General features: G+C 39.3%; 42 protein-coding genes, 3 long non-coding RNA genes and 2 other non-coding genes across 84 annotated transcripts in view; 24 read left to right on the forward strand and 23 right to left on the reverse strand.

Moving 5' to 3' along the window:
- Positions 1-247: 247 nt before the first annotated feature.
- Positions 248-8,287, forward strand: chdh (choline dehydrogenase). Its single transcript, XM_044037231.1, has 10 exons — positions 248-297; positions 2,263-2,704; positions 3,004-3,234; positions 3,553-3,719; positions 3,843-3,994; positions 4,643-4,772; positions 4,920-5,054; positions 6,026-6,168; positions 6,726-6,828; positions 7,422-8,287. The coding sequence occupies exons 2-10, from the start codon at positions 2,292-2,294 to the stop codon at positions 7,838-7,840; spliced, it is 1,893 nt and encodes a 630-aa protein (XP_043893166.1). The 5' UTR covers positions 248-297; positions 2,263-2,291; the 3' UTR covers positions 7,841-8,287.
- Positions 8,288-9,115: 828 nt separating this feature from the next.
- On the reverse strand, positions 9,116-78,869 carry LOC122777142 (voltage-dependent L-type calcium channel subunit alpha-1D-like). Of its 9 annotated transcripts, none has more exons than XM_044038154.1 (51): positions 78,729-78,869; positions 72,280-72,748; positions 70,888-70,993; positions 51,309-51,448; positions 50,620-50,762; positions 48,867-49,019; positions 47,557-47,753; positions 46,388-46,491; positions 46,127-46,296; positions 43,530-43,604; positions 41,797-41,884; positions 41,592-41,618; positions 41,018-41,178; positions 40,598-40,823; positions 40,097-40,304; positions 39,488-39,608; positions 39,159-39,273; positions 38,947-39,007; positions 38,755-38,812; positions 38,412-38,556; positions 37,536-37,665; positions 35,733-35,792; positions 35,585-35,644; positions 33,096-33,202; positions 32,455-32,542; positions 32,049-32,156; positions 31,438-31,490; positions 31,191-31,337; positions 30,302-30,503; positions 30,044-30,202; positions 28,884-28,994; positions 27,904-27,981; positions 26,182-26,223; positions 24,717-24,845; positions 23,687-23,752; positions 23,443-23,534; positions 23,183-23,342; positions 22,960-23,087; positions 21,976-22,072; positions 21,761-21,863; positions 20,479-20,580; positions 16,983-17,119; positions 16,569-16,682; positions 15,812-16,260; positions 15,152-15,178; positions 14,671-14,811; positions 14,403-14,560; positions 13,919-14,031; positions 13,697-13,831; positions 12,448-12,633; positions 9,116-12,312 (listed from the first exon to the last, which is right to left on the reverse strand). In XM_044038154.1, the coding sequence occupies exons 1-51, from the start codon at positions 78,859-78,861 to the stop codon at positions 12,007-12,009; spliced, it is 6,888 nt and encodes a 2,295-aa protein (XP_043894089.1). In that variant the 5' UTR covers positions 78,862-78,869; the 3' UTR covers positions 9,116-12,006. The 9 variants fall into 9 exon arrangements, with proteins under 9 accessions (XP_043894089.1, XP_043894093.1, XP_043894096.1 ...); XM_044038158.1 differs by lacking the exons at positions 27,904-27,981; positions 78,729-78,869 and adding exons at positions 27,353-27,436; positions 76,157-76,305; XM_044038161.1 differs by lacking the exon at positions 43,530-43,604.
- Positions 77,230-86,331, forward strand: dcp1a (decapping mRNA 1A). The gene is made up of 9 exons (XM_044038163.1): positions 77,230-77,392; positions 77,722-77,762; positions 78,163-78,290; positions 80,943-81,009; positions 81,328-81,466; positions 81,781-81,876; positions 82,088-82,672; positions 82,917-83,159; positions 83,656-86,331. Exons 1-9 carry the CDS (start codon positions 77,261-77,263, stop codon positions 83,734-83,736), a joined length of 1,512 nt encoding a protein of 503 aa, XP_043894098.1. The 5' UTR covers positions 77,230-77,260; the 3' UTR covers positions 83,737-86,331.
- Positions 78,985-83,750, reverse strand: LOC122777145. Its single transcript, XR_006361294.1, has 3 exons — positions 83,695-83,750; positions 79,887-79,927; positions 78,985-79,704 (listed from the first exon to the last, which is right to left on the reverse strand). It is a non-coding gene; the product is annotated as an uncharacterized LOC122777145 (long non-coding RNA).
- Positions 86,332-87,686: 1,355 nt separating the features above from the next.
- Positions 87,687-100,809, forward strand: LOC122777595 (transketolase-like). Its single transcript, XM_044038926.1, has 14 exons — positions 87,687-87,984; positions 90,168-90,285; positions 91,083-91,196; positions 91,570-91,667; positions 94,051-94,242; positions 94,726-94,844; positions 95,895-96,091; positions 96,194-96,358; positions 97,228-97,384; positions 98,068-98,198; positions 98,309-98,392; positions 98,506-98,599; positions 98,715-98,837; positions 100,028-100,809. Exons 1-14 carry the CDS (start codon positions 87,878-87,880, stop codon positions 100,213-100,215), a joined length of 1,887 nt encoding a protein of 628 aa, XP_043894861.1. The 5' UTR covers positions 87,687-87,877; the 3' UTR covers positions 100,216-100,809.
- Positions 100,810-105,966: 5,157 nt separating this feature from the next.
- nsun5 (NOP2/Sun RNA methyltransferase 5) lies at positions 105,967-109,025 on the reverse strand. Its single transcript, XM_044038544.1, has 4 exons — positions 107,850-109,025; positions 107,267-107,474; positions 106,370-106,534; positions 105,967-106,255 (listed from the first exon to the last, which is right to left on the reverse strand). Exons 1-4 carry the CDS (start codon positions 108,772-108,774, stop codon positions 106,054-106,056), a joined length of 1,500 nt encoding a protein of 499 aa, XP_043894479.1. The 5' UTR covers positions 108,775-109,025; the 3' UTR covers positions 105,967-106,053.
- Positions 109,026-109,630: 605 nt separating this feature from the next.
- Positions 109,631-120,664, reverse strand: mybl2a (v-myb avian myeloblastosis viral oncogene homolog-like 2a). Of its 8 annotated transcripts, none has more exons than XM_044038539.1 (13): positions 120,576-120,664; positions 120,411-120,463; positions 116,881-116,983; positions 116,496-116,567; positions 115,681-115,773; positions 115,377-115,597; positions 115,170-115,290; positions 114,297-114,350; positions 113,942-114,174; positions 112,937-113,630; positions 112,169-112,408; positions 111,608-111,808; positions 109,631-111,415 (listed from the first exon to the last, which is right to left on the reverse strand). In XM_044038539.1, the coding sequence occupies exons 2-13, from the start codon at positions 120,419-120,421 to the stop codon at positions 110,813-110,815; spliced, it is 2,646 nt and encodes an 881-aa protein (XP_043894474.1). In that variant the 5' UTR covers positions 120,422-120,463; positions 120,576-120,664; the 3' UTR covers positions 109,631-110,812. The 8 variants fall into 8 exon arrangements, with proteins under 8 accessions (XP_043894474.1, XP_043894473.1, XP_043894472.1 ...); XM_044038538.1 differs by having other exon boundaries at positions 120,537-120,664; XM_044038537.1 differs by having other exon boundaries at positions 120,411-120,664.
- A 1,695-nt stretch (positions 120,665-122,359) lies between these two features.
- sgk2a (serum/glucocorticoid regulated kinase 2a) lies at positions 122,360-131,953 on the reverse strand. Of its 4 annotated transcripts, none has more exons than XM_044039170.1 (13): positions 131,830-131,953; positions 130,559-130,596; positions 129,151-129,209; positions 128,867-128,924; positions 128,043-128,126; positions 126,724-126,855; positions 125,709-125,821; positions 125,585-125,621; positions 125,424-125,510; positions 125,151-125,246; positions 124,592-124,747; positions 124,379-124,468; positions 122,360-123,649 (listed from the first exon to the last, which is right to left on the reverse strand). In XM_044039170.1, the coding sequence occupies exons 2-13, from the start codon at positions 130,571-130,573 to the stop codon at positions 123,494-123,496; spliced, it is 1,083 nt and encodes a 360-aa protein (XP_043895105.1). In that variant the 5' UTR covers positions 130,574-130,596; positions 131,830-131,953; the 3' UTR covers positions 122,360-123,493. The 4 variants fall into 4 exon arrangements, with proteins under 4 accessions (XP_043895105.1, XP_043895104.1, XP_043895106.1 ...); XM_044039169.1 differs by having other exon boundaries at positions 129,151-129,212; XM_044039171.1 differs by having other exon boundaries at positions 130,559-130,650.
- A 2,138-nt stretch (positions 131,954-134,091) lies between these two features.
- On the reverse strand, positions 134,092-151,216 carry l3mbtl1 (L3MBTL histone methyl-lysine binding protein 1). The gene is made up of 22 exons (XM_044038221.1): positions 150,937-151,216; positions 148,796-149,004; positions 147,977-148,164; positions 146,922-147,051; positions 146,343-146,505; positions 145,298-145,436; positions 144,525-144,573; positions 143,806-143,894; positions 143,380-143,484; positions 143,086-143,221; positions 142,385-142,476; positions 142,141-142,292; positions 141,126-141,202; positions 140,789-140,874; positions 139,987-140,097; positions 139,617-139,758; positions 138,202-138,307; positions 137,419-137,607; positions 137,273-137,322; positions 136,019-136,173; positions 135,876-135,938; positions 134,092-135,528 (listed from the first exon to the last, which is right to left on the reverse strand). Exons 2-22 carry the CDS (start codon positions 148,965-148,967, stop codon positions 135,394-135,396), a joined length of 2,529 nt encoding a protein of 842 aa, XP_043894156.1. The 5' UTR covers positions 148,968-149,004; positions 150,937-151,216; the 3' UTR covers positions 134,092-135,393.
- A 76-nt stretch (positions 151,217-151,292) lies between these two features.
- Positions 151,293-155,764, reverse strand: LOC122777177 (serine/arginine-rich splicing factor 6-like). 2 transcript variants are annotated; one of them, XM_044038223.1, is made up of 6 exons: positions 155,559-155,764; positions 155,031-155,194; positions 153,341-153,462; positions 153,045-153,247; positions 152,872-152,937; positions 151,293-152,762 (listed from the first exon to the last, which is right to left on the reverse strand). In XM_044038223.1, the coding sequence occupies exons 1-6, from the start codon at positions 155,663-155,665 to the stop codon at positions 152,339-152,341; spliced, it is 1,086 nt and encodes a 361-aa protein (XP_043894158.1). In that variant the 5' UTR covers positions 155,666-155,764; the 3' UTR covers positions 151,293-152,338. The 2 variants fall into 2 exon arrangements, with proteins under 2 accessions (XP_043894158.1, XP_043894159.1); XM_044038224.1 differs by having other exon boundaries at positions 155,058-155,194; positions 155,559-155,763.
- A 995-nt stretch (positions 155,765-156,759) lies between these two features.
- On the reverse strand, positions 156,760-163,222 carry eif2s2 (eukaryotic translation initiation factor 2, subunit 2 beta). Its single transcript, XM_044039240.1, has 9 exons — positions 163,096-163,222; positions 161,324-161,507; positions 161,053-161,153; positions 159,962-160,091; positions 159,775-159,875; positions 159,088-159,236; positions 158,463-158,519; positions 158,258-158,343; positions 156,760-158,106 (listed from the first exon to the last, which is right to left on the reverse strand). Exons 1-9 carry the CDS (start codon positions 163,108-163,110, stop codon positions 157,931-157,933), a joined length of 999 nt encoding a protein of 332 aa, XP_043895175.1. The 5' UTR covers positions 163,111-163,222; the 3' UTR covers positions 156,760-157,930.
- A 256-nt stretch (positions 163,223-163,478) lies between these two features.
- Positions 163,479-168,723, reverse strand: chmp4ba (charged multivesicular body protein 4Ba). Its single transcript, XM_044039342.1, has 5 exons — positions 168,397-168,723; positions 166,531-166,708; positions 166,088-166,202; positions 164,978-165,104; positions 163,479-164,805 (listed from the first exon to the last, which is right to left on the reverse strand). The coding sequence occupies exons 1-5, from the start codon at positions 168,575-168,577 to the stop codon at positions 164,741-164,743; spliced, it is 666 nt and encodes a 221-aa protein (XP_043895277.1). The 5' UTR covers positions 168,578-168,723; the 3' UTR covers positions 163,479-164,740.
- A 1,251-nt stretch (positions 168,724-169,974) lies between these two features.
- LOC122777666 (vesicle-associated membrane protein-associated protein B/C-like) lies at positions 169,975-177,271 on the reverse strand. Of its 2 annotated transcripts, none has more exons than XM_044039043.1 (6): positions 176,961-177,271; positions 175,497-175,649; positions 174,801-174,904; positions 174,507-174,587; positions 172,926-173,057; positions 169,975-171,358 (listed from the first exon to the last, which is right to left on the reverse strand). In XM_044039043.1, the coding sequence occupies exons 1-6, from the start codon at positions 177,016-177,018 to the stop codon at positions 171,194-171,196; spliced, it is 693 nt and encodes a 230-aa protein (XP_043894978.1). In that variant the 5' UTR covers positions 177,019-177,271; the 3' UTR covers positions 169,975-171,193. The 2 variants fall into 2 exon arrangements, with proteins under 2 accessions (XP_043894978.1, XP_043894977.1); XM_044039042.1 differs by having other exon boundaries at positions 172,926-173,108.
- Positions 177,272-178,836: 1,565 nt separating this feature from the next.
- On the reverse strand, positions 178,837-205,716 carry gnas (GNAS complex locus). Its single transcript, XM_044038671.1, has 13 exons — positions 205,538-205,716; positions 204,546-205,412; positions 198,905-198,977; positions 192,837-192,891; positions 192,527-192,646; positions 188,836-188,933; positions 184,828-184,882; positions 184,411-184,484; positions 184,176-184,234; positions 183,956-184,076; positions 182,007-182,137; positions 181,283-181,350; positions 178,837-181,077 (listed from the first exon to the last, which is right to left on the reverse strand). Exons 2-13 carry the CDS (start codon positions 204,682-204,684, stop codon positions 180,931-180,933), a joined length of 1,140 nt encoding a protein of 379 aa, XP_043894606.1. The 5' UTR covers positions 204,685-205,412; positions 205,538-205,716; the 3' UTR covers positions 178,837-180,930.
- A 7,106-nt stretch (positions 205,717-212,822) lies between these two features.
- Positions 212,823-241,788, forward strand: si:dkey-11f4.7 (piezo-type mechanosensitive ion channel component 2). The gene is made up of 56 exons (XM_044037271.1): positions 212,823-212,886; positions 214,402-214,497; positions 217,040-217,141; positions 217,358-217,403; positions 217,707-217,866; positions 217,962-218,175; positions 218,357-218,570; positions 218,931-219,097; positions 219,896-220,005; positions 220,190-220,231; positions 220,425-220,551; positions 220,727-220,884; positions 221,530-221,796; positions 222,649-222,757; positions 222,963-223,084; positions 223,281-223,340; positions 224,218-224,366; positions 224,460-224,624; positions 224,745-224,786; positions 224,880-224,912; positions 225,083-225,195; positions 225,283-225,458; positions 225,536-225,712; positions 225,819-225,983; positions 226,142-226,342; positions 226,432-226,636; positions 227,015-227,116; positions 227,225-227,390; positions 228,363-228,606; positions 228,744-228,840; positions 229,365-229,524; positions 229,826-229,915; positions 230,058-230,146; positions 230,237-230,302; positions 230,391-230,503; positions 230,599-230,719; positions 231,042-231,119; positions 231,216-231,382; positions 231,559-231,764; positions 232,349-232,495; positions 233,227-233,550; positions 233,681-233,939; positions 234,399-234,587; positions 234,915-235,125; positions 235,312-235,444; positions 235,676-235,823; positions 235,942-236,156; positions 236,308-236,466; positions 236,662-236,809; positions 237,106-237,294; positions 237,515-237,607; positions 238,087-238,256; positions 238,547-238,663; positions 239,080-239,159; positions 239,395-239,620; positions 240,934-241,788. The coding sequence occupies exons 1-56, from the start codon at positions 212,823-212,825 to the stop codon at positions 241,187-241,189; spliced, it is 8,247 nt and encodes a 2,748-aa protein (XP_043893206.1). The 3' UTR covers positions 241,190-241,788.
- Positions 241,789-241,854: 66 nt separating this feature from the next.
- On the reverse strand, positions 241,855-243,576 carry atp5f1e (ATP synthase F1 subunit epsilon). Its single transcript, XM_044037272.1, has 3 exons — positions 243,491-243,576; positions 243,013-243,140; positions 241,855-242,025 (listed from the first exon to the last, which is right to left on the reverse strand). The coding sequence occupies exons 1-2, from the start codon at positions 243,520-243,522 to the stop codon at positions 243,014-243,016; spliced, it is 159 nt and encodes a 52-aa protein (XP_043893207.1). The 5' UTR covers positions 243,523-243,576; the 3' UTR covers positions 241,855-242,025; position 243,013.
- Positions 243,577-244,834: 1,258 nt separating this feature from the next.
- Positions 244,835-248,698, forward strand: LOC122777904 (PRELI domain containing protein 3B-like). The gene is made up of 6 exons (XM_044039439.1): positions 244,835-244,935; positions 245,698-245,866; positions 245,981-246,070; positions 246,208-246,278; positions 246,426-246,528; positions 246,613-248,698. Exons 1-6 carry the CDS (start codon positions 244,904-244,906, stop codon positions 246,727-246,729), a joined length of 582 nt encoding a protein of 193 aa, XP_043895374.1. The 5' UTR covers positions 244,835-244,903; the 3' UTR covers positions 246,730-248,698.
- Positions 248,699-260,619: 11,921 nt separating this feature from the next.
- On the reverse strand, positions 260,620-266,144 carry bpifcl (BPI fold containing family C, like). The gene is made up of 16 exons (XM_044039174.1): positions 265,865-266,144; positions 265,652-265,764; positions 265,385-265,499; positions 264,818-264,949; positions 263,988-264,143; positions 263,835-263,898; positions 263,664-263,724; positions 263,282-263,373; positions 262,885-263,061; positions 262,752-262,811; positions 262,425-262,592; positions 261,638-261,705; positions 261,505-261,547; positions 261,356-261,416; positions 261,052-261,128; positions 260,620-260,968 (listed from the first exon to the last, which is right to left on the reverse strand). The coding sequence occupies exons 2-16, from the start codon at positions 265,749-265,751 to the stop codon at positions 260,927-260,929; spliced, it is 1,416 nt and encodes a 471-aa protein (XP_043895109.1). The 5' UTR covers positions 265,752-265,764; positions 265,865-266,144; the 3' UTR covers positions 260,620-260,926.
- A 918-nt stretch (positions 266,145-267,062) lies between these two features.
- On the reverse strand, positions 267,063-271,274 carry LOC122777741 (vesicular inhibitory amino acid transporter-like). The gene is made up of 2 exons (XM_044039172.1): positions 270,477-271,274; positions 267,063-269,070 (listed from the first exon to the last, which is right to left on the reverse strand). The coding sequence occupies exons 1-2, from the start codon at positions 270,864-270,866 to the stop codon at positions 267,883-267,885; spliced, it is 1,578 nt and encodes a 525-aa protein (XP_043895107.1). The 5' UTR covers positions 270,867-271,274; the 3' UTR covers positions 267,063-267,882.
- Positions 271,275-277,183: 5,909 nt separating this feature from the next.
- actr5 (actin related protein 5) lies at positions 277,184-283,072 on the forward strand. Its single transcript, XM_044037207.1, has 9 exons — positions 277,184-277,664; positions 278,294-278,532; positions 279,180-279,349; positions 279,488-279,705; positions 279,822-279,986; positions 280,523-280,627; positions 280,832-280,971; positions 281,117-281,249; positions 281,628-283,072. Exons 1-9 carry the CDS (start codon positions 277,281-277,283, stop codon positions 281,958-281,960), a joined length of 1,887 nt encoding a protein of 628 aa, XP_043893142.1. The 5' UTR covers positions 277,184-277,280; the 3' UTR covers positions 281,961-283,072.
- Positions 283,073-293,656: 10,584 nt separating this feature from the next.
- ndufa4l2a (NDUFA4 mitochondrial complex associated like 2a) lies at positions 293,657-297,497 on the forward strand. The gene is made up of 4 exons (XM_044037414.1): positions 293,657-293,844; positions 295,179-295,264; positions 296,325-296,385; positions 296,475-297,497. Exons 1-4 carry the CDS (start codon positions 293,800-293,802, stop codon positions 296,529-296,531), a joined length of 249 nt encoding a protein of 82 aa, XP_043893349.1. The 5' UTR covers positions 293,657-293,799; the 3' UTR covers positions 296,532-297,497.
- Positions 297,498-299,673: 2,176 nt separating this feature from the next.
- LOC122776839 (serine hydroxymethyltransferase, mitochondrial-like) lies at positions 299,674-309,249 on the reverse strand. Its single transcript, XM_044037585.1, is given in 14 exon segments — positions 299,674-301,061; positions 302,574-302,681; positions 302,948-303,103; positions 303,366-303,465; positions 304,112-304,274; positions 304,383-304,522; positions 304,682-304,804; positions 304,933-305,014; positions 305,577-305,777; positions 306,228-306,307; positions 307,176-307,337; positions 308,373-308,437; positions 308,440-308,461; positions 309,226-309,249. Coding segments are annotated over 14 exon segments (1,554 nt in total). The 3' UTR covers positions 299,674-300,933.
- On the reverse strand, positions 308,434-314,248 carry LOC122777801 (neurexophilin-4-like). Its single transcript, XM_044039284.1, has 2 exons — positions 314,156-314,248; positions 308,434-310,223 (listed from the first exon to the last, which is right to left on the reverse strand). Exons 1-2 carry the CDS (start codon positions 314,240-314,242, stop codon positions 309,378-309,380), a joined length of 933 nt encoding a protein of 310 aa, XP_043895219.1. The 5' UTR covers positions 314,243-314,248; the 3' UTR covers positions 308,434-309,377.
- Positions 314,249-318,104: 3,856 nt separating this feature from the next.
- On the forward strand, positions 318,105-318,218 carry LOC122777916. The gene has a single exon (XR_006361384.1). It is a non-coding gene; the product is annotated as a U5 spliceosomal RNA (small nuclear RNA).
- Positions 318,219-318,754: 536 nt separating this feature from the next.
- Positions 318,755-318,868, forward strand: LOC122777917. The gene has a single exon (XR_006361385.1). It is a non-coding gene; the product is annotated as a U5 spliceosomal RNA (small nuclear RNA).
- Positions 318,869-319,886: 1,018 nt separating this feature from the next.
- Positions 319,887-325,819, reverse strand: stac3 (SH3 and cysteine rich domain 3). The gene is made up of 13 exons (XM_044037339.1): positions 325,569-325,819; positions 324,923-324,964; positions 324,166-324,244; positions 323,395-323,551; positions 323,189-323,286; positions 322,999-323,059; positions 322,670-322,767; positions 322,466-322,535; positions 321,988-322,049; positions 321,798-321,880; positions 321,598-321,649; positions 321,369-321,506; positions 319,887-320,703 (listed from the first exon to the last, which is right to left on the reverse strand). The coding sequence occupies exons 2-13, from the start codon at positions 324,928-324,930 to the stop codon at positions 320,596-320,598; spliced, it is 1,014 nt and encodes a 337-aa protein (XP_043893274.1). The 5' UTR covers positions 324,931-324,964; positions 325,569-325,819; the 3' UTR covers positions 319,887-320,595.
- Positions 320,991-322,495, forward strand: LOC122776688. The gene is made up of 3 exons (XR_006361246.1): positions 320,991-321,139; positions 322,044-322,176; positions 322,434-322,495. It is a non-coding gene; the product is annotated as an uncharacterized LOC122776688 (long non-coding RNA).
- Positions 325,820-327,317: 1,498 nt separating the features above from the next.
- Positions 327,318-343,690, forward strand: mbd6 (methyl-CpG binding domain protein 6). 3 transcript variants are annotated; one of them, XM_044038253.1, is made up of 14 exons: positions 327,318-327,568; positions 328,486-328,710; positions 329,724-329,863; positions 331,177-331,279; positions 331,991-332,162; positions 333,045-335,282; positions 335,358-335,444; positions 335,991-336,994; positions 337,368-337,476; positions 337,594-337,739; positions 338,497-339,264; positions 340,637-340,689; positions 340,903-340,969; positions 341,917-343,690. In XM_044038253.1, the coding sequence occupies exons 3-14, from the start codon at positions 329,748-329,750 to the stop codon at positions 341,986-341,988; spliced, it is 4,935 nt and encodes a 1,644-aa protein (XP_043894188.1). In that variant the 5' UTR covers positions 327,318-327,568; positions 328,486-328,710; positions 329,724-329,747; the 3' UTR covers positions 341,989-343,690. The 3 variants fall into 3 exon arrangements, with proteins under 3 accessions (XP_043894188.1, XP_043894186.1, XP_043894187.1); XM_044038251.1 differs by having other exon boundaries at positions 333,045-335,444; XM_044038252.1 differs by having other exon boundaries at positions 327,567-327,931; positions 333,045-335,444.
- Positions 343,691-345,097: 1,407 nt separating this feature from the next.
- Positions 345,098-345,885, reverse strand: LOC122776955. Its single transcript, XR_006361277.1, has 2 exons — positions 345,821-345,885; positions 345,098-345,572 (listed from the first exon to the last, which is right to left on the reverse strand). It is a non-coding gene; the product is annotated as an uncharacterized LOC122776955 (long non-coding RNA).
- On the forward strand, positions 345,550-359,487 carry kif5aa (kinesin family member 5A, a). Of its 2 annotated transcripts, none has more exons than XM_044037794.1 (29): positions 345,550-346,096; positions 349,967-350,054; positions 350,145-350,218; positions 350,488-350,592; positions 350,772-350,820; positions 350,924-350,979; positions 351,075-351,162; positions 352,554-352,678; positions 352,818-352,922; positions 353,118-353,266; positions 353,659-353,807; positions 353,924-354,102; positions 354,217-354,285; positions 354,379-354,585; positions 354,852-354,998; positions 355,175-355,363; positions 355,542-355,659; positions 355,801-355,862; positions 356,125-356,234; positions 356,405-356,506; positions 356,686-356,746; positions 356,860-356,931; positions 357,097-357,201; positions 357,602-357,818; positions 357,890-358,055; positions 358,300-358,379; positions 358,645-358,684; positions 358,847-358,932; positions 359,361-359,487. In XM_044037794.1, the coding sequence occupies exons 1-28, from the start codon at positions 345,968-345,970 to the stop codon at positions 358,923-358,925; spliced, it is 3,120 nt and encodes a 1,039-aa protein (XP_043893729.1). In that variant the 5' UTR covers positions 345,550-345,967; the 3' UTR covers positions 358,926-358,932; positions 359,361-359,487. The 2 variants fall into 2 exon arrangements, with proteins under 2 accessions (XP_043893729.1, XP_043893730.1); XM_044037795.1 differs by having other exon boundaries at positions 356,143-356,234.
- A 12,881-nt stretch (positions 359,488-372,368) lies between these two features.
- LOC122776953 lies at positions 372,369-393,791 on the forward strand. Its single transcript, XM_044037793.1, has 25 exons — positions 372,369-372,441; positions 378,626-378,823; positions 378,967-381,187; positions 381,285-381,479; positions 381,825-381,945; positions 382,117-382,210; positions 382,533-382,619; positions 383,446-383,559; positions 383,665-383,763; positions 383,903-384,054; positions 384,366-384,504; positions 385,050-385,172; positions 385,254-385,451; positions 386,100-386,776; positions 387,009-387,455; positions 388,864-389,113; positions 389,228-389,317; positions 389,512-389,838; positions 389,922-390,092; positions 390,215-390,392; positions 390,493-390,609; positions 391,912-392,217; positions 392,341-392,567; positions 393,188-393,240; positions 393,444-393,791. Exons 1-24 carry the CDS (start codon positions 372,439-372,441, stop codon positions 393,224-393,226), a joined length of 6,573 nt encoding a protein of 2,190 aa, XP_043893728.1. The 5' UTR covers positions 372,369-372,438; the 3' UTR covers positions 393,227-393,240; positions 393,444-393,791.
- A 2,352-nt stretch (positions 393,792-396,143) lies between these two features.
- On the forward strand, positions 396,144-403,701 carry LOC122777548 (protein-glutamine gamma-glutamyltransferase 2-like). Its single transcript, XM_044038865.1, has 15 exons — positions 396,144-396,338; positions 396,672-396,854; positions 396,946-397,179; positions 397,308-397,426; positions 397,514-397,642; positions 398,208-398,379; positions 398,525-398,657; positions 398,750-398,853; positions 399,293-399,381; positions 400,650-400,803; positions 400,930-401,018; positions 401,636-401,819; positions 402,096-402,256; positions 402,507-402,643; positions 403,123-403,701. Exons 1-15 carry the CDS (start codon positions 396,170-396,172, stop codon positions 403,268-403,270), a joined length of 2,205 nt encoding a protein of 734 aa, XP_043894800.1. The 5' UTR covers positions 396,144-396,169; the 3' UTR covers positions 403,271-403,701.
- Positions 403,702-405,185: 1,484 nt separating this feature from the next.
- On the forward strand, positions 405,186-411,947 carry zgc:154075 (uncharacterized protein LOC556929 homolog). The gene is made up of 14 exons (XM_044038866.1): positions 405,186-405,311; positions 405,499-405,634; positions 406,500-406,584; positions 406,670-406,743; positions 406,893-406,952; positions 407,161-407,268; positions 407,586-407,642; positions 407,821-407,951; positions 408,072-408,126; positions 408,668-408,760; positions 408,853-408,987; positions 409,257-409,358; positions 409,744-409,905; positions 410,838-411,947. Exons 2-14 carry the CDS (start codon positions 405,542-405,544, stop codon positions 410,964-410,966), a joined length of 1,284 nt encoding a protein of 427 aa, XP_043894801.1. The 5' UTR covers positions 405,186-405,311; positions 405,499-405,541; the 3' UTR covers positions 410,967-411,947.
- An 8,275-nt stretch (positions 411,948-420,222) lies between these two features.
- Positions 420,223-429,673, forward strand: LOC122777550 (ERBB receptor feedback inhibitor 1). 2 transcript variants are annotated; one of them, XM_044038867.1, is made up of 4 exons: positions 420,223-420,464; positions 424,498-424,659; positions 425,583-425,662; positions 427,184-429,673. In XM_044038867.1, exons 2-4 carry the CDS (start codon positions 424,613-424,615, stop codon positions 428,194-428,196), a joined length of 1,140 nt encoding a protein of 379 aa, XP_043894802.1. In that variant the 5' UTR covers positions 420,223-420,464; positions 424,498-424,612; the 3' UTR covers positions 428,197-429,673. The 2 variants fall into 2 exon arrangements, with proteins under 2 accessions (XP_043894802.1, XP_043894803.1); XM_044038868.1 differs by having other exon boundaries at positions 424,593-424,659.
- A 213-nt stretch (positions 429,674-429,886) lies between these two features.
- Positions 429,887-439,762, reverse strand: emc1 (ER membrane protein complex subunit 1). Of its 2 annotated transcripts, XM_044038863.1 has the most exons (23): positions 439,638-439,762; positions 438,746-438,873; positions 438,599-438,664; positions 438,409-438,502; positions 438,188-438,316; positions 437,803-437,929; positions 437,513-437,662; positions 437,259-437,426; positions 436,758-436,829; positions 436,397-436,495; positions 436,179-436,275; positions 435,490-435,606; positions 435,200-435,208; positions 434,588-434,787; positions 434,250-434,399; positions 433,926-434,087; positions 433,577-433,696; positions 433,113-433,250; positions 432,607-432,780; positions 432,142-432,352; positions 431,929-432,013; positions 431,709-431,838; positions 429,887-431,123 (listed from the first exon to the last, which is right to left on the reverse strand). In XM_044038863.1, the coding sequence occupies exons 1-23, from the start codon at positions 439,727-439,729 to the stop codon at positions 430,944-430,946; spliced, it is 2,898 nt and encodes a 965-aa protein (XP_043894798.1). In that variant the 5' UTR covers positions 439,730-439,762; the 3' UTR covers positions 429,887-430,943. The 2 variants fall into 2 exon arrangements, with proteins under 2 accessions (XP_043894798.1, XP_043894799.1); XM_044038864.1 differs by lacking the exon at positions 435,200-435,208.
- A 1,967-nt stretch (positions 439,763-441,729) lies between these two features.
- ubr4 (ubiquitin protein ligase E3 component n-recognin 4) lies at positions 441,730-486,369 on the forward strand. Of its 7 annotated transcripts, none has more exons than XM_044039382.1 (105): positions 441,730-441,870; positions 443,827-443,924; positions 444,057-444,160; positions 444,276-444,405; positions 444,587-444,729; positions 444,893-444,992; positions 445,105-445,246; positions 445,360-445,484; positions 445,659-445,783; positions 446,053-446,112; positions 446,202-446,392; positions 446,635-446,734; positions 447,076-447,213; positions 447,407-447,524; positions 448,386-448,427; positions 450,956-451,143; positions 451,584-451,746; positions 451,851-451,936; positions 452,065-452,234; positions 452,620-452,899; positions 453,154-453,286; positions 454,068-454,147; positions 454,447-454,575; positions 454,809-454,991; positions 455,272-455,394; positions 455,481-455,710; positions 456,193-456,311; positions 456,411-456,508; positions 456,985-457,142; positions 457,258-457,464; positions 457,569-457,670; positions 457,754-457,854; positions 458,102-458,489; positions 458,643-458,706; positions 458,844-459,035; positions 459,692-459,762; positions 460,186-460,378; positions 460,888-461,121; positions 461,264-461,434; positions 461,556-461,738; positions 461,864-462,022; positions 462,181-462,333; positions 462,458-462,685; positions 462,818-462,975; positions 463,063-463,237; positions 463,377-463,578; positions 463,793-463,956; positions 464,209-464,425; positions 464,696-464,912; positions 465,433-465,465; positions 465,740-465,803; positions 465,916-466,050; positions 466,657-466,927; positions 467,029-467,150; positions 467,316-467,427; positions 467,682-467,812; positions 468,177-468,354; positions 468,665-468,769; positions 469,454-469,591; positions 469,872-470,040; positions 470,257-470,461; positions 470,540-470,653; positions 471,329-471,538; positions 471,624-471,773; positions 471,861-472,088; positions 472,236-472,314; positions 472,409-472,645; positions 472,826-472,994; positions 473,228-473,372; positions 473,872-473,957; positions 474,046-474,133; positions 474,372-474,565; positions 474,712-474,951; positions 475,041-475,179; positions 475,323-475,448; positions 475,718-475,846; positions 475,947-476,296; positions 476,374-476,464; positions 476,614-476,698; positions 476,886-477,013; positions 477,234-477,363; positions 477,460-477,620; positions 477,810-477,919; positions 478,217-478,358; positions 478,585-478,666; positions 478,767-478,940; positions 479,471-479,592; positions 479,691-479,888; positions 479,991-480,071; positions 480,160-480,247; positions 480,481-480,608; positions 480,776-480,883; positions 480,971-481,087; positions 481,216-481,406; positions 481,530-481,703; positions 481,818-481,917; positions 482,070-482,288; positions 482,431-482,544; positions 482,725-482,867; positions 482,968-483,093; positions 483,176-483,370; positions 483,501-483,725; positions 484,466-484,556; positions 484,735-484,897; positions 485,037-486,369. In XM_044039382.1, the coding sequence occupies exons 1-105, from the start codon at positions 441,746-441,748 to the stop codon at positions 485,099-485,101; spliced, it is 15,558 nt and encodes a 5,185-aa protein (XP_043895317.1). In that variant the 5' UTR covers positions 441,730-441,745; the 3' UTR covers positions 485,102-486,369. The 7 variants fall into 7 exon arrangements, with proteins under 7 accessions (XP_043895317.1, XP_043895321.1, XP_043895318.1 ...); XM_044039386.1 differs by having other exon boundaries at positions 460,186-460,333; XM_044039383.1 differs by having other exon boundaries at positions 451,584-451,740.
- Positions 486,370-490,501: 4,132 nt separating this feature from the next.
- LOC122777481 (transcription factor HES-5-like) lies at positions 490,502-492,016 on the forward strand. Its single transcript, XM_044038761.1, has 2 exons — positions 490,502-490,710; positions 490,834-492,016. The coding sequence occupies exons 1-2, from the start codon at positions 490,648-490,650 to the stop codon at positions 491,269-491,271; spliced, it is 501 nt and encodes a 166-aa protein (XP_043894696.1). The 5' UTR covers positions 490,502-490,647; the 3' UTR covers positions 491,272-492,016.
- A 3,701-nt stretch (positions 492,017-495,717) lies between these two features.
- On the forward strand, positions 495,718-496,911 carry her12 (hairy-related 12). Its single transcript, XM_044038862.1, has 2 exons — positions 495,718-495,851; positions 495,962-496,911. Exons 1-2 carry the CDS (start codon positions 495,783-495,785, stop codon positions 496,382-496,384), a joined length of 492 nt encoding a protein of 163 aa, XP_043894797.1. The 5' UTR covers positions 495,718-495,782; the 3' UTR covers positions 496,385-496,911.
- A 2,324-nt stretch (positions 496,912-499,235) lies between these two features.
- On the reverse strand, positions 499,236-503,874 carry LOC122777734 (taste receptor type 1 member 1). Its single transcript, XM_044039162.1, has 6 exons — positions 503,687-503,874; positions 503,231-503,546; positions 502,379-503,146; positions 502,088-502,306; positions 501,705-501,825; positions 499,236-500,406 (listed from the first exon to the last, which is right to left on the reverse strand). The coding sequence occupies exons 1-6, from the start codon at positions 503,872-503,874 to the stop codon at positions 499,481-499,483; spliced, it is 2,538 nt and encodes an 845-aa protein (XP_043895097.1). The 3' UTR covers positions 499,236-499,480.
- A 2,702-nt stretch (positions 503,875-506,576) lies between these two features.
- On the forward strand, positions 506,577-512,772 carry rprd1b (regulation of nuclear pre-mRNA domain containing 1B). The gene is made up of 7 exons (XM_044039285.1): positions 506,577-507,240; positions 508,353-508,482; positions 508,879-509,012; positions 509,367-509,485; positions 509,617-509,743; positions 510,032-510,207; positions 510,877-512,772. The coding sequence occupies exons 1-7, from the start codon at positions 507,090-507,092 to the stop codon at positions 511,024-511,026; spliced, it is 987 nt and encodes a 328-aa protein (XP_043895220.1). The 5' UTR covers positions 506,577-507,089; the 3' UTR covers positions 511,027-512,772.
- A 2,238-nt stretch (positions 512,773-515,010) lies between these two features.
- taf10 (TAF10 RNA polymerase II, TATA box binding protein (TBP)-associated factor) lies at positions 515,011-518,842 on the forward strand. The gene is made up of 5 exons (XM_044037299.1): positions 515,011-515,411; positions 516,113-516,270; positions 517,282-517,346; positions 518,313-518,427; positions 518,521-518,842. The coding sequence occupies exons 1-5, from the start codon at positions 515,279-515,281 to the stop codon at positions 518,608-518,610; spliced, it is 561 nt and encodes a 186-aa protein (XP_043893234.1). The 5' UTR covers positions 515,011-515,278; the 3' UTR covers positions 518,611-518,842.
- A 729-nt stretch (positions 518,843-519,571) lies between these two features.
- Positions 519,572-533,122, forward strand: ppih (peptidylprolyl isomerase H (cyclophilin H)). Its single transcript, XM_044039235.1, has 9 exons — positions 519,572-519,755; positions 526,995-527,059; positions 527,146-527,169; positions 528,531-528,575; positions 529,779-529,821; positions 531,520-531,612; positions 532,161-532,248; positions 532,336-532,376; positions 532,687-533,122. Exons 1-9 carry the CDS (start codon positions 519,690-519,692, stop codon positions 532,753-532,755), a joined length of 534 nt encoding a protein of 177 aa, XP_043895170.1. The 5' UTR covers positions 519,572-519,689; the 3' UTR covers positions 532,756-533,122.
- si:dkeyp-100a1.6 (probable G-protein coupled receptor 160) lies at positions 522,375-525,079 on the reverse strand. Its single transcript, XM_044039234.1, has 2 exons — positions 524,965-525,079; positions 522,375-523,915 (listed from the first exon to the last, which is right to left on the reverse strand). Exon 2 carries the CDS (start codon positions 523,867-523,869, stop codon positions 522,775-522,777), a length of 1,095 nt encoding a protein of 364 aa, XP_043895169.1. The 5' UTR covers positions 523,870-523,915; positions 524,965-525,079; the 3' UTR covers positions 522,375-522,774.
- A 2,379-nt stretch (positions 533,123-535,501) lies between the features above and the next one.
- Positions 535,502-540,274, forward strand: ybx1 (Y box binding protein 1). Of its 2 annotated transcripts, none has more exons than XM_044037759.1 (8): positions 535,502-535,775; positions 537,533-537,596; positions 537,795-537,828; positions 537,919-538,008; positions 538,151-538,489; positions 538,800-538,885; positions 539,249-539,534; positions 539,938-540,274. In XM_044037759.1, the coding sequence occupies exons 1-7, from the start codon at positions 535,667-535,669 to the stop codon at positions 539,487-539,489; spliced, it is 963 nt and encodes a 320-aa protein (XP_043893694.1). In that variant the 5' UTR covers positions 535,502-535,666; the 3' UTR covers positions 539,490-539,534; positions 539,938-540,274. The 2 variants fall into 2 exon arrangements, with proteins under 2 accessions (XP_043893694.1, XP_043893695.1); XM_044037760.1 differs by having other exon boundaries at positions 538,151-538,426.
- A 3-nt stretch (positions 540,275-540,277) lies between these two features.
- On the reverse strand, positions 540,278-552,072 carry arhgef16 (Rho guanine nucleotide exchange factor (GEF) 16). Its single transcript, XM_044037757.1, has 15 exons — positions 551,869-552,072; positions 550,012-550,681; positions 549,651-549,699; positions 548,868-549,031; positions 548,238-548,294; positions 546,631-546,791; positions 545,101-545,253; positions 544,878-545,007; positions 544,458-544,532; positions 544,266-544,358; positions 544,026-544,177; positions 542,425-542,607; positions 541,853-541,920; positions 541,110-541,211; positions 540,278-541,013 (listed from the first exon to the last, which is right to left on the reverse strand). Exons 2-15 carry the CDS (start codon positions 550,585-550,587, stop codon positions 540,874-540,876), a joined length of 2,103 nt encoding a protein of 700 aa, XP_043893692.1. The 5' UTR covers positions 550,588-550,681; positions 551,869-552,072; the 3' UTR covers positions 540,278-540,873.
- Positions 552,073-553,466: 1,394 nt separating this feature from the next.
- espn (espin) overlaps positions 553,467-572,369 on the reverse strand; it is a 38,476-nt gene continuing 19,573 nt past the window's right edge. Inside the window, exons 9-15 of one of the 6 annotated variants that reach the window (XM_044037183.1) lie at positions 570,541-570,772; positions 569,939-569,989; positions 566,474-566,619; positions 565,521-565,916; positions 558,756-558,835; positions 558,052-558,063; positions 553,467-555,768 (exon numbers count right to left, since the gene is read on the reverse strand). In XM_044037183.1, the coding sequence (XP_043893118.1) occupies positions 555,621-555,768; positions 558,052-558,063; positions 558,756-558,835; positions 565,521-565,916; positions 566,474-566,619; positions 569,939-569,989; positions 570,541-570,772 (1,065 nt within the window). In that variant the 3' untranslated portion in view covers positions 553,467-555,620. Of the gene's footprint in view, positions 555,769-558,051; positions 558,073-558,755; positions 563,791-565,520; positions 565,917-566,473; positions 566,620-567,348; positions 569,890-569,938; positions 569,990-570,540; positions 570,773-572,369 lie in introns of those variants that run through there. The other 5 variants (XM_044037182.1, XM_044037185.1, XM_044037180.1 and 2 more) reach the window with 5 other exon arrangements.
- Positions 557,176-572,369, forward strand: part of acot7 (acyl-CoA thioesterase 7) — a 100,086-nt gene continuing 84,892 nt past the window's right edge. The window contains exons 1-2 of the mRNA XM_044037188.1: positions 557,176-557,354; positions 559,572-559,701. The gene's annotated coding sequence lies outside the window, so the exon portion shown is untranslated. The remainder of the gene's footprint in view (positions 557,355-559,571; positions 559,702-572,369) is intronic.

A 572,369-nucleotide genomic window follows, 5' to 3' on the forward strand; every position in this document is an offset into this window, starting at 1 on the left:
AAATGATGTTTGGGGCTGTTATTTCTGTCTATACACTCTTCCAAATGTGACATACTATACCTTTAACGATGAAAAATAAATGTGAGGAACATTTGGAAAGTTGAATTCAGCTCGTAAGGTTAAAAATGTGATGAGACAAATGTAATATAAAGTCCTACCTGCAGCTCACTTGGTGAATGAACAAGTCCTTGTCATCTTCTCGGTTCCGTTAGTTTATAAATACAGACAGATAAGCCCCGCCCCCTCAGTCGCAAACTGTTCACTCAGCTGTTCTCCGTCAGTCCAGTGTTGAGTTGGGTAAGCGCTTCATTTACTCACTGCTTGATTCTCTTTTTCTTCTAACTTTATAAAGTTTTTTTTAACTTCGAGCCTGTGTTGATAGTAAAAGATGCTTCATTGTCTTTAAACGTAGTTTGTAAAGTTGCATTCGATGATTTCCCAAGTCCTGAGGTGAAGCACAGTAAACTACACACGAGTACGAGCAAACAAACAAAAATAACATTAAAATTTGAAACAGGGCTGTATAATAGAAAACACATGTGTTCATTATCTTCTTATGCGTTTTGTGCTTGAAGAAGTTTAATCTGTAAATGCTGCTGTTGTGTGTGTGTGTGTGTGTGTGTGTGTGTCCACTGCTGCAGTGAGACTAATATTCTCGAGACTGCGGCGTTGTTATTTCATGGTAAATAGACATTTAGAATGACCTTAAAAATACCACTTTGAACGTCGACGAAATCTTTGTGTGTGTTTGTGTGTAATTTCATTTGAACGTGCTAGCTGAACGTTTAGGATTGAGTTTGTTGAGGTGAGGTTGACAGTGAAATTGCTGGTGACTGGCTGCTTTACTGATAAGACTCCTGACCTATATACTAGCAATATGGCACAACCTCCAGATAAAAGTGTTTGTCAAGACCTGAGACATCACAATATCACCGATTGTTGACAGAAACATAATCATCAATGTATGTTTGCACACACAATACTTTAACTTTATACAATCATTATCTTTTATATATATATTCATTCAAGAAAACACTCATGAAAAGCTTTTGTCATATTGAATTGTTGACTCAGCCTAATATGGGCATGGGTCTCAAACTCAAATGACCTGGGGGCCACTGAGCATTATATATATATACATATATATATAATGCTCAGTGGCATTATATACATATATATGTATATACATACATATATATGTAGATTTTTTAAAAAAAACATACAGAAATAACCCCTTAAGATGTGATATTAAATCAATTGGAGGGCGGTGGGCTGCAAGTTTGAGACCTCTGGATTCAAGGCAACTTGATCTTGTTTGTAAGGCTGTAGTGAATCGACTTGCCAGTGAAGGTCAAGAACAGTAAATTCTTCGATATTAAGACAAGCAACCATCATTGTGGAAACTAATGGGGATCCCATTAAAAAATAAATATTCAAGTAGAGAAATATTTTACTTATCTGGTGTCTGACATTCTAAACGATTCATTGTATGTGCTATGTAAATCTCAAAGTGTGTTTGCACCTTCCATAAATAATAATATTGATATATAATGAAGCTTTGTGATACTGTGTATATATAACCTCTTATTGTAAGTTGCTTTGGATAAAAACGTCTGCTAAATGACATGTAATGCAAAGTAATGCAATGTAATAACCTCAAAAGTCAGTAGCAGCTGGAGTTAGTGTTCTTGAAGACATTTCACTTCTCATCCAAGAACTTTCTTCAGTTCAGGAAGTCGGTGGTGAAACGCAGTTTGACCTGTGTGTAGAGTGTACGGAGATGAAAGGAGAGCATTTTAATGACTTTAATGACTATGACTTTTGGAGGACTTTGACCTATGAGAATATACACAGACATGATATTGATAATGTTGTTGAATTATTTCCCAGCTCTGTGTGAGAGTTAGAGTAACCAAAGGACAAATACACAAACCTACCACAATTCACATCTTACCTCTATCGTCAATGAAATTGTGTGTATAATAGCATGTGATGGATGGAAATTTAAGAGAGAAAACTACTTTTCTACTCTCATCAGCAGTGAGTAAACCATGGCAAATAAAGACAGACATTTCTAGTTGTTCATTTAGCTGCTGGCCATTTTAAAGCTCTGACTTAAGCCAGGACGGGGTGTGTCACTAGTAATAATTAACCTTCATGGGATCCAAAATGCCAACACAATTTGTATATTAGAAGGTCACAATGTGTGAGTGAGTGAGACAAACGTCATTGTCCTTAAATGTATGTGTTATTAATTTCCAGTGAATGAAGAGAGCCTTCCCAGAATCAGGATGTTGTTTTCAGTCACTCTATGCCAAACTGGAGCCGGGCGAGTTGTGACCATGACTCGGGGAAGATTTATGAGGGACAGCAGATGGTTGTTTGCCAGTGTGCGTGAATGTCTCACTGTCCCAAAGACCAGAAACATGGGACTTTCCTCCTCCTCCAGATGTTTTGGGGCCTCAACTGCTCATTGCAACTTTTCTTCGTCTTCATCATCACATCAACAAACGCCATCTTACAGTTATATCATTGTGGGTGCCGGGTCAGCAGGATGTGTCCTTGCCAACCGCCTCACAGAGGATGCCCATGAGTCTGTGCTGCTGCTGGAGGCTGGACCTAAGGACAAGTGGTTCGGCAGCGCACGGTTGTCATGGAAGATGCACATGCCAGCTGCGCTGACCTATAACCTCTGTGACGACAAGTACAGTAGTTTATATCACTTATCTTTCACTGTTCTTGAAACGCTGTGTGTGTGTGTGCAAATGCTAATTGTCAAAATGTGAATCCATTGTAGAATTATTCATAAAGTTAACATGTAGTTTAATTATGAAAGTCATATTAAATAAAACATAACACATTTATAAGGTTACACAAATATATCATCTTATACCATTTAGCGCAGTATATCGGTGCAGTATTTTGATATAATTCCTAATACATGATTCCAATTTTTGTCTGCTACAATTGAGTCCATTGTTAATTTTTTATATTTCTCTTCAGGTATAACTGGTACTACCACACTTTACCTCAGGCCCACATGGACAACCGAGTGTTGTACTGGCCGAGGGGCCGTGTCTGGGGCGGGTCCTCTTCACTCAATGCCATGGTGTACATCCGAGGACACGCTGAAGACTACAATCGCTGGCAGAGTGAAGGGGCAGAGGGCTGGGATTATGACCACTGCCTGCCTTACTTCAGGAAAGCTCAGTGCCATGAGCTTGGCGAAAACAGGTAAAAAATAGCCCAAGGGCATTTGAGTTAGGCAGTTTTAATGCTTCAGTCCCATAGACTCGACAGAAAAATCTGAAAGAGTGCTTATGAATGGTAAGTGACAGAGTAACAACCCTATCAGGTAGAACTGGAACACATGAGCATCAAATGTTAAATGCATTCAGCTAAAGAAACCCGAGGAAACCAGGAGGTCCATTCAAATGAAAGGTGTAGATTGCAGTTGTGGAATTAAAATACCTGTTTAAATAGCAGTGTTATGACCTCTGCTGTGTGGAAACAGTATAACGCTGATCCCTCTGTTCTCTGTGTGAATTGTAGGTATCGGGGCGGCAGTGGACCTCTTCATGTGTCCAGAGGGAAGACCAACCACCCACTTCACAAGGCCTTTATTGAGGCGGGGCAGCAGGCAGGATACCCCTTCACGGATGACATGAATGGTTACCAACAGGAAGGTTTGGGCTGGATGGACATGACCGTTTATAAAGGTTTGAGAAAAAGTAGATCTACAAACATGATTATTGAATTTTTAAAACTATAAACACATAGAGTTTCCATGTTCTGTCACATTCCTTAATAACATCTGCATTTTACTGCCCAAATGTGTTCAGGAAAGAGGTGGAGCACAGCTAGTGCTTACCTGAGACCTGTACTGAGTCGACCTAACCTGAAGACGGAGGTGCGCTGCCTGACCACCAGGATCCTGTTCGATGGGAATCGTGCTGTGGGAGTAGAATACATACACAAGGGACAGAAGAAAACGGTAAGGTGGATAGCACTTCAATTATTTACAAGAAATAATAATAATAAAAAAGATTAAAGTAGTAAAGATAGATTGGCTAAGAATCTGGCTCAGACATCCCTGGTCTTGAGTCGGGGTGAGCTGATATGACTATGTCTTCTTTCTCAGTCTTATACCAGAAATGCTTCACCAAGCACAGGTGATCAGAATGTGAATGCACATGTCTACCGCTCTGCAGTGATCATGCGAGCTACTGTATGTGGACATATTTTGAGATAAAAGGAGCAGAACTGATTGGTTTGTAAAAAGACGGACTGATATCGGTATTAGGGGTTTCTCAGTTTTGGACATGAAAATGTTGTATTCTGCCATCCCCAGTCTTGAAAGTATGTAGATAAAAAACATTTGAATTAATTGACAATAAATGTAGTAAAGTGATTGAGTTAGCACTTACTTTCGTACCACAAATCTACACAAATACTTCATAGATCCTGGACAGTATATTGAATTGACTGTGAGATTTCCATTTCCATTTTGTATCTGTTGTAAGCAGTTAGTGTGCGGACATTATCATTTATCTAAATGCTTTACTTTTCCTAATTGCCGGGCCACTTGCATGGCTGTGGAGTATGTAAAACGACATGTGCTGTCTGTGTGTTCTGTCCTCAGGTGTTTGCAGATAAAGAGGTGATATTGAGTGGAGGAGCAATCAACTCCCCGCAGCTTCTCATGCTGTCAGGAGTTGGAAATGCTGACGACCTGAAACAACTCAGCATTCCTGTGGTTCAGCACCTACCAGGTACACGGAAATGGAGGAAAAGGACATATATTATACAGTATATACTATATATTTCTCCTGTATTCGTGCTTTACAGATAGACCAGAATTGGAATACCAACCACTTCATGTATTTTCTATGACTCATGGTCTGTGTGTTGTTTGTCAGGTGTTGGTAGTAATCTGCAGGATCATTTGGAGCTGTATGTCCAGCAGCACTGCACTCAGCCTATCACCCTGTACAAGGCCCAGAAACCTTTCCACATGGTCAAGATAGGCCTCGAGTGGCTCACCATGTTCACTGGTAACCAACGGCACCCAACACACACAATATCCTTGATCAAATTCTGTGATCATTGGCATTTGGATTGGAATGATGTGACTGAATGTGTGAAGACATCTTTCATAAGGACAAAGGACAAAGACAGGTTTTGCCAGTAACACTTATTAGGGTTCTACTCCAGTTTCAAGAGAGCCAGGGTTGTGCTATTGTTCAAGTGTAAGGGTAGGTCACACTAAACATGTGTACACACGTTTCCCTTATTTTCTTAATGTGTTCCATTACAGTGACTGAGAAATAATTATACTCAATGTAAATAGGGTTGCAACGATCATTTGATTAATTGATAACTAAATGAATCATCAACTATTTTGATAATCAATTAAACAGTCTGATTGTTTTTTTCAATAATTAAAACAAGTTTTCTGATTTTTCAGCTTCTTAAATGTGAAAGTTTTTTGGTTTCTTTGCTCTGCATAACAAAGACATCTTTAGAGGTGAATCATTTTGGTTTGTGGACAAAACAAGACATTCGAGAACATTATTTATGACATTTAATGGACTAAACAAGTACTTGATTAATCTGCAGAGTAATCGATTATGAAAATAATCGTCACTTCCAGCGCGAATGGTAAAAATCTAATATAGCCTTAGACTTACACAGCACTGTATATAAATGAAAAAAAAACAGCATGGAGGTTTCACATAAGTAATATAAAAGCTATAAAACACTAAATGAATTGTCCAGGGTTTAGCTTCATAAATCATCTGAGGAAATGAACTTTAACTGTCACAAATACAGACTTTTAGTAATTATGGATGGAAATAATGTGTCAGTGGTTCAATAAAATGAGCGGGAAGGGAGAGAGACAGGCCTTTGCTGACATACACCAAGTATGTTTCATACTTTTTGGTGTTCCCGGATGCAATCAGACAGATGTCACTTGTCTGTTGACAGTGTCGTGTCTCACTTACCATGACATGTCATTTCCTAGGTTATGGAGCAACCGCCCACTTGGAGAGTGGAGGGTTCATCCGCAGCCGGCCACACGTCACACACCCCGACATCCAGTTTCACTTTCTGCCCTCGCAGGTCATCGACCACGGAAGAGTTGCCTCTAAGATAGAGGCTTATCAGGTACAGGAAACAGTGGCTGCAGGTGGAAAACATGATGCATTGTTGATGAATATATTATTTGCATGGGTGTGTGTGTGTGTCAGTTATTAGGACATGTATTTATGGAGTTTGCTACCATAAGTAAATCACTCCATTACTAGTCATGGTTACATTTCATTAGCATTTGCGTATATCAGCATGGAGGACACAAAGGAGTATCACATGCGGTTCCCTGAAAAACCACACCTATTCCTATCACTGGATTTTCCCACGAAATGTAGAAACCTATCTGTAAATGCTACACCAGCCCCAGTGTGTACCTGGTGGTGATCCAAGAAGAAAATACTTTTAGTACTTAATCCTGTTCCATTGAAATGATGTGGTTTTAGATTTTGGACATTTCCAGTGTTGCAGAATATTTTTTTGTAGCGTGTGCACATCGTATTTCTTCAGACTCCTGAAAGCCTCTTCTGCATGAGAGACTATTCTGTCCACTTCATAAATTAGATACACTCAGAACAACAGACATTGGTCTTTTAAAATCACTGGCTGTTTATTATCTGAGTTCTGAGTTGCAGGTTCATGTTGGACCAATGAGAAGCACCAGTATCGGCTGGTTAAAGCTGAAGAGCACGAACCCTCTGGATCATCCGGAGATCCAACCAAACTATCTCTCCACTGGTAAGTTTCAGTCACTGAATCAAGGAGTGATTCACTATTCCAGTTCATCCGGAGATAAGTCTTTCTCACAGCTGCACTCCCATTTGGCAGGGTAAAAGAATGTTTACTTAATGGTCTCTTTCGTATTTTAACTATCTTTGAGTTTGGTCGACACGATACAGGGGGTGCCAGTCACTCCAGATTATATTGCACATAAATTAACAGCATATTGCATGTACAAATCCTAAAATCTTATGTAGAATCATATTTAAAATACTGACCAGAAATGGCAAATGAGTTTTTAACATTTTGGTTATGGTTACGGTAAAAGCTTGTTCTCAGAGTGAAGGACATGGGATGTGTCATCTAGTATTCTCTGTGCTCCTCTTCGGACAGACGTCTCATAAATGGTCTAGAGGGGTTGATGTTCTTCCTTCTCTTTTATTGTCGTGGCAGTCTTAACAAGCTGAGCCAGTTTAGATTTTGACATAATAGTTGAGCTTGTTAAGCTGTTTCATTAAAGTGTGTTGTTATATCACAAGGTTTGTTGTTAGTTAAGCTGAAACTGATTTCTAAAGTCTTATTTTATCCTCCCTTTCACCTGCTCTCCACAGATGTTGATGTGTGGGAATTCAGAGAGTGCATTAAACTCTCTCGAGAGATCTTTGCTCAGAAGGCCTTCGAATCGTTCCGTGGTCCTGAAGCTCAGCCTGGCCCTCAGGTGCAATCGGATGCCGACATTGACGCTTTTGTCCGCAGAAAGGCTGACAGCGCCTACCACCCGTCCTGCACCTGTAAGATGGGCTCTCCCTCAGACCCGATGGCTGTGATCGACTCAAACACACAGGTTTTGGGTCTGGAGCGCCTGCGTGTGGTCGATGCCTCCATCATGCCCAGCATCGTCAGTGGTAACCTGAATGCCCCGACCATCATGATGGCAGAGAAGGCTGCTGACATCATCAGAGGTCGCCCTGCTCTCGTCGACCGAGGGGTTCCTGTGTACCAACCAGCGACACTCGACACACAGAGATGAAAACAGCTGGTAAGGTGTCAACAGCACAGTCATCAGTGTATTGATTGATATTGTGAAATAATCATGTGAGCTTGTTGTCTTAACGGTGCCATAATTATGTTGACTACAGTTGATATTAAGCCGTTTCCATCTGAAATTCTTGAATGCATGATGAAACAGTGGCCAAATGTTGTCGTTAAATATAAATTGTAGTACAAAAACTTTTGGTGTTTTAGGTAAATTTTACAAATACTGACATTAATAATCAGCTTGGTGCTGATGTTTCTTCATGGCACAGTGTGTTGTGAGAAGCTGCTGAGCATTAGCACTTGTAACTTCTTAAATAGGAACAATGTACAGATTCAGAGACGTTGTTGTTGTTTGGACGCTTGCTTCACATCATGTGTCTTGCACCAGCTACAGTGATTTTTAAGCAAATTTGTGACAAATAAAAATACCTCTAACATTTCTACTTGGTTATCGTCAGGTAACCTACAGTGAGGTTTAAAGCCAAATCCCACAGAATATGAAATGTTTTAAATGTTTTACAGATTTTACTACATTCTATTATAATAACAGTTTTGATGATCTGCAACCTGTCTTTTTTTATCTGTCGAGATCAGTCTTCACTATGGTAACGTGTCTCTTCCTTCCTGAGAACCTATAGATTTGACAGATTGACAAAATTCTGCTTTCAAAGTTTCCTTTTAAAGGTGTTTCAGAACATTGTCAGCAATGTCACAAAATGTTTAGTTTATTGTAAAAAAGATAGTTACAACCTCCTGCAAATTCGTTGTATGCATTTGACCCCCACTCAGCAAATACAGCTGTTTACAATTACACTACTATTACACATTACTATATTATATATGTTTATTTCAAGTCATTTCTACTTACTGTTTAATTTAAGTTGCTATAAATGCACAGTATATTTATCCAATAAAAACAAAAAAAACCTAAACTAGACTAAAAACTAGAAAAAAAAACTACTTAATGCATGTTTTTTTTCATTGACAAATACGCTTTTTGGCGAGTTATCGAGCTTTTATGTATAACTGATTAAATAAACTACAGGAAATGTGAATCACAGTATAAACAGAATGGGATCAGTCTGATTGAGTCTTAGTTAGCTTTGCACTATCATCAACATTTATTGTTTACATTATATGTATCAGTGTTGTACATTACTTAAGTCTTTAAAACATTAGTGCCTTGATGAATGCACAAATGGATCATTAAAGGGAAAATCCGGTAAAAATGTGAATGTTTTTGTAAACAAACACTTGAAACCGCCCCGACTTTGTCTCGTAACTTTATTTTTGGTCCTTACAAAAATCCTTAACGAACAAGGTCCATTGTTTGGTGAGATTCAAATGTACAAAACTGGGTTTCTGTTTAATCGATACAAAATGTCAAAGGTTCTAGTACTTGCTACAGAGTAGACGGAGCTGTGTTTTTATTTCCATTGTCGTACAACAAATAGGTAGAAAGCAGAAATGTTCAAGTTCATCACTTTTTACAAACACTGTACAAATTTGTATACGCCATTTCATCGTGGAACAGTACAAAAAAATAAAGCTGTCAGTTGCACAACAAAGGTTTTGTGTTTTTTGACACTACACTTCTTTGATAAAACATTTAAATAATTGTCCTGTGATTAAACGGCAGATTCTTCTCTGGTGTCTGTGCTGACATGTTGTGAGCCATCAGGTTTATTTTCAATTCGCTAAGTAAACAACATCTGAACTGTACAAACAATTAGCCTAGAAATTCTGACTTTATTAAAAGACCTACGATGGCATTAAAAGTGTATATTGTTGTGTTTCTTTTACAAAACATATGGCATTGATCCAGTAATTAGTGACTGTGTTCACAGCAAGTATAATCTATGGCTTTTAGAGTTTTAATTACTATATCTTTAATAGTCAATGTAGCATAATTTATAGGCTGTATCTTCACAAAATGAAGACATTTAAATGATGTGGACAAAGGATTCTGTGTGTCATTTGTGTGACATGTTCCTGGCGCTGGTCACATTTCAGTGCAACACATTCCAGTCACTCAAACACTGAGAGGACTCTCCTGTCTTTGAAGATCTTTAAACAGGTGTAATTTAGCGGAAAACTGCAGGTCAAATCTTTTAGAATATCTCTCTGTGTAATGTTTCTTTCTTCTGTTCATTTTGTGCAAATTCAGCCATTGTCAAACAGATTCCCTGTGACACATTAACCGACACAGCTGTATAGGTACTAACACTAATATTTGTTGGAATTAATGAATGAATTTATGAATAAAAATGAAAATGTCATTTCTATCACCTATGTTGGCCAATGAAGTCGATGAATCATGTTCAGACCCTTTTCCATGTCTGCCCAAGTGTAACATATGAATATTGAGGTGCTCAATATTCCCCTGGTTTGGTTTTATATAAGAAGCCCTTTGCTTGCACAGACTGAACGTGTTGCCCTGACGACACTATTTAGACTGAAGTTAAAAGGAAAAGAAAAGCACGGTGTTTCAGTCACAACCCCAGTGTTGTTGTCTTGTCAAAGTTGACCTGAAGACATTGCTGTAGTTGGCAGTGAGAGACAAACACTGGTTAGTGATGGAGCTGATAGTATGATGCAGAATAGTACGTGCAAAATGTTACCCCTCTTCAGTGTTTCTATTTCTAAGCAGCTTGTGTAGTTCACCATCAGCTGTTTCAGACACAGCGTGCACTCAAATAAATCCTACAAAAAAAAAGGTGACCACCACCATCAATTATTTCCCCTCTAAAGTTACTCTATGTACAACCATCAACCATTTTCTGCATTTATATTTGGTGGGGACACAAAAAATTCTAATGCTTCCTCCATGTGTCAGATGATGTTTTACTTCATTTGACTCTGAAACAAAACCCTCATGTTCCTGAGAGAAATATCACTGCAGCAGTCGAAACCAGTCAAATGAAGTAAGCAAAGCAAAGCAGAGCTCTCCAGCTGTGAACCTATGACCTTTCAACTGAACTGAGGCAGGTGTGAGTAAACTGAATCACTGCATATTCTGAGCGAGTCCCACTGTAATATGAGGCTTCATCAAAGGTTAAAAAAGTAAAGTTTACAACATGGAAACAACATCTTCACTTATCATGTGGTACTTGAAAGTGTGAAACTAATTCAAAGCGTGTAAGGGGTGTAAAGGGCAAAAAGGACGACTTGCTGCACGTTTCTCTGTGTCATATGAGCAGACACAGTGAAACAGGAGGATATGCCTGAGGACAGAGTCTTTTTCATTGATATGTGATTTCCTTTTCAAGTCAACGCTGAACCCTGAAACCCTGAAACCCTGAAAACTGTGAACCCAGTGCAGCCCGTGAGCCCGTGCACTGAGATGAGTTAAAATAAACCTCTGTGATGTTTTGCTGTGAAGAATAGAGGAAAATGTTCTCTGGCCTTATGAGCAGTAAAAGATTAGAATAACATATAATATACCATACAGTATACATGACAAGAAACTACAAAGGATCATTGAACTGACAAAGACATTTTGGAGCAGAATAAACACAGCTATACAAAGCCAGCTCACGCATGACAGGACGACACTTCCAGTCATTAAAACTGGAGTGAATGTTGTGGGGAAGAAAAAAAATCCCCTTTTCTCCTGTAAAATGTGTTTCTGATTAAACCCAATGACGAAAAACATTTCACACAGACTTCTCTGGAAGTGTTGTGAAATGTTCGTAGTTTGTGGGACTCATGGCTCATCTGTGTATTTTCAAGACTGAGCAATAGCAACATTCCTGAACATTGTTAACTGAACACTGCATGGATGCAGACAACCTCAAACTGAAACAACTAAATTTAACTCCAGTTCTGGTTTTAACTCGCCTCAGTTTTGGACACGGAAATGAACTTCACAAACTGGCGCTGGCTTTGCCAGACTGCCAGTTTATTTTGCTGTATCCACAAAAACAAGTTGAATTCCTGTTGTTTAACAGGAAGCCTAGCAGACTGGGCAATTCCATCTGGTTTCAATATTTTCTCAGAATCTCAGATTTCCCAGCTCCCTAGAAAGAGAAAACAAGGCACTTTGTTCTCTTGTCATTAATCCATGGTTTACGTTTTTTCCTAGCTATCCAAGGATGCTCTCAAACACAAATGTAGTACAGTTAATTTGAAAAGTAAATGAGCCGGTGTGAGCTGGTGCTATAGTGATGTGATGCATATCATCTCATCTGTTAAATCCTCCTCACATTTCACTGCCACGTACGGCTCCTCATCACTGTAGTCACGGATACTACGGTCTCTAAGAAGCGTAGTGGCTTGTGGGTCCAAGCTGACGTTCCCTGTTCCACCATTGGTGTCATTACTCATACTCCCATTCAGGAGATTACTGGCAGCGCTCTCCATCTCATCGATGGTCATCTCGCATGCGTCTGCAATCTCGTGTTTGGTCACTGAGACAAATTTGGGGTCTCTGGCATATTTCCCCAGACCCTCAGAGATCAACACCTGACAACAACAAGAAGGGGAAAATCATCACAGTCTCTTTTTTATCTTCGCTGAGGATCAAAACTAAGAATAAAAGTAGGATTCTGGTCATCTATTTTTGACATCAAGTACACATTTGGAATCATTTGTACTCACAGCTTCCACCAGACTATTGGCACTGCCTCTCTTCTGCAGGACGTGTGAGCAGCTCTCTGCAGGTAAATGCAGACGTGATGAAGAGTGGCTGCAGGTCGGAGGGCCTTCTGTGCCGTCTGTATACCATGAACTCCTCTTGACTGCTCCAGGGAGGCTGCTGACACTGCCGGAACTGCGCCAGTCCACCTGAGTACAAACACGTACAAATACTTTTTTAAACTGACTTACAAAGAGACAAACTTTAAACTATGTTCACCTCGATTGTGGCACAGGACAGTGAATTCATCATTCATTCATCATTCATTCATCTTCTATCGCTTTATCGTTGTTAATCCCAGCAGACAAGATAAAAGGCAGGACAAGTTGCCAGTCCATCACACAGAGTCGAACAACCATTCATACTCGGATTCACAACACAAACCATATAAAATAGATGGAGTCTCTGGTTCTCATTGTTGAAGTCAATCAGGAAGAAAGAATATATAAAAAGCCACCAGGGGGCAACTCCGCTGGTTGCAAAAGGAACTCTGTTTGAATCGTCCACGGAAACATGAGCCTAACTCTCACTTGATTAGAAATGTCAGTTCACATTTTCATGAGGAGTTAATGTCTCAGTCACTAATTTCAGGTCTTCTTCAATAACACATGATGTCAATTTTGTAAATGATGTCCCTGTTTAAAGTATGATTGACAGCTCATTTTGTCCGATAGCAGGACCAAACGAGAGTTCAGAATATTATCGGTGACGCCATGACCGGCTGCCACGAGAATCATATGCTCAAATGTCTCAAATTAGCCTAATCCTCAGTTTGCATGTCTTTGGACTGTGGGGGGAAACAAGGCCCTCAGCCAAAACACCTGCACCTTCAGCTGGTACAGTTAACGCATACATAGATATTCACTTAGTTGGTCGAACCAAGATTTGATCTAATGACCCTCTAATGTTAGAGGGATAAATAGACATTAATCAATTCCTGTTATTAGATTAAGTCTAATAACATAAATTCATTGATTGATGACATCAAAACTTGTCTGGAGCATTAATAGTTATTAACCAACTTATCTAGATGGAAAGGGGAACCTTAACTCTCTAATTTTTTGGAGGAAAATAATGAAAACAAATGGGTTTTTCTGGTATTTTCTAGGTATTTTTTTAGACAAAACTACTGTGCCAGTTTAATAAAAAGCAGTCAAGTCAAAATCCATTTAAAAAACACACTCAGACGCTCCTTTGTTTCAGTGATCAGACCTGTATGAGCGGCGTGTAGCTTGGCGAGCAGTCATTGCTGATGGGAGAGGCAGGAGGCGTGGCCCAGGAGCGCAGCGACCTCGTCGGAGACAGACGGTGAATTCTGTTGGCATCAAGACCGGCCACTGCCATCACCTGAAGACAGAGTTAAAAAATCCAGGGCAAAGAGGAATTAATGAGGGTGAAAAACACATTACAACATTAATAAACAGAAGAAGGTACCTGTTGCTGCACCAGGTGTAGTGGAAGAGTTGTGCAGGACGGAGAGGGAGGAGCATCATTCTGATTACTTCTTCGGCGAAGACACTCAAATCTAAATGTTGGTCTGTTGGAGACTAAGAGAAAATACAACAAAACATTCAAACCAATTCTGAATACTTATTGAATAAGCATTAGTGGTATACTATTAAAAAAAGGTATACATGTGATTTTACATGTATTTTCAGTTATAACACATACTAATATAATTAAGCATTTAGTACATGCCCTCAAAATAGAGTGTAAATGAAAGTTGAAAGTGTTAATTTGGTTGGGATTCACCTTGAAGCAGCCAGATTTATTAAAATATTCAATAAATGTTTTTGGACTGAGTTAACAATCACAAAAAAAGATTCAAACTAAAAAGAAATGTAATCTGAATTATCCATAAACTTAAACTCTGTCAGTCAACACTTTTAGCTAACTGAAGAAAAGCGTAGCATCTTACGCTGAGGTGAGGGTAAAAACCATCTCCTCGTTGACCGCCTGCTGTCTTGGGAGATCAGCTGCTGATCGTCGTCATAGTAACTCTCGGGCTGGTGATTGCCCCTAGAAACCTCTACATCACAGTCTCCCTCTGCATCTTGTTGCTCCTTGTTGGATAATCTGAGAAGTGAATAAAAAAAGAGTTTTTTATCAGCCTGACTCCTACACAGATAATAATGAGTGCTCAGACTGATCTGTTTCCTTAGAGCATGTTAGACCAACAGCCGTACTTGTCCCTCGTGAGCATGATGTCACCCTCCTGAAACTCCTCTCCGCTGAAGTACTCTCCTGAGCCTCGCTCATCATCACTGTCCCCACCCGCCGGCTCCTCTCGACGAATGGTGGGGTAAAGTCCACCACCACTTTCTGACCTGGCATCAAAGCATCAAGATATGTTTAGAATGTGAGAGTTTTACCTTTGTAAGAATATGAAGTCCCCATCTTTGGGAATTTGTATGACAATTCATTTGCAAAGTCCCTAAAAAGGCCCAGTGTGTACAATTTAGGAGGGTTTATTGGCAGAAAATAAACACATATAATTGAATAATCAATATATGAATAATAAATATTGTTTGGTTTTCATAGAACACACCTTTTATATGTAATGTCAAGATGCTGTCATCCAAATATAATATGTCAAACACTGATTTCAGTGAAACTTCATGAGTTGCAGATTGGAAAATAAAGTAACTAACAGTAACATGCACATACCTGATGTAGGCCTCATAATAGCGCGCTCTGCTCCACAGACAGGAAGTGTTCAGTCATATAGACCAGATTAGTCAGAAGAAGTGGGCAAGAAAGAAAGGAAGGGGATGAATTAATTAAGCAAACACTCCAAAGAATGATTCGTGTGATGACAGTTGTTAATGGTCTCATTCTAAATGTTGCCCCCAGGAATAATGATGTCTGTGAATGAACAGGAGTGACTGGGAGGGACAATGTCTTTTGTAAAAAAAGGAGTTTTCAGTTTCAAAATGAAAAAAACAAACAAACAAACAAACAAGGGAAATAAGGAAAGAGAGGCACTCTCGGGCAGGTGGGGGTAAATTATTATGCAGACTCTAAATAACAAATGAAAGAGTGAACTCCTCTGCAGTTAGCTGTGTGGGCTGTTATGAGCTGGCACTAGGACTAATTCATTTAAAATGGACAGTGTTCATCAGTTAGGTTTGAGCAAGGTTTGACATGGAACAGCTTCAGGAAGAATCTCTTTTGTCGTTCTCAAATCATTTTTTTTTTTCATGTGAATCTGTCAAAACCTCTGTGGTTCTCACATGTGACCATTTGCTTTTTCTTTGTCTTTGACTATGAAGTGAACGCCCCAGTTTCAAACTGTATGTCACTGAAAACGAGAGCTGATCCACTGACCTGGTGGAGTGCGACTTCCAAGGCTTGTTGTGTGCTCCTTTGCTGTAAGTGGATGCTGACGATCCATTTCTGGTGGAGGACGGGCGATCTCGCCTTAACAAACATTTTTTCTGCCTCCCACTGGTCATGGAGAGAAGCGAGGGCACATTGGCATTGTTGAGGTTGGCATTGGAGGGTATTGGCGATTGATTGCAAGTGGAATTGGAGTGAGGGTAATTATTTAGATGAGTGGGATGATAATGATAATTATACTGGATGGGTGAAGAGTTCATGTCTGTCTCTCCTCCCCTGTCATTGGTGCTCCTGCAAGTCTCAGCATGTCCAACTGAGGAACTACTGGAGAAGGTCAGGATCTGTAGTGGGCGTTGGGTGACGGTGGTCAGGTGGGAGGAGCCTTGTTGACCGTCACTGACGTGGTTGACATGGTTCCCAAACAAACCGCCATTACGCTACAGAAAGACACCAAAAACCAATGGGGAGCATCAAACACAGAAGGATGCGACAGTTTCAAAAGGATATTGGTCAGAACTGCAAAATCTCACAACCAATATCACTGTGACAATACCATACAATACATTTAAAATAATGTTTACATATAAGTGACTTAACAGTGTTATAGTTATTAGTGAAAATGCTTAATAAAAAAAAAACCTTTAGATGTCAAAAAACAGCATAGTATGTGAATACATTTATAAAAAAATCACATCGTATTAAATCAAACCAAACAAGTCTAAGGGAGAGCTATAACGATGTTTACCCGGTAAATTTCTTCCTCCTCCCCAGGAGCATCTACGAGCCCCTCCTCCTGCAGGTCACATGATATGGCTCGACGTATCTCTGGTCCAATGTCATGCAGCGTGCGCAGGCCGGCCTGCAAAGAAAGCTTTTGTCATTCATATAAATATCATCTCATTTACTGTGGAGTAACCAGTTGTTATGGATTTTTTTGGAGAGAGGTTTCACTTATTGTTTTTACTTGAATTTTTTTACATTGGGAGCAACAGAAGATAAATGGTGTTCACCGTCACTGTACGATGAGGAGAGATTAGAATTCATGTGACGATAAAAGGCTGAATTTGATGCACTTGGATTAAAGCTAAACACACGTGGCAAATTTAATTCACATTCAGTAGAATGAATCTATTGGACTGAAAAACTGCACTATACTCACTTGTAGAGCCATAGTGGTGTTGAACTTTTCCCATGAGCGCTTTCCCACAAGTCCTTGCTCTTTGCGCCTCTTGAACTTCCTGAAGTAGTCCTGTATCAGGAAGGTGGCATAGAACTTCCCCACTGTTACCTCGTCATCTGAGTGAACAGACCAGACACACCGAGGCCTCCCAGATCAACACCACAATAACACCAACACCAACTTTCTGTTTCATCTAAATCTGTCACAACAAACAAATCTACGGCCATTAACATCAGTAATGAGGCGCCACCACTGCAGAATACAGAAGAAGACATAAATAATCAAAATAAAAAGAATATCCATAAATCCTCACTAAAGCATGATCATAAATGTCCAGTTCAGAATAACACTACTAGTCAGAAGAAGGATGGGCAAAATGCCTTGAGCAGCTGGTGACTGGAATTTACTGGAATAGATTAATTGTTAAGGGTTTAAAGCTTATCTGGAATTCATCACCCACTTCACTGAAATGTGAGACAAGACTTGATCTGCTGTTGTGTAGCTAAATGTTATTTTTGGAACTGTTTAAATATCAAACCCTGATGAGAAACTCTGACACTCAAAACTGCAAATGTCATCTGTACACGCAGACACATTATGCAAACATTTGCCCCAGGTATTTTTGTTTAAACCAACAGTAGATAATATGTATGCTGTCAACTGCTCAATTTCTAAAAATGCATGTTATTATGAAACATTCCTCATACACACACCTACAAAACAAAAGCAGACTGCTGCTCATCTAAGCAAGTGCATGAACCATGTAGACCTGGTGACCTCAAACACGTCATCATCGATGGCACCATAAAGCCATGTATTGAATGTTGAATGTTAAATAAATATAACCACTTCCTAACAAACAGATCAATTCCACAGTGTATGTTAAAGGCAGAAAACACTATGTTTAACTTCCAAGGAAATTAACACAATCTGCAATGAGCAGGGGGCCACACGGTTGGTGTAGTGGTTAGCACTCTTGCCTTTGCAGCTGAAAGACCCGGGTTAGAGCCACGGTTGGAACAAGGGCCTTTCTGCCATGTTCTCCCCGTGTGTGTGTGGGTTTTCTCCGGCCTCCCACAGTCCAAAAACATGCAATATGGGGATTAGGTAAATTGGTCACTCTAAATTGACCATAGATGTGAATGTGAGAGTGAATGGTTGTTTGTCTCTATGTGTGTGTGGCCCTGTGATGGACTGGCGAACTGTCCAGGGTATACCCTGCTGATCGCAACCCTCCGAGGATAATGGATGGATGGATGAGAAGCACATACAAGAAGGCAGCAGAGTAAAGGAAGTTGGAGAAGCAGCGCATGCTAACTATAGTTTCACTCGTAGGGTTAAATATAGAATCTACATTTAGCCAGAAACAATGCCATGCAGGGAGGCTAATCAAGCAAAGGTCTGAATCACTCAGACTGAGTGGTTTCTGAAGCACTGGGGAGAGAGACTTACAAACAGAAGGAGGCTGAATCAGGGTGTGAATGGAAAGTGTTTTTGTTTTTCTTTCATTGCCACCTTTCTCTGACTCCTTCTAGCTAAATGGGAATCGAGACAAGTTGGCACATGACAGTGACAACCGCTTTCAGATGGAAAAAAGCATTTTCCTCCAGTAAATCTGATAAAGCAACAAGCTTAATGCAATGTTGGTCTATCTTCAAGCACCTAACATGTTTCTAATTCAACACCCGACACAGCCAGTGAGAAACTACGAAAGGCTCTGTTCAGAAAAATAACAAGGAGGGACCAAAAGTATTATGAAGGCCTTTGTCAGAAGTAGGTGATGTTTACCACTTCATTTATCTCAAAGAAAGGGAGCAGGCTATATATACTGTATGTATAAAGAAAATAACATGGAGATATTTACATTTTCATAATAGTAATGGTAACATTAGATTCTTTTTTCTGAACAGAGACAGATGAAGTTCTTTTTAAAGAGGTATCAGTCGATTCATGCCACCAGACTAAAACAGAACTGCTCCAAAGAGCTCAGGACGGCAGAAAGAGAAGAGCAGAAGGCCACAGACGGAATAAGCACGCTACTGTAAGCAGAGGACACTGCGGAAGAGACTTGGCAGAAAAGACAGAAAGAAATGACATTAGCAAACAAATGCACATAAAAACATGCAGACAGTTGTATTAAAGTCTAAGCCCAGTGGGCACATAGGAGGACACTGGAAAAAACGAGGACACCAAGACTACTTCGTAATCAATTTACATGATGGCATTCTAACGCTTTGCTGCTGTCTCCTGTTTGTGTAAAGAGAAACCATAATCATCTACATTGACAACACTGGGCTGTAGAGAAAAGGAGAAGAACGTATAAATGGACATTATAATGATATTAGGAAAGTTTTGCATGAGAGAGCATCACACACTATCCCGTCTGTCCCAATATTCAGTCTTTTATGTAGTCAATGGATGGAACTTAAAGAGCACAGCATCATGTTCAGAGACACTGTTGACCTAGGACATTCCCTCACTGACCAAACAAAGAAAATTTCATTGAATGTTGATACATGTCTAAATATAATAAGCAGAATGCATCAGGCAGACACAGCAAAAACACTATGTAAGCTTCTATTGTAGAGTTATAACATTAATTACATACTTGAATTAAGCAAACAAAATACCAATAGGATTTAAGTTACAGAACAAATTGTGATCAACACAAAAAAGCAACTGCTCCAAACAGTGAGAAATAAAATATTTGTCTTGGCTTTTATTTTGAAAGGCTTTCTGCATCATTGTTGAACCTCACAAAACCAGACAAAACCAGCCAGGAAAACGTCTGTCAAAGTAAATTCTCACTGTCAAAGTTTTGTGGGTTTCTGCTGCTGCACTGAGGCTGAATTCACAATAAAAACATCCGCATCGAATTTGATATTATCGTTTTTCTAAGTAAGATTTAGTTCAACAGTTAGGAAAAAACCCTGCAGACAAGTGTGTAATTACGAGAGAGATAGAGCAGTGAAAACGTGACAGCCTGACAAAGATAAGGAGAGTTCCTGTGAGCTGAAGTGAAAGGAAATGGTAGCATGGTTTGCTGTGCTTGCTGGTTGTGGTCAGCATTAGTCAAAACCTCGCTGACTCAGGAAATGCAAAATCAAGACAATGAAGGCTTCTGATGGATGACTATTCTGCACGTATCATTTAAAATTTGACATTTTTTGTATTAAGCATTCAATTTGTGGCTTAAAAAGTTAGATTTAAATAGAGCTGTACTTTGCTTCTTTGCGTGGGTCAACTAGTCAGCATGGTTATTGTTTAAACTGGGAAAAAATTTGCATTGAAATGCAAATCCCTCATTTGATGTACTTCCTCTTTCTGTTCATGCACACAAGCACACATTGTTTGCCGTGCCTTATCTGAATGAAAGACACACCAGATGTTCATGAGTGGGTCATAAGCAGTTTATATTCAAATCAAGTGAGATAGAGTTATGTAAAATGATGGTGGTAATTTAATGACCACTAACCGCCTGCAGGGGGCACCACTTGGTCCAGCAGCTTCATGCTTGTTCTCTTCCAGATCTTCTTGATCACAGCTCTAAGCTCTTCATTGGCTTGTTCCAGGTTACCTAGGAAAAGTGTAAAAGGTTTAATGGTTTTAGGTTCATTTGGTGGCACATGACTGAATCTACTAACGATGACCTGTGCTGTAAGAAACCTAAACACAGAAAAGAGTCTGAAAACCAGTCAGAAAAAGAAACATAATAAAACATAGCAGTCAGCAGTGGCAGAGTTTCAGAGACAAACAGATTGTCTTGGGTTATGTGTCCATATTTGTCTGGAGAGAGGATATCAGGACAGAGAGCTGTGATCCTATAACATGAGTACTTTCATATGGTTCAACTATTTTTTTTAAGTTATCCAGCCTACTTTACAGTTAACACTGAACGTACATAATAGGATTAAGTGCATAACAGTCTCTTTCACTTATTTGTGTTGCAACAGTGGATATCTAGAGCTCCCTCTTGTGGCAATATATGAATTTAATCTATGGAAGAAACAAAAACTTTTTTTCCATTACTATGCTAAAACGTACATACAGAGGCTATAATAAATGTAAAATCTAGATAGGTTTTCAGCACAACCTATAGGAGATTTATTTTTTTAATTTTCACCAACTATATAAACACACCTGAGCAAAAAGTACAGTTCAAAGTTTCCTTGGCTTACTTTTATGAACAAAAGTAAAAGAAAAAGTGTCTTTTTTGTTCTTCTGCACAATTGCTACTCCCACTTTTTTCAATCTAAACTTTGACTCAACAACACATAAGAAAGCGAGAAATGCATTTAGTGAAGCCTGAAGATGTGACCTATAAACACACACACTCCAGGATGTCCATATAAGGAGCAATTTACATGTGAGCACTAAGGGTTAAAATATTTACCTAATAAATATGGTGCATCTCATAAATTTGATCTGTTTTTTTATTGTTGCTGATGATTTTCATTTGTTACCTTTTATAAAGTAAATGTCAACTTTCATTTTTGGTCAATCTTCTCTGTAACTTTCTCTTTGTGTTCCAGCAGACTGCAGTGCAGTGTTTTTTCTTGAATGTTAATCCAGTAAAGCCACTTTGTTTATAACCTCATAGTAGATCATGGTAAAATAACTGACTGAACAACTAACGGTAACTGATCATAAGTGTACAGGTTTATGCAGTATAAATCAACAATAACTTCACACTGGACTCATATTTTAACATGATTTCACACTGTGGACTGTTTGTTCTGCACCACTGTGTGACTCACCGTCCGTCTTAATCTTGAGAGCAGTGCGAACCAGAGCGAACAGAGTGGCATTAAACATGACCGTCCCATCACTGTTCAGTGGCATGTTCATTGCAACCAGACGCTGCAACAGAATTCAAAGTACAGATAAACAATGAGGAAACAAAATTAGTAATTGGAAAGTTACATAATCTACTGTATGTGTCAGAGATGTTCAGACACCATCATGTTCCCACCTTACAGGCCACTCTGTGTGGGCAGAGCTTGCCAAAGCCCAAAGGAGGCTGGATCCTCCTCAGCAGAGTCACCACGTCAAGATGTTTTATCCTCCCCCTGAAAACAACAACAAGAACACACATCACTGTGTCACTAAGTACAGTGAATGTACCATTACTACATTCACAGGTCCTGATGACGCATCAGTATTCTAGAAAGTACGTCTTAGCAGCAGTAAATATAGTATACTATACATAGTTTTCTCTATAATGGGTAGGTATTAAGTCTGGGAATCAAGAATTGGATTTGAAGTGGAAAAAGTTGAATTTTGATTATGCCCATTACCCACGTGTGCCATCAGAAAAGGATGATATGTAGATTTTTGATCAGTAGAACAAGAATTCGATTCAGAATTGATCAATTTCATAGCCAAACCTTATAATAATTTTTGGGTCTGATGCAATATCAATAATACAACCCTGTTTCCCAGACGCAGAACCAAACAAAGTGAAGCAGCGTTGAGTTATTCTGCTCCTCACCTGTGGAACAAACTTCCTGAACACCTGTGGTCTGCTCACACTGTCAGCACATTTAAATCAGGCCTGAAAACATTGTTATTTACTGCAGCTTTTTCTTAAATCCTTAAATAATCATCATCGTTATCGACTCATTCTTGTCTTTTAAATGCACTTTGTATTGCCAAATCACACTTTTATCTCTCATGATTTGAATGTAATTTCAAAGTTTAAGCTTTTATTTTGATTAATGTCATTTTAATGTCTTGCTTTTATTCTGTGATTTTCTTAATGTACGTAGTTTGAGTTACCCTGTGTATGAATAGTGCTACACAAATAAACTTGCCATGCCTTATGTGATATTTAAGGTTACTGAATTGTATTACATTTTATATTTTTCTGATATCTGATCCCGTGATTTAAAACAAGTATCAGGGTCATACCAGTACTGAGTATTATATTGGCCAATAATGAGACCCAAGTACTCACTTGGCTTCAGGATCATATTCAGACCAGATCCTTTTGAACTCATCCAGATGATGTGGCCCCAGAATGGACCAATCACGCGTTAGATAGTCAAAGTTGTCCATGATGACAGCTACGAACAAATTGATGATCTGAAACCAGAACATTCATAACTATAATTTCAGCATTTTATTGTATACAGTATGATACAGACGTCGCTGACACGCTGAAACACAGTGAGGGTTACCAGAAAAGCACAGAGCATGTAGAAGCTGATGAAGTAGATAATGGCAAAACCACTGCCACAGGTTCTCTCTTCTCCGGGGTTGTAGTCAGACTCTGAGTCACACAGCTTCCCTGGCAGACAGGCCAGCATGATCTCCTGCCAGGCCTCACCTGTGGCACACCTGACAGAGAACAGCAGCAAAACACATTCACTATAAAAGGCTATGGTCACTTAGGAAAACAGAATTTGGTCAACATTTTAATTGAAATAAACACAAATACCTGAACAGCATCAGGACAGCCTGTGGAAAGGTTTGAAAATTGTTGTTGCGGTTTATTTGTGTTCCATCCACCATAGCTATTTTTCCAAACACCTGAAAATAAAAACGAGAAAAGACTTAGTCTGTCGGCCTCCAGTAAATGTGACATTTATGAAGAAGGGAAAAACTGATTGCAACACATACTGTATGCTACAGCGTATATTGTAGTTTTTAATGAAGTTAGTCAACACATTACTACAATTCACCTGCATTCCTATGACAGCATATATAAAGAACAACATGGCGATCAGGAGTGCAACATAGGGAAGAGCCTGGACAGGAAAACAAGAGAGAGAGAGCGAGAGAGAGTCAGTAATTTAAGTGATGCACATTATCAAACCACAAATCTACTTTCACAAAACACATCCCATCTCATGTTTCAGAGAAGACTGCTGCATTATTGACATGGACTCTACAGAAATTCGCTGTGATGGTAACAGAACATACGCAGGTTTATAATCACATGCAAGGTTATTATAGTTCACGAAAACTAACAAAATAACGAAACACTAACACTTATAAAAACAAACATAACTGAAATAAAAAAATAAAAAAACGATAACTTACTGAAAACTTAATTGTGTTTATGAAATTAACTAAAACAAACTAAGATTGTAGCAAAAATGTGCTTAGTTTTTGTCTTTGTGAATTTATTTCATACATAATCCTTTTGTGAAGTGTATTCACATTTTGCACTTCAGTCTGCTCTCTTGTAGACTGGTATATTTGATTCAGGGATGGTTGTTTATTTGTCCTCATAAATTGCATACATTTTTGTTGGGTTCTAATGACACAATACTTATGACCTTTTTGCACCTTGCACCTGGCAAATACTCCATATTACAAAAAACTCATTTTAAAAACAAAAAAGTCAAAATTAAACAAAAACTAAAACTAAGTTTGATTGTTTTCTGATGCACTGTGCAGTGTTTTGCTCCTGCATGTCACACTTTTGGTAAAGGAAAGTGTGAGGAGCTGGAGCCTCCATTTGTTAGACGCTGCGGTCTCACCATTACATGCCACTAAATCTTACACAGTGGACCATTTAAAACTCATGGAAACTCATTCTATGCAAACTGGATTCACAAAGTTTTTTAGTCTGTAGTGTGCTAATTTCCTTCTCATGGCATTCCCTGGAACTGTTCTGAAGCTTGATCTTGTGGCTTAAACATAAAACCTTTGCCAAAAGTAATGCAAATTGCAAATTCAAGGTAGCTGCTTATCTTATGGTCTCACCTGGAAGGACTTGATGAAGGTCCACAGCAGAGTCCTAATGCCCTCCCCCCTGCTCAGCAGCTTGACCAACCGCATTACTCTGAACAGGCGGAAGAAGGTGATGGAGATGCGAGCGCTGTCTTCTGTGTTCTGAAGTGAATGAGGGGAAAAATGATCACAAAAACCGAGGGTGTACAATCCAAAGTCAAACCTCTGTGATGATTATTCATCCATGCATGCAGTCATCAATCCATTCTGTCATTGTCTACCGCTTTATCCTCCACATGAGGGTCGCGGGTCACTGGAGCCAATTCCAGCTGATACAGGGCAAAAGGCGAGGTGCACCCTGGACGGGTCGCCAGTCCATCACAGGGCCAACATATAGAGACACACAAACTTTCAGCCTCACATTCACAACATTTATTTAGTGTGTTCATTTATCCTCTATATGTGTTTAGACTGTGGGAGGAGACCCACACACACACACACACACACGGGGAGAACATGCAAAAGGCCTTTGTTCCGACCGGATCTTGAACATGAAAGTTTTTGCTGCCAGGCAACAGCACAGTCACACATGTTATGTTTAAATCATCACGTATGAGTAATATCAGTCAACAAACACTGTATATGTGATTCAAATATTCCATAATGTGAACTTCCTCCATTTTAACTGTGTGTTCAACACCATTAACAGACCTGTAGGACTAACTCTACAAACACACACACGCATGCATGTGTGCGTGCACAGACACTAGGGCTGAATGATTTGGGGAAAATATCTAATTATGATTTTTCAGTCTGACAGAGATTGCAGCATCTGGATGCCTATATAACTTATCCATACCTTGACCTTAAGGTCACTCTAGCCAGAATTTGAATCTTAGCCCTAAATAAGGTTCTGCCTCATTAGGAAAAGGTCTCTATGTGGACTACTGGTCCTGTTTATTGTTTATGCCAGAAAAGGTCCTAAAGCGCTAACAAGTACACACACATACAAGAGTACATATAACTCTCAACGTCTGATTAAAAACGAGCAACATACAGAATTTAAACTTAAAGACCTATAACAAGAAATGTAAACTCAAAACAGAGTTCTGACCCAGTGTTGGTCATCTGATGGCACTTGAAAAAGCTATGATGAAATGAAGAAATGACCAAATAACCATTCAGCAGTACTGTCTCCCTGCGTCATGCCATGCACCCAGACAGGACAAAATGCCGGCTGAATGAAAGAGGAGCCAAAATGCAACAAACCAGGTGAATTGAAAACAAGACTTTGACAAACACAGTTCAGTCACAAACCCTCACGATTTACTGAATATGTGAAAGCAGGCGTTCTGGAAGAAAGTGCATCTCAGTGTTTTCATCGGTATGTGACTGACAGAGAGTGACAACAAAAAGATCTTGACACTGAGACGTTTTCCAATAACACAAAAGGAGAGGGTGAGGGACTTGAATGGAGGAGGAGGGGGGTTCTTCTTACCCCTGGCTCCACTATCACCTTGACGACAGGAAGGGCTGCCGACTTGAAACCAAAAGCCTATGGTTAATCCGAGTTACACAGTCACGAGTTAATGCTGCTGCAAATGTCATCATATCATCCACACCTCACACTTACTGCGCATGTAATCACAGAAACAACACTTCACCTTCACTTACAGACGCCACCATTTCAAATGTTTTACCACAAAACAAGAACATCAGCATTGTAAAGCGTAAAGCCAGTCATACCAAAGCCTTTCAGCATATTCTCAGCAATTAACACCACACATGAGATGCAAGTGTACAATAAAAAAGGCATAAAAAAATCTTTAAAACTGGTAACAATGGCAATAAAACACTAATATCTCATCTTAAATTAAAATTGCTTGTTATTAGTTCATCTATTGTTGTCATACATTTTGACTAATGATGACTATAATTTCATCTTTCCAGATAATTGTAAAAAAACTCTACATTGTAAGTATTCATTTCTAGCTCAAATTATATCATATTTCAATATCAAACCTTAATAAATAAAGAGACCATTGTAGCAAATATTAGCTTGCTGCATTTTGCTGATTGGTTCTGACAGGCTGTCAGGATTTACAGTGTTTATCCTGTAAATAAAATATAACTCAGTGAATATTCCTCCATTGACATTTATTTAAACTGAACAGGACAAACAGCTGCACATGGACCCTTGCTTAGCCGCACATCAGATTCAAAGAGGATTTAAACAGATCAATGTGATCACATTTAAATCACACCTCAGCAGTGTTCGAAAACGTCAACTTCTAAGAGCATTTTTGATGGTGGAAATTCTATTTTTATTGTGCATTATCGTCACCGAGAAGGCTTTGAGGACAATACACATTTTGAGGAATTAATAAAAATCGGAGTCACTGTCATTGCACTCAATGAGAGACATAAATTACAGCACAACAAGTGTGAAAACCTCCTACCATTTTTCTACTCTTTATTCAGTTATATTCATTATTTAATGTCCCACTATACTCAAAACATACATTCAAAAGCTGTAAAATCACATCTATACTCGTTGGAATGCCAGATCAAATGAAAATATTGTAATTTTGCAACAGCAATGCCCCACTGCTGGGAGAGTTCCTTTAAGAGTGACATACTGTATATGTGTGCAACAAATGACTACTTACATTAATCTCAGTGATGGCAATGTCAACCACGCTACCCACAACAATTAAGGCATCAAACGTGTTCCATGCATCAGCAAAATAGTTCTGCGAGCACAAGCAACAAAGATACACAGAAAAGAGAAAAGAAAGAGAAACAACAGAAGGAAGAAAAGGAAGCAGAGGCAACAAAAATAATGAATTATGAAAGATAGGAAGAAGACACAAATGGTCACCACAGACTCCAAACTCTAAACAGTTCAACAAGATCCAATCAAAAGTATATTACACACATATGTACATATGTGGTGTATATACGTAGCCATGGCGCACTGTTTAAGTACAGATACAGGCAACTGATTTTGAAATTATCATGTGCATATGTGGTCTGTGGTGCTCATCAATCATCAATCAAGTCCGGAATCAGCAGACATCATGACTGAAAAACATAAATCCAACGTAAGACAGGAAGGAAGGAAGGGAGGAAAGGAGGAAAGATGTGAAGCAAGGTGGCAGCACCAGCGTGAGAGCAGGAAGAGGAAATGACAGTGTTTTACATACTGATGTCTTTCTACCTGGCTGAGTATGATGTCGATTACACTGCCAATCACCACCAGAGCGTCGAAGACGTTCCAGGCATCCCCGACATAACCCTGAACATGACAACATGCACAGCCAGCAGGGGGAGAGGGCAGGAAGCCAGAAGAGTATACAAGGGTGAGGGGTTGTATAGTGACAGGAGTAATAATGGTTAAGAATGAGGAGGAAATAGCAGTGGAGTCACAGCCAGTGGGCAAAAAGCCCCGGTAAGCATCATTAAAGGGAAAAAGAGGGGAGAGAAGAGGGGAGTATGAGGGCTGGGTTACAAGGGAAAGGTGGTGTCTTTAAAATAAAAATTAAAAAATGAACCTTTGAAGGATTCAAATGTAAAATGAAAGTCAAAAGAAAAAGTCTGAGTGAGAGCTTTACATGTAAATGCATGCAGTTTTATTACTGGGCCATTTGTGCAGCAGCCATTTTCACAGGTCACATTAACTTATCACATTAACGATGGCTGACTTCAACTTCCTCAGTCTCAGGGTCTTAAGTCACATGATCTGAATACTGCCACTGTCAATGTGATCAGTAATAGATAGTTTGTTATTGTAAAACATAACCAAATGGCTGCTGTGCCATAGGGTGAGCCGGGAAGGTTATTAAAAAGTGTTAAAAAGTTATTTGTTTAAAGTTTTGTGATTAAACATCAAGAAAACATAACATAACTATGTCAAATTGATTTTAAGAAGTTATCAGAATTAAGAAGGACCATTGGCAGAGCCATGGGATTTTAATTAAATAAACAGTCAGTGGACTTATGTGTATGTATATATGTATATACGTACATATACATGACACAGGTGTCACTGGATTTGTTGATCCTCAAATGCATTCTGGAACATATCTCTCAAATTTGGTGGGGGGTCATATTGGATGGAACAACAATTGGAAAAAGGAAACCGTGTGTATCTGTGTTATTTTTAAATTTGGGAATGCATGCTCGACCACGCAAACTTACTCTGGGTTTGAAGGCGATGAGCTTGAGAATCATCTCCACAGTGAAAACCCCAGTGAAGACCATGTTGAGGATGTCCATGGCATAGTTAAACAGATGGGACTGACCATGGTGCTGCACGGACACACAGACAGACTGATCACACACTGACGTCTCCTTCAAGCATATTTTAATTTTAAAATTCATAAATCTCTCTGATAAAAGAAAATTCACCTGTTACTGCAAACTCAATTATGTAAATGACATGGACAATTTGATCTTAGATAAAAAATACAGTTTGGGAACTATATTCTAAAGCAGGTCAAACTCAATAACAGTGAGGGGCTGAAATTAAAAACCATATCCAAGTAGTCCAAGACCTGTTAATATGATTAATAGTAGGGCTATGTCAAGATGCAGTAGGAAACAGGACATGGTGCCAGATGTTCTTATTTTTCTTTCAGTCAAGGACCATCTACAAGATAAAAAAAAAATGCAGACCCCCTTCATGTATTTTCCTTTGACTATAAATTGTTGGTTTAGAGCAGGGGTGTCAAACTCAATAACAGTGGGGGGCTGAAATTAAAGACCATGTCCAAGTCGAGGGCCAGATGAACAAAAAGTTCGGAACAAATGATTTTTCCATTGCCATTACCATCTGTCTTCCTCTGCTGTATTTCAGAGGAACAGCAAATCCAGGTGTGTAGTCACATGCGATCTTAGCCAATAATTTGCGGCACTCAATAATTTTTATGAGATGTATAAACCTAAAAGAGAGGCTCTGTGTTTTCAAATTCCACATTTCTTTTGTCTATTTATTTTACTGGCCAGGTCACTTGATATGTGTGGTACAAAATCAGTGAACCAATGGGGAAAAAGAAGCAGGAAAGACATAACATATTATATCTCGAGGGTGCCGAATACAATTGCATGGCTGGATGGGTCCCACGGGCGTTGAGCTTGACACCTGTTTTCTAAAGTAAGGGGAAATTTAGTTTTCAGATTTTAAGGCATGGGTGGTCTTGAATTTGTCCTGCATGCGGGATAAAGGAAACTCATCTTTTACGTTCCCAAACACATGAATCCTTAATTGTCGTTATATACTTATGCACCATTAAATGTAAGTGCATCACCTAATATACATATGTACATTTTACCCAAAGGACCAAATACAGAGCATTTACCTGTATGGCGAGACACAAGGTGTTGAGGATGATTAGGACAAACATGACGTACTCAAAGCCAGTGGAGTTGACCACATACCAGAACTTGTACTGGTAGGGGTTTTTGGGGATGTAGCGCCGCAGTGGACGAGCTTTAAGAGCATATTCCACACACTGACGCTGTGGTTACGGAGAAACAAACAGACAGTTAGACACCGTGAGCTCATATCACTTCTTCGCAATTGTAATATTGCACAGACAAATGCCGTCACACGCTACCTGGTTCTTGTCCAGCTCACAGTTTTTGTACTCCTTCTCACCCTGCTCCTGGAAGGTGACAATGACGAAACCAACAAAGATGTTCATCATGAAGAAGGCGATGATGATGATGTAGATGATGAAGAAGATGGAGATCTCGACGCGGTAGTTGTAGATGGGTCCCATGTTCTCTCTGTTGGAGTCGATGGCCTTGTACAACAGCCTGCAGGAATGCACACACACACACACACACACAGTTTTAAGTGTGTGTAAAGTATATGCAGAGTTTCTCCTTGAAAATAGTGTCTGAGAACATGTGAAAAGGTGAAAAGATATGTGAAAAGAAACTGGAGAAAAGACAGTTTCTCTTGAGTCATCTGTTTTTTTAGGCGTGTCTAAAAATGCGGTTCGATGACACGCCAGAGCAATAGTTAGCATAACTCTCCCTCAAACGCTTCAGTGATATGAAAACCCTCGGTGAGCTTCATCAGAAGTGTTCACGAGTGAGAAACTTGCTCCTACAACAATGCCTGTGTTTTGCTTTGCTTTTGTCCTGAAAATTTGTCTTACTTCCAAGCAAAAACACACAGAAAAGCACGACCACTTTAAGATTCTTAAAGATGAGGAAATGAAGTACATAAGTGTTTGTGTACTGTATGTCGCTAAAACGCCAAAATGATAAAATTGTGGCTTCTCTTGATGATTGTTAAAGTGGTTTGTGAAGTGGTTTGATACCAGCACATTTACATTTATATTATGTCCAAACACTGACGACAGTGACAGTCACAAACATGATTTGATTTGTATAATTTCATTAAATAACTTCATTAAATGAAGCCAGAGTCTGCCTCTTATTCTCCACAGTGATAACCAGATCTAAGTCTTACTTAAGACACAGATCTGTACTTACGTGGGCCAGCCTTCAAAGGTGGAGACGGTAAAGAGAGCCATCATGGCCATGAGGACATTGTCAAAGTTGAAGTCACTGTTGTACCAGATCCTCTCCCTCACCATGGGCAGGGCAGTGTCCCCGTTGTTGTAGAGAATGTATGTACCCCTGTGATTGAAAGATGAAATGTTTAACATATTCATGCACAATCACACTCAAACAGACACTCAGACCAATGTTCAGAGCTGGAAGAATAAAACAAACTCACTTGCACTCCTCCGGGCTGGTCTTTGCATCATCCGTGCATTGATAAAATTTCCCCTTTATTTAAAAAAAAAACAACAAAGTCAAAGGTTTACTAAATTTCTCTTCTTCTCCTATACATCAGGGGTGTCAAACGTACGGCCTGCAGGCCAGAACCGGCCGCCAGAGGGTCCAATCAGGACCGCAGGGTGAATTTGTTATCTAATCGTAATGTGAAATATTATATTTTTCACTTCCAGATACCTGTGACTAAATGTTTGTGCCTTTAAAGATACAGTGTGATGTGTAAATGGTAAATTTAGGCAAGATATTGTTGAAATTGCACTTATTTTTCTCGATCCATGTTTTGTAAAAGATACTTCATTAAATTCAGAGTTTATGTTGTTCATAGGTTATTATGCTATTACTTTACTGGTCCGGCCCACTTGAGATCAAATTGTGCTGTACGTGGCCCCTGAACAAAAATGAGTTTGACACCCCTGCTATACATCTATACAATCCTTTCATCATTTACGACAGAAGAACAAGTTGATTTGATAAGCCAGAAGACCAGTTAGGCCAGTGACTATCAGCATTACCCTCTTTCTTTTTTTTCTTTCTTTTTTTACAATGTACCTTAAAGAGCTGCACGCCGATACAAGCAAACATGAACTGCAGCAGAGTGGTGACGATCATGATGTTGCCAATGGTCCTGATCGCCACAAACACACACTGGACCACGTGCTGAAAAGGACACAATAACTTAATGTTATTTGGTGTTGATACACACGCACACACACATATATACGTAACCCCCTTACCCTAACCTTAACCATCACAACTAACTTTATCTAACCCTTAACCGAAATTTAATTCTGACCCTGATCCCAAAACTAAGTACTTGTATGGAGCGATGGAATGTGAGGACCAGCCAAATAGTCCTCACTTTCACGAAAAGTCCTTTCATCCTGTGTGTTTTGGTCCTCACAAAGATGTATGTACAACTACACACACACACACAGCACCATGTTGTGTTATTGACCTTGAGTCCCTTGGCTCTGTTGATGGCCCTGAGTGGACGGAGGACTCTCAAAACACGCAGAATCTTCACAACTGAGATGGCAGAAGACCTATAGATACCAAAAAAAAGCACCATTTAACATTGTTTGTTACATATACTAAATGAAGGATTTCTTGTCATTCAATCCTAATTTTGGTACAAAGAAAAAAATAAGCAATGGTGTATGTTGGAATGTTTTGTACTGTGAAAAACCTTTGTTTTACACATTGAAGTCACACTTTATTTCCATTTTCTGGAGCATATTACCCAGCAACACACAAACATCTTAAAACCTTTAAAAAGAGCCAGGCTGTCCACTGAATACTGTTTCCAGTCATTGTGCTAAGCTGAGTTAATGAGCTGCAGCTTTATATTTAAAGTTCAAAGTCATGTGAATGACAGGAAAACAAAGGGCTTATTTTCTAAAATACAAACTCCAACAGAAGTATAACACGAATAATCAGTCAAGAAAACAATATAACAAACTTTTACTTAATTAATTGAAACAAAACATTTTAGCAGATGGTTTTATCGAAGGCTACTCACAAGTGATCAACATATTAAGGTTACAATTAATAGGAAGTATTCAGTAAGTAAGTTAGTAAAAAAACAATGATACGTACTGAATGCCGAAGGACACAAGAGACACGCCAACAACCAGCAGGTCTAATAGGTTGAAGTAGTTTCTACAGAACGCCCCTTTATGAAGGAATGCACCAAATGCAGTCATCTGGACAGATGGACAGAGAAAAGACTAAAGTCAGGACTGAAGACAACATATCTGCTTTAAAACACATACAGAGACAGTCTTAAGTCAGACTGAAATTAGATTTTCAATGTTATACAATATATAATAATATATACAATATATAATAATATATACAATATATAATAATATGATATTTTGATCATCTGATGACTTTCATTCATAAGAACATTGAGCCATTGATTGATTGAATATTGACATTTTCCAGCCATCAGGGACCGATTACAATTATAGTTAATTATTTACGGTATTCAGTTTCATGAGAGCATTATTATGTACTAAAATCTAAAGGGTTAAATTGTCTTTTTTCCTCTACGGTACGAATAAACATTTCGGTAACCTGCAGTCACATTATAAGATATACACTAATCTATACTGATGCACATTTTCTGAAAGGCAGTGACAAAACAATCAACACATTATTATTTCACTATTCCAATGCTGTGCAAGCAAAGCGACATTAGTTTCAAAACATTTTTATCAAAAGACAAAGTGTCAGGGAAAGGTTGGATTTACACTCACAAACATCACTTGACATCACACAATTTAAAGTCTCTTTATAGTTGTGAGGACACTCATGGACATAATGCATTGCAAAACCTAGTCTGCCCCCAAAAACGTTTGAAGTTGTGAGGACCAGCCAAAATGTCCTTACAGCATTAACATGTCCTCACACTTGTGGTTTTCTGCTTAAATGTGTCCTCACAACCTAATAAAGACATGTACACACATACACAATACATTCTCTGACACACACACGCACACAAACATATAATAAACAAGGGAGACTAGGCCAGAAACTGTGCTCAAACAAAACCTGTAATGTTTTTTTTTTTATGTCACAGTGTAGTGACATAATATATGAGATTTACCTGATGCAGACATGTAGAGAGCAAAGTGGGTAAATCATTTTAAATAATCATATACACTATGTGTCCATCCTGTTATCCTCAAATTTACTAATATTTTTTTTATCCTTGGGGTTAATTTGACCCCAGCAATTTAAACCTCAAAAAAAATGATTAGAAGAAAAATGATTTCCCAAGTTTATGTGTCAGGTATTTTAAGTTTCTTTGTACTTTCTTTGACTAGATATACAATATAACCCATACCCATAGGGTAATATATGAATATCACCATCAAATTTCACTGATTGACCTAAAATTGGAAAGACAGATACCTTTTAGTGTTTTAATCACTAAGTATAGATTTTTAATTATGTATGTATAACATTTGGAAAGAAAGACAATACCTGTTATGAAAGATCGTAACATATCGTAAAAAATATTTTCAATTGCTGGTGTTACAAATATCTCAAATGCTGATTTTATGTCTTTGACATTGGTGGGGCCTGGAACCATTTTGATTAAACTAGCAGAACTAAGTCTAAGTCTGGAGAGGGACCATAACTTTTCAATTTTTGAAAGGTGATGTGCCTGCTGGCGGTAAAGAGACAACAGGAGGGTGAAAACTGAGGGTCTCACTCTCATCAGAAGAGGACGCCTCATAAGCAGGGTCCTCTGTCTCAGACACATTCTCCTCTATGTCACTTTCACTGTCAATGAGCTATGCAACCTTCTAAAGGGGAGGACCATTACAATGTTTGCTCCTCCCCTATGTTATGTGAAGTATCAATGTCCCTGCCCCCAAAGCACAGGAAAAATCTAAGTTATTGTGGTAAGATGATTTTCTCTTCCCCATATTGTGTGAGTGGTTATCAGTGGTTCTCACAGTACTACAGATATGGTTATGATATGTTTAAAGCAGAAGGACATTTTTTGAAAATTGCATTTTATAGCCACCTCAATATCATAATACATAAATATATGGATATTTCATCTATGTTTTATATAGCTAAAACAGCCTGTAGTCAATTTGACCCCAAGGAACACCGATGCATCGTGTGTACAGGACATTGAAACCATATAATTGTATTTTTATCTTTGCCCAGTTTCACCATTGACAATATGAAGCAAAATAAATGATGGAAATCCCTTCTTCTTTTTTTAAAGATATTATACATTAAAAAGGGTCAAATTGACTCCAAGGATAACAGGAGGGGTATAAGTGTTTATATAAGTGTCTGCACTCTGGAGAGACACTGGTCCATAAAACGGTTGAGGACAAAGAATGGTTGTGATGGAAAAGAGACTGACAAACAAATATATATATCTGACAAATATATAAGAGCTCCATGTTGATGAATTGGCGCCATGACAACAAGACAAGCAGGCAACCATTTTAATCCAAAATTGTCGAGACAAACGTGAGGGGAAGGAGGATGTGTTCGGCAAGCTCGGAAGTGGTTTGTTGCCTGAAGCAGCAGAACAGTTTGATATTGTTTACCTTAATAAGGATCTCAAATGTAAACATACTAGTGAAGACATAGTCTGCATAGCCTAGGATCTGAGGAAGCAATAAGAGTGACATAAGCACGCAGGGTTACTGAAGCTCTACCCAGCACAGCACAACACAGCACGCAAACGACATTTACCTTCAACAGGATCTCAACAGTAAAGATTGCGGTGAAAGCATAGTCAAAATAACCAAGTATCTGCAAGAGGTAATGCACAAGTTCAAGTCATTCCAGGATAACAGTGCCTGGCTGGAAAAATGCAGTTAGTCAACACAGGTGAACTAGAACAAGTAAATATCACAAAATCAAGGCTGCACTAGGTAATTACTTTAACTTAAAACTTGAAATGTTTTAAGTTAAAGGAATTTGGGCCAAGCCATGCTGTAAACAGCTGAGAACAGTGAAGGAACGCTGTTATTGTGCAAGTGTCTTCCACTGCACGACACAGCAAAGTGATGTCGGCCGTGATCTTGTGTTGAAAAAGTCCTATGGTTACAAACTACAGTAAATGGCTGTTACCTGCGTGCAACACTTTTTTCTGTTAGTACTTAGTAGTTAACACATTGTTTTAATCCCCAACAATGAAAGAGTGGATCAAATTAATATGTCAATGAAGTATTGAATAGTGATTAAATAACTAGACTTTTTTTTTGTTTTTTTTTTAAAGAATAGCTTCATTTATTTTTCTTTTTTAAATTAATTTTAAGATAGTGTAGATATACATGCACGTGGCCCTTAATAATAATTATATTAAATTAATTTTAAAAATATGTAAAATAAATAATCAGAATACTAGTAATAAAAGGACGTGAAACAGTAAATCGAAGGAGGCATCTATAAGTGTTATATGTATGTAATAAACTAGTGGATCAGTAGTGTGTTAATAATAAACTTTCTAATAATAATAATCTGCCAAAATGTGCTGCTTTTTCATGATTTAGTTAATCCTGTCCAGTACCCAGTCTTAGCACACTTTCTTGTCTTTATAAGCCTCCCACACAACTTCATCATGGCTGACTATGTTTGGAAAACACGAGAGAAAATAAAATAAACCAAAGTGATCAAACTAAAGTACCAATACTAATAGATTTCGTTCTAATCTCCAGTGGAGACACGCAGGAGCTTTAGCTGCTGAGGACACAGAGAGGAGGAGACGTCACAGACTGGCTGTGGAAGTCCTTCCTACCACACATAACCACCGCAGCAGCTTTCCCCTGCTGTGAAGCTGTAGTGGAAACACATGTCATCGCGGCTTGGCTTGGCTTGGCACAGCATAGCTAAAGCTCATGTCGTGCCATGTCTGTTAGAAGCAGTTTGTTGTCAACACATTACATAATTTCAGGGTGAAGTATTCTTGAGATTTAAAATGAGCAGATACTAACATTGAAATTGCCTAGTGCAGCTTTTGATTTCAAGGCATGTAGTACACATAATAATATTATACTGTAATATATAAACGATATCACTATTATGATTACAATATGAAACCCGTCAAAAGTGGGTTTTCTAGCATTTGCAGCATCAGCTTTCTGATGTCACAGCTACATTACAATGTGTGGCTGTGACATATATTTAATGAACAGGGAAGTCAAATCAAGAAAAATCTAAACAAACCAATTACGGTTTGTCAAAGGGATTAATAATTATAATTTTTGGTTTTCTCACCTTTTTGCCTGTTTCATTTTGAAAAGTCAAGGGTCAAGGCAAAGGTCAAGGCAGACAAGAAACATTAACAAATGGCTCAGTTTTATCCAAATGTACACAAAGAACAAGGAGCCTGAGACATTTAATGCTGAGCTTTTCCTACAGAGAATCGATCGATATGTCTTTGCTGCCACTTGTCAGTTACAGTGACAGTGTAGTGACAGATGTGTAACCCAGTAGGTGGAGTTCACTTTAAGGACACTTTAAGGCCTGCAGGTCTTGTGGTTGTGTACATACAATATTGCGAGCAGAGAAGTTGCGTATGGGGTCCTCAGCAGCCAGAGAGACAGAGCTGAGCATGATGAAGACCAGGATGAGGTTGGTAAAGATCTGATGGTTGATCAGCTTATGGCAGAAAACACGAAACCTACAGAGAGAGGGGGGGGAGAGATAAGTGAGCAGACAGATGAAGACACAGAGGCAGATGTCAGCAGAGAAGCTGCCTGATGGTTTTAGAAATGGTCCGTTTATTGCAGTTTTTAGATGTAGTCTAAATCCTTTTTATTCTATGGTGCTTCTGGCTAAAATATTCTGATTAAAAACTTAAAAAAAAATTCTTATGCTACTTAATATATTACAATTTTTATACAACTATTAGGATTTTCCTTTTAATTATCCTGTTTTTTAAAGGAATCAATTTTTTTCTTTAACTTATATATTTTTATATTCTTATACCTTTTACTTTTTTTGACCATTTAATCTTCTTAAACTTTTCCCTTTTCACATGCTTTTCTTTACAAATTAAATAAAAATATTAATGCAATTTTCTTTTCTTTTCTAAAATTACATTACATTACATTACATGTCATTTAGCATACGCTTTTATCCAAAGCGACTTACAATGGAATCAAGTACAATTAGCCAGGGGTGGAATCGAACTTGTGACCATGATGTCTTTGGTACACAAGGTAGGGTCTTAACCACTGAGCCACTCCACGCCACTCCATAAAATGTTTTATTTAAAGAACTTCTTGTCTAGAGCTTTGTATCTGCCTTTGTTCTCTTTAAATAAAACTTAATTGATTTAAGTTGTGACATAGCTTTCATTTCAGATTTGTGTGTCAGCATTATTGATCTCACACACTGATTAATGTTAATGTAAATATGACTTACGGGTTGGTGCTGCTGAAGATGAAGAAGGCGCTTCCTTCCGGGATGGGCGGAGTCTTTTCTTTGATAGTGAGCTCAGAGAGCCTTTGGGGGCGGGGTCCAGATGGCACTTCTGGGAGGTTGACATTATCGGGGTCATTATCGCACACTGAGACAGAAACAGGGTGAGTTCAGTCAACAACCTGGTTTTGATCCAACATTTTATCGTGATAATTATCAGTACTGTCAAGTGATAATGTTTTTGGCCCTAATTCAGTGTTGCCACTTTTATCTGCTTAAAAAGAACAGTTTATCTCTGAAAAGTGAATTAAAACTTCACTTTCTCAAGACACCTCATCTCTTTTACCTGGAGAATCGATGGAAGGATACAACTCGTCTTCTTCTGACGTGACACCTGCCGGCATCTACACATAGTGATTAGGTTTAGAATTTTGAAAATGTGAAAATGTTGCTGAGATGAAAACAAAATTGTGAACTTTACAAAGAATTGATTTATGAAGAGAACCAGAGCTCTTTATTATTATTATTTTTTTTTTACCTTGGAGTCTCCATCACTGGCTTCTGTTATTTCAGTTCTCTTCTTATCCAAACTAACTTCCCTGTTTGAGACAAAGAGGAAGCACCTAACAAGGCAGAAGGACAATTTCTCTGCCAAACGCAAGTGCAAGTGACAAATGTGCACAAAACCGATTAAACTGCAAGCGTGAACACAAATTATAATGTGAAATATAAAGGTGTCCTCGGCCGTACTTGGCACTGTTCTTCCTCTTCTTGGCCTCCTCCTCCTCCTTCTGTGCTGTGTTGAGGCTCTCTGCGTCTGCCAGGTTGTCAACGGCGATGGCCAAGAAGACATTTAGCAGAATGTCTGATCATGTGACTCAGGGACTGAACAACACTGACGAACATGACAAGACCTAATCATTTAAAAAGACACCAGGACTTTGTGGATATGGTAGAACAGTTTCAATGGCAAAACACAGTTTTCCTACGTGCAAGAGAGAAGATGTGGATTTTGTTTGTAATAGTTTTTTGTGTAAGACAGTGTTTTGGAGTCTGTGTGATTGTGGTCAGCAGGATACAGTTTCCACAGATGAAGAGGATGATGAAGTAAATGCAGACCACCATTCCGGAGGAGGCCGGCCCACCATACGCCATGATACCATCATACATCACTGTATTCCAGTCTTCTCCTGTCAAGATCTGGCAATAGATGACATCACAATCTTATCTCCAAAGAGAGAATATAATATTTGCCATGATGTTTAGAGCACACGATAGAGTAGAAACAAAAAGTTAAATCAAATAATAATTACATATTTTTCTAAATTATTCATTTCTATTGCACTACTTAAGATTTCCAGAAGAAGTATAATTTAATTTGTTACATTTCTCTGGCAGTTAATATTACCACACACATCCAATTTAAAGGAGCAGTGTGTAAAGTTTTGCAGCATTTATTGGTGAAGTAGCATGTTGTAGCTGGATATCCTTCATCTCACCCAACCCTTCCAAGTGTGTTAGAGAACTTATGTGGCCAAATAGCTTCTAAAGTCTGGACCTTTAAATGTTACCTCCACTACAGCTGCTGCATGTGCGTGAAACAGAGAACACTGCGGCTCTCTGACTGTTAGTTCAAGCCTCCTGTTATGACTGGATGTCATACATCCCAAATAAAACTAAACACCAACCTGAAACACAGTGAGCAGAGCCTGGGGGAAATTATCAAACGTGCTCCTCTTGGTCACAGTCTCATCAAAGTTGAATTTGCCCCCAAAGAGCTGCATGCCGAGCAGGGAGAAAATAATGATGAATAGGAAGAGCAGCAGCAGCAGGGAGGCGATAGACTTCATGGAGTTGAGCAGTGAGGCCACCAGGTTACTGAGAGATGCCCAATGACTGAAGAGGAAAATAATTTAACAACTTAACAAAGGAACAAACATATGGGGAACAAATGTGGAAATTATATCAGTGGCAGGCAGAGCATACCATAAAAACATAGTCAGCACCAACATTAAATTTCACTATATCCTGCACCAGGAGTGACAGCTTGGAAGTTAGGTCATCTGGTTCTGTACATGCCATATAGGGCTCTAATTGCCCCAAGACTAAAGCCACTGGCTGTGATAGCTAATCTTAATTTCCTAACAGTCAGCCAGGACGTTCGGAATACATCATTCTGTGTTGCTCACCGTGTAACTTTAAAGATTCTAAGGAGGCGAACACATCGAAAAACAGAGATGCCCAAAGGAGACATGATGGCCAGCTCCACCAGGATGGTCTCTATGATGCCTCCACACACAACAAAACAGTCAAAGCGGTTAAACAAGGACACAAAGTACGCCTGCAGCCCCAAACTGTACATCTTCACCAGCATCTCCATAGTGAACAGTGCCAGGAGAACTTTGTTGGCAACATCTGGAAGAGAGGAGAGGAGAGGAGAGGAGAGGAGAGGGAGGAGAGGAGAGGGAGAGAGGAGAGGAGAGGAGAGGAGAGGAGAGGAGAGGTCTTTATAGTATCATCCAACATCTCATAGGTGAACAAACTCATGGAAACCTAATTAAGAACATGTTTTACAACCACACAAATCACAACAGAACCGAAATACACACCCTGAACTTCGGTCAGCCAGTCTGGCTGGTTGTAATGTTCAGAGGCGATGGTTAGAGTGTTGAGGAACACTAAGATGATGACCAGCCAATAAAATGTCACTGATTTCACAGCGGCGCGACACTTTCTGCGGCAAAACCGGTTCCATCGCCGCCACTGACGACTGAGAGAAAAAGAGTTCAATTTTATGATAAATTGTCAAGATATACAATCGGGATACACAGCCATGTTTATAACAATACAAATTTAGAAAAGAAATAATATTTGTAAAAGTAATAAATACATAGTAGATATTGGAATGAATTATTCTGTTTTAATTTATTATATTTTTCACATTATGCCGTTTAACATGGTGACATAGAATGACATGGACTGGAAAAAGCACTGAAGGTCGATTTGAAGTGCAAAGAGAAAAACACAATGTGGTGAGATGAGGAATGAAGACAGTCATTTTGTCATTATTTAAACATGACAAACAGTGGACTGACAATGGATCTGAGTGAGTCACATATGAGGCAAAAATCAGCCATGCATGAAGAACACAAACAACGGGTAGTTTAATACCAACGTACTAACCTGCACTTTGACTTAGAAATTTTTTGACTGAGGAGAATAAAAACATGAATCGCCTTTTAATAAAGAGCAAAATGTGCACTTTGGGTGTAATTTAAATTTGGACAAACAAACATTGTGTCTTGATTGTGGATTATCTGGAAGAGCTCAGTGAACCTCTGCCTCAGCATCCAATCAAATATCTGAAAGTGTAATGCATCACACTTACCAAAGCGGTCCACAGCACGTTGATTTGTCTTCCTCTCCATTTTGATTCTCTGTGTTCACCGACTCTGTCTCACTAGTGGGCATGCTCGCTATGGTAACACACACGCACACACACACACATGCAAAGAAATATAAGACAAACATTTGGCATTAAGTTGCATGATGACTGATTTTTCTACGGACACACATGCATTTATGGTTTGGCTTGGTTAGGGCAATGAAACTGTTCAAATTAAATATTTAGATTGATTTAACCTCCAATGACAAAAAACAAGCCAAACCACAAGGAAGAAAAACACAGCTGAAAATGTAAGTGTCAGAAAATGTTTTTACGGTGTAACTTCTTCTCAAAGTTTGACATTAGCTTTTTTCATAATTACAAAATATTTTTGTTTTCAAAGATAGAAACAGTTTTGTGAACATCACAAGGTTCCTGAATACAGGTCAGAGTGAGCACAGGCTGTCACACCTGAGTCAAATTGGACTTTGTTCATAATTATTGTTATTTAATATGAGACAAATTGTCCTCAGAATATAAATACTGTCACCCAGATGACATACTTCACTTATAACAATTATCCAGTGGTTGTCAAATCCTCTCAGAACTAAATGTCTGGTTGAAATATCTAAACAAACTGTTTGATCCAGAGGGTGTGGTGCAACAGAAATTACTTACATAGAGTCAGGACTGCAGCATACAGAATACTGGAGATCACATATACTATACATGCACTAAATATTGTCTATATTAATGACAAATGAAACTAATGTTTTCAATGATCATGAGCAAATGAGTGAACACAGATCTGACAGTTCTGGTTTGACCCTAAATATAGTGAATTCAGATAAACGAGACAAACTACGAAATGCTCTCTCTCTACTACGCTACCAGCCATGTTTTTGGAATGTAGATTTGTTTCTTCTGCACTAAGAATTGTGCTATATTGTAAATATATGTGACAATAAAACTTGAAAATGATTTTTTGCTTTTGGTGTAATATTAATGGCGGTTTGGTTGGTTTTCCATTACAATATAGTACCTCCCCAAAGTGGACGGCGTCACCACAGCACTGCATGAAACTGCCGTGACTCAGTTTTATACGCGTCACACACAAACTAGTGACTAGTGACTTGTAAAGCAGTTATTTTCCATGTACTGAATCGTTAGAATCAGTTAAACAAAAAGATGAGTTCAGTACTTCCTGCATGACCGGAGCACAGACTCCGTCTGACACAGTCACTGAACACAGCAGCAGGGGTTGTGATGCGGTTCTCGATCGCAGGCTCTAAGCAGTGCTGTCGCTAAATACACCAGACTCCTTAGTTAAATGATGAGACTTTAGACATTTCCTTGCTAAATCTTGGAGATGAAGCCACATTTTCAGGATTGTTAAGTCTTTTCAACTGATCTACAATTCGGCATTGTTTGGCTTGATTCTTGTGCCTCTTTCTGTGACAGCACTCTGACCAATCAGTGGACAGCAGTCTCATAATTTCACATTTAATCAGGATAAAAGTGTTAAATTCCCTCCACTAGTGGCTGAGTGAGAACAATGCAACATCATGAGATGACTTTTCTTATGAGTTGGATGGCAAGGATGTGCAAGTCCAAGAGCACAAACAAAAAGCATCAGCAAAGCACATGCAGAGACACCATCCGAGACAAAGATGAACTGTCCTCAACATGTGCAAGGAAACACACCCAGTCCCTCAAGCACACTCACACACATTTACCCTGTGTCTCTGTGGACTGAGTGAACCAGCCAAACACTCCTTTCTTCTTCTCAGTGAGGTCAGCCAGCGTGACCCCTTGGTGTTACCAACATGCAGTTCACACAGCCAGACAGCAGAGGAAGCAGTGAGTCAATACACAGTATAACAAGAGAAAAAGAGAGAAAGGAGGAATGTACAACAAGAGACAGCTGCACTATGAACTACTGACACAGCTACCATGTCCAGCAGAGTTATCTAAAACGTGTGCACCACGTACAGTCATGGGATCTTTCTGTAAGTGACTGCTTGCTTGTCTTGCTTGAGTAAAATTGTTGTTTCAAGTGTGTGACGTAACAGGAGGAAGACATGTTAAATAAGCCTTGAGACATTAAAACATTACCTTTATAGAATTCACAGTACTGTTTACATTCAAAACAAAGTCAGGTTAAGAAAAACGGAATTTGTACATAAGATATTTACATGCTTACATGAGAACTGACATTTTACACAGACACATGAGAAGTTTGATATTACCCGATGGCGTATTAGATAACAGATTTACAGTATGTCTACCAGGCCCATATACTGTATAATAGATTACATCAGATACAGCAGTAGTGTTTTTATGTCAGAAGATTTTATGTTTTAAAAAAAAATGCAGCAAGAAACTTCCATGGATGTGACTGAGGTAGTTTTTAAACAGTGCCATTAACACACTGTGTATAGGATGTCCTGTAAAAATGTCTGTGTTGCTCAGTCAATATTGATTTTGGGTCTCTGGTTTCTGGACAGAGTAACTTTACTGGCAGAGAAGAGAACAACTGTTGGTGACAAGAGAAGATACAAGCAAACAAGATGGGGGGGAACAATGTTAGCAGCAGTCTACAGACTTTTATAAAAGGCACACAGACACTGCAGGAATCAAGGAAAGAAAGTTAGTGTGGTGTCCTGGGTGTGTTGTTTACAACAAACAAAAGCACAAGTCAAATGCAGGGCAACTACTGGAGGCGACACAAACTGAGGTACAATACACACTGACTGACCACACTGAGGCGCTGTATTATAAGGAGATGTAAGACTCCCATCAAACATAACTGACAAATTCACACACACATTAAAAGGAGTAGAGGGTTTTCAAATGATTGACATCCATGTTTCTTATCCTGGATATAAACATTATTGTATAGATTCTGAAAATTAAATCTGTTTCATAGTTTGATTTACATTTTTGAAACTGTATATGCAAATCTATTTCTTTTCCTAAGAACTCCACTGATTAAGCTTTGTACTTGTGCTATAAGGGACTGCATGAAGACATTATAGTGAGCTCCTCATGCCCTTTGACACAATAGACAGGAGGCTTTTACTTACATCGGAGGCTTTTATATCTACAGGTACTGTAAGAGTGGATACTGTTGCACTCAGATGAAAATATGTACTTTACACACGCACACACACACACATACACACACAGGTTCGTGCAGCTACCCTTTTAAGGACTATACATTGACTACCATTAATTTGGACAACCTAGACTATCCTAACCTTCCCTAACCTTAACCATAATCAGTTAATGCCTAACTCTAACTTTAACCTGTACCACAATAATTCAAATCTTAGTCTTAAACTTCACCAGTTCACCAGAAATGAGATTCTGCCTCATTAAGACCAGTTTATGGTCTCCATGAGGACTAATGGTCCTGACAGAGTCGGTGTTTAGGCCAGCACACACACACACACACGTTTAAGCAGCATTTGTAGTGAGGACATAATGCAACCTAAACTCAATTCTAACTCTACCCTTAAACCAGATGTTAACCCTGATAAAGCCCTTTGAAGATGTGAGGACCAGCCAAAATCTCCTCACTCTGTATGGTTTATAGGATTTATGGTCTTCACAAAGCAACAAATACAAGAACACACATGCATGCCGACGCACACACATGCACACGCACACAGTGACCATCTATTTGTGAGATAACAACTGTATTTTCAAACAACACATTAGAAAGACTGAGATATAAGTAAAGAATGGTACTATTGTTCTTCCCTGTCCCTTGTTAAGTATGTATCAGCTGAAACCAAGACTGAAAACATCAAACACATGAAGAAGAAGCAGTCCGATGGAAAGAAAGGGAATAAAAAATATGATCTGTAATGTGTGTTAAATATGTTTTGTCTATTTCTGTGAAAATTGGTTTCATTTTTTCATTTATAAGTGATTTTTAAATAAATGTCCCACTTGGGTTCAACTTAAAATAAAAATTACCTGTGGTACCAACCTGTACAAGACAATATTTTACTGTATGTGTCTTTATCATGACACTGTCCCTATATGTCAAAGATATCAGATGTGAATGTCTGTACCATATGGATATAAACTTCTTGCATGACATGCAATCATTCAGTCAGTATACAACTTAGTTCTTATTTATTATGTTGTTGTTTTTTTTAAATAAATAAATAAATAAATAACAGGACAGGCAAAGCTTTTACTATTGATGGGGCAAAAGAAAAGGTTTATGGCTCGGCAACTCTCAGTTCGGATTGTATTCTTGATTTTCCTCTTTTAGACAAAGATACAATAGCACAAAATATATTAAATCCAGGAAACTTACGGTTACGCTTGCCCTCCTCGTCTCCTTCCTCCTCATTCTCTGGGTCAATGTCCTCAGCCTGGGTGATCCAGTCCAGGTAGCCCTTCAGGTCTTCCTCCAACTGTTGCTTCTCACGTAGCTTTTGAAAATCTCCCCGAGCCTTGGCCTTTTCTCGCTCTTTGGAGAACTCACTGGTCATGGTAGAGCACAGTGACAGTCAATAAATAATAACAATAAATAATGCACCAAAAAAAACAAAACAAAGAAGGCACTCAAACTTACCCGCTCAACACACCGAGGACCAAGTTGAGGACAAAGAAGGATCCAAAAATGACCAGACTGACAAAGTAAACCCAAGGCAGCTCAAAGCCCATCGCATCATTCATCTACATGGAAACACAAGCAGCCAAAACCTCATTATGGTTTATGCACAATATACTGTATTTCTTGTGATGTAACAATTTTTCATTTTAAATGAATGTGTCACAGATGCATGCAATTATTTCTTTTTTCATACAACAAATCTCATCCCCTGTTTACACATGTTGGAACATATGTACTGAATCACTGATTACCTTACATATATGTAGATATATACCTTATATATACATATAAATTCACTCAAAGCCAATCTCAAAAGGGGTTAGGATTGGCCACTGTCCACTGTGGCCACTGGAGGGCAGCATTTGAGATATAAATGAGAGAGATGAAGTACTACATGAAGAGATCACTGTAAGTAATGTGGCAAATAACCATACTGCAGAGAGTGAGTGATTTTGAATAGATCGCTTTGGTAATGAGACACAAGGAGTTATTTTCTACATTTACATTCATTATTTATTTTTTTGTTTTAGTTTTTTTTTTTTTAAATCCATATACTCCCTGTACACTCTTCTTACAGTCACAGCACAGTTCACTGTCACACAGCCTGCAGCCATCTCATTTATCCAGGAACGTTCTCTTTGTTTGTTTATTTATTCATTTATTTATGTGTCCCCCTGTTTATCTACCACCCTTCCTTCTTTTAGGTACTTTAGCAACATTATGATCACTGAATTGCCATGGTAACACATGCCTTAGAAAAGTAGAGAGTGTGTGAGTGTATGTGTGTGTGTGTGTGTGGACAAGGACAAATGCAAAAGAAAAGGAAGGAGATACATTCACTTTTTCAGAGATGAGGTTTAGCTCCAGTGCTGAGAGCTTTTGGTCCATAAAAATCATCATGAAAATGAGGCACTGAGGGTTTTGAAGTGAGTGCAATGGTTCACACTTGGCCTAATTTTAATTATTTTTTAATAAAAAAAAAAAAGATTTAAAAAAAAAAAAGGTTTAAAGCTTGAATTTATGGCAGAGAGAGAAACAGAATGTACATGCTGTAGATTAACATTCTAAAAATGTGGTGCCGGATCTGGGCTCAATCAGTGCAATTTTGATGCAGACGGGCAGATTACCCAGTAGAGAACATCAGTCCAGCCCTCCATGGTGATGCACTGGAACACAGTGAGCATGGCAAACAGAAAATTGTCAAAGTTGGTGATGCCATTGTTGGGACCTTGCCATCCCTCTCTGCAGACTGTACCATTGAGCAGACAATGGCGACCGTGTCCTGATACAGCACATGGTTTGGGCTCTTCTTCTGCAAGGGCACCTGAGAGGCACAGGGACAAATGAATGTATTATTCAAATAGCTGCATAATGGAATCCAATTTTTTTAATTTTTTTTACTCTGCTGCTCTGCTCTGGTCGTTTGTCTCCACAAGCACACAACCTGGTTTGATTATGACGTCTAGACTAATTTCAGCACACATTCTTCACTCACAGCACATCTCATAGTTTGAAAATTGTTAATTCTGCTGTAGAGCGCTGTGTAGTCAATATTGTTCTGCAACACTTGCAAAGTCTTTTAAAAATGTTCACCCTGAATATTTGTATTTATATTATGTTCTGACTGCAAACTACAGTTAACACCTTGCCCCTACTGTCTTCAGAGACTCTATCTGCCAGTTTAGGTCTTTGTCTGAGGCTGTGTGTGTCTGTGTGCTTTGTAACATCCATTCAAATAGAAAAACATCTCTCAATTCTTAAATCTAACCTCAAAACCTTCATGATTGCATTTTACCAGTCATACTAGACCAAGTTTTAGCCTTGATAAGTTATTATTTTGTTATACTGTGAATTCTAGTGTACAATTCTTAATAACAATTTTGCTTCTCTTTTCTCACACGTTGACTTCTGCTGATAAAGAATGTGAGCTTTCATTTCACTTGGTCTTGACATCACGACTTAATTCTACATTGTCTCTCCTGACATCTGCATACAAAGAGATCAAAACAGGTCACAGCAAGAACGAGGAGAAGAGATTAGATTTAAGTAAAGTACACTGCACACTGCTGTCATACTCCTGTAGAGTCCACCGATCTCTGTTACTTAACCACTACACTGTTCTCAGTCAATTAACATTTTATAACATGACTGTCCTTTGACTTTCCTTGTGATGTTAGAAACAATGCTGGGGTAAAGGTCAAGCATGTTTACATAATAGCCAGATATTAGTCATTTAATCACTGAGTTTAATCCACCATCTGTTGGTCTGTGCTGTTTTCAGCAGCTTGTCACCATTCACATACATGTGTCCATTCATTCTCAGGGATTTAATCCTGCATTTATCCTAAGCTGTGATGTAGCACATATCTGCTGTATGTTTGCTGTGGGTCCCTCTTAAAGAAACCAAAACATGCGTAACTCAGTGCAGTGTAATTACCTGTTTGTTTCACATAGCACGTGGCATGCATTTTGCCAATGAAGAGTTCCAGGCCAATAATGGCGTAGATGATGATGACGAAGAGGACAAGCAGAGCGATGTGAAGCAGGGGAACCATGGCTTTAATAATGGAGTTTAAAACCACCTGTAAACCTGCAAACACACACAGTGTATTGATGAGGGTACAATGTTTTTCTTTGTCACACATCACGTTAAAACAAGCCATTAAAACACATCATAATTTACTATTGCTTATTGTGATGTCTTTTATAATCACTCACTCTCACTCTCTCACTCACTCATCTTCTACCGGGGGGCGCTGTGTCAAGCTCAGCTGACATAGGGCAAAAGGTGGGGTACACCCTGGATAAGTCGCTAGTCCATTACAGAGACACAGATAGACAAACAACGATTCACTCTCCCACTCACACCTATGGTCAATTTACCTAATCCCCATATTGCATGTTTTTGGACTGTGGGACGAAACTGGAGAACCCAGAGAAAACACACACAAACACAGGGAGAACATACAAACTCCATGCAGAACGCTCATGCCTGTAATAATCAATTACATACACACACGCACACAAATCAAACATACCATGGTCACAGAAACACAAATGATGAGGGCAATCAGTTATTAATAATAATAATAATAATAATAATAATAATAATAATAGCATTATCCTTATCTCTGCAATCCTCACAACTGAATACACACGCATGCCAGCTAACCGTGACGTCAGCGTAAAAGCTGAGATATCACTGTTAAAATGTGCAGCAAACAAGGATCCATTTTAAAGCACAACAGAACTGAACAATTTCATCTTTCTCAGAAGTCCATTCCCTTCTTAAAACCAGTGAATGAGTCATTGCTATGGCAACTAACACGCACGCACGCATGCACACACACACACACACAGGTCAACTTTAGGTACAGCCAGATGTGAAGGGAAACAGAAGCAGTATCTCCTGGATAATAAAGGGAGTGATTGGAACAGTGAGGTGCACCATTGATGCTTGTGGTTTTGCATTACATGAGAGAAAGAAATGACCCACCCAATGATAAAGGAGACCTTTTGGCTTGGAACCATTGATAATGACTACATTATGAAGTTATATCTTCATTATCTAACCACCTTATTCCTGGAGGCACTACTGGAGAAGTGATTACGGGTGGAACTTGTGGAGCAGAAGCGGAAGCCGCAGTAAACAGTTCTTTCCAGTGGCAAAACATGGAGGCAGCAGCAGCAGCAACAGCAGTGTGGCTACAGGAAAACACTGTTCCTGTAATGCAGGAGCATCCTGCTGTTTGTATATCAGCTGATTTTCAAACTAAAACCCAGGCTTGCTTTGGTGGGACACTAAGATTCTCTCTTGGCTCTGTGTCTGCCTTTAAATGGATCAGATTGTGTCCACCTCCTGTAACAAAATGTGAATGACCTTATTGCTGTTTAAATACTAATACACCTTGTTCACATAATCACTGTCTGCAGCAACAGAGTTAATATAGTGGATAAATATGCAAGCGTATGTTAGCTGAGGGCAACTCATCAGGCCATCCACCTGAATTAGTTTACTTTTGCCACTAAGGCTCACTGTGGTGGAAATAAACAATTTTATAATTTTATAATTGATTTCAAGCATTACAACTTATACTGTAACTGGTCTTAATATATACAGCAAAATATATGGAAATGTAATTTGGCTCGAGTGTTGGTGGAGGTGAAAAACAGCTGCACGCTTTACTCACTGGGAACTCCAGAAACAAGGCGAAGGGGTCGTAGGACACGGAAGGCTCTTAGGGCCTTGACGTCAAACCCCCCAGGTTTGCCTCCAGACTGTCCACCAGAGTCAGCATCTTTGGTTATCATCTCCAGAACAACACTGAACAACCTGGATAAGAAACAATGGATTGGGGTGAGATGGAGGAAAGGAGTGGGAGGTAGAAGGGAGAAAAAAAAAACTGAGAAAAGAGAGCAGTGATAGAAATTCCATCAAAACACAAAGAGCAAAGCCTCATGTCTGCTTTGTACTTGTCTCTGTGTACATGCGCCTGTGTGTGTGTAGTGATATACATGGTATAAGTACCGTATGTTTGTATTTCATGACTGTGCATACTGTATTTACCTTTACCTTTGCACAACTCATCACAATTTATGTCCCACAGGAGCCAGGTGGTCGACTGATAAACCTACTAAACAAGGCTTGTGTGTGTGCGTGTGTGTGTGCATGTGAGTGCGTGCTTAACTAGATGTCGAGTCTGCAACTCGATGTGTGTCTACGTAAGTGAGCGGCTGTGTAAGCAAGTATGTGTATGTATGGTTTAGGCATAATTGAGCTAAAGGGATATTACTGTTTGTCTGGGTATTTATTGACATATTTATTACTGTGTGTTTGTTCATAGTCATACAGTGTTTATTTATCTACATATGAACTCACCCAACAATGACAATGACAAAGTCCAGCAGGTTCCAACCATTTCTGACATAAGAGTTTTGGTGCATGACCAGGCCGTAGGCAATAATCTTCAGAAATGTCTCTATGGTGAAAATGATGAGGAAGGCATATTCTACTGTTTCCTGTGTAATGGAGAGAGCAAGAAACAAAAGGAAAAGAAGGTTTATTTATAAATTTTAATTAAAATGTTACCAAAGAAAGTTAGCCAAATGGGCATGGCTTTAAAGAAACACTATACAGACAATCAAAGGTTCAGTGTGTAACATTCCGAGGGGTTTATTGCCTATATAATTGTATTATCACTTATACACAAATAGTCTCAGAATAAGTCTTTTATATGCACTTAAGGCAAGTACATACAGAGGCAGCCATGTTTCTACAGCAGACAAAAAGACACAGTAGCCAGAGTATGAATTTTGTATTTTTTTCAAGCATCAGCTTACTTACAAATGAAGAGGAATTACATTCAGTCTTATATATGAAGACCATCACTTTTTACCTGATGTCCTTGGTAAAGTGGGAGAGATGAGCAGAGGAGTCTGTTTATTACAATTGGCATTCTCACAATTAGATGTCACTAATTCTTACACAACACTTAAATCTAAACGTTAAATCGCTCTTTATTTTTGAAACATTCAACTGCATTCAAGAACTTCAAAAGGTGGTTGTCTCTTTGAAGGCTGCAGAGCTAAAAAACCCAAAATCAAGCAGCAGCATAAAGAAACACTGTTTCATTGAGTATATCACGTAAGGAATAAAAAAGACTGACTGGGAACAATGAGTAGTCAGGGTGAAATAAACAAACATATTAAGTCTTCAGTAATCGTGTATGTCCTGTTGCATCAACAGCGTGTTTCCATAGTAACAATATGTTACCTTGTGATGAACACAAGTATTTGAATTTGGACATTTACACACACACATATATTTTTTATTGTGAAAACCAATTGTCTCACTGTCTCACCTCCACTTTCATTCTCTCTTACAAAAAACCTTTCACTCTCATATATATCTCAATTCTCTCTGTCTCTCCCACACACAAACAATCTCTCTCTCGCTCTCTCTCCCTCTCTCTCTACCTCCCTGCCTCTCTCACTCTATCTTTCTCTGGCTCTCTCAATGTGAAAGGTTAGTGAGTTGGCAGATTTTAAGGCCCATTAACTAAAGCTCTTTTCGTGTTGATTTAAAGGACATAAACACACAAAGCACACATGGACAGCGTGCAGAAAGATTCAGAGTCACGCAGACACATTCATGCTCACAGAGAGACACTGAAGACAACGCTGCTCACTCAGACTTCACACCTACACACACGGACAGAGAGCCCTGCAGCAGTACACATTCCCAAGCCACCTTTTTGAAAGGCAGCAAGCCAGCCAGACATACAGTTTCATAGAAGCCTCTGGAAATGGTGTGTTCATTTTTTAGGATTAACTGTCACTCAAGGCGCTCTTCTTTAAATTCTCTTATGTGCTTTGTTTTAAGGCAGCCACTGCCTTTTATTAAGTCACCCCTTTCTTCAGAAAGATGTTTTGCATACTTTTACTTCACTTGGGTGTAAAAGTAAACGTTTGAAGGCAGTCATCACAATTATCTACTGAAAGTTTTTTATGACCATCCATCACAAACAAATAAATAAATTATAATAAATCTACTATAGTGTTGTGGTAATGTTGTGTGAGCCTATAGTTTTACCACAAATCAAAAATATTTTATTTTGTCAAAAGAAAAAAGAGACAGGGATGAATGACATAACTTGATTTCCCTACCACTGAGACATTGTTCAGCACTAATATAAAATCTGCTCAGTTCTTATTAAATGGACCAAAAACATGGAGAATCACTGCCATGCTCTATTGATGCCACAGAACAGTCCAGATGCTTCCACTCATGTAAATATTGATTTTCCTGCAATGGATATATGTCTTTGTATTCCTAATTGTTAACAGGTGTAAGCTGAGCTGTGTGCCATTACAGTAGCTGTGTGATGACCTGTTAAGGTCAACAAGCGCCATGACTCAGAGCTGTTTCACACTGATAAGGGCCTTTGAAGCATGCATGAACACACCTGCCTCTATCCAATTTAACATTCTTGCTCCATCCTACTGTTGTTTACATAGGTCTGAAATGTCCGCCCTTCTGCTTGAACAGATGACAACGCGTGTTATCCTGGTGTGTGTATCTTTCAGTGCGAGTCTAAATCAGCCGCATTCAGGTTGTGATGCGGGAGTAAGGCTGTGTCTAAAGAATAAAGATTACCGCAGGATAATGGTGACAACAAATGGGGCGGTCATGTGACGTTAAATAACACACAAATACATGCATGAACTAGAAAAACCACTCAGAGACTCCAAACCTACGCCATGGCCACCTGGTTTCCCACACAATTAATACAATTGCTCCTCTTTCAAAGGTAAACAATTGTTTAGCATATCCGGATCACCACCAAAATCTGATCATTTCCTCCTCACGCCATAACCTACAGGCCACCAAAAATGGAACTAAATCTATCTTTTACTTTAATTATTAACAAATCATAAACACCCAAGTGGTGAAGTAAGCAATGACACAAACACTTAAAAAGTAGTGTTGGCCTGTGTTACACAATCAGGGCATGAAATTAGCACCCGACCACACGCCAAATGCGGGTCAATTTCACACTTGGCGGGTGAAACTGTCAATCTACACGCCACATGTTGACGCCACATGTTAACTCAACAAGCAAGTCCAACATTGTATAGGTCCAAAACCCCATCAAACATATTGATGGGGTGAAGAGGCCGGTTGTAACAACAGACCAACAAGGGGATGACATGGTTGATTCCAAGAAAAGTTAAAGAAGACATTTTATAGGTCAATTGGCAAGGTTCGTGACTGGTTTGTTTATGACATTAGTACAGTAGAAATGTGCTGTTGTGACTGTCGTGACTGTTGTATGTATGGCTCAGCAAAAATCAGGACAAAAAACGTGAAGCTAGAGGCAATTAGGGACCACGAGCCTTCAAAAAGCTGTTTGTCTTTATTTAGGGCACAAAACAATTTGGCTGGTAAAAAGCCACTGTGGCAGGTGGACGCAAGTAATATTAAAAATAGACAATCATTTTTAATCAGTAGACCCCACACTTCCTCAGGGCCTGAGTCACAAATTCACCAGCAGATGTCAGTTTTTCAGGACAGGCACATGCATGTATATTTGTCTGTTATATACATACATATATATATCTATATATACATAGATACAGTATATACTGTATACTATTTCACCGTAGAAGATTAGCAGGATCATGCTTATTATGAGCTTTGATCACTGTGGGCAGCTCAAGTGTGTACACCATACAGAGAGCGCAAGCTCTTCTTCTGTGCTAGACTAGATTACATTTTATTTCTATGATGATTCAGCAAGTTATGTGTTGTATATCTGTCTTTTAATGTAGCATTACTCGCCCAGACTGCAGCCTGAAGACTGGAGGAACAGCAGCAGCTGTGATTAAACATGCAGGCACTAATAAATTAAAAAAAGAAAAGAAAAGGTAACACAACTACAGCTATCTTACTTGAGTAAAAAATAGTGGCAGCGGCAGACATTAATAAGCAAAGAACAACACAGGCTCAAGCAATTGAAGCAGGGAGAAGGAAAAGCAGCTTAATTGATTGAAGTCTGTCCTGTAAGCTCCCAAATGGCTTCCAAACTTTTGCAGCTGGAGCTGAAGCCAAGAGCTCGCTTTGTCTTTGCAGAGGAAGAACAAAATGTCCTAGACAAAGTTTTGTTCTGGCAGACTGTGATGAGTGTTTTCAGTAGAGAACTGTCTGCAAAGTTTAAATAACTCAGATTTATCTCAGACCTCGGCGGCTTTTCCCATTACTATGTTATACAGAGGCTATAAGAATGTGCAATAAAGAGTGTCTTAGATCCTTTTTTTCAGCACAATCTGATGAAACATTTCTTTCATTTTCACCAACTATATAAACACACCTAAACAAAAAGTACTATAAATGTTTGAAATTGGATTGTATTTGTGTAGTTCACTTGGCTCGTTTTTATGAACAAAAAGAAAAGAAAAATGGTCTATCTTTTGACTTCTGCAGGATTATTGCTACTTTACATCACTACTAAAAATGTGATATGAAATGAATCACAACTTTGACTCAACAACACAAAAAACAAACCCATTTTTAAAGCCTGAATATGTGACCTATAAATACACACCCCCAGGTTTCATTTAAATAACTGCTGAAATTAAATTAACAACATTTAAAGGGCCATTATAGTAAAACTATATTGTAAAACCGATTTCTGTAATGCCATTTGTCTGAAATGTTTATCTCCAATATTAAATTAATTAATAAATGCTAAATGAACAGACAAGTTGAAATGAAAGTTCAGTTTTAGAGTGTGCACATCACAGTGCGACAGAGAGACAAATAAAGAGAAATGGTAAATTAATGAAATGACTGCCAGAGAGAGGGAGAGAAGTAAAGAGATCCAGGGACAGGAGGGTGAAAGAATCAAAGTGAACCCTCACTGAAAAACACAAAATTCATCCAGAAGCTTGAGTCACATTTTAGGCAAAATTAATTAAAATTAAACATTAATATTATAAATTAGAGGCTTCACAAAGGTAATAATTACTGCAGCCTTAGTAAATCAGATTGAATTGTATTGTAGTTTTCTGTGAGGCTACTTTATTGTACACTGTGTCTTCACACTCTTATGGTAAGAACTCACTGGTTTGTTCCCCAGTAAGCAAAACTGGTCTCAGGACTGGAGAGTTGGCTGTACTCTGCAAGTGCCACATTATGGTGTGTGTGAATCTTTGCAGTTATATTAACAAGTTACACTGTTCTGCACTGTCCCACTTCACATGACCGCCTAATTAATTTTCTGAATGTGATTTTAAACACATGACTTAGACACGGGAGACTGGGGTTTGTGCCCCTTTGAAACCACTCACTGAATACACTACAACTACAAAGAGCAAACAGCCACTTTATTGGATACCAATGATACCACCTGCCATGACTTTTACATGTTCATTATCAGAACATCAAATAAACTATTAAAGCTGGTGTCATCTCTGCGTAAGAGTCCAGTTCTACCTAATGACAGAATGAATGAGAATGAATGATGGAATTCATCAATTTACACACGATTTACAACAAGTGTAGGCCAGTGAGGTGAAGCGGGTATTCTCACACTCTTCAAGGAATAGTCTCATACTTCAAGAAATACACCCATGTCATATTTTTCATGTGCATTTTTCATCTATGAATCCTTACATATTTCATCCAAACCAAAGTGTTTGGCTGAAACACAGAGACACAATATTGTAAACTTAAATAAAGAAATGTTTCAAACTGCTGATTTTGGAGACACCTACACAAGAATTACCTCTGCAGTGCTGTGTGTGTGTGTGTGCGTGTGTGTGTGGAGGTATAATGTGTGCACCTGTTACTGGCCAAGTTAATTTTATTCTGCAAACTGCAATAAAATATTTGAAAATCTGACATCTGTGGCGTTTCATGAGCTTCGGAGACGTATGTTCCCTGACTGAAGCCTTTAAGACAGTGTCTACTCCTCCCAGGTAAAATAAATATCTCTGTAGAGATTTCCACTGCTGCTCCTACAACATGTAAGCCACATGTAATAACATGTATAGTTCTCTGGCACACACCACTGCTAAAAAAAAAAAAGTAATACAAAATAGTCACATAAGCTGTTGATGATGAGAGCTTGAAAGTATTTTTTAGCTTTAGAGCTGCTGATAGTAGGTTCATATTTTACAGACACATATGAAAGTGGTAATAATATCAATGTTTCGTATCTATGCTCATCCTGGAAGCAGGTAAGTATTTTTCCTTGTTGTTGAAATGTGCTTTTTTTTAAAAGAGAAATATCATTATAAGACAGATTTGTGGGCTGACCAACAACAAGACAAGTTAATTATAAATTGTTTTTAAAAAAGTCATGGATCAACATTAATAATTGTCCTTTTTGAAAACCATAAACCTTTAATACAATCCCTATGTCTGCAAACAGCTGCATGTACATTATTTCTGTCCAGGAAAACGACATAGGCTTTGTGTCAGTTTGCATACTTCAATATTCACGCTTGTCATTTTAGGCAAGCAAGTTAACATGCAGAGGGACAAGGACACATCCATGGTGCCAGCAGTGGTAGAATCATTTTAATGTGGCATGACAGGGACCCAAATACAAGAGAGAAAATATCTCAATTTTAAAGCTCCAGTGTGGAACCTCTATTCCTCCCCTGTGGACTTCCGAGTACAACGATAATATATGATGCAGCTTTTCTCTCCTGTCGTTCCCCTGTCACACACACACAGTGCAAAGGAAATGGAGCCGTGTGTGTTAGAAGACAAGATACATTTTTCTACAGCACATCATTAAGTTATGTGTTGTTTATGTTTTTTACCGTAGCGGTATTTGTCCAGACTGGATGCAGTCTGGACAACTATGTGAAGCTGTGAGGTAGCAGATTTGCACACGCGGACACATGGTGAGGCAGTTCTTAGGGGAGCACTGTTGGCACAGCATGGATCTTCAAGATTAGATGATCACATTCATAAGAAGCTAAAAACCATGTTCATAACAGAAGTACAATGCCAAAGTCCTACTGAATGTCCAGGTTTATTTTTAGCTGCTGTATGACGCTGTCTTACTCCTCTAGCGCTGCTTCTTACGTCTCACCTGCTCAGTGGTGATATAAATTTGTCCCTCTGTGTGCGGCATGCATGGGACAAGAAAAGAAACAAAACTGCTGCACTGAGAAACACAGAGTCATGTTAATCAGCATTGTGCAGATGCATTTGACATTCTTTTTTTGTCATCCTCTTTAGGATTGTATTTAGGTAAAGATGACTTTGTTTTAAATCAGATAAATTAATCTGACAGCACTGGATCAGTGTTTTTAGGAAACACTTTGTGCGTGTGCATGTGTGCACGTGTACATTGATTACAGGGTTGGCCCATACAATCATCATGCCTGACATCATCTGGGAGAATCACAGACACTCCCAGAGGGTTAAGGAGGGGGAGGGAGAGGGAGAGAGAGAGAGAGAGAGAGAGAGAGAGAGAGAGACAGACAGACAGAGAGAGAGACAGAGACGGAGAGAGAGAGAGAGAGAGAGAGAGAGGTTTACTCCATGTCACTACCCTCATTGATGGTAACACAAACTGATGTTAGCCCCAATGCAATGTGGCTCAGATCAGTGTGTGCGCGTGTGTGTGTGTCTGTTCAGTCAAGTGATTCCCACACAACAGGTACTCATCAGCATCCCATAATGCTCTATCTAACTGAGAGCAGTGATGATGCACATCAGTCACATGAGTCACATGACGTAAACAGGAAGTCATTACAACTAAAAAACATCTACTGCAACATTTACATATTTGCCCTTGGGTGTCAACAATATTATTTTTATATTTGGTATTTTAACAATTGTGACTTAAAACAAAACCTACTCATAAAGGCTGTGTACATATTATTGTATAGTATATTGTATATACTTATTTTTATGCAATATTTTTTTCAACAGTTTTATTATTATGTTTTGATTTTTTTTAAATAGCTGGACCCCATCACAGAATTTAACACAATTATTATGAAGTGCAGAAATGTTGCAGCTCTCATTCAGAACCTGTCTGCTGTGGGGAAGTTGTTGCAATAAACAATTTACTTTTGTTAAATTGTAAAATGTAAGTTGCAGGACAGAGAGTTTGTAATGGACAGCCATGGGGTAATTCTTTGTGCAGGTAAATGTTTTAAGCTCACCAACCTTTTTTGCTCTTTCCACACATAATATAATATAATCATAATATAATTTCACCAGAAGACAAAGTTGGTGTTTTTCTCCATGGTCACTGCAATTTTAACACACAGCAGGGCACTGGGAATTAAGTTTAGTTTTGTGTATGTGTATGTTTTATGTTTGTTTTTACCTTCCTCACTAGAGACCAGCTGGAGCCATGTAGTGCTTATTTCCTCTCTTGTGAAGTCAGGTAGTTGTAATGATTACTTCAAGTAGATATTTGCTATGGCTTTATGAGTAGGGCTGCAACGATTATTCAATCAATAAGTGATTACAATCAATTATTTTGATAATCGGTTAATCAATTTCAGCGATTTAAAGAAGCTTTCTGATTTTTCAGCTTCTTAAATGTGAATGTTTCTTGGTTTCTTTGCTTCAAATAAAAAATAAATCATTAAAAGTGAATCATTTTAGTTTGTGGACTCAAATTCATTCATCAAGCAAATACTCAGTGAATGGAGAAAATAATCGACAGATTAATCAATTATGAAAGTAATCGTTAGTTGTGGCCCTATTCATGAGTTCGTCAGCCTGGTTGTATTTTAAAGAAAATAAAGTTTAATTTTTGCTACCAAACAACTCTCTTGCACTGTGTGCATGTGTGTGTGTGTGTGTGCGTATGATGAATGAGCAGCCAGTCAGTCAGAAACAGGCCAATCAGCTCCTATTAGCTTGTGTTCCCACTGGACTTAATGAGATTAATGAGAGCCTGAGAGGTGGAGGATGTGCCGCTGGCTGCTTTAGAACATGAGCACAGGCTGAACAAAGGAGCCACTGATGTCACCACAACCTCCTGCGAGGCTGTCGTGTCAATGAGTGTCACTAAAGCCCTTTGATCATCCATCTAAATGTATATTATATTTTTTTAAAAAACAAAAAAACAAACAAGCATACAGAGAGGAGGGTGCACTGTGTTGTTTAATTCTTAAACAAGAAGTAGTTCTTTTTTGCACAACTGTCCACCTCTGATTTGACCTGATTTGAATAATAATACTAGAGGATGCATTACCCTGTATTTAGGTTATATAACTATTCAAAAACCTTCTATGGGGGTTTACAAATATTTAATCGTCTGTCCTGACCTGAATTATTTTTACTTGTTTGTGTTGACGTTGAACCTAAATCTATACTTTAGGAAAGTTGCTATTGCTCTGTGTGATACAGGAGAGAAAGGAACTAAGGGAGGAGGAAAGGAAGCATGTTGATAATCCTACTTTGTCTTGTAGCACAGACTGGAAACAAGGGACAGCTGAGTGGAGAAACAAAGATGTGATTTATATTGGCAGCATCCCATCTCGTCTCGCTGCTGCCTCCTACATGATTCTCTCCCTTTTGACATCTCTCTCTCTCTTTCTGTACTGATTTTCTTTTCCTCTCTTTCTCTATCTCAGTCATCTACATAGGCCGAGGTCTGTCCTCTGATATTGTGTTAGATATGTATGAAACCAGTCCAGAGGAGAAGACTGTAATTGCTTCTTACTAATTATCAAACCAATTAGTCTTTCCTCATTCACTCACTTAATGTGCACAATTACACGACAGAGACTGTGTACTGTAAAACATGGTCAGTGCGTTATTTTAAATGACAAATACTGCATATGGTTAGAGACTGTTTTACTAATGTCAACTCTAATCAGTTTACTCATCGCCCGTGATTCACCTGAACTGTCCAAACGAAAAGGTAGCAGGTATACACACACTTGGGCCAAGTGTAATCCAGTTAGACCAGAGGAAAATGCCAGGTAAGTGAGTGCAGGTCGCAATAAGTTCAAGCTTTACAGTAGATGTGTTAAGACTTGTTCAAAGAAGAGAAGAATATAAAATATGTGTAACTATTTATTATAAAATGTCAAAGGAGAAAAACATTTCTCTCCATTTTTTAAATGATGCCAGTTGATCTGTTATAACGTTTCAGCCCGACAAAATAAGATGCAATGATTGCTATGAAAAACCTGTGTCCCACTCAGATGAAAAAGAATATTGTATCAAGAGAAAACAAATGAACAAATTAAGCAACAGAAAGTAGCTAATAATGCTGAGACCTCCACACATCCTCTCTACATCACCAATAAACAGCTTCATGAGTTATGTTTATGATTATTCAACTATTGGCAGCCATTTTGATCTCACAGACTAAACCAGGTATCAAGAAGCAACATTGTTACTAGTTCATTTTGAAACAATGAGAAACATGGCTGCAAGTTTGCAAATGACAATATTCGTTTCAAAATTGTACACTTATTGTCAGTCAATAGTGTGTGCCGATGATTTTGGCCTCTGTGCGTTTCTCTTCTTTTTGAGTTAAGTTCTTACGATTCTAGCTTTCGTCTGTTTTTAATCATGGATCCATAATCTGCAGTCAAAAGAGCGAGTATGGCCAAAAATGTTTTCAGCCAACATTGCTACTGGCTGACCACCAAAGGTTTACTCATCCACAGTTGGTATTGTCGTTTACCCTGCAGGTGTCCGACAGAGTTTAAGCCGAATCCTAGAAAACGCTGCCCTTGTTTTCCCGTAACCAACCTCTTTTTACCTTTTCAACATACATTTCCAATGTTTGTTCAAGAAACAAGAAACACCTGGGTTCTCTCCCATCAGATCTAAGCCTCCTTTCATTAACTGCCTTTTGAGTTTTATTTCGATTCTAATTAATTTCATATAAGTGTATGTGATGGCCTCCAACTCAACTCCTGTGGTCCTTTGCTTGCTGTCAGAATGATGGATTCTCATAACAGGATATACAAAAATAAGAATTAGCTGTGATAGTGTGTTCATCCAAGTCAGACACTTCAGTATTAAAATCACCAACCACATCAGAGATGTGCCCATGCAGTATAGAATAACGTGTATAGTGATATGACCTCAGTCTACATTCAGACGTTGATTAAACTAAAACACATGCAAAACAACTGAATGCCAAGTGAGCTCAACAAGCTGATTGAGTATACTGTTACCAGATAAATAGTATATTAGTTATTCAAAACATGAAAAAGATTGTCTCCTCTCCTGTCCACTTCGGCCTCCTCTTCGTTCTTCCTCTCCTCCGGCTCTGCCCTCATCTCCCTCATCCTGTACTCATTGTCTCCCCCCCCCGCGCTCCCCCCGTGCCACTGTCTTTTCTGCCCTCCCCTCATTTTCCCGATCCCCCCCTTCCTCCTCTTAGTCCATTTGCCTTTTTTCTGTTCTTTCTCTCTCCTGTTGAGAGACTGCTCTTCGGGTACTCCACAAGTCTCCATGGCCACAGTTGTCACGGCAGCAGGCTGTGCTGTATGTAAAACAAGGTGGAGGAGCAACACACTGAATAAAAATACTAAAAATGTTCATTGTATAGTTAGTAGTCAGTGAAGCAACAGATATGTTTTAAATGCCATTCATTGTAACAGTGTTGCACACACCTTTGATTGTATAGTTTTGGGACAACAACGGCGCTCTTTAGCATAAACACATGTCAAAGACAATATTTATGAGGGGTTCATTTGATTGTCTTCTCAGGGGAGTTGACAATTATGGATAATTGTGGACCTCATCAAATAACAATGATAACGATCAGGAGGAAACAGCACTGTGTCCATGCAGTGCTGTTTTCCTTTGGACCCAGGTGTACAGCAGTGATCTGCACCATACCAGTCCAATTTGGATTTGATTTCATCATCAAGTTGACCTGCTGCACCTGGATACACACACTGTAGGCAGGTTATAGGTAAACCTACATCCTCAATATGAAGACTGTTTTGCTGTTGACAGTGTGGGTTGTTTTATTGTCTTTGTGCTAAGTAGTAGCATGAATATATCAGTTTTATTATAATAATAATATTAGAAGCTAGTTGTTCATTAAAATGTAACTGTTTCATACAATGTAACACACTGGTCACTTTATTGTAATGTATAATAAACGTAAACCCACGATGCTTAATTGTTAGAGCTATCAGGTCTTGCTAAAACTACTTGGAGAAATTAAAATGCATGCAAAATAAAAGCTCAGGTCTTTGGGGGTTAAAATCCCAAAATACATGTTTGACAAAAACATAGAAGACCGTAATGCTTAATCTTTAAAAGCTCCAGTGCGGAACCTCTGTCGCCACTTCTGAGTAACTACCAAAGCACTTGTTGTCTTTTGCTGTTTGTCCAAAATTAAATTAAGCAATCTCTATTCAGCAGATGTCACTCTGACTAAAACTGGTGTGCAACACTGCACGTCTGTGGTGAGCACTGTTCTGTGGCTGATGACAACTTTACCACAACACAAACACTGGCCTTGTCAGGACCAGCAGTCCTCGTGGAGACCAAAAAACACAATTTCTGAGGAACTGGGAACTTAGGGCCATGAGATATTGACTTTGGTTAGGTTAAGGTTAGGGTTAGGCATTAACTGGTTTAAGGTTAGGTATAATGCTTATTTTGGCTGGCCAAATGAATGGAAGTCTGTGCAAATGCCCTTAACAAAATAGCTGTGCAAACCTACATGTGACTGGTCCCTAGGCCTTTGGGCCATAAGCAGTGAGTCAGTCCAGTGGGCGGCCTGACATCTGTCTGCCTGTGGCCTAAAAACCTGCAAAGCCCCTGGGCTCCTTTTAAAATACACAAACACTTGTATAACCATGAGACAGGAGTAGTTACGTGTGTTAATTGTGTGTTTGTGTGTGTCACAACTGGCAGTACATTGTTCATTACATATAAATTAAGAAGTTCAATGTAACATATCATCAACACAAACAGAAACAAATGTTAGCTGCAGATACACAGAGTCTATATTTAACACACACACGGTAATGATGAAAAAGAGTGACAGCTCAGAGAAGCACGGAAATGACTCACGATGATTTGGGACTGCAATGTAATGAAGCTATAACTGACACACACACAGAGGAGTTTTGAAATAAATATGCTTCTTATAATATCAGTGTAAACATGTGATATTGTTTGAAAAATCAATTTATACTACACTTGCATCTAAATCTAAATAACAATGTCCAGTTAATTCAGATTAAATCTTTTCACATTTTAGAACCTTTTTTGTGTTTGTTTTTATGTGCTGATTAAGATCTAACTATTTTCAAAAAAGGCATCCGTTCTTTTTAATCATCTTATTGATTTATCATGACAGGTCTCTCTCTCTCTCTCTCTCTCTCTCCCTCTCTCTCTCCCTCTCTCTCTCTCTCTCTCTCCCTCTCTCTCTCTCTCTCACACACTCTCACACACACACACACACACACACACACACACACACACACACACACACACACACACACACACACACATTGAAGCATGTTAAACTGCTGTTGACATTTTCTTCAATGTTGATGTTAAAAAGCAATTCAGGGGTTTTTAATTATAATTCTTATTCTTGGTCCTAATACTCCATCGTACACACAGGAATCTACAATAAAATAATAAAACCAAAGTAAATGTGTGTTGTTTTTTTTCTCAAAAATCAAGTAATACATTTTGGTTAGTCCAGTGAATTAAAAAAAACATTGATGGTTTATTGTTGCATTTAATTTAATTTTAATGAACAATAAACTGCCAGGATTAGGGAAATTGGACACTCTAAATTGATTGTAGGAGTGATTGTGAGAGTGGATGGCTGTTTGTCTCCATGTGGCCCTGTGAGGGACAGGTGATCTGTCCATGTGTGTACCCCGCCGTTCGTCCTATGTCAGCTGGGATTGGCACCAGGCCCCTGCGACCCTCATGTGGAGGATAAAGCGGTAGAAGATGGATGGACAGGATAAACTGTCAGTTGTGACACACACACACAAACACACACATCCATGTTTTCTGTGCCTGGCTGATAATGAGAGAGCTTCACCTCACATACTACCCACTTACATCACACATCCTCATCCTTCCTTGCAAACACCTACACGGACATACAGTACATCCGCGCGCGCACACACACACACACACACAGACACACATTTTGAGAGAATGTAAGCTGGAAGTGCAAAGAGTGTGAGGAGGCATATATAGTTTCACCATGTATGTTGTTATCAAAACACTGCCCTAAAGGCTGACAACTTGCCAGGTCAACCACCAGTCACATGCTGCCTATAGTCTGATCACCAATACTTTAATTGATCCCTCTCGTTCTCTAACATCCTGTCTCTGTTGCTCTCAGCTGTGGCAATGACATGACGATGAGTCACACTGTGTGTCTGTGTGTGTGTGTGTGTGTGTGTGTGTGTGTGTGTGTCATCAGCATCATCATTTAAATACCAATATGTTTTTTACATGTTTAATCATTTAAAAGGGTTGTGGTTGCGGGTTACATGTGCATTACACATAGGGCTTTATTTTTTTAACTTATTTATGTATTTATTGATTGTTTTTAGCCCAGTTCGGCTTTGTGTTGTCAGTGTAGTGCTTTTGGTGAATGGCTATGTGTGGAGTGTAAAGTTGTATGCATCCCTATCATTTTCAATGCAGTTAATGGTATTCCACTGTTATGTATTATACTGTACATATCAGTTTAAGCATAAAATAGCAATGTATTTTATGTCGATGATAGTCATGAATTTGTTTGCAACAGTTTCAACAGTATAAGAATTTGGGGAGTTTGGATTGTTGATAATATCAGACAAGCAATTTAACAATTCTACCTTAGGCTCTTTAGGAAATAGTGTTTTATTTATGTTACACAGCTAGAATGAGGGTGGGTGGTAATGAAGAAATGAGTGCAGTATAATTTTCTCTTACAGCAATATAACAGAAATGATGAAATGTTTATCAATTTTGAAAAATACCTTAATAACAAAATGTTCTGAGCAGATACAGTCAGATACAATCTCACTCAGTCACTGAAGTCCAATTACTGCTTTATTGCTCAGCCCTCACTTTATAACATCTATAAAAAGCCTCTGAGTTCAGATGGGCTGTCTGTTTGCAGGTTCCTCTTCATCTTTCATTACAACACGACGTACACACACAGACACACACATGAAAAGAGAAAGCCACGCCCACACACAATCATGTGCTCGATGGAGTTGTGTGTTGCTTAGTGTGACTCTCATTTGCCTTCCACGCTAAACCTTTAATCCCTGACAGAGACAAATGACGCAACCTGACATTCTGTTCTCAGAATCTTTCTCTCTCACACACTCACAAACATATGCGAAAAAAGAAAAAAACATTTGCACAGAGGGAAGTTTTGTTAATCTGATTAATAGTAGGGCTCTGTCAAGATGCAGTAGCAAACAGGACATGGTGTCCCAGTGCATGGACCAGATGTTCTAATTTTTCTTTCAGTCAAGGACCATCTACAGTACAACACAGGTGTCAAACTGGTGGCCCACGGGCCATATGCGACCCCCCAATCGATTACATCATGTTATAATAAAAACATGGCCCACGACCTCACCGTCTTTTAAACACAGTGTGTAGCTGAGGCACAGAATACAATATAATGTATTGTGTTTGCTAGCAGTGTTTTTATAACAGTAACAATAAGACATTTGGTCATAATTAGCACATTATTAAATGTATTACATACAACATTCAATTACATACACTATATAAATAAACTTGTTAGGGCCCAAGCCACGAATGGCAGTGGCCGAAACGGCTCCTGGCACGAATTTGTATGAAGAACCTATTATCCTTCAGATTATTATTATATCTGTGGTTTTCCGGTCACAAGTTTTATTATATTTTATTGTACTGATTACGTCCTATATTTATCATTTGACAATTGTTATTGTGTGTAATCTAGTTTAGCTTGTAGATGTTATGTAATAGCATTTGCATATTAATGTGTTATGCAATTTTAGCATGTAGTTCTGTTTTTTAGTGTAGTTTTGATCATGTATATGTTATTATACTATTCTTTGTATTGGAACTATGTTAATTGTATTATCCGTTTTTAAGTAAAATTCTATTCTATATACTGTAAGCACGAATTATGTGATGAAATGTTGTAGAAATACATCAAAAGGAAGCTGTGCTAATTCATTCATTCAATTTTCAAGGAGAAGGGGTTAGATTAAATCAGTTTTAAACTAATGAATGTGAATGATTTGTATGTCTGCTTGTGAACTGGACATTTGTTTTTCTTTATGTCCGAAATAAATAAACTAGATAAATAATAATTATCGTTTATACATGTGAAATGTCATTCTGAGTAACTGCAAAGGTTTAGCATTACAAGACTACCTCATGTCGTTTTTACCTCAATCCTCAACCACATCTCTAGATTTGTATAGGACCTTAAACACTTTTCACTTCGCATTTTTGACTGACAATGTCCAACTTAAGGTGTATGAGCCACACACACACACACACTCTATACACTCAAACAGCAGATTCATATGAGTGAGGACTCTTATGGGATTATAAGATAATCAGCAATGTATGTTAGTCAGCTTGCGGCCAAAGGGTCCGTCATAAGTCTGCTAAACCAGCTTAATAAGGATATTAATCATTCTCCACTCCTCACTGTAATGAGAGGTGGAGGAGAGAGTACAGTAAAACCACAGGCTTATAGGTGGATAGAGAGACCATAGAGAGGCCAGACAGACAGACAGACGGACGGATGGATGGATGGATGGATGGATAGATAGATAGATAGATAGATAGATAGATAGATAGATAGATAGATAGATAGATAGATAGATAGATAGATAGATAGATAGATAGATAGATAGAAATCATGTCACTGCCACTGAACCCTCCCACTTGTAAACTCCTGCATCTCTCCACCAATCCTCTCATCCAATGCAATTTCTCTCTCTCTCTCTCTTACTCTCACTCTCTCCTTCTCTAATCCATTGCCCTGCTTAATCCTTAAACCTTCTCTTGCACACATACACATGCACATACACCCGTATACACACACACACACACACTGATCTGACAAACTCATTATGAGCAGTGACATTTCTTCACTGAACACACTTGGCAATCAACAACAGCCTTTCATAATATTTCCTGCTGGTATGAATGTCATGGACATTTTTATGTAAAATGGAGACCGAATTGGTGCTAAGCCAACGTTAGCAAGGTTGACATCATGTTCTATCGACTGGGGGTCAAACACATTTTATAGCGCTGCAAACATGTTTCCACACCACACAGTGTTAGACTGTCTACAGCACTGGCTCCAGGTTGAATAAATCAAACAACCTTGATGACCAAACATGGTGAACATTTGGAAAACATTTTATTTGTCGTCTTTAGCATGAAATGCAATGATGTAAATCAACTGATGGTTTAGCATAAATATATAAATTTAATTTGTTGAACGGTAAACAAATAATGAAGCTGCTTTATTTTCATTTTCATGTCAAGTTCAGGTAAGGTTCAGGTATTTTAACTGCAGTAGTTTCCTTTGCAAATTTGGAGTCAATCAATCATCTATATTTTCTCTAAAATTAGCAACTTTCCATAACTAAAAGCATTTGTTGAAATACTAAAATTACATACAAAAAAGTGATTTTTCAAAGCTATCAACCAACAATGCTTAAGTCATGTCACATTGTTTGATCAGTTAAAGAAAGATAAGTATAGGAGGACTCAAAATGCACCCAAGAGCGATTCTTGTTTTACCTTTATTTATCTACCACACACGGCTATGATCGTGTATCTTGAAAACAATTAGCACTATCCTGGCACAAATATAAACACAAACACAAAATTTCCAGTAACCATAGAAATGTATTTTTTAAACTGAATTATCAAAATGTAAAAGAAATGAAAGTAATATCAGCATGTTTCTTTCTTCAGAATATTAAGATTATTGACTGGATGTCTCTTGTTGGAACAAAAGCAGTGTCATATTCTTATATTCTCTATGAGAAAAAAAACTCAAACACACACATGTACATTGTGCAGAGGTAATAATGGACTCGGACTGCATGAATAATTCTTTATCTGTAACATGTAACACTCACCCTCTGTCACTCACGCAACATGCATTAACACACACACATACAGTGGTTCACACAGGTATTCTTTGTAGGACTCACACTGACTGCCATTCATTGGAACAGCCTAAACAAAATGTTAGCCCTAAACTTAACTACATTCAGTTAATGCCAAACCCTAACCTTAACTAAACCAGTTCCTCAGAAATTAGGTTCTGCCTCATTAGGACCAGGGTTTGGTCTTACAACTGCTGGTACTGACAAGGGTAATGTTTATGCCAGGAAAGGTAACAAATACACGCACATGCCTCAGACAAAAAGTCCTATCTACACACAAAGAGATCACTTTCCAACTTGTGCAGTTAAAAAACTAGTTTGTTTCCAGTATTTTGGGACACAAAACAATCAACTTCAAATAAATTAATTACATTATAATGTCTATAATTTGACACCATCACATAACACTGTAAGGAGGCATCAAATAAATGTGTGTGTGTGCGTGCATGTACTACTGTTTGCATGTGTCAACAAATGATGAAACCTGACACATCCATCCAATTATTGCCAGGAAATCCCTCTGACGCAACAGTCACACTTGTGCAAAGGTGTTGTGTCTGGCCATTGTGTGTGAACCGGCTGATGACAAATGGTGGCACAGGCAGCAGCATAGCGAATGTGTGGAAAAAACGTAACTCTTTATATTTGCTCAGAACAAAGCAGCATCAGTAACATCTGTAAGACCACAAAACTGACCAATGTGCAAATTATTTGATTTGAACAATTCAATCGCTGAGGGCAGTGGCAACATAGAGTGAATGGAATGTTAAGAACAGCGAGAATACAGTTACAATTTATCGTCATGATGTACTTTGGCTCTGTCAAAAACAATTAGCTACTTTACTTTTTCCATTTTGTCTGTAGGTTTGATATGTTGAATATCCATACCTGAGCAGTATTTTATTCCATGGAATTCATGTATGCAGAGGCAATTCTAGAGTCTCTTGGGGCCCTAGGCAAAAATTCACACAGGGCCCCTCCAACCAGTGTTCACCTTATATGATAAATAAACTGACACATTTACAAAAAAATGTGAAATGTAAAAAAAAATTGATTTGAAAAGTGCACATTAGTATCTTCTCACAATATGAATATGATTTCATATGTATATGGATAAAAATATAAACATTTACAATAAAAATAGAATTCTGAAGAGCAATAAAAACATGAATTGTTTAGCTTTTTTTTTCCTCTTTTTTCTTCTTTCTTTATCTGGACATTATCAGGGCTTAGCACTGTGATTGCAAACACATTGTCAATGCTGTAGTAATTCAAAGTTGGTCAGCACTCAGGGGCCCCCTTTCAGCCTGGGGCCACAAGCGTTTGCCTGCCCTGCTTGATGGCAAGCAGAGCCTCTGCATGTATGTTATAATGATGCAAATACAGAGATCTATGTTGACTAAAGTGATAATTGTATGAATTATATGGAACAAAGGAACAATGTAATCGCTAAAGGTTTTTGGTACAAGTCTTTCCATCAAAAAGTATGGACTTTTTGAGTAAAAGAAAGAGTCAGAATAGAAGTGAATCTATTATCTATAATAATTTCTGTGCTTTGTGCTCACTTAGCTCTATAACTATGGGTATGGTTAGGATAAATCAAAACTTAAAAATCAAGAAAAAGCAATTCTGTACAGAGATCACAGACATCAGGTAAGAAAATCTGTTTAATGAGCATCGTCACTTCTCACCTCTGATCTGTACCATCACACTGCATATCATGCTCTTATGTGCATTTTTACTGTAAATGGGAATATCCATTATACAGTATTTCAGTGAACATTACATTGCCACGCTGTTTGAGTCGTGTCACTCACCAGTTCTTGGTTGGTAGAATTGGAGTCGTCTCCAGGGAAGGGGATGTAGATGGCTAAGGCCACACAGTTGGCAAAAATAGAGAGCAGTATAAAGACATCAAATGGTCTGGAAATGGACTGTTAAGGAGTGGTGCCGTCTGAAAATGGAAAATATCATTTTTGTATCTGAATTAACTGATTATGTTGCTAATAGAGGTGCTTTCTATGGATTGTGCAAACTGTGTGTTTTTCTCACTGTGGGAGATAAAAACAGGCAAAGAAAAATGAATGCTTTGTTTAAAAAAAATGTGTGATGTGACAATAAAGTATTGTGATGACAAATAAATGCCTATTGCATGTTTGCATGGAGGCTACAGACACAAAAGTGTGACACAAATCTGGGGAATTCCGATGTCCTCTGATAAGAGCAGCGACAACCTGTTGCATGGACATGGTTTGGGTGTGAAAAGTCTGACAAAGACAAAAAAAAAGGGTAGTTTGTAAATATATGACAGACTAGTCCCTACGTCAGTCACAAAGAGAAAATTCTTCAACACATAATAATCATGTCAAACAGTAAGGAGAGAGTCTATTTCTTCTGTGCAGTACATCACGGTAAAAATCTAATCATATTTTTTATGATGTTTTTTCCTTCTTTTATTTGTGTTCCTTGTATTTCTGGTGTTGTGTGCTAATGGGTCTAGCCTTGTTGAGCTCAAAGCAAATTTCCCAATGAAGACAATAAAGTATGTACAGTATCTATCTATCATGATACTACTGAAGTAGATAACAGCTACAACATATTGTCAAAACATTAAAGTTTCATCATAATTTAATGTACTCATTCCTTTGTTAATTTGCCGAACAATCAAGGAATTGTTCATTGATCAATCCAGTCATGTGTCTCACAACTCATTTAAGCTTTCACACAAAACTAACTTCAACATTATTTAAGCGTAACACTTTTACATTCTATCAATACAATTGTGATTTAATATTTCACTGGTTAATAGAGTGAACAAATAGAGTGACAAGTCTATGCTGAGTATCAAAAAGAAAACTCCAGACATAATAAGTGATCTGTATCATCCCTCCTAATTTGAACTGCTACTTGCTTAGACTACCTTGGTACAAATCCTTTGTACCATGTGCAATTAAATTGTTGAAGACATAAATTATAAAATTGTAAAGTGAATTGAATCTGAGGTATCCAGTTTTCACTGTCTTTCTATTTAAAACTGTATTTGTACTTTATGTTGTGTTTTATGTGGGGCAATGCTAGAGGTGTAGCCATAGATTTACATCCATAATCTCAAACAATTCATTCAAAGAAACACAATCAAGTCAGACATTCATATATGTGTGTCATAAATGTATTTAACTAGTGTCTCTGTCTTTAAGGCTAAAGGATACTTCCACTCCACCAGGCTGATGCAGGCCCTGCGGATCGGGTTGTTGAGTGTGAGGCAGAACAAAGCTCTGGGTGGCCTGCTGTTGGTAGATCCTCCTTGTTTTTTGCTTTTGGCATACTGCTGCCTCTTCCTCTGTGCCAGTGATCCTACAGGAGCTGGTCCAGTGGTGCAAACTGAAGGCTGTAAACTTGTGTCCTGCTTTGCAGTATCGCCTTGTGCTTGGCGAGCAGCACTAATGGCGGCGTGCCAAGCGAGGACCGGGCTGACACCGGGGGCAGTGCCACCAGCAACCTGAATGCCACTACTGGCCCCGAGGAGGCCATGACAGGAGCCAACTGGCTTCCCAGTGCTGGCAGGAGCCTGGAGTTGGTCTGGTGGATAGAGCTGGTGCAGATGGGTGTGGCTTTCTGAGCAGAGGGCCGAGGCGTCAGTGGAGGGAGTGGTCCTTCTATTGCTGGCATTCTGAGCCCCTGCAGGGAGAAGAGTGGGATACAAGATGATTACTATTTTAAAGATGGAAGCGTGAAAAAACAGTGCTGAAGCATATTGATGGATTCACCCAGCAGCTATTCAACCATTCAAACCCACAGACCCCTGGCTCCAGGTGTGTTTTCAGCACAGTGTACAAGACAGTCATGTAATGTGTGACAGTTGCCAGGTGGCATCATAGCTAATACTTAAAAGTCAGATGAGGGTGTATAAAGTCTACAGAGAAGAAGTCATGGTGGATGAACAGGTGAAGAACAGGAGGTTTGGATTTGACTCCTTCCATCACTTAGGCTGAGCTGACTTATGGTCTTAATTTATTTCTTTTTAATCATATTCGGCTTTTAGTCAGTTTTTAGACTGTTTTTTTTTCTAAATGAGGGGAACATGTTAGAAATAAGCTAGTCAGTGCTCTCCATGTTGAAGACACTGTTAATCCCACTGCAAAGTGATACTTTCATTGTTAATTAATTTACTGTTGATTATTTTATTTTGCTATATTAATGTGTTCATATATGTATATATATATATATATATATATATATATACACATATTCATGTATAAATATAAAGGAGAAGAAGAAGCTGGTTTGAATGGATGATTGTGGAAGAGTGACAGACAAAGGGTCAGCACAGTCCACATGAATGAGAGCAACAGCGGGTAAATAAAATCAATACAGAGCTGGAGTGAAAAAGTCAGTGTCCTTGACACAGTCACTTTGCTTCACAGTAACTACATCAGGGAAAATTGTCACAGCTAACCAACATATAATCCAACAAAAGCAGCTCTCACACTGAGATGACCACAACAAATCACTTATTCATCACAGATTGTACCGTACTCAAATACTAAAGTGCCACTGATTGAAAATGACTGGCGTCAACAAATATGACTGAAGAACATAGTTTAAGACGAATGGCTGATATTATCCCTGCAGTTCTGTTGGATGAATGTCGCACATGTGTCACGACGTTTAATAACACGCACAGCTGACTCTCTGCTGCTAAATGTATTGTTTTAATCAAATCAGTGATTGTTTGGACTATGTTTACACTGTGGACGATAAAATAAAACAAAACAACAACTAACGGGATTTCATTGAAAAGTTCTTGTAGCGCCTCTCCGTTCATCCTGGAGGGCGCACAGATCCATTCTCGTGATCCCAAATGACGACGTGACTAAAATGTTTATGTATCTAATATAAAACTATATATAATAAATATAAAGGCAAATAAACTTGCATTTTATTTTGGAGAAATAGCTGATCTGATCACTGCTTCCATACACAATAACTTGGAAAACATCTCATAAGACTTTGTAAACAATAAGAAATAATTATACATAATTTAAGGTGGACATCCAGAGAATAAAACAGGGAGCGCGCTCTCTCACACTCGTCTCCCTCGCATCTCTCCAACTGTCCTCCTGCGCTCCGCGCACAGATTTTACCTTCAGACTGTTCATCTGCTTCTTGCATCCTCGAATCCACATTGAAAAGAGCCGCTTTATATCCAATTCATCGGTAAAAAAATGAAAACATCCACAGATGTCGTCGCGCGAAGCTCGAACCGACCCTTTAACCTGAATTATAAAATGTTTTCACAGTGCGAACCCTGACAGGAGCGCCAAACATTTTCGCCACATCCGGGTGTCTGTCTGTCTGTCTTCTGCAGATTCACGGGGGAACCGAGAGGACGCACTGACACCAGCAGTCAATCCACTGCTGTCACTACTCAGTCCCGCTGATGATGGACTCAAACAAGTTGCACCAATCACACATGGTATATTGCAGTGGCGGTTCTAGCTTGAATGACACCCTGGAGGAGACTCCTCTCGAGCGCCCCCCGGAAAAAAAACACAACAGGGTTAAGCAAACAGTGATGTTTTATTATAAAACATCAAAAAACATCTAAAATATATATGCTAAATGTATAAAAATTAACAAGATCTGTGGGGGAAAAATAAAAATTTATTTTCAATAAAAAAAATTAAATAGAGAAAAATATTTCTCGATTGCACAGATCCTTCATCAGAACAATGAAAAACGCACTATTTAAGAAGACCTGAAACTACTGATTTAGAGCATTAGCTACTCAGGTAAATGTTTTACTGCAACCAGCCGAGTCGCCTCCTGGTGGTTCAAATATTCTTACTTTAGGAATTAGGATTAGGGACAGCTCTATATCATTATACATGACATACAATGAAATTGCATGTGCTGCCCATTTGTGCCTTTAAGAACATAATGTACTCTTGACTGCAACAGTTCACATTCACAACATAATAAAAATGTATTGGACACAACAACACTTAATGATAGCAGCATGCAGCATTTCAGTGTTACTATACCTGATGCTGAAACAAATAAAATAAAATAAAATAAGTATGATGAAATTATGTATCGTACGATGAATATATGTATTCTGTGGGTAATGGGGGGCGGGACTAGATAAGCTTTTGCTTCTCCCGCTTTCCCTTTCAGTTATAGGTATTGTGTAGACTACACTAAGATGATGGGTGATGATGAGTGATCTAACTGACATGACCGAAATAAATAAACATACATTATGACCCAGGGGAAAATGTCTTGTTGTATCACCATGCCATGATACAGTACGAGCATGTGAGTCCACTCTCTGTTGTGGAACGATAAAAGTTTACCAGCAACTCCTGTTCTGCTACCAGTTTAGCTTCAATAAACAAACTGTCAAGGACATGCTATTGAAACTGAGCAGAGGAGATCAAGACAAGACACAACAGCTATTTTGGTGAATCTCACACTGTTGATTAATATTTTCAATTAATGTGCCTTTGAAAAAGTAATTTAATATTTTTATTTAGCCTTTTTAAGGCTACTAAAATCTGCAATTTTTTTAAAAGGCCCCCAGATCACTTCATCCTGGTGCCAGGCCTGAGCTGCAGGTAACAAGAAAACCATATTATAATACTGGGGGAAATTACAGGCAGTGAAGCAGCAGTGAGTCATATTTTAGTAATTAGATCTAACTGCTTGAATTGTATCAACAGTGTTTGCATTAGGAAGCATGTAACAGTGATACAAACATGCACAAAAATGTTACTGTAATCTGCATGCAACTCCCAGAGTTTGGTTTAAGGAAGTGCATCATTGAGCCCCGAATTTAATCTTTTTTTAAACAACGAGACAATGTAGCCAGTGGCTATACTGTTAATACTAGCAAAAAGCAGGATATAGCATCTATTTTTAGTTCAATTCTACAGTCATGAGACAACTCGCAATGCAAAACAAAACTAAACCCAGCTGGTAAAACTTTCTCCTGTCAGGAAAAATTCTTGACGGGATGATCGCCATTGTGACCTCATCCAATCTCTGCGGTTAAACCCATAAAGAGACTGAGGTCCGTGAACTTACCCCTCAGGGGTCTTCCCCTAATGATGAATGGCATTCTGTCACCTGGCTCCTCTCTGGGGCCTCATCATTGCGCCGTTTTCTCTCCTCATACCGCAAGATGATGAGTTGTTAGAGCTGTGCTGTAAGGTTACCAGTGATAGGATTACCTGTGCCTGTATGGAGGATAACAGCTTCACAGTCGTGTGTAATCCTCAGATTATAATCCCAATGTTCCCTCAACAGAGGTAGGTGAAGCAAGGAGGCAGCTTTAGCTCAACTGGGCCAAATACCTATCTATGTTTTCCCCAGAAGTTCATATATAATTGATTTAAATTAGGGCCATCCATCAATTAAAAAAAATTAACTAATTAAGCGCACAATCTATCTATCTATCTATCTATCCTCAAGTGTGATCACACCTGTTTGGTGCAACTGGTTCCTGAATCTTTAGGTACGCTCATTAGTTTGTGGGGTTTTATCCTTTTCATTTCTCTTCTCATTTGGCACCAGTCACCAGTCACCTTTATTTCATCCCCCACATTTTGAAAATCTTACAAAAGCACATTATTCTGTGTTTTGCATTTTAAATTTTAATTGATTGTCCTTTTAATAATGATTGTTGTGTGTCAATTTTTTTTTGGCGGGGGAGGGGGGGTTAAGTGGAAAGTAGCTGTGTTTCCTTTGGGCAAATCTAGTTTTTGTAATTTAATTTCAATACATTTTAAATAATTTATTTTGAACACAAGTAAGCTATTATTTTTACAAAAATCACTGCCCAGAGTTGTTGAAGCTGACTGAACCAACACAGCCTACTTTTTCCATCAAGTAATGTTTTACTTACTTAGGGAGAAGCTGAGAGGAGGAGAAAAATTAGAGCGATTTATTTTCTAAAGCATTTTGCCTAAGATAAATTCACAAGACCGACCTTATTGTCTTGCAAAGATTTAATTTATACAAGCTATAACAATCGCAAACCCTCACAAACTGCACCAAAACTGGGAACGATCGATGCTACACTTCAGTACCCGCATATGTATGAAGTGAACAATAATAATTTCCGGGAACAGCGGAAGTTTCAAGTGTCTGCAGAAACCTGGCCGTGTGGGAGCAACAATCACATCCAAGATGGAGACCGTAAATGCTGGACATATGATGAGCTTAGCAGCCCTACAGAGACAGGACCCGTATATAAACAAGCTACTCGATGTCACTGGTCAAGTGGCTCTTTACAACTTTAACTCCAAAGCGAACGAATGGGTAGGTCTATCAGAAGACCCAGAACATTGTTGTGCATTCACTCCACATGCTAATGCTAGCTCTTCGACAAAACACTTTAAAACAACAACAGAGAATATGTTAACAACATTTGTCAAATTGAAGCATACCTAAAATATGTCCTCAATTATGCAGTTTTCTATACTAGTTGGATTTTCTTACTCTATTTGACACTTTTAGCCCGAAGTTGCTTGCGTTAACACAAGTTAGCTGGCAATGCTATCAGTCATCTTTCGAAGCTATTATTTAGCACGGTTCCGGTTGACGGTTGTTGTTTTGACGCACTGTAATTGTGCAACTTTTCATTTCAGGAGAAGACCGACATCGAAGGCACATTGTTTGTGTATACCAGGCAAGTGCTCAATATATATTTATACTCATGTATATGTATATATATTTATCATAGTGTGGCAAGAGAACGTGGAAAGGTTGCTCTTATGTTTCGTTTACGATTATCTACTTGACGTCATATGACGTTGTCTGAGCACGTGTGTAGGCCGCACGCATAGTAAACAGTCATCGTTACACACTCCTCATAAACATTATTTACTTGTTATTTACTTACTTTTACTGTCATTCGTTTGTACTTTCATACAGTCTTATGCTCACATTGAAATGTCAATTGATCATAGTTTAATTAATCAAACTGATGTATTAGTATGAAGTATGATCAAAATAGTGGTGTTATGTTTGTATCTGGCAGAGTATTGTTATACAGTGATTGATTGTCGGGTTTTATATTATTATTTTAGGTCTGCCTCCCCTCATCATGGCTTCACCATCATGAACCGATTGAGCACAGAGAACCTGGTAGAGCCTATCAACAAAGACCTGGAGTTCCAACTGCAGGATCCCTTTCTGCTCTACAGGAATGGCAACTGTGAGTATTTGTAGAATATAAGCACACAAATACTGCATTTTATTCATATATCAAACCTACATATGAATAGGTGTAGGCTGAAATTATATTTACTGAAGAGACTACTGTATTATTCACTGTCTGTGATGAGATTAGTATTAGTATTTCAGAGTCATGTCCCACCATATTTAAGGGGACCTGCAGGTGAGCCTCAGTCTTAATGTGTATCAAAACCTTGTTGATAGGTCATATGAAATACAGTTCAACATTTCAGAAATCTTACTAAGTCTTACTTACTTAAATCTTACTAAACTTACTAAGTGTTGTTTATTGCCCTCCAATAGTCCTTATGTTTCCTGCTCAGATGCTATTTTATCACTCAATATTTTGTCACAGAAATTTGAACATTATGAAAGTTAAACAGCACACACATTAAGTGAAAAAGAGTAAGAAAGGTACCTCTGAAAATGCCAAACAGACACCTCCTCAGCGTTCTCTGGAACATCTCCTTTCCCCTTTGCTTGAAGTCATCTTCATGTCTTGGAGTTTCATTAAGCAAGAAAACTTCTTCTGAGGGGACCTTTCGACTCATGACCTCACATAAGCCTACCGGACTGCAACAGTTTCAGCTGGCTTTGACCACTGTAGCTGATGTTGGTTAACATTGGGACAAAAGCAGACAAAATGACCAACAGATTAACTAAAAAAGTGACTATTTTGCATCTATATTTTAATAATAAAATGGTACTTTTGTTGATGACTCTATCTATGTGGGTGCTGTGCGTCATTAAACTTGTGAAGGAAAAATAAATCCCTCAGATCTTAAGAAAGTAACTGACAGCACTGCCACCAAGATAATCTATCATAAGTCTGAACAGCACTTTCATCAAGGCAACAAATAAGGAATTTGATTGTTTTCCCATTTGTTTGCTTATCAGAAAAAATAACATGGCCAGAGTCAATGTCAGAGTGGACTGTTCCCCCTTTGGACTTGTTTTGCCCATCAGCTTGGCTGGTATAGATGACATGATGAAGTTTCCTTTTATTACTCAGACCAGAGAAGCATCTCCAATATTTTTACTTGAGGCCAAGTGCTGCTGGTAGCCTTTTCATTCTTCAGAGAAGTTTTAACAGACGGGTTGTTGAAAGTGGATACAGGTGTTAAGGAAAAACATTGGTTGACAATGATCCTCAGCTTGCGTTGATGATGCTTTCAACCCCTTGCAGCTGACAGTCACCTCAGAAAGACTGGTCAGAGTAAATTCTTGCTAGGATAGGTCTCCTGGGTTTTATTCCACTGGTTGGGTTTTGCTGCGTGTGTAGGTCTCTCACCAAAGAGTCAATAATACAACTTATTGGTTGTGGATCCTCTGGTTCTTCTCCGGCAATAATTGGTCAGACATACCTCTAGTCTGCTTGTTTGCTGTCCATGTTTCTGTAAAAAAAAAAAGAAGAAATAGCTCATTGAAGATGGATTCTTCAGGAAGATGATGATAACTAAGCTCTTCTTGCTTCAAGTCTTTCTGAGCACTGGTGTACTCACTGAGGCTGACAAGTGTACTTAAAGTCAGGGAATACTGTTTAGAGAAACCAGTATACTTACACAAACACACACACCTGTTTACACCTCTCCATATTCCCCTTAGTAGCAGTATATGCTGCAGGGAGGCAAACATGCAGGTTGTTAGGTTACCATAGCCTCTAGGGGGACCTTGAATACGCCACTGTTTCATCACACACAAATGACACACAAGCAATGCAATATGAATGCATATAACAAGTATAACTGCTGACATACAGTTTTTAGTTTGGTCTTACAATTTATTTTGTGCAACAATGGGTCTGTTTCTTTTGGGTTATGTTGAACGTGGTATTCAATCTGTGATTGTTTAGTCATTAGCAGTGTCTCGCTTTGATACATTGACATTTACATCAACATGACTGTTGAGAGATCAGGCTAAAATCATTCAGTTTCCTCTGTGGTACATGTATTTTAGTATTGGTATTCCAGCGTTTAACTGTTCTTTTGGTAGTTAGGTAATGTTGAATTAGATTATTTTATTTTATTTTATTTTTAAAAAGGTGCCTCTCATTAATTTTTTTTTTTTCCACTTTTAACAGCCACCATGTTTCAGGATGTCTGTCATTCCAGTGTGTAACTTATTATTTTGAGAATCCATTAAATACATTTTTTTCATGTCACACAGAAATGTTCACTTGGACCAATTAAAAATGTGTTGTCAAGGTTTCTAGGCCCCACAAAACCTATTTTCTGGCCTCACAGAAGCAATATCTCAGTAACGCCTGAGGGGAATCTATTCAGAACTGGCATAAATGATGATTTGGAGTCAAAGATGAACATATTAGATAAAACATTATCCTACCCATAACTAAACCAAAGTTTTGATTGCATAAATGTTACAGAGCTCCATGTCAGCAGGCAACACCCACTGTTTGTTTTTTCTCTTATATCTGTGTCTACAATTGGATTTATCAATGCTTTTAATATTTGGGTTAATGTTGATTTGGTCAACCCAACAGCTCTTTGCTAGCTAATAAGCATGGAAATGGTAGGTAGAAATGTGCCCAAACCTATGTAGAGACATAAGTCCAGGCAATCATTCTACCACTGAATACAATGTGTTATTACAAACTATTTGTTTTTTCTTGCAGTGGGTATCTACAGTATTTGGTTCTATGACAAGAGCGACTGTCAACGTATTGCTCAGCTGATGGTCAAGTAAGTAGCCAAACAGGTCAATTGTGTGTCTGTAGATGGATGGATGTCTATTTTGATAATTGATTTTTCAGCTTAAATATTTTGTGGTTCCTTTGCTCCATATAACAAAGAAATGATTAAAACCAATAAACATTTTCTGATATTTTGACAGATGAATTGATTATGAAACAAATGAGTATTTGCAGCCCTAGTTTGATGAGAGGGGGAAATACTTCACTCGTATATACTTCACTTAATATTAATTAAGTAGTATTTGAATACAAATTTGACACCGTAGGTCACTTGTAGGTGTTCAGACAATGTGTCACTCTCCCCCAGGATTGTAAAGCAAGAAGCAGACCATGCCCAGAGAGATTCACCTGAGAGGGCAGAGCTGGGGACGACCAATGGCATTGCAGAGCCACGACCCATTGACATCCTGGAACTACTCAGTAAAGCCAAGGAAGAATACCAGAGAGTGAGGAAGCACAGTCATGTGCTGATATAAATATGTTTGGCCTCCTTGTTATTTTTATTTTAGCATTATTAGTTATTTATCTATAAAATATTTATTTACAAATAATGCATTATTGAATCTGATGAGTATTTTTTGTTCTATTTATATACCTCCAATCACTGACAGAAACACATTCATGGATAAATAAAATTACAATAGATTACAAAAGATGCATGCATATCAGAGATTACAGTAATACTAAATATGGCATTATTTTAGGTTTTGATGGCATTGAAAATGCCACTGATTTTGTCTATCTCTCCATCTGTGTGCAGACTCAAACATGTGAAACAGATGGTTCTACAGGGTCACATGTGAAAGCAGCTATGAGTGATACAGAAAGAACCCACAGCACACCACAACTAGAAAAGGTACAGACGTTACAAATGCTTGTTGCTTTCTCTCCCTTGTACAGACACTGTTGAGAACAAAAAGAGAGTGCTTATTTTTATTCTAGATGTCACTATTACAGTGTTTGGTTGCAGAAAGCTGATAATTTTGGACATGTTACAAACTGCTAAATACACTGATTCATCCCTGTCACTGCTGCTGGCTCACAGATTTGTTCTTTTTACCCACCAGAGCTCTCACACAGTGGTGAAGCAGATCACAGTCGAGGAGCTATTTGGCTCATCTCTCCCTAAAGATCCCTCTCTACCTGCCATGCCTGCACAGAACACCATCAGCGCTTCCAGCGACTTCTCCGCTGCCTTCACTCAGAACCAGTCTTATACCACTTCAGCTCATCAAAACTCCATCTCCAACCAGCAACACCAAGTCCCTGGCCTGCTCCCAGCTCCTTATACACTGCATCCCAGCCCTGTTTTCCAGTCAGTTATCCCAATGTCAGACCCCCAGCCTCGGTGCTCAGTTTCACCTTTCATGGTACCTCCGCCCGGCTCGGAGCCTCGTGCTGCTCCCCCTGGTCCTGCAGCACCAGCAGCACCGTCTGGAGCTTATTTGGGGCAGGAAATACTCAACACACTCAAACCAGCAGTGTCATCTGTGAATTCAGACATTCACAAACCAATCCTTGCACCCAGCTTTCTGCCAAGCACTCTGGTCCCTCCCCACAGCTTCCAGGAGCCCATGGGAAAACCTCTTCCCCAGCAAAGCAAAGAGGTCGATGTTTTCTCTCCGCCTCAAAACCTGATCAAGCCAATGTCTGTGAGTCTTTTTTTTTGCTATTTGCTACTATTTGAGTGGATGGTTGTTTGTCTCTATATGTGGCCTTGCAATGGACTGGACGCAGCACCCCCCCCAACCCTCATGTGGAGCTTAAAGTGGTAGAAAATGGATGGATGGATGTTTGCTGAGCTTACCTGCAGACAATCTCTCTCACATTTGCTTTTATACCAAAGCAGAAAAAGTGGTAATCCTGCATGTTCTTTTGTCTCTTGTTCCTTCTCAGGCTGTCCCCATGAGTCCAGGCCTTGCTGTTCCAGGACCTGAATTGTCCGTGCTTCTCTCTCCCAGCGCCTTTCAGCAGTCAAGTAGTAAGAAAACAACAAGCGGAGCAGCAGCAGCAGCAGCATCATCAGTGGTCCTTTCAACTCCACCTGAGCCCTCCACTACTGTTGTAGGAGGTGTAGAGCCTCCGCCAGCCCCATGCAGCAAAACACAGCTACAGGAGACACTGATCCACCTCATAAAGGTAAAGCATATAAAAGTCTAATTCTGGCATTTAATTGCTAAGTTAAAGTGGTCACTGTTGTATCACCATGACAATTGTTTTAAGCAGTATATTTTGTCAAAAACAATATAACTCAACAACCACAGTTGTTTAAGGGAATTCAGTTTTGTACGACGTCTACAGTCTAAATGGAAAAGTCATTGAACGAGTGAGAATTGTTTTGTAGCTCGATTATAACTAAACAAAGGCTTGCTGTTGCACACAGCTTCCCTTTGAAAAGTAGCTGTGGTTGAGAGTGTTATGAGTAAAATGCTCTTGGTTGTTCATCAGTCGATTATGGTCAGTTTAATTTAGACGAGACACACATTTACACTATATGAATGTTTTAACCTTTTGAGTTCTTGTAACGACCATTTTGTGATTAAGAATGTAACTCAGGAACATGCAATAATTGGTACACAGAAAGGTTTGAATTCCAGTTGTTCATTCGTTCCCCTGCTTGTTTCTCTCTGTCTAGAATGACCCAGACTTCCTCAGTGCCATTCATGATGCTTACCTGCAAACTCTGTCCAAGGACTTGGGCAGCATGAAGCTATAGTCCGACTTCAACCCTCACCACTGTTACTTTTAGCGCTGCTGCCCCTTTACGACCTGTGAGACGACCAGAAGTTAATGAGAGTTAAAGAAGTGCAGTGAAAAGGTTTTTGACTCTGCGACTATTCACCATCAGTCTGTTATTACAGCAAGAACTTCGCTCTTCACTTCTTTGTTTCTCACTCAGACCTTGTTTTTTGGGTTTTACCTGAACACTGACTTTTTTTGGCTACTCGCGTCAACTTGGATCACTTTTTTGTCCGGGCTGAGCCAGAGCTTCTGTGGAAGTGAGGAATGAAATAAAACTCCCCACTGTGGCCTTGAGTTTTTTATTTTTATTTTATTTTGAAAATGTGATGAACATATAGCCACATACTGGTACATTTCAGCCGTTGCTGGTTTAAGGGGGACCACAGTGGAGCTTCAGTGACCTCACTTATAATGAATTTGCTGATCACTACCACAGACACTGCATTTCTCAGTCAAGCCCACCTTCGCACCATATTCTCGCAGTGCGAGCGTAAAATATATACACCTAAGCTCTGGCTACATATTAAGACAAAGACTTCTCTGCTGGAACCTCACAATTGCTTTTGAGAGTCCTTGCAGACAAACTGACTTTAAAAAGAACTTCTTTGTCACTGAACTTTTTACTGTGTTTTTTTTTCTCCGCAGAGATACTGTTCAGCCGTTAAGATTTTCTGTGGCTTTTTTGGCATTGTCGCTTTTTTTTTTCTTTCAGCCTTTGTTGAAAGAAGATGAAGACCTACCATACAGTATGTGTTTGGAGCAGCACTTGCAGCCTATTCTTCTCTGCTTTTTATTTGTTTTATTGCAACTTTACAGACGGTAAAGACATTAAGACACACAAATGAACGCACACACTATCGACATTTTCCGTTCCTACATAGCTCCCTATCCTTCCTCTTCCTTTTCCTGTCATTTGTGTCGTTCGTTTCCAGCTGGTTACATGGGAAAGACCCGACCAAGGGTCTTTCTGCATGGAGTTTCCATGTTCTCTCTGTGTGCGCGTGGGTTTTCTCTGGGTTCTCCAATTTCTTCCCACAGTCCAAAAACATGCAGAGGTTAATTGGACAGTCTAAATTGACAGTAGGTGTGAATGCAAGAGTGAATGGTTGTTCACCTCTGTATGTTGGCCCTGCGATGGACTGGTGACTTGTCCAGGGTGTACTCCCTGCCTTTCGTCCTGTGTCCGCTGTGATTGGCTCCAGTGACCCTGGAACCTCATGTGGAGGATAAAGTGGTAGACGGTGAATGATTGAATATCTTTTCCAGCTGAATTTGAGTACTTGATGTTGTTGGGGAAGAATGTGCAATAGACCACTATCGCAATGTCTTAAAGGACACCAGCATTTGGGGATATTTTAGGATTGAATGTCTCACCAAGTTTAGCTAAACATTTAAGTTCTGCAATTTGAGTATCACAAAATTAAATTTGGAGCAGCTGGTGTGCTTTTTATAGCTGCAGTCAGTTTCACACCAGGTTGAATTTATACCAGTAATCCAAACTAATGATGAATAACATACGCTACCTCCACTCCAACTTGTGTTTATTTTTACGAGCCACAATTTGGTCACAAAGACTTAAATAAAAAAATAATTTTGTGGTGATATGGCTTTTTTTTGTTTTTGTTTATTGCAGTAAAATGCTACTGCAGCACAAACCCACAATCTCTGCAAACCACAGCTGGAGCAGGAGGAAGCACACCTGTCTCCTCCTCATGAGCAACTCTGAGAGCTGTTTGAGTAAAGAAAGCTGATCTACTTAACTGCTTTTAAAAGCTTTAAATGATTAAGTTTCGTTTGATGTGTTGTAGTTAACAAGTTCAACACTTTTACAGAAGCTCATGAAATAGTTCAGTTAGGTCACATCAGCACGTGGCCATTTAAATTTAAACCCTAGCTAACCAAACCATGCAGTATTCCAGATGTGATTCATTTTTATTATGGTTTTGTTAACAATATTATGAGTTCATTCATCTATAAATTATGAGTTAGTTCAATTGTTTGTCTCATTTGCATTTAGAAACATCTGAATTAGGTGAAGTGAATTTCCGCATTAAGTTTCATCTCGATTGCGACACCTCCCTGTTGTGTTTGATCTTGCTATTGGAATGTATTTGGTGTTCATTTGCAGTTTTTATGTGCCACTCTTTGTTTTTCTTAATTTCCGATCAGAGCCATGTTTTCAACTCAAACTGTCTTTAAGTCATTGTTTGTTGAGTTTTAAATTTACAAATGTATAAAGAATGTGTCCACAAGCACAGAGTAAATCAGATCGTTTGTCTTTGACCTGTTGTGATTTTCATTTCAGAGGTAACTTTGCCAACACTTCTAGCATGTGTTGGTTGAATAAACGCACATCGGAAGAATAATCAAAATGTACAGATTGTTTTTATGACAGTCATATGTTTAACATTTTAAGGTTATTTTACATGGTATCATTTATCTTATTTGGCCAGAGGTATATGTATGTTTGGGAGAAGTGTCTGCAAATTACATCAATTTCTGAATATTGTCACTGTGCTTAATATGGTTTATGATAATTATTTTGTGATATTAAAGTTTTGAAAACAGAGTTGCCTGCCTTTGTTTTGTTTGTTGTGTTATGGGTTTTCTTCTCCTTGGTTGATTTATTTCAGGTCAGGAGACTGTTGCAGTTTTCTGTTTGACCACCAGATGTTACTAGCTGCTCACTGTTGAAGCCCACAGTATGTGTTCTCTTGTCAGCATTAAACAGTTATCAGTCAGTACCAGGCCCACACAAGTGGGCATTCTAAGACAAAGTGACTACCTGAATGTCCTCATAAGATAGTGTGAAGATGTGTCATGTCCCCTCTTCATTCTCTGGACCCATGCTGCTCAAATGTGGAAGTTAATCTCAACCAGTGGAAAGATGACCTGGCTGTGGATGTCTCAAGATCAACAAACATTGTTAGTCTGCTAAAAAAAACAATTACTTAAAATTGTTAAAATTATCGCTAAAATAATTGTACATCATCTGCGTCCTTTTCATATGATCCAGCCTCACAGCACATGACTCTATATATACACACCGTATATTGCAATCAACTACAAGACACTTCATTATATATTCAATATATTAACATTTTAATAAATTAAAGTTCTTTTGCCTTTTTTCATCATACTGGTGCAGATATGACCGAAAGATTGGCACCATGTTACTCCACGGTGCAACAGCAAGAACAAGAAAAATCCATTACTGAAAGGTGAGAGCATGACACCTCTATGTATATATGTGTGTGTGTGACATATACACATATACTATACTATATTAAATGTTATTGTTATTAATTTGGCAAACAAACTGAATTCACTTTTTCATACCCAAATTTGAGCAGACTCACTGGGCTTGTAAATAACTATAATTTGACATTTTAATCAAGAAATAATAATAATGTGCTTTACTATTTTTTTCCTTTCTGTGTAGTGTTGTTTTTTCTGCAAAACAGTAAATTCATGGATAACAATAATAATTATATTTTTAAGCATTCGAAACACAATTTCGGTAACAGAGCTTCTACATACTGGTGTAGTAACCAGTAGAGAAACATGCTGTTAATTTAGGGCAGCTGTGGCCTAAACCTTACAATGGGTAGGTGGTCGTCTAATAAATATGTTAAGCAGTCAATATGTATATGTATATATGTAATGTACGCATTTATTGTTATTATTTATCTTTATTATAGTAATAATATTAATTAATTTCTGTTTGACATGTCCTCAGAATGTAATATATTATGTAGATACATGAAGCTGACCGTGTGTGTTCGGCTCTCGTGCACTGACGCGCTCTCGTGGCCTTGGTCTCTGCCCGCTGCTGTTCTCCCATTGGCTGCTGTCCTGCGTGACAGTTAGGAGTATAACTCTCTGCTCATTTTAGCCCTAGATTAGCCATATTCATAGGCTTTGCCTTCAAACACGCCCCCTCTCTCCTCCTCCTCCTCCTCTCTGCGTCTCTCTCAGGTTCAACAGCACTTCTCTTTTTAACCCCTGCTATTACTGTCATCGCCTCAACTCTCGGGACAGTAAATCGGGGAAGTTAACTCTTTAATTCTATTTAACCAATTTGAGTGAACGCGCGCGGTGTGCTCTTCGGCCAGATGGAGGACTACCATAAACCAGACCAGCAGACAGTGCAGGCGCTCAGGAACATCGCCACCCGCCTCCGGATCAACTCCATCAAGGCGACAACTGCGGCGGGCAGCGGGTAAGAGGAGTGCGATTAAGAAGTACACACAACTGCACATGTGAAGTAGTTGGACAAAACAAGTGAACACTGTCCCGGGGGGCAGGTGCATGTTTATTTTCCCCCGTGCGTGACAGCAAAATTAGAAAAATGGACAATGCAGGCTACATAAGACATGATGCACTTACTGTAAGAGGAGCAGCAGTGCAAAGTCACGAGTGGGTTTATTATCGCGCACAATCTGCCACAGCGTAAACATCGTCTCTGGTTTCACTGTGCGTAAAACAGGCGCGTGCCAGATGTGTGCGCAATTCACGCACTGCTCCAGAAAGAAGAGCCCGTTTGGCACAAAGGTGCTAGATGCGTCTACATCTGACTTCACGTGTACGTCAATTTTTCTAGAGCAATGGGATTAAAACATGGTAACTTAGTTCTGGAGGCTCGGCCATGATGGCTGCGTCTGTTCTGTGACAGAGAGACTGGGTCTGTGCGCGAGTTCGTGCGTGCAGCTGCCAGAGGAGCGAGCGACCTGCGGGGCGACGTGGTGAGTGGAAGCAGCAGAATGGACCCAGGATGAAACATATGATATAAGTGGGCTTGTGCCGCGCCTGCGTGCGCCTGCGTGCGCCGGGCCCGGGACAGTAAAGCTCTCACACCACAGTCAAGTTGACAGAGTTAATCAGGCAAACCGCAAAATATCCGGTGTGAAATTTCAGAATAAAACGCGAATTAATAAACGCTCTGTAATATTTTTTTAAAAACAATAACTGGTTGAAAAGAAAAATGAATAGGTGACTAATTTCTCTGTCCCCATTTTGATATTTAAATCCTGCTTCTCTGACATCTGATACGTTGTTGGAGTGACAGACTTTTACGAGGAAGTAGACATTAAATATGATCATAGCAACTGCAAAACTGAGTCTTTTAGACTCCTATTATATTAACAAATACAAGTTTGGTTTGAGTTTGTAAGCAAAAACAAAAACCATCAACCTAATGTTTCTTGGCTAAATTTTCTCTGTGTTGCAAAACGTGCATTTGAATTCATATGACACCCTTAAGTCCAGTGGTGTGTACAGACATTTGGAAGGGCATGGGCAAAAATTAAAAGGGCACCTACTGTGCAGGTGCCACTAGTACGCTGAAGACAGGCATGTCCAAAATGAGACCTGGGGCCAAATGCACCATCACACATTAATGTTTAATTCATTACCGTATAGATGGGCATTTTCTACACAGCACATTTCTTCTAAGGACACCCTACAGGACACTGTCATGTAGGGACAGTAGGCCACTTCATAAAGGCATCTTTTTTGATTGGAAGGTCACTCATAGGAAACAAGTTGCAAGAGCATCTTATAGGGCACTGCATCACTTTTCTCCTTTAGAAACACTTGTGGTCAACACTGCACTTCAAAAATTATATAATATATATAATAAATTTAACAAATTAGTTTCTTTCAAGACAAGAGAAGCAGTGATCATCAGGCTGTCGAGAAGCCAGACGGTAAACAGGTCATACAGAAACATACATAAAAGAAACTGAAACTGTAGCTTCTCCCACTTTGATTTCATTCATTTTTGTCACTCATTCAGTGTTGAAGTTTTCATCCGTCAAACTTATATATCCTTCAATTGTTTATCATCATCATCTCCTACTTATTTTTACTTTGCTAATGTTTGACTGTTTGACTGAAAATCATTTCCTATCCAGGACATTGATGGAGCAGGCTTGAGTGAGGTATATTACTGGCATGTGTTTTGACTATAGTGAAGTGAAGAATAATGTGCAAGAAGTAATAATACGTCATAATCACGCTTGTTTTATGTGACTTTAACAGTTTGGAATTACTCACCAAATGCTGGTTTTGCATTGGGTGAACATGTATGTGTGCATGTGTGAGAGGGTGAAAGAGGTGATGTCATGGAAATGCATTTATGTTATGAAGTTTAAGTTTGAGAGAAAGAGAGAGAGATGCTGTGTATGTACAGATTGTTGGATCCTGATGAAGTCAGTATTACACCTGCCTTACTCAACTCAACTCAGCTCTCTGACTACTGTTTCTCTGGCATGAAATAACCCACTAGAGCTGCCACTTCTTTTCTTTTGTCTCTGCATCCGAGTGAATGTTGCACTAAAACGGGATTTCAGATTTGAACTGAAGAATGAGGAGGTTCCTAAACATGTTTTTTTTTTGTTACAGTCATCCCACATCATGCTGCAGCGTGGCAGAGATTATGTCCGTGCTCTTTTTTCACACCATGAAGTACCGACCTGAAGACCCCCGTAACCCCAACAATGACCGCTTCATCCTCTCTAAGGTAAAATGTGCTTGCGTATATTGTTGAGTAAACATGTGATGTTTACTCAGAGGTAATGCATAATAAAACAACAGATTCATTGTTAGTTGTAGTATGAATACAAATAAATAATGTATTGCCGTTGTTTCTTGTTTATAACAGTGCCATTAAATTAAAATTGCTTGCTTCTGGATTATCTGATAAATTAGATCAGAAGCATGTTTCATATTTGAATTGAAAATAAATCCTCACTGTTTGACTAATCGTGTATTATAACAAGTAGCAATGCACTGATGGGGGATGTATGTGGGTTAATGCCTGTTTGTGTTTGTGTGAATGTCCATTCAGATTTGATCCAAGGCAGAAACATTTGTTTTCATATTGTGACATAATTTTCTTCAATATCAATATAAATAAGGTTTAATATAAATAGTTATGTTAATGCACTGTGCAAACACACGTTGAGAAACACACACATACACAGTAATTGCCATTTAAAGTTTGTTGAAAGTTGTTTTTGCCTTGTGCAAACCCTAAGGGAATTTTTAAACCACAGTTAAATGGTTTCTCCAATTTTTACTCTAAATCTTAATCTTTAATAATCTGAGTTTTCATTTCATCGGTTATCAATATTGAGTGATTTGGTAATGTTTTTGTCACAGCCCAAGTTATTGAAATCTCAGCACACTCATCTATGGTTAACTAGATGAGTTTAATACTACAAATCAAAAATAGTAGATTATTATTATTAGAATAATTATTGCCTGAACTGTACCGTATGTTGTAACACCAATGATAAGGTTATTCTGTGTTGTTAGGGCCATGCAGCTCCTGTGTTGTATGCCGTGTGGGCAGAGACGGGCTACCTGAAGGAGAATGAGCTTTTCAACCTCCGCAAGATCGACTCCATCCTGGAAGGACACCCTGTGCCGGTGAGGTGACGCTCAGTCCTACAGCCAAAGAAATATACAGTGTGTCACTGCATGTAGCCATATTAACATTTAACTATTCATTTATATAATATTAAAAATTGAACGGCTTTTAAAATTCTCACTTTAATTTGATTGGGTTGTCTATTATCTCATTTCCTGGTGTTAATAATACTTACACTATAAACACTGAGCAGCAATGTTGGTGGTTCTCAACCTGGGGATAGAGACAAACGGTTGCAAGATAAATCTCATCATTTTTGCTTTTCCTCTGTGGAATTCTGGATTGTTAAACCAATTATTGCCAAAATTGTACATTATAGAGACATGAAGAATAAGATGTTATGTGTGTGTGTGTGTGTGTGCGTACTAACAGAGGCAGCAGTTTGTGGATGTGGCCACTGGATCTCTGGGTCAGGGGCTGGGAGCTGCATGTGGAATGGCCTACACTGGGAAGTACTTTGACAAGGCCAGGTAACAAACACACTCCAACTCACAACTAGAGGCAGACAACTAGACATTATGAAATGATGCAGGGTATAGTATACACAACGATGGGCCACAATGACATGTGACATTTCACCCTGGAGCTTTAGTTAAACTGTAAGTGACAGGCCTGGTTTGGAATGACATTTAAGCAGCTGCTCAGACGCTGACCTCTGATCAGATCTTCATGAATGTAACCACACTGAAGTCTGACAAAAAAGCTGATTAGAACATCCACAGTGAAGGCCCACCATTCTTGGTGTTAATAATACTTTCACTATAAACACCGAGCAGCAATTTTGGTGGTTCTCAACATGGGGATAGAGAGAGACAAAAATCAGTTTTCAGCAACTATTCAACAGACCTCATGTGTCTCCTTTGTTCTAGTGTGATCTAGAAAGAGCCAAATGGGTTTTAGTCCAACTATAGACAGAGTGAGAGCTGTGTGGCCTGTTCTACAACACAATACATTCCACTCACTTGCTCATAGAAGGTGGAGCTGATGCAAAAGTAGCCAAACTGAATGTCGACTACTGGTCATTATGGACAGAACAGACGGAAATGATCATGTGTGGAGGTTTGTACCTTTGTACACAGCAGACACAGTGAAACAGGAGGTCGGGGAATAGCGTAGTTGCACTCTGACACTTTGATATCTCTCTCCCTGGCGCTCTCTCTCCCTCTGCATTCTGTGTGCACTCGATTGTTTCTGCTCTAATAATCACACATGCAAGAACACAGTTACTCCCTCTTCTCCCCGCCTCGCCCTCTCACCTCATCTTCTCTACCTAAAAAAATGATTTAAGCATACATTTTGGATTTCTATGAATATACATCTATACGTGACATAACGTTGCGTGTGATTGTACAAGCCTGTGCGTTTCCACTAAGATTATCGGAGTCATTTGCTGCTACATAACGGCTCCAGGCTCACTCGCCTAGGGAACGACATCACTGGTTTCATAACCATGAACTGCTGAATGGCAGCAATATCAACATGTGAGTTATGATCTGAGTAAAACAGCAAATTCAACCACCTACAAACTTCAATTGTTGTCATTGTAAGAAGAAATCCTACAGACTACCAAAGAAGCCTCTAGACGGTCTCTGAGTGTGGTTTATTAAAGCAATGATACATGAATGAACCTGTCAAATGTACTTATCCACAGCATGAAGATGAAACTCAACACCACTCATTGTTTCATGCTTGTGTGACTCTGGTTCAATATTCTGCTGCTCTAAACATGAGGTGATTGGATAAAAAGAGGCAGGGTTTCTCCTCATGCTCTGTCAAGCTTTGAACCACACCCAGGGGATAATATGAGTGTTTTGAGTGGAAGTGTTGGTGACACCATGGGGGAAGGCAGTGAGCGTGTCGATGCGCCCTCTTGATGGAGTTTTTAAGTAAAGACGAGAGAAGACAGACACACAAGATCACTGGAGATATCATGACTCCTGTTTGCTGGTCTTCTAGTGATCTGGATTTCCCGTCAGAAAGTCTGTGAGTGTGTGTGTGCACCCAATGAAGAATCAGGATGAGCGAAACCAGAAAACACAGAACTATGTGAGAGGAGCCGAGTTCGTAACGTGTATTGATGAGTTATTAGTGTGGAAGACGAGGAGCTCAGCACATCATGGGATATCCCCCTGCCACCAGCAATCGTTCGCTCGGGGATAGTTCAAAACGAGTCAGTCCTGACTCCTTTCTTGACATCTTGACTTGTCTGCCTTTGACACCGAGATGGGAAGGAATCAGAATGACCAGAAATCCTGTTTGTGACACATGAAGCTGAATCTAATCACAGTTGCTCTTGCTATATTTTGAACTGTATGTAGTTAAGAGCAAATAAGAATTATTACAAATAATAAAAGCAGTTCAGAGGAGCTTTATTTTCCTGACCCTGCAGTTTATTTACACTACATGCTTGAAAACCCTCTTTTCTCTCCCTCTCTCCCTCTGTTGAATCCCTCTCACCTCATTCTCCACTCCTCCTCTCTTTTCTTTCTCCGACCTGTGTTTCTTTCTTTGCACGCAGGGTTGGAATGCGTGGTGTAATGCGCTGTGTCTCGTCCTATCTTCCAGCTTTAATGAGAATGTGTCTATTTGACTAGAAAGCTGTCAGGAGTCGTTAGGCCATGAGAGCATATAGCAAGGATGATCTGAGTGCAGCAGGGGGGTGAAGGGTGTGTGTGTGTGTGTGTGTTTAGGTGTGGGGGTCAGCTGTCACGTCCACCTCTATAGGAGGAATCACAGAAGGAGAAAATGTGTAGAGGAAAAATGGAGCTGATGTTTTTTGACTTTTGGCTGTTTTAGCCTCAGATGCATTTCAAAACATGAGACCTCTCTCTCCCTCTCTCTCCCTCTCCGTAGCTACCGTGTCTTTTGCCTGCTGGGCGATGGAGAGATGTCCGAGGGCTCAGTGTGGGAGGCCATGGCTTTTGCCTCCTACTACCAGCTTGACAACCTAGTGGCCATCTTGGACATCAACCGCCTGGGTCAAAGTGACCCAACTCCACTGCAGCACCACGTGGAGAAGTACCAGCGACGCTGTGAGGCCTTTGGGTGAGTCAGGTTTAGGGCGTGCACAGGAGGGTTGGTGGTGTGTCCTTAAACTGTAAGCTGAGTTGGACAAATAATCATCCCAATTTAAAGTAAATCCTGTGTTATTCATTAAAGTAAATCACAAATGGAGGATTTGCTGCTGATAGTTTTCATTTGAAAGTAACTCTTAGAAACTATCATTTATTTACCATTTGGCATGAAATTATAAGAAAACATAATGTTGCTATTATGCTGACCATGATAATTATGATGCATGATATTATTGCTTTAATATTTTTTAATTCTGTCCATAATCGCTTTCAGAAACTTAAATCACAAAAAAGAGTGAACATTACTAGAACATGCCGCCTGTTCAGGCATTTCAACGTAAAACACTCTTTATGACTTTATGTTGGCAAGCTAGACCGCATTTTCAAGTTTGAGTTGTTGGAGCATCTTGTCAGTCAGACTGTATTTAAATGTTTTACCTCTGGTGTTTCCCAGCTGGCATGCTGTCATTGTGGACGGACACAGTGTGGACGAGCTGTGTAAGGTGCTGAGTCAGCCTCGTCATCAGCCACTAGCCATCATCGCCAAGACTATCAAGGGGAAAGGCATACCAGGTACAATAATTAGTGACATAGTAATTGCTGATTTTTAAATGATGAAATAATAGTTATTTCGAAGTTCTTGTGATGGCTGTAGGGACACATCTTTTGGTGCAGAGAGGCAATAACTCACTGTAATCCTGGCAGCGCTTAGTGATTAAGCTGCTGAATCTTCCTAATCCCTCAGAATGTGTAGGACACACTCACAGTGACAGGCCATTGTACAGGAGTTGTGATAAGAATAAAGGGGAGTGTGCATGACCACATGTTGGTCAGGCACAAAGAAACATGACAAAGTGTGTATGTTTAAGACGGGAATACATCTTTGTTTTTATGAGAAAGCTCCTGTCCGCCATGATGGAAGTTGTCATAAGCCTGGTGTCTTGTGATTTTAACCTTTGACCTCTAAAGCAGTCTGTAGTGACCCACTGAAGTGGAATATTGTTATGCAAGTGGCGCACGCACATACATAAATGTGGAAGAGATACATAGACAGAATATGCACTTTAACTCTCTGTTTGATTCAAAATCTTACCTAAATGTCATTGAGACCACCTCAGGATTATGTTTGGTTTCAGTATCATCCGCTGTTAACAACCTGCAGACTTTTGTGACGTGAGCCATAGAATCAAAACTCCCATTTAGCAGCCTAGAAATTCACATTTTGATCAGTGCCATGTTTGGTTTTGCAACTTGACATTAACAGACATTCACCTGCAAAACAGGCACCCAGCTGACGATACAGCTGATCATCACACTGGTGTCCACTTTTGTTTGCCATGCTTTATCAACCGTTTACCTATGAATGGGAACATGATTTACAAAAGTGACATCATGTGCTACTGATGAAGACCTGAAACTAGTCATTTCTCCCATAGACCTCAATTCAAACTGTTCTTTTTGCAACCAACAGTGGCCCCCTGGTGGCTATTTACCATGTTCTTACTTCCTGGTTGGCCTCAACTGGCTTCCCGGAAGACTACTTATATGTCTGTGGTGGAAAAAAAAGGTATTCTAAATGTGCATTAGTACTCAGGTTTGTGTGTGTGTGTGTTTGTGTCTCAGTGGCTGAGGATAAGATGGGCTGGCATGGTAAACCCCTGCCCAAAGACATGGCCGAGAGTTTGATCAAAGAGCTGCAGGGCCGCATCATCAGCTGCAATAAACGCCTCTATCCTGCTCCGCCAAGCGAGGATACATCTCCTGTCAGCCTCCGCAACATCCGCATGCCAAGCGCACCCAGCTACAAACCTGGAGACAAGGTGCGATCAGTGACGGTCGCACCAACCACAAAAAAAGAAATAAACAGCAAATAAACAGTGGTAGTTATTTGTTGTGTTGTTTGTTTGTCCCGGTAAACACAGATCGCTACGAGGAAGGCTTACGGCATGGCTCTGGCCAAGCTGGGTCGTTACAATGAGCATGTGGTGGCTCTGGATGGAGACACCAAGAACTCCACCTTCTCCGAGCTCTTTAAGAATGAACACCCCAACCGCTACGTGGAGTGTTACATTGCAGAGCAGAACATGGTAAGAAACAGATGTGAGCTCCGTAGTTAGAGAGCTGCAGATGTTCTGGACGACAGCTTAGACTGAGAAAATGTACCTTTATAAATCTTAACAGTATTGGTTAGTGTAGTAACAGTTATTTCTCTGAATGTGAACTTTGCATTCAGTTAAAGTGTGCCCTTTTCCATTTATTAGATATGTTTATATTGAACTCATATTTAAGAAAGCAATGTTACGTTCTAAATGCAGTGCAGGAGTAGTGTATGAAATATAAAATACAGTTTATTAGTTACAGGTTAGTTGAACAAGAACAGCAGGTTAAAGCCACCCTAATGGCTGTGCTGCTAAACATCAGTGTGCTGCTGACAAAGCTAACATGCTGATAAAGGCAAAGCAGGTTTGATGTTTACATTAACAGACTGACATGTTTACATGTGCAAATAAGTGCAGCAGAGGCTGAAGGAAATGTGTTTTAAGAAGCAGCTGTAAAGACAAGAGAAAATGTCAACCTCATGGTGGCGCTACAGGAAGAGTCAGGGTCTCACACAAACAGAAGTAGTCAAGTTCAAGTTCTAATACTTCAAATGTACCGTGTATGTGTACAAATTGTTCCAAACAAATAAAATCAATGTATATGACAGTGTAGGCACAGCGATGTGAGAAGTTTTATATTCATTGTTTTTTATCTATGTATAATATTCTACATCCATACTTACTAGTGTTTTCTTCTTTAGCCTCCAGTTCCCTGCCTTAACTGTTTTGCCCATTGAAGTAAAGTCTTAAAACTCTATAATGACTTACTTTTCCTCATCTTGCTATAAATGCATTTTTTTTTTTTTTTTAAACCATCTCCCTTCATTACTTTCATATCATTTGTTTCTCTCTTGCAGGTGAGCGTCGCAGTAGGTTGTGCCGTGCGTGACCGCAACGTGGTGTTTGCCAGCACCTTCGCCACATTCTTCACTCGAGCCTACGACCAGCTCCGCATGGCCGCCATCTCCGAGAGCAACATCAACCTCTGCGGCTCCCACTGCGGCGTCTCCATTGGTCAGTGCCCACCTCTCTACCAATCATAGGTTTCGTTATGTAAAAAATACTTTTATACATATGTCTATGCTGAAATCAAATTATGATAGTCAATATTTGGTGAGCCTGTTACTGTGAAAAGCAGTAACTTGATGAATCCCTATGACTCACCTTTCCTTTTGCTAACTGGCTCATTTCTGCTTTTACGACTGAAAAACAAGTCAATATTATAACATTTTCCTGGAAAATTGCTTGGTTGAAAAATCCTCCAGAACATGGAGAATACATCTGCAGTACAAGCCGTCTGTGGGAGATCACTCCCACAGCTGGTTGAACTTTTAATTTCCCAGAATCCTAAACCTTTTTTCCTCATCTTCTCGCCTCCTCTGTTCATTTGTCTTCACTACCCTCTCCTGGTATCAGCACTTCTCCTGTCCTTCCTCTGTCCCACCCTCCATCTCTGTGTGTCATGACGGTGATGACAGAGCGGCCTGATTCCTTTCACCTCTTCCTCCTTATCCTCCTCCTCTTCCTCCTTCTCCCTTCCATCCTCCTCCTCCTCCACTTCCTCAGGTATATTGCATTGCACTTTTACCGACTGCATGCCACTTCGAATCCACTTTCATTCATATTCCAGCCTTGAGCAAACATAAGAGTCTCACTGTCACTGACCTGTAGGTTTGCTGCTGTGTGTGTGCATGTAGGTGAAGACGGGCCCTCTCAGATGGGTCTGGAGGATCTGGCCATTTTCAGAGCCATTCCCACTGCAACCGTCTTCTATCCGAGCGATGGTGTCTCCACTGAGAAGGCTGTGGAGCTTGCTGCCAACACAAAGGTTCTCTTAAGTCACCTATACTTTTTTTAAAGGGGGGGAAGGCAAAGTATCAAATCACAAGTTTGTGTTACAAAAAAATATCAATGTAGATTATTTCTGGTTTGTTTTAGGGTTTGTGTTTCATCCGAACAAGTCGCCCAGAGAACAATGTCATCTACAACTGCAACGAAGATTTCCACGTTGGACAGGCCAAGGTTTGTGTTCACTCTGAATAAGAATCTTACAAAGCAACAATCTGATGAGACTCTGTGCACAGTTCCCTGATATACACACAAATACAGTATGTCTTGTGTGTCTTTGCACTCAGGTTGTGTATAAAACCAATGATGATCATGTGACTGTGATTGGAGCAGGAGTGACCCTTCACGAGGCTCTGGCTGCTGCTGAGCTGCTGAAAAAAGGTACAGAGAAACGTAGTGAGAATGGAAAATGGTTTTAAAAATAAAGAAAACCAACTCATGACCACAGGTGAGGCAAAATGTCATGTTCCACCGGTCTCTCTCTTCTTCTCCTCAGACAGAATCAACATCCGTGTGATTGACCCGTTCACCATCAAACCGCTGGATTCTAAGACCATCATTGAAAACGCCAGGGCAACCAGAGGACGCATCATCACAGTGGAGGACCACTACTATGAAGGTGACGAGTCAGACGACAAAAATCAGGGAGGGAAGATTAAGGGTGGATGATAGGGGCAAAAAAAATAACTCAATTTAAAGGATATCTAGACAATATCCTTTAAAGAGATTATAGCACTGGACGCAAGTTTTTTTGAAGAAAACAACTCTTATTCTAATTAAACATAAGACTTACTACTGAACTGCAGTGTAGAAACACTGAACTCTGGGTAAACATTCGGATGCTCAGCTGTAAGGTCAAATGTGCAGAGAATAAGCAAGAGATATAAATAATACAATTATTCAAAGACTTAAGAGAGTTGCAGGGGCTGGTGTCTCCAGGTTTCTCGACACGTGACTAACCTGTGTGGCAGGGAGGATGCCAGCGAGGTCATGTGATCTCAAAGGCTCACTTGTGGTCGTGTGACACTGAATCCTGCTCACTGCTGCAACAAAGGGGGGCTTCTGCTGCACGCGTCCAGGGGAAAGTGTGGCGTTTCAGTGTGTGTTTCATCAGTTTCTACTAAGTCATTTAAATGATAATGATAATTTGCATAACACAATATTATCTAACCTCTAGATAGATGGATGAAATAGTTTTAAAAATTTTAAAAAATAACAGTAAATGCAGGGGTGAAAGGGGGAGGGAGGGTGGGAGTGGAGGAGCTGGGAGATCCTGTCAGGGCTTCTTTATTTCAGCTGTGGCCTTTGGGCACTCATTGACCTACATACAGTACAAGCACGACAAAAACTAAGTGTCCAAAAGCTACTGTGTCTCACCCATTCCTCTTATCTCTTTCATCTAATGTCGCCGTCATCCACCAGATTATATCCAGGCCTCACATAATGGATCCATGCAAAAAATGGAAGAGGACATCAATGTCAAACAGACAGAAAAAGGAATGGGGAGTCTCAGATAAATGCTATTCTCCATATAGTAGTAAAATACACATACCATTATTTTTAAACAGGATTTTTCAACATTTGTGAAAGTGAGAAAGGAGTGAGAGGGCGGCATCAGTCCTGTCATTCCTCCTCCTCTGCAGAGACATGGATGATTTCATTTGACAGCAGGATGGAGGAAAGGAAACAATGAAGACTAGTGGACAGAAATTACTGACTTGAATGTGATTTTTAGGAGAAAATCTAAAAGATGTGATTTGGGTGAAGCTTAGGCAACAATTGTGACTGCTCCATCTTCTGATTTCCCAGGTGGTCTGGGTGAGGCAGTGTCCTCAGCGGTCGTAAACGAAACCGGCTTCTTTGTCCACCGCCTGGCAGTTTCCCAGGTGCCGCGCAGTGGTAAGCCCCACGAGCTGATGCGGATCTTTGGCATCGACCGTGATGCCATCGCTCAGGCAGCCCGTAAGATGCTCAGTAGCTCCGCCAACGCTAAGTAAGAATGCTGCAGCTGGGGCAGCAGCTTTAACAGCATGGTAAAGGACTCTGTGGTTAACTTGTGATTATCATGGAGGCACCAAACATGCAAATTAGGCAACACGGGAGGAGAAGCACCGGGGGCCCACTCACACTCTCCTCCCCTACAACAATTTGAAGCCTTTATTCGAAAATAAAAAAACAACAACTTTTTTTTCTTTTCTTTTCTCTTTAACTGTCGTCGATGTGATTTAACACTCCCACCTCAAATTTTGCCCACCAGTTTGTGAGTCCAGTAAACACCGCTCCTTCACTCAAACATATAATTAACTCCCCACCCTCTAACCCCTCTCCTACCTCCTAGAGAATGATCTGGTACTGCTGTAGTGTTTGAGTAAAAGCAGTGAACGTGGTTTGGAGTTCAGTGAAATCTTCTATTTTCTGTGGAAACCCTCTCAGGTCGTCAGTGCTGTGTCACAATCATCTGCGCCTAGTACGACTTTGTAAACCCCACCCTGAAGGTGTGAAGAAACTGTTTGAGCACTGACTGTTGTTACCTTTTTGACCCTGACTTAGATGGGAGCGATGCACACCAATAAAGAGATGATTTCTTCACATTTCCTGTGTCAGACATCTTTCTATCAGGTTGCGGTGAAACAAGGATCAAATGAGAAACAGAAACTTCTCCGTTATACATCACAATCCTATTTGCTCACATCCTGGGAAACAATGATTCTTGAAGGTACACACTATAAGTCAACTGAAGGAAACACTGTCTCTGCCACATAAGGATATGTGTGTATTATTGCTTAAACAATTAAGAGCATCTTGATCCAGAATTTAAAAAAAATACAAATTCTTACAAATTAAGGTTACATGCCAACATCTAGAAGATGAATGTGTGTCGTAGCGTTGCACTAGAAATGACACACAAACTGCCAAAAATAAAGCAGATCAAGAAGAGTCTGGTGATCCCAACAATGCTGCTTGTATTACTGTTATTTAACCGAGGACTGAATGCCAATTAAACACATTACTGTTGCTTAAAACTGCATTTAGGATTAAACACGGTTTTAACCAGCAGGAATGGGATATTAGTTTCTAGTACAGCGCTAGTGACACTAGTAACAGTTAAATTGGTGCAGTCCACCAAAATAATAACAAAGTGATCGTTTTCATGAAGCACCACCAACGTAAATATTTTTACCTGCTCAAGAGTCATAAGATACATAAATAAACATGACTTTAACTTGTTTTAAACACGTAGTCTTAGTGCAGAACAATAGTCTGACTTCTACGATGTCAGACTATTGACATCGTAGTTTTATTTGATTAAAAGTCAAATTAATTCAATTAATTCAAGTTCATACAGTATATCTGTATATATAGTCACTTTGAAATAAAATAATTTTTGGTTGTGTTGCCTTAGAATAAGCCTTGTACATACTTATGGTATTAAATACAATTCCTGCCAATAAACATCCTACATGTTGAGGATATTCTGATGAAGTTTTTAAAACCTTGTTTGTTTGTTTTATGTTGTTACAACAAAGTAACTGATTAGATGAGTTTTGAGTTTTATCATTTGTTGTATATTTATTTAGAGTTTATTGATAGGCAAACAGACAGTTTAAGTCCTGCCATTGTTTTATTTATCTCAGAAATCTGGGATAAGATTCAGGAAAAAGCTGCTGATTACAGTCGTTTAGATGAAGAACGTAAGACAGTGAATCCACAGGTATTGTATAATAAACGCAGGCATATTTTGAGATGAGTGTAAAGAGCACAGCCAAGTGCAGAACAGCAGTAAAATCCTCTTTGTCTTTCTCTACCTGACCGTGATGCCTTGTGTACTTCACAGCTTTTTGTACACTACTACACCGTCTGACCTCCAGCTGGTGAGAGGACCACAGATGATTGGATGTGATAACTGGGCTGACCCCTGACCCTGCTCCTATAGCACAGCTTGAGTCTGTCTGGTCTTTGAGGAGGACAGTGTGTGTCAGCTGTGTGTGTGAGGATCGGAAAGAAAGTAAAATGGAGTGACAGATTGTGTGAGTGCACATTCAGTACGGCACAGTTTGCACACTGTACTGTAGCTGCTGTGAGTGTGGACAGGCTGGGCGTTAAAGCAACTGTGTGTGTATCTGTCAATCTGTCGTATGGATTCTCCACTAATGTACACACGCACATCATCAACACATGTGGAGTGGCTCACACAGTTCCTGTCAAATCATATGTAATAATATGTGTTAATCTGAATGGAAAAATGGCCCCCAGCACACACATAACGGAATTCATTCCACACAGCTTTGACATAAACTATCAATGTAAAAACAATATGTTAAAAATAATAATAATAATAATAATAATAATAATAATAATAACACATCCACAGACTTTCTCATTTGCGGCATCTTTCAGGGGTTTATACACTGAAGGAAGCATTTATGTATCATCTTTGTGTTTATACACGTTGTCACCGTCTCCTAATATGTAGGCTCAAACAACGCTACACGCTTCGCTTGCCTTCCACTTCACTGAGCTGATGCATGCACATACACATTAACAGTCTACCTCATGGTCAGTGCTCCAGACACAAAGGAATATCAGAGTACAGTCACATCACGTAAAGGAGGAGTGCATCTGAATTACACAATGTGTCATTTGGGACCACAGCAATGTTGAATTTCAACTGAATGAAAAAAAGTATTCAGTCTGTTTAACTGCAAACAATATTCAAAAAGGAAAGTCATTTGGATTAATGTTATGGAAGAATCAAAGAATGATCTTAATCAACCGGGAATGTGTTATTGTGAAAAAATCAGAAGTAAAAAATCAAAATGTAAAAGAGAATAATCTTTATCAGTAGTTGCATTTTACTCTTTTCCACTATGCGACTTGTTTATTTTTTCCTCTTCTTCACCTTATCTGTCACATCCACTCTCCCACCCTCCTCCCCCTTTAGTCTCTGTACTCTACTCTTCCCTGCAGTCCCACATGAGAGCAATGAGGTCCCTGGAGCAAAGAGACTGCACTAGTGGCAGAGAGATCTTCCTCCTTCAGCTTCATCTCAATGCGTGACATTCTGCCCCTCCCCTGTGATGCCTAACCGAGAACCCACAATGATCCCAGTCCTCTGCAGGGCTGTCTGGCATGTAATGTGTTGCTATAGGTTAGTGAGAAGATTTATCTTTTGACAACGGTATCTCAGGTGACAAAGATATGTCCTGAAAAACGGTCCTGCTACCCCAGGTGTGGATTGTGTTGTAGAAAAGTAGTGAAGAAGCAGATGAAAAATGCAGGCAGAGGGGCAGGGCAGAGGAGAGAGAGGCTGTGTCGTCATGTCAACTGACTCCATCTTACGTAGAAACCCACCATTTTACATGTTATTGCCATTAAAGGAAACATATGCTGCTTACAAAATCAGGAGTCTGGTAAAATCATGTACTCACTGCAACATGAAGGGTGACATGTTTGCTAGTTGCTGGAGATGTTGGGAATCTCCTCAAGTCACTCGGTCAAGAACTGCAAGATCAAACTCACCTGAGGAAACAAGAGGACACAGTTAGGAAAAGAGTGGAGACCTTAATGTCCTCTTATAAATACAGATCCTGCATCACAAAGCAGAATCAACATTGCACAGTGTGTATGACCTGCATCACACAATGAACCACTAATCTATTTTACATTACATTATGGCATCTTTCAGATTCATTACAATTACTTGAAGTCATCTTACTTTTGTTTTTCTGAGGCTTTAAACTTCATCTCATGGCCTTCCTCAGCAGATAGGGTTGCTGTACAAGTTTTGAAATGACCATGGCTCTGAAAGACCGTGACAATGGGGGCTGGAAATAAATCATATTATAGGATTCAACCACAGCATAAATACATTGTAAAATAAAAACACTTTTCACAGTAAAGACCTGGTATTAAGTGGTGTGGAGTCTACAAAATCACATTCTCTCTGCAGCTTTTGTTTTGTTGAGTGATGTGATGCCCTGCTTCTTTATACATTTACACCTTTAATCATACTGCAGAGGTGAAATCATCTATAGAGACAAATAGCCAGATATTTCATATCACAAATATCTAAATAAATCTACACAACATTATGAACTATTGTGACCAATCTCTGACAAATGATAATGCACAAACGCTTGAAGAAGACGAAAAAAAAACCTGGTTGATGTGGGACGAGCTCTCTTTTCACGTTACGTTACATGGACTCGATAGCATATGACCACACAGTTTTCATCATCTTCAACCTCTGAACACAATCAATAATGAAGGATCCTAAAGGGTCAGCATAATGGCTTCAGCAAACGCTTGTTTTATTTTTTTCTAAACTGAAATTATACTGTCGCCTTTTATCTTTGTTTCAGTCCATATTTTCTCTGGTCATCTGCCCATCATGCAGCATCTTGATGCTCCCTAAAGGAGGAGCAAGCACTGCATTAGACTGTCACAACAAATCAGCCTCAAAAACGCTGCTCTGAGCCACACTGGGACCTGTGTGTGTGTGTGTGTGTGTGTGTGTGTGTGTGTGTGTGCCTGTGTGCCTGTGCGTGTGTGAAAAATCTACTACTACAGCTTATGTCAAAGCTTGTTCTTGAAGTGTGTATATGAGTATCTGCAAGACTAGGCAAAAGCAATAGGTGGACACTGGACAGGAATAAAATACAGTACATTCCTAATTGTGTTACTGATAAACAAGTGGGAAGTGGGAAATAGTTTTATTGCAAAAAGGGATCCTGGAATTCATGTCTATGGTATTTACAAGCAAAATACAAGCACTGCAAAATGTTCTTATGTAAACCATGTAATATAACAGTATTTGCTCATGCTTTCTTGTAAATGTTAAGCCATCACTGCTGAGCACTTGCTGCAAAAGCGCAGCAGCTCCCTCTTGTGTTTAAGGCAGCAATGACAGGCAAGACACAGCATCACCATATTTTCACTGTTTACTGTGTCTACAGACAGTAGCACAGTAACATTTAATTTTATCAATAATTAATACTTACTCATTGATGTCTCTACCTATGAATGGGTGCATGACAGTGTACTTGGCTTTTGTAGTGTCCAAATACCTCCTCTGCAGGACCAAAGGATCAAATGTGGAGAGAACAGAATCAGTGTTGTCACGTGTATTCTCAACTGGAGAAACAAAAGAAAACAGATGTAAGCACAATGTATTGTTGTCTTTGCACTCTACAATGAATACAACATGTTATCTTGTGCGCTTGTCTTTTTTCTATCTAATTTCTATCTCTAGGTTCATGTTTACCTGCTCTGAAATCATCCATCATCTTGAACACCCTGCTTATCTCCATACTGGAGGACAGTCTCTCTGTACAGGGGACACCTTGCTTCCACAGTATAGAAATAAACTGCAGAAGGGCAGCTTGAGAGTTTGGACAGAGCTGCACAAGAACAAACTACCGTGGTAAATACACAGAGAAATATCAGTGCTCATATTCATATAAAATGATATGAACCAGAAGTTACTTGCATTGTATTTTAGTACTTGAAACATCTGCAACACCAATAACTATACCTGCAGAACAAACTGCAAGCCAATGCAACCACTTCACTATAAAACATCATTCTTATTACATACAAGGTTTTAACAATGAAGGTTCTGTGTTTGTTGAGTCTGTAAGGTTTGCTGCCGGTTACCTGCTTCTAACCAGAAAACACCATCTCATTCTGAAAAAAACACAGCACAGGGTTTCCAGAGTATCAAACAATAATGAGGCACAGAGATGAGATTCATTAAAATATCATTTTTACTTTTTTAGTTACATTGCTCACAAAAAACATCCCATGAGACAATATCATGTATAAGTTTCTGATCATCACTCGGCTGTTGCTTCTTTACTCATCATCTTCTTCTTCTTCTTCTTCTTTCGCTTCCTCTTCCTCTTCCCCGGTGCACTGTCAGTGTGGGTGCAACACACCTGGTCCTGGTCTGCTGTAGATACTGGTTCTTCCTCAGACTCTAAAGTTCCTGTCTCCTCCTTGCAGGCATTAGGACCTTGGGCTGTCGCCTCAGGTACGCTGTGACAGAACAACAGCCTTATTTTAACAGATTCTACTGCCTGTGTTAAATATGATGACCCTAATAAATACAATATCTGATCGAAATACTGTTAAAGAACACATAGCAATTACCTTATCTGTACAGCTTGTCCCTGCTGCATATTCCTGGACTCATTGCGTTTCTCCAGAAGAGCCACGAAAAATCCATGTGTGCGTGTCTTGGTGGTGCTGGCTCTCAGACACTGAGTGAGCGGGTCCAGGCCTCGTTCTGGCCACTCAGCCAAAACAGGAACCAACCTAGGGAATAAAACATAAAATCTTTTAAGTAGACTTTTGTACAATGATTTTTGAGGAACAGCAGCTCCAGCACCTCCGGGTATAATAGATGATAGACATTGTTACATAATCCAAGCATCGACCAGACTTCCAGTGACTGACAGCCAGCCAACGTTTTGTCATATTTTTTCCCTTTTCTTAATTTCTAACAGTAAAACAATTGTACAGGTCTAAACCCCATGATTGTACAGTCATCATCAGTCATCATCTAACCGATTTATCCTCCACCAGAGGGTCGCGGGGGGTGCTGTGCCAATCTCAGCTACATCGGGCGATAGGCGGGGTACACCCTGGACAGTTCGCCAGTCCATCGCAGGGCCACACACAGATAGAGACAAACAACCATTCACTCTCACACTCCCCATGATTGTACAGACAGATATAATTATACCATCTAAATATCATCATCTTACAAATAATTTTCATTCACAACAACCAACATACCAAGCCATAATTCCACCCCAAAATTAAGAAACTATGCATCTGTACAGAGCCAAACAGTACAAGAGAGTTCCTGCAGTGTTTACTCTTCTTGACCATGTAGAGAGGTCATTGAGACTTTATGTAAAACATTGAAATGCTCTCAGGAACTTCAATCTGAAGGAAGGATGCCAAGAGGAGAATGCTAGATAAGCGTAAGAAGTGTAAATTCATATTTTAAGGGTAATTTAAGTGCAAGAGCACTACTGCTACCTGAAGCTGGGGTTCTCCTGCAGACAGGCTGTTATAACTTCCTCATTCTCCTGACTGTGGATGGAGCAGGTGGAGTAGACCAGGCGCTTCAAGCGAGGAAACCTGAGGCCGTGGTTCAGGCAGCGCAGTTGGAAGGAGGCCAAGGACGCCAGACGAGCCTGATCCTTCTCCTGGTCAGCAGAGGCGTTGTCCCGGAGGCACACCATTCCTGGAACCCACAAACAGCTTAAGGAAATTATTCTTCAATTCTGTCTTTTGACAAACTTTTTTTAAACTGAATCAGTCAGAGTAAACAGTGCATTGACAACACAAAATGAAAAAAAGGGTTTGTGACATGTTTCTGATCTGATCACAGTTTGCTTATCGGCATCTTTGACCTCATTCATGACATTACAGGTGCCATAGCTTACAAAAAGGAAAAATAATGTTATAACTGTAATGTTCTCATGTCACACCATCTCTCCAACTATACATTTAATCAAATTGCACTTGTATTGTTTAGTTTAGCTGTCCAGGCTTTCAAAACCATTCTGGATATGATAGGACTCAGGAGATACGGAAGGATAAAAGCTAGTTACTGCACCTGATCCACTGCAGGAGGGATCCAGCAGGATATACTCAACATCTTTATATTGTGCATTGTCAGGTTCCACCTTCAGGAAGTCCTGGTTGGCAAGCTGCTGACAAGTGACCCCAGCTCGCAGCAGGAGAGTCGACATGGTCGCTAGACGCTTGGGGTCCAAGTCGAAGGCAAAGAGTTTGCCCTTGTTCTTCATGATGGCTGCCAGGTGACTGGTTTTGTTGCCGGGGGCAGCACAGGCATCGATGACATGGCTGCCAGGTGGGGGGTTGAGGAGAAAGGCAGGGAGGCAGCTGGCTTTGTCCTGCAGAATGATGTGGCCAGCCTTGTAGAGGAAGTGGTCGTGGAAGTCAGTCTTAGGAGAGAAGATCAGCAGCTCCGGCAGATGCATGTCCCTCACAAATTCTTTCTCCCTCAGGGTGAAGTCCTCCAGCCTGGAGGCCTGACCCTGGTAGAGCAAGCCGTCCCTCTTAAAGTAGTCCACGACATCATCCACGGTGTTCTGGAGGGTGTTCACCCGCACATATCTGGGTAGACGGTCCCCGGCGGATCGCTGAACGCCGACTGGGAGGAGATCTTCATTCCTACTGACCTTGTGCTTTACCTTCATTCGGGCCAGTGCCGCCTGCAGCCTGGATCGGTGCTTCATCATCCTGACCTTCCAGGAGCCCCCGCACTTCAGCCCCTGGCCCATCAGCAGGTCGTACACCAGCACCTTGGCCTGATGCATACTCAGCTTGGTCTGCTTGAGCAGGTTGGTGGACTCGATGAGCTCCTTCAGGACGGAGGAAAACTTCTGCGTCTCACAGACCAGCGCGAACAACTGCTTAATGTTGCCAAATTTACTGTCGTAAACCAGGGTTTTCAGAGCGCCCTGTTTCCTCTCAGCCTTCTCTAAGATTTCTGCGGCTTTCACGTACAGAGCCATGGCAACAACAAACGTTTAGCTAGCTTAGAGCCTGGACTGAGACTTTACTTTCTCCGCTTACTACTTATAATTGAAAACTTGCCCGAGTCACGTTGCTCCCATCCTCTGTTCTGTGTTAATGTAACACACGGGACAAGCGGTGGCTTTTATTTCATTATCTTTCAAAGTTTTGTATTCGCTTCTCCGACTGTGGCGATTCTGGTAACGCGCACATGGTAGAGGAAGCGTCTGTCATCACTTCCGGAAAAGCAAGGTGTCGCACAGAATTCTACGTAGGAGCGTTCAGCCAATCACTGACGAGAGCTGTACAGAGATTTAAAGATGTCCCAATATTGTTAGATGCAACTGCAACAGCTGTTGGAAAGACATGTTTGTCATGGCAATTCAAGAATAAAAATAAGGCAATACGTCAGCTTTCCCTACAAGGCATTATAAGTCCTTCATCATACTGCTCTGCCTTTACTGAAAATGTGTGTTTTGGTTACGGCCTCACAAGTTTCTCTTGACTAACAATGTCAAAGAGGTGTCATTTAAAATGTTTCATAGATTCTATCCAAGTAATCATTATCTGCAAAAACTTAAAATAGACATTGATGTCAGCTGTATCTTTTGTGCAGAAGCTCAAGAAATGCTGGAACAGAGGAATAAAAATGTATTAAAAAGAAAGAGTGACATTGATGTAATCTGTACATTCTACTATAAATGCCCTGAATCTGTTGTACATTTATTTTGGTCTTGTCCTTTTGTGAAATTGTTCTCTTTTTTATGAGGAATGTATTGATTGGTCTCTTGGGAAATAGTACACAAATTCCAATGAATAGATTATTAATTTCAGCATCATAATGGCAAAATTCGATAAGAAGCCATGCTTTACAGCCTTTAATAAAAAGATCAAACATCATCTCAATAAAGAACTCTTAACTAGCATTAAACCTTGTCTTCTCCATTTATTTATATTTCTGTTCTTTTTTGAGATTGTTATTAAAACATCGTTTCCTGTATGTAAATTCTCCTATCAAATACCGTCTGTTGTACCTTGGAGGGGGGAAAATTCAGTGAGAGACAAAAGTCCCTAGAAGTATTTGATTTTATTCATAATTCATTTAATTTGTCATGTTGGTTACTTTTTCTTAATTGTACATGATTTGATTTTTAAATGTATTTAGTATTTTTCTTAATTATAAAATGGCAGTATGTTCAATTCAAGTAGTGTTATGGACTTTGGACAAAATAATTTTTCTGTTCTAAACTTGAGACCAACTTTTTTAATTTGATACGCCCAGTTTGTTTGTGTTCGTGATATGTTTTAACACATCTACTTTAAAACAAAAACATAAAAGTTTGAATTATACCATTGACAGTCATCTCCTTAACAATACTGGGCATTTCAGTGTAATATTTATATTTGAATCTTCACATGCACAGGATGAATTCAACCCAAATATACTGCATTTCTTTCCACCCTTTACAGAGTCACTACGCCTACTGATAGACTCAGAAATTGAGTCATACATGAAAAGAACATTATCTGGTTATTTCCATATGGACAAAGAAGTGGTGAGATAACATGTATTACCTCACTCAATCTGGGTAAAGACCAGTCAGCCAATTTTAACCTTAATGACCTTCACCATCAGAGCGACACATGAAAAGCAGCATGAGGGCTCATGAGAGAAACACGTTCATTAATAAACCTCTGATAAAAATGACAGAGGAACACACTGTAACAGACCAATACAAAAACCTTTTACACAGAAAGTAGTCTAATTTACTTTACTGTGTGACTCACCATAGTCCATCTGTACTTTCCGCACAGCACACTTGACATAAATTGCAATGAGTCGATACAAAAAATAACAACTTAAAATGTGCACAATCACACCTCTGCATCACTGCAAAACAATAAGGATGACTGAAGATTTTCTGTTGGACTCAAAATTTGAGATCCTACACATTAATCACTATCACATTATTCTGCCTGTGAAAACAGCAGCAAAATCTGTCACTAAAGGGAGAGACAAAACTGTGACTTAATCCATCAATGTTTAGTGACTCCATTGGGCTTTTTAACGGTCTTTGTCTTCAAGGAGTTTTTGTACAAAAGCAGCCTCTCAGTGGTGTGAGGTGGTAGGCGGTTTCTCTCGGCTCTTACAATACATGCAGCCATTGGACAGAGTCTCTCGAAGCCTCCCGCAGTAGCTGGTGCTGCCAGCAGCCTTTTGGCGATGCTCTGTAGCAGGGGAAACCGAGTAGCAGATTTCCAGTAGAGTAAACTGGACATGCTCTCCAACAGTGGTTCAGACATGTACACATCAAACTCTGACTTCTTCATGGTTTTTGCAGGTGGCTGGAGGAAGTTAAAGATGGACTTGCGTTTGAGGTCATTTCCACTGATTCTATCACAGTCACTTTCATCTGAACTGGCACCAGATGCCTCCATGAGTGTGTTGTCTTGGTTCTCCTCTTTGGCACTTAGCTCCTTTTGTAACTCCTGGTCAATCTGGGTTTTGGCTGCTTCCACAGATAAAGATACCGAGGCAGTAGTGCTCTCTAATGTGGCTTCCATGATGGTGCGAGCTTCATATTTTGATGGAGGAGTTAGGAAACCAGTATTGTCCTCCAGTTTGGCATCAGAAAAAGGCTGTAAAATGTCAAAAGACCCGATGAGAGTTCTGTCACTGACTGCAGTTAACATCACCAAATATCTATACACACAGAGCTCTATACAACTAAATAGAAAAACAATATTAAGTGAATCGAATTTTTGAGATTTTTAAGCTTTTGTTTCATCAGTCTAGATGCAAAATATTGAAGTTCTGTCCTAATTCAGTACCTGCAATTTAATCCTGGGTTCCAGCAGAGCAGCTAGTATCATGTCCTTCTGTTGAATTAGTGACTGGAAGTGTGTATGGAGGCCAGTGCGCAGAGCCTTGTTGAAGTGGGTGTAATTAGTGACACAGCCCTCCAGGGTCTTGTCAAGGCCAACAAGAGAAGGTATGATGAACGAGACAGTCACACCATTTCCTTGCAAAACCTGGGTTAGAAACAAGCAGAAACCGAAAAGGTTTAGACACATTCTGCAACAGAAAATACCCACACAACAAATGTTGTATGTACACAAGAGAGCAACAATTTCAAGGGGTTCATGAAGGAGAAGACATCACTGTACCCTGAAAAATTCTATTAGTCAGAATGATATTTACACTTTTTTCTTGAAGATCAAGTGTGAAGGACTTCAACAGAAATAGATAATAATACAATTTTATTTGTATTTCAATGCAATTATATTTTTAGTTATTGCTTATTCGCCTAAAATCAAGTCATTCATTCTTGGAATGAGCCCTTTATGTATTCAAAACAATCAATACTTTCAATTCTCATGAACTTATTTTACCTGCAAGGCCTCCTCAAACGGCTCAAGGAGACCGAGGATGTCAATCACTTGTTCCCTCTTGACAATGACCAGTGGTGGGGCGCTGGCTGTGTCACTGGCCTCTATGCGAGCCTGAGCAAGGAGTGTCACGATGGAACTCCAGGCAGACTCCTCCACCATACGTCGTAAAGACAGCATCATGGAGTTCCAGCGACAGTGACTGGAAGGGCACAGAGACACGTTGAACTCCGATAGCAAAACCTAAACAAATGAAATGACACATAAGGGTCACGTTAAAACAATTCAAGATTTCTGACCTTTTTTAGTCCATGGTGCAATAAAAACAAATGCATTAGCCCAAATACAGAAATATACAATGTAATGTGAGACATAAGAACAAAGTCTCAAAAATCATGAAACCATACTGTATGCAAAACACAGATAACTTAAAAGAGACACTCAATGAGACTTAATCAAATAAGGCTTTTGAAGTGTTTTGAGAACCACCTACAAACCAACTTGTACACATGCTACATTAAAATCTGTTAGGAAAGGGTTGGAAAACTATAATAATCATCAATATAATGCATAACCACTTTAAATGTTTTTCTTCAGACTTGTTAAATGTTTGACTGTAATAAGTGTTTGTTTTCTACCTCTTCTTTGTATGTAAAATATGAATCTGTAACAAAATAATGCAGACTTCATGACAGAGTATGTTATTCATGATAAGACTATGATCCAGAGTGAAATAAATCACATTTAAATGTATTTGTCTGATTCTCCTACCTCACTCCAGTAGGCGTTGCTCCTAAAGAAAGCTATGACATTGTGGACCTGTGAGAGCAGGTTCTCTACTACCCTGGAATTCTTCAGTGCCTCCTTGATCACTAGCTGTAATGTTTTGGCTATACATGTGGTCATGGTCCCAAACTGCAGCTCTGAAAAGGGGGACTCCATTTCTGGCATCTGGTCAGACAAAAATGCTACTATATCATCTCCATCTGGTTCTCCCCTGTTGGACGAGCACATGATCTTATAGTCACAGAACAACTTGTTTTCAGTGAGAGTTTCCTTGGCCTGATTGGTGAGGATGTAGCCGATGCTGTGAGGAAATATGCCATAGCTCAGCAGCACACCCTCAAGCTCACTGGCAACAGCTGTGCAGAGGTTTTTGCGGCTTAGGTGTCTGAAAGCAACAATGGGACGGCGGATCTGCCAGGATTCACTAACAAAATGGAGCTGCACGATGACGATGGCCTCTTCTTCTAGTTGGGATTCATCCCCAGCCCAGAGGTCCAAGGTGACATGAACAGCATTCTCATGAAATTCGGTTCTGGCTTTAAGGTCACGGATGAGCTGGGGCTTGATTGTTCTCTCCACTTCATCATAAAGCTGCAGGCCAATGGAACACTGGGAGAGCTTGTTGTATTCAGGGCTAATAGTACTCATGAAGGATCTGAAGCCCACACCTTCAACAAAACTGTGGGTAACAAAGAGACACAATTGTAAATTTGTTATATGGGATTTTGCTGCATATGGGACATGTGATTGCAATTTTAGCTTGACTTGCTGTGGTCACACACCAGATAGGAATTTTTTGAGTGGTGAATGCACAAACGAATAGCACACAAAATATGATGCAAATGATGTGTCGCAATGCAAAAATGTATGTTCAGTGTGACTACTGTATTTCAATGAACACAGACATCTTCTAACACGTGTGGATATTTTCGGCAATTTTTGGCTACCACCACACTAGAACACATTAACAACACCAGCACGTCTAATCACCTGAGTGGCAGCATGTCCTCAGCAATCATCCTCAGTGCTGCATTAACTAATTTTTTCTGGTCCACTGCTGCTGGCAGAGTGCCTGAACTGGAACTGGGACTGGAAATTGAACTGCGAGGCAAGGAGGGACTCGGAGAGAACTCCCTCACTGATGCTGAAGTCTGTGGAGGTGGAACATTCATCTTCTGCTTTGATTTCTGACACTCCTGTTTCTTCTCTTTGTCTAGCCTGACCTGCAGCAAAGCAATAAGTAGGAGAGTAAAGTCAAGCTTCTGGGCTTTGAAAATCGTAGAGAAAATTATAAAAATATATTCTATGAAAGTCATGCATTCAAAGTGGAAAAAAAATCACTTGCCACTCCAGGAGTTACTGGTTCCGTGTCTAATACAACATCACATTTGAAGTTCGCCTATAACAGAACATATAAGATAAATTCACAATTGTCGAAGTTGGTGCCAATAATCATAATCTCATGTTCAGTCTGACCAGCAGCCCACAAAAAGTTCAGTAAACTGATTTGAATAAAATAGTAGCACTTATGATATTCAGCAAAGTAAAACACTCCACATGCACTTAACTAAGAACACCATGCAAATGGTTGAGCTTTGCTCTGAAACAGCCACACTTCTTTCACGGTTGAACACCTTTATTTGGTGATATGGGGCTAATCATATTGGAATTCGTCAGTAGAGGATAAATAAATGTCCATCATGTCAAATAAAAATGGCAATCTAATGATTAACTTACATTAAGGGGCCAAAAACTGTGTCAAGAACATGTTCGCCGCCACACTACTACCAGCCTGCTGGCAGTAGGCAGGTTGGGTCTAAGATTTTTCACTCTAGACAGAAAATTTTGACCCTACCATCTGCAGCCTCAAGAAAAATCCAGATTTTATCGTACCAGGTCTATCATATCATACCAGGTTTTCCTGCATTTTTATACCATCTGCTTCAAAGCTGAATGTTGTTCTGCTTCTTTACTGTTCTGTTGCAGTTGGCTTCTGTGATGATGAATTATCACCTTCTTCTTTTAAATGTTTACACTTATCTCCTTCAAATCGGATGCCCAAACATGTGTTCCAAATAAAGTGCTATGTCAGGGAGATTTTTTTAACCAAAAAAAACAAACATTTTATCAGTTACTTCCCTCTAATTTCAGTGTCATCCAAATGAGCCAACAAAAATGATAAACAATGGTATATGCCAAGTTCAATTCAGTTCCATACCTCTCCTTTATCAAATTGCTGAATATCCAGGGAAACGCTGTCAGCCTCACTTCTGAACAAGCCCATTTCTGCTTTTTGTCTGAGGGAGCAGTTCCAGCGATTCTTCACAGAGTAGTCGGTCCTTCAAGGGGAATCCAAAAATGTACATTGTAATAATCAGGGTAATCATCTGACTCTTTAATTTCCCTCACCACTAACTTGACCCACCTTCCAGGAAGCAGCCTGGCAATCTCAGCCCAGCGGTTACCCAGAATGGAATGGGCTTTGAAGACGATGAGGTCTTCTTCATCTGTCCAGTATTTCTTACTGACCTGTGGGTCAAGGTGGTTGTACCAGCGCTCACGACATTTTCTCCCCAGCCGCCCTTTCAAGTGCTTGGAAATGAGAGCCCATTGTTTGGTGCCGTACTTGCCCACCAGCTCTTTTATCTGTCCAGGAGTGAGATAGGACAATAATGACTAAACTGTGTTTAGTGCAAGTATGTTTCAGACTCTCCATGTCATTTCCCCACCTTTTCATCTTCCTCTTTGGTCCAATTGCCATTCAATAACTCGGGATCCAGGTGTTTTTTCCAGCGGTTCATGCACTCAATTCCTGTCCGCCCCTGTCACATCATCACATCATTATGTTTGTTACATAATTCAAAATGTAAAGCTGCAGTGCAAAACTTTTGGTGAATTTTGCTGTTGCTGGTGTAATTATTTTAGCCTGTTTGACCTTTGTGAACAAGCTGTCATACAATATCATCAGACCTGGCTGGGGGAGTGTTTGTGTACATGTACAAAAGCGTCACAGGGGCAAGATGCATTTATCCCATTAAATTGCTAAACAACCAGGAGTATTATTAACTTCCGAAACTTTTCATGGCCATTTTATTGTTTTCAGTCATACTCCAACAAGGAGGCATCAAGTAGAAATGCCCAGCGAGTGAAAACTGGCAGAGACTGTTTACTTTAGAGCGCCTTCATTTATTAATTAAAATATCGATATTTGCCCTCTTTTATCGTATTGCATGAGAAAGAATGATGATATATCGGCAAATCGATATTTTGACGCACCCCACTTTACAAGCGCATTGTTAATGTTGCCTCTGTCTGACACAAACAAATCACTTCATGTGTGCAGTGCGGGAATCTGACGGGGCAACACCAGATCTAAACACCACTATTCTGAGAAACACAGCAAGATGTGTCTAGAGCATTGTGTGAACTAATTTGGCAAGTATTGGCAAGCAATGTAAAGGATGTTAAATTATATTCGAATTAATTAAACACATGGGCAACACTTTTTCTGTCTTGTCTGGTCTTGTTTCTGTTGAATACTTACAGGAAAAAAACAGCCAATGGTTTTCCAGTCTTCTTTCCCTAAGTTGCTGACCAGTATTTTGAGATTTTCATCCTAAACAAAAGAAGATAACAATTCAGACATGCCATAAACCAGGCTTTAAGGCCACCTCACATGTATAGGTTATCATGAAGTCTTTTCAACAGGGGTAAATCACATTAGTTTTAGTTAATCATAAAGTTTTTATTTAGTTTATTTTTAATTTTTTTTTAACACTGGCTGAAACATCAACAGACATCTATGAACACATTTTCTTGAGTATACAGTGCTGCTTCCCACATGCATCATCACACCATAATTATCAGCATCAATGTTGTAAACTATTAGAAAATATATTAGCCTCCAGATAACGTCCTCTTTATATCACCTCTTCCTGTGTCCATACAGCTTTACACCTGGTGTCATCCATCTTTTCTGCCGAGTCTGAGTCAGTGTCGATGCACATATTGCTATCACTCTCCTCTTCCATGCTGCAAACACATTTAGAGAAAAACCAAATGCATTAAAGTGGAATTAATAATAATATAGATTTTGCTAAGAATGAAAAGACACACTAAAGAAAGATCTAAAGAAATGAATTACGGATAGCTGTGACGTCATTGTGACTAGTAAAAACTGAATTGCAGATATCTGACACTGTAGTTTTGACTAGTCAGAATGACGTCACTGATACATAAAACTATAATTCATACTTTCTCCAGCTCTGCAGATCAGCACAACTGTCTCTTGCACAGGCTGAACCCAAGGCTTCACAAAGAACACATTGTCTTCTTTACATTCTTCTCCAGAATGACAGAGTGTCCTTTTTGGTCCACTACAGTGTAGGGGTCTCGTTCAAATGGTGTTGAAAATTTGTTCAGTTTGTTCTGCCTAAGCAGGGCTTTACTTCCCTGTCTTGCCATACTGTGTTTTGTGTTTGTCTGCATGCATACGCCCTTCGTTGCGGCATCTGTTATGCGAACAGCAGCATCCTGTCCAGTCGGCTGAACCTGGTGGTTTACTGACACACACTTCAGGAATTTTAGTTCGAATCTGGCGGTTAAACAGCAACTCGGCCATGCAACTTTTCTGTTATCCACACCCCCGATGAAATTGCAAGATGAGCATTGTCCGTTGCATCAGTACTTTAAGTACAAGTGCCATAGAGAATACAGTGAAACTTCACCAGTTAGTTCATGGAAGCCTTCTATTAATTATTTAAGAATGAGGATTAACCACATTTTCCACTTTTATTTTGATGCTCAAACATTGAAGTGCCCCCCTACTGAGATGACAGTGCCAGCAGTGGCCCCTCAGTGGTTCCGCAGTTGTAGCCAGGTTGGGAATGAATCTGCCACAGTAGTTCACTAGCCCTAGAAAACTCCTCACCTCAGCTGCATTTGTTGGATGCTGTGTATTTCCCACTGCTTCAATCTTTGACTTAGCTGGTCCAATGCCATTTTTGGACAGACCCATGAACTCTAGTTGCATCATCCGAAATTGACACTTTTTTCCATTTAGTGTTAGCCGATTGTCTTGCAGCCATTACACGACTTGTAGTTTCTCATCATGCTGTTGTATTGTTTCTCCAGAAACGATGATCTCATCAGATATTATGCACACCAGGGATTCCATGTAAGACTTAACCAATAAATAAATCTCAGGTGCAGATGAGATTCCAAACAACAATCTCTTATAATGCCACAGCCCTGTGTGTGTGACAAATGTGGTTAGCAGTCTGGATTCTGGTTCCAGGTCTATTTGATGATATCCCCACTTAAGATCTATCTTAGAAAATACAGTGGCTCCTGTCATGTCCTCCAGTATTTCATCTATGATGGGGATTGCATGGTGTTCCCACAATATAGCTTCATTTGCTCTTCACATATCCAGTCTTGTCTCTTTCTTACCATGTACTGCGATTAGTCGTGACACCCATGGTGTTGGTCCGTTTACTGTCTCAATAACATCTCTAACCTCTAGCTGTTTGAGCTTTTCCTTTTACTTGCTTCCAAACACTGAATGGTATTCTGCACACAGACTGGGCTACAAGTTTTACATTTGTGTCAATATGAAGTGTAAGTTGTTATTCAATCAGTTTTCCTTAATCTTGAAAACAATCTTTATATTTCTCCAGTAACTCATTTGTGAAACTGGCTGTATCACTGACTTCTGGCTGAACAACATCTACGTTTTGGACTGTGTTTGCCTGTGCAATAGGATCAATATGAAGTAATCCCGATCTAACAGCAGTCTCTCTTCCCAGCAGGCAGATCTGTGCTCCTTTAATTACTTAGATTTCGCTCGCTTGGATTTGAGATGTGAAAATCCCTTTTACCTGCAGTGGGATCTTAGAGCTGAAAGAATAAACTATCTTACCTGGCCTTGTCAACTGTCAACTGTTGTCAACAAAATGTCAACTGTTTGATTGTGGTCTCAGTCACAATTTTACATGAAGCTCCAGAGTCTATCAACTACTGGCTGCTTACTTATTAGTACTGTCAGCGTTCCATCTTCAGCACTTTCTGTGATTTGGAATGCAAATTCAGCATCTGTGTCGCTGTCAGTGTCTCATTTGTGCGTGGTTGTGATCATGGCTCTAACTTTGTTTTTTACTTGCCTCTTCTCCACTGCGTTGTCTGTGGATTTTTCCATATTTGCAGATTGATCATCTGCTGTCTCCATTGCTCTTGCAATTTCTTGAAGATCTGTGAGTTTTAAGTCCTTCTCACCTAACAGCCGTCGGCGCAGTGCGTCTGAAGTGCACTTGTCAATCACGTGATCACGTATGCACTCGTCCTCGTTGTCCCCGAATTCACATGCAACTGCTAGCTCCTTCAGTCTTCTCACAAAACTGTCCGTAGATTCGCCGTGTGCTTGTTCAGCACGTCTGAACATATGTCTCTCGTAGGGAATGTTTTTCTGAAGTGTGAAATATTCATTTAACTTGGATACCGCTCCACCGTAGTCGGATTCATCCTCGGTGCCGTCCAGCGCGAAGAAAATATCCTGCACCTCAGCTCCAGCCAGGTGCAACAATAAAGCTCTCCTTTGAGTGTCATCGCTGACTCCAGTCGCGACTAAATATAATTTAAAACTATTTATCCACTTTTTCCAGCGAACACAAACACTAGTCGAGTCACTCACAACATCGAAATGACTTATCGCTGGTAAATTTAGCGTCATGCTAACGCTGTGAACGGTGCTCGGCCAACCTCAGCAATAACCTCGTGAATATGCTTTTAATTAAGATACTCGTCGCAATGTGTAGTGTTTCTCGTCCGGTTTAATACCGGCGATAGTAGTCCAGGCATTTAGTGGTATTTTCTATTTTCCGTCTCACTCCATAAACATGTTTCCAAGTTCTAACACCTCCTAAATTGTCACCTGACCGGAGGTGACGTACACTACAGTTACAGACAAATTACATGGATGTACATCCAATACACACATGACTTACACTCACACTCGTGTAACTTCGAGATAATTAGCGGCGCTAGTATGTGCCTGAAGCGACTCCTGTCTTCTCTCGGGAGTCGCTGAACAACCATACAAAAAGTGTAGCGCCTCTAGTGGCGCAATTTAGAACGCACTTTTCTAACATTACAGTAAGCGAAAACGAGGTGTTAGTAACGATTTCCACGTTTGAGACAACAACACGGCATGTACGTGTGGTGGGCAAATATACTTTAGACTTAAATGCTTCAAGAAAACAAACAACCATGTACAGCTTTACTTTTCCTGCTCACTCGCATGACACAACAGAACAACGGTCCCACACGGCGAAACAAACACTGTATTTACAGCTGTAACAAACGCATCATTCACATTAATGTTATTATAAGACAATGCCACCCCGACACCACATATATTCGACAGAAAAAAACAGAAATAAGCGAGTTTGTTTCTCTCACTTACCCACGAGACATCACTCCTCTGTCGTTCCAGTCTCTGTCCCGGGGAAACTGTATCTGCGTAAAACACTCATATGAGTGAAATTCAACAACACACGCGGAACGAAATGTATTCTGCTGGAATACATACAAGGAAAATGTGATGTCGTGTGTGAGCAGAGATTTTTACCGACCAGTCAACAAAAACTAGAAGTGTGTTACTCGGCAAACACTCACACACAACGACCCCCTCACTAGTCCCCGGAAACACAGATCGTGCGCGAGGTGGTTAACGGCTTAGTTGACGGTGTGAAGCTTTCTGTCAGTACTTCACTGTACTTCACTCAAAATAATCACTAATAACCCCTTAAATATAAAAAGTATAACATATTTGGATCAAATGTTAATGGACTGTCGTGCACGGACAACAGCAATTTAGCTTTTCGAGGATTTTTAAAGATTGTCTCGGAATCTATGGCTTCTGCATTAGCTTAAGCTAAACTGAATTGCTAACTTGAAGTTGCATTTGGAGTAGTAAGGTGAAATATTACACAAGGCTGACCAGAGATAACAACTGAAATGTTAATTACGTGAACGTTAGGATTAATAATGGTTCTGATTATTCCTGGGCAAGGCACCGAACGTCAACTGCAGCATATGAATGGTATGATCAGTGTTGTTTAGAAAATGATGAGTGCTGCATTCAATGTTGGACCCCTGACCTATACAGACCATTAAGCACGCAAACATGCAGATTAAAAAGCATCTTCATACATTTGACAACAGGTAGATGTAGTTCTGATAACAATATAAACTTTTCATCAGGCCTATGTAGTGAAAGGTTTTTAATGATACACATGGTTAAATAAGTGTATAAAAGTTAGCAGTTAGCATCACAACAAACCCGTTGACATGACATCATACAATAATGTGAGTGTTTTGTGAAATGTTTTACTATGTGAAGTGTAAAATTCCTTAAACACCACCATTTAGCCAGTTCAGTTTTCTCAAGGCCTAATGTTGGATAAAGAAATTCTTTACAAGAAATAAATAGATGTGAGGTTTTAATTTTTGTTGAACTTTGGATTCCTGTAAGCAAACACCATTATTTGCTCAGGGTTTTATGGCTTCAGTAATTCAACTACACGTAGTACATTTCACAGATATCCAGAGGTTAATGAACCTTGGTAGCACACAACCACACACAAACACAAACCATCATTATGTCATGGTTCGAATACAACTGTGTTGACGGTGCTATGAGGAGCCTTTGAGCCTACAGAGTTCCAGTAGTGTCATCACACCAAGGTTGTCAGACAGGTTTTTGTTAACTTCAGAAACGTCTGTAACTGAACTAAATGTTTTTTTTAAATCACAATTTTATCACTCCAATTTCTATTCTCTATCCTGTCTGGAATGATGAAAACATTGTTTCTATTATGCACACATGATGTTTAATGTTTCTTTCAGAAGAAAACATGAAAGTTTTGACAAATGTTTGATTTATTAACACGTTGTCCATCTATACACACACACTCTCACACACACACACACACACACACACACACACACAATACTGCTTGCCGGCAGCATGACATCAGAGCTTATGTTTACAGATTGTTTAGTCAGACATAGAATACATGATTACAGTTTCAGAAGGCAAAAATCACGATAGCATTTATGTTCATCATTCATTCATCATCAACTAAGATATGTTTTTTAAGGTGGCAAATAGAAATAGGAATTGGTGCTTCTTTAAAATCAGATGCAAAAGCAAGATTATATGTGAGATGTAATAAAAACTACAAAAGATCAAATGTACATTTTCACTGCCAACATCAAACTCCATCCATCACCAACTTCATTTCTAAGGCACTTAATGGTTTACACTAGCAAAAACGATACGGAACATTGGGTGCTAGGCAGGATTGAGAAAATTATTATTATTATTATTATTGTTTTTTAGTTTTTAAAAAAAAAAGAAAAGGAAAAAGAAACACACAAAGTGTCTGCGCACCAGAGCAACAATCCTATTGCAAAGCTGCTTCTGTAAATTTACAGAAGTTAAATACAGTATTTTTATTTTTATGCTGTTGCATATAAACAAATAAAACTAACATTACTGTCTGCTGTCTAAAGGCTATGATAATAATGTTCAGACAAACTCATGTGAGGATATTTCTCAGTTTCAAAGCAGTTTAAAACAGAACTAAAATTGCATAATGAACCACATAATGTGCACAATGCAGTGTAGTTGACTTACTACAACCAAAATCTGACTTAATAAGTTTAGCGTTTTTTTCACCACCTTTGTTTCTTTGTTCTAATATTAATTGAACAAACATTGAAATGAAACATATTTATACACAAAGTAGGTATTTAATGCTTTTCTGGATGTCACAAATTTTGTGTTCACATTGGAACTGATCAGATGACAGCAAGTCCAGATGAATACACAAAGACAGAGTTGTGTTGTGTTTTCCCCCCTTTTTACACAGTGGTTTAGAAACTATTGATACCACACCATTACATCTTATTCATTCCTTTACATGTGACTGTAAAGATGCTCAGGAGTGTTTCATATTTTGCAAAATTCTGCAGGGAAACATCTGGGCAAAAACAGACATGTGATAAAGTGATAAATTAAAGGAAAAACCAGAAACATGACCAGCAATGCCCTGATCCACAGCGTACAAGAAGCCACTAAATGGACTCAAGAGTAAAAACAAGATTTGAATCATGTAATAATCACTAGATCTCAACCCAATCAAACAGATATGACCGATTTTAAGCAGAAATGTTGGACAGCAGCTTCACCATTGTCACCAAAATAAATCTCTCCAGGAGTCCAGAGATTCGTTGCCTGTGCCAATACTGTGAGGTTATTTTTGGCAGCGTATTAAGACCATTCATTTATGTTTTCCTGTAATTATTTATCTGTCTGTATTTGAACTGCATTTTATTGTTTAATAAAAGCTTTCTTTCTTTTGCTACGCTACACAGAGGGACAGTGTGAACATTTCCGCAAAAGTCAAACGCGATGGATACATGGCATCTGCAATGGTTTACCACCGTTTCCATGAGATGAAAAGTCATAAGAAATGCGTCTCACAGAAAGCTGTCATCGCTGGAGACATAGGAGAACCCGTTGAAGGCGTTGGTGCAGCTGGTGCTGGCGCTGAGCTCCGGGGTCTGACTCACTGAGTTAGGGACCATTTCTGTGGTGAATTCTGGATCAATATGCTGAATGTCAGCTGGGCCTTGCTGAAAGATAATAATAAGTGATGGGGTGACGTCTTTTCTGACGGGTCTTTCATGTTTACAGTAGGATGCAGCAGTGGCTGTGCTAAAACATTCCTTTTTTATTACATTAAGATTCTTTGCAAGTTAACATTCTTTACACACAGATTTATTTATGACAATAGCTGAACTGGTAGGCTGCCCATTTATACACATTTAATGGATACAGGTCAACCAATCATTATATTATATTATTAATTTATTCAATGTCTATGGCTTTATCCTTCATATGAGGGTTGCAGGGCTGCTGGAGTCAATCTCAGCTGACACAGGGTTGCCTGTATTACACAGAGACAGACAACCACTCACTCTCACATTCACACCTCTGCTCAATTTTTTACGTGTCCAATTAACCTCTGCATGTTTTTGGACTGTGGAAGAAAACTCACACTCACACAGAGAGAACATGCAAACTCCTCAGAGAAAGGCCCTCGGTCAGACTAGGTCACAAACCCAGGTCTTTTTGCTGCAAGGCAGCAGTGCAAGCCACTGTAGTAGTGATAAATGTAAAGTAATGAAGATCGAGAGGAGAGCACAGGAGGTGGGGGTTGTTGGAAAATGTGTTTCCAGATATGGTAAATGATTGGGGAGTTTTTGAGAAGGAAACTGAATGTCATACATGAAACCAGAGTGTCTTTGATGTGAAAATGACATATGAAGCAGTTCACAAAGCGGCAGCCTGACAAAACTCACCACATTAGGGTTGTAGGGAGGAGTGATTCTCTTATGGTAAAGGTCGTCCCAGTTGATTGGAGAGAAGAAGATGTGGTTCTTTATTTCTAACTATAAATAATATATAAAAAAAAAAATAGAAAAGTCACACGCATGTACACAAGTTTTGTAAAAAGCAGTTATGAAGTTGAGGTTTGTTCAAGGTATCATCCAACCAAAACTGCTCACACTCACAAAGTCAGCGATGGCCCCGAGGCGTCTGTGCTGGTCCTTCTGCAGGAGCCCCACCAGCAGAGAGCTGATGGCAGCAGACTTTCCTGGAGGCACCAACAGTGGCTTGTGGAGGATCCCATCATACATTTCACCTACGTCACGGCTATAGAACGGAGGCTGCAGCAAACAAACCAGTGCCAACATTATAAATATGTAACTCTTTGACGTTTGCAAATCAGCAAACATGAGAGAAAGACAAAAGGACGTTTTAATGTTAACATTTTATAGGATCACAACTTCATACAGGTTGTGTCTTCACCACCTGCATGTCACAGAGATAAAGAGAGAACAAGACATGCTGATGTTTCGCCTTCAGTGTTTTCAATTGTTTTTACATGTATCAAAAATCAACAGCCATCAGTTGACCATTATGTTTAATCTATAATCCATAAATTTGATAAGAAAATAATTGCCACCCTCCAGTCAGTATGGTAAATAGTTCAAGTTACTGTGTCACTTAGGTTTATTTTTTTACATTTTTCCTAGAGATAACACCTATAAATCATCCACACACACACACCAGACTGTAGATCATCTCATATAGCACTGCTCCCAAACACCACCAGTCCACTGTCCTGTCATATGGCTCCTTACGAAGAACCTCTGGAGCCAAGTACTGCAGACAGAGAGAGAGAAGGACAGAAAAAAGCAAAAGAAAATATTGATAGAGACAATACTAAGTGGACTAGTGAAGATTCATTAATATGAAGTTTGAAGACAAGACAAATATAGTTTTATAAGGTTATGACGACTCTAATGTACTAAGTATATTTTTGAAATGTTATTTACTCACCTCTGGAGTCCCACAGAAAGTCGAGGTGGTTCCCTCCGGCTCTACACCCTCTTTACACAGCCCAAAATCTGTTAGTACCACATGGCCCTGTAAAACAATTTCACAAGAGTGACAAATACTTTGTCTGAGTTTACATTGTCAAAGCAAATGTATCGACTTACCTGAGAGTCAAGAAGAATATTCTCCGGCTTCAGATCTCTGCAGGGAACACGGACGAGCAGGTCGTTAGTGTAAAAATGGATCACGTGTGAAATCATCTCATACTTGACTGTGTCTCAGTCACACCTGTAAACAATGTTGAGCGAGTGAAGGTAGCCGATAGCGCTCGCCACCTCTGCGGTGTAGAACCTCGCCCTGGGCTCAGAGAAACATCTCTCTTTCTGCAGGTGGAAGAACAACTGCACAGAGACAGAGAGAAAGAGAGAGGGATGGACACAGGATATGAAGGATATTCATCAAATAACAAACACACACACATCACACAAAAGCAAAATATCATTCAAACATATAAGTAACTTTCATTCACCGTCTAAGGCCATGGTTCTCAAACTGTGGTACATGCACCACCAGTGTAAGGCGAGCATCCTCTGGTGGTACTTGGAGGAAAATTTGAAATACTGTTTAAGTAATTAAATAATAATAATTAGAGTCGCCTCTCATCATCTCTCACTCCTGCCTAATCTAATTTGACTATGAAATATATGTGAGGAAGAGGAGGATGATGAGAGAGAGCAAATGATCTTATTGGGAATGAATGAATGTTTATTTTGAATGTGATTTGAATAGAAACAAAACAAAAAAAAACTCATAAAATAACAAAAAGTATTGTTCAAAAAAGAGTAGGATATGGCACATGCTTATCTGGTCCTACCCCTAATAATAATAATAATAATCATTATCATAATAATAACACTAATAATGATAATACTAATAATAATAAATCTGCCTCCTGTGAAAAGTCTCTAGCCGAATTTGCTTGGCTTTTTTCACCACTGTATTTTAATGTTGGCGATAATGGTGTTAGTTATAGGGCTATGTAAATAAGATTTAATGGAACTGAACTTTGAGAGCTCTATATTTTCTCAGGTGTAACTTGACATAAAAAAGTTTGAGAACCACTGGTCTAGGGTAAAAGAAAGACTTGATAAGAGATATTGCATGCAATTAATCTACGTAAATACTGTATTACCACACTGTTACAGAGTGTTGTATGAGTCTGAAGCTCAGTAAACAGTATAAAATACACCAAAAAAGCCATTAGACAGGTATTTATATTCATTCATTAGTTTAAGGCACATACCTCTCCCCCATTGACATAGTCCAGGACAAAGTAGAGTTTCTCTGAGGTCTGGAAGGAGTAGTGAAGTCGCACCAGAAACGGGTGTTTCAGACTCTTCAGTAGCACATTTCTCTCTGCCATAATGTTCTTTTGCTAAAGACGAGCATGAGAAATACATTTAGACCATAAAGTTCAGTATGAAAAGCTAATACGAACAACAGAGAGAGAGAAAATATGCAGGAATTATTATTTGTTTTCTGTATTTCCTGGATCTTTCCCAACATTGTGACTAATGGTCAGTTTGCACAAAACTCTCTGTCCTGTCCCTCTCACACAAAATAATAAACCTTTAAGATGTTTTTTAGCTTTTAGTATGTAATAATACTCAATATAGTATTTTAAAGATAACTCTATACCTGTAATGTTTATGGTGCAGGTCTACAGAGAAGCATCATGCATGACTAAAGGTCAGAACATGACAAGAAGAGGTTTTTAAAAAGTGATGCTTTAATTTAGGTTTTAGAAAACTAAAGAAAGACTAAACTGAGGAATGATGCCAGTGCTGTTCAGTAAACCAGACACAACACTTTACAAAGAGCAGAAGCAAATACTACCCACGAAAAGAAAGCAAATGTGTTTGATTGATTATGCAGAGGAGTCGTAAAATATGTCCTTTGCACAGAACAAGCTGTAGATTAGATAAGATTCAGATTGTGTTGCTGGGTCAAAACACTGTTTACTAATAACACAAACATTTTCCTCTTGGCACAAGTTGAGATATTTTCCACCTTCACCTACTTTATCCTGGCACATCAGTATCAGATCACTGTGTAGTTGCAGTTGTCTACCTATTTGTCTTGTTGTGTCTTTGTAGAATTGATTTGGATCACTAAGTAGGAGTACATTTATCATTTATCATCATAACATGTTTATATTTTTTTTGCCTGATCTCAAAGTCAGAAATAGTGCTTCTGAAAATCAAACCTCTCCTTTATCAAGCCAAAGATGAAATGTGTCATTTGGTGTGTGTCCATGATGGGCAAGGGTGTCACTAGGTCCATATTCCAACCATTATCTTTCAACATTTGTTTTGATTACGCACTACCTCACTCATGTTTCAGAAAAACAGGGTTAATTCTTTAACCTAAAGTGCACTGCCATAGCATAGCTGCTATACGTCTGCCTTCCCTCAGTCACTAATGTGTAAAACAAAATACAAAATTAAAAAAACAAAGCACTGCTATACTGAGAAAAATAGAGAGAATCGAGTGGAGCTGATAAAATGATAAAATGATGAATGTCAGAGAGTAAAAGTTGTTCTGAAAGAGCTTCGAGCCCACCTCTTTCTTCTTCAGGATGACTTTCTTCTGCAGCACTTTGACGGCGTAGAATTTGTTGTCAGCTTTATGCTTGGCGAGCAGCACCTGCATGAAGGTTTGTTTGTTTAGTGGTTTGTTTGGTAAACAGTCTGCACCACCATCGCCACACATTTGCTGTTGGGACATTGCATCAATCCTGTGCAAGATCAGCACACACAACACAGACAGTACGTGATCTGTGGAAACAGATGATACTGAGAAATCTGAGAGGGGTTTGATACAATGACGAAAAAGGACCAACAACGTCCTCCCAACACAGGATTATACTTATTTATATGTTGAAAGAAATAACAAAGGTGTATTATCATTCTTGTGAAATACTCTGTTTATGATTTTTGTTTTTCCAATAACTGTGTGTGATGTAAAGTGACACTTCAAGGACCCCAGTGCACTGTGTAGTTAATAATTCATGAAGCTAGCATCACATTTTGATTAGACAGTAGAAAGCAGGAAGATTATCTCTGCTGCAGAATAAGCAGCACCTCACTATTATCTGTGTGTGAGTGTCTCTCTCTTCTGTTTTAGGCCAGTTCACTGAAACAGCTGCTGCTCACTGGATTCACAGTCACACTCTTAATCTATATGATCCTCCACAACCTGCCAAATAATAAACTATGTTCAATAAAAGCCACAAAATGATGAATCCGAGTTCATTATACACACGGAGTCTCTGCAGGAGAATAACGTGAACTAAAGGAGAGACAATAAGGAAATTGGTGACAGAGAAAAACAGAACAGACACAAAGAGGCAGACAAATATAAATAAGTAATTGTTCCAGTGATACCTTTCCAAAGGTCCCTTTGCCAATGACAGCCAAGAAGTCAAAGTCATTGGGGCTGGCACTGAAACAAAACAAAGAGTAAGCTATTAAATGCTTCATACAAGATTAAACAATAACGTGTTCGTAACAAATCACCAGCAAAAAGAACAGCCAATTCTCTTGAAAAAGGGTCCTTAAGAACCTGTATGTATATATATATCTATATATATATATATGTAGATATATATATTGGTGTTATAATAAAGAGAGAGATACACATGCTGGTCAGTGAGAGCAGAGTAACTGACTGTGGGTTTGCTGAAGGTCCCAGGTTGACATCATTGAGAGCAGAGGAGGATGGCGACCGCTGCTGAAGAACAAAATTAAAACAGACACAATTAAAGACAACATTGGGAAAACTGCAGAAGACATTCAGTCATTTGCCGAAACAGAAACACTTAATAGTGGCTGTAACTTTTTTTTTTTCTAGTGAACCATTAAACAGCAGCCTCACCCATGTGTGAGGCTTTGATTGAGTCCACGTTCAAAATAAAACGTGATTTCAGGGAGAAAACATGACAATGTCAAGACGCGAGATATTTTCGTAAATATTACAGTGCAGACGGACTTGTTGTAAAACTCGCTCCTCTTCATCTAACCATCTGTTTTCCTCAATAAATGTGTAAAAACTTGTTTACAACACTATGACAACATTTTTACCTCCTTGAGGCTGAAATATGGAGGATTTTGAATTTAAATGCATCAAACTTTATTTAAAAATGATGGCACTGTTGTGACGAGGGTCTAACAAAATATAGCTCATGAAAGAAAAGAAAAAAAATATTAACCCGAGCATAATAAACAATTACATTTTTATGTGGAGACAGAATGGGCTCCTTAAACTGTAAAACACAACAATTTAATGCCTGACGATTCAAACATTGCAGCACACTGCATGGTCACTGTGTCAATACACAACCTCTGATGATAACATCTCACTGATCAAGATCATCTGTTTAATGTGCAGTATTTTAAAGGTGTAGTGCGTACAACCTCCGTTACATTCAAACCATTGTCAAACGTGTTCACACACTAAGCCAATCCGCTGCACATGACTCTCTCTGTGTTTCTCTGTGTAGAGATGTTTAGATCTCATGTGTCACCCAAAGACACTCCTGCACTGCACTGCACTGCACTGCACACAGGAAGTGATTTGTTTTATTTCAAGACAGAGAGTGGCACAAATAAGAGGCCATTAATGTTAATTAATTGCCAGCAATTAATTATAACAGTTAATAATTCCATTAATTACTGCTCAATATTAAAAATTCAGCCACCACCTGCCCCTGCGGTGCTGCTGCATGCACATAAATGCTAATAATATTGCTTCACAGAGCCCGGTTTCAAATAAAGGACACAGCATATTGATAATATAAAATCGTTTCCGCTCACAAAGACCTAACAGAGGCAGAATAATAACATCAACAATGACAAAAATCAGTCACGCACTGCAACTTTAAGCCACTTCAGACATTCGCTTTGAGTTGCAGGAGATAACTTGAAATGACATTCTATCACAAAAACCACAAACACACTATGAGCTGATTGTTCACATGCAGCCATTTAAAAAAACAAAAAAAAAAACACTGGAATTTAAAGCGCATCACAGATATGATATGAAAACATCAAGCATCAAACTGTTTTAAATGTACTCACATTACAGTCTGCCATGGCTTTAATCCATTCCACTCCCACTGGAGGTTCAGCATCAGAGGAGAGGAGAGAACATTTATTCCTTAAAATTAAACCTTCGAGATTTAAAAAAAAAACTGGTCACCTCCCCCTTATCCGTTATATGACTGTGTGTGTGTGTGTGTGTGTGTGTGAGAGAGAGAGTGAGAGAGAGAGAGAGAGATTCCAAATCAACTTCTGACCCCACTTCTGGAGGAACAGGTAATGCTGGTTTGTAAGAATCAAGAAGATGCTGGAACAACAGAAACACAATGAAGGGCATTGTGAATATATTCTCTCTCTCCCTCTATGTGTGTGTGTGTGTGTGTGTGTGTAGCGACAGTATCATTGAACATGTCTACAGTGTAAACATTGCCGTGTCACTGATATCCTTCAAAAAGAAATATGGGATGGCCGTGCCTGCACACGACTGACTTAAGTTGCAATTATTATACAGTATGTCTTATACAGAGGCAACACATTTAACAGTTTTTTTTCTTCATTAAAATTGACATGAATTAAACCAAATGTCCTGCAATAATCAAAGGTTTCAAAAGGTTATGACTGCATGTCAGAGAATATAAGAATATTGTCAGGTCAAGGTGAATTATTCTCATTTATCAGAACAAGGGTTATTAATTAATAAGGGCGGTGAACGTGTAGTTGAAACTGATCTCACACAGTCCACTGTTATCAACTATGATCACTATGGTCTTTTAGCTGTTTGTCAGTCCGCAGGTTTAATTCTTCCACAAAAAAATGTGCATAAAAATATACTAATGTCCTCTCAATACCACATAACATAAGCTTCTTTGTTATGATAATGTTTTATTGTGCTGTTTTGTGTATTTTACATTATGTGCATGCATTTTCTCTTGTGCTTCTGATTTGTCATTTTCATTTGTCTATCACTGTGCACTGCTCCTATTTACAACCAGCAGATTGAAAAACTGATATGATTTTGAAAGCGACACAAACCTATTACAGCCTGAATTCTGCAGAGGGTGAGAGTGAAATAACTGGGAGTTCAATAACCTGATGTTAAATAACTATCTGAGAAATCACTGTCTATATCATACTGCAGCAGCACAATAAGGTTTCTAACAGTCAAATCACACAATCCATTCTCAAAAACACTCCACTGTGAAACTACAGGACCAGAAAACAATCTGTGTAAATCAAGAATAAACAGAAGACATTCACACACACACACACACACACACAGAAGAACCTGGTGACCAGTGCTGTTAACTCACGTGTGTGCAGATCAGTGTGCAGGCCCTCAACTCTGTTCAGGACTGAAGAGACTGAACGCAGAGCAGCGGCAGGAAGCTCACAGTCACAGCTGAGGCAGATCTGAGGTCAGTCTGAGAAACACATGAAGGATTGTCCAACTCAGCAGAGTGAATCATTGACGGAGAGAGTTTAAAACACCTGTGTGGGTGTGCAGAGGAGGCGGGTTTACACTGTGTGTGTGTGTATTTGTTGCCTCTTTAGTTCCTTTTCTGTCATAAAAACTGACCTTGTCAGGATCAGTAGTTCTCACGGTGACCAACACCTGGTCCCAATGAGACAAGATCTGAGGATCTTCTAAGGTTTAGAGCTAAGATTCCTGATGCTAGGTTAAGGTTAGGGTTAGACATTAACTGATTATGGGAAACACTTTGTATGGCTGTACTTTAAACAATAACTGCACAAACCAGTGTGTGAGTGTGTACATAGAAAACATATGTCTCAGTTAGTCTGTCTACAATGAATGGAAGTCAGTGCAATGTCCCATAACAAGGCGAGCTATGCAACCTTGTGTTTTTGTCCATACATCAACATTAATCGACTACATGACCATTTGCTTTCAAAATAAGACAAGTTGCTATTATTATTTTTGTGTTGCACTGTAGTAATTACAGAGTTAAATGGTTAATCAGCCACACTATGAAGATATAGGAAAGATTTGTTGAAGCTACCACAGACGTGGTTTGTGCTTTGAGATTACTGATGGAGAAGTATAGAGAAGAACGAGCTGCACTGTGTCTTTGTGGATCTGGAGTAAGTTTATGATCCGGTGCCAAGAGAGGAACTGTGGGACTGTATGAGGAGCTTGGGAGTGGCAGAGACGTATGTGTGAGGGTGGTGCAGGATGGCTTGTATGAGGACAATGAGACATTGGTGAGCAGCTGAAGTGATGGATGGGTTCAAGATGAAGGTGGGATTACTCGTGGTCCCAAAAACCCATTTCAAGACACGAGGTGATCGCTCCTTTGAAGCAGTAGCACCTAGGCTCTTTCCATTCGCTTCCTGGACTCTTTTGATGCATTTGAAAAGCAGTTAAATCATTTCCTTGTAGCTTTTACTGTTTCATTCCTTTTATTGTGTTTTCCTGTTCTTTAAAAATTGTAGTGTCTAGTGAAGCACTTGTCTTATGACTCCATATCTGAAGAGAGTGCAGACAGGATGGAGATGAGTGTCATGACTTATGAATGACTGAAGGACAGCAGCAAAAGTGAAAGGGAAGGTCTACAAGACAATAGAGAGACCAGCTATAATATATGACAGTGCCACCGTCTAAGAGACAGGAGGTGGATCTGGAGATGTCAGAGCTGAAGATGTTGAGATTTTCATTGGGCGTGACCGAGACTGACAGGACTAGAATTGAGCGTACATATTTGAGGGACAGCTCAGGTTTAACGATTTGGAAATAAGAGAAACAAGGTTAGAAGGTTTGATTACATGCAGAGGAGGGATAGTGATTATAATGGACAAAGGAGGAAAAGAGGAGGATCACAGAGAAGGTTAATGGATGTTGTGAAGGAGAACATGAGGACAGTTGGTGCAATAGATGTGGACACAAAGTAGAGGGCAAGATAGAGGCCGATGATCTGCTGCGACGACTCCTAAAGGGAGAAGCTGAAAGAAGAAGAGGATTATTATTATTATTAAGTTGCATAACATAGATAGTTGTGTAAAACACATATGTATATCAATATATTACTACAGTTCCATACAAAATATTTTGTGTGAAACTATCACATTTACATTTATTAAAAACAATATTGTTTAATATCAATACAGCAAATATATTCAGCTAGATAAATGTTAGACTCTCCATGTTTTTCTGCACATGCACATGCACATGCTCATCCTCTACATCCTTTACTGCTACTTTTATTTTGAAAGCAACATTGCAACATCTTGCAGGCCTACCATCAACAGTCAACTTACTGTATGTATTTACTTAAATGTAGCTGCATCATGCTGCAGCAGCTTGGTACCAATGACACCTGTTTTTCTGTCATTTGAAGCAGAACATGAAGATTTGCAGTGAGGGCAGAAAGGGCGTGAGAGGAGATGTCACCACCACAGCCAACTGTTGATGACAATATGGTCAATAGGGGGATGTGATGCAAGCAAAATAAGTTTATAGTCAATACTGCAGTGCACCAGCACCAGCACAGGAAGTGTAGCATGTGTGTGTGTGTGTGTGTGATCCCCCACCTAAGGCAAGAAGCAACAGACTTGAATCAGACAGGACAGCTTTGGACATTTATTAATTCATATGATTAAATGACATTTGTGACTCAAGATTATCTTGGCACACACACACTCGCGCACACACGCACACTCACAAATCCCACCAGAGAGACACACAAGAAGTCATATTCGAGAATCCAGGAGCCCTTAAAGCTTTCCTGTAAAATAACTTTCATCTGACATATTAAATCCACACATTTTTGTTTTTTACCTACTCTGACATAAAATGTAAACAATTTTTAAGAACAGGCTCTGAATGGAGTTTCCATCACATGTAAACAGCATAGAGGTCACACCAAATCCCTGTTTATAGTGCTAATATGTGAATTTTTGCACTCTCTAGTGACCAAGTGTGAGAATGTCATTGGGTTTCATAATTGTGCTAACATGCCAATGCAAAGTGCTCTTTTCCTCGATTGAGAATGACGTAAAAAAGATTGTTGATCTTTTGCAACACAAAAAAACAAATGTGTTGTTTCTGATTCAGATACCAGATCAGAGGTAATATTTTTAAAATCACAGCTCTAGTTTTATCACTGGAGTTTTCATAATAACATTACAGCGAGAGAACAGTTTGGATAATTTGAGAAATGACCAAAACGTACCAGGACACCAAAGCTGAGGCCAAGGCTTTTTGTCTTTGTCTGAGCAATGTAATGTATTTATTTCACTCCTCTTATTAGAATTAAACTGATAACATAACATGTGATATTAACTGTTGCTGCTGAATACAGTACTTCTTTACTTTTTATTGCACAAAACATGAAGCCTGTGGGAGCCTCACTGACCAGCTTCAAGTACTGCATTAAACTGGCCACATTATTCATTTCTGAGTATCTGCCAGTGCCACGTGTGCTGAAAATCAACCAGAGGCAGGTGACTCAACAGCTGTCTATTTGAAGCAAGTGATAGCTGGTCATTTGATAGTAATACAACTGATACTGAAGCAAATTCATCAGTTGGAAAATACCTAAAAATGTAAAAACCTCTACTGTTCCCGTCACCTGCCTCTGCCTTTCACTATCAACACCCTACACCACTTCATCTGTTCAACGTTCCTGCATTAGTCCACAACAATAGAAGCATTTCCTAATTTCCCCTTATCTTCTTACCTCTCCTTTACTCCCCTTTTACCCCAAGTGGACCCAAACAACCCCCCACCCCCCTCTCTGATGGGTACAGGACACCAAACACATAAAAAAGGGGTCAGGGTCTTTTTTTCCCTGCAAGAGAATGAATTTGGCACATGATGATCAGTGGCTCCACACCCTCCAGTGCGAGTGAGGGCTGGATCACTTCAGTCCCTCGTCTGTGCTCTTAAACATGAGAATGGCATTGGAGATCTTGAGGGCGGGACCAAGCTTGATGCTCATGATTTTCACAATGTCGGTCTGGGTGAGCAGCAGAAAGGCTTCCCCGTCAATCATCTGGTGAGACACAGACACACTAATTGGTGAAGATTTTAATGGTTCTCTTTCTTTGACATGGTCACAGATGTTAGTTTGTAATGCTTGCTGATCTTAGTCGCATTATGTCGACATATGTATGGATTAATCATCTGATTTAGGGTAACATCATATTGCAGTTTTCGCAGAAGAGGACGTAAACATGAAAGGGATATTTTTTGCAACTTATGTAAACACATTTCAATACTTGAATGACACACAAAGACTGTTGTTGAGTACTGTCACTGTGTTTTAACTGCACTAGATTCTACAGTGCAACAGGACAGTTGAATTAGCCTAATATTTATTCACAAGCACTTGGATCTCACCTCATCTTTGAAGAGACGAGCCTGTTCTTCACAGCCGATTAGATTCTGGACAAACCTGAAAACCTGCGGGAACACGGATTCGCAGTGGTCAAAAAGAAATCTGGATCATTAGGGAAAGTAAACAAGCAACAACATGTGCTGACCTCTTCAACGCTCCATGACGCCACCTGGTTGGCATGAATGCCCTGAACGCCAGGCAGCAGTTTACAGTGTTGCTCCCAGCACAGAGACAGAGTCCTGTCAGACTGACCGCTCAGAGCCGACATGAACAGCGAAGGATACACCTCTGAAGTCATGTCTGAAACACACACAAACATGTGATGTGCTGACACATACACACACACACCAAAAAGCTGATAAGGACACTTTACGGCAGACAAATCACAGCAGGGAAAATACGAAAGCAATGAAATACAGTCTTTGGATATCTGTTACTAAGCTACAAAATTCACAGCTGCACATAATCGTGTTCCACTGTCATCTATACTACGCTCTTTAATGTAAGATAAGTACAAGTCTGTCTTCATGATACACTGAAATAATTCTCAGGCAATGCCACAATAGGTATGAAATACATAAATAAATTATATTTGTGACGCAAGGGTAAATCTGATGTGTGGCAGATACAGAATAAATTACTAAAGTGTTGTAACCACATATGCATGAGTTAATTGTTTTTCAATTTACATTTCTTCCAGAACTAGTGTTTACTGTGGTGTCTTGGCAACCATCATTCACTATGGAACTGCAGACAATGCAAGAGGAATGTTGTTCTATGAGGCTCTCTTTTTCTGTTGTTCTTCATTTCAAGTTTAGGCAGATGTTAAATGGACTTTAAAACCATATTCAGTGATCTCCCAAGAAATTTGAGAACTTAAAGAACTTTTTCCAACAAGCAGACAATGAGTTTATTCAATATGTAAAATGTGTCCAGTCGGCAATGAGCATTACATTGTGTTCATCAGAAAGAAGAAGAAGAAAACACTGATAAGGCTACGGGGCTGGCAGACTAATTCACCTAAAGCTACTTAATAAAATCATGTCTTAACCTCCAGAACATGAATTTACGGGAGCGTAACAACTGCCACAGGGGAGAAAAAATATCGTAATAGTTTCTCATTAATTCAAGACAGTTCTTGTAATGGCGAGACAGTTTTCTTGTTATACTGTAACATTATCCGTTTCTCTATAGTATTCTCTCTCTCTTGCCACACATGTCTGGTGCTGCCAGTCTATCATTAAAACATCCAAAGAGTTTTTCAGGTACTTTCTCGGAAGTTCACAAGCCTCACAGATACAAAACTATTAAAGTGGAGGTGCTCTAGAAATAAATGTAGTGAGAGGTGATGAACCAGAGTCACCAGTGAACAAACAAGCTGCTGTTTATGAAAACTCACTCTGGTAGTCTCTCTGCTGATTCTTCCTGTATTTGGGAGGACGACCAATCCTGAAAATACATGAAAACTGTGAGTCAAAAACAAGTGTACACATTTAAGTACGCCAACACAAACACACACACACACACACACACACACACCTTTACCTGCCACGGTAATGAGTCTTCTTGGTCCTTTGGCCAAAGAAGAGGTTTCTCTTGCAGTCTGAGTCTGACAGCTCGGCCTTCAGTCTGCCCTGGTTACGCTCAGCCAGCGGGCAGCCAGATATGCAGTGATGAGCAGTGAAACGACCTGTCACGTGACCTGAACCGTCACAACCAGGAGTTGGACACTTCCTATTTCACAGACAGGCGTCCATAGACACGGGGGAATCTGGCCTTAGTGCATTTTAAAAAGCATCATAATCACATCATCGTTATGTAATGTTTTGACATTTTGTTTAAAAAGTCTTTTTATGCCATTAAAGGGTATACCTCCTATTTATTTATCAAAATAAAAAAATAAAATATCAAGCAAGTATCATCCTGTATGTACAAAGAAAATGAATTATAACCATCAAACCACAGACATGCTTTTCTTATCTCATGTGCTTTGCGAGTGGCGCTGCTTGGGCAAAAAGATGCAACACATTTGTCTAGCAATAAAAGTATTTATCTATGTATTAACTATCTATCGTAGTTAGTGTGTTATACACAGTAGACAGTGTTCAGCATATTGCCTATTTTGAGGGGGAGACTGGAAAACCAGAACATGATTTCCGCATAGTTTTTGTATGAAATTGCCATGGTGTCTGACCGTGGCTGCGCCTCCCATCTCTCTCTTTACAAACTGGCAGTGTGCAGAGCACTGTCTGCTGTATGTAACCAACTGACTCTGTTTAAGCATCTTAGTTACCATTGATGGTAACTAAAGCATCTATTTAATCAAACCTGTTGTGGAAGCTGTACTTGTTGGCTCTGGGGTGGCTGATGGGTTTGCAGGGAACAGAGGAGGGAGAGTAGGTGGACTGACCAGTAGCAGGAGGTTCCCTCACTCCTGTAGACACACAAATACACAAAGATGAAGCTACATGTGTTTGCATACAGCACATGAACAGCTTTCAATAAAGCACAGAGTTAGGTGCAGCGTGTAGGATTTAGGGGAATCTATAAGCAGAAGTGCAATATACCATTCATAATTTAAAGTTTTATTGAAGCTGTATTGTGCAAGGTTTAAATAGATGAAAGCTCACACAATACTGATTAAACCTAACAGCTCCAAAATACTCACAAGACAGCAGTTGTTTTTTCAGTATATGTGTCTGTTGCGACATTCCTGCGCTGTACAGACTGACACATTTTACAGTTACAAATGAGCAGGCAAGGCAGAAGAAGCACACAGTGTGAGTAAAACAAAAATATGGCTGAAATACACATCCCAACAAGAAGTTTAAGAAATGGATTAAATTGCTAAAGATAAACCTGGATTTTCAGTAGGCCTTAATAATTGAATTTCAATCATGATCACGATTTTGTGCCTAAATAAGTGCCTCACTACGTGCCTGCATTTGCCAATCTGTCTGTGTCTGCAGCACACAGCTCCAAGTTTCCTGGATGCAGTCAGGACATGTAAAGCTACAATAAAAGATAGAAAGACAAAACACTTAGCAATGTCTTGCAGAGCAGACAGCTCTGCTTCTTTTGTTTGCTCTCTCTCACTCTCTCTTTCTCTCTCTCTCACTATGTGTCTGTGGAAAATCTAGGTCATGGAGATCACAGCGTTTTGGTAATTAGCCCACAGGACTAATTGCCGCTTTTCCACTACATGGTCCCGTCACTTGCGGTCACCAGCTTTTGGCAATGCTGTTGCTGAATACACCAGGCTCATCTGTTAAATATTGAGATTTTAGACATTTCCATGTTAAATGTTTGAGATGAATGCAAGAATTTTTAAGCCTTTTTAATTGATCTACAGTTTGTCGTTGATTCTTGTGTCAAACGTCTTGCTCATACCTCTGTGACGGCACAATCAGTCTGACAACATCATGATTAGTGTCGGCTCAGCTTGCTAGGAACCTTTCCAGAGCAGGTAAAAAAAAAGAACAACTACCAGATACCATCGCTAATGGAAAAGCAAAAAAAAACATGCCATGGCGTACCGAGCTGTGCCGGGACCATGTAGTGGAAAAGCGGCATAATAACTGTTTTTGTGTTATTTTTGTTTCATAATGAGTCATTAGTTTCTACATCATGAGTGTGTGGAGGGTGAGGTGTTCATTTGTAATATGTAACTGCTCCATCAGATGCCGCTAACTCCTTCACACTGAGCTCTCATTGTAGTTTCATTGAAGTACTAGAGTTGCTACCGTGTGGCGGCTGTGTTTTGGGATCACGTGGGGGGACTTTTAGTGGGTGACCAGTGGCTTCACACCAGCCTGCTGGATGTATGTCTGGGTGATCTGAGTCCATCCACTCATCATAGACGTGACTCCACCCATCATAATGGACCTGCAGCAGGAAGTGAGCACAACAAAACCATTAGCAACAAGGCCGCTGATGACAAGCACATTCAGCTTCAGCTATAATGGATAAGAGGGAGCTGGAGAATTGTTTTAAACAACACTGCATAATCATAAAATTCATTACCTCAGACAATTAGTACTTAAATGTCCAACAAACACATGCACTGCACACACACACACACACACACACACACACACACACACATACTATTACCTTAATGCGGTGAGTTTCCACTTCCTCTACTGTGGCCACTCTGATCAGACCTGGACTTCTCTTGTCCACAGCTTCCAGTTTCATCTGAGGCTGGAAGCTATGGGCCGCACGCTGTCCACAATGAGAGGAAAACAACATTTATTACATAAATTAATTAATTAAAGCACAGAATCAACAGTTTTCTTAGCATCTGTAACATTTCATTTTTGCTTTATGTTTTTTGATGGGCATGTTGTATATTTCTTTATGCATGTTATGGTTGAGCACACAGAAACCAAAGAAAGATAAGAAAGGTATGTCATGTATGCATGGTCAGCATCTTGATGTGTTTTTAAACTGCTTGCAGTCAGTACAAATGCATTAATTTAAAATCCTCCTGTATGCTTTCAAGGCCATCCACAACCTCGCCCCTCCGTATTGCGACGACCTTCTCCACATTGCCACCTCACTGTACCCCCTGCCCGCCTCAGCACCATGGGGAACAGAGCTTTCAGCCACTCTGCTCCCCATCTCTGGAATTCACTCCCACCAGACATCCGCAACTCTGACTCTCTCCCCCTCTTTAAATCCAGACTCAAACCCACCGGTTTAAAATAGCCTACTCTCTATAATCACACTCCATTTTCTGTTTAATGTTTGTTTTGTAAAGTGTCCTTAAGTGCTTATTATTACTATTCTCATAACTCATAGCTGTAATTAACAAATCATACATCACAGTATCTGAATTTACAAAATCAATATCAGTGAAATATAACAAATCTACTACATAATAAAAATACATAGTGCATTTGTTTGTTCTCACCACTTTAAAGGCATCAGCGGCCACTGCCTTGGAACCAGTTTCCTCCAAGTAGAGAGACCAGGAGAACCGGCCTTTGTCTGGGTAATCTGGTGCAGGAAATTAAATAATTTCACTGTGAATACAAACATATTCATTACTCCCATAACTACCACAATGCACAATTTCACATGACTCCTTTGCAGCTTGCATATTATTCAATTTATCTGTATGAAACCCATTACCTTTAAACATAGTTTAAAAGAGATGAAAGTAATGTCAGGTAAATGTTACAAACATGGACGACTGGGCAAGCTTGTTTTTGAAAACGACAATGATTAAAAGCAAACATTTTGATCACCTTGGGGTGGTGTTAGAGGCAGGTTCCTCTCCTGACACCAACCGATAGGATGAATGTATGGACTGCTGGCATCACACCTGTATATTTTAACAGCAAACACAAACATAATTAGCTGTCCTCAAAAAATAATCTGAACATTTATAGAAAAGCTGGTAAAAACTAAATAACGCAGCTGATAACAAAAGCAAAACCTAGATAATTGCATTGTAAAAAAAAAACCAAACAAACAAACAAAGAAATCAGGAGGCTGCACAAAAACTGCTGACCTGATGCTTGGTGACATTTTTTTTTTTAGCACACTCACTAAAGCCTTTTCTGTCCTGACAATGTCTGGAGAACTGTGTACAGAAATTGTCCGGACATTGTCGTTCATATACGATGAACACAGGGGAATATTTTCTGGGTGAGACATAGTCACAATAGAAGGAGAAACTCTGAAGGAGAAGGACGAGTTCTAACGTGAGCTCACTTGGACATTATCCATTTGACAAGGGATATGGACAATTGCATTCACGGCCCTTGAGAATCTCTGGAAAACACTAACACTACATCCTGCAAGATGAAGGAGCTACTGTATTTTAATATGGATAAACCCTATATTTACCCTATATTACATGTGAGACTCAGATTATTTGCTACACAATACACAAGGCACATTGCAATGCAGCATAGCACAAAGACCACTGCGTGTGTTTTTTCTTTTTTTTAATCTAATTTCAAATGCAAATTACACTGTTGCACTTTTTAAAACAGGTAAAACAAGTCAGATATGGACCAAAAGTGTTTTAGGGCTTTAAGTTAAACAAAATAAAACAAAACATTAGGTCAAAATGTCCAGAATAAGTTTTTGACAAACTGCTTTAAATAGAAATACAAGACATCCACAGGTTTTGTCGGTGTTCTCAGTCTGCATTTGGTAACTTCAAAGCATAAATAGAGCCTCTGTTTCTCCACAGCTGGTCACTTTCATATGAATTAAAACATTTCAAATATCACATCAAATCAAAAGACTCACCAGTAGTCATATGTGTCATCCCAGTTGTCAAAGTGAACCAGAAAACGATTGTCCACCACGTCCGTGACAGTTGCTACACAGATGAGGGATGGGTTCATACGGTCGACAGCCTCCAGTTTCATTCCTATATCAAAACCACACTTCACGTCGATCTAAAGAGAAAGTAAAAATATTAGAAATATTTCACCTAATGCATTCATGCTTGTAGATAATACAGGATATTATGCTGTTTAGCAGCAGTTACCCTGCCAGGACTGAAGAACAGTTCTTTGGGAGCCACTTGTGCTTTAGTCATTCTCAGGTAGTTGGTCCAGGTGAACTCCTCCTCTTTACAACCTACAAAAAGCAGAATATTAACTAGATTCATATTCTGTGAAAACTGCACAACTACTACACTTGATTAAGTGTGGTATTAGGACTGACAGAAGGAGGAAACAGCAAATGACGCTGTCCAGACCAGAGGTAAAAAAAAACAAAACCTTAGGCACCTCACAAAACCATGAGTAATACATTATCTTTTATTGTTATTGTTTAAGTCCTGCAAATCCCAGATCAGAGCTTTAAAGATGCTGTTAGGCAAGTTTTGTTAGCTTTGCACAAAGCCATGGTAGCTCTTCAGGGCCATACTTTCCCCGTTCATGTGTCAGCAGAGGTCTGCTAGAGTCCACGTGATGTAAATTTCCCATTTCCACTGTGATCAGTGCAGACACTACATTGACAACTGCGAGCACTCAAACTGTGAGTTTGAGTCTGTGTGAACTGCACATGCTCCCTGTAGCACAACACTTTACATAATGGTATTGATCTTCTTGTGCAGAAATATGACTGTGTATTTGCCAAAGGTTTCAAACTATTCCTTTAAAGGAGAAGTTATATTATTATACTACATACTGTGAAGGGGTAAACATGTTCTTTGGGTGTTTTATGAGTGTTGTCACCTCTGACCTTTGGGAGTGTGCAGTTTGTGCCCTGTGCTCTCACACCAGCCTGCTGGGTGGATGTCAGGAGAGTTGCCGTTCACCCAGAAATCATGGCAGTCAGAGTATCCATCAAAGTGGAGCCGCAGACGGTAGCCACACACCTGGACAATGACATGATACACATCATGAGAAAATGAAACCTGGAGAAGGCGACACCAGGCTGAACTCTTCCTGCATCCCAAGCAGTCTGAGAGTGGAGAGTAACAAATCCCCTGGACATTAAGAGCCATCGACCGAGATAATGGCTCGCCTGGCTCACCTCAGCCACAGTGAGGACGAAGTACATGGATGGATGTTGTGGGTCGATGCCTTCCAGCTTCATCCCCTGTTTAAAGCCGTTCTTCATTGTCGGCACTCTCTGGGACTGGACACACAAGATTAAAGAGCAAACACTTCAGAGCAGAGACTGAAATAAAATTAAGCGAAACAAAAATCATCAGTGTGAGGAAATTGAATCAGGGCCAATAACAGAGGGAAGATAGGAACACAGCAAATTGACTGTACTTCTTTTTTTCCTGGACCAAAAAGGTTGTCATTGGAGAAATGCTTGGGTTGCAAAAATTAAATTTCTTAAGAACAAAACCACTATCAAAAACACCCTCAATATACAGACTAAATTTACATTCCTCATCTTCTTTCTTGACAATGATGAACTAGTTTGAAAATCTAACTCTAACAAACATACCTCTTGGAAAAGCTTGTTGGGGGCAGCAATTGCTTTGCTCTCCTCCAGATACAGAGCCCATGTCCACTGCTCTGTCTTACTGTCTCCAGCTTCACCAAAAACATAAATTCATTCATTAATGGTTACAACATGTATGAAAGCATGACATTACTGGAACAAAGCTTAAACTTAAAGAGACAGGGAGAGGAATCCAACTGTGGAATAGATGACTAAAGAAAGTCTAGAGAAGAGAGAAACCTAAGCATCTTATTTTAAAGTAAAATATTATAGAACAAGTGCTACAATTTCCTTCCTCCATTGCAGTGTATGTTCCGTCTGTGGGAGATGAAAAAGACTGACTCAACATATTCAGTACAGCTGCCTTATAAAATATGAAACACAATTTTGATAGTGTCAGAGACGGAAGTACATGTGCCTGCAATTATTTAAGATGATACAGAATGTTGTTTTGTATTAGTTGTGTTTTATTTGTTTTGCATTAAGTCTTTGTTCATGCTTGGCATAACTGAAAATGAGGGTTCTAACAACTGATTCCTGAAGGGTTTTCTGTTTTGTTTTTTTAAATGAAGGTTATATAAATGTCATAATGACATTACTCAAAATTGTTAATTGCACCCACTGTACGCAAAGGGAAAGCAGGAAGAGAACCACAAAAAAAGAATGATAGAGATTAAATGAAACCAACAGAATGACATGTAAAAAATATATATTATTCCTACCTCCTCTGATGTGTCTGCTGTCGGATTTAGAGTCATCCATTTTCTCATCCTAAAACAAACATAAATACTTACATGAGCGCTATGTGTAAAAAGACATTACAGTCAATAAAGTACTGCAGATGTCCAATAAGAAAACAAACATGTTGGCTAATTTGTGAGGACTATTTGACCACAGTCAAATTTTTCCGCCATATAATTTTCAATAGTGAAAAAATGTAGTGCATTTGAATATAAACAAATGTCCATCCCTGGATTTGAACCATTGTCAAATGAGATCACACAATGCTGATTAAGTCTATCAGCTCCGCACAACTCTGATTTTGAGTGTTTTGATTGTATGTCATCCAGTGATGTTGATGTGCTGCACACAGATGGAGGCAACAGTATTATTGTGCTAGTAAAGCGATACGGCAGTAAAGAGGTTGGAAAATGACTGAAAACACTAAGAAGCACAAATGAAAAGTTTCAGAAGTGAATTCTGCTGCTCAAAAAACCAACAGTTTTAAAAATGTTTCACCCCCCCATCCCTGCACTGCCCTGTATCCACACAAACACTCCCTCAGTCAGGTCTGATAGTATTGCTAGACATGAGCTGGTTTTAAAATGAAGCAATCAAATAATGTTACATCAATTCTGTTCACAAAGACCAAATAGAGGCAGAATAAAAACACCAAGAACAGCTTTAAGTCATCAGATGATAATCATGCACATCCACCAAAAAGTATGAGAACATGTCTTGAGAGAAAAAAATGAGAGATAAATTATTGTCCCACCGTGCCGTCTATATCGGAGTCTTCCTCAGATGGACTCAGGTACTCCTTCCGCTTCCTCTTCCTCATGGGTTTCAGGTGATCAGGGTTAAGGGAGGAAATCCTCCCACCTGCTGGCACCTTTTCAACCCCAATGCTCCTCCTAAGGCACAGTAATGACAGATGCAGTGTTTTTAATAAATTTATTTACACTCTCAGTTAAGTTAATTTTCCACAATTGTCCGGGATAAATTTCAAGGTATACATTTACACAGTAAATAAATATACGACAGTATATGAGTTATGGAGTGTACAGAAAAATGATTATTGACCTTTCAGACAATTCATTTTAGTTTTAAATCAAAATAGACATTTGTCTGAAGATATATGTTGTAGTCTGTACAGTAATTCATAAATCAATACAATTGGGTTTTGTGAGGTCACCATGACCATGAATCCACCAGTCAGTTTACCTTGGAGTCCAAGTGAATGTTTGTGACAAATTTGCCCCAAAAAAATCTTCTATTGATACATTCCTGAGATATTGTTTTCTTGGCTGATTGGACAGATGAGCGGCCTCTGCTTTTACTGGAACAAAGCATAAACATACATAAAAAGTGGGCACAGTCTTACTGTTTAATCATGAGGCCCATCGGGGAGTAAGAATATACTGAACAGCCACCAGGGGGCAACTCTGCTGATTGAGAAAGAAATTATCTTTGATGGAAGTCTAAATTTGCCTACTTCATCAGGTCAGTAAACATTTTCCAGAGGGGCTAATGATCTTAATTGCTAATTTCAAGTCTTCTTCAACAGGAAATTATGTCAATTTATTATATTATGATCCCATTTTAAGGACAATAGACAATAAAGTATGACACATATGATGTGATATCATGTGATTGGCAGCTAGTATCATCCAATAAGAGATTGGTTGCAGGAAATGAGCGCCAGTGAAACTGCAAATCTTATGGATCTTATGGGTTATGTGATGACCATACAATGTTAAAATACAAAAAATTACTATGCATTAGAAAGTATAACAAAGAGGCAGCCCTTATGAACACACCTGTCAATCATGGGTTCTCTGTGTAGCTCCTCTGCATAGCTTCTCTGAGTTCTGGGGTCATGGTTATGATGTCCTGGTCCAACCTGAGCTTCTGCTTTGACCGGGACAAGCCTCGCTGGCTCCATGACTCCAGCTCTCACCGAGCTGACAGGAGGCGACACATCTGACACATACGAAACAGGCAAGTCAATTAGAAGGCTACAGAAGAAAACTGATGACACATGTAAAATAAGTATCAAAATCAGAAATAGTTTCTGCTACCCTTTAATTACTAGTACACACCTTTCTTCTGAATTATGTTTCTCCAAACCTCTAAACTCCCTTCACATGTTAAGAGAAGCTCTGCAGCATCGTGACATCATTGAAAAGGGCATAATTTGAGAGGATGACGTGACACTCCCAACATCAACATATTATCTCCAGTTATGTTTTATTCCAACAATACAAAACTTGATTACACAAATATGTGCTACACTGTTAATATTCACATTTGTGTCAGGCATTGAAACTTCTCAGTGTAGCGTGTGCAAAGGCTTCACCAAGCTGGTGTATCTTGTGTTAAAGTAACTATGAGTCTACCTGGCTTGTCTGCTGCAGCACCTTCTGCGTCAGCAGATCTCCCAGAAGTCCCTGCTGCTAAATCAGTGGTGGTGCTGGTTGTCCCTGGGGTGATCAGTGTGCTCAGCGTTCCCACGTCACTTACACAGAACTACACACACACACGCACACACACACACACACACATCAATGAGTCCATCTGTCAAAATGTGTCTGCATGTTTTATTCAGTCTCTTCAAGCCTCTTTCTTGTATTAATTAAATGTGCAGTGCTGCTGCTGTTGTGGCAAAAATAAATGTGCACAAACCTAAATTAAAATCTAAGCCCCACCACCACCTCCACGCATGTGGAGCATAAAGCTCCAGTTGTTTGCATTGCTGTTGGCATTTTTACTTTTACGACTTGTCAGTTAAGATGAACAAGAAAACAATCTACATTTGTGTACTTTTAAAGCCACAACAACACAACTTTTACATTACATCATGTGGTAACAGTGACAATCTATTGTCAGGTATGGAGCATAATAGGAACAATACGGACACATGGAACATGTGCAAAGTTTTCACAACAACCATTTTAACTTTTCTTTTCAGTCCAGGTGGGACCTGGCCATTAATTACCTTATGAACACTAACAATTTATAGTTCACATAGCTGTTAGCTTGATGACAACATTATAAGTGTTCTCATTTATTCATATACAAAACTTAACATCTTTATTTTTATTGACTGAATTGGTATGAAGTTTGCACAAATGTTCTCTTTTAAATGAAACAGTGAAAATCATGAATATTTGCCATTTTGCTGATGTACACCTTGTTGAATTTCCCTTGCTGCGGATGGGTCTTGTGAACAGAGGTTTGTGATGAGAGGTAATCTAATTTCTGTGGGAATGAGATCAATGAGAATCTATGAAGTGAGCTACAATCTTTAAAGCTCTATAAGACACAAGCAAGTGGGAATATATCTTGTTATCTTGTCTGAATGAGATCCTGTGAGGAGGGGAGGTTACACCTAGTTGTAGATGTAGTAGAGCAAATTATTGTTTAATGTTCACAACAATAGAGACACATTTACCTTGAGGTTGCTGCTGGGAAGGATAGCCATTCCCTCCTTCCACTCTAAGACGTGGACAATGCTACAAGCCCCGCCCACCTGTGCTGTCAGGGTGGGCGCAGTTGTCTGATTGGCTCTGGCTCCTTTACCTGGGTCTCCCATGGCAACAGCTTGAGTCACCTCAACCTTTTGATGGCTGGGAACTGGAGCTGAGGAGACATTCAGATTTAGTATCAATCTGCCCAAGCACACCCAAGACAGCACAACTCATTAAATACATGTTTTATTTGATTGTATCATTTAGTTTTCTGGGGTTTATTTTATGTTTTTTCAGAGAAATTTAGTTTCCTGTATGGGACACAAGGGGGAAAAAGGTGAAATGATCACAAACGTTTTTTTATATATGTTTCTTTTTGCAATAAGGGTCATATAACAAAATGACAAAAAGCTATTATATCTGAAACATGTTAGGCACTAATCCTGTATCATTTCTACCTATTTCAATACTTTTGCGATGTACTCTAATTACCAGACATCCATTACATTCAAACTAGTTAACTCGGATTAGGTCCATCAGCTCCACATGACTCTCTTGTTTTTCTCAAAAACAAGAGTGTCGTACAGTGGCATTTCCAGACAAACAAAAGAATGCTGTGAATTTAAATTTCTGATGAATTGGTATGTCATGTAAAGCTTATAATATCTGAATGTGAGAGTTGATCCTTAAGTGTTTTTTAGAGTTGATGTACTGCATGAACACTGTGGCAGATTGTATATGTACAGAGACATCAGTTTGCTAAATCATGGTCTCTCTACTGCCACCCTCAAACATGTGCTTACCTGGGAGAAGGAGAGCTGTAGTGGGATGGGGCTGAGGTTGAGGCTGGGGTCGGACCTTTTTAGCCACACCATCACTCCCACAGATGAGGATGGCCTCACTAGTAGTCGAGGATGGGTCCAAAGATCTACAATCTTCTTTGGGTGGAGTCTCCATGTTCACTTTGGCGCTCATAATGTCCACAGCCTTCTCTGTTCCTTACTCTGGAGCGCTGAAAATTAAAGAGTATGAAGCAATGAGAGCATAAGCAACTGACAGTTTTACAGCTTTGCCAAGATGTCCTATCTACAAGCTAAGTTAATGTTTCGTGGAGATTTAAATACTAAAATCAGGGGCCAACATATATAGGTTGCAAATCACAGAAGGGTAATTAGTAATTCAAGGACATAAAAGCTTGAATCTCAAGTTATCTCCTTGGCAGAGGTTTGTCTATATGTTTGTCAGTGGGCAGAATAAGTCAAAAAGTGGATTTGGATGAATTTTATTGGGAATGTAGATTATAATAATCCCACATAGAACAGCCAACCACAATGTGTGCCCCTGTACAATACGGTGCAGTACTACATTTAGTGCTAAATTGAATAATCTTTTAGTCAATCATTAAATTTAAATTGAGCTGATCAGCGCAAGCTTCTCAACATTTGTACTTCTGTAACTGGTGCGGCAATAAAAACCTTGGGTTTTTCTATCTTGATCTTGAATCTCGGACCGAGGAAGAAATTATTTGCTGAGGTCTGCCTTCTCTGGGTGCTTCCACTAGTTAATGTTTTTGTGGAGTTTTTATATGCCCAAACAAAAGCCAACACATACTCCAACAACAGATCTTTTAGTCTCAAATCACACTGAAACAGACCCAGCAACGAGATGGGGGATAAAGAGGTTGTAGTTGTATTTTTTTATATCTTTATTATTATATCTAATAATTGGATGACTTACATGTGATTGTATTATTGTAGTGAAATGGACCGGATAAGTCGCAAACAGTTGTATTTATTCTATTCATAAATACAAAACAACCTTTCATGTTTTGCTAAATCCTGTTTTTTTGGAGGTAGCATATACCTCAATTCATATGTATTACACCTAAAAACACTTGTCTAACGCTATTAAGCCTGCACTGAGAGAAATGACTCATTTTGGGATCCACAGTATGTGAAAATAAAACTGACATAACTTCTCAAGTTAATACAGATATCCTGTGCCGCATTTTATTATCTTTACAACCTTTTTCATACCATTTTCTACAATAGTTGGAATTTTACTGTTAGAATGTAGTCATGTGTGTGGGAGGACATAGAGAAGGGGAGGAAATAACAGAGAGAAAAAGGAGATATGAGTATATTATGGTGATCTGGAAAATACAGCTAATCTTATTCCATAAGCTTCATTTACGTTTATCTCCATTTGTATACACAGCCTTGCATTTAGCCCCAAAATGGCTTCTAGACACACAAAAGTAAGGAGACATACAGTCAAAATGTAAAACCACATGAGAAACATTTCCCAGATTGCTCCTGACATACAAAAGCAAAGAAAAAACAAATTCAAAAATTATACAAATTTGAAGAGCACCATTTTAAACAAAAAAATGGCAGGGCAGAGACGTCTTTCTCCATCAATAGCCATGACCCCGTGTGACTTCTTATAACCTACGATATAAAATAATGTGACAACACCTCATACGCATCAAAACACAGCATTTCAGTTAAAATGGCGGAGCAGCCAAAAACTAAAATGAGTAAAAAGCTAGACTCCTGTGAAAACCCCCATTTAGAGAAAAATGAACCTTGTCACCCATTCATTCGCCAACATCTCCACTGAAAAAGCAACATTTCCACCTCAACACCACATTTACCTTGTTATATATTTCAGTGAACTCAGCCTCGTTTCTTCTTCTATTAGGAAACATTTATTTCGATTAGGTTAATTAAACGCGCGCTATTAGCAAATATATTTTAGGACGAAAAGCTTTGTGGTTGGTTAAATTCACAGCGTCGAAAACGCTTCAGCTCACGAAAACACGTAATGACACTCGCCAGTCTGTAATGTATGTGGCTAACGAAGACGCCACAGCTGGGGGAAAATGACAAATGTGTAATTAGTTGAAGACTGCAGATTATTTCCGAACTGAAATTTGTCTTACCAGCTCTGATCTCCTGCGGCTCCAGGTCTTCAACTGCGCATGCGCAGAGCCTACAGTCCAGTCACCGCTGTTCACAGCGCTCAACACCGAAACGCAACCGATTCACAGCCACTAAAACCCGAAATGCAACAATAACATGCCGCTCCATCGATGACAGGTGACCAATCAACAGCGGGGACTGGCAAGTCTCACTCGAGTAAATCGTAAATCTGACATTATAACGCCTGTTTATCTCCCTGCACAAGACCGATAGTTAATGAAAGAGCATTTATTATATAATTAATATACAAAGGAAATATAGGTCACGTCGGTACTGCAGTCATGTTTCTGTGATCCAGACAAAAACAACACCAACATTTTTCGTTAAGATCTTTAATGGTAGATAAAATAAAATGGAAATTGTTAGATCTCAACTGAACGGAGAAAATGAAAAATCTATTCCACAAAAGGGGAGAGAGGCTGCATTGGGCAAACCTGATCTGCTATAAACCCACAAGCAGACCCTCCAGGGATTTGAATGGGCATACCTTTCAGTACAAAAAGACATCAGTCCCAGCTGCACACCTTAAATAAGCAGAGGCCTGACAGACAAAAAAAACAACTTGCCTGATAAAAGTGACACTAAATCACTCAAGACTCCCACAATTTCAGGAGGAAAAGCTTGACTGCATTTGAGGCCTTAAAACGCAAGTGAAAGTAAAGGTTTTCAGATTTCTTTCTCAGGTAACGAAAAGAGGAATATATGTGATGCAAGGTCTTTGTACAAGAGGTTAAAGGGTCATAATAATCCACCTATAAAGCAAGTTGTTCAAACACGAAATACAAACCCTTGTTTCCCTGCAAACATTAAAGTTACAAGTTCTTGCAGTGTTGTGTGCATTTTTTAAGTCCTGCAAGACAACGCCAAAGATAGAGGATTCATTATAAAGCAATTCGAAACTGCAGATCAAAGGGGAAATGGCTACAATGCTGTGGCTGGACATTACTTTTCTCCTACAACCATGAAATTATGTGAAACCAAGGGTTTGATTGGTGCAGTCATTAGCTGAAGAGCATCAATCTACCAAACAGAACCAGATCCGAGTTGGGGAAAAAGTATGTTTCACAAAGATATTACATGCTTTCAATTTCACCAGGATGGATTATATAAAGATGGTGTAGCTCTACAGACTAGCAATGTTTTTTTGGTATTTTTTTCTTCATTTTAGTAAACCTGTGTTAGAAAAAAAAAAGTCCTGTTGAGTGTGGTGTATTATCTATTAAAACTGCATCTAAAATCTAAAAGACAAGTGCACAATTGAAGGAGAGATGACAAGTCAGGAAGCATAAGCCAGTATGATGACACTAATCGTTATGTACAGCATAGGGATCAACGCTCAACAATGAGAAACATCTCCTTTCACTAATCCCGAGACGCTGATCTGGACCGCGAGGGGGATCTTGAGCGGGACTTTGAGCGGGAGACTGAGCGTTTCTCCCTCGAATTAGATCGCCGGTCAACTTCCTGAGGGGATGGGGACCGGGAGGCAGACTTGGCAGACTTCCCATTCTCCACTGGGGAAGCCGAACGACTACGGGACTTCTTGTCATGAGACATCTCCTTGGATCGACTGCGAGAATCCCGCTCCGACTTTACCTTAGAATTGCTCTTTGAGCGGGACTTGGATTTCCGATCACCCGAATGGGAACGGGACTTTCGGGAGCATGAACGAGATTTGGATTTGCGGGATCGAGAACGTGACTGGCTTCCTCCAGACTTGGAGTGTGATTTCCTTCCAGATCTGGAGCGGGAATGATTACGTCTCTTGTTGCCATGGGAACGGGACCTGTAAGGGATAGAAGAAAATTATTTTTGGTAGTTTAAAGTTACCATTTGAAAAAAAAGAAACCATAATAAGCATTTTTTCTGTTACTCTGGATCAGACTCATCCTCACCTGGACCGGGAGCGACTCCTGGAGCTTCTGCGGCTCTGACTACGAGAGCGACGGCGACTGCGAGATCTGAGGATGATAACACAAGTCAATAGAAGCACAGACATTATTGGCCAAAGGATCAGTGTTGTAACAACCGAGTTAACCAAGCTTGTTTAGTTATGTGCTATTCTTACCTGGAGCGACTGCCAGAGTAGGACCTTCGTTTGCGAGACTTCTCCTGCACCAGACGAATCTTCCTCCCATTGATGTCTGTACCATCCAGTTTGTCCAGAGCCCTCTTCATGTCAGATTGACTCCGGAACTCGATCACCCCCTCATTGGTGCGCTCCTTGTGGGCATCCGCATAAGTCACTTCCCCTGCCTGGCGCATGAAGTCCTGGTGGGCACAAACATTTTTGTGAAGGGAAGACTGTAATCAACAAACACCCTTTCGTGTTAGTTGCCCTAAAAACTGCGATCAAATGTTTACCTTAAGGTCCTGCCAACTGCAGCGGCTAGACAAGTTCTCCACAATGAGGCGGTACTCTGTACGTACAGGGGGACCATACTTGTCCCTGCCAGTGCGACTCCTGCTGCTGAAACCACCACTACCTTAAAAACAGCAGCAGAGAAAAAAAAGTTAGAAATTACTTAACTCACTGAGACACCAAGAACTACTGCAACACATTGCAGTGACTTGCAAGATAAAAGTCCAAGGGGTGAAAGTTTAAACTTAATTCAAAAGAGTCTCTCCCTGATCCTATTTTCAAACACAAGGCTTTAGGTGAGTTATGAACAAGCCACCATGTGGGCTCTTAAAAGTCTGTACTGTTCGGCATTTTGAAGTTGTTCACTGCTGAAAAGAACACCACTGCATCCGTTTCCAGCAATACAAAGCCCGTCTCACTTTGATACATCACACTGAGAAGCTTTAGCAGCGCAAACAAAATGGACAGTGATGTTCTTTCGAGACCTCTGCACCCTGGAACACAAACAGAAAAAAAAGGCATCCACACAGGTTGCAGTCAAAGACACTGTTAATCAAATTGAGAGAAAAAAAATGGTGTAGAGAAAAATATACACCAGTCTTTTGTTATTTGTCTTTGGTTCAATGCCAGTCTAAAACGTATTTATCCCCCTGTCTTTTCGCTTACATTTTTTGATTGCAAGTTCTTTTCTAGAGCCGATCCACTTGTGTTTGGTGTCAACATAGAAACCAATGGCAATCCTCACCATCACCCCTGGTCTATTGGCAAAAGGCTGATGTCATCATGGCTTCCGGTTAGGTCAGCCAAGGATCAAGGGGGGCAAAGGTCACACACACATTGTAAGGTGAAAGCCAAGGCCAAACGGGACAGGCAGTCATCTTAGCCAGTCATCTTTAGCCTCAATGGACTCTCAGCCTCAGCCCGCAACTGGACTCTTTCAAATTGAAACATCAAGGACTTTTGTTAATGTGGAATATAAAATGTATACCAAGGTCAGAAATACACATTTCACAATCATAGGATAGTCTAACCCTAAAGATAAGTTTTTTGGTCATTGTGTGATCATGTTCCTCCATTCATTCACTGTAACAACATAAATTGTAAAGTCATGGCTCACTGAAATAACTATAGGATAGCAACAATATTCAAAGGAAATTGATAAACCATTGTAATAAAGCCTTGCTTATGTTACTTAAGCTACTGCCGCCTCTCTACATTTCTAGTATGTAAGGGCTCTGGCATGCAGTCCACTCCCAATAATGAACCAAACATGTGGCTCATCAGGGAGGAGAAAAATACCTGCAGGTCAGCAAACCCTGATAGTCACGTGAAAACTGTTCCAACAAGTTGGGGGAAAAAATTTAAAATTTTAACTAGATCAGACCTTATTCACAAGAACTTCTCCCTGCTGTCATGCTACTTAAACAGGTACAGCTTAGCAGCATTCAATCACTACACATGTTAATAAGAATTGTAAACATGCCATCTGAGCCATACAACTGAGCCAGAGTAGACTACTGGCTCAGTTGGCCTCCGATCCAATCAGTGTGCAAATAAAGTCAGTTGAAGTGCGTGGGTGTGTGTGTGTAAACTTGGGTGTGAAGCCAGTGTGAATAAACAGCTATGTGCAGTCCACATCGACACCTCGTCCCAGGGAGGGGGAGAGGGTATCTTGTAATAGACTGCACTTACTGCGCCCACCACCCCAGTAACCCCCACCGTGGTAGCCATCTCGGTCTCGTCGCGGCCCGCGGGCATGTTCGACGATCACCCGCTCCCCGCACAGCTCCTTCCCGTTCAGCTCGTAAACGGCATCGTCAGCGTCCCGGTTATCCTCGAACTCCACGAATCCATATCTGGTGGGAAAATGTAAAATTATAAAGCATGAATGAAGTTGTCGAGTCACTTGTTGTTGCCACAGGGTTTAGTCTATGGTTAGCACGGCCTACTAGCTTCTCGCTTTAGCAAACACAAAGACGCCATGTTGGCCATGCGACATTTGATTCACAAGTAAAATCAATGTTTAGAAAACAAATGCATCCATCTTATAATGTATTTCAAATGTATACAATCACTATGTGACCTTTACAAAGTGACATGAATAAAAAGATGCAATTGCTCGTTGACGTTAAAACTGTTCCATGACTACAGCACTGGCGTCGTTAACATGAGTGGCTAACAGGCGTGCTACCAAATGTTAGCAAACTGACAAAAACTCACCCGTTCTTTATATCGATTTCCATAAGTTTACCATATCCGCTGAAAAAGCGTTGAATGTCCTTTTCGCGGACATGGTAGCTCAAACGTCCAATATACACCCGAGGCATGTTACTTCCACGTGAGCTGCAGAAGTTCTGGACTGTTCCTAAACACAGGTCGATATCGGTATCTGCAGCCGCACGGAGTGAAGAAATGCTTTGGCTCCTTCGCCGTGACACCGTCAGCGATCATGCAAGGTCAGCCAATCAGCGAATAATTAGAGGTGACACGTTTCCGGTGAGGACCACAAAGCAGCAGTTTTCATCTGTTTTTTTAACTTTATTCTTAAAGGGCTGCTTCACCCATTTTTTCCACTTGGTCAAATAAATAATGAACTTAAAAACATTACGATGCTGCTATGTTTGTTTGTTTAATTCGGCCAAATATGACCAGTTTTATTTCTATCCAGTAAATATTTTACTCATAAAACTTGCCAGAAACACAGTAGGGCTTTTATTTTTCTTTGAAGGAAGTGACATTGGCTTCGACTTTTTGTTATCCCAACTTCATCTGTTGTGGGAAAGATACACGCATATTTTAGATCCACTGTCTGATGATCAAACAACACATCTATCTCTGGTAATTAGTTAAAAATTGTATTTGTGGGGGTGAAGTGGCCTTTAAGTTGACGATACACTAAAACGTTCTTGCGTTTGAACTCGCGCTGTTCTATCAAAGGCATTCAGCATTCATTTCCAGTCATTTTCTGGGAAAATACACGTTCTAGTTTATTTGGACTGATACATTCATCTGCCATTAAGTGGCGCAGACATAGTCCTACATATGAGGATGTTCTATTTTAAAATAGTTAATATGCCTATTGATTTACAATTTTCCCGTTTTCTGAAATTAGAAATTCAACACATTTTAGATTTTGACTTGACAGACAATGAAGTCCTGCTCTAAATTACTAAACAAGACTTTGCGGTTATGGGTTACAATGGTACAAATTTATGACTATATGGCGTTATTTTACATTAATTACTCCTCTGTAGACACAGCTCATCTTTCAAGGGTCATCAGGGAGTAGCTGCACCTAGGACAAACTTAAAACCAAGGAGGGAAATAAACCCTCCACCAGGTAATTAAACATATAAAAGAAATTGACTCAAGACATCATGCTTCAATGACCAGAGATGAGTAATGGGGAGAGAGAGAGAGAGAGAGTGTATATTTTATTTTTGTAAAAACCAGGTTTTAAAATTATTCCAGCCAGTCATATTCACTTTTTCTAACATCAAGAGAACCAATATCACATATCCAATGTTACTGGATGAAACACTTCACCTACTGGCTAACTTGTGTTGTGAATTTTTAAATCACAGTGGAAAATTGTGATTTTTGTTTGTTTTTGGAGAACTTCATCTTAAGAAACCTGCTCTTCCCAACAAAATTAATTTGCACAACTATTTTCTAATCAAATATGTGATTGAGCAAATCATTGATCGAAACTTTTGAAGTCAAAGAATTTATAAACACAACTGGTCGTCAATGCCTCAAAAGTCCTCACAAAAAAATCTGTTTCTCTCTCACACACTCTTATAAGTCTATAAGTCTTCTCAGAATTATCAACCCCTGCAAGTTTGAGTTTGTGGTCATCTTTTTTTGTTTTGCTTTTTGTGTCTACCATAAAATAATCACAAGGTCAGTGAAAAGAGCTTGTCACTGACCAGTCCACAGTGAGAAATCTATCTGGATGTTCTCTAGACTGGTGACTTTGATTTTTTTAGGTTTGATAACAGCTGATAAAAATTCTGGAGCGACACTGTGATTCAAGGCCAGACCAGGAACAGAGCCCCAGCTGAAGCAATGCAGAGCTCAAATATAAAGGAGTGACAATGAGCAACATTATAATAACCAGCAAGTAAGCCGTGTTACTGCAGTTTAACTGGCTGTTACACTGAAGAATGCATTCCTTATCTGAAGAAATACTCCCGTCTGGTGTAGGTGAGAAGTGGGAGAAGAAAAAATGAGTAAGGATTCAAGGCATGTTAAATCACTTTTCTTATGGAAATAAAGAATCACAGCAAAAGGAAGGGGGAAAAAAGACCTAAAAGGAGAGAGGGTTCATCAGCCAGACAACAAATCAAATCCAACAGTGTATGTAGTACACATCATCTGCCCATGGTGCCTGAACCCAATCTGTCGGCTTTGAATACTCTCACTCCCTGCCTGGTCAGGCCCTGACACAACTAATAACAGCCAAACCCTCCTGCAGTTCGTTTCAGAGAGTCCTTTTAGCAAATCAAGGGGGCGTCCGACCCCAGCTTCAGCCTTTCGGAGGAAAGGAAAGGCTGAGAGTGGAGAGGGAGCCCAGTTTTGGGGTTATTTTTTTAGTTGGCCTTGGCACGAAGCTGCGCCCTCTTGCCCGTCACAGCCTGGAAGCCGGTCTTGATGCTGGCTACTGAGCAGCGGGAGTGGCAAGTCTCACACTGCAAGAAATAAAGACGAGTGTCTTTCTGCAGGATGGTGTCTGGAGAGCGGCAGGTGTGACACGTCACATATTCCTCTGTGGGTGAGAGTACAAAAATCTTTCAGTTAATCTTTTGAAATCATGAACATGGGTTGGAAGTATGCATCAGCTACATTCTTGAAATCAAATTGCAAAAGAATAAAACATTAGATTGTTAATAGCAAATGGTTGCAAAACGACTACTTACTGATATATCTTCTCAACACGTTTTCAATTTGTTTCTGTTGAAATCTGCCTTTTATCACAAGCTGGTTGTTTCCGTCTATCGAACCACTGTTAAAAGAAAAAAGCGATAAAGTGAGATCACAAATCAAACTGTCAGCTCAGTGTGTAAACTGTTTTTTTTCACAACTTTACAGAGCAAATACAAGTTTGAGTAAATATAAACATACCTTGTACCCAGCTCTGCCAACAGGAAAGCGAGAAGATGTTTGGGTTGACGATGTAAACTGTGATGAAATATATGAAAAGTCAGTTTATAGATAGAATGATCATACGTTACAAAAAGAGAGTTTAATATAAGGTTTGGATCAGTTGACTTTTTAAAAGGTCCATTGGGTAACATTTGGATAAAATGATTTCAGAAATTGAAGATAAAATAATTATACTTATATACATACATATACACACATGTATGTATATATATATATATATAAATATACATACACATACATACATACTATAAGTGTGCCCTCACCTGATTGTATGAGTTGTTTTTCATTACCCCAGATTTTATATTTTTATCGACTCTACAGAGGCCACCATGTTTTTTTACCCTAGGCCACAATGGACAAACTTGACAGTTTGAGTTGTGATGCCAAATGAATGCTACTTAGGTTCTCCAACATACTTGGAAGGGATGGGTGAGAGATATTCAGCTCGGACATGAAAATCCGACAATTAAATGTCGCAAAATAAAAAATAAAAATTTCAAATTCAACAAGGATAAATTTGAACTGAGACCGACGATAAGAGTTTGAGAGGCGAGTGTGTGTGTGTGACTCAGGAGAGGCTCACAGTTTGCAGATGTCTGTGAAGTTGACAAAGGAGGTTTTCTTGGTTCCCACTCGAACAACCTGAGGCGGTTTCATCACAAACTTCCTCTTCTCTCCGGCTACCATGTCTGGGTTCTTCTCCCTCATGATGTTGAAGACTCTGTTCAGGAGCTGACACAGAAGATATTGCAAGAATCACACAAACTGCAGCAGACAATCATTTTTGAACTACTGAAATAATGTCTAACTTTCAACTTGGAGTGTCAATAATTAATTGTAATTAGGAAATCAACAGACAGAATTTAACAACAATGTATTAATTAATCAACAGAAAACATTTGTTTTGATTTCAGTCACTTCTCTGGGACTCACACATGGTGAAGTTACAACTTGTAACAGTAGAGGGCAAAAATCTACGCAAAACACTTAACTTAGCAGAAGAGGTAAGCGACTGTGGATCACTACTTTTTGAATGCATCAAATTAGCAGTGTTTCTCTGCAGCCTATTGTCAGGGTGGAATTTGCTTATTTAGATACTTGCATTTGTTCCATGTCAAGGAACAACATATTATTCTAAATAAAACAGTAAGAGTGAAATGGTCTATCTATCTGTATCACGGCATTTTCAGAGCCCGAACACAAAGCTGTCCTTTGTCATGCAAGGATGTGTTACCTGCTCATAACTGGTTTGTGTTTAAAGGTGACCTACCTCATCATAAGTGTAGTCTCTTTCTGAGCCAGCCCAAGCTGGTCCTGTAGAGGAGCTGAATGAGATTCCATCGTTGTTCTTCCCATCATCATCTTCCAGTGCTGAAGAAACATCATAGAAAACATCTCACACGTGTCTTTCCTTTTTGTTCTCTGCATCACATAAGAGTCTGTCACATGTTTCTTACCGTCGTCCTTCTCCAATGGCTCACCCTCGTCAAAATCTACTTTCTTTGATTTTTTCTTTTTGGTAGGAAGCACCAAGTCCAGGTTGTCCTCCTCCACTACTTCAGTCTGCTCTCCTTCAATTTTAAGCTCCTGGTTTGGACCAATGAAAAATTCAGCAGTGAGATGATTAGTGTTCTCTATAAAAAGTGGACAATAGGTTTGATTTGATGCAATTAGATTAGGACAGACTCACTGAAGTCTCACTACTAACCCACTCATGCACCCGAGACAAACAATAGCTCTTTTAGCACATCATTGCAATGTTTTAACTTTGCAGATAACTCCTCTAATACTGATTACAAAATGCAGTTTCTGTAATGGCAGAAATCAGAGCAAAAGAGAGAGATGGAAAAATATTATTGGAATATGTTTTGTGTTCTGTCAGTGAAGGTTCTCAGTAATCCAGGCCATTGTACCTTCAGGGGTTAGCAGTAATCAACTGAACTGGTTCTTATATTCTTTCATTCTAACAAAAAAAGCAATCTTCTTTGTCTCCTCTTGTAAATGTGTACAACTGCTCTACATGCCTTAAATTGCCTCTCTGGGACAAATTAAGTTCTTTGAATTTGCTCGAGTTGCTTAAGATGTTCGTCCAAGAGGCTTCTTTAGATCTGACTACCTGGTGGAAAAATCCAGGTGTTTAGCCTTTGTAGGCTGGATACCTGGCTAAAAAGTTCTTATATTATACAATGCAGGTTGTCCTTTCCTTCACCCAGTTTCAGGTTTGTTAGTTTTGCTCTGGGGAAATCACCTCCCCTGTGTTTCTTGACTACGGTACAGGAGCTAAAGCACGAAAGCTTAACACCTGTGGTGGTTTTCATCAACTCCCGCAAGAATTGTTTGAGAGGAAAATTGGTCTCATGAGAATTCTTTTGACTTTTCAGACACTACTGGAAAGGAACAGCATAGCAGCTTTGGGCATTTATATTGATTCAGTATAAATACATCAATGTAGTTTTATAACCAATGACAAATTAGCATCAGTGCTTTTTACACCCCTTAAAACATATGGAGAATTAAGAAAAATGGCTGCGGTTTGGCAGCAACTGACCTTTAATCCCTCTTCAACATCATTTTCAAATACTTTCTTGGGTTTCTTCTTCTTTTTCTTTTGGTTGAAGAAGTTCAGGTCATTCAGGTCGTCAGATGGCTCTAGAGAAGATAAAAAACACTCCATGTTGATTGGTATGAATAAGCCGCACTGAAATGTCCAAGTTGAATTTTAGGGTTGATACATTCTGGAGTGGCAGTTTCTGACCCAGACCAAAAGCTTTCATGTCTTAAAAGGTGAGATTTTGCGAAAAAACTTTTTTCATCCAAACCTTTCTTCCTGCCTTCATCTTCATCCAGATCCATCTCCTTGTCATCTCCAGCCTCTGGTTCCACCTCCTTTGCCTCCACCTCCTTAGTCTCTTCTCCTCCCATTCCCTCTCCTCCTTCCTCATCCAGCATGAAGGGCTTCTTCTTCTTCTTCTTTTTCTTGGTCATGTTGGGATCGAAAATCATCTGTAAGAGAGGAAAAACAGACTGTCAACATTTACAACCAAAAATCTTACCTGATGATGGCAAAAATGGTTCCACTTATTCCTCTCTGTAATTCAAGAACCTTACAGACAATTTAACAAATTGCCAAATTCAGTATGGCACCTTCTTAAATTTCAGCCCAGCTGATTCTGTAACTTTCATATATCAAGTATCCTCAAATTCACTCTTGCATCTTGGACACATGATTAGCAGTATGGCTGTGGTGCATACATTTACCAAGGACAGTTACCTTTTGTGTGCAAAAATTACACTTGTATGTTACAGTTCCCTGAATATCTTTTTGTTTTGGATAATTTAAATATGCATGTGCTGATAAGGTACTTCTGTTATAATACGGCAGACCATCCCTGTTATATCTCAGTTTACTGAAATTATTTCAGAAAATAGAAATACTGCAGCTGTGCAACATGGACCACAAATGCCACCTTTCCTTATATGCATTGGTCTTCATACACAATTCTTAGTCTTATTGAAATGCAGTGGGCTGCCAAATTACAATACAAATAGACATACATACACATTCAGCTGAATAGAAACAAGCATCAAGTTAGCAGCTGGGTAGAGATGACATGTTGGGTCGGAGGTCAAGAGAACAGACAGATAAGTTCAAGATGATAGGACAACTGTGACAGACTATAACATTTCTGGAAAAAAATGAACTAAATCTAATACTTTATTAAATTATTTCTCTGCATTAGACCCATCCTAGAATTAGGAGTAGCGCCCGGGGAGCAACATTGCTCAGGTGTACCCCAGCTCTTTTGACCTGGTGGGGACTTGAACCGGCAACCTTCCGGTTACAAGCCAAGTTCCCTTTCCACTTGGCCACGGGTTGCTCAAACTGCACTTTTAGATGTATAATTTGTAGGAGGGGATTGTTCAAACAATGTGATGAGTTACAATGTTAAACACCTCAGCGGAAGAGGAATACTAGAAGAGAGAAGCAGTGGGGTATACGTGAAAACATTACTATGTGCTTGCTTTCTTGCTGCTCCTGTAGCAGATATGTATGGCAGCCAACACCTGGTGCCACACATGTTACATTATCAGATGCGCCTACTAAAGTGTCTATAGTTGGTTGACCGTCCCTACCTCTGGGTATGTGTAAAAACAATTACCAAGAATAAAAAAAGCGATTTCAAAATAATTAGCTATGCTGCTTTTGGATGAATGGTTACCGTTAGTTAGCACCGCAGCTTAGTCACAGCGAGCTCATGCTAACTAGCTAACCGAGGCGATGCAGTCCCGAGTTCTCCACCGGCTTTGACGTGGTTGGTTAGTGGAACCACACTGAGTCGTGATGATTTACACTGTAAGACAGTTCGCGATAGAAGAGAATATCTTGACACTTCCTTGCCTTCTGGCCTGTTCGGGCCGCTGGTAGCTCGTTTGCAGCCATGTGAGAGCTGCTGCTCCCCTCCCTGTCCGCAGCACCGCCGAGGCCCAAAATCACCTTTAACACACATCTGCCCCGAAAATTCACCCAAATTTACCCTTCAGCTCCAGACAAAGACATGGAGGAAACAGCGACCGAGTGACGGCAACTCACCTCGTCTCCTGACATGTTTGCGTGATGAAAGGTGGCAAAAATCAGGCTACTTTTTGTCCCTCGATCGAAGCCACACCGCTGCGCCGAGATTCTCTTGCATCAGCGCCGGGGTCGCAGTACGCAGGCGTGACGTTGACGAAACCATGACGAGATTAGTTCGCGACGGCGTGTGTCAAACAAGCAGTGTGTTCAAGAGCAACACGATAAGACCGAAACTGCTGCAAAATATGCCCACTGAGTTTGCTGCACGCATTCCTTGATTTCGAGAACTAATTATTAATTATAAATAATTATACTGCATGGTAAAAATAAATACATGTCCGTATTGTTTAACTACGAGTGATAAACCCAGACAATGATAGCACACAATGACAAAGTGAGGATTCATTTACAAATCAAAAACCTTTAATGATTTTGCAAATTATATTATCTCATCTGGATAAATAAACACTGAAATGCTAACATGCGTGTCCATCCTTTTCATGTGCTGTTTTTCATTTTTTTTTAATGTAAAAAACTTACATAATGAAAAACTAAGAATGTAACTCTTGAAGCTTAAAAACACACCGTTTCCACCTACCACTCAACCTACATCTGGATGCAGTTAATAAAGTGTGACAGTAGCTTATCATTATTATTATTATCATTATTATTATCATCATTGTTACTATTTTACATCATACAATTTGAAACAGAAGGACCATTAAAAAGACAGACAGAAGGAGCAGGACGACATGTTTTGTCAAATTTCTTCTTGTAGCTGTGTGTTGTTGTGATGCATATTGTGACTTTCCATTGTTGCATGCTTACACAACCTCAAAAGAAAGACTGCAGAAATATAGTGTATATAAAAAGAGAAACATTTCAGATATTTACACCAAATAACAAGAACCACTGGTGGCAATGCCTTTGAGGAAGAGGGAGTTACTGAAATGCTAACAAAGTTGTGGCAACAAAGCACACAGTCAGAAACAAAAGAGGTTCAGATTCACACAGCTTCAAGCATCTTCACCAAGCACATGCTTAGCTGTTTTCATGCTCTCCTATTTTCAGAGCAGTTAATAACAAAAAGTTATTTTTGTCCAAAAGGATAAAAGAAAAACATCAAGCAAATATGACATCACAAACACAGGTAAAATCAGTTAGGAACACATATTTTAGGATTAAACTTCAATAAAATGTCCCGTGTCATCCAGTGATGTTTACAACGTCACACTGTAATCAAACAAACTGACAAGTCCATGACTTCACCACAGAGTTCATAATAGCACACTTCAACATTAGCTTGGTCGGTGCTGAAACAGCCCTGCCCAAAACAAGGACCATGAAATGCTAGTTTTGTGTCTAAGGTTAAAACAGTTAGTTATCTTTGCCAAGATACAGGGTCAGAGCTTCAGTTTTAAAGCCTCTGACTGGCTCATTTTCATTGAGCAATGAGGGATTCCCTGATTTAGGTAGTGAAGGGGGCAGATAAAAAAGTGATTTTATAGCATTTTTTGCTGTTTTCTAGTGTTATATTAATTGGACAGTCAGCTCTTCTCAGTCACACTTAAACACTCGCACAACATCATATCAGTCCTTCATTTATTCTGTTGTTCCTTCATCTTCCCTCTGTGATGCAGGTATGACATGGTGGAGGCTGCCTTTACATGGCTTCCATTGCCCAACGCTGCAGGTCCTCCATGTCGTCCTTGTCCTCTTCTTTCTTGGCTTTGGGGGAGAGAGGCAGAAATGAAACACAATACCTTTAAATATACAATTTAAATGGGCAACAGACAACTTTCTGTAGTGAAGATGCAGCTGTAGCAACATGCTAGTAAAGGCTCAGAACTGGTGATATGCTACTCTCCTCACTGATTTGTGTTCTTCAAACACTTCTTACCAGGTCTGGAAGGTAATGAAGTAGAAGGCACATTGGGGAGGGGTACGTTCTCTGGTCCTCCAATCTCCAGCAGGTTTTTGTCCAGCTGCTCCTGTTCTAGCTCATCCAGCTCTGCCAGCAGCTCATCCTGATGCAAACACAACAATCAACACTCTAGATGCAAATAATGTTGATACTACAGATACAAATTTAACCTGTCCACATATTTCATTTGGTGAAGTTTTCACACTGAAGGCCCTGGAGAGTTGCTGGTTTGAATTCAGGACAGCTCAGAGGCTGGGGTACCAATCCCTATTGCTCCAAATTGATTGAGTTAAATTGAACACTCTAAATTGAACCCAAATACAAAAACAAACCAACAACAGAAAGGCAACACACAATAAACAGTGCTGAATATTTCCTTCCTCAATCCGTATTTCTTAGTGGTTTTACCTCGGAAGCTCTCTTTCAAAATTTGTTTCAGTAACTCACTCATGTTTCAGAGAGCCAGGGTTAATTTCTTAACCTAATGTTACCAAAAAGAAATGGTTTGTACCTTGAATAGAAAGGGCTTGAAAAAAGTGGAAAACACTGAGTACAGTACGCAACAAAATATGACATTAGTCTCATCATTTTAGATATTTTTATGCAGAAATGTTACCTAATATATCTTTCAAGTGCTGTTTTTACTTACTCAAATTTAGTAATGTTGTATGTCAGTACACAAGTTGAGTTAAACTTCTCACTAAAATACCTAAAGTAAGTTGACTAAAAAAATGGAGAAAAGACCTTATTCATTCTGGCATCATCCCCAGGATGATGCTGGATACAACTGTGTTGTGGCTCAGCTATGAATGAGACCATTCACATTTAAACCAAAAGCACAGTGGTCAGCAAACAGTGTTGAGCCCACAAAAAAAAAACATTCACAAGCAAAATCACGACCTCAGCTGGTAATTATAAATATTTGTGGTGAAGGGAGTGAAAAGGTTTTTAGTAGGCTAGCAAGGTTTTGACAGTTAAAATAAATACAAATACCTGGCCTCAATTTCAAATCACAGACGTTGATGTTTTAAAAAAATACCTCAAATGAACCCAAAAGAAAATCTCAGGAAAAAAAATACCACTGACCTCATCAAACTCCTCCCCAAAGCCGACAGGTTTAGAGATGATATCGGAGATTTCCTGGGCCATTTCCTGCTGCTCTGTAATGTCTTGCATCAGTTCATCCACTTTATCAATGTCCCTGAATTAACAAGAACAAGGTCAGGAATCAAATTTGAACAGGACATACTAGAGTATCTTTTAAACAACCTACATTTATCTGTGCATGATGAATCAGCCCCATTTTGAAGTGGAAGCAACTACACAAATTAAGAAGAATGGCTCCACTCTACATACGAGTCAAATCCTCTGTGTTTTGTCATAGGCTAAACATATTACTCACAATATTCCTATTTTAAAAACAGACCAAATCTTATTTTCTGTTCCTGTTGTTCCATGAAGGTAATTGAGAGGCAAACGAGGAAAACTACAGTATTTTTTTGTTTCAGTCAAACAGTGGAGAACCTTACAAGTTTTCATGTGCAGATTTGATAGCTTTGGCAGCGAAGCCCATGTTCTTGAGCACTTCAGTGTTGGTATTGGCGTTCTCCAGAGCGTCCCGTTGAAACTCAATGGTTGACAGCGTGCCGTCGATTTGAAGGAGCTGCTTCTCATACCTCTTCTTTCTTTTCAAAGCCTGGAGAGCCGCTGGGGACACAAAGACGAGAGGACGACAAGTCAGGAGGAATAGATTGTCACAAAAACAGAGACTAACTGTGTCCTCCAACAGGCAAGGAATAAAGCCATCAAAGTGTTATCCAACACCACAGCTTTTACAGAAATTGCACTGATCCATCACTGACTGACATTAATAAAATGCTTACATGTTTATCAAACATGTAGGTGACAGTTCAATCAGGAATTAAGGCAATTAAATGTAAATTGTAATCAGCCCTTGATGCATGAGAAACCAAAGACTGACGTAGAAATTACCACAACCACTGATTTTAACACCTGACAGGCTCAAGTGAGAGACAGTCATTCTGGACTGACCCATTCTTACCATTGACCTGGAGAAGGAAACACATTTTCAACCTAAGTTCATGGAAAAAAAACTTTCTCATGTAATGCGATGCAACATCTGTCAACCTCGACCTCAAGAGATTCTTCAGTTAGTTGATAGCCTTTTGTATGAGGTAGCCTCCATCATTTTTCTTTGTCCAAACCTTCAGGCCAGGTTGGCATGAAATTTGGTGACCCCAAGACTTGTTGCTTTTTACCTCCATCAGGTTAAAACATTACTCCTAAAAACTATACATCTCATTATGATCCCAGAAGACTGATCCTATATTTTTGGTGACCTTATGAACTCGACAATATTCTCTTGGTTATATTAAATTTAGACTCTTTGTGAGTGTCCCTCTAACATCACCATTGAGACAATGTCAAACTGTCCATTTTAGGGAGGGCATTACTTTCCAAAGGCAGACAACATGTTCTCGTCTGAATGTATACACAATAAGATGTTCTCACTTATAGAACATTATTCACTAAATATAAAATATTGTGGATGACAGCATGTTGAATTTCCCTACATCTTATCTTCAAACTTGTCCTACACCTTCCATTATACCCACTGTACCCAATCACTGAATGTGTGAGTTTGTCTGTGATCATTTCCACATCTTTGACTGATTATGTTCCTTCTGGCTTAACTCAGTGCTAACATGACTTTATGTTGACAACCTTTGATTGTGAACTTCACATTTCACATCTTTAATTAAAACATTGTTCCTGTCATATTTTGTTTGTCATATTCTTCTACCCTTTGCACAATCTGATGGATAGTACATGTTGTATTGTCATATTACCCTTTATTACCCATGATAAACAATGTCAATTGTTTTCTGTCATTATTGGCTCACCGGCACCTGTAGGACCTGCCAGGTCTGTAGGTTTTACTACAGACTTGAGTCCTTACTGCAAACACACCCACCCGTCTGTCACTGACATTAGGCCATGTTTTCTTGTCCTCACCTAGCCAAGACTTCAACCCTTGTCCCTGAATCACTGTCAACGTCTTTATGACCAGTTTATCTGATGTATTGCACCTGCCTGCAGCAATGTTGCATGCTTTAACTCAGGCCTTCGATTATTGCTAATGGACACTGAATAAATGAAAACATATCTATAAACAGGTGTTACCTGCCTGGAGAGAAGTTACAGGTAGATCTGGCGCACATGTAACCGAACACCGTTACTATGGTCATAATAAGAATGCTGGTGCTAAGATGTGCGACAGATCGTCACACCTAGCCAACATAGCTAATGTGCTGTCACTTGGTAATTGAGCACCAAGTGGGACACTGTGAGAAAATTGCGCACTGATGTCTTACCTCGTTTGTTTTTCGTGCCGTTTTTCTTGGCGATCTGTAGCTCATGCTCGATCTTCTTCTCCAGGAACTCCTGTTTCTTCGTTAGCATCTCCTCCGTCTCCCGGAGTTTCTGGATCGCCTCCTGCGGACTTGGTCCCTTTCCTTTTCCTCCTCCTCCAAAAAGCTTCCCAAGCAACGACATGTCTACGATGGTACAACACACTATGTATCCAAACAGATAAAAATAAGGCAGTGACGCTTTGCTACCTATCTGCTGGACTACACTGACACTGCGAGACTACAAGGATTGTTGACGTTTTGCTACTTCCGGGATAAGGCCCGATGGCGTCACGTTGCCCGACGACGGGAAGGCGGTTCTTGTGTCATGAGGACTACATGGATATTCTTTCAATGGCTGCAATACCTTTGCTCATCTTAATTTAATCATCTCAGTTATCAGTTAATTCTTTTATTTTAATGCACTTTTTATTGGCAAATCCCAGTTTTATCTCTCATGATTTAAGTGACTAAACTTAAATGTATTTCTATACCCTTGTAAAGCACTTTGAGTTGCCATTGTGTATGACTAGTGCTATACAAATAAACTAGCTCATCTTTATAAGAGCTGATTTGTTTATCAGGTTTATCTGATTTATGTAAAAGCACCATCAAAAGTCATACTGAGCTTTTTAAGCACATTTTCCTGATTGCGTATTATGTGTGTGTACATATGAGTGTGCGTATATATAATATATGTATATATGCGCACACTCAAAACACATCAGGCATTATACCTGCAAACTAGTTTACTGAAATTTCTGTGACCATCATTGACCTTATCTAAAACTAAGAGCTCAAATGTGATTATTCTTAATGTGGAAACTTTTTTTTCTCTAAATAACCCCAAATTCATATTTAGCCCAGGGAGCACATACAGTTAGGCCCCCAGTTCCTCCTTACCTTTGCCACAGATTGGATATCTCTCTTGTCATTAAACAACCTTTCAATTTAACCACCATTTACCATCTGGTGTGTTTTATGTTACTTCCCTTACCTGTAGTGAGCTGAGGTTGTAACAACTGCATGATCTAAAATATGTCTGGTGGCAGTGAGCTTTGAGGCCATGGAAATTAGGTCAAACCCCAAATCTTTTTTAGACTAATCACAATATTGTTAATACATATAAACACAGGATCTGAGTTTAATCATATGGCTGTGACTATGGCCATTAAGAAACACTTTTGACCACCATTAGTCCTCATGAAGAGTACACTTAACTCACATGTAAGGACTGAGAGGTGCGCCTTAATTTATTTATCTATTAGCAGCAGTCAGTGTAACAGAAATTACACTCGGAGTGCCAATTCTCTTCGTCGTTCAAACTCTCTTTCTCACACACATACAGAAAATGTGAACTCAAAAGTCAAACACAATCACACAAACATCCACACAATTATTACAACCTCTCCTCAGAGGCTACAGTCCAGGTTAAATAAGAATGCAATTAAACTTCTCACAGAAACACAGTTGGGGGTTTATGTGTTTTAATTCAATATGATTGCTACATGGTGGTTGTTTATTTTCTTCCTTTAGTCTTTATTTTTGATGTACATACAAAAGAGTATCCAATTAGTGTGACTACATTACTGTTTGACTGAATCTCTATATGTGTGGTCTGAAGCATTGATGACTTTTTCCTATAATGTAGTGTGTATTCACAGGTCAGTCCTCTTTCCAGCCGCCCACGTCTCTGTTTCCCTCAGGCAACAAAAAATACAGATAGTTCTATCTTTTTGAACAACCACTTTTACTGAGATGGTCACATGATAACCAAGACTGTTGTCTCAGTATCGTACAACCTTCAGAGTCTGACAGGAAACAGAAATAAATTGAAACAAACATACAAACTGATAAACAAGACTCAAGATGGTCCCTTTTGTAAGACAGAATTTTTTATGTTTTTCTTATGTGGCTTCCTCACTCAAAACGATAATAATAATAATAATAATAATAATAGTAATAATAATAATTATAAACCCAGGTCAATGCATGCAGACTGCAGAGTGGACACTTGAATATAGTGCATTTGACTATTATAAACAGAAGCTACATAGTAATACAAGGGGGACACAACTAAAATACTCAATGGGCAAAATGAACCGCCAAAACTCAAGAAAGTGGTAAGTTTGAAAATTCGATGCCTTGAAATAGATTACACGGCTTGTACTGGCTCATGTTTTACCACCGACTGTTTAGAAGACAACGCACAGAATCAGAGTGGAGAGAAGTCTTTCACTGAAAACTTGTGTGTTCACTTCTTGTAAATTATCAGTAATAAGTGGAAGAGAAATTGTCAGACGAGGAGTGTTAGATCTTTCTCACAGACACTGTGAATGAGGAAGTTCGAGACTCGAGGATCAAGGAATAAATGAAAGATTTCAGACATTTAGCCAGTGTGAAGCTACTTTCACACATCACTAACTGTAACCTGTGCAAGTTGGGAGGATCATTCAGGAAAGAGGGATGAACAGAAAGAACAGATCAGAGGTGGTGATCACTTCACAGAAAAAAAGAAAAAGGCAAGACCTGTGACAAAAACGTTTGCAATCATGGTATAACGTGGGATTGCCTTCCTTCGCTTTCTTTGAGACATTAAATGATTTCCCATCCAGACAAACCATCACGATATTGCCATAAATGTTAAAAAAAAGAAAGAAGAATCAACATAACCCCAGAAGACATCCCCGTCGCCGTCATTGACACATGTCCCGCCCGAGCACGCCGTTCATCCATCACTGTGCTCTGTCCATCTGTGTCTCTACAGGACCAGCTTGCCAATGATGACTCCAATGACAAAGAACAGCACACAGAATGCCAGGATGCGGGTGCTTAGGCCTTCGTCCCTCACAACTGAGGTTGCCAAGGCAGAGGAGTGGGGAGCGGACACTGATGTCACCTTTCTCTTCCGCAGCCCATCGTCCTCCTGCAATGAGGAGACAAGTCATAAACACAGAACTGCAAAGAATGTACACACAAACATTCTGACCATCACAGGTGTATTAGTAAAGCACAGAATGTCAAAAATGTAAAGGTCTTTGCACATGGAGAGGGTTTTTTTCCATGCCAATTCTTCATACGTTTGAAATATTGTCAACTTTGGTTGTGTAATTTCGCCAAGCAAAACAGCGACTGTTATGTTTTTGGACCTTGGTTGATTTTCTCGAGCATCCTTTTCTGACAAATTCACAGCTAACTAATCAGAACGAGTGTTGTCAGTAACCTGCAGTCCAAACATTTAACGCGGTGGCAGATCGCTTGATTAGGTTTGTTTCCCAAAACGCTGTTCTTTTTAATAAACAAGGAAAAAACAGACAGATGTAGGGTGGCTGTAATGGCGCGTCAGTGGGATGGTGTGTGTAAATCAAGCTTCAAAATAGCCAATGCCACAGGCTGCGTGTGTCTGTGAAACCTCACAGACAGGCCGGGATGTGATTTTTTTATTCCCCCTCGTCCTAATAATTTGTTTCTTCGCATCGCGCTGGATGTGCATGGGAGGGTGCATTATAATTTGCATCCGAATTATCCACACTTGCGTCCCAAGTATTCACAATGCACCCAGCGTGCAGACTGACACGCACAACCAAAAGAGAAAATATCCAGCAAGCAGCAGGTCTCAGTTAAAAAATGTCTTAATGATGGCAGAGGTCAGAGAATGGCTAGACTGGTTTGAAATGGTAGAAAGGCAACAGTAACTCAAATCATTTTTACCTAATCACTTGGCCCTGACAGAAACTAAATCATGTCTGGCACTTCAGCGAGAATAGAAGCCTGCATTGTGCATTTTCATTTGTTGTGAACAAAAAAAATCTCCCTCCTCTTACTTATTTATTACTTACTTATCACAAGCATGACCACTGAGGTGTGCTGGACATGCCGGTGTAAACAGGAAGTAGACTGTTTATTTGCAGTCATCCCTCTATTAATTCAAGGAACGTCTGTCTGTCTGTTACCTCTGCTAATTGCGTAACTGTCCAATGTTTTGCTCGACAGGCTTCAAACTTGGTGAATAAATAAGGGCACAAGTGTGTGCAATGCCAACTTTGGTTATGTTTGGACAAGAAATGCAAGAGATAGTGGTCGAAATGTGACAGACATATCGCTAAACAAGCAGATTACACCCAGTCTCACATGGAGAAATGAATGAAGACAGATGCCACCCTCACCCTCCTTTGATCTGTATGCGGGTTACCGCAGCAACCATGGTAGTAAATTATACATTTAAGTGTCCTTTGTTGAAAGAACATGCAAGTGTGTGCAGCACAGTAAAACACAGACTTCTCTGCTTGGGCCTCACTTTGAAGTGGAACTGTTAAAGTAAGGTTATTCAAAGCTGGCAGTTAAGTCATGACTGATGAGACGAGTGTTTGGCAGCGCCATTGTCTCCATTTCGGCATTGTCCATTATAAAATACAATCCGAGAACATTAACACACTGGTGTTGGATGTAGCTGCATAGACACTGAGTCTTTAATTTGTTCTTATGCTTCTCACCCTGATCTGTTTGTTTTCTTCCCATAGCCTCTGCACCTCCATCTGCAGTCGCTTGCACTCCTCCATGATCTTCTTCACCTCTCCGTCATCCAGCGAGGCACTGGCTGATTTGGGCAGCGCAGAGGGCTCAGTCTTAACAGAGGAGGTAGAGGAAGACAAAGTTTTGTTGTTTTCACTCTCATGCTGTGGAGAAAGTGAGGGAGTGGGTGGGGGAGGGGATGAAGAGACATGCAGAGGTGTGGCAAGGAGTGAGATGAAAGTACGAACAATTAAATCATAAATGAATAAATAAAACATGTATTGGGTGATATACAGTGATGTCTTACTGATGGGTATGAGACTGAGAAAATACTGAGACAAATGTGAGGTGTTGCCATACAACTGTCTTTCATTTCCATTTGGTCTTGTGGTTATTTTAAATCTGTGAAATACAATATGCAACATTTCTGGGTTTGTAGATGTGAAAGAGATGTGTGAAAAACAAAGTACCCAAGTGTGCACACAGTAATGCAGGGGTCTCAAACTCAAATGACCTCAGGGCTGAAGAGTGTTGAGAATGACAAGAATGAGGCCAGTCAAGAGCAGCAATGAAAAAACAAAAAAATCCTACTTCACCAAACCTTCGCCTGTGAAAAATGTTTCCTCATAGAACTTGGCCATATGACTAAAAATATAATCATGATAATAATAATTTTAAAAAAGTTAGTTGATACTGCGATCGTAAGTATGCTCCTGAATGAACATCAATCTATTCAATGCGGTTTTAAAATTCTTCAGACAGTAATCAACACTTGTGTCAGTTGTGTCGAAAAATGCATGAACATTATGGACCCTATGAAAATGGTATTGTGTGTTTTTTAATTATTGCCCGCCCCAATTTGGCATAAACATTTACTGCAGGTCTCAAACTCACAGCCCAGTGCCACTTGTGGTTTTAATCAAGTTTCAAGTTTTAATTTCTCTATGTTTTTATATTCACAGATTCATTTGAACAGTATATACTGTTCCATATCAAAACAAACTCTTCATTTGAAACTCGTTACAAATATCATTACTGTGATATCATGATGGAATATTGTGATATAATTTATAATAATCCTATCGCCCACCTCTACAGAACTGCTTTATCCCAAAAACTGAGCCTTTTTCCCCCCACACAGTTGGCCCCCCACTGACCAAACTAGATGCTCAGTGGCCCCCAGGTCATTTGACTTTTGAGACCCCCTCATTCTTGATATTCCTTGCTTCTTCTGACACAGCTGAGCCACATTTGTTCTGACGGAGGTGGCAGTGGAAAGTTGCATATCATGTCACTGACATTCTGTCTCCATGTGGGTCTGGTGCTGTAATCAAACTTTTTCTGAGGAGAATGAATGTATCGCTTGCATTGCTCTGCCTCTGATCAGATGCAGAAAAGGGATGCCAAATGCTGCACTCTGACCCTCACTCCTTCTCCCTGTACACTTTGCTTGCCTTAGTGCCTCAGCCGTGTCGCGGGCCAGGTTTCCCAGGTTGTGAGTATTTCTGTTGCAAATACTCAAAACCTGATACTCACAACCATTAAGAGTTAGTTAGACTTACTGTTTTGTCATTTTCTAGAGGCATCTCAAACGAGCATCTCAACTTTGAATCCATCAGCTCATCGGGCTTCGCCTCCTTCCACTGTGGAAGATGAAAGTCAAGGGAGAAAAAGAATGAAAATTAAATCAGACTTTCTTCAGCAAGAGATGAGTTAATTCAAACTGTCTAACTGTTTTTAAAGATATTTGCTGAATATCTGCACAGAGAGCAATTGCAATTTTTCAGCAGTTCAGCAGGAGATATTGTTAAAAGATAATCTTTGCTGAATACAAATATTTTTACTCTAGTACTCACAACTCCTTCCATGTCAGTCATGTCGAATGGAGCCAGGACGGACTGCACCATGAATTTGTGTTTACTCTTTTCATTCGGGTCATAGTCAAATGGCTGCAGCATAACTGAGGACAGAAACAATGACAGAATGCAGAGCCAGAGAATTAGGGAAAGACCAACTTCCTGTACTGCCCCATACTATTATGCAACCCGCAAACCTACTCACTCCTTATTTACAGACAACCAATGTTGGTTGTAATCAAAATTACAAATGCAGTTTAATTGCTTGACTTCCATGACAGAAAGTAAGACAAAAGATGAAGGACCACCTCACGCAACACAAAATCTTTAGGATTGTGTTTTCCCACAACGCACAGGTTGTTTCCAATTCGAAATAACCTCACTAATGTCAAAATGACTGCAGGGCAGTGAATATTACACACATATAAACAGCTGAATCGTCATGTAGACTTAAAACTTAACTAAGCGGTCAACTCTTATTTTATTCTTTAAGCATTGTGCAAGCATTTTTACTTGCATATATGCACATTTTTCTAACACATCACAAGCAATGATATTACCCCTGATCATCTAAACTTAAGGGGCTGCCCCGATTGTATTACACTGTGTGATAGATACTTGAATTGCACACCGCAAGTGTGAACTTTGATCAGGCTTATCACCCATGTTACCAAAAGATAGAAAAAAACTACTAACCAGAAACATTGATGGAAGCTCCAGCATCAATGATGCCACTGTTGGGGCGCACACAGTATCTGCGCGGTGCAGTCGTTTTAACTTTAAAGCAGATATTTCTATCTGTGGGGTTGCTGAGCTTCAGGTAGGCAGTGACGACATCTGTAAATGGGCCTGAGGAGGAAACGGAGATAAAACAGTCAGTACGTGTAAGTGCTGGTTATTTGTCATTTGTCATTTGTGTGCACAGCTTGGATTCCATTCCTTTGAGTGCACACTCAAAGGTTTCACCAAGTCTTGTTTGACAAGAGGATGTACATGTGGGCAGTTCTGGCATAGACAGTCTGCAAGCAAAATGTTCAAGCATATATGTCATCACTACCACACAACTGATAAGCCAAAAGAAGTCGCCTGTGGCAGTAATTCAAATACTAAAGGACAGGACAGTTACAGGATTTTTTTTTAAAACAACTGCTAATTTTGCTTGTTGGGGGAATGTATTGACACTGAGGGAAACTACCTCGGTGGAGTGCTTTCTCTACTTATTTAAGCCCCACCTGCAAATAAAAACAAGGTGCTGCAGGCAAATAACTTGAGGAGTGTTTACTGATTGCTGGGGGGTCCCATAAGAACATCTTCCATGCCTAAAAGCTCTGGAGAGGAAAATTCAACTTCTTATTACACATAAGCCATGATAATGGAAATACTTGTTTGAAAAACAACCTGTGCCCTTTTGAATTAATCAGCCAGACTGTGTGGAAGTACATTATCTTCATCTGGGCTTAGGTTTCTCTTCCTTAACACTGCTATACTTAGTCAGTAAACAGTAACTACTACTACTAACTGATGTGCAGGTTACAATAAAGTTCACACCCAAAGGCACTTCTCAGAGAACAGCACTACCCATGGCCAAATTCCAGCTAAGCGTATATTTTCACTGCCATCGTGCATGGACATAGAATAAGCACGGAAGGCAGAACAGTACACCACACAGTCGCACATTATAATATTGTAAATAAGTCTGGTGATCGGGCTAAGTAATGACACCCTGCTCGTAGAAAATGCTAGAATAGTTAATCAGCCGGGTGTTGGCAGCGACGGCATGCGTATGGCGTCATGTCAAACACAAGCTCACATCGTGGTGTTGTTTCAAATGTTGTCAGAGGACAAAAGACATATCCAGGGATTTAATGAGTGAATTGTTGGAATGGGACGGCGAGCCTGTCCTAAAGCTGCGACGATGACAGCTTGCATTTTGATTTGCTAGCGAGGTTAGCTGAATTCTACCTAGTTAGCATCGTCGCGCACAAGTGTCGTTTCACCTGTTTCAACTCCAGACTGCAACTAACTATGTGTGACAATAAATAAAAACAAGAGCAGATAAGCAAACTGGGTATAACGTTTACAGGTCAACGCAGAAATACGACACACAGGCGTCTATTTTAGCTCACTAGCACCGGGCCGGGCCCTCTGCTCCAGCGTTACCTTTGAATTTCAGTTCGTGTTGTGGCTCTAGCACCAGGACTTGTTCTGGTCTGGCCATGTCCCACAGCTTCTTCCTGTCGTGATGACGACGACAACCGTGTTTGACCGCAGGTAGCCCGCAGAGGTGAAGCAGCTGGCTTTCGGAAGAACAACCCAGCCGACCACTGTTGTTTTTCCCGATGGGAGGGACGGGGGAGGAGAATCACAAATGCAGCACTACTCGGACTGACTGGCTGAGTGACTGCCGACAGCTGCTGGAGGCTAATGGGCCAATGCTAACCGTGCTAGCAGCAGCGAAAGGAAAGACGGGAAGGAAGCGAGATGGTGACGTCACGAGAGGAGCGGAGCCAAGGCGACAACTCAAGCAACAAGAAGACAAATTAAAACCAATCCAAAGGTTAAATCTGGTATTAATAACTCATATAGTTTGTATCATAGACACTACCTGTAAATTACATCTCCAAGCTTTCTCCTTTTATGTGTTGCACCTTTGATGAGTGCGATGTCATCAAAAGTATTGTTCTTTTACGTAACAATAATAAAAGTTGGAATTGTATACAGAAACATTTAAGTAATTGAATTATCTTATTGAAGAGTTTTTCCTTTTTTCGATAAACAAGATCATTAAATGTTTTAAATACAATTCCCACAGCAGCACCAAATTATTATTGTTATTATTACTATTATTATTTTAAACCAACTGCCTCTTCAACACTGGTTATCCCTGAACTCTTCCCTCCTTTATCCGAAAAGAAATAGCATATATTGCTCCCTGTCCTTGTGATTCCATCATGTTAAACATTTTTTTACTCACCTTCAAATCAGCTGAAACTTCCCTGAATGTGCATCAGCAGGTATGGCAATCTTCTCACCAGGTCAGATCCCTGGATTGCTTCTGGCAGTACTAGCAGTGTGTGCGTGAAGGAAATGTAAAGTGCAATGCATCAAGACCTGAAAAGCGCTATATAAATACAGACCGTAAAGTTGGTATGAAGTAAACTGGCTCCTGTAGCAACATCTCATTTGCTTCTCCATCTCTTGGTCATGTCCTCACTTAAGGGCATCAAACAGGAACGCGTCTGTGTTTCCTGGTGTCTCTGACATGTTTTGGCAGTCCGGAGAACCAACAGTTTGAGAGAGTCATTGACAAACTTCAGTTTTGGGTTTAAATATTCTTTTAGATGATCTCTGAAGACTTACATAACGCAGCTCTACATCAGCAGTGTCACATCAAGAATGTATGTCAGCTTGTTCCAGCTCTTCACTCAAGACATGTTTTGTTGTTTATAAAACAAAAATGCGTTCGGGGTGTCTTGTCAAGCATCTTAGAGTTCCTTGGAAGTTATCTCCCCTAAAGTTTGTTGTGTTTGAGCAATTTTAGGCTTCACAAAAGTAGTTTGCACTGTGGCAGTAAGCTTAAATATTTCATGTCTGCATCCATCTGGAATTGTATTTTGTGGAATATAGCTGAATGTTCAAAACTTGCCCAATCAGTATCCGTTTTTTAATGTCAGGGAGGAAATTGCAGGGTTAATTTACATTTTATGTAAATTGATGACATTTCTGCCATTGTTGTGCATCAACACCAGAGGATCTCCTATCAACAATTAAGAGTCTGTATTTAAAGAGGAAAGGACTGGTAAACTGACAGAAAACCTCACTTCCTTTAACACAAGATCTATAACAACCGTTTTGGCTGTTTATAATGTAGGAAAACTAAAGTGGAGCACATGTGGCCCAGGAGATAGAGGGTAGTTTTGCCTGAGCGTGTTTAAGTGTAATGACAGACCTGTTGATGTCTGCACGCCCCCAAAAGACAGCAATGTTTTTTCTTCACAGATGTCAAGGTAAGACAACAAAAGAAACCTGAACACAATTTCAGTTGAAAGGATTTAAGTTATAGCAATACGCACACTATCAAGTGTACAATTTGTCAAGGTTCATTTGATTCTAATAAAATACTTATTTTTTTAAAACCCATATACATTTCATATATTTATCTTTTTGGGGTATATGGATTCAAAAATAGACATTTAAATCATAAAGAGAATGGGAGAAAAAAAAAGAACAGGAAACAAAACTACAACAGCTACGAATGGTGGTCCTCTGTCCCTGAGAAGAGAGCAAGAGAGGACAGAGGAGAGAGAAGAGATAGAAAGAGTATGATAAAGAAAAAAAGAGAGAGAGAAGGAAGTGGTGAGGAAGGCAGGGAGTTAGAGGGGGATTGGCCAAGCTATACAGCGCAGTATGACACCCACTTTAGCTCATTACACACGTACAGTCGTGATCAAGGCACAGGGATCTTCTAAAAGTAATTTTTTTTCAATAAAGTTGTACAAAATAATACATTTTACAGTCTGTACAAGAATAATAGTTCAGCAGTAAAGTAAAGACAGACAAAACAAGGGAGCCAGAGGTCAGGGAGAACAGAGGAAAGATGGAGGAATGGTAGGGGGAGTGAGTGGTGCCATTGTTTGACCACAAGTTTAAAAACATTTTTTCGTAATTTTCCATTTTTATAATCCAAGGTTATTATATTATATTTTATTTTATTTTCAAGGGGGAAAAAAAAGCTCTGCCCAAAAGTTGAGAACATAGATGAGAAAAGGGTGGAGGGCAGGAAGGAAGGAGCGAAAAGAGAGGAGGAGAAATGTGAAGATGGAGAAATGAGTGAAGTCCTCATTAGGAGAAAGAGCAAAGGTGGTAAAAAGGAGAGAATGACAGATCGAGAGTGTAAAGAAATAAAGAAAGAGCGCACAGGGCACAATGGCACAAAAGTCTACACAGACAAAAACAGCTGTGGAGACAGTTAAACAGGGTCAATCCTGACAAGATGAGAGTTCTCTTTAACTTATATGGTACTGTACTGTAGGAGGATGCTTTTTGCCCTCTGTTTATTAAGTTCCATAAAAGATGGCATTTGTTTCTTTTTTGTTTTAAACTCAATATATATCCTCCTTTCGTTTTGCTCCATTGCCAAAGAGGCAAAGTCAGGCAGCAAAACAATTCTGTGAAGAAATCAAGGGACTGTAGTCATCTTCATTGCTGTCAAACGTGTCCAGGCTTCATCTGAGAAATTCACATCAAACTCGGCGCCGTCCAATTTCAGCAAACCCTTACGCCCCCTGCAGTCTGATATGACACAACACACCCCTGGTCCATAAAGCCGATTGCTAAAGCCGCTTCTCAGCCCTCGGCTGTGCAGTCGCTCATTTAGTCCATTTAATCTCAAAGCATTGTGCTGGGAAAGAAGAAATCCACCAGCAGGTCAACGAGCCCGACACTCGTGAACAGATCAGTACATTTCTGGTTTCTGACTGTGGTTGTGCATTCCAAGAAAAAGCGTTGCAGCGTTTCTGTGTGCAAGCAGATCCTGATGTAAGTGATAGGAAGATTGGTATACACAGTTTGAGCAAAGTCCTTAGCACAGTGCTTGTATTTTTGTTAGATACAGTGTTCAGCTGATCCTTTGTGATCCTTGTGTAATTATCTATTTGCAGTAAATGCAGTTTTTTTTTCACACTGACATAGTAGCTCTCTCAGTTTTCATGGTGACGAAGTACAATCTAAACTGCAGCCTAAACGCTCCTCACTGCAGATAATGCAATCCACACAGGGCCAGGCAGCGTGTTTGTAAAGCTGAAGGTAACAGGGATGATACATGATGTTGAGAGGTTAGGAACTGGGACTATGGCTGAAGGTGGAGATCGAAGTTCCTTTATGTGTTTGCCCTCAAAGCCTTCTATCAAAACAGCCCTGTCTTCTGCAGGGAGGGAGTCTTCATCGCGGGGAGTTCTGGGTTCAGGGTGCATTTGTGTGAAAGTGTGTGTGTGTGATAATGTGGGTGTTTTGGCCCCCGCTCTTTCACAAGAACTCACACTCTTCTATTGAAGAGGAGAGTTCGGAGACTCAGGGTTTCTCATAGTCTGATCTGTTTCTGTGTGTTTGGCCGAACACTTTTCCTTTCCCATCACAACAGCTCATACTGCCGCAGGTGCATCCGCTGGATGATGTCTCGACAGTCATTGAAGACACGGCGGATGTTTTCTGTGTCCACAGCGCAGGTGAAGTGAGGGTAACAGTAGTGCCTGCCATCGCCACTTGCTGTACTGATCCTCTGTAGATAAAGAACAAAGTTTAAAAAGACGAAAACACTTCCAGCCTATTGATTCAGCACAACAGCTCAAACGCATTGATACAAACCAACCATGGTGAGTTCATTGTTGATTTTGGTCGTATGAAAGGAGTTTGAACAGCAGAGACTCTTACAAGTCTTACCCTTTAAAATTACATTAAGCATAAAAGAATGCCTAAGCACTTACAAGGAATTCATCTCTTATGAAGTACTTTGCCCTTGTAACTCGAGGATCTTCTCCAGGCTCTGGTGTTGCTGAGGGAGCAAAATGAGACAAATAAAACTGTAATGTGGGGGCTGATTGAACACAACAAAAACATTACAGTTACAGTTGTGTTATAAAGAAAAAGATCACACGTGTATTAAGGATGACCTCTTGTGGTCTTTAGCCCCTTTTCCACTAGCGCGGCACGGCACGATTATTTTGCGTTTCCATTAGCAATAGTAGCTGGTACTGTTTTTAGTACCTGCTCTGGCAAGGTTCCAAGCGACCTGAGCTGACACTATACATGACGTTGTCAGACTGCCGTTCATTGATTGGTCAGAGTGCTGACACAGGAAGAGGCATGAGCAAGATGTACGACACAAGAATTAAAGCGAACAATATCGAACTGTAGATCGGTTAAAAACACTTAACAATCCTAAAAACGTAGGTTAATCTCCAACAATTACCAAGAAAATCTCATAATTTAACAGAGGAGTCTGGTGTATTTAGCCTGCAATCGTCAAACTTCACTAAAATGATATCTAATCACTTTATTTTAGGGATGTTTCTGCAGGCTGGATGCCCCCCATTTACCAACATTATTAAATCACATTAGTTCCTAAAATAAAAAGGCTGTTTTTAAATGCTATATATTTACAGGTTGAAAATATGGGTTTGTGGGTTAAACTAAAGTATGATTGCTTACCATCATCAGGTGTTGTGTAGCGAGCAAATTCAGGAAAGTATTCCTCAATTTTGGACTTCCCTGCCAACACCTTCTCTGCAAGCAAGTCCTGTTTGTTTAGGAACAAGATGACAGAAATGGTCCGCAACCACCTGAAGAGAAAATCATCACATATGAGAAATTAGAAGGAATAACTGATGAAATGCAAGTTATAGCTATATGGGACAAGGACATTTAATGACATTTAGGGTGTCTGTATGGATCCACAACAACAAAAGAATATATCAGTTGAAGGGAGGAGTGAAGTTTAACAGTCAGCAAAGTAAGACACACAGCCAAATATCTTAAAGGGGACATATTATGCAAAATCAACTTTTTAACCATTTTAATACTTATATTTGGGACTCAGGAGGCCCTACCAGTCGCCAAAGTGTGGAAAAAGAATACTCAGTCATGTTTTCGTGGTCCCGCTTAGTGTAAGTATAGGTGATAAAACACTTGATGTTGAATTCCCTGCGCTTATGAGGGCAGTATGCGCATTTCACCGCGAATGTTACCGCCCCACCAGTAAGTTTACTTCGAGAGCTCCACCTTAGCTCCACTTTGTCCCTGCGAGAGTGCAGGCGAGGGAGAAAGAGCTGTATTATGTCAACGCGGACGGACAAGTGTGCTGTTCGTGGCTGCACAGTGGAGCACAGTGTTTTACACAAACTTCCAGCCTCAGAGGATTTTATATATGAAGCTAATGTGCCGGATAAAGTCAGCAAACGGTTGCCGTATTTAGTCAGCGACCGTATTTCACCGACGTACAAACACACACATTGTTAAGAAAAGGTCACATAGAGCTCATAACTGACCATTCTGACACGTCCTAATTACAAATATTTGTTCAGTACGTCCTCCATGACCGGAGCACAGACTCAGTCACATACAGCAGCTGTTTATGCAGCTCACCGCTAGCGATCAGCAGTGCTGCGCTCTCTGTGCAGCGGTGCTGCACTCTCTGAAAATCAGTTAAAAAGACATAGGGACAGCCCCGCTGATCGCCACCGGCGAGCTGCCTAAACTGGCGCTGTGTGTGACTGATCGCCAGCTCTGGAGCATACAGTCACCGGTCTGATACAGTCGCATACAGCGGCAGTTTATTCAGCTCGCCGCGCGCCGCTGGCGATCAGCGGTGCTGTCCCTCAGTGTTTTTAACTGATTTACAGTTTGGCACTGTTCGGCTCGATCCTTATGTAGGACGACTCTTCCTGTGACGGCACTCTCGCTGTTTTCTGCGCACGCAGCCATGTTGATATTGTCAGAGAACTAGTGGAGGGAGGGGGAGAGAAATGGAGCTGAGCGAGTGAGCGCTGTAAAGAGGACAAAACAGAAACCCCCTGGAAGAAGTGGGTGTGTGTTTGCCTGTGTCTCATTTGCATATAAAGTGACCATGCACGAAAACCGAGCGTTCTGAAAGGGGTGGGTTTAGCAGGGTTATTGAACTGCTATGATGCTTCATCCTTTTGGTATTTTGACCAAAGCATGTCACTGACATGTTCATTAGGACACCAGGGAACTATTTTAATGGGGGAAATAGGGTATAATATGTCCACTTTAATAACTTTCCACTAATCTACAACTTTAATTTGCTTATACACCCCTGGAACTTATAATAAAGTACATCATCCATCCTTGATTGTTGGTATGCTCCGTTTGTTGCTAAGGAACCCCCACACTTGGTTATGAAATCATTCCAGAGAAAAGCAGGCAAGTTAACATGAAGTTTAGCAGCCTTGACACTTCGCTTGGGTTGGTCGATAACTATTATCCGTCTGCTGTTGTGAACAATATGTTCAGAGAAGGCTGTCTGATTTGGTATCTACAAATAGAGCAGGGAATCCATGTAACTACACCTATGGAAAGTTTCCCCACCATTGCTGCTGGCATGTTAGTTTTCTGCGTTTTCAGTGTTTGCTCTCATTCACCTGTTGTTCCAGATGTTCTTGAAGAGGTTGAGCGCCTCCTGTAATCTGTTGGTCTGATTGTCTTCTCTGATCACCATGTTGTAACTGCTACTTGCCACGACGAAGATGATGGCCGTTACATCTGAGGGAAGATAAGGACATGGAGGCAGAGATAAATCAGACACAGCGAGGAACAATGAAGGGCAATGAATGAGAGGAAACAGACATAAACAGAATGTACCGTTAAAGCACTGAATCCATTTCCGGCGTTCATCTCTTTGACCCCCAACATCGAACATACTGTGTTAATCACACAAGACAATAACGTCATCAGGTGAAATACTGCCACTTTGTGGAGAAACTGCTCAACATTTATTTTCCAAATCAGTTGACTTGATCATATTTTCTTTCAGAATACAGTTATCTTTGTAAGAATTTGTATTTTAGCATTTTCTGAGGCTTTATGTTTTACTTACTGAAAATTAACTTTGTCCACTTGGAATCTTGTCTCAAAGATTCCTGAAGTCAGCACTCTGCAACGCAGCAAATCCTGAAGACAATTTGAACAAAAAAAACACTGCTAAAGATCATTAAGATCAATTATATTGTAAATGAACACAAAAAACTTTGAAGCAAGCTCTATAGTTCAAAAACTACATCCGTGTCTTAGACTGGTTTTCTAAATCAGGGTGACAAACTTATAGAAACTAGGACACAATATATTTTACTTTTCGCCCCCATTTCCAGAGCCACCTAATGCCCTTTTTAATCTCAAATGTGGTGGTACACGTTTAACAATTCAAAAATATTAAAATGGTTGAGTGGGAAGAGTAGTATACAGTGTTTGTATAGTGAAGAGAAAAGTTATATCAACTTCATGCAAATTTGCCCACCTGATCTGTTGGTGTGTAGTCATTCTGTTTCACAATGTCAATCTTGTCTAAGAAGCTAAAGAGAGAGAGAGAAAAGGGAAAACACGTTTCAAGGGCAATCCTACTGATCAAATAGTGACTTGACTTGTAAAGATATTGTTCAGGCATCACTGACACTCACCAATGAACAGACATACAATTAAAAAAAACAAAAACCTAACCTGATTAAAATGGTTTAAAAATAGTTGAACAAAAACTGATAAACTTCAGCACTTATTGAACAACACTAATGGTCTGTGTGTACAATCTACATTTTATGTCTGCACTGCAGCCCAATTACATATGATGTATTCAATTAAAAAATAAAAATAAAAATGTATATGTATGTATGTATGTATACATACTGTACATACACACACATATATATATATACATATATATATATACACACACACATATATATACACACATATATATACACACACACACACATATACATATATATATATATACATATATATACATATACACACATACATATACATACATATATATATATACACATACATATATACATATATATACACATATATACACATATATACATACATATATATACATACATATATATATATATATATATATGTATATATATATATATATATGAAACTCTAAACTATGGAATGTGATAATGATAGTGGAACTAAAATAACATTTGGATGAAAAAATTAAGTTTCTGTGTAAAATGCTTTATTCTTTTCAGACAGTTTTTCCCCCCAACTGATGGTTGGCAGCAGGCTTTTATCCATTTGACTTTCTCCCCCTCCTTTTACTCCTCTCACTAGACATAGAAAACTGTATAATGTAATGAATATGACATTATTTTTACGAATAACATCTATCAGAGTTGTTCTTAAGATAGACTACTTTTTCCCCCATTACCCCTGAATCAGGATATGTATCATATCGCCAGATTCTTTCCAATACACAGACTTTTCAGGCTGTTCAAGAATCTGGCTATAAGTACAAGTGTTCTCACACTTGTTCTTAGATAGCTGTCCAGTTGTCATCAGATCACCTGAGAGATATTCCAAGCCTGAACAGAGCCTATGGTCGCACACAAAGGGAAAATACTCAAGCACTCGTCCCAAAATGTTAAAAGGCATCAGGTTGTGGGTTTGATTCGACTGATGGCTGTGCCGGCAGCATGCAAATGGGTATGAAAGGTGAGTGATAGGAAATGCACTGCACATAGATGCGCTGTCTGAAACTGTGAGTGAATGGGTGAATGGCAAAACTAGTATAAAGCAGCTTTGAGTGGTCATCAAGACTAGAAAAGCACTATATAATACAAACCATTTATCACAGATTGGTGAAAATTATCATTTCATCACCATCTTTTACTAATTTCACTTTTGGATGTTTGAGGTCACATTGCTTCAAAAAGGTACAACCTGGAGCCATTTAGTGCAACAAAGTTGCAAAGTTAGTCAGCAATTGATCCGTTTACTGGCACCTTGGGCACAACCCCACGTGTGAAGGAAATGAGCAGTGAGGTTAAGCAAAAGTAAGATAATTCAAAATGTGTGTATTCCATAAAAACAGAGACCCTGCAACAACTAGAGATAGTGACAGGAAAATCCACGTGAAGTACGAGTGCACGTGCCGAGAAGAGAGCACACACTGAGTGAACGTGCATGACGAGGAAGGAGGAGGAGGACAGAGAGAGAATGAAAGTGTAGTGGCGTCTGTCTGACATTACAGAGCAGATTTCAAAAATAGCTCCCCAGCACCCTGGCCCACAGCACGGTTACCATGGAGACCCAACCACAGGAGCTATTAATAGTCTATCAGCTCCCAATCTAGTGTGGCTGGAGTAGCTCCAGAGAAGACAGACAGATGGAGAGGAGGAAGACATAGGAAGAGGAGGAGGAAGAGGGAGGAAAAACTAGGATGGGAGGGAATAAGACAATGGACTGTACCATCTCAACCACCTGAGGGTGAAATGCAGGGGGAGTTTTTCTTTAACTTGAAACTTTAAACAACCCAAACCAACCCTGAGATTTAAATTAACATGCATAATATCCTCTAAGAGACATCTACTAGTAAAAAGCAGTTCAGGCTAGAGTCGGGTACTCGACAACTGAACACACAAGATATCCTCATGAAAACACCACCCATCCTTCTCCTTCAAACATCCACTGATCTGCAGATGACTCAGCCTCCACCATGTTTTCTCCCAAACTGCTACCGTTATATTAAAACCATTTCTTTCCTTTTGCCTTACCTGATTTTGCTTTGAAAATGATAGCTAGATACTAGTCAGTAAGACAAAATTCAGAAGCAGTGTGCAATCTCAAAAAGCACACATAGTTTAAACATGACAAATGTTAATTGTATCAGAGGTATGTACTGCATGAAAGACACTGAAAGACCAAAAAAAGTATTGATCCTCACAATAATATATAGTAAACTAAACTATGTGTCAATATTGTGACATGAGATAAGATATTGTCTTAATTAAGTTATTGTCATATCATTATCTGGTGTCAGCAATGTCTTGTTCTGATTTTAAAGGCTGCCGCACACCGTGTATAGAGGCATTTATTTAATTATCATTAAATATATGGAATATTGATTGATTAGAAGTACTAACAGCTCTTATTCAACTTTAAGCCTGATTATTTGCATTGCAGTAGAATTTGACAGGTATTATTTCTCACACGTAAATAGATTTTTTTTTTACCATTAAAAAGCCAAAGAAATACAACAGATATCATCTAATATCAAAGTTTGCAAATGTATTTTAAGTATGCCATACAGATCATATGCAGCTGGAGTACAGAAATTACGGTATTTTTTGTAGGATACATATCTCCTATTTTAGTGTATGTTACAGTATTTACTATGTAGAACAGTTCTCATCGGGCCTGAAAATTACAACCCAACCCGACCCGGCCCGCATGTCTTTAAGCCCGAACCCGACCTGGCCTGACACCAGCATGAATTGTCCACCCGAACCCGACCCCGACCCGTTGAGAACTCTACTATGTAGCGTCAATGTGCAGTGAGTAGCACAAGACCAGAGAAACAGCCTGTGTTTAGCTTAATATCGAGATACATTTCAGGCATACCAAGATTGTTTTTATAAGCCATATTGCCCAGGACCGGGCAATATGGCTTATAAAACAAATAGAGACGAAAATCATATATGTGGATTTAATTTGTTAGTGGGCAAATGACACATGAATTAGATAGTACTAATGATCTGCATTGCAAGTTACAGGACAAGAGTATGGTGTTAAACCAATATCAAGTTAACATTGGGCATAAATGAGCTGTTTATGTAAAAGAGAACAGCCAACTACAAATTAGTAGTTAATTCTAATTCTACCACTATACTCAAGTTTTCTTATAAATATATATAGTCGTAGAAATATAGTCACAATTTTGAATTGAAACAAATGAAAAATATCATGTAAAAAAAAAAAAAGAAGAAGTGTGGAACAGTTTCATTTTTCGGTACCCTTCCATTGGGGTACCACAGTCATGGTACTGTCCCGGTGGAGCTAGACCCGCGACAGTGAACTGAACAGAAAAGCACCACTCCCTTGCAACCCGTGTTTCTTCCATGTCTGCAAACTATTCTCAGTTGAAACGCATGCCTGATCAAGGGCTTTACTGTCCCTAAGTGTACCAAACCAAACTGTACCATGATGGAAACACGCCATTTGTGTAACTGAGGTTCAGACTGTTGGTGAAAGAAAATCACTTATTTGATGACACCAACTTGGGCTTTAGTAAACATTTTGTGCAAATGTATAGACGCGACGATATACGGAAATGGAAAATAATAAACAGATGTAATGGTGATGTAACTCCTGAATCCATTATTATGCAAGTGCCAACTACTTTCTCAAGAATTACATGAGTCGAGTCAGTGTCAATATAAATAATTATTGCCTCATTGAGCAATTTTCTGTACTGTTGTAATATTTTGTATTTCAGCACTGGCAGTTGGTTACTTACTACTGTGCACAGTCGATTAGCTGATACTCGTTGGATCTCTCGAAGCACGCCCTGACGCCCTCATCCTGCCACAGTGTCTTTGCATGGTCATAAAACTCCTGTAGAGGGACAGACAAAAACATGCTAATGAAAAGCCCACATCTCATCTTGTTAGAAACAGTTAGACAGACACAGGTGGATGTTATGGTGCCAGTTGTAGAGACAAAAGGTTTATGATCAACTCAGAGGTGATGTCACTCCCATTTGCAATTTCCGATGTAAAAAAACACCCAAGAAGATTGGCAAATATGCCAAATATGACAGACAAAGGATGTAGATCGTCCAAAGTGCATGTCTGATGGTACATGGTACACCACCTGCAGTGTATGTCTTGCCTTATTGATGCATGTATATGCATGTGAAGGTAAATAATGGTAAGGTGAAAGGAATGCAACTATAGACAGGCACAAAGACATACTGGAACTCCCTGCATAACTTCTACTGTGTTGATTTCATCTAAACGCTGAAAACAAAGTGATCCGAGCAGTACATATTGCCAGGTACATTCATTTTAACTACACACATGCACATCATGCGCCACATGTAGTAGGTCAACAGCACCAAATAATACATAATCACAATAAAAGACAAGGGAATCGACTGTGATACATATATATATTCACTCCAGATGGTGAACATTTTCTCAAGCAAAGGTCCTGAACATTATCATGTGTTATAACTGTTGTTATGGCAATATACATTTAAATATATATATATTATATATTAGCAACTGTGCATCAGTGCAATCTTTCAAATCAAATGCAATAGAATTACATTATATTTTTTTACAACATTTTTGTCACACTGGACAGGAGGTATTGTAATACACCCAAGTACTGTAATAGAATTGCCAAGTAAATTATAAAATAGCAGAACAGAAAGTTTAAAATGCACAAAATGTGCATCCCTATAACTAATTTTAGTCGCTCTCTTCCTCTTAATTTAAGAGTCTTCCCAGTTTGGATTAATAACTCTACCAACTAACTTTTCTTTACTTTTCTTACAGTCTCTCCCTGTGTACATCTGATTCACTGACTAGAGTTGGAAAACACTCATCAGAATTTGCTGAATGGTGATTTATAAACATGTGCATTTGCCTGCATTGGACCTTTAATGCAGTGAGGGCTAGAAAAGCTGTGCCAATACAACACAAATGGTCAGTTCAAATGTGACAATTCTATTGCTTTATCTTTCATAGGTACTGGTCTGTATATGACACAGTCTGGTTCTGAACCCGGTCAAACAACAACAATCAGCATTCAATCCTGGGTCAAATAACTCTGCAATGTGGCGAGTTTTTATCCACTGTGGTTCCGTTCAGCATCAGTGGGAATGTTAGACTTGGGTGAACATGCACATTTTTCTTCGTCTGCTCTATTTTTGCCAGCGATCTGCCATTTCTAGTGCAATGTCATGATGCCCATAGCTATTAGTTTAGCATTAGTTTTAGCATTATAAATTATCAGAATGTTTATAAACACACACCTGTTGCAATTTGAAGCCACAAGGTGACATGCATCACTGAGGTCTGTAATATAACTATATTGTGTTATTTTGTAATTAAAATATTATTTACCCTAGTGTATTGATTATCATAGTGCATGAGGAAGGACAACGATATATCACCAAACCAATATTTTGACCCACACGGCCACACCTGGTATTATATCAGATGGAAGAAAAAATAAAAACAGCATCAATTATGTGCCATCGGCTAAATTGACTTCTAAAAATCAGCATTGCCCATAGAAAACCCAATATCGGTCAACCTCTATCCATGACAGCAAACCTATCATTGAATTTAGAACTAGAGCACTCTTAATAATCAGCCATGTGCTTTGAAAGAAAACTCACTCTCACTATTTTAATGTAATACTTCCTCTTTCTTTCTTTCTTTTTCCATCACTTTCTATATTACTCTCTCTTTGTTCTCCCCGCAGTAAATGTCAATTTACAAAAGTGAACACATCAAACTGAACAACCAAACAAGTCTCAATTTTTTTAATATGAGATCAGACATGATAAGTTCAGAGCGCAGGTGTTCAGAGCGCAGCATCAGCCGCAGAGCTGTGTCTTTCTTGAGGACACAGGTAAGGCTGAAGTCTGGGAGCTAGTGCGGTAGACTGAAGGTCATCTTCTAAAACTGTATGGAAAGAAGCAGCAGACCCTTCAGCTGCAATAATATCACTACCTAATCATCATCATACATTAAAACAAGCAGTTGCACTAATTAGCTCATTACTTAAATGAATGCATTAATTAGCAGGCAAGTCAAAATTCTGCCTTTCACATGGACGCTATGAATATGAACTCAGTGACTTGAAGTATTAAAGGGCCATTACAATGTTTTATGTGTTTTGTCTCATTTGATACTAATCACAAGACAGCATCCATGACTGCTCAGTGTAGCACCAGTCTTTTCAGCATGAACATGTGATTTCTTTTTATCACATATGTTTCCATTCATTTTGGACTGATCAGAAGTGTGAATGTCTAAGAAAAAAACAACAACAACTTGTAATGAAGTGTAGGTCAAGCACAGCCAAATGTGTTTTTTATTTACAGTACCAACAAAAAGTCAAACGATGATAATGCTCAACTGCCAGCTGCTCAGTTTCTAGTTTCCCACAAGCAAATGCCATAAAAACCAGCTGAATGATCATATTAATCCACACTTCCATCTGTGTTCAATCACAATAATGTTTAGTAGGTCTGCACAATAAAAAAATAACAATAGATTTATATTACAAACTAATTTTGTTCAACGCAACATAACAAATGTTTAATATATATTAATATAATATTGGTGCATGGTGTAAACACAGTTACACAGAGACATTAGACATACAACTGCTTTGGATGTTTCTCTATCTATAGATATAGATCTATCCATCTGGGTTGGGCTGTGTATTCAAATACTTCAACAGCAGCATTTTCAAAGAAAATGTATGGATCGAGTTCCTCCAATAATCCTCTATGTACTCTGTGAGGGGGCGCTGTGGGTGGTGTAATTACAATTTTATTATGTTTCGCATTTTGAAAGACTGACAGTGGTGGACAGATGCCTTCATAATGACACACTTTAGGCACAATGGTGACAGGTTGTTCAAATCAAGTGCATTCCCATTGCTCTGAAATAAACTGCAGCTTCTATTTAAATGTGAAACTGAGTGAACTGAAAAGTGAATTAAGCCTGGCCCACAGGTGGCTGTGGATATGAGGTACAGTCTCTTGTTCCAGACAATTAGCTAATGGTTTTGTCCCCTGAGGATAGTAAAACCTACACAGACATTACCCATCAGGTCATTAGTAAACCTCAGCATTGGCTACACGAGTCAAGGGATTAACACCTGGGATATTGGGACAAGTACCTGCTATTTTAATCTACTGAAACACAAGCAGCCGGGGAAACCTACACCTCTTGTCAGTAAACACTGGTCACAGTTTTGCAGGTTTAAACAACTACCAACAGTGGGCCCTACATGTTTGGTTGTCACTGTTGCTTTTATTATTCATTATCAATATTGTTAATACTACTATTATTACTATTATTATTATTATTATTGTATATTTTAAAAAACAAATAAGACATCACATTATGAGAATCATGATGTGTGTGTGTGTGTGTACAGTCAGATATTATGCTACTCACAGATGGAAACTCAAAATCCTTCTGGTTGACGAGGTTGAGGATGTATTCAATCCTGCACTGGTTTTGTGGGCACGCCAACTGTACTGGTGGCGTCAGGTTGCTCATTGCTGTCACTATGGTCTGTCACAAACAGAATAAATTATTATAAAAGTCGATCACACAAAGATTTTTTTATACTGCATATCAAATATACTATCAAATGAAGAGGGAGTACTTGCTTATATGATAAAAAAGGTTTGACTACTTTTGAAGCTTCTGATGAAGCTATTTTAGTTCATCTCATTCGCTTCAGACAAAAACAACCACTTACCTCAATGGCCTCTTTAATGTTATTCTTGATGTCTTGAATTTTCTGCTTCTTCTCTCTGAAAAATACAGAAAGGTTTAAAGACATTCATGTTAGAGACCCATCACAAGGGCATCCAAGTGAAGCGAGAGCAGCAAATTATAAACTGTTCTACCTTAAAAATGCGAGCTACGATGCTGCTAAAATTCAAGAGAAAACAATCCAAGCTCCTGACAAGGGTTCTGCAATTGTGTCCAATCTGAACTTGAGCCTGATGCAGATAATATAATATACATTTATACAATACATACATACTTGTAGATATAACATAATAAGCCACATGTCAGAACCTGAACCACAACTGATCAACTTAGTTTTTTATGCCTCCTAAATATGCACCAACAGTGTATCAACACATGCTTTTAGTGTCAGGCTTAAACCAAGGTGCCCCTCAGGACATCATCAAGGTTATTTCTGTCAGAATTTGTAAAGCTTCTGCAGAGCCACGAAGGATGTTATACAACCGTTTCCACAGGCTCCGTAATTTTGTAAAAGTGATAACTAAACTCCAATTCATGTGTTAAATCCATGGAGTGACCGTTTAAATATATGACTTGCATGCTGGTGATTTCCTCTGTACAGAGTATCACCTCCTACACAGATGCTTCAAAGTCAAATGTTGACGTTTCTCAGAGGCCAAGTAATATGAAAACAATTACAATCTGAATGCAGTGAAACAAACAGATGCCTACATCATTATTTCTGATTATATAATGCTGATTTTTGGGACTTTTTAGAGTGCGTTTTAGAGTTTGCTCCACTTACACTCAATCATCAGTCTCAAAACTGACATCTAACGGTTTAGACAAAACAGAGAAAACTACACTCAAGGGCTACTTCATTAAGCACAACTGTTCTTCTTAATGCAAATATCTGATCAGTAGGGGTGTGACGAGACATTCAGCTCTGCACACAAGACTACACTACTCACGTGATCAAGACGAAATGAGAACAACGTTGAAGCACTGTTAAAGGTTCTGCCTTGAACTCAACTGATTGGCTTTAATGGACAAAAACCAGACTGTGAAATAAAATGGACATAAATAAAATAGAATAAAATTAGGGCAGTGCATTTTTTTTTTAAACCTAACTAACACTTGCTTTCCTATGACTATTTGTTATGTATTTGCAGTAACTTTATGTGTCCTGAGCTTGGTCTCATCATGTCTGTCTACAGTTTCTCCAACACTTCATGTCATGGGCCAGATTAAACTGAGTTCGAGATAACACAAATGAGCACTCGTCACTGTCACGTGTACCTAATAAAGGGAATGATGAGAGTATAATCTAGTGCTGGGTGGTGTAGTGGTTCATACCGAAAATCGTTTTTGTTTTGTTTTTTACATTTTTTTGTATACTTTTCTTTGTCACTGCTGCACCACACATGCTAAGGGCTTAGCTGAAGAAGTAACTGTGGTAATAACCGCAGGAATGATACATTTACTCCACCACCTAAACAGAAAACACATATGAGAGAACCAAGAATGTATATAAATTTTTGGTCATACCGCCCAGCACTAGTATAATCTGTTGGAGTGTTTTTACATCCACTGCACGCAAACAGCCTTCATAAAGGAACCACTGCCCCCAACATTTCTACTGCGCCACTGCTTCTCTTCTCGACACAAGTATTGTTTAAGTCAAGTTGGGGAGGGAGTCCTGTCTTACCACGACACAGTAAACAACAGTACCCTGAATTTAGTTTGTTTTTGATCTGAGAAGGGTAAACAGACCTTCATTTGAACACTTGGTATTAAAATTATGTCTGTCTGCTGTGAAGGATAGCTGTTTGTACAAGACGTTTGGACTCTGTGTGACCGAAATGTTTCTAATAAAGGAAACCAGAGGACCAGTTAGTCTATCTTTCACCTTGAGCCTGCCAGGACAGTGCCTTGTGTTTACAATAGTTCTATGTCAGTGACAAGGAGCGAGATGGGCCTCTTTGTTGTGTGTGGTTTTACTTTTTCACTAGAGATACTGTAGCATTACTCCAAATCTATGCAGTCACAGAATATCAGTAGATAACCAAGACTCCAACACCAATATTAACTTGGTTGTTTAAATTCTTTAAACCATTTCAACACTCATCACTTTGAAGACAAAGGCTAAACAGATCCTTCACAACTTCACCCAGGTAAAATCCATTTAGGGGGCTTAACTTTTGCAACAATCAAGGTCCACCTTCCACCAACACAAATCGCTGGCCAGTCTGTGGGAAACACTGCACTGTCAAAACTTGTAGTAGGAGGGAAAAAATCCAAAAGAGTGCACCCCATGAGTGATGATCCCTGTTGAGATAGGTAGGAGATACCTACTTCTTCTTGTTAATGTTTGTTAATTTTGTGACTGTGCCTTCACTTTTGGTGCAAGTTGTTGTGCTCTCCTATATGACACTTTGCTTTGCACTTTACTGAGAACGCAGTGAGCAGTGTAGTGCAGTTGCTGAAGGAAAGGGATGGTAAACCAACATCTTGTTTGATTAATTAATTCTGTGCATTTGATGTATACATATTTTTAGTCTATATGGTATCAAACTAGTGGAATGTGACCATCCAAAATTACCTAACATCAAAACCAAAATACAAGGTTACGATATACAAAGCATTGAACATGTTGTTTCAGAAAGACCACAGCTTGACTATGAAGTTGGCATGCCTTGTACAGGTGCTACTCATAGGCTTATAGATAGGTCATAGTAGATTAACTCATTGACTCCTTTTCTAAAATCAGAACAGGAACTGGAACCAGACTTGCAGTCAAAAGCCAGACTTTTGGGTTACCATAAACTAAAGAAGAATTAATTCATCCATCCCGAAAATCAAATGTAACACATGTTACTTGACACTTTGATCCCCAGACCAGTCATTTTACATGCTGTCTCAGGATCCAGGCTTATTAAAGCATATCAGTGTGCTTGTCATGTGGAGACCCACAAGCAACTAACCTTCAAGACAGTGGTTTGGGTTTAACATTGAAGCACAAATTTAAAGTCAAAGGAACCCATCTGTTTACTACAAATAATGAAACCAAGGAGCTATACAGGTTTGGTTAGAAAACAAACAAACGAGCAAATAACCCAAGCAATGTTACAGAGTTTGCATAGGTCCTCTTTACCCCTGGCATTAGAAGGCTTTTTTGGTGTGATTGAAGCTTCACCACATGCATTTACACCTGGTATTACCATGCACCTCTGGTGTCCACATTGAGAACTGATTACGGTCATCCCTGGTACTATTCGATCACGGTCATCCCCCTATATGTCACCACTCCCTCTTCTTCTACAAAGATTTCCTGCAGCAGACTACAGCTTCACATCGGTGTGTGAGCCATGCATGAAGTCATACTTTTGTATGGACTCCTCTGCTTTTTGAAGCAGGGGCAGAAGTCATCTGACAAGCGGAAAACTGATGAAAGCAGGGGAGACTGGGCAGTTTTGTCACTGCTTTCATGTTAGCTGTGCTCGGGAGTGGAGGCACATCGGACACTTGTTGCATTTACACTTCTGTTCAATGTGGTTATAATGTACTTGCGACCACCTCAGGAAATGGTTTGGAAGATTATACAACAATCTGTCCTCTGTACAAGTGGTCAGGCGCTATCCGATTGCAATCCGATCACAGAAAATGCATTTTAATGCCAGGTGTAAAGGGGACCATAGTTTGATAGATGTGTGTGAACCTGCAAGTGACATACGATGCAGCTCTCTCACACACAACAACACCTACTTTCTCTCTACAGTACAGTGTGTGCACCTGTCAGTTGCGATCTGTTCTACATTAGTGCAAACTGACTCCCGCTACGATCACAATTTCAATGGATTTGGTGGAATTGAAAAATAACCACACTGAATAATCACTTTTCATCCAGTTGGACATGTTTTCCACACGTTTTCAATATCACTGTAGCCAACTAGAACTGATCAGGTTGAAAATACAGTAGGTGGAACTACGGTGGGACACTTATGATGTCACAACTACCCACCGGTGCTACAAATTAACACCTGAGAAGAGGTCAAATCAGAAAACATCTGAGTGAGTGGAATAGAGGAGTAAAGAGACTTAATCTGGCCTGCAGTCTGACAGTTGTACCTAAAGGTAGCCTATGAGACACACACACACACAGTTCAGAGCTGCAGAGTCACGCGCTGGGTCATACGCTCTTGTCTGCCTTAGGTGTTGATTTTCTCAGCCACTGACATAGGGAAAAAACACAGATAAAACTTTTTTTTCCCTCCAGTTTAAAGCAAGCATGGACCAAGTATGATCCCTCTTGAGACCAACAAGCAAGAAATTAGAGCAGTGAGGTTATAATCTTTCCTAAGAAACACTTGAGAGTTGTGTCTCTAGAGTATAACATTCATACTAATATATGGTAATATATGGGCAAATTGACTCAGTCATACAAGCTAACAGTGACTCAACAGTCACTTTGAGATAAAACACCCATCATTTTCTTCACCTATCAATAACCCTACATGCATACACAACTCCAGGGCTCCAGGTTTGACGGTTGTCTCTGTTTTGTACAGGGTCAAACATCCATTTCTGCACTGCAATCTGACTGGGCTATCTTAAGGTCTTGAAAATAAAAGCAAAGACTGTTTGATGTGAGGCAGCTCTTTTAAAGAAGTCACAACTGCTTTATCCTTGGCAGGTCAAATGCTTAACATTTACACAGCCAATTCCTGTAAACTTAAAGCGAGTAAATATCACACAACCACAACATGTAAATCAAGCATGTTTCCTCACTCCATGCTAAATTGACATGAATCGATGTCACTTCAGCATCAAAATAATATCAAAACTTAAATGGATTTATCAGTCCAGATCAATTTGTTGCAGGATGAGGAGAATGCTTTAATGTGTCTATGGTCAGCAAGGGGATTAGTCCATTGTATTTGACACTAAACTTGTTATAAAGTCAACACAGTTTTAGCTTGAAACTCATGCAAAAGGATTTTAAGTACAACATACAAGTAAAAAGATGGAGCTGCTACATCACACATGCATGCGGCTTTATGCTTTGTTTTCACATCATTTGTTATATTTTCTTATAAAATGATAAAACAAAAGATGACCTAGTTTTGTAACAGATTTGGAACATGTTTAGATAAAGTATCTTAAGTTTAGATAAGTTTTCAGTCACTGTAAACTGTTGATGAACTGTTAAAACTGTTCACCAACAGGTTAGGCCATTTATGATCAGTTTAGGGGTGCACTCGGATTACTTTTTTGATGTAATGAGTAAGCTTATGTGTTAGGTCTGCAATAAGAGAACTTTACTTTATTTTGTTACTTTTTCAAAAATGTAATCTGTTACTCCATTTACCATATATTCCTAGTTTTGCCACAGGAAAACTAAATCCACCAGGCTCCTTTTCTTTTTCCATAGTGTTTGACAGACAGACATGTGTCTGTGTGGTAAAGTTGTGTCACTGCGCATGTATGTGGCAGCTCAGCTGATGAGATGACATTGGCTTTGTGGAAGTATTTGCAGAATATCACAGTAAAATGCTTGTTGTGTTTGGATAACAAGAGTCTGCCAACTGCAACTGACTCATGCACCTGTGGTAGCAAGGCTAGGGGAGGAAGAGGAGAAAGATGATGATGGCAAAGATAGCAGTGTTCACCAGCCCCAAAGCAACAACTAACTTTTAACCAGGCTAAAGATGGCAATCTGAGGGAGATTAAAGAGCTTTTAGCAGGCTACATGTGAGGACGATGCTACTGTTCAACTGTGGAGTTCCCTACTTTCTAAGATCATCAATACAATTCAGATGAGATAGAAGTGTAAAGAAAAAAAAAATCAAGCAGCAAGTGTGACCAACTGGAAAAATTAGGTAACACCTGTGCTACCAGTGTATAAAAGTAATATTTGAGCGATGGCACCTTTTCCCTGGCCTTTGTGATGAGGTACAGATTTAGCCTGGACACAGCTATGATCGGGTGCTCTCATCTTATCCTGCTTAAACCCTGTGCTTCATGAATGTGCATGCTGAGCAGCATTTATGTCTTCGCTAATCTCAAACTTACTCTGCATTGAAGCCGTTGACATGCAAGATCCTCATCTGTTTCACTATGGTGCTCTTTCCCGACTCTCCAGCTCCTGAAATAGAGAGAGAGAAGAAAATGTGGATCCGTTGACATGTGAAACACAACCACATAGATTTGACTGTGACTTGTCATGCACTGTAGCCAGAGCCAGAGTGTGGTACATGTACCATCAGTGGTACACCAAGCTTCCTCTGGTGGTACTTAGAGGAAAATCAGAAATATTGTTCTGCTGTATAAACCAGGGTATGTGATCGTAGTGGAGACGAGGAATATGGAAACTTAAACAAATTACTAAAAAAATTAAATAATAATAATAATAATAAAAATAATAATAATTAGAGTCACCTCATCTCTCACTCCATCTTAATCTAATTTTGCTATACCAGTGTCTGACGTTTATGTGAAGCAGAGGAGGATGATGAGAGAGCAAGTGATCTTATTGGGAATAAATCTGCCTATTACACCACAGTATTTTAAAGGGGACATATTATGCAAAATCAACTTTTTAACCATTTCAATACTTATATTTTGGACTCTGGAGGCCCTACCAGACGCTAAAGGGTTGAAAAAGAATACTCAGTCATGTTTTCGTGGTCCCCCTTAGTCTAAGTATAGGCGATATAACACTTGATGTTGAATTCCCTGCACTTACGACGGCAGCATGCGCATTTCACCGCGAATATTACCGCCCCACCAGTAAGTTTACTTCGAGAGCTCCACCTTAGCTCCACCTTGTCCATGCGAGAGTGCAGGCGAGCGAGGAAGAGCGGTATTATGTCAACGCGGAGGGACAAGTGTGCTGTTCGTGGCTGCACAGTGGAGCACAGTGTTTTACATAAACTTCCAGCCTTAGAGGATTTTATATATGAAGCTAATGTGCCGGATAAAGTCAGCAAACGTGTGTTCACGCCACTACACATCAGACTGCGGCTAGCAGTCGCTGTATTTAGTCAGCGACCGTATTTCACCGACGTACAAACACACACATTGTTAAGAAAAGGTCACATAGAGCTCATAACTGACCATTCTGACACGTCCTACTTAAAAATATTTGTTCAGTACGTCCTCCATGACCGGAGCACAGACTCAGTCTGATACAGTCACATACAGCAGCAGTTTATGCAGCTGGCGATCAGCGGTGGCAATCAGCGGCAATCTCTGTGAAAATCAGTTAAAAAGACATAGGGACAGCACCGCTGTCCCTATGTCACATACAGCCACATACAGCGGCAGTACACAACGGTTCTACCGTGGATAACTATACTACCGGTGCCAGTTTTTGCTATATTATGGCCGCTTCTACTCTCCTCCCGGCTTTTCACTGAATGCGGCTCCCTTGTAAACAAACCCACATTGCAACTACTGCAACCAAACTACACAGCTGCTGAATAATTGGCTGTTTGTTTGTTACTGGTGACGTTCGGGGATATGATAGGCTGTTTCCGCACGCTGGGTCTGCCCGTCTGTTAGCTGATTGGCTGTTTGTGTGTTTCTGCCGGCAAGAACAAACTCCATGAAGACAGCTCCGCTTAGATAAAAAACAAAAAACAAACAACAAGCTAAAGTTCTGTCTCACCCAGACGCGCGCACGCCTTACAGTCACAAACACAAGACAACACACTCACCATGGCAGAAGCACCGGGCCCGAGCACTGAGTCTGCGGCGGCGGCGTCATTGGCACCACTAACTTTGCTCAAAAACTCCAAAAGTCGCATTTGGAACTATTTTGGCTTTAAACAAGACACAGACGGTAAAGCAATAGACGATGGCTGTCCACTGTGCAGGTGCTGCCACCAAGCTATAAGAGCCAAAGGAGGGAACACATCCAACCTCATAAAACACCTGCAGTGTCGTCGCCCACATTTATATGTCGAATACCAGGTTAGTATTGGCTAATATTAGGCTATATGCTCCGTGTACAGGCTGAGGAATGAAGAGTTAAAGTATGTCAAAGTATAAAGCACATAGAAAAACACATAAAAATATAGTTTTCACAGGGAATCAGTTCCTGTTTATTGTATTTTGTCATCTAAAGTTTATTATGTTGGAAAATAAGCATTATTGTCAAACAGATTTTTTTAAAAGACAGTGGATTTGTTATCCTAAGTTGATTATTTATATATATGATTACATACATACATACATACATACATACATACATACATATATATATATATATACACACACACACACACACACACACATATATGTTTATCATGCACCAAATAACATTATAAGTAATTAATAAGTATTTATAACTTGTACAAATACATTGCAGTTCATAAAAATAATAATAATCAAAAAAGGCTGCAGTATCGCGATACTACCCAGAACCGTGATACTTTGTCTGGTATAGTATCATGGTTACTCATTTTGGTATCGTGACAACTCTAATCATGGCTGAAACAACTGTACAGGACATGGGATTTGGGCAATATTGCAATATCAGTATATAGTGCGTATCATTGTCAATGTATATCAAAATAACGAAAAGGTTAATTATGTATCAACATTGTGCAAACATACTTTGAGATAAAACAAAACTGCTAAGAATGTTTTGCCTCAGACTTGTGAAATGTTTATCGTTTTCTGTCTGTCAAGATGTTTAAAACCACAATTAATCGATTTCTTCAGCATTCATTCAGAAGCAAAACTCAATCTTATCTTATGCTTTATCTTATGTTTGTATATATTTGTGATCACAGATATCTTATTATAATATTATACTGTTATTGAAAAGCTTAATGGAGATTCGGTCCACTTGTGGTCTGTGTCAATTATATTTTAATAACTAATACACCAATTGATTTTGTATTGTGAAATATCCTGAACTCAAGGTGGGTTACGACACACAGTACCCAAAACATCACAACTGTAATATATCAGTATTCTCACTGGGAGACTGCATTTAACTGAAAATGTTATTTCTTCCCCTGGAGAAGTGAAGAAACAACCCACTGAACTTGTGTCTTACTGTGAAAACATCACCTCCCAGTGATCTTCATGTCCAAATAAAATCATTGGTAAATTCATCTATTTAAACATAAACTCTTAAAAAGAAAGAGAAGATTCACAGAATCTAGTCTGCTAAAATGTTTGTGATTTTGGGGATAACATTCAAACACTGCCAATTTAACATTCAGTGCAGTTATACGATAGGTAACTGTAGTAGGATAAGACTATCTAGCCTGTATCAGTGCAGACTTTTGTCCACACTGGATCGTCTCTTTGATTTGCAGATATTGCTGTCATACTGCATTAGAAGTAATATGTCAAGAAAACATTTAATCTTTGGTCAGATTGAGCTAAATAGATGCTTACATAGAAATGACATGAGAACACATCCCATCCCCTATGTTATGCCTTTTTGCTGGATCTGGCAGACTTAGAACAAAAATGAAAAATTTCCTTTGTTCAAATGTAGTCCACATTGCTTATTGTTTAAATTCATTTTAACTTTAACTTTGCATATACAATTGGAGACTGTTGGCAAAAAGACATAATGTGTTTAAAATAGAGGGTCTCATGTGCATGTGTTGTTTTGTCAAAATTGGATTAATATCTGCTTCCCATTAATACAACAGTGTCATCCTCCACAATCCCATTAAGACTTTAATCAGATGATCGATTTAATTGTTGGCCTGTGTGGTTTTAGCTGTAGACTGAGCAACATAATCCAGTAATCAACAGCTTCAGCCTGAAATACAGTTTCCTTCTTGAAATAGATGGCCAAAGTTTTTGCGTCATAAACACAATACAAAAGACTGAAACGGTATAAATGCTACACAACCCAAACAACACAATAAATGCTAATATTAGGGGTGGAAGGGAAGAAAATAAGGAAGTTTAGTTTTCACCCTCAGAATCATGATATTTTACCAGCAAAACCAGCTTAAAGTAGCAGTTCCCACTTTACCTCAAACATCATTGGAAGTCTGTTTATAAGTAGTATCTATAATCCAGGTTGTTAAAAAGACATTTTCCATTTATATTTGAAGCATGTTCATTTGAAGGCTCACATGTGTGTGGTGTCCTGTGTTGAGAGGCTCTATTCATTTAGCCCAGTATTGTATAATATTTTCTTACAGCAGTAAACAGGCAAAGCTCTGTAAGCAAAAAAACAAAATATTCTGTAGTACATGTTATGTACCACTGACCCACTCAGTTTAAAAAAATATATATTATGAAATCCATGCAATGTGCATGGATTTTGGAAATATGACTCTGGGATTATTGGCTTGAAAATGTATTATTCAATTTTGAGTCAAGGAGGAAAATAAAACTAGAACTGTTGACACCATTTTGATAGTATCAATCCTTGGAATCACAATACAAATCAAATCGGTAACCAGTTATTGTCACGCAATCGAATCGTAACAAAAGCATGTTGTCCTAGCCCTAGCCAATATGTTACACAATAGGTCATGTTTTGGTTCCTGGGTAGAACTTACATTTCTTTGTGGAAATAACGTGGATTGTACCATTTCAGACACAGTCCTCCTTAATGTGGCTACAGACCACGCAAAAGGCATTGCATACATTTTCTCAGCTGCACTGAGAGTGACCCTTTTATGGTTCATTTGGCTTTGTTCACTGTTTATCCTTATCGGCCAAAATATGCAGAATCACAAAAAGGAGCCTGCAGGCCCGCAAGTAGTGTTACAGTCAAACTAGCAGATAATATAATTGAATGGAAGCTAATTTTATGGTAGACATCTTTGTTTAGTTATTCACGTGGGTCCCGTCGTTCTGCTTTCCTAAAGTCCCCACAACTTCCTCCTCAACTTAAATAACACTGTGTCATACAATACACACCCTTGGTGGCACTTCAGTAATCACATAATTAGGATTTTTTTCGAGAACACTACGACTTCTTGGCAGCGATAAGCCTCTGATTGGACATAAAGAGGATTTAAAAAGGAGCACAGCAGGGAAAGTTAGACACTCTGATTTGTCTCTTATGTAATGTGGAGACCCAGCCCACCTCCAGTTCACATTCTGACACACACAACCACATGTTGAGCCTTAAACACGTTCATTTCTTCACTTACTGCGACATTATCTTGGACACCCACAAACTGACATGAAATGCAGCACTGGTGTTCATTTAGTCAACTTTCCAGGCCTGAATGTGTGATTAGGACTAAATGCTACACTACAGGTTATGCCCACTTAAGAAAGTGCATGAATGAACTATAAATGACAGCAAAACACTTTTTGATTCCTGTCTGTGGTTGTTTAATCCACATTATCCACCAACTAGAGTCTAAACACACACAACATTTACCTCTACATCACTGCATGCTATCAAATCAACCTGTGGACTCAACCACTGCTACTGCTTGTTTTGGTGTTGATGGTGGTTAACTGCCACTTCGAAAGCAACGAGATTAAAAAACAACAACAACACAGTATTGCATTTTCCCCCCCTCAGCCTTATGCAATGTCAAGTCACACTGTTGACAATGTTTCCCAAACATCCCAGAAGGTTATGCAGAGAGGAAGCAGAGGCTAACTGTGCAGACTGAGGCCTGCAAACCAGCAGCAAGCAAGCACGCACACAGAGCAACAGTTACAGAAAACGACACACGAAAAAAAACAACAACGACATCAAACTCACCCAAAAGTAGTAGTCTGTGTGTTGCTCTGTATATCTGTTTGTCTTTTTGAAGCTGCTTCTCTATCTTTTTGTTTGCTTCTCTTTGTGCCTTCTCCTCATTTCTCTGGTCTTCGGTCTTACTGTTGCCCAAACAACCCATCTTCCCGCAAGAAAAAAGAAAAACGGGGGGTCCAGGGGAGGAAGAGGAGGAGGTGGTGGTGGTGGTAGAACAAGAAGTAGTGGAGGTGGAGGTGTAGGGAGGGAGGGGGATATGCAGAAAGACAAATAAATACAGTAAACTAGTCTAGATCCCTCGTTTGACCCGCGGATTTGGCAGCAATGGCAGCCACATTAACACGCTGTAACGTCCCCGGCCTGCTACAGAAACCAGCGCAGTGGAGACTATGAGTCCATAACGCGTATTTTTGCTGTCAGAGAAAGGGCAGGATACTGTTGCTGACGACACCGAGGCCGCCTTCTTCTTCTCCAGTCTGCTGCTCAATCCTGCTCAGGCTTTTTTTCCTCCTTCACATGCACTCATGTAGTTTTCACTTTCCCCCCTCCCGAACACTCACACTATTTCTCTCCCCACCACCGTCTGCCGTGTAAAAAAACTGTAATCCACAACGTGTCCTACAAGAGATCTCCTCAAACGGAGGTGAAATGAACAGACCAGTTTTGCATCTCCAAAAAAAGCCCGGGTCTTGCGTCTCACTGCTGCCCGTGACAAGGAGCCCAACTCGGCGTGTCCGAAAAGCTCGCCCGGGCTGCGGCGTGGCACGTTTCCACTTCTCCTTTCGTCACAAACATCTCCATAGGTGGACACTTCACGCTCCTTTATCTGTTTTCTCCGTCTCCCCGACGCCTGTCTTCGTCGTCGGGGTTGGCCTGTTTTGCAGGACAGAAGGAAGGGGAATATAATATTTACACCCAAGCGAGCTACATGTGAGATATCCTCACTGTTTCCGTCGCCATCCGGCTCCCCCTTTTCACTCTCTCTGCAACAAACTCACTGCGGCGGTTTTCTCCAACGGTTCCCACAACACGTCCAACTTCAAATCCAATCACTATCCCGCAGATATATCCTCCTTTACTTGTGACGGCTATTCCTATGCTGTTTTCTCCTCCAAGGGCCTTTTCTCGCTCGCTCTCTCTCTTTCTCTCTTTCTCTCTCTCTCTCTCTCTCTCTCTCCCTCCCTCTCTCCCTTTTGTTGCTCAAATGTGTTGGTTATCAGACTCTCACATCATCACTGAGCCTCCAAAAACTGCGCACCGGCATATGGATCTGCCTTCATTAGATTAAATTACAAATAAAAACAAAAATAAAGAGTTAATAAAAGAGTAAAATGAAAATAAAAAGTAAAATAAAAAGTGAAAGAATCCCTCACGTATCCAAATGTTTGTGCTGGTGATGAAACAAACGCCAGTGAATATAGTCCACATTCAAATATACTGCATGTCCAAATATTCATGATATATTAGTGATAAACTACAGGTTTGACCTCATATGTGCATTCATAAAACAAGACACAGACCTGTGCAGGGCTGGTCGTTGTGGAAGACAGGAATTATTGGAGGTTGTTATTATTACTGTTGTTGTTATTACTTTTATTTCTATGGTTTTCTCTCTCTGAGAAGAATATTTTACTTTTTTGAGGACACACTAGTGTAGACAGACAGCGTAAGAGAGACGGGGTGGGGCCACACCGCGCTCATTGAACCATAGGAAGGAACTAGAACCACAAGAGGAGAGGAGCGGCCGCTTCGCCTCGTCACGTGGCCGGGGCGCGGGGCAGCGGCGACGGTGGCAGCTCTGCGGAGAAAACGGCGCCCCCTTCAAAGAAAATGACCGACGCACCAGACTTCAGCAGCAGAAGCAGCAGCAGCAGCAGAGAGACTGCTTTAACTGACTCCTATAACTCCTCACTGTAACAATCAGTTAACAATAAATAGTTTATTCCACACATGAACCTTTTCATGCTACTTTCACTTTTTTCTCATATGTTATACTCTTTATCTTTTTATTGCTAGTACCATTCCCATTTTGAATTTATACACTTATTATTACCATTGTACATATTTATTTATGTTGCTTATCCTGACCTGTTCATATTTTGTACTATAGCCACCAGCTGTAATAAATCAATTGAACTAATCTAATCTTAAAGTAAATAGATCCTTTATTAATTATTATATTACTTATGTAAGTTTATACAGTTTTATACATATGTTGTTACATGTGCTTTTTTTTAAATGCAAAAGTTGAAAATGCAAAACTCTGACCATTTTGCTGCTTCCTGGTGTGGGATCGATCTAATCTAACCTGATCTAATTTAATCTACTCAAGGCAAATCCTGCATTCAAAATTAGAGGCAGACCAATTTTTCTTATATTCCTATAATCAGCATTTTATTACATTACACATTTTTACTCTCAGAAAATTTGTTAAATGCTGCTAAATTCACTAAACTTTTTTTTCTTTTCGCTTCGGCACTAGTTTCACAACCTTCTAAGAACCTATACCTTTCTTTCAAAACATCAGCAACAAATTTAGAACAATGACGAAAATGCAATTTTTAAAAAAAACTCCACCACTTTCTTCCAGTTTCTTGGATACAATACACATAAATCAACAATGCTTTGTTCACTTAACATAAATTACCATCAGCATTTGAGATGACAGTTCATTTCATGTCAGCACATCATACAACTGTTCAGAATGATGAGTGATGTTTTCATTCCTCTTGGGTAGTTCATAGTTCTTCATGGGTAGTTTTAATGAAAGTGAAAAACATTGTCCCACGCACAAAAATATGAGGATAACCATATCTTTCCAAGAATTATTTTTGACTTGGATGAAAATATGTGGACAAAATGACATGGTTGATGTTTTGTTTTTCTAAGGTAAATGAGGGACAGTGCAGAAAGATTTTTCTTGTAGTATTTGAGTTTTTTCCTGTTGCTATAATTGTTGCCTTTATTTGCCATAGAAGGAAATTAATTTGTGATTTACAGTGTTTATTTCACTTTAGTATTTTCTCTTGTTGTCTTACGGTGACATGTATCACATATGCTGTACAATCTAATGTTTGTATAAACGATTAAACAGTTAAACTAATAGTATTTAATGTGGATAAATTCAATGTTTTAACGTCAAACAGACAAAAAGTGTGGGTAGGAATAGCAAATGTAGGACAATTTCATACTTATCGTATGTTTTAAATTCAACCAATACTTGCCAAATTGCTTTCATCTCTTTTATGGTTAAAGTGCTCACAGTAGAAATGAGTTAATATCCTGGTGCCCTGACCAAGCATCCATTTAATGATGTCTGTCCATCTCAGCACATTCTGGCTGAGCAGCAAAGTTTACCAAAGTCCAATCCATCACAGAACAACATAATTTGACAAACACGTTTGTCAGCAAGTTCTATCGACAAGAGATTTAAATTGTATTTAAATGTTTTGAATCACGCTTACACACCATAAAAATTTGATGTTGCAAAATTAGTTGCTATAAAAACGTAAATGTGAGAAGATGTTTTGACATTTAAATGAACAAATTACTATGTAACTGTTTACAAAATGCCATACTGTATGAATAATAAGAGTTAGTTTTTCATACATAAGTGTATATACAAAAAATTAGAAAATTTATAAGAGAATTACATTATTATGGTCACAGGTGCAGGGCAACAATCATATTGCTGTTAGGTGATCTAAACACTAGGTGGCAGCAGTCTTACCTCTAGAAAGCTGGCTGAGGGTAATTTATCAAATATACAATTCTCATCATGTATTTCAGCAGATCTAAAGTATCTTCGATGATTTGTTTCTGAAATAGCAGTGGAGTAAACCATAACATATTTATTTTTTCCTTTTTTAATCATAAATGTCCTGGGTATGCTCTGAGGTGAAAATTAAAACAGACCTTAATTTCAGCAGTTATATCGTTACTGTGACAATCATAAATGGGTGTTTATGTGGAGTGTGAAATCAAATATGATATGACATTTTCATTTGTTTGCTTAGTTAGGGATTGGAAATAATATTTTTTCTCATACAATGTACCTTCAGCCTCCACCCAGCTACATAAGCATGACAGGCTATCGTATGGTTTGTCTTGGTAACATTAAAAGTGAAAAGCATTTGTGAGTGGACTAAAAGTGTGTGCCAAGCTTCCCCCCACTGGGTTTTGTGGTGGGCATTGGTAGAAAGTGTTGAGTTGATCTTGTGCTCATGAAGCATGAGGTCAACATCTCTGAGGAGCTCATTTATAATAAAAAAAAATACATTACTGCCACACCTACTTTTCTACTGCTTGCTTTTTTACATGTCATTTGTAACTTAGTGTGTGCATCAACTGTATGACATAAACTAACAAATGGAAAGACACAAATAGAAAACTTTACTTTTCCTCTTCAATAACCTAAAGTCATGACTTCAGGCTTTAAAGTAACCATGACTTGTCTGCTTTAAAACATTGTTTTACAACTTTGTCAACATCAGCTGTGTTGGTGTATTTACCTGCAGTCCATGGGTCATCCCATTGTAGGACTTGGTTGCAGTTTGTTGTGTTAAACAACACACACTCTATCATAAAACATTACACTCAATGTAAATTTAGCAAAAGTAGCTACAGCACTCTACCGTCTGTGTCCTTTGCATTCTCAGATGTTTAGCGTAGCTGAAAAAGAGAAATGCCACAGTGATGGAATTTTTGAAAAAACAACAAAAAAAAACACATGCAGTGTTGTGAAGTGGGCGGAAAAAAACGTTAAAAAGAAAATGTCAGTAAATAAAAGATACCAGAAAATGTTATTGATGTTCACAACATCTCATTATTTAAATATTTAGTCCACACTAAAATAAATAAAAAGCTTACACATTCTGCCAACTTGTATACTTATCCATAGATTATCCTTAACATTTCCAACAATGATTTAAACATCAAGCACACACTCACACATTTTATTTAGTGTTTATGCTGTCCTACAGAACACAGGAAGTCCATGTATATAACCATTTGTGACAACTTTTTCCAATAGATATTGTTCTTGTTTATCAATAAAAATAAAAAGTCTAGACACTAGAAACAAATATTAGACTCTGACCAGTCGGTGAACATAACGTTGTGTGCTGTCAGAAATGATTATTCAGGGCCATTATTATTATTTTGACTGAAATTGCGATAGCGGTATGATTCGTGATATTCGAGGGAATGGTAATTTTTACATAATTGTTCTCACTTTCCATAGACCATAGGTGTGAGAGTGTGAGTGAATGGTTGTTTGTCTCTATGTGTGTGGCCCTGCAATGGACTGGCGAACTGTCCAGGGTGTACCCCGCCTATCGCCTGATGTAGCTGAGATTGGCACAGCACCCCCCGCAACCCTCTGGTGGAGGATAAAGCGGTAGATGATGACTGATGACTGTTCTCACTTTCATTGAAAGACATATTTCAAATAATAACTCTGTGTATGCAGATCTGTGTGAAACAAAAATGTTGTCTTCTGTCTGTAAAAAAGGTGATGCACAGGTTAGGACAATATTTAATCTAAAATGTTACTTCCACACTCATATGGGCTTTCACAAATATTGCGCTGCTTGCGATTTGAAAATTGCTTTCGGCCATATTGCGATTTTATTGAAATTTCGATTAATTCTGGTGTAGTGGTTAGCACTTGCCTTTGCAGCAAGAAGACCTGAGTTCGAGCCTTGGTTGGAACAAGGGCCTTTGTGCATGGAGCTTGCATGTTCTTCCCGTGTGTGCGTGGGTTTGCTCTGGGTTTTCTGGTTTCCCCCCACAGTCAAAAAACATGCAATATGGGGACACTCTAAATTGACCGTAGGTGTGAAAGTGAGAGGGAACAGTTGAATGGTAGTTTGTCTCTATGTGTGGCCCTGTGATGGACAGGTGAACTCTCCAGGGTGTACCCTGCCTATCGCCCTTTGTCAGCTGATATTGGCACAGCACCCCCCGTGACCCCCCGTTCTGTGGAGGATAAAGTGGTAGAAGATGGATGCTTAGCCATAATAATACTTTGGACAGACTGAGTATTGTTGCCGGTACAGTGATCTGAAACTATACCTGAGACATGTCAGTCAGGGAAGTCATTAACAAACAAAGGTAAGCACCATCGTACAAGTTTAACACAAATCATCAGCACTGTATATACAGTTAAACCTAAAACCTAAACAATACTTTGACCATAAACCTGATCTCACCCTCTGTCACACACACACACACACGCACACACACACGCACACTCTTTCTACTCTACGACTGCTACACAAGACCCTTTTACAGCACGTCCGCTCGCAGCTCTTTTTAACTGCACCGTCATGAAATGTTAGCTGCCGACTCAGCACTCATTCTCATCATAATCAATTTAGATCCACTGCTGAGCAGTAATTGAGTATGTGAGTTTTCCTCCTCTCACTGAGTCAAGAGGTTTATCAGCCCACAGAGGAGCATCATCTGTGATAATCTACAGAGGAATTCATTAGTTTGCTTTGTCCTGAGTTAACAAGGTTAGGCAATTCTGGATCACCTGCAGTGTTGTGATGAATAAATATACATAGATTAATTAGGGAATTGGATGATATATTAATCAGTTTGCAAAACTTCAGAGGAAAACTTCTTTTGTGTATTTCCCTCTAATCTGTGTTCCCTTATTGTGTTTTTTTCTATGAAAGCATCGTTGCAATAAGGGCCTTAACTAAGGTGTCATCATACTAATATGTAGATTATTGCATAACACATATACATGGTTACCTAGTATCTCTGTGTCTCTATGCATGCATGCATCCTGGATTTTGTTTTGTTTTGTTTGAAAACCAGTAAAATTGGAAATGACGAAGTTTCTTATAGTCAATCATTTTTTGATTGATTGATTAATCAATGCATTAGTCAAGCACAAGTTGGGCTGAGTTTATCACTGATCATTAACGAGAATCCACTTATTATTTACGATGTTATTTTTTAATAACATCAGTAAAGAATCTGGAGATTCTGGGGCACAAGTAGCAACACATTATATGTGAATTAAATGAAGCAATGTGTATTGCTTCATTTAATTTTATTGATGACCAGTGTGTCCAGGGTTCTATGGTCCTGTTGCAATAGATTATGTGAATCACAGTGACACTAAACACACAATAATCATCAGATCTTTATCTTCTTCATCTGAAAATAGAGGTAACAGTAACGGATGCTTGAATCTTCTGCGTGATAAAGCTGTTCATTATGTTTACACGCTGGTGAGAAAACAGTTAATTAACCACTTCAAGTCACCATCTCACTCAGACCAGTCTACACAGATGCATTCACAAGGGTTGGTAGTTTTGCCGACAATGCAGTTTGCCATACAAAATATTATTGAGTTTTTCTATTTCCTCCCCTCTTTAGCTGGGAATATTTAGTTGTTTTTGCAAGTCTCAGTCCCCACACTGATCATTCCTCTGTATAGTCACACCAGCTCTTAATGGCCTCAAAGCCATGAATATTAGATACACTTCCCTTCACCTCACAGTGCAAATGTGATGAACCAGCCTGTTGTGGCTGTAACAATACAAACTCAATCTTGTGCAAGTGTCTGTGTCTCAGATGCAGAATTTAGACTGCGGCCTCGACATAATGTGACAATGAAGCCAAAATATAACTGTGTGAACATGCAGAAAACACACACTTGTTTAAGAAAAAAACACTTTGTCGGGGCTGTTGTTATGTTGTGTGTTATATTCATTAATGTCCTGCAGTTGTTGCTGTTTGTGTGTCAGGATTTACGAGTTAGAAGAAACATGTTTTTCAGTCATGTAATCATTGCGGGTATTCTCCTGAGTGACATTAGCCTCGATATGAGCATAGTAAGCGAGATGATGGGTTACAACCCATTATGTCTGAGAGAGAGAGAGAGAGAGAGAGAGAGAGAGAGAGAGAGAGAGAGAGAGAGTGAGGGAGGGAAATGAGGGTGGGACAGAGACGCAAGCAAAGAGCAGAGGGATCTTCACACTATTCTAAATCAAGACTCCTCTGTCTCGCCTCCTATTTTCCTCACAGTGCTGTTTGTCACTGAACTGACTTCTCTGTCTTGTTGTAGTTTAAGTGTGTTGGACTATATTTCCTGTGTTTCCACAGCAGCACTCGGGGATGCTTTGACTGAAGCTGCATAAGTTTTCCTCACAGACATGTGTAGGCAGGTTGGAGTTTCCCTCCACAGTGCTAAGACGTTTATGTATTGGTGCATACATCTGGAGGACGACTCTATCTGAGCTGTGTGGGTGACACGGAGGAGACATGGCAGGGGACCTTGCGGTTGGAATGCTCTATAACTTATTACTACCATTGCTCCTGCTGGCTGGTGAGTTGACATCTGATTATTTTATTCTGATGTACAATGCCAAAGCCACAGCTGCCCTAAATTAACAGCATTGGTAATTATCAAAATAATTTTGTTTATGTTTCCATAATGGCTAACACAAGCTCTTTAACTGAAATGATATTTTTAATGCTGAAATATAATGATTATTGTAAGCCATGAATTTTCAAATGTACTGTTTTACAAAAAAATAGTAAAGCACATTATTATTTCTTGATGAAGATGTCAAATAATAGTTATTTACTTGCATTCCTGAACAGAAAAATTAGTTTTAGTGGTCAATATAATGCTTGATTAATGTCTGACTTCTCAGACAAGACCAGTGAGACTTTTCTGCACAGCATGATTCCATTTCTTTTAAAACAGCTGAAGATATAAATCTGTTTCTTTTCCCTTTTTCTGACAGATTAGGTGACCTGACTCTATTCCGCCTCACATACCAGAGAAAATGGCTATATTAAAATAGTATTTGCATTAGATTTCTTTAATATTTTCCTAAAAATATTTTTCTGTTATATTATTGCAAAATTATAACAACAGAGGCATTAAGGTATAGAAAAAACAATAATGCTATTAATTAATTAGTAGCGTAAAACCAGTACACATGAGCTTATTGTTGCAGGCAGCTGTCTTCTGCTGAACACCAATTTAATCACACATGGTAATTTAACTTTCTATGCATTTTCTATATGTTTACATCTTGAGCTGGGTCTTGAATGTTGTTAATGAGCAAGTATTTCACAAGAAGAAGTGTGTTCTGACAGTTAGACCGTGAGTATTAAACTCACTAAAATGCACACTTATTGAAGAAGATGGTGATAATGTGATGTTCTGGAAAACGCTGTTTGATTTGCTAACTTTTGGACATGTTACAGGTTTGCAAGTAATGCAATAATGTTGGCTTTTATCATCCCCATTTTTTATTTATCATATCAAAAAATATGAGCTCTCTCACAGCCAATCACCGTTCAACCTCACAATGTTATTTTAAATGTTGGGTTTTCTCCCAGCTTTTAATTTTGGAGACCAAAATTTGATCATAGGTTTGAAGTCAAGCATAAATGATTGTTTGTCTCTACTGTACAGTGTGTAACCTCTCACCCACTGTCAGCAGGCATTTACTTTAACACCCCTCAAACACAAAAGTGGTAAAAAATAATGAATACATGAATTATTTTTTTCTTAAATGGGCTTGAGCCCTAAATTCTGAAGAAATTTCAACACTTGGGAATTGGGTGTGGTAGATTTTCTGTGTGATGGATTATCTCGGTATAAGAAAATAAAATAAAATATTTTCTTGCTTTTCTTGCTTTCAACAATTGGAAATTTCACTCTAAGCAGAGGTTTCTCTATTCCTTGTGTTTCAGTTCCAATACTAAGACTTTGGAATGACCTTGTATGAATTATTGGCTAATTTGTTTTGTGGGTTTTTTCCTATGTCCTTTGTCCTGTTGGAAGCACTAAAATTCACGTTGTCTTTCCTCTTTTCCTCCTCAGCTTCAGTGTTCCGCTACAGCTGTCTGTCAGTGGTGTATTTCTTGTTCCTGCTCGTCTTACCGCTGATGCCGAACCCCAGCGTGGTCACCATGAAAGGTGAGAGAGACTAATTTAGTTTGACCTAACTGTCAGAATGCATATTTCAGCAGACTGTAGAATTACAAAGTGAAAAACTGTTGACACAAATTGAAATTGCGTTTCAGTCTATTTCTTTAATCTAAGATGTATGTGATCAAATTCCCACTTTCCACCATGTAACAGAAATGATCAACAAGGACAAGAGAGAAACTCACTAATTACATTTGTGAATGTAGCATAGAGCAGATTTTAATGTCACATATATAATACTTTGTGGCTCGTATTCTATATGAAAATACATTGTGTCATATTTTGCGCAGCAATCTCTGTCTTGCAATGCAAGTATTTTTCTGCAAGACAATAATCTGTGTGCATAAAAAATACAATAAAATCGTTTTAGTAGTTATTAGTTGATATGCTTTGGGTTCGCTGTTGTTCTGTAGTATCACAAGCTCACTTTTTTAAATTATAGCTGAAATGTACATGCTCATAAGTGCTAGAATGCACAAATATCCTACATATAAACATGGCACTACAAAAAACAGACTGTATTGCTCTCTGTTTATTACTCGCTGAAGTGAATAAGTATGTAAATAAACTTTTTATTGTTACAAAAGTGTGATGTAAGGAAAAAAATAATGAGTGTTGACAAAGCACAATAGATTATATTGGGTAAAATAAAGTGTGTATGTGTACGTGTGTGCGTCTACTGTGTGTGTATGTGTGGGATCACTTCTCTGTATTGATCACTGCATTCTGATGAATTAAAGTATCCTCACCCCTCCCTCAAAGTACTTTGTAAAGGGGATGTGGTCAGAATGGTCAAATCAATTATAGATAACCTGGTAATTACAGTGAGGAATTAAAAGATGTGATGTCAGCGTTTTGACAGCATTTTTTGTCTTTCTTTCCCTTCTCATCCCTCCATCTTAAAACAGTTTGCTTTTCAGCTTGTCTTTTGAAAGCTTCACAGAACCCACAGTGATATTAATCCCCCCAACATAAGCTTGCTTTCTTTGGGCTAAGTGGTCGAGTGCGTGTACATCCTGTGTGTGTCCATTTGCTTCATGTGTTTTTGTGCATTTACCTATATTTGGCTGTGTCTATACTTGAGTGTCTATAGGATTATGTGAATCTCCTACTAGGAAGCAGGGATGTTTAAGTGAAACAAAGCTTTTAGTAAAAAAAAAAATCCTGGACATCAATAGTACATTTGCTGGCTCAGCTATTGTCAAGCTTAGTCTATTACTTTGGTAACATGTTCAGGTACAGTAAACAATATACAAGAGACTTTTTTGGTATCTGCTCAGAAACACTTTGAGAGGGTTATTACATCAGGGACCTGGGTCTCAGATCATTTGACCCCACAGTCCACTTTGTTTCATTAATGTAGACATTTTGTACTAAAAGCTGGTCTAGAATAGTGTTCCTGTGTACTGAATATGGTTCATATCAGGTGTGAAAACTATCCTTCTCAAAAAGAGTTTTGTTGTTGATGTTATTATTCTGCCTCTGTTTGGTTTTCCTGGAAAGAAACACAATACATTTTTCTGTTCTTCATATGGAAATGGGCTTTGTCGAGCAATACTATAATCAGACCTGACTGAGGGAGCGTTTGTGTGTATAATCTGGCAGCGCAGTGGTGGTGGGGGCAGGTAGAATTTATCACAGGTATTGTGAGCAGCAGAATCCACTTTTGAAATTTTTCATTGGTGCCTCTTTGTGTTTTCAGTCCTACTCCAACCTGTTTGCAGCTGTATTGCTTTACTAGCGCAATGTTGCCTTTGCCTCTATCTGTGTTGACAGAAAACAAATCACTTCCTGTGTGCAGCACAGGAAAGGTGCTGGGTGAAACAAGATCTACATATTACTATACCGAGAAACACAGAGAGAATTGTGAAGTGCTGAAGTGAATTGTGAACTTATTTGACAATGTATACCAAAAGATCTTTCTGGCCTAATATAAAACCACAACTGGATGTTACACACTAAATATGTGGAGAGTATTTTACGTGTGTGAAACCACAGAACAATGCTACATTTGTACCGTGGAGCAACAACATAAACAAATAGTAGTAGTAGGTGACTATGCAGTGTGCGCTTCATCTTCTTAATGCTTATTGAAGTATTGAAAACAATAATGAGTAAAACAAAACAACTACGCTTGAATAGTATTGGCAGTGGTAGCGTGAGCGTGTACGCATACAATCAGTTTTCAGACAAATCTCTTATAATATCTCTGTCTCTCAGAAGAACGCAGATGAACATAATGGGTTGCAGTTTTGGTTTATCAAAGGTCATTTATTATGTTACTTTAGTTAGTTAAGAGATAAAATTCAAGTGACTATAATGGGATACGACATTATTAAATCTGTGAAAATCTGATTCAATTCACAGAAAAGACTGATTAAGAGATTAAGACTCCTACCGTGAACTACATTTAGCTCTGCACATTGTCAAGATACACAATTTGTCTAAAATGAATCAGTGTCATGACTAAGAATCATTTCTTCACTATTATGTTCTTTGTGTTTGTGTCATTGTTGGTTGCTCTGTTTAGGTAAAACAGGCCAGTTCCTGCGGATTATAATCTACATTTGTGTGATCTTCCTGGCTCTCCAGTGCTTCATGCAGATCCCCTTCAGCTACATCCCTCCACATGGTAAAAAGAAATACTTGTGGCACTTGTCAGAATAAGAGAGTTGGCCAAATAAATTGTTCACAAGTGAGCAGACCTAAAAAGAAAACTTGAAATAATGTTTGTTTGGGTGAAAAAAAAATTGACAAATGCAGCTTCAACAAATTACTTGTCATATACAAATATAGATCTTTCAGGAACTAATAGAAAATTGTTTGATGACCATGTCTTTTTCAACAGTTAGTGGCTCCTTGGATGATTTCCTCTACCACGTGGGCATTGTAAGGTATGGGTGCACTTTATTTTCAAGCTACGTGATTATAAATTACTTTTAAATCATGTCTCCTTCCCAAAAGTAACGTACTAGTTTCCAAAAGAACAGTTTGAAATTGTATTTATAGGAGAATGAAATGAGCTTGAGAGATATCACAAATAGTCCTTCAATTGTTTGTTGTTATTGCTGCAGCATAAAACAGTCCCACTAACAAAATGCTGACAAAAGCATAAACTGTGATAAATTACCTTTTTCAAGCAAGTCTCAGCAAACCTACATGTCATACAATCCATGGTAATGCTTATGTGTTTCTAGATTCAGCTCAGTAGATCCATTGAATATTGTACGTCTCCTGGCTCCAGACATTGGCCTCCTCTTTGCTTCCGTATTCATACTGAGACTCTGCACAAAACTACTGCGCCCGGTTCCCCAAGTCAGTCTTCATGAAAATGGAATACCCCCATGTGACCCTGAGGTAACTACATGCGCACTCATCTGCTGCTTCAAGATTCCCTAATGTTAGGAGACCCACAGTGATATCTCTGTCTGGTAAATTCACGGGTCTTGCAGGAAGTAGAGACTTCGGAAGCAGAGTCTGAGGATGAAAGCGACACAGAGGGCTCCTCCTTTGACAGCTCAGAGGAGACTACGGTACCGGTTCAGGCGACTCCACCCCAGTTTGTCCAGAAGTTGATGGTGTTTGCAGCTGGAGTGAGGCTGCTGTTATCAGCCATCATGAACACAGCAGGGAAAGTGGTTGTAACCATACTGCTGGGGCTGGCAGGTAAGCTACTGCTGAACATGTGCAGGTGTATCATCAGTATTATTAATATTATTTTAGTATTTTTATAATTAGAATTGCATTATTTTCTGTTTGCTTGTTCCTTCTCTCTTCTTTTAAATAATAATAATTATTACTATTATTTCACTTTCTCCACATTTTGTGTGTGTGTGTGTGTGTGCAGGTATTATCCTACCCTCCCTCACCTCAGGTGTGTATTTCGGGGTGTTTCTTGGGCTAGTATGGTGGTGGGTGTTCAGCCACTCCATCAGCCTGCTCCTCTTCAGCTCCCTGTGTGTGATGATGTCCATCTTCAGCGGGGGACACCTGCTGGCTCTGTACGTCTACCAGCTACCCCTGTCCCAGCAGATCGTACCACCAGATGATGTCTACGCCAGGTAGAGAAATGATAATAAAGAAGAATTAGACTAATATAGAATATTTTAAAAGAGTACAGAATTAGAATGTACATTTTGGTTTCAGTCTTATAGCTCCTGTTTTTTTTTCATTTTAAATGCAAATATAAACATTTTGTTGAAAGTTGTGTCTTCATACAAATTTTCTGTGCAAACTCTAAATAGGACAAAATACTTTTTTTTCATCCTTAATTTCAGTTCACTTCCATTTGAATGCATCAAGGAGAAAATGCACATAAAGGCACATACAGGTTGATATTAATTTTCGTTCTGCCCTTCACATGACTGAATCTCTTTCTCTCTCTCTCTCTCTCTTTCCATCCTTCACTCCATTCTACCCAGATTGTTCGGTATGACAGGTGTAATCAGAACCAACAGTTCAGACCGGCACAGTCTTGGTCTGCACCCACATGTCAGCTGGCCTGATTTTGTCAACCCTTTGGTTCTGCTGCTTTTGTACTACACACTGGTGGCTCTGCTGCACAAATGGGTTCACATAACAGAAATGGTTTGTTTGCTCTGAGAATTAGGTGTTACCACTACCATTGCTGCAACTTGTATAACCACAACACCTACTGGTGCCACATTGTAACTGCCACTGTTACAATGTGAAATACAAAGTACCCAACTACTAGATTTATCAAAAATAAACTACAAAAAATGGAAGCCACAGTAGGTATCAAAATAAAATACTGTTGTTTATTTTTCAAAATACTAAAAATAATTTCCTAACTCAAGGCAGTTTTTTGAGGCAACCTTTTCTCTGTTAGCCTTTTTCATCTATTCCCTCACTTGTACACTGTCTGAAAAGAGGACAATGTCTGAGAGCAACAGACATCTTCCATAAATGCTGTTAGAAACATCCCAATAAAACCCTTTGTTCTGATAAAGGTTAGGTAAGTAACTGAGGTTCAAGGAACTCTTCCTAAGTATCTTTATTTACTTTATTTAGTATGTTGTCCAAAAAGGACTAACATACACAAGTTTTTATGTCATCACATTGTTTCAAAGAAAGTATTTTATAGTATTTTAAAAATCCAAAGCAAATGACAAATCTCAATAAAATACAAATTATAATAATAATATTTGTATTTGAAGTATGTATTTTATCAGAGATACTGCCCATCCTTGATTGTACCACAAAATTAGAATCATCCACCTCGCTGGCGCCATTTAAAGACAATGCATTCTGTTTGGGTTTTTTTAACACAAGTTCATTAACATCATGTAGTGTTCACATGGAATTACTTACATTTCTTACTTTTCTTTTCTTTTTTCTTTACTTACATTACTTACTTTTCATGGCTACTGTTCTCAGGATACTGTTTTTGATGAAGAGTATGAGATTCCATTAGAAAGTCCAGATGCTCCTCCAAGCTTCTCCAGGGTCATCTACATCTCAGGCGATAAACAGGAGGTAATTCCATGACACAGATATTCTTTCCTTTATTATACTGTTGGGCCACAGGAATATTGTTATTGTATTTAGCTCTGGAAAACAACTTCAGCTAAACGGTGATAAAAATAAACTACACAGGCTATTTCACTTCTAGTCTACACATGTCAAGCATGTTGGACTTAGTCACATTTTCTTTTTTCAGCTTTTGAGCAGCACTGATGAGGAAACCTATCTACCTGATGAGGTCAGCCAGTTTACTATTACTAGATGTTTTTGAGATCGTTCACATTATAAAGTGATTATATGTGTGAATGGACGAAATAATAATAAAAAGCTTGGAATAGTGTGCACCCATTTAAAAATTAAGAAATGGCTTTTTTACATCATGTCATCACTTCAGACATAAACTTACAGTATGATGCGCTCTCTTTCTTCAGCCAATGATCTTAATGACGAGCAGTTCCTGGCAAGATAGAAGTGATCTGGCATCTCTGCTAGGAGGGGCAGGCTACACAAACTGTTATGCGCCACCACAGTATGAAGGCAAAGCCTCACCAATACATGGTAATCAAATGTCTTCTCTGAATACATGAACCGATTCACTGTTAGATTATCATTGCATTAATGACTTGTGATACATTCAGTGGTAAAACTGGTCAAATTAAGTTTAACTAATTTCTTTGTCTCTGTTTTGTGGTAGAGACACACAGTGAGGAGGAGGAGGAGGATAAGGAGGAAGAGGAGGAAGATGAGGAAGAGGAGGAGGAGAAGAGTGAGGATGAGGAACCAAAGAGCCTAGCAGATACCTTGCCTCCCCCCTCAGGTCCAAGTGGTATTGTCATATTTGGACAGCTGGTGCAAAAGCACAGTTATGTCAGTGCCCTGATCATCATGATGGTAAATACATTCACTCATAGCCACTTTATTACATACACCTGTTTAACTGTTTGTAAAAACAGTGAAACTGCATTTTTTACTCAAAGTTTACTCAACTGTGAAAATGTGTAGTAGGTGTATAAAGTGCAGTATATTAGGTGCATGGGGGGAGCAATGTGTGTTAAGTGTAATATGTAAACAGTACAACTGAGTAGAGAATGACATTTTATCTATTCATTTTCAGTTCTTTCTTTTCGCGTCACAAGTTGGCAACCCTCAATATGTAACAATGGTCCGCTTGGAGAATTATAAATAGGTTAACAGGTTAATAGAAAATGTCAGCAGTTTAAATTGTATTGTTTTTGTCTGCTGTGTCAATATTCGAGGATTAATCAAGGATTTTAAATGATGAAAACAACCACTACTACAAAGAGCCTCCCCTGTAAGCTAACTCGAGGTTAGCAAACTATGCTAGCATTAGCTAGCTGCTGCCTAAATGAAGAAATAAAAAAGGAGGAAATTATCATTTGTTGTATTCCTATCTTTTGTAAATGTTGTTTGCTATGTTACTTAACTTGTAGACATTAACTAAACAAACACATTAATAACAAATATTTAGTGGTAACTTGTACATAATGATATGTAATGTAAATGATGTTCCTTCAGGTGTGGAGTATCACCTACAACAATTGGCTGACGTTCGCCCTGCTGGTGTGGTCCTGTATCATTTGGATGATGAGAGATCGGCGGCGATACGCCATGATGTCCGCCCCGTTCCTGGCCATATATGGCACAGTGCTGGTGGTGCTGGGCTTCCTGAGCGGGCTGCGCTTGAGCCGTTCTGAGCTGTATCCTGGTCTGCCCCCGGCTGTGATAGTGGACTTCGACCTGAACAGTTACCACCCTGTGCCCTGCGTTCACCTGGGGGCAAAGGTCAGATTTATCTTGTAAATGCTGCAGTGTGTAACTTTGAGTGATGTTTGTTGTTGTTAACAATAGTATTCTGCCTCTTGGTTTTCACAACATGCAACATAATAATAACTCATTCAGTTACAAAAGTGACGTCATTCTGACATCAATTCAGTAAAAAACTGATTTATGGATATCTATGAGGTCATTTTGACTTGTGAAAACTGAATTGCAGATATCTGAAACTGCTGTTTTGACTAGTTAGAATGACGTCACCGATATCAACAACTACAATTCATATTAGCCACAATGAAATTAAAACTAGTCAAAAATTACATCACAGATATATGTAATGGAAATTCCAGATAGTCAAACTTGGGGAACTTGTGAAACAGTCATGTAGTCATTTAATGCAGCTTATCCACTCCATCTAGACTGTGTGTGGTGGATGGTTTCATCAGAATAAACTGGCAAATGACATCTTCCATAGTAGGATCTCTAGAAAAGCACATCCTTAATGTTTTAAGTAAAAACCTGTGCTTTTTCTACTCTGAAACACAAGAGACAAGAACATAGAGAAAACAGAACACACATCTCCCATGTAAAGTAACCAGTGTTCAGTCAGATCAGGGATCTTATCATGTGTACTAAGGGTGGTTTTAAGAACATTGTTTTTCAGCGTCTTAAAAGCAGATGTACATCTCTCAGATCAATACAAATCATTTAAATCTTACTCCCAGTCAAACAGTTTAATCTGCACCCACAGACCAGATTAGGAGAAAATTAATTTAGTCTTGTCACAGATATTTAAATGTTTACTACTGCAGATCACTGCGCTGCATGTTTTGTACTTATGATAAACTGTGTGTGCTGCAGGTTTTGTACAGCTTCAGCTTCTGGTTGATGTTTCGACAGCAGCTGAAGGAGAGACAGGAGGAGCAGAGCTTAAAGGACGAGTCTCTAGATGAAGTCAAAGTCATGTCATGTAATTTATTTCTTTTCTTTTAAAAATTATTGTTTCTGTTTTAGAGAATAATATTTAGGCATGAGGTCACTCTATCCACGAATTATATCAGTTTGATGAAACATTAACTGGTCTGTTCCTCTGTTCCCTGTTGTGTTTTATCATCTATTCTTCTTCTTTCAATTCATTCCTTGCTCTCCTCCTACCTCTCCTTCCTTCTTATTAGTGGAGGAAAATCAGCCATCACCTCTCATAGCGATGCTGATCTCAGGAGTGAAAGGGACACTGGTGAAATATTGGATACTCTTCTGCTGCTCCATGTTCTTTGTAGTCAGCTTCTCTGGAAAGGTATCTGTTGACAGACATAAAAACAAGGCATTGGAGACACCACAGACCTGACAGAAATTGAAAATATACTCTTACTTTCAGTAATCTGTCACCCTGTTGTTCTCAGATTTCAAGTATTTTATGCAAATAATAAGCAACTAACAATAATATTTGATACATTCATTTATCTAATCCTTGCCATGTTTTACTCGTTCAGGTGGTCGTCTACAAGATCCTCTACATCGTCCTCTTCCTTTTCTGTGTTGTCCTCTATCAGGTACGTTATTTTACAACGTGGATACGAACATTATTAGTAGTAGAGTGATGTAGGGCTAACATTAGGGCTGATGAAGGATGGCAATTTGATATTACAATTGCTGGTGTCAATAGGTGGAGAAGAAAAACAGTTGAGATGGTGTTGGTTGCATAGAACGACTACTACGGGGTGGAGTGGCCGGTTAAGACCGGTACCCTGTGTGCGAAAGAAATCATGGTCGCTAGTTCAACTCCACCCCTGGCTGATTGTACTCAATTCCATTGTGAGTCGCTTTGGATTAAAGCGTCTGCTAAATGACATGTAGTGTAATGTACTATAGTGTCAGATTCACCATATGTGTTGGCTTCTAAATGATCATCTGTGAATCATTTGGCTGTGATTTGCACATACACAGGTTCAGAGTAGGTACCAGCTCTCGTAAAACTCTTTGTGAAAAGACTCATGCAACCACACTCTGTGGCTCATCAATAATATTTAAGTTAAATATATTGATTGTGACTCATAAACGCTTAAACAGCCATTTTCCTTTTAACCATTTTCCTGATTTTTCTTCACCGTCTTGAGTTTCTGCTGACTTTGAAGAAACGCAGCAGGCACTTACAGGAAGGTCTAATGGTTGTGGAGGTGATGTAAGACAGGGGTGCATCATTTGTCTGTCCAGACAACATCTGCAATGCTCTGCTCTTTCACATCCTGGAGAGGAAAAACAGCAAAACTGTTACTAATGACATTGATGATGTAGATCTTTTGGGTCAAACTGTGTTTTCCTCATTGCAGGGAGTCAAAACAAGATAATTGAGATATCTAGATAAAGTGGTTCATGTCAATGTTCTGATTTGTAGATTAAGAGTAAAAGTACTACGTCCTTTCCCCACAGATCCGTTATGACGTTTGGCGCAGAGTCCTGAAGACGTTCTGGGCAGTGGTGGTCGGTTACTCCATGGTGGTGCTCATAGCCGTTTATATGTACCAATTCAGAAGTGTGTCTGGGCTGTTCAGACAGATCATGGGCATGTCAGAGGAGGGGTGAGTTTCTGTTTGTCCACAGAATTGTTACTTTAGGAATTGTTTTGGTTGTGATGCAAATTGCCGTGTTGTATTTCCTGCTTGATTCTCTAGTCTTCGCGACCTGGGCTTAGAACGGTATGACACGGTGGAGCTGTTTGCGCGTATTCTGCTTCCTGCTGCGTTTCTGCTGGCTTGTATCCTCCAGCTGCATTACTTCAACTCAGACTTCCTGACCCTCACTGACCTCGACAATGTACCTGTCAGGCAATCTTCCAGGTGAGACAAAAAGGACATGTGCAGGAAGGAGAAGAACAATTAGAAAAGTGCTTTCTGTAGACAAACCAGTACCACCGACTGGTTAATATCTCTGTCTCATTTGTCCTTCTCTCCACTCAGAGAGGAAGAACTCAGGGATTCAGTCAGTGCCATATCTGACATGTAAGTGCACATTTATTCCTCCACAAATGCCCATCACAGCAACAATGTGCTTGGTTGTAATATTCACATTTCTGTCTTTATTTTAATTTCCAGCATTAAAGAAAACATTGAAAAGATTCAGAAAAGGTAAGTTTCTTGCATTTCCCTTGATTATTGTTGTTATAACCATGAATAGAAGCGTAATATATGACTTTGTGAACTACACACCTGAAAGTAACAAGTCTGAGACCTAAAAACATTTCTTTGTTTAAGGTGATACTGATAATCAAGTTAAAACAATGACTGTCATTCTGCAGACTTGTAAAGGAGCAGATGGGAAGTGTAAAAAGTCAAGAGACTCTGGACAGCATTGGACTGCAATCCTCTTTTGACAAAGGATCTGAGGAGCAAGACGAGACAATAAGAGAAGGTAAATTATTATTACATATTAAATATGGGTTTTGTTGGCTGTTTTCTCTCCCATGTCATGGATATTCATTTTGTTTCTCCATACCAGCAACTCTCCCTGGCAGTTCTGAAGATAAGTGGATTGTGATTGTGGACCGTGCAAGCATGTTGATCATTCAGGCTCTGTCAGGACTTCAGAGGCTCCAGGAGCTGAGCTGGAGACTGCTAGAACTCCACAGCCTCAAAATTGTTTCCTCCGGCATCATTTGGGTCTCAGTGCAGGAGGTGGGATGTTTGATGTGTGCATGTATAATATGAGTGTATAAGTTTTGGGGAAACATTTAAAAATCCCATGTTCACAGGTTTCTCTTATGAACATGGTCTTCCTGGTTCTGTGGGTGCTTGCGCTCCCGTTGCCACGGTTACGACCTTTGGCAACCAACATTTCTGCTGTGTGGGCCTGTGTCATGGTGGTGTGCAAGATGTTTTACCAGCTCAAAGTCATCAAACCCCTTGATTACTCCTCCAACTGCACCGCTGTAAGTGTGCAGAACTGTGTGTTTGACTAAGAATACACTTCATCGCATATTAAGAGACACAAACAGTTGCCATTCTACTCAAACATGTTTGTCTTTTGCATCTCAGGGCCTGGTCCCTTCCAACAGCTCGAGCGTAGATGATGTAGTGGAGCTGAGGAGCAACATGTTGGAGCTGCTCGGGAGGTCTATTCTCTACATTGAACCCGTTGATCCTGTTTACTGGTGTGGGGCGCTGCGCAAGTGTGAGGGCAGGATCCTCCCCTGTCTCAGGGTACTGTGACACTCTTAGACCTTTTAAATCACAAGCTGTGTTATTAACTGTATTATGATCAAATTATCTATTATTTTAACCTCAACCGTTATTGTAGGACTGATGAACCATTACGTCCTAGATTTGTTTTACTCTAGAAAGTTTGTCCTGTGTTGTAGAACCACCTGATGGTGCTGGGGCTGCTGGCATTTGAAGCGACAGTCCATCGCCACCAGCTCTACTTCCGTCTCCACAACGACCTGAAGGCCCCACCCTTCAGCATAATCTTCCAGGGAATCACGAGGCAGCATCTGGATCATGGGGTCCTTCCCTGCATCAAGTACTTAATCAACTTCTGCTTCTACAAATTTGGACTGGAGGTACTTTTTTATGTAATGCATTGGGTGTCTGTTTCTGAGCTGTGTAAGATTTATGGCATTGACTACTTTCATGCACTACTTCTTTTTAGATCAGTTTAATCGTGGCAGTCAATGTGATTGGTCAGAGGATGGATTTCTATGCCCTGCTCCATTCATGCGCTTTATTGGCTGTCATCTCAAGGCGACGCAGGAAGGCTATTGGGGAGGTGTGGCCTAAATACTGCTACTTTACTGCAGGGCTTATGGTGCTGCAGTACCTGCTGTGCATCGGCATTCCCCCGGCCTTCTGTGTCGGTATGAAAGTTATAATGATCTGTGTTATTTTTGTATAAATGATTTATTTCTACAAAAGGACATTATTGAAATTCCCATTAAAAAACATAGATTTGATTAAACCTGATTTTTAAACAAAAGTGTGTGACCATTTTGCTCCAAATATAGAATTAGATGGAGTAAGGGACTAAAGCATTATTTGAATGGTTTGATTTCAATTTTGGGGGGAAATTATAACTTTGCTGTCAGATAATAATAAAATAAAAAAAGTGCAGCATGATGTTAGCAAAAACGTTTATTTTGTCTGTTTAATTCAAAATTAGTCCGACTTTGAACATTTTTGTTGATTTTTGATTAATAAACAAATAGGCTGATATTGCTCTGTTTTATTTGCTTCAGATTACCCCTGGAGAACTGCAGGTCAACCTTTGACCTCTAATGTCATCAAGTGGTTTTACATGCCTGACTTTGCCATGAGACCTAATCCTTTATTCATATTGTGTGAGACAATTTTCCTTTCCCTCCTTCCTTTAGCTTTTCTTCTATCTATTCCTCTGTTCTTCATTTTGTCCTCTGTAATCCTGTCCTTCTCTCTCCTGTTCTCTGCAGATGACCACCTCCTGTTGCTGTGCTCGTCTCTGCAGTGGCATGTTTTTGAGGAGGAAAACCGCGCGGCAGTGCGGCTGCTGGCTGGAGACAATGTTGAGATCAGCCGCAGTCTGGATCCTTGTTCATTCAACCAGTTCATACCTGTCAATAACTTCATTCACTGCAGGTCAGCTCATCCTGAGATTCAGCTCTATTAGCTCCCATATTTGCCCCATCTCATGTAATTTAATGTTTTTTTTTAGTTGTCTCCAATGACAATGCACACGGTTCACCCTCAAAATGTTAATTTATATATGTTGAATAAAAGCAGAGCACTTAGTTAATCTCTTCAAATAGCTTAAACTGCAGGTGGAGAACTGGGAGTCTATCATTCTGGTTTGTGGTCGTTTTAGTAGCATTAGATCGTTAATTTATGTCTGCTGTCATACTCGTAAAAGCTGTTCTGGTAAGCTAAAATTGCTGAATAAGCACTCAAGGACATCTCCCACTTCCATGATAGATCAGTGCCTTTTCTCACTCCCTCTTTTTTGTTGCTTGAACACTTTGATCTGTCCACAAACAACTGTTTTGCAGTTTATTGATATTGTATTAACTAAGCCTTAGAGTTGACCAAAAAAATAAAATAAACACAGCATGCCTGTCTTGCCAACAAGAACAACAAAACAACACATTTCATATGTGGTTAGTGGAGTTGAGTAATGTGTGACACCTGAGAAGATAAGATACAAAGCTACCAATCGAGATGGACTTTTACAGAAAATCTGGCATCCTGTTTGAACCTATTAATATTAAGCCTATTAATTGTATTTTTAACTAATCCATTTACACAATTTTCTCACTGCTACAATTGATAAACAGATGGTGTATTATCTTAGTCTGGATAGATTAAAAAGTTGAATTCAGCAGTAAGTCCATTGTCTGCCGACTTAGCTTCACATCTATTATTCTGAGACTATTTGTTTTTGTTCTGTAATAAGGTAAAACATACAATTACTTGCTTTACAGATATGTTTTAATTAAAAACTGAATACATGAATAATGTATAATTGAATAATGGGTAAGTGAAAAAAAGTGAAATTTAACATCAACATGTTAAACAACAAGATTATGTTATTTAACCCCTGTGTCTGGTCGTCAGGTGCTACCTTGACATGGTGAAGGTGTTTGTGTTCAGCTATTCCTTCTGGCTGGTGCTCTGCCTCATATTCATCACTGGCACCACTCGGATCAACATCTTCTGTCTGGGATATCTGGTGGCCTGTTTCTACTTCATGTTGTTTGGAGGCAGCGTGCTGATGCAGCCCGTCAGATACATCCTGCGTCTGTGGGACTGGCTCATTGGCTACACCTGCTTTGTGATCGCCATGAAGAACCTGCTGTCTGTGAGTTACCACATCATCGAGAAGGACTGCATTTGTGTACAAACTCATTGAAGACACGCAGCAGTTCATTGTTTAAGCTTCCTTTCAGAGGGTTCTGTGCTGTTGATCATAATATTCACTGTATTCTTTGTGATCAGCTCGGTTCCTGTGCCTACCTGGACAGCCTGTTGAAGAGCGGCTGCTGGTTAATTCAGGCCTTCAGCATGGTCTGCACCATCAAAGACTACGATGTCCGTATGTAAACAATCACTGATTACGTCATAGTATTTATATATATTTGTATACATTGCTTTCACATGAATAATTTTCACATGCTCATACTGTATCACTTACATACTTTTTGTCTTTATTTATCTAGATTATTGTGTATAATTTAATACCAGAAAGAAAAAAATAAACAGCTACATTATTTTCTGCAAAGGTTGGATGATAACTGAAAAAGGAAATCTATTTTTTTAGTTCTATACAAAATAAAATATCTAAATTATGACTTCCCCTAACTCAGTACTTCTCAAATTTGTTTTGGGGGGACTACATAAAGTTTACTATTTATAAAATGATCTTATTGTGTTTTGATCTTGATGATTGAAATGTGCCCTTTAATAGTGTGATGGTATTTTTCAACTGTACTGTAAAATGGTGTGTGTTAGCAGCTTATCACATGTGTAACTTTTGATATGAGTAACTGTGTGTCAAGTAAACATTTGTCTACGTTACTGCACATTGCAAACAAACTTTTTCTGTGTCCTGTGTGTCAGCTGATCCTGATGATGAGTGTGAGCTGCCAGAGGGCGAGGCCGGCATCATCTGGGATGCAATCTGTTTCACAGTTCTCCTGGCACAGAGGAGGGTCTTCCTCAGCTACTACTTCCTCTACGTGGTGTCTGAGCTCAAGTCTTCTAAGATATTGGCCTCCAGGTTTGCACGCTGCATCAGCTGTCTCTTTAGAAATAATGGTGTAACAATAAGCTGAGGGTGGACAAGCGGCAGCAGGAGGTAAATGTTGGAAAACATAAAATCATAAAGACATAATCGAGTCTTTTAATTATTATCATAAACCTCAATTAATCATCTGGTGTTTCATATAGTTAGATAGTTTGTAATAATTTAAGTTTTTCATTTTAATTAGTAAGTTACATCTGCAGACTTCACCTGGCAATTTCAACATACTGTATGATTTGACTGTTCCTCTTCCCCTCTCTATCTTCTTTATTCTAAGGGGCGCTGAGCTGTTTGAGGCCAAGGTGAAGAAGCTTGTAGCTGTCAGACTGGAGTTGGAGAAGAAATCGGTGGAGGCGCTGAAGAAACAGTAAGACACGTACAGTAAAACAAAATGATTTGTTGGCTCCGGTTCACTGTGACCACCAATATAATTTCTTGAATGGTCACGTGTCTCTCTTGAAAACATGACACAGAAAGTAACAACTTACCTTTACACTCTCTTCTTCTAGGATGGAGAAGATCAAATCTAAACAGAGGGGGCGTCCTGCTTCAGCAGACCAACCAGGACCTCCTGCTGATCAGGGGCAGCTGACACTGGGTAACACAAGTGAATCTATATTCTGTTTAAACTGTTAATATCCCATCTAAGCATGCACAGCTATCAAATTATGTGAACTGTGTTTTTCAGGTGATGATGAGAAGGCAAAGAGAGATGCAGGAAAGTGGTGGAAGCCTTGGGTCTCTCAGCCTGGAGGTAAGCAGCAACACCAAGCAACAAAACACTTGTAATCTCACAATGATGCCAAAGGAGCACAGCATAGTGACTGCGTTGTTCATCACAGTGGAAAACAACTGTGGCTACCACCTCTTTGAAAGTGACACTGAGGACGAAGAGGAAGAAGTCGCAGAGAAGAAAGAGGAGGAAGAACCACCAAAGAAGAAATCTGCTTTCCAGGTAAGAAAAAGGTTTCCATGAAAAGTGAACCACAACTCTCTGTATGGTATCATCTTCAGTCATGATGACATGTTTCTGTGTCTGTCTTTTTCCAGCTGGCATATGATGCCTGGGTCACCAGCTCTAAGTCTGCTCTGAAGAACCTGAATAAGGATAAGAAGAGAATGAAGAAAGAAGAGAAGAAAAAAATAAAGAGAGAGTTGCAAAGAGAGCAGGGTGAGATCATTATCTGTCACTGTCACTATCGTGCCTTTAAATGAGCTACTTTGATCCACAGCTTCTTTCTTACAGTTTTGATATAACCATACTATAACCATGCTGTTACTGTTCAGAAATGTGAAGTGTTACGCTATAAACAGATACTGACCAAAGTTGGTTCCAGGTGTCACTGAGCAAACTCTTAACATCTCCACCTGCTGTAATCCGTCAAAAAATACTTTTTCAAACATCTCAGTAACTGAGGTCAAGCCACATGTGTGGCTGTGATGAGCGAACACATCAGCTGTAGACATGTTGTAACAGTCAATTAATTTTCCAGGCATTGAAAGAGCAGACTCTAGTGAGGATGAACTGGAGGAAAGCACTGTGGTGGATGAGGAGGGAGAGGGAGAAAAAGGTAAAACACACATGACACACACTGAGGTCTATTATCAATGTTGAAAAGACCCCAGACTTTTGGTTCCAAATGTACATACCTGTTTTCTCTTGACAGAAAACATCCTGCAGCGCATCATTAACACCGTGAAGTTCAGTTGGGTGTTTATTCAGGCTTTACTGGACGATATGACGGAGGGTCTGAACTCCTTCTGTAAAGACAACAGGGACATTTCCAAAGTGCTGTGCTTTGAGCGAGCGCTGCTCAACCAGCAGCAAAAAAAGGTGGGATGAAAAAAAAACAAACATTTTATTTAAAATAGTTTGTTTCCGCAGTATGGATTTGCATTGCAAAACACAAAATAGTTAATGTGGATTAGATTCAGACTTTAGAATTAGAATTTTATTTTACTTTTTTTACATTAGTTGAAAAAGCATTATCTCTGTGTCTTTCTCTTCAGGGCAAAGAGGTGAGCCAGGAGAGTGTAAGGCAGTTTTATGAAAACTGGATGTCTCGCCAGAACACACAGATGTCTCAGGATTTCTTAGATGACCCTTCACCTTCTCCCCTTTCACCTTCACCACCCGTTGTTACCTCCTCTCGTCATGAATATGCCATGCTGAAGAACCAGGCCTCTAAAACTTCCTGGGGCAGCAGCATTTCTAGGTATATTATTGGACGCTGAGTTTCTCACATAATTACCTTTTTCCACATTGTCATTCTCTTCCCTGCATTTACTTTGTGTCTTTATCTAGATACACTACAAAAAAAGGTTCTAGTGGAGCCTAAAGCTGTAATTCAAGTAGTAGTATATAAGCAAATGTTTGCTTATATTTTAACCATTGTCAAATGATTTCACACAATGCTGATGCAATGCCTAAAACAAACCTGGAAATTAATTTGGACTAACAATTTTAGCTTCTCAAACAAACATGATCATTGGATATTGAAAATGATGAAATCTCTACCAACCGCGCTCTCCTCAACAACTGCCTGACTATGTGCCTGCAAGTGCAACTTTGTCTGTGTCTGCTTCACACAGCTCCAACATTCCTGGGTGCAGTCAGGACAAATAATGCAAAGCATAGGTTCCACACTGAAGCTTTAAGTGGCATTTCTGACTTTTTCCGAAAAACTGCCTAACAATCAAACAAATACAAGCACACACACAATAAATTTGAACCATATATATTTGTTACACTATGGGATGATGAGTATCTGCTCTCTCTCTCTCTCCTGCTCACTTTCAGCTGTATGACAGAAGAAACGATGCTGGGTTCTCGGCAGCCAACTCAGGAGGAGCTGGACGAGCCTCCTGCTGTGGCGCCGCCCACTGAGAAGTTCAGACGAAGGCTCCTGAAAACGGCCAACATCGACATTGATGAACTTTCAGCAAGGTGAAGGAGAACTCTTTAAGGTTCACATAGAGATTTGCTAAAGGTTTGTGGAGATACAGTAATATATCAATAAGCATAAGCTTAATTAGCTGTACCTATACCTATGTTATGTAATCCAGTACAACTGCTTGGTTATAAATTGTTCATTTACAAATGTAATGATTTTTTGGAGGGGTGGTCATTTTACTATTATGTTTATTACAGTTTTGTTTTTTGAACTGCTTTGCTTTGTATTGAGAGATGTTGCCCTTCACATGCTGTATGTTGATATGATATAATTTAACCAAAATAAATGTAGCTTTTATGGCCAAACTGTGGTAATAGATCACATTATATTGTATAAATATTAATTGGCTTCGTTGGATACTTAATATCATTAAAAAATATAGAGTGAATACATTTCAGAATCTAACTGTCCACACTAATATTGTTGTTTCAATCATTTGCTGCATTATTATCATCATTGAAAGACTATTGTAATCTCACATGAAATGTTACTTTAGGTGACTTCTTTACTGGGTTTGTTGTAGACCAGTCCATCATGCACATGTGAAACGATTTGTTATTGGTTTGTCTACCAATCTCCAAAACTGCAGCTCTGTTTTTGTTTTTTGTTTTTTAAAATGTCTTTTTCTTGAGTGTTTTTGCACAACACAACACTTTCCCTCTTCATGTGTGCAATTGTCCTTAATTCTTGTTGGTAAAACCTCCCTGTTTCATTGTCTCCAAAGCTGTGAAGATGACTCCCCTCAAAAGGAAGACTACGAACACGACAAGCGTGATGAGGACGATACAGATGATGAGCGAAAGCCTGAGCAAGAACAGGAGGGGACAGAGAAAGAAAAGGAGGAGGAACGACAGGGGGAAGAGCATGAGGTTGATAGAGAGGTGGAACAACAGCAGATTGAAGAAGATGAATGCAATGAATACCCAGAATGCCCCTCACTAGGTTTTAGGGAGAGTGATGGAGAAAAAAGTCTAGACCTCATAGAATCTCCCAGGCCTCTGAGTCAGGAAACAAGAAACCTCACTGCCAGTGAGCTGCTGCTCAACAAGTTAGTTCAACACAAGAAATGTAGTACTGTAGAAATCTTTTGCTAAAAGAAAGACAACCTTTTAATCATCATCTCCTTTTCTTTCTTTCCCTCTCTGTCTTTTCTCTGTTTCCCTCGATTCTTCCTGCAGCATGTTTGAAAATGATGAGATCTCAGACTCTGATAAGTTTTTCGTGACACTGCCGAGGCCGTTGAAGCTGCTGTTTGCTCTTTACAACACCATGGTGTCCAAATCAGAGATGCTGTGCTATTTTGTCATCATCCTTAATCACATTGTTTCGGCCTCATTCCTCTCTCTCATCCTGCCGATTCTCATTTTTCTCTGGGCCATGCTGTCTGTGCCTCGGCCCTCCAAACGCTTCTGGATGACTGCAATAATCTACACAGAGGTAGTCAAACTAAAAAGAATCATTCATTTTAGAGAAAACAGACACCAGGGATACTGCTAGTCTTAAGATCGAAATGATTACTTGTTGGGGGAATAATACAAATTTAAATAAAATAAGGATCAACTTTTGTCTTCAACTATTCTTTAATCATTACTGATACCAGCTGTCAGTCACTCTGGTGTCCGCTAATGCCACTTACTGTGGTACTTAATCTTCTATTAACCTCTAAATGGGAACACAATTTACACAATTGAACACATGTTCGATTGAAGAACACCTGAAACTAATGACTCAGAATTTGACCATCATTAACTCCTCTTAACTGCAATTGATGTTCGCTTTATTTTGCATTTGATTTATTAATGTCTGTAAAGGTCAAAGAGTGTAACACTGCCGCTGAAAGATACTGTATGATTACCCTCCTTTGTGCCTCTAATGTCACGTTCCCTTTTCTCTCAGCTGACTGTTGTGGTGAAGTACTTTTTCCAGTTTGGTTTCTTCCCCTGGACCACATCTGCCTACAGAGGCATCAACGCTGAGCGGCCATTTGCCATGCCCAACATCATCGGGGTGGAGAAGAAGGATGGCTATGTCCTTTTTGACCTCATCCAGCTGCTTGCTCTGTTCTTCCACCGCTCTATCCTCAAGGTAAGCATGAAAAGGTTTTCATTATCACTTAATTCAGTATAGCGGTGAAGTAACGGTAATGGCAATAGTACGGTAATAGTTTGAAATAGGGAAGATGGTAATATCTAATCTGTCGTTTGTATTATGATCACTACGCTTGGTTATAACAATGGAGAATTTGAGTGGAAATGAATGGTATTTTTTAATGAAATGACTATAAAACTATTTAACTAGCTATCTTATACACTGATGGTAGCCTACTACTTGGATATCACTTTGGAAATAAGACAGTATTACTGTAATATTAGCTCCTCATACCTCATACACCATGTGCCTGTGACTGTACAGTGCCATGGCCTGTGGGACAACAAGGAGGTTGAGATGCCTGATTTCTTCAAGAAGATGAAGAAGAAAGTGGACAAGAAGAAGATGACAGGTGGAGATAAGATGGTCAGCAAAGAGAAAACTGCACGCAGACTGAAGTTCCTCCCTCTCCAGGCCTCCACCACATCCATATTCTGTAGACGGAAAAGAGGAGACGCTGCAGAATCTCAGTCTGGTGAATATTCAGAAAATGCTCAGGGTTTTCTATATTCAAATCTGACTTTAAAGTTCATGTTAATCTACTGTGAGAGAATCCTAATTCCACTAATCTATTCTTTTTGTTGTGAGCGGTTCTTGATTTTGCTTCTGATACTTGCTGTGCGACTAATATTTCACATTTTTATGTTTTTTTTTCCTGGAGAGGTGAACCCTAAGAAGCATCAGAGCAAGAAGATGAGACGACAACAAAACAAGACTCCTCTGACCAGGAGGCAGATGATCAGACAGCAGATCAGAGAGAGAATGTTACAGACCAAAGCTGCCATCATAGAAGTGTATGTTGTCTTGTTGTTTGTTATGGTTCTGGTGTGACACCTACAATGAACTGCTGTATACTGTATCAGCTGCCTGTAAGACGTTTTCTCTTTGTGCATCGGTTTACATCTCTTCTGTTCTGATGGATAATTGAAATGAGTCTTAGATTTTTGTCCCTAAAAATGTGTACCTGTAGATGAGTTTTACTATTTATATGAGATTATGACAGTGTACTTCTCTTTTTCCTCCAGTGCCCTTCACATCTACTTACCCATAAGGCAGTTTTTCTACGACATCATCCACCCAGATTACAGTCCTGTGTGTGACGTCTATGCTCTCATGTTCCTCATCGATGTAGTCAACTTCATTGTCACTATATATGGATACTCGGCTTTTGGGGTCAGAATCTTGTGTTTTTCATCAATGTTAGAACATTTACAAGATGCATTTACCTTATTTAAATGTACAGTATTTCGTGTACACCATGACACATCCAGGATGATCTTTGTCTGTGTAGAAGTACTCCTCAGCAGCTGACATCACAGAGTCACTGTCCGAGGACCAGGTTCCAGAGGCTTTTCTGGTCATGCTGCTCATCCAGTTTGGCACCATGATAGTGGATCGTGCACTCTACCTGAAAAAGTCCCTCCTTGGAAAGTGTGTTTTCCAGGTGGTGCTTGTGTTTGGTATACACTTCTGGATGTTCTTCATTCTCCCTGGAGTCACTGAGAGGTTAGATCCCTTTAACTTTCTATTGTTCACTCAGCTGTTGAATTAATATTTTATTATGTTCAATTATTCGTTCTGTTCAGTCTTGACAAACAAACCAACAGGTTGAATTCAGGAGACTCTTACATTCTTATTGTCTTTTATTTGTCTGCAGGCGGTTCAACAGGAATCCTGTTGCTCAGCTCTGGTATTTTGTAAAGTGCATCTACTTCGGTCTGTCTGCTTACCAGATCAAATGTGGTTACCCAAACCGCATACTGGGCAACTTCCTCACCAAGAACTTCAATTACCTGAACCTTTTTCTCTTTCAAGGGTATGGAATGCAAACATTGTTTAATAAACCTTCTCTCCACCGTCTAAGTATGTGTTATGAGTGTTGTAGGGTCTTTGACATTCTGTTATTTTATTTCTCAATTGTCTTTATTTTCCAAAAAGAAACTGTTGTAATTCCATCATCATCCTTGCTATCCTCCTCTTCTTCTTTTTCTTCTTCTTCCTTCTCTCCCAGGTTTCGTTTTGTTCCCTTCCTGACGGAGCTTAGGGCAGTGATGGATTGGGTTTGGACTGACACCACTTTGTCTCTGTCCAATTGGATTTGTGTTGAAGACATCTATGCTAACATATTCATCCTCAAATGCTGGAGGGAGTCTGAGAAAGTAAGTGAGAATGTTGTCATTATAACATGTATTGAACACAATGTCACTCTCTGAACTTGATGCATACATGTAAATAATATTGTTGCTTGTGCAAACATATGTACTCCCAAACCTCTTATTCATGATTTCCCTGATGATTATGATGATAGGACTTCTATTGTGGTTACATTGAATAATTGTGTCAAATTGGGAATTAAATCTATTTTGATCCATACTTGGTCAGAGCAAATTAGTAGTTTGAATAACTCACACTGATCAACTGATTTGTCATTTCTTTTTTTATTTTATTCTTCCAGAAATATCCGCACGTTCCAGGACAGAAGAAGAAGAAGGTGGTGAAGTACGGGATGGGAGGATTCCTAATCTTCGCTCTGATCAGCATCATCTGGTTCCCCCTCCTCTTCATGTCACTGGTCCAGTCAGCAGCTGGAGTAACCAATCAGCCGGTGGACGTCTCCATCCAGCTCAGCATCGCGGGATATGAGGTCATTATGAATTTGAGTGCATTCAAATACGTGTTAAGATTCAACTTTTAGTCTTTGTATGCTAATGTTCGTTGACAGTCTGGTGTTACACTCACTGATAATGGTTTTACTTATGTCCACTAACTGTGCATTTCAGGCCTTAGACAGTGTCCATCTCTAAAGTGAACATACAGCACATCATGTTTAACTGTCCATTGTGTGTGTGTGTCTGTTTTCACAGCCTCTGTTCACCATGAGTGCCCAGGAGCAGAACCTGGTTCCATACACAGAAAAGGGATTCAACCGACTGACCAAAGTCTACGCTACTCATCCAGTAAGATGCATGTCAGTTTGCTGTGAACACCAAACTGAGACTGGAGTCCTTTATCACTAGGAAGCATTGATGTGTGCGCTATAGTTTACCTTTTGTCATTGCTATCACCTGTCTTGGGCTAGTGTTATGAGCTATGACTAGTTCTGAAGTTTCTGGGTGAGTTGTGAGTACTAACATGACACAAGTGCAAACAATAAGGTGAAGAACATGTAATCAGTGGTATGGGAACTCAAAGCTGGAACAGGAAGTAAATGGCCTGTAATGGGAAAACAGAATGAATACCAAAATAAAATAGGAAATACATAGACAGTAATGCTTGACGTGTGAAGGACACAACTTCTTTTAGCCAAGGTTTGGCTAAAAAACATGATATGATATGTTACTACTGAAAAATAGAAAATATGATTTATTAATCTGTGGATGTCTGTTATCCCCCTCCCCCTTCTCTCTCTCTCTCTCTCACACACACACACACACAGTCTGCTATGCAGTTCATTATGAATTACTTTACAGAGGACATTGTTGTTGCTAAGATCAAGAGTGATGCCAGTCTGCTGTGGAGCATCAGCCCAGCCAGTCGAGAGGCCATGATACAGGAGCTCAGCAAATCTTCTCACATATACATGACCTTACGCTGGACGCTCATACGGTCAGTCAGTGTGTGTGTGGTTATACTCTGTATGTGTGTGTGTACTTGGATTTGTTGCCTTTTTAGGACCTCTCTGGCCTCTGACCCTGTCAGGACCAGTAGCCCTGGTGGTGACTAAAACCTGGTCCTAATGAGGCAGAGGAACTGGTTACGTTTAGGGCTAAGATTTGAATTGCGGTTAGGCATTAAATGGTTATGGTTAAGGTTAGTGATAATGCCTTGTCACAGATGCTTCAGTCTTATGTGCTGCTTAATACTCTCTTTCTCTCTCTCTCCCCTGCCCTCCTCAGGAATGCATCAATATCAATGCATGCAGAGTCAGTGGGAGAACACACTGTGAAGTTTGAAGACAAGACCTTAAGGGAAGGGATCATCCACATGCTCAAGGGCAACAGCAGCAAACCTGTGTGGGTCTCAGACAACATACACACACAAAAACTCATACCTATAGATTGAATTAGTATATTAGAATTATCATCCATCCATCTTCTACCGCGTTATATGAGTAAATGTATCAGTCAATATGATTTTATGCTACACTACACTGAATTTATCTGGAGACCTAAAATAATTATATAAAAACCATAAAAAATGTTCTGTATATAAAGTTTGACTGACTGATTTTAAAAATATACAGTTACAAATATGTATGTTTTCAGTTATTTTATTAACACTTTCATAGCCCAGACATGTGACAGTGTAGTAATTTATTAAATGTACTCAGGGGAAATGTAACTCAGTATGAGAGAAGATGCTTTTGTACATTACATATTTTCTGTTTTGATCTCAGAATGTGTTCAACTGTGATTTTTGTGTTCTGTAGGATCATTAACTCTCTGCTGCCAAAGTTCCTTAGGGGTCCCAAAGGACCAGAGTCCAAAATGGCTACCAGGATGAAAGTAGGTTAGTTACAGTTTAGTTTGATTTTTACAATATACATATATTGTTTGTTAACTAGAAAACGTAGTGTAGTTCTGACATGTATTGATTTCTTTGTTATTCAACTTCTTTTGCTACCTTTATTTTGGGGGGATTTTCTTTATTCTCTGTGTAGTTATATTAGTGAGTTCTGGACTTATCATAATCGTAATCATAGCATTCATAGACTTGAATTGAACCCCAGTATGTCTTTCTTCAGAGCTCTCGGACCGACCAGACCTCCAGACACTTGCTTTCTTCAGGCCCATGTCAGTTAAACTTGAGCAGGTCAATGGGACGTCAGAGAAAGATGCAGACCAGTGGTGGGTGGTGGAGGAGTGCTTACCTGTTGTCACCTCCACTGAGCCCAAGTGTAACAACATAGAGATTGTGGTGTTCAATGATAAAGTCAGCCCCTCCAGTCTGGGATTTTTGGCTGGACATGGGTAGGTAACAAGACACCTTTGATTATATACTGTCAGGGAATCTTCCTTGTAACTGTGACTGGACTTGGCTTGCTATCATTTCAGGTTTTAGGGAGACATTTTGATCTTCAGAGTAAAACTTGTGTTCCTTATTTCAAGTTTGCTGTCTTTCACAGAGGAAACTTGACCAGTGGATTGTGGTCCTCTATTCTCTAAGCACTTTAACTTTAGATTTCAGGCACTCAGCAGTACCATATCATTGTCGATACACACCGATGGCTGATGATGCTCATCCCCTCACCTAATTTCTCACGTGTGCGACATGATGGAAGACGACTGGTGCTTTTAACTTGATGGGCAATAATTCTTGCAACATTGTTCGGAGGAAGGCCTACATATAATGGCTTTATAAATTGACTGAGAAAATTTACTGACAAACTGTGTGTTTATAATACACTACTTAAAAACAAGAACAATGAGCAACAAACAAATAATCAAGTAAAGAATAAACCAATACCTTGTTTGACAAGGTATTTAGGTTATTTAGATTTTTAGTGTGGTGACCCATTTATTGTCCCTTGGTACATTTGTGCTCACCTTAGCACAGGTAACAATCACAGTTCAATCCATAGATAATCACAGGCACGTTTTCATTTAGTTCTTTCTGTTTCAGCACAGTTTAGTTTCCACTCATCAATGTCTTTGTTTGTACAAGCGCTGCTGACAAGCAACCTTTGATAAAAGAACACACAAGCAGTACTGTATTGTTTTCTATTCTCTATTGTATCTTTAAACATAAGGGAACTGATACGATAGAAAACACTCTTAATGCCCTGGTTCTCAAACTGTACATATACCACCAGTGGTACGTGAGCTTCCTCTGGAGGTACTTGGAGGAAAATCTGAAATACTGTTCTTTTGTATATACCAGGGTATGTGACCGGAGTGGAGCTGAGAAATTTTGACCAGAGTACGTAGAAAATGCTCCATCTTAATCTAATTTTGCTATACCAGTGTCTGAAGTACGTGAGAAAGATGAGGATGATGAGAGAGCAAATTATCTTATTGTTGGGAATAAATCTGCCTCTGTGAAAAGTCTATCTACTATTTGCACCACTGTATTTTAACGTTGGTGATAATGGTGTTACTTCTATAGCTCTCAAATGGTATTTAGTATAAAAAGTTGGAGAACCACTGCCCCTTTAATTTTACAGCGCAAAGGTCAGTGAAAAATGTATGGGTCATTTAATTTTATCAAAATGTCAGTGTTTTTAGAAACGACTCTCACACTGAGCCTCACTTACTCTGTCCACTCTCTCTGCTCCTCACCACAGCATCGTAGGTCTGTACATGTCCGTGGTTTTGGTCATAGGGAAGTTCGTCAGGGAATTCTTCAACGGGATCTCCAGATCCATCATGTTTGAGGAGCTGCCGTGCGTGGACCGAGTCCTCAAGCTGTGCACGGACATTTTCGTGGTCCGGGAGACAGGAGAGATGGAGCTGGAGGAGACGCTGTTTGAGAAACTTATCTTCCTCTTCCGATCACCGGAAACCATGATCAAGATGACCAGAGAGAAGAAAGACAGCTAGGATTTAACACTGTCTGGACGTATTAAAGCAAATAAAACTTAATTATTATGGTGAATTGTTACAGACGTGAATACAGTCAAAATTGGATTTGTGGTCTAAGCATAAACTGAAAACAAACAATCTTACTTTAACTAAGCAACATTAGAATTCATTTCTGATTAGACTATTACTTGTAACAAAGCTTTGTTTTTCATAAAATGTTCCCTATTCTAAATATTCATGCAAACATGCTGATTTAATTCCAAAGATTTCTGAAGTACTTTAGCTCTTTTTCTTACACTTGTGTTATCTGCTTAGAGCAAAAAGAAAGTAACTTCAGACTTAATTCAGGCAATGATTAATTAACGGTGACACCATTTAACTTGGACTGCAGTTAAATTAAGTACCTGCTTATCATATGTCCACAGGGTAATGCATGCATTTCTGGTTTTGAATTCAAGTTTATATTCTTGTCAAGTTCAATCATCACTATCCCTGCTTTTTAACAAACCCTTGATATGTTTATTGATCAACACACACACATACCTCTGTACTGACCAACATGTCCATGTACACTACTGCACTGATTTATTTATATCAAAATAAAAATTGTAATTACACATTATGTTTTCAGAGTCTCAATCAACAGTGCTGAGAAAACTACCAAATATCACAAGATAACTAAATGCATTTCAGATATTCATCTTTATTAACAAATAAAAGGGAAAACAGCAATTTCATTCTGGTCCGCATTCTAACAAGTCATCTGGATATTGTCCATCTTCCTTTTCCTCCTTCATGGTGTGCAGGAGATTCACAGGACCTCGAACCAGCAGGAAAATTATCTACATCACATCCTGCAGGGGAAAAAAAGAGCAAAAAGCTTAAAATATTTCTGTGACTGCAGGTGACACATAATAAATATACATGAACAGCAAACCGGTAACACCTAAATCACTCAATCATAAGGAAAAAAGAACTTCGCAAAAAAAATAGAAATGTATTATGAGAAATAATGTGCCACTTGCTTTGATCTAAGAAAATTGTGACGGCACAATAAGCGTGTGTTTAAGAGAGCATTAGAAAAAGAACTTATCATCAATATTTAAAGGACATTCCAAATATATTTGGTGCTGAATTGATTATTTAAATACTGCATTGTAAAGTAATTTATGTAAACACACCAAGTATAAAGTACCTTGAAGTTTGGGAACACACTACTAGTCAAGATTACTATCACAGTAAAAAGAAAATGAATTGAGTTACAGTATAGCTGAAAGATAAATGGCTTTTAAATTAATATAATTTAAACAATCCAATTAGTATTTGATTAACGGTTGTAGCCCTAGAGTATATACTTGTATTGGTTACATCTGGCATAAACATTGACCTTGTCAGAACCAGTAGTTCTCAGAGACACAAAACCTAATTTTTTAATGAACTGGTTAAGGTTTGCATGGATGAGTTTGCATGGTAACCACATGTGTGCATGGGTTTTCTCCAGGTTCTGGGTGATTAAGCAAATTGGACACTCTAAATAGACTGTAAATGTGAATGTTAGTGGAGGGTTTGTCTCTATGAGCTCCCTGTAATGGCCATCTGTCCAGGGTATACCCTGCCTTTAGCCCTATGTCAGCTGGGATTGACACCAGCACTGCAGCGACCCTCATGTGGAGGATAAAGCGGTATAATGAATCGTTATGTTTAAGGGTAATGCTTTGATTGAGCTGAATGAAAGGAACAATAACTCCGCAAACCTGTGTGTGCGAGACTGGAAAGAAAAGTGCAGAGGTCAGCCTCCTGTAACTGCTGCTAGCTAAGGTCTGAGAATATGATGAACTTACGCTATGCAACTGGTTTGGGTTTGAGGACTTTGACATTGGATTCTGCGGCCTTCTGCGCCTCGGCTCTCAGCTGTGGCTTCAGCGCAGCGCGCACCGCGCTGGCGCAGATAGAAGAGAAGCGGATGTAGCTGCAGAGAAGACACACACTTGTTAGCCGCATGCTAAAGGGCAAGCGAATATCAGTATGAAAAGTATGACTGTAACTGCTTCGGACACGCCAAATAACACAGAAAAAACACTGACAGAAAATAAACAAATGAACGGCTGCTAAATGACGCACGTGCTAAAAATTAAAAGCATAAAAAGGACAGCTAGCACGGGCCACTAGCATAGCAATGCAACTCCGGTAACATTTAATTATGATAACGACTAACACTTCGTTTACAGTCATGTTGACAATTCTTTGTAAACAACACGGAATCAGTCGGCAGACCATGACGTTGACTCGATAAATACATATTCTATCGAGTTTTACTACCTTAAGCCAGCCTGTCTCCAGTAAGCGACCATCTTGCCTGTGTTATGCCTTCAAGGACAGGTCGGATACGTGCGTGATGACGTCATTTCAGTTACGCAGGTTTCTGGGTTTTTTCCGCAACCAATAAGAACAGTCCTGAATCACGATTGACAGTTTATACGGTCTCTTTCCCGCCCCCTTGTGTAGTACATGACATATGTTAACGTTTGTCTATTTGGTTCGGTGCTGGACTGTACTGTAAATGACAAAATTAATGGGTTTTACTGATTATTGGATTGGAAAATCTTTATTTTCCCAGAAAGGAACATTTTTTTCACACATGCACAAAAACCCACAGATGGGACAAATTATCTATTTGATTTGGCCCTGGCATAGCCAAACCTCCCCCTTGTTGACAGAAGTTTAAACAAGAACATTGTACATTTTCTCTGTTTTCGATTGTTCTCTGTAAACCAAAGAAATGGCGGGGCAGGAAAATCTCAGATTAGCAATTTCTGAAATACTCTGACCAGCAACTATGACATGTTCACTAAAGTCACTTAAGTCACCCTTCTCCCCATTCTGATGCTCAATGTGAACTTCAGCAGGTTGTCTTGACCATGTCTGCATGCTTTGCTGCCATATTTAAACATGTTTATTGGCAGCCAAATTAGTCTGCCATCTAGTGGACAGAACAAATTTGAACAATTTTCACCTGTTTGTAAACAAAAAATGTTGTGCCTCTCACAGCAGAGTTTAGGACAAATATTTTTTCACTCGTGATATGAAGTTTTACTATTTGATGTTCAAATCATGACTATATCCACTTGCCACTCTAACTAATGTACTTTCAATGAATTAAAAGTACTAAATGTACACACACAATTACTGTACAGGCAAGGTAAAGGAGACCACAGAAAAACTTCTGGAACAAGAAGCTAAATTTCATAGAACTCAGAGCATTTGTTTTCTGTGACTATATTAAAACGTACAGACAGAGGCTATAATAATGTGCAATGTAGTGTCTTATATCGCTTTTTCGGCACAACCTGGGCAGTCTGATGAAATTTTGACCAACTATATAAACACACCTGAGCAAAAAGTTTTTTGTTTTTTTTATCCAAAAATCCGATTGAATTTTTTTTATTTCTCTTACTGTCACAGACTCAAAAATCGAGATCAATCCCTTTTCAAAGCTTGACATTGTAAATACATTTATTCCAAAACTGTGAACTTGCACAAATATATTGCAACCATAAATAAAAACGTAAATGTCCAGGCGGATTTTCTTGTCAAGGCATGCTATTCCGCAACGTCTTTCAAAAGTCAGTCTATGCATGTTACTTAAAGCCTTTTCTTGTTCCCTCCCTCTTTCCCAATAACATCGGTCACACTGTCACCGGCTCCCGTGCCTTGACAAAAAACACTGTAAAAATGAAGATCTGGTCGTCAGAGCACATTTTCAAGTGAGTACTTTTGGTTTGCGATGACTGTTTAAACAAATACGGACGTTTATTAACCGATTCGCCTCTCGTAGAACCAGGTGTTTGCTTTCCATCCACACTTTCTCGGCAACAGCTGCTAGCCGCCTTAGCTGCTACGGCTACACAGAACTTCACACAAAGAGCCCAACACTTTCAGTAAAACTACAAGTTACCTAAACTAAACATTTGTCTGTGTTTGTTGGCTAACACACTGAGTGGCCAAACCCCGGTCGCATTCGCTTATGAGGTAATTTAGCTGCTGTCGTTGTGTCACTCTTTGACCGCTACAAGTGAAGCGAACAGCTTTAGCTAGCTCAGTGAACTGGTAGGTTAGCTTTAGCCGCTAGCCTTGAGCCAGCGTCGGGTCATCTGATGCTAGCTGCTCAAAAAAGTGTACCGTGTTTGACGTGAACGATTAAAGCATCATGTCTGCCTCAGATTGGTACAAGTGTTAATGGCAGAGATTACGTATGTGACATCGTGCAGTGTGTTACATAATGTCAGAACTAGATACTTTGAGACGATTGTAATGTATATGTAGCAATGTTACATATATGCTCTTTCTGGTTTGTCCATTTTCTGTTGAAACATGGCAACATAAGATTGTAAAGCATGTATACACTGATACTAACACATGGTAGTATATCCAATTTCTAATAATGAACCTCTGCTAAATTTCATAAACTTGACCTAGAATGCCTTTAAGGACCTTGTTGTTTCTAATGTCAGTATTGTTTTTGACAGCCACCCATGGGAGACGGTGACAAAGGCAGCAATGCAGAAATACCCCAACCCCATGAACCCCTGTGTGTTTGGTGTGGACGTTCTAGACAGAAGTGTGGACACACAGGGACGATTACACAGCACCAGACTGCTCAGCACAGAGTGGGGACTACCTGCCATTGCCAAGTCTGTAGGTTTGAGAATGGAAAAAAAATGACTTGAGTTTAAAGGAAGCTGTATAGTGACTGATGATGTGAATACTTTCTCTTTGCACCTTCATGACTGTATTTTGTCCTATTTGCAGATCATTGGGGCAACAAGGACATGCATTTATGTTCAGGAGCATTCAGTAGTGGACCCTAAAGAGAAGACCTTTGAGTTAAAATCTACAAATGTGAGTAGTGCTGATGAAGAGATGTGATTGAAAACACTTTCAATAAGATTTCTTGTTGTTTGACACTCACATAGTGATAATTGTTTATCAGTTTGTTTTATTTTAAGTCCAATGGCGATTTTATTCTGTCTACCCAGATCACATTCACTAACCTGATATCTGTGGACGAGAAGTTGACCTATAAGCCACATCCACAGAATCCGGAAAAGTAAATATCTTTATAGTTATTAATTCTATTCCTGTGAAACATCTTTGATTGAAAGATTACAAAAAAGTAATTGTTTATATATAAAATTCCACATCATGCTTTATGTTTTTGGAGGTTTGTTGTGACCTTTTTGTTTGTGTTTTTCAGAACAGTGCTGACACATGAATCTCTGATCAGTGTGAAAGGTGTCAGTCTGAGCAGCTACCTTGAGGGTCTCATGGCCAAGACCATCTCTGTTAACGCTGGCAAGGTGACTTCAATATGACAGTTTGACTTGTCAATAAACCTGTCAGTGAACACTATCGTTCACTAATGCCTCATTTGTCTGTTTCAGGGTCGGGAGGCCATGGAGTGGGTCATCATGCGATTAAACACAGAAATCGAGGAGCTGGCAGCGACTGCTCGTGGTACGATGCGTGCTCCCATGGCAGCAGCTGTTGCAGGCAAATGATAACGGCCTACCCCGCTGCTGCTTCCTACAACTGCCATGAACCGATGGACCTCTCGAACATTTTCTCCTTTAAGGGGACTTCTCATCTGCCAGCACAGCCTAGTAACCACAGCCCCATCCTGTAGTATGTTTGTATGTCACAAGTTGCTTTTCCTCCCTCCTCAGCAGTCTGCTCTGATGAGTTTGATTGTCTGTGTGGACTATGATAGGGAGTGTTGAGCCGATCATATCTAAAATGAAAAACAAGAAGGCAACACAAACTAAGGCAGGGTTGAATTGGACTCCACTTGAAGCTCATATAACTTGTAGACTTGTGTGTTAAAGCTCTTATTCTTTTCTAAAGTTCACACTGTGCCTCTACATCATTCATTAACTTCCTCTTTTCTAACCCTTCTCTTCCAACTTCACTTGTTCGTATTTCCCGTTTTTATTGTTTCTAAATCTTTGTAAACACAAGTAGCACTGGCAATAGCTGAAATTAAGTCACTTGCCGAGATATCCCCAAAGACAAAAACTCCTCAATGCAAGCAGACTGTAAGTAGGGTTGGGTACCAAACTTTTGATGGTACAGACACAAAATGGATTATCATTTCAAAATAGGCTGTTAGTCCTGCAACCCAAAACGGTGTAAGAGGTGGAGTGAAACTGAGGCTTTCTTGTTAATTCAAAGAGTAAAGTATCAAAAACCTGTACAGTTGGATACCAGTACTCATTAAATTTGCCAGAGACTTAATCAGGTGTAGTGTAACATTGAACTAGCATTTTTTTTTTTATCTCCTTTTTTAGAAATGCCAAGACTTGAGTATTTGTTTTACAGTCTGAAAATCCAAGGCTGTGTTCCTAGATGTGTTTGTTATCAATCAGAGCTAAGAGCAGGTGAAGTGGCCAAACAGCACTTACGTGGTACTGGAACACAAATTGCATGTTGTCCTGTTGAGGTTTGGTCCAACCAACATTGTCCCGTGTTATCAGCTGGAAGTCTGCCTGTTTTTCACCTTGTGTGTGTTTATAAGGTCCACAGCTCAGCAGCAGGGGTTGGAGAAGTTACAGTTTTGTACAGTGATCAATGTCACCTTTGGTTTGTTATTTATTGAAGGCTTCAGAGCAGACAAACAAAGCAAGAAGAGTTTAGGTTAAATTAACCCATGTTTCCCATGTAGTCTCTTATTTCCATTCAGTTTTTTCTCTTCCACTGAAAATGTGCTGCATCGTCAATTCCAAAAATTTTAAGAACACAGACTTGAATGTTCAAAACTCTTTTTAGACAGTGCAGAGCTGCAGCTACATGTTATTCATCCCCAGTGTTTTCAGCGTTGTGGACACTACTGGGTTCTTTTCAGGATCATTGGGTATGCAACATGAAAAAGCCCCTATCAATTGAGCTCTTCGAAACTGTTTGTTTATAGTATTATTTATGATCAAACTGCCTATACACTTTTATATATTGTATATTTGTATTGGTGATCATTGACAAAGGCTGGCAAATTCATTTAATTTAGAATCTGTAAGTGGTGGTGCAGTTTTTACCATTTTTACAGAGTTATTGACTTTTGTTCAATTTGATAAATACCTCCGAGATGTAGAGGCAGTATTGCGTAACTTAGTGACATCACAAATTTTCCCAGGTGCCGCCACACAGTCTCGCTCCACTGTCTTTGATCTCAGTTAAGTCTATTTTTGTATCTCAATCCCATCATTGCGTTGTCCAGCTCAGTATCCTTCTGTTCAAAGTCTGCTTTGTTCCTTAACAGTTGACCTTCCTATCTTCAGTATCAACACATCAAGTCCTTTTCCTGACTGAACAAAATGTGATTTTTCTATGGGGAACATTTAAAGTACAGGTGGCTGTAAATAGGCTTATATTTATATTTTGCTGTTGTGTTACATTCCAAGAATGTGAACATGTAACAGAATCTGAAAAGTGTGCACAGAAATGTTTCAAAATAAAGAGAAGTCAGTGTTTCATGAATCAAGTCATAGTCCTTTATTTCTTAATTTTTATTTTTTAAATGTCTCAACTTAAACTAAGAGTTCTTTAAGTAGAACGTACAGCTGAAACCATTTCAACTCCCGGTGTCTCCACAGATAAGCACTTCTGTACTGAGGAACATCGCTTTGAATGAAATGGACATGCATAAAAAGTTACAACAGCTTTAATGAGACGGTCTAAATACAATTTTAAACCAGTATCACAAGCGGTTCTGAATGGGTTCGAGCTCCAGGGCGTGCAAGTCTCCGTGTGCCCACGTCAACGTTTAAAACAAACTTTCAGCAACTTAAGTTCGTCAACTTGTCCAAAGTGACCTCACCAAGTTTGAAGGTGATTGCCCAAAAGCTGTAGGAGTTGATAGTTCAAATACCAAATGTCATATTGTCTGCCATCACCAGGGGGCACTGTTTTCAAAATTGAATATTTTCATACAGAACTAATAAAAGTCTACTTGATCATGTTTTTAACCTGAAAAAGTTAATTTTGTGCTGGTGTGGTCCAGGTGTTAGTGGACAGATATTAAGTAGAATCAAACCCAGCCAGTTGGACATCAGTAGGTATTTTGATGAAATTAAAACAAAAAGCCCTGAAACCCTTGATTCTGCACAGAAAGTTGTATAACTTTCAAATCCATGTAATGAATACAAGTAATGAATGATATATTATATTTATTTGTATGCATAGCAGACAATTAACTATTTACATTTTTCAAAAGGTTGTCAGGGATTACATGCGCCTGACAAAGTCCTCACTCTCTAAGGCTTTCCAGTTTGAGCCTTGCTTCCTTGGACATGTGACCCTGAAGCTGAGTTATCTTGCTGATAAGACAAAATGATGAAGTCATTAATGACACTCACATATTATGGGATGTAAATTGTTGTGAAAATTGGATTAACAGTTTCCTAAACTATCCAGTTAACCTGGAGTCAAACTCAGTTCCACATGTGTACATGTCTTTGTCTTTGTCCAGGGAGATGGAGTGCAGATGCAGGGACATAAATCAATGATTAAGATTTAAGATTGTGTTGGACAGTGAGGAAATCTTGCTGTAGGGATGGTCTCCAGTGTATTCATACAGTGTTCAGTATTAAAATGCGTTCTTTATCCATTCTTACCTTTTCCTCTGTCACTGTGTAAGTATAACACGTGTTGTTTTTAAACTCTCGGTTCCCTCTTTGTCCTTCTTCTTAGCGTAAACGTCATCACGTTTCAGACGCAGTCTCTTCTGTGACCCAATCAGAGTTGAGTGGGTGTGTCACGTAGTGGTCTGCAGGTCTGCAGCTAAACCCTCTTCAATAAAGTGGAGACTGATTGATTGGTGACCCAACACACCTGCTAGTTTTTACGCAGGTGTTTTTAATCAGCCGATTTCCTCTTCTTCTTCCTTCTCCTCTCGCCAACAGTTCCCTGCTGTTACTTTGAAGAGAAGCTGCACGAGCCGTGGAACGAAAAAAAGACGTGAAAGAAGTGTCGCTGCTTAACTACTGAAACTGTTCCGGAAGGAGCGAACTTGTGGCGATAATGCACCAACCAACCGCAATGAAACCTTAAAAAATAGGGAACTTTAAAAAAAAGAAGAGAAGAGAAAACCACCGCGGCGTGACGTCAGACGCCGAAAAGGTGGCCGCGTGGTGCATCAGCACCTGTATAAAAACGCAGCAAGGCGCTCCAGGATGGCGTGTTCGACCTGGTCCAGATTGGTGGCCCGTCCAGAATTGTGAGTAACTTTTGTCAAATTATCTTAATGGTGACTCTGTTTGCTGAATTATGTGCTCAAGCTTAGCTCAAAATTAGTCTTACCTCAATATTCAAGCTGTGCCTCATTGACAACCAGTTATCTGAATTAGCAGCCGTTTTGTCTGGTTACATATACAGCAGTTAAGTCATTGGTTTAAATGGGGCTGCAACAAATTTCTATTTTCATTAACCTGTGATTTATTTTCATGTTTGGTCGATAAAATGTTAAATGTTTACTGTTTCTAAATTCAGTTATTTGGATTCAGTTATTGCTCAAATAGAGAAAGGTAATTGGGGAAAAAAAGCGGAAATTGGAAAAACCAGTCGTTATCCGTTTGATTTTGTAAAGGAATATTGAGAAAACAAGTCTTTATTTTAATAAACGAATGATACATGGATTTTCCTAGGCTATTTTTCAGCCATTCTGTTTTTAATTAAGCCATTTTGGCTGTGTTGAATGAATATAACTACATTTTCCAGAGGATATTCGGTTTTGGTTAACTTTAGAACCTTCATCTCTGTTAATTAAATTATCTTAAAATGGCTAAGCTATGCGAGAAATTCCTCATGTGTTCCTAGCAGCAGAAAACGCCACCTTCCCAGAAACGGCTGTAGAAACATTATAGTAATATTTCTTTTCCACTTTAAACAAGTTGGCTACTTCAGCCTGAAATATACATATCAAATATTGATAATATTTTTGAAAATGTAACCCTTTAAATGCCAGTTTGTTTCGGTCGATGATTTCCGTAAGATACAATTCAAGGTGTATTTGGTTATTATCAGTCCCTAAGTTCGGTCAGTGATTGGCAGCAACATTGATTTTGTTGCATTGTGTTTCTGCAGTGTCAGATTTAAAACTAACTTAACGAATTTGTTCCTGGGACCAAAAGACGCCCCATTGAAAATACTATTTTTGATCCCACATTTATCTTAAGATGAAAAAATGCATTTCTTAAATTTTCATGTTGGACTACTAGCATTAAATTCAATTTTTTATTTCTCCACGAGGTGGTGCTACTTTCCCCATTCAAAGCATGCAGCAAATTTTCTGCACATTTCTTGCTACTGAAATGATAAGTGTGTTCCACTATTGATGTTGGATAATGGTGTATGTATTAAAAATGTGAGTGTCTTATGTCCAACTTCATAAGAGTTTTTTTTTTGACCATACTGTGTTATAAACCCCTTCAATAATAAAAACAAGAAGCCTCTCAGCACTTCAAAGATACCTTAGCAGCAGGAACCAAAACAAAGTTGGGTTTTGTTTTGAGTCTTGCTTAGGTAGTTCTAGTATGCAGGTGCACTGCAGCCATGGTTATAAGTATGAGCAGTAGTGTAGGAGTAGTCATTTTGGAGATGGAAAGACTTTACACCACACAGGAGACTTTGGAAATGATCATGAACAAAGCCTCAGAAGTAGAAACAGACAAGCTGTAGTCCAACTGATCTGAAGATGAGTGTGAAGTGGAGGAGGATGATGCTTTTATGAAGATGCACACACTGGTCTCTTACATCCCCTGAGGAGCCAAGAATGTGCTACTCCAGAAGCAAGCGTTGAAAGGAAGAGAAAGCCCATCAAATATTACAACAGATGCAAAGGTGTCGATAACCTTGATCAGGTAGGTGCCATCATGCATCAGTTCTACACACTTATTTATTGTTACTCTAAAGTTCTAAATTATATGTAGGGTTTTTTGTTGCAAATTTGCATTTTTGGTATAAAATAAATGTGTATCATGAGAAAGAATACTTGGGTATTTTTTATATTGTGTTGGGTGTTTTTTTTTTTTTTTTTTTGTTAGGTTGTCAGCACCAACCCCTGCAGAAGCAAAATAAATTAGTAGCCGCTGGCCCTTTTCACAACCTGGTGGACATTTCGCTGTACAACACCTTTATCCTGTCGTGGGAGAGATGCTGGTGACCGCCCCCACATCGAGAGGAGAGGGTGCCTTCCCTGCTCATCAGCTGCTGCTGGAATGTTTCATATCTGCAGGGTGCTGTTGCTGCTGCTGGCCCTTTTCTCATGAGTAAATCTGAGGACAGGAAGCGGTGCCATTGTGTTGTACTGAAAAAAAGACCAGAGTTGGCAGCACCTGCTGCAAATGTGGGGAGTTTACATGCAAAGACCACAGCCTGTCCATTTGAAGTCTCTGCTTCACCTGAGCTGAACTCTCAGACACATGCTACTCACTCACATCTGCTATCAGCCATCTGTATCTTCAACTGCCCCATGTTTTGTATTCAATGTTCTTCTCTGCAAAATAAATGTATTTTATGCAAATGATTTGTTTTATGTTTTTGTGAAGTTATGTGTAAACATAATGGCCTTTATAGGGTTAAATTGCCAAACATTAATATTTGGTGTGTTTTTCAGGCTGACATAGTTTTAAAGTATTTTAAAATGGAAAAAAATTAACTTACAATTACAGCAGTTTTTGAGAAGTTGATAATTTCTATTGCTAGGATCAAGTTTGACAGTTTTCTTTTTTAAAATCTGATACTGCAAAATAACAATTCGACAATGTTTCTGCCAATCATTGACCCATCCCAGGGCCTAACAATAATTATCAAATTATCCTTGAAATGTATTTTATTTTGTGTGTTTTTTTTAATCAAAACAGTGGAGTTGTGAAAACAACCTGGCCTTAAAGGGTTAAAATCTCAAATATTTGATATGTATGTTTCAGGCTGAAGTAGCTTTAAAAGACTGACTCATTTAAAGTGGGGGAAAAAGATATTAATATTTTTACAGCAGCTTTGGAAGGTGGCATTTTCTGTCTTTCGGAACAAATTAGAGTTTTTTTTTTTTTTTAAAGGAACTCAAGGGTTAAATGTTTAAAAACATTCAGGGTTATACATGTCTTTTATAATTCTAAACCATTAATGTAGTCATTAAAATACAACCTTTTTTAAAGGAACAACCTGCTTCCTGCTCACGGAGACCTGGTCGGACTTGCCATATACAAAAGCCTGAGGCTGTCAAAAAAGGTGAGTGACACCTTTAGAGATAATTTACTGCGTCATTGAAAATGTTATGGCTAATTTTCATAATGTATTTAACTGATGGCGATATGTCATTAATTTCATCACACACATATATAAGTTTTATGTGTTTTTAAAGAGTGTGGCTGTATGAGGTACTGACATTTCTATACTTGAACTTAAACTTTATATCTCAAACTGGGTGAACCATGTTTTTACCTCATACAAACACATTCTAAAACACCTTACCTAGTTATTTTACACCTGTAACAGTGTTTTTTTTTTTTCCCCCCCCAGATTGATCTTCATAAAGACTGTCAAATAGTAGGTGGCATAATTTAATTCTGGGTGGCCGCTGTGTCCCCACTCTTTCTTGGCCGCTGTGCCTACATCTATCTGCATTGTCCAACATGGCCACGTTCTTTATATTCTCCTGCTTTCCATCTGTCAAATAGCTGAGGGTTGTACATGGAGCATTTGCCACAGGTTGGTTTTGTATGTTCCTGTCCACTTTATTAGGTGGTCTGAAATCTGGTCCTTGTTGGTTATATTTTTGTGGAACTGCTGAGCGAGTGATTTGAAAGAATGAGGTGACTGATGAAGTGTTTGAAATTCTCTCTCTGAATGAATGGGTTGTGCGTGACTGAGATACCTGGATTGAATAGTTAAGATGGTCTGAGAATATGATTATGTTCAGCAGTTCACATTAAAGTAGATATGGTGTCTTGAAGGGCTTAGATGCTTGATAAGTTATAATGCACTAACATTTCCTTTTTAGGTCTGTCTACAAAGGGTGAGTCCATATTTTTTTATTTCTTCTCTCTCTATGGAGGCGTTTTCTTGCCTTGCCACTGTGCCCTTAACAACTTTTTCTTTCCAACTGTTTCTTTGGACGGTAAGTGACACGCAGGCCGCGGGCCATCGCTCTTCCGGCCGCCGTGTCGATCTGTCCTGGCCCTCCTCGTGCCTTTCCTCACTTTAATGAAAACGTGTCTCTAAAAGGAAAAAAGTTGAACTGCTTTCTTTAGCACTGAAATATAGTGATGTTGGAGGACCAGATCTTACATGAGGTTTAAATGGATGTTGGTGTACTGTTAAAGCTAGATGGTAGGAATAAAATTAATGTTGTGCCTTGTACACTCTGTCACAAGGCTTAGACTTCTTGGCCGCTGTGCCTTTGTTTTTTTTTTCTCTTTTCCATCGTGGCCATTAATCTACCGTTAGCCCTAGAACGTTAAAATGGATCCTGGTGATCTACAAACACAGTACCTGGCTTTGGATGGCAGCCGTGCCATTGCCTTTGTATTGCCATACGTCCTATAATTGCAAGTAGGCCATGATTGCTAACTGTCCCCGCGCCTTCATGGCCTACTTGTGTTATTGTACGTCTGGCCTTGCGCGTATAGTCATTTTACATAGGCAAACATGGGTGCCTTCCGCGTCCATGCACAGTAAGTGAACTAACCTGTACTTTTCTTCTAGCATCATTCAAGAGGAGCACCGACATCACTGCATGTCCATCTTAATTAGATTGCGTTTTAGTTAAGGTAAAATTTCAAAAGTGCAGTTTTTCTTTCTTGCTTGGCCGCTGTGCCATTACTATACCTGCTCTGACCTGAATCTCGATTCTTCATGGCCACTGTCATGACTGTGCTTGGTCTTGGTGTTTATGCCAGTCTATAATTTCTGATCTGTTTTTCCTACTAAGTTTTCGTGTGGGTGTGTGTGCGTGCGTGCGTGCGTGCGTGCGTGCGTGCGTGCGTGCGTGTTGACTGACTTGGAGTGTGTGGGTGTGATGACTTGGGTGTGTGTGTGTGTGTGTGATGACTGACTTGGGTGTGATGACTGACTTGGTGTGATGACTGACTTGGAGATGACTGACTTGGGTGTGTGTGTGTGTGATGACTGACTTGGAGTGTGTGTGTGTGATGACTGACTTGGAGTGTGTGAGATGACTGACTTGGTGTGTGTGTGATGACTGACTTGGACTGACGTTTATCTGACCTTTGGACCAAGACTAACACTCCAATTGACTTTACTGCACCAGAAAGGTGAACATTTATGCTGCAAGATGCACACCAATTAGACAACAAGCAAATTCAAATTCTTTCAAAAACTGGTAAAATGTTTACCTTTCAGGTAAGTATTAAAGGCCTTTGCCACATGATCTTTGTGGGTAAATCGTGTCCACTCGATTTAAAAATGTAATTTGCATCTAAACATATACAATGCCTGACACAACGGCATTACAATAATCAAATTTTTTTGTTTTTGCGTTACTGAGCGCAAAGGCCTTTATTTACACACTGATGCATGCCGAGACTGCTGTCATGGCATGTGTCACTGTCTCTCTCACTGGTCTGTCTGTCCTGTGTGTCTTTCTGTGTGTCTGGTCTCTGTCCATCCTGTGTGTCTGGTATCCGTCTGTCCTGTTTGTCTGGTATCCGTCTGTCCTGTTTGTCGGATTTAGTCACTTTTTTATTTTGTCTCAACTTAAATGGATGATTTTAAAGTTGATTAGTCTTGAGGCGTCTGATTTCTGCAGGTAATTCTGGTACCTTATTTTGAAATGGCTTAATTAAAAAATTAAATTTTGGTCTTGAATCTGTTATCATAGTTGCAACTTGGACTGTTGACAAACGTGGAAGCTGATGAATCATGTAGTTGATGCATCAAAATTTACTGTAGCTTGTCTAAAGTTCGAAGTGCTGTAAAAATGTAGTAATTGATTATGATGAGCTATACCAGGTCTTCCTTTATTCTCAACTGGTAATTGCTTTGATAAGATAACTGGTTTCTGATTTGATTATGAAGCTAAACTTTTGATTTATATGCAAGTGTGGTCACATTAGATTGTAGGTGTTATTCAGCCCATGGATAATGTTATGATATGCTTAAAATTTTGATATCCATTTAAGTCTTAAACTTTACGCACTGCCATCAGCCTTTGTAGTCGCTAACTGAAATCAAATTCAATATTGATGCCGACTTGTCTTACGCTGCCAAGTTTATTTCCCTCTAAAGGAGTTGAACCTTTTTGTGTTCATAGTCTTTTTGCGCGTCATGTTGGGAGGCCTCCCAGCAGGGGATTTTTATCTTCCCCTGCAGAACTATGCATTGCACGCCTTAGAGATGCAGGGCTATCCTGCATAGTTTCTTTCATAAATTAGATTGTAGGTTGCAGAATTAGAACGCGTTTCTTTTCTTTAGGAGGATACAAACCTGGCAGAAAGACAACTTGGATTATTTAAGTGAAAGTTGCACCAAATTATCAAACTTTTTATCTTTCGATATGATGATTTGAAATAAAACTTTTATTCTGTGGGCTGAATTCAGACAGAATTTGACTTAATGTTAAAGACTGTTGTGCAAGTACCCTCTTATAGCAGGAGTGAGCAGCTGCAGCTTTTTGATTTATTTTTTGTTATTTGATGTTTGTTGGATTGACTTGGTGTCTGGAGCTTTGTGGTTAACAGTGATCATGTAAATGTGTAAACACAAGTGGTCTTTTTTGTGAAGCTGGCAGCTGGTTGAAATGATAGGTTTTTATGGCTTGCCCAAAGTTGGATTTTTGATAGAGCTTAGGGTTAACACCTCACTGTACATTTCAGCAAACAAGTGTCTGTAGTTATTACCCATGACTTTCTTTCAAATTTCACAATTTAGGCAGCTTGTAGAGTCATTAGGAAGATGCTTAATCCCAACGTCTTAGTTGGTTGCATGAGAAACTGCTATCTCTTAGATGTGTTGGCGAAGTTCCTCTTCTGATTTTTGTAGACTTGCCCTAAATTTTCTCTCCGCTTTAACTCTTGTTGAGCTATCCATTAAATGATTCCTCCAACTTGTCTCCATATCAATTTTTTTCTCCCTGCAGCCTTCCACCACCCACTGCTGCTGTTGCATCTGCTAAAGGTAGCTGTATCCTGATTCACTGCGTCTTCATGTGTTGGGTAAGAAGTGTCAGTGGACTACTAACAATGTAAACACCTTTTAAATGCTTGATCTAATTTACCCAAATGGTTCATCAGTTTAGGACAGAAAATCATTGACTTTGACATTCTTGGGGTCAGTAACCTGACCTCTAAATGTTTGGGAAACCATGCAAAAGATCGCAAGCTCTCTGCATGATCCAACAGCATCGATGTTTGAGTTATTTAATTGCTCAATTTTTAAATCAGTCAAAATTTTATGAGCTGGGTCTTCTTCACACAACGGAGTACAAGGTAAATTGAGTCGACTCGTAACATGGTAAGGCATTTCGTCCTTCCCCTTCTTCTCTGTGTGTGATGAAATCTGGCCACGGATCCTGACTGAGTGGCATACCATGGCTGTTCAGTTTCCAAAATCAGACAAGGATCCATCTGATTTTGTGACTCGGCCTGTCATGATATGCATGTATCTTCCTACAAAACAAAGGATTGGAATGGACAGGTTTGTAGTGTAAATCACATCACTTGTAGATGGTGAAGCATTTGTTTAAATTGGGGTCAAGCATTTTAAGGCGTCTGCTTTGTAAATACTCTGGTGCCACATCTTGCTAAACACACGAGAAGCTCTGAATTGTGAAACTGCTGCCTCTTGCAGATGTTACAACAGCAATGGCTGTTGAAAGGCTGCAGGGAGAGAACATGAGATCTGGGGACAGGAAAGTGGAATTGATTTCATGCTTAGTTAAATGAGGGTTTAGGCAGAGGACCTTTTTGTGGCGAGGCTACAGAATCAGAAGGAACATTTGTCTGGGCAACTGGGAGATTTACAGTTTTTTACGCAACCAACCAAGACATTGGGGTTAGCATCATCCCAAATGGCTGGCAAAGATTGCTTGTAACTGTCAGTGTAGGACAGGAAAGGCAGGTATAGGTTAGGGAGGGCATCCATCGGTGACCTCTGACTGGATGTGAGGACCTGTCACACTTGACCAGGTGAGCCACCTGAAGATTTGTTTACTTTACTTTAGTTTTTTTCTGTGACTTATCAAATTCTTCCTTGTTTTGAAGAGATGAAGGCTGCAGCACATTCCTGGATCAGAGGACTCCATGTTGGACACCACGACCTGGAGAATTCCCGTCCTAGATGGCTGTGGTGACCTTTCCACGGGATGTCTTCAGGTACGTTCTTTCAGATGGTACTCGATATGTTTAATCCATATTTACTTAATACTAAAGTGTGCTGACTTATTTTTTTTATTTTTTTGTCAGATGTTGGACCTTGCCAAACTGTACACATGCCTCGATGGCTGCTATGTCACTCTGCCCAACAGGACATGGTCACCAGATTTTTTTTTAAATGGACCCCCCTGTCCCCACTGATCCACAACCACACATGACAAAACACTGTACATGTGATGCATCACCACACTAAAATACAGACACTGCTACTTTCAGTCTGTAAAAGATCGCAAGCCTTCTGCATAACCCAAGAGCATCAATGTTTGAGTTATTTAATTGCTAAATTTTTAAATCAGTCAAGATTTTATGAGCTGGGTCTTCTTCACACAACAGAGAACAAGGTAAATAAAAGAGTCGACTCGTAACATGGTAAGGCATTTTGTCCTTCCCCTTCTTCTCTGTGTATGAGGAAATCTGGCCACGGATCCTAACTGAGTGGCATACCATGACACTGCAGTTTCCAAAATCAGACAAGGATCCATCTGATTTTGTGACTCGGCCTGTCATGATATGCATGTATCTTCCTACGAAACAAAGGATTGCAATGGACAGGTTTGTAGTGTAAATCACATCACTTGTAGGTGGTGATGCTGTACAGACACGGCTACTTTCAGCCTATAATGTTTGACATTGAAAACTTGTATTTATTGCCTTCTTTATGTCAAGTAAAACTTTTGTTCTTAACTTTATGGTTGACTTGTGTTTTTTCAGTGATTCTGTGATGAGTGCTATTTTGACAAGTTAGTGCTTTGAACTTAAAGATGTGGAATTCTTTTAAAACAAATTGCACTGATCTGTTACTGTAGACTTGGCAGTTTTTGACATCGCACCAAGTGCTTGGTTGATCTTAACCAGAAAACTCAAACCCTATATGGATTTGTACAAGGTTTTAAAGGGAATATAATAAATTGCACTCTAAAGCGTGGAATGCTACAGTGGATGGTGATGGCTGTTACTGGCCCCATCTCACAACTTCCTTACTTCTAGCCACTAACACTAAATATGGCTAATGTATAAAAATATGCCACTGAACATTAGACTACTTTGCTTTAAAATGCCTTCTTTTTACAGATGTATTTTTACTATTTTATTTCATCTGGCTTTTTTTCATTCATTCATCTTTTAATTCTGTCTTTACTATTTTATGCTTAAAGGTTTTATTTTTCTTCTATGGAAAGCACTTTGCAGAGTTGTTTTGAAAAGTGCTATTCAAATAGTTATTTAAACAGTGTTGCAGTACCATTAACACCAGCAGCAATATGAGCAGCCACACATGCAATGCTAATATTTCTGACTGTCTTGGCCTCAGGTAGGTGATGTGATGAATTACAGCCAGATAATGCTCCACATTAGTGCAGGAAAATATTCAGCAGTTAAATAAAACACCAAAGTGTGAGGCACAGATTTACAAGATGTTCCCCTAAGTAAAAATCAGACTTGGGACAACCGAGCGGTAGATAAAGAAGTCAGTGGCTTGCTGCAAGCTGCAAACACTGGTGACCCAAGATGGAGAGAGGGCTGAGGAGACGGTTCTTCCAGTCTCAGCATCCAGTGCATCATGAATTCGACAGGAAGAAGAGATGACCAACATTTTGCATGCTTTTATGGACAAGGGGGCTGATTTTCTTTAAAAAAAAAAGTTCTAATCAATTCACCAGTCAATTATTTTATTCGATTCCTTGGACCAGAAAATGTTGAAAAATATTGATCATCGTCTTTCAAACCTGGAAATGATATTCTCAAATGAATTGGTTTTAATGATTTGTGTTCTATGGAACAAAGAAATTTAAAAACTAGTACCGCAAGCGGTTCCGAACGGGTTTGAGGTTGAGGGCTCGTGCGAAGCAGTTATTTGCCCCTCCCTCATCCAATTTTTGGCGTACATTCCCCGAAACTTTTTCAGACGTAAATTTTCACCAGGTCTGATGCGGTCACAAAAATTGGTTTAAATATGTTTAGGGCTAAGAATGTGATTCATTGTGAGGAAGAATAATAAAGAAGAATAACTCCTTCAGTTTCAATAGGGTTCTACGCACTTTGTGCTCAAACCCTAAAAAGTGCTTTTATTATTCTATAGAAAGACCTGGCAGTGTGTAGCCTATACACAACATTTGAAGCTGAATTGAAGACTTGTTGATTTCTCGCAATGCCTGAATGTGTGTAAATTCTGAATTTGCATTTTATAGTCAAGCTGTAATTATTTTCATTTTAAGATCAGACTGGGATAGAAGCATCTTCTAAACACACTCGTACCTTTGTCACTATCAAAGATAAACAAGTGTGTTTGCCTGTTGGTTGAAGCGTCTATTTGTTGACACTATTTGAGCACTTCAGCGTCTGAAAAGATGGCTATGAATCCCTGTGAGAAACAAAGAAAGTGATCTGCTCAAAATCTTTTTTTCTCCCCTTGATTTAAGATTTCACCAAAATACTGATACTGACCTGCTCCACCTTCAGAACTGAGTTGACCAGCTGTGCTTGTTTCATTCTGGGTAAAAGTACACCTTTTCCCAAATACTCTGAAACAAAAAAGTGCAAGTCAATACTATGCAGTGGTGTCTTTGATGATCACCGTGTTTCATTGTCACATTCTGAAGGAGAAGATGCTGTGTATTTTGTATGATGAAGAAAAAGAGATGGTAGTAATATTTTATACTGCTTAAAATAATATTAGGAAGAAGAAACAAGCATTTTAGTAGTTGAAACAAAAAACAACAACCCAGAACTTATACATCCCCAGACTCACCATTCAGCTTTGCTAAGCCCATCTCAATTCCTGTCCTTGTGCATTTTTCTAAAGCTGTGATCTGAAAAAAGAAACATGATCATTAACTGTTTTGTCCTCAGTTTGTGTTCACGTGAACAAAAACGTCATTTTTATTTAGTGTCCTGTACCTTAAAGGCTCCTACTTCACTTTCCATCAGTGTCAGAGTAAAACTAAAGAAAACATAGAAAACAGGTAAAATCTTAATTTGTATTTGTTGGTTAACTTCAGCACCGGCGTGCGTGTGTGTGTGTGATGCTCACTTGTCCAGTGAAATCTGGCCTTTCACTCTTCCAGAATCAACCCATGCTCTACTGCTTAAGTTTGAGATCTGACAAAGGAAAAGGGTTTGAGTTAGTAATTTGTTATTTTGTCAGCGACTTGTTTTAAAAAAAATTCTACTGCATGTTCTATTTGTGCAAATTGAAGCTTAAAGACATTTTACAGTCATCTAAAAACAAGTATATATGTACATCCACTGGATTGAATGATGACATGAGCAAATAGGCCTATATATATGTGTGTATATATGTATATGTATATGTATGTGTGTGTACATATATGTATATAAGTGTGTGTGTGTGTGTATATATATATTTATATATATATGTATATAAGTGTGTGTGTATGTATATATATATATATATATATATATATATATATATATATATATATATATACACATGTATACATGTACATATGTATACACATAATTACCTCCAAATTATTCTTTTATATTTATGGACCAGTATAATTTTACAATAGCCCATAATGGACAAATTAAATGTTAAATAATAAATAAATAAAATGTTTTGATTCTAACTGACAGCTACATATTTTCTTATTTTCAACACACTTGGAAGGGAAGTGCAAGGTGGCAAGAGAAATTAAACATTTAAAAGCACTTGCAATCATTTTGAGAATTGGTTTAAAAATATTTATGTTTAAATTGTGCTCAAAATGACTTAAGAAGTATTGTATGTGCCTGCAAAACAAAACTTTAATCATCCCGTCCGGTTGTATTCATAGGACAAAAACATAGTTACTCACCACACTGAGTTTGAACAGTGGTGTCTGAGTACCGTTTGACTGGATTGCAAATGCTTTGACAGCACCCAGGAAACCCAGTCTAACAACACCAGACTGGAAGGAAAACATGGGAACCTCTGTGGCATAAACCTGCAGATTCATTAGCAGACCTGGAAACATTTTTGGAAGCTGCAAAGAGAGAAACGAAGGATGCATGTGAATATTATATTGACTTCATCAACAGTGTCAAGTGACGAGGGGCAGCAAAACCAGTGTCATCTGTACAAGCATGTTCAAAACATTTTAAAATGTTAACATTTGACTGAGATTTCATATGCATCAACATACCTGAGGGATGTATGGTCCCATTGAACTGGTATTTAGGTGCAGAGGAAAGTCTGGAGGGATCTGAGATGGAGACACATCACAGATATTGTTTAGGGCTAGAAAACGTCAAACTATTTTTTAAGGTTTTTTTTACCATGCTGTCGGTGATTAAGGCCTGTAACACTCCGGCAGAGTACAATCCATAGGAAGCAGAGTTCAGGGTGAATTCTGACAAACCCGCTGAAAACATGTAGCCGTGCTGCTCAGGCACGGTGAAAGGCTGGGCATCAAATGGAGGCTCACTGTGAGTTTTAATACTGAAGAACTCTCCCTTTAAATAAAACGTTTCAAATGATCATATATTAGTGTTATTTAAAGTGATGTTTTATTTCACATTCACAAGTCTTCATTGTGTTGAACATAACACTGTTGTTTGTTTGTTTTTAAACAAAAATAGATATAAACAAATAAAGTAATGACATAAGATAAGTCCTTTAAGTCACTACCACTGCAAACAGATAACAAAGAACTCTCTCCATGTGTGTCCTCACCTTCAGTCCAAGATTCAGACTTGAAACATCAATCACAGGCGAACCAGTGAGAGAGAGGTTCATCGTAAGAGCTTGATCCACATCAAAGGAAACTTAATAGAATAGAAAACATTATGTATTCAGTAAAAATCTATACATATAAATGTATATTTTACTTTTAGCTGAAGTATTAGTACTAATATACAAGTATAATTCAATTGATTTTATTTTATAAGAAATTAATAATTATTCATTAGATAAAAAGCTAATATGAAATATATATATTAAAATTATGATCATAAAAAAATAATCACAGACCATAAAAGAACAGCAACTGGTGAGGTTAATTAAAAGTCACAGATTTGTCTTGAAATAAATGTTTTAGTCCCCAAAACTGTAATACCATTCATTGTCTGTAGGTGGTAGTCTAGGTCTGCAGTCAATTCCTCCACATGAGAGCAAATCTGGTGAGAGAAGACCAAAACAAATGTCCTACCTCAGTGTTCACGACTAGAAATGTGAGAAGTTTCACCTGAGTGTAAAGTGGGGGAACTTTGTGTGGAGAAACACTCACACTGCTCTCTATTTTACGTCTGATACGTTGTCTGAAATGGCTCACAAATGGTCGGAACATCCAACTATATACAAGTGAAAATGCAAGGCTTTATATGATGAAGTCAATATCAACTCCCTCTAGTTCTCTCTCGCTCTCTCTGTTTTATTATACCTCGCTCCACCACGGAAGTATATGTCCACGTATCCAACTTGAGCGTCACAGCTGACAGTGGTGATAGACAAATGCCCGTCAGCATTTTTCCCCAGCTCCACTGCAGATACCACATCCACATTAAATAAAGCCATGTCAAAGGATCCACCATCATGTCTGAAAATACACAGTACAAACAGTTCAGTGTTTCCTCATTTTAGGTCTTCATTATAAGGTGCCCAAACCCCCACCCATGTGTTTATTGTATGTATGTATCACAACCACAATCAGTTACATCATAAATGTTTGTAAAATGTTCATATTTTCATCTGCTCCTTCTTTTTTCTTTAGATTTTACAAAAAATTCCAATAGTAATTTATCAATATTGAAACATGACATCACTATCAATTCTAGGCTGTCATGACAATTGTGAGCTACATACTCTTTGGTCAGAGATATGTCGATTTATTGCTCAATGTTCAATGTTTTAATGTTATACAAACCAAAGACAATGTTAACTTTCACATTCATTTCGTGTTACATACCCAAACAGGCCTGTTCACACAAGGGGAGAAAACAGGAAGTCACTATTATCGGTCATTTCAAATCAGCGCATTTGCATCTGATTCAGAGAAGTATGGCATGAGCCAGTTTTAATATTTGAAATTCATCCAAATGTATGAGATGTAACTAAAATAAAAAAAAGGAAATGTGTTAAATCTTAAAGGATAATGTAGTATAACATGAAAAGGTGATTTGAACAAACTTAACCACACATGAATACAAAAAACCCCGCTGTGATATCAGTTCCTGTGGTTCATATAAAGGGTGGAGATTACAGAAAACTCACATGCAGCCATAGTGTGTCTTCCACTCTCCAGTTAGTGCAACACTGAGGCCTAACATGGATGCATTGACTCCTGTGGTTCCAGGTGAGAACTCAACAGATGGTTGTGGAAGGTCACACTTTCTTACACTAGTGCTGAAGCACATGGGGAGAGCACAGGGAGGTGTTATACAGTATGATGACACCTGAGCAATAAAAACAGGTATACTCAGTATATACAGTTCAAAAAATAAGGGAACACCTGAATATAAACACATGAGAACTTAATGAATTGAACCTTTCGGCTGGAATCTTTACTGATAGTGTAACATCCATCAATGGAAAACAAAACCACAAACCCTGTGGAGGATTGGATACAAAATCACACAGAAGATCAAAGGCTATGATGATTCAGTGTTTTTGAGCCTATAGTCTATATAACAAGACAAATATTTACCACAGCTGTCAGTTCAAACGTCAAATACACACATCTTTAAAGAGTGAACAGCATGAACAGGTTACCTTAAATGTGAACATAATTGGAAACAAAAAGGACACACCAGTGTTCAAAATAGTCACATACAAACCTACCCTGTTAGTGTGTAGTCTATGCTGCCAAAGAAGCCTATGTGAACTTTACCACTGATGTCGGGGAGGGTGATGTTCCCCAAAATCTTCTGAGTCCAGTCTGTAACTGTGTTTTTTGCTGGGACGAACAGTACAACAGATAATACAGTCAGATTGTTTCGTACAAAAAGAACTCCCCAACATCTCCAAAATACTACATCCTGTCACGTGGAGAAACAGTTATTTAGTGCATCAATGAATGTACTAAGTGTAAATTTCCCTGTGCCTTACCATACTGAAGTCCTTTGTTGTTCAGGATGATTTGAATTGCAGGGTTTTCTCCACAGGTACAAGAGCAAAGCACAAGCACCACTAACATGTGCAGATGCATGTTGCTGGGTGCACTGTTTGTAAATACAAATCTTTACATTTACTGTGGGACATGAGTATTTCTGAAATGAAGCATGTTCACAGTGAAACGAACCAGTTATTTATGTTGCATACCTGAATTACTGCAGGATTTACAAGATGAAAAATGCTCCTGCTGTTTCTTGTCCTCTCCGCTTCTCTTCTGTGGGTTTATGTACTGCAGCTTGTGCTTCCTGAGAAGTGAAACTCGTGACATCTGACTCTGTCAGAAGGAGCTGGATTGGTGGAAGGAAGACAAAATATGCTGGTTTTTTTTTTTAGTATTCTGCTCTGGCTGTCTTAATTATTGCAGACCACTGAGACATGGATAGAGATATAGCCTGTTCTGTACATGCTGTGGGTACAGTAATCATGAGTGCAGAAGCTTTTTTTTAAGAACATCCTCATTCTTAGACGTAAGGCACATGACACTCAAGAAAGGAAGTGAAACTCATGTCTTTCTTATGACTTTTACTGAACTTTTCAAGCTGTTATTGATGATGCATAACACAGACCAACAACAGTGAAGCAGCACATCTGCTCTGACTGACTGAATCCTCACGATCTGCAGCTATGATTTGTATAATTTATTCTATTCTTCTGTTGATGTGCATAAGTGCATCTCCACTTACCCTTTTGTCTATTGATACAGGTTTCATATACAGTAGGTGATCATTTTGTATAGTCATTGTTGTCACAATGTTGTAAGTTATACAAGTAAATACAACATTAAAAGTTGATTAAATACTGATAAAATGTTCACGTTGTCGAATTTATGTTTGTTTTTTAACAGAGTTTGTGCACTTGAGTTAAGTTTTGTTATGATGTCATGGTGATGTCATTAACAAGTAGCATTGTGCGTTAGATAATCATGGTGGCAGTTGTAATTATATTAATGAACCTAGGACGGACAATACATTTATGTTGTCATTTTAATTTCATAAAATGACATAAAAAACTTTTTAATAAAAGTTTTTATTTTGTAGTCTTCACTGTGTCCAAGGTGTGCAAGTTGCTTCATGATCAAAAAAGAGAAATAAACTGCCAACGACAGCATGAAGTGTGGTCATTGTTGAATCAGTGTAGCTACTCCTTCTATATTTAGTATTTATATCGTAATTGAAGGTAATTGAGCTATTTTTTAGTTTGAATGATATTAATTCATTGGAGTGTTAAAGCTGAAATCGACCATTTTCTTTGCTGCAAATTGAAGCCTCAAAGAAAGAAGAAAGTCAAATGCCTCAGACTGTTTTTGTCCCTTTGTTACATTTCACTGAGCAAGGAAACATTAAAATCACCAGCCATAAAATATTTGATTTATTTTTTTCCTCTTATAATTCAACAAACCCTTTGTCTGGCACACCATGATTAGTTCCATTAAACCACAATCAACATTTTCACTAGGAAGAGAATATTATCAGACACTTTTTTTTTTCTCCATATAACACAATTAGGGCCAACTTGCTTGCACTTTGTATTCATTTCATCCAGAATGAAACACCAAGAAAACATACAAGCCAACAGGACTAATATACAGGCGTAACTTAGAAAACAACAACAAAAACAACCATTAAATTATTTTTGTTTAAACAACTACACATTAGTTACTCATGTAAATGTATTATTATTAATGCACAGAGCACCACTTGATCTGAAGGATGCTCTGGTCTTGTGTTTTCTCCCTCAGTGGGATTAATGAAAGCAGTAATAACATATTCACTCCATTGTTTTTCACACATTTCATTCCCCAGCTATAAACACGTACACACTCACAGTAAGAACCACGTCAGACATTTTCACAGAGTCTTTGATAAGTTTGCATGAAGACATGAAGCATGGACAGGCCTGAAAATGTCTCCTTCATGTTCCTCTGTCCAGTCAATAGAACATATGGAGCGAGAGAAGACTAGACATTTACACTATGATTGTGAGCTTGTTATTGCACATTATCACAAAGGCAAAATAAAATGATGTATAGGCTACATTTCACACAAACAACCCTCCTCTTGAGCTTCTGTGTCAAGTGATGGTTTGATAATGTCTGCGTGATGACAGCCCGATGTAGTGTGGTATTCTGGGACATCACTGTTCACTAAAGGTCATCGCTGAAGCTCTCAGTCGTGGATATTGTACCTGTACGCCTCTATAAGTCCTTCAACGGAGTGAATGAAACCAGATATGGCACATATGCCTCCAATAACAAAAATGGCCACGTCGAAGAAGACGTGATGCCACAGGAGATTCCTCCACTGCAGCTTCAGGTGGAAGAGGCTTGGCAAGAGGAAGCAAAGGCCAGCACCGGTGAGACTCCCAGTTAAGCCCATGAGGAGGGCAAAATGGGGGACAAAGACGGCCATGAGCAAGGTGAAGACCACCAGGGCAACTCGAAGGCCCAGACCCCATGATTTCAACTGCCCAGCAGGGCCATAGCAGTCAGGAAAGAGGGCTCTGCCTCCATCCTGGAACAAGGATTTCTCCAGAACCTCAACTGCAGCAAAGAATGGAAGTGGGTAAGACAAGAGCGCCTTGGACACGAGGAAGATGTTCACCACAGCCCTGATGGTTGAAGGCAGATTATCTGTGATGACCTCTTTGGTGGTATCTGCCCATGTTAAGTAGGCCACAAGGGCAAAGAGGCCCTTGAGGACACAAGCACTAATGTGAGTCCAGTCCATCATGCAGTGGAACTCACTGGGCCTCTGCATGTTTCCCTCCAGGGAGGGGAGGAAGATCTGGGAGGTGTAGCTGAACACGATGATGCCAATGGAGATGGGGAATTTCTTCACATCAATATAAAACTTGACCTTCTCCCAGGCCCACTCACGGGCCCTGGAGAGGCAGTAGGCAATCACGACGACGTTGATGAATAAGTGCGCAACAGTGCACAGGAAGCTGAACTTGGACACGGCCTTTAGGTTCTTCAGGAAGGCGCACGGCAGGAGCGCGATCGTGGCCACCACTGACCAGGCTTTCTGGGAGAAGGGAAATCCCGGGAAGCTGTTGTACATCAGGTTCCCGCTGACCACCACGTACAAGATGCAGGTCATGACCAGCTCGATGATCTGAGCGACGTTCACCACGTGGCCGCCCAGTGCGGGGAAGCGGGGCATGCAGCACGCATTGGCGATGTCCACGTAGGAGTCCCTGACGCGAACTTTGATGCCATCCTCGTTCTCCTCGTACAGACAGGCGATGAGGATTTTACCCGTGTAGCAGCACACCACGGCCGCAAAGATAATGAGGAAGAGACCGAGGTATCCGCCGTGGAGGATGGCGTACGGCAGGCCGAGGACGAACATGCCCTGCGGACACAGAAGCGCACATCAGCCACATCGCAGTGACAGGCCGGGGCCATGTCACAGCTCACACACCTTACATAATATTTCTAATTAGGATTTGTTTTGTGTGTGTGTGTGTGTGTGTGTGTGTGAATATATGTATGTATATATATATATGTGTATATATATATATATATATATATATATATATGTATGTATATATATATATATATATATATACATACATATACATATGTGTACATTGGTTGAGTGTGATATATTTTTCGTTTGACAGGAAAGTAAAATCGATGTATACCAATCTAAAAAAAAGAGATTTTCTGATTAAATTGATTCAACCATAACGTTCTCTGAAACCTCACCCTCAAAGATTAGGCTCACCAGTTCATCAGTATCAGGCCATTTAAAGACGAATTTTGGCAATAATTTGATTAAAAATTGAAATCTGATGGAGCCAATGATAAGCACGTGGCTGCCACTCAGCCTCAGGTCTATCAGAATCAAACAGGCCCTGCCTGCAGCTTCACTGATAAAGAGATTTGAATGAATAAATTGTAAACACCCTTGATTGCAGTGAATTCACTAAATTGGAACGAGTGTTCTATTAAAGCTTGTATTTATGTAACCTATTATTTACATATTATTTTTAATAAATCAGGTTTGAATGTTTTTGGGTTTTTCTGTTAATCCCATAATTCATTCTACATGGGTGATGATGTCGTATTGTTCTGATAATTGGCTGAAAACAAAAAAAACAATTAATCGTTTTCAAATCATATAAATCACATTTTTAAGCAGTCACCAAATTGCAGAAGCTGCAGTTCAATTTTATCAATATTTGATTGTTCTTTTTTCCCTACTAATGGAACAAAAATAAAAATAAAAGATACAATACAACAACCTTTCATTAAAACACTTAATGGTCCAGTTTGTAGAATTTAGGAATAATTTAGCCACAGAAATGTCATCGTCTAAATTTAACTGCTGTGGTTTCATAACCCTCCTCTTCAATGAAGTCCGCCATGTTGTACCAGGATTCATTTTGGTTGAAATGTGTATTCTCACTCTCGATGCCACTAAATCACACACACTGCTCCTTTAATGTTTTGATAGTGTCAAGTGTTAATGCTTCATCACATCACATTTATTATTACCTAGTTAATATTGCACTAAAGCTGACTTAAAAAACATGCCAGTAAAATCCCAGTTAGATATGATCCCCACTTCGTTCAGCCCTAATGAAAACTCCACAGATTGTTTCCAGTTATATTATGTTCCAGTGTTGAATGTGGACAAATTTTCAAGGTGACTGTGGACACTGAGGCCTGCCTTCATGCTCAGCAGCAGCAGCAGCAGCAGCAGCAGCAGGTTTATTTTTTTTTACACTTATGTAGAATCACAGTGATATATACCTGAATGGCGTTGGTGACGTTCCATCCAGCCTCCCAGGACGTGATTTTTGGTTTGTCCTCATCCAGAGAGCCTCCTGCAGTCTTCAGTGATGAAGGCCTGGGCCCGGTGCCGTCTCTCTGGTAGTGGCTGTCTCCATCCAGCTCCCCCTCTCCCTCCTCCATGTGTCCCCCTTCCTCCCCCTCCCCCTGAAGGACATCCATCTGCATCCCTTGCCTGTAGTCATAATCCAGGTCGTCGCACTCGGCGAAACCCAAACCCTCCTCGTCGGTCGCGGCCTGGAAGCCGAGGCGGGCGAACACCCCGCTGACCTTGGCCTGAGATTTGTTGGACACCGTGTGGGCCGCGTTGGTCAGCTTGTTGGTGAGCTTGTGTCGGATGAGGTGAGCCATTTTAAACAAACTAAAGAAAATGCTGTCTTGCAAATAAAGAAGTGATGTCACAGAGTAAAGAAGCAGTGAGGCAGGCGCATGCAGGTGTTTGTAATGAGAAGTCTTCACTGTAAAGTCATGCCTGTTGAAAACCAAGAACCGTCTCAGCCAAAACCTTCAAAATAAATCCTCAGCCTCTTCTCTTGACTTGATCATCCATGTTACTCCCTTGACTCCAAAAGACACCGAGACAAAAGAAGAGAAAATGTGTCCTCATTTGTGGTTAAAGAGGACAAAATTGCATCTTTCTTGTTCCAGTCGGGGTCCTGATGGTGAGAGCGCGAGCGCTGGAATCTGTGACTGAGAGAGAGAGAGAGCGAGAGAGAGAGACGGGCGTGCACGTGTTTGCAGAGAGAGTGTTGGTGTAGCGGCTCGTGCATATAGAGCTGTCACGAATGATAGAGAGAGAGAGAGAGAGAGAGAGAGAGGCAGGCAGAGAGAGAGATTTTCCTATTTGCTATTTCCCACTTTACATTTCAGTAATATCATGGTAAGGTGGGGAATTTCTTAGTAATGAGATTTTTTTTACTATAAGTGTAACAACTTCATATATTTGTATTTATTTTGCAATCAAATGGATCAATTTAATGTTGAAAAATGTCCCACGTACACAATCTTTAGTCTCGATGTGACGGTGGGACTTGTTGGACACAGCTGTGAATGTGTAAAAACCGTGCATTCAATTTCAAAAATGATAATTTACCTGTTTGGGATTAGATTTAACACACATTCACATTGTTATTCTCGAGCTTTTATATGATACACGACGTGACATTGGAAATAAATAAGATGACTTGAACATTGCCTCCCTGCTGCGTCACTACGTCTGTGTTAATTTATATGTTTAAACTATACCGCACTCTATGATTTTGTGTGTGAGAGAGATAGACTTTATTTAAAGGCAGCAGTATCACTCGACATTGTACATAGATGAGGAGATAAAATATTTCACCTGCCTTCATGCTCTGTTCCGTCAACAGGTCGACAGACACAGCAGCTGGTTAATATTGATCAAACGCCTCTGCACCCATTTATATCGTTAAATATTCAACAAAATAAAATCCTATATTTTAAACGAGGCTTACAATTTGCGTGGATGCATAATTCAGTTTGTATCAAACAACCATGACTAATAGTACTGAGTATTTTGTTGCAAAAAAATACAACTCTTCCACTTGACCCGTTCAGCTGCAAAATAATTTGTATAAATTGTGAAATGAACCATGTACGTTGAGTCTCTCTCTCTCACACACACACACGCAGCGTATCCTCATACTCATGTTCATTTTCTGTGATGGATATAGACAAAGGGCCTTATTTCCATTTTTTACATTTCCATTCTTTAAAAAATGAAATGAATACATCTGCGTAAAATGTACACAATGAGACAATTACAGATTTGTTTGACCAAATCCTTTGATTCCTTTTTTTTCCTAACAAACATAATTACATAATGGATTAAATATGTACGGCGTGAACATTGGATTTAAATATTTCCACTTAAAAAATATTCCATACCTTTAAAAAAACGCTTAATATGAATGACAGCGGTCTGTGGGAATTTCTCAAACACTGCGTGTCAACGTCAGCTTTCCTGCTCATTTAACAGCTTGTTTCCACAGGAGCATGTTCAACATTGTGTGGACTCTCATGCAACTCGTTGCTGATTTGTTGAACATGTTGCTGCTGCTGCTGCTGCACCGACACCCAGCACCACGGACAGCTCCTGACACGCTCCTTATCTATGCCTCTCACTTAAATAAACACAATACATAACCCATTATTCATATACATGTGTTCTTTATTTATTCTAACAGTTTAGTGAGCTACAGAAGATGTACACATAGAAGATGTACAAATATTCTCAGGAGGAGGCTCACTTCTCCTCCACCTCACCTCTAATCTGCGGGAATATGAAGCGCCTCGTCCTTGCCTCCTTAATCTGCTGTGACACATCTGAGCAAAGCTGTCATTTTCCTGCAGCCTGCTGCAGAAACGTGGCCCACGCTGTGACAAGAAGGATCACAAACCATGGCATTTCTCTAACAGTTTCAAAAAAAACAAAAAAAAAAACATTCTGCGATTAAGGATGTGTGAGAGTAAATAAGATTTTTGCCAATGAGCAGACAGGGATAGTGCAGTGACAACACACACACACACACACACACACACACACACACACAGAAAGACGTTGACTTGGACGAGAGATCTAAATTTAGAATCAGCCAGAGGACAGAGAAAGTTCTGTATATTTTCATGCTCGGCCTGAGCTGCTTTGCTTTGCCAGCTGCTATTTGTGTTCGGGCCAACACTGTGTTTGTTAGTGAGTGTGTGTCATCAATGTCTGGAGGTGTGTGTGTGTGTGCTTGCGTGCGTGTGCGGGACAGTGAAGGGTCCTTGAGGCATCGTTCCCTCCCCCATCACATCCACAAACCCCGGGCTAACGCTGGGACAGAGGATGAGCTTCAAATGTCACACAGACACACACAGAAAAAAGTAAGCAAGCACGCACAAATACTCCTTGCCCAAAATGTACAAACCAAAGTGAAATGTAAAAGAAAGAAAAATATATGAATTTGATTTATAAAAATGCGTTTGCCAAATGTGATTTGTCTTCAACACCACAGATTTATTTCAGCTACTTCCTTCACGACAAAATGGATTTCCAGTCTGCCTTTTTTCTTCGAAAGGGTTTTGAGGTTTGGAGATTGGTTGCTGGGGCGACCAATTTAGCTACTAAGGCTACAAAGAGAAGGATTAATTCAAGCTTTGTGTGTGTGTGTGTGTGTGTGTGTGTGTGTGTAGGCCTGAGATACGGAGGGGCTTACAGCCTTGTCTAACAGCCGTGCAGCTCTGACTGGGAGCAATAATCTCTGATAGTTGCCATGGACACAGTAATTGTGTGTGCAATGAAATTTTGGAGAAAGGTTTTTTTTTTGATGTAAGCATAATTTAAATGATTCAAGCCAATATATTTTGTTGAGTGTTGAGTAAAGAAATAATGCTTTGACAGACAGCTATAACAATTAATTCCTGGGCACATTTTTTAGTACAAGAATGCAAAAAATTACAAATGAGCGAAATTAGTTTCACTTGTTCATGTTTGTTTCCTAATTATGCTTAGGATAAAAAAAAATGTATTTCGATATAATTAACTTTACAGCTTTTGGTGAAGACCTCCTTGCCAAACAGTATAACATGTTAGTAGAAGGTGATTAATTCTCTGACCAGTGTGTGAGTGTGTGGGTCTGCATTCACTGCACTTAAAACCTTCCTCACCTCTACTGTATGTTGTTTTTTGTTGGTCCTGTTGTTGTTGCCACTGTCCTCTTAATTATTGTTTATCTATTGAAATAAAAACCATAAAAGAGCATCTTTCCAACTATGGTGAACCCTGTTCCATATACAGTACAATATATGAAGGCCACCATATTATTCTGACACACATGGGAAGAGGAGGGGTAAAGAGAGGAGTCCTCCGGTTTTTACAATCTGCAGTCTCACCTTTATGTCACAAATTCTCACACACTGGAACTTTAAGATACAGCTTGTGCTAGTTTTTTTAGAACCCCAATTAGTGATACTTGGAGACAATTATTGTTTGGGTGTAGAGTTTAGTGAAGAGTCATTTTACAGCACAGCTTTACTTCATTCTGACAGGTTATGCAGATCCAAACACAGCTCCTCTTCACCTTCAATGTCTAATAACTTCCTCATAATGAGACACAATCCGAGTGATACCACACACACACACACACAGTCACATGCATTCATGCAGACACTACTACACATACATGAATGCATGAAAAGTGACAGGTGCACAAGCACATTAATCACTCTATGGCCCAAAAAGATCTGCTGGGCTTAAAGCAGGGACTTTTGAAGAGAGCATTCCTGACAGTATCTCTCTCTCTCTCCCTCCCTCCCTCTTTCTGTGTGTGTGTGAGTGTGTACATGAAGGCGTGACAGAGTGCAGGGGCTTTTGTCCACGGTGTAACTCTGATATATAAGAAGTGCACAGAGTCATGGTTTTGTGTGGACTGGACTCTGTTTCTCCATCTGACATTCCATCACACATACACATACACACACTCACTGGTCTTGGTCTCCATGAGGACTACTGGTCCTGACAAGGTCAGTGTTTATGGCAGAAAAGGTCCCCAAGAGGTAACACACGCACAGACAGAGTAAGATTTAAGTCAGTACTATCTATGTCATTTTATTTAAACGCTTGGATTGTAACATTGTAATGTCACAAGATGGATGAAGCTCCATTTTAAATGTAAAAGGTCCTGTGATTTTAAATTGGTCACAAGTGATTAAGCAACAGTGTTCCCTCCTGTCATGAGAACGTGGAGTGGAAATGATTTCAGAATTCTGTGAGTCATAATCACACACATAAGCAAATACTCGTGACATGGACAGATGTTTTTCCTTTCACAGAAAATAAAAACAGTGTCAATGTATCAGTCTTCTGCTGCCTGAGGTGACCTTGTGTTTTAGGGGTTGCTAGTTTTAATCTCTGGTGACAATATCTAAGTGTACAGAAAAAAACATGACCACCCTATTAGTACTAAAAAATAATAACAATAACCAAACCTTGGCATTGTTGATTAACTCCTGACATAATTGGCCCTGTCTATGTCCTCTCCCTTTCCTGCCAAGCACCACTGCCATGCGTGATGCCAAGCAGCATCCATTTTGTGGAGGATGCTGCTCGGCATCACACATGGCAGTTCCACAGTGCTTGTAGACTATTAGTCCCCTTATGCCTCATCACTACTGCCTTGCAGACAAGCAAAACAAGCAGAATGCTGCAAGCACTGTGCACGGACAGCGGCACAATGTTATATCATGCCTCCTGGGAGTAATGGACGACAGTGCGTGTGTGTGTGTTGGTCTTTGAGGAGAGAACAAAAATGGGGGTGAATTATTTGTATGAGTGGCCGTATGAGCATGCATGTGTGTGTGTGTGCGTGTGTGCGTGTGTGTATGTGTGTATGTGTGTATGTGTGTTTGAGTATGTAGGCTGACCCAGATCTGCTTATTAGCATCAGGAGGAGGGGGACGACAGGCACTCAGAGCTTTGTGCCTGAGCACTGAACTGTGCTTGTGCTTCAGTGTCACACCATCAAGCTTCATACAGTAACACACACACACACATACACACACACACACACACACTTCTTCTTTTATTGTTCCGCTACCAAATGCTGTCCAGGAAATAAACACACTTGGTCCATAAAACACACTTCCTCTATTGTTAATTATCAGTTCAATAAGACAAATGCAAAAACAATGGCAACAATAAATGTACATGAAATGACAGACATACAGTATTTGTGGATTTAACATAGAATTGGTGTGACTTCTGTTTTTTTTTTTTTGGACAGATTTAACCTATCATCATATCACATAGATCTGACAAGTGACATACACTCTGGCCACAACATAAGACATTATATTCAAAGTAAAAAAATTTTTTAATTAAAATTAAAATTTTGGATTAAATGAACAACAACAACATAACATGCATAAAACACAAACAGAAGACATAGAACCACATGAGGGAGGATTTAGGCCTCTGTGATGTAATAAGTGAAAAAAATAATTGATAATGTTTTTGATGTTTCACATCATATTCATCTCTGACATAATCCAGTTCATTCATGGATTACTGAATCGGGCTATAAAGGAAACTTGAAAGTTTTGTGTTGCTGATTAAGATAACTATGTACATATTTTAGTAAATAAAAAGTGGCATGTCCCAGTAAAAATAAAATCAGAAAGCCTCATGAGCAGAAGCTCTAACAAGCAATAGTTTTATAAAAATGACACATGATAGATAGTGAGGGCATCTTTAAAATGTTGACTGGATGGTCTGAACACAAGTGTGCAGTATAGCTCTCATGTGCAGGTGTCCCACATCACCAGCTGAGGCTTCACCCGGTCAGCTGAGATTAACAGGATGGCAGACAAAAAGAAATCAGTCTCAAGCCTGAGGGAAAATATCTGTTTACATGGGTTCATTCTAAACGGACTCCTCCAATTCTAGCAAATGTTCCTAGTTGACCCCAAAATTAAGGTGATGATGAGTGAAAATTAGTTTGCATGTACTGTAGATTAAACACTGACATTTTTTGGATTTTTATGGCTGCATTGTTCCATTAAGGTAAAATGCCACTACTAGAATTTTGAATCATTGACTGGATTTGAGCAAATTATTCTTTGAATATAATTTTTCAATACAGCAAATTAATATTAAATCATTAAATATTTGAAAGGATAATGTATTTTTTTTTTCTTATGAGGCGGAACAAAGTCTGCGGCACCGAGATTCCAGTCGGACGTATTTTGTAGTAAGACACATTCAAAATGTCTTCGAAAGAACGAGCACTCTGTCAGATCTTCTCATTTCAGGACTGTAAAACTTCTCCTGACCCGATTTTTGAACTCCCCACCCCGGGTCTGACTCCCACAGCGTCGCCGATAGTGATAGATAACGGCTCCTTCCAGACCCGGGCCGGCTGGGCGATACCAGGGGCAGAGTTTGACTCTCCGCGGCTGCTCTTCAGGTCGGTGGCGGCTCGCAGCAGAGGGGCCGCCCGTAGTGAAACACAGATCGGTAACGACATCCCGAACCTGGAGCCACTGCGATGGCTGCTCAAGAGCCAGTTCGACCGAAACGTGGTCGTTAACTTTGAGATCCAAGAGCTTATATTCGACCATGTGTTCACACACCTGGGCATCGCCTCTGAGGTATGAATGCAATAGGGTTGATGTAGTTTATCCAATAGCGTAGTAGGTGTGGGTTACAAGACAGTCAGGGACACTGCCCCGTAATGTGAATTACCATCTCCTTTGTCTTAATAACGTTAGTATCATAGTGGTTGAGTCCTATCATAGTGGTTGAGTCAGTAATGACCTCTTCTTGAGGTGGGTACTGTCTGTGTTTTATCTGTTGTATCCAACAACAACAAAAAAGATCACTACATTCTTCACATTATCGCTATAAGTGTTTTTCAAGTCACTAAACCAGTGCATAATATATGAAAAATAACCTAACATTTGCAAAGCAGCAAACAAATCAAACAGTCAGTACAACTAGCATCACATATTAGATCAGAGTTAGGGTGTTTTGTCATTTGTGAAACATATTTCTCTGTTGATAATGTGCTTGTGCAATGGAAACATACCAAAACAGTAACATGAGCTCTCTCTCTCTCTCTCTCTCTCTCTCTCTCTCTCTCTCTCTCTCTCTATCTCTCTCTCTCTCACACACACACACACACACAATTATACACTAGTAGACACATTTTACCATTTCTTTTCTACATGGATGTGAGTGATGATCAGACCCTTATTTTAATTTTCTTGTGATTTTACAGGGCAGTGTGGATCACCCCATTGTGCTCACAGAGGCACCGTGTAACCCGCTGCACTGTCGGCAGATGATGTCAGAGTTGCTGTTTGAGTGCTATCGTGTCCCGTACGTTTCCTATGGGGTGGATGGCTTGTACAGTTTTTACCACGGCAACAATCAAAGGAACATCCACCCTCCGCACACTGGCATTGTTCTTTCCTCAGGATACCACTGCTCACACATCCTGCCAGTCATCAATGGCAGGTAAAGATTGATGGACACAGACGGCTGCTTATGTATTCTTGTTTGTTTTATTCACTGCTCATTTTTATTTATATTTATTTACTTATTGATTTTGTCCTTTTTTGTTCCTCATCCTGTTCCTTTCCACAACACACATTTTGATTTAACAACATGGAAAACAAATGTAATATATCCATTTGTAAAGTGTTAAATCGCAACATTTCGCACATTGAGCACAATGAGCCTTGGTGTCAAATCTCTGGCAGAACCAGATTCAGTCATGTCCAACCATCTGCCTCAGTTGGTTGGGGGAGAAAGGAGGAAATGGGAGAGAGAAGAGAGGTAAAGAGGGGTAGATGGAGGAAAGAGACCAGGTACCATCGACTAGTAGGTGTAAAAACAATAGTAAAATATCTATAGTGTAATAGTGTTATTCAGACTTGCAACAGTTTTGTTCAAGTGTCAGTAAGATATGACATGGTGTTGTTGGGCCAGCCTGTACAATGATAGGACTCAGAAACTGAAGCAGCAATATGGAATTCAGCCCTCATTCACTGCAATATTTAGACCCGAGCTTTACCCACTGTGACATGCCAAAACTGTTGCTAAACTTTTTATCTCACTGTTCTTATTTTTCAAGTCAATTTTTGTCCTGTTTTTAATTCAAGGTTGGACGCGGGAAACTGTAAGCGTGTGAATGTGGCTGGAAGCCAGGCAACATCCTACCTACAGCGCCTCCTCCATCTGAAATACCCAGGTCACGTTGCTGCCATTACTCTCAGCCGCATGGAGGAGCTACTGCATGAACATAGTTACACTGCTGTTGATTACTATGAAGGTACAGTATGTCAGTGTATTTTCATTTCCTGGACATGTTTACAGTTCAGATATGTCAAATTACATAATTAACTACAGACACCTTTTCTTCCTTTCATCTTACTTACTTTCCATTTCCTCCATGTTGTGTTCTCTGCAGAGCTGGAAAAATGGCGTAGCCCATCGTTCTATGAGCAGGAGGTTCACCGTATGCAGCTTCCGTTCTCAATTAAAGTGCCAGGTGGCTGCGTGAGTGTGGAAGAGAGGCAAGAGAGAAGAGCTCAACAGCTGCGACGGCTTCAGGAGATCAATGCTCGCCGTCGGGAGGAGAAGCTGCAGCAGGACCAAGAGAGGCTGGACAGATTAATAGCAGTACAGGCAAGGAACCTACAACAGTTCCAACAGTGTCTGTATCAAAGTGTCAAAACACATTTAGCTGTACCTGTTATCGAAAGCTCAGCCTATGTGTGCTTATTAGAGGTTTGTGTGTTCAGGAGCTGCTGGATGATGGCCTGTTGGATCAGTTTCATAAGAGCCTGGTGGAACTCAACATGGACTCAGCTGAGGAGCTGCAGTCGTACATCAACAAACTGCAGCTGGCTGTGGAGCAGGGCAGACAGAAACTGCTGCAGAGTGATGGAACAGAGCTGAAGATGGAGGTGGGTTGCATGTCCAGTGAAACAGTTAAGAAAACAAAAAATATCATATGCTACATGTTAAAAAAACATCTAAGTTCTTAGTTCAGTTGTTTTGTTTATTTTTGGCTACACAAATCAAGAATTAATCTGTTATAATGGGAGAACTGATTTCTGTTTTTAATTGTTTGCATTCTTGCATTTCCAACATTATATTGTCAAATACTTGATTATGCATATAGCTTGAGTGTATTATAAAAGCTGTGTTTTATATATGAACTGTATAACTTGGGTTTCAACTCGGGATGCATATGTATATATATATATATATTCATACACAGTACAGTATACTTTTGACATCTAACACACTGTAAAATGACAGCAACTGTCAAAGTTTGGAGCCACTGCGCTGCTGTGAAATTCAAATAATTCAATAAATAATTAGGTGCATACATGATCATTATCGTGCTGTGCTGTGCTGTGGGGCTCTTGCCATCATTTGCTGCGGTGGATGTACTGTGGCTGACACCAGGCCTGAGGCTGTTCTGTCGCTCTGTCAGGTTTCTGAGCTGGAGCATCCGATAGACGAGGGAGATGGAGTGGCGCTCATGGATACTGACTTCCCTGAGGACACGCTGCCAGAAAAACCTGCTAATGTGGTTCAGGTAGTGGCACAGAGAAACTGAAAATTCCGAGACAAACATTCAGATGCTCATTAATCCTGTGAACATACATATTTCAATATGTGGCAGAATGTGTGGAACGCGTTTTGTTTGTTACACAGTTTGTGTGGCAGAATAATATGAAAATAACTTTTGCTGTTAGTTCTTCCAGTTGAAAGTTGAAAATGACTTTCATCTTGTCTCCAGCCGATGTTCAGCGTGGCAGAGTACCATCAGCTGTTCGTGGGGACAGAGCGTCTGCGGTGTCCAGAGATCCTATTCCAGCCGTCATTGACTGGAGAGGACCAGATGGGAATGATTGAGACGCTACAGTATGTCCTGGCCAGGTAATGATACACTTTAGCAAGTGCACACAAACAAAAATAAGCTCACATTTGTGTAAAACTGTACGTGTACATAGCCAGACATGTAAACTCACACTGATCTCGTGACTTTCAGTAGCTTCATCCATCTTTTTCCAACTACATACAGGTATACTCCAGAGCAGCAGGAGGCACTGGTGAGCAATGTGTTTCTGACAGGAGGGAACATGCAGTACCCAGGGATGAAGGAGAGAGTGGAGCGAGAACTGCGGGCAATGCGACCGTTCCAATCACACTTCAAGGTACAGTGCCAAACCTTAATGGTATAAACCACACAGAACGTTTTAGAAGTAAATAATCAATGCATGTTAATTCATGCCACAAATGAGAAGCACAAAGACAACTACTTTGTCTTTGCTTACTCACAATATAAATAAACATAATTGATTGATGTTCCACATAGAGTTAATCCTGTTAGATGATTAATTTCTACTCTTTCTTACATAGTTTATGTCCATGTACATCTTGACTTGATCCTTACATTCAGTAGGTATTAGTAAGAATAAAAGACTGGTTTTAGAAATATAGGAAGTGCAAAATAAGTTATTTGCATTCTATTGAAGGGTTCATACAGTTAGATGGATAATCCAGAGGTAATCCGTTTCAAAAACTCTGCTCAGGTGACCATGGCGTCACAGCCAGCCCTGGGTGCTTGGTATGGGGCGAGAGACTGGGTCTTGGAGCATCCACCTGTAGGAGGAGCAGCAGCTGAAGAGGGATGGATCAGCAGACAGGACTATGAGGAGAAAGGAGGCGAGTATCTGAGCGAGCACTGTGCCTCTAATCTCTTCATTCCCATGAAGATCGCCAAGCTGGTTCCTACTCGGGCTGCCGAGCCATCCATTACCACACAGGTTTCAACAGGAGCTCCTGCTACTGTCTCCATGGTTACGTCTTCCCTGACTACCTCCTGTTCTACAGTTGCTGCTGATGTTTCTGTGGTTACCACCTGAACTGAAAACTAAGAGGTCATTTTCAGATTACCAGGCCAAAGTGACTCGTACTCTTTTTTTTTTCCCATTGATGTGACTGATCTTTTTTCAGGCAGAAATCTAATAAGTCAATTCAGATTTTCAAATCAGATTACTGTCACGTCAGTATGTGGTCCAGTCCATGGCCCTGTGACATGAATGAAGAAGACTATATCACAATACCTGCAGTTTTGTCTATGCTGGTACAGCATTCATGTGCTAATGTTGACATTGACCTGCCCCACAGACTGCCGCCCTCTCACTCACAAAATTATGCTGCAGTAGCTTCCATCTCTGAATTTCCCCTATGGGGATCATAAAAGGTACAACTTATCTTGCATTTTTTTGATACATGCATGGTGATTCAGAGCGTGATCACACTTTTATAACATGAACCGCCAAATCTGATCTGTAGTAAATCGGATTTTAATCAGATGTCAGCACTGTTGCTGGTAATGGTGACGTAGCCAGATATCTCAGCTATTTACTTTTGTGTGCGTCGAACTGACACAGTTTCAGTTTGATGTATGACTTTCTTATTCTCTTCTCTTATCTCTTTCAACATCCTCCAGACAACAGGTGGAAAACTTGCATCCAATTAATTAAATGACAATAAGACTTTGCTTTTTGATTCAAAAGAAGAGTGAAAATATTTTTGTTGTTAAAATTGAATATGAAAAATCTTGGTGTGACCTGCTGTTGGTTTTGTACACGCACACAAACAGCATCACAATTGGCAGTCGCTGTTTTTTGACAATGTAAAGTAATGTATTTTTCCTTTATATACATGGTCACCATTAATGATTGTTTAAATTTTCCGTCTGCACTTAATAATGTCTGCCTCTTGGTCCTCTGTGATTTTTCTAGTATTATCACAGGGCTTGTTTCAGAAGTACTGCTTTTTTTTACTGCTTCTTGATGCTCGAGGAAACCCCCAAGGAACTGTTCATATTGAATGCCATCAAATGCATGATCTTAAAAATCCAATGAAGATGTATAAATTTGTATTTTTTATGTAAATTGAATGTGTGTGTTTTTAATAAATAGTTTTTCACTGATGAGATAAGAAACCAACAGTGAACACTTGAACATTGTATCCATCAATTTCAATTTCATTTATTTTTCTATATTTACATCTATTTAATTTAGTTTAGTTTTATTATCCATATTTACGGATGCAATGCAGCCAATTAAATGTGTTTCTGGTGGCGTGTGTAACTGTTATTTTGGATAACAGTTATGTTGCAGATTATACAGTCTGTTATTTAGTTCAATCAATGGCCTCTTTACACAGCAGCCATTTTGAAATGTTTTAGCAGGAAAAGTGCAGGTGTTGTTGGGAAATGTATCTGTATTAGACTGATGATATTAACGATAACTCACATTAACGATAACTCTGTTCAGCACATGTATGTCAGGAACTGTATGCACCCTGAAACAGGAAGGTAAATGGAACTCAGTCATCATTTGATTATTTACACCTGTGATCTTCTGACTGGTGGTGGTGAATTCATTTCCCACAGGTGTGAATTAAGTGTTTTACTTTTTTGTCTGGTTTTGCCATTGAAACAAATGAGTTAAACAAAATGGAGAGAAGCCAAATACTCACATCACAAAGAATGTGAGACCACCAGATAATGGTAAGCAGCTGAAATAACATCAACATTTTTACTTTAGGTAATCCACCAAGCGTTAAGCTTTTATGTGTGCCTGCAAAACTTGACCAATAAATCTAACAATATCAGAAATCTACTCATATAACCCTAACCCTGCAAGGGCAGCACACAGTTACAGACAGGCAGCATCAAGGTATTTCTGCTCAGAGAACTGCTTCTCACTGGATATCTTCACTGTTTTTGGACCACAATGGTTCAAGCATCACTTCTTGAGCCTTGTGTTTGATAATCTCAGTGTGATAATTCCAGTAGATCAGCAGTTTTTTAACTCCTCAGACAAGCGCGTCTGGCACCAGCAACCATGCCACATTTAAAGTCAACTAAATGCAAATTTAATGAGTGAATATTTTTTTTTATGATATATAGCAACATACTTTTTTGGTAGGGGAGCAGACATTGCTGTATGATGGAAGCAGTCTTGTCTGCATCTGTGCTGCTTCTTGTACAGTTTTTGCCAGGTGTCTTTTATTTGTAGCTTTATTATTTACAGTTAAATTACTTAATTACTTTAATGTTATCAAAGTATTTTGTGACCTGATTCAAACGTTTTTAGGTGAAGACAAAATAAGAAGATATAAGTGAATAAAAAAATGACATTTATTTTCACAACACACATAAATTATAAAAATACATATAAATACATATTATATACATAATTGTTAACCATAACACTCAGTGTGAGATTACTGAGTTAACCCCCCTCCTCCCAGATTTTGTCAAGTTTTAAAAGCCAACAGTCTTTTACTGATGGTAACATGTCATTAGCATATTACAGTCACTTTGATGGGTTTGTCAGGTTACATGGTTTGTTGTTACTTAACAGCCAGTAAACACATCAAAATTAATAACAAATAATACAATAGCTTACTCTCCTAATTATTGAAAAAAAACCCAGTTGTTACATTATCAGTTAAAAAGTTACCACATATGACTCCAAGCAATAAATTATAGTAAATATGTCAAGTTGTGGTTTTACATTGGGTTGTGTAAGGTGTAGTGTGGCAGTATCTACAGTATCTATTTATTTACTCATGATGTATTTACATTATTTACATATTGACTGAGGATGGGGGAGTCAGGGGAGGCTGTGCAGTGGTGGAGCAGGTCAGCTCGAGTTGCTCAGTCCCTCAGCACTAGTGTAATACTTCCTCCTGATCCGTTTCCTCTTTTTGCCCTGGATAAAATCAAAAACAGAAACATTAGACGTTACATCTCATATCAGCTGAAGACAACTCTTTGAAACACCTGTTTAGTATCATCTGCTGTAATAATGTAAATATGTGTGAGTTAATGTAACATACGTAGTTCTGAACAGAAGACCACTCTGGGTGTTGCTGAGCATGGAGTTTCCTCAGCTGTTCAGCTTCCTCGTAGTATATGGCCTGTTCTTGGCTTGACAATGACCTCCACTGTGGACACAAAAACACACTGTCAGCACACACAGCAACACACAAATACATGCAACATCTCAGTGTAAACTGCACACAGACAAACTTAAAAACATTTACATTCACAGTGTACAATATGACAGAAAATCCAGTTTACATTTAGATTTGTTCTCTGGTCACATGACAATATATACAAATCATTCTCTTTCAAAACAGTGTTGTGTGTGGCTATGACATCACTAACTCACTCACTGAGACGTTCATTCAATCACTGTGCTGTGCCTAAACCCCCCCTCTTTCCTTCCTCATCAGGCTGACGCACCTGCAGCAGATCCAAAATCCCTACTGCCCAATTACCAGCCTGCTATATAAGCCAGCAAGTTCCATTGCTCATGAGATTGACACCCAGTAACACCTTAGTTGCACATTATGATTTGGTAAATACTTTTTCCTTTCAGTAATCTTTGATTTAGTTGTTTTTATTTTGGCCTGGACATGGCTGGCAGTCCTACTTTTACACTTTTACGTTTTAGTTCATAATTTGGTTTTGTCAGGCAGGGAGGGGGGGCAGCTCTCAGATACTGCTCAGTGCATAAAGAAAACCTGTCAATCTTGTATCATACTGTGATGAAGTTTGTGTCGCTGTGAGTCTCAAACACACAGAGAAAAGACACTCACCCTCTGGCCAAGGACTGTGTTCACCTGGGCATTGTTCTTGCACTGGAGTTCAGCCACAACATGTAGCCTCTGTTCCTTCAGGTACAGCATGAAGGCATTTGGAGGCTTCGTCACGTAGGGCTGATTTTCATCTTGGCTCTCAGACGTTCTCTTTCTACGTGAAGCAAAGAAACAGAATCAGAGCATGAGTCACTGCTGTGAGAAACTCTGAAGGAAGAAGAGTTTTAGAAACAGTCGACTGAGGAATAACGGATGCAAGAAGTGAAAGACAAGGTGAGTGTGATTTGACCATGTGTCCATCAATTGGTGACTTCAGCCACAGATCAGGAGGTCAGGCTGACTTACTGTGACAAAGAGTTGCTCTGTGGAGCAAATGATGTTCCTGCTGGCAATGCAAACACCAACTCTCCATTCCTACAACAATGAAATCAAACACATACATAAGTAACAGAAAGAAAGGCTGTGATTAAGATATAGTGTTTGCATTGCTTTGTGTGTTACTTACACTATTCCAACAGGAGCCAGGTTCTGCTCCAGACCTTGAGGAAGTGTCAGCACTGGCTGAATCTGGAAAAAACAAAAACACACACAACAGGTGATGAGAAAAACTGCATCATCTGTGTCATCTGTCCACCAGGTGTCAGTGTTTTATCTCTCTAGCTAAAGTAGCTGTGTGAATGAGCATCTCAGTGGTGTGTGAGTGTTTCTGCAGAGGGTCACAGTGGTCACTTTTCATGTGAAGATCACTCCACAGTATAAAACATGTTAATGCATTAATGCTGCATTTACTGAGCCCTCCCACACGATTTCCACTAAATGTGACATCTAAATTCACTGAATTACCTGAATTATCACTCTTCTTTATGAATCTCAGTCTGACCTACACTTAGAGTATAATCTTACCTGTACCCCCTGGATGTGCATGTTAGTCATGAAAGGCTGCTCAGTGATGAGTGGAACAGTTTCCAGAGGGATTGACTGAAGGTGGATGTTAAACTCAAACTCTGCAGCAGGGACAGCAGTTGCAGCAGCAGCAGCAGCAGCAGTGTTGGCTGTAGCTTCAGCCATTTCACTGACTAAACTCCATGCTGTGTCTAGAATATCTTGTGGCTCCATCTGCCCAACAATGGACTGAAACTCTGCACTAAGCTCCATGTGGGTGCAGGAGTTTGCTGCTCTGTCCCTACAGTGTCTCCTCAAGTCTGACTCTGACTGAGATCCTGTCACAGTTAAAGGAAGACGATTTTTACACACTTAAACAGTCAAAAGAATCAAGGATAAAAACACCAAGTACAAACTACATTTCCTGAAACATGAATTTACTTTACGTTTAAGAAAGTTAAAGATAAAGTCGTAGACTTAACATATGAACAGTTAGCTAGCTTAGCTTAGGTAAAAAAAAGAGTCAGCAAGTTATTTTCCATGATATTACATTGTTATGCTTCAGTTATTTTTTCATAAAGACTTAAATAAATCATATTTAATGTGTAAGTGGACAAAAAACAAACAAAAAAAGAAATATCTGGGTTTGTCTGAACGTCAGCACCTGCTAGCTTATATTTGAGGCGTTGATTAAACAGGTTGAAAAAGTGATTTTAATAAATAAAACTTAATAAACACTCACGTTTTCAGCGATGATTCACACAGAGCTGATGTGGGTTCAGATGGTCTCCTTCCTTCTGTGGTTAATTGTTGGTTTAAAAAACGTTTTCTCGAAAACACAGGTGTCTTGAAAAGTTGCGAGTGAGGAGTGCAGAGTGAGGCAGTGACGATACAACACCAACGAACAACTGTAATTTGCTACTTTTTAAATAAAATCAATCTCCATAGCAACCACATATACTTGCGGCAATTGCGTCACCACCAAGACGTCCTGCTTAAAAAACAACAATTAAAAAATTAAATATAATTACTTACTTATTTTATTACTCTTATCTTTCTATAGTGATAGTTAATATTATTATCATTCAAAACAATATGTATTTTGGTAATTGTCATTGTATAATTATCATTGTGAGAGGGAACCCTAACCCTAACCCTAACATGTTATGAAGTCAGTTGACATGCTGTAACCAATTATTGCCTCTAGTCGGCGATGTGGCGCCGCACAAGGGTGATGTACGGAGGAGAGAGAGGCGCTGTCTACTGGTCTGTAATGATAGTATAATACAATATAAATTATGTTTTTATTGTTGTGTATGAAATTATTTATTTTGTTTATTATAATATTGCGAGAGCCACAAATATCTTTATTAATGGCTATTGGTTTGTGATTTCTTTTAAACAAATCTGATAAAATGAATTTATTCTATGATTCATGCAAACATTAAGTTCTGAGAGACAAATGGAAAGTCTCTCATTAGTGAGATCACTTTTAAACACACACAGACATGCAGCCAAAATGCTGGGAAACACTAGTCTGTGTGGATAAATGACATCTTCAATTTCAACAACTGAAAGATTTTCCTGACTGATTGGACTGTATTTTTTTCTTTCAGCATCTTACGTTTTAATTGATAGAAATCATCACAGGTGAAAGTATGTTTTATTTTTTAATTTGAGTTTAAATCCAACCCTTACAATATTGTTGCAATGTAGTATTGCACCACTAGATGACATAAATGAACAAATTGAGTGTGTGTGTGAGAGAGAGACTGTGTGTTATATTTTGAGAAGGTGGTGTTTGTTGGTGAATGTTGATTGTTGTGATATTGAAAAATTCTTGTTCATCAGTTGGTATCAAAGTCCAGGTATCACTCACTATCAATACCATACCAGACGCCACACAGTTTTGTAGGACTGCAATGATTAATGGATTATTAATCAATTACTGATTCATCAAACCAGATCATGGCAGGTCTGTGTAGGAGTCTGCCAGGTGTGTTTTCTGTTCTAAACTTAACCAGCTCCTCAGAAATTTGGTTCAGCCTAATCAGGTTTTTGGTCTCCATGGGGACTACTGGTCCTAACAAGGTCAATATTTATAACAGAAAATATCCCAAAGAGGTAAGAAAGAGGACATTACATTAGCTTACATTTATTTTCTGGAGACTTGCCTTTAACCATAACTAAGCTTAACTTAACTGTGACTAACCTTAACTGTAAACTCATCCTATTTGACATGTCTTAACCTTAAAATTTAATCATTTACATAATGAGGACTTGCTTTTTGTCCCAATAATGCGACTACATAAACAGATTATGTCCCCACAAAATAAGTAATTCCTTATGCACAGGTTTTGCACAGCTATCCTTTTAAGGCACTGACTTCTAACCCTAACCCTAAAACCATTGGTTTTAAACCTCAAAAAGCCTAAGTGACAACCAGCCAAAGTGTCCTCACTCCGCATGGTTTATTCAAGTTTTGTCCTCACAAAGCCACACACGCATGCACACATGCACACACGCACACGGCAGAGTGGGACTAATCAGACTCTGAACAGACCTGCCAATGATTGGCTTGAATTTACATTCACAAGAGGGATTAAAGGGGGAAGAAAGTCAGTCTTTTATGTTTAAAGGTAAGTGAAGAGGATTTATTTCTGTGGCTACGGCAAAATACAGAATGACTTACTTAAAAACAAAACTTAAAGTGCAACATAACAATACAAATGTTTTTTCTTGAGATTCATTCCCATAATGTTATCATGTTTAGCCAGTAGGGCTGCCACTATTCCTTCTGTTATGTACCATAAACAAGCAGATGCATATTTTTTTAGTCTTTTCTGGGAATAAACCGTGGTCATGGTGTCTATTTCTTCCTAACCTGCTTTTTCCTCTCTGTCGTGTGCGCTGTCACCATCTTGCCAGTCGCCTCTGATGAACAAGTCAAATTCATTGCTTGGGCTGATAAAGTTCATTATTAGGTGAGGTTTCAAACAGTTCATTGTGTAGATACAGCATGGACAGTGGATCGTGTGTGTTATTAAACAACCCTGGCACTTTATTATTGGCCCCTGTTTGGACAATAGTGCTGGACAGTGTCCAATTAGGAGGATTTATCTTTGAGCAGCAGTGCTGCAGGTCAGCACGGTCACCAGACAGGGCTGAGCTCATGTCACACAGTCCTGTGTTGGAGGGGTGGAGAAAATCCAAACCCAGAGCTGGCAGTTTGGCAGATGCACAATGAAATATTTTTAAAGCTTTTTCCTGTGTAAAAAACTTCCGCTTGTCAAAAAACGAGTAATTCTGGGGGAAACATCACGATCTAGTTCTATCGCTCTTTTTTAATGAGAGCAGATAGGTCTTCATGGTTACAGGGATTAAAATAGCCTGTTAGCAGAATATCTCGTTGGCATGGTTACATACGGCATATTCCAGGTAACCGCAGGGATTGAGTTAAATCCCAGTTTGATCTTTGTTGCAGACAACTTGACAGTTTCCACGTCTCATGTGTCTCTTCAGTCCAGATTAAATTACTGAAGAAAAAAAAAGATGGCCTTGTTTGAGGGTGGCAAGCCAGTGATGAATCATGTCATAATTTCTACAAACTCCCAGTTTATTAGGGCTCCTGCAGGAGGGAGGAGGCACGGGTTGTGAACCATCTTCATGGAGAAACTCGTTGCAAATGCAAATGTGTGGGAATCATTTTGTTGTTTTGTTTTTTCACTGTAAGCTTTCCGTCCCTTTATTGTCATTTTCGTCTTAAAATACACCTTAAATCCAGCAGTAATGAGATATGTTTTTTGGTAAAGTGTGCAAAATGTTGCAACATTGATTAGTGAAATTGCATGTTGCACTTCCCTTCCAAGTGTGATGGACAGGGGTGCCCAAACAAAGAGAGCCAGACTTGATAATGGGAAGATTCTCGGGGGCCACTGGTCGCTTCAGTTAACTTTTGTTAACAGTAAAAGTTACAAGTGCACTGTTTAATGTCAATTTTTTTTTCATTGTCACAATTATCATTGTTAAATGGTAATGTAACCAAATCTAAGCCACATAAGGAGTGAACAACTTCAAAGAAACAAAACAAAACAATTATTCTGCCTTTCTTTTACATCTGGAGTCAGATAACATGATAAACAAGATTTGAGGGATTTATATATCTGTCCCAGTCCGTCCCTGACCATAAATAATATGTTGGAGAACATATGTGGCCTTCAGTTAGCATCAAAACTCAAAAGATTCTTCTTGTTGTCTTCTTGTTGTCTTTTGTGGTGGTTAAAAACGGCAGGCGCCATAGAGGTGACGTGGCTCCTGATATAAAAATGAAAAGTTCACTCTGGGTAATGAAAAACAACAATTGATACAGCAGGTGTTTTATCTTCAATCCTTGTCAACAGAAAATAGGTTTACACACTGGACCTTTTAGTAAAATTAGTATCAAACATACAGAAGTGTATTTTAAATATACTAATCACAAAATTGAAAAAGATATGTGGATTGGTATAAAAATACAGTTTTACTCTGAAATGTATTGAAAGTTTAAAATAAAGTAAAAATATTCTGCTGAAAATCAGTTTTAAGTTGATAAGATAATATTAGATGTGACATCTGACAGCTGCTGCCAAACTGCAATTTTCACATTATGCTCTGAAAAGTTCAAGTTCAAGTTTGACTTCTGTTTGTCTCATAGGATTTTTATAGCGAACAGATTCAAAGCTGTTTGACTGCTGCCTTTTTCATCTCAAATGTCAGGGATTCCCATGAGAAGACCAAGACAATGTGCAGAGCAACTGACCACTGACCACAAGAAATGTTAATGCATCCGCGAGCTGATTTTTTTTTTCTGGATTAAAATTTTCAATGTATTTATTATAGATTAATTATAGCAACCATGACTTCACACTATTATATTCAGCCAGTTCCAGACAGCATATATATATTTACACTTTCAAAACTGTGTTCCCTTTAGAGTTTCTTGAGGATTCAGTTAGCCACCATCTCACAGAGAAGCTCACAGATCGGCAGGAGCAGCATCAACATTATATGAACAGATTGGCTTAAACAATGACTGTGATTTCCTGCCTGGCAGAGAGCAGTCAAGCAGGAAATGTAAAAGCCATTGGTTGTTTTTAATGGGAGATAATGCACCAGAAATCTTTTTCTTTTCGTGTGGTACCTTTAAAAAAAAAAGTTTCATTTCTGCTACACAAAGATTAGGGACAGGTGTTCAATTCTGTAGAATAACCTCTCATCATCTGCTCATGTGTTCCACTGTTTTAAGAACTCAACGATGGCTACATTGTGTCATACAGCTAGCATGTTTAGCCAAATCTTTCTTTTTATTGTATGAATATTTACAGTCTGACAAAAGTGACAAAAAAAGATGACACTGCATTTCAACCTAACAGCAGCTGCCGTGAGCATTTTCATACTAAAATGTATGAACAGAGAAGGCTATGATGTAAAACCAGCTTTAAACACATGTACGATCCATGATATACCATGTGTTACCACGTATGTAAATTGCATAATCTGTTAAACAAATATGTTCCTGATAATCATACAGACATCACTTTTAATTCCCTGTCAGGGAAGTGAATCATTAAGTGATTGAAGTAATGTGCTGCCTCCTTAATGAGATACAAACATGGCTGTGATTGTGCTCTGTAATGGTTTTTTGGAGGGTCAGTGGACTTTGTTTGCCAAGACAGAAGAAGAAAGATAATTCGTGAGTGGTTTTGAAGAGGAAAACAAAAATGAAAACAAGACGGACAACACACAAAGTGTTGCACATTTTCTCACAATAGTTTTATTGACCTTCTCCCTGAGAATGACGTGTTAGAATGAGGGAAAATGTGTTACTAACCACCGTACCAAATTTGAATGATTAAAAAAAAAAGAAAAAAAGTCTAGTGTGATGATGGTTAAAAATACAAAAGACAACATTCTCTGTTGTGGGGAAGTAGATGAACGTTGCTGTTCATCAGTGTTTGAACAGAAATGGTATCAAAGCACATGTAGAGTGTATGTAGATGCAGAGAAGTGACGATCGTCCCAACTTACATTTTTTCCTGTTCTTCTTCCATACTTGATTTTCTCATTATTGGGGATTTTAACTTAAATAAAGTGCCATTTTAAAACATTTTAAGTGCAATTACAAATGTTAAACCAATGTTAACATGTGCTGAGGGGTTTTATATTGGTACAGCATTGGAGAAGGAGTTATGTTAACTATGGCTGCAGTGCATCATTGAGTGTTATTTTTAGACACACCTAAAAATGAACCGAAGACTGAAGAGAAACTGTTCTCAGTCTTTATGTCATAATTCTTTCTCCACATCTGTCATTTTCTAAGATAAACAAAATCTCTGCATTTGCTTTACTAGCTTTACTGTTTCTATGTCTTTATATTTTTTCCACCCATTTCCTTAAGGGTAAATGCGCATTCAAGCTCAGTGAAGTAAACGAGGGAGAAAAGGCCTCTCAGTTCTCTGCTGGAGTTTACATTACATCTGCTGATAGCAAACACACTCTATCTCTCTGTCTCTGTCTCTCTCTCTCTCTTGCCTCCTCTCTGTTTATCTGTCAGTCTCTTCCTCCTCTTCTCAGCACTCACACTGTATCATGTCAATAACTTTTTCTCAACTTTTTTTCTTTTTCTCAAACCACAGCTCAAATACTAAATTAACTATTATTATACATTATATCGCTACTCATTACTGCTAACATTGATATTTTCCTCATCCACTGTTCATCATCGGCTTGTCCTTCTCTGAGGTTCAAAGGACGAGCTGGAACCAACCCCAGTTTATCCTCGCTCGATGTGAGGGTCTAAGGACAGAGGGTGTCACTTGCTGTACAGACTGTAAAGCTCTTCGAGGCAAATTGTGTTGTTGGGCTGTATAAATGAAAACTGGCTTGACTGATTGAACACCCTGATATGAGTTAGAGGTATTGTTCTAAATAAACTACCACACAGTGCAGACACTCCAATGAGGGAGCACAAGTTGCTGTAATCAGATGTTAAATGGTCACTTTCTCCTCCCCCTCCTCCTCCACTCCTCCCTCCACATGCACAAAGCAACAGGTCCAAATCCTGTCCGTGCACAGCTCTGCAAATCTTGTGTTCTCTGCTAACAAGGTCCTCAATTACTGTCTTTGAAGAATTGCTTGATAAACTCATAACCTGGAACAATGATATTTCGGACAGTTGTAGCACAAGCTAAAAAGTACCCTGGCGTAAGTAGTCTTTAATTATTTCCTGTTTGTTTCCTTTTTCCTGTTGTGCTTTTAATCTGTTGTTGCAACAAAAAAGATGCTTTAACATGTAGATTAAATTTGCAAAGGAATACAGCAAGTGTCTGTGTGGTGCACTTTCCTGAATTTTGATAATGACATGAAAGTTATTGAAATTGGATGTGCAACATTCAATGCAGTCAGTATCTGCAGTCTCTAATAGTGAGTATGCATTTAAAGATCAATGCAAAATGTTTTGTTTTTTTTCCCCTTCTTTGTTTTATTTCATATATACATTCTGTATATTATTCAACTTCAGTGCTACACTATCATCAGTATAAATGCATTTGTGTTGTAACTATAGTAGCTTTGTTTCTTCAGGTCCCCCACACTATGTGGATAGGTTTTTCATTTTTATGTTTGTATAATTTCTACAGCCTGCAAATATTAATATATAGAAACACAGAATTAAGAAATATGATAAAAAGATATTGCACAATTACAACAATTGTGTAATTGCGTCATATTTTAACTCCGGCTGAGTCTCTTTAGTGGCACAGCTTAAGACTTTAAAAACACCCGGAACCTTCACAAACCACACACATCTAAACTGACAAAAAAGCTAAGAATTTGGGAGCTGAGCAGCTGGAGTAAAATAAATTTAAGTTGGGCCTGCAGGGGACAGGATTATCTCAGCTTTTATTTAATTTTATTTTTCTACCAGCTCCGCTGTCAGAGAATGATGAAGTGACAAAGTTTTAAGTTTTTGTCATCAGCGTCCCAGGAGACAGAGGGAAAAACTCCAGGGACAAAATCTCCCTGTGAAACTCCACTGTTATAGAACCTTGATATCATCCGGACAGACAAACAGGCAGAAAGACAGCAAGAGAGAGTGAGAGAGAAGCTGCAGGGAGCAAATCCCTCAGAGACTAAAAGAGCCTCCTTGATCAACTTACAACAATCAGACATGGAGAGTCAGATGAGGACAGAGACACGCAGAGGGACAGACAGGCAGTACTGAGACAGAGAGACAGATGGAGAGTCACCCGAGTTTTGCCTGTGTTTACACCTCTGCCAGAAAGTCATGTCAATACATCCATTCATTCTTTCATCCATCTTCTAGCGCTTTAATCTTCCACATGAGGGCCGCAATACAACTTTTGGAGCCAGTGTTAAGTTAGTTTTAGTTTAGGGTTAGGTCGGGTGGTTGGTGCAAGATCACTTATTACAATATAATTTATGAACAGTTGAAGTAGTTAACTGTTGGCCTTAAGCCTTTGATTACTACAACAACATTACCTAAATTTAATCATTTGATTTTCTCCCTCTGCCCACAGCTCATCCCCCAGTTATTCTTCATCTGTCTGGGGCTAGGTGGCGCGTCTCTGTATCTGTTACGGCTGGCCCGATCACCCTATGTTGTGTAAGGATGTTTAAGCTATTCACTTTGATTCTATATGAAAAAGAACACTCTGTGTAATATTAGAGCATGATTCAAGCTGAAATAAATGACAAACAAGACATGGATGGGTTTCATGGCCTTTATTTTTGCATTATCAAACAACTGGAACGGCAGAAAATAAAGTTTCAAAGAGCCTTAGCACTTATTCCATACCACAAAAACTTTATTGAGGACAACGTTAGGATCAAGAACGGCTCTCCCTCAGGTCAGAATCATGATCCGGTGTAGAGTTTCCATAGGTCAGAGTGATTATTGTATCATGCTGACCTGAAAGGTATGATCCACAACCCAATCAAAATGTTGTTCTCACTTTAGTTTTAGTGTGATGGAGTAACTGTGCAGGCTCTATACTCCTGTGCACAATGCATTTGCTGTGTATTGTTAATATGTGTGTGTTTTCCTTGATTTAAAAAACCCCAACTCTCTTATTACATGAATAAATATACATGTTTAATTAAACTCTGCCCTTCTTCCTCGTTATATCTCCTTCCTAAAATGCAAATGTGCTAACATTTTAATGAGGCATGTGGAGGGCAGGAGAATATTTTTTCACTATAATTATACAGAAGAATGTGTTTAATTATTAGAAACAGAAACTGACCACAGGATACGTCGCTTCCTTCCATTTCTCCCTCAAACTGCCTCTTGTGTGGACATCCTCTCCCCCTGCTGCTTTCCAAACTGTTGAGCTAGCCATTATGATGTATTACGAAAAACATACACAGCTAAGTGCTTTTAACAAGAGCTCACAGGATGGTGCATTGTCTCATCTCTTTGTGGAACAACTTTTTACAACCTTGATGAAATTATTAGACAGAATGTCCCCAGTGGTGGCACAGTGGGTTTAAAGCATGTGGTGTGTTGAGTTTGAAATAAAGCAGCTCCCAGGGGTATCAGTATCAGCAAGGAACAAATATTGACATGCATGGCTTGAAATGAGCTCTTTATTTATGTAGATCCGATTCCCAAACAGTCGAATATGATGCCAATTCATTCCAAGTGTGTGCATCTGTGTGTTTAGCTGGAACAGGACCAAGGACCCTGAGCCTTGGAATAACCTCGACCCCACATATCAGTACAAGGTGACAGAGTGCACATGCTCTCTTTCTCTCTGAAATTGACATTTTTGTTTCAATGCAGATATCATACTCTTCTTCTTCCCCCCACACAGTTTGCAGCCATCACCACAGATTACAAAAACCTGAAGAGGGAGGGACCCAAGTTTTAGATCTCAAAATCAGGAGTGGAGAAGACGGATCCAGCCCAGTTTCATTCCCCTTCCTCATGCACATCATCGCCAGTGGAAGGTGAAATGTTTTCTGACAAGCTGGTAACATCGTTAATGTAGCTGAGATTGTCATTTAATAATTCTGAAAAGTTAGAGTAAGTTCCATATGTTACATGTTTACATTAAAGGTACAGTGTGTAACAAGTAGTGAGTCTACCGGTGAGACTGCAGATTGGAACAAACAGAGGACTCTTCTTCACATCACTCCCTTTCCCACGTGTGTCAAGGAACTACAGTAATACCAGAATAAATGTTGATCTTCCATTTTAGTATAGCTTGCATTTCAAAATGTGAAATGTACACTCTGGCTGGTTTCTCCATTTGGGCTGCTGTTGAAACTTGGCGACCTCCATAATGCAAGGCTATTGCCTAAAGTACATTATGAAAAAGTTATTCCAAATAAGCAAGTAAACATTAACACAAACTCACTTGTGGGTAGTATATTCATATATTATAGACCACTCTAAATGTTACACACTGGACCTTTAATAGCTCTAAAGTGGAGCATGTGAAAACTGAAAAAGTTCCATAATGTAACATTTCTTCATTCAAATCCACCAAGCATACGGCATAATATACATAGTGTAGTATGCACATGCTCCCTTTATGCCTGAACTTCCCTGCTGTGTTTTGCTTGCATAGATAAAAATATTTAGATTTGGTCTAAATCAAAGAGATCACAAATACAACACAGGTATCTATGTTGTTCACTACACTGCTATGATTTAGAATTTTGAAAGCATTTATCTACTCCAGGCTGTTATGTGCGGCTACAGGCGTCTGCTACAATATTCTTCCTGTCTGCGTTTCTTCATAACTGTCACATTTAACAGTTTAGCATCCACTCAACTTGAGAGATGGAAGAATGGAGCTGAATTTTTACAACAAATAAACATTTTAATTCACGTTTGGCTATGAGTATTTACTTTTTAATCTGTCTCTCTCTCTCAAACACACAGGTGATTTTCTTTAAACACCTGCACAGTACAGAGTCAGATACAGATCTCTTTCCATGTCCTAAGATAAAAAAAACACAATCAGTAACTGTGATGGAACATCTGCTGGCACTGCAGCTGGCACTGCTTTTATATGACCACAGTGTGTGTTTCTGTGTGTGTGCGCATGCAGGGTTTTGTGTGTGACAGTAGTCCCTTGTCTTTGATCAGCAACAGCAGTGGCAGGATGTTGAACAGTCTCCCAGCATGGTGTTGACGCATGACAGCAGAGCATGGTGCAAACAACAGATACACACACACACACACACACACACACACACACACACTGCATTGACAGTAATTCAGTTGGACATCCTAAACAAAGCGTTATCCCTAACCTTAACCTAACCACTCAACTTAACCAGGACCAGGTCCTGACCAGTGATCCTCGTCCTGACAGGGTCAGCGTTTATCACAGAAAAGGTCTAAAAATGGAAATAATACAAGTTTAAAATCACACACATCAGATCTCTGTGCTGCAGATACAGACATATGTACGGCTCATGGAATGAAAGACACTTCCTTGTTGTTTGTATTTGTATACAAATGAAGATTAGATGATTGATTGTTTTTGCTTTATTCTTCTGAAGATATTTTTGAGCACTTACCTATATGCCATAGTTTTATTCTGTGAGTGGATTATAAAAATGAATGCAGGAGAGCATGTTTTTGTTTGTCCCTTCAAACTGATGCATAACATATTGTCCTGATTTCCAAGACTTTTAATTTTCTTTATGTTCTCTAGTTTCCTCCCACAGTCCAAAAACATCCAGATTTGAGGATTAGGCAAATTAGGACACTACATTGACTGTACATGTGAGTGTGAGGGTGAATGGTTATTTGTCTCTATGTGGCCCTGTGATGGACTGGCGAACTGTCCAGGGTGTACCCCACATTTTGCCTTGGCACAAAAGTACCTCCCATATACTGCTTCTGAAGGATAAAATGCACAAACTTTCTTACAGGAGCAGCTTTGTTCAGTGAAGTTGAGACTCATGTTTCAACTTCAAATGTCTCCTTCAGCTCTCAGTGCTCATATTCATCTCAGTGTTGCCAGGTTTATCCTCCCAGTAACAAAGAGAGGGGATGAAGCATGAATAAGAATAACATGGATAAAAAATGCACAGAGATTGTTACAGCAACAAGGAGCATTCTAGTGGCCCAAAATCATGGAAAATTTCGGCTCAAATGACTTCCCTGAGGGACATTTAAAAGCCTTAAGGGCACGTACACACACACCCTTGCGTCAAAGGAGTTGTCAGGTCATGAGAAACACGCACAGAGATGAGGCAGATGAGTCACTATTTGCGTTGTGATGCTGCAAGTGTGTGTCTGTGTGTCCTTGTGTTTGATATCTGACGACAGAGCTGAGAGCTTCCCTGACCTTTGAGCGATAATTCAGCTGGACACTCTCCATGAAGAGGACACTGTCCTCCTCCAGCAAACACTGCAGCAGTAACCTTCAGCTAAACCAAGAACCAAAAGTACTCACACTTTACCTGCATGCTGTTATTTTACTTTTACTCTTTTACATAATTTTAAATACTGTTTTAATGATAAATACTGCATGTTTTTAGTACCTTTTGTATTAACATTGGTTTTCTTTTTCATTGTTGTCCTGTAAACTTGTGATTTCAACTTTACTTTCAGTTTTTAAGGTGACACTGTTTTACATCTCCATGGAATACAGATGAAAAAAATATCTTCTTTGCTACAGAAATGTTTCTCATACCTGTTTGAATAAACCAATACATAAATAAATAAATTAATAGATACAGAAATAGATATATAAATAAAGAAGTCTGCCCCAAAACAAAAATGTCCAGTTAATCAGATCACTTCTTCAGTGGAAAAAATAAATAAAAACATTAGAATAAAATGACTTAGATAATACAGAGGAGTTGAGCTCAGCCAGATCTTACTGCAGCATTTAAATAAGATATATTTTTTAGGATATTGAAATCCTACATAATTTTCATGTGTACATAAAACTGTGTGTGTTTATTAGTGTTATGTAATGAGGAATCACAGGGTGATGTAAACATGGAGTATAACAGCAATAAGAACAGATTTGAGTGGAGAAAGTCTTGGTTGGCTGGTTTGGCTCCAACTATCTTCCTGTCAGATCTGTGTCTCTGACAAAGATCAAGTTTTATTTTTATTTTTAATCCTGTTCCTGAAGTCAACAGTGAGAGAAAATGAACAGAGGAAATACCAGCAGCTTAACAAAGATCAGTGTTTGTAGAATCAGAGGAGTCTTCTACTTCCTTTGACTTGCCCGTAAACACAAACCATCTCTATGAAACGAGACCGGTGTAAATCATAACAATGAGCTTGAGAATTCAACAAACTTTCATAAATATAATTTGGCTCTAGTTTTTTTATAGCAACCAAGAGATTTGACATACAGTGGAAAATCATTCACAATAACAAGCTACATTAAAGGTAATGTTATATAGGAAAAACTCATTTTGCCAATGTTTGTTTTGCTTAACTATTTCCTGTTTTGTGGGTATAAACTGAGCATGTGTTCAATTCCCAACACAGCTGCTCTGAGTTTCCCAGGACCTGGGACAAAGCCTGACAGTGAAGAGGGCTCTTGAAAGAGTTAAGTGGCAAAAGGCCAAACACTTAAGTTGACTTAAGCTCCATCTTAGCTTTCCTGCATGAAAACTGACAATTAATGAACCTACAGTGCTCTACAACAATTTTTTTAACTCTTTCTTAGACCCTTGTCATTTCTCTCCTGAACCAATCAAAATGTTCCCATATAAAGTAGAGTAAAATACAATTTCTAAAAAGTGCCGTCTTGTAATAAATTAGATACTATTGCAATTGAACCTGCTAATGTGATAACCCACTGTAGATTATATATAACACATTATAATGTAGCTATATGTAGATTAATATGCTACTGTTCACAAACTTGTCATAAAATCCTTCTTTTCTCAACAGCATGAGATATGGTTGTTGATAAGTACATCAAAACAATACATACAATACAAAAAAGAAATAACCAGTTCTGCATTATTATATCATTATGAATCATTTATATTGAAATTAGTTGTAATACTAGTAGTAGTAATAGCATCACCTTTCTCTTTTGAGCACAACATCAGTGTTATCATGACCAGCCTTAACACATTAGCTAGATCACGTGGCATTTTATTTATCATTAATCTTTCACATCACATTAGATCTTTCATGTTATATTGCAGATGTAATGTCATGAGTTGGTACAGTGATGTGATGTGACTGTGTGCAGAAATGGTCACATAAGAGGAGGTCTTCTGGATCCATGGTGTTCATGAAGCAACAGGGAAACGGCCTTTCTCTCATTAATGTTGTCAGTGGTCAGTGAATCCTGGCATGGGGAAGGGCCTGGCAAATAGCTCCACCCGCTGGCGGAGCTCTGCTATGCGTGACACAGTCACAGGGTCCTCCAGCAGGAAGGACTTGAAGCTGGCCAAGTTTCCTTTTGGGAGAAAAAAGAACAAAAATAAAAAAAAAGGCTTTACATTTTAGCACCGTTATTGCTGTAAAGAAAACAGACTGTGAAAGGGTGAGAAGGGCTGTTATTAATGTTTCAGAGGTTTATTTATTTAGTTTATTGATTTATTTATTTAACTGGGATATTGAATGATCATTAGGCAGTGGCTATTTTACATCTAATCCCAAGGCCGGTTGATAAAACAAGATTAAATATTAAAGTACATACATGTAAGGCAAGAAAAAAAACCTCCAGAAAAAGAATTAAACATATAAATATCATAATCCAACACTGAGTACCTATAGTAGCACCTATAGTATAGTATAGACAACAAGTGCTTATTGTATTGCACATACATTTTGAAAGGATTTAATTTGCCCCTTTGTGGAAAGTTTCAGAATGTTCTACTGACATCTTAATGTACAGACACTATTGTAGTTAGAAATGGTCACAGATCAGATTAACCAAATTAGAAGATCAAAGGTGTCTAAAATGTAACACATGCAACTTGTATATCTAAACAAATATTAATGTAATTATGGAATATCTCCATGTGAAGAAAAATGTGAAGATATTGGATAGCTGTTGTGCCAGGATACCAAACTGTCAGGGACAAGCAAAAGAGAGAGTGTACCCTACCCTGTAAGATGACAGGGTTGAATCACTGCCATGAAACAATCTTGAAGCGAGCATTGAAAAGAGAGACAATTGACACAACAGGCAATATATTCTGTTTGTGCAGTGATCACTTGATATCAGACACAGAATCCAACTCTAACTAACTGTAATATTTTATTTTTTTTAACTGTAATATTTTATTTTTGTAATATAATATTTTTTTTTAGCTTTTATTGTGATGTGTGAGCATTCCTCAGAATAGGATGAGGGGAAGTTGAGTATATTGCTTTATCTCTGTGAATTTAAAGTGCATAATGAACACTTGGAACTGGCATTGGTGCTGTTCATTTTTGGGTTAGGGTGTAAACAAACTGAGACACATGATGACTCATGATGATGAAAACACAGCAATTCTTCTTTTTAGGTGATTATGATCTCATGAAAATCCAATCCTGCAGATATATATACACTGGACACAAGCATTTCTAAGATTAGTGATAATGTCTTTGGCTCCTCATCTTAACTTAGATAAAAACACATTACAATTCCATAGTATTGGCCAGTGGTGGCCTGTTAATAGAGGGCACTAGTCTCTCACCTGTCTCTCATGAAGAATGAACAATCATTTTACAAAATCCTGAACATTTAATAAATTAGCTATACATTATACAGACCGTGCAGTGTGTAATGTGCGCATAATCTGCGTTTAAATTTCGTTTAAAGATGTTCTCACTCGTTTACAGTGAGTGAAATGTCAAGTGGCGTATTTCCTGTTCATTTGGGGCGCAGATATGTTACCATAGACTCTCGTCGTAAGTGGTGCATGCGCACTACAGTACATCCCGTTCCGATGCAAACAATAAGAAAATTGTTTCTCACCAGTCTTCATCTTCACATCCAGTGCGATCTGAATCCCTTCATCAATAAACTCCACAACCTTCTCAAAGTCTGCCTCACTGAACTGTCGGGAGGTCAGAGCCGGAGTTCCTGACAACAGATAATAAAAAAGTAGGCGAAATTAAAAAAGATGAGTAACAGGCTCGAAGGAACACAAAAAACAGACAGACAGATGAAAGCAAACAGAGATGCACCACAGACAGACAGGCAGAGAAGAAAGGGTCCAATATCACAAAGGTAAAAAGACTAACCTGATGGGTTCTGCACAAACAACCTCCTTTCCTGCAGCTCATCACCAAAAATAATCTATTTACCAACATGTCCTGCACAAGCTTTTATATTTTTTATTTGAGTACCAAGCCTGAGTCCTCCTGGAGTGAGGGCACTCTTGTCTCCTGGGCAGGTGTTCTTGTTGGCAGTGATGGAAACCAGCTCCAGGACCCTCTCGGCACGAGCACCATCCATCCCGCGAGGTCGAAGATCAACCAAGACCAGGTGGTTGTCTGTTCCCCCTGAGAGGAGGAGAAGAATGCTGGGGATAAATCTGTTGCTTTAAGAATTCCTTTTAATATAGGAATGATTCCATTCAACAGTCAGGTGTTGAGGGAACTTTTCCAAAGTCATAAAATGAGAATGGAAATTAGGTTGGTGCTCATAGTGAAGTGATCCAAAAGCAGTGTCAGGTATTTAAAGAGGCACATGAGCTTTAATTATTTCTTTGAATAACTTATGAATTCATTTTTATGTTTCTTGATAAGCGCTGCCACTTATTACCTGACACCAGTGTGTAGCCTTTCTTCAGCAGAGCGTCAGCCATGGACTTGGCGTTCAGCAGCACTTGGCTGATGTACTGTTTGAACATGGGAGTCGAAGCCTAAAAGGACAGAGTTTGTACATTGCATGTTTGAGTTCACATCAGGACAGTTCATTTGAAAATGACTATGACTTATACATGATCAACTGGAACTAGAGATATAGTATCTAACTTTTTTCATGTTATCAAACTAGGTTTTTAGTTATTATTTTGACGGAGAATTTCTTAGTGGTTTTACACAGTTTGAGCTGGAGATTAAATTGTTTTGCAGAGCCTTTTAATAAAAGCTTTTCTCTTTTATTTATTATTGTAACGTAGTTACACGAACACTCTTAGTTTTGCTTTTCTTTTTATTTGGGTCCATGTCACTAATTCTCCTGTCATTTCAGATCCCGCCTTTCCTTCATGCCATCAACTCATTTCCCTCACCTGGTTTTCCCCGCCCATCTCCTCACCTGCAGTCCATTTGCTCATTAGTCCCTCTGTGTATATATACCAGTCCATGTTCATTTGACCCCTGCCACTTGTGTGTTAGTTTTTCTGCCAAGCGTTCCAGCATTTTCGAGATTGCCCTTTTGTTCTGACCCTGTTTGTGCCTTTTCCTCCACAAACTTGACTGCCTCGTTGTTGTGCTTTTGGGTTCTTTCTTGCCTTGGACCGTGACAATTATTCATTTTGTGGGTTTATTTTCAATAAGCATCAGAACCTGTTTCAGGGCAACAGCCACCCCAGCAATGGCATGGTTGTGGGGTCCTCCCTGAAGTGAAGGGAACACAGCAAAGTTGACCTTGTCCTGAAGGTCATAGATCACCTCTCGACCCTTCTTATCCACAGAGCGCACACCTTTGCGGTAGAAGATCAAACCTGCCCTAAAGAGTAATGAGAGAAAGAAATCCAGATGGACTGAGTGCAACTCTAAACTTGTGTGGTTTGTAGAGGAAATAAAAATGGAAATCATCAAACTTGAAGGCCCTTACCTTGATCCACGCAGTGACTTATGGGTAGTGGAGGTGACCAGGTCCGCATGGTGGAAAGGCGTTGGAACAGCTCCTGTTGCCACCAGGCCACTGATGTGAGCCATGTCTGCCAGCAGGTAGGCGTTCAGCTCAACACAGAGCTGGAACACACACAGTCAGAGACACGAGAATGAAAGCCATCTTTTAAAAGTATTGTTCCAATGTACATAAATATTTACCATTTCTATCACTATTACTTAATACACTATGACTATTACTTGTACTACTTTCAATTTAGAAATCAACAACTAATTCCTGACCTTCTTCATGCGAGCATAGTCGATGAGGCGAGCGTAGGCGCTAGTTCCTGCGATGATAAGTCTTGGTCTGAACAGCCGGGCTGTTCGCTCCAGCTGCTCATAATCTATTAGACCTGTTTTGGGCTGAGATGATACAAATAGACAAGAGAGACAGTCACATGTAGTTTATTATCTTCTCAGTTAGCTTCACTTTGACATGTGTAAATCAAACCTTAATTTCTACTGACAATAATTCAAATGTATTGACTCACATCCAGCTTGTAAGGCATTGATTCAAAGTAGATGGAGGTGGCTGAGATTCTTTTGGTGTCTGTCATGTAGCCATGGGTAAGGCTGAAATGTGGAAAATAGAGCATTTGATTAATTAATTAGTGGAGCCTGCATCTCAGTAGACATAATTTAATGGTAGATAATCAAATGAAAGAGATATTATATTAATTATAATATTATATTAATATAACTATTTTTTATTCTAATGTTTTTGTTTGTCTACTGTGTGTCTCACATTAATTTGTCTGGTCAGGTAAAGACTATAGATTTCTTATTGCTTTCTTGTCTTTTGAAGGAAAGAAAGTGGTCATCAACTAAAAATACTTAAACGTCTGTGGCTGTAATAGAGCTCAAGTAGGTGATGTCATGCAACACTCCAAGCTATATGTCAGGCAACTTGTCTCTTTACCAGCTCTTCATAAAAACAGCCAAACTAGCTGTTGCATACTTGTCAGTCAGCCTGTCAAGGTCTGTGATATATTTGTTGTTTAACTCCATGGATTTGAAGTGTGCAGTGAATTATATAAGCTTGAAAATTAAATTTTTCCTGCCAACATGGCGGTGTGAGCAAACTGAGTCACAGGACGTCCTCAGCTCTATAGATGATGTCAAAATGTTCACTCACTGTCCTCCGTCAGGCAGATCCAAGCCCATGATGCGATCATGAGGTTGCAGCACAGATGTGTAGGCAGCAAAGTTGGCAGGGGACCCGGAGTACGGCTGGACGTTGACGCCCCACAAATTTGGGTCCAGGCCATAGGTGTCAAGTGCTCGTTTCTGACACAGCAGCTCAATCTGGTCCACTATCTCTGCTCCTCCATAATACCTAAGGAGACAAGAGGCATTTTTTAGTCAAGATTTTAAAGCTTGATTTTTATATATGTTGTGAATATATATATATATATATATATATGTATATATATACATATATATATATATTGTAAATGCAGTGCTATATAATAATACATAGGAACTAACAGTGTCGTTATGTCACTGCTCTCTCATTATATTGTATTTTATTACATTGTTATGTGGAGATTGGCACAGCTCCCCCCGCTACCCTCATGTGGAGGATAAAGTGATAGAAGAAGGATGGATGGATGGATGTTATGGATGTTCTACTTAACTTCTATTTTTTTAATGTAATTTTCTGATTCTCAGAAGCCCAAGAAAAACTAAGCTCACATTGTTTCCTTCATTCAAATTCTGTAATTATTGTCAGTCTTACATCACACACTGTATAATTTGGAAAGTATTTGAGTGTGATTATCATTACCTTTGTCCTGGGTATCCCTCTGAGTATTTGTTGTTCAGACATGATCCCTGGGCTTCCAGCGCTGCGCGGCTGCAAAAGTTCTGACAAAAATGCAGTGTCAAGATCCAGAGCCACATACTGTTTTCCTTTTTTAATGATCTTTATTTATTCAGAACACTGTCACCATGTATGTACCTGCAGAGAGGTGATTTTGAGACATTTTTGTCGGACGCAGCTGCACAATATTACCACAATCTAAACTTGCATTTTCCTGCATGGTTATATACTTAAAGACATTTCTCTTGTGAAAAACAATTACAAATACTGTAAGGCGGGATTCAGAGCCAGAGAGGTAGACGCCAAGTTATTGAAATCACTTAAATTTGTTGCATAAATCTTAACCAAAGGTCAGTCACATCCTGTTCTGGAAGCTTCAGCATAAATCTAAAAATAATAATTTAAAAAACAATAAAGTATTAGAGGTATTATGATCAAAATATTGGACGAATAAAGAGGAATCTAAGTAATATTGAATCCCCATGGGGTTCAGCATGGTGTCAAATCTCCCACAGACACATGGAAATGAAACTGCGGAAAAGGTAATGAATGTAAATTACATTCTCTCTCTCTCGCTCTCTCTCTCCATATAGTCATGTGTCAAACAGATTTCAAGCCAGTCCCCCATATGTCATAAAACTCTCTCTCTAGGACATTTCAAAACACTATCTCAACACACACACACACACGCACACACACACACAATCATGATAGCTGAAGTTATGATGTGGAGATCAATAGCAGATATCAGTGAGGGAACCAACTGGGATAATTTGACTGTGTTCATCTCTGTTCAGAGAGAGACTGACAGTGAAAATCTTCCAGATGTCACTGTGATTGATTGTGTGTGTGTCCTGACTGAAGGAACGTAGATCAGACTTTGAAACACGCTGTTTTATACTCAGGTCTCACCTCCGATGCAATGAGCTCCAGTCCCCGACACTGCCTGTCCTTCTCCTGCTGCAAGAGGCTCCACATCTCTGGGTCATCCTGGGCCAGACTCTCCTGTCCTGTCCAGCCAGTGGTGGTCTGGTGATTTCGGCCCAAACATCCCAAAACCCTGGGAAGGAGGGGCTGCAGCAAGGAGTGGAGAAAAGCACACAGGAATCACCAGAACATCACAGACAGGAAGTAAGTTCTAATAACTGTCAAACTGACTGTGTGATTTATGGAGGCATTTTTTTTTTTTTTTTTAGAAACTCCTGGTAATTGAAATTGTTCTGCTCTAATTTGTTATTAAAATGTGTTATTAAAACCTGAAAGAGTAGGCTGATAAAGGGTCTGATGCAACATGCCAGTTTTGTTGTTGTCCAAGATTTCTCCTTTGTTGTCCTTTTAAAAGCTCATGAGGACTAAGCCTCTGCAAAAAAGCTTTCATCACTAAATAAGTGTAATATTTTTTTTTTACAGGGGTTAGGAAACAAGGGAGTTAGTCTAATGGGTCTTTTGATGTTCTAAACAATCCATTTAATGAAAGGCAGTGGAAAAACCAAACAGGTTATTCAGGGGAGTGGTTATGGAAAACCTTGGACACTGTAATGTGGAAAACGTAGGCATGCAGCGACTGAGTTATCAGGGTTTTGTTTGTTGAAGTCAGCTTGTAACTGCATGATAGTTACATAACTCTGCGTTACATTGGTCCTAAGATGCAAATTACTATTAAGCAAAACACATATGTTGCCAAAACTGTTCTTTCATCTTTTGTGTTCTTTGTGTTTTCTCAGCCTTGACTATAATGATCCTTACATAAAAGCTGAGATTGCACTGTCAAATATCCATTGACAACAACAAAATGAATTCTGGGACAAACAGTGCTTTTTCCTCCTTTGACAACATGAAAGAATTATAGTCATCACACATACATGGCAACATTTATGCAAGTGGACAGACAAAAACTGTGAACAACAACACAATTGCACTTTCAAACCAGCAAATCAGCAGTGAGGTAACCTGAGGTGGTAGGTCTGACCTAGTTTACAGAAATGACTTATTTGATCACAAAAGCTCTTAAAAGAAGGGAAAATGGTTGTTAACGAAAAAACACAGGTGGATCTGTGCATAAGTCTGTAACAATTCTGGAAAAAAACACAAGTAAACAGACATACTCACCTTTAGTGTCTGCCGTAAAGTCAAAGAGAGCATGTCTGTGACAGCAGACGAGTGGGGAAACAGAACACTTTCAAGGTACAAAGGTGAAACTAAATAGGAGCCAAGGACTTTTGGACTTTGTGGCACTGATTAAGGATATATGGTTCATGTCTTTGAAGGGGAAATATCTTATCATTCATTAATACTGAGTAACAAACAAGATTCATTGTCAGTCCTGATAATTCAGATAATTCTGTCTGGCACAACTCAGATGTCGATTTTGTTTTATTAGTAAGCCAAGAAAGCACTTTGTTTTTCCAAATAACATCTTTACAACTTAGTGTCCATTAATTCATATCGAGAAAACAAAATTTATAAAACACTGCACAACATATAGAGCTTTAGGTGGGTGTGTAGTTTCAGACAACACAAAGATCACATGTTCAAACTCATGTTATGGTTATTAACACATCAGGGTCTACTGTAATGATCTAATGACTTGTCTGAAACACATGGCACAAGTGTCTTTAGTAGTAATTTTGCTTGGCGGGGAAAAAAAGGTTGTATATCAGGCACAGAGTTCAAAATGTTTGTACTTTGTTCCTTAATTAATCATGTTTACTTCAGCAGCAATCCATTTTAAGCAACCAATCAAGGAAAAGTCAAGTTTTCTTGCATCTTGATCGATCACCATGACACGGCTGGATTTGAAAAAAAGGTTGTTTCACTGAGCACAAAAACAGAAGAATGCTCCAATAATGCACCTGACTATACCTCATTTTAAGTGTTTTTGCTGTTTAAACGACACCGATGGGGAAATGACAGCTGCATCAGTGTGAAATGAGTAAAGGTACCACTTAGTTACTATTGGTACCCCGTTGTGTCTGGTGTAATACATTGGCCCCATGTATTTGTTCAAGCACCCTCACTAATATTTTGAAAATGTGTTTGAATGGCAAAGGAAGAGTCGGTCAGGTGTATGATGAGTCAGTGTTTGATGTCTGATGTTCAGCTCTGCAGAATCGTTCATCCAAAGTGCTGCTGCTGATTCTGCTCCATCTGAAAGTTGTGGTCTGGACAGATTTTCTGCACCAGCCTGTAATCAGTGCCGGTGAATGCGATGAAGATGCATATGACTTTGAAGGGTTTAGCACAGATCCAGGCCGCCTGAGACTGGGTGTTTTCAGAGTAGCAGGTCTCTCCAGGGTTGTACAGGCACGGTTTGGTCTTCTTGGAACGATTGGTTCTCTGGTATTCGATTCGGCAGTTTAATTCGGTCACCATCATCGTGTCCTGCTGCTGCTTCTGCTGGTCAGGTGGGGTGGAGCTGGTGGAGTGAGGGGGACTCTGAAAGTGAGGCAGCACATGTGGAACCAGGACTGAGGTTTTGGTGTGAACACTCTGAGCTGCAGGATGCAGAACTTCCCATGCAACAGCTTTGGAGGGCGGGACGATGCTGACGGATATGTTCCCCAAACGGGAAGAGTTGTGCCTGAAGTAGACGCTAAAAGTCCCATTGATGTGGTCCACGATTTTTCCCGTCACCAAGAGACTGAACTTCATTGTTTTCACATTGAAGTAAAAGTCCCCCCAGCCCAGGATCTTCTTGGCCTTTGGGGGTGTTTTTGCAGGAGATTTGGGTTTGGGAGCAGCTCGGTACAGATACTGATCCATGGCTTGGGAAAAGTTCTGTGGCCAACCATACGGGCCAAGTGAGCCATGAGCAGGTGTTTTGTGTTTGGTGGCAATGATCTGTAGATCTTTGGACATATGTTTAACCTTCAATGTGGCTCCCACAGCCTCTTCTCTTCCTCCTGCCTCTTCCCTCCATTGTTGGTTGTGAAACTCGAAGGAATTGTCTGTTTCTTGAACCTGCAGAGGGAAAAAACACAAATCAAAGACTTAAACATTTTGCAGCATGAGTTTGTTCTGCCTCCACCTCTGTCCAAAAGATGTAAACAGAACTGTGATTCTCACTGAATTTCGAATTTGTACACAAAAAAATGTCCATTACATTCAAACAATTGTCAAATGGGTTCACAAAAAGTGACACTCTCATGTATAGCGTTGTTTAGAACTTGTGTCAACCAACGACAATTATTAATTTTATGTCACGACTGACGGAGGCAACAATACCATTGTGCTGGCAAAGTAAGAACATCAAGACATCACAAAACAACAAAAATCAACAAAAGTTTCTCCTGGAGCGTCTACATGATATAACATTAAACTGTATATCCAGAAATGTACAGAACTTTACAGAACTTGACTCTGAATAATACAAGCCTTTATTGTGAACAGTTATGACCAGTGTGTGGATTATCCAGTTACATGACAGTGATATGTATCTATTTACTTTTCTATGCTGAAAATGCTGTAGCTAAACCATATCATCTGTGAAAAGGCTGCTAGTCATGTGGATGAGACCCACTGGACTTGTCTAAAAAGATTGAAGTGCAAAAAAAGATGACATTATTTTCTGACAGGTTTCTCTGGCAACACAGCACCTGAGTTTATATCACTCCACCTTGTTTTGAAGAGCTGTAGCATAGCAATATTTGCTCTGTACTATGAAAAATGACACAATAGATGAGAGGCAGACGAAGCCCTTCAGACAAGTTCAGACCACCTGGGCATCCACAAATGAAGGACAGTTTCACTGTAGGCATGTTACAAGGAGCCAGATAATCGATTCAGATAATTAGGCTTTGACGTGCCAGGTCCCTGGAATGAGAACAAATTGAAACGACTGTGATCAATACAGCAGGTCAGCTCCTCCAGGCAAGGACCACAGGAAGGAACATTCACACACACCCACACTCTCAAACTCATATTTTCATGAACACTTTTTAATTTGGCTGTCCTCCATCATCCTCTTATTCCCTTGTTAAAACTCTCAATCCTCTTTCAAATTTGACCTTGGTAATGAATCGAATCCAAGAGCGTATTGATCAGTATGCTGAGAAGAGAGAGTGAGACACACAGGCCTGAAAATGCACCAGATATAATTATATACTACAATGATACAGTATATATCGTACAAAAAAAGGTTAAAGATATGTAAATGTTGAGCTTCCCTTCCCTGCAAGTTATGTTTTATTTATAGCAATTTAATCAAACTTTGGTAAATATCATGATCAGCAGTGCTGTCGCTAAATACACCAGACTCCTCTGTTAAATATTGAGATTTTAGACAGTTCCCTGGTAATTTTTGAAGATTAACCCACGTTTTTAGGATTTTTAAGTCTTATTAACTGATCTACAGTTCGGCATTGTTCGGCCTGCAGTCTGACGACGTCACACATAGTGTGGTGTCAACTTGCCTGGAACCTCACCAGAGCAGGTACTAAAAAAAGTACCAGGTACCAGGTACTATCACTAGTGGAAACACAAAATAACCGTGCCATGCTGAGGCGAGGCGAGTGGAAACACATCATTAGGGAGAGAGCTGCTTAAAGCATCCACCCAAAGAATAACTATGCCCCATGATACCGTGCATGAATTGTGGGTGCGACTTCTGTCCTCCTGTCACTAAAGCAGAAGTGGTAATTAGACACTAATCACTGGTAGTGATTGTGACATTTAACATGTACCGGGAACACCCCCAGTTACACCTAAAAAGAATCAGAATTAGTCATTTTTGCACGGACACCAATAAGTGATAGTGAATTTGCCCGAGTATTAAACACACACAGGTCGGGCACAGAAGCAGTGAGCAGCACTTAGCACTTAACTTATTTCCAGTTTTGCCACTGGAAAGTACAGTTTCCTGCTGCTTCAACATCTGCTCAACAAGTTCCACCTATTACCATTTCTTCAGCAGTGCTTTCAGAAACAAGGTGGATACAATACTTTGAGTATAGCAGCACAGTTTGGTTTTTACAGCTGACACAGAGGAAACATCATCAAACATAAACATTGTTTATTCCACTTGTGAGAAAATATTAGTAAGTAGTTTATTATAAACTAAATGATCAATAATTAAACTGCTGTCATGTGGGTCTGTTATGTGTTTCAATTTAATATGGGTACAGTCTTAATCTATGTGGACAAAAATCACTGAGTTGCAGTTAACAACTGATTGGACCCAGTCCTCGGACTTTAGATTCTTAATTCAGTTGCTAAGAACACTTCCACAGATACAGTGTGAGGAACAGTTTTCTAGAGCAATGAGGCATGGGTTGCGGGAAAAGTTTCTGTACAGTTGTTTTTTGGAACTTTATGTCAAGTTACATCATAATGTGTCAGTGCCAGGTGGAGGTTTAGAATTATTCTCCCCCAGATTTCTGAATAAACAGCTCCCAGGATATCATTATTTCTCACCAACATGTAGGATTCATATCACCCCTAACCACCTCAGCCCTGTGTGCCAATCTCTACCTCCTCCTGGAACAAAGTGAGCTCCAGCTGTGCCTATTGTTACAAGCCTAAATCTCAAACTGTGGGCTGTTCTCACCTACTCTAATTGGAGCCTGCTGTGTGACAGCCGTGTCATTGGCTCTGTGTCAAGATGCCAGCACAGCGGCTGCAACTGAGCAACAGCAGTGGAGCGGATGCACGTACAACACCTGTGGGGAGGCACCTGGAGAGGAAAAAACGGAGAAACCTGAGAGCTGTAATTGCAGGCTGAGGACAGAGAACATTCTTGCCACCGGCTAAAAAAGACACTTAATGCGTCAGTTTTTCATACTTAGCTAAACCTAGAGATGGTGTGTCTTAATCCCCAGGGTGATAAAAGTTTTTAAACTGGCAAATCCTGAGCAATTGTTTGGTTCAAGTAGTAAAGCACAAAACTAGGATCCCTTGAGGTTTTACCTGAAAACTGCAGATGTTGCAGTCACCTGCTCATGTAGCACAGTCAAGAAAGACAAAGATAAAAGAGTAGATGAGCAGTTAATAAGTACTGGAATAAGGTACATTTTGAAAGACGGTATGTGTTCATTTTTAAAAAATGTTCAAAAAACGGGTTACAATGATTTCCTTGGTCATATAACCTTCAGAACACATAAAAGCTTAGTTGCTTTGTTTTCCTTTCAAAATATTGATGAAAAATTGAGAAATGGCTATTCATGAGCTGAACTAGTGTTTGTGTATTTCCTTTATCAGTATTAGAATGTGTGTTCTCTTGATTTGTTCTGTTGTATAATTTAACAACTGTAACTCTGGGTATGGTGAGCTGTCGAGGTCTTTCTCAAAAAAGAGATTTAAAATAATATTTTTGCATGAATTTCACCTTCCAAAAGAACATTCCACTCTGATCAAGCTGCAGGATGTGTCTGACTGTACAAAATCAAATCAAATCAGAAAAAAACACTCCATTTCCTTCTTTAAATTTACCAGCATATATCAAGATGTGAGAGAACATCTAAAATCAATAAGAACCTAGAGTCAGGTGTGAACCCTGTGTCAGTGGCATTCTTACTGCAGTCAGAAGCGAGCTCATATAAACTGAAACTTGTCGCCTCTGAGTCTTGAGAAGATTTTTAAAACCATCACACCCTTACACACAGACATGAAATCAGCAGAAAAAGACTATTGTTGGGTTGTGCAACATTGCTGCAAAATGATGACCGAAATGGAGTGCACCTGCACAATTAGACATTGACATTTATTAAACTATAATTAAATTCACTTGCTATATGTACAATATACACTCATTATAAATAAATAGTATCTCTGATAATCAATACCAATCAGCAGAAATGAACATCTAGCAGCGCCACAACAGCATCACCTTGTATTATTTAATGAGCAGACAACCTGAGGAGCAGTGCAGAGCAGAGCTGTTCACTAACGTTACTCACCACTGAAGGGAGAAGCCACAGACAGCTGATGGCAAAGTTCAAACAGAGTGTCTTCATTTTGCAGCAGCCGCAGCAACGCATCCCCATCCAGAGGCAATGACCTGCCTTAGTGAACAAGTGTTGATTTACTGAGGCAAAAGCAAACAGTCACTTCAAAAGTGGAGAGAAGACAAGACACTGAAATACCCAAGACCTGGAGTGAATCCAACTCTGTGCTTCCTCTGCCTCCTATACCAGATCTCTCTCTCCCCCCCTCCTCTCTCTTTCTCTCTCTCTCTCACCATGTATCTTCCTCTCTCCTCCCAAAACACAAACACAAAGGTCTGTGTAGCTGCCAAACTCATTCCGAAAATGTGGTTGTACGACATTAGGACCGCATGATGACTCCTGTTTCTAAACAACCCAGTTTATAGCAGGGAAGAAGTAAAAAGACGAGTACTGACACACAGAAATACGCTCACTTACGCTCACTTAAAGGTCCAGTGTGTAAGAATTATTGACCACCATAAAAGATTCAAGATTCTTTATTGTCATGGCACCATGTAACAACGGACATCATTACTAGCAATAAAATGCTTTATGCTACATGTCAGCTCAACTTTGCACTAAACAAAGTAAAGTAAAATACAACATAAGATCAAATAAGATAGGAGACAATAGAACTTGCTGTGTGCAGGATATGCAGCATGACAGAAGTGGTTCCAGCCTCCATGTTGCACTGCAACAGCCTTTTGTCTTGTCCTAAAATTGAATAAGTAATGCTCTGCGTCTGGGCAGCAGCCTCCTCGTGGGCCTTGGTGGTACTGCAGATGGGCCACAGAGTGGTTTGTAAAAAAATCTCCCATTTCATTAGTTAATTGAACATGTATTCCTTTCGTTCTAGGGAAGGGAAACAAATCATGTAAAAGTATTATTCGAAAGCTATGGAAACCTGACAATTATTACAGTATACTCAACTCAACTTTCTGCAAATAAACCCCCTTAATGTTATACAATCATGCTCTCTTTTTCTCTCTCTCCCTCTCTCCGCTCATTTACACCACCTGACCGGCCCTTGTTATGACTCATCATCTCGGGGAAATGTGCTCAGAGACAGGCACAGTTTGACAGCCCGCCCCGCTGTCCCCGCATACTTTAACAACAGGGAGGCTGACAAAATGACAAGTGCTCTCTCCAGGAAATGTAAAAATCCCTGACAAGTCTGGTGAGATTCTTCCTCTGCCTCAGTCTATCAGTGCAGAGTCAAGCCAACAAATGACTGCATGTACTCCCCAACAAGTCATCTGACATAGAAACGTCATGAGAACTGGAGTGAAAACAGATTCAAGGCTCCAACACTGAGCTTATTAACATAGGCTACATGTGCTATAATTGTGGAGTCCTAGGTTTTCATGTGTCTTCATATTAAAGCTTACCAATGCTGTGAAATATTTATATTACAAGACAGACCATCATTAAATCTTAACAGGTGTCGGAGCTTCTCAAACTGCAAGGTTTGAGCCCTTGAAAATGTCAGAAAATCTTCTATGGTCTATGTCCAGATTTGTACATTAACAAGAATGTGATGCAACATTACAGTAAATAGTCATTAATGACATTACATTTTATTACCAATGAATAATAATCACCAGTAATCATAACGTGAAAATAATTTGTACTACCATGTCGATCAAAACAGAGATGTTTTTTCCCCTTCCCTGGAACAAAGAGAATACATGTTCAATGAATTAGTGAATGTTTACAGCCCACTCTGAGGCCCGTCTGCAGTACCACCAAGGACCACCAGGAGGCTCATTACTTATTACAGTTTTTCTCAATTGCTAAAACACTAAACCCTATTGTCTGAACCAAATGCTCAGTTGCCTGAACCCACTGATTGAATCAATCACTCTTTAGACACAACTTGCCAACACATTTTCATTGTGATTCACCCGTGCTGCATCATGGTGAGCACAGGTGACAAAAGTCAAACACAATTAAAGCACAGGTGTCTTGAACACAACAACTCAAAATTGATCACACTTGTGGCTAATGATGTGAGGGAACATATAAGCTAGTCCAGAGAGCACTGGTTTGTGAGGCCCTATGATGGATAGAAATTTGAGAGGAAGAGTTTGTGTGAGAGGAGGTCGAGGTGGTCAGTGAAGACAAAGAACAGTAATATCTGATGAAATCAGAGCTACTGTGATTGACCATGTTCTTGTCCATGGTATGAGCATGAGGGAGGCCAGACAAAGGGTACAACCGAACATCAGTAGATTCACTGTAATGTCCACCATAATCTAGAGAAGACAACACGTAATTCATATATCTTCCACTCGGTGGAAGATATATGAATATTACACGTACCTGTGCTACGTGTAAATGCACAAGATTTCAGTCTTTTTGTACAAGTGCTAAATGCACAGGTTTTTTGTTTTGCAACATGCATTTAGCCTATAGTGAACAATAAACATTTATTGTCATGTCCTGAGCATTGTTTTCTATTCTATTGTTTTCATAGTTCAGTTTTGAGCACAGATTGAATTGTTTTGAGGTGAAAGTTTGGTTTTGCAAGAAGAGTCTGAGGTTTTGTGAATGTAGCTTGAAAATTGGGTTTTGTGTTCACAGTTTATAGAAAAGGAGAGCAACTTTCAAGAAATGGGTCTTAGCAATCGAGAAAAACTGTAAACATGAGGACAAGACAAAAGGCTGTTCAATTAGGGTCATGTCATTAATATGGCAGGTAATTTTACTTTTGCAACCAATGGCATCATCAATTATTTTTCTTTTTAATTTCACTTCCAGACTCCTGTGAGTGTGGAAGATGTCACTTCTCTACATAAAGTACCTCATAATAATGACTACGGGGTTCATATATACATGTGTGTATCACTCAAATTTGGTAAGATGATTACAAACACATTTTCCTATCGGTGGAAAAGGGTTAGAAGAGATATATCAACCTTTTCTTGGTAATTTGTCACCTTTTAGGCAGTATTAGGCACATTTTACAGTAATTTCGCGTGGAAGCATACGCAGAGAATGTTGAGGGGGACTACTATCTTGATAAAAACACTTTAACTTTGGAATATCTGTCCATGCGATGTCGAAGCTGCGATATTTAAAAAAAGAATAAACACACAACTTTATAAGACACGAATGTACTTTCTGCCACGATTATGAAGTGGTCGCTAAATTCAAAAGTGAAGAAATATTCTGGCTAAAACTGAAAATATTACATATTAATTAACACAAGATTGGAAAAGCTAGTTTTCAACTTCAGTCCCTTGGCAGACCAATGCCACTCATATAACACAACGCAATACAACAATAACAGCAAGATTAAAGTGGTGAATAATAAGCGACCATGTCCAACAATTACCAAGATGTTAAAGTGCTAAGTGCAAACGTTCATTAGTGAGAGTAAAGTATGTAACCGTATAAACGTGTTTAAAGCGATTGAATTGCCTACATAAGGCTGCCCTAAACACGTTGAGGGGATAACTATCTTGACTAACACTTCCTCTCTGGCGTGCCCGCGCATGTGCTGTTCAAGCTGCGAGTCGGAGACTTATAAAATTAACTTTAAGACACGAAAGTAGGTTTGTGCTGCCATAACTTGAAACATTTCACTCGTCATTGAAGAGTCCAAACATGTTTTGACAAAAACTAAAAAGGGAAGACCTTTTGTAGTCATAAAGCGAGTCTTCATGGAAAGAGGCGTGGTAATGGTTGCACTTATCCCACAATGCATAGCGCTGACTTGGTAGTATGTTGCTAAACGCTGTATTTATGTAAGAAACACTGCGCTTTGGTTCGGCCACCTCACGGCTTCTTATAAACTGTGCTTATTCTTCGCATAAATCCAAAGCAATGTAATGCAATGTGTGTGTTGGAAAAGTGAACCTTGAGTGAGAAAGGTGTGACGGAGAATCAGGTCGGCCACTGTGAACGTTTTAGCTTCAGATCACTCTTGTTTCTCTTCAAATCGTATAAATCTTTCGCCTTTTACTAAAGATTTCCGTGGAGAGGAACAATAAGAGTATAACTCAATTTTTTGATGCCCTGCGCAAGTGGGGCTTTCTTATGATTGTTGAAATATAATACTTATGCAACACAACGTGACTGATGTGTACGTCATCCTATGCAATGTAGCAAAAGAGCTACAGTGTTGAAATGGCGTACGGCGTTTAAGTAATTTCTACTCGAAAACTTTATTTATCTCTTTGTTACAAGAAAACATCTTCATCAAACTTATAATTGAACGAAGAATCGCTGCAAACATACTACCAAATATAGTAGTCATAATATGAAAGTTTACATAAAATAGCGTCATCTGACGCCCTTCCTTCTTTCACATAATGAAATGTATGATCCTAGTCTGTCCTCGCACGTGATTGGCCGCATGGTGTGCTCGTCATGCTAGAAGGCTGAAGATTCGGCTCTTAAGTTTACAACATTACACCAACAGTGCATTTATTTTCTTGTGAAAAGAGTGTTTATGCTTCGCATGAATCCAAAACAATATAATGCAAAAAAAAGTTTGAATTGTGAACCGTGAGTGAGAAACGTGTGACGGAGAATCAAGTGGGCCACAGTAACGGTCTGTAATTCAGATCACTCTTGTTTCTCTTCAGAGCGTACAAATCTTTCGCCTTTTACTAAAGATTTCCGTGGAGAGGAACAATAAGAGTATAACTCAATTTTTTGATGCCCTGCGCAAGTGGGGCTGTCTATGCTTGTAAACAGTAATACATTTCGTATTATTTATTAGTCCTCTGATAGACTGATTCTGATGGAAAATGCAGATCATCCACTTGAAATGTTCTTTAACATTACATATTTGTTATATTATTTTACTTGTACTAGCATGTAGTCCTAATATGTTGCTCCACAAGTCACAACGAATTGAATTTGATGTTTGTCAACGTTGTTATGACTCTGAATTTCTATAGTGTATTGTATGTTTTTATTCAATTATTTTGAAGTTCCCTGTGAGTGACAACACTCTCCCATAACATAAGCGATCATTCCAAAATCATACTGTTTCTGTGGATTCATCAGAAGTCAGAAATGATTTGATAAAACTGAGCCTTGTAAAATCCATCCATCCATTTTCTAACGCTTTATTTTAATTCATGTCATACACTACACACTCTTTTGCAGTACTCGTCCCTGACCACAAGGAGGTGCAGAAGTCAAACAACATTCTCAGTTGATTTCTGTCTCAATGAGTGTGATATATATGTAAACATTTAAATAACATAATCATCTAAGTTTGTGTGTGTGTATATGGACTGGTATATTAACTGGATATGTTCTGGCATAAACACTGGTTATGATTAAGTTTAAGGACAATGCTATGTCAAGGCTGTCCAAATGAACGCAGTCAATGCAGTGTCCTGAGAATTATCGCTGCAATCCAACCTTCCAATCCTCAATTCACAGGAGGTGCAATATCTATACACATCTTATTCTACAGACCAAATCTGACAAACAAACCTTTGCTTCTCACAGATCTACACAAATATCACACAGTGATCATTTGAATGAAAATTAGACTAAAGATGTAAAAATGACCATTTCTTCTGATATTGCTAATCATATCACAATCCCAATTCCTGTCAAAATAGTAGTAATTAGATATTTATTCAAAATCGTTCAGTGCTAGTATATTTAATATAAATATACTTTATAGAAACTCCCATTAAAAGAAGTTCCTTGACCCATTTCAAAAAGTTTCACACTGTTTTTTGTGAACTTCAGGTTTAATATTTAAAACCTTTATAAATCCCACTTTCAGCCAATAATTAGTGCAAACATCTGTCAAAGTATCAAAGTAGTTTTGTTAGTATTTTTTTTATATGTGTATATATACATATACATGTATTATATACATATATGTGTATATATGTATATGTATATATACACACACATATACATATATATATATAAAAAAAAATACTAACAGCCTCTATGTATACTAGGAATAATAATATTTATTATTATTAAGGACTGAGAGCAAATAAACAAGTTATTAATAATTTAGGTTAAGATCATTATAACTTAAATTATGTTAAAGTAATACCATTAAACATACACATAGATCCTTTTTAAATAAGCATGAAGCATGCATACAGTAGTAGACTGCACTACTGTACAGTCTACAGACAGTCCCATAAAACACTGACCATTTGCAGTTCTGAGCTACTCACAACAAAGCTAATACATCACTCATCGTCTCTTTCCAACATAGAAACTAGTTTCACGTCTAATCTCCCTCCTTTCTCGTGCTTCACTTTGTATCAAAGGCACAAACAGTGAAGGACAGTTTAAGTGTTTACATGCAGAAAACTGCTGTCAAATCTGGACGTTGAAGAAGAGCAAAAAAAAGGTGGTGACACCAGTTTGTGCTGATGTGTGCGGCAGACGTTGTCCCTGTCACATCGTCATGGCCTTTATGTCACAGTGATCTCCTGCAGCAGATCTGCGGGGAAGTAGCCCAGTTTGCGTCCAGTGCTGACCTTCAAGTAGCCGCCCTTCTCATCTCCTTTCTTCACCACAATCTGAAACACAGTGTCATCAGTCACACACTCTCTACAATAACATGCACCATTGAACATGAGGGTATTTGGGTGCTTTGGTTCAGCATTTAACAGTGGGCCTGACAAAAGGCAAGAGGCCAGTGGAGTCATAAAGAAAAAAGATTGAGACATTTTTAGCATAAACATAAAGCTGGAATGCATAACTTTTGTTGTTGCTGTTGTTATTATTTTGCCGCTGTTTGGTCTTTGAGTCAAGTACATTTTATTTATATAGCCGAACATCACAAACACAATTAGCCTTGAAGGGCTTTATAGTCTGTACAGCAAGTGACACACACTATCCTTAGACCCTCACCTCAAGTGAGGAAAAACCCTTGTACAGGGGGAAAAATGGGAGAAACCTCAGGAAGAGCCACAGAGGAGGGATCCTCTTCCAGGACGGACAGACATGCAGAAGGTGCGTATGTACATAAGCAATTTCAGCAGATTATAAAATAAATTATGTAAGACTCTGTGAACAGCACTATCAGCACTAACAGCAGAGCAGGGACATAAGCGCTATCCAGCTGTTTGACCCTAGAAGCAAATTTCAAATAAAAAAGCTACAGTATTTGTACAACATGAGCTCAGAAAACTGTTGAATTTCAGTTTAATGTACACATACTTGCACAACTTAGTGCAGTTACCTGATCTTTCTTTAGTGTGATTTGTCCCATCTCCCTGTTACCGACAAAGGAGCGCGTCACCTTGAAAACTCTCTCTGATGCACGCACTTTTATGAGGTAGTTGGTGGGGAAGTAGCCCGTCTTATCTCCCATCTTCCCCTGGGAAAGTGGAGTGGATAGACATCTAGTTCATGATTACTATGAAGTGGCAGGATTATCAGGACGGGATAATGAGGACGTTTAAACTCACTCTCCACCACTCTTCATTGGAGTCATCCAGCACTGTGATCCGATCACCGGGGCTGATACACAAAAATATACACCATCACTGACTATAATACTTTATAATTAACTTTCAAAAAAATAAAAAAAAATAAAAAAAATACATGTTTGAATGTAAATGAACATTTACTTTGATACACATAAGAATAAACGAAAGTTGAAACTTACTGGAAGTCAAGGTCATCTTTCTCAATGGCCTTGAAGCGGTAGAGAGCCAGGTAATAGTGTGACTGCGAGAACGTTCCTTTACTCTGGTGAGTAGACAGGATAGATGGTGCTGCATGTTACAGCTGATATTAATTTTACCAAAACTTGTTGGAAAACAGTGCATAAGTTGCAGCCGTAGATTAAAGCGAACCTTGTTTATCACTTTCTCATCTGCTTTGTCTCCTCCTTTCTCCTTCTTATCATCAGGCTTTCCTGTGAGGACATCAGACATGATCGTCACCAACGTAGGCCATCTCTACTTTATGATAAAGGGTTTCATTTCAACTCGGAAAATGAGAACGACGCTTGAAATGATTCAGAAACTTCAAGAAATGACTTGGTAATACCCGCATGAAATAAGCTCAACCAAACTAAACCTGACCAGTTATATTTAAACAGTTTCATATAACTTGCAAATTATAGTTTCAATGAACTTTAATAATTAATAACTGAAATAATTGTTTTTTTAGTTTTGTCAAATATTACATTTTTTCAGCGTATGATTTTAGGCATCCTTGTTGAATTTACGGCTGTGTCCTGTATTATCACATCTTTTGGAGAGTACATTTTCTCACTGAATTCTCAAATTGACCACAGAAATCATCTGAAAATGACTGGTCTCTGTTTACCTTCTCCTCCCTCCTCGTTCTCTTTGGGCTGATGGTTCTCGTCTTCCTCTTCCTCCATCATCATCATCATCTAGAGGACAGAAAATAAAGTTTAAAATGATATTAAAACCTGAGCTGGTGTCAGTGCATCAGTGTGTCAAAGATGTTCCTGAATACCTTGTGTATTATGATCTGACTGAAAAATACTGTATATTGTACACTCACATTTTTCTTGTCATTTTCATTCTTTTTACGCTCCTTATTTGCCATGATGACACCGACTCGCAGGGTGTCAAAGACGGGGTCATTCCGGTTTGGGTTGTCTGGACAAGGGCAGAATCGGGGGTTATGAAGTGACATATTTATATAAATAGTAGCTGTTTTTGTTACAAAAACAATTTAATTGGAATATATAACATAAAGGCCATATTCTGGATTTAAAAAATGTTAAATCAAATACATTTAAGTGTGTTTTTCTATGGACAGATAAGACAGGAAAACTTAATATGAGGATAAACTGAGACACAGTGTCACAGAAGACTCAGTGGACTCACTTGGATCAGGTTGGTCACTGCTGTACAGAGGGGAGCTGTAGGCTCTTCTGAAACCTGGTGGCTACAGGAACAAAAAACAAACAAACAGTTCCAACAGTTTTAATAACAAAAATCTGTATTACCGCATACTAAATTTGTATTATCTTGAAAATAAAGACTATTTCCAGAGCATGGCAGCAGAGGGACTCACAATTTTGCCAAAGCATCTCTGAAACTCAACATATGACTGACACGAATGGTGGATGTTGGTCTTGCAGTTTTTACACCTCAAAGCGAACTTGTTGTTCACTGAAAGATAAACATGTGTGAGGCAGGTACTACTTCTACTAGAAAACAACATCTATCAGAAAATGGCATGCATGATGAAGATGGTCTTGAGATTATTGCAGCACATACAGACTATCATGCGAGCACAGACGTCACAGAATTTGGGTTTCTTGCAATAGTGGTCCTTGAACTTGTGGGGTTTGTCATTGATCCGGAGAACTGGCTCTGAAGGAGGTTCTGGTTCCTTCTCTTCCACCTCCACCTCCTCGTCATATATGAAATAGACCTGGAGATACAAAACACATGACACAGACAGTCACTAAAGAAGAAGAAAAAATCAAAATGCAATCCATGGGTATCATGTTGATGAAGAAGAAAGAGAGGATATAGATGAAGTTCATGTGAATAATATGGAACTCCCATAGGGAAAATGTATAAGAATGTTGACATTTTGACATAATTACCTACATTCCCCATGTATCACAGTCAAAAGCATAAATTTGATTGAAGTAAACTGTGGAGAACGGGTCTACTGTTCTCGAGTGTTGAGTTGTAGTATTCTGTACAAATCTCTCACATATTTTTAATATTTCTGAAACGTAGTTTTGTTGGATTTCACTGCATTTCACTTTTCAATACCTAATACCTAACATTCCATGCCTCTCGAGGCTTGCATTCTGTTGTTCATATTCTACTTTAATGACATGTATAGCTAACTCTGCAGTGATAATCTTTTGCCATGAAATAAAAGGCAAAAACACTAGAGTCAGAACTCTTTTTTTTTTTTCTAGTTGATGCTGCGCTGCGTTCCTGTCCCAACTGGTGGCTATTTTAAACTGCTCAAGAATTGCAGCGCTAACACTGGGGGATGAGGGCATTTGACATGATCCTGTCACTCACGGTGTCTTCGTCCTCCTTCACAAAATTCTCAGGAACTGGAGGATTGTCGTGGATATCCACTGAGTTTTTATCATCCTCCCTGACACACATGACGCACACAAAGAAAGAAAATACAGCAATGATATCATGAAGCTCCATATATTTACTTTGCCATAAAAAGTTTGTATCTTTAAACAACATGTGTCAACATTCACTTTTTAATGATAATTGATAAATGATACAAAGCACACTTGATTATGTGAAATGACAATGTTACGCTGCAGGGTTTTTGCAGGACAACAACCGTGGAACTGACGTACTCGCTGTGTTTGATATCAAGTTGCCATTCCACCTTAAAATAGTTGTGTTGATTATTCTGAGAGAGTCCTTTGATATATTTTCTCAAACGAACATCGAGCTGCTTTATCGTTAGTGAATATAGTCCGGTAATTGATGGTGGTGGGTTTTTTAAGTCTCAAGTTCACTATGAGACAAGTGGAGATGGTGAAGAAAGTAAAGCAAACAGTATATTTTGCTCAAAAGAATTAAGGGAGCACCTAAACCATACACAAACATTTGTTGGATGAAATATGTTAGCTGACAATCTTTTCTGATATAAACTGTAATATCATTCACGACATAAATAATAGGTGACATCCATTCATTAAAACCAAAATCTCCAACCCATTTGAAGGCTGGATTTTGAATGAATTTTATGAGCAGTGTATTTATATTGCAGAGGTAATTTAAATAATTTCAAGAAATACGGATTACTCACTGGTCCATGGTGTTTGCTGGACAATCTCAGTGAATCCTTTGCCTACAAAGATATAGACATATATATATAGTTTAAAGCATTTATTTTTTCATTATTCTCTTTACAAAAAGTTATAAACTGCCACTGTAGGTAAACACCTAATAATTAAACACAACTTGATCAAACACAGGCAGCAAATTAGTATGTGTTTTTTACACATTTACTGTGCATTTTTCACAACTTTGTAGAATAATGTGTCATACACATTTTAGCATCATATTTAGTCCCACTTTACCTTCATAATGTGCATGCTGTCATCATTTTAACACAAATATTGTGGGACACACCAAACACAATTACACAAAGGCCTGTTAATATAGGACGTTTTCTTGTGACCGTGTAAAAAGTCCCATGTTGCTGTGAACTTATTGCCTACGTACTGTTCTAACACTTGTCCACTTGACCCACACTATTCCAGGGTTGTGAAATTGGATCTAATCACAGCTAAATTTAGGTGCTTCTGCCAGTAGGGAAAACAGGAGTCCCACTGGAATATTAAAAAAAACCAATAACACTTTTGTCATGCAAACACAACTCCCACTAGAAATACTCATGCTTCAAACTGACATACCCATTGTTGAAATTCACACCAATAAAAAGCACAAACCTGGTCTGTGATCACTGTCGCTCTGCCGTAGATCTGAGTCTCACTGATCAACCTGCCTCCTCACTGCAGGCCCTCCGAAATCAGACTGGACCACTGTGGCTATTATCTCTATAACGTCTCTGTGATTTCAGGCTCAAGGTGTGAGCATATGTCTGTTGTTGTGTAGTTATCTATAATTTTGTGTGTGTGTCTTGTGTGCTTGGTGGGCTTAGCACTCATGTGTCAGGCTGACTGTTTGCGACAGCTGGGGACCTCGAAGTGGGCACCGATGACGAGGGGAAATTAGATACGTTCTTTCCCTCTGTCTTCATTACATACATATACGCACCTCTTTCCCCTTGTCCCACTTGTTGACATAAAAGAGAACACACACACACATGTTCTCTTTTGCTTCCTGTCAGTGTCCTTTAACCCATGGAGTGCAAAAATGATGCTCAAACTTGATCCAATAATAAAGTGCTGTATAAAATGAAATGTGTGTATATCAATGATTGTGGTTGTGATCTAACACTCAACCAGGGCTTGTTGTAGTTATTTTACTCCTTACACCTAAAAGTAAAAACTACCAAAACTTTCTCTAAAAAAGTACAAGCACACAAAACAAACTACTAAATTACACTACCACAACTCAAAATGATTTGTTATTTTCTACCTCTGGCAATAATTGTTCATTTGTATGAAGACGTGGCTCCAACTAAACGAGTATTCAAATTTAAAATGTACCCTAATTTAACCTGCCTGAAGCCATTTCATTGTCAAAGGTTCAGTGTGTAATAATTAGTGACAGTTCTCCTCTGTTCACCCCTCGATTTCCAGAGCATGTCAAGAAACTATTGCAGCGTTTGTATACCAGAAAGGATAATGTTTTGTTTTTTGTGTGTAGTAAGCTTATGTTTTCTACATGCAAAACACATTCTCTTATGGCAAGTGGTTTTAAAATTCAAATAGTAGACAGGATATTCACTACGGATGTCAGTGACATCATTCTTACTAGTCAAAACTACAGTTTCTATGTTTAAGATAACTTTAATTATCCTTAGTTAAAGATGTCCAAGTTTGTCCTTTTAAGATATCTAACTAAGTTTCAGATAGTCTTAAAGACATTGTAGAAACTGGAAGTAGCGATATCTATAAGGTTAAACCCCATTCACATGAATGGCAAAAGTGACGTCATTCTGACTAAAAACTGAATTGCAGATATTTAAAAACTGTGGTTTTGACACAGATATCTACAACTATTCATACTAGGCACAATGACATTATGAATGGTTAAAATTACGTCATAGATATCAGTAATGGTAATTCCAGATAACCAGATAAAGTTGGTGATTAAATGTCCTGTACAACCACAGCAGTGCAAGATGGTGGCCTTAAAGCAAGGCACTTGCCTATAGAACATATAAACGGGGATACACCTATACAAACATACTTAGCATGTTTAATTTATGACAATTAATCCTCCTAAATGTTACACAGTGATCATTTAAATAAATACATTTTATTTATGTTTTGGAAAGCCCCTTTTGCCACTTCATCCTGCTGCCAGAGCCACTCTTAAAATTGTATATTTTACATTTTACATTTTCAAATTTAAATCCTTAATAAATGAAGTGTTTTGGCTGCACCCCATTAAGCAGCAGACAGACACGGTGCTGTTATTATTGTGTCATTATCATGTCCTCCTGCTCTGAGCTACTCTGCTCTGTCTGGAGCACTACAAAGGTCCCGGTGCATGTCGGGTACAATAGTCCCTGATCGCCCAGTGCGCATGTCCGACAAAAAAAACTCCATTATTTTTTTTCTCGGAATCTGTAAGAAAAAATAGCCGTGGAAACTGTGAATTTGGGATTTCGTGACTCATTATTATGGTTTTGTGTGTGGATAACAGCGATTGTGGGACGGTTTAGCGGCAGCACACGGAGCACAGTGACGGCTGCATAGCTGAGCAGCGGGAGCGGAGCGGGACATCCTCCAGTCTTGTCGGGACTCTCCACAATCAAGTAAATTTCAGTCAGTTAGCTCTGTTAGCGTAGCCTAGTGGGCTTTTAGCACCGACATCCCAGGCGCAGGAAAATGAAGCGTTATTGCCCTTTGTTTTTAAAAATCCGACCGACTGACGTAGCATAAACACCGAAAGCTATCTGGTCGCAGTAACACGGGATCTAAACTGTGGAATTTGTTTATTTTTCGGCTTTTTATTAGTGTGCGCCGTTTTCAAAACACTCTCTGGCTAGTCCGTTAGCTAACCAGCTAACTCTTGATTCTCCCGCGACCCGAAGAAGCCAGGAGTCCAAAACTTGGCCAGCAGGCAGAGAGAGGGTCTCACGGGTCCCGCTACCACTGACGCTAGCTATAGGCTTTCAGTAAGTAAATAAGCGACGGGAATCTGGTGGCAACATACGTGAAGATTTGCTGTGGACTTGTGTTGTACATTTCTCGAAGCTATCACGCAAGAGTTTGGCATCGGAGTGTTTTGAGCGCCTGACAGCTGTCACGACAGCACAGTTCAAAGTGGGTTAGCATGTTAGCTGCTATACTAGCTGCTAGCTGCCTTGCAGTTTGTGTAGATATTATCCAGTGATTAAAGAATGCATACATTTAGATCTGCGGTCAGGACCTTCAGCGGTTTATTTCAAGCTTCGTCTATGTTGCTAGCTTGTTAGCTTTCTGGGGAGACAGCTATTTTGCAGTGTAGCTAAACGTCCAGGTAATCACGGGCCTAAATAAACACACCCTCCCACTTCAAAGTAGCCATAGTGTGTCCTGAAGTTATTTCATTCTTTAATTTCTTACTTCACAATGCTTTAGATATATGGACGCTCAGATGACATCAGTTACATCAGCTGTTTACTGCGTGAATAATTTCCCTTGGTTCCCTCTGTCAGATTACATAATCCACCTCCACCTCTCTCTGCAGGCTCTTCAACAACATCCGAGCTCTTTCTCTGATGTGAACTGAAGAGAGAAATTTGTAGGAGTCATCCTCTAAACTCAGGAGCTGTCTCGTAGCTCGGGAAAGTCTAGGTTTTGGGGCATCAAGTCAGGTTTTACTGGCAGTCTGTGTGCTTCTAACCCACCAGCATGTACATTGGACAGTGGATACCTTAGCCAAAACAGATCCTGGCTTCCCAAAGATGACAAGGTATGTTAATATGTTTGAGTTATTCTTTTATTTGTGATTTGACTGCTTTACCTTAACAATAAATTTGCACTGTGTCTTTTGCCAAAGCTTCTCACACTGTTAATGAGGATACGTCATACTTTAGGATTTACATGTAAGAGATAACATAAGGTTGATGTTGATTAATTGGAGCAACTTTGATCCATAAACAAAAGGGCAAAGAGGCTGAGTAGGCTGTTGTCCGTATCATTATCATGTCTGTATAAGGTCAAGTATCATTCTGCAGTCCTGATATGTTAAAAACTTTTAACAAAATGAAACATGAATATATACAACAGTCAGCAAAAGAAAATATCAGAGCTCAGACCTCACCCTCTTTGTTCCACCTAAACCCGCCAAAGAAATTAATAGCTGATAGAGATGAAACCACGCCCTGGAGTTACCAATTACACCGTATTCATTCAGAACAAAAAAAATAAACAAAAACATTATTTTGGCTCCTACATTAATATTAATATTAATGCTAATGATAATCTGGTGGTGCAATAGAATTGAATTACCAGCCCTTAATATGTTGTTTTTTCTGAGCTTGGTCTGTTTCATTTTGGTGGTAATGTTACATATTGTAATATTTGGTGTGTGTTTTTGTTTTATTTGAAGTTTTTTTATAAGACAAATGTGGTCCACATATTTGGCTTGCAGTTTGTTTTAATTAGTTTGTTTCTTGTGCATATAAATTATATGGGCTTTGAAAAAAATTTGTATAAATACATTTGCATGCTATATGCAGTGTTATTGGCATTCAGATTTCACTGAAGATATTAGTACAGTGAATTAGCATAATTCAAAACCAAATTAAAGGGAAATTGTTAATAGGTTTTAGCCTGTAACATAAAAAAAACATTTGAGACATTGATATTGACTGTAAATTAAAAGTAAGGATTTGATAACATTTTGAAGCATAACTCTGTTCTTTGAAAAATGTTTATTTAATATTATGGCTGTTAAGTGTTAACATCTGCTGGTTTTCTAAGGTGCTGGCAGGCTGCAGCTACAAAATGATGGGAGGCAGTGAGACTGTCAGTGGGGACAAGGATGGTGTCCACTCCACTGCAATACATGTCCCCATCGGCTGGCAGAGGAGAGTGGAGGCGGGGCAGGTGATCTATGTCAGGTGTGTGTACACAGATATGTTTTACATGTGTTTGATTTATATAATAGATTATTTAGCTGTTGTTTTTAATTCATATTACTAACAAAGATGACTGTGGGTGTGGAATTGTTTAAAGATCACTGCATAAAGTAGGGGTCTCAAACTCAAATAACTGGGGGCCAGTGAGTGTGTAGTTCGGTCAGCAGAGGGCCAGTCAAGTAAAAAACTTTTTGAGCAAAATATTATAATATTTATGATGATATTTCATGTGATTTCAAAAAGAAAGTGTCTCTGTTGATATGGAACACTAAGCAGTTCAAAATATAAATGTATTTATGATGCAAAAATCTCTTAATAAAATAAACCATACATAGTTGGAGAACTCTGGCATGAAGACAGCATTTTTCCATTATTTTCTAAATATTATTCACTTTCCCTTTCCTTACAATTTATGGCCAGGTCAGGGCAGATGAGTTAACATATTCATTAAACATTGAGTTGACTTTTGTTTTTTTGTCATTTTACAAAGGTTATCATTTTAAATCTGAAGTTGTGTACTTCAGCCTGTCTGCAAACAGTAACCCGACCAAATACACATTCTCACACTCATGAACATTATGCCATAGGAAAACCGTTTCACTTCAACTAACAGATGAACACACTAGTATTTGGTTGTCCAATGTCAATGATCATGGATACTATGACCTATGAAAATACATCTTGTACCATGACCCAGAAAATCAGGCTCAATTTCTGTTTGACCCATGGAGTAACTGATTAGATTTTGGTGGTTCAAGGTCATTTTGGTTTCTTGAACACTTCGGTGTAAGGTCACAGTGATTTCAAAAAACATGTTTTTGGCAATAATTAAAATCTGTAAGCTGACTTTGATAAAATATATTTCTAACATTTTTCTTTTATATCAAGTCTTCACTGTATATAGTATGTGACATGGATACATACTATATGTATGATGAGTGTGAGCCTCTGACAGGAACTGAATATATTTTTAATTAATCAAAAAAAGTTCAGTTAAAATTTCACATAATTTAGGATTTGTTTATATTTCTGTTTATTAATCTCCATTTCTTTCTTCTAATTTTAATTCTCATTTACATTGTAATGTGTAATGGGTAATGTGGTATTTCTGAATTTCCTTAACACAATCTGGCAGCTTTTTGAAGAATCACTTAAAACACTACATCTTTATTTTGTGTATGTTGCCCAGTGTTGAAACTTTGGATTTTGCTGTGCATTGAGCATATCTTTCTTCCTATACTTTTTAGTTTGTTTTGGCTGTTCTTAGACTGTTCGTTGCTGTCTCCTTTCCGTAGTCCCAGTGGCACTGTCCTGTCCTCTCTGGACGAGGTCAAGGCCTATTTGTTGACTGATGGCACCTGCAAATGTGGTCTGGAGTGTCCCCTCATCATCCATAAGGTAAAACTAGTCTAAAACCTATTTTTTACTCCCACCTGAATCTGTTAAAGAAATATTGGAGATTATGACCATTCCCATTACCAGTGGTTGTTCTGCCCCGTGGTGTTTTCTTTTCTGCCCCCTCTTCACTATTGCGTTAATTGTGATGTCACGAAAGTGTTGGAAACTAAACAAGTCAGAAGAAGAAAAAAAATCAACACTGACAGTGGTTAGTATTTTGTATATTTTACTTCTGGTTCATGTCTCAGTTAATCATTCAGTTGGTCTGACTAATGATATAAAACATACTCAGCCCTGTCCCAGCTTGTAAGAAGTAAGATTTGCTGCTAACATTCATGGCTAATGGCTATGCAAATGAATGGAAGATGTTGTAGCATTGTGCCAAAAATGACATGAATTTGCATCACTGTCAGAAAAGAATACAACAAAAAAGAAATTAGTGTGATAAAAAAAACTGTTAATTTGTTATTTAACAGGTTTAAAACACTATAACCATAAATAGTAGTGTCCACAAACGAATCTTCAGATTTACTTGATTAGTGTGGTGTTTTACTAAAAAGTTCTTCAAACATAAGGATCGGCAATGCTTCTATCCATACATGAGTGTGAAATACCAATTGCTACCAATTGCTTACCAATCATGTAATTCAATATCAGGCAAATTATTCTGTCTGAACCCTTCCTAATCATTATATATCTGGTGTCCTGCAGGTTTTCAACTTCACTGTGGGAGTGAAGGTGGAACAGCACAGCCAGCCTGTAGGCAAAACGGAGCAGGACATGACCAAACTGTGTAACCATCGAAGGAAAGTGGTTGCAATGGCTGCTCTGTGTCGCAGTATGCAGGCCTCACAGCTGCCCTTTGCCAACCCTCATTATGCTGGTAAGGTTTTTTTGATGCATTGAGACATAGTATGCCTACATTTTTGCAGTATAACAAATATACAGAAATTACTTTTTTAATCACTGCACTTAAATCAACATATTTTGATCAGTGTCATGTGAGGAATTTTAATTCTGGTGTGGATGGAGTCTCTCTGTAAAGTATCTCTTGGTAATCATGTCCATCAGATTGTAACAAAGTCTAATTTTATACTGTAGTAGCCTCACATCAAGGGTTCCAATGGGACTATGATCCAACTTTACTTTAATGTGTATGGGAGCTCATTAACATTATCACCATCAATGTTGGATGAATTGGAGATACGATTTCAATAATTAACTTATAAAAAACTGTTGGTATATTGAAAATACTCTGTTTCATATACATTTCATTTTATTTAAATCTCTTAAATGCATTTCTCTCATACTGTGCTGTTTCTATTTTTGCTTTGTTTAATTCAAAAGCTGTTAACACTGCTTTTAGTGTTAACAGTGTTATGTTACATAAATTGGACAAACAAAAAAAATCTGATCACAATTACCAGAAGAGGGGGTCCAAATATATCTTTGACTCCTTGGGAGTAGCTGCTTATCTGAGCTTTCTTTGTGTTATTCATTTCATAAATGCATTTATGCCCATATTTAGCATAATCAATTCTCACACTTTTTCCATCAATGGCTCCCCCAATTTTTCTTCGGCAAGGTGCTCATTCTGCTTACAACAGCATTTACAGCTGATGCATATTAGAGGATTTGTTTGTTCTTTGGACCCTAAAACAATCAAAGAAACTAAGGAAAGTCATCCTGATGCTTTCTGTACATTATAGTTATTATGAAAGAAGAGAAGTTAAGTAATAAGCTTTGCATGTGTGTTCTCTTCCAGAGCTGAGCAGTCGAGTGGATAACCGCAATCCAAATGGAATTCTCGTAGAGCGGGAAGAAGAGGACCGTTGCTTTTACCATCCTAAACTCCATCCAGTCCCCGTTCGATCCCACAACAACGTCCACTCAAACAACTGTGCCAGCCCCAAATCCTCCCACCAGTTTATCTACCCTTACAATGGTTCCTCCCCCATCCTTCACGCAGGAACAAACCCATACCATTCCTTGGATACATTGAGAAGGCTTCACCATCCTCCTTCTCTCCCTGCATCCTCCACCTCTTCCTCCACGTCCTCATTTACATCTTACTCCACTGCTCAGAAGTCACCCCGCACCCCTACACCTCAAGGTCAAAGAACACCCAAAACTCCAGAGACCCCTGATTCTCCACGGCTAGGGCCCCTTTCTCCACCTCCTCCCTCTTCGCCGATGACAGTTGGAGTGGGTAGAGGTGGACAGACTCACGGTTATCATCCTCATGGTGTCATTGTGGGAGGCACCACTCCTTCTCAATCACCGTCTTACTCAACCTCTCTCCATAACATGAACTGTGTTTCTCCTCACCAGCGGACCCGCCACCCTTCAGCCTCTCCCTCCTCTCTCTCTGAGCAGGGTGGCAGCTCAACAGCAGCAGAAGGAGGAGGACAGATGGGAAGTAATTTTGCTCAGAGGAGGAAATCCACCTCTTCCTCTCCCCATTCCCCTATCTCTGGTGGCTCCCCCAACCTTAGTCCTCATTTCCCCAAGTACAAGCTGGAAGATATCTTGGAGCAGTTTAAAAACTCAGGCAACAGCAGCACTAATAACCATCTCTTAAACCCTAATAACCCCTCCTTACTGACCAACCAAAGCATTAGCAACATTCATGCTAATTCATTGAAGCCTTCAAAGAGCGTCATGAGTCAGACTTCTAGCACAGGACCACCAGGTTTGGGGATAAACTCCACAGGTCCCTCTAGTTTACCCTTGGGTGCATTTCTGAACCACCATCACAGCCACCCGGACAAAATACCACACCCAGGTTCTTTTCCTGCAAGTAGTTTGCTCTCTGCAGCTGCCAAGGCTCAGCTGGCGAACCAGAAGACCCAGGGTCAGAGCTCAAATGCTGCCAGCAACCAAGTGAGCTTGTCCCCTTCTTTGGAGGTATTGAAAGAGGCACAGCAGCAACAGTCATCAAAGGTAACTAACAGCACTTTACATAACAGCAACCTTCCCTCCTCCACTGCTTCTAGACCTCCCCATCCCTCCCTCGCAGCAGCCTCTGCCATCCTCTTTCCTCCATGCCACACCCAGTCCCTGGCCTCCTCTTTGCCCCACCCATCTCCCTCAGCAGAGCGCAACGCATCACACAGGAAGAGGCAGCGCCGATCTCCAACAGTGCTCAGCATGCTTAGAGACACCCAGCAGTTGGCTAATGGGCCACAGAAACCCCCATCAGGAGAAGCTGCTTCTGCTGCAGTTATCAACCTTTCCTCGTCGCACTCCCCTTCCTCTACCTCAGCTGTGCAGAACCAGAATGCGTTCATGTTGGAAACCCATCATCATCATAATGTCCTCCCTGGGCAGATGCCCAGGCTCCTTGCTTCTCGACAGACAGCACACCTATCCAGGCCCCCACGCCAAAATGAGGCTCTGGATTACACTACAGGCCTGACACCTGCACCTCTTGGCTTGGATCCCCCAACCCAGCCTCTGTCTGCTCTGTTACACCTGCTCAGTCTGCAGAATGCACAGGCCACAGCCTCGGCTCCAGCATCTAACTCTGCTGCTGCACAAGGATCTGTGTCTGTTGAAGGAGTTGGACACACTAATAAACGGAGCCCCAGACTGTCACCCTCTTCTCCCTCCCCCCAGTTTAGTATCAGGCATCCACAGACTCACTCGCCCTACCGAACCAATGACACTACTTCTCTGCCACAGCCTCTTTCTCCTCCCTCCACTTCCACGCAGTTCCGATCAGTACAGTCCCATTCACACGCTCCAACTACTAAATTAAGTTCTCTACAGAGACATTTTGCTTCTTCAACACTGCCCCCTAACTCAAATGTAGCTTTACTCAACAGCAGCTGCCCATCTCAACATATGTCCCCACCTTCAGATAGGCCTCAACCAACTGAGAACCACATTCCTACAGTAGACTCTGCTTCCCAGACACCTTTACAGGAAGCCTCACCAGAGCGCACTGTGGCAGAGATGGAGATGGGCACATCAACATCTGTGGACCTGACTCATTCGCAAGGTAGTCTTTCTATGGCAATATCCACCTCCCCGAAGCCTCTCGACCTTAGCAACCATGTCCTGGCCCTTCTTGCAGCATCCTCCACTGTGCCACACGGGGGGGAAGATTCTTCTGACAGAACCTCTGATGTTGAGAAGTCTTCCCCAGGAAATCATGCTACAGGTAGTGAGATATTTTTCTTGAAAATATAACCTACATTTTGAGTGTGTATGTATACAGTACTTTGCAAAAGTCTCAGGGTACCAGTGTTGTTGTTTTTTATGCCCATCAATTTCCGTCATTGGTATTTGAGTTGGATTGGAATGATTTGACTGAAAGTTGGTCTTGTGTATTAGCAAGGTGTCAATGGGTTTACTCGTACAACATGTATGTTATGCTAAAGCATGTCTTGAATAAATTGGGCGTAACATACCTTATTCACAGCAGTTATTTTTTGACATTAAATGGTTGAAAACATTTTTCCCTGAAAAATGTGTTAAGTATGTAAAATAAATTTGGTTTGCTACTTATTGACTCTTACTTACTCTTACAGGTTACTAGCTTTCTGTGTGGTAAAGCACTGATACTAAACATCAGGCTTCACAAATACTCATGTGTCTTATATTTTTGAGCTGTCGGTTCTCAATGCTGCTTTTAATCACTTTGAAAAAGTTGCTTACTGATAACATCAGCCTGTAAATAGATGACTGATTGTGACTCTGTTAATAGGGCCAGGAGAGCCTGGATGTTTGGACCAAAAGGTCTCCACAGCAACCAAACCTGCAGCAGTTGTCAGCCCTGTGCTAGCCAACTCGTCTCGTCTTGTGGATAATAGCAATCCCCCGCCTGCTCCTTCAACTGTAGGTGACTCAACGACTTCTTTACCTCTGGCAGAGGCCTTCCCCTTTATGAACCAGGAACAGCTTCTTCAGCTGCTGTCATCCACAGGGGGCCTACCATCCCTCCTGGACCCCACAGTCCTTGCTTCATTGCCCCTTGGGGGGCTGTGGTTGGGAGGACAACATGCACAGTTGCCCCCTGCCAATGCTGCACTACAAACACCACATAATCTTGCTGAGCAGCAGCAGTTACTGTTACAACAAGAGACACAGCAGCAAAACCAGGATCAACAACAGAAGCAGCAACAGATAAACAGCAACCCTCTGTTTCCTTTGTTGCCGTTCTTGAGTGGAGCTCAAGGGGAAATGCCTCTGAACCTTTTGGGCCTATTGAACCCACTCCCACCACCAGCCTCAAATTGTGCCCCAGGACAGGATACTGATTTAGGGCTAATAGAAAAGCCAACCCTTCAGGCTTTGCTTATGGCCTCATTGTTGCTCGGGCAACAGCAGGCACCCTTGATACCTCTGTCTGGACTGGGTCAGTTGAGCCAGGTCAGCTTGGAAGTTCCCCTCCAACAGCCACAGCACATCCCCACTACTTTGGAGGGCCTTACTGTGGATAAGGTCTCTGGCCTTTTAGATCCATCTGCCCTACCGGGTCCAGGGCTCTTGGAGCTTGCCCAGGGACTTCTCCCCATCACTCCTGGAGTAGAGGGCACTCTCCAGGCTCTGCAGTCTTTGCTCCTTCCTGCTGCTCTTCCTCCTCCCCCTGCAGCCTTCCTACCCCTCAGCCCTGCCTTGCTCACTGCTGCCCTGAACTCTGCTGAGCTCCACTCACCTCCCCACACCCAATTAGTTCCTGCACAGCAAACCCAACATACCCAACCTCAGGTAGGCTCCCCTGTCTCCTACATCTCTATCCCTGGGGCTCCTCCTAGTTTCTCTTGAAAAAGCTATTGGCTAATTTTTTGAACTGTGCAATTATTTTTCCTGCTTACCCCTCTCCCCCCACCCTTTATTTCTGAAAATATATTTCTCTAAACTACTTTCAAATGAGGCCCTCCTCAAGCACCATGGTTTGTTTGGATTGACACAGTCTAAGTTGTTAAGGGACATATTTTTTTTTTGCAAAAGTCTTTATTTCTACAATGAAAGATAAACATTTATTTGTCCTCTTCATATGTCTCAGGCCCCATTATGTTGCTGTCTGTTTTGTTTGTTGTCTGAACCTGAAATCCTCTTCTGTCCTCTCATTGCTGTTCAGGTACCTACTGATGCCGGTGTTGACACACTTATACCCCTGTCTCTCCAAGCTAAAGACAACCCAATCCTCCAACAGTTACTTCCCACTTTGCTTAACCCTGCGTTGTTAGGTGAGTTGGTGTCTGTCCTGTGTAACACTTCTGTCTCAAGTTTTTAGTCACTATGTCAGGAATAAATTACCATTAAGCAACTGTATGTCAAGAATCTAAGAAATGTGTCTTCTGTAGGAGATCTCTCTGGCATCGCAGGCCTTCATAACATGTTGGGGATTGGAGCTGGTTCCATTATCCTACCCCCAGTCCAAGCTTCTGCTTTGGGTATGCCTCTGCTGCAGGGTCCTGATGGGGCCATCAACCTGCTTAACAATATACAGGTAGTAAATTTTCCTTTTGTACTCTTTGTAGTTGTAAAATGCTAGCACTTCTCAGTGTGAAGGAAATATGACACAAATGACAGAAAAAGTCAGTCATGTACTGTTCAGCAGAGCTGAGATTCACCAACTGTAGTGAGGTTTCTTATAAGTAGCCAGTGGAGACAGACAGGGAGGAAGTGGAGGTTGGTCAATCAATGTCATACTTTTAATAAGTCAGATCATTGTTTGGGGTGTGCAACTTAAAAAATAAGCTGGAAAACAAAGTTACTTTGGGAAAAAGACTGAGGATCCAGTCACTTAATTATGGAGGTGAGCTGAAGCTCATGATCCAATGCTGCGCCCAGATGGTTTTTTGTTATTGTTTTGATAGACAGAGACTCCTAGCAGCATAAATCTTACACTGCATTTAAATGTAAATATTGTATCAAAATTCAATTTTGTATACTAATATTTATTACTTCACCCTTGGGAGTGAAGCATTGTTTTTGGTGGCTCTGTCTGCGTGTGCTTCTGCACTTGCTTGCAATATGAACAACACAGGCCGACACAATTTGTAAGAATTTAGAATAACTTTTCTAGAATTTTGACAAATTTGTGGATATGAACACAATCTTCTGATCTGGATTCAGATACTCTATTGTTGCGCCACATAGTCTGTTTCCCATATAGGCCAACAGGTGCCTTGTTGCTTGAATGGGGTGAAGTCTGCCATCTCTGATTGCCTTGTTTTGGATTGTTTTTCCTTTTTTCCCTCTAGCTAAACCTTGCACCACCTTCTGAGGGAGAGAAGCCAGTTTCAATGCAAGAAACACAAAGCTCTGCCCCACAGGAAGACATTCCAGCCAGTCAGATTGCACCTGATGCAGTTCCTAGTCCGGCTTCTGGTCCACCTACAGCTCCTGCCCATGAACCCACTCATCCCCCCCATCGAGAATCTGAAGGCAGGTCCATTATTGATCCTTACACATCTTTCATGGATACAATTTATACCTCCTTCCTTCAAGTCAGTGCTAAAGAGCAGGAAGATGGGGCCCATTTAGGGCCATCTGACCCCACTTCACCCTTCTGTGCCTTACCGCCAGTTTCTTTCCCCATGGAGCACCATACTCCCTCCACGTCAGTCCCAACTCTGCCACAGGCAAGTGCTCCAGTCTCTCTAAGTCCACGCAGGGCGTGTTCCCTCCGCAATCCAGACTTATCCCGACTCAGCCTGGAAGCAGCAGCCCATTCCCCTGCCCAGGGGACACCCAAACCCACTGAGGACGGGTCTACATTGCCCTTACAAAGGAAACCAGTCATAGTAGAAGGACATACCCACCCAGAGCCACCTATGCCACCCATATACTTGGAGGAGGCTAAAACAGACTGTACTGGGCCGGCTACAGCTGTGTGCCCTTTTGTGGAGGCAGGTGGGGAGAGGCAAGGGCACCTTCCCCGTTCAGGGTACCTCAGTTCCATGGATGGATGCAGTGGGAGACCTGATGAGGAGACCACTGGGACACTGCTGCACTCGGAACAGGAAAGGGTGAGTGTCTTGGTGTCTGCTTTCTTTAGTCTCAGGCACAGTTTATAACACTAAGTGAGGCTTCATCATCCCACTGAGACGCCATTCTTTTGACTTCAGTGTGGACCATGGACTGGAAAAATAGAAGAATATAGAATCCGTGTATCACTCTTTCTTTCAGTATTCAATTGAGTATCAAAAAAATCGGAAAATTGAAAAGTGGTTCCTCATTGTATTATTTGTTTTACAATCTCAATAGTAAAAAAAAAACAATTTCTAAAAAACTTAATTAACTAAACCTGATGTGGATATTAAATTTGTCCTTGTGTGCAAATTGGAAGTTTATTGATGCCATCGTCATGAGTTGTTTGGGTAACTCTGTGGTAACTCCATGTAGAATAGTGGCACTTGAACCATACAGCCAATTACTTAAGGAATTATATTATCCATGGTTGAGCACAAGTATTAACCCCCTTGTGAGACTACAAAATCTACGGAAGAGTAGAACTGCCATAGTTTTGTTGTTATAAGGGTTTTACTTGATTGATGGTTGCAGAATATTCACATCAGAGAAGGATGAGTCTGGAGGTGGAGAGACTGTGTGTGGGAGAAATATCGCAATATTTTGTGTGGTGATATTATATCGCTTTTGAGACACCAAGTATCGATTTGATTTTGCATATCATTTTTAACTGATTTTATAAATAAACATTAAACTTTTTGTGGATTAGCATAAAAAAAATCAATTGACATTTCAGTCACTACATGGTGCCCACTCTCACTGGAGCTGTTGTGTGAGTGTATTGCAATACATGATTTTGCAAATACTCAGTGCGTCATATATATATTGTGATAACATAGTATAGTGAATTAGATATGGTGATGATATTGTATTGTAGTATCTCTGGGGATTCCCACCAGACAGTTTAATCTCATGCACTTCATGCACATCACTGTAGCAGTGATGACGCGCTGTCACACACAGCTAAAGGACAAGGATGCAGAAGTGCATGAGATTGAACTGTAAACATGTTCAGCGATCAGTATAATTAATTGAGCTCGCACCAGCATACGGGAGGAATATGTGCATCGCCAGTGGAGCCGCTCTGTATGTGTTCAGCTGTAACTTGAGGAATGTACTGACAAACTGTGGAATGACAAAGTTTTCTGTTGCACCTGCAAACCTCAGAGTAAACAGAGCCTCTCCACCTTCAGACTACATACCTTCCTGATGTAAAATTCTCCCAACAATCAAACAATAAAGCCGACTTTAAAGTTTAGAAAAACATTTAGTTCTCAATTCAATACTGAAAGAACACAGATTATATAGCCTTCAGTTTTATGTTCTTTGAGTATGTTTTCTGCAATGTGATATCTGAATCTACCGTTCAAGGATCCACCTGGAACCGTGGGTGGACCCAGAAGAGGAAGGAAAAGAAAACAAACGTAAGTTGTCTTGTGAACGGCAAATTTCTTAGATATGCACCACACATGAAAGAGAGCTAAATCAGTTCCAGTGGATGTCGGACAGCTTGCCAAACATTGCACTGAAATCTTAAACGCATTAGACAAACTTTTACTTCATTATAATTGTCCTATTTGGCATGTTTGACTTCATGCTGTATTCCTTAGTAATATGTTTCTTACTTTGTTTGTCAGGCTACAGAATGTGTTGGAAGACTTCAGAGACATGGATGCTACAGCACTAGAGGAAACCAAGGCTACGGTAAGAGCCAGTGGGACTTAAGCTGGGGAAAGGGGAACCAATCACAGACCCCTGGCATGCTAGAGGCGGGCTTAATGCAATGACAACAGAGAAGCAACGTCTGGCAGCTTTTGTATACATTCAAAATGGCGCCCACCGTAGAGCGGCTGTCTTTCAATTTGGCTGTCGCTACCATTTCTCAAGTGAATGATAAGCAGGCGTTTTGCGTTTCCATTAAAAATAGTACCAAAATAATCGGCCAGAGTAATGGCATGGGTAATGGCTGATAAAAGCATAACTCCCCTGTGACCAGTGTTTCTTCAGTGCCCCACAGTCGATACAAATCCTGATGTTTTGTTGAGACAAACAGCCACAAACCGAGCAGAAAAAAACCCCACCTGCTCCGTTGTTATCTGTTGTGTCATGTTCTATGTCATGTTCGTTGTTGGCCCACTGGTAGAACGTCACACTACATATATCACTGTGCCCGATGGCTACTGAACCATGATGGAAACACAGCTTTATATTCTACTTGGCCTGATTGTAATTATGTTATTATTAGCAGTAACAACCAAATGTAGCATTTATCATTGGGTTGTACATGTCATGTATCACTGTCCCTTTCAATTTAGATAAATGTCAGACTGACACTGATTTTGCAAATATGACTCTTGGATTACTGTCACAAGAAATGTATCATTCAATTGTTGTTTAAGGAGGAAAAGAACAGTCCAGCTGACCAATGGAAAACATAATGTAGCCAAACTGAAGAATTTTTTTCACTGTAATGAAAAAACCCTCAAAAAGTGAATCTGAACTGTAGGGCCAGTCCATACATAGACACATAAGGTTGCTGCTTTATGCTGAATGATTGTGCAGTTCTGACTGCGATGGTAAAGTCATTCCACCTGTGAGCATCTAAAAAGGAAATGAGCATGACTGACTGTTATCCGTGTCTCTTGTTCCAGACGGCACTGCTGAAGCCTGAGAGGTCAGTCCGTGGCAGGAGGCGAAGAGGCGCCAGGTCTCAGAGACAGTGATTGGTGGAGGGAGCTGTCAGTCACAGCTGTGCATCAATTAAAGGCGACCACATCCCCTCCATCTCTACACCATCATCACCACTGTTTAGACCTTTTTTTTATCAATTCAACTGCACTAAAATGTTGTTGTCATGTCAACCATTGTTATGGCAACCACTATGGAAAAACACATAGGAGAGAGATCTAGTTTGAAAAATGAATTTATAAAAAAGGAAAGTGGAAAAAAATGGAAGAGTTTGTGGATACTTTTTCACTTAGGTCTACTCTTAGGTCTAGTTCACAATTTAATGGTCACTTAAGTTGACATTGTGATCAGAGATCTGTTAATCATGCTTGGTGTTAGACTTACAGTATGTCAGTGAGAAATACAAAAAAATAACAAATGAGTACTGTTTTCTTCTCATCAGTGTGTAACTGAGTCAGGATAAAGCCCATCTACTTGAACGATGCTCTCTGTTGAAGGTGTGTCTGTATGTGTGTGGATGTGTGTCTTTTTATGTGTCTGAGTGTGTTTTGGACAAACAGTGCTGTTGCTGAGCCCATCACTGTCCAAACATTGTTTCATTTTATTTTTTTAGTAAACGCTCTTCATAAGATAAGAGACACAGCCGATGTTTTCAGAGAAATGTTCTGAAAGGTGCTGAAAGACAAATATAATAAGACTTTTTTTCTTTCCTCAGTATAATATAAACTTAATATGGACCAAGCCAAGAAACAATGTGGTTCACTCCATCAGGTTTCTTAGCCAGTTTACATCAACGACTTGTCACACCTTTTATGTTGTTAAACACATTCTGTGAGATTTAATGGTTTGTATATCACTAATCATCTTAGGAACTAAGAAAATATTGATTTTAACATCAGGGTTTTTCCAACAGATCAGGAAACTAAATTTAAATTTATCTGACCACACCCACTTTGCTGATTTCTACAAGGTCTACAACAATTCTGAATAAATTCAGAAAACCTTTGAGCACCTTTTTCCCACTTTGTAACTCACTTAAATTTCACATGCTGCTTTATTTGTCGTCATGGAGAACTGTTTGTAGCTGTGGTGTGATGGAGACTGAAACTGTCTGTTGACATCACACCCATCCAAACCTTCACTCCCTCCTCCTTCAGCCATGAGATAAATGTCTGGAAAAATTATTTCATTTTGAAAATGAAGTTTTGCAGGAAACCTTTGGTTATTGAAAGTACAGTTTGTTTTTGATTGTATGAACGAATGGCAGGAGAAACTAATACACAGAGAGTGATAATGTCTTAGGTGGATCTTTTGAGTCCGTGTGTTACTGTGGATTTAGAGTAATATCTTCCCTCTGTCTCATATCACTGTTTTGAGCACTCCTCCACACACTGCCCTGCCCCAAGAGTACTGGCATCTTTAGCTGTATTTAAAAAAAAAAAAAAAATGAATAAAAAAAGTGAAAAAGAAAGCAGATTATGCAATTTCTACACTTTGAGATTTGTACATATGTACAGTTAATGTGTTTTATTTTGATTTTATATTGTTAGAAAAAGAGACGAGAAAAAAACAATGAATTGTGAAATTTTTTGGGAATTGTAATTAAGTATTTTTCTCATTCTACCCCTTGCTTTCAATACTTATGTTTAAAAAGACGATTAAATTGTGGACTGTAGCTTTCTTTTTTATATGGGAGTCTTTTTTTATTTAATATTAAACTATTTACAGAAAATTTAACTTGTGCTGACTTCTGTTCAGAGAAGGGTGTGAGAAGTTGTATGATGCATATTATTTTGTAGTCATCTGTGATCTGAATGTGTAATTGTGTAAGACCATTTCAATGTTGCAGTCATTTCTGACCTGCAAGCATGTACAGCATATGTTTAATTGTTTCAGTGAGTCTTTATATTGGAAAAAGCAATTGCGTCAAAGGTACAGTCTTTATATTGGCAAAAGCAATTGCTTCAAAGGTACAATGTCTGTTATTGGGGATGTATTGACTGTTTACCACCCCACTGAAGATTTTGTGTTGTTCATTTGTTATCGGGTGCAGACCATGCCCTTCATCGGCCCATCAGCCCGTCTTGTGTGTGTGTATGTAGTAAGTGCTCTTTCTAAGTTGTACACATTCTCAAGTATGGAATTTGTTTTTAACGGACATCGTATGACATGTTTTCAGTGTAGGAATCATGCTGCATCATTCTTGCTTCGTCAGACAGTGATACTTCAGTTTGAACAGAAGTCCTTCCAGGAAATGCAGTCAGGCATCTGAGAGGTAAAGTATGGCTGTGATGAGTCACTGTATCAGCAAATCTGGTGGCTACCTTATATAAACAAATGAAGCTACATCAATAATATTCATTAACTTAATTTCGTATGTGGAATAATTTTACCACTGCAGTCCTTGTACGTGTAACTAACAAAGTGCCCAGTGTAATCTTCTGATACTGTAGTAGGCCATCTGCCTCAAGGTTTGAAATTTTTGTGTTCACAGAGGGTCACAGGCTGGTCATTATCCTCTGACTTCCATCCATCTTCTACAGCTTTATCCTCCATATGAGGGTCGTGGCAGGCGCTGCTGCGGATCCCAGCTGATTAATAAGGTATTTTCATAAAGAGAACTGCTGCTCAGTGGATATTTTCTTAAATTTCTTTCATTGTTTGGACCATTCTCTGTAAAATTTAGAGATGGTTTCAGGTGATAATTACAGTAGATCAGCTGTTTCTCCAGAGCAGCCCGTCCAGCTCCAAGATTATGCCATGTTCAGTGTCACTTAAATAAACTTTCTTCCCCTTTCTGATGCTCTGAACTTCAGTAGGTTGTCTTGGTCGTGACTACATGTCTAATGCGTTAAGTTGCTGCCACATGATCGTGTAATGAGTAGCTGAACATAGGACCCAAAGAAGTGTACGGCATGTGACAACTCTGACATCAAGTAAGAAATGATGATCATAAAAATCTGTCTCTAAGCAGAGGCCATATAAGCGGTTGCATAGGGCGCCATCTACTGGAGGAGCGTCGGACAACCTCAAAAGAAAATATGAGTACAAATCTGCCCATGGGTGCCTTACTTCCCTTAACAAATGAACATACCTAATGACATGATAATAGTTAAGACAGTAAAAAGAAAAAGAGACAGTGTATGGACATTAAGGCGTGTCAAATTTTAATGCTCTGTAATGCAACCATTCACAATATTTATTTATTTTATTACCATTTACTATTATTTAGTACTATGCAGAATATCTTTATCTTATTTATCAAAAAGTGCTACTTCTATCATCAACTTCACTGCTGACTACCATACTATATAGTGTTTTATGACATCTCATTGGGGTCAGCACTGAATCCTAATCTCGCCTAGGGCAACAAAATGCGCAGGGCCGGCCCTGATACAAACACAGTTGTAGTATAATTCGTGCCAATAAACCCTCTTATATGTTACACACCGGACTTTTAAAAGCCTCCGCTCAGAGATGCTGAGGCTGTGGGTACCACTTTAAAGAGACGGATGCAGACCACGCCCTTCATCGGCCCACCGATGGAGGGCGCTGTGGCGACGGAGTAGGCCGATTATCAGCAGCTTTTTACCTCACTGTCCTTCCAGCAGCATCTCACCTTCAACACATCCACAACATCCACCGCCGCCACACCCGGGGAAGAAGAGGAGAAAAGACACAAGAGAGAAAGACAGCGTCACATTTACCGACAGAGAGAACAGAGCATCACACGAGGAGATTCTTGTAATTATGTAGGCTGTTGTTTTGTGGTTTGACGTCTAACATTTAGCCTGTCCTCACTGCGACACGGAAACAGCTGCGCACAAATAAATTACAGCCACACTCAGCCTGTCAAGATTAACCTACCTTCACGGAGAAAGTCGACGTCTGTGCGCAATTTAGCTTCGTTTATTTTGCCGGTCTCATCGTCAGGCCTCAGTCAGTCAGTCAGGCTCAGCAGCATCTTTCTTTTCTCCCAGCATCCTTCCTCCTCCTCATCTGTGAATCTGCGCAATGGCCGATGTTCCGGCGGAGTGTAACATAAAAGTGCTGTGTCGCTTTCGTCCTCTCAACCAGTCTGAGATTATACGAGGGGACCAGTTTCTGCCCAAATTTCAAGCGGACGACACTGTCGTCGTCGGGGTGAGTAAATAATAGGGAGTGCTTTGTTGTGCACGCTCTCCCTCTCTCTGTCACACACATACACACACACTAACAGGCCCTTCATTAATAAATCACCAGCTGCTGTGGACCCATATGTGCAGCAAAAACACGGGCATCAGTGCAGCACAGTGAAATACATACAACCACACCTTTCCCTCTGCAATCTGTCTTTATGATCGTGCCATGACAAAGTTAAAGTGAATGTAATGTGATGTTAAAATGCGCAGGCTGGCCTTCTGCATCAGCTGATGAGGTCTGCACTGAGGGGCAGTGTCACTGATACCCTGCCTGTGACATCATACACCACATCCTTTACTCTTATAAAAGATGTCATGATGACGATGATGATGATGATGTGAAATCGGTTTATTATTAGTGGCGTTTGTTCACTTCCACCATGTTGCATTATAGATGAGGCTGAACAGTATTTTGAAAACATGCAATTATGATAAATATCGCATTGACATTATGAGTTGCAGTAAATAAACAGATAAATATACTATAATTATGTCTTGCTGATTTGGGTTCCATGCTAACACAGGCACAGACGATGTCTGGCCTATGCAAACAACGGACAGTGGAAAAAACATTTCCATTCGTAAACATGGATTTAATGGAAAATTAAACATTTTAAAACCCTTTTCCATTACCCTAAATAAAAACACCCCTTACTACCTGAACTGTAGCCACAAATAAGTAAATATCTGAACACAAGTTATATCATATAATATAATATAACTAATATATATATTATATTTTTGATATATTGTGCAGCAACATTTACTGCCTTCCTCTGGGTTCAGTACTTCTTAATTATTCTTCTTTTTGTTTGGTCTTGGCCTCTATTCTTTCTTCTCCTCCTCTCTTTTACAATCTCCTGTTTTGATCAGTTAAGTGATTGATTAGTGGTGTTGTAGTATGTTTACTATATGTTGCCTACTAAAAAACTAAAATGTAATCAATGTAATAAATTAATTAGGAGTAATGCTGAAACTTGCTCCAGTGATAATAGAATCATCTCAGCCTCTCTGCTCTTTGTATGATGCTGGACAGAAACTGATCTCTCTAACTGCCTCCTGAGAGATCAATAATCATCCAACAAGCTCCTACATTAGAGACTGACCTGCTTTCTCTTTTCTCAGACTGTCTGTTTCTCACCAGTCTCTCTGTTTCACTCCTTTTTTCACTGTCTTTTTATTGTGTTTATCCATCTCTGATTTTTACGTCTCTTTCTGCGCCTCCTCCATCACTTCCTCCCACATCCTGAGACTAAGATGTGTCACTCTTGTTAAATCACTGTGTCATGCCGGTGGGTACGCAGATGGATCAATCTGTTAATGACATTTAATATGGCTGGTGTTCTGGCAGCTGACATTATTGTGTTGCAGTTTGGCGTGTGCATCACAAGCGAGGGTGACATTCAGGAGCACAGACGATTGTAAAGGCTGAGTCACTCATCAGCATACGTTTGAAGTAATTCTACAAATGTGCATTTAATTTATTCAGTCAGGCATTTTCTACCACTTATCTGGTTGAGGGTCACGGGTGGAGCTGGAGTCAGTCCCAGAAAGACAGAGTCTTCTTTGGACAGGTCATGTTTAGATTAGATTTGACAAGGTTGATCCCACACCGAGGAATCCACTTTGTACGTCATTCTTATTTTTGTTCTCTTGTATTTACATTGATATTCATTTGTTTTTAATTTTCACTCATTTACTTTTAATCAACTGTTTTTTAAACTGTTAATGATTGAATTGATTAACTGGCCTTTGCCAAGTTTTCCTACAACATACTTAGTATTGACATTATTTCTGTCTGAAGAAGTTTCAGAAAGAGACACTAAATCCTCTTCTTTCAGCTGTAAGTCCATATATTTTCTTATAAAGTACTCGTTCTAAAGTTTGTTTTTGTCTAACAGCCAAAATATTGAAACCAGGAAGTTACAATAGATGGCTTGACATGGCTTTATTATTACATTTTTTAAACTAAGACCTTTTAGGAAATTAAATTAATAACATCCAGTTTCATACATATGTGTCCAGTAAGTACATTTTCCAGCTTCTTTTTGGTTTCTTTTCTAGTTTATTTGCCCCATGGAACAACTAACTGTGGATAAAATAAGACATTAGAGAACATCATCACTCTGAGCTTTGGAAAATATTGACCGGCATTGTCAAATGGTCCACATTGATCAACACTGTCTAAGATTTCTGTTGTCTTGGATCACTGCCAGAGCCTCAGTTATTGTCATGTCATGGTCATGTAGGTGTGAAGGCTTGACTCATGTATTATTGTCACTATCCAAAGAGCCTCCTAAGCTCATTTGTCTCATGAGTCTATGAAGTATTCCCTTTATTTTGCTTAAAGGAAATTCCAAAAGATCCACAGTTATTGGTGAAACATCTGTGTTGTCTTTCATAAGACTTTGTTCTCTTTCACTTTATTAAGAAAAGAGAAAGAGCATTGTTTTTTTATTGACTTTGATTCATTGTTCCAGTGATGTTTCCAGGTCTTAGGTGAACTATGGCTCTCTGACTAACTGGAAGAAAGAAGCTCTGCAGACCATTCTACCTTTCTTTCTGCTGATATTGTCTTGTTGTTGTGTTTTCATGCACCTTCAACAATATGCTGTGTAAATGTGTGTTTTCTCCCAGAGGGATGGCATGTAAAGGCTAAAAAAAAGGTAGTGGGAATCCTATTCATGGTCTTTTCAGGGTCAGATATATGAGGATGAGTCAGTCGGTTCCAAGCATCACATCAGACTCCTTAGTCAAACAATCAGTCACTGACCACTTCACAGGGCTGACATCATTTCCCAAAGAATTTGAAAAATGTAGGTGATAAATATTTGACATTAGTAAGTTGCAAGTTGCAGGACATTTTAATTGACAACTACTCTAACACTTGCATCCTTGTGGAAGAACTGAAACCCATAGGATGAAATATTGGACTTTTTATGGATTAATATTTGAAAAATAACCCCTCTCTCTCTCCCTCTCTCTCTCTCTCTCTCTCTCTCTCTCTCACTCTCGCTCTTCTTTTTCCTGGATGTTTTTGTTAATTTTGTTATACTTGACCAGACAGCATTATCACATAAATCCAATAAACATATCAGGTCCATGATAAATAAACTGATTAAAGATAAAAGATAAAATCACATGGAATTATGGCACTGAGTATTGTTGTCTTTAGCCAACATCTCTTCATATGAAAGCTGGGCCATGTGGCCAAAAAGAGGTTTCAATCGAAATTGATAATTATCCCGAAGAAATGTTAGACAATAGACATTTCACAAATTTAAGGCAAAACATTGTATGGCAATTTTGTTTTTGCACACTTCATCAACATTTATATTGATATACAGTGAATCTTTGTTATATACACAGTGCATATACACAGTTCCAGTCAGAAACAAAAGTATATTATTATGTTATTATGGAATTATTGGGGAACATTTATTTTATATTTAAATTATCACTGGTGATCAGCCCTAATTATATCATCACAAAATACTGCATTTATGCATTAGGCATCACTGACTGGTCTGGCCCAGAAGAAGAAGCCTTTGTGACTCATGCATTCCATATGCGTTCTAGTTCTCTGTTTCAAAAAGGGATGGACAATTCCAAGTTGTAAAATAAAACCTATGAACTCATTTTTATTGACTGAACTTTCCTGAAGCCTCTTTTATATATTTATCAGTGTTTAAAAGTATTCAATGTCATTCTTCCTCACTCTAATCCCAACACAAATCCTTCTGCAAAATTATCTTCACATCTTCAGATTGCAAACCTTGCCTTTTGTTTTTATTTTGTTTTTTCTAACTGTTGTTCTTCATTGTCTTCACAGGGGAAGTCCTTTGTTTTTGACCGAGTGTTTCCAACCAACACCACCCAGGAGCAGGTGTACAACACCTGTGCCAAGCAGATTGTCAAGGGTATGGAAACGTAGCTGCGTTAAAAGTACTGAAAATCGCATAAATATGAATGAGTGGTTGCCTTATTATTGTTTTCTTCTGGTCTTATAGATGTGCTTTCCGGCTATAATGGCACTATCTTCGCATATGGACAAACCTCCTCCGGGAAGACTCACACCATGGAGGTACAGTATAAAGAGAAATTATAAATAAGAATTTATTTCAGTCAGCGTTGCAAATCTTTGTATAAAAAAGTACATTTTCTTTTCAGTTTCAGTGGCAGTTTGTCCTCTTGAACCGAAAACATGAACTAAATCTAATGTTACCTAATTTAGAAGGTGTCCCTCTCCTTCACAACAACACTGTAGTTGTATATACTGTATATAATATTTGTGTTTTGGACAGAACTTTCTAAATTCTTAGTTATAATAATATGTGTGACTCTGGGCTGCAGGGCAAACTCCACGATCCTCACCAGATGGGTATCATTCCTCGAATCGCTGAGGACATTTTCAACCATATCTTTGCCATGGATGAAAACCTTGAATTCCACATCAAGGTATTTGTTTAGTAAATATCTTATTATATTGTGCTGTGCATCTTATGTATCTTTTTAATATTGTTTTGTAAAGTAATATTACTTTATCTTATAATTATTATTATCTTATAATTTATGATATAATTATAACAGCTAAACCTCTTGTTGTTGGTTCCTTGTTTTTCTTTCGACTTCATCAGGTTTCCTACTTTGAAATCTACATGGACAAAATCCGCGATCTGTTGGATGGTTAGTGGTTACCAGCTATTGCTGTACTTCATTCTGAAATTCAAAACAAATGTATACATAAATAAATAAAAAAACTCTCATCATTTCTTTCTTTATTCTCCAGTGACGAAGACCAACCTGTCTGTCCATGAAGATAAGAACAGGGTCCCGTTTGTCAAGGTTGGTGAAAGTTATGCTTTAGATGTTGTTTTATGGAATGAAAATACGTTTGCACTGCGTCTTTGATGTTAAATCTGTGTGCTGTTTTGTCTCAGGGATGCACTGAACGTTTTGTCTCCAGCCCTGATGAGGTCATGGATTTGATCGATGAGGGCAAATCTAACCGCCACGTTGCTGTGACCAGTAAGTCTGTTCGATATTAACCCTACATATACAGTATACTGTATCAAAGACAGTGGATACAATATGATATTTATTAATTTATTTATTTAATTTAAAAAAAAAGAAATGCTCTCCTCTCTTTTTGACAATGGAAGTCAGTTTTCTTGCTACTTTTCTTGAATGACAGCCTGAGACCAGTGTTGGTTTCTCTGTGGTGCCAGCAGTCACACTTGCAGCTTGTTACAAATGTGTGAACCAATCGCTGTTATTGTGTCTTGTTATGTAATCTTCGTGCTACAGTGAGCTTTACTTCTCAAACATGATCCAATTGCGTAAAGACGATAATAAGTATAAGATAAGATAGTCCTTTATTTGTCCCGCAGTGGGGACATTTATGTTGTTACAGCAGCAAAGACAGTAAAGATAAAGATAATAAAGTATATCTCATTCAAATAAATATTACACCAACAAAATGACATAATAATAACATAATGATAGCAATGGAAATTATTGATAACATCTCATTAATTCCTTCCACAAAAAACACAAACACTGTTTGTTCTCTGCTCATTTGGCCGTGCAGCTTTCAGTAAACCGACACCAGTGTGTTTGGCTTTACTAAAATAAAAGCTCAATATAAAGCTGATCATTATTCTTTTTTGGACTCTGTTCTGCTGACTCATTCCTCTTTGGTCCAGTTATAATATTTGACTACTACCGCAATGTTCCAGTAGTTCACGTAAAGAAGTCAGAGTGATGCTTTAGCTTTATTGATTGATTGCAAGACATCATCATCAACAGAAATAATTTACTTACATCTAATAAAACCACTAAACATTAAAAATGTTTTTTCATGTTTATAAGAATGAGAAATAAAGGTATCATTATTAGTACAAATTTAATACAAAGCTTTTAATGGTAATGAGGTGATAACAATCAACATCCCAGCCTTGAAAATTCACTCAGCAGTCATGTACGCAGCAGTGGACCAGGTTGTCTGATAGAGACCCAGTCTCCTCCGTTTCCTGTCGATGCTTGCTGACTCACCGTGCTGCAGAATGGGAGCTGATAGCAGACTAAGGGTGTAACAGTGCAGACAATGAGCTTAAGGCCTCAAATATCATCATGTTTTTTATCTGATCGAGACAATTTGCTTCAGGATAATAGGATAGGATAAAAGGATTGTGATTCTGATTCTGATTCAGTGGTTTCACACACAACCACAGATACTATAAGACATTTTCTAAAAACAAGCCTTGTATGTATGTATATGTCAGTTTACCATTTTCAGAAGGGATTTTGAGAAGGGAAAAAGGTTTCTTAAGGGATACAGTTACTCTACCGCGATACAACTGCTGTCAAACCTCTGGGGTTTTTTTTTTGTCCCACCTACTGTTTCTGTCTTTGTTCAGACATGAATGAGCACAGCTCTCGCAGCCACAGCATCTTCCTGATCAACATCAAACAGGAGCATGTGGAGACTGAGCAAAAGCTGTGTGGAAAACTGTACCTGGTTGATCTGGCTGGTAGTGAGAAGGTAGGAAACTCCTGGACATAAAGATCACTATTTCCCAATGTGCAACTTACTAGTTAATAGTTATGTTAAATTTTATTTAGTGTGATCGTAGGCCGTCAGTGGTGTTTGACTTTCACTCTCTGTTTTGTCTTTATTCCAGGTCAGTAAGACTGGAGCTGCAGGAGCCGTTCTGGACGAGGCAAAAAACATCAACAAGTCTCTTTCTGCTCTGGGAAATGTCATCTCAGCCTTGGCTGAAGGCACGGTGAGTCACGTCCACAAAAGTTCCACCAGGAGAATAAAATGTGATGCCACATGCTTCTAAAAGTAGTGAAGATATTCATCTAAAATACAAATTTCTGCTAATTTGTGTTTTGCAGAAACACAAAACATCGTTTTTTTTCTTTCGTCCCAATCCCTAATAACTGCCCTTCTTCTTCTCTTCTCCACACGCCTACAGAAAAGTCATGTGCCATATCGTGACAGCAAAATGACTCGCATCCTGCAGGACTCTCTCGGTGGGAACTGTCGCACGACCATGTTCATCTGCTGCTCTCCCTCCAGCTATAACGATGCTGAGACCAAATCCACTCTGATGTTTGGACAACGGTAAATCCTAACACAGAGGAGGAAAACAATGCTTCTCTCACATTTCCACATTTTAAGAGGAGACAGATGCTAGAAGCAGAAGCAAAACCAAGTTGTTTGTTATGGTCTTACTTTTTTTATTATTATTTTCTAATCATATACATGTGATCATTTAACTTGAGAAAAACACAATATGTGTTTACATGTTTTCACATTTAACATTTATTTGCAGTTTTTCTTTCTTTTTTTAGATGGAGATGCTAATATGAGAAACTGTATCAATGTATAATTCTGTGAAAGCATAAACTCAAATGTCTATGAGATCATATGATATTGTTTTCTATACATGTACAAATGATCCAGTGGCAAGATTTGTCTATTAGTGTCTACATGTCTGTCTTCCTCCATCACAGTGCCAAGACCATCAGGAACACCGCCTCCATCAATCTGGAGCTGACGGCTGAGCAGTGGAAGAGGAAGTACGAGAAGGAGAAGGAGAAGAACAAGACTATGAAGGAAACCATCCAGAGGCTGGAGGCTGAGCTCAACCGCTGGAGAAATGGTGAGTCATTGCGTAAGTTTCCTTCGGAATGACTGCTCACTAACTTTTTAAGCAAAATTACATTGTTCTCATTCATTTGTTTTCATGGCTTGTCATTGCTTCATCCCTTGCTTCAGGAGAGGATGTGCCTGAGACAGAGCGGACTACATCAGAAGTTGTGACCCGGATTGAAACTGTGGAGGAGCGTCCCATTTTGGACAATGACACCTCCTCCATCGTGGTCCGTATTTCCGAGGAGGAGCGTCAGAAGTATGAGGAGGAGATCCGCAAGTTGTATAAGCAGCTGGATGACAAGGTGAAATGGATGCTGGATGACATATGTTGCACATGTTTTATGTTTTCATTTCTTTTTAGAAAGGCTTCATAATCAGAGATATACTGAATGTTTTGTTTCTAACCATTTTCACAGGATGATGAGATCAACCTGCAGTGCCAGTTGGTGGAGAAACTGAAGCAGCAGATGTTGGACCAGGATGAGGTGAGTAGAGACTGTCTCACACACAAGCACAAAGTCACACTTTATATATTTATATTTTACCACCACACACACCACCACTACTCCTCCTCACAGCTCCTGGCGTCGTCTCGTGGTGATGGGGATAAGGTCCAGGCAGAACTTGGCAGGCTGCAGGTGGAGAGTGACTGTGCCAAGGCCGAGGTGAAGGAGGTGCTTCAGGCTCTGGAGGAGCTGGCCATCAACTATGACCAGAAGAGCCTGGAGGTGGAGGAGAAAGGCCTGCAGAACCAGCTGCTTGCTGATCAACTGGCCCAGAAAATGGTACATTTTGAGAGGAACAGTGTTTAAATGTGAGCCGTGTGGCAGTGTAGTTTTCATGAATGGAACTACATGGCTTAGCCTATTGCCAAAGAGGCTTTAGTCCCATTATGTTTTCACTCTGCTCTGGATCTTAATGTAAATGTGGTACATGAATGCTAACTTAATTTTTGTGACATAATACTGTATATTTTTGTTGTTTACTTCTCACTGTAGCTTAATTATATTGGAAAAGTCTGTTGAAAAAGTAACTCTCTTCTCTGTAACAGGCCAGTTTGATGGAGCTGGAGGCAGAACTGTCTCGCATGCAGGAAGTGAGTGGTCAGCAGAGGAAACGTATCGCTGATGTCCTCAATGGTCTGATGAGGGACCTCAGTGAGTTCAGCACCATTGTGGGCAATGGGGAGATCAAATTGGTGAGTTGGACCACAGTGAAGAAAGGTGTTGAAATTACAGCATAAAGTTCACATGTTTGATATATATAATGCAAAATATAGTGTCAGTTCTTAATGAGTCTCCTGTATGTTCATACACGTGATATTGGAGAAGACCTCACAGGGATATTGATCTGACTTTCTTTTCCAATGTGCAGCCGGTGGAGATCAGCGGGGCGATCGAGGAGGAGTTCACGGTGGCTCGTCTCTACATCAGCAAGATCAAGTCAGAGGTGAAGAGCATGGTGAAGCGCTGCCGTCAGCTGGAGAACATGCAGCTGGAGTGCCACCGCAAGATGGAAGAGACTGGGAGGGAGCTCTCCTCCTGCCAGCTCCTCATCTCTCAGGTAGAGGGCAGGGCATTGTGACATTAGATAAAGGGATAGGCTGGTTGGATTGAAAAAAGAACCAAGTAAATTGAGAAATTGGAATGAAATTATTTGTGAAAGATGCAATAAATGGATGTGTTATGGTTTGGTTTTATGCCACCTCTTTAATTTAATGTGGGTGTTTGTGTTTGTGCAGCATGAGGCTAAGATTCGCTCTCTGACGGAGTACATGCAGAGTGTGGAGCAGAAGAAGAGGCTGCTGGAGGAGAGCCACGACTCTCTGAGCGAGGAGCTTGCCAAGCTGCAAGAACAGGGTAAAAAAAAACATGCTGTATCAAAATTAGCAAAAGAAGCAAGCAAAAGAAAAGAGTGGATATTTGAGCTACTCTCCTTACTTTTTTTTGCGAGCTGTTTTAGGTGGATATGAAATGTTTTCTGTCTATTCTTTTTCCCAGATAACTCCCTGCTGGAGGAGAAGGATAGCGAGAAGGGTGAGACTGAAGAAGGCAATGTGAAGGTAAGCAGCCTTGTGAGATTAACTATAAATACAAACCATTTACTTATCGGGTCATTTTTAAATGTAGTACGCACTGGAACGTCAAATACACATTTTGTTCAGATCTCAAACTGCTGTCTTTCATCTGTCGCCTTATACTACTGTATCTCTGATTTCTGATTTATCTTCAGCTTCTTTTGCTTTAAAGCTTAACCACAAATTTTGCTTGATTTATTTTCAACTTTTTTAAGAGACACTTTGCGTTTGTTGTTTTCATGTCCAGAAGTCTGTCCGTCAACAGGGAGAGTCTCACCGTGGCCTCCATCACAAGCAGCTGACCCGCCTGCGGGATGAGATCAATGAGAAGCAGAGGGTCATTGACGAACTCACTGAGTCTGTGCCATTTTATTTGTCCTCCATGTTTACTCAAAGATATTACATGATGAAAAAAATGTCTTATTATTAATCGTAATTTACTATTATTATCATTATTATTGATCATTTATTACATGTGTTTGTTAATATACTATATCCTGAACATGTCTGTTGTTATATCACAACAGTCGTAACTCTAAAATGGAGCTGGAGCTGGCTCAGGTTCGTGCTGACTTTGAGCGTTTGAAGAGTCAGGACAGCACCAAGAGCGAGCGCCTGGAGGAGCTCTCGTAAGTTTTATTTGAAGTCCATGTTCTTTTAAGGTTGACTGGAGGAAAACCAGTCCACCTTAAATTCCAGCACAGGGCATACAAAAATCAAAACATGAACTATGTTCACTATATACTGTATATATATATGCTCCCTTTTTTTTCTTTCTTTTTTTTTAAATATTGTGTTGTTTGTTCAGATTCTTGCATGAACGTCATGAGCAGACTAAACAGGACTTGAAGGGTCTGGAGGAGACTGTCGTGAGTAAAATTACATTAACACCTTACCGTTTTGTCTTAACTCAATCTTTTCTGTATTGTATAAGCATTTTGTTTTTTTAAACTTCCTGACCTCCTTTCAATCTGTCCCCCAGGCCCGCGAACTCCAGACCCTCCACAACCTGCGCAAGCTGTTCGTTCAAGACCTCACGTCGCGGGTTAAAAAAGTAAGCAGCTGAAAGAAAACAGGAGATACAGTAACAATGGATTAAATGAATTATCTTTTGGCTGTTTTTAGGAATCTTTAATTCTTCCTGATTAAGAATAGCAACATACTTAATTAATAATAATATAATTCTCTCTCTTTTTTTGCTCTGTCATCCTCTCTGCAGAGTTCCGAAATGGAGCCTGATGATAGCGGGGGGTCTTGCACCCAGAAGCAGAAGATTTCCTTTCTTGAGAATAACCTGGACCAACTTACAAAGGTTCACAAACAGGTGATACACACAAACGCAGCAAGATTAACTGTAACTTATAATGATGAAAATGTGGCTGTCCTGTCTTCATATCCATAACTTGGACACTGCTGTTTCATTCATTACAAGATATAAAATAGTTTTGGAGTGTAATTTTCCCATTCGTATAAATCACTCGCACTCGACATACCTCAGACATACTTAAAGAAAAGTAACTACAATATTTTCAAAACCCACTGTTTGTTTGTGGCATGAGGAAATGGTCTTGTTCTTGACCTGACATTAAATGTATATTACTTAGTGGCCTTTAAAGGGAATCAATCATATAAAATCATACCATTATAAAAAAAAAAGGACTTTGTTTTTTGTTTAAAGAGTAATTTTCTTGTGTGTGTGTGTGTCTGTACTCTCCTCCGTCCAGTTGGTTAGTGACAATGCAGATCTGCGTTGTGAGCTTCCAAAGTTGGAGAAACGTCTTCGGTCTACTGCTGAGAGAGTTAAGGCCCTGGAGACTGCACTGAGAGATGCAAAGGAGGGTGCAATGTTGGACCGCCGCCGCTATCAACAGGAGGTGGACCGCATCAAGGATGCCATGAGAGCAAAGAATGCCCTACGGCGCCCCCATGCAGCACAGATTGGTACAGAAATGCAGTGTCCTAATTTATTACAGTTACTTACTGTATCTTACATCTCTTTATCATCCTGACAGCCAAGCCAGTGAGGCCGAAGCAGCTGCCAGTTTGCTCCCCCACAAACCCCTACATGCGTGCCACTGAACAAACAAACACCTACAGCAACGTCCTTTTCCAAGGCAGCGCGTCACAACCGAGCGCCAGCACCGTCAGCTCCAACCCCAACTCTATCCAGACCAACCCGTGAGTTTGTATCTGACCAGCCTTTTGCCGCCAGACATTAGACTTATTACGTCTTGTAAAATCAGTAATCCCGGCGTCACTGCAAAAGACCAGTCATAAAGACCTGCTGTATCACATCGAGCAACTGTAGACGATACTGATCTACTTCTGTTATTTCATATTTTTAAAGATATGTCAGATTTCCAGCAGCATCACTGTGCCAGTGTTTGACTGTTTTCTGTTTCCTTTCTGGTGTTTGCTGCAGAATTTCCACAGCACTGGGCTACAGAGCAGGCAGATATAATGGAGACACACTGGAGTGCTACCCACTCAACATTGACAATGGTAAGAAAAAAGATCCTAAAACACCCTGGTCGCTCACTTGAGTAATGTTTGCATGCATGTGTATCATATCTGTTTCTGGACCATCATATTAAATGTACAAGATAATTATTCCAAGTGAGTGTGTCAGTGTGTGAACTATCTGCTTCATTATGATATCAAGTATTACTTTATCAGTATCAGATGACCAATTAATGAATCATTATTAATTCATTTTTGATAGTATTGATCAGTCAGTGATATAAAATCATTTGTTTGTTTCCAATAGGTAACAACATCAGTGAAACGAGAGACATCAATGACAATCGGTAAGGATGTCAATAAACAGAAAAATACCTAATCACATCATTTTTTTCTTTGTCACTTCTGATGTTAAATACAGCATCGAGTAGTAGATATTCAGAATAAATAATAATCATTCAGTTGTTAGTGTACTGAGTGTTGTGTTTATGTGTTCCCTGCATTTACAGGAGTGATGTTCACTGTGGCAGTGAAGTGGACGATACAAACAGGCACTACATCATTCAGCAGGAGACAGCAGCAAGTTAATGCCATGGTAACGTAACACACACACACACACACACACACACACACACACACACACACAGAGGCCTTTTCACAGCAGACATGTTTCAGCAAGAAAAGCAGGGGTGTTAAAGCCTGTTCATACAGACTGGGGAAAAAAAGCTCTCACGAAAAAGAAATTTTCTGACCTCTAGTGGTTTTTGTCAGCTTGCTGCAGTGACATACAGGTTAACTCCAGGACCCTGTGACATCACTACTTGGTGTGTAACAGATGCAGTAATGTGCATGCCTGTTCTGTTCTGCTGTGTTCATCAACGCTGGATGTTGTTCATCCAGAGAACGCACCTAAACTCAACTTTCCAGTCAACTGTCACTCTCTGATCAATGTTATCAATAATCTCACATTCAAAACTTCCTGCTTACTTCTGTGTTTCTCCAAACAATGTTTTCTCTCTGCAGATGGTGACCAAACACTGTATCTATTGATGGATCCTCCTTTCCCATCATCTGCATGCAGCCCGTCTCACCATACATCACTGATGAGAATGAAGATCTGTAGCCCTATAGTCTTATTTACTAGATGAAGCCTCTATGGTGGCCACTCTTGTCATCAGGTTTGGGGTCCAGTCCATTCCAGTTCAGTCATTCCAAATAAATAATATCAAATTTTATTATTAGTATAATTATTATTACAGAATGTCCAATACTAATGACCACAAGTTATTTAAAGTGCGTGTAAAGCAAATACATAGATTTTCCTTTTCACACATTATACAGTGGATGAGGTGTGAAAAAAATACAACTGTAGAGTAAATCATTATGCAGTAACGACTGCCCTTGTTTTGTTCAGAACGTTTTTTTCGGCATGTATAGATATATGGCTAAATGACATACTGGAGCCATAGTTAGTTAGCATAGCCACTACTCAAACGCTGCAGTGATATAAAAACCCTCAGCGCACTTTCAACATATGAGTAATTGCAGCTGGTCCTGCACTGCTGCTTTGTTCGACAAATGCTGGACACAAAAACACACAGGAAAGCTCTGTCACTTTATTTAAAATAACTAGAGATGAGGAAATGAAAAGTGGTTTGATAGCATTTACGTTCACATTCTGTAAAAACACGGCAACATTCACCTGCTTTGGTCCCAACTAAAGGGTGAATGTGTGTTTGTGTAGGTGTGTGCGCGATTTGAAACCTCATTTTAAACACTTAGTGACTTTTTTTTTTGTAACGCATTTTCCTGTTGCTTTACACGCAATTTAATGTCATAGATGATGCTGAATACCTGCTGAGGTGTTTGAACTGAGGAGTGGCAGACTCCGCCCCTGATCATTTAGTACACATGTTGTAAATAATAGTGCTGTGTACTCCAGTAGAGGTTTTTGACCAGCAACTGTTTGTGTGAACGCACAGCCTCCATCATCCCCCACACACATCTTCATGAGGGCATCATACAGATGACACACTGTCAGCAGACATGACCTTTTTCTCCGTCAAAAATAAGAGCATAGTGTGTAGCACCAGCTTGTAACAGAAGACCCACCCTCTGCATGCATGTTACTTAGCGGGTTAGCTTTCAAATTGTTGCATGTCATGATTCCACTCGGGAGCTGGTATGCTGCTCGTGAATCCTATGACCGACTTCAACAGATGTCACAGGAAGATAGCTTGTTTCCCTTAATCCTGATCCAGGTCTCAGTGCGTTACATTTATTATTTTAATGTAAATCTGACCGCAACATCAGGTTGTTGTGACATAATCATAGGAAATATGAACAAAAGAAAAAACAAAGCTACTTTTTATCTTTCATGCACATCACATCCAAAATGTGTGAGGGGAAACACAGCCCAGGCTATTATAAGTCTGTATCGAGGAAATCTTTTGTAACTGCTTTGATACTGTGATGTTGCAGCTGTATGATGCTATTGTACACTTCAGGTAATATTGCTCCCTACCTGCATTGCAGCCAGAGTTAATTTCTCCTGTGCTTACATTTGTAATTACTACCTCTGAAGCTACTCATTATACCCCCATCACCATATACCACAAAATCACCTTTTCACATTCTAAATACGAGCAGATCTTTGAGTCTCTAGAGCAGGTTGCAACATTAGTACACAGTACCTTTAAGTAGATATAAATGCTCTTTTTAGTACAGATGTTGTGTCCTCTTGTAAGGTCATGTATCCACAGACTCCTTTATTATACAGTAGGATCAGAGGAGGTGAGTAGATAAGAATATTCCACTGCAGAAGAGTAACTGAAAGTCTGGTTTCATTTATCATGTAAGGTCAATATTCTTTGTCAGGGGAGAAACAAGGACTACATTAATTGGTTAATTACGATTTCTTAAAATTCTTAACCTTTTGAGGCTGAAATGATGATACTGTACCATCATTATGTGTCTTTATCTAAAGTCACATTACATCGTCATGCTTCTCATCTGTTCTCAATTCTGCTTTTTAAACAGAACGTCAGAAAAACATTAAAACAGTATTGAAGCTGTTTAGTGGTTTTCTGTCAGATTCTACAAACTTCCAATGATGGCATCGTTTGTCTGTAAACTAGTCCCCAGCTGAGCAGCCACCAGTCTGGTGTGGACACAAGCATGTACTGTAGCTTGGTCGTGCTGTAATTCTTCTGTCAAAAATCCTGACCAGCCAATCAGGATAGAAGAAAACAGAACGTCTGAGGCAGGTGAGGACCAGGGCATTAGGTCAGATCAGAGCAGATAAGAAGTGTGTTCAGCTTTTGTATTAAGGAGAAGTTTAACCAAATTCGAAACTGTATTGTGAAGCTGAACGTGTAAAATGATTACATTATGTATATGGGAGATGCAGTGTCTCATATTTTCTGTTTATACTTTACTTGATCAGATTTACTTACATCATTGCCATCCAAATGTTGTCCAAACTGTCTTCAGTTTTGTGTTCAAAATAATTTCTTTCTTTAGAAACCTGAGTGCATCACATTTCATGACTGGACTCATTGTAGTTTAGACTCATAGAGTCGCCCGATCATCACATTAACAACATCTCAGGGCTTCACAATCACAGCGATCATGGGCCATCACCACCGTCTTCCTCATCGGCTAAAAAGACATGTGATCATAGATGAACAATCAAGTCAGTGTGTGCATATGTGTTCTTCGAGGCTAAACAGCGGAGCGGGATGATAAATATAATGTAGATGAAATACCACATTTTCACCTTTTCACATATCACCTACGTAACATTTCCCTTCCAGCGCACAATTCTGAAAACAAACTAATCCCTCAAGCGCGGCCTGGTCAGACCCTACTGTATGAGTCCAAGCAGTCCCTCTATCTGACATCATGTTTCAAGTATACTGAATCATTTAAAACCAGGGTGAATGTGTACTCTATTGTCACCTGCTGTCCCACTGTCTAATTTCAACATATCTAAAGTTTATGTGCTATATATTGTCACTCTTGTAAGTAATATAGCGTGCCACGTCATAGTTAAATAAAAAAAAGAGAGGTACATGCAAACGTTGTTTAAAGAAATGTTTGTTTTATTTATTTCGGTATGCTAAACCGTAGCGTCAACATGACTGTGTGAAGAATCACTGAACAAATTTTCTGTATATATAGATTCATGACTATGCTGTACTGTATGTGAACCATTGTGTTGTAGTAAAAGTTCAATAAACTTGTAGAAAGGAGTTTGTGATGGGGGAATTTTATTTTGAGTCCAATTATCTGAATGTCATGAATGTTTTTATGGAAAAAGAGGTGAGCAAACACCGAAAGAAATGTCTCCACCTAGTGGGCATAGTAAAGAAATCAGGACACTGTTGTAGATTTAATGGGATAAAGATCACTTCATTAGTAATAATAATTACATGGAAAGGAAGATGTTAATAAAACACAATGGAAGAGAGAACAGTGATAGATTAAGGAGTTATTATGTGAGGAATTTATAATTTGTACACAAATAATGAATGGCATGAAAAGGAAGATAGCTGTTGAGTAGCAATACAACAGGAACACGTATCAAATAGTCAACAATGAAGCACTAATACCTGATATTTTCACATTTGTGAAAACTACTTGTTTATAGAAATATGACATGGAAAGGAAGATGGCTGTTAATTAGAATTAAAAACCAAAACGTGAGTTGTCAAGTCAAGTAATTGAAAAGTTAACTTGATCATTGACATTCAGTGGGACAATAAGATAAGACTATAACAATTAAGTCGCCAGTAATCTGCATTTTTGTCATCATAAATAAGAATGGACAGTGTGATGTGGACGGACAATGAATGTGGTTATGTGGGTGTATCTGTGTACAGTATATACATTTCCCTGAAGAAGTGAACAAAACTCCAAAAGGAACTTCCTCTGTGTCGTTCTTTTTATCAGCTATAATAAGCCTCTCTTCATCGTTCTCATGAGAAAGGAAGCACTGATGTAAACAGCAGTGGCATGTGAGACATCTTCTGTCTGTGTCTGTCTCTGGCTGTGTGGACCAATTGTCAAGCAAACCTACCTATCTTTGTGAGGACATTTTGGCTGGTTGACACAACTTTAGGAGGTTTTTGGAGGACCTGGTTTTAGGGCCAGGGTTAGAGCTATCAAAGACCCACCAAAACAGAGACATCTGTGCTTCACACATACACATCACTGTCATACTTTTATCAACTATGCCATCTTGGTTTGTTGTTTTTTCACCTCCTTTATCTCTTCAATGATGATCCATCATGTGAATTTTTTTTTATTATGTGTTTTGTATGGAATGTGCGAAGTATTGATGATAAAAACATTACATAATTACAATGCAGTTTTGATATTATTGGTTCTCTCATAGGCTTACTTGCTTTAAAGCACCTAGGCATTATTTTTGGACAGCACCAAAACAGATTTACAATATAAATCAGTGAAGGATTAAGTGATTTCTCTAAATCACTAATGTAGTTTTATACCAAAGTTGAAATGTTAAAGGTCCAGTGTGTAAGAACTAGTGACATCTAATGGTGGGACTCCAGATTGCTATTCTTCAGCTCACCTCTCCCTTTCCAAAATATGTCAGGGAACTATTGCTTTTGCAAACTAGAAAGGATTAAGATAGAAGCAAGCACTCTTCCTCTTTTCAAAAGGCCTGAGGAAAGTGTTAACAACAGAAACATGTTAGATTTTTCTGAAATGTTTGTTTTCGGTTGTGTTCCACCCACTGACTGTCTGGCAGAGAGACAGAAACAGAGAGACAGAAACAGAGAGAGAGAAACAGAGAGAGAGAGAGAGAGAGAAGCTGTCCATTTCTTTTCAAAAACTCAGCTGCGCATCCCCGCTGCGCGCTCCCGCTGCCTCGTGGATCAGACACGGGAGACTGTGTGGCACCAGGGGGACGTCACAGCGCTGACCCGTCCACAGCAGGAGCCCACAGACAGACAGGAGTCCCTCCACTTGAGCAGGTGGACACAGACTAACAGACGGAGCTCTCTGTCTGTGTGTGTCCGCTCTGCCGCAGTCTCTTCCCGCTGTAACTCTTGCTCTTCTCTCAGTGTGGACGCGAGGAGCGACACGCAAGGTAAAGAGCACCCTCACATGTGTGTCCAGTTTGAAAGATGAGTTCTTGATTGATTGATTGAATGGTTGAACTTTTTTTGCTGTTGTTTTTTTAAATGGGACCCATTTTCTTAAAAGATGACAAAGTGTCGCGAGGTTTTGCGTCATATAATGTCTGAATTTCTCAAACACCAAACATTAGGAAATTAGTTACAAGACAACTAAGTACAAGACAAATGAATCACAACTTTACTTTAGGCATGTTAATTAAAACATGTACACATAAATTTAAGGTCTCATGTGTAATATTTATGAGGGTTTATTTGCAGAAAGGGACTGTAGTATCATAAGTATGTTTGTATATCTTTTAAATAGCTTTAGATTGAGCCTTTTGCGTGGACTTCAGGCAAGGGCCTTGATTAATGGCGGCCCCCATTTTGTTACACAGTGTGTCTCTACCAGACAAACCAGCCAGAGCATGATTTTGGTCTTTAAAAGCAGAAGTTTTCAGTGTAGAGAAAGAAGAATGACATTCTCTGTTATGTGAAGGGCAATGTAGTTCCCTGATAAGTAGTTGTGGTTGGAAGAGTCCTCCGTTTGTTACAATGTGCACTCTCACCATTAGATGTCACTAATTCATATATCCTGGACCTTTTAAGTAAAAGGCTGGAGAAAATAAAAATGTGTTAAAATTCTGAAAAATCTTTGTTCGTTTACTCATAATGCATACATCAAAATGTATGATACTGGTTCTCAGCAATGTATATTTTCAATGATTTTCATTTTGATTACACAGGCATGTTCGTTGACATTAGTGTTTACTTTTAAGAGAGAAACTAAGGCTTCTGAGCAAGGAACACACTTTTGCGGACAATCTAATATATTGTGGTGTTTGCACTGCGTCGAGAAATGCACTTACCGCTTTGCAAATATTAAAAATGATGTGAGAAATTGACTAAAGTGGTCCTTGTTTATAGTTAAACGGCGACAATGATGATGATGTTTTTCAATCAGATTCAATTCTGTTTGCCCTTTGGTGAGATGTTATGGCCGAGAAAGCGTCATTAATGAGCAGGTCACGCTTTAGCGGATCGTACTGATGATGTGTTATCTACAGTCTCCAGCTGCTCCGGGTTGGAAAAACCTAGTTCTGATTTCCACATGTCGATAGAACTGAGTGATAAAGTGGCCAGTGGTGTCAGTAGGACACTGACAAAGTCGATTTAATTGACTTTAATTGAAGTTAATAATTAAAGAGGTTCAGGTCAGGTCGTTTATCAACATACACAGAGTGTAACTGCTGGAGAGTCCAGCCTCATTGTTGCTATGACTGTCTCTCTGACTGAAATGTTATTTTACTGAGCTACAGAATAGACTTCAGCATTATTTCATTTAACCAATAATATGTGTTTTTATTATAATCAGGGCTTAGATCATTTGGTCATGTATTCATGGTGTCTCAATAATGGGGTAATTTATGTCACACCTTAAAACACACATCGCCACCTTGAAGTTTGTATTTCACTTTAATGACATTAACATCAGAGGAGACTGATCAGTCTGTGAAGATGCTCTTTTAAGCAGAAGCCAAAGGAGAAGGTGATGAAGTATTTAAGTATTTGCTCTGCAGGCAGTCAGTTGCATCAACTTAAAATTGATGATGTGATGACACACACACACACACACACACTCACACATATATATATATATATATATATATATATAGAAATAGAAATAGAAATTTTATACCTTGTATTCCGATATTGTGGTTTTTGGCTGTTGTTTTTCCATAATTACCCATTACCAATTGTTGTGTGTAAAGTATTTGATTGATAACAGAGCCTGTGTTATTCCTGAGTTAATGTTCAGTGCAGCTCCTGTGTGACCTGAACTGTGAGACTTCACTTCTGTAACCAGCTGTCACTGTCTGTCTGTCTGTCTGTGTGTCTGTCTGTGTGGCAGTGTCTTCTCTGCTCTGGTGCTTCTTCTCTGCTGTGTGGGCAAGGTTATAAATAAAAAGGTTGGAGGTTTTTGCGTGTGTGTGTTGTTTAACCAGCTGCTGTGAGGATTGTTTGTCTCCTGTGAGTGCAGGTGAACTCTCCTCTAGATGCTGTTCTCTGGCTTGACCAGCACTTCAGCACTTACCACTTGTTGGATCAGCATCACCTGTCGAGTGTGTGTGCGCGTGTGTTTATGTGTTTCAAACGGACATTGTTATTTTTCCTTTAAGCCTTTTCAAATGAAATTTTCTCACCTTTTTATCTCTCTCTCTCTATCAATCTATCGATCTCTAATTTGCAATTCATTTTCTGAATTATTTTATTTTCCACGATGCAATAGTGTAAACATAAAATGTGAAGGAGCCTTACCACACATCACCATAATAACAGATATGTCTATATAGTAATGCGTGAGTGAGATCTTAAAGAAATTAGCTGTTCCCAACATGTATGTGTTACATTTGTAAATCTGTATGTATGTATGAGTATGTGAGAAGATGGAACAGTCAAAAAAGAAGGAGCACTAAAGTTCATTCTTTTCGAATGTGCTTATTGCGTTGATTGAAAATTCGATTTGAAAACAACACATTCTGTAGCCGTAGTGTGTACTTCCATCATGGATATGGATATAGTGTGTCCATACATGATGGAGGAAAAGTGACACACAATAGTGGGTCACAAAAACAGTTAGAGTTAAAAAAGATGAGGGTAGTGTGTGCACGTGTGTGCATGTGTGTGTGCACGTGTGTGCATGTGTGTGTGTGTTCTTGTCTAGACTGAGGGAAGCATGGGAAAGTGGCCTGACTTTGCAGGGCAGACCACCATCAGTGCCGACCACATACACAGATCTACTGACAGATTAATATCCGCTGTAACAAAACCAAGTCTACATAGATGATGATAAAGCTCATGCTGGGCTTCATCCAAACTATATTTGTTATAGTTCTAGTTATAGCATCAAACATGGTGACATGTTACTCTACCATTTTTAATTTGAGAAAAAAAAAAGGTGTGAATTTTTGAAATAGTTCAAATTTAGTTGATTTAAATTGACAATAACAAGTCATTTATAAGGGCAGAGGAGACCCATTGTAAAGTGAGGCTGAACAGTTAATCGTTTTCAAATTGAAATTGTGATTTGAAACAACACAACATGGTGATTTATGGTCAGCAGGGTCAGGACCAGTAGAGGCTGTTTGGTGTCACGCAGTCAGTTCAGTGGCCAAAATAGACACTTCTCTTATTCTGTCCCCCACTGGGTTGATTTGTCTCTCTTAAATCTGGAGTTGTTGCTGTAAAGTAAGTGTTGAATCACAGCCTAGATCTCCCGGTCCAGCGTGTCTAAGACTTTTTTGGATAGCACCTACTCGACACACTTGGAACTACAAAAAAAAAGTACATGGTACCAGGTACTATACCAGTGGAAACGCAACTTAACCTTACGGTGCCGTGCCATACCGAGGCGAGGCGAGTAGAGCCGGTGGAAACACGGCATAAGTGTTGGTGTGGTATAATATTAGCACCCAGCCATGAACTGAACAGTTTTGTATGTCACATGTTTGTCACGACTGTCATGATGTTGCCAACATTAATTCCAAACCTGTCTGCACCTTTTGTAAAGTGGGTCAGCACGTGTAAATGTTCTTCAGTAGGATGGAGCAGGTGGTGATCAAAACACCTGAAGGGTGTGGCTCCCACTCCCGTCAGCCGAAGCTCTCAATGCTTTCATGACACATATTAGAACAGAGGTCTCAGACATGCGGCCTACCACTTAATATCAAGTTATTAATAGTTTGATTTTGCATCATTAATGTTTATATTGGGAACTATTTATTGTTCCATATCAAAACATTTGTTTTTATTTTCAAATTATGTGAAATATTATTATTATTATTATTATTATTATTATTATCATCATTATTATTATTATTGTTATTGTTGTTGTCATTTTAATGTCTTTCCTCATAAAGTTGGACTTTCTTTCACTTGACTAGCCCCCTACTGACCAAACTAGACACTCACTGGCCCCCAGGTCATCTGAGTTTGAGACCCCTGTGTTAGAGATACATCGACATAAGGGGTATCAGCCGTTACTGACTTGTAGAAATAGGTTTTTAGCTTTAAGCTCCACACAGGGATTATTTTTGTAACCATGCAGCATCTAGTGGTAAGTACAGCTACTGCATCTGCCTCACTGTGGATTTAAAGATCAGCTGAGCGGGCGGCTGCCTGAGTGAAAACCACTGAGGACAGAGCTAAGTGCAGTTTTGCAGAAAAAAACATTGGGTATTTTTGCCAGTTGTTTTCCTTGTCCTCTGACCAACCACAGATTGCAGATCACAGTAGACTCTAACAGTCAGAAGTGAAAGCATCAGTAATGTTGTTCAGTGCAGCCCAGGTTCAACTCCTTGCTTACTCACTATAGGAAATGCATCTCCAGCTATGTTAACTGCTTTACAGAATGGTAATGAGGTGCTAGCTGCCTAAGCCAGAGCTCGGGAAGTTGCATGCTTTACGTGCTGTGGATACAGGAGGCAAAAATAGAAGGCCAAGGCTCGAGGTGCGTTTGTTTCCATTACTTGCGCGGATTAGCAGCTTCTAAACACGCTGTTCCATTAAGACTATTGTAATAATGTAACAAGTAACAGAGCACACACACTCATGGACCCACACACATTCACTCTTTGAATTTGCTCCGGCACTTTGTTACATTGACGGCACTGCTTTTAAATAACAATAGTGTTACATGGATGAGTCATTAGAATCTGTTACTCCATTAAAAAGATTAGTTATATTAGATAGTATTAGATAGATAGTTCCTGCAGATAGTACTTACTGCATGACCGGAGCACAGTCACTGAACTGAAAAACGGAGGAAGGGGTTGTGATGCTGCTCATGATCACCAGCTTTCAGTAGTGTTCTCACTAAATATACCAGACTCTGTAAAATATTAATATTTTTGACATTTCCTTGCTAAATGTTTGAGATTTTTTCAGGATTTTTAAGTCTTTTTAACTGATCTACAGTTCTACATAGTTTGACTTGATTCTTGTGTCAGACGTCGTGCTCATGACTCTTTCAGTGACGGCACTCTCTGACTAATCAGTCAGTGTCCGACAGTCTGTTGAGAAGAGAGTCTGTTGAGTCACATTTTAGCATTGGGTCAGCTCGCTTGGAACCTCGCCAGAGCAGGTACTAAAACAATCACTGATAGAAAAGCAGTTGAGTTGAGCCTCCATAGTACCATATAGTGGAAAAGTGCCAGAAAATACAAGATACATGGATGAATGACGCAATTTACGGCACAAAGGAACTGCAATTACTTAAGGGTGTAAGAAATATTGATGCACTAATATATTGCACTATTCATGACATTATGCGATGTTGACCCTTTGAAGCAATATGGAAATATTCCTGGCAGTGGTTTTGGTTTGTAACCAAGCCTCTGACCGCTAGTTAGCAGTAGGGCTGTGCTAATGAAACGGATACGGAAGAATATTGTACAACTTGCTGATGCGTAATTCGATTCAGCAACATCTGAATGAGGACACCATGCCATCACCAATGTTGTGATGGTAGTCTTGAGACACGAACAGATGCAATGTGGAATAAAGCCAGTGGGTGGCAGTAGAGGTCAGCAATACTGTGTTTAGCTGTTGTTTCACAAGTCAAAGAAAACTATAAATAAAAACATTTAAACTTTGTTAAAATAGACATATATTGTGATAGACATCACAATATAACACCTTGCTTGTAATATTCCAATATATCGCAGTATATAGTTTTGTCACTCCTGTATCCAGATATGTACCAGTGTGTGTCCTTACAGACATTTATTACAGTGACCAAACAGAAATTGCTTGGGAAATGAAAGTTGTCTGTGTCTGATGTGCAACAACAACTCGAGGAATAAAAATACAGTTGTAATGTTACTTTCATTTCAACATTACGCGCACTCTAGCCCATGTCTACATGTCCACATACTCTGGAAGTGCAGAGTTAGGCAGCTGTCGTTCTCTGCAAGGGTGAATAGATAGTTCCTGAGGACAAAGACACACATACGCGCGCAGAATGTGGATTTATTTTTAACCAGGCAAACAGCAGTTCTGTGCAGATTGTGATTCACAATAATGACCTCACAAAGAAGCGGGGATTAAAGTAAAAATGTCTCGTTCATAATATGTAAGCATGAAATTGAGAGAGGGAGAACGAGACTTAGTAAGAATGGGATTTTGAGAGAGCAAGTGAGGGATATGGAGGGATGAGGACAAGGACGACAAGGATTTGGCTCCAACCAGTTGAATCAACACTCTCTCTCCTCTGGCGAGGACAAGCTCCCTCATCTCGAGCTTAATGCCACATCATGCTGACACACACATGCACACAAACACTGTTTTTATCCTCTCTCATCCTCCTCCCTGTCTCTCTTGTTCCTTCCATTCTCCAGCTCTCTCTCTCTGTCACTTTGTTACTTGCGATGACACAGTTGAGTCAGTGCATTAACAGAGCTAGGAGCAGGACCAGAGAGAGGCAGGAGGGGGAGGGAGGAGCATGAAGACAGCAGTGACAACATCATCTACTGTACATACGTTTGTCCTCTGGACATTTTCTCAACTGCTGATGTCAAAGCAGAGGACAAGAAACTCTTGATAGATACTTTTACATTTTACTTTACATTTGATAATGATGATGATTAAAATGTTGTTTCTGTTGCTGGGTTAGATGCAGTTCATGTGTAACACCCTACTTTGTGTTAAGCTGAAGGATCAAAATCTTTAGGTGTCATCAAACATTGATCAGCCACTGATCAGCCACAGGAATACAACGTTGTGTTTGCATGGGTTTTCTCCAGGTTCTGTGGTTTCCTTCCACAGTCTAAAAGCATGCAGATTAGGTTAATTGGACCCTCTAAAATGACCATAGGTGTGAGTGTAACAGTGGATGGTTGTTCGTCTCTATGTGGCCCTGTGATGGACCGGTGAACTGTCCAGGGTGCTAGGATTGACGCTCATGTGGTGGAAGAAGTCGTGGACAATGTGTTTAAAATTGTCTTTTTTATTATGCGTAAACCAGGTTTTATTGAAAATTAACCCTCTACAATTATTATTATTATTATTATTATTATTATTGTTTATTATTAAAAAACCTTTACAGGTAGGCTATTATTAATTATTTGATGGTATCAAGATCATGTTCCCTGCAGGCAGTATAGGTAATTATAATTATAGTGTGTGTGTGTGTGTGTGTGTGTGGGCATGTATTACTTGTGCTGTGAGGACATGCATTATTTATTAATTAAATTTCATACTTATCTGTCTTACCCCCTATCCTGACCCTTGAAACTGACAGTTATCATCCCCTATGTATTTTAACTTTTAATTTTTAATTACCGTTATCACTTTAATTTTATTCACTTATTACTTGTTCCTTGTTTCTTGTCTGTAAAAGCACTTTGCAAAACTCTGTTTTTTTAAAGGTGCTCTGTGCGTGTGCGTGTATAAAGCATGGTGTTACACACATGCCACCACAGAGGCATTTGAGACTTTGTGCTTACATGCCACATGGATGTCTCTGTCTTTCTGTCTCTACATCCTTCAGTCCCTCACTCACCTCTTCTCATGTTTGGTCACACTGCCCCTCGCTGACAAACATAGCACCCGCCACTCTTTGAGAGGGAGAGGGCAAACACGGAGAGTCAGAGAGGGCAGGGAGAGCTCCTTAAATCAGAGACACACAGAAACAGAGTGAAGGAGGAAACGAGACAAATCACATTTAAGTTCAGCGCAGCTGAGGACTTGACGAATGCTCATCCAGCTGGCTCATGGTTGTCCACACTCACTCAGCTGTGAAGGAGTGTCTGCGCAGAATGGATTTCATTTTGGTTGGAGAGCCGCCGAGCAGCAGGAGCAGCAGCAGCTCTGTAGATGACTGTGACTCCTTTTTGGATTGTTTCAGCTTCCACTGCTGTTGTGATGAATGGGAATAACAGCACGCAGAAAAGAAGATGGTAATGTGACAATATTCTTGCTGTCATGCATTTTCTTGAACACACGGTTAAGATTAAAATCTCTGCTTAAATAAATGTTCTGCCGCCTGGCTGATAGAGTAGCTGTGTTTTTGTGACATGACAACGGAAGGAAGTGTTTTGTTGAGGATGGTTCGAAAGTCTTGAACAACATGTGTTTAATGGATCACTTGTGTAATTTTCTCATACGTGCCTTCTAAGTCAAGATTCTTTTTTAAGTTATGGTCAAACAGGATGACAAGACATCACATTTCACTGTGATATGTAATGTAATGACATTTAAACTAAATGAATCTTGAAAGTCATTAACAGCTCTCAGCATCTTATAATGCATGTCTTAACTTTTAAACATGGTTACAGTATTTATTTTATTTTTTTAAATGGTCCCACATAGTTATTTATCCATTACATCTGCTTTTATGTCAAAACTTGCCTGTACTTGGACTGTGTACAGCATACAGCATAGTGTTTTGACTCAAGGTGAAGCCAGTCTCAGGTTACTGAGTGTTAAGGCAGAATTTACAAACCAGCCACTGTATCTGCCTCCTTCCTGGATCCCAACTTACTGGCATGTGAGTCATTCAAGAGCTAGAGCAGCACTGGTATGAAGAAACTATCGTCCAGCGTCACAAAGTGGTGAAGGGGATGTTGGAAAGCAATGTTTTTAATTGTTTCATTTGGGAAAGCCAACGTTTTATGTTATTTTGGCCTGTTGAGATTCCCAGCCTGCACATACTAATTCCAGAATGAATGTGCTTTTCTGTGCATTATTGTTAAATGAAGAAGATTTTTGTTTGGCACTCACAGACAGGGAGGGTGTTATGTTGAGAGCTGAATTTTTAAAATACCCGCCCAGCTCTTGGACAGGTTTGATTTGGCAGGACGTACACTGCGTCATGCACGCATCTCGCCTCGAGTGTGTGTGTGTGTGTGTGTTTTATTTTCCTCGCCCTGTTTCCTGTATGTTATGTCGTTGAAACCATAAACCTGACTATTCCTGCTTTGAGAGTGACCTCAGTGGGTATTTGTTCCTGTGTTGACCAGGTTACACAGAGCATCTTTTCTCCCTCCGCAGAAAGACGCCTTGTCCCATCCTGGTGATGCAATGGGAAAATACACAACAGTCAACTCGGCAGCTTAGTTTGTAAAAATACAAGTCATTGCCTCTCCTGTACCTGGAGCCCACTAGTGTGTGCTTGCTGCTTTAAGCGGGAATCTGCATTCAGAGACCACGGCAACATTTCTGATTATACTAAGATTGTTTTCCGTTACAGTAACTTTTAGTTGTAAGTGCAGCTTATTTGGGTGAGAGGCAACCTTTAAAAGTGATGAAATCTCGCAAATGTACAACTACAAAGAGTTCACTTTTATTCTTAAAGAAGAAATGTGCACTGATCATTTCCCTTTAGAGAATCTAACATTAGCCATTCACTGAGTTTTATGTGCCTGCATAGGGCAGAGCTATAATTCAGTAGCAACATATATTGTGGTATAATTTTATTAAATATCAAAGGTTTAATATATATAAATCTGATGTTTGTTCAAATTTAAATTGGTTTCATTAACTGTCACTCATGAGCAATCTTTTTCAATTTAATTATCTGACATTTTAGCATGATAATTATGGATATCAACATGATTTTAAAAGCATTTTTGGCCATGTCACCCTTTGCCGGGATCATTTTAGGCAAGAATGTGACAGATTTTTGATGTCATGTGTTGTAGCGTAAGTTCTGACCAACATGACTAAGTACTGTTTTCACCTGTTTTGCTGATTGTCTGGTGTGACTTACGTTAAGCGCAGCTGTGGGCTAATTACAGTTGAGACGTTTGTCGGTGCAAGCCAAGCCACACTTTGGCATAATAACTCATCTGGCACACACATACACACTCACGGCACAGCTACGTTAACTCACTCGTGAAGAGTTCGAGATGTGCTTAAAGTTGCAGCTCATACATAACTCTGTGACATGCATTTAATGACTTAAACACAGGCCTCTCTGCCTCCTGTCAACCACTTTATAGTTACTTTCAAACCGCCGTGCTGTTCAAGGCTGCAATCATAAGTGTTTGCCTTCTGTAAGCTCCAATTTGCTGATCCCTGTGTGACTACTAACTATACCTTCTGGCCTTCTCATAGTCATGTACTGTAATGTTAAGTCTGTTTGTGTCAAACTCCAGTGTGACTCCAGATTTGGTTTGTGCCTGGGTTTGCTTGGGTTTTACTGGGTGAATTGAGGTAGAAGGCTTTAAGATGTTGCTCTTGGAAAAATAACCTTTTGTGACCTCATTGTACCTTTTTTGTTTAAAGGTGCAGCTTTTAGGCTAAAAGCTACAATGCCGTGTCTTTTATGAGGTATGTCCATTTGTTCCAAGAAACCTCCATGACAAAATGTTCTTCCCTTGATCTACTTTCATGCTGCCCATTTTTAAGTTTTGAATAGCGTAGAGATTTCAATTATTTACACAAACATACTTAGGTTAGGAGACAGGAGTCTTTTATGATGTGTATTTTTATCTGACAACTGTAAAAAATTAAGTCATTTGAGGATACAATTTGAGACACATTCAAAATGGCTGCTTAGAAATTAAAGACAAAAAGTGTTCAAATAGTGTATTAACACTAAGAAGGTTACATAAGACAATACAATACAGCTTGATTTATCGATCATGCAGACAAACGATAAAAAAACACAAAAGGACTACAGAAAGGATCAAAATGATGATCAAATGTTCAGCTTCCAGTTCCGCCTCCGACACATGAGACTCAGGTTAGGCTGACTATCCTCTCTCATGCATAATATCTGGTGGGATTTAAGCATTGTACGGATGGATGGGTTGATGAGAGATAAGATAAGATCTTCTGCATGCCTTGGCTGTAATGAATGGTTTGATTTGAGTTACTGCTAACTATCTTACTTTCTTATCATCTCCACTCCAAACAAATCTTACCATTCACATTTCAGCATTTTCACTGCTGAAAACATGATAATTTCGGACCGTTCTCTGTAAATCCTTGCATGGAAATCCCAGTACATCAGCAGTGTCTTCTTTCTCATTCTGATGCTCAGTTTGATCTTCAGCAGCTCGCCTGGACCATGTTTCACATGTTGATTATGTGTTGTCATGATCCTGGTGTGAGGCTCTGCTTTGTTTTAAGGATTGCTCTGTGTTTTGTCACTTATGTGTCAGAGGTCATCTATTTCCTGTCCAATGGAACTTTAGATTGACAAAATATTTAAGATTTCTTTTGGTCACCATTAGTATTTCTTGGTCAGATTTCATGTTCAGAGAGAAAGTTGTCATTTTCAGTGACTGGCTTAGCTTGTGAGTGAGTCCTACTGTACCTGCTGTTCACCTACTGTATGATTTAATGGATTTAATAGCAAAAAATGGTTTCCATGCACAAACTACGCTTTTCAAACTGTCCTTGTCACAGTATATCAGCATTAGTGGGGGATTTAATAGTTTTAATGAATGAAGTGTGTCTGCTTATCTTATTTATTTTCCCCAAAATATCATTCTTTATTCTTTGAGAAAACAGTGTAGCTTTTGTAATTTCTGCCAACAAGTAGTTTGTCCTCATCTATCTGTAATCAGAATATAAACCATTAGGTCTAGAAAATATCAGTAATGTAAACGTAATATTGCACTTAGCATGTGACCTAGTTTACTTGGTTGCCATCAAAAATCTTTGTTTCAAATAAGGCCTGGGACTGCATATCAGCCGCTCTACCCCTCCTAGATGTCTTGTCATTCTCTATCAGATACGATCAAGTGAAAAAGGCAGATAAACATACTATAAACGTCACGATTCAAGACTTGCTGTATAAGGAGATAAATGTCCCACAGGAATGTCGCCATGAATTATTTAATTTTTTCAAAGTGAAAGATTTTTTTCTTGTCCGGGAAGGAAGCCGCTTGACATCAGGAATGCGCCAAGACTATTTCTGTTTCATAATGATACTGGACAGAGATATTCAAACTGTCCTCAGCTCCCACACTAGGACATCTTATCCACAGTAATGTGAGCGTCGTCATTTATTTCAGTGGCTGAGTGAGAGAGATCTGGGTGTTTATATAGAGCTGTGTGAATCTGCAGCAACAGTATGCTGCCGTGGGCAGAGAGTTCAATCTATACAACCTACTCATACACAACAACATACTGGAAACTGACTCTCAAATAAACACAGTAATAAAATACACTCAACAAAGTTTGGAAGGTTTTACAGTGTTACATTTTCAGGAAATGGTCATTATTTAAGTCTTACCCATGGAAGCAACAGTAAAACGTTAAATTTCACCCTTGTACGATTTTTAGCTTTTCATGTTTATTCATTTGGCTATAACATCAAATAATAACATCAAATACTACTGCATATTATACACAGTACACTCTATAACCATCCACATGCTCCTCTTATCTGACAGGAACCACCACTGCTTTTATCAGTGTCCTTCTCCTTCATCTTCTTCAGATTATCATGATGACCATCACCATGCTTTGTCCCAGCAGGGTGTGTCCAGACTAACCAGAAAATTCTGAGTCACAGTGCTTTTCTCTGAAGCTGTGGGAGCTGGAGATTGGCTGAGAGTCCAGCATTTTTAGATAATGTTGTAACGGGATGAGACAGAGAGGGTAGTTATGTGCATTGTTGCTTGAGAGGAGAAACAGTGAACAGACCCTGGGATATACAGAAGGAAAATTGAGTAAGACAGAAATCACTGTTAATCCTGCAAGTCTTGTGGCATTTTGAAGGCCAGCAATGTCAGGTTTTCCTTTTTAAAGGAGCAGAACAAATAATAGGACTGAAAAGGCAGTGAGCATTGTGAATGAAATTCATCAAGTCTTCTTACCTCATCTTTTTCAGTTTCCACCTTCTATATCTGTTTGGTTGTCTCCATCACTACAGCTGAGGCACTTGGAGTGGAGGGGAATGATTTGTCTAAACTAAATCTCAATGAGAAGGAAACAAATATGAATGGAGAGTTAATTGCAAATGTTTTTGGTGGGTTTTGTTGTTTAGATTGAGAATCAGAGGAGAAAACCAAATAAGACTAACTTGTTAACATCATGGTTTCCCTGGTACTTTCTTTTACACCGACACTGGTGTAATCTCATACAACACATACTTCGGGAAAAACAGGGCACCAACATTCCTACTATGCGTTGACATTCACACATCACCCATCCTGCTCCCATATAGCTTTGCGCAGCCTCTCCATGCATGAATATACATTAACCCCCTGCGGTCTGCTGCCCGTGGCCTTTGCTGGGCTAAATAAAGCAGGTCCTAAAAGTGGGTAGTGGTCTATGAGTTCAGGTCAAAGGGAATGTGAAACCATAAACCAGAAGGCTTGCAAGCCTTGAAACCAGGCATCACATTCTGTGTTTACTTGGATGTTTGCTGTCAGACTGGCTGACTATATGTTTAATGACGAGCACAGATTGTTTATGTTTGTGTAGCTATTCTCTTAGCAGGTCACAAGTTTGAGGACAAGGCCTCTGTAATTTACTCTCAGGTGTCAGACAAATGAAAGCAACTCACTCCAGGTTTCTTGTTGTCTGGCTTCATTGAACATTACAGGGGATTTGGGTCATATCAAAGTCAAAATAAAACTAGAAAAACAATTGAGTTTTGTTTTGGTTCTGACTTCTCAGAAGTTTGGATTTTCTACTTTTGCTGTAGCTCTGGATCATGGACAAAACTGGCACAAGAAGTTAACTGAAGACAGCACTCGGAGATTGCAAACCTCATTTTGCCATGGTGACAATATAGTCCCCTATCTTGCAAGGTTAATGTTTAAAAAATCTAAACAATCCTGAATCCATATTCTGATTACCATCTAAATCCCATCATGTATTTTCCTTGGGTCATATCCTACATCCCCAGAAAATGTCATAAACATAATCGTTTGTTGCAATATTTAAAAACAAAGTACTTCATTGTTTTGCTTTTTAATTTTTTAATGAAACATTTAATTTATATCGTAGCTAAATTTGGCTGTGCATCTGAAGATGTGATTTATGTGGATATTCTGGAATCACTGTTATGAAGTTTAAATTCGAGAAGTTAGTGACTCATTTGTCATTTAAATATCATCTTACCCGACTGGTGAGCAGTGATTATGTGAATCCTCAGTCCTGTTTCTTCTCTGTCTTCAGAACCTAGATTCTCTGGAAGGCTCCATCCAGAACGTGCTGTCGGTGCTGTACCCCCCCTTCGAGGCTACTGCACCCACTCTCCTCAGCCAGCTCTTCCAAATCATTGATAGTCGTTTTGAGGGAGACGCCCTGCGGTGCCTGCTTGACTTTCTGGTCCCGGCCAAGCACATCTTAGACACTGTGCAGCAGGCTGCATGTGTAAGTCACTGCCTTGTATGCTGCACTTCTGTGCTTGGCAAATCCATTCAGTTTTAATAGATATAAACAAACAAAACTGATCATCTTGCTGGATTAATATAGAGTTATGTGTACTGAAAACGTTCCTGTAATTTTCTTTTCAGGCTCAATACTCTAATGTTCTCTTCCTCTATGAGGGATGGCCTCTGTGTTTACATGATCAAGTCGTTGTTCATCTTGCTCCGATCAACCCCCAGCTACTTCAGCCCGGTGACTTTTACCTTCAGGTGGCACCATTTTGTGACCAATCAGCTCGCATCGTGATCTGCAGCCTCCTGGAAGAGGAGGGGCTCAGAGTGGAAGTAGTTGAGGAGACCCCAATCCCTGAAACGTCCTATCCTTGTATATTCAGCTCTGGGTGGTTAAAGGAGATCAATCAGGGCCGTCATGGAACGCCTCTCAGACAATGCCTGCTTGCCAGGGAACAGGGAGTGGTGAGGTTACCATGGGTACAGGTGGCTGTGCCTGATTTTGTGGATGTGCCACAGTGTGGAAGTAGTATGGCCTCTGCTCCTCCTCCTCCTCTACAACCTCTGCTTCCTTCTCCTTCTCCTCATCTTTCTGATAAATCTTTATCAAATAGTTCATTTCCTCTTTCCCCTGCAAAGGAATCTGCACCAAAACACTGTAATGTAACCAGTCAAAATTCAGCTTCATCATCTTCTTCACATGCCTCTGCCTTCTCCGTGGAGACCAGAATTTGTCCAGCAAAGCACGGCATTGCTGTGTCACTCTGCTTGGTGGATGCTACCACTGCTTCTTCTTCATGTAGGCTGGTCAAATTGAAAGAAACTGAAACGGAGCCCAAGCCTATAGGCTGGGTGTCCCCAAATACGTGGGACAGCCGCATCACTAGGTCAGATACAGTGGCAATAACAACTGCTGTTTCAAGTACACACACTCCTGTAAGTACAAATATATGTAAAGTTGCAGACAAGAGTGTTCTTAATGAAAATACTGATAAAGATAAGAGTGTGCAGGTAGGCCAGATCACAGCGGAAGGCGAATATATTGATGTTCTCCAGGCAACTATGCTTTTTTCTAAGTGTCAGTTCGTAACTGAAGAAAAACAGAAGTTAGGGATGCAAATGCAGCCGCACACACAAACTGAAGCACAGAGACGAGCACAAATGCAACCTCATGCACAGTTAGAGCCATACAGGCAATCACAGAGGCAGCCAAACCCACAGATGCCACCTCTAGAGCATGTGCAATTACCTTCAAATCCACAAACACACAATCATTCTAGATCAGAGGCTCCTGCAGCATTAATGCACAATGTGTCCACAGAGACAGGACCTCCTTCTGCTCCCCATCATTCCCAGTCAGATCACTTTCACCCTGACTCCCAGGAGCCCTCTCAGTGTGTCCGTACTGTCCGTTTTTCTGAGAAACCCTGTACTCCATGCATGAAAAGGAGACAAGGTGGAAAGTCTTCTAGAGCTCAGGACCTGAGGTGTCGATACAGGGATTCCTACCAGGCTGCTTTAAAAAACCCTGTCACCATTGGACAGAAAACAGAGGGGGGGAGTATGTTAGCTGTGGTGGAGGAGGATGGTGATGTCTCACAGTGTGTTGACAGTCAGAGGCCAACAGGGACTAAAACAGTGGATCCTTGGTGTAATGTTCAAGGAGTGTGGTGTGATTCTGGAAACCAAACCCAGTCTCCTTTCAGTGGAACCATCTGTAATGAGTCGGGAGAAAAAAACACTGGTCCATGTTGGAAACCAGGAGATTCACACATTGCTCCCTGCACAGAGCACAGGGGCGCAAATCCTTTAAAATATGGTGATCGATCACATCAGCCTGCCAAAAACAACACAGTGCTATTCAGGAAACCAGGGTATGCACACTGTGCCAAACCTGTGAATGGGAACATTTCAGCAGCAGGACCAAGGATACACACTAAAGATTTGTTAAATTCAAATGATCCTTGGCAGTCTCATGGAATCTATGCCAAACATCCTGGATTACAGTTCAGTTCAAGTGAAACTTCAGGGATTAACATGAACCTCATGCCTCGTGAAAGATTAGGAAACCGAAGTAATTCCTCAGGGGTGGGTCCAAACATTTCCAATTATCCTAAGGTGCCACAAAACCGACAAGAATCTGTGTCCGATGGAAGATGTTCGTCCCTCTCCACAGCTGTGGTGGACACCTCAGAGAAGTGTGAACTGGTCATTGTTGAAGGTCAAAAGGTCCGGAGAAGAGAAACCAATGATGCCTGTGCAGAGGTTCCTCAGCTGCATGTGGTCAAATGTAAAAACAGCACAGCCTTTGGGCTGGTTTCACCAAAGATCAACAGAAGGAGGCTGGTAATTCCAGGTACAGAGTTATGTTGTTGCATGTTTTACTCAAATCCAATCTCTAACAGATTGGAGAGTTTGTTGAGTTTTCAGCAGCTTCCCTCCACTTTCCTCAGATCCTGGCAATATATTTACAACCAGTAGAAACCATCATCCACTGGAGAACCCGTCTCAGACAGATCCACCAGCAGCAGCAGACATGCAGAAGTTCTTCCAGCCTGTCTCTGCTTGTCCCAGACCTGACCACCTCCCCCTGGGATCCCCAGACCCCACAGCCCACCTAATCTACCTGGGAGTAGCAGCTCTCACAGGTAAGCTCCAATAAATTATATTAGCATCAACATACAAGTTCTGACCTTTCGAATATGTTATGTCTCTAATGTTTGTCCTTCTGACTTTTAGCACTTTAGTCCATGGTGATTTCCTTTTTATTAAGCTCATACCAATTCACTCTGCACTCTGGAATTGAATAGTGTGTTAATGAAAATTGTACTTTTGAATCCATTCTGTACTGTGTCACTAGAAGGTGTTTCAGTGGGATTGTTGACCTTCTCGCTACCTGGCTGTTTTTTTAAGTTGAGACTGATGATTTGTGAAAAGTCCCCATAAGCATTTCAATAAAATATCTTCTTGTTGTTTCTTTCTGACCCCTACAGGCGGCAGAGACAGGACAGGCAGGGCAATTGTTGAAGTCTATGGTGACCACCAAGGGTGGAGACCAGCTGTAACAAGCCAGGGGCTCTGTCAGATGTTGCTCTACTTCCACTTGATCACCAGGTAAGGTGTGGCGTCCCTCTAGTCAATCAATAAATCAGTTGATCCAGTAAAAAAGGAAAACAAATCAATTGTACTTGGTGGGAGTTTTGACATCTCTGTGGTCTCGTCTGTTGTGTTATGTCCACTCTTTTGTTCTTATTTGCTTTTTTTTATTATTATCTCTGTCTGTAGAAGAGAAATCAGAGAAGCTGGGTTGACACTCATTTTTGATGCAAGGAAGACAAGTCCTCGACCACAGGTCTACAAGGCCTTGATGGCTCTTCAGGTAAGAAGCATGACTGCAGATCAGAACAGTGAGCTGATGTTTGTGTGTTAATGTGGTCTCAGACCGGAGGGTTCCTGAAAACACATGGGTGCAAGTGACATTTACTCTAAAAATCATTAATAATAGCTATGTGTAGTAAAAAAAAAAAACACATACAATTACACACAAATGATTCCATAATATACTTCTTATTAGAAACTATGATTGTTTTTTAATGTTGGTTGGAATCGTCTTGATTCCAGCGTGTTTGTATTCTGTTACCAAAGTCACACACTCGACATTGTAATTCAGTGGGAATTACTGATTGTAATTCCTGTTGCAGGAGCACAGTCCCCAAGTGCTAAACAGTTTGGTGCTGCTGGTGGACAAAGACAACAGTCTACGTCCCGAGCGATGTCCTGGAGTCCAGGTGAGCTTTTTTTTTTACCCACCACAAGTCTAATTTTGGGGTTAACATTTTGGTGGTGCTTGTTATTCATTGTTGTCAACCTGTATTTTTTGTCACATTTGCCGGTGATGGCCAACACCAACTAAACATCTTAAATATGGATTTCTTTGGTGCAACATCATGACAAATATACTAGAAAGAACTTTTACCCAAAGGTCTTTCCTCTAGTGGAGCCAGCAGGTCACAGTTTACACTAACCCAATACAGCATATTATTATCAGCTGACTGTCACCTTTAGGAGTAACTACTGGTTGTTTCTGTTTCTGATTTGCAGACGTACCTGTCACATGTGCACAGTTATAATTACAATGAGACATTTTTACTTTAAGGCATGACCTTATATATGTATATGTGTGTATGTATATATATATATGTATATATATGTGTGTGTATATATATATATATATATATATATATATATATGTGTGTGTATATATATGTGTATATATATATGTATGTATATATACATATATATATACATAATTTTTTCTTGGCAAGACGCCTAAGATACAAATAAAAATATAAAGAAACCAAAATTTGACCATTTGGCGCTGGTGAGTTTATAAATAAAAAAATACATTAAAAGCTTGTTTTGTTCAAAATTTGTTCATTGAAAGCATATTTTTGTATGGGTCTCCCATGTATGGTTTCATCTTGAAAAAGCTTGAGAAGAATATTCTGCAGACATGGCACTACTGAGCAACTTAGTCAATGTATTTTTGTTGATCTAGAGCTGTTGGTGTGCAAACATTCTGGTTGTTACTCTGACATTTGTTCCTTTGAGCAGACTGACACTTTATCGATGAAAGCCTTGCTGAAGCTGGTGGAGGGGAGTCAGTTGAGCTCCCATCTAGATGGCACGCTGTGTCACAGCTACTATGACTGGATGGAGCTGCATCAGGTGACCTGTTTCTCTCTATCCCTCCACCCCTCTCCTCTCCAATAAGAGGAATTGTATGTCTTCAATGCTCACAATTGATTTGTGTCCACAATTTCCATCCTCCAGAAACTCTTCCCTTTTGTATCTGATCTTCATGAGGCATCAAGCCTGCTGCTGAGTGCCATTAGTAAGTTAGAGGAGCCCCAGAGGATGGACACTGTCCAGGTACCTTCTGTATTTTCACTCTTTCTCATGATGGCATTTTGGGGCATAAAGCAAAGCTTTCAAGATAAACCTAACCAGCAGCTTAGCTATTTTTGAAATCCTTGGTATACAGGAGTAAAAAATGTTTTTTGTCTAACAGAGTGTGCACCAGTGCATGATGGACCAGAGGACTCTGATGAAGGACGTGCTGGAGGACAGCAGATTGGTCAGTCTTCAGAGAGAGGGTGGGGCCATCCTGGCCAGGCTGAGGAGGGAGAGTGACCTGAAATATCCGCACTGTGACGACCTCAGGTTAGCAGCAAGGAAAAACTCCTGCTCTCATGGTATAGCTGTTCAAAGGGCCAGTTATACCATGTGATTCATTATTCTGTCTGGTGTAACATAAACATGTACTGATTCGACTGACTGGCTTAACATTGTGCCAACAGCAATAACACTCAGACAACATAAAATATGCATCAGTGTGGTCAAAAAAGCTATATGGTTTATATTTTATTTGATTGATAATTGCACATAATAAGCCTTTCACAAATGTGTCGTTTTTTTTTTTATTTTAAATATCTGTGTGTCAAGACTGTGTTGTTTCTTCTTCACACCTGCAGTGATGCAGTGGACTCGGTGACCAGCCTGTATAACCACATGGAGGAGCAGGTTCATGTCCTCGTGCAGAAGTCTAATGTGTCCTTGGAACACCTGGAGCACCTGATGCAAGTCAGAGAGATGGAGGGATGCTTCACCCAGGTACTGGACAGCAAAGTGTCTGACCATACAATTTTAAGATAAAGAGTGAAATTGACTTCCAGGGAAAATTAGGCTTTGACCTTGTATTTATTGTGGAAGCTTTGAAAGGCAAATGAAGAAAAGTGTATTTGGGGAAAACAACGGTTTGTTTGTCTAACCCACTCTAAAGTGTGTGTATTCATTATCAAGATTTTCTTGGTAAAAATGAATGCTTTGAAGAGTCTGGCAACATTATAAGAACAAAGAAAGATAATTTCAAATGACAAGAGAGGTGTAAGAATTGCTCCTATGCAAGTCTTTCATGTGGAAATGAAGGATTGATGGTACATAGAAATCTGTATTTTTTTTTCCTATTATATGCTATGCTTACATGCTGACATAGTTACCCATCCTTTACTCAGTATTTCTGACACTCTCAACAGAGCGGTATAAAATTATAGTGGAAACCAGCGGCCCTCTGTTCCATATCTTGAAATTGTACATTATATAAGAACAGACTTTAAACATGGCATACACAGATGGTTTACATCTTTCCATCCCTGCAGATGCAGCAGTGGTATAATATAGAAGGTGAGCGCCACCTGCTGGAGGCTGAATCAGTGGAGGACTCTGGAGACAGACTGGAGCAGATCCTGAACAGCTTCACTGGTTTCCTTATTGAAGCAAATGTGAGTCTTAAGTTTGCATGTCTTTGTCCTTTTTTCCTTCGTCTGTCCATCTTTCTGAGTCACCCTCATCTTCTTCCCCAGGATCGAAGGCACCATGCCATGTCGTTGGTGTCAGAGGCAGAGCGTCTCCAGTGGAGCGGGTCCTCCTACCCAGAGACAGAGACATTCAGGACTTTTGTCAGCACCTTCACATCAGGCCTGGATGACTTCCTGAGCAGGGCTGAGGCCTGTGGCAGAGCGCTGCAGATCATGGTCAACGTGTGTGATTTCTGTGAGCAGGTTTGTATGAAATTTTAAGAACACAAGACCATTTTTTAACTCTGCAGAAATAAACCTCTGACGCACTTTGGGACAGCAGCCCACAAGGATGTTTCATGCTATCTTTACAAGAGGAATCTTAATTATTTATTATAATAATAAACACTAGATTTACACACTGCTATAGTTGTGATAATAATAAACGACATTCATATACAGAGTAAAACAATAAAAGCATTAAAATGAGAATCACAAAGATAAAAACTTTTCATCGGAAAATAATGAAAAGGTTTTGAAGTAATTGTACAGGAAATGTATTATATTAATATTGACATTGGTAAAGATATACTTTTAGGTTAGGCATTTGTGATTTTTTGTTTCATTTAGATAATTTTGGGAAAAATGTAGCACTTCAAGGGTGAATGAAAAAGTCTTGTTGATTCTTTAACTCTAACACTGGAGCTGACAGTGCTGATACTTTTTGGACGTGTTTTCATCTGAGCATCACAGGATATTGATTCTTATTCTTTTTTTAAACTAAACATCAAGCAAAAAACACTCGTGAAATGATTGCATCTGTTTTACTGTCATGCTTTTACTCCATTTGTTGATTAGTTTTCTGTTTTTACACTCTTTTGTATTTTAAAAAACAACCTCTTTTACTTACAGGCTGTAGCTCTGGCCAGTGAATGCTCTGATTACCTGGACCAGAGTCAAACAAACTCTCAACCGATACAACATCAAAGTCAAGACCCTGAAGTGGTCAACCACTCTCGTGGCCAGTCTGACTGCCCCACAGCACATAGTTCTGGCCCAACAACCATCACTGGTGTTCCATTGTCAGGCAATGACGGCTCCATCCTTCAGAATTTTCATGACCGGTTTCTCCAGTTCAGCCCAGAGAGATTTCAGGAGGTAAAAGTCCAGGCCAGTGCCCTACAGGGCTCCAGGGGGATGCGGGTCTGGAACATAGCCTGGCTGAGGTGTCAGGAGGCCAGACAGCAGCTTCAGGAGAGGATACGGGATGTGGATGAAATTTATCACCAAAATCCAGACTCTCGCAACTGGTGTGAATGTCATTATGTTGATGTGGTGAGCACTAATGATCAGACAACACCACCTGGTGGTCAGAGTCTGGTGGTACAATCAACTCCTGGGCCTCGGCACCCACAGTGGGAGGGCATTGTGTCTGGAGCGGTGGATTTAGGGAAGAGAAAACCAGTTATGGGGAGCAACAGCACTAATTCAACAAATATTGCTTGCTGTAACAGCATCATCAAACATGAGGATCACAGCAATGATGGAACCAACCAGGGATCAAAGTTCACTCCACAATCACCTAACAGGTATTTATTTTGTTTGTTAACCCATCTCACTTATTTGGGGTTTTTATCAAGGGCTGTAGACCAGGCATTAGCTCAAAACAAGTCTCGGCCTGTCCTCAATACGTCCTCAGATCCAATCACATAAAGCTCATTCAGAGAGCAGATGAGTTTGTCGCCACATTAGGTCTTTGTAACCCTTGAAGAGCCCTGATCCTGCACTTGTTCCCTGACTCAAGTTTCATTTTCAAAGTAGATCAGCGAGGAGAGCAGAAAGAGAGGTACGCAGGAGACAGACGAGCAGAGCGAGGAGAGATCGAGATGCCGCTGCTATGTCCCAGTCCCACACTGTTGGCTGCCAGTGGTTTCCATGGGGACGAGGTCTCAAAGGGAGATCCATGAGCCAAGACTCGTGCACCGTAGGAGTGGCTGCAGCCGAGTCCTCCACTCCTCCAGAGCACCACGTTCGACCCCCATCATCCTGCTCACACCATGGCCAGCCATCATGTCGGATTCTCAAGGAGGCGCAGAAGTTCCAGATCTCGCGCCATGGGAGCTTCTGCTCTGATGACTCCTGTGTGAGCGACCGTGGTGCTGCAGGGGGTGATGGGACTTCATCCTGCAAGCACTCCAGCCTGCCCATCAGGAGATTTGAGGGGGCGTTTTGTTTGGCAAATCCACAGGATAGTGCCAGCAGTGCCCTGTAAGTTTCTTACTGTTCTCTATCTGTCAAATCTACATTATCTGTTCATTTAGAATAAATCTTAATGATCAAAACTGCAAAGTAATATTCTATGAGGCTGAGAAATTGATCCCATGAGTTTTTTGAGTCTTAATAAGATCCCTTACACCTTTTTCTGTCTCTTAGCTGACAGTGAAGTTCCACAGGTATTGTTTCTTTTGACTTTTTTTTTTCCTTCTGTTTTTAAGTTGGCAACATGGATGGATTTCCTAACAGGCCTGGACAGACACAGTGCCCCAGCTTGAAGTGATAACTGTAACAAAAAGACCTATAGCATCTGATTACAATGCGAATGGACTGAATCAGAATTAGGGTCAAGCTTTTCTAATCCCAGCTTTGGTTCAACAGTTAAATTAGGCTACAGTGAACCCAGCGCACAGTGGCTAGCACTGTTGCCTCGCTGCAAGAACGTTGCTGGTTCGCGTCTCAGTCTGGGCCTTTCTGTGCAGAGTTTGCATGTTCTCCCTGTGTGTGTGCGGGTGGGTTTTCTCCAGGTACTCCAGTTTTCTCCCACGTTCATTGGTTACTCTAAATTGGTGTGAGTGAATGATAAAGCGGCAGACAACGAATAAACCCAATTAAGCACTGTGTTTGGGGAGCATTTTATTTCTGTGGTCAGTGACCTGTTGTGTTATAATCCATCCATGCTTTGCATGTTTTGTTTCAATCACATGTAAAGTGCATGTAAAATGTGGCTGATGAATCAGAAAAAAGTCAGCTGATGATAATGATGTGTAACTTCTGCAACTTCACCTTATGTCACCAAGTTAAAGAACATAAAAATCTTTCACCTGCACTATTAGACCAGTGTTTCCCAAACAATTATGACCCAATCTGTGATATAATTTGCAAACAGGGGCACTTTTGTGCATAATGTAACAATTTCTACTGCCATTTCTCAAACAACTAATGTTATTAAGAATAGGTAAACCAATCATGTGTTTGATAAATGAATCACAACTCCCATCTGTCTAGATTCAATCCTAAATTGTATTTGGTCTTCAGTAGGTCATGGCCTGCTCGCCACAAAACTTCATGAGATCACTGTAGTAGTTTTTATCTTTCCGACAGACAAACAAACCGTAATTAGAATATTATCTTCTTTGTAGAAGAAAATGTCATTTCACTTGGGCTCAAAGATGAACAGTATGACTGCTCAAAACACGTTTTGGCCATAACTCAAGAATTAATATCCAAAAGTTCAACTTTATTTTGACATAATCGAGGAAGATACAAGTGAGCAGGCTGGTCCAAACATTAAACATTAATTCTAGATTCAATACTGAAATACATTTATGAACTTTGGTCTATGAGTTAACTGTGTGTTTTTGGCTTTTAGATGATATATGTTGACTTTGTGTTGCATCAGGAGGCTGCAGCGTGTACTGGAAGAGCTGGTGGTCACAGAGAGAGAGTATGTCCGCTCGCTGAGCTACATCTTGACCCATTACCTGCCCCTGCTGGACAGACCAGACATCCCCCAGGACCTTAGGGGAAAGCGCGGCATCATCTTCGGCAACCTGGAGAAGCTTTACAACTTCCACAGCCACTACTTCCTGCCAGAGCTGGAGGCCTGTCAGAGGGAACCTGCCATGGTGGCCCGCTGCTTTCTCAGACACGTGAGGCGTAACTCACAGATTTATTTATAAGCTATTTTTGAATTTATATTGTAAAACTGGTATCTTTAATGGAATACATTTTCCTCTTTTGTTTTACTTTGGTTGTCTCTACAGAGTGAGAGTTTTGGCCTGTATGCTCTGTATAGTAAGAACAAACCTCAGTCAGATGCCCTCATACTGCACCGTCGCCATGACATCTTTAAGGTAAGGTTTTATGTTTTTTCTCAAACGTTTGTGGTTCAAGAAATGTTAATGGTTAAATGCTAATGGTGTCTACATCTTCCACTGCAATAAGTCCAGTCTATTTGGTGAACGTATTTTTGTTGAATATATTTTCAACTAATCTACTCTTGCTTAACCTTTTCAGCTTTAAAGTCTTTTTTGTTTCCTTCTCACAGAAGAAGCAGCAGGAGCTGGGGGACATGATGGACCTCTCATCCTACCTGCTGAGGCCCATCCAGAGGATCAGCAAGTACAGTCTCCTTTTGCAAGACATGCTGGCACTGGCTGGGTCGTACAGGCCAAAAGACAGGATCCAAGATACACTGCTTGCATCTTCAGTGGGCGCACAAAGCATATGTGGCTCAGGTGTGTACGTGCCTGATCTGTCGAGCAGTGAGAGGGAGCGTGTGAGAGCTGAGATCCAGGGTGCTGCAGACCTGGTGCGATTTCAGATGCGTCACGGCAACGATTTGCTCACCATGGACGCCATCCGAGACTGTGATGTAAGAAAATGAAATGGTAGGACAGACATTTTTATAAAGTTTTTTAAAGTTAAGTTTCTCTGCATTTTCCTCTGTTCTTTTAGGTGAATTTAAAGGAGCAGGGTCAGCTGATTCGCCAAGATGAGTTCACAGTTTTCTTCAAAAAGAAGAAATGTCTTCGCCGCATCTTTCTCTTTGAAGACCTAATCCTCTTCAGCAAGACGAAGAGGACGGATGTTGGCAATGATGTTTATGTTTACAAGCAGTCTTTCAAGGTCAGCAGCACACATGAAAGAGCTTCAGCACTCTTCAATTTGATGTGCATAATTCAAACATTTACAGTAGGTTTGAGATTTAGAGATCAGTAAAATGATTTGGTCATTCTTCTTTCTCTCAGACCAGTGACATTGGCATGACTCATAACTCTGGTGTGAGTGGCCTGTGTTTTGAGATCTGGTTTCGCAGGAGGAAGAGTGAGGACACCTACACCCTAAAGGCCTCCAGCATGGAGGTGAAGAAAGCCTGGACCACCGACCTGGAGAGAATCCTGTGGGATCAAGCCACTCACAGTAGAGGTTTTAACAATAACATAACTTTTATTTTTATCTACCATACAGTTCACATACAGTGTTTTACAGTCATGAAAAATGTAATATGAATATATTGCATGTCTAGAGCTACGTATGCAGGAGAGGGTGTTTATGGGAATGGGCCGCAAACCTTTCATGGACATTCAACCCAGTGATGCTGCTATTTGTGACCGAGCTGTCAGCTGTGTCCTGCCTGGGAGAAGTAAGTAGCTGCACAAACATTAAGTCAAGATCATCTTACTTCTACCACTATGGCCAACACTCAAATATCCCACTAACCCGTCCTCTCAGGATGAATGGTAGCAGCTTTGATGATCGTCTGACTTTTCATCCATCATCAGGTCAAAATTGGACTTTGAAACTACCTGTTAAAAAAAAAAGAAATGCCTATCAGCTCTGGCTTTGCTTTGTTTAATATAGTAAGCAAATGTTAATGCTAATATGCTAAAGTAAAATCAGCATGAGTAACTGTGGGCATGTTAGCAGCTGGGACCACAGAGCCATTGGCTACAGAATAAGTACAAGCTTTTAGTGCTTTTATTGTCAACAAACAAAGCAAACAAGTAACCACGTTTACAATTAGTGGTCCAGTTTATGACAATTAGTTGAGTTTATTGGCAGAAATGACTATCCTTCTATTATGTTGACATGTGTATAATTTCTTGAAAATAAGATGTATCTGGTTTTCATAGCTTTAGAATAGCTTGAGCTTTTAATATGTACTTTCGGTAAAGGCCTTGCTTTGCGGGCACTGCCATCTTGTGCGGCATGTTTCAGCACAAATGGACACACTAGCCAGGGTGGCATATTTTTCAGGAAGAGCTTATCCTCCCTCATAAACCAGATGCATAAAGTGTTTTTAAATGATAAGCAGGTTAACACACAGTCAACACTGCAATTAAATGTGATGGACAAGATAAACCAGTCAACTCACGATTTACATTAACATTAAAAACAATAAATGCACAGGGTCCAAAATAATAGCTAAAAAAATAAGAATGTAAACAACTTGGAGGCAGAAACATCTTTCTGATTGCACTTTATATTAATTTTGTTAAATAATTGCAGATGATCTTTTTTTTATATATATTGTATTTTGTACATAATTATGTTTGTTAAAATGGTTGTAACCCTGGGTCTACGGAACTCTTGCAAAATAGATTTTTATTCTTTGTTAAATTAAGAAAAAAAAAGGAAACGGCAGAGGGAGTTGTGAAACAGTGTTTACATCCTTTGTGGCATTCAAAGACCACTGTATGTTCACCCCTTCCTTGGGAAAGGAGCATAGGAGTCCTCCTGCTTGATAAAAACCTGCAGTCTTACCATCAGATTCCCTTAATTCCCCTAAAACACACTGGACCATTGTTGTTAGCTTCACATAAACAAAACAAGCTAACAAAGTAACTAAATTTCCAATTAACTGTAATCATGCTTGTGTGCTCATTGCTCACTGACCCAGTGCATCATTTTTTCATTGATGACATCTATCTATGTGTGTCGTCAGTCCCTGTGACGTGTTGTTCACACAGGGGCTTAGACTATCCACGACCACACTCCATTGGCTCTGGCAGCACAGCCTCCACCACCCTCAGCCAATCTTCCTCCTCCTCTGGCCGGGGCTCACTGCCACCTTCTGGTTATCCTGGGTGCCAGTCGCAGGGAGTGGAGCCCAGTCCTGCCATCTGCTCATCCCCAGAGGCTGTGACAGACACTGAACTAAACAGCCTTCATCAGCAACAGCATCATCAACTTCATCGCAATTGTGACGAGTGGAAAAGTCATCATCATCTCAGTAAATTTATTTTCCAAGGTTTTTTTCGGCCTCATGTTTTTTCTGTTTCTCATAAGTGAAAATAAAATCCAATTTTTCTAAAGTCCCCATAGAGTTGATGCTATTGTGGTAGTTGAATACATGTTTTTGTTTCTCTTTCAGTTGACAGCACTGAATCCTCTACAGAATGCATCGTCCCCAGCAGCTCGAACCACAGCTGCCTGTCTGCCATTGGCGGTGAGACGGTGAACGACTCCTCCTCTTTTGTGTCTGAGTGTTCAAAGCCCCGCCCACCACTGTGTCGGACCCCCAGCCTGAGGACAAACGGCTCACCTCTGATGAGCAGAAATATACTGGGAGTTGCACCCAAACCCCCACATCTGGTGCAGGTACACATGAAGGCATAATTATATAATAATATATAAGAGTTATTAATACAGGACTTAAACTTGGCCACTTTATTAGGTACACAGGACGCTAAAGTAGAAGGAGTGACACCCCGTGTGGTCCTCTGCTAATGTAGTCATATGTGCTTAAAGTTTGTGTCATGTGTTCAATGGTGGTGTTTTGCATACCTTTACTGTGTTTGTTTGAGTTGCTGTTGCCTATAATTCTCCTCTGACCTGGCATCAGTCAGGCATTTTCATCCAAAGAAACTGCTGCTCAATGTACTTTTTTTTTCAGACCGCTGTCAGTAAACTATAGAAATGGTTGTGCAGGAAAGTCCCAGTAGATCAGCACTTCCATACTCAGACCAGCCTGTCAGACTCCAACAACCATGCCACATTCAATTGTTTTCCCCCATTCTGTTGCTCAGTTTGAACCTCAGACGGTCGTCTTGACCATATCTACATGCCTGAATGCAATGACTTGCTGCAGTTTGATTGGCTGATGACATATTCGAGTTAAACAGTTTAACAGGAGTACGTAATGAAGTGTTGTGTAAATCAGGGTTACTTTTGACAATGTCATTGAATTATATTCCAGTATCTATTTTCTTCCATTTCAGGATGATGAAATTATTATCGCAAAATCAACGGCAGTTTAACCATGGATTTACTGGTGAGGGTAATTATATGATGTTCTTAAATAAACAAGTAAAATCAGCGCTTACATCAGCACAGTAGAGTAAAGCCCTGGATCAGGAGTGATGCTACATTTATAAGTTTCTGTGTTTTTGTTATTTATTCATATTTGAATGATTTAAAACTTTATTAGTGTTCTTCTTATCCGCTAATAATAATGTGACTTAAATATTATTGCAGGTTATTGGTCACCTGGAGCCATTCAGCCCCTCTGGAGATCTTCTAGTCACCCTGCAACACATGGTTTATCATGGTTAGTCATGAGTCACTCAGCTCTGTCTGGTCACAAGGTCTGGTTAACATGCAAAATGCAAAACAAAGCAACATCATCCCATCATTATATGCCACTGAGGGTCATGGGGAAGCCGGTGCCATTCTCAGCTGAGGCACGGTCACCAATCCATCTCAGAGTCAAAGAGACAAATCATTCATACTCCCATTCAAACATATGATCAATTCAGAGTCTCAAATTCAGCTAAACCCAATCTGCATGTCTTTGGATTGTGGGGAGAAGCTGGAGAAGGTGCACGCACGCACGCACGCACGCACGCACGCACGCACGCACGCACGCACACACGCACGCACACACTTCTTTTGAGGTGGGATTTGGACTACTGAAACTTTTTGCTGTGAGGTGACAGTGCTAACTGCACCACTGTGTGGCCCACTGCCACACATTAACTTATAATGACAGAATAAGTGTCTTTTTTACAGTAGTTGTTTAGTTTTTAGGTACAGCAGAATGATAATCACCAACAACCATGATTTTATTTGTTTTTATTGTCAGCCGTTATAACTGCAACGCATTATACGTGTCATGAATAACGTAGTTTATTTAATGTACTGGGTATAAGTATTACATTACATGTCATTTAGCAGACGCTTTTATCCAAAGCGACTTACAAAAGTGCATTTAAACATTTGGGTACAAATGTTTAAATGTTTAAAAGTAGCTCAAACCTTTGCTTTATTTGCTGCTTCATGTAAAATTCATTGTCACCAATTCCAGGAAAATTGGTTATGGTTATTGGTTATGTGAAATGTCTGCAGTTGCTTAAAATGCAGTGGTATCAGGTGGACGATCACATGTTCAGAGCTATGCAGTGGCCATGAGCCCGGACACTAGCTGCAGACTTCAAGTGGATGACTATAAATAGAGGAAATGTAGACAGATGAAGAATATAATAACTTTCTGGTGGTGTTGTGACTAATATATGATTATCAATTTGTGTATGAAGATATTTCTACTTTTGGGCCACTTGTTTTTAAAGAAAGTCACTATTTAAACATTGATCAGGAGGGACAGACCACTTGCTAATGTGTTTTGATACTGTATCTGGATTTGAAGTAGTTAAATTTCAAGAGTCAGTTTATTTGCCATTTGTGGAAGAACGCCACATTGCAAAGCAGTGGCAACATCTCCCATAAAAACATATCAGTCATTTAATTTAGGTGTAATATTTAGAGCTGTTCAGGCTGCACGCAGCAGAGGGAACGATACTCTGGTGAAATGAGTAGTAGTGCTTTTATAGAGTGATACCTTCTGCCAGTGGGCAGAGGAACAAAACGACTGGCAGCAGGATGGCCTTACGGGTCATTTACAATATTCAAAGCACGAGAAAGAAGCCCAGAGCTGTAAATGTCACAAGGTCAGGCAGATCAGCACCAATCATCTGTTAAGCATAGCACACAACTCTACTTAGAGATTATTTTTTCCTCACTCACACAGCAAACCTTACTGTCAGTGAGCTGGTAAGAACACATACAATGAGGGAAAAAAATCCTTTAATTTACATAAAAATGGAAGCAGTTGATTGTTTTATTTTGTGAAGAAAGACTAGTCTGCAGACATATTCGACTGACACATATTGCAGACAAACAATATTTGACTATATGCTTTAGGCCAAAAACCACTTACTGTTATTGAGGGTCCACTAATGGTTCCATACTCTGTGATGTTCCAGGTTCACTCCACATGACAATGACCATTACAAAAAGTGTTTTATGTTTTTATTGTTATTGATGAATAATATTGTTTTCTTATTGTCCATACAAAATGTACAGTATACATTTGATGACAGGATCTTTTGAGGCCATGATGTGGACTTTACTGTGTTTTCTTTGAAACCATTGTCTTTTTATGACCAGATCCATTTTTATTTCTGTTTCTGTTCATTTACTCTTGATTTTTTTTCCCCCTGTGTTTTCTCTCATTAATCTGTAAGTTAATTAATTGTTCAAAGTGGGTGCAGTTGGTCTTTTCTTCTCTCCTTCTTGTTTGTTTCACTTGTAATGTTTTTTTCCCCTATACAGTTTGCAGAAACATGAGGATGTGGTGAAGCTTCACTTCCTTATTCAACTGGGTCATATCAACCGTAAATCTCTGTAGGTTTCAGTTTGGCACAAACACCTCTGCCAAAATAAGGGTGTTTCTTTTTATTTTTAATGAATTTTGTGGTTACATTTAATGAATTGTTATTTTGATCTGTCTGCAAACCAAGTGATAGAAGAGTGGATTATTGGCTTGCAGTTGCATTACCTTTTTCACAATGACCTCAGTAACTACACAACAATTGAAAGTAAAACAAAAGGAGGAAAAAAGCATTCTACTGTATGTGTTCTTTTTTTCATTTTCAGAATTGTAATGTTTATGTTGAATAATTTAATGATATATGGCATAAATACTTTGTGAGAAAAAACTTTGGTTGGTGGTTTGTTTTTGTACTTGTATTTATATATATTCAAGATTCAAAATTAAATTAACAGGCAGTATTGCCGTTTCAGCAGATATCTTCCTGATTTACCATGACTCACATCCAAGTTCACTATCAGTTTGGGGGATAAAGAGGAATGGGTGTTGTACTGAGTCTGTGTCTTTCATTACTAAAAACAGAATTAGTGATGTGATGACTAGACGGATGGGGGGCGTCCCGATCCGGTTTCACAGGCTACAAATACCCTGTGGGGGCCGGTTCCCTACAGGGACATCAACCAATAAACACAGACTGCAGCTGAAGTGTCACTTCTTCACACAGGAGCAAAGAGCGAAGAACTCAACTGCAAATATGAGTAAAGGTAAGCAGGGACAGCTATTAATGCCTCACACAATAATGCATGCATTTGTAGTATTTAGCTCTGAAGAAGCAATTCTCTGTTACTTCCCAGAGCCTGACGTCTTTGTAACAGTTGTGTGAAATATAATAAGCAGGAATGGCGGATGACATTAGATCTCTCAGATCAGAAGCACATATACTCTATATATACGCTATACTCGATGATTTCTTGTGATGTAGTGTCAAGAGTTTCTGGAAGGCTAATGAAGTTTTAAATCCATTTTTTTTGTCCCTATAAGTACAGATTACTTTAATGTAGAGTAGTAAATATTTTTGTTTTTCTGTCTCTACACAGTGTTGGACATTGAGCGCTGTGATCTGAATATTAAAAAGAACAACAGCAGCCATCATACAGAGCTTTATGGAGAGGAGCGTTTGATTGTCAGAAGGGGACAGCCCTTCATCGTCGTTTTACACATGAAACCTGGCAAAGAGATCAAACTTGATCAAACAAGCCTCACACTCATCGCTGAAGTTGGTTCGTCTCTATTCTCCCATTGTTTCAGTTAAAGAAATATTTGATGTGCATGTATGTGTCTCATTCAGATGTATTGTCTATGTTTTGCCAGGTCCTTTGCCCAGAAAAGAATCCGACACAAAGGTTTCCTTCAGTTTACATGACTCCATAGTTGAGACTGAATGGAGTGCATCTGCGATTTGCGATCCCTCTGGAAACACAGTGTCTATGACTATCAATTCCTCCCCCGATAGTCCAATAGGAGTGTATTCTCTGACCTTGGACCAGGATGGACAAAAGACCAGTTTAGCACAATTCACTCTGCTCTTTAATGCTTGGTGCACCGGTGAGTACATGCCGTGAAGATGTGTGTGATAATTTGTTGCTTGACCTTTTTATTCTCCGTAAGAATCCCCATGTTTACACTGTTACATTGCTCACATAGTAATTGTGCTGCCTTGTCTGCACACTCAGGAGATGCTGTTTACATGAGCAGTGAGGCAAAGAGGCAGGAGTATGTGTTAGCACAGCATGGCCAACTCTACAGGGGAACCTTTAAACGCATCAGACCGCTCCCCTGGAACTTTGGACAGGTACATAAGAATGCTCAATCACTGTCAAATATGCACAAATGTTTAATTGTTATTGAGATGGTTGTTTTCTGTTGTCCGTGTCTGCAGTTTGAACCAGGGACACTGGATATCTGTCTAAAGATCTTAGACGAAAACCCCAAATTTATTTCAGATGCTGACAAGGATTGCACTGCCAGGAAGAGTCCTGTCTATGTGTCCAGGGTGCTGAGTGCCATGGTAGGTGTCCATGCTTTAATAAAACTTGACATTCCTGCTGATGTCTGAAATTAGCATGTGAATAGCTATGCAGCTGTAGATTACCACGGTTTTTCAGAGAAAGTGTTTGAGTATTTTAAACAACCCCTTCTCCCTTGGCAACCAATTAAATACAAAGCAGGCTGGTGTGACTATGGTATAAATCAGCACCACTTGTACAAAGTGCCTTAGTATGCAAAAAAAAAAAGCAACAACATTCAATAAAACAAAGAGATGAAAAAATAAAGCAGAGAAATAAAATTCAATGCCAGTGATTACATTAAACTGTTGTAAGAAACAAAGCAGCCAGATAAAATCAGCAAAGACTTTCTGACAAAGGTGAATTTTTAAAAGAGGCGCACATAAAGCCACTGACTCAGACTTGAGTTATCTTTCCAATTTTGGTGTGGATTTTTAGCAGTACCTGTGAGCCTTAGGTGAAACTGTTGTATGAAGTCACAAGCTGTGATTGTAAATTGAATTTTAATTTTTACTAAACCAACAATACAGAAAGTTCTGTCTTGTGCCTCTCGGTCTTTGCCCTCAGATCAACAGTAACGATGACCAGGGAGTGCTGGTGGGAGCATGGGGAGATATTCCAGATGATGGGGTTCATCCAGGAACGTGGATCGGTAGTGGGGACATTTTACACCAGTGGGCAGAAAGTGGCCCTGTCCACTACGGCCAGTGTTGGGTCTTTGCTGCAGTTGCATGCACAGGTTAGATCACAGTATTCACAGTCATGGCTTTGGAGCTATCCATGTTACATTTTATGTGATGGCAATATTATGTTTAGTTTTATGTCAAGCATGTGTTTTAATAATAAGGTGGTGTGATTAACTGTTAATCTCCCTCCTTCTCAAGTGTCCCGAGCCCTGGGCATCCCATGTCGCGTGGTCACCAACTTTGGATCAGCTCACGATACTGATGCCAGCCTGCGGATAGAAAAGCTGTACACTGTAAATAATGAAAGAATTTCTACTGATGATTCAATATGGTGAGTGTAAGGTTTTAATAATCTCTTTACTGTCCCTTCTTCCTATGAGATAAAATTATTGCAGCAAAAACATTATTGTCCTTCACCCCCAGGAATTTCCATGTTTGGGTGGATAGCTGGATGACTCGTCCCGACTTGGGGGTTGAGTATGATGGATGGCAAACCAGTGATCCAACTCCACAGGAAACAAGCGAGGGTGATGAAAAAGATCTCAAACTACTTAAAAAATGGTGGAATATATGCCAACAGTGGCTGGTTTAGTCACAGGTTTAATGTCTGATCATGGCCTATGGCTTGTGAGAACTTGTGACAGCCTGTGCTTGGTAAAATCATATGGCACTTGGACGCTGTGTCACTTGTCACACATATTAAATGTGGTCAGTTTGGCAGCATATTGTTGCTGACCAGCTGATCCAAGTAAGCGGGAAGGAGAAGAAGAAGTTTTTAACCACTAGATGTTCTATTGCTCCTCCATAGGCTTTGTTTTCTGATACTAAATATGTCTACATTTGTTGATTGTCTCTGGAAATCCACACATCAAGAAAAGTATTAGGCATTTGTAGCTTGTTCTTGATATTTTTTCTTCCTGGGCCTTGTTTGCAGGTGTGTCATGTCTGATATGTTCTCTCTGTCAGGGGTTTTCTGCTGTGGACCGGCTTCTCTGAAGGCCATCAAGGAAGGAGACCTGACCAAGAAGTATGACGCTCCCTTCATTTTTGCAGAGGTTTGCAGAGTTTATATCGAAATTATTTTTATTTATTTTATTATTTTATTATTTACTGAACGTTTTAAAGAAAATCACACTTTATTTCCCGTTTTAACCCACCAAGCATGTTCATTCTGTGCTCTGAGGTGTTGTGTGTTTAAATGTGTGTCTACATGTGATGCTAGCTGAACATCAGCTCCATCACCACAAAAGCACAGCAAAGGATGTACTTGTTCGGTAGCTGAGGAACTTGCCAGTAACCATGATGGTGCACTTAAACACTGCCATCATAAAGTCCATCCTCACCTCCTCTGCCACTATGTACTACCGAAATGTACACTTGCAGGACTCTGAAGAGGGCAGTTAAGATAGTCACCCACCCTGGGCAGGGACAAAACCTCTTGCCACCAAACCAGGCAACTTGGCACTTTCACTTTCAGATTGCAATAATTGTACAGTCTTTTATATTCTGCTCTTACATGTCGTTCGACTTACATCTTGCACAGATTTTTGTTTATATTTATCTTCTGTAGTTAGTTGTAGGCAACTGGACTTGCTTGAGTTAAGTTGAAGATGTTTCATCTCTCATCAAAGAGGCTTCTTCAGTTCTTCAGTCACTAGCAGACTGCATTCTGTCCAAAGGTTGTTTGAAAGAGGAGTGAATGAAGCCATCCTTGCTTACCTGGAGAAACCTTCACTCAACTTAGGATAAGATAAAAAGATAAAAAAAAACAACAACAAAAAAACAACTATCAGCCTACAATGTTGCCCCGATTGCGCTTCCTAAAAGGATCAACATTCACACACACCCTCTTTCGCACCTTGACTCAGGTGGAACTCACAACCTGAAACTGGGTCAGAGGGGTGAACCATCTGCACTGTTCAACAGTTTTTTCCACCAATCAGTCAATCTGTCAGAACTGAAGAAGCCTTTTGGATGAGAGGTGAAACATCTTCAACTTAACTCAAGCAAGTCCAACCTCCTTCAGTGAACTACGGACGATGACTTTGACCTGCATGACTGAGAACCTTCACAGTCAATTTAGATTTATTTTGTGTGAATAATTGCACTCTACTCTTTATTTCTCTTGGATTTTATACAAAATATTAGTTTTTTGCTCTTTCTTTCCACCAATGACCAGAAAAAAATGTGGCATGGTTTATTTGTTTCCTTGTTGAGCAGTGTAATAGACATTGGAGTACATGAGAGCTTGAGATGGTTGTATTTACATTTGCTCACTCTATAACATCTGCCTTATGCTTTGTCATGTCTTGCATTGAGGCAGGTTAATGCAGATGTTGTGTACATGGTGCGTCTGTCAAATGGGGATATTTACACACTCCGTGAATCCACTGATGTTGTGGGACGCTCCATCAGCACTAAAGCTGTGGGCTCAGATGAGAGACATGACATCACACACCAATACAAGTATCCAGAAGGTACGGCGGCGCAGACACCACACATTGCACACAAATTGCAAACAAGCCAAATGATCACAGTTTGGAACTTAATGTTTGATCGCATCAGAAGGTCTGAATTCATTTGTAATTGTGGTGGGTTTTCAGGCTCTGAGGAGGAAAGGCGAGTGTATCACAAGGCTCAGCACCATAACAAGCTGGAGAAGCGAGGAGCAGAGCCGGGACTTCAGCTCAAGGTTTGTTTGTTTGTTTTTTACACAGACGCCTCATCATATGTGTCTGGACTGTTTCATCGTTTGAGAGAAAATGTGCTTAAGTAATATACAGTAACACCACTTTTTGCAACATAGACAAACTGGGTCCAAACAAAGAGGAACAAAGATCACAAGTTGAAAATAATAGATGAGACAGTTGTGGTTGTGCAATACCATGAGCTAGCATGGAGCCTGCTGTGGACTGTTGTATATTTGTGATTGGACATCGAAATTGACCTGAGTGTAAGAGTAAATGGTTGTTTGTCTATGTGGCTCTGTGATGGACTGGTGACCTGTGCATGGTGTACCCCGCCTTTCACCCTATGTCAGCTGGAATTGACACATGTGGAGCATAAAACCGTAGAAGATGGATGGATTGTTTGAATGGGCATGATTTTTAATAGAAGCGGAATTAAATTGTGTTGCTTTATATTTTCTGAAGACATATTATATTAGAATCAAGATATATTGCTATCAAAATGTGTTTTGTATTTTTGTAAACATTTTACAACATGTTGAAGAACTACTTGCTCCTCAGAATATGACTATGCCGATGTAAAAGGCATTTTCATTTATTTTTTTGTATATTTTGTTTTAAGATCAAACTTTCAGACAACATGATTGTGGGCTTGGACTTTGAGGTGCACGCTGTCCTCACCAACAATTACATGAGGGAATCATCCTGCTACGCCATGTTCTTCGCCAAAGCTGTTGGATACAATGGAAAACTCGGAGAGACCTGTGCATTTGTTTCAGAAAAAGTGAAGTTGTCCCCTGGAGAAGGTTTGCTCTCATCTCAGTGCAAACACATCACATGATCTGAAACTTTGAGCTTTTGAACTCCATGACCTCACAGAAATGAAAAACCCATTGTAAGAAGTGTATTACATCCGCAAGTCCAAATAGTCGTCATGGTTTCTCAATCAAATCTACCACATGTATCTCATCACTATCACCTTCTCTACGATATTTGAAGGATATTTCAAGTCTGGTTTATGCAGTGTTTGTATGGCATTGACAGTGTAATACTAATCTATGAAATATATGTTGTAAACACAGTAAGGCGCCTGCCCCTCAAACTGGAGTATGGACATTATGGACCAATAATTACGTCTGACAAGCTGGTCCAGGTGTCGGCCATCACTTTCGACAATGACAACTTTGACTACCACAGGGCAGAGAAGACCATTGTGCTTGATGAGCCAGACATAGAGATCAAGGTATGGATGGGTGAATGGACAGCTCTCTTTCAAAAAAAATAAAGCATTGAACATTGTTCATGAATATTTCCCAATGGTGACACAGGAGTAATAACAACAAAGCAGAACACAAATGTATTCAGCTTCCAACTTCAGAGGTTCATTTCTTTCTGGTATTCATTAATGGAACTGTAAAAACCAGTGGAGTTTATGTTTAATGTGTTGATGCTGTAGAGAAAAATCTCAGGTTAACCTAAATCTGCCTGTGCAGCTGGAGGGAGACGTCACAGTGAACAACCAAGTGGCTGCAGAGCTGAGCATGAAGAACACTTTACCAGAGCCACTGCAGAACTGCAGCTTCACCATTGAGGGGATCGGCCTCACACAAGGGAAACCAATAACAGTGAAGTATGTGCACTTTATGGTTTTTACGGGTGATTGAAATCCTTGAAAATTTAATATATTGTTTGAGTATGTTGTGTTTCAAGGTTTTAAATGAAGTATTGTAAAATGCTTGAAATTGCAACTGAATCTCTTTCCCAATAAATAGCTATCTGAATTAGTACTTTGCTTATGAGGAAATAAGTTGTAAAATGAAAACTTCTCGTCCTGGGTCTCACTTGCTTTGTCTACTTACAGTTAGTTTCTATTGCTAAGTACTGTATGTTTACATATAAATGGCTGTTATGGCCTTTGAAAAATAGACATTGAAAATGCTTGAATATAAACTCTTGCAAAACTTGAAAAAGTGTAAATGACATGTAAAAGTGTATGGAAGTGTTACTTTAGTGACTGGTTTGTTTGAAAATATTTATATAAAAGATGCCACATAGAGAATAGAGATCAATGTGAAAGAGAAACCTCACTGTTGCATATGATTCTTGCAGGATTGGAACTGTGGGCCCGAAACAAGATGCCAAAGCCAATATTTGCTTCACCCCCAACAATGCTGGTCCCACCGTGCTAGTGGTGAACTTTGATAGTGACAAACTAAGGCATGTTAAAGGCTTCATCAATGTTGTGGTGAAGCCCTGAGCCAACACAGTGTCGGAATACGGCAACAGCTTTGTTGTTGTTGTTTCTGAAGATCACTGGGCTGTTCACTGTGGGTTACTATCAGGAGTACATGGCAATAAATGACTGCTCTCAGCAGTTCACCGGTTGAAGTTTGTCGGTCATAGGGTGTAGCGATGGAGCGATATCTTTTGTTGACTGCATCACTGTATTTATGCCATGTGGTATGAGCCTTCTAATCTGCAGTGTGTATTATAAAAGCGTGGTAGAGCATCTGTGTGCATGTCATCAGTAAGCTCCCATGTTTAGTCTACAGCAGCTTGGTTTTGAAATGATTTAATACTGACCATGTTATCATATTAACATAATGTGCAGGTCTGTATATGTTCATGGTGAGTAAAAAGTTTCAAATAAACATTTTCTGAGGAGTAGCAAAAGCAGCTTCTAAAATAGTTTTTTTCCCCCAACATTATCTTTATTGAGTTTTCACAATTTTTTCCAATTACATAAATATACAGAAATAAGAGTGCCCTCACATCAACAAAGACATCAGGGGTAGTTAAATTATTGTCCAGCATTTAAATTGTCCTTCCTTACAAGTCAGGTATTTATGAGGTAACACAGAGCAACACTTAAGTGAAAGTGTAAAGACAAAAAAAAAAAAAAAAGGATAACAACAACAACCCGAACAATGAAAACAATAAAAGTAAAAGTTTCTCTGCTTCTAAAATAGTTAATATAAATAGTGCTAAAGAATGATTAACATGTTATAGGCAGCTAAGGAAACAAACTTGTACTGGATATTTGAGGAGCATTCCAGAAAGGTTCATAAGGATTTATATGCACGTTATCCAGAGGGTGATGATGAAGAAGAAAAATTCCATTCCTAGTGGTGTTAGAGAACTAATGAAAGGCTACAATAACTAACACGAGAATCCTACTCCTCAATGGAAGCTTTACATAAATGGAATTGAATTCATGAGTAACAAATGTACCAGTAAGTGCATAAGAAAATGTTTTCACAACACAAACAAATAAAAAAAAATAACACCTTGTGGGAACATTTTCTGGAGAACTCACTTCAAAGACAAATTTGCCTAAAGCATGGCTTGTTCCTTTTTAAATTTACAATATCCAACAAAATTCGAGAACTTAATCTAAAAAATGTACACATCTTCTACCCAACAAATGTGTATCTTTCTACATTTTAGATATTGGTGACAAAAGCTCTTTCTGTAATACTAAAACAGAAGATGTAAGTCACCTATTTTATAAATTCTCATTTTGCATTATTTCCTGGAAGAAATTGGAGAAGTATATTTTAGATAATGCCTTGTGTAAAACATGTATCAAAAGAAAAAAACATAATTACTGTCTTTCAAAATATTAACATTTGTAACATTGTAAACCTCTTTATATTATAAGGAAATTGTCATATTCACAAATTATCAAAAACCAACCCCATCATTTTGAATCCCTAAAGTATATCCAAAATAACAAAATAAAATGCTTTTCGGTCATCAAATTCTTTCATTTGATTTGTGTTTGAAGTGGAATTGCCTGGCTGTTTGTACATTATTTTCTTCTTATTATTCTTATAATAATATTATTCATATTATCTCACTGTATTATCTCATTGTTTAACTTGAATAGTATTCCATTTTCACACAGTTCTTTGAAGAACCATGGTTCTTTTTGAATGTGATCTAGAAATAAAGTGATAAAGGTATAAAACGTAAAAAACAGTAAAATATTGACGTAATAAAATAATATAATCTAGATAGAACTATCTGGGTTGACTATTGTTATCCTGAAGTGAAGACTATTGCTGCAGTCTCTGGACAGATGACTGAGGAGGCTGCAAGTACACCCCCTCCTCCAGTAGGGGGCGTTGAAACCCTTTATGGCTGATTTTTTGATTTTCTCCTTTACATGAAGAAGTGAGCCTCGACTGCTGTGTGATATAATCATACACATGCGTACACTATCCGCTGCTGCTGTGTGCTGTAAGGACGTAACGACAGACAGGCAGGACGTTTTGACAGATACTGGACCACAACAGGTACTGCTATGCTTGATCAAAATCACAATTTCTTTTGGGTCTGCCTCCTATACAGTGTACAATTTGCAATGCGAGTGCTGTACAAAAACGTTGTTGAACCAACAGCGTTTATTATTGTCTGTAATTTTATCCTATTATCTATATGTGCACAACATGTAAGTAAATAATGATAGTTATTTTGTGTTAGTGTTGTCTGACAAACTCTGGGTTAAAGGTCACGAGGTGTAAACATGATTTCACCTGTCCGGGTCATCGTGGTGGGAGCAGGCTGTCGAGGAGAGATCTACTCTAAGTTTGCCACCGTCCATCCTGAACGAGTACAGGTCAGAACATATTTACTGAGCCACAGTTACATGTGTTTACCAGTGGAGATATTGCACTGTTTACAGAAACTCTCGCAGGACTGTGTTAATAATTAACTGCACTGGTTTAAAATAAAACATATCACTGTGAACTCTCAATTCAAAGAGGAAAGGAAAACTCACGAGCCAAACAGACAAAGGTTACTGTACAACACGATAAGTGAATCTGTGATTTGGCAGTTATTTAACAGTATAAATGGGATATGATTATTACATGTCATTTAATGATTGGCATGACCAAATCAATTGCAATTAATGGTATTATTGTTATGATTTGAAGTTTTTGTCAAAAGTCAGTTAACCTGGCCAAAAGTCAGTTAACCTGGCCAAGAGGCAGCACAGAAACAGTGCAGACAAACGACAAAACTATATCAAACCATTCATAGCAAGAAGATAGTGGAATGTGTGCAGCATGGGAATGTACGTGGGAAAACACTGCTATACTGAGAAATACAGACAAAGTCTTGTAGAGCTGACAGGCTTAACCAGTGCTATGTGACCTCATTTGACAATGATTTGAATTTAACCAACATTTGTTTTTATTTATATTATATAAGTTACACAAAGAAGTTTTTAAAAAAACTGATATTGTATCCAAAACATAATGAATGTACTTAATTTACTTTTAATCACAGATAGGATACATATTTTTAGTGAAAAAGTTCCTTAGTGCAGTGATTTAAATACTTCCTTATATCAAAAGTCCTTACTGTGTGTTTTTCCCTGTTGCATTAGTACTTTCATTTCATTTCTAATGATGTGAATATCATTGTTCCACCTCTGCTCAGGCATTAATGTTGTAACACTGCACTCTTCACCATTTCAGGTTGTAGGAGTTGCGGATCCAAGAAGATTTGCTCGCTCTAAACTTCAACAGCAGCACAAGATTGTGGATGAAAACATATTTGATGGTAAGGAAAATAAATAATTTTATGGTTTATTATTATCTTGCTCATGCTGAATGTTCATATGCTCTTTTATTTTTGGGAAAACTAGATTGGCACAGAATAGCTGACAGAGAGAAGTTTGCAGATGCTGTTTTAGTCTGTACACCAGACCACCTTCACAAGGTAAACATACAAAACTTATAAAACATTTACAGTTTACAGTTTCAGAACATATACAAGTCTTTCCATATCATATATAGATATGTCTCAACAGCACGTCTTGCCTTATTATTGATCTGACAATGAAAAGTAAACTAGTTTATCTTTTCTAGGAACCTGCCATGGCCTTTGCAAAGAAAGGTTACCACATTCTGCTGGAGAAACCAATGGCAGTGAGTGTTGTTTACATGTGCTTAATGTGATGCATTAGTTGTAACTAACAATTCTTGCATGTTATTTTTGTATATCTGCATTTTTTTGTAAAAGTCACCCTTTAAAAATGTCATCCTTATTTCACAGTTCGATTTTTCCCTGAGGTAGTTGCATTTGTGTGACACTCATGCCGTCCTCACTCAACAATGTGTTCACATGACATTTTAGACAACAGCTGAAGACTGCAGGGCGATTGTGGAGGCTTGCACTCAGAGTGGTGTGATCCTGTCTGTGGGTCATGTTCTGCGGTATGACCCCGTCACTCGCAAAATAAAGGTGAACACATTTTCTGTAACACATGATTTGTCAAAAATACCACAAGTTCCGATTTTTGATGTTTTTGTGTAAATTTGGTTAAACTTTGCTGTGTTTTCCCTCGTTCTCCTTCCATGCTACCACCTGTATCTTCTAATTGAGGCTTAAAATGCTTCATTTATGGATGTTTGTTTTAAATTTGTATAAGTGGTCATTGTAAAAAAAACAAAAAAAAACCAGCAGATTAAACGATAATATTGAACTCAATCCATTAGAAAAATTATTTTTCTTTACTTAAATTTAGTAAAGTTTGATTATGCAATTATGCTTTTTCTTAGGAGCTGATAGATGCTGGAGCCATAGGTGACGTGATCCATATTCAACACTTGGAGCCGGTAAGAACACAAAACAGAAGTTAATATTTGGAAAGAGTAACATGGTCTTGTTTTTTGTTCATTCATTAACTTCTTTAAAACCCTGATGTTTTTCCAATTCAAACATTTTAACTTTCATATAATCCCATGACATTTATTACAATGTATTTTTAAAAGCAGCATCAACCTCTTGTTCTAGGTTGGGTTTTATCACTTTGCACACTCATTTGTTCGAGGGAACTGGAGGAATGAAGCTGAGAGCTCTTTTGTACTTTTGGCCAAGTCATGCCACGATATCGACCTAATACATGACTGGGCTGGAGCTCGCAGGTAAAACATCACACAGTAGTCAATAATCAATCTTATTTGTCAGATTCTTGACATCGCTGTCTGTGGGTTTTTTCTGTATTTCTAAGAATAGGCATGAAAACAGCAGATTATATTTTGCAGGTGTGTGAAACTGTCGTCATTTGGATCCCTCAGCCACTTCCGAAAAGACAAAAAGGTATGTGTTCTGGTTACAGTATGTAGCCCAGTGCAGTGTAGTTTTGCATTTTAAGAAATTCATTATTTTGTTTACTTCATGAATAACTTGTGGAACATCAAAATAGAGCATTTAAATGTGCAGCGTTCTCTGTCCTACTTACCTTGCAGTAAGCTGCAATTAATTATTAATAAGCCACTTATAAGATGCTTGTAGACATAAATAAGTCCTACTAGCATTAAGCTATAAAAGATAAATTACATATTCATTATTTTAAGCTTTTAAGACACTTATAGGCTCCGAAATAGAAATGTGTAAACTGTTCATATTCCTGTCATAATCAGTAATACGACATTTATTAACAATAAAAAGACTATGTAAGTGGTAATTAATTAATAGTGAACAAATGACCACGTACATGTGTGTGTTCCCTCTTTATTTACAGTTAATTAGTTTATTAATACTAATATGAACTTTTTTATCTTTATACAGAGCTTGTAATCGACTTGTGAATAGTTAATTACAGCTTATTATAAAGTGTTTCCTGTTTTTCTTTCGTCAGCCACCAGGAGCTGCAGATCGCTGCCTTGATTGTTCAGTAGAAAAAGACTGTCCATACTCGGGATGTAAAATCTACCTGGACAGAGTGAAACAGGTTAATATTTCTAAATTATTTGTCTGCTATGCTTAACCGTCTGTGACCATGATACTTATTTTATATGCACTGTGTGTTCATGTATGTGTTAGGGACACACTGGCTGGCCTGTGTCAGTCATATGTACGAGCTCTTTGCCAGACATCGAGTCAGTAACAGAAGCACTGAAGACTGGACCATATGGCCGCTGTGTGTATGAATGTGACAACGATGTTTGTACTAATCAGGTAACACCGGCTTTATAACATGTTCTTAACTTCTATGACACAACATACTATCCTCATTTATCCCGTTTGGTAAATATATATACATATATATATATTTCATGATGGATGTATTAGTATGCATGGTAATGATATAGTTTTCAGATTCAGATTTCACCTTTTTCCATGATTTTCATTTGGACTGGAAATTCATAGTTTACTTTTCTATGGCAGCATTTGTAACATTAATTATATTTAGAAGAATAACATCATTTTATCTTTTGTCTGATCAGGTTGTCCACATGGAGTTCGAAGGGGGTCTGACAGCATCCTTTTCCATGGTAGCTTTCACCAAGGAAATGTGCAAGCGAAAAACAACCATCTATGGCAGCATGGTAGGACTTCAGAAAAGAAACAGAAATACATTTTAAATAGTTCATGTATAAGAGGTGATGTAAAGAAATACTCTTCACTATAAAATTGACTCACATAAAGCATTAGTAAAATCACAGTGCCCTTACTAATGTGACCTAAAGTGTGTATTTTCACATGCTGATTCATATCATGTCAGTGTATCAATAAGCATTTGGAAAATTAAACACGTCAAAATAAATGCAGTTCTGTCGTCACTTAGGTTAAACTATTAAGAGACAGCGTTTAAGACCAGACTTTACAAAACAATACCTTGATTTAAGCTAAGTGAGTTGATCAACGGTAATATATGTCACAAATCTGCCGTTCATGTATCAGCTACGTCTAAAATGACGTGTGTCTCCACAGGGGGAGCTGTCGTACAATGGGCATGAGGTGAGCGTGTTTGACTTTGTGACCCAGAGAACTACAAAGCACACAGGACTGGATAATGCTCCGAATCACTTTGGCATGAGTGGGCACGGTGGAGCAGATTACCACCTTATGGATGCCTTTATTTCTGCAGTAGCAGTAAGTACTTTCTTCTACTTTTCTGTTATTTTTCTGTATGGCTCACACCAGAATCAACTCATTTGTTTTATTGAAATGATTTGAATTCACATCATGTTGATTTCATTTCTTTTAACATTTATTGACTGATGACCATTGATGCCAGTCATAAACAATGACAAAGACATAATGATACACAAAAGTACAATATTACGGTGCTTTTCAAACCAGGGCTGTCCCCCCCCCCCGATCAGTTTTAATGGGTCAGTGTGAACACACTGTTCTGGCAGAAATCAATTGCTCCTTGGAGCAGTTTGTTTGCACTACAATTTACAAGTAGTATCTAGCTGCATTTACCCACTAACCGGTATGACTAGCAGCGCTTTTGCCACTGCCAGAAACAACTTTGGTAAACAGAGCTCGAGCTGCATGTTGAAAAGAGTCTCAGTTATCAGGTGAATAGGTCATTATATGCCTCCAGAACACGTCTTCTAATTGGAGGTCTCTGGATGCAGTCTTCTAATCATCATCAGATGTATGGCATTGTTTTCTCTGTGTAGCCGTGCTGCTTGCTCAAATTGCAATATACTGGTTTATCACCATCCATAGAACAGCAAATTTCTCCCAAAACTGTTCACAAGCGACAAGAGGTTTAGATTAAGTGCAACACTGTGACATTTTTCTCCATGAATCAGAACAAACAGTATAGTTTAAAACATTTGCAGTAAATGCCTGAACTAACAAAGTGACTTCACGAAGGGAAGATGCCAATGAGGTGGCAACAAGCCTTTTAATACAGGACAATGATGAATATTTTGTGGACAGTTGAGTCAAACCATTAACTGTAGCTGTTTGGATTATTAATGCTGACTGAATTATATGAGTGAGCAGATTTTTTTTGCGTAGAGTACGATTTGGAAACACTGACGGCTTTGTGTGTGTTTTTGCATAAGAACAATGATCCGTCCCTGATCCGGTCGGGTCCTGAGGAGACGTTGCTGAGCCATTTGCTGGTGTTTCAAGCAGAGCAGTCACGTCTGGAGGGCAGAGTCGTGTACTGTGATGAGATGATGCAAAGCTAGATGGGGAAAAAAAAACAAAAAAACCCACTATGACATCAAGATATTCCTCATTGTAAATGTCAAACGCTGTGATTATAATACATGTTATTACCTCAGCCAAGGAGGTCATGTTCTTGGTGAGGTTTGAATGAAGACCAAATTTTGATTGTGCTGCCATTGCTCATGAATGTTGAATACTGTGTCCAACTGACCAAGGCTGATTTTGTTATAACCAAAGGATATGGTGAGATGGAGGTAGATGATGCACTCAAAAGTACAAAAATGTGATTGTTGTTCAGCAAATTTTCACAATAGGATTCAATTTTGATTAAGTCATTTTTACTAAAAACTCATTTTAAATTGCCTTTGATTCATTGTCTGATTTTAATGTGGCTTTTCCCACCTGTGTCATCATGCAGAATATATACACCAATAAAACAGGGAACTGGTTTAAATGTTTTAGAATTAATTAATTAATTTTGCATTCTTTAGTGTAATTTAAATGATATTTTGAACTTCGTGGCCCACTGACACTGATCACTTCCAACATTATTTGTTCATTGTTGTGGCTCATTGGTGAATCTCAGGAAATGTATGATTGCTGTTGTGATAAATTACTTCACGAAGGGCTGATGTTTTTACTGTTAACCTTTAATAAACCAAAGACAATAATTACTGGAATAATTCTGTAAAATGTGTATGCACATTAAGTGTGAACCAAAGCACTCAGTTATACGACACAGTTTGTTTGTGCAAATCTTCCTGTGCATTCATTGAATTTTAATTCTGTGATGTAAATCATCTGTGCTTAATGGCTCTGCGATATTGTTTTTTCTCATAAAGTAGAGTTGATTTATAGAAGTTCTTAAGGAATGATACAGCTTATTAGAAACTGACTTCTTTTTTTTACTGTAAAATTTAAGAAAATATGTTTGAAATATATACTGTGGGATTGGGTCAATGCTACAATTTATTATCTAATAAGGTTTGTTTCAACAATCAGTCTCTAATTTCCTTATTTTACTATTGTCCTCACAAACACGATAAATAACAGAGACGACTCCCCTCCACCACTGCTCTGTGAAGTAACAGCTTTTAAACACAAGGTGTCACTAGTTCATTTGTTTAGAAGTCAACATACTTTATCTACTCCACAGGCTGATGGTGGTCTGTGTGATATTTCCCAGCATTTTGAGTTCAGCTAGAGTTAATTACGTTTCATGAAAAAAGATGCCAGTGTCAGCACAGACAATAATATGAAGAGGCAACACACATTACCAAAGCAGTCATTTACATAAGTGTCACAGAACCACAGTTTAAGAAACTTAAAAACTTTGAAATAACCTTTTAATTACCGCAAACTGGTGATGTGGGTTGGTTTTGTTTTTAATTAATTTGGTAAAGACTAAAGAAAATATACAATAAATCCATTAATACAATTATTTATTTTGAAAACTACGATATGCACGTAGCACAGATCATATGTTGGCAGCTGAAGAGAAAATAAAGCAGTTACTATAACAAGGAGTGGCAGCTCACCCCGAGAGTGACGGTGCTTGTCTCTCTCTGCCAAAGTTGGCTTCATGTAGCCAGTGGGGCTGTTTACTGTTTACTGAAAATCATTACAAATCTCTCCCAGCATTTAACTTTACATAATTCAGCTAATAGTTGTAGGGCCTGAACATACTGAGATAGAAGATCCCAGTGTTTGACTGAAATTTAAAATCAACCTGGTGCGTAAAAACCAAGCAGGTTATTATACTCGCAGCATGACTCATATTGCATCACATTCAGGTAAAATAGATTTTTATCAGGCTATGGCATTACATTATGGAGGGAGGTGTCCTCCTTAATTACTTCAGTCCTGGACCTTGCAACACATCCACAATGACTAATTCTGGCGTGTTTCCAAGAGTTCATACTCAGATGGATCACAGTGAGTTGATGGTTGGACTGGCACAGTTAGAAGAACACTGTGGTAAGAAGGGCGTGTTGAGAAAATTGAGGTAATGACGAAACAATTGAATCACAGAAATATTATAGTATCCTGGTGCCAGGGTGGGATCACAGCTGTGGTATGAATAAACCTTCCTTTGGGCAATGCTGCATTTTCCATGTGATGTAATGTTCTTGGTCATTTATAATGTTGCATTTTGGCTTACAAACATGTTTGGGTTTCAGAAAACCTCGGCTCTCTCTCTCTTTCTCACACACACACACACACTCACACACACACTCACACACAATGCCAGATAGACTGACAACGTGCTCCAGGAGAAGTTTGCACACTGAGTCAGCAGCTGTATTTTTCAGTGACTCAACCAGTCCACCACAGAGCCCTTTCGCTTCTCAGAGCCGTGCCCTCAACCCTCTCTATCGCTCTCTCTCACACACACAAGCAGGCATTGCCCACATAAACACAAGGCCTTACCTCACCACAGCATCACTTCCTCCTACTTTGATGCGTCTGAAATTCCCAATAGATGCTGACAAATATTTTCCAGGGAATTTAGTTCTGTGGTCAGAATTATTTGGAAAGATTTGGAAAGACTATTTTTTTTCTTCCTTTTTTTACTTAAAGCTACAGTGTGCAACTGTGGGTGATTTTTGTACGTTACATTGTTTTCTGTATTTATATGCTGTGTCATTTATTTAAAAATGGGCTCAGTCAAGCAAAACTATCAGAACTGACTGAGGGAGTGTTTGTGTGTATACTGGGGCAGACTGTGACAAGAAGCATTTACCCTATCAAACTGCTGAACTGGGTTTTTGGTTGACTCTGTTGTCTTTTCGTATCTTTTTCTTCTGTGTGTTGGACGCCCAGACTCTGATCCGACTTAAAGGAATACTTCACCAATTTGTATTTAGCTTTGTATTATTAGCTTTGTATTATTCTAGTAATACAAATCTAAATGCAAATCGGTGAAGTATTCCTTTAACATATACATTCAGTAGTAGTTTAGTACCAGTTACGTTATGGGTGTGTTATTCGAACTTCGAACGATGGTGGTTTGAATGTTGCGGACATTTGTTTATATTAAGAAATCTCAGTTTTAAAGCTCTACTTTTCCCACAAATTATATTGACCCGTGGCCTGCTGGGACCGGTGATGTGGTAAAGTTTCTGCAGATCTAATAATCCTATTATCTTCAGAGTCATTGACTGCATGAATCATGTCACGTTGCCAGGAAGAAACTCCTACGTCGGCTCTGACTTTTTTTAAACTCGGCTGCTTTCCTGCAGTAATAGCTGCTGGAGGGCTGTAACAAAGTCACACTGCCCTTTTCCTGCTTACATGACAGGTATATTTGAATGGGGAAGTGGAGGAGGAAAGCAGCTAGAGGAGCAATAAACTGTAAAACATGGTGCAGTCTGGCTCCATCGGTGACTCAACAGGAAATGAGCCACAGTAAGAAAGGTGAGAGGAGGAAAAAGGGTGCAGGGTGGGAGTGAGAGATAGTGCAAGGTTGACTTTGTCATGCTTCAGGACTCTGAGCTATTTTATGTGTGGAGACAAAAAATAGAGAACATACCATGCTTTTCTGTGTATGTGGACAGTGAAAACACAGCTGCCCCCACCCCCTACTACTCGGACAATAGAATCATGACACACACACACACATACACACACAAGGTAAATAACCGGCAGTCCAACAACTATGTTACCAAAGTTGGCTATTTTCTGTCCTGTGTGATCAATCTACACGTCAGGAGGCAATTCAGATCGACTTTGACCCCAGAACGAGCTGACTACATTGTGAAAACAAGCAAATATTGACAGTGTCTTGCTGTCATGGCCATTCACCCAAAATGAAAAACATTACTCAGTATGACCACGTCCTGATGAGCAAACATGTGTCAGGTTCAGCAAATACATTTTTGCTCTGACAGGCATAGAGTACATGAAGTCCTTTGGCTTTATCTGGTTTATCTGCAAAGGGCAAAGAAGCCTCTTGTTTTCTTCCTTCACTTTGTCCTCCCTTTATTTCAAGTAGAAATCTTGAATCAACTGAAACTTTACAATTCTGCGGAAGGCAACCTGCTGGGGCTGCACACCAAAACTGAGGGGAAGTTGCCCAGGCCTCCAGTGGTGCATCCTGGGTAAAGAATGCTCTTTCTATGCTTGGTTCTCTGGCATTCATTGAAGCTGTAACCATGAAATCAGATGTCACAGGGTTTAAATCACTTTAATCCTTGGCACTTCCTCCACCATGTTTTGTCTTTCTACCCTGGTAATAAAATACCACTTCAATAGTACCACAACATGTAAAGCTGTGTTTTTATATTTGTTTGACTTGAGTTTGTGTCCAATACCACTATCACAGTATCCTCCTATATTGATATCAGTCCAGTGTGTGTGTCTATTTACATAAAATGCTATTTTGCTTCGCTATTTACTTGATCGTGTGAGCACGCTTCTCATTACAGTCATCCATAGTTTTGTACATGTGAAATTGTAAACGTTAGTAAAATGAATTACTGTTGAGATAATAGAGATTGTTTTCTTCTGAAGAAGTTCCTGAACTATCCAGAAATAAAAAGCAGCGCCAACATCATTCCTCACCTCTTCTTCCTGGTAGCTGATGGTTCTATGGCGATAACTGAGCTGTCTTCTCACAGGATGAGGTCATAGGCTGTGGTGCAAAGCCCACTCAGACATTTGAGGAACCCAATTCCTTCCTAACGCCTCCAACTTGTCAGACCTGACTGCAAAGCCACTAAATTAAAAAGGATTAAACGAAGGGTGTGTTTTTCAAATCACATGTAACTCGGCATACAGCAGTATTACATACGAATAGTACAGAACTTATCAGAACATACAGTTTGTAAACTGTTAAAATTAAAATGTCAGCCCCATGACATGAAAATGTCAAACATGACTGTTCTATTTCAGACTAAAGGAAGTGGTGGGTGGTAACAGAGAGACAAAGAAACTGATGACAGCAAACCGGACCTGAGAATTTCACATTATTTTCCCTATGATTTTTTTGTTTACGTCAACTTCAGTCCAGAGTTGGATGACAGTTTACTCATCATTCCAAACACTTTAATTTAACATGTAGTGGCTTTAAATAAGCATTTTTGCTGACAATTAAAAAACTTTACTTCCTCAGGATGATGTTGTGATCAAAATGTCAATCTTAAAACATGAATTAGATGGACTGTGACTTGGAAAAAAAAACAGCCATGTGCTTGTCTGTCTAGTCTGTATCTGTGCTCTAATTACTATTGCATGTTTGTACACAGCTGGTTCCTCTATAAGAGAATTCCCTGTGTCACCGTGTCAGCACATCAACCTACACAAATGCATTTACCATAGAACACATATGTTAACACCTACTGACTTCACTTCATGTTCCAGCTTGAGATATTGTTAAATAGTCGGTGGGCAGACATCTATCTTCTAAGATATTTGTTATGTCAGGGTTTATCTGCTGCTTGCAGCAGTATTTAGAGGGATGGTTTCCAAAATATCATTGGCGTTCATCCTCAACTTGTATCCATTGTTATTTCCCACTCTAAACGTGATGTTTCATGTATGAATTCAAATGGAGGATGTGAAAGAAAACCATGAAAGGGGGGTCCTTAATTTAGGACCCGCTTTGATGGTCCAACTTTATTTTGTAGCAGTATGAGGGAGTTCCTTTAGAGCAATCAATCACGTTTTTGAAAAAAGCGAGGGAGGGAGGGTTGCAGATGTGGGAGGTAGGCTTCTGACGGCACTGACATCTGTGAGGGACGGAGGTCTCTCAGAGCAGGAAATGACTTGACCTTCCCTGTGGGAGACTGGCCCACCCCGGCAACAACCCCCACAACTCTGTACATCCTGGGTCACCGCCAGCACCCACCAAGAGCAGGGATCAGTAGCACAGAGGCAGGGGAGAATAAATCTGTGGGTCCACGATTGACTGAGACCTTTGAAGAGACTGCATGTTGGATATTTTATGAATATTATGAAATCTTACTTCTTATTTCTGTAATTTGTTACTGTGTCTCTCTGTAACTCTATTAGCTGTGCTGCTGCCTGACTATCTAGTGAATCAATCAATTCGGCTTTTTTATTATTATTATTATTTAAGAACTTTTCACAGGATAAAACCCCACCAACCCCACCCATCATTATAAAATCAAAATATATCACAAAAGAATAAGAATCAGAAATGAGGAATTGAGGAAACATGTTCATAGTTAAACATGTACAACATCTCATATTTAATCCTGTTTATACTGTAAATATTGTGGTAACTTATGTCTGTCTACTTATGTCTATGTCTGTAATGTTCATTCTATTTTTTTTTTTTTACCTTTTTATAGTGTTATTCACAATATGTTTTCTATATTGTATATTCACAGATGATTTATTATTTACTACCTTTATCTTTACTGCCTTTGCTGCTGTCACACAGTAAATTTCCCCATTGTGGGACTAATAAAATACTATCTCATCTTATCTTATCTTATCTTATTATAGTGATGAGTAAACACCGGTGACTAAAATACTATGAATGAGAGAACAAAATAAATATCAGTAATACAGTAAGCAAAGTCAAGTTAATAAAGCTAATAATAAGGGTATATTGAAGAGGTAAAACTGAAAAATTATAAAAATGGGTAAATGAAGACTATCGCAGAATATAAGTTAGTTAAGAGACAAACTCAAACAGGTTTTCCTTTTTAAATAAAGGTTATAATTTCCTTCAAAAATCATTGTTAATGGATTCAAAGTGGATCCAAATCAAAATGAGAGCTACAGCCTTGTGTCACAACAGACATCAGGTTCACCCTTTATGTCACATGCAACCAATCACTTTGTTGCACAACAGGAAGTTAATTGAACAGCATATTTGATCAAAAGGATGAGTATTCCTTTAAGCAAACAGGTGTTACTAGTCATTGACAGACTGTGGATGATTGCAACACTAAAAACACGGCATGTATTTATTTAGTGGGTTTTTGCTATAGGTACAAGGCACTCCTTACATATACAACCATTTGTGGATTTTAATCTTCAAAAACAATAGCAATGGGAAAAGAGGTCACAGGGACATATGGAACTTTTGTACGAGGTGGTCATTTTATTTAGCACTTTAAAGTATTTCATTTATTGATGCCATTATTGATCGCTCAGTGTGATGTGAGCTCTGTGGTCAAAATTTGAAGACAAATACAGACATACAAGACAATACAGGCGACCTATGTGACACATAGGCTTCAAAACAACAGTAATCACATTCACCATGTCCAGGCAGCCAGTTTTTAAACTTGTTCCTCTCAATCATAGCAATGACGCCAGCCACGTACACACTCTGTGACTCCCACACAGGTCAAACCAAAGCTGTTACTGTGTTATAAAGGGCAATTTCCCATACACTAACTTTTTACAGCACAGATAAACAAATTAAATTTGGATTCTGGAAGCATTTTAACTGTTGCACCTACAGAGATACTTTGCATTTATTTAACAAATGAAGATGACAATCTGTCTTTATGATTTATGATAATTAAAACGGAGAGAAGAAGAAGAAGACATTTCCTCCATAGAGCCTTGAAGTAGTCACATGTCTATCAGGGATTTTCACAAACTTTCCATCCCAGTGGCAGTGAGGACATGTTTTTTTGGATAATGACAGACACACCTGGGGTGATTTTCTGTGTGACTGAAGGCTTCATTGACCCGTATATTAATCTGAAACCCAAAAGCACTGGCTCACAGTATCACATCCTTTTAAAACTCCATTAGGAAACAAAACCCTGATTTATAGATTGTAGCTTTTTTGTAGAGTGAGTCGTCTTTCAATTCAAAGGTTGTGGTTTCGATTCCCGTCTTTCAACTCAAAGGTCATGGATTTGATTCCCAGCTCCGCTAGTCTACATGCCGATGTGTCCTTGGGCAAGACACTTAACCCCATGTTGCTCCTGGCTGTGTTGGCAGCATGTGACTGGGTTTGAAAGATGAGTGATAGAAAATGTGCTGCACATAGATGCACTGTATAAATGGGTGAATGGCAAAACTGTAGTGTAAAGCAGCTTTGAGTGGTCATCCAGAACACAAAACTGCTATATAAATACAAACCATTTACCATATAAACCTACAGAAACAGTAGTAAAAGAACTACACTTATGGTGAGTGACCCTTAACAGAGAGTGGACTGTAATTGCTTTATGTTCACGCAGCATTTCAATGTTGTGGCTTGTCAAATAAAAGAGCGAGTGTGAACTGATTTTAAGCTGATTCAAGAACAGTGCAGAATATTTCGTATGTTGAAAGTTATAAGTTTAAATCTGAGAATCCATGCAGGGCAAAAAAAACCTTTATTCTTTAAAAACCCCATTAGTAAATAAATAAATGATCAACAAAATAAATCAATAGTGCTTATTAGACTATTATTGCTGTATGTTCAAGCAGCATTTTAATGTTGTGACTTGTCAACAAAGAGCAGACAGTCTGATTTTAAAGAAATGGAAGTGAATGTATGTACTTAAAAGGGACAGCTGTGCAAACGTGTGTGTGTGTGTGTGTGTGTGTGTGACCATGCCGCAGCAGCAGATGTCTTCCTCACAGCAGCGTTTCTGTCACTCTAGACTGTCATTCTCAAACTCTGGTACATGTACCATCAGTGGTACGTGAGCTTCCTCTGGTTGTACTTGCAGGAAAATCAGAAATACTGTTCGACTGTACGTATATACCAGTGTATGTGATCAGAGTGGAGCTGATGAAGTTTTTGTGTAGAAAATGAAGTATTACAAATAAGTACAAAAGTATAACAATAATAAATTAAAAGATACTAATAATAATTAGAGTCGCCATCTTAATCTAATTTCACTATACTAGTGTGTGAAGTATAAGTGAGAAAGAGGAGGATGATGAGAGAGCAAATTATCTTATTAAGAAAAAATCTGCCTCCTGTGAAAAGTCTGTAACTGACTTACACCACTGTATTTTAATGTTGGTGATAATGGTGTTACTTTGAGAGCTCAGTATTTTTAGTTTAAATAGTACACACATTTTAATTCTGTGGCTTGTTAACGATGTATATATACAATATAATGCATCATTATTTATGAATATATTAAATGTAAGTCTGTCCCGTATTGTCAGAAGAGAGGGATAGAAAATGAAATGTGGAAAGAAATGACACCGAATCAAGTCACAAATATTTACTCTCACGCACAAAAACCCAACATCTATCAAAGTTTCCTCTTTTCCCCATGGTTTAAATTTTAGGGTGAATTTCCCTTTAAGGCTCTTTGGGGGTGGAGTTTCAGTAACGCGCTCGTGCTGCTGGTGCGTTTATAAGCAGATGTGGAAAAGCGCGTCATCCAGATAGAGAGAAGAGTTTCTCCTCCTGCTTCCGCCGCTGCTCCCGCTGCTGCCGCTGTTGTCTGTTGTTGACAGGACTAGGATGTAGCACATGTGTCAGTGCTGACGGGAGTTTGGCAACATTTTAACTGACACCGTTTATTCTCACACTGGACTGTAGCAGCGAGACTGATGGAGGATTCATCTGCATTTTCACGGTAATCACTTTTTCCACCTCAGCCGTGAAGAAACGTGTTTTTTAATCCGGTTTCCTCACGAGCGGTGTTCATCTGTAATGTGCGCTCACGTATTTAAACTTTACATTAACGCTGGTTTATTTTCTACCACTCAAGAGAACCAGTGGTGCGCAGTGGTGGCCTTAAAGTCAATATTTGACTTATTTTTACGTTTACATTTTTTTGAGTTGGACTGCCTGTATCTGTTGAGATTATTAGTCTGCTACTCCTCTGAGCCGATGCTCGGCTCCTAATGTCCGCTTAGACAAGTCGTTTTAGTGGGAGCGCTCGGTTTATCCCTGATTAGCCGCTAGTCGGCGCTGGAGACGGAGTCAACTATGCCATTATTCCAAATAAATGTAGTGGGGGTTTTTTGTACTGGACTGTACATACGTGGAAAAACAACACAACATGTGTTAAATTAAGCTACTATTGTTTATTATTTTCCATTTGTGCATCACCATAGTGACCTTTAACAAACGTGAACAATAAAAATAACAACAATAATAATAACAATATATATATATATATATATATATATATATATATGTATATATATATATATATATATATATATATATATATATATATATATATACATATTTATTTATTTAAATAAAATAAAACAGTATTGACAATTTATGACTCATGCCATCCTGAAGGAAAATGCTGAACATTGTTATCAGGATATCAAATTGTTTCCTTCCCATTACATTTATGACTGGTTCAATAAATATTCCCCCGCAGTTTAACTCAGGTTATTTTAGTTTATAATATGCAGGCAGTTTAATTTAATGTCTGTAAGTGAACATGTTTGAGTAAATGCAATTTTGGATCCTATCAAAATATATATTTTTTACAGAAATGTTGGACAACAGGCTTTTACAATATTATTTTTCAAATTGATAATGCAAATTTGTGAAAGACTGAAGCGATTTAAAGTTGATTTATTGGAGCAAATTGTAAAATGTAATGAGGATAATCAACACCTACTGAAAGAACTTTACAAACCAAATATGGCTTATAATAATGATTCATATCATAACAAGCTGCATGACCGTTATTGAGTAAACTACAATATCGTTTATGAAGGAACTGAGTCAGATCAAAGACCAATGATTCACCGGCATCAGTCTCACTATGAGGAGGATTTAAGTCCGTATTCAAAGAGTCTGAGTTTTTGCAAATGATCTTTAGTCGCATATCTTTTTCACACTATTTTTAGACACAGGCCTAAATGTGGGATCATGCCTCCCATGAAGGTGTATTGCACTGAATTCTGCTTATTTGGGGAATTTAATCCCTCAGCCTTGTCACTGCCTTGTCTTCTACAGTTTCACATTTGACCTATTGAAAACTGGTCTGAATTGTTAGTAGACATAAGGCTTTATAAAAATTTTATAAAATTCATTTTATCCCTACACCAGTCTGTGGTTTATTTAGCCAGGAGAGTTTAAAGCAGCAGGCGATATAAAGCATACACCTCATGCCAGCACTGTCTTTAAATCATCCGTGAAAGTCTTTGAAAGGCCTTTTGCGTGAAAAAAAAAGTGAGGTGTGAGGACAGCCAAGGACAACTCACCAAGGCTCCTTCATGAGATAAACAAACAGCTTTTTTCCAGTCGCGGAGGTTTTCTTCCAAAAGTGTCAATATGTGACACAGGCCCATACCTTGGCCATGTCTGCTTGTCTCCATGGTGTATCTTCAGTTCTAACCTCATGGGAGAGTTTGCTTGGAGAGTTTTCAGGCTTGTTTCACTGCAGACCAGAGTGACACAAAGGCCCATTCATGACCTAGAGTGGCTTCATTCATGAACACTGAGTAATTGCCGGCAGAATTCATAATTGTTCAACGTCTTCCATCTCCGAGGTTCACTGGCGGAAGTGACGCCACAGTCGGTTGTTTTAAGGATGACATGAATATTCAAATAGATTCATGGGTCGCTGTGTTTTGTGTGTTGTGTGTGTGTGTGTTGTATGCATGCGCTGCATTGTTTACTTCCCACATTGACTGTGTGTGTGTGAGAACATGTATTTGTTACCTCTTTAGGACCTTTACTGGTACAAACACTCACCTTGTCAGAACAAGTAGTCTTCATGGAGACCATGAAGGTTGGGTGGATTTCTAATTAGCAGGTCATTTGCTGCATGGTTCAACAGACAAAGGACATATTAGGGAAACTATACAGTATCTTCAATTCAGAGCATACATTTTATTGTGAATTGGAGCTTTTAGTCTAGTTAATACAGTCTGTGTTTGTCTGTGTATGTCCATTATAAATGGTTGTTTAAAAAGCTAGAGGAGTAGCATTCTGCACAGTAGTATGTATAATATGTTAAGAATCACCTTCCAAATCCTGGAAAGGATCGAGTACTTTGCTGCAGTACTGACACATGAGCCTCACTCGGTTTAAAACCTCTTCACATGTCATATGGTGTGGTTAACCCAAGCTGCTCCTCTGACCTTCCACTCTGTCAGTATACACCTGCATCACCCATGCCTGCAAAATGAGTCAGAGGAAGAAGAAACAACAACTCCATAGTTTTCAGTGATAATGTGACAGCAGTTATTATTGTGGATCTTTAACTGTGGTCTCACTTTAAGAGGTTGTTTAGATGATGTGATTGGTGAAATAAATGACATTAAGCTTTGGCTCTTTTTAAAAAAAAATAAAAAATTGTAAGGATCGCTACATACATTGATGCTAGTGGATATGCTTGCAGCTACTCTGATGGCAGGAAGATGAATACATATTTCACTGTAGTGGAAATTTTGTATCACTGTGCAGAGTAGACGAAGAGTAAATTAGTGTGTTCACCCGCATCTTACATTCCAATTTGCAGAGTCATTTGACATCTGACATATAAACCCAGGACTAAACTGTTTTGGTTTTTTTAACAGTGGGATTGGGGTATAAGATAGCAAACTGTTCTTTATTTCTTTGCCTCGAAAAGCTGCTTCAGAAATGCAATGCAAAGATGGTGGTCTACATGAAGCAAGGGCCTTGCCTAAAGTGAGCAGAATACAATATCGTATGTGCTGTTAGACTCTAATAGACCTTTGTTGTTGTTGTGGTCCATTTTTGTGAAAAACTAAATCCAAATGAAAGTCAAACCAAACTTGATCAAATAAGTAGCAGTAGTAGCTGTATTTGTGGTGTGACTTTCCCTTGTAAGTTCCAGTGAGTTATCTTTAAACAAATCTCCTCAAGTGATTACATATTAGGACTCATAGCCAAATCAAATTAACCTTTCCTGTAAGTGTGTGTGTCTAACTGCAGTGCTTTGGTGTGCCGTCCCAGTGGAGGAGTTTGTCACTCAGCATCACAGGAATGCTGCACAATTAGTCCCTGTTCTAAGGGTGGATACTGCAGGGCTTCATGGTCACAGAGAGGAAGGAGGGTGAGGAGAGCTGTTGCCCTCCCACATCTGACCCAGAGGTTGTGCAATAGCCTGCTCATCAGAGAGGCGGCTTGAAGCTGCAACCACAAAGGGATACACATGGCAGCTGCCGGAGCAGACTGAAGTAATTTACTGGGCTTTTGTGTGTCAGTTGTTTCCTACGGGCTCAGCTAAACAATGCAGTGTTTCAGGAATGTACGACATGTACTGTAGCAAGGAGTCATGACGAACGTAAAAAAATTCAGTTTTGTCCCAGTACAGGCAGCCTTTATTTGGAGTAAGAGTAACGGTACATGTTATCTTGTACAGTACATAATAGTACAATGATAGCTGTGCTGTATTGATAAGATAAATCATTTCATCTGAGGTGATATTTGTGCTTTGAGCCTGTAAGTATCAGAGGGCTGACCTGCCTGGTAGGCTGAGCGCACACAGCTGTGTCAGCTGGAGTGCATGTTGTTCCAGATGTGCATGGTTTATGTGCTCTTTTAATTAGCCTTTCACGCTGCTGATGAAGGTGTGACCTGAACAAATGGATGATGTGCTGAAATGCAAAAGCCGAAAGGGATTCATGTAACCTGCAGTTAATGAATCTTCTCTTTCTCCCCGACAGCTCACCACTGGCCACAATGTCCTTATGATGGGTTTGAAGGAGCTGATTTGTGCTGGAGTTTTACTGAACAGATCTTTGTTCATTTTTAAGAACAGACTTGGATTTCTACACCAGCATGGCCTGGAGTCAGAACAACTATTGGGGACAGCAAGACCACAACAGGTACACACTTGCCATGTTTACTTCATCATATCAAAAGCATGATTCCCATATTACATCCATATTGGTTCTCCTATTGTTCTTTTATCTGTGATGTATAAAGAAATATCAAATTAAACCTGAGAAGTTCAGCACCTCACTCATAGGCCACTTAATGAATCATCATTGACTATTTAGATAATCAACTAATTGCTTAGAGTGAGGTTTTTTTCTTATTGAATTGAAACATTTATTTTCAGGTTTCTTTGCTTCTCTTAGGTAATAAAATGAACAATGAAATACAGTTTTCTGAAATGACTAATGGCTTAATCGAGGAAATAATTGTTGGACTATTTGATTATGAAAATAATTGTGAGTTGCAGCCTGACAGATGAAACACAAATATTATAATGTTATAAAATATGAGCACCTGCTTTTATTCAAGGATATCTAGTTTTCACTTGCATTTACTTCAGATTAGCCCCAGAGTTAGTCCTCTTATTGTTTCCATGTGTGATCGCATTTCATGATATTCTTTGATAAAGTCATTTCAATATAAATGGCCTCCAGACTGAATCTGTACACTGTGCAACGTTCTCTATCTAAGAAAAGAAAGTGGAGGGATCACTCTTTCACAATGAAGAGATATGAAACAAATGTTTTATGTACGTTATGTGAAATTGATGACAACTATAATTGAATAGTATGGAACAAAATTGAAATGATAGGTAAATAATGAGCAAAGACACGTGAAGAATATGTTTTAGAGAACAAGTTACTTGCAGCGGTGTTGTATAATGTAAACAAGCGGAACACATGTTCCGTTAAAACATATGTCATGCGTGTTATTTCACATATAATGACTTACTCATGACAGGTTATGTGCAGGAATGATTTACATACATGAACACCTCTGTCAGAATTTCTCAACTTCGGCTGCTTTACAGAGTGTGCGTTGGCCTGAGTGCTGACATGGAACACAACCTGCCGGAGCTTCAGCAACAGCAAGTGGTCAAGGAGTTTAACTGTGAGTATTTTACAATTTGCATTTTGCTTTTGATGTGTAACATTTGGTGATTTGTGTTGTTGTTGATGTTATTATTCTGCGTCTGTTTGGTCTTCATAAACAGAAACCATGCAGCATTATTTCTATGCTGCATCCTTGATCTGAAAACAGTCTGCGTCAAGCAATCCCACTAGAAGTGACTGAGGGAGCGCTTGTGTGCATACAGCAGCAGCACAGGGACGAGAAGGCCAGAGGCATTTATCTCGTCTGAACGACCAGATTTTTTAGCTGTAGAATTCACTTCTGAAACTTCGTTGTGTTTTCAGTCACATTTGCTGCCATCTTGTTTGACTGCAGCAATGTTGCTGATGATTTTCACGATTAATCGAGTAATCGTTTTGCCCATAAAACATCAGAAAACGTTAAAAATGTTGATCATCAAACCTGGAAATGATGATGTGCTCAAATGTCTCCACAGACCAAAATGATTCATCTTTTAATGATTTCTCTGTTATATGGAGAAAAGAAAAACAAAGAAAATATTCACATTTAAGAAGCTGAAACAATTTCAAAACAATATTAATTAATAGTCAACAAAATAGTTGACTATTAATTTAGTAAACGTTTCAGCTCTACTGATGAGCCTCCATCTGTTTCGACATAAATCAGAAACTTCCTGTGTGGAGCGCAGTAATGTCACCAGGCAACACACAATCTAAATAACACTGAGCTGATAGGTTCAATCAGCATTTCTGGGAACTCATTTGACAATGGTTTTAATCTTTTACAGATTAAACATGATTAACAGTAAAACTGAAATAAAATATGCCAATAAATTAAATTATTAACAAGCAGATAACAGACAACTATTTTTTTGGTATCAATTTTCTAAATATTGTGATCATTTCAGGTTCTCTATATAAAATATATATGATAAAAGAACTACATTCTAAGGTTGGTATCTGCTTGTAATTGCTGTTTAAGTAATAAAACAGGATGTAGGCAGGGGTTTAGGTGAGTTTGTCATCACTGCACTTGGAGGTTTAGCAGAGGAGAGCAGAGCACAGAAGGAGGGGAGTCTATCGCTCCCTGGTCACCAGCTGTTCCTGCAGTCTGGGGCACGTCGGATGTTTCCACAGAGAAGGTTATGGGAAGCTCTGTTAAGATTATGGACTGGCCTGCTGATAATGACGATTCCTGAGTTAATCAGGGTGTTGTGGCTGATGTTTGACGAAGAGGGTGATAGGTTAAGCGGTTGTTTTCGAATATCTTTACTCTCGTTTCCTGTGAGATACCTTTATAAAAAACAAAGTAGAGTGGGCAGCCCCATTCTTCCTGGTATTTTTCCCTCCTACGCCATCACTACTCTCTAGTGAAGAGTTGTTTTCCATGTTTCTTCCTCTGAGAGTTGTTTCCTCTCTTATGGAAACAACAGTGATAGCAAAACCTTGTTTCACAAACCAGCGGTTTCTTGTTGTCCAGTACAATTTAGGATGTCATGAGGACATGGTTTTAACACACTATTGTTATTTCCTTTCCCAGCCAATATCTCCCTCCCACAGCCGCCTTTCTACTCCGATACCTATCCCCTAATGTCTGATAATACACTACAGCCCCAAGAGGGAGACCAGGTGGTCCCTTCTTCCCAGAGACGTACAGTGTTGGGGGGTATCCAGAGGGAACCCAAACCCCTGCCACCTCTTCCTGACCATGAGGAGTTAATGTCAGATGAAGCAGCTGATAATGAGGTGGAGTTTTTTACTAGTGACCGACGGCGCCTTTTGCCTAGAAGCTGCCCCAAAGCCGTGTCCAGAGGCAGTAACAGAGACTATGGTCAAGTCAATCACGCCTACCAGGAGAGGCTGGTGGAGCCAGTCCCAGCTATTGCCTTCTCCTGGCCAGGCAGAGAGGACAGACCCACAGGTGGAGGAGGTGGGTTTGGAGCCAGCAACTGGGCACCAGCTCTCCACAGAGAAGACCACCAGCCTGTGGGGCCAGCGGCTGCAGATCCTTTGTGCTGCAAACAACCAGAGCAGCTCCAGTCATCCAGGCTTCGCTTTTCTTTCTCAGGCCCCGCTTTTCCACCAAACAGCACCACTGCCACAACCTGTCCCACTGAGAAGCCACAAATCCCTCCTCGTGTCCCACTTCCACAAAAAACTTCAGCTCAATTTCAGACTGTGAGTGGCAACGAGGAAGACAGGCCTCCCAAAATTCCTCCGAGGGTCCCTTTAGTCCCGCCTTGTCCACCCCGTACCCCGAGCCCAAAAAGTCTTCCTATCTATATCAATGGTGTGATGCCTGCCACTCAGAGTTTTGCTGCTAACCCGAAATATGTGAGTAAGGCATTACAGAGACAGCACAGTGAGAGGTTGCCACCTGCAGCTCAGTTTTCTCCCTGCATTGTCCCCATCCTGAAGGATGGCAGACAGGCCAGTGCCACTCACTACATCCTCCTGCCACCCGGAGGCCGACCAGCTCCCACGGAGCGACGAGAAAGACTACAGAGTGAACCCACGAGGATGGGAAGCACCAGTGTTTGGCAGAACAGATAGAAATGCTTATACTGTGAGGTCTGAACATTTTACCAGTCAGTATTTCAGCAATGTGTCCTTCACTTCAACCCAGGAAACATCCTAACATTCCAGTGTTGTCACTAACCGGAGAAATATTCACCTCCTGTAACCATTTTACATTTAGTTTGAAGGGATGCTGCACTGATGTCATAGGGAAAACATCTCATCACTCATCTGTGACCCTGACAGCCACACAATTATCATCATCACTACAAGAAACTGAGATTATAAATTTCTAGAATTACTGTATGTACGAGCAGGGCTTGTACTTGTATTTTTTATGACTGTGCTGCTTTCAATCTGAAGTATGATGTATTGATAGATTAACTGTTTTGCGGAATCACAATAATGATTAATAGTACATTTGAGGGAACAATGTGGCTAACATTGCAATGACAGAAGTTTTGAACTACTGTGATATTTAACATTTCACCTGATGAAACTTTCTTTACGACGTTTCACTGGCATTTATTTAGTTTCTATTCCTTGCGCTCACATCCAAATTGGATGAGAGCTCACAGCTCTCACAATCGAATGTTTTCACTTCAAAGATAAAACACAATGCATTCTACTTCTAAAAATCTCAACATTGATTAATTAACTATATTCTGTCATGTGATCCAATTGTAATTTCAGAATATGTGACTGAAACCCGCTGCCACACAGGTCATTTTAATGCACGTATGAAGAGAACAGAAGGCAACAACTGAGTCACCAGGGTGTGTGTAAAAAAGAAAAAAGGGCCTTCATTACCTCCGTCAACATGCATTTTGTTTCATGTAACTCAACATGATTTGAGTTCATTTTGATTTTGATTTAATTCTCTGCTGGTTGTTGATTATGGCCCAATGAAGAAATTAATAGATATCAGATAACTCCACGAAGCGACCTTAGTGGAGGTTTGTGTTATTTAATTATGATCAGTTGACAAACACTAATGGAGCTTGATCATTAAGGCAAACCATTGAACAGTGTATATGACTTAAGCTCAAATACTGCATATATGGTCAAATAGGTAAAGACAGGACAGTGATTGATCCCTCCTGTCTGTGTGCAGACATGGAAATCACATTACAATGGTGCAGACCCACATTTATAGACTGTTACACCATTGGATTGGAAGTTCTCATGAAGGCTTGGTGACAAATTTGACCTGAGCAAAGGCAGTTTGCATGTTCATAATGCTGTTGTGTCAAAAGTTAATCATTGTAAAAAAAAAATTGTTTTGTTTTTTTAAAATCTATTTATAGAAATTAAATAACTTATTAATTATATGACTTGTTCATTGCAATAAATTATTTTAACAAAATGGGTTCTACTGACAACTTTAAGTCAAACATCAATATGCAAAATCTTTCCAGTGTTACTGTGCCATTGGTATTAAAAAAAGAAAACATTAAAAAATATGAACTTAACATTTATTTTAATAAGTTTAAAATATAGATTCTGAAATTCACATTTTCTGTCTCTGCGTGCTTTTGCTGATTTATAACAGTTGGCAGTCTATACCAGGTAAGTACAACACATTATGAACACTCGACCTGCACCATGATGGATCACACTCGCCTGCATTGAGTGTGATACATCATGTATATCACACAATGTTTGTCATTTCAAGGCTTCAGTAGTTTTTCATTGCCAGCTTCTCAGAAAGCAGAAATTATTCAACTGGATTTCTGAAATAAATTTTAATGGCTCAACAATGGACATTGGATCAAAAGCAGCTCACGATTGTGTGCTGTAGGAATCATTGATGTACAAATCATAAAATATAGGCTACTGTGGATCATTTTCCTTGGTCTATGATGTGATGGTGTAGACGTAACAGTGCCTTTGGCGGGAGAAAAAACACTTCTTGTCCATGCTACATTTCTTCTCACATTTAATAATCAACGTTTATTTGCCAAATGGCATTTAAATATCTCAGCAGGTTTAAACCACACAGCTGTGGTGTTGTTCCAAAGTAAACTGTACTGTAAGTTGTATGTCTCTCTTGCCTCACTTTGACTTTTATTGTCACTCTTCATTGGATCTGTCCAACAAAGCAATAGAACAAAAAAAAAATCCATCGATGCTTTTGTTTTGGAAACAAGAAAAAGTGCACAGACAAACTAGTACGCTTCTCTTGACCCAACATTCCACCACATGCTCTGCCTCTAAAAAGGAGGCACAAAACCAAACAGGACAAAAACTGTAGCACAGTACAAAAAAAACAAGGATCGATCTGTACCGATGCGTTTCAGCATCAGTTTCAAGAAAGGTTTTATGCTGACACAGTTCAGCAGCTTTGCCATCCTATTGACTGTAAAAAAGAAAAAATTCATCTAAAAAGGCTTTTTGTCCTGAATAGGTTTTGGAGAGCATAGACACCAACTGTCACATGTTTACTTCCAAACTCTACCATTTAATAAATCCAATTACGTTGCATTAATTTGTCATTAGTCATGTGTTAAACATTTACTCAAAATGCCATGGCACAAAAACAATTATTGTATTATGAAATTATTCCTCAACAAAATAAGTTAAAAATGAACACATAAAACTTTCTAACCCCCTCGTCACCCCCACCCCACAGTCCCCTCACCCCTTACAATTGCCTGTGGGCCTGATTGAACTGTGACCTTTGCACTTCTACAGGCACGGCCTCAGCCATCTCATCTCCTCGGGCTGAGGTCCTGAAGTTGTGCAGCCCCGGGGCTGACAGAGACGGGATTTTGACCATGACTTTACCGCCAGGCCCGGTTGAGCAGTTTGACCTCTGCCAGGCGTTTGCTTATCATGGTGGCAAAGAAGAGAGCGAAGAGCACGCTGCTAATGAGCATGTAGTCGTAGTCATCTTTTAGGACGTCAAACTGTTTAGAGGGATAAACACGCGTCTGATAGATGTCAAGACCATATGCCACCACCTAAAAGAAAAAAAGAGCAACCATCATTTCTTTTGTTCAATTTAAACAGAGTAGAAAACAGTGTTTTGGACATAAAACCTCTTTTAGAAGTGCAAATAACAATGGAAAATAACATTATCCTAAATGCCTCGAGCCTTATGGCCCTTTAGTAAGTACATAATTCAAAACAATAACAGTAGTGATCAGGATACGATAGTCAGAACAGACCCACAGATGGGGCTCGAGAGATTTTTTTGGGTCACTAAATAAATCACTTTTTCCAGTCTTGTATGTGTATGTTTTATATAACATGCATAAATTACCATAAGTACTGATTCATGTAATATTCATATCCTTGGAAATGTCTCAAAATATTCACTCTTACAGAGATGGCAGTATAAATAAAAAAGTTTGCTCTGATCACAATTTTTAGTGTGAATCGGGTCACGATAGTTTGTCATCTTTAAAATTTGGGAAACACTGTTTAAGAACATAATATGACATGTATATACTTTGGTTAAGGAAAAAAAAAGTCTTTCATTATTATTGTGGCCGACACAGACATGTCTAAAAAATATTTTATCAGCATTGTGATGGAAGACTCACCAAGCAGGTCGACTCGAGCCCAGAGGGAGCGGTGTAAATCCCCCGTACTCTTGATACGGTCTGATTATAGTTGATGAACCACTCTGTACGGATTGGTAACTCGGGCGCATATGGTATCAGGTTCTCTTCACTGGAGATTAAGCGAAAAGGTTAGACTGATTCAAAAAATAATAATTATCACCAGTGAAACTGTGGAGCTGAATCTGACTGAAGGGCTCACCGGATTTGCTCAGACACTATTTCTGGTCTACGAGGGTCAAGGAACATCTTGGGTAATGACAAAATCCCTCCCGATGATAAGCCAACTGTGACAAAGCAAACCAAAAGAAACATTAATCAAGGCAATGGCTTTTTATGGTTCTGAGAAAAGCCCAAATATTCTCAAAAGTATAACAAAAACATATTTGACAAACTGCGACTGCATGCAACATACTGAGCAGATGACGACTGGTGATGCCCTTCTCGGTCAGAGTGGCCTCAATGGTAGAAATAGAGGCCGGGAAAATATAGGACTGCTGCAACACCTGAGGAGCATGCGGCCGATCCAAAGAGCTGAACACAGTGCTGTTGTACATCTCCATTCCTTCATACAGTTCAATTACAGAGAACTCGTTCCTGCGAGACTTGGTGCTCCAGTATTCGTACTGTGGCATTAAAAAAAACAAACAAAAACAATTTTAGTGGTCCGAACATTTGACCTCTCAAGTCTTCACCTGTTTCATGTCAAAGTTTTCTAATGTGTTCAATGCTCAGTAACAATGCAGATGCTTCGCCACTTTTATATAGCTGCCATGAGCAGACACCATATTCTAACTGAACCAAACGACAAAACAAAGACCTTCACTTTTCAAATATATTCATGCCCTTTAGTCTGATCTAAAGCGATCACGATACTTACCACCACCCAGTTTTCAGAGTGAACAACATGCACCGGTCCTTTGGCCTTTCTCTGAATGGCCTCGTGGAAGATGCGACCAGTCACACCATCAATCAATAGGATCCCGATAAAGCTGCGCTCCTGATGCAAATCTGTGCTCTCAGTAACCACGGCCAGTAGATTAGGGTTCAAGTACTACAAAAGATAAAATCCACATATTACTAAAAAGCTGAAAAAAACAAACATATTTTAACTGAAGCTGTACATTAGTTAATGCAGTGTAAAGTGTAAAAAAAAAAAAGTTAAAAAAAAATCCATATTGAGTCAGTCAGTGAGTGAGCGTGAACATAGCCCAGTGGGAGAAACAATGATAGGATGTGCAGCGTTCTGGAAAGTTCTCCAACTTTCCAAGAAACACTACATCAGTGAAACTCTGAAGTGGAAAAGATAAGGCAGAAAACATAACAAAATCCAGCACAAACCCCCATACCCCAGTGTTAATGAGGTTATAGGAGAAGTTACTGTACCTTGTAAAGGACACTACGGTCTCCCATCACTCTGCCCTGGGAGTGCACATGCTCATTGGGTCTTTTCCCTTTCACAGATACAATGGTCTGAACCTCAGCTGGGATGATGACCTCCCAGATCAGCTCAGTGGACAAGTCCTGAGAACAAAAAAAATCCAATTCATTTGTTTTTTTCCCCCAGTCACTCAAGTAGAATTTAAGAATGATTTGCAGTTGTATTTTATATATAACTGTACATTCAACCATATCATGCATTAAGCATATTATGTTAACTGTATCTAAATGTTTTTCATTACTTGAATATTTAGTCAAACTATCACTATAGTTTTAGTCAATGAAAGTAGTGCAACCACTGCCAACCAAGGCCCGATGATGGCAAGGTTTTCTAAAACCTGAGCAAAGCTTTTTCAAGTCGTGATGTGAACAGAGCTTAAAATAATGCAGGAGACAATCATTCAACTTGCCGTTCGTAGCCTGTAGCCAGAAAGTCGGCCCTGGCTGGAGTCAACAAGATAAAAGAATATGGACGAAGCCATCTCTTGAAGCTGCTGCAGAACATTCTTTGTAGAAGGAAAAGCAGACACCTGGGGAAAAAATCAGTAGAATGGATACATTTTTTGACAAACATTTTCTGTGAAGCCAATATTTTTCACCCAGAGCAAATCATTTCTCTCTAGTCATATTCTATAAAGGACAGACTTTTTGTCTTATGTCAGCTGATGGCTGTGGACACAAATTGCTTTAACACACAATATAGCATATGAGGTATATCGCAGTTCACAATGTTGATCTGGTTTCCTGTTGGGCACTGACCTTGTACTGATCATCGACAAGAAGTAAAACCTTTGCATAATCCTGGTCCATGAGTGGCAGGATGAGAGACTGAAGTATTGGCTGAGGCAGAGTTGGAGGTGTGATATGACTCTTCTTTCCAAAGATGGGGTTAAATACATGGAGTGTGGCCAGGCCTGTGTCCTGGTGAAACAGAAACAATTATTTATTTCAAAAATGACGATAAATGGCATAAATAAATAAATACACACCTCAAGGTTAGATCTTTACATAGTTTTTTTTATTCCAGTGGTGGTAAATACAGGAAAAAATAATTATTCATCTTTTACTCTTGTTATTAAATACCTTGTCTTTGATGAGCAACGTGCACTGTGGGGGGTGAGGAAAGTGCGCAGTGGTTCGTTGCACCATTAGTTTGAAGGCCGCATGAGCTGGAATGTTGTCCAGGTTGTGTCTCCATAAAATACTGCCAGTCTTGCTGTCAATCCCAAAGAGCTTAACACAAAAGAAACAAGGGATAAAACGTGAGTTTCTGCTAGATCTGATACAGTTTATTTTTGTTTAAGTGTGTAATTGTACTTTTGTAAAATAATCTAGTTTTGACCAAAGCTGTACAGCACAGCTCGTCTCCCATACAAACTACTGAAATATAACTAAATTAAAGGAAAAGTCTGTTTTCATACCTTCCCAGATGCAGTAACCATGACCATCATCTTCTGCAAGTTGAACTCATCTCTGGAAAGGTTCTCAATGGTCACGTCATTTTTAACCTGACTGCGAGGCTTCCGTGCATCGTAGAACAGTTTCCAGAGATGGGAGATCCAGGCTTGTAGCAGGATGAACTGAGAGGAGAGCCTCTTCAACACCATAGACAACAGGCCATCTGAATGAATAACAGCAAGGACACAGATGCAGCTTTTATTGTCTTCCAATGGATTCAGTTCAAATAGTGGATGTAATGTCACAACCATGACTTATTAGATCTATGTTGCAGTGGACATCGCAAGCAAATCACAGGTGTAACTCAAAACATTAAATGCCTCTTTTGATCACTGATCATGATGTACAAACTAAAATACAGTAACTGTACCGGTCAGGCAGCAAATTATTGTTGTATCATTATTAAAACTCCATTAACAAACTGCAAAAGTATTATGTGACTAAACTTTAGTGAAATCAAGTGAAGGGTTGGCTTAGAGAAGGTTTCAGTGGAGGTTACATAGGATTTTCATCAACAGGAGGAGACCCTAGACTTAAATCAGGTGATACTGAGTACAAGCAGATAAGTCAGTTACCTTGAATGGCTGAATCCAAACGCAGCAATAAAAGCAGGACAGAAAAAGAAGAATGTGACGCTTATAGCAAACAAGTGATTGATTATCCCATCATACCCAACTTATGTCCATAGAAATAAATGATGATTTAAATGATTGAATCACATATGTTAAAATGATTAAACATGAGAATTAAAAACTCCTCCAAATGATACATAGATGTTTGAACACTGATGCACAGCAAACATTGATGCTTAAAGATCAACACTCTTGAACAAAAATAAGGAAGGAATGTTTGGTTTGACATTTACCAGCCTTTTTGCCAAACTCTCCCTCCAGCTCTGCTTGCGTTCCTGTGAGGGGCAGATCCACCATTTCCATTGTCACCACATCTGACAGGGCCTCCTCTCTTGTCCATATTACACGCCCTGGAAAACAAGACTTATTGTTGTTCTTTCCACACCCTGTGACACTATGTAGTTTATCCTGACGCTTTCTCTGAATTATGAAATGACACCGTTTTCCACTGTTAATGCCTGTGGAAAGGGGCAGGACTATGTGTACAATACTTAACGAAAACTATGAGCCCATTTGTGCTCCACACTGTGGTTGTATGGTGACAGCATTGATGATTATGAAGTCAACATACACCAAAATGTTATCATAAGGCAAAGCACAGCTTAAATTTCTTTTAGAAAAAAAAGAATTGATGTAAAACAGCACAAGGGATAGAATCTTCAAATTAATCAAAACTCATTTATGATTTTCTTCAACAAACCATATGTGGACAATAATAATGATGTCCACATCCACTTAGCATAATTGGAGGATCTTACTAAAGTATATCTCTTATTTTGATACTAAGAGCAGGTATTGCTTTTTCTCTGGCGCCCCTCAGTGGTAGAATCAAAACTGACACCGTTGCAGCCAGCACCACTTCATAACATTAACATTAGCACTCTTTTAACATTGATATACTTCCTTGTTTTGTCCTCCATACCTGGCTGTTGTATGAATGTAAGTGTGTGGTCCTCTGTCTGCACCATAACCCTGTAGCCAACAGAGTCGTCTTTCTTGAGAAATGCCTGTACATACAGCTGAGAGACAGAATAAACACAACTCATATTAGAAAATCATAAGTAATCAATTTCAGCTCCGCATAAAAGCCCTGGTTGCATGACCAACCACAGAAGAATCACCAAAGAAAAATAGACATACCTTCTCTGGTTTCCCACCATTAGGATCCATATTAAATATCAGACCTGTGTCCAGAAGTCTGCGTCCAGATTCTGCACTAAAGAGATTAACACTGCAAGCCTATGGGAAGAAAAATATAGTAGTATTGTTTGTGGTGGTTACAAAAGAAATTGATTATTATCAGTACACTTGACATTTAAAGATGCTTTGATTTAAGATCAAAAGGTCAATCAACCCATAAAGGTCACAGGTCTGACAGACAGATACACAGCCATGTAAAAAGACATTCATCAAGGACAAAAGATGACAAATAAGAAATATACCATAAACACATAGAAAGTACAACTGCCAACCACAAAAATATGATTCCTCCTTCACTCACAGTTTTATTCTTGGGTGACATGACAGCAGCAATTGTCTTCTCTCCAGTGGTAGCAAAGGAAACCAGCATTGCCTACAAAGCCAGACAAATCAAATACATCATCATTAATTTTCTCTTCTGAAAGCTTAAACTCAAAACTGCAATTTCCATATATGGCACATTGAAAATTACACTTTTACCATTAAAAAAATGTCATATTTTTAAATGTAGGAACCTGACAATACAGTGTGATTTCTTCTTGAGTGATACCCTGATATTTTTTTGAAAGATTTTACCAACCCATTTGCCTCGGACAAATGCTACCAGATTTTATGCAATGGTAATTGAAGCTTTTATGCAGAGTTGCTCATAATGCAGTGGTTATCAATAAATAAGCTAACACAAAGATAACATTGACTTACAATAAGGTGCATATCACAAAGCAATCTGGATTGCAGTTGTCATTTATGGTCGTTGAGATACAAGTGCAGAGTAAAAAAAAAAAAGTTAAAAAGTACGTACTGGCTTGAAATCCCTGAGTGTAACGATCAGACCACTGTTTAGCTGGAGAAGCAGGTAATGTTCTGGCCCAAGATGAAGTAAAAATTCTGACAGTGGCGGACGAGCTGGATTGGGCTGAGTGGACACAAGTGCTGGGTGGAAGCCGGGGGCAGTCTGGAGTCCCAGTGACTAAATAAAGACAAAGAGGAAGAGGAGAAATTAAACAGAGTAATTAATAATTAATAATAATTTTTTGGGTTCTTTTTGGCAGTTACCTGCAGAGGAATCTGGGTCATCTGTGATTGTACATGTAAGTCAAGCATGTATAGGGACACAGTTGCTGAGTCCACACATGTCAACATCCCCTGGCCCACTACTGCACAGCTGGCCTGTATGTTGGATAGCCACGGAGCTTCAACTGAGACCTAAAGACAAAACAGGCAGTGGTGTCAGAAACAACTTAATAATATATTACTATATCAGTTTGGTTTGCTTGGTGTATTCCATCCAAGTATTATAACAATTATATTTATATTCTAGAAAGAGTAAAATAAATAAGGATTACCTGTTTGATAATCTCACCATCCTCCACACTGTAAGCAACAATAGTAATGTGGGAATGAGGAACGACTCCCAGTACGTAAACTTCACCATTTCCACCAGAATACACAGCCTGGTAGTCCACTGTTTCACTGCAGAGAGACAAAGATGATTTTTATTCAGTCACTGTACAGTATTTGATGTAAATACTCTAGCTGGCAAAATAGGTGAAGAGAAAAAGCAACTAAGTCATGGGGGAGGAATATGCTTTTGGAACACCTAGTTTCAACAAGTTTCTACACATTTCTAAGTCTGTCACTTAAGATAATAAAAAAAGGATAATTTAAGATGGAAAGCCCACAGTCAAAAGTCACATGGCCTTAAATGTTGAGAATTTCAAGGTCAATTACCTGTCTGGAAGGTTCTCTATCCATTTTTGATGACCATTGAAAAGGTAGTGGAGAGAAATGGCAGTTTTCTTCAGGACAGCCACATGTTTCACTGTGTCCTGCTGTCCAACCAAACACGCTGACTGAAAACTAAAATGTAAAACGAAAACACTTACACTGGATCAGAATAAATACATAATAATTTAGTCGCTGCCGCTTTGTGTTATCAAAGAAGTAATCACCTGCCAGAGTCCAGTACAATCTCCCAGTTTAAACCACCAACATTTATCTCCCAGGAGCGCAGCAGCCGGCCATTGCCTACCACCAGCAACGCATCTAGGAGACAATGTCATGATATATATGCTTTCAGGAAAGTGAAAATAGGTTTACCTTTAAAAGGTCTTTAAGCACAACATCAATGGCACAATTTACCTTGTCCATGCTGCAGAAAAGCATCAATATTTCCCTCTGGCCCTGTCTTATCCACATGTCGCCAAACTAAAGCAAACAATTATGGTAATTAATATCATTATTAGCATGGACACAGCCCAGTAGAGCTGCATGATACAAATTACTCACGTAGTTCTCCAGTCCTGGTATTGAGCGCAGCAAAAACATTCTTCTCTGTAGCCAGAAGCACCTTTTTTGATGACTGAGAATGTGTGTCAAAATGTGAAAAACGAACCTTGCCTACATATTTTTGCCTCCTGTGAATCACAAGAAATTGGTTGTCAGAGGTTGTATCATCACACGGATTTCAAATCATTGTTATGATAGCTCAAAAGAGGGGTGGGCAATATGTCCAAAAACAACATTACAATAACAGATTTTCAAATCAGTTGATACATATCAGACTGACTTTAGGTCCTGAAAATTACAAACACTTGTTAGACAGAGAATCATTTAACATAAATATATGTTGTGTCTCAGTGTTGTTGCACAAACCATTAACATTATTAATATATATTAAACTTTTGTTTTTACTGCTATTGAAGAAACTTTTATAGCGATATGTAATACATTACTGCCCAACCTGAGCTCAGATAAAAACAGGAGAATAATGGTGGTTGGTATCAGTTTGGACACAATCCTTACAAATTGGTTTAATTGAATCATCGACTTCATAAACAAAGTGAATATATATTTGAGAATCCATCCTGATCCCTTATTCATTGTCTATATTTGCGGGTGGGGGTAGCACAGTGGTTAAGACCGATACCCCGTGTGCAAAAGACATCATTGTCGCAAGTTCAACTCCACCCCTGGCAGGTTGTACTCAATTCCCTTGTAAGTCACTTTGGATAAAAGCGTCTGCTAAATGGCATGACATGTAATGTAATGTAATGTAATTTATACACCGGGTTGCAGCTGAAGGCTGTGACAGGTGTTAGCATTACCGTCCCCATTTCAAAAAACGGCTCAAAAAATAAAGTAGCAGATATACGGGGTTAGTTCATCAGATCACTCTTACCAGTCAAATTTCCCCACTTGATCCTCAAACACGGCCTCGACGGCGATACTCAAAATAATGCATTTCAGGCACAACAAAATTAGCCTCTCCATTGCAGCAGTAGCTTTGACTTGCTCTTCAGGAGGAGGAAGTCGGAAGTAGACTTCCTTCTTTTTGTCTTATGAATGAGAAGTGCTGCCCCCTATAGGCGAGAAGTAAATTGAATGCCGTCACTGAAGGTTTATGACAACAGTCCTCCATGAAGGCTAAAATATACCTTTTTTTTAGAGAAACTGTGTAAAGACGTATTAATTCAATTGCAGGCTGTGGTGATGGTGCTGTATTTTCATTTTGAATATATTTAGTAAATTTAGTAAACCTTCACCTCACCTATGTATTTTTTTCTCCACTGAAAAATTAAAAAAAAAAAGGATCAGAGGTTGTCGCGAGAGAAACAAAAGCAAAGCCACAGAATTCAGAACACCAAATAGAAGTCAATATAAACAAATGAATAAATATGTCCAAACCAATACAATACAAGTAAGTGGTTTTTTTTATTATTATTTGGCTTATTATCAAGGTGTTTCATAGATAAGTGGTCGACTTTCTGGGTAAAACCTGGTTTCATGAGAAGAGACAGATTCCATTCAACCCTGAGTAGAACAGCTCTCGAAACTGACTGGCTTCAGAACAAGCAGAAGGCAGTGCAATGTGGGGATTAGGTAAATTGGAAACTCTAAATTGACCATAGGAGTGAGTGTGAGAGTGAATGGTTGTTTGTCTCTATCTGTGTGTGGCCCTGCGATGGACTGGTGAACTGTCCAGGGTGTACCCTGCCTATCGCCCGATGTAGCTGAGATTGGCACAGCACCCCCGCGACCTTCTGGTGGAGGATAAAGCGGTAGATGATGACTGATTATTGTTGTTATTATTATGATCCTTGCTCTGCAGGTCCCCGTGAGTCCACGGCTGCATGATTTGATACAGTTGCAAGGCTATTATTGTTATTATTATTACTATTAGAGTGTACTACAACAAGGCTGCATATCTTTGAGTGTCATTCTGCCAGAGATTTTTCCTATTCAAAGGCAGTCTTTTTGTGTCCACTGAATTGCTTGGCATGATAGAAATAAAATGTATTTTCCATAACTAAATGAATATAATCAACAATCAATGAATGCATTAACAGTGGGGAAAAAAAGATAAAAGGATGAAGAGATAGAAGGAAGATGAGGAAGCAAAGTAGAAGAGGCAAAGGACCTCTTCCATTCACCCTAGCCTTCGAAATAAGAGCTCATGTCTTCAGCTATAACTAATTCCTCTACAGACATTTTCCCAAAACACAAAAGTAGAATAATAGTTTACAGTACTTTGAACTGCGATAAAGAACGTTGAACTGTGTATCGTGCTGCAAGAAACAAATTGGCAGTAGAGGAGGTAAAGTAAAAGTAAAATAACAGGGGGCAGCAGAAAGACAACTGTCGTAAAAAACACCAAAAACTAACCAACATTGGCAAAGGCTATTGCAACACTGCAACAACTATAGGTCTTAAGGATTTAAGGACTTTAACTTACTACATGATGCAGTAATTGCAGAAACTATTCATGTAGAAAGATGTCATATAGAAAATGATTCTTTACAAATCAATGAGATAAAAGTGTAAAAATTGTCCAGTTTAATGGGATTAAATGGCAAGAAATAAAGTCTATTCGGGATGGGCCAATAACATATTCAGCATTGGTATCCGTATGATACTGGTCAAAATCACTTGATTGAATATCACAAAATGAACATAACTCCAGTACACTCCAAACTCTCCATGTCACAAATTGTTTTGTAAAAAGATTTCATGGACCAATATTGGTAAATATGCATATATTGGAATTGGTATCAGGTTAAAAAAAGAAAGCCTGAGTCATCTCTTGTCTTCATGATATGTTTGTGTTATTTGTGCAAACAAGCCCGTTATTCCCAAAACGATCCAAATTAATCGGACGATGACTTTACTTTATGTCATCATTTATCTCTTGGCTCAACTCTTGTGGGAATGTGAGATTTTGAGCGCCCCCGTGTGATTAACTTTCAGTTTCCTCTTCCAGTGGCTAGTTTTTTTCAACGGGATTGCAAGATGGCGTCGAGTGGAGGAGAAGGGGAACAGGAATGGACAGCGGCAGTGCGGCCGCTTTTATCGGCTTCGTACACAGCTTTTGAAACAAAAGACCTACCTCAGCTAATTGGGTCTATAATCAACAGGTAAACCCACTAAATGTCAATACATTGCCGGTCACTGTTTGCTTAGATTTTGGCTGTGTCCACCCAGGTGTTAGCTGACTGGCTAACTGGCTAACTTAGCTCAGTTAAGTTGGATGGGAAATGTTACCCACTTAGCTAAGTATAGCAGCTAGAAAGCTACATGAGCTAAATAGCACTTGTACTGATTCGGTTGACGTTAGCTAATATGCTAACGTTAGCTAACTTATACAAATTGCTGTTTTGCTTGGCCATGGTGGTAACTCATACGGTTTAAAACGAGGCATAGCCCACGCCGAATTGAGGATTGTCGATAATGTCACACTATTGTCATGTAAACATACACGACGAAAGTGTTATGGGAAGGGAATGTGCTTCATCATTAGCTAGCTAACACAAACATTAGCCACTAAGCGAACTAATGGGCCTTTATAAACGTAGCGTTGAAGTGACCATATACTTTTTTGACAACATCTAGTACCGTTTATCGTCATCATATCATACCATATGTGTTTATGGGTTGTACACGAAAAATTCGAACCTCAAACACAAGGAAGGACTCATCGAAAGCCAAATTTTAAAATAATAAACATATGGTTTGATATTCAATCGAGCAATGGACTTTGTCATTTGCCAATAAATTGTTATATTCTTAAAACTTAAATATCATAAATATCAGAGTTTTATGAAACATAGTGCAGCAAAGTTGAGATTTGAAATGGAATGCACTTGTCTTTTTTCCGTTTGTGATCATGTATACTTACTAAGGTGATGTCTAGAAATTCAAATTGATTCTCGTTTAAAGAGGAAAATTGGTGACCACGTTTGGTCAGGTGATTACTATTCCAGTGCTGACTCATCAGCCCTACATTATCAAAGTCAGACAAATTTTTTTTTGTGATTGACAGCTTAAAAGTGTGTCTCACATCCTGAGAAAAAGAAATGGACAACATTGACTGAGGGCTGCAACAGAAAAAGACAATGTTTTATTAATGCACACAAGTAGTGTGAAATGTTAACTGTGTATGATAATTTCTTAACTGTATATGATGATTTCTTTTCTATCCATTATCTAATTTTGTTTCACTTGGATCCACTGTGGCGATCCCTGGAGTGGGAGAAGCCAAAAGAAAACAAGTCTATCAAAACATATTTCCTTTTGCTCTTGTCATTGTGGCTTTATGATACACACAACATGTACTTGCCTAAAAACACGTCATTATTTTCAGTCATAATGGCACACAAGTAAAACAATAAGGTCAATGTTGTAACTTCAATACAGCAGAAAGATTTTGTATGCTCCATTGGAATTTGGAGGAAGTCTTTTTACCTGATCCATCCAGTATGTTGATAAACCTGCAGACATAATTCAGTGGTTTGTCCACCAGGAGCAAAACCTTGAAGTCAATTAACCATAAGCCAATGGATAAGTTTGGTTAACTTGAATCTTTACAGGCTGAGCCTTTAAGATCGGGTAATATGACTAGCAGCTCCTAGTTGTTTTCATCATGATATAATTTTGTTCTATTTCCCACTGGACAACTTAGAATGCCAAGTTTATGGATTTAATCTTATGTGGAATTACATATTTTTGATACTTTAAATTGTATTTTTATATTGTATTGGATATGACTTTAGAGAAAAAATGTTGATGTAGATGATGGATAACAGAAATACCAGGGTTCATGGTTCTGTGAATGATTTGTGTAAAGAAACTGGGTTGATTATGTGGTTGGATAAAAGCGTCTGCTAAATGACATGTAATGTAATGGTTTCCAGCAACTCTAACAGCTTCTCATTTGCTTGGATGTATGAGATCAGTTTTGAAAAGGTGCTCCTGTCTCATAGAGTTTCTGTTGTTGAAGGTGTGACATTTTTAAAATGAAGAAAAACAATGCGGTTGAGAGATTTGACACAAGTATTTTCTCCATTAATAACATGCTCATGTTTCATTTGCAGTGAATCAGACATTCTTCACCACGACAAACAATATGAGCCTTTCTACTCATCATTTGTGGCACTTTCTGCACATTACATCACCACAGTATGTGGACAAAGTATGTATGCTTTTATTTTCTTCTTTAGTGCATTGGATAATGGATTGCTAATACTTTTTAAGCTAGAGTACTTCATTAGCTTTTGGTGAATTGTCTTCTCACCAGTTAACAATTTTTTCTTATTCTTTCTAGTACCGAGAAATCAGTTGCTCTCAGTTGCTGCTGCATGCAAAGTATTGATTGAGTTCTCATTGCTGCGTTTGGAGAACCCAGATGAGGCATGTGCTGTATCTCAGGTAATAACACAGCAGGGTGGTGTCAAATATATTCCAGAAAATAAGTTATTATCGTTTATACTGTTGTCATTTCATTCTACCCTTTATACTGAGAACATTGTTCCATTTTCTATAGAAACACCTGATTCTTCTAATAAAAGGACTTTGCACTGGCTGCAGCAGACTAGATCGCACAGAAATCATTACTTTCACTGCTATGATGAAGTCTGCCAAGTTGCCTCAAACCATCAAGACCCTTTCAGATGGTAAGTGTCCCCCTGTTACTTGTATTTAAATTGATTATCTGCATTATAATTTATTAAAAGCTTTGATAAAATTAGTCGATTTTCTCAACATTGGTTTCAATTTGTGAGGTAATATTTTCGTGTGCATACATATACAAAGGACTGGAATGAGACTGAAAAAACTGTCCCTATTCTTTAACAGTGGAAGACCAGAAAGAGTTGCCCACTGCTGTGAATCCAGAGCTTCGACAAAAAGAAGTACAAATGAACTTCTTTAACCAACTAACATCAGTTTTTAACCCTGACCTTACAACCATTTTGGCCTCCCCATCAGCACAAATGCAGGTGAGTGCTGTAGACCAGTCTTCTCTATTACCGCAGAGCTTGCTATTACTGTCATAGGAAGCTCAAATTTACTTCATTTATTTTACTAAAAAACAAACATGTCATCATTTATTCATTCATTTATTTATTTATCTATTTATTTACCTACCCTCCCCAATTATAGACTGAGAGTGATTGTGATGACCAAACCACAGAACAGGCTCTTCAGACCAAAATGAAAAATGCCTTTGTCTCTCAGAATGTGTCAAGCTTACAGGAACTTGGTGAGTTTTAACCTATTATGTTGCTGTAGTAATACCAATGTTATGGTTATGTCACATATATATAGTTTAGAAAGTGTCCATTTACTAATATGCACAAATAACAATTGTCCAGGTGGGTCTGAGAAGTTGCTGCGAGTGTGCCTCAACCTACCCTACTTTCTGCGCTACATCAACCGTTTCCAAGATGCTGTATCAGCCAACTCTTTTTTCATCATGCCTGCCACAGTGGCGGATGCTACTGCTGTCCGCAATGGGTATTTAGTTTTAATTTTTAACCTGAAATTCAAACGTTTGTGTATTTGTATTTTAAGATTCTTCATAACTTGTTTTTACCCTTGAACTTTCACTACTTGAAACTCTTTCCTAGATTTCATTCACTGGTGATTGATGTAACCATGGCTTTGGACACACTTTCCCTGCCAGTACTGGAGCCCTTGACACCAGCGAGATTAGTGGATATGACCGTGCTGGCATTAAGCTGTCTTTATGCTGGTGGGTGTGGATAAAATAAAATAACCAGTAGTATCAGTAGAGACTCTAGAGCAGTCTACTTGACTGAACTATCACAACAATGCAGCAGTTTCATGGCCATTATTTGATGTATGATTTGAGGATGTAAGTGAAATAGTATGTTTATTTTTTGTTTGTTTTTTTAAATCTGTTTAGGTGTGAGTGTGGCTACTTGCATGGCCATTCTACAGGTAGGAAGTGGTTTGCAGCTCAGATCTGCCTCCACTGGGACTAAAGAGGAGGACTACGAAAATGATGCAGCAACAATTGTCCAGAAATGTGTGAGTACAATGCAGTACAACATTCAGTTTATAGTTACATGCTAGTAGTTAGACATTGTTTGATGCTACTTATTATAGCCCATTAGGGTTTCTTTGCTCCATATAAGAAAGATAAAATTAAAACGGAATAATTTTGGTTTGTAGACGAAACAAGACCTTTGAGAACATCATAATTTTTAGGTTGACCAAACAAACAAATCTGGAAAATTATTGAATTTAATCAATTATGAAAATAATGGTAACAAGTACACAATTTATGTTTGCACCAGCTGGAGATTTATGAAATGATAGGACAAGCCATCAGCAGCTCCCGCAGAGCTGGAGGAGAGGTAAGTACTAGTTTTAAGTACTGCACAAGAAGTCAAACATGTGTTGGAGATGTCTATGAAATTAATTATTAACTTATTTGTGAATGCAGCATTATCAGAACTTTCAGCTGCTCGGAGCCTGGTGCCTTTTAAACAGCCTGTACTTGATTCTTAACCTGAGCCCAACTGCTCTGGCTGATAAAGGAAAAGAGAAGGATCCCCTAGCTGCCCTTCGTGTCCGGGATATTGCTGCTCGCACAAAGGATGGTGCAGGATCACCGAAACTTGGTCCTGGAAAAGGGTAATTCCCAATAAATATGAGTTAAATGCGTATCTTTTCTGTTTTGGTGTTATTCCATTTTTATCTTAGAATCTTCAGATCATTCTGGTATAGAGTGAGTTTATCAGAACCATCTTCCTATTTCTGATGTCCTTTTTGGTTGTTAGATTATTATTTTTTTAGGTTTTTTCCACCCCTTAAAAGTAGAATTTTACTTTTTTTTGAGTGCATTAATTTGGTTTTTATTACTTGTTTTTGTGAAGGCACCAAGGATTTGGAGTTTTGTCTGTTATCCTGGCCAATCATGCCATCAAACTTTTGACGTCACTTTTCCAGGATCTGCAAGTTGAAGCTCTCCACCTGGTAAGTGAAACCCCTTAACCCCCACTGGAAACACGACACTGAATGCCAACTTGAAACTTCCAATTGTTTTAAGAACCAAAAGGCTTAATTTCTTCGCTTAGGTTTGACAACATGACTTAACTGTCTGTTTTATGTCTATTTTCACCGACAACAAATTACAATTTGCAAAGGGACCGCTAATTTGATTTAGCTTTACACAAATGAAGTTCACTGAACTGATTCTTCTGCTAAAGAGAGGTGACAATGTGCTGAAACAAAACAAATCAAAAGTGTCCCGAAAATGAAGTATATTTGCACAATGAATCGTGTTTTTTAACCTGTTTCTATCCCTCTATCTGCAGGGTTTGGTTAGTGATGGGCCACCAGCTGAGCTCAACATCTTGGCACGGAATACTTCGATCCAGAGGGTCCAGAGGCTCATTGACTCTGTACCTCTAACCAATCTTCTCTTCACCCTTCTCTCAACTTCCTACAAAAAGGTACAAAATTATCCATATTTATTTTGTGGAATTGATATGTTTTAGCATTTATTTCACAAAAATGGGGATTTTAGCGACTGTGTTTTTCCTCGACACACAATCTCTAACCAAGTTTATGGCTTGATTAAAAAACATGATAAGTTAGATAAATTAATGATCATGCTTTAAATTGCTATTTTATTGCTGTTGTCAGGCTTGTGTTCTCCAACGGCAGAGGAAGGGCTCAGTCAGCAGTGATGCCAGCGCTTCTACAGATTCAAACACCTACTATGAGGATGATTTCAGCAGCACAGAGGAGGATAGCAGTCAAGGTATTTTCACACTCTAGAGCGAAGTTGGGCGAAAAAAGAAAACATGTTAGTAACGAGTGAACTGCGATGGCAATCAATTGCCACAACTGCATGTGACTGGACAAGATCTCACCTTGCTCTCAGTGTAGAGTGACTGAGAGCGAGAGAGTCAGCATGGAGGAATTCTCTCGCAGCAACAGCCGTAGATTAAAGCGATTACATCAGCACAGAACATAGTCTTAAAATTGAAAGTGCATGCTATTATAGCAGCTTGAGGTTGCACAACGAGAAGGCCAAGTCAGATTTATTTATTTTTGGTACAAGGCGAACATGGTGTTGAGTGCTGCAGGTTGGATTTCGTGTTACCAGTGATGAAGGCGGTAAAAAAGTGGTGGATAAAATGGCAACTGTATGCAAGCACTGTGCAACACATGTTGCTTACGCTAGAGTCAACACTCATCTACAGAGACATCACCCCCAGTGTGACAATTGACAGCACAAGTAGGAAAGAGTCGGATTAGTCTGTTTTTATTGTGACAAGAAAACCAATTCTTTCAAGATTTTTTGCCAAATAAATGAAAAGCATGTTTAAGTTCAGCAATGTCTCCCCTCTTGCTGTTAAAAAATGTCCTTAACAATAACACATTAAGCTATAGATCTGATGCTGACGTATACTATTTCTAGAGTGTAAAACATATTTAAAAGAAATTAACTGAACCAAAAACCATGACCCCAAAGCCATGATATGAACCGAACCGTTCCAACCCTAGTTAGTGGGTCACCCAAGAAGCACAAACCACATACACACAGATAAGCATTAAGATTTTTTATTGTTCCTTGGTCACACAATGACAGTGTAGTTGACAGTGTCTACTATTTCAGCAGAAAGAAGACAGGAGAAGACAAGTGCAGCTTGTGTTTCAGGTCAGCAGTTTTCTGTCCTCAGGTCAAAGACTTGGTGTCCTCTTCACTGTCCTAGATTCATTTTGTTATTATATGTCTCACAATTTATGATCTGAGCTGTGGTCCTAATAGCTTAGAAAATGACAGAGCCACAGGTGAAGAGGCTTTGGCAAAATAGCTCCTTCTCTGAAACATGCTCCTTGTTTGAATTGACTTGAACTAAATTTTTATTTATTTTTTGTCAAAGAGGCTCATCTGTGGCTCAGTGTGATTCAAAGGATAATACCAGTGGTGTTGAAATGTGGGTGCTCATCATTGCCTTTACAAGCATTCAATTTGAACAAGACAGCTGGATAATGAATAGAAAAGAGTAATTAATACCAGCATTTGCATTAACCAATGAAATGTCTGGCTTTGTGTGATGAAAAGATTTTTCTAGGTGCTTTTAAGAGCTGGCACCATGTTTCCCTATATAGTCATTGCAAATACAACATCTTTAGACATAATGGGATGGCTAATGGAAATAAGTTAATACATCAGGATGAACAGTCTGCAGGTATTTAAGTGCACCCACATCAAAAGAGTGGTATTATTCTTAGATGCAACAAATTCAATCTGTGCTTGTAAACTATGGGCTTAAAGACACTATGCTGCGTCTTGCTGTCACCTGAATAGTTATAATTTTTGTATGTTGCATGCAAATGTGATTATCAACTTAGAGATATCCTTAAGTTACAAGTTTTTTTCTTTTTTTCCATTTGGATTAGGGCTGCAACTGATTATTTTCATAATCGATTAATCTGTTGATCATTTTCTCGATTAATCGAGTAATCACTTGGTCCATATAATGTGGAAAAATGTTTTGTGGAAAATTGTTTTTCAAACCTGGAAATTATGATGTTCTTAAATGTCTTGTTTTGTCCACAAACCAAAAGTATTCAGATTTAATTATTTCTTTGTTATATGGAGCAAAGAAACCAATGAGTCAAGTATCAAAATAGTTGGCCATTAATTTAGTAGTTGATTATTAATTGAGTAATTGTTTCAGCCCTAATTGGGAGTAATGTGTTCATACTTGCATACACTGGCTGTGCCTCCAGTCCAAGGCTTTTCAGATAAAATCATGTTGCTAAAAAATATATTTAAATAATGTCCAATTAATACCACCTGCAAAGGTAGGCTTAATGTGAGGGACCTCTGGTCATATGAACTAGCTTTTAGAAAGTTAGCTTGATAATGGGGAAGCAGCCACAGATATTGAGCAAGTCGGGTGATAAACAAGATATAGTTGGACCCTACATGACCCAAAGTGAGAGGGAGAGGCGGGTTGATTGTTTAAGAGAGCGAATCTAGCATCTTAAGCAGGCAGATGTAGTCAGAAGAACCTTAACCCTCAGCTATGCACAACAGGGCGTCATTGCTGCTGCAAAGTGCACAAGATTAAATTTTAAACATGTTCAGTGATCGTTCACAATAGTCATTGTCATGGACTCATTTGCACTAGTGTGTGGTAGGAACCTGCGCATCACCAGTGGAGAAGCTCTGTATGCGTTACAAGTGCAAGAGGAATGTACTGTTGTACTGTCCAACTGAGGAGCTGAAAGTTCTCATTGCAGCTGTCCTCATCTGAGCAAACAGAGCCTCTTCACATTCAGACCACTCCCGCCGTGATGTAAACAGACTGCAACAATCAATCAATCAATTGTTTGTATCACAATTGTCAGTAGAACAACAACAATAGTATGTGTATGAAAAGAAACTTGCTTATGTGCACTCACAGATCTAGTTATGACCTACTTCATATTTCATTCTTTTAATTTTGTAAATATGTTTTATAAAGGGCCCAATTTACAATCCTCATCAATTTATATTTTCCCCAAAATCTTTAAGATATTAAAAAGTAGCAAAAGCCCATCTATGGTCCACCCACACAGGTGTTTTCACACAGGTGTTAGACCTATTGTCTGGACTATTGGGTTTGATTATCAGTTCCACTCCCCTGATAATTTTGTAGGTGGGGTGACTGGTTTGTAGAGGTCTGTGGTGTCATGAGTTCCCTCATTTTTTCATCTGTTGAAAGCTTGTGTGTGAATGAGTGATGTCATACAGCCTTGAGGGTATTGGTTCTGATGATTACAAATGTTGAGTTAACACTTAATTTCTCTTGCATCTCCAGTGAGAACGAGAGACACTAAAGAATCAGCTCTGTCAATATAATTTCAGTAGCTGTTGCAGTCAGTAAACCTTATCTCCTTCTCACTGACAGTAATTCAGAGTTGTTGTCTTGTGAAATGTTATAATAAGATAAAACATTTTGTGTTTAAGTGTGGTTATTCACCTACAAGACATCCATATATGTTCACCTTTTTACTGCAGTGTTTGCCTCTTGTCTGCACAGTGCTGTAGGTGTCAAGAACTAGTTTTAAGCTTTTTACATTTTGCCTTTTGATGACACTGCAACCGCTTCAGTTGTTTATTGTGAGCCATGGAATGTTTCTCAGCTCAACTGTAAGAAATTCATATCAAAAATGTTGACATTCTTTTTATAGATGATGACAGTGAACCCATCTTGGGGCTTTGGTTTGAAGAGACAATTTCACCCACCAAAGAAAAAGTAGCCCCCCCACCACCACCTCCACTCCCACCCTTGGAAACATCTCCTAGACTGAAGAGCCCTAGCAAGCAGAATCCCAGTGAGAATGGCAACATTTTAGCTGGCCGTAAAGATCCAGAGCTGGTGAGAACTCCTAGATCTTTTCCCACAGAATAACACTGTCCTGATGCTAGCATATCTGACTGTTTCTCGGAGTGGGTACCGCAACCTGACATTAAATGGGCCCAGGGCTAAGTTTGAAGTACTGCAAAGTATCAATAAGAGCTGACGTTAGTGGTGCTGCTAAAGGTAGTTAGACAATTGTTTTTTGTTGATTGTCTATGACAGATTTGCACTTTTTCCAGTCATGAGAAGAGATCTGTGTGCATCTCAAAATTGTTTACTCTTTACTTATTTTGTTCTTTAAAAAAGAACCAATAAGATTACCACTAGCACTGGATTGATAAGCAGTATCAAATAAAGTAGTATTACCGTTGTAATCTTAAGCTTTGTCATTTGGTTATTCATCTTTATAAGTTTAGTATGTGATGGAACTGTCACCTCACACTTGTTTGTTCTCATAGTTCCTCAGTTTAGCCTCCAGCATTTTAAACTTCATCACCACCTCGATGCTCAAGTCCAGGAACAACTTCATCCGCAACTACCTGAGTGTGTCTCTTACAGAGCAGCACATGGCTACACTAGCCAGTATCATCAAAGACGTGGACAAAGATGTAAAAGGTAAAGGTAAACATTGCTTATAATGCAAATTATCTGTAATATGTAGCTTAATTTGTTTTTCTTTGCTCAATTGCTACCAGGTTTTAATTAAAAAAAAATGTTTCATTCAGGCTCCTCAGATGAAGTGTTTTCTTTAGCACTGTATCACTTCAACCACACTCTGGTTACATCAGATCTGCCATCGCCAGCTTTGCAGGTTAGAAGACTTGGTTCCAACCAACAAATAAAACGTCTCACAAAATTTGGCTGCATTAACCTGTAGTAATAATGACAAAGGATTATTTTGTGTCAGTGTCTTATTATTGTACTTCTTGTCATTCCCAGAACACCCTTCTTCAGCAGTTAGGTGTTGCACCCTTTTCTGATGGTCCCTGGCCTCTGTACATTCATCCACAATCACTGTCAGTCCTGTGCAGACTTGTCCTTATATGGCAGCACAAAGCCAGTGTGCAAGGAGACCCAGATGTGCCAGAATGTATGAAAGTCTGGGAAAGGTATTGTATCTGGTTCCTGTTTTTTTAATTCTGTCACTATATTAATTGGAGATCCATTGAAAAAACCCCAAAACTATTCAAGCTGTAATGCATTTGACCATTAATTAAAAAATAAAACCAACTCATTGATAAAGCTCCACTTGATCATCCATAATTTACAGGAGGGTAAAATAGCATGAAATGGCATAAAGCACCACAAGGATTCAAAATCAATAGACTGTGAGTGGTGAAGCACTCCTGAATTCTGGAAATAGATAGATCATGTACTATATATTTTTTTGTTATTTTATATATATACTATATTCTGGCTTGCACTTTTATATATTCTATATTGATATCTCCTCCCATTTCTTCTTTCTTGTATCTTTTACTTTCCTGCTGTCAGGTTTTTGGGAACATTGAAGCAGCACACCATCCAGGGTTCAGTTCAGGGAGAAGATGACCTCAATGTAGAGCACCTCCAGCTTCTGCTGCTTCTGTTCCACAATCTGTCAGAGCGTGGGCGACGGTCAATCCTCACCCTGGTCACTCAGGCTGTTACTGAAGTGGCACAGAGCAGAGACTCCCAGCTAAAGGCCGTGCCCCTCAACTTGGCCCGTCTGTTGCTGATTTTTGACTATCTGCTGCGCCATTACTCCAAGGCTCCCTTGTACCTTTTTGAACAGGTTAATATTTATTTTCTGTTCTTTCCTGATGGTAAATTGTACAATGCTTTGATAGGTATATTACTAGGGTTTTTAGATTTGGTAATTATTATTTTATGTTATTTGGATGCACTGTTAAAACATGATAACCAAATTATTTACGCACTGTATTAAATTTCCAAATCCAAATTTTTCTAAAGGTGATAATTATAAATAAATGTGTTTTGAACTGTGATCTCAAGAAATTTAGCTACTCTCATAATAAAAAATTTCAGGTGCAGTACAACCTTCTCACCCCACCTTCAACCGGGCCAAGTTCTGTTCAGGATGGCAGCAAACACAGCAGTCTCCCACTTTACTATGGGTTCAAGGAGGTGGAGGAGAACTGGGGCAAACATTGTTCATCAGGTAAGACCAAAGAAAGAGGTTTTCTTTTTTTAGCTACTGACCAGAGCATTGCTCTCTGTTAACATCTTAGACAGGGTTTCTCCCATATTTGTCAATGTGTGGCAACAGAATGAACATTGAATGTCACAAATTTATTCTGTCTGCGATTTTCATTAATTTTCCTGCCCCACAGCTCTCTCACTGTTGCACAGTCAAGAGTGTTGAGAACACACACCAAGACACATAGGCATGCACTCAATTGTATGCCCAGGTCAACAAGCAAGTGGGGAATGAACTCTGTGAAGTGCACAAATGTACATACCCAAGAAAATATCGCAATAGAAACCGTTACTGTGTTAAAGTAAAATTTTATTGCAATATGAATTGTAAGCCATACTGCCCAGCTCCACCTGTATCTACAAAACCTCACTCATTTCCTCAACCATTTTTGACCACCAGATTATTTTAGGATAAATATTATTTGAGCACTGGTTGTCTACTTACCAATGTATGTATGACTATGCTGCCTGTCTTGGCCAGGACACTCTTATAAAATATATTTTAATCTCAATGATTCTTTTCTTGGTTAAATAAAGGTTAAATGAAATAAAATAAATAAAAATCACACTAGTAGAATAAACGTAACCAGCTATGACCATGTTTTACCCACATTCACACTGCTAGAAACCTCTGTAGCAAATTTTTAACATGAATGTAATCATACTGTCTGTGTTCTTACAGCAGTTATTCATTGGTTGTAGATGAGAAAATAACTTGTCTTCATGTTTTGTTTTGTTTTCAGATTCAAGCGTTCAGCCCAAATTCTATTGTGTTCTGTCCCCTGAAGCATCTGAAGATGACATCAGCAGGCTAGACGGCAAGGTGAGACCTTTTTAATGGCTTTATTTAATGCAACAATAATATAATTTAGATGAATTTGTTATGGAAAGATAATATTATCTGATTTTTTCAGTCAGGGACTATGCTCGCTCCAGAAAAAAAAATCAGAAAGAATTCAGACCCAATAAATACCTACATATGTCTTAATAGCTATTTTAGAGGTTAGCATTTGCACTCTGTTTGACAGGATTGGCCCAAACAGTTGAGGCATTCTAAATAATTATTAAAAATTATCATCACCCTCCCTGTCTCACTGCATCCAAACTGTATTCCCTCTAAAGGTCTTTCCAAAGTTGTTCAATGGAGCAGTGAAATACGACGAACTATATGCGTGGCTCATCTCACTCCTGACAGCAGGATCTCAGTTTGACACGGCAAGAAGAGAGGAGAATAAACCCATTACTCCTATGGTGAGAACATCCACATGAACAAACCACACATTTTATCAACTGGGGGCAAAAAACAATGGCATAGGTTTGCCCACAGTGACCGTACCTTTATTAACAATCATTTCCCCTGTGGGGAAATTCATCCTCTGCATGTTATCCATTATTTAGTTGCAAACCACCGTTTCAAGTAATTTAGGATCAGTAGCAGTACATTTCTGTTTGTTTAACTGTGTTTATGTTCAAACCTCACACAGGAGGCATGCTCCCTTCAGTACTGCTTCTTAGTACTGTGGAGGATTCTGGGAGTTTTACCCCCCTCAAAAGCTTACATGGAGCAACTAAAGACTGGCTGCTGTGATCCCACTGAGAGTGACATCCTGCACACATTGAGATGGTCTTCACGTCTCAGAGTATCAACTTATGTAAACTGGATCAAGGTCAGTTGACAACTGAAAGAACTACAAAATTGTTTATTAGCGCGATCGTTGACAAAGGAAATAGGAGTTTCTTTCATATATATTTCATGTAACTTTGTTCCATAGCTACATTTAGTTATTCTACACATAACTCTTTTTCTTTCTTTAAATAAATTCAATGCAATCTCTCTCTGATTACTAATTCACACTGTATTCCGTACCCTATTCTTAATTCTGTAATGAAATAATTTTCATTGTGGTTAATTTTAACATATGATTCTTTCAATGTCATCACTGACAGGAACACTTGATGAAGCAGGGAATGAAAACAGACCAAGCAGCTTCCCTTGTTGACATGACCGCTGCTAAGTGCAATACCGTTAAATACGATGTGGAGTTGGCAGAAGAGTACATTGCCACACAGGTTATGATTTACAATGTAGTTACTGGTGTGTGTATATTGTTTAAAGTTTTGTCAGTCTTTGACTATTCAATTTGTGTCATTTACAGATTTCCACCTTCTCCAGTGTTGACCCAAACACCATTCTTCCACTTCATCAGTTACCTTCTTTACAAGCCATCTATACACTGGATGCAGTCATCTCTAAAGTGCAGGTTTCCTTAGATGAACATATGTCCAAGGTTGCCATTGAGGCAGACACCCCCAAGACTTCAGATATCTCAAAGAACCTGCTGCCAGCCACACTGCAGCTCACAGATGTTTACACCGCCTTTACAAGGTGAGAAAGGATTGGTTTTTTTAAAGTACTGTGTTGTATTCACTGAATGTTCATAATATGTTTTAAATATTATGATAATGTATAAATGTATGCATTATTTTATAAATCTGCCAAATCAAATGTGGAATATCACTTGGCTTGGATGGTTGAATTAATGAATACAATTAAATAATTAATCAAAGCTGGCAATATAACATGGTTTTAATTACATAACTATAGCAACTGTTACTTGGGACACCAACTCAGACTGTTAACAACACTTGATCATAATTAGCTGGGGTTTTACTTCTACTGACATCACCTTGTACGAAAAACACCCACTGACATGTACTACTTCCCAGTGTAAATGGTAAATGTATGGTAGTAGTTATACTGTTTACTTAAATCTTCAATCATCCCTGACTAAAAAACAAGTATGTTTTCCATCTGTCTTTTAATCACTTATCCTAATTGAATCATTGAACCAAATGTCCTTGCCCCAGGTCTTACCTACTAATGAACATCCCTGAGGAAGGAGAGAACAAGCTGACAGATGCTAAGCTCCAGGGTTATGCTGCAGTTTTATCTATTGGCTCCACTCGCTGCAAAGCGAACATGCTGGGTATGTGGAAGAATTACATTAAAATTTAAAAAAAAGTTTTAATACATCATAATTCCAGTGTTATAACCTGATTTTTTTTTTTTTTAATTTACTTAACAGGACACAGCATTATGCAGAACTTGCCGTCAGCTGTACAGGCAATATGCGAGACTTGGAACAGCATCAACACTAATGAATTCCCCAACATTGGCTCATGGGTATGTGAGTGATCAGGTCACTTAAAGCTCAGTTAAACTAGATTTACTCATTTAGATTTATTGCTTTAATATAGATCTGGCTCAGTCTGCTATAAAGAATGAACCCAATCCTTTTTTAATTCTCAGGCTGAAAAGGTAACCAAATAGGGTTTTTGGTTCCTGTGGTTTAGTCAGACTTTATATTGATTCAATGTTTTTTTTATTGGGTTATTCATTTCATTGTAGTGATCACTAAGATTTCAAAACATTTGTTAAAATGTCTTTCTTTTTGAGAATAACACATAATTTAAATGCCTTGGCTTTGTTTTTTTCTTTATAAGTATTTGGCCCACCTGCAGTATGACTTTTCATGGCCCACTAGGAAGCTGTGGTCTACACTTTGGGAATTGCTAGGCTGTTCATTTTTTTTTTTAATTTAAGAATATTAAGGTTTCCACATTTCTCACACTAAATTGTTTTGTTTTTTGTTTTTTCAGCGAAATGCATTTGCCAATGATACCATTCCATCAGAGAGCTACATCAGTGCCATCCAAGCAGCTCACCTGGGCACACTGAGTTGTCAGTCTTTGCCTCTGGCCTCTTCTCTTAAACACATTTTACTTTCGCTGGTTCGTCTCACTGGTGATCTCATTGTGTAAGTGCCTGTCTATTTTGAAACACAAATTCCTTAATATTGAACCAGTAGTATATGATGCATATGGTTCCTTCATGGAAAATATTGTTAATATTGTGCACGTTTGTCTCCTCAGCACAGAGGAGCAAAATTCATCACAGGTTGTACGCACCCTGCTGCCTCTTCTACTGGAGAGCAGCACTGAGAGTGTGGCTGAGATCAGCAGCACCTCACTGGAGCGTATCCTCGGCCCATCGGAGTCAGACGCATTTCTTGCCCGGATTTACGAGCGATTGGTGACAGGGTGTTACAACATTATTGCCAATCACTCAGACCCCAACAGGTTTGTCTTGTTATACACTTTTTTTTTTTCAAGAGCTTTTTGTTCACTCAAAATGCATTTATTACTAGTGTTTGTTTACAATCCTTGCTGTATAATTTCTCTAGTGGTTTGGATGAGTCTGTTCTTGAGGAATGCCTCCAGTACCTTGAGAAACAGCTTGAGAGCAGTCAAGTCCGCAAGGCAATGGAAGAGTTCTTTTCATTCAGGTATCGTTTTGTGATAATCCAGGAAGCAAATATTAGACATGTATTGTGTCATTATTTTATGTATCTTGTCCTTATTTTTTCAGTGGCGATCTTGTCCAGATCATGATGGCAACAGCCAATGAAAACCTGTCAGCAAAGTTCTGCAACAGAGTACTGAAGTTCTTTACAAAGCTTTTCCAGCTCAGTAAGTGTAATATCAGTTCATTATACTCAAGAGGTTTTTTCTATAGTTTTTGTTACACATAAATAAATACTATGTCACAAGGCCAAGAGCTATATTAAGTATTTGTCTTATCGGTTGCTTTAGAAAAGTCCTTGTTTAGACAAATTAAAAAATGTGTTTGTGTTTCCAGCAGTATGTAACCTTAAAACCTTTAGATCCATTTGTTGTTTTTTCAACTTCTGTGACATGATCTTGCTGTCATTTCTAGCGGAGAAGAGCCCAAACCCCAGCCTGTTGTGTCTGTGTGGCTCTCTGGCCCAGCTGGCCTGCGTGGAACCTTCTCGTCTACAGTCCTGGCTGATGCGCATGACAGCCTCCCCACCAAAAGACTCGGAGCAGCTGGAAATAGTGCAGGAAAATCGACAGCTTCTGCAGCTGCTCACCACTCATATTGTGCGTGACAACAGCCAGGTGGGCGAAGGAGTTTGCACTGTCCTCCTCAGCACTCTCATTCCAATGGCAACAGACATGCTGGCCCATGGTGATGGTACAGGCTTTCCTGAACTTATGGTCATCATGGCCACTCTTGCCAGTGCTGGACAGGGGGCCGGTCATCTACAACTCCACAGAGCAGCCATCGACTGGCTGACCAGATGGTAAGAGATCAGTTTCACAATCATGATTGTTTACACCAGGGAACTGCATATTTTATGCTGTCAGTGCTTGGTTTGAAGATGCCAGAAAATTGTTGTCCTTTGCATTTTATGTCCTCGTTATTTACCATATTACAATGTCTTTAATTTTTGCAGCAAAAAATATTTAACACAGAAGAATGTTGTGGAAAAAGTGAGCACCAATGTATCCCAAGGAAAGGTATGTTTTTATATTTATCATTATGTTACACCAATTTGTTGACATGTCTAAATACCTTTTACCCCATTCAAGTGTAGAATAAAATTTTTTACCAATAATTGTCAAGTCATAATTATACACTTATTCCTTGGTTTCAGCACGCAAGCATGCTGGAGTGTTCATGCCACATCATCTCCTATCTAGCTGATGTAATGAATGCCTTGCGGCAAAGCAGTGGACAGGGCACAACAGCACTGCTGGTGGAGGGAGAAGAGAAGGCCATGGAAGTGGACTCAGACTGGGTGGAAGAACTTGCAGTCGAAGAGGATGATTCTCAGGCAGAGGACTCAGTGAGATCTCACTTCCTTAGATACATTTTCTCTTATAACTCAGCCAAGTAAATCTGCAGGATATACACCTGAATGTGAAAAGCTCTGAAAAATACTGCAAACAAAATATCCCTGCAAACTTGTTTCAGTCAACCTTGCGTCATGTAATTTTTAATCAAACACAAAATAGATTTATCAGTTTATTATACAATCGGCACAGCAAATCTCAACGTCATCCGGCTCATTGATCTGATTGGTTGTAGGTCTGCCTGTTTTTCCTTGTTGTCGTTTGATAGAGGCTGTAGGCACTGTGCGAGAGGTGGGGTAGACAAATCAGCTGTTAGTATGTGTGAGAGAGCAGGGAGATGAATAAAAGGATGATACATTGATACACAGCGGATCAAAAAGAGCCATTGTAATATGTTAAATCGACATTTTGGTAAGAGGGCATGAAAAATGGCGCAGTGATCCTATTACCCAGTTTAAAAAAAAAACCTGACTTACATTCTTATAGCAAATCTGACAAATGTGTGCTCCCCATTTTTAATTCTTTACTATTGAGTCTTAGATGACACCCAGTTGGCCGAGTTCACAAAGAGAAATTGAAGTTTTTTAGATTATGACATTCATGCTCCGTCAGTTGCAATCATTTTCACATGTTGGTCACCATTTTACAGGATGAAGACTCACTCTGCAACAAACTCTGTACTTTCACCATCACTCAGAAGGAGTTCATGAACCAGCACTGGTAAAGAAAATCTGTTCCCTGTTATTTACTTCATATCTTGAATGAGGTCCAGGGTTGTTTCTGCCTTTTTTAATTATGATCAACTTCTGGATGTTTTTGCGGGCCATTTTTCTTTTTGTTAGAACTAGGGAGTTGTTACAAAGAAAATTTTAGTTAGTCTATCAACTCTTATTTTTGGGCTTACATGAATCAGAAAAGTTGTTTTCATTTAAATTTGGTAAAATCATAAACTCCAAATTATTGACACAGTGAAGAAACGATGAACTAACAACTAACCATACTGTTGAGCAATTGTGTAGATGAAATTGTGTATATACTGTATCTGCTTTAATATTTATTACAGTAGTATAGACTGCAAGTGACTTTCCCGAATAAGCTCATATACTATATACAGCCTATGCCCTGTTCCTTTTCATTCTGCAGGTACCACTGTCACACCTGTAAAATGGTGGATGGGGTAGGTGTGTGCACAGTGTGCGCCAAGGTCTGTCACAGAGACCATGAGATCTCCTATGCCAAATATGGCTCTTTCTTCTGTGACTGCGGTGCCAAAGAGGATGGCAGCTGCCAGGTGAGACCGAATACCTCAGGTCATCATGGGAAGAGAACAACAGCGGTAACTTTGGTTTGCAAGTCATTCCCCCATTGACTTCCATCCAGTCATTTCATTTGGTCAGGATGATAGCTAGCCCCCACACATGTGGCCTGAAATCATGTTTACAAATGTCTGTTTTCAATAGTTCTGAACTTAAAGGCCAGCTTTCCAAGTTAATGTTAAATTACGCTTTTCTGAATGTGCATGTTATAATGAACAATCCATCAATTGCATTTCCCCTTTTAGTTTACCATAATATCTGATAAATTATTTGATAAGCGTTTTCTGCATTGTTTGTGTTGTGTTTTCCTCTGTCACTCCTGTGATTTGTATTGGCTCATAATTGTTAAGTTTACCTTATAAATCTTTTGACCATAAGTTATCAGAGTGCAAGCAAAGTCAAGTAATTCTAATTTAAAGATGTTAAGCAAAAATGATGCTCTAGTATGAAAGGCTTAAATATGATGTGATGTATTTATAGATGTGTGTACTAATGCTCAGTGCTCTCTCTTGTGTTCTTTCATCTACAGGCCTTGGTCAAACGCAGCCCCAGCAGTGGCATGGGATCCACTGTCAAAGAGAGTTCTGCATTCCAGAGTGATCTGCGTATGCCCGAGAGTGCTATCCGCCACCAAAATGCTTCACCCTCTGACAAGGGCAAGGTCACCATCTGTGATGGTAAACCTGGTGATGAGGACAGACCCAAGAAGAGTAGTGTGTGCAAGAGCATTGAGGGTTGTCAGGAAGAATTGCTAGCACAAGTGGTAAGAGAAACTGTTAATCTTCTTTGGGTTTGCTAACTGCTCCTGTCTCCGGTGTCTCTTCAAGCACTGGCCTTTTAGATTTTTTACACGCTCAGCATGGTAGAGGCTCCAATTCACAGTATTGGCTCTTTTTTCATGGCAGATTGGTTCATCCACTGCAGCAGCCATTCTGGAAATGCTCATGTTTCTCATGGAAGCCATCCAGACCAACTTCCAGCAAGCATCAGCGGTGGGAAGCAGCAGCCGGGCTCAGCAAGCCCTCAATGAATTGCATACTCAGGACAAAAATGTGGAAATGACAGACCAGTTAATGGTATGATGAAGGATTTGTAGAGTTCTGAAAATTACTTAAATTTATTTCAATTTTATCACAAAAAAAGTTGTTGAACTGCTGTGTTTTAATGGTACGGACAGTAACTAACTCTTTTCTTCAGGTGCCTACACTCGGCTCTCAAGAAGGGGCTTTTGAGAATGTGAGAATGAACTACAGTGGCGACCAGGGACAAACTATACGCCAGCTTATCAGTGCACATGTCCTGCGACGTGTTGCAATGTGTGTCTTGTCCTCACCTCATGGCCGGCGCCAGCATCTTGCAGTCAGCCATGAAAAAGGAAAAGTAAGTTACGCAGAGGAGTTAGATTAATCCCATAATTATCTTTGGTTCTTGAAATGAGCATTGCTTTATTTTTAAATTTTGCAGTTTTTGAGGCATTATTAATCGTTTTATTTTCCATTTGGCAGATAACCGTTCTTCAGCTGTCCACACTCTTGAAGCAAGCCGACTCAAGCAAGAGGAAACTAACATTGACCCGCCTGGCCTCTGCCCCTGTCCCTTTCACTGTCCTCAGTCTTACAGGCAACCCTTGTAATGAAGATTACCTGGCTGTGTGTGGCCTTAAGGTCAGAAAATAAGCTTTTCTGTTTGTTTTTAAATCGAAAAAATATCAAAGAACAATCTTTACAGTGAAACAAACCACAACTCATTTTGTATATGAATGAAAGCTATAGAGGTTTAGTGCTTGACTGTCATCTTTATTGTCCTGTATTGTTTTCCCCAGGACTGTCATGTACTAACATTCAGCAGCACAGGATCTGTGTCAGACCATCTGGTCCTGCACCCACAACTGGCTACAGGAAACTTTATCATCAAAGCTGTTTGGTTACCAGGCTCACAGACTGAGCTTGCCATCATCACTGCTGACTTTGTAAAGGTATGTCTTCAGTCTTGGTGATTTGATAACATTTTTCTTGATAAAGTATATAGTCTCTCACAGTTGACTGATCATGCTGCTCTTTGCTGCTCTTATTTGTTTCTTGGTCTATGTTTTGTTACAGATATATGACTTGTCAGTGGATGCCCTGAGTCCCATGTACTACTTCCTGCTTCCAAGTTCAAAGATCCGTGATGCTACATTCCTTTTCAATGAAGAGGGGAAGAACATTATCGTCATCATGTCTTCAGCAGGATACATGTACACACAGGTCATGGACGAATCCAGCAGTGCCCAACATGGCCCTTTCTATGTGACAAATGTTTTGGAGATAAACCATGAAGACTTGAAGGTAAGTGGGGTGTATAAATTAAACCATCAAAATAATTAATTGTGTATAAATTTATTACAGCTGCAGCTAAAGACTTTTTTTATAAATATATCTACAGCAGCACTGAGGTAACTTCTGTTTGTGTGATTCCAGGATAGCAATGGGCAGGTCGCCGGGGGCGGTGTCTCCGTCTATTACTCTCATGTGCTTCAGATGCTTTTCTTCAGCTACAGCCAAGGAAAGTCCTTTGCTGCCACAGTGAGCCGCAGCACCACTGATGTGCAAAGGCTCTTCCCCATCAATGTAAAAGGGTATGTGTTTACTTAGACCAGGGTATTGTAACTGGCAACTGGACATATTAACAGTCTGTGTTTCCCTTGTTGTCTTTCCCTCTTTAGCTCTAATGGTGGTAGCAGTAAGATGTCGCCTGCTCTGTGCCAATGGTCTGAGGTCATGAACCATCCAGGCTTGGTGTGCTGTGTGCAGCAGACAACGGGCATACCACTGGTGATCATGGTCAAACCTGATACCTTCCTCATCCAAGAAATTAAAACTTTGCCAGCCAAAGCTAAGGTACCTGGAAATCACTCCAATGGACAGTTACTTGCAGTTTAAAACTTAAGTTAATAAATTTTTATCTTTCTTTTCTTAACAAACTTGTAAGTCATTGGATTGATTTTATGATTGTTTCCTAATTGACTCTTTTCATCAGATTCAAGATATGGTAGCGATTCGACACACAGCCAGTAATGAGCAACAGCGCACTACCATGATTCTGCTCTGTGAAGACGGAAGCCTGCGAATCTACATGGCTAATGTGGACAACACGTCTTACTGGCTGCAGCCATCACTACAGCCCAGCTGTGGTGCCAGCATCATGAAACCAGTCCGTAAACGCAAAGCAGCTGCTACCAGTGAGTATGAGTATGATAAACTACAACTACTATTAATGACCAGCACCATAAGTCATTGGATCCCAACATAAACATTTAGTGGCTTCTTAGGATTTGTACAACAAGCAGTTGTTGGAAAAGTGAGGGCTTGAGGGTGAAAGAACCATTTTTTGTATACCATGTGCTTTGTCCTTGCAAAAATGTTAAAATTTTAATTTGATGTTTTTTCTTTCAGCCACCCGGACTTCTAGTCAGGTGACATTTCCAGTGGATTTCTTTGAACACAACCAGCAGCTAACAGAGGTGGAGTTTGGCGGCAATGATTTGCTGCAGGTATATAATGGACAGCAGATCAAACACAGACTCAACTCAACTGGGATGTATGTGGCCAACACAAAGGTAAGGATGTTTCAACATTTCATAGCATAGCAGAAAATGTGGAAAAATGGCTCTGCTTTTTTCCTCATTTACAGAAAAACTGCAGGCAGTCTTGTGTTGTTGTTGTTATATGCATCTTTAGTGATTGTTTTTCATACAGAAATATTAAGATAATACTTAGTCATGTTGTATACAATATACTGTAGTCGTATCATTTTGCAATAAAATAAATACAAAAATTAAACTGTGTGTTCTTATACTGTTTTTTCCTAGCCTGGTGGATTCACAGTAGAAGCTGTCAACAACAACAGTTCAATGGTGATGACAGGCATGCGGGTGCAAGTGGGCACTCAGGCCATTGAGAGGGCTCCTTCCTATGTGGAAGTTTTTGGTCGTACCATGCAGATAAACCTGACAAGAGCCCGATGGTTTGACTTTCCCTTCACCAGAGAGGAGGCCCTGCAGGCTGACAAGAAGCTGTCCATCTTCAGTAAGAGCGACCATGATAATGATATCTGGTTACTTTTTGACAATTTTCATGCACATCTATACATGCATTTTTGAAAATGTTAAAACTTTGTGTAATTACCTGGCATTATTTTAAATTCCAATGAATGATCTTAAAATACTATGAGTATTGTGTTTCAGATCAGTTTAATTTTTTGCAATGAGCCGTTTTCTTGAACCTGGTCATGTGGAATTTGCTACAGGTGGTTTAAAAACCATCTACTCATGCTGATTTGTCTTCATTCTTTTTAAGTTGGAGCATCTGTTGACCCAGCTGGAGTCACCATGCTTGATTCAATCAAGATCTATGGTAAAACAAAGGAGCAGTTTGGCTGGCCAGAAGATCCACCGGAGGACTTCTCCTCTGCTTCAGTGAACAATGTCTGCAGTCCCAACCTCAACCAGGGCAATGGTGCCTCTGATGGAGACATAGCCACCCCCACTGCCAGTAGTGGCAGTGTACTAGAGAGGTATGGCCTTTACATTTTAGGATTCTTATGGTCAACCCACACTGTTAGGCTTTACAGATCTCAGTCTGCTGTTGTTCATTTAATCATATAATTTCCTTGACTTTTTATTGTTTGTCACTTTTAAACTACTCTCAGACTTACCAGTGAGTGCATAAGATCTATATGGGTTTCTCAATGAGCAGTACTTTTTTGATAAACTAGGACATTGTACGATTGGCAATTTCCTAATTGGTTTTCCAATAAGATAAAGTGTATGTATGGATGTTGAAATACGACCTACTCTTGATGAATCTTAACCCTTCATGGGTTCAGCTAGCAGGAGTTGTTGTGGTCAGGCTTGAAATTTAACAACAGATGTCAGGTTATCTTTATAGAGTATTTGGTGCATGGCTATTGTGACGTCATCTTTTCTTGCATGCCTCTCTTTCGTTCAACTGAGTCATTTAATTTCACTTGTTTCTTTCTGTGATCCTCACACTTTTTTGTCCTTTTTCTTTTGCTCCCAAAAATACAATAAAAGTTGTGAAACTGAGTCCTTATCAACCTTGGACCGGTTAGTAATTGCCTTTTCTCTGCTTGTTTGTATGGTTTTGTGCATGTGTGCTAGTTTGTGTGTCCATGCCTGCTGAGAATGTGAACATACCATGTACCATCGCCACTCTTGAAATATAACTCAAATACCTATATTTTCCTTCAATTTATCCATGTATTCTTGCATTTGATGTTGTTGTGGCATTTAGAATAGCACAGACTTTTTTTGTTTGGTGATTTTAAAGGCAAAAGCTGTGTGAGATGTGAACGGTGTTAATCTTATTTCTTAATTTTAGGTTGGTGGTCAGCTCCCTTGAGGCTTTGGAAAGCTGTTTTGCAGTAGGTTCATCTGGTGAAAAGGTAAACAGATGCCAAATTAATTCTTTTACAAATTTCAAATTTTGGGCATTTTTAAATGTAAATGTCTTGTCTTCCATTTTTGACTGAAAGTCTTGTTGTTGACAATTCATAGGAGAAGAATAAGGGTGCAGCACTGGAGTTAGCCACTCTTCTCCTGTCTATGCCAACGCCTGCAGGTGTGCAGCAGCAGACTAAGGGACTTCTTGCTAGCCTGCACACCAGTCGAACTGCCTACCACAACCACAAGGTAAAAATCCCAAATTTCAGACTAGGTCATGCAGTTGGACTGACCTACAACCACTCAGACTAAGATCCGGATGATATATACAGAACGAAGGAAAAACTGTCAAAAACGATGTAGTTTTTGTAGGAGCGATGGCTATCTAGATGGCTAACAAGTTTTTCCTGGGGGAAGCTCCATGGACCAAGTCACAGAAAATGGAAGCAACAGCCAAATCGAAAGACAGCTATATAATATACAAATCTGCTAGACCACTTTGTCGGTATCGTGCTAAGCCCATCTCTAGCACGCCAGGGGTTTTTAGTTGCTGGCAGACTTGTCTTGATTCACCCAAGCTAATGATTTGCATTACTTAAATATGAGAGGGCCAATTGTAGTATAGTGGCAGAGAAAATAAAAATTAATTTGATCCGTTGAATAATGTGTATGTAACATTGCAGAAATCTTTGCTTGCTCATTATTCATCTACAGATAATCCTTGAATCCAATAGATTAAATTCTTAGAACTGTATAAAAAATACACTTAAGTACTAATGTACTAGGTACTGGATGTGCTCGTTCTCTTTATCACCCATGAATAACTAATACAACATTTGTGCCTCTCTTCATCAGGACCAGTCTTTGTTGAGTAATGCAGTACAATGCCTGAACAGCAGCAGTCGTGAGGGAAGAGAGCTTGACCCTGATGTTTTCCAGAGGCTTGTGATCACTGCCCGCTCCATTGCAATCATGAGAGCCAGCAACTTGGTGCATTTTACAGAAACAAAGGATACAGATGTGGATGGTCAAAGCAGCAATTTTATCGCACAGCTAATGAATAACTTCTGGAAGCTTCATGCCCTCAAACCAAAGAACGCCTTTCTTGCTCCTGCTTGTCTGCCCGGTAATTGTCAGAGGCCAAGTTCTTAGTGTTTTGTGTTGGAGAGTCAAAAATGTGTAGACTGTTTCATCATAATGAACATTTTTTCCCTCTCGTCACACAAGGCCTCACTCATGTGGAAGCAACAGTAAATGCCTTGGTGGATATCATCCATGCGTACTGCACTTGTGAACTGGATTACATCAACATTGCCTCCAAAATCTACATGCAGATGCTTCTATGCCCTGTAAATACCAAACTTATTTTTTGCTAGTATCATAGTTAACCTGAATGTTTTAATACTTTGAGATTTAAAAACACTATAGCTGATGACTAATAGGATCTCATTGAGGCTGCTTAGACAGATGACTGTCAACTAAACATTGTATTTTTCCTTTTAAATCAAATTCAGGACACATCTGTGAGCTTTGCTTGTAAGCAGGCGTTGATCAGAGTGCTTAGACCAAGAAACAAACGAAGACATGTGACTCTTCCATCTCCCCCACGCTCCAACACACCTATGGGTAGGTTTTCACATTGCTATTTGCAAAGCATCAGTGGATATTACAAGCTGTATTAAATGTTCTATGGAAGCTGATTTTGTGGAGTCAACATTTTTCACTTTTTATTGTTTGGTATTACAAGGTAATAGGACACATACATTTTGATAAAATGTATAGCACTTGCATCCAATTGTGTAATAAAATTCTATGTTGAGGCTTCTATGATCTGCATGGATGAAGTTCTGTTTAACTGTTTGAGCTGTCTTCTTTGCCAGGAGACAAGGATGATGATGACGATGATGATGCAGATGACAAAATGCAGTCATCAGTGCTGACTGGAGGAGATGAAGGTAGACAGGAGAGTCAGGAACAGAATGAAGTGGACCATGGTGACTTTGAGATGGTGGTGAGGAAAAAGAGCAATTTTAGTCTGGGATGTATTTGACGACTCCTGTATAGTTTGCACTGTGAAAGAATAGTTGATGTGATAGGAATTATCCTACATTTGGTCAGTGGTGAGGCAACAGTAGCATAACTGTCATGGTCATTTTAAACACTTTTCTGATGTTTTTCATGTATGAAATAGTTCATGTAGGGTGTAATTTAACTAAATCACCCAGCAATGAGAAATGGAACTAATGGAATTAATGATCCTAATCCTTGCTACACATTTAAAATTGAATACGTTAGTGTTTAATTCTCAAATATAAATCTTGAAAGTGTTGAGATGCATGTTGAAATAAACACCACTTTTTTTTCTACCTCTTTAGTCTGAGTCCATGGTCCTAGAGACAGCAGAGAATGTCAATAATGGAAATCCATCTCCCTTGGAAGCTCTCCTTGCTGGAGCTGAGGGTTTCCCCCCAATGCTGGACATCCCCCCTGATGCAGATGATGAAACTATGGTGGAGCTTGCCATTGCTCTCAGCCTTCAGCAAGATCAACAAGGTAAGAGTACTGTATCCAGATGTAAAAACATAAATAAAAAGTGATGCAACTCTATCAGTCTGTGAGTTCCAATTCATAAGCATACACAAATTAATACATTATAGTTATAAAGTAATAGTTTTTAATTATTACAGCTGTGACTCTTGCCATATAACCTAAACCTTACAATTTCATGTTCCTCCCTGCACATTAACCATATATTGGTGTTTGTATGATATAGGATGCATAGGTGCAAACATTTTTACCAAAGGGAATCAACTCTTGGAGATTAACATGTTTGATCAGCTCTTTTCCTTTTTGATCTTTTTAGGTAGCAGTAGCAGTGCCCTAGGTCTTCAGAGCCTCGGTCTGTCTGGCCAGGCTCCAAGCTCTTCTTCACTGGATGCTGGCACTCTCTCAGACACCACTGCATCAGGTAATATGACCACATTTATTATAGTATGCATTATGCAGTATTTTACCAGTAGTAGCACAGTGGCTAGTTAAAACATAAACATGACACATAGATTTAGGTGTAATTTTATCTTCTGAATGACCACTAATCATATTCCACCTTTACCGTATGACCTTAATTTCTTGTACTTGGTTCTCTCATAGCATTGATTTTGTGTCTTACTGTGAGGAAATGCCCGTGTGACCTCATCAGAAGCACAAATGTAATTACTGCCGGCCCTTATTGGCTGTCATGAGGGGGACTGGGATGACTGGGACTTGTTGCCACAGAAGTGAGGAAGAGGGTGGGCTTGTTGTGAATGCGACGAGCATCAGCTAAAGAACTGATGTCCACCCAAAAGTAGTGGGATGCTGTAATGACATTTTTTCTTCTGATGAGGTCACGCAGGGGGCTTTGCACAATAGTGAGACACTTATTCATGCTTATATTCTTTATATTTTTTAGAATATATATAAAAAAATCCTTTTCAATCTGTGACAGTTTTACTCACCGAGTTAATCTTCATAATGTCATGACATACTGTATGTCCACTATAGTTTTCTTATCTATCTTTTTAGGTGTTAGTGCATAAGTGTAAAATAAGATTATGTATCCGGGCCAGATGACGCCGTGTATTTGCTGTTACAGCTATTGCTATAATTTCAGCCCCCGCATCAGATGATGAGGGCAGCACAGCTGCTACTGACGGCTCCACACTGCGGACCTCCCCAGCTGAGCACGGAGGCAGTGTGGGCTCAGAGAGTGGAGGTTCTGCAATCGACTCTGTCGCGGGAGAGCACAGTGGTGGGTGATTTGAAGACAAACCATTACAACAAAGACAAACATATGAAATACTCACCATAAACTGATATTTTGTGGATGCAGATCTGAGATGATAACATTTTGTTGAACATTCTTTTTTTAAGCTGTTGATTTTGATTTAAATCTTGACAATCTTCATACAGTAATTATTTGTTTACGGATTATAACTGGTGCCTTGTACACCCATCCTTTTAATCTTAACACTTCACCTATTTGAACACAGTTAGCCTATTTTCATCCATTTCTGCATGTATGTGTACAGTGTCGGGACGCAGCAGTGCATATGGTGACACAACAGTGGAGGGCCATCCTGCAGGTCCAGGCAGTGTGAGCTCCAGCACTGGGGCCATCAGTACCACCACAGCCCAGCAGGAAGGCGAAGGTTCAGAGGGAGAAGGAGAAAATGAGGGAGATATCCATATAAGCAACAGGTCAGACAACCCAAATCAGGTGTTAATATTTTTGAGGAAGGTTCAAGTTAAAGTCTGTGGCAACAGTGTTTATTGTCAAGAGATTATTTCTCTACCTTCCATTGGTGTCTTTGTGAACCAGGAAATAGCTTTAAAATGTATTTGCTTTTGAACAGCAGTAAATGTTGTTGTATTTAACCCCTTCGCTGAAGTAAATTCCTTTTTTTTGCTCATTAGGCTACACATGGTTCGTCTTATGCTACTGGAGCGTTTGCTACAACAACTCTCTCAGCTCCACAATGTTGGTGGCGTCCAAGCCATTCCGTACATGCAAGTTATCCTTATGTTGACTTCCGACCTGGATGGCGAGGATGAAAAGGATAAAGGCGCCTTGGATGACCTGCTTGCACAGCTTATTGCTGAGCTTGACATGTACAAGAAGGTAAGCATAGATCTTACTAGCAATGAATCAGGCTTATTTTGTTGTGTTTTTACTACATCAATGTAATCCTTCTGGCAGGATGTGTCCATGAAGAACGAGCGTAGCTCCATCAATGAAGTTCACCTGGTCATCATGAGATTGCTCAGCGTCTTCATGTCTCGAACAAAATCTGGCTCAAAATCTTCCTCTGAGGTACATTCCTGTCTTTTCCTTAATCATTGTCTCTCATATTTTATTAAAGCTTATCATAATGACTTTGATATTAAGAATAGTCTCAATATTTCATGGAAATTTGAAATAACAATATTCATGACAATGTTTAAAGAAAATTAATTGAACAGTATTTTATCAATAATTGCAGGCAGCTGGATTTATTGAAGCAAAACAATGTTCACAGTTTTCCAATATACAGATGACCTCCTAAATTAGTATATATCTATTACCACCTAGTGGCAGTGGTAGCAGACAAAATTTCATTCATATGTTTTGCAGGTTGGTTTGGCTTTCAGCCATGCTTGTGCTGTAGTGGAGATGACACACTGGTGACCTCAAGTCAATACGTCAACACAGAGTCATATTGTAATATAGCGGATGTTATCACGTTTTTTTTATCAAGTAAAAATGTGCCATTGTGAGTGATAAGATATGGCACAGTCCTGATAATATTATTATTTATATAATATAATATTATTTTAAACTCAATAACTTAATGGTCAGTCAGATGTTTTGGAAAGCCAGAATTGCACCTTTTAAGTCAGGTTATTTTTCAGTATACAGTTGCAGATTATGTTAGTCGTACTTAATTGGACACAATTTGTGCACTGGTTCATATTGATGAATTGACAGCTTTCCTTCTCTCTCTTCCAGTCATCATCCCTGATTTCCAATGCAACAGCGACTGCCTTGCTCAGTCTGGGTGCCATTGACTACTGTCTCAATGTGCTCAAGTCACTCCTGGAGTTCTGGAAAAGTCAACAGGGTGAAGAGGAGCCTGTGACTGCCAGCCAGCTCCTTCGTCCACACACAGCATCCTCTCCTCCAGACATGAGCCCTTTCTTTTTACGCCAATATGTCAAGGTGCTGTCTTTATTACTTTAGCTTAAAATCCTATAGTTCTCAGAGTTTTGTTGCTGTGAACTCACTTTGGTGTCCCTCCTATCAGGGACATGCCGCTGATGTGTTTGAAGCCTATTCTCAGCTGCTGACTGAAATGGTGCTGCGGCTCCCATATCAAATCAAGAAGATTGCTGACTCCAACCCTCGTATTCCACCTCCCGTGTTTGACCATTCCTGGTTTTACTATCTGTCAGAGGTAAGCAGTTATTATTGTCTACTTTTAGTGTCTGACTGACTAAAAGAAATTTACACAGTCTTAATTCTGTTTCTGCTTTCTCCTCAGTATCTGATGATCCAGCAGACTCCGTTTGTCAGGAGGCAAGTCAGAAAACTGTTGTTGTTTATTTGTGGCTCCAAGGAAAAATATCGTCAGCTGCGGGATCTGCACACTCTTGACTCACACATGCGCAGCATCAAGAAGCTTCTGGAAGAGCAGGGCATCTTCCTTCGGGCCGGTGTGGTTACAGCCACCTCTGGTTCAGCTCTACAGTATGACACACTCATCAATCTGGTGAGTGTCCTGTGAACGATGTCATTAAGCTACACCTAAATTGTCATAGTGAGGTAGCATGTTTGACCCTTTATTACAGTCCACTGTTGTGTGGATTGAGATTTTATTAAATCAAGTGCTTGAATTTAACTTGTTTCTCTTGTTTAGATGGAACATCTAAAAGCATGTGCTGAAATTGCCACTCAGAGGACAATCAACTGGCAGAAGTTCTGCATGAAGGATGACTGTAAGTTCTTCCAGATTTTTTTGGCTTGAATTAAATACAACATTAACGCCAATATTGTTAACTTTGTTTGTCTCTCATTCTCATCTCTCTCCAGCTGTGCTGTACTTCCTTCTCCAAGTCAGCTTCCTCGTGGATGAGGGAGTTTCTCCAGTACTGTTGCAGCTGCTCTCCTGTGCTCTGTGTGGCAGTAAGGTGCTGGCCAGCTCTTCCTCCTCTTCAACATTCTCTGGAGGCTCCAGTAGTGCAGGACAGACCGGAGCTTCTCAGTCCTCTCAGAGCAAGTCTTCCAGTAAAAAGAGCAAAAAAGAGGACAAGGAAAAAGACAAAGAGGGTGAGACGGCGCCATAGACTTCCTCTGACTTAGTTGCTTGGTTGATTTGTTTGTTGGCACACACTCAATGCTTGAAGAGACTCGAGTCTCACAGTGACCCTGAACAGGATAATTGATGGTTAAAATGATCAGTAGGTGCAAGTGTCTTGACTGTGTTTTATCTTTGTTTGCTGACCACAGGTGATGGGGTTGGCAGCCAGGAGGATCAGCTGTGTATGGGTCTGGTCAGTCAGCTTAACAAGTTTGCAGATAAGGAGACGCTGATTCAGTTTTTGCGCTGCTTCCTGCTAGAGTCCAACTCATCTGCTGTGCGCTGGCAAGCACACTGCTTGGCACTTCATATCTACAGGTACCATATAACACATTTCATAGACCGTTAAGGCTCATTCTGACACACCATCGTTCTTCTCTCCCTCTCTCTTAGCCTGGTTTACTCATACTCTTACCATTAATGGTGATACAAAAAGTCATAGCGCATAAACGCATGAGCAATGAAATTATTTTTGAGCAAAAATCTTATTTAATCATAAGATAGTGAAATCAAAACTTTGGCCATTGGCTGACATCTGCATCTCTCTGCAGGAATTCCAATAAATCTCAGCAGGAGCTGCTGTTGGAATTGACTTGGGCCATCTGGCCTGAGCTCCCTGCTTATGGCCGGAAAGCTGCTCAATTTGTTGACCTGCTAGGATACTTCTCATTGAAAACTCCTCAGACTGAGAGAAAGGTTTGTAACTGTATGGTTTTATAGATTTTTTTTAGCATCATGTTTTTTCAGACATTGGATTTAAAACATCTAGAATAGGAAGTATGTGACAGCAGCTGTGGCAAAGTGGCTGTTCTGGCATATTTAATTATACATTTGATCAATGTGCATAGTTTAGTACCTGTACAAGAAACCTGTAGGTACAGTAAACTATATTATATATAGTTTTTTTACTTTGTTTGAAAATATAATTTGAGTGTCTTTTGTTGGATTTTTTGTTTTGGTTTAGCTTTAAATCTCTTGAATAAAGTTTCAGTTGTCATGATTAAATACACGATTAGTTGAACACAAGAATGTCCAGACATATTTAAACAGACACATTGTATACTGTTGTGCACTTAATGTGCACATGTTCCTATTTTGGATGTATTTGAGTTTTTTTAGTAAATAAGTGTTGTAAAAGCTATGTTCATACATACAGTATGTGAAATTGTATAAATTTTTCCATTTCCTGCTCCAGCTGAGGGAATATTCACAAAAAGCTGTAGAAATCCTGAGGGCACAGAACCATATCCTGACAAATCACCCCAACTCCAACATCTACAAGTATGTCTACACAAACATCTTGAAGAATACAGTTTTAATTCATGTATGTGATGTACATATATCAGATCTTTTGTGTTCTCTCCCGCAGCACTCTTTCAGGTTTAGTGGAGTTTGATGGCTTTTACCTGGAGAGTGATCCCTGCCTGGTGTGCAACAATCCAGAAGTTCCCTTCTCGGTACGAGCAAATCATGACCTCATTCAATGGCGACAATTTTGACCTCTAAAATAGAATGCAAGATGTTCATCTACTTTTAGTGGAAGTCGCTGTATCTGTGTGTGCCTGACAGGCTGAGGGTTTTTGTTTTTATGTCAATACTATGTGGACAGAACACATACAGGTCACTGAAAACTGACAAGACCTATGTCTGTTGTTGTTTTCAAGTTGTGTAATGTGTTGCACATTTTTCTTGTAGAATATAAAGTTGTCATCCATCAAAGTGGACACCCGCTACACCACCACGCAGCAGGTTGTCAAGCTCATTGGCAGTCACACCATCAGTAAAGTCACTGTGAAGATTGGTGACCTCAAACGCACCAAAATGGTTCGTACCATCAACCTCTACTACAACAACCGGACAGTACAGGCCATTGTGGAACTGAAGAACAAGTAAGTCTCAACAAATATCTCCTGGTATTTCTATCTAGTTGTGTGGTCATGTTGGTTGTTAAACTATTAAGATGCTAAGATTACTTGCGTACACTGGTTACACACTTGACTGGATGTTATTCAAACTTTTTGCTATGTATTTGTAGGCCTGCTCGTTGGCACAAAGCAAAGAAGGTTCAGCTGACACCTGGACAGACCGAGGTGAAGATCGACCTTCCCTTACCCATCGTTGCTTCCAACCTGATGATCGAGTTCTCTGACTTTTATGAGAACTACCAGGCCTCCACTGAAACCCTGCAGTGTCCCCGCTGCAGTGCCTCTGTGCCCGCTAACCCTGGTGTGTGTGGCAACTGTGGTGAGAATGTGTATCAGTGCCACAAGTGCAGGTGAGCAACAGAGGTGTTTGCTGTTCTGAAATTTTAATTGTAGACATTTTAGTTGATTTTCTCATAACATTGTGGTTGTGTCCTTATAGGTCAATCAACTACGATGAAAAAGACCCCTTCCTGTGCAACGCCTGTGGTTTCTGCAAATATGCCCGATTTGACTTCATGCTTTATGCTAAACCATGCTGTGCTGTGGATCCAATTGAAAATGAGGAAGACAGGAAAAAGGTAAGCAGTTACTTTTTGAGAAAGGAATTATTTTAAATTGTATGCATGTGTATGTGCACAGTGGTTTGTAATTCAGTGAAATAGTTTCCACTGAATGAGTTTTGATTCTCTTGCTCTTTCTGTGTCTTTAATCCTTTCTGTAGGCTGTGACCAACATCAACACCCTGCTGGACAAAGCTGACCGGGTCTATCACCAGCTGATGGGGCACAGGCCACAGTTGGAAAGTCTTCTGTCAAAAGTCAATGAGGCAGCACCAGAAAAGCCACAGGTCAGTCGTCACATGGAGGGCTTGAGCAGTACATCTACTTTTTGTATTAATTTTCTTATATCCGCAATAGTCATTCACTCCAGTTGGCATTTGGTAATTCATCGACAGTAAAGAAAATGCATATTTGAAAGGCTTTAATAAGAGATGACCAACAATATTGGTAATACGCACTAGTAGTATTTAAGTTTAAAAAAAAAAAATGTTTTGAAAGCCATGCTTTTATTTTATCGTGTTGTAATATTTCTTCTTTTTTCATGCGTCTTTTCCAGGATGACACCGGGGCAGGGGCTGGACTTGGAACATCCTCTGCTAATGTGAACAGGTATATTCAGCAGTTGGCCCAAGAGTACAGTGGTGACTGCAAGACATCATTTGATGAACTTTCCAAGATTATACAGGTGAGAGAACAAAATATTTTCTATTTTTCTCTTTTAACTGGTTGCTTTTGTTTTCTCTCCTGCTCACATTACATTCTCTCTTTTTTCTTTTTTTTTTTAGAAAGTGCTTGCATCTCGCAAAGAACTCCTGGAATATGATCTGCAGCAAAGAGAAGCTGCCACCAAATCATCCCGAAGCAGTAGCAGCCACCAGCCCACCTTCACTGCCAGTCAGTACCGTGCTCTGTCTGTGCTAGGCTGTGGCCACACGTCCTCTACCAAGTGCTATGGCTGTGCCTCAGCTGTCACAGGTCACTGTATCACACTGCTACGTGCACTGGCCACAAACCCAGCCCTCCGGCAGATCCTGGTGCTGCAGGGGCTCATCCGGGAACTGTTTGAGTACAACCTGCGACGTGGTACAGCAGCCATGAGGGAGGAGGTGCGCCAGCTGATCTGTCTTCTCACCCGGTATGTCCCTCCCTCATATGTCAGGTTTTGGTATAGGAGTTGAGTATCTTCATTTATTTTACCTTTAACTCCTTCAGAGATCACCCAGAAGCAACCCAGCAGATGAATGACCTCATCATCGCCAAGGTGTCAGCAGCCCTCAAAGGTCACTGGGCCAATCCTGACCTGGTATGTCCTCTTCCTTGTCCTACTGAAGCAATTAATTTAAAGAAAAATGTAGATTTTCTACATACGTATTGGCCTTTTTCTAGGAGTCATGTTTATCATAACAGCAAAGCCATTTTCATGTGAATTATGATACCTTGTTTTATCAACAGGTTAGCAATCTGCAGTATGAGATGCTCCTGCTGACGGACTCCATTTCCAAAGAGGGAGGATGCTGGGAGTTAAGGTTACGTTGTGGTAAGCTGCTTTCTTACCCCATCTCCGCTTTAAGTCTCTGGTTTGATTCCTAACCTGACAAATAATCTCTAACAATCTCTGTCATCTCTGAGTTTTAACTCAGCTGTCCCACAGCCTTCACTGAGTTCGGGTTGTCCTTGCTGTCTTTCACAGTTATTGTATTTTTTTATTATTTTTTTCCACGTAGCTCTCAGTCTGTTCCTCATGTCGGTGAATATAAAGACGCCTGTTGTGGTGGAGAACATCACTCTCATGTGTCTGAGAATCCTGCAAAAGCTCATCAAGCCTCCTGCTCCCACTAGCAAGAAGAACAAGGTAATATTCCTAAACCCTGTAACCCAATTACTGCTCTGTCATGCTTTGGTTTGTTGTTTTGGGATAGTTTTCATGCCAGGGGTATCAATCCAACATCATGTTTTTTGTTTGTTTTTTCTAAATACAACATCTCAGGACATATAAAGGTTAAATATGCAGTCTCTGTCAGTTACCTTGTTTCATGGTCCCTACAAAACATTGTGTTTTCTTTTGTTGAAAGGATGCTGCTGTTGAGTCCCTGACCACAGTCAGACCCTACAGTAATGAAATCCATGCCCAGGCCCAACTGTGGCTCAAGAAGGACCCCAAAGCTTCTTATGAGGCCTGGAAAAAGTGTCTTCTAGCACGATGTAAGTGCTGATTCGGAAAAAATGTTTAGTCATATATCATGTTGATTGCATTGAAAGGATGGGTTTTTTATGTTGGATTTATGTCAATGTGAATAGGTCAGGATGCTGCGTCTAAACCTCAGGGCAAGGCTGAGTTGCGTAAGCAGTATCTGTTGGAAAAGTATGTTTGGAAGTGGAAGCAGTTCATGAGGTCCAGAAAAGGTGACGGCCTTTTCCCTCGTCTGCTTAAACTGAGCCACAACAACTGGCTGCGGCAGGTAAATTAATAAAAATATTGTTTAAAATGCACAGTTGCTGCGATATTGTTGGTGTTTGCCATATTATCATTAAATTACATGTGCTAACACTGTTAGAAATCAGCTGCATAGCCAATAACTGAGAAATAACTCACTAATCAAAGCACCAACCAGCAGAACACTTGTTAACTTGAACTGTATTGTTTTCAGGTACTTTTCACACCTGCCACTCAGGCAGCTAGACAGGCAGCTTGCACTATTGTGGAAGCCCTCACAACAATCCCCAGTCGCAAACAACAGGTCCTGGGTCTGCTCACCAGGTAAGAGTCTCAAACCAGTTTATCACATTGTGTGATATTAGGAATGGTAGACTATAACGTCTCCTCATTGCAAAAATATACATGTTAACAAATATAGACTGTGTGTTTAATATAGTGTATATTTGTTAACATGTATAAGTATACTACTTAATATTGTATTCATCCGTTTATCGTCATAATCTTACTGGATTGTAATACTATTAAACTATTAAAATTGTCACAAAAAATAAGCTGTCAACAGGAAATGGAAAATCTGTGTATCGGCTGACACAGCTTACTTCTTCCTGTGTCTTTCAGTTATCTGGATGAACTGAGTAATGCTGGAGAGTGTGCAGTGGAGTATCTGAGTTTGTACCAGAAGCTGATCAAACCAACACACTGGAAGGTGTACCTGGCTGCCCGTGGAGTCCTGCCCTTCATCGGTAGCCTGATCACCAAGGTAACAAGTTTTAAAAGAAATGTACAGAGCAGCTGTATAAGCCTGTTTGTTTACTCAAAGTATAATTTACGGTTTTGTTTTGAAGATACTCTCATGTATTCAATTACATGAGAAATTAATTAGATATTAAAATATTAGTTTTGATTATACTGATCAAACTATGCACAGTATTAGTATGTCAAAAATTATACGACTGTAAAATTAAATCTATTAATGCTCTCTTAAGGAAATCGCTAGTCTGCTTGCTCTGGAGGAAGCTACACTGAGCACTGACTTGCAGCAAGGCTACGCCCTCAAGAGTTTGACTGGTATGTTTCTTGTGTAGTGAGGATTTCAGCATATACTAACACACCGTGGTAAAGTCTCTTTGAGAACATTCAAATGATTTGTGGGTTTGTGTCCCTACAGGTTTACTCTCTTCTTTTGTGGAGGTGGAGTCCATAAAGCGGCATTTTAAAAGTAAATTGGTCGGCACCGTTCTCAACGGTTACCTTTGCCTGAGGAAGCTGGTGGTGCAGCGCACAAAACTCATAGATGAGACTCAGGACATGCTGCTTGAGATGCTCGAGGACATGACGACAGGTCTGCACTCACTCATGTTTTATACACACATGTTAATGTTTTCAGACTTCTTACTGTAAAAGACGATTGTTTGTGTTTTGGTGAGAAGGACCTTTTACCTTTGAGCTGTTGCCTTTATTTTTTATTTTTTTCTTCACCCCATTTCTACTACTCATGAATAACATGAAAAGCATAGATTTTAAATCTACAATCCATCATTGGTCACAAAATAAAATGGTCAGTTGATAAGTTACACCAAATTATGCATGTAGTACAGCAAATCCACCTCATTGACTCCATGTGTTCTTCTGTTGGAGCGATTGTGTTGTCCTGTTAATCCTTTCACAATAGTGAAATTAACCGATAGAGCCGTCACTTTTCTGTCATTCCACCTTTGTGTGTGAATGACCTGACTTTATGGGGCTCCACATTTTTAAGAGAGAGAATAAACATGAGCACAATGGTTATTCTGGTTTCCAAGCTGGTAATTCAGCTCAGGTTGCCATGTATTTTATATTTCTCTTTAACATTTTGTATTGTACTTTTCACAGGTACTGAGTCTGAAACCAAAGCCTTCATGGCAGTGTGCATAGAGACTGCAAAGCGGTACAACCTGGATGATTACAGGACCCCTGTGTTTATTTTTGAGAGACTGTGCAGCATCATCTATCCTGTGAGTTACCTTGACTGTCATGTATATCATTTAACTCATAAAACACAGCATGTAGAATTGTCTTCATCTGGAATCTTTGTTTTATTGTCTGTGTCAAGGAGGAGAATGAGGTGACCGAGTTCTTTGTGACACTGGAAAAGGATCCTCAGCAGGAAGACTTCCTGCAGGGCCGCATGCCAGGAAACCCCTACAGCAGCAATGAGCCAGGCATTGGCCCTCTCATGAGAGACATAAAGAACAAGATCTGCCAAGATTGTGACCTGGTGGCACTTCTTGAAGATGACAGTGGCATGGAGGTAAAGTGACACTTCACTATTTTCATTCCCCATTGCACAAATGTCCCTCAGTTGTTTGGGTTTCAGTTATTAAAGGTGACGATGCTGCTCTGTTCTCCTTAGCTTCTGGTGAATAACAAAATCATCAGCTTGGATCTGTCAGTGGCTGAGGTCTACAAAAAGGTTTGGTGCCCTACTAATGAGGTAAGAGTCACTTTGTCTTTGAAAAACATTTAACAGTACTCTGAAGAGCCGTGTAATAAGTGATGGATTCTGTGGCTTTTTTCTTAAGGGTGAGCCAATGAGAATCATCTATCGAATGAGAGGTCTGCTTGGAGATGCCACTGAAGAGTTTATAGAGTCACTGGACTCAACCACAGGTTTGATTTTCTATCAACTGACTTTATGTGCACAAGTTTGAACATTACCTTGAACCTGTTTTAATGTAAGTGTATTTGTCCCAAATATTTTGCTTTTGACACTCTCCTTATCACATCATATATAATTCTTGAAAAACTGGGGGGAAAATTATACCTATTATCTGTTATGTATTATATTTGTCTTATCTTATATTTCTGTTAAAAAATATATATTTTACCATGCAATTTTACAGATGAGGAAGAAGATGATGAGGAGGTGTACAAGATGGCAGGAGTCATGGCACAGTGTGGAGGACTGGAGTGTATGCTCAACCGACTGTCTGGAATCAAAGATTTCAAACAAGGAAGACATCTGCTCACTGTAAGCCCTTTACAGTTAGGCTGTTTCTTTCTCTTTTTGTATTCAAGCTAAAAATGTGTTTTTAAATGTAAATTTGTGTTTATTATGGTGTACCAGTTGTGTGTGCAGAAGCAGAGTTGCAACATTGACTAATATATTGACTTATATTGTATGCATTTCACTCACAGGTTTTGCTGAAGTTGTTCAGCTACTGTGTGAAAGTGAAGATCAACAGGCAGCAGCTGGTCAAACCAGAAATGAACACACTCAACGTCATGCTGGGAACTCTGAACCTAGTGAGTCTGACTGTGCAATGTCAATGTGGTTTGGTTCATGTGCAGAAGGGCAAAATAAGAATCAGTATTTCATATTTTTCACTTAAGGCTTTAGTCGCAGAACAGGAGAGTAAGGACAGTGGTGGAGCCTCCATCGCTGAACAAGTTCTGAGCATCATGGAAATCATTCTGGATGAAGCCAATGCAGAGATTTCAGAGGACAAGGTAAGAATCTGAAACACATTCAACCCTGTGAATTAAAAAAAAAAAAAGTGTAGGAACCAAAGATAGAAAAACTCTGTTCTTTTTATTGTCTGCTATAAATGGTCGTTGTCTTTTTGGTTCTTTCTCAGGGAAATTTGCTGCTGACAGGAGACAAGGATCAGCTGGTCATGTTATTAGACCAGATCAACACCCCATTTGTGCGCTCCAACCCCAGTGTGCTGCAGGGTCTGCTGCGCATCATCCCATATCTGTCTTTCGGCGAACTAGAGAAGATGAGGATCTTGGTAGAACGCTTCAAACCGTTTTGCACCTTTGACAAGTGAGCGCCACTCAACTTTCTTTTTCCACAAATAAGCAATTATTTGAATTTAAGTCATGACAGTTGATAATTTTACATCATAGAGAGTAAATCAAGTTTATGAAAACCTCTTTGTTTTTTAAGGTACGATGAGGAGCACAATGCAGATGACAAAGTGTTTCTGGATTGCTTCTGTAAAATTGCTGCCGGTATCAAAAATAATAGCAATGGCCATCAGTTGAAGGATCTTATTCTTCAAAAGGGAATCACACAGAATGCACTCGACTACATGAAGAAGCATATCCCAAATGCCAAAAAGTAGGTGTCTTAGGACTTTAATAGCAGAGTCTCTCAAAAACCTTTGATATGATAAAATATTTGCACTTAATATTTGTGCCTAAAGTGTTTTTTTTGCTGTTCTGAACTCTCTAGTCTGGATGCAGATGTCTGGAAGAGGTTCCTCTCCAGACCAGCTTTACCCTTCATTCTCAGATTGCTTCGTGGTTTGGCTACCCAGCATCCCCCCACACAGGTACTGTTATAGTTAATTAATAAAAAAAATTTTTTAGGCCTATACCCCAACCATGGAAGACTTAGGAATCATTAGGCCCAGCTTTCAAAAATAGCTACAACATGTTTTTGTTGAACAACCCAGCATGAGTGGTCTTCTAATCTTCTGTCCAGATGCTGATAGGCACAGATTCAATAACCAACTTGCACAAGCTGGAGCAGGTATCCAGTGACGAAGGTATCGGGACTCTGGCAGAGAACCTTCTGGAGGCCCTGAGGGAGCACAGTGACGTCAACCTGAAGATTGATGCAGCTCGAAGGGAGACCAGAGCTGAGAAGAAGCGTATGGCTATGGCCATGAGGCAAAAGGCCCTGGGAACACTGGGCATGACGGTACTGCTTCTTCTTTCCTGTTTTTTATCCTGTTTTTATTCTTATTATTGTTGTCTCCATTTTCTTTTTCCTTCCAAACCGTTTCTATTTTCATCACCGTAACTCCGTTCCTTGTCAATTATTACTCGTGTTTTCCTTTCAGACCAATGAGAAGGGTCAGGTGGTGACTAAGACCTCACTGTTGAAGCAAATGGAAGAGCTGATTGAAGAGCCTGGATTAACCTGCTGCATCTGTAGAGAAGGTTACAAGTTTCAGGTATGACACACATGACAGGTTATAGGTGAATCACATCATATAGCGTTAAACGGGTTGCATTAATATACTTGTCATTTTTTTTTGCTATGTACCCAGTATGTAGATGATTTGAAAATCTTGTACATTAAAATGCCTATTGAGGTTTTGAATTAACACTGTGGTCCCTTTCTCTGATCTCAGCCAACCAAAGTCTTGGGTATTTACACTTTCACAAAGCGAGTGTCATTGGAGGAATTTGAAAACAAGCCTCGCAAGCAGCAGGGCTACAGCACTGTGTCGCACTTTAACATAGTCCACTACGACTGCCACCTGGCTGCTGTCAGGTAACTGCCAACATCATCTCGTATCTGCCAATGTTCTGTGGCCTCAACCTTTTTAAGATGTGTAACTGAGCATTTTTTGTTTTTCTTTCCTCTTTGCTAGGTTGGCCCGGGGGCGAGAGGAGTGGGAAAGTGCTGCTCTACAGAACGCCAACACCAAGTGTAATGGGCTGCTTCCCGTTTGGGGGCCACATGTTCCAGAATCGGCCTTTGCTACATGTTTAGCAAGGTAAAGTCATGCGCCAGCACTCGCAGGACTGACATCTCACTTTGTAAAACACACAATGAATCATTTCTCTCTTTCCTCCCAGACACAATACATATCTGCAGGAGTGCACAGGCCAGCGGGAGCCCACGTACCAACTCAACATCCATGACACCAAACTTCTGTTCCTCCGCTTTGCTACTGAACAATCGTTCAGCGTGGACACAGGAGGAGGAGGCCGAGAGAGCAACATCCACCTCATCCCCTACATCATCCACACTGTGCTCTATGTCCTTAATACGTATGTTCTGTTAACTTCTCAAATTGCATCTGACAGGGTGAACTTTTCACCAGACATTCAGTCGATGTCAGTTTCTCGCTGTGTTTTTCTGCCCCCGTCTCACTTTCTTGTGCAAACTGTGTCACTGCAGTACAAGGGCTACATCTCGGGAAGAAAAGAACCTGCAGAGTTTCCAGGAGCAGGCATGTGAGAAGTGGGTGGAGGGCTCGTACGATGTTGAAGGACCACACTATTTCACAACGTTGGCCATGCACATCATGCCACCTGAACGCTGGAGGAGTTCACGCATTTACTTCCTACGAAGACTTCTGGTCACCGCACATGTCCGCAAGGTTTCTGCAGTCAGCACCAACAAGTACGCTTACCCACTTTTTCTCTCTTTCTGTGAATGATTCATGTGTGGGAATAGTAGCATCTTTGGCAGCCATGTTAAATCCCATCAACTTATTTGAATGCGATGCAACATGAAATGATAATTTTCTTCCATGGGTGAGGTGTTTTACCTGTGTTTTAGAACATGTCTTATGAAAATGTTACTTTGTTTTAATCGGATCAGATTCACTGTGTGATATTTAGGATGGTTTATTGGTACAAATTGAATATGATACCCATAAATATGTTGGTATACGTGTATAATTTCCATAGCCTGAGAATAAGCTTTAATAATTGCTTTAAGGAGTTTGTCTCCATTAGAAGTTACTCATTCTACCACATTGGACCTTTTTAAAAAGAAGGCTTTTCGTTTTTCAAAGCTGTTTGTATGTCCTGTAAAAAGCCAATAAAACACCATGATATAAGTAACACCTCCGCTTACATTAGGCTTTCTCTGCTTAAATCTTTGAGGGCAAGTTTATTGTGTAACATTTTTGATATGTCAACATTGTTATTAGTATGTGTAGGCCACATACTTATTTATACTAGGATTTAATCAAAGGAAGTGATGAACAGAGGGAGTCTGTTATAATCTGCAGTGTCACCATGAAATTTCAGGAATTCTTACTCACTGGATGTTTAAAACTATACAAACAGTTGTGTGCACAATTATTTAGTTTTGATGGTTTATATGAAGTTAATCTGTCCCTTTTTTATTATCAGACTCGCAGACAAAGCACCAAAGGAATATGCAGTCTATCGCTCGCCTCTTCTCTTCTGGGGCCTGGTGGATCTCGTCTATGACATGTTCATGGTGAGTGTGTGACACATTACTCGTTATGTGCACTGATCAGAGAAATTCAATTCCAGTCATTAATGTTGCAGAGAAACGACAAAAACCCATTCAAGTAAAAATGAAACGGTGACACATTTTGCTGTAATGTTAATACTAAGTGGACTCACCTTTGCTTCTCTGCCTTTTGACCAAACAGAAAGTTCCCACCAGCAACACCGAGGGTGGGTGGTCCTTCTCACTGGCAGAATATGTCCGTCACAACGACATGCCCATCTACGAGGCCTCAGAGCGCGTGCTCAGAACTTTCCAGGATGAACTCATGCCCGCTGAGTCCTTGTCTGAGTTCTTTGATGTTGTAGGTCAGTAAACTCACTACAGGATCCTTCTCACAATCAGTTTATTCTGGGAAATAAATTCACAGTTTTCTACTTTTCTCCATTCATGAATATTGTGGTGTAATTGTTGAACATGAAACCTGATGTCACGTTTCTTTTCCAGGTCTCCTCTCTGAAATCGCAGACCCTGACCTCTTCCTGCAGGATTTGTTGAACTCTTTGCCCTGATGCAAACCTTAGCCCTCTCGCCTCCAACACACGACAGACCCACAGATAATACCGGGATACTGACTGATGGAACAAAAAGATTACTGTTTTTACACACTGACATACGCATAGTACACACCCGGTTTACACCATGCTTCCGACTCACCTCCCATCCTAATACAACATCTTCAATTAAACTTTAAGCAGAATCAGTATCTAGTCTTAAGAAAATCATCAATTTCCTCACAAAGTCTCTGTAACGCTTAACACAGAAACGCGGCACTATTACAGGGGAAACGCACTAGAGCAGAGTTTTACATGTTGCGCCTCTGATTGCGAGCGATTCAGAGAAGAGTCGTGGATGTGATTCATATGCGGCGAGGACTGATCGTCACATTAGAAATGTGAAGTGTGTTTTTCTGCTTCATGACTGTTACTGCCAACAAACCTGAAGCTTCACCACATCACAGATTGTCACAGAATAGTTTAGATAGTTGAGGGGTGGAACTTGTGAATTCTCTTTTGCCGCACCATCTCCTCCTCCTAATATTGGGGTGCAATATCGAGATAACAAAAATGTTTTGGGATTTGACCCGCCACGTATTGAGAGTGGTGTTTGATTTTTATCTCCATCCTTTTTTTTCTTTGTTTGGCTTAAGTTTTGTTTTCTTTGCCTTTTTTAAGGGCAGATGGTGTCAGTGTCACATTGTTTTGGGCAAAACTTGTCCCTCTTTCCAGGTTTCGGTTCTAACTGGAATTAAGTGATGGACAAAGAAGAAAGGGTTTTTTTTTTATTTGGTGTGTGTGTTTTATCAACTATTGAAGCAAAATGAAAAAAAAAGAGTGATTTTGTTTTATTTCTTTCCGTAAAGCTCTGCCTTGGTGACAAAGTAAATTTTGGACATGTAAAAGATTGCATCTGTTGCACAGAAATATCAGACCTGTCAAAATTAATAATAAAACACACCCTACATTATATCCTTAACACCTTTTTTCTTTGACTTATTGTTTTGTCGTTCATTTTCTCCTCTTTAGCAGCAGTTCCTGCACTCATTCATTCAGTGTTAGTTTTTCCATAAAGGCACTGGCAACACTCATGGGTCAATCCTTGCAACAGATTTCTGAAAAACCGGTGTTCTTGGACTCGAGAGTTGAATGCATGGTGTGGAGTTCACCCTCTTTCTTGTTGACTGGCCTTTTCCCGCTGCTACAGTGTTCCATTGTTGCTGAATGTCTGCTTTTTGAATTTACCGTATGCTTAATAAAGCCCTAATAATTCCACATCATAACCACAGTAACCTCTTCTGTTTTCCCTCATGTATACACATTCATTGTGTAAAACGTTTAGGTGGGTTCATTTTTGTTATCTGTGCTGTGAAAATCAGATTTATTATTATTGGTAAACAATACTATATACTGCCCACATGTCTTATTGATGAGCATCTAATTGCTTTAAAATAAACACTTATTGTTTTAGATGTCACCATTTCAGACACACTGGACCTTAAAATAATAATAATAAAAAAGACAAGTCACCATGTCTGGACCATATACTGAGTCCAGTAAACATGCAAGTCAAAAAAGAGAAACACTAAAAATGCAATGAAAATCATTTTATCATAGTTAAAATATAATTTATAATTTGAAAGATGGTGTGTAAATCCAATAATTAGGGTCTCATTCTTTCACTTCATGTGTTGGACTAATTATTTAATCTTTAACTCTGTTATGAGGTCAAAGTATTTCCTCACTGACCTCCACTCCTTTAGTTCAAAGGTCAGAGGTCAGAGCCCAGTCATGAAACTGGAGCAGAAACTTAAAGGTCTGTGGAGACTACGACTTTAATACAAACTCTCACCACTACTTTCTATAGTGACAAATGTGGATTTTGACAGAACATGTAGAAAATGCACGTCATATGTTGAGGTACTGTTGTATTCAGGACACTAGATGGCGACACTGGGGCACGTGATTGGTTTAGTGTCCTCACTTATCAACTGGACACACTCATGTGAAATATCCTTGTTCAGCAAACAAATGTTTATTTCAATGCGTGTATGAAAGTACATATTGCACATTTCACTTATGGCTTTCAGCAAGACAATTTATATAGATCAAATAAAGACAAAATAATTGACAATGTCATAAAACAAAGTATGCATTGGCATAAACATCACCCTTTTATACAAAGGAATATGGGTTTTAATTTAAACCTCATCCAGGTCTTCTGCAGTGCAGACGTTCAGGTCCATTTACAGACCTAAAGTTAAATCACAGTGTTTATGGTCATAGATCATAACTATACATTGTGCACACAACTTTCATTGAAAACACCAAAATCTTGACAAATATTTTTTTCTTTCTTGATTTCGGTCCATATTTTCCAGTTCCACCAGCTTCGTCTTAGCATGGTGTCAAACTGCACAGTCTCAGGTCTTGTCGTCCCACGTGTGAGTCCATGTCTCACTGGCAGCACAGCGGAGCCACATCCTCCGCTGACGAGGGGAACAACCTCAAGGCCTCTCTGGAGGATTTTGTGAAGCCATTGTGGAAAATCAAGGCCTTCTTCACCGCGAAGAACGACACAGTCTTGTCCCACATGTCCGAGCTGGACACTCCAGAGTCCAGCTGACTTTCTAGCACTGAGCGGAGCCTCACTGCCTTGTCTGTGCACTTCCTCTCCAAAACCATCATTTTACACATGCTGAGGGAGACAAAAAGGAACGTCAATTTAATGTTGACTCTGCCAAATCCACAACAAAATTAAGAACATATCATTTTGTTTTTGTGCCTTAATCATAATTATTAGAGTTCACAGCACTGAAATTTCGTGTACGTATCCATGCAAGTCTCAGTGTGGAAATTCACATTTGTCAATATTCCTGAAATTCATGTGTTCACCCAAGAGGCTTCTGCAGTTCTGAGACCCAGGAGTTTAATCTCTACATTGCTCACTGTTCACTCTTGGATGTCGGATGCATAGTTCTGATTACTGAATCACTACCAAAGCAAAGATCATGGTCCTCATAACCTTATAAAAGCCAAAAGACCAGAGGAGGAATACTCTGAAGATCAACTGGGTTTTGTTTGCACTTACGTTGTGTGTTGATCCCTCATGGTGAATGTGAAGCCCGGTGTCGTTCAGTCAGTCCACGTGTGTGTGTGTGTGTGTGAGGTTCGAGAGGATCTCACGGTTATGATTTGACGCACTCAGACGTCCGTCCCTTATATACTTAAACTAACTTTCCCATCGACGTAATTCCACGCTGGTTCTCACAGTGGTCGGCCAATCACAAAGCAGTCTTATGACAATGGGATGTGAATGAATTAATTGAATTCATGGGGTACAATGGGCCCCAAACCAAACAAACAGGTGGGAGGGGCCCTTCGCTGGCCCCCTTGTTGCTCAACTGATGCGCCTTTAACAAGGGAGATATCCTCATTATTGTTTGGACGGGAGTGATATGTGGTGAGAACATGGAGGAGAAACATCTGCCTGAAAAAGATCTACAAGGAGAAGGAGGCCTCAAAAAAATGTAACAAATCACGGACAGAGATTTTTAAGAAAAAGTTTAATCTTGTGATCTGAGTGTCTACTTACTCTGAAACACTTATTGTGGTTGATTACTTTTGATGAAATAGGAATACATGATGAGATAACTTCATCGCAACTCATTTTCTTATGTTATTTATTATTATTAGTAGTAGTAGTAGTAGTAGTATTATAAGAAGGTTTTTGTGTCTTTGCGACTCTAATCTCACCCAATCTGTGGTTTTCATTCATTTTCCCTCCAAAAAACTTCAGACTATAGCTTCAAAGTTTCCCACCCTCCATGCACACACTCACCCTATTCTTCCTCTTTAACTTTCTGTCTCTATTTCAGCCTCTCCAGTTCTCACGGCGAGCGTCTCCCATGCTTGATTGGCTGACAATAGCGTACGCACCGTCCAGATGGTGAGCCTGGAAGCCCTGTTGACAGCCCTGTCTTCCTGGGTGTGTGTGTGTGTGTGTGTGTTTGTAGAGAGAGGAGGGGGGGAGGGGGGTGGTCAGTCAATCTTTGTTCGATGGGGCACACTTCCTTTGTGCCGCCAGGCTCAGTGTTATTAACACTGAAGTGTGGGAAGCTCAGGAGCACAGCAGCTCCCACGTTCCACACAGGCAGGAAGGGAGCGTGTGACTGAGACGTGGCCAGCAGCAGGCAGTTCAGCCAGCTGTGTGTGTGTGTGTGGGAGGGAAAGTGAGTGAGAGTGTGTCTGTCTGCCTGATGTGTGAACATGTGCCTGATGTGTGAACATGTGCCCGAAGTGTGGAGACTGTTGGCTGTTTACAGCTGTAACACGTTTCTCCTCCTGCAGCTCAGCACACAACAAACACCATCAGACTCAAGTGAACTTCAAATGCCGTCGTGTTCTTCAAAGAGTTTCCAATTGGGTCAATGTTTGTCTATATTCAATGAGCCCATGAGTTGATACACGGTATAATATATATATATATATATATATATGTGTATATACTGTACACTGCATACATTCATTTTGTTATCTAACTCAGTGGTTCTCAAATGAGGGTCCAAGAAAAGTCATTATATAGTTGTAGTCGTATTGTTATTCCAACATGTAAATTCCACTTCAATTCAATTCAAACTTTATAAACAACTCACATGAAGGTCCATAGCAAATAAAAATAAGCTTTTTAAAAGAGGAGAATATATAAATATTGGTGTAATATACGACTTGACCACATGAGTCCACGCAATGTTTTCTATCCTGAATAAAAACAATAATCTACCTGAATAATTATTCTTTAATTAAGTCAAACTAGGTACATATTGAAAAATAATATTAGTTATTGTTTCATAATTAAAATATCACGTTGATGAGCCCCAGCGTAAAGGATACAATTCAAATTCAAATCTAATAATTCACATTTTCTGCTTCTTAAACTTTTTTTATTAATCTCTGACAACGGTTCAGAGACGGTTCAGAGACAATTCTGACAATTAATCTCAAATCAACGGTTGCGCATCTCCAGGACGAGGGAAGTCTGCCGTGTCAAACTAGTGGAAGTGGCTGCATGTAGATCTTTTCTAAATGCTGGCCCTCTGTAACACCCACGTGTGCCTGGTGGCAGAGGCACTTTGTGCTCAATTACGTGGCGGTGGAGATGACATGAGACAGTGGCGTGCTTCCCTCTGGGGTCACCACTTTCCCATATCAACACAAGCACTGGGTCAGTCTCCCGGCTCCACATCCCCCCTCCTCCCTCTCCACACCCTCCACCCCAGGCTCTTTCTCTAGCAGTCTATTCCTCCACCTGCTCCCCGGAGACACACTCATTGTCCCCACGGCTATAAACACTTCATTGAGCATGTGGCAGCCCTGCGCTCCTCAAAGCCCTTCCCAGCGCTCTCATTGGCCCAGGGACTGTGAGAAACTCCAACAAGCCCAAGACCCACACATTCATATGGAGATTTGGGCGTATAAATACAGGGCTGAGGCAGGAGAGAAGGCAGTTCAGACTCAACTGGCTCTTCAAACCGAGCAGGAACACTCCTAACTCCACGACTATGGCACCCACTGTTTATGGGCAAGCAAACTACTCCAAGGAAAACCTGACTCCGGCTCATAAGGTAAACACCTTTTTTAACCAAGCTGAAGTTTATTTATCAGTCTGTTTGTTTAATATTTTTATTTTTAAGTTATTTTGCTGTTCAGTTGGACTAAATGTTTTTTTTTCTCCATATTTCCTTCAGCTCAGAAAGCCAATGGTGGAGAAACTGCGCAGAGACCGCATCAACACCAGCATCGAGCAGCTGAAGTCACTGCTGGGTCCAGAGTTCCTCAGGCAGCAGCCCGACTCCAAGCAGGAGAAAGCTGACATCTTAGAAATGGCTGTGGCCTACATGAGAAGATGGCAGCAGCATAAGCAGCAGCAGCATCAGCAGGTCGGCTTGACCGCTGGACTGACAAACGGCACTGATGGCTACTCCCGCTGCGTGCAGGAGGCTGTCAGCTTCCTGTCCCACTGTGAGGTCCAGACTCAGGCGCACAGGCGGCTGCTCAGTCACTTTCAGGGCCTGCAGGCGTCTGGCAAGTCCAGTCCCTGCACCCTCTCACCTCCTGGCTCTCCTCTCCATCAGGTCAGCTCCAGTAAGAATCAGACCGGCTGTGGTCTGTGGAGACCCTGGTAGAATGAAGGCAACAGGAGCGCCAACGCACTGAGACTGAGAACCACGTCTGTGAATGTCATGGACAGAAAGTTGAAGACTTATTGAAGTCTGTTTCCTTTTTGCTTCGGCAGAGGAATCATTATTGTTGAGGTTTTGATTAGAGATGGACGGAATGTCCCAGTATTTCCTTTGGAAGGACTGAAATGATTCAGGTTTTTGCTAAATATATACACCATGTGTATATATACATATGTTATGTTATACTCTACATGATTTAGAGTGAAAATCAGACCCTGATTTCTGTTTGTTTTGCAAACATCCCTCATTGTAAGACCCACATTGGGTGAAAACTGTTTAAATGTCTGAGACATTGTTTGACCGATGTGTTTAAACCACTGTTTGTCTTTGATACTGAGTATCACTGGCTGATAATGTTCCACCAGCTTGGTGCTGATGAATCAACTTGACATAAATGGATCCCATGGATCCAGTTTTACTGTAAATCTTCTTTTGATTATGCCTTACTGTGACTGTTAGTAACCATTATTTGGCCTGTGTGTGAAGATGTGTCACTGGTGAAGTTGTCATCGTGTACAATATTGATATTTTCCCTCGTCTTTTTATCGATGCCTTTTATAAAGGAATGTTGTATTGGCTTGAATCTTTGCAAAAAAAGAAACTGCCGAATTGCTTCCTTGGGAAGTTTGACTTTGAACATTTGAACGAAAATAAATTGAAATCTTCATGTGAAGATTTGCAAAATCAACAGTGGTGTTTTCACTTTTTTCAACTGGGGAATGGGTGTGTCACATTTGGTATATCGGGTATTAGATTATCAAAACACAATCTTAACGATATATGAATCAAAACATAAAATTGACCATGAATGAAACATGACAAGACCTTCAAAATGATATGTCAAATAAATATAAGTCAATATTACAAACAGACTAGTGTAATTTATGTACACACATCACTTGAAACAAGAAAAACACAGGATTTATAATCATATAATTATTCAATAGCAGCAGGGAGTTATTGCACACCATGTATGGCATGTGCAAATGTTTCTTTTTTTTATTGCACAAATGATGAAAAGCATCACTTAGCTCAGACAAATGCAACTCCAATTACAGTCTATTGGCTCAGAGTGTTTGACAAGCTGAGAGGTGTCTTCAACAGTTTGTGGGCATCATATTTGTGAGAAAACAGTGTTTAATTCCCGTGGAAGTGTCTGGTTTATCTATTCAAAGTGACATTCGCTGTCACAGAAATGTCACAGTGTGCGTGTCGTGATTTACAGTATGCTGTGATAGTTTTTAAAGGTTTGGGAGACACTGCTTTAAAGAGCAATTATACGGATACATGCATTTACCAGAGAGACTTCAGCTAAATAAATGTATTTATCAAAATATCTAACATCATAATAATTTAGAATGGAATAGAATACAAGTTAGAAATAAAACTTATTGCACAGAATTGATAACTTGCACTTACATTTTGAATTATTAGTTATATAACCGGCTTTAAAGTTCTGATCTATAGAATAAAAAAAATATATCTGTGAAGTTGTTTATGACATAAAAAGGCCATACTTGTTAAAGCCAGTGAGGAATTAATATATCTGTGTAATCACATGCTCTGATTTGCTCTGTAAACATTTATAAAAGTATTGTAATGTTATACTTTTCATTATTCATGAGGCGGTACATTTTTTTTCCCTGTATCCTAATTTTTTCGCGGGAGTTTTTCTCTTCTTCTTGTGTGCGTCGATGCAATGTTTCCCACAGGGATCATTAACGTTTCATGGTATCTCACCTCTCTGGTGCACAGGTGTTTAAAAACCACTGAAAACCTGGGCCGTGGAGACGAGACACCCCTGCTCCATACGCTTAAGCCACATGCCCCACTTCTGTTGTGGTGGTTGTGGCATGCTGTCCAGCGCTTGAATTACGTCTCAAGTGCCACAAAAGTCTTTCACAACTATTTGTGTGTGAGCAGAAGTTGTGGGGAATGTGGCAAGCCTGGGACTTTCTCAGGCTCTTGTTGGCCAGGCCAGATGGTCTGGCTGAAGCGGCCTCCCCTCCCCCTTCAACAGGAGATCAAACACCGTAGCTAATGTGATGTGTAACAAGACACACTTCTATTGTTCCTGTCTCAGGGCCAGTGAATAGGCACAGAGTGTGGGAAACAGGAGATACCACACTCACAGAGAGATGGCTGATGGGAAGCTGCTCTGTGCCGCCGCAGGTCTGAGCGATGGCCTGGACTCTATGGCAGGAATTTAGAGCTCTCAGGCTGCTGGTGGGAGGGAAACTCGTCTTCACACACACTTGTAGACAAAGACCCCCAGCAGCCGCGTAGTGCACACTAACTTTCATTGGCGGCACAATTTCACACAAACATGTCAACAATGAAATCAATGGCGAGGACGGATAATAAAGCTGAACATAAACGTGACCTGACAGACTGTGTTTTCAAATGTTACCATTCATAAAGAGGAATAAAAGAGATATTTACCTACAAACAAACAAAGAAACAACAATAACAGAGTAATGTTTATAATGCTTATAATCTAGTTATTCCTTTATAGGAATTTGAAGAACCACTTGTGGCACATGAAACATCAACAGGTCACAGACCTGCTGGGCTTAGTTTCACTGTTGTGGCTTTACCTCGGTGACTTAATGAAAACTTTAATCGCTTCTCTCAGCATTGTGAACGGACGGCTGATCCACTAAATTAAAAAAGTCAGTGCAAACCAAAGACAGTCGCCCTGCTCTGTGCCAAGCAGCGAGGCCAGTCGACTTGATTTTTTCCCAGATGGACCGGGACACAGAGTTTCTGTTTGTCCTGCAACAAAAGATCAATTAACATTCCCAGAGGAGCATTGAGGAGTGACATGGCTTTTGTAGGTCATTTACCCTGATGTTGGGGATGGTGGGAAACTAGGGAGACAGGGCTACTCACACTCATGCCTGCAAGGGCAGCTTCACATCTGGAGCCAGCCAGTGATGGAGGCCCTCAGAGGCACAGTGCCAGCCCTGTCATCATGCCATTAACGTGACACTAATTTGACACAGTGCTCTTACAACAGGGTCTACACACCCTCAGGAAAACTAAGACAAGGGCTTATAATTAAACTCTGTCTGCTCTCTGTTTTTTTAAGAACTCAACAGAACAAACAGTTCTTTTATAATTGGAAAAGAAAATCACTGAAATAGTTAACAAACTTAATGTCTTGGACTGACACTGAGTTTGGTCACTTGGGAGTAAACTTGGGCAAAAAAAACCTGAATGAATGTTTTGTGAGGACTGTGTATAACACCTGTCACTCCGTATAGAGTTGAAATAATTAGAAATGAAATGTTTGTCTTTCTATCTGAGAACTGTGTTTTTCATCTCAGGCAGAACTCATTCAGAACACAGAATGTCAGAAACATAATAACTATTCAAAATTGCATTTTTAAAACGTTAAATCGGCAGTTCTTATGACCTTGAGATGTGTTTTTTTCCCCCGCTAAGTTTGGTTGCGCTGTATCTATGTAGTCCTGTGTCTTAGTTTATTATGTTTCTTTAATAGTTTTTTAATATACCATCAACTGAAGAGACAATAACGTTCTGAACTGAACTGAAGTGATGCTTACTCATACTCTATATCACTCAGCTCACGTTCAGAAAGTAATGAGTTTAAAAGGTCACAATGCAGAGAACAGAGAAGGGAAGAGAGAAAGCTCATATAAGACTGTGTAGTCTGATGGCAACAGTAAAATACCAGATTGTGTGGAGACATTTCATGTGTCGTAGAGCAGCTGTGTTTAAGAGCCTGGAGTGACCTATGACATTAAGCAGTGCATAGTTATGGAAGCAACAGGTGGAAAAGGAAGTGTTTCCCCTGCAGCCATGGCTCTGATGACTCCACTGCCTGCTCTGTCCTTTCTCCTGTTTGCCTCCTTGTGTTGAACATCATTTAGCCAAACTGTGATTAACTTTGTGACCACAGTTGCAAAAAGTCACCTGTTGCACTGACTTTAATTGCAATGTTTGCTCAATGCTCCTGTCTGTGCGCCAAAATGCTTCTTGAGGAGGTGCAACTGTCTTTGAAAGCCTTCAGTTTATATTGTTTTACTGCAGTGAAGCATTTGGTCCTTAATTGCAGTTTTTTTTTTTCCTTTGAAGACGTCCACATCTATTAGTATCTCGTCCCCTTGTTGTATTGCGTTTTTTTTCTATCTAATCTTATCATGCAGTCCAGGGTAAATTCTTGAGCGACTGCTTGACAACATGTAAATGACCTGTTGCTTATCTTGGGAAACATGCCCCGCACAGATACATGCCCTATGAGTTATTGACATGTTCTATTGTTGTGCTGGGAGTCCCACCGGTCGGAGTGTGGGAACCCCAGCCCTGCCTGAGCCACATGGCTTTGTTATGCTAATCAGCCAGTATAAAATGAGGAGCAGCTCCTGCAGGCACATCACAGCTCAAACTACCGTCCAGAAGAAGCAGCAGCTCACCTCACCTGCACAGACATGGCTCCCTGCTCTGAAAACTACTCCTCTATTCACCACATGAGGATTTCTGTGAGAGACAACATTAAAGTGAGTACTGGAGGAATGTTTTTTTCACATTATACAATACAACTGAGTGATTGTTTGTGACTGACTTGAATCAAAAACTGACCTGGCTGCATCTTCTTCTTCTTCAACAGCTGAGAAAACCTGTTGTGGAGAAAATGCGTCGAGATCGCATCAACACCTGCATCGAGCAGCTCAAAATCATCCTGGAGAAAGAGTTTCACCAGCAAGAACCCAACTCCAAGCTGGAAAAAGCCGACATCCTGGAGATGACTGTGAGCTTCCTGAGGCAGCAGCTGCAGCCAGGCCTCTGTCAGAGCGACTTTAAGCAAGGCTACTCTCACTGCTGGAGGGACTCTCTGCACTTCCTGTCTGCTGCCTCCAACACAGACGGCTCTGTCACTCCTCTGCAGAGTCTTCAGCAGCAGCAGCAGCAGCAGCAGCAGCAGCTCCATCAGGTCCAGAGAGCCAGCAGCTCGTCCCCAGTCTGTCCCACCATGCTCCTGAAGAGCAGCAGCAGCAGCAGCAGCAGAGGACCTGTGTGGAGGCCGTGGTAGAGACTCTATGACACAGACACTTGAGGGAACCTGTGGTCTCCCTCACTATGTAGGAAAATTATTTCCACCCTGCTCACTGGTGGTGGGTTTCTTTATTTTGTCTCATCACATTGATGGACAAGTGGTAAAAGCAAAGGCTGCCATGTATTTGAAGATCGTCCTGCTTCAACTTGATCTGTTTGCTTTTACCGTATACGTCTAAAGCTGGAGGTTGACTTTGAGTGATGATGGTTGTGTCAAATCTTATGAAATATGTGTTCACTCCAGTGGAGTTTATTTGTGGACTGCTCAGTGTAACGGTACATGCAGTTTATACTGTAAATCTGCCATACTGTGTTCGCTGACAGCTGCTGTCGAGAGTATTTCTCTTCTGTTTGGAATTATCTATGCCCAATTTATTTGGATGAGGATGATGCGTGTTTGTGAGTGAATGTGTGTGTGTGAATACAAGTGGATGTATTGCACCAAGATGTTGATGTGGTTGTTTTTTTGTTTACATTTTTGGCTCTTAAAACATTTGTATGACAATTAACAATAAAAATGACACAATCACTGAAAAAGAAAATCGGTTTCTAGATTAACTGAACATATTGGGGGGGGTTTTTTAACATTAACATTTACAAAGATGTTAAAGATTCACTTTACATGAACAGTTTTATTCACTTCGGAGTGACTGATGGGGAAACTCCAGTCATAGCTGGAAGTGTAGAAGAAAAGTGACAGGTGAAATAGCTCCAGAAAAACACAGAGAGAGTTCATTTGCTCATAAAGTGTCCTGAGTTTAATGAAATCTGAAAAAGAGGAGGTGGTGTATGATCCAAAAAGTAACAGATTTCAGGATGTTTTTGTACATTGCAAGGAAAATCTGTGTTAGGGCTCAAAACACACAGACCTGTCCCTCTAAGCCTTTGTGTTTTTAGGAACATAACGTTTATTTAAATTATGTTAATCCAAAAGGAATCATTTAATCATGTCAAAAACTAGAGCAGCCATATACACAAACACACACACAGCTATTTTAAGGGCCCACATTCATTCATTCATTTATTTGGACAGCCAAACCAAAGCCTCTCTTTAGAACCAGGTCTCCATGAGGACTGCTGGGTCAGTGTTTATGTCCAAAGAGGTCCTAAAGAGGTAAAAAAAAAAGAAGTACACACATAGTCACCGTAATCTAAACATAATTGTAACCTGAATCCTCAGAAAGCGGTCTCTACACGTGGAGATCACAATCCTTGTCCTATAAAGACATGAGTCCCCATGGGTGTCTTCAGGGTCTGCACCTGGACAAGCTAACACACACACACACACGCGCGCACACACACTCACACTCACACACACACACAGTGCTGCTGTTGGCTGCTGTTGTTTGAGATGAAAAGGCCTTTTGTGGCTCAGAGGTCAGGCTATTGGCTATTGACCAGTAGATGTGTGAGTAGTGTGAGCTTGGCTTTCCCACAGTCTGTGTGTCCACTCACGGCTTAATACCCTCAGTCAACAGTCGAAGTGTGCCATGGGTGAGCAAGCATGAGTTTTATTGTCAGCACTACGACCACCAGGACAAGGTTTTTAGAAGTTTTATTCCACATAGTACAAAGAGCTTTGGGAGTTTTACGATTTTTTCACGTTGGTGCTACATAAGAGACAGCGAGACACCTGAGATGTCCTGAGATACAAACCAGAGATGTAAAAATAGATTCTGTGTTTGTTTATGGGGATGTTTGTGTTCATGTTTACTTCTTTATCTGCTCCTTGGTCCCAGCAGAGGTCAAACTCTAATGGTCCCTTTGATTCAAAGACATTGTTTTTCTTGCTTTATCAGTTCCCCACATCATTCAGTAGTGTGTCTTTTCTTAGAGTCATTAAGAAAAAATTAAGCTTAGCGTATAACTTTCTTTAGAAAATGAATATGTTTGTGAGAGACAAATTAAAGGACCAAACCCTGCAAAAAAAGTAAAATATTAAATTCATTGCTACAATTTTCTCTCCCAGTGGTATTTAATTAATCCACTTTCAATGCTTTTTTTTTTCTCTGAGTGCCATTAATGGATTAAATCTTATCTGTAATTGTCCCCTGGGTGCACATCAGGTGTTTGCCTGTGTTGCTGATGAGTAACTGGAGTGTGTGATAAGCGGCTGCTGCTGATAAGAGAATGACAGCATATAATTCACAGTCTGATATGAATCTTGGGAATGGTTTAATCTCTGCTGGTCAGCCTGTGATCGCCTCACCTCTCAGTTATTGATGTGTCTCCTATTGTCACAGGTGTCAGTACTGCCTTAGTCACATGGCTTTCTTATGCTAATCACTGCCTAGAAAATGAAGAACAGCTCCTCCACACACCTGATCAGTACATACAGTGTTAATGTGAAGAAGCTGCTCACCTCAGCTACACAGAGACATGGTTGGATGGGTAGAGACAAAATATATAATATTTTTTATGCAGTCTATAATACAAAATAGCACAAGCCTCCAGACTCTGAGGTGTTATTGATAAAAAAACAAACTGTGTTTGTCCTACTATTTCATACAGAAAATGATCTGATTAAATAGACTGTAAACTAGGCATCCATTAGAATATACAACTAATATTATATATTTGTTAATATAATAAAAACTAAATTCATTGAAAGGCGGGGAATATCAGAGGTCTCAAACCAGCGGCTCCCCAGTAAATATCATACGGCCGGTACTTCATATCAAGCTATAATGACTTATGTCTGTATGCTTTTTTTTTAATAATCGATTAATTTTGCATCATAAATACTTCTATATTGTTGCTCCATATCAAAATAAACACTTTTATTTTGAAATTCGGTGCAATATCATCAGAAATATTATTATTTTGATGTCTTTTTCTCCAGATGTTTGACTTTTTCAAAGTGCACATTTGGTGGCCCCTAGGTCATTTGAGTTTGAGACCCCTGTTGTATGGAGCTACAATGTGTGAGACAACTTAATAATGAGACTTATCTAAAAACAAACAAAAACAACTTTTATCTGTGTACATACAATAAACATTTAACATATATTTAACTTATATCACTTGTAGCTACTGTTATACTATTTTTAATCAGATTAAGTCATTCAGTGCTTCACTGTTTGCTCATGGTGTACATTTGAATGCAGTTCTGGAAATGTGCAGTTGTGTTCATTTGCGGCCTCAGGACAATGATGTAGATTTTGGGCAGGAAGTAGCCGCCAAGCAAGGCCAGGACACTGAAGAGTATGGCAAACACATGTGCAGCCATGGTGAACGGGCCTCTGGTGATGAGGTATAAAGTGAAGAAGCTCATCCAGGAGATCATGTACACCATGAGGCTGAAGGTGACACACTTGGCCTCATTGTAGTTTGCTGGCAGGTCTTTCCCCATGTAGCTAAAAGAGAAGCAAAGGATGCTGAGCAGAAAGACATAAGCAAGTTCAATGAACGAGCCTGGTGAGACAGTGTTACTGCACTCCAGGACAATGCTGTCGTGGTAGAAGTCAAGATCCTGAGTCGGCTGAGGAGGGTTGACGCCCTCACGTAGAACAGAAATAAACAAGATGGTGAAAGACAACAGGAAAATGGTAAACTCTGGCCCGTGCTTTTTGGCCCATTTGTCATAGACCGGTGGCAGCTTCGATGCAAATTTAAAAATGCAGACAACCTGGAGGGAGCGCACGGTGATGCAGGCCAGGCACACAGTGAAGCTGATGATGAATAGAGGCTGCTTGAGAATACAGGCCAGAGGAGATGGTGGGCCAAAATGACACAAAGAGCTCATGGTGGCAGTCGTCAGGGCTGCCAGCATCAGGAGGCAGGTGCGGCCTCCAGCAGACTTGGCCACAGGCGTTTTCAGGTTAAGCAGCAGAATTACTGCAAAGCTGAGGGTCATGAGAAGACAGGTGGCAAGAAAGAAGAGTAGTGCAATGGAGAGTGGGGCGTCCCAGGCAAGCAGCAGGACAGTCCTATTTAGACATTGATCGCTGCGGGGAGGAGCCCACTGCTCCGGCAGACAAGGCTGGCACATAGTGGGTTCTGAGGAAAACACACAACAGATTTGTAAAGGAGAAAACATGTACATACAAGTACATCCGAGCTAGAGTTTGTCCATAATGCTGTTCCCATTTCCCACTCTGTTACATATATCGATTATTTATTGTGTAAATTAAATGTTGTACACTTAAAGAGAAAATGCACTGCAGCAAAGTAGTGCATGTTGTTGGGCAGTGTTTCATTGTGAGCCAGTTCTGCTCCTGCATCAGTGCCAATTGTTAGTATAACACCCCACCTGCTGGTTAGTCTCACACACAGCAGCTTGTCAACTGTGATTGTCATCCATTTGCAGGTCACTCACTCTTTCTCTGTCTTCTGTTGAAACTTTTTGACATTAAAGAATCTTATAGTTGACAATAAATACACAAAACATTGTCCTCAATAAAGTGCTTTTACACTTAAAATGTTTAATCTCCCATCTTCATCATGTCCTGACACCAGGCTGTCACTTTCTGTTTTTACAAATGCGTCATGTAAGCCCACTGAGAAGAAAAAACATGTAGTCCTTCCACAATTCTCATTTAAAAACACTTGCGTCAGGTCTTTCTTTAATAGTCTAGCAGACATTCCCAAACTTCAGACATCTGAGGTCCCTAAAAATGTACAATGAAGCAAATATTTTTGTCCCAATTACCAATAATTATTCATCACAATGGTGTTAAAAAGTAATTGATATTAATGAAACTCAAAGTGAGACATCATATTAGTGTTATTTTTGAAATTGTGACTTTCCACCCAGAATAAATAATATATGTTCCAATGAAATTGGTATGTGGAAGAATTTGGATATCCGTCTGAGGTTCACCTGCAAATATCACCAGCCCACACTTTGAAATGAACTGCTTCAGACACATTCACCAGCCACTTTATTAGGTACAGGACATTTGATAAAATGGCAGGAGTGACACTCCCTGTGTTCTTCTGCTGCTGTAGACTGATCCACAAACAGTCTTATGCCCCATAGTGGCTCGTTGAGTTATTTGGATATACTGTATTCTGGATTGTTCTCTGGAAAACCTAGAGATGGCTGTGTGTGAAACTCCCAGTAGATCAGCAGGCCCTGAGATACTCAGACCATGCCATGTCACCTGGATCACGTTTCTTCATCATTCTGATGCTCGGTTTGAACTTCAGCAGGTAATCTTGGTCATGTCTGCTCTCTGCATGCCTAATTGCATTGAGTTGCTGCTGATTAGATATTTGTTCGCAAGCATGTGTACCGAATAATAAAGTGGCGTGTGAGTGTAGTCCATCTTTTATAATGTGTTTCTTTATATTACCACTGATATTGAGGAACGTGGCAGCAGGACAGGCCTGGCAGTCGAAGCAGCAGGTGTGGAGTCCTGTCAGCAGCTTCTTGTGGCCCTCTGGGCAGGGAGGAGAACAGATGGACAGAGGCACCTGCACACAAGTAACAGGGTATTATAAATGATCTGCATTTTATTGTGTAATCTTATCGAAATAGAATGGCCAGAGACAAAACACGCAACAGCTTCAGTTCCGTAATCTATTATTGCTCAGAATATTATAATCAAATAAGCACTGTGTCTCAGAAACAGTTCCTCCATACATCAAGCCATATACAAAGTGGGAAAGGTAAAGTGTTTAACCTTTACAAAACTTTTAAAACAATGTAATAGAATTTTCTCCACGCTGATCTCACCGAGTTTGACTGTGCTCTGTTGTGCCACTCAATTTGATCATCATCAACTGTGAGCGTAAAGGAATCAGCACGGAAGGAGCCCACCACTCTGAGAGACCACACAGTCTGCCTCCAGACCCACGACACAATGTCATACTCTGAGTACGGGTCACCGTTCTCATCAAAGTACACTGAGGTGTTGCCTAGAGAGAATCGCACCTGCTTAAGCCACAAGAGAAGCTACAGAGGAGAAAAGAGACATCAGTGCTTTACGAAATGTTATGACAAAAATACAAATGTACATTGTCTCACCTCCCATGGGTACACCCTCCTCCTTTGGCACTCTCCAGAATCACAGTTGAGAGCTTGATGCAGAGCATAAGCCACGGCGTAGACTGCCTTATACACATTGAAGGAGGAGGTGATGTCATATTCCTCCAGTAAGAAATTCTTCTTAGCAAGGCTGTACAGGTCTGTGCTCTGTAAACAATCATTTCCTCCGCTCATGGTGTCACTGCCATTCTGCATGGCACTCTGTTGCAGTGAAGCCTGAAATACCTTTTTCTCGAAGTCCTCAAAACCAGACAGAGATGCAGATTTGATGGAGACACCAATCACAGTACCAACAGTGTGGATCCCAGGTATCCCTGATATAAGAGTAGCTACAGACCAGTCCTCTGTCCCCACCCACACTTTACCTGTGACATTACGCTCAATGACAAATGGGAAGAAGCCGCTAAGTTTTGACTTGCTAGAGAAGACAACAATGGTGTTCACTTTGGTCTTCAGTATGTTGTCCACCATGTTCCTCATGGTCTGGATTTTGTCGGGGCCAAATGAGGGGATGATTCCTTGGTATGCAATGCAGATGCCGTGCCGTGGTGCTTGTTGGGAAAGACTCCTCATGCCTGACAGGCCATACGCATTGTCACTCCCTAAGAGAGCGATCCATGTCCATTTGTAACGAATTAAAAGCTGGATCATAGCGCTGACCTGGTTCTTGTCACTGGGAATCGTGCGCAAAAAGGCTGGATAGAGCATCTTGTTGCTTAGCATTTCATTTGATGCTTCATAAGAGATCTAAAATGAAATAGAGAGGATGTAAGGAATGTTGTGTGCAGGCTTGCTGAGGGTCGTATTTCAAGAGCATTTATTAAAACATACTTGTGGTATGAGATAGGCCCCCAATAAAGAAGCAGGGGTGAACGATTTGCTGCTGCTGTCTGGCCCTATCACTGCCAGTGCTGTTTTACTGTAGTCTGTGTCTCCCTCTGTCTCAGGTATAGATGTGCTCTGGTTCTGCTGCTCCAGCAGGTCCACTGTGGCCAGGATACTAGCTGGCAGGGAGCAGATGTCATACATCTGGTAGCCCAGCTTCACTCCTGGTAAAAGAGGCAGTGGTCCACTGCCGTTGTTAATTTCTTCCATGGCAAATCTCATAGCTTGCATTAGGTGAAAGCCGTGTTTGTTGGGCGTCCCTCTAGAAAAGGCCAGGTGTCAAGAGAGAAACAAGTGAAGATGATAAAAGAACAATATTTATGTTGATGTCCAGACCAAGCAACCAATAAGATGCAATTCATCAATTGTGTAGTTGAATGTTTACTGTGCAGGTAAACTCACTCATTACATGAACCCAGTGCAGGCAAACCAGGGCTCAGCTCATCGTTGTTGTGCAGAGGAAACATTCCTGTGATGGAGAAGTTGCCTTGCAGTTGCATCCCCTGCCCCTGTGAGGTGTAATCCAGTTCTCCATCAGTTATCTGCACCATCATCAGCAAGCCCAGGGAAAGAAACACAGCACTGAACATATCCATACTTTACCTCTACCTGCCAAACACACACACACATACACACACACTGGTGTCAGAGCTCAGTGTAAAACGGATCAGGGGCTGTATTTGAACATGTGGAGTGGCAGAGGGAGGGATGAGAGGATCACTTTTGCATCTTTCTGGTAGTGTTATTTGACTAAAGTGTGTTTGCATGTGTAATTTGTTTGTGTGATTGCAGAGTTTCCCTCTCATTAAAATGAGTTGTATTTATGTAATCAGCCATGAAAGACGTACCGGTGTTTTTCTTCCAATAATCTTTGACAAATGACACAAACTGAAATCCAGAGCAAACACAGATATTACATTTCTCACTGTAAACCACAAATCTGCACGGAGACACAGATTTTAAGGTTTCTGGTTGGTGTTAGGATTAGAATTGGGTTTAGGTTAGGCATTTAGTTGTGACAGTCAAGGTAAGGATAAGGAACTAAGGAATGCATTATGTTTATGCGTGTCCTTACTACAAATACTGCGTAAACGTGTGTGTGTGTGTGTATTTCTGATATATATCGATTCTTTTAGTTTTTTTATAGGTCTTTTGCAATTTTTTAAATGAATATAAAAATGATCACAGCAAGGATTTATTTATAAAGACAAAAACAAAGCCCAAGATAAATAATAACTGTAGTTTATGTAGTTTAAAGTCACATTTGGTGTAAAACTCTGAAAGGCTTTGTTAATAAGAAACAATAGCTGGCAAGAAATATTTCCTAAATAAATGTTAAAATTTGCAACTAAAATGTTGGGAAAGATTTATAAATGCTGTCCCTCCTATATTATTAGCCAGATATCATATTTCATACCTGCAGACAATCCTTCAAACAAACTAAAAGCAAACAAACAATGATATAACAGTGTGAGTCAAGCAACATTAATAAGTAATCATAGCAGCAGAGTAATGGACATAGTTAGTAATTACACGTTTGTTATTACTAACAGTATATGTCTGAATGTCATTTCAGTGAACCATTTGTGATGTCCTGTTTTGAGGAGTCCAATTCTCTGCTGTGAAAAAGGTCTGTTCATGTGGCTTCCTTTGCATTCTGGTTGATATTTGAGGCTATAGATTTGTTGAACGCACCTGTTGTAACTACATACAATTTGCTTAAAGCTCACCTGTGTCCAGAGCCCAAACCTATTGTTCTGACAACAAAATTGTGCATTTGGTCAACCACAGTGTCGTGAAGGCAAACAAGCATGTAAATGTTCATGTCTGATGATTGAAAATATTTGCATTGTACCAATGGAAAAATGTAGTGATTAAAAGCTTTTAATAGTAATTGTTATTTACATTAACCAGCTAGTTTAATTAATGTTAAATAATTAATGTTGGTTGTTCCAAGGTTTTCAGGTGTATTAAAAATCGTTTATTAGTGACAGTTAACATTAAAATATTAACATAAAAAATGTATAGTTTCCATTTTCATTGCAGAAAAGGGATAGGTGTGGATTATAAAAGGAAAGGTTCACTGTCTGTCATGTCTTTCTATGGCAAGTCTTTTTTGACACAGGCATTTTGATGATGCCCATGAAATAGAAAAGCTAACTAAAGAACTTGTCATTCATTTTAGAAAGTCTAAGCCACACATCTCAATCACGGTGAGGAAGTTGAGATTGTCGACTCCTATAAATATTTGTGTTTGACTTTCAGCTTCAATTTGACAAAAATACAGAGTCAGTAGTCAAAGAGGTCCATCTGCTACATCAGATAATGAGCCTCCTTGCCTACATTCTTTTATTCAACAGTCTGGCAGTAAAGGACAGAAAGTCAAGCCTAAATCACATAGTAACCAACATGACTGATCTGAACTCTCTCTGGGAGCAAAAGAATACTACAACCATATACTACATATATAAGATCCAAATTTTCCCACAATATTTAATTAACTTGTTTATTATTTAGCATTAGTTTGGCTAAATTTGATATACATAAAGCAAAATATGCAAAGACACTGCCCATTATAACACTATAAAAATTCTTATCTGGACACACACCTCAACACGATCTCAAATTTAATAAGCCCTAACAAAAATTAATTCTCCTTCTTCTTCTTTTTGTTTTACGGCGGTTGGCATCCATCTATAGGTGCATTACCGCCCCCCTTCTGCTCTGGAGTGTGAACCAGAAAAAAGGCCACCCTCACAACATAAACTCACACACACTCTTACCCTAAATATTTTCCCCACTTTATATCCTGTAAAAAAGCCCCATATCCCTTAAGAACTTCACTACTATCCTGACTCGTGCTTTCTCACTCATTTCCATTATTCCCTTTCAATTAAATTCTTGATCCCCTCATTTCTAAGTGACTTATTTAGTACACAGTGCCCTAGCCTTAACCATAAATCTAACCTGACTTCCTATTTTCATTATTCTCAAAAATTGATTCAACAACTTCATAACAGAATAAAAACCCCATGTGAGTCTCCTTGTGTGTGTTTGTTGTTATTTTATATTTGTTTGATACCATTATATTTATCCTTTTGTGATTACCAATAAAGCTTAATAGACAGACAGATAGATAGATAATGGAAAATCTGTGCTAAAACCCTACATCCATGTGTAAAACATGATGCTAAGGTGATAAAACACGCGCGTATCCAAGGAACATCCATGGAATAAAGGGACAATAGTGTCTGGCTCGCTCCGTTTGCGTCACTAACGTGCGACGCACACGTTGAGGTGAAAGTGCAAGGCTGCCATTTTTTTCTTCTTAGATCTTCCTGCTTAGTTGGACGTGCAGAGACAAACTACGAGTTTTAGCGTCACTTTTCAAGAGTTTTAACTTACATTTTTGCGCCCTGAACACACTTAGTGGACGGATTTTACAGAAGCTCTGTGTATTTGAGCTCAGTTTGAGGCGCAGCCTTTGCTCGGCACTGCACGGGTCTGCAGACGGCTACTTAGCTCGGCGGGCTAACATTAGCCGTGGCTGTAAACAAACTCTGCAGACAGTGGAGACCCAGTCGCCGATAAACCACCACAAACTCTGCAGGTTGGGCCACAGATCCAGCCGAAGACAGAGCTAACTCCAGGGAGTGTGGGCGGTCTGGTGCCGCGTGTCTGGGTGTGTTTAACACAACTTAAGTTTTGATGACAGTGCGAGTTTCTTCATAGCAGCTTTAGGAGCGGGTCTGTTGGAGCGCGGGGGAAACACTTGACACCCAACCACACTCATTCACTCAGCGATATGTCGTCCTTCTCGGAGTCGGCCCTGGAGAAGAAACTGTCGGAGCTGAGCAGTTCACAGCAGAGCGTCCAGACTCTGTCTTTGTGGATCATCCACCACCGAAAACACTCGGGTCTCATCGTTAAAGTGTGGCATCGGGAGCTGAAGAAAGGTGAGAGCTGCCATTGTTAAATACATATATAACTTTATTTACACACTCAAGGTCCCGATGTAAAAGCCATACACAGCATATCATACAAGCCTATACACACAACACCATGCATACACACATACAATGTCTGTCCAAACTGATTAAAATACATAACAGTTTGTTCCAGTATTTAAAAAAAAGGAATATCTTACGTCACTTTGCATCGGGTCAGTGAATGACATTTTTACAACATTCCCTCACTCAGTTAACCTACACATTCATTTTAAAATAAAGTTCCTAAATATTTTAGGTAAACGCTGGTAGAAAGGGTTAAAGTGCTTCAGTGATTGTCATTTACTGAAAAATAACGAAAAACAAGTCCACTTTATATGTACAGTTCTGAGAATACAGTGACCTGGAATGCTGAGAACTTTGTAGGAGAAACGAGTCAATATTAGTAATAATAATAATCATGATAATAATAACAATGAACTCTTGAACAACAACGATAAACACAATACACTGTAAAAACAGAAAATAACTTTGTTTTGTGCTATCCAAGTACATTGATTTATTTTTGTGTATTCTGTTTGTCCTTCATTTGCTGTCTATTGTCTCTGTCATGGTTGCCCTGCATCATGTGTGCACACTATACTTTATTTGTTTGATTTTGATTGAAACCATGGCTGGATATGGCTACAAATGATATATTTCACAAATCAATTGTCTATTATATGAAATGCCTGCATGAACATTGTGCAAATGTATTGAATCTTTGTTGTATTGTGACATCCAATGTTAGTGGATTATTGCTCAGCATTAGATGTCACTGTTTCAGCATGCAAACAAATATGAGCTTAACTGACTTAAAGTTATCTAGAACAGGTTGTGAAGATACACAGTTTCCTTCTAGAAAACTGTAACTCCACTAAGACTATGCCTGTAATGATAAACTTACTTATAAACTAGCCCCAGAAAAAGAGAAAAAAATAAGCGCACTATATTGAGCTACAATTTGTATGCACATAATACATTGACCATCACAGGCCCACATTGACAACATAGTGTAAGAATCAATTTCTGTTATCCCATTGTCAATATAATAAGCAGTTTATTATGTTTTTTGTGTCCAGCTAAAAGCAGCAGGAAGCTGACTTTCCTGTATCTGGCCAACGATGTTATCCAGAACAGCAAGAAGAAAGGACCAGAGTTCACCAAAGACTTTGAGACTGTCCTTGTTGACGCATGCTCACATGTGGCCAGGTAGAGAATGGTGTAGAATATATGCTCACACACAGTTAACAATAAGAGTTTGTAATGAGTGTGAGTTTGTGTACAGGTGTGAGGACACTTACTGTCCCAAATTTTTTTTCTTGTTTTCAACAGAACAATATTTGCTAAAGTAACAGTGAAAAGGGAATCCACTCACAAATAGTAACAACTTTTACCTTATGGGTTTATACTGTAAATTTGTCTTTGGACCTACATTTATCCACCGCTAAGATAGGACAAAATGGCAACAAACTTTTTAGAGACTAATGAAAAGACTAAATATAAATGTGTGCTCCTTAATTATCCATAAGGTGTTTGGAGGAATTTGTGAAATAATACATTTTTTTTTTCTGCTGCTAATTTGCGTTGTTCTTGTGACTTCTGCAGAGAAGCCGATGACGGATGTAAAAGGCCCATGGAGAGGTTGCTGAACATCTGGAAGGAGAGGGCCCTCTATAGAGCTGACTTCATTCAGCAGCTCAAACTGGCAATAGAAGACACAAACAGTCCCAGGCCTTCAGGTTGGACTACCATTACATAATATCATTGTTATATATACATAATTATACATATATAAAGTATTTGAACAAAAATATCAACTGACATGACTACTGCACATGATCTTACTGCAGTTTTAGAGTAACGTCACCTCTGCTTCTGTTGATATGGCAAAAGTGTCAGATGCAGCTAAATAAATGTCACAGTCTTTCAAAATAAGCCTTGAAGTTAACTCCTTTTTTTATGTAAAAATCATAAAATAATTGGCATTGAGAAGATTTGTTTCATTTTATTACAGTTACAGTTTTATGTACAGTTGTTGGCATTTGACCTCTTTTTAATATTCTGTTCTGTCATTTCAAACCTTATCTTTGCAGAGGAGAAAAAGGCAGTAAAACGCAGCTATCAAAAGATCCAGGAAGAAGAGGATGATGAGGATGACGACTATAGAAGCCACAACTCCCCTCACATCACAGATGCCTCTGCAAATCAGCTGGTGCGGAGCCAAGTGTTTTACTCATTTTACTCTTATTTGCCCGTCTCCACCCATTTTCTTTGTGACATGGTCTCTCCATCCTGATAAAATCTAACCGTCGGTTTTAAACACACTCTTACGCTCATCTTCAGACTGAGGAACTGGTGAAAGCCCTGCAAGACTTGGAGAATGCAGCATCAGGTGATGCAGCTGTTCGTCAGAAGATCGCCTCACTGCCACAGGAAGTCCAGGATGTTTCTCTGCTGGAGAAGATCACTGGTAAAACTCAACAGCTCAGCTTAATCAGAAATTACTTTTCCTGTAATACATTATACATTTTATTTTTTATTAATTTTAATACTGTGTTCTTATTTTCCCTTAGCATTGAAACTTGCGTCTTAATTGTATTAATGTGTTGTGTTTTAAAATTCCTTTACATTATGTGATAGTTTCTGTGTCATAGTAGTATTGCCTCAGTTAAATCTTCCAGAGATTGTGGCAGAATTTATAAAATGCTACTATGTATACTCGATCGTGAAAAAAAAAAACACTTTGGCTTTGTTATAGACAAGGAAGCAGCAGACAAGCTGTCAAAGACGGTAGATGAGGCTTGTTTGCTGCTGGCGGAGTACAATGGCCGACTCGCTGCTGAGCTGGAGGATCGGCGACAGCTGGCCCGCATGCTGACTGAGTATATTGGCAGCCAGAAGGAGGCGCTCATGGAGAGAGAAAAGAAACTAGAGGTGAGACATATCATATGAACATATGCAGCCAAATCCATGCATTCATACAACAGGAGACATAATGTACAGCTCATTTTGAACATATGTGGTAAATTTCCTTCATTAATTAGTTTTTGAGTGTAACCCTTTTCACCCTTTGTTTGCCTAAAAAGCTGCAGTGATGGGACAATAACAGTAGGATATTTATAATAAAAAGAGAACAACCTGAGAAGATATACTCTGGATTTGTGCCTCCTATAAACTGTACCATGCCAGAAATATTACAAAATCATTACTATGTCCCATTTTTTTTAGCTGGACAGGAGATGGCAGTCACCCCAAACTTTTATGCTAGTGGCATTTATTTTTCATTAAATGTGTTTGATTGAATTGGTAATTTTACATTAGAGAATGATCCCTAACCTTGACCATAACCACTTAATGCCTAACTCCTTAACCTTAACCTAACCATAAGTTAAGTCTTGGCTCTAAACTTAACAAGTTCCTCAGAAAAGAGTTTGTGACTGGTTTTCGTGGTAGACATGGATAGGGCCACGTTATCTCCTGCTGGGTTAAATCTACAACCCAATCGGTTAAATAATTAAATCATTTCACTCTGTGCTTTGTAGCCAAGCAATAATGTTTATCTCACATGTACCTGTGCTGCATCTTTGTGATTGTTCATTGCAGGAATACAAGCAGAAACTGGCGAGGGTGACTCAGGTGAGGAAAGAGCTCAAGTCTCATATCCAGAGTCTACCTGACCTGTCTCTCCTGCCAAACGTGACTGGGGGTCTGGCCCCACTTCCCTCTGCTGGAGATCTCTTCTCCACTGACTGAGATGTCTTTGCCCAGACGAACGTCCCTAATGCTCCTCCGCACCAAAACCCAACCCCATGTTTGATCCACAAACATACTCCCAGTTGTGTCTCCAGCTAGAGTACATGTGGACAAACCTCTGTCAGTGGAGGAGCCAGCTCACCTGCTAACTCTATATCTGCATGGCAAGAGGAAGAAAGGGACACAAGGAGGAAGGTTTGGTGAAGTCAAATTGCTCTGCAGAGGAGAGAATAGACTCTGTTGGCCTGGATTTTTCCCTTTCTTACTCAGTCAACAAGGATTCCACTCCACCAGCTTGGAACAAGTTTATTTCCTGTTTGATTTTATTTGTCTGATTTAGGAGGAGGAGAGAAGTGAAGAAGCTAAAGCTTCCATAGACCCAAGTGTTAAGGTGTCAGGGTGTGTCATTCATTTCTGTGTGGCATTTTGAAAACAGAGGTGGGCCGTTTGCTCTGAAGTTGTCTGAGGTTGTGACTACACTGTGAACAAGATGTACCTTTCATTAGTTTTATTTTTATGGCTTGGAGTTAATGGCTTTTTAATGACACATAGTCAGGTAGTTTTGATGTGTGTACAATTACAGAAGAGACCAGATTGAGTTTAATGTATGATGGATATTGGATGTTTGATGAAAGCTCATCGTTGACAACTGTTACACATTACCCCCCCCCCAGTACAGTAACTCATCATAGAGACTGTGACTATATAGGATTTGTGGGACAGCATCTTTATGAAAGTTTGAAATGTTTTGTTTCTCTCCTTTACAGAGTAAAACTGTACAAATTCAAAGTTCCTGCTTGTTTTCACACTTAATTCCTAAAGGGCGCTGAGGCTGTTTATGTTCACAAGTGTGTACAAGGAAGTGTTTGAGTTTTGTATAGCAAATCCTGGATGTTGATGAAACAATTCAACTTTTGCTTTCAAAGTAACCCTCTGGTTTTTGTTTTATTAAATTAATTGTGTTATGAAATTCAAAAAAGTGCAGTATTTGCTAAAAGAGAAGACTTGTCTTTCTGATATTGTATATCACAAGATCTTTTTTGGTATAAAAAAATTAGTGAAACCATTACAATTGATGACTTGAGCATCTTTGTCTTCATTTTTAAACGTTAAACAAATGGCTCATTTGATTGACAATATTAAATTCGCACAATAACAATAATTGCACATATTTCTTGATGCTACCTGTGAGGGATTTATACATTTTAGTATATTTTAAAACTGACAAACCCCCATTACATACAGTATATTGTCATTTTCATATTCTATTTAGGAAGTATGACATTTTCCTTATGTAATATTTGGAACAACATTTGAGAGAAATGAATTTTCTTGACAATTATCATTTGTTGAGTTGAACTGATCAGGCCTTTCAGTGCTGGTGAATTTTGCAAATAAAAGTAGATTACAGTAGCTGTAACCTGCTGATGCAACAATCTTTGGAGACAGTAGATGTTACAATTTATTTTCAGTAAACAGCCTGACTGTTTCCAGGCAGTCAGTATGTTAGATTCAATCTTTAATACCATGGTCATTAAAGATAACTACACTGTCGAAATGTGTGCCAGGAAGGATTTCAAGCACATTCTGACACAGTTGTGCAACACTATTGATAAAAGTTTGGTCTTTTCTCATCTACTTGTCTCTCTGCAAAATCATACTGGACTTGCAGGACTTCACCAACAGGAGTGCTTTTCTGAAAGTGATTCAGTGAATGCCAATAAACTGGAACTATTTGAAACATGACTACATGGTAAATGGTCTGTATTTATATAGTGCCTTTCTAGTCTTGACCACTCAACACTGCTTTACACTACAGTTTTGACATTCACCCATTCACTCAGCGTATCAATGTGCAGCATGTGCAGCACTGTCGTCAGGAGCAATGTGGGGTGACATGTCTTGCTAGTTGAAAGACAACTTACTCTGCCACTGAGCTACCGTCGCTCCAACATGCAATTTCAAAGTAAGACACAAATCACTGAAAAATAAATATCACTTGTGAAGTCACACTGAATAATTGTATGTATAATATACATACACTAGGAGACTCGGATCATAATTTAATATTTTTTCAACCATGGAGTGAAAATATCTACTGTGATATGAGTCTATGATTTATTATTGTGGATAAATAGTAATATATTACTGTCAATATAACAAAGTAAAAATCCCACAAACCTTAAAAATGTATTCCTCTTTTATTTTATGTATTAACAAATGCTACATCTGCAGATTTTCCCCTGCATATTCGCCAGTCCCCGGTTGAACGTGTCATGTCTCGAAGTTATTAAATGACCGCACCTGTGGATATTTATTGTTATTGCCAGGGTAAAACGCTGAAGGGCAATAAAATATGATAATAGAGTGCTGTCCTGTTTAACTTTTGAATCTATTCAAAACTCTGAAAATCCGCAGGCCATAAAACCTTTTATAAGATACTAAACAGGTGTTGCAAAGAGTTGTCTTCAGCTGATATGAGATGTAACATCTAATGTTTCTGTTTTTGATTTTATCCAGGGCAAAAAGAGGAAACGGATTAGGAGGAACCATCACACCAGTGCTGAGGGACTGAGCAACTGGAGCTGACCAGCTGCACAGCCTCCCTGACTCCCCCATCCTCCGTTAATATGTTAATAATGTAAACACTAAACAAAGAGATACTTTTGTTAGTCACACATTGTTACTTGAACATTGTATAGTTAACTGTCGTATAGCTCTTGTCTTATTGTTTTATTGTATTTTGCGCATTTTGTTATTTAACTTTGACTTTTAAAGTGACCCTGGTGTTTTGAAAGGGGCCAATAACCAACATTTATTATTATTATTGTTATTATTGTTATTGTTATTATTATTATTGTTGTTGTTATTATTATTAATAATATCATTGCAACTTTATTTCATAATGTATCAGTATTTTATCTTTACTATGTCTATCCTGTATTAGATTTTTATTTCATGATTATTCTATTGTTGCCTCTCTTTGTTTGGATGGTGATAATGCACTTGTGATTTACTATAACTGTTTTTAATAATTAGGAAAGTAAGAGAATGTGTTTTACATAGTGATATTAATTTGGATGCATTTCTAGGCAGCTCAAGAAAAAAATGCCAAACCCATGTTTGGCCTTATTGTCAAACTATGATATGAAATTAGAAAATAGAAAGACTGTATTTTAAAACTTAAATAGTGTATTTGATGTTTATAATGAGATGTCTCATTAAAGTAAAGTAATTTATTTTGTGTTTGTCAAAAATAAAATTGTATTTATTTAGTCACTGTTGCCACTTTCATTAAAAAAGAGCTTCATGTTGTTGCTTCCCACAAACAAAGAGACTTAATTCGTCATTTCAGACGATGCTTTTGGTAGTGAATTACAGCAGATACACATGCATGCAAATGCACACACACGTACAAACACATACATATATGCATACACACACATTCATATATACAAACACATACACACATTGTTGCAGGTTGCAGCTGATGGTCTTTGCTTGATTAATAATTACTTTATTCTCTTAATATTACGACTTTTTCTCATAATATTGCGACTTTATTCTCGTAGTATTATGACTTTACCCTTTATTCTGATAATATTACGACTTTATTCTCACATTATTACGAGTTTATTCTCATGATATTGCGGATTTATTGTCGAAAGATTCAATTTTTTATTACCATAATACTTCATCGGAACATCCTTTCTGATGTGCGAAAGAATTGTGAGAATTTATCTATAATCCATAATCCATAATAGTGCAGAGGGCAACAACACTATGTATGTACAGCACTTTTAATACTGTTTACTATCAACATGGTCCAACAGCACTCCAGATTTTAATCGTGCATCTCTCCTCTCCAGGACAACAATGTTCTTGTACGTCAGAGGGAATGGCTACCCCTGAAAGTCGGTCTTATCTTCGGAGGTCGTCGGCTATCTTCGTCACCTCCGATCATGGATCCAAACCATACGTACAAGCTAAGGTCACGTGACGGGCTAAGTTCCTTCGCTGTACGAGCTCCGCTTTCTGCCCACGTTAGCTAAAACATATCTGTTGCAAGTAACCGCGCGATTCTATGATTTTTATGACCTCAAACTAATTAAAACAGATTGAATTTATATCATAGTGCTTCGACGGGCGCTGGTCTTTGAGTCATATAACACCGAGCCGCGCTTTTAGATATTTTTGGACGGCTTTGCGTGCTAGCTAGCTAGCTGTTAGCGCGTTAGCCAACATCATAAACATGAACATAGACAACGTGAATCAGTCTGTCACAACTGGAGTGTCATCTACGACGTCTTCAACCTCAAGTAACTGTATCGCAAATGATAATGTCGCAACCAGCGTCAGCAGCATCCCTTCGATCACGAGTAATGGTAAGGTTATGGAACTTGGGTCCATGTTGTGCCAAACTGTTAGCTCAGTTCACAGTAGGAAAGTGTTTTTTTCCATTAAAGATGGATGAATGGTATCAGTAAAACCTTAAACATTGGTAAAATAATTCAATATAGTCCAATAATCATGTGAAAATTGTTATAATTTCCGATTTGCATTCACATTGTTGAAGATCGGTGTTGATTCAGCTGTGATCATTTTTAAGGATGTAGCGTCGGCTGATGAGATGCATCAAACAGGGAGGTTAATTGTAGTTTACCTTCTGTAATTTGACAAAATAATACTAACAATAATTAAGTTAAGTTTTATAGCACTTTTCATGAAACAGGTTTGAGCATTGCACTGATGTAAAACAGAAACCATGTAGTGTGTACAATTCCATGCTATTGCACGTCCAAGCTATTGCAAGAGACAGAATAAACATACAAGCAACAACTGTAGCAAGAAACAAAAAACAATCTAAGTCTGTTATACAATATTTATAGCATAATGTGATATAGTTCTACATCACCACACACTTAAGCTCTTATCGTGGACATGGTCTAGCTGAATTAAGTCATGACAAAGATCATAATTTTTTGCATGCAGGATTTACATATACTTTTCACAAATGCTGCAATGGGTAAACATTTTGTGTTTTTTTTGACTTAATAAGAACTCATTCCAATAACTTGCATCACAGCTTCTTCATCAGCGGCCATGGTGACACCATCGGCGGACACATCTGTCTCCAATGGTGTCTATGTTCCTGGTGGTATCACCAATGGAGACGTGAAACCTGCCATCTCCGCCACACCCCTGGCAGATTTCCTCATGCAGCTGGAAGAGTATACTCCAACAGTAAGTCCAGTGTTGTGATTGTATGGCACAGTCACATAGGAATACATATATATTACATATATGTTCACAGTGTTCTCACCTTGTACCTAACACCTACTTGTTTCTGTCCACACAGCCACAGTTACTGATAACATTAGGAATGCAAGCTAAATGTTGTAAAATATTGATCGTGTTTACCAAACCTAAGAATGATGTTCTCGAATGTAATGTTTAATTATTCAGTTTTATTGATTGCTTTTTTTAAATGGAGCTAAGAAACCAGAAAATATTTAATATTCACATTCAAGAAGCTGAAAAATCAGAAAACTTGTTTTAATTATGAATTAAACTGATAACTCGGTTATCTAAATATTTGACAATCGATTTAATAATCCATTAATAATTGATTAATTGAATAATCGTTGCAGCTCTAACTACAATAAACCGCTACCTCCTTGACTTCTGTGGTAGCACCCTCTACAACAATTGTTTTGTTTATGTTTGTTTGTTTTGCTCAATTAAGGAAATTTATATTGACATGTACTGCAGCATGAGTAGGCAAAATATTAGGTTAATTTCTCTGTAGAAGAGACTAAATGACCTCTGCAGTTGGGCTCAGGGAACAATGTATACGTATATTGGACTGTATTTTATCAGCCCAAGCACTCCCAATATATCAGCATATCAGATATCGGCAACAAGTCCAATATCATTCATCCATAGATAATACCACAACATTCAATGAAATTCAGTCCTGAAAAATATGAAACTAGATACTGTAGTCTGTGTTTCGCTTACCTGGTAAATTAAATAATAAATAAAAGAAATCAAGAATGTCATTACAAAGTATTGCAGTACAATTCTGCTATATGATGCTCTGTTGATTCATTTGCATCAGTATAATGTATAAGTGGTCGATATTGTTAATATTTGAAGAGTACTTGTGACAAATTCATATCCCCTTTCATATCCCCTTGCCCTGTCACTGTTATATAATATTCTCCATAAATTTCCTTTTTTTCCCCTTTACAGATTCCTGATGCAGTTACAGGGTACTACCTCAACCGTGCTGGCTTTGAGGCATCTGATCCAAGAATGTAAGTCCTATCAGTGCTACCTGCTATTTTCAGTGTTAGCTGGTCTGCCCAATAGCCAATGGAGCTGAATGACACAAAGCACAGTGCTGATCATAGCTGTCAATTTAAAAACGAGTCCTAAAATAAGGGAATTACAGAGCAAATGGAAGCTGATCAGCTGCAGATGAAATCTATTGAAAGCCAACATGTAGTGTCTGTAGAGTTTTGAATTTCCCCATTCTCTCTCTTTAATTCACAATTTGGGAAATCTAGATCCATGCCACAGTTTGTTAGCTGACACAGTTGAATGGAGACTTGTTTGAGGTGAGATAATAAAGTGACTCAGTTATTCATGACAGGGCTTCAGGCTAACTTTTGGTTGCACTGGTCTGCCTATAAAAGTTGGGTGCCCAAAAGTTGAAAAGTTTGTTTTGACCATGATGTCATGTGTGAGTTCAAGCAAGTGCTCAAAAAGACAACAGGCTTTGCAGATAAACGTATAGGAAGATAATGGTTCAAGACGAAATGTTAGGTGCAACAGTGTGATTAAATAAAAAATGGAGATTTTCTGTTGCATGTGCAACTTTAGAGCCCTGAATTAAAGATTAAAAAAAGATAAATTGTAGATAACATTGCTGTTTTGCATCATTGCCACATTTGAAGGCTGTTTTCTCATATTCCACTATTTGTAAAAATCTAATTGAATGTGCTAAAAAACCTTTTTAACAAAGACCTGTCAAACATCTATCAGTTGGCTGTATTGTATAATGTGTTGTCATTAAGTGAAGAAATAGTTAATTCTTTGAAATCATGTTATAACTTTAGGTAACATTGATACATAAATTAATGATTCCAAAGGGTTCACATATTTTTCTCGTCTGTCACTGGCATGAATAAATAGAAAGTATAGGAAATTTTGCTCAAACCTTTTTCTTTGTTCATACAGGGGATTCTGTCAATGACCACAGCTCTTTTTTTTGTCTCTAGAATCCGTCTGATCTCCCTTGCCTCTCAGAAGTTTATCTCAGACATTGCAAATGATGCGCTGCAATACTGTAAGATGAAAGGAACTGCCTCCGGAAGCTCAAGGAGTAAGACAAAGGTCAGTAATTCTACTTGCACTTTAATTGTAATATTTTGTGTTCCTAAAAGACTGATTAATGATGTTCACATCTTTTATCTTCTCCTTATATAGGATAAGAAGTACACTCTGACTATGGAAGACCTGACTCCTGCCCTCTCAGAATATGGCGTCAATGTTAAGAAACCATATTATTTCACGTAGACGTGTCTTTGAGGCTTTTTCTTTTGCTATGTTTATCTCCCTGCTGACCCACTAGCCTGTAACAACATCAAACATTTTCTCTTGTTTTATTTTTGAGTATGCTGCTTAAGAACAGCTTTGACAAATCTTTGTAGTCCCATTGCCATTTGTTATTTTTGAGGAGCCACCATTGTGTTATGGTAAATTGTAACATTACATTTTATTGTGGAAATAAAACCTTTGAAAAAACCTTGATGTCTTCCTATGTTATTATTAATATTAATAATAATAAAATTATAATGATAATAATGATCCATCCATTTTCTACCACTAATAATAAACTTAATTCGGCTCTCGATACTTCTCAAGAAGGTGGTAGTTAAAAGGTATCAACAGATGCTTAAAAATTAAATGTTTTAAGTTGATGTAAATCAAATCTCACAAGTATGATAAATATTAAATGAAGCCCACTCACATTACAACACATATACAGACCCATATGCTATACTTTACAATCCTGGATTATTATTTAGTTCTTGTCATTTATGTTAGGATTTGTTGTACATGTTGTATTTGTTGTATGTGTTTTTATTTATATTTCATTTTATTACAATATTTTTTTTATATTGCACTGTTGTACCATAATGTGCAATGACAATAAAGTCTATTATAATTCTAGTAGTAATGAGAAAGAAACAGGATAAATAAATCTGCCATAATGCTGGGCATAAATTGATGGTGCAGTCATAAGAAGCAGCTTGGTTTAAGATTAGTTTATTAGTACATTTAAAAATAAATTAAATATAGGTATTTTATTAGTGAAATAAAAAAATATAAATGCCACAGCAAAGGCTGGAAGTGAACCAGATATATAAAGCAGTTAAACCTTACCCAATGGTTACCACCAGGTGGTGCCTTTGTGAGGGAAATCACATTTAGTTTCGCGATTTAACTGTTTTGTCCCCAACTGCTAACCGTATAATGTCTCCACTGAGACCCCGTAGGTTTGAGCTGCGCATATGCTGGATATTTGAATTTATCGCGTGCGGTCGGTAAAACTGTATTTGTGAATTATTGTTGAGAAAAGGGAAACACTTAAGATGTCTGTTCAAGCAACAAATCCCAACAATCCCATAGTTTTCTTCGACATCACCATCGGAGGGCAGGTGAGTAGAGGAACTAGTTTAGTCACAGTGACTTATTAGCTTCCAGCTAACGTTGAGACAACGTATCTATATATCACCTTATAATGTGTGATGCGCTGTTCAATTTTAACACTCATACCTGACAAAGGGTTTTACTTATCTCAAATGTTTACATTGTGTGTGCATTGTAGCGGTGGTCACTGTTCACGAAGCACTATGTAGTTACAGTTTTACTGCTGTAACAAGTATATATCTGTTTCATGGTTGGTTTAGTTTGCGTATTTGCACGATTTGTAATACAAAGTTGCACCAACTGTGCAGGGAAGATGGAGGAAGACCTGTTAACAAAAATATACAACTACTAAAAGTAGCAAAGCAAAAATATGTTTGAAATCTGTCATAATGCATTACAAAAGGGTCCAAGTGCCATAATTCTTTGATTAGAGACCATGATGATGATGATAAAGAAAATAAATAGCTTGTTCCAAAGAGATGGTCCTATGTATTTCAATGTGTAGTCTAGTATCCCTAGAGGATCTGCCTTCACTTTAGGTGAACAAATGCATAGCTGAACACATATATCTGGTAAGTATTCACTATTCACCTTTGACATGAATAGAAGTTTGTGTTTGTAAAGAGGAGCAGACCTTAACAATGTGGGAAAAGTGGTAGCCAGAATATGTTTGCAGCATATAAAATAAGGATAGATTATGCTATAATAAAATGTTAAGGTGCCAGAATGATTCACCACCGAATGAACCCTTGTTGTCATATCAACTGCAATTTTTAATTCACTGAGTTTTAGGAATTGTTTATAAAATAATAAGATAACAGTTTAAGACAGCAGCTTACAACAACTAAGTGTACAATATAAATCAGATAGCAGGAATAAAAAGGGCTCTGTCAACCCGAGTCACACTATGTTTATAATACGTACTTGGCAATAAAGCTCTTCTGATTCTGATTCTGATTCTGATAATAAATTTGAATCACTATATCAGTAGCATGGGCAGTAATAAGAACATGTGTCTTTTATTATATGTGATATATGATTTTTCTTTTACTTGCATTATATAGATTACATTTTTAAAAATATTTTAATACATAGGTTTGAACCCAATAAGAAGGTTAATATCTAACACAAACAGATCTAGTTTCCTAGTTTTTTTTGTTGTCTCCTTATTCTTTTTTTAAATTTTATTCTTCATACATAAGACTTGGCTTAATCCAGCATTGTCACCTGGTGTAGTTTTTTATGTTGGTGTTACATTTTAAAACATGAGCACTCAGAGAGAGATCTGACCTCGGCCAGGGCTTCAACACTTTCTGTGTTTTACATACATACTCGCAAAATGTTTACATTTCGATTAGGGCTGAACGATTTTGAATAAATATCTAATTGCGATTATTTTGACAAGAAATGCAATTGCGATATGATTCACGATATCAGAGGGAATGGTAATTTTTACATCATTATTCTCATTTTCATTAAAAAAAACATTTAAAAGGATTAATGTGCGATATTTGTGCACTCTTCAGTCTGTAGAATAAGATGTGAAATAATAATTCATCTAAAATCAAATTTTGTCTGAACAAATATTGCGTCTCCTGCGATTTGAAATTTGCAGTAAGCAGTATTGCGATTTAGATAGAATTTCGATTAATTGTTCAGCCCTAATTTCGATCTGTATAGAACTTTACTTGCTTATAGCCATTCAACATTCACAAAATCCCCCTGATCTTTTGAAATGTCACTGAGATATACACATCTGAACTTGTTAAAGGGGACATATTATGCAAAATCAACTTTTTAACCATTTTAATACTTATATTTGGGACTCTGGAGGCCCTACCAGTCGCCAAAGTTGGTACTTCATTTTAAATTTAAATTTAATCTGGACCAGATCTAGATCAAATTTATTATCAGTTCAAATCTGATGAGTTTTGACAAAGATATGATTTCTTGTTTTTGTATTTTTGCCCTTTCTAAGAGATGTGAATTTCTCCAAAATATGATGATTCTGACTAATATTGTTTTATTTGGGTGATACCCATCACAAAACAGGTCCAGATTACCTGTCAAAAAGTTTGCTAAAAGAAGACACATTCACAGTTAAACCAACACCAATGAAAGCATAACCTCCTTGGTGGAGGTAACAAACTGTAACATGTGAATGTCACCTACTGTTTTATTAAGGATAGGTCACTGCAAAAACCTAGTGTGTGTGTTAAGTAAAGGGAAAAAAAGCTCCACCACTTTCCATGTCTACACTTGTGTACAGGTTAAAGATGATCATGTTTTACAGATTAGATACTGTGCCGTGAATTTTTGTCTTGTCTGATGTGTTGTAGGAGTCACATTGGTGAAGAAGAAATTGCTGAGGTATAATAACCAGACCTCTGAATAAGAACAGGCTTATGAACTTAGCCATGTCTGTGATATCTTTTCTGTATTTACACTGAAACCTTCCAGCAGCTTGTTTTCTTTTGTGGTGGATACTTAAAACTCTGTTGTATCTTAATTTCCCGTGCATTCTCCTCACAGTCACATGATAAGGAATTCTGTGGATAGTGAATAAGTGAAGACACATGGTAGAAAAATAATGTAAACATTGTTTAATGAACGAAAAGATGAAGGACTGTATTTTAGAATATTTTTTATTGTGAAGCATTTCGAAAGCAGCATAACATTTCCCTGGAGTATAAAATTATCTATAAATAGGGCCGTGTGATAGACAAATACAAAATTAATCAAGATAATATAGACTGTATTTGTTTTTAGGAAATATTTACAAACATTTTCCACGATCTTTTGCAGTTCATTTCTTCATTTAAAAGTCCGTTCACAGTCTCTTGTCTTTTCCATTTCTTGTTTACATGTTGGCTCCAGATGGAACCTGTGCATGTGCTGTTTAGTGATGTAGCATTTCCTTTCAAAGACTTGTTTCCTCTGTAAGTGAAGAAAGAGTCTTATTTGACTTCCCTGTATAATAAGTTTAATATTTGCTGTGGGCTGTAATGTAAATGATAACCGTTGCCATTACACATAGAACAGAGAGAGTCTCTTCTCTTTTGATGGGTTAAACACAGCTGTGGGGAGATGCTGCTGCCATGTTCCTTTGCTCAAATGCCAGTAAACGTGCCATAAGCACACGTTCTCTGGTACATGGCTATATGGCCCAAAGGACTTGCTCTTTACCCAGAACACCAGACCCATTAGTAAACTGTTGGTGCACTCAAGCAGGAGAAGGTTGACATTGATGTAGGCAGGTACTCCAAAGCCAAAAGCCAGACAAACCACAGACATTGTGAGATATGGCATCCAAAATGTACTGAAGCCCAGAGTTAAACTAAACCACAGAGGTGGCCGTGGCTTGATGGTGTCCTCCAGATAGTTGTCCTTAATGCTTTTTGTCTCTGTTGATGGGGTTGAGGTGAACAAATCGCTCCTGTGGTTCTCTTGTTCTTCCCTCAGTTCAGACAACCTGTCAACCTCTGTCACCCATCGGGGAATGCTTGAACAAAAGGGCAGCATTGTAAAAATAATGATGATGAAAAGCCCCAAAACGAAGTAGGTAACTAACATAGACTCCTGTACTTCACAAACGGAGGCCTTTACCCCTGTTTTGTAAACCAGTAACATCAGCTCCGCATTCGTAGAAGCGAAGGAGTAAAGAACAGCAAGCATCCACACCAGCACTGTCAATACCACGTTCCTGAGGAATTTGCAGATGACTCTCTTAATGCCAAGGCAGGTGTCTTCTGTACAGTAGTCCAATAAACCAAAGCACATCATCGGCAGTGGCAGTGCTGCAAATGTTGCCGAGATATGAGCCAAAAAATAACACACAGAAGACTTTTCAGCTCCAAGAAACCACAGAGCAGACATACAAACTGCCATCACTAAGTCAGCTAGGACCATGGACAGGCTGCACATGTAGAAAAAGGAAGTAGAAATCTTCCGGCAACATAGGTAAAAGACTGCTGCATCCATTCCCAACTTAACAACAATTAGTAACAGATACTTTTCACTTTTGTCTGCCTGACAGCCAGACCTCTCGTCCCACTGCTCAATAATCGCCAGCATTTTGACAGCGTGGCTTGTGTCTGGAAATAATGGTAATCCAGGAAGCATTTTCTGCAGCAGCACACAGGTTGGTGCCAAGGTGTGCCAGGAAAAGCTGTGGAGAAACACATCATAATAGTAAATACACAGATGCATGTACAAAACTAGAGCTGAAAAGATTAATCGATTATTAATCAATTACTCAATTCATTTCCTAATGTTTAAGCTTCTTAAATGTGAATATGTTCTACATAACAAAGAAATCATTAAAATGTAATCATTTTGGTTTGTGGACAAAACAAGACATTTGAGAACACCATCATTTCCAAGTTTGACGAACATGATCAATATTTTTTACGGTTTTCTGATATTTTATGTACCAAATGATTAATCGATTATGAAAATAATCACTATTGCTGGTCATGCAGACCAGCAAAGTTTTTTCCTCCTGACCAAACCGACAGGTTTGTCGTGTACCTTATCTGGCAAACAATCTGGGGCTTTTTCCTGGCACGGTTTGATGTTTTACAGGAGGAAAAGTGGATATTTTTATGTAAACAAATATTCAAATGATAGCTGAGATCCATTTAGCTTCCTCAGTTCTGAGTGTATGTTGACTCTCTGTTTCACTGGCCTTCCTGACTATTTGAAATGAACAGAGCCATGGATAAAAGTATCAGTAAGATCTGTGCTTTTCTTGCTAAAACATGTCAAAATGTGGTGATAAAGGCTCATATTGTAATGTATAAAAGCCTTGATTAGAGTTGTTTTTACTATTTACTTTCAGATTACACTGGATTTGCGTTACATTGGAAAACTGGTGCAGTATTAACTCCACTAAATGATCTACTTCCTTTAAAAAAAAAAGAAGAATAAACCTTACACCAAAACCTTTGTCGAACTGTGTGCTTCACCCCCTTAAATTATAAAACATACGTCATTTCTTGGTCTTTGTATGGTATGTATATTTTATCATGTTTTAGATAACTAACGTTTTTGTAAAGCATGGTAAGTTAATGTTTAAACATCTCAGCATCAGGACCATGAATATACATATTACTCTAGTTATTAAAGGCCTTTGTGACCAGGTGGTAAACATGCAAGTAAAGCAGGTTCTGCCATTGAAGCATGTAGCATTTGTTCAACAATTTAAAATGCCCATACCTTTTGTGATCAGGGTTATTGTAGTCCAGTGAAACTCAACAGTCATGCAAGTTTGAGGTCTTACAGCAAGTCTTGTTTGTGCGGACTGCTGTCTGGTGGATCTGCTCTGTTTATGGCTCCACCTTTTCTAAATGCAAACTGATAGGACACACCTCTGTTGTCTTGAAGGAAACATGTTTGCAAGCCCCAGCGATAGAAACTCACTTCCTTTTAACAGTGCTATTTGGTTAACACCACACCCTGGTTTTGTCTGTTGACACTATTCTGCTATACAATTACACTAGAATCCCAGGGAACAGTATCAAGTTATGGATGCTGAAGGACTGAGGTTACTTCTTAGAAATATTGGCTATTATGAAAACAACTGCTACTGTATACTGGTATACTTTTAATGTAATCCAAAGTATGTTGGAATAAGATTACCAAATTCAAATTACGAGGGTTAAAAGTGTAACGCCCTTTACTGTAACAACCAATATATCCTCTTATATTGAATGTCCTATGATAAGCATTAACCTTTTATCATAAACAATAAGTCACCGATTGGTGATGCTGTTTGTTTTTGTTTCTTTTTTTTTTCCTGTGTGCAAATGTTTGCTCTCTAATAAAGGTCCATGATCATTCAAAGTGGGTGTAGTAGATGGCAGTTGTGTCTGCACTTTGTACTCATTCATGTGATAGTTAAGATGAAACCGCCTAGTCTAGATCTGCAAATTACACCCGTTCTGTTTGATAATTCCAGCAATATTTCAACTGCATAATCTCTTCAAAATGTAGACACTGTATCCTACGTAGTACTGATAGAATACTACTTTATAAGTGCTGTAAGCTGTCTTGTATTAAAGGCTGTCTTACCTGTCAGTGGACATCAAACCCTCAGAACATAAAATGTGCTTTGCTGTTTGCTCGTTCCATGGCAGCAGCTTCTCTTTTGTCATTGTACAACTATACCGGACTCTCGACACAAAAAACAGGGGATCTATTGGCTGCTTGTTTGACAGTGAGTTGTCTGTGTGGAGTGAGGGGACAGTTGTGCAGTGATGTCATGTTCTCTTGACACCAGCTCATTGTTCCTTAGCACACAGACACACTTTTCTTTTAACTGTTGGTCACTTTCACATCCCCCTGGGTTGTGGGAAGCTTGTGTGCACAGAGGCTGCACACACAGGGATTAAATGTGTATTGGTGTTTTACATCACAGTTGTAGTATCTCCCCATTTCCATATTTCAATTATGTATGCTTTGACCACTGAGAAATGATAGCAGAATTGGGACAAAGTGTCTTTTATCATTGAAATAAAATGGTGTCGACTTCATGTTCAGTTAAAAGTCCAGTGGATAAGAATAAGTGACCTCTATTGGTCTCTGATCTTTAAATAATCGATTTGAGATTTTTTTTAAATGATAAAAACAAGTTCTCTGATCTTTGAGCTTCTTAAATGTGACAATTTATGTGACAAGAAATCCTAGAGGTCGCTGTGAGCACAGCTTGGATTTTTCATGGAAGCTCTCATGCCCCTCGTACATTTACACAAATATCTTTCTATGGCATAGTGTGTCATGTAATATTCGTCCAAGCATGATTTTTGGCTCCTGCCACTAAGAGCATGGCCTACACCTTATATAAAACCCCCACACATTTTTATTTTATGAAACATAAGCATGACTTGTTATTGTACACAAATTCAGAAGTAGAATGGAAGAGAGATTGGAATAATAGTAATTGATTACTCAATTCATTTCAACTATTTCAATGATTGGTTATTCGGTTTGAGTCATTTCTTCACAATTAAAACAAGTAATCTGTTTTTTTAGTTTCTTATATGTGTATAATTTAAATGAGTTTGAAAGGATTGATTTTGGTTCATTTCTGTATTCAGAGTATAGCAGCTTCAGCTTCAGCTGGATGCTGTGCAGTCAGGGTCCTAATGTATGAGTGACCTCCAGGAACAATCTATTTCTTGTGTTGTTTCGTTATTTGTATTGTTTCTGTCTTCATTAAATGTTTCTTGTTGTGTATGTTTTGTCAGGATGTCGGACGGATGAAGATTGAATTGTTTGCTGATGTGGTTCCAAAGACAGCAGAGAATTTCAGGTGAGGAGAAATCCATTTTTATTCACCCTGCATTCACGTGTAACTTATTATTGGACTATTTGTGACTGTTTCATCATCTCTTACAGGCAATTCTGCACTGGAGAGTTTAGGTAAGGCATGGTACACATTCATACAGTGTCTTTACGTCCCAGCATTTGCCAGCAACCTGATATTTACAACATGAAAATAATAATAATCTTCACTGATTAATGAAGATGGGGAACCTTGTTAACAGAATAGGTTTCTATTCATTTGAATTGTCTTTAGGTTTAACCAGAGTTTAACCATGTGTATATATTGAACAACCAGCGGCTTGTGTCACTGCAGTTTCTCTGGTTTCTCTGGTTTCTCTTCTGGTTTCACTGAGCCTGACATCTCTTTTCCTGAATAACTGGTATCACAAAGCTGGTTGTTAACTGGCTCTGGTTTCTCTTATTATTATTATTATTATTATTATTATTGTTCAATTGGTCATTGATAAAATCTTCTGCATGTTTTTTTTGTTATTATTTTTCACTTTATTGTAAATGATTTTCTTTTTCAGGGTGATGTGTTGTGAACAGATTTTGATCTTCTAAAGTTTATGTTTCCACTTAAGTCTCAACATTTTTCAAATGTTGCTTTTCCTTTGTCCATATTTTGCAAGCAAAACAAGTGTGTTTTCAAATAATAAAACACAATATTTTTCAATGATTAAAGCAATATTTTATTTGCTTCTTAAAAGGTGCTGTTTGAAAAAGTTGACACAAATCTAATTCCATAAAAAATTGTTCAAGATTCAAGATTTTTTTATTCGTCACATGTGGATGTACAAGTACAACCCCAGTGAAATGACTTTGCGACACGTCCCACTGTGCAATTGTGCAGCAATAAAATAAAAATAAAAATAAATTCCAGATAAAAATAAATTCCAGTTTTACAAAATAAGTAGCTATATTATATTATTTACATAAGCTACAAAGTACACAAGAAATACAATAAAATGTATGTACGTATGTTGTATGCAATGTCCCTGTCACATAAATAATAATGATAAAAAAAAATGTATACTCTGCATTAAGAAGCACAAAACCTCAACTATGAACAGAGAGGGAAAAATCTGATGTTTTATATGTCTTTCTTCTGACTGGGCATTTTTTGAGAAAAACCAAAGTTTTGCTGCCAACTGCTAAACATGGTTGGATCTGCACTCATTTCAACATGACCAGGTTCTCTGTATGTATACATAGTGTGTGTGTGTGTGTGTGTGTGTGTGTGTGTGTGTGTGTATAAACTGTGACATACAGGAGCATGTTCACCGACATCTGACAGCTACAGTGCACACTAACAGGATACCCTTATAAATAATGTTGCTGCCTGTCCAGATATCACAAAGCCTTCTTAGTGAGAGGTGATAGTGTGTAATACTATACTGTGTATTGTCTTTGCTGCTAACATTGTTTTGTTCTGTCTCAAACCTCTGCACCTTCAGGAAGGATGGAGTTCCTATTGGATTCAAAGGCTGCACATTCCACAGGTATACACTTTGTTTTGTGTATTGTCCTCCAAATATTGGAAATATGTGAATTCAAATATAAATTGAATTCAGCTTCTACTATTTCCTTTTTTTATTGCTGTGATTATTCGTGTTGAATCAAACTGGTTACAACCAGGGTGGATACCTAAGGTTGTTTCTTGAGGTCTGTACAATACACATGTACCAACTGAAGATGGAATTCTATACTACATCCCTGAGGCCGTGTAAAACAACAGTGTCAAATGTATTTGTGTATTTGATAATGCATATGCACAACCTACATACACACACTGACATGGAATATGGGTAAAAAAAAAAACACTGATTAGTCACCTGGAATTAACAACCACTGTAGATAAAACAAATATTTGTAGTTCCCAGAAGAAAAGGTCGAATACATTTTCTTAGGCTCTAGGCATGGGACCATATAAACATTTCTTGTCCCAATTATCCTGACCAAAATAATTGTGATTTACGATATTATTGCAAGGACTGAAAAAATATGTTTTTTAGGTTTTTCCACAAGATTGAGCACAGACAAAAAGAAAAGCAAAGAACATAACACAAATACCACAAACCATCAGTTCCCTGTACACATCTGATTAAAACATTACAAGAACATACACAAAGGTAACGTAAGTAATACATATTAAGTGCAGAAATACATCACTTTTTAAGAATAAGTCAGTTCCGAGGTCAGGGAAGAAAAAACTGAGGCTGACTTCCACTCCTTTTAAAATCACACGTCTAACAACCACCATGCCTAATCTGAGAGCATGTTGTAAAGCAGAAGGGAGTTTCAGAGAATAGCTGGAGCAACCAAAAATGGCTCGATGGCAATCAGGATCTAATTTTCTTGTCTAAATGATGCCATAGAGGTGGAAGATAATGGCCCAGAAAGGTGAGATAAAAAATGTGTGTAAACAAACAAGCATCCACTTCAGTCTACATTAACGTTAGTCAGAAATATGACAGATAGAATACATAGTTTAATAAGCTCCCCCTTTTGGCACATGAAGAAAAGAAATCACAAGGACTGGATGATGCGGTGAGCGAGACAGTTTTATTCACCACAATGAACTTATTGTAAGTGTTTTTTACCACAATGTGCAATAATATCGTATAATCTCCTATGTCTCAAAAGTAACCATTCCATTCAACAGAGATCAATTTACTGATATATTGTTCGTTGTGTGTTGTCAGGGTGATCAAAGACTTTATGATACAAGGAGGGGACTTTGTGAATGTAAGTACATGCACCTCGGTATAATGCTACCTGTCACATTTGATTGTATGTGTAGCTTGGATTAAGGCAAAGGTAAATTTATCTTGCAGAACATGCATGCAACATGCAACAGCACAGCAACAAATGTTATTGTTGTTATGACACAAATGAACACACGGTTTATTGAGTAAAATGTTTTTGCAGGGTCTTTTTTTCAGTTTTTAATGTCTGCTTGCTGGGAGGGTTAAATGCGAAACTCTGCATCATTTTGTAGATTTTGCATTATTACAAATTCTGTGTTAAATGTTGTTTAACACAGATCAACTAAGTCAGAAGGAAGTATAGGCTGATGCCAAGAAGTACATTTTTCATGAGGTTTGAAGAACAAAGAGCGAAGGTGCTGTTGCTGGACTGACACATTTACCACTGAGATATTAACGATCGCTCCCTCTTTGTAAAAGCGGTTATAAAATTAAATTCGTTTGGTATTTATTTGATTTATTTGATTTTAAATGATGGACGATACCGAAATCACAAACTCGAGTATCTAGTGATTCCGATATTTATGAACTATGAAGCTGTTCACACACTTTTGTGCTAAGTCATTTCAAAGGCTGTGTCACAAAGTTTGTTCTCCCCAAAAGAAGAAATAAGCAGCCCAAACATGACTCTGCTAAAATACTTTTGCGGATTTTTACTTATATTTACTTATATATTTTTATAGTAAACAGCATGTGGTGTATATAGGGTTTTTGGATTGTATCACATCTTACATTTTTGTCTGTCCAATATCCCTGATTTTGACCAATATCGGACCAATATTATTATTATTATTATTATTATTATTATTTATTATCTTTATTATTGACTTTGATTGATAAACAAAATGTCACATAGAGGCTGCGTAGGCTCTTGTCCGTGACACGTGGGTAAACGTATCATTCTGTAGGCCGGATATATTTAAAGACTTTTATTTTAACAGAATGAAACAAAACATTATGATGCTCAACAACAGAAAATATGAGAGCTTAGAGCTCGTCCTCTACGTAAAACTGACAAAGAAATAAACAGCTGATATAGATGAATGTTAAAACCAGGTCTGAACAGGGTCTAACTTCCACCTGCAGTGGTAGGAAGTTATAGTGGTAGTGGTAGGACTATATTCTGTTTCCAGTTTATTACACTAATGGTAGCATATCACAGTGGTTTGTTAGTGTTTTTCTTGGTGTGGTGAATGAATAATGACAGAACAATGAATGCATCAAGCAAATAAAAAAAGACAGAATTCTTCCCGCCAGTGAAACTTGGACAAGCCTCTGAAATGTACAAAAAGAGGATTGAGTTTAGCTTCTATCTCTCTGCATTTACAGAGGCACCATGTAATAAACAACATATTCAACATTGTAATATAAATAATAAATCATTTTTTCGTGATATTTAATTAGACTTCTTAGATGCACTTGTTTTTTTATCCAAAGTTAACTGTTTATGGCTCTACATCTGATTGAGAATCTTTTACATTTAACTTCTAAAACTTTATGCCTCCATTTCCATATCTTGTTTAAAGTATCCAAATCTTGTGATGTTTGAGAAGCCAGAGTTGCACTTTGGATAGAGAAAGAAAATACTTTGGTGTGTCCCCCTCTGCAGGGCGTGTAATGAATTACACCATGTCAAAAACATCTTTTCTAAGCCCTGTACTGTTTGTGTTTGTTAAAGGGTGATGGCACGGGTATCTGCAGCATCTACAGAGGTCCATTTGCAGATGAAAACTTCAGAATGAAGCACTCTGCTCCTGGTCTTCTCTCCATGGTACGTCTGTAGATTAATCCAATGATGACTGGAAGCTACCTTAACTATTTCCTGTATTATACTGTATGACTTAATGACTTAGTAAAAGTTCAACGTGATTAATCCATTCAAAGTGAACTGATTCTTATCTCACTGAGAGGATCGCGGGGTCACTCACCAAAACTCACGACTGTTCACTGTCCTGGCTCCCAAATGGTGGAACGAGCTCCCCATCGACATCCGGACCAAAGAAAGCCTCCACATTTTCCGCTGCCGACTAAAAACACATCTCTTTTGACTCTACCTCGACTAAGACGATGACGACACAAAAAAAAGCACTTACTTGTACATCGCACTTATGAGTAGCACTTTATAGTCTGACTTACTTGAAGCACTTGTTTGTACCCAAATGTTGAAATGCAATTATTGTAAGTCGCCTTGGTTAAAAGTGTCTGCTAAATGACATGTAATGTACTGTTATTTCTGTGAACAACAGGAGTTGATTGATACATTTCAAATTAAAGCTGATGTTAATATGTTCAATACTGCTTATTCTTTTATCTTCACAGGCAAACAGTGGTCCAGGAACAAATGGTTGTCAGTTTTTCATCACCTGCACGAAATGTGACTGGTTAGACGGGAAGCATGTTGTTTTTGGTGAGTGCATTCATTTTGATTTAAAGCTGTATTTTAATCTGATGTTGTGTCAAGAGTTTTAATTGTCTTAAATTAAAACCGTTTCAGGAAAAGTGGTTGACGGTTTGCTGATAATGCGAAAGATTGAGGTAAAAAAAAAAAAATTCAAAAACATTTTATATTTATTATTTAAATGATTAAAATGTATCTGCCTCCATTGTCCGTGAAGGTTGACTCTTCAGAAGATCGATATAATATGATTTTTAAATAGATGTTTCTAGTGCACTACTGTAGCAGTGTATTAATTCATCATGTCTTTCATTTTTTTCACTCATCCCCCATATCAAAGTCAGAATATAACTTGTGATGTGATTTTAAAACTTGATATGAAACCTAACTGTGGCTGAAATCCCTCTGGTGTTGCTGTAAAGCTGAACATTTGTTTTCCTCTGTTAACAGAACGCCCCCACGGGTCCCAACAACAAGCCCAAACTCCCTATACTCATTGCACAGTGTGGAGAGATGTGATCTGCTTGTTCACATCACCAGTGTAAAAACATCTGTTTGTAGCTTGATCAGCAAATATCAGCCCACATATATGCACATTGAAGAACATTATAAAATTCTGCTCACAATTTTCACCATTTTTTAAATATGTTGTAAACTAAATCCCAGACGACTGACACATTAGCCCAGCGTTGGCAAGATGTAATTGTTTGGAATAATGAATTAGGAGTCAGTCAAACGTAATGTTGAGCAGAGGGGTGGTATAAATGAAAATTTCATGTGATTTGAAAAATACTAGTTTGTTGTCACGTCAAATAATCTGATTTCTACTTGACACACACACTTTCGGCATGTCATTTACCAATAAATTGTTTTACCGTTTTGTAAACGTTTGGAGGCAAGCATTTTATTTTAAAGTGTTAATACTTTTATTATATATATTATAATAATTATATTGTTAAATTTAATATAAATTATGAATACATGACATTAGGCTAACAACACTCACAAGAATATGTTAATGCTGCCAATTTGACATTTTATTAATTTTAATACAAAATTAACAATAGCAGATCTGAAGATAATATGCTGTTGTTTATTAGGCCATTTTTATTTATTCATGTCTTTATTTATGCTTTTCACTGAATGTGTATATAAGCAGATGCATGTGTTCGAAATCTTAGGAACATTGTGTTCCCAGTGTGATTTTTTTTTTTTTTTTTTCTTAGCTTGCAAAGGCATTTCTTTTACTCAGGCATCGAGCAGAGATGCATCACTGCAGTGATAGCGGGTAATAATCAATTTTAATCTGGCTAGAGTGATGCATAGGAGCAAAACGCTTAATTGTGTAAGCCAAGAACGTCCTTAAAGGCACTCGCTGCACTGCCAAGCCATCCTCTGCTGAACTTATGGTTACCTCTCCTCATCCCAGCCACCCATACAAATTCAGGCCTTCTGAGCCCCTCCCCCATCCACGCTCTTGCTCTTCTGCCTTGGACCATGTTCCCTCCTTGGCACAAAAGAATCCATTCAGATGTAGACTCTGTTCTTATGGAGGCAGGAAGAAGGTTGTTTTTTCTTTTTTTGGTGTGTGTGTGTGGGGGGGTCTTCGTGGGGAACATTTCTGGGGTCAAAGCTAAAGTCCATCTTTGTGTGGGAGAATAGGGCTTGGCCATTAACACTGAGTTCTTCACACATCAGTCTGTGCTCGTAAACAGTGCCAGTGAAGCATTAACATGACAATGGGAGGGGGCTGCGGCGCAGTCCTCGCTCTCAGTCTGGCTCTATCTGCTCTGTACTGGAAGTGAAGTTTCTAAATTCACTCAAGATAAGGACATCATGTAACTAATTTATCATCCGGGACAGTATGAGTGAATTATATCACGATTCACAATTTGAGCCTAATTAAAATATAATAAGGATATTTTTGTAAAAATCAAATCTCTCTCTCTATCTATATATATATGTGTGTGTATTCATATATATATATATATATATATATATATATATATATATATATATATATATATATATATATATATATATATATAGTATATATATATAGATATATGATATACATATATATATATGTATATATATATATATATATATATATATACATACATGTGTGTGTGTATATATACATATATGATGGAATTGACAGAACTTGAAAAATCCACCAGGGAATCCTGAATAATTACAGGATGTAAAGAAATATAAGACAATTTAACAAAATACTGTAGTTCACTCGGACATGTCCTCAGATTACCTTTGTCTGAACCATACCAGTGTTGATTTGGATAATTAATATGACATTTCAGAAATAATGAAAAGTATAAATTGTGTCTGTGTCATTGCACAGTGGCCTCGGTTGTTCAATGTTATTGCAGTGAAGTTTGTAGTGTACACTGACAATGATAGACTGTATAGGCTGGTGAGAACTCAATGTTCTATATAGAGTATTAAAATGTGCTTTCCACCTAACACTTCAGTGGTGTAAGAATCAGATTCAATTTTCAAACCGGTATTTACATGGAATCTGCTGTGGTGTTTTGGTTTGGAACAAACGGTAACAATACAAAGTCATGGGATCAATGAAGTGAATAAATATGAGCAAAATAAAATTGCTTTCAAACAGTGTGTTTGAAAGCTACCACCTCCTCAACTGTACAATGTAACTTCAAATAGTACATCACACTTCATAAAGAAATGCACATGGGGATAAACATACATACAGTTGTTAAATATTTTGATAGTGATGCAGCCTTTTGTGTTGCTGTAGGTATATACAAAGTGAGCGTTCCATTCTAAGGGCTGAGAAACATTAGTCTCAATCTTCAATGCACGTTTGTCAAAAAGTCACATAAGGTGAAGATCTCATTTGCCCTCACATGGGAAACACGTGTCTTTTGAGGCTATTTCACGGCGCCATGTTTTTTGTAAATGAGACACTATGGTAGTTATTCTAGTCGTCCTATTTCTGTATGTATCCGTACAATTTGTAAAAATCTGTCAAAACACTAACATTGACACAGACATTCAGACACCGTTCCACAAGTGTCACGGTTATCTGTCTGACTCGTCTGGCTTTGACGTCACTTTGGGGCGGTCAAAATGGACAGGTACGCTATGCCATAGCCAATCATTTTCATGTCAAAGAAATTGACCGTTGTAATAACCAATCATATTTTACCTAGGTTTCTCTTAAGGATTCCAGCCAATCACAACTGCCTATGGGCGGGCCTCCGACAAGAACATTCCCCGGCACAGGGTCTAATTCTGCCCAGTTCGATCGGCAACGGGAGCGGAAAGAGGAAAGCTGAGAGCCCGAAGGCAGTAGCCCCCACCACCGCCGGCCCAGGTTACCATCTAGCACCGGGAAACATAGCAGAGAGCCGCCGCCGGCAGAAGCCGTTACCACCCAGTAGTGAACATGAGCAGCGAGGCCGAGACACAACAACAACCGCCGCAGCCCGCTGACGATGTGGAGAGCCCATCCAGCCCGGCAGCCGCAGCTTCCGCGGGGGATAAGAAGGTCATTGGTAAGGCTATGAGAAATTAGCTAGTTAGCTTACTAACCAGCTAGCGTGGTTTGGGAGCAAGGAGATGCGGCAAATGCGGCAGTCGTTGGTTTAACGAACCGGCTGCTTTCTATGGTTATCCGCCACCGTTGTCAAGTCACAAAGCACATTTTATAGCGACACTGGGTCAAATAAATACTGCTAAAGTTAGCGGACCATTTTATTCTCGAAATGTATATTTAATGCGATTTTTGCAAAGTAATATTCGGTCTAAAATGATAATTATCGAATAGGTTTTATTGAGCATAATATAATCCTTTAATTCCTTTGCTGTCACCAGTCGAGCTGGACATTTAATTGCGAAATTGTCCCAAATGTCCTCACCACTGCATGTTAATTTGAGTAATCGCAGTTGTCCACATCATCAGCGTTGTGTGTAAATAAATGTCATCCATATGAGAGTATGTAATTGGAAATAAATAAATAATAAAATCGAGTGTGATCTCATGTCGACCGGCCTCGTACAGTTTCGGATCCGTCACAGAATGTCATGTTACCGGTTGGCCGTCACACGTACGACCCTTTGAAGTTAAGTCATGCTATAACTCCGATTCTGTACGACAACGCCACTGTCACAGTACACATGCTGCTGTCCGCTAGCAGTTAACGTCGGGGTTGAAGTGAACGCCATCTATGCCGCTCCAATTAATACTCTCACTTCAAAATGGAACATGGAGGTATTTCACACTGCACTCCCAACGGCCATTGCTGCCGTCGAATACAAGCTAACATTAGCCACGGGTCCCTTTGTTCACACGACAGAGCTCGGTTCCTCCGTGATGTTTTTTCGTTAAAATTTGTAAAGCAAGTCCACTCCAGTGTGTATACGTATGGTGAAATTAGATCACCAATGTCCTTTTATTATATTCAACTGTATCGGTCAATAGTTGCCGTGTTTTCCTCGCATTAAGAGCTATCGTTTTGGCCTAACTACTTAAGCTAACGATCCCGTGTTAGCCTAGTCGGCTAGTGTTTGCTATTTGCATGGCTCAAGGGGCCACCCAAAATGTCCGCCATATGATTCCACGGATTTCTCACGCCTTCAAGTTGTTTGATGGCAGAGAACCGTTGCGTCAGTCCTATAGTTTTACACTCTTACAAAATATTGAAGTGAATAAAGTATGTCTAATATGTAGTCTTCATTTTAGTTTACTGGCTGTAATCCAACCACATGGTTGAAACTCAGTTAGCTAAGCTAACGAGACAGCTGAGCCCGCTGCTTGCTAACGTATCCGGGCGCGACTCAACCACGTGTAAAACGATCAGGCTTTGAGCAGTGCGGCTGGAAATGGGATAGTGGGTCTGTACGAGTTGGACTTTGACCCACTGTCAGTCACCACAACGCACGGTGTTTAGCTTAAATCATTTCGACGTGTACGTGTAAGTCAGTCACACAGATGATGCGAATAATAAGCATCTTAATTCTATCATGAGATATGGTGAAATAAGTACTGGCTTATGGTTGCCTCTTTGGTCATGCCTCACACCAAGTGCAGCTGGCCTGGTGCACCCCTAAGCATCAGGATCTATAAAAAGGATGACAGTTGGGAGTTAAATATAACTTTTCACATTATCCCTGGCCTCTGTATTATTTGCTTTTACAAAGCAGCGTTTATGAACATTTTCATCCATACATATTGTGATACTATATAATGTAAGGTTAAATAGTAAATTACCAATTAAATCATAAACTAATTCAGATTCATTTCTTTTTGCAGCAACAAAAGTCTTGGGTACAGTCAAATGGTTTAATGTCAGGAATGGATATGGCTTTATCAATAGGTAAGTTGACCCCACCCCCGCTTCCCTTGTGTGTGTGTTTGTTAGTGAAGGTACATTCCCAATCCTATTATGGCTATGATTTGCTTACAAAGCTTACCAGACGATTTGTCTGCTGTTCTCTGTATAGTGGTTACATTTATTATCCTGCGGTGCCCCTCATATTGCAATAATAAAACGTTTTTTATTTCCTTTAATTAGGAATGACACAAAAGAGGACGTTTTTGTTCACCAGGTAAGTTGTAGGTAATCTTAGTTTCTTCTTGTTTATTTCATAAGTGGCAATAGCTCTAAAATCTCACGTCTCAATGTTTAATGTTTATAGACAGCCATAAAAAAGAACAACCCAAGGAAATACCTTCGCAGTGTTGGGGATGGAGAAACCGTGGAATTTGATGTAGTCGAGGGAGAGAAGGTAAACTGTGCTTTGATTGATAATTTAGCAGTGTATATAAAGCTGATTGTAATTCACAGCCTTTTTGTCCTCTAGACCATGAAGTTTGATAATCACATAATGAAGTTCCAATAAATGATTAAATAAATAAATCTGTGTACAGGGAGCAGAAGCGGCAAATGTCACCGGCCCAGGAGGTGTTGCCGTACAGGGAAGTAAGTATGCTGCTGACAGGAACCGCTATAGGCGCTACCCACGAAGGAGGGGCCCACCCCGTGGTGGTGATTATCCAGAAAACTACCAGAGTGACGGAGAGGGCGAGACTGGCAGCGGAGACAAACCAGCCAGAGAAGGGGGAGAGAGTGCCCCTGAAGGAGACTCGCAGCAACAGCAGCGCAGACCCACTTACCCTGGCAGACGGCGCTACCCACCATACTTTGTACGTAGACGCTACGGCCGCCGGCCCCCTTACACCAACGCACCACGCGGAGAAATGACTGAGGTACGCCGTCACAGGGCTACTATCCTGAAACAGGCACCCAGCTATTCCGTTACGAATTTGGAACCTTTGGTGTTGATGTCATACTTGACTCTAAACAATCTCCTTTTTTAGCGCTCACGTGGTTGTGGTAAAAAAAACTTGGTGTATCGGGGGTCTTACCAATTTTTTTGCAAAATTGCTCAAATCTAAAATGGCAACCTGGCCAGTTTCATTACAACTGAGGCCTGTTGACTGAAGTACGTTTCCTTGCCTGTGTACAGACGCTGGCAAAAGCTGCGTGTTAGTTGCTGTTTGATCTGCTTGCTTTCAGGGAGGAGAGGGTGACGAGAACCAAGGAGGTCCAGACCAAGGCAACAAACCAGCGAGGCAGAGCTACTACAGAGGCTTCCGACCAAGGTACAAACCATGGTTTGCATGTTGGCTTCATTGATGAAGGGCTGCAGTAATAGGAGAGCAAAATGTTTGACTGGATCCTGGCCTCGAGCAACCAAATGCAAATTGTCTTCCAGAAAGAAGCTTTTTATTGTGTTATTAATAATACATGCCACTTGTTTTGACCAGAGAAGCTCTTTAATTGCAGTCTAACCTCAAATTGCAGCTGTGCATCCAAAGTTGTCTCACTTACATTTTTTAGCAGCACTTGCCTCTAGTGTGAAGCTACATCTTATCCCAGACAAATTCTTTGCACGCTGTCTCCACTTGTTACTCGGTTCACATGGAACCCATTTTTGCTCAGTCTTTCCTTTTAATTCACTCCAGGGGTCCACCCCGTCCCAGACCGGTGCGGGACGGTGAGGAGGACAAGGAGAATCAGGGCGGTGAAGGTGGCCAAAACCAACAGCCCCGTCAGCGGCGCTATCGTCGTAACTTCAACTACCGCCGCAGACGCCAAACAACTGGTGGCAAACCAGGCCCGGAAACCAAGGAGGTCAAGACAGGAGGTGACACATCTGCAGAGAAAACGTCCGCTCCCGAGGCCCAGCAGGGTGGGGCTGAGTAGGAAGCAAACTGCCCACCGGCACCTACCATCTTTACCATCGTCCGGGTGAGTCAGGAGCCTCGTACTGTCTGTTCAGGGTCAAGATTTCTATTAGCTTTTAGCTACAGGAACATTTTATTGTAAATGACATCATCACACTTGTCTTCTTGAGCTGAGTAATATACAGTGGGAAACATAAAACCTTTGCTGCAGAGCTTGTCATGTGTTCTTTATTGGGTCTATAATGGGTGATCCAAAGCATGAGGTAATGCGAAGGATTTGATGACGCAAAACCCTTCAGGCACAATGGAGCTCACTCGCTGTTTATCTCATACTAGCTTAGCATTGGAGTGATGGTCAATCTGGTGCTGATGCTCATGAACTACATGACTAAACCCAAGTGACTGACATTATCAAATTAAAACAACATACACATGATTTACTAATTTGTCGTTTTTCTCTTTTTCAGTTTTTTTGTCAACAAGAAACATCAAACAAGATCTGAGCAATAAAGATTTGACTTGACGAACGTCACAAGCTTGCACCATGTATTTGACCAGATTACCACCAATTGCCTGCAGAATCTATGCAGACTTGTTTTTTTTCCATTATTTTTATGTGACAGCTACAAAAGTTTTGGGGAAACAGCAAATGTTTTTCTAAATCTGTCCTAAGTTTTTACACCAAATGGTTTTTAAAGAAAAATGGAATTTGATATCTGGTCAGTTTGACATTTTTAAATAACTTTTTATGTATTCAAACATTTTAACAAAATGCAAGCTCAAATAAAGTCCAGAAACCAGGAAGAATGTCTCTAGTGGTGATTCTCTTTATTTTCAAACAAGAAATGAGTCAGTCAGTAGACGAGTTAACAATGACTATTCGCATTTGATATACTTAAACATTATCTTGGTGTTGTAAAAACATTAATCAACCAAAGGTGACATTTGGTACGATGAACTACAATTTGATTGGTAACTGTTTACCAAAACCCCAATGACTCCATGAAAGTAGGAAATAATTTGTTTTTCCATGGACACAAAGCTCCTAGATTTGAAAGGTCTTCATCTGTGACGGCTCCTGTAATAAAATTCTTACTATAACTAATAACTTCTCATTCAACTGGATGATGTTTTGACATGAACTGCAGTACATAACCTGCCTGAACATAAAACTGGCAAAAACCTGTACCATTGCAGCACCAGGCCAGGGTTAATGGCCACTGAATGCTTTGTTTCCTAAAAAAAAGTCAGTCCATTACATATGAAGAACCGTATAGTACCTCCTAGTAGTTGTCCAGTGTAATTCATCAGCAACAAGGTATCAACTGAAACCGAACGCGAGCATTGCAGATCTACTGAACGGTGTTCTCATTTGTCCACTCCTGCTTCAATAGAGTGGTCACTCAAACATTGGTCTCTTTGCGCAGGCGCTTCATGCGCTGCACGTTGTTCTCCATGGCAGTGGGGTTGGTGATCTCTGTGGCACAGCTCGCTGGAAACCAGCCTCTCTCTCCATCTCGCATTCTCTCCCCAAAGCAAAAGCCTGGGAAGAACAGTTTGCGTTTAAGTACTTTTGCATGGTTTCTTTATTAATCATAGAGAACAAGTCATTGATCTGGAATCACAATTGGGGCCTGACCTTCCACTTTATGTAGAACGATCACAAGCTCGGCCTGTTGCAAACCAAGGTCATCCGTTTCCTTTGGCATGTAGGCTTTGGTGGCTTCATACTGTGGCAGACCTGAAACACACCACCCATGAAAAAGTGGAACGGTTTTGATGTAATGGGTATATTTTCAATTTTCAGTACTAAATACAATGTGTGGCTCTTGATGATTTTCTGAGGAGACCTGTGAACCCTGTTGTGCTGTTAAAATTTGAAAATCTCCTTGCATCAGTCATTTTGTCAGGATGTAACATCTTTAGGGATTGGGAAAAATTGCTCCATTTGTACTGTGGATCCCCAGGGTGGGTTCAGCAAATTGTGAAGGTGCCAATTTACACACGTTGTTATGCTATATAATATACTATTGAAAACCTGTGAGGACACTTAAAGATAACATTTTCCTTATTTATGTTTTTCATTTTATTTGAAGAAGGCTGGAAAGATATAAAACAGGCGAAGGGAAAAGAAAACATACAAAAACAAAAATTTGGATTACCACTACACAGTTTTAAATAATACATCATTGTATCATGTGCGTCTTCTCATCATGGTTCTCATCTTATTATTACCCAACTTGTGGGTTTCCATGACAAATGCATCATTTATAGATGAAAGGTATAAGAACGGATGTCTGAAGCTATTTCAAACGTCACATACACACGTCTCAAAAAGGCCAAATGTTATTTTACAACAACGTACAAGTGCTGACGACTTACCATCTGAACAAGTGAAGCCTGTCTTTTTGTGCTCTGTTAGAGCGACTATCCAACGTGCCCGGTCCACCCTAAGCAAAGGAGACAAAACGGAACCAGTGAGCACAACTCCTCACCCAGTACAGTCCAATGTGCATGTGAACGGCTGATATGATGTACATGAATTTGGGACATTTTGGGTTGGTGTTGAGGTTTCTGTCAGTAGAGGGAGTCAGACACAATATATTAGACATAGCAGGAAAAGAAATGGCAAGTTTGTATTTGCACTTGTGTAGGTAATGTGACAGAAACCCAATCAGGAGTGTGCATAATTCCAGATTAATCTGCATTTTATGTCATTTTATAACACTCAAATCTTATTGGCCCTTTGTACAGCAGCCATTTTGATTGTTGAGTTCAGTATGAGAGTGAGTGAGCCAGCATGCACCCTGAAACTGAGAAAACTCAATGGAACTCAGCCATCATTAATTTGATCATTTGCACCAGTGTTTTTTCTACTGTGTCAAAATGGCTGCTGTGCATGGGGCCCATTGAACATTAAACATGGCTAAGGGATTAGATAAGATCTGCAGTACCTGGACTCTGCCACCAGGGAGATTTGCTCTGATCTCCCCTCACTGTTTTTGCTCATTTGCAGTTTGAAGGAAAGATGGTAGCTGTTCTTTGCAGACGGAGACATCCGTCCTTCTGCTTCTTCCACAACTACCACCTCCAAATTCTCCAGTGTTGCATAGTCCATCACCACAAAGCTCTCCTCACTAGATGTACAAGATAATATTTTTTTTTAGCATTCACATCAATATCCACACAAAGTAACATCAAATCTTCTGCAGATAATAAATTGTGTATTTGTACAAGAACACATGGAAACGACTGCGCTCTGACTATCTGCTAATTGCATTCACTACACACTACCACCTCAGTGTTGACTTTACAATACTCAGAATGACTCCCAGTGTTGTTGCCCAGTCCTTCCTCTGAGCTGACATTGTTTAGTTTCTCCCTAACTCAAAACAGAACGCTGACTTGTTAAATGCAAGATCGAAGAATCTCAAGTATGCACGCTCCTCATCCTTATTCTCTCCTTTCTCTGTCCCTTTCCCCTCCTGTCTCTCATGCTCCCTGTCAGCCATTAGCTACATGTTGTCCACTGGAGTCACCAGTAAAAAACAAGACACATTCTCTCAAGGGTTGTGTTCAAGCCCATCTTCCCTGAATTTAGTAGATTCATGAACAATTTCCATCATACCCAAAAGCCTGTGTCTCAATGACTGCAACTGAAAGGCTGGAGAATTCCACCAATATTTTCTGAGGCTTTTTTTGCATTTTTGTCTGGACAGAGAAAATCCCCACATGAAATCTGATTCTCTCAAATGTGGGTCTAATCACATTTGGAGGTGATTAGATGCCATTCAAGTCAATTGTCTGAAGATGTGTCTCAGTCTGAAAGCTTTCACTCCTCAAATCAGATTTCAAATGGTCTTTTGCGTCATTCTCACCATGTCAAAAAGCGACTACGTGCAGTGAAGCCAGCTGTGAATACAGCATAGAACATTACAACATGCACGATATATATGTCAGGAGTGCTTGGGCTAATACCGATATATACATTATATATACATGTTTATTCCCTGCGCCCAAGTCTCTTCTGTAGTAAAAGTGACACAATATTTTGCCTACTTATATCACAGCAGATGTAGATACATATATAATTCATTGAGTAAAATAAACAAACATAAAAGAAATAATAGTTGTAGAGGGCACCAGACATAGAAGTCAAGGATGTAGTGGCCTATTTCCATAATCGAGTAATCAGTTAGCGTTTGTTTTCATAATTAAAACCAGTTTTCTAACTTTCCAGCTTAAATGTGAATATTTTCACATTTAATAGTTTGCCAATATCTGACAATACAATTTAAGGCTGCGATCATGCCGATACTTGACAAAGCGACTGTTTGGAGAGAGAGAGATGATGCACCTCCAGTTTCCTCCAAAATGATGGGTATGTCTACATTGTAACCAAAGCAACCAGTGCAGATAGTTTGCTGGTAACAGTGTGGACAGTCTGCCTGAAATGATCTGTTTTGGGGGGGAGGCGGGAAATCATATTTGGCTGCAGTGGGAACTTAGAGTCAGGGAGGATGCAACTGTAAAAGTGGATTTTAGACCGACTGACCTCTTCTTCTTTGTAATAATGAGTACGTCGTTGAAGAGAAATAGGTAGTTGCTTCTGTTGCTGAACGCCCTCCAGATGCTCAGCTCCTCAGTGCAGACGGTCAATTCCCCGCGCTTTTTCAGCCACCGCGATGACGACACCAGGGGAAACGGCTGCGAGGACACAGAATTGATCAGGATTCTTGTCGTTCACAACTGCACCCATAGCCAACACTTCATCTTGTCTGGTCAGCTCTGTCACCTTGATTTTGCCAAAATCCATTTGTTTCTGGATGGTGTACATCTGCTCCGTCCTCTCCATCCGTCTTGCTCCATCGTTGCAGCTGGTGACCAACTGTAAAATTGCAATAATGACAATAGGGACCTTAAACTTCATAGTCTGCTTCACTGTGGTCCCTTGAGAGCACATCCAAGCTGTTCACAGCATCTTTACCTTGCTCATGGCGTGCAGCGCCCAAACAGCAGCAAAGTACTCCGCTGTCTTGTCTGGAGTTTTCTGGCAGATTGTCTTAGAGGAGAAAAAGTATAGAAGTTATTCAATATTGTATAAAGTATGAACACATACTGTACTGTAACTGTAAAGAAAATGAGTCATGTATTATGATGGGCAAGCATTGAATTTATTTGTCTTTTCAAATGTTTTCTGATTTGCTTTTGTATTACATGTTGATATTCAGTTGTATTGTGAAATTTAAAGGAATACTTCATCGATTTGCATTTAGCTCTGTATTACTAGAATAGGGGTAGTATTTTTCCCATCCTCAGTTTCCCCTGAGTTGAGAAATATCTAAATTCTTTTCTTTGTTACGTGCCCACCAGTGACAGGTATGTGATCTGTGCGTGTGAGACTAACATCCAGCAGCAGAGGCAGTCTGGTTACTCGCTGCATGGGCAGGATGAGGAAGGAGATCATGGGGAGGCCTCCACAATCATTGCTGCTTTCAATTTGCTTCAGAGTCTCTTTGAATGCAGTGTTGCTGGTCCTTAGAAACACAAAAGATGAAAAGGAAATTTAGCGCTGCTTTAGGCTGCTGCAGAAAATCAACAGCATTGGCCCAGTTAGTTTTGGTACCCACAGCAGCTTCTGCAGCGTCCTCTGCTGAAAGGTCTCATTGGAGCAGTAGGCAATGTAGGGCTCAAAGTGGTGGGTAGAATGGTTTTGAACAATATCACTAATGTCCCGAATCACTGGGTTGTCATAGTGACGCCGCTCAAGGTCCTCGAAAAACCTGAAAATGGAAAGAGAGGGGGAGGTTAGTGCTAGGACGATGGTTTCACTCCCACAGACTCTGTGGGATACAGAGCAGGATACACAACTGTGTGAGGAGAGAGTTCAGGATGAACTGATATATTGATACATAAACTATCAATTTTTAATATTGACGTTAATAATGTTTCAAGTCAGTCACGACAATCTGTGAGATTCCTGTGAACACGAGGGACGAGTTTGACTGTATAGATGCATCTGTCGTCAATGCGTTTGTGTGTGTGAATCAAAGCTCTACTCCCACTGCTGTAACATAAAATACAATTTAGTTTAACGCATATCAGCCGAGGAGGCGGTCTTTCAAATGTCCTGAGGACAGATTGCGTCCATGCATGCTCAGGAATGTGGCCACACGTGTCCCCAAACCACCTCCGAATGTCTTTTTTGTAATCAGGTCTTTTCATTCACTGTGTGTTCCAAACTAAAAATAGTTTTACGCATGTGATTGGCTCACTCATGGATGAATGAATGTTATGAACAGGCTAAATGAAAGCAAAAGCTTTAATATTCAACATTTTCTGTGTAGCTTTGTAAAATGCAAGTTGCTCCGATATACAGAAGTGCATCTGCAAGACTGATAATTTCAAGCTCCCACTTTAATAAAATACTAACCAAATGTAATTTAAATGTTTACATTAACTCTATCACAGTGACCCAGAGGCTCTCCTTTGACTGGACTTGGCTTTCAGCCCCACCCTTACAAAGTGTCTTTATCAGAAACAAGAGCCAAGAAAAATGACACCTAACAGCCCAACCCAGAGGACACATTCAAACACAGATAGTGTAAGTCAGCTTGTGAAACACCACCGTCTCTCTTATAGCTTTACAGATCCATTTCCTTGGAAACAGACAAGAGCAGGATCAAAGACGGGGGAAACACTTCTCTTGCTGCCAGAAGAGAAAGTATTTTCATTCAAAATAAAGCAGCACCAACACTGCAAAGAGCAACACAGGCTTGCTCCCAAGAACATTATCACTGTAAAGCTGGGAATACCACTCAGAGCAGCGAAGCAGTAGAACCAGTTTGGGCAGCATGTTTAAACATGTTGATGAGGCCGACAGGATCTGAAAAGGCAAATAAATACTCTCCCTGAAACTTTAAAATCACCTGAAACCACCACTCAATGGCAACATAATGTATATAACGCAATGTCAAACACACGCACATGTATGATGCATATTTTAAAACATGTGAACAGAGTAGACAGTATATACAGGTAAAACACCGTCCTCCCGCCCCCTTTCACACACATGACATTTTTTACAACATCCCCCACAACAACAGTAGTTTCCTTTGCACTCTCACACACAACTAAGACTGAAGGAATGTGTTGCCCACCGTTGGCTGATTTTGTGGATGTCAGAGATGTTGGAGAAGAGGTGATGGTGCTCTGTGGCGGTCATCGTTTTCCTCAGCACCTCGCTGTTCTTGAAGTGGCGCACCAGAATGCCCAGGCTGTGCAGATACGAATGCTCCGAGGTGATAATCTCAAAAATGGCCTGTCACGTGACCACACAAACCAAAATGAGCCGTGGAACACGTTAGCAATTCATCAGTTATTCGTGTCTTCTCAACTGTCTTTCCTCTCGTTTTTGTCCTCTCTCCCGTGTAATGTTCTTCAGAACCAGTCAAGTCCCTGACACAAAATAAAAGACCTGCTATGGCTGCAATGCATTCCGATCCATTGAGGCTGACCGAACAGTGGTGCTTACTACTGATGTTTTAGACTCCATGCCGTCTGCATACTTTAATGGTTTGTCAATTAGACAAATGACACAAATACAGCAGCAGACAGAGGTGGATGACACACCAGCTGTGGTTGATTTTGTAGCAGCATCCACGGTGCAGCAGTTCTTTCCGTCTGACTGTAAATATTTTGTAATGAGAGGTTTGTTAACCTCTGCCGTTTGTGGCCATGGCGCTAGGTGAACTATCAAGTGGTGACATCATACCTCCCACACGCGTTTGTAGCTGAAGTAGCTCTGAAAGGACCAAAGGTCATCAGCTTAACTATATCAAGAGGTTTGCTTCCTGGATTAATGCATCCGAACTCTATTATGAGCTAAAATCAGCTTTCTATGATTCTACAGCTTGTCCTTCTTCAAGATTCTAATTTAATTTGTCATTAGTACACACATACTGTATATACAGTACAAGTGCCTTGGAATTTCACATTACTGTAATGTAACATTCAAGCTGCCATGGAAAGCTAGTCTTTAGTACTTCTTCAGACTCATTGGTTGACTCTAAAGGTACAAAAGAACGACACTAGCAGCCACACAGGTGGGAAACTGAGTGAGATTACACTGGCAGGGTGTGGCTTTATTCAGGCACTGTAGTGCACACACGGTCAACCTTTGGTATTGACACAGCATCTGCTTTTAGACGACTCATGAAGACGCATTACAAAAGGGAAAATCCGCCCTCAGATAATGTTACCCTTAGCATGGTTTCAGTCTGGGATGTTTTCAGTTGTTTTCCCAGGAGTTATTTTACATAAAATGCAACTGTCTTTGTTGTTAAACCATGTTACCAACTACATTTCCTAGAAAACCCTTTGTAAAAGAATCTCTAAAGTCTCTTAGTGAACTACCTTACATATTATTGGCAAGTTGAGGTGGAGATAAGGGGGTTTAAATAGCAAGTGTCTAATTAAAGACATTGTTTTTGACTGATTACATCTCACAGCCTCTGTTGTATAAATGTAGACTCTCTTCAAAATCAAAATGATGTGTGAATTACTGCGACACATTCCGGTAATAATAACTACATGCTGTGTCTGTTCTTCTCTGCAGCTCAGAGAAAACACAAACAACAAATGACGAAAACAGATACTGAACAACACTGCTGACAAGATGTTTCTCACACGGCAGCAAACGTCGACCTCCTCCAGAACACAAAAGCAAAAAACACACATGCTCGCGCGCGCACACACACGCACTTACCTCTTGTCTCTTTCTCTCCTGAGCTGTGATTAGTGTCAGGATTCCTGTGTCCTTCACCTTTGTGAGCAATACAAAAAGAGATCAATGCAAAGTTAAAGTTTGTTTTGAAAATGTAAATTGTTTTCAGTCCGCCTGACAGATTCATCCAGTTTAGGCCATATCCACACCGAAACAGAACTTTCCCAGTACTATCATTTTCTTTGTTGTTTTCAAAAAGTTTTCCTTTGACGCGGCATTGTTTTCAAAAAATCTTGAAACCCCCGAAATTACTCTGAAGCGACGGTACTCTAAATGCTGTAGTACATATGTCAGGCCTGTATGTGGTGCTGCCACATTGACACCGAAATACACCAAAAACAAAGAAGTAAAGCTGTAAAGCATGTGCATGAAGCTTACGAGCTGTGAACAAACTCCAAACACAAGAAGTAGACGACGACAAAGACAGTGACAGCAAGAGAGAGGTCTGGCAAGGATAAAGTTTTGAGATTTCAAACAAAAGTTTGAAATCAAAGTTACAGAGCAAGAAAAACACACCAACACACACACTATCAGAGGACTTAAAGGTCTAGTGTGTAACATTTCAGAGGATACTATATACAGTGTACTTATGAGTATAATAAAGAGCTTTACCTGAGGTAACTGGCTCCAGGTGAGCTGTGCCGGCCGGTAGTTCTTCACCACAATGCCCTGGTCTTCAACAGGAGCCTCCACCACCACAAAGTCATCCAGCATCTCATCCTGGTTGGTGGAGTGCAGCCCTCGCTCACGGATCTCCTGGTAGAGCCGCGGTGTAGCTGAGGTTTGCATGAACACAGAGAATCATTAGAACAGTGTTATTCAGTCACAAATCAGAATAATCCGTAGGTTTCCAACATGGTTGGAAAAGGAAGGAGTGGAAGAGTCGTCAGTCTCTTACAGTCTCATCTCATCATCTCATACTGGACATTCAAGTAAACAACGTGTTTTCCTAGATTATCTCTCTTGCATGTTGGATTTTCTAAAAATCATTTCTTATGGATGAAAAAAAAAAAGAAGCAGTGTTTAGACAGTTTTGATCCAGAGAGCCATCAGCTCTACAATTCCTCAATTACCACATTTAAATTTGACTTCATTAAAACTGAAACGCTGCTTTTAGGGAAAAAAAAAGTGTCAGTGACTGGAAGACTGTGGACTCGGCAGATGTTCAGTTATGCTGGGAGTGTTCAGAGATGATTTCCTCTGCCTTATGGGACCTTTCCTGTGCTTTTGCATGGAGATTATGACGTCTACTTTTCAAATCAAATCCAGCAAGTCAACAAACACTGGCACACAAAAAAAAAAAACCACACCAAATGTCATTGTTATTTCCCCGCTTCTTGCAGTCATGTAGTTAAATTTAGAGCGGTAGACAGACTGACACATGAGGGAACATACCATCTTTGAAGGATCCACGTTTGTGGTTCCTCTTTCTCCCCAGGGTTCGCTGCAAGGGAAACAATATTACAGCGTTTCAGTGTGAAATACTTGTGAATCAGTATTTTTTTTACCCCTCCTAGCATGTTATTCGTTCTTCATCTTTGCTTCTTTCTTTCAGTCATCAAATGTTGTACTTTTTTCATCATTAAAAAACTCAACATTAGTAAATATGAAAATGGAAACATTATCACTAAGATGAAAGGAGAATTTGACAGAGATCATCAACCATGTTATTGTCAATACTGGCTGTGACCTATGAGGCTGTTAGACACACACAACGCAGACAAACAGACAGACCCCAACCCCAGAACATGTTCACCTTGCGTCCAGGGCTGCGAGCTGGACCAGGACTGGGCGCTCTGTCCTCTCTGACAGGTTTCAGTGTGGACACAGCCTCTCGTCCTGACGCGATGGCATCAATATCCAGGCTGGTCACAGCTGCTCTGTATGACTTGTTCCTGCGGTTCCGCCTCAGAGAAAAACCATCTCCATCACTGTCGTAATCCTCCCAGGAAACATCCACCCCCTGGGCTGAGTGTCGGCTCCGGCTCTCAGTGCTCGAGTGCTCCAGTCCCACTGGAAACGTAACCACCGTTGTGTGGTGGCGGACTTTAGGCCGCCCAGATGAAGCTAAATTCTTGGGGATAAGCTGGTTGGTGCCGAACTTTCGTGCTGCTGAACTTTGGGTGCTTAAAACCACCTGCTGAGGCACCACCAGCCTGTCCACTACATCCTCCTGAGGTGTAGATTCTTCAAATTGGGGCGTGGAGGGGCTTGGCAACTGGCAGTAATCATCATCACCTGGCTCATATATATGCAGTTCTGTGGAGAACTGGGTCTCCAGAATGAGAGGGGCATGGTCACCCACGCGGTTGTCGGGCTGGTTGTCGGACATGGTGTCACCCACGCAGTTGTCGGACGCGTTGTCCTCGTGCTGTGACCTCGTCCCGGTCGACTGAGCACGTCAGCTCCTACAACATCGGAGGAGTCTGGGCAGCGGGGGAAAGATGGCAGCAGACATAAGTAAAGTACAAGCAGAGAACATATACTGTATAAACAATCACCTTAAATGGAGACGGATGAAAACAGCAGGGGTAATACAGATGACCCTCAAATACCATGAGAGACCTACAGAGGGGCTCCAAAATCTATTCCCATTGAAGATGGAAGCCTGTAGTATCCCATGATCCAACTGCTCGTTCACACAGTCCGTAAGGACAGAGCACTGAGTTGTCTCCATCCTCCAACTCATATCAAGGGACTCAACCCATGACTCACCGTCCACTCCCACACTGCGCTTACCCACACACACAAATAAAAATGTAATAACTGTCCCATCAAATCTGAGCACCACAGAGACAATATAAAACTAATGTTGATAATTGTAAAAATATGCCATCAGTGACATCTGTCCATACCTTCATTTGGTTCGTGTCCATAAACTTAACAGAAAATGTGAAGAAATATGGACAAATGCACATTTTCTGAAAACTTCCTAAGGAAACGAATGTTGCAGAAACAATAACTGACATTACAAAATGATGTTATATTAAAAAAAAAAACATGTTACTAACGTCACACAAGTGTACTACTAATGTTATAACATTAGCACACATTGTTACAAACATTACTGAAAACGTGAACATTTTAAAGTGGAAAAACAAGAATTGCAAATGCTATTAAACATCTGAAACGGCTCCCTCTTTAGGCATTTTAAAATAAACCACCAGGACTGTATGCTGCTTTGTCTTTTTTGAAATGATTTTCGCCATCCAAGGAAATTTACCACAATAAACTTCTTGTTAGTGATTTTTGTTGCATATCGTGATAAAATCATATATGTCTGTGTTAAACTTGACACTTGACAAAACAAATAAAGACCAAGTCAAGTGCAGACACACTATAACACACAAGTTATTAAACCTAGTATTTAAGTGAGAACAATCACAACAGACAGACATAAACTGGCTTTAAATGCCGTTTTTAACCATTCTTCTGTTTCCTTTATGACAAAAAACAGCCTTTTTTCCCTCACTCTCAGTCTCAAACTCCCATTAAGTTCGCTCCCTCAAAGTCGGATTAGGGAGGGAGAAAAATGTCTGCCGCACATTCCCACGGTAAGGTGACACGCAGTTCAACAAACACGGAGCCTGTGCTGTTTTAAAGAGGGTCTTACCTGCGTGAGGCGAGTCCACAGACGGACGGACAGACAGCACAGTGCTGGTCCCGGTGAATCTGTGCGTGTGTGTGTGAGTGTGAGCAGCTGCTGCTGCTGCTGCTGCTGTTCTCCTGAGTCTGTAGCTCAGAGGTGCAGCTGTAACAACAACTCTGCTCCTTCACTCCTCTGTCACATATTTCTACTTCCTCCTCCTCCTCCTCCTCCGTGTGTGTGTGTGTGCGCGCGTGAGAGTGAGTGCAGGGGCCCATTAAGCTGCTACGTCACTACAGGTGAGGTGGGCGTCATCCAATCATAGAAAAGCATGACAAATATTAGGTCACCAGTGAAGTAAGTGAAGTTAATTTTTGCATTGAATTTCCACAAATCAGTTATCATTGCACCAACTTTAAAGGTTTAAAGGTACAGTGTGTAAACTGTATTGGTGAAGTTTCACTGTATTGGTGAAGTTTCATGTTGCAGCTAAATACCTCCTCCCTTTTTGAACTTAAATTTAAATGAAGATAAAACTGGAAACTGTTATTATGTTTGGACCCAGTCAGACAAGTGGTACAATCAGGTGATTGAACACTTAAATAAACAAATGAGCCATAATAGTTTAATCTTAAAATGTCTACCAATTTTCAAATAAGTTGAACTAGGTTTTATACACCTATGAATTTGAGAGCACATAAACCAAAACCACTTCAGTGTTGATCATTGGCAAAAAAGAACCACTCCACCATGTTATATGTTTTAATTTGACTGGACATGCTCCTTTTCAAACATGTAAACTTGTAAAAAGTGTTTAACAATTGCTCTGTTCCTTGTTTTTTATTTGTTTGTTTGTTTTGTTTTGTTTTTCTTTCTTTGGTTTTTCTTTTACACGTTAATCTGTCTATCTATCTGTCTGTCTGTCTATCTATCTATCTATCTATCTATCTATCTATCTATCTATCTATCTATCTATCTATCTACCTATACTGCAAATATTTTGGTACAGTTTCATATTTATTTAGATGTTAATGTAACAATTAATTGATACTGTCCAGACCGGTTTGTCCATTCAAAACTTAGACTTCGAGTTTTACAACTTAGACAACTTAACATCGTTTTTCTTTCGTTTCCAATGTTTGACGTCTTCCCGTCTAAAAGGCAACAGTTTTCTGGTGCCATCTAGTGGCCATCAGTAATATCTATCCCCCACCCCATATTGCGCTGGTGCGTGTAGACAACAGGCGTCCTATTACTGAAACCGACACACACACTTCAGAAGTGATGGATTTTGTGTTGCGTTAATTAAAAGCAACATCAAACCTGCTTTCACTGTGCAAGGCAACTGTTAATTAATCATCCTGTATCACAGGACTGTGTCTCTTTTACAATCATTTAGTTTTATCCTGCTTCCTTTTGCTGCTTATGTTAACCTGTTTTAGCTCAGGGTAGCTTATAAAAATACCAAAAAAATCTCTTGTCGTTGTTTCTAAAGTTAAACATTGGTTTGCACAATCCATGTGTCAGTTTAAGGCGAAACAAACCCCTCCTTAATCCGTGAATAAACTAAAACAAACAGGACTTAAGCGTTTTGAATGTACACATAACACAGACACGTTCTTAACTTTGTTGATTAAAGATTTATTCATTTTTGTTACAGTCTGAAAATATAATGTGTGCATGAATGGATTCTAGTTCAAGCAAGGCTGAGACATGTCAGACATCTGAGAGGGTCACTATATATATATATATATTTATTCATTTATCTTTAAATATAGAAATATTGAGAGACAGATTATATGTATAGAAAATCAAAATGGCAATGACATTTACATCATTTCTCAATTTTAACTTAATATGGCATCTGATGAAAGTGAATTTGAATATTTCCAAATCATTCCCAAGCCAGGATCACGTACACGCTCGATACCCTATATATGTAAAAATGTACATCTGACATACAGTACTTGTAGTAAACAGTGAGTATATTTTTCCATCGTGTGGAAATTCTAACATGTTGTATTTCAGAATGACACATCTGTCATGAATGTGAGCTTTAGTTACTCTTGAATGTCAGGGCACCGGTAACATTTTTACTGTTAAAAACATTCCACTCATACTCTCCACACTTCCACATTTAACCCCGCGTTCATGTAAAAAATACACATACATGATTTCTTTTCACCTAGGACGGGGTAAATCTGTTTAGACGACAGAGACTGTGAAATCAATTAGATGTTTAATTGTCAACTTGGCATTTGTGTCACTTCTCTCATGTAAAATGATTTGTCAGGGGAGTTAACAGTGTGTCGTGTAATCAGTTTAAATCCTGTTTCTGATCAGCTGCTCGACCAACGACATGGGCAGATGAATCCTGAAACTGGACTCTTCACATCAGTGGCTACATATTACTGAATCCAAACTGATAAGGAATGATACCAATCTGATATTGTCGCAGTTTCAGGCAGACAGAGAGACACCGTAAGGAGATCTGCCCATCAAAGATTCATCCTCCAGGTTAGTGAGATAAAGAATGCTGCGGCACACTTTTCTTTACTTCTGCAGCTCTCAGTTTGAGCAGAGATACATCAGGGGGAAGATGCATCTCTTTACATACGAGGTCTCAAACTCATAGCCCATGGGCCACATACGGCTCCCCAACCGATTTCATGTAGCCCATCAAGTTATGTTTTTTTTGTTGATTAAATTAGATTAATAGCATCATAAATAGGTGTGTTATTGTGAACTATGCATTGTCTCATAACAAAACTAACACGTTTATCTTTAATCTTTATCTTTTGGAAGGGCCATGTTCAATAAGAAGCTGTTTATGTCTTTGACGTTTCTCCCTGGGGTCAAATGTGCTTAATACATCACTTATGCAACACATGCACACAACATTTCACATTCATGATTATAATAGCTTAACATTTAGTTTTACATACAGAATCATGCAATCGGACCACTGATTTTAACAGAATTTGATTTGCGCAGCTACATTAACTGTTTTCCATTAATTATAAATAAGACCTACAGTAAATCAATGATCCACAGAGAAATGACGACAAGCTTATCTAAAAGAAGCAGATTAGTAGTGTAATGATTACAACTCTGGCAGTAAAACCTTAGCAGCTTAGAAAGTGCTTCTACAAGTTTGATTTAAAATGACTAAGTTTATAATGTGATTAAGTTGTGATACTGTCTAATACATTAGCTGCTTCATGGTGTAACAAGCCTGTGTTGACTATAACCACACCATGACTGATGATGGAGACTGTTGTGAAGCTACAGTACTTGTCCATTCAATATTCACTGGTGAGTGATGCTAATATATTTATTTATTTAATAATAACTGCGACGAAGGCTTTTCCTCTGGCAAAGTGTTCACGCAAGTAATCATTTTCAATATATCCTAAATCGTCTACGGTATGTAAAATAGCTCCTACTAATTTGCAGAAAAGAAATTAGAAATATAGTAAAGATTCATTTAACTGGGGACAGAGTGAGGACAGTATGCTATAGCTAATCACTGCCAAGAGACTGAGATCATGAGACGATGATGACTTAGAGATGGAGGGACACTCGGCTGTGTTTCACCGAAACTGAGCCTCAGAGCCTCCGTGGACAGCAACAACCTCAGTATGTTCCCGTGTTTCCAGAGGTCGAAGCGTGAGACAGGGTTCAGAGTTCACAAGCTCTTCTCCGCTGTCTGCTGTGTGCAGTTCAGGGTGGAGGCATTCAGTGACGGCCCAAGGCAGAGGAGGAGGAGGAGACCCAGTTCACTGTTTGGCTAAATCCCCTTTTTTCAAGATGATCTGTCGCTGCCATGGTGCCAATTTGGTCTCGTCGTAGCCAAGGGTGCGCAGTCGCTCCTGCTCTGTCTTCTCCTCTATCTCCTTGGCCTGTTGGGCCTGCTCCTCTGCTTTTCTACATACATCCATGAATGAAAAAATAAGGCAGTCATCAGACATGTGCAGAAAACATACATACTCTTTGACTTTTTCTTTACATAAAATCTTCTCCAATGAATAAGCATGCACTCATTTGGCAGTCATGCTTGTCTGAAGCAATGTGAAGTAAATGAGATCCAGACCGTGCAACACCAGATGATGGAGGGTGTGAGAACCTCTAGAGGACTTTGCCACTTCTAACATAATAATATCGCAGTTACAAATTCTGTATGTGAAATGTCTTCAGTGACACACAGTCGCCTCACTCATCATTGCGAGTATACAAAGGTCAACTCAGTGGATGACACTGATTTATAATGCTCTTCTTGGCTTTGTTCTGACTTATTTATAGCCATTGTCCAGAGTTTGGATTGAATTGGGGGGAAACAAGCATTCAGTTTTGCCACCCCTCCTCTGCTTGAAACAGAAACTGTACTGAAAATATCTGAACTCATCTCACATGAAGCTTTTCGTTCCCTTTTATACGTTAGACAGCGAGAATCCACTTATCAGTGCCCGTGTTTTTAAATTGTTACTGTGATCTCAACGACTGCACTTGATAATTATATTGTCACTGTTTGGAATTCTTAATTATTGTCTATTTTAATTTATTGTTTGTAATCTGTTTTTTTAAGTATTTATTATGATGTGTGTTGCCGACCTCTTGGCCAGGTCGCCCTTGTAAAAGAGATCTCAATCTCAATGGGACTTTATTTGGTGTAATAAAAGTTAAATATAAACAAAATAAACAAAATAAAAGGCACAAACTAAAAGTTTCTGATATTGTTAATACATTTCTAAACAAATATATGTTCAGTAACTACTGTAGTTTGATTCTTTAATATATATCATAGGATAAGGACAAAAGGATCTACATCTCAGCCCTTTTTGCAATACATTCAGAGCCCACCAGAGGGCAGCAGCCCACACTTTGGGACGCAATGGCCTAAATTATCATGTCAGACAAGGAGGATAAAACTGAACCAGTCAGTAATGTCACTATATTTCATGTACAAACTAGTCTGAATGTGTATCACACATATAAGTAATTATGAGAAAACGTTTTAATCATAGCGTCACTTTCCCCATTTATATGTGTGGGGTTTGTCCAATTCAACTGTTAACATTCACATTGTGAATTTAATTTTTCCAGTTCAGAATATCTTCAATAATTCCCCTTATCGGAATTAAATTGTAGATATCTCAAACTGACATGTTTGGTTTTAAATTAAATACATCTGTAATGACCAGCTGTGGAATGTAAAAAACAAATATCCAGCAGGGCTCTCGAAAGCGTCAAATGACGTCACTCTGAAACGAAGCCATGTGATTAGTTACTCGGCTCACGTGGGACTTATCTGAAAAAAAGCGTACGAAACACGAAAACACCTGTGTTTTTGTTTGTCGTAGATAATTCGCTTACGTGGTAAATATAGTTGTCAGAAGTTGAACGGAAACATGTAGTTTCTTTCTGCTTTAACACACAAATTCGTATGTTCTCTTAGTGAGAACACAAAGTGACCTGCTGCTCCAGAGCATGTTAGCATTCATTCATAATAACAGGTGAGTGTGTGTGTGCTGAGTTAGCATGAGCAAGCAGTTTTAACGTTTAACGCTATACAGGATTTTAACACCGATAACTGCAACGCCATTCTTACGAGACAAAATTACACTTACAGATATCTGCAATTGTAAGAGTCATTATGACGTCACTTTTGTTATAAACTTGGTGATTAAATGTTAAAAGGGCTTGTCGTACTGGCACAACACTTCTGAGACATGAGGTTAAAAGAGCTTCATATGAATTCTGCCACCCTTTTCCTTAGGTTTTAATGGAGGCTAACAAGTAAACACTACATTTCTGGGCTGCTATAGTTTAATCTTCATTTAACCCCTCAGTGATTAAATCGTAGGACATGATGTGACAGTTTTTGACATCTACATGAAATACTTTATGAAAGATAGATACACATTATAATCAATTGATTATAATCTGGAGATGTATCATCTGACAAAGGGCTCTTTGTGCAGCAGCCATTTTGACAGTTCACAGCACGAAAAATCACAGGTTGAATTAATTAAAAATGGCTGAGTTCAATTTAACTTTCTCATTTGCAGGATGTTTGCTCGCTCTCTGATTTGCATGAACTAAACCTAGTCAAGTGCTTTGACATGCTATAACATGACAACTGGCTGCTGTGCTAAGGCTTTAGAACATGTTATGTAAACATTGCTATGTGCAATTAATAAGGTGTCTTACCTTCTCTGCGCCCTGTCACATCAGGAGGGCGTAAGCAAAAGAGGAAAAGGTGTAAATATCTTTAAAAGTAAAAGCTGTCATTCTTTAAAAACAAATAAAACATTGTTGAACAATTTTGGATCAATACACACATGTAGAGGCACCCTGTATCAGATAAACACATAAAGACAAACATCAGATAAACATTTAATACAACACTAAGGTCAAATGGAGAAGAATGTTGTAGTTAGTTGTAACAGAACAAAGATAACTTCAGATAATTGAAGGCAAACATTCTCTCAACTCGTTATCTTGTATTAGTCTATCAGTTGTACATGATAACAGCAAATTAAGTTTACTAACTTAAAAAAAATATTTGTACAGCAGTGTTGTGCAGAATGGACACTTGGAGATTTATACAATATTAAAACAGCAAGCTTGGTACTAAAATACACCACCACAATGAGCACAACCTTCCTTTACTGGCTCATGATATTGAGCATTATCCATCCATCTTCTACCGCTTTATCCTCCACATGCAGCCAGCAGACATAGGGCGAAAGGCGGGTACACCTTGGACAAGTCGCCAGTCCATCACAGGGCCACATAGAGACAAACAACCATCCACTCTCACACTCACACCTACAGCCAATTTAGAGTGTCCAAGCAATATATAATATGAAATGAATTTTGGACTTGCCAAGCAACACAGCTTCGTAACTCACCTCTCTTCATCCATTTTCTTCTTCATCATGTCTCTCCTCCAAGCCGGCATGGATGCCAGGCGTGCTGCCTCCTCCTCTGCCTGTAGACAGACAGACAGACAGACAGACAGACAGAGGGAGGGAAATAGATAGGAGCCCATACCAGTTGGTAAAGCGTTGCAACAGTAGCAGTAGTTTAGATTAGCTGTCTTTGATATACTAATTATCATGATGTTTGGTGAGCGTAATGAAACATACACCTGCTAAATGTCTAACCAGCATCAACTTCACATTAATTGCCTAATGCAGTAGTAGCCAAGGTGCCAAAATTACCAGTGTCTTATAATTTCACAGCTTCACAGTCACATGTTTACAGTCTAAATTTAAATGATAATAAAATGTAAGCAAAGTCATGCAAAAACATGATCTTCTGATGTTCAGTGTAATACTCAATTACAAGGTTAGGGATTATATTGTATGTGGGATTATTATAATTGCAGTCAAACAAAGGAAGGGTTAAGGTTTTTCAGTACTTGACATAAGGCCTCTGTAAATGTTGGAGAGGTAAGGTAGGCACCTGCACCTAGTTCACCTTTTAGTTCAAACCACATACATTCACAAATGTCACATTTATGTCAAGCAGCTTTTATGGCAGAACCTAAACTGTGTAAACTGATGTATGTACTTACACCAACAAACAACTCACAATAGGTCGGCACTCTTCTCCCATGTCTTTGTGATAAAATGAAGCCTTTTAAATGGACAGGACATTGTTTTACAGGACGTTCTCTCAAAGTGTGCTCTCATATAGTAACTGGATCCTTTACTCTCTTTCAGGCTGTAATTGGATGTGGAGCAGCCAGAGGGCAGCCATCTTGGATATCTCATCTTCACCTGACAAGATACATTACTCTTTTGCATTCCTTTTACTGAAGCATTTCACTTGCCCTGGCAAACATGAATCCAGGTAAGATTATCTTCACTGTGAATGTTTAATGATTCCCCTAGGAATTACAGAACAAAAAAAATCCAAACACAAATTTGTTTGCGGATTTGCCAGAATTGTTTAATGTTAATTAACTAACATGTCTTGGTTTAAAGTCGATTGAACTACCATGTTAATACCAGTTAAACCAATGTTGACTGAAGTCACAATGCCTGTGTCAAACCACTGACATATTGAACTTGCTGCAATGTCACTGTACTGTTCGTTTAACTTAACATTTATCAAATCAAAGTCCAATCAAATCAATTTTATTCATATAGCCCAAATTCACAAATCACAGTTTGCTTCACTGTCTTTTTACAATGTGTACACGTACATTACTAACACGTATTGGGTAACCCAGTATTAAAAACCTCAATCCACACAACTGTCCAGCGCAGGGAACTGCATTACTGAATAGACTCTACAAGAATCAAAACTGCAACCTTTTTTTTTTATCATAAGTGAACAGGTTTGTGAATTACTGTTGAATATAAAAGATGTCAGTGTGAACCAGATCTTTTTCGTGCCGTAGGAAATGTCTAACCTTTATCACTTCTAAACAGACAATTACCAAATTTGACTCTATATTGTATGTATTGTGTTGGACTGGGCAGAAAAATACAATATCATAGTAAATATGAATTTGACAATGTATCATTTGTATAAATGTTTATGATGCTCATTATTTAGAAGTATGTCAACGACTATACACTTTGCTGTCGACTCAACTCTTTAGTGTGCATATATCATATTGTACATAAACACAAATCTGTCTGTCTATCTCTCTCTTTATAGCTGAGAGTTGATCAAGATTCACTGTAACCTCCTTATGGCTCATGTAAGCCTGGTGCTAAGAGGGTTATTTGAAGGTAATCTTGATGCAGCAGAGGCTGCACTATGGGGACAGTGAGGTTCTTGACAGCTACAAGTGTTGCAGTGGAGGATTACTCATGAAAGAGCTTGGTGTTGTGGCTGTTTCACCGGTACATGAGGCGATTAGTTAGGTTTTCTCTATGGAAGAAAAACTGTGTTCAAATATTAGACTGATGGCCACTCAGATAAATGAAATATTCAGTAAATGCAGAATAGTGTAGGGGAAGAACTACTGATTGCTATCGTCGCAAAAATGTCAAGCTTTATTTCTAAGAGCAATGTAGAAATCAAATAATAAAAGAACACAAATAAAATTATGGAAGTTTGAGCAAATTTCTCAGACACCACAATTATAATTGGACTACAAACTGTTAATATGTTCAAATCAGATAATACATTTGTCAGGTGATTTGGCTGACAGAAATATAGTTTTCAAGTTCTGAATTAGTTGTTCAATTAGTTGTTAAAGTAACAGGGCCTTGCATTTACCACATTGTTAATCTTTGTAATGGATACTTAAGTAGGACACTGTATCCACAAATCAGACTTGAATACACAGGCCATTTATGAACCACTTAATAACCTTAAACTCATGACTTAGTTCCGAGTCTTGCAACAAAGTGCACTTTAAAATAATAATTATGTTTCGAAAAAAGTTTTCAGTATAACTGGTTATATCCCTCATAACAAAGACAGTATAATTAATACACAATACACTTCAACTTATGGCAAATCTCTTGCTTTAAAAACTCATTCTCCTTGAAGCAGTGTACCATGGCAATTGATCATCATAATTTCAAAAAGCACTTGGTTCAACACAATTCAAAATCAAATGAAATGGTTGGAGCAAATCTGTCTCCTGACATCACATGCTATCTTTTCATACAATAATGTACATGCATATGATAAAGGCAGCATAGCTAAGTGGATGCTCTTTGCTTTGCTGCACTTAAGTCCCTCATGTGCTCTACATGTAACACACCAGATTAGTTTTAGCATAATCCACAGTGCAGATCGGTTTTCCTGGTCCTGCTTCCTCTTTCTTTGTTCAGGTGAACTAGGCTTTTAGTAACCCTGAATTCATAGCTGTTAGATATCAAAAAGCTCAGCTTCCTTTTCTTTCCAGAAAGCAAAGCTTCTGTCAATGTATCTGATTATTTCCTCATTGCTAAACTCTTTTAACTCATAGATAACTTTAATTGAGTCTTCATTAGGTTCATCTCTTAGAGCTGGTTTATCAATATGAGGTTCCTCTATGACTTCAACAGTAGCAGTTGGAATATTTCTAACTGGATCTAGTTCTGAGCTTTCTATTGTGTCCTGCGTTGTCTCAGGTTTAGCTGTTGCGTCAGAGTTTTGTACAGTTTTAGTCGTCACGCTCTGCATATGGTCCTGCTCTGAACTTTTCCCATTAGAAACCACTGTATCATTTGAAATGCCTTTATCAGATTCACTTTCCTGGGCTGCAGCAGGTGGTGATAAGGAAACATCTGATGGTGAGGTTGGTAAGGCAGTTTGCATAGGAGGAGTTGACATTGGATGTGAGGGTGCAGGATGTGTTGGTGGTGGAGGGGGTGGAGGGTGTGAAGGTGGTGGAGGGAGAGACTCCTGCATTGGCATAACTGACATATCAGGAGACATGCAGTGTAGTGAAGCTGTCATTACACCTCCCCCCTCATCAGAGTCACCAAAATACTTGCGCTTTATGTCTTCAAAACCATCCACCCAGTCTCGCCTCCCTCTTTCAATTTCCTCCATGACCTCTTTGTGGAACTGCCTTATGAGCTCCCATTTATGGGTACCAAGACGGTCGAACATCTCGTAGCACAAGAGATGGCGAAATTTGCGCTCATTGCGAGACATGTTCATTTCCAGCAACTGGAAGTATCCAAGCATAAAAAGGTCGAGGGTTAGGCTCTCATAGCTCACGGGTGAACCATTGATGTGTGGCAAGAAGTGTTCTGGCCAGTAGATCATCTGGGCACGACTCAGCCTACGAATCTGGCGTGTGGGCACTTGACTCATGATTGTCCTCCAGTGGCCGATCAGATTTCCAACTACCTGCTTTGACTTCATGAAAAGTAGAAGTTTGTCGTCTTCACTCTGTATATCCCCACCAATTTGTGCACTAAACTGATTGTAGTCCTCCAAGCCCACATCTAAATGATTCTCTCTCTTACCTGCATATTTAGTCCGATAAGACTCAGAGATGGTGTACTTCCGCCAGTGTTCAAGGAACAGGAAAACAATTCTCTCTTTTCTCATTTCGATGCATTCTTGGACATAACTTATATCTGTCTGCACCTCCAAGCTTCTTGTAAGTTGATCATCATTTAAAATTGGGTCTGCAGACAGAACGTGATTGAACTGCTCAATGTTAGTAGGAGCCATTATCTCATGGGGTGCATATGTCAGAGGAGCATGAGATACAATGGTAAGAGGTTCTTCAGTTACTGGTGAGACTGATTCTTCTACTGTAGGTAAATTTCCATTTGTATTGCATTCAAGGACTGTAGCAGAGGAACAAGGGACAGTGTCCTGAATTGTCTCTGGAGGGTTACTAGACTCACTTACCATAGGGAGTGACCTCTTGCGTTTGTATACTCTATTTGATGTGTCTGCAGACTGTGACTGATTCTGAATTTCATAATTGGCTTTGAGGTTCTTCACTGAGACTCCACACTGCTTTATCTCCTTCTCCACTTCCTCTCTTGTTGAGAAGGACTGAGAGCGTCCCATAACTCCAGTGGCAGCTGATCCTGCTAGTTCAGACTGACCTTTGCTCAAATTCCTTTCCTCTTGCTGAGAATTGCCTGAGTATACAAGATCCAAGATATCGATCTCTTTTCCCCCCAGGGTAGCAAGAAGAATGGCCATACTCTTAAGTAGTGTAGAAATCTTACTGCACCAGGCTGGAAGGTCCTCAGCTTGACCATGTACTTGCTTTGGATTAACTGAGAACTGTCCTTGATTAAGGGCTGCAGAAACTGGTAGGAGTTGGCGAAGCTGACGCTCTAAATCTTCCAGCTCCTTTTCAACTTCTGAGACCTTATGCATGACCTGCAGGTTCTCAATTTGCTTCTCAATACGGTTAAGGTCATCCTCTGTCATCAGTTCTCCAAATGGGCCCAAAATGGCATTGTGGATGTGGGAGTAATGCCATTCCTGAGGTTGGTAGTGCCCACTAGCCGCAAACTAAATCAGAGGAGACCAAGAGACCAGAAGACAAGAAAAGGGGGAAGAAGGAGGGATTCCTTCAGCTCGAAGTTCCTCGAGTAAATACACACTTAAGTGCAAGTCCATCCTGACACACAGGCTTTACATGGATTTAGTGGTGCAATGGCACTGCCTCGGTAAAAGCTTTACTTTAATTTTAAGTCAAAGAGCAGGGAAAGCTGCATGGACCTTAGTGCTATTGGGAAACTATTAGTCATACCAATGGTGATAAACACAACTTTGATCTGTTGTACAAGCTTACAGCATGTCTACTTTTGTATTATTCAGGATTTGAAACTCAGACCTTTTGATGTCTATATTTGCTCAGTCCCTCTTTACAGCTTCTCTCACCCATTTTAAAGTGAGTTAGACTTTTCCTTTTCCAAACACAGAGACTGGCATCCAGCAGTTGACATTTTCATCCTGCTGCATGTTTTGTCTGCAACCCAAATATGATGTAACACTGCCGTGTGCATCACTTTTGAGTACTGACATCAGTTCTGCAGACGGACAGACTTCAGTCCACACCCAAAATTGGCAGGAAAAGGACTGTCACTAAAGGTGCAAGAGAGTTAAAACTGTGTGAAAATGGTATTACTCTTTAACAGGTCACAATCTGCTAAAAAATAAACACAAATACATATAACCTTATTGTTACTTTAAGAGTGCTGTACATATATAGCTAGCAATATCAATTTTTGTTTTGTTTTTGTATATTATTGGTTGACCTGTAGTGTGAATGGGCCCGGCATCACACCACTGAATCGGCATGTAACAACTTAAAGCCGCAAAAGTCCATCAATCACCAGCCCACACTGTGAATTTGTTTGTCAAGTGTGTTGTGTGTGATGCTGTGATGGGCACTGTAGCCAAGTGTTCAGATCACTGCACTCCAAACATCTGTTTTTATTAACATAATATTTATATGAAAATATGACATGCAAAAACACAATAGTTTCTACATTTGTAGCTAGCTAGGTCAAATCTTTCATGCAATTAAAAAGTTATTTTTCTGTTTTTTATTTAAAGGGAGAACTGTTAAGATGTAATGCTCAAGTCAGTTTGATACTTTTTAGACATTTTAATGATGTAACTGCATCTCCACAAACATCAACTATAGGAGAGTGGAGAGATTTATCTACCTACTAATTTATTTTTAGTTAGTCTCATAGTCCTTCCTGTCTGAGAAGTGTTCAGCTTGCAGTAAGAATTACTTGTATACCTTGTCTCAATACACTCATTACCACACACTGCAGTAACTGATCAAGAGAGAAAGTGAGAGATGCCAAATATCATATATACAAATAAAGTTCTAGATGAACCTGCCTGAAGCCTTAATAAATATCAATGGCATTTCTTTTGTGTATGAGGATAAGTAAAGTGAAGGCAAGACTCTTAACTGTGACTCATTTGACCACACAATAATTCTCTGTCATATGACATGTCATGCATTCATAGGTGCCAAATGAACTTTGACTAACAATTTAAAAACAAGACAATAAATGCAAATCATGCATGAATATAAAACACAACCTTGTTAAAATTCACACTCAAATCCAAAAATTCAGTTATCCCCATTGTGGTGGTAATCATTTGAGTCGAGATCAAGCTCAGGGCATTTTGAATTTATAGTGCCACAAATGGGGATAGTTAAGGTGCCACAAAGGTTCTGGACATTATTATACACAGCCTTGCAACACTGTGCTTACCTTGCGTTTATGGTCTTCCTCCTCTTGCATCTTGACCTGAAGCTTACGCACCATCACCTGCCTTTTCCACTCAGGTATTGCTTTTCCCTGTTCATCGTGAGTGGGCACTAGTGCCTCCACATCTGCAAGGCTTGTCTTCCGTCCTGAGTCTGCTCCTGTCTTGCCACCGCCACTGTTTCCATTGATCACAGAGTTAGAGGGTAGCCGCTCATAGCTTGAAGAGGTTGATATGATTTTGGTACTTCCAGAGCCAGTGGGACTGGGGCTGGGACTTGGGTCGCTGGGACTAGGGGTGCTGGGTGGGGAGGTGAAAGGTGTACTGGATGGTGGAGGGGATGATGGCTTGGTGGCAGGTGGGCTAGATGTGCGGGTCTCTGGTGGAGATGTAGAGTTTACCTACAAGGAAATTGAGAAAGTGATGAACAGGAAAATATGAATCACAATTATTTTTTATCTATATTTTCCTATTTCCATCCTTAGATTAATATAACTAGAAGGCAATGCCAACCATTCTTTGGGAATTTAATTAATCTTAATTTATCTCAGTATTGAAAAAAGAAAAAAAACATTGTATAGATTATACAATACAATGTTTCTAGATTAAGATACATTAATTACTGTCTCTCAAGATGTGACCTTTCTTCATGGTGTCCTTTACTGAGCTCAACATTTAAATCCACATTAAGTGTGACTACACTGACTTTTAGTAATGGAGATCATTGAGGGCTTTTTTTTTAGCACTGAGCCTCAAGGGACCAATGACAACCATGTACAGGTCTCTACCATTTAGGATCAGCAAAGGGCTGTAGTATTTCTTAAAAAAGAAAAATAAGAAAGAATAAATCTAGTACAACCCTATAACCTTATAATGTGAAAAGAGTGGCCAATTTTCTATTCATCAATGACCCTCAGATAAAAATATCATCAGTAATGGAAGAAAACTGTGGACCTACATTGTTGCCTGTGGGTCCACTGCTGGAATAGACAGTGGTGTAGCCTTTACTGTGGGGTGTGGGCTTGAGGCTCTTTCCTGCTTTGATCTCTGCCAGCAGCTCTGAGTTGTCACCGGTGGGGGACATCATGTTGAAAGATTTTGCGCCTGCAGACAAAAGCAGGTGCAGAAAAGTGAAACCAAGTATGAAGATAGAAGAAATGGGGAGAAAAGGAGAGACAGACAGACACACACACATTGAAGAAGAGGGAGTGATGGAGGGGTTGGGTGGCATTTCAGTGTTAAATATTTCATCCGACCAGGCAGGTAACAATGCTGACGCAGAGCAGGTTGGACAGTGATGGGAGGTCATTATGGTGTACTCAGCCAGGCTTTCATGTATGTTTTCTCTTTTTGATTTGTTTACTTTGGCAAAGGCTCCCTCTCGGGTTTCAGGTTTTATTCCCTCAAAAGTTCTTCTAGCAACTGAGCTGCAGCTGAGCTTTCACCTTTTAAAAAGTAGGCTAATGTGGAAAAAATTTGTACATTCAGCTATTGATTCCAATCTGCTTATAATGAACAATGAACCAACTCAAAACTGATCTCTACTATAACCTCTATTGGTAATGCTACTACAAAGCAACTTTGTTTTCACAGGAAAGACTAAATGAATGACAAATATTAATTAGAAAAAGTAGTGCTTAGACATGAGACCATACAGTTTTATACAGTTTACTCTGATTTATGGTAAAAGTTTTTCTGAAAGTGGTGACAGGATAACAAACCATATTCTAGTACATTCAAAAAACATAATAATAATGTAATCTATAACTAACCATTATAGCTGTTACACATTCATTTTACAACAATTACAACAAAAATATACCAAGATCTCACCTGTCTTAGTGAGTCTGAACCTCCACTGAACTGAATCTCTTCAGTTGCTTATTGAGCTCTCATTTTCTATAAGTCCTTGCATAAAATTCCTCTCTGTCGAGATGACCACAATCGGGTTTTGCTGAACATATAGAGTTTTCTAGCCTGCCACCGCTTCTCACGCTCACTTGCTCTCCCTTTCCTTTTCTCTCAGCTTTCTACTAAAGTCCCATCATCACAGTTGGGTATATCTAAGGGAATCACCAGTAACTGGAAGTGACAGCAAGCCAATGGCAAGCCGGCCAGGAATTAACACACATGCGCATGCATGGATGCATTTGGTCAGCTGCATGAGCATGTGCGCACACACACTCACGCAGAGCTAGTCTTCAATCCCCGGCTCGTTAGTCCACCCTTCTGTATTATTCTTCACCACAATAAACCTGACACACAGTTCACTTGTACACGCAGACAAGTGCACCGTCAAACAACTCACATTTATTAGATGACAGAGGAAAGAGATGTGATGATCCAGTGTAAAACTGTAAACAGTATACAGTGTGCAAGCCTACAAAAGACAGCTTTTGAACCCTGACACATGATGCTTTAAGGCAATATGTTATATTGATCAGTAAATGTGCATTTCCAGATTCAATGAGTGCAATTAAAAAATAGTTTTGCTTAACATTTTGCCATTTAAAAAAACCCCAAAACAAACTACTGAAAATGAAATTAGTTTACTGAACGGCAGATTATTCAGTTAGCTGTGTCTGATAGACTGCAAAATTATTGTGGACTGAAGTTGTGCTTTTTTTTGACTTCATTGTTATATTTGTCTGCTGTTAGAGTTGCTGCGTGTCTGCTTGTGAAATTCTGTTTAGGGTAGGCGTGTGGACTCAGCAGGTTTGCAAGAGCAAGTATAAAGGAGGGTGGAGCTGTGACAGGTGGAGAACATTGGACAAATAGCCTCTCCTGATGAACATGACTGCACACGCACACACAGAACATTTCTGCTTACAGTAGCTCTTCCTTTATATTGTATTTCGTAACAGCTGTGGTGCCACAAAAAGACCATGTCCCTCTAACTAGGCAGACTTCCTTCTTCACTTTAAAGCAGCCACCTGGCGTTTCGCCATTGTCTCAGTGAGTTCCTGAACTGTAAACTCATCTGGAGCTCTCAGTTGTGTTGGTGGTTCTTAATCTTAGAACCACTTTCCTGCCCATTTACTACCTAGTTAATGCTATAGAGCAAATCATATAATTAGAGAGCATTCACAGTGCTTACAGCACTAAGATAAAGACGTGTCCTCCTGTGCAATGTAATCGTTACAATCCTCTTCTGTGTGATCAATAGAATAGACAGAAGAGCTGCTGTTACGACCATTTACAATGTCGTAACAGCATTGTCACTCAGCCACCTGTTTGTTGCCATTGTGAGCATCATTAATTCATCTTAAATGATAAGACATGTTGGTGGTTTTCAGTTTTACAGCCACCTTACGGCCTGTTTATTGCCAGATTACCAGTGTAGCTCTAATCATGTCATTAGTGAGCATACACAGCTCTTAAAATGTTTTGCTGCGGTCCTGCTAATGGGCAGCAGGTGGAGCATAAATAGACGAGACAGTTGAATATCTAGCACACAAAGCCTGATATATAGATAGTAAAAGGGTTCCTAAATGAAGAATTAACAGCTTAATTAATGTTGTTGTATATGGCTTTGCTGAAATTACTGTATTCATGGTTTGTGATTTTGTCATAGGCAGGGATGGGCAGTATTATATTTTTAAAACAACATGATGACATCACAAGAATACAATACATGAGGTGCTGCTGCAGATTGGACATCATGGTGCTTGGTGCCTACTTTTACCTAATTTGCCTGGACTTTTTTAAAAAAGTGTCACAAGCTTTTAGAGCCACACTTGAGTTGGCTTTTTATTCATTTATTTGTTCTCCATTTGGTGATTGGAATAATAATCTTTGATCTCTTCTAGACTTTGTGTATGTTCTCAATCGTTGTTCTATGGTGTGTTAAATATGACATGATTTTTTATTTGTTTTTTTTGGAGGTTCTACACACCATCATTGTAGTCCGATCATCGAGGTGGATTGTTTGCTGATGCATTGTGGGCTTCATCTGTTACTGAACACCAAGAAAGTAACTAAACATACTTAAGGAAGAGTTCCTTGAATCTGAGAATTTTCAAAATACAAAAATACAGAATTTTGTATGTATTTTTGCCATGGCCTGGTCATAGATTGTGGTGGTGTTCACATGGTGACTAAAGGGTGATACAGCTGCCTGCTCTAGGTGTCATTCTTTTGTTTCTAACCATATTTACACAGTTCTCTTTACTTTGAGCAAAGGGCTTTTTCTCTTTGGGAATTAAAACACACCACTCCTGTGAAATAGATCTGTTTGGTTTCCAGTTCACTGTTTAAGTATCAGATTGTCATACTTGACAAACCACATAAGATGATCAATGCTGAATACGCAGGTCAACCAGATATTTTTTCTTAATAAGAAACTCTGATTTAATAATCATGACTGTTAACTGTGGTCTGCGTTTCGAGTAACTGAGTAAACTGATTGTTTGTCTGTACTTACACTTCTTCTCTCTTAGTGCTCCCTCTGCTTTAGAGGCAGAGTAATCCCCACCTTGTTGAAGCAGCAATGAAGACATACCATGGCATGCAAAAAGAAGGATACAAACAAACAAAGAAATAGAGAGAAACACAGGTGGGAATGGAACAAGTGATAAAAGGAACACATGAATAGAAAATTGGGAAATGTTTTAGCAGACAAAATAGGGTTATGGTTTGTGCTTGGAGTTTTATTTATTTTTTTGTCAATTTAGGATAACTCAAAATATTATTAAGTGCAAATATCTGTACGTGAAACAGCCTATCCTTGTTCACAACAACATCCAGGGCAACGGGGCACTTAAGGAAATGGCTGAACACTAAACCAGTTCTCAGGGTAATTGTAACCCAACCATCATTAATTTATAATCTAGGGTTAGGCTCGACTCCTCTATACCATGTGGGATTACATGTGTGCATAATAATTATAAGAATAATCCAACACTGTGTGTAATTCGTCAGAGAAAATATGTATTTATTTATACACTGCACAGGTGTGACTAGAGCCAGGAAAAAGTAGGAAATGAAGAAAACAAAAAGTAGAAATAAAAGTTAAGGAACACTCACTTCCAGACGAGGAAGACTGACGTCGCTGGTTGGTGGAGGTATTACCCACGTTATTCTGGGTGGCTGGCGTCTCTGGGGGAAGTGGAGGAGGAGGAGGGGGCATTGGCGTTGGGTTGCTTGGTGGAAGAGGGGGTGGAGGTGGTGGAGTTGGAGGTGGGGCTGACTCCTCTGTGGTGGCATTCTCTGAGCTGTGGGTGGGGCTATCGTTTGGTTCCTCCAATAACATTGAGCCCTGGAAGACGGGAAATGACAAAGCAGAATTATACCCCCTAATTAACCTGTTGTCATCCATGTAAGGTTTCTCCGAGCAACCCCATGGTTATATCACTCTGACAGCCAGTATCTGGTCACTGATAAAAGGCAAGAGACATTTCATTAGCGAGCACTGATATTCTTAAGGATCCAGTGTGTAACATCCAGTATTAATGCTGCAGATGAGGACTCATTCGCTCACCCCTTCCTTTTTCAAGTGTGTTGGGAAACAAAAGAAAGGATGTTGTTCATCTCAGTTTTCATATTCATATTCTTCAATACCCAAAACGCACACTCTGACTGGTTTGTCAGTTTGGACTTCTTCCAGAAATATGGCAGTCATCATAAAGCAAGGCCCTCGCCCAAAGAACATTCAGTGCTTAACAAATTTATTAGCCCACCACCCGAAGCCACAGCTGCCCTAAATTAACAGCATTGGTAATTATCAAAATATATTTTTTAATGTTTCTGCAATGGTTAATACACCAGTATGTAGACACTCTTTAACCAAAATGATATTTTAATGCTAAAATTTTATTTTTGAACATGAATTTTCAAATTGACCGTTTTACAAAAAAAACCTGAAAACATTGTAAAGCACATTATTCTTGACTAGGATGTCAAATTCTAATTATTTACTTGCATTTGTGAACCGAAACATTTGTTTTAGTGGTTGAATGATTCATTTCTGACTTTGCAGAAAAGCATGGCTCAAATTTTAAACAAGTTTTTGAATGATTTCTAAAATGTTTTTATTTATGTTTATTATGTTATTTATGTTTAGCACTTTATAAAGGGCTATGACAACCAAATAATTGTGTTTTCAATTTCTGGTCATAATCCTTCCAAATAGTACAAACTGGACCTTTAAGAAACAAAATAACAAGAAATATTTTAAACCTTTAATTATTAAATCAACATTGGCCATTGCATTCATAAATCATTTTTCCCTGCTTGTAATGAAGCTGCTGCTGGGCTAAGCCAGTTTTAAATTCTTGCACACAGGCTGTTGACAGTGACAGATGTTGACTCCTTCCATCTTTAATCAACCCATAAAAAGATAATATCCTGTTGCTAATAACATTGTTAAAATGACCTAATCTCCCAGGGGAAAATTAGAGTGAAAACCACGAGTAGAGGACATCTGTCACTGCAAGTGATAGTGCTTTAACCCCCCCCCACTCCTGAACTCCCCCAGCATGCGCGTGTTTGACACGCTCTGAAAGCGTGCCGTATCTCTGCTGGATGCAAGTTAATAGGCCATGACATTTAACTCAACCCCGCCCCTCCTGTATTCTTCAGACGCGTGCTCATCATTGTTGCCCACTTTACTATTCATACCCCCAAGAGAGTTGTGTGTGTATGTGTGGGGTGGGTGTGGGGGGGGCATGTCCAGATGGGTCTTGGCAGCACGTGCCGTTGCTTCTGTCGATTAGTCTGTCCATCTGGTAGGGTGCCTCTGAGACCAGGAGGCCCCCACTGAGGACTTAATTGGCTAAATGTGGATTACACTCCGTATCACCCAGAACACTCCACCTCTGATACCCATGAGATTATAATCCCCCGGGACACAGATG

The sequence above is a fragment of the Solea senegalensis genome, linkage group LG11 (assembly GCF_019176455.1).
Source record: "Solea senegalensis isolate Sse05_10M linkage group LG11, IFAPA_SoseM_1, whole genome shotgun sequence".
Lineage (NCBI taxonomy): Eukaryota > Metazoa > Chordata > Actinopteri > Pleuronectiformes > Soleidae > Solea > Solea senegalensis.

Coding starts and splice junctions, on each gene's coding strand:
- chdh (XM_044037231.1), top strand. CDS start 2,292: ATGTTGTTTTCAGTCACTCTATGCCAAACTGGAGCCGGGCGAGTTGTG. Junction 2,705..3,003: donor TATAACCTCTGTGACGACAA/GTACAGTAGTTT, acceptor ATTTCTCTTCAG/GTATAACTGGTACTACCACA. Junction 6,169..6,725: donor CTAAGATAGAGGCTTATCAG/GTACAGGAAACA, acceptor TCTGAGTTGCAG/GTTCATGTTGGACCAATGAG.
- dcp1a (XM_044038163.1), top strand. CDS start 77,261: ATGGAGACCGTAAATGCTGGACATATGATGAGCTTAGCAGCCCTACAG. Junction 77,393..77,721: donor ACTCCAAAGCGAACGAATGG/GTAGGTCTATCA, acceptor TTTTCATTTCAG/GAGAAGACCGACATCGAAGG. Junction 81,877..82,087: donor GCACACCACAACTAGAAAAG/GTACAGACGTTA, acceptor TTTACCCACCAG/AGCTCTCACACAGTGGTGAA.
- LOC122777142 (XM_044038154.1), bottom strand. CDS start 78,861: ATGAGTCGAAAGGTCCCCTCAGAAGAAGTTTTCTTGCTTAATGAAACT. Junction 23,343..23,442: donor GCTGTCCTGATGCTGTTCAG/GTATTTGTGTTT, acceptor GTTCTCTGTCAG/GTGTGCCACAGGTGAGGCCT. Junction 14,032..14,402: donor GTTTTTACCCTCACCTCAGC/GTAAGATGCTAC, acceptor ATTTTCTCTTAG/TCTCCAACAGACCAACATTT.
- LOC122777595 (XM_044038926.1), top strand. CDS start 87,878: ATGGAGGACTACCATAAACCAGACCAGCAGACAGTGCAGGCGCTCAGG. Junction 91,197..91,569: donor TGGAAGGACACCCTGTGCCG/GTGAGGTGACGC, acceptor GCGTACTAACAG/AGGCAGCAGTTTGTGGATGT. Junction 98,838..100,027: donor GGAGGACCACTACTATGAAG/GTGACGAGTCAG, acceptor CTGATTTCCCAG/GTGGTCTGGGTGAGGCAGTG.
- nsun5 (XM_044038544.1), bottom strand. CDS start 108,774: ATGGCTCTGTACGTGAAAGCCGCAGAAATCTTAGAGAAGGCTGAGAGG. Junction 107,475..107,849: donor TCCCTCCTGCAGTGGATCAG/GTGCAGTAACTA, acceptor TGTGGGTTCCAG/GAATGGTGTGCCTCCGGGAC. Junction 106,535..107,266: donor CAGGAGAACCCCAGCTTCAG/GTAGCAGTAGTG, acceptor TTTATTCCCTAG/GTTGGTTCCTGTTTTGGCTG.
- mybl2a (XM_044038536.1), bottom strand. CDS start 119,390: ATGTTCAGACGTGCTGAACAAGCACACGGCGAATCTACGGACAGTTTT. Junction 116,984..119,112: donor GACAACGCAGTGGAGAAGAG/GCAAGTAAAAAA, acceptor ATGTGTTTGCAG/CATGGAAGAGGAGAGTGATA. Junction 115,598..115,680: donor CCAAAGAGGAAGATGAAAAG/GTGGGGAAATGA, acceptor ACTCCTGGACAG/ATAAAAGAGCTGGTGGGCAA.
- sgk2a (XM_044039169.1), bottom strand. Junction 125,247..125,423: donor CTTTCTGTGGGACTCCAGAG/GTGAGTAAATAA, acceptor CTCTGTCTGCAG/TACTTGGCTCCAGAGGTTCT. Junction 124,469..124,591: donor TCGGGGCCATCGCTGACTTT/GTGAGTGTGAGC, acceptor TATTATTTATAG/TTAGAAATAAAGAACCACAT.
- l3mbtl1 (XM_044038221.1), bottom strand. CDS start 148,967: ATGAGCGCCAAAGTGAACATGGAGACTCCACCCAAAGAAGATTGTAGA. Junction 145,437..146,342: donor AGAGAACCCATGATTGACAG/GTGTGTTCATAA, acceptor ACTGTGCCTTAG/GAGGAGCATTGGGGTTGAAA. Junction 137,323..137,418: donor AAGACTCATTACCGTGGCAG/GTAAAGGTGTGT, acceptor ATGTATTTTCAG/GATTGGTCGTCCTCCCAAAT.
- LOC122777177 (XM_044038223.1), bottom strand. CDS start 155,665: ATGCCTCGGGTGTATATTGGACGTTTGAGCTACCATGTCCGCGAAAAG. Junction 153,463..155,030: donor TTACTGGGGTGGTGGGCGCA/GTAAGTGCAGTC, acceptor GCTGTTTTTAAG/GTAGTGGTGGTTTCAGCAGC. Junction 152,763..152,871: donor AGGAGTCGCTCCCGGTCCAG/GTGAGGATGAGT, acceptor TATCCCTTACAG/GTCCCGTTCCCATGGCAACA.
- eif2s2 (XM_044039240.1), bottom strand. Junction 159,876..159,961: donor GCCATTGGAGAAGGACGACG/GTAAGAAACATG, acceptor ATGTTTCTTCAG/CACTGGAAGATGATGATGGG. Junction 159,237..159,774: donor GAGACTACACTTATGATGAG/GTAGGTCACCTT, acceptor CTTCTGTGTCAG/CTCCTGAACAGAGTCTTCAA.
- chmp4ba (XM_044039342.1), bottom strand. CDS start 168,577: ATGTCGTTGCTTGGGAAGCTTTTTGGAGGAGGAGGAAAAGGAAAGGGA. Junction 166,203..166,530: donor AAATCTGCACATGAAAACTT/GTAAGGTTCTCC, acceptor TTGTTAATTCAG/GGACATTGATAAAGTGGATG. Junction 164,806..164,977: donor TTCATTACCTTCCAGACCTG/GTAAGAAGTGTT, acceptor TCTCCCCCAAAG/CCAAGAAAGAAGAGGACAAG.
- LOC122777666 (XM_044039042.1), bottom strand. CDS start 177,018: ATGGCCAGACCAGAACAAGTCCTGGTGCTAGAGCCACAACACGAACTG. Junction 175,650..176,960: donor ACACGAACTGAAATTCAAAG/GTAACGCTGGAG, acceptor TTTCCTCCTCAG/GCCCATTTACAGATGTCGTC. Junction 171,359..172,925: donor AAGAAAACAAACAGATCAGG/GTGAGAAGCATA, acceptor TCCTCATTGCAG/GAGGACGATGGGCTGCGGAA.
- gnas (XM_044038671.1), bottom strand. CDS start 204,684: ATGGGTTGTTTGGGCAACAGTAAGACCGAAGACCAGAGAAATGAGGAG. Junction 198,978..204,545: donor ACACAGACTACTACTTTTGG/GTGAGTTTGATG, acceptor TCTCTATTTCAG/GAGCTGGAGAGTCGGGAAAG. Junction 192,647..192,836: donor ACATTAAAGAGGCCATTGAG/GTAAGTGGTTGT, acceptor TGTTTGTGACAG/ACCATAGTGACAGCAATGAG.
- si:dkey-11f4.7 (XM_044037271.1), top strand. CDS start 212,823: ATGGCAGGGGACCTTGCGGTTGGAATGCTCTATAACTTATTACTACCA. Junction 222,758..222,962: donor TGAAGTCAAAGTCATGTCAT/GTAATTTATTTC, acceptor CCTTCTTATTAG/TGGAGGAAAATCAGCCATCA. Junction 223,341..224,217: donor TCTGTGTTGTCCTCTATCAG/GTACGTTATTTT, acceptor CTTTCCCCACAG/ATCCGTTATGACGTTTGGCG.
- atp5f1e (XM_044037272.1), bottom strand. CDS start 243,522: ATGGTCGCTTACTGGAGACAGGCTGGCTTAAG. Junction 243,141..243,490: donor TGGAGACAGGCTGGCTTAAG/GTAGTAAAACTC, acceptor TCTTCTCTGCAG/CTACATCCGCTTCTCTTCTA.
- LOC122777904 (XM_044039439.1), top strand. CDS start 244,904: ATGAAGATCTGGTCGTCAGAGCACATTTTCAA. Junction 246,071..246,207: donor TTGAGTTAAAATCTACAAAT/GTGAGTAGTGCT, acceptor CTGTCTACCCAG/ATCACATTCACTAACCTGAT. Junction 246,279..246,425: donor CATCCACAGAATCCGGAAAA/GTAAATATCTTT, acceptor TGTGTTTTTCAG/AACAGTGCTGACACATGAAT.
- bpifcl (XM_044039174.1), bottom strand. CDS start 265,751: ATGCATCTGCACATGTTAGTGGTGCTTGTGCTTTGCTCTTGTACCTGT. Junction 264,144..264,817: donor AAGACACACTATGGCTGCAT/GTGAGTTTTCTG, acceptor GTGTATTTTCAG/ACATGATGGTGGATCCTTTG. Junction 260,969..261,051: donor CAGTTCTGAAGGTGGAGCAG/GTCAGTATCAGT, acceptor TGTTTCTCACAG/GGATTCATAGCCATCTTTTC.
- LOC122777741 (XM_044039172.1), bottom strand. CDS start 270,866: ATGGCTCACCTCATCCGACACAAGCTCACCAACAAGCTGACCAACGCG. Junction 269,071..270,476: donor ACGTCACCAACGCCATTCAG/GTATATATCACT, acceptor CTGTGTCCGCAG/GGCATGTTCGTCCTCGGCCT.
- actr5 (XM_044037207.1), top strand. CDS start 277,281: ATGTCTTCGAAAGAACGAGCACTCTGTCAGATCTTCTCATTTCAGGAC. Junction 279,350..279,487: donor TGCTGTTGATTACTATGAAG/GTACAGTATGTC, acceptor TGTTCTCTGCAG/AGCTGGAAAAATGGCGTAGC. Junction 280,972..281,116: donor CTACAGTATGTCCTGGCCAG/GTAATGATACAC, acceptor AACTACATACAG/GTATACTCCAGAGCAGCAGG.
- ndufa4l2a (XM_044037414.1), top strand. CDS start 293,800: ATGATATTTCGGACAGTTGTAGCACAAGCTAAAAAGTACCCTGGC. Junction 293,845..295,178: donor AAGCTAAAAAGTACCCTGGC/GTAAGTAGTCTT, acceptor CTCTGCCCACAG/CTCATCCCCCAGTTATTCTT. Junction 295,265..296,324: donor GCCCGATCACCCTATGTTGT/GTAAGGATGTTT, acceptor CTGTGTGTTTAG/CTGGAACAGGACCAAGGACC.
- LOC122777801 (XM_044039284.1), bottom strand. CDS start 314,242: ATGGGGATGCGTTGCTGCGGCTGCTGCAAAATGAAGACACTCTGTTTG. Junction 310,224..314,155: donor TGTGGCTTCTCCCTTCAGTG/GTGAGTAACGTT, acceptor TTCCCTCTGCAG/GTTCAAGAAACAGACAATTC.
- stac3 (XM_044037339.1), bottom strand. Junction 322,536..322,669: donor ATGAAAATGACAAGAAAAAT/GTGAGTGTACAA, acceptor TCTGTCCTCTAG/ATGATGATGATGATGGAGGA. Junction 321,507..321,597: donor CCAATGAAGAGTGGTGGAGA/GTGAGTTTAAAC, acceptor CCACTTTCCCAG/GGGAAGATGGGAGATAAGAC.
- mbd6 (XM_044038251.1), top strand. CDS start 329,748: ATGATGGGAGGCAGTGAGACTGTCAGTGGGGACAAGGATGGTGTCCAC. Junction 340,690..340,902: donor GGAAGGAAAAGAAAACAAAC/GTAAGTTGTCTT, acceptor TTTGTTTGTCAG/GCTACAGAATGTGTTGGAAG. Junction 340,970..341,916: donor TAGAGGAAACCAAGGCTACG/GTAAGAGCCAGT, acceptor CTCTTGTTCCAG/ACGGCACTGCTGAAGCCTGA.
- kif5aa (XM_044037794.1), top strand. CDS start 345,968: ATGGCCGATGTTCCGGCGGAGTGTAACATAAAAGTGCTGTGTCGCTTT. Junction 346,097..349,966: donor ACGACACTGTCGTCGTCGGG/GTGAGTAAATAA, acceptor TTGTCTTCACAG/GGGAAGTCCTTTGTTTTTGA. Junction 355,863..356,124: donor CTGAAGAAGGCAATGTGAAG/GTAAGCAGCCTT, acceptor TTTCATGTCCAG/AAGTCTGTCCGTCAACAGGG.
- LOC122776953 (XM_044037793.1), top strand. Junction 381,946..382,116: donor TACTTCCACTTGATCACCAG/GTAAGGTGTGGC, acceptor CTCTGTCTGTAG/AAGAGAAATCAGAGAAGCTG. Junction 390,093..390,214: donor TTTACAAGCAGTCTTTCAAG/GTCAGCAGCACA, acceptor TCTTTCTCTCAG/ACCAGTGACATTGGCATGAC.
- LOC122777548 (XM_044038865.1), top strand. CDS start 396,170: ATGACTAGACGGATGGGGGGCGTCCCGATCCGGTTTCACAGGCTACAA. Junction 401,820..402,095: donor GAAGTTGTCCCCTGGAGAAG/GTTTGCTCTCAT, acceptor TTGTAAACACAG/TAAGGCGCCTGCCCCTCAAA. Junction 402,257..402,506: donor AGCCAGACATAGAGATCAAG/GTATGGATGGGT, acceptor CTGCCTGTGCAG/CTGGAGGGAGACGTCACAGT.
- zgc:154075 (XM_044038866.1), top strand. CDS start 405,542: ATGATTTCACCTGTCCGGGTCATCGTGGTGGGAGCAGGCTGTCGAGGA. Junction 407,269..407,585: donor CCGTCACTCGCAAAATAAAG/GTGAACACATTT, acceptor GCTTTTTCTTAG/GAGCTGATAGATGCTGGAGC. Junction 408,127..408,667: donor ACTTCCGAAAAGACAAAAAG/GTATGTGTTCTG, acceptor TTCTTTCGTCAG/CCACCAGGAGCTGCAGATCG.
- LOC122777550 (XM_044038867.1), top strand. CDS start 424,613: ATGGCCTGGAGTCAGAACAACTATTGGGGACAGCAAGACCACAACAG. Junction 424,660..425,582: donor GGACAGCAAGACCACAACAG/GTACACACTTGC, acceptor GCTGCTTTACAG/AGTGTGCGTTGGCCTGAGTG. Junction 425,663..427,183: donor AGTGGTCAAGGAGTTTAACT/GTGAGTATTTTA, acceptor TTCCTTTCCCAG/CCAATATCTCCCTCCCACAG.
- emc1 (XM_044038863.1), bottom strand. CDS start 439,729: ATGGAGAGGCTAATTTTGTTGTGCCTGAAATGCATTATTTTGAGTATC. Junction 437,930..438,187: donor ATAGAGAACCTTCCAGACAG/GTAATTGACCTT, acceptor GTCTCTCTGCAG/TGAAACAGTGGACTACCAGG. Junction 437,427..437,512: donor TGACCCAGATTCCTCTGCAG/GTAACTGCCAAA, acceptor GTCTTTATTTAG/TCACTGGGACTCCAGACTGC.
- ubr4 (XM_044039382.1), top strand. CDS start 441,746: ATGGCGTCGAGTGGAGGAGAAGGGGAACAGGAATGGACAGCGGCAGTG. Junction 451,144..451,583: donor GCCGTAAAGATCCAGAGCTG/GTGAGAACTCCT, acceptor TTGTTCTCATAG/TTCCTCAGTTTAGCCTCCAG. Junction 470,654..471,328: donor GCTCAAAATCTTCCTCTGAG/GTACATTCCTGT, acceptor TCTCTCTTCCAG/TCATCATCCCTGATTTCCAA.
- LOC122777481 (XM_044038761.1), top strand. CDS start 490,648: ATGGCACCCACTGTTTATGGGCAAGCAAACTACTCCAAGGAAAACCTG. Junction 490,711..490,833: donor ACCTGACTCCGGCTCATAAG/GTAAACACCTTT, acceptor TATTTCCTTCAG/CTCAGAAAGCCAATGGTGGA.
- her12 (XM_044038862.1), top strand. CDS start 495,783: ATGGCTCCCTGCTCTGAAAACTACTCCTCTATTCACCACATGAGGATT. Junction 495,852..495,961: donor CTGTGAGAGACAACATTAAA/GTGAGTACTGGA, acceptor CTTCTTCAACAG/CTGAGAAAACCTGTTGTGGA.
- LOC122777734 (XM_044039162.1), bottom strand. CDS start 503,874: ATGTTCAGTGCTGTGTTTCTTTCCCTGGGCTTGCTGATGATGGTGCAG. Junction 503,147..503,230: donor GGGCCTATCTCATACCACAA/GTATGTTTTAAT, acceptor ATTTCATTTTAG/ATCTCTTATGAAGCATCAAA. Junction 502,307..502,378: donor GGAGGGTGTACCCATGGGAG/GTGAGACAATGT, acceptor TCTCCTCTGTAG/CTTCTCTTGTGGCTTAAGCA.
- rprd1b (XM_044039285.1), top strand. CDS start 507,090: ATGTCGTCCTTCTCGGAGTCGGCCCTGGAGAAGAAACTGTCGGAGCTG. Junction 509,486..509,616: donor ATGCCTCTGCAAATCAGCTG/GTGCGGAGCCAA, acceptor GCTCATCTTCAG/ACTGAGGAACTGGTGAAAGC. Junction 510,208..510,876: donor AGAGAGAAAAGAAACTAGAG/GTGAGACATATC, acceptor TGTTCATTGCAG/GAATACAAGCAGAAACTGGC.
- taf10 (XM_044037299.1), top strand. CDS start 515,279: ATGAACATAGACAACGTGAATCAGTCTGTCACAACTGGAGTGTCATCT. Junction 516,271..517,281: donor TGGAAGAGTATACTCCAACA/GTAAGTCCAGTG, acceptor TCCCCTTTACAG/ATTCCTGATGCAGTTACAGG. Junction 518,428..518,520: donor GCTCAAGGAGTAAGACAAAG/GTCAGTAATTCT, acceptor CTCCTTATATAG/GATAAGAAGTACACTCTGAC.
- ppih (XM_044039235.1), top strand. CDS start 519,690: ATGTCTGTTCAAGCAACAAATCCCAACAATCCCATAGTTTTCTTCGAC. Junction 527,060..527,145: donor AAGACAGCAGAGAATTTCAG/GTGAGGAGAAAT, acceptor CATCTCTTACAG/GCAATTCTGCACTGGAGAGT. Junction 528,576..529,778: donor AAAGGCTGCACATTCCACAG/GTATACACTTTG, acceptor GTGTGTTGTCAG/GGTGATCAAAGACTTTATGA.
- si:dkeyp-100a1.6 (XM_044039234.1), bottom strand. CDS start 523,869: ATGCTTCCTGGATTACCATTATTTCCAGACACAAGCCACGCTGTCAAA.
- ybx1 (XM_044037759.1), top strand. CDS start 535,667: ATGAGCAGCGAGGCCGAGACACAACAACAACCGCCGCAGCCCGCTGAC. Junction 537,597..537,794: donor GGATATGGCTTTATCAATAG/GTAAGTTGACCC, acceptor TCCTTTAATTAG/GAATGACACAAAAGAGGACG. Junction 538,490..538,799: donor CACGCGGAGAAATGACTGAG/GTACGCCGTCAC, acceptor GCTTGCTTTCAG/GGAGGAGAGGGTGACGAGAA.
- arhgef16 (XM_044037757.1), bottom strand. CDS start 550,587: ATGTCCGACAACCAGCCCGACAACCGCGTGGGTGACCATGCCCCTCTC. Junction 545,008..545,100: donor AGGACGCTGCAGAAGCTGCT/GTGGGTACCAAA, acceptor TGTGTTTCTAAG/GACCAGCAACACTGCATTCA. Junction 541,212..541,852: donor AGGCTTCACTTGTTCAGATG/GTAAGTCGTCAG, acceptor GGTGTGTTTCAG/GTCTGCCACAGTATGAAGCC.